Source organism: Polyergus mexicanus, unplaced genomic scaffold (assembly GCF_030449975.1).
Source record: "Polyergus mexicanus isolate NDT 795.1 unplaced genomic scaffold, iyPolMexi1.0 SCAF_11, whole genome shotgun sequence".
NCBI lineage: Eukaryota > Metazoa > Arthropoda > Insecta > Hymenoptera > Formicidae > Polyergus > Polyergus mexicanus.
Window position 1 is genome coordinate 323,229 of NW_027223331.1, and position 505,461 is coordinate 828,689.

Genomic DNA, 505,461 nt, shown 5'->3' on the forward strand with positions numbered 1-505,461 from the left:
TATTTAATTCGTTTAAACAACAATTTACCTACCTTCGTCGTTTAATTTCGTCGTGAGTCGCAGTATGGTTTTTTTATTTTTTTCGAGGTAAAAAAAATATGTTTTACAAAAATGAAAAAAATTTTTTATTACGTTGCGCAATCCAGAAAAGAGCATTTCATTCATCTATACAATAATTTACGTACGTTAAAATTACGATATTTTTGATGAGAGGAGATAGAGGAATGTCTGTCCATAAATTGTGATACTCCACTTAATACGTGTTCGAATACGTTTGCATTGTAACACCGTGGAAGCGAAAGAAAGAATCTGATTCATCTTTATCTCGCGATTTTCTCATAATTTTCATTGTAAACCGGAGAAAAGGGCAAAAGGGAATGGGAAAAACACACATGGAACGAAAGGAGCGGCATTTGTGGCGTAATGAAAAAACACGGCGCGATAAAAAACGGATAACATTTGTCCTATCCTCACGTTTTTACATTGATCAATGTAATCGTGAGAACGGAAGATAATCCGCATTAATAGGAGGTAACGTCGGTGAGAAGTTTCTTTTTTTCGCGGTACGGCACACCCCCGATAATTGTGATGGCGCGGTCGTATCGTTTAGCGCCACTAATCTAGGATATTTCTCTATTAAGGCCACTTAATCTTTGCAGCTGATGATGTCGACGCGAAAGAAAGGTTTATCTCGCCCTCGCTCTTGTTTTTCCATCATCAGTCTACCACCATGGCAAAGAAGTGATATCGAGATAGATAGGTGCGCCAGCGGCGGCTTTTTTCGCTTTTCCAAAGGAAAAATCGAGAGGCTGCGTTGCCCGTAAGCGGCTGATAAGGACGACTCATTGGTCCCGGGATAGACAGACTACTGTCATTTGTCAGAGGCCGATGTGTATACCGTTAAAGTTCACCGTGCCAAGTTTCTGTTTCAATTGAAGAATATCGCACGGTATGAAGATTTTTGCAATTTTTTTTGACAATTAAAATTGAATTTGGATATTCGATATTTATCTATATTTTATATAAAGATATTTTTAGATAAATTTGAATAATCGATTCGCCATTTACGCATTCCGTAACGTCACTTTGTATGGAATTCCTCGCAATCTAGAAACATTTTTAATAAAGAAAACTATTATCTAAGCGAAAAAAGCCACTCGAGAGATTATTGACAGAATCGTCGCTGGCTGGCGTTAAGATGACATTAGCATTGAAAGATCTTACCCGTGAAAATCTTCGTCTCGCACGTGCGCAATTCGCACGCCGAGAGTGCATTCCACGGGCGTGGTTTTTCTCGAGTCGAGCCGAAAAAGGAACGGGGGAGAATGGAGAGAGAAAGAGAGAAGGAGGAGGGGAAAGCGGCGGGCGGCGGGCGGCGGGTGAAACGCACATCGACAGGAAATACTCCGGTAGAATCAAGATAAACTCCGTTCCAACGGGAACGTCTGCGCGCGGACGGTGATATGTGTATAAATTGTATACGAACGGTCGATGCGCGTAGTAAAGAGAGAGAGATGGAATGGGAGCGAGAGAAAATGTTCCCCCGTGTAGGTTGCACGAGTGTGCGCGCGCGCTCGACCCGTCGTCTTATCTCGGATTTCGTTCGGACTTTACAGCCCCACGTAGTGGTCCTCCCGCGAGAAGGAAACAGTTCTTTTTCTGGTTGCGGAATCGGGCGCGGGAACCCCATGCATTTCTGATGAACGTTCAGACCGTACAACTCTTTACAGCGATTTCTTACGGCGTCGTGTTCTGGAAATTGGGGGACGATTGTAATCTCGATTTAATGAAAATCCGAAAACAATTCGATTCCCGATGTCGCACGCTGACTTTCCGCGCGGAGAGGCCGCGATCCTCGCGATTTCATTTGCACTTATTCTGTATGTCTCCACATACGATGTTTCTGATCGTTTTAATAAAACGAATCTTTTTTATCCGATTAAAATTTAATGCGTTTAAAATTCATCGATTTCAAACACGCAGCTCCTAGACTATCGAAATGACAACAAATAAAACAATCGCCGTTTCTTTCCTTTCTTTAAATTACGCTTTTATTATCTATAGACTTAATCGAGTTTCAAGATATTCGATTTTATAATTTTTTTCCATCTGTTTTGCATCGTGATAAAATCCGACGCTTATATTACAATTCCTCATTAAATTTGTGCGTGTGTGTATTAAAAATTTGATACATACGTATAATGTTTCGAAAAATTTTATCGCGTTAAGATTTGCATTTGCCATAAGCGCTAAAATATTTTTTTATAATCCACATTTAAGATCGATATATGTAAATCATCATACCATTAGCTACCAATGGTACTGAAAAATTAAATAATATTTTCTTACAAAATCGATACGGAAATAATCTGTACATTCTTACACGTAGTAGATAATGTATAATTATGAAACATATGCAAACAGATAAAATTGGAATAATGGAAGCGAAATTGTCCGTACAACACGTCAACACGATCGTGCAAAAATCATCCCTTCGGCTTTCCCTTTTTCCCTGTCCCGCCCAGTATCAAATTACGTATCGCCTTTCGCGTTTATAACAGCGATATTTCCACAACGGTATGCTCAGCAAGCTATGCCTTCGCTTGCTTTTTCGCGAAAAGTGCGCGCCGCTACATGAAGCGGAAAATTGACATAAACTGTTGCTCCTGGCACTCTTCTTCACGAGATCCCCAGTGCTCGGAGCATCGCACACTTTGTTGCGGTAGTATAAGGCAGACTTTTCACCGGTCTCCCCTCCTTATACAAGTCACTACGAGACATCCTCGAGACAAGTACGGTCTTTGAGATTTACTTGACATATTATCTGTACTTAAGTGAATTCCTCGATATTATCTGGATTGTTTTTTACCACAATGTGTGAGACGCTGATTTTCCTAAGAATTACTCTCTCTCTCTCTCTCTCTCTCTCTCTCTCTCTCTCTTGACACGAGTTTATATATAATTAAGGATTTATATATTGTTTATATTTAGGATAAGAGAAATTTAACGTATTAAATTGCTTTACATATTCTGTGTAAAAGTTTAATCACGCGCGAGTTATTCTTTTTTATTCAAACTTCTTTAACTCCTTTTCTCTTTTTTTTATTCCGAAAGAACGCAAGCTTTTAGCCCATGTTGTAAGATAAGAGTTATAATTCTGCTGGAATTCCATTATTTCTTTCAGAAATGATCTAATGAGACAAGGTTGAGCAGTCAGCAATTTCTCGTAATGTCATGAATACAAAAATCTCAGGATCTCTCTCTTGTACTTTTTTACTTTTACTAATGTACATATATCTTTTAAGAGAAATTGATTGCTTCTGTTTGTTATACTTTTAATTTACTATCTAATTTCAATTTATTAACCTAATTTTAATAATTTGAGAAAGAAAAAAGAAGACTGAATATTGTTTATCGGCAATATTTTGAAGCAGATACTTGATTACATGTTACATCCTTTTTAATAACTGATTTTTTTAATGAAGGTAATAGGATAAGCGTAGGATAAAGTACATCGCTAAATTATTTCTGCTTAGTAAAAAAAAAAAGTTGCCGATCTCTTTATCTTTCATTTTCTACAAGAAAGTGGATTCGGATTTTATTGCAGAAATTTTTTTATTTATTTATTATATATACATTATATAAAAGAATTTATAATATAAATAAAACGCGAATTTCTATGAATTTGATTTCCTACAAATTTCTCGTTTGCAAAAAGTATTTCATAAATTTTGTTTATCGATAATAAGGAACGATAAAAAGTCAAAGAAATTCTTTCTTACATTATACACACTACTAATTAATGAATCAAAGCGATTATCACATTGAATATCTCATGTTAGGATCGATGCGTGGCTTAGCAATGCTGAACGCGCGACACGTGACCGGGGACTTGTCGCAGATATTAATTAAAATTCGCGCGGGCACTCGACTCGCGTAATGAAGAGATCTCCCGCTCTTTAATCACCTCTGCGTCACATGAAAACCACTCCGACGACATCCGCGTATGCGTGTGTGTGTGTGTATGTAACGCTCGTATAAGCACGCTTTTGTGCGACTCTATAAGTTATTCGCTCGACTCGTGTTCGTCTCTCTCTCTCTCTCTCTCTCTCTCTCTTTCTCTTGTCAAGCGAGAGAGTCCGTTCCAATTACATGGCCAGGTTAAAGTTTCTACAAATAATATGACGAAAGTTGCGCTGATCTTCTCTATCGTAGCCTCTTATCCATTTCCGCTGCCGTTTCAGAGGCGCGAGAAATAGCCTTTCGCGATGCAGCTTCATCTCACGGCCGATGCCATATCAATTTAGATGCAACGGAAGCATCTCTCATCAAGCTACTTCCTCTGCATAATTAATAGTTCGACAGTTGACAGGACTTGGAATAAAAGAAACGCTATTGCGGACAAGGAAACAATTCGAAAAGAATTTCTAAAATGTCTTTCCTATTAAAATTGTTTTGCCATTTCTCTAAAATTATTTTTCTTCCTATATGATATTTGAAATAAAATTAAAAATAATATAGAAAATAATATTTGTAAACGGGCAGATATACATAATGCAAATTTAAAAATTTTTAATCTTATTTAAAGCAAAAATTTTTGAAATTCTTTTAAAGTTATTACTTTAAATAATAATTTTAGTCATTGAATTTGTATCTTTTATTTTCAGAGAAATTAAGCTTGATATAATTTTTTATTTAAAATAACTATTAATCTATTTAAATGATTGTTTTCAATAAACTGCGATTAATAATAATTTATTTTTTAAATAATTTATATTCATAAATAATTATTTGAAATGTGTCATATTTCATAAAAATCAGCGCACATTACTCAATTACTGATCCAGATACGTGAATATTAAAAGCACGCCTGAATGAAAACTTCAAGATAAAGAATTTTGGACAGTCCATTTCATGCGATCCAATTGCGAAGGATATAGAGAAAATTTGGAGTGCGAGTTCGAAATGTAATCTCTCTGTACAACCGAAAACGCCCAACCACATACACGCGTGTTACTGCACACGCGACTACCAGGCTGCTTTGGCCTTCTAAATAGTGAAGTCGATGGCAGGTAGCCCAAAGAGAATTTTCTAGTGATGTATATCTTTTGGTTACTTTGCAAGCGAGACTCGCTTCGATTTACCTTTAAAAACCATCCCTCGTGCATAACGTATGATTGTTAGTGACATCACTCGCATACGTGAACGCTTCTGAATTTGCTCCGTCCGATATACATTTGTAAAAAAAAATATTAAATGACTCAATAAAGACAAAGTAGATATTACTGTAATTGCAGGATGGCAAATTCAATTTAATAACTTTGGTTTTTGCTTCTCCTTTCTCTCTCTCTCTCTCTTTTCTCTTTCTGTAAATAAAATAGATTTCTTTTTCTCTCTCTATTTTTCATTCGAGTACAAAATACGCGTCATTTGGATTTAAAATCACATCTGAAGTTTACAATAGCACCATTATGGTGGGGGAAAAAAAAAAAAAAACGACTCAAGAAGTATACTTTTATCGATTTTTCCTCTTAAAATCCACGATAATATTTGAAACTGTAGATATTTTAATAAAAATTAAATCCCCTTTCAGAAGATGATGAAGATTTTTTAAACTAATGCTGCTTGTATCGCAATCTGAGAAACTTGCGTACAAGATTACGACGATAAAATGAATTTTCGTAAAATATTTCGACAATTTGTACGACCGCAATGCGCTCGTATCCTCACATACACATACACACATACGCGCGCACACACCGAGGTTACTGCTACAATCTAATTTGATACTATAGAAAGTAGAGACAGCAACAAAGAGCGATGTATAAATTCGTTTTCGCGACACATCCAAACCATTATACGAACTCGTATCGTGTCTTGCCCGCGATACTTTGGCGGCACTGCCGCAAATGCGGGCCTCGCGCATGAAATAACGTTACGCGATGGAGAGATGCGATCGCGGGCGGACAGATGAAAGGGGAGAGCTCGATCTGCATAAGTATCTCGAAATCTTCTCGTACATTCGATCGCACACACATGCGCGCACGCGAAGGACCGTCTATCCTCGACGACGACGGTGGTCGGAATGTAGAGACTTGAAAAATTGCATTTTGTATTCAATAACTAAGCTGTCACGCCGACTGGTGAGCTTCTATAACTCAAAGCGCATCCACGCAGCCACGCGTACACCGCCCCTAGATCGATCGATCGATCCTTCTTTTGGTGATAGAGAATACCAGGGGAGGAGGAAGGGATAGGGGGATGCACACGTACGGTGCGCTCTCTTTTCCTCTCCCCCTCTCCCCTGGAATACTCGTGCAAACTCACTGACGTTGTGATTTCAAAAAATTCCGCTGTCGAACTTTGTATCGGATTTTGTCGATCGAGTTCCGCTATCCCCTCTCTCTCCCCCCCCCCTCCCTTCAACTTCCGGCGCCAGTGTCTGACAGATCCCGAAACTGTCTCATATTCGTCGAAGCGAATTTGGCGCAAGATTTTCTCGCGTCGTTGTCGCACACATGTGAGTATCCCGCGCGCGATTCGACTGTATTAAAATTTAATTAAAATACGATGTGTGACAATGCGATACAATGGTGTGCAAATAATATGTTGTAATATTGTCGGAGCGATGCCGGATGTAGAATGTAATTAACGCGGGAATTTACACGTGATTTTGATTCCTTATCAGTCCATGAACGTAATTAAATGTATATACTAGGCTATTAGTTAATTATTATATGTACGTTAGCGTAGAAATTACGATTTTATCGAAGTTTTATGATAATATGATATACTTTAGAGATATTATTACAATGAAATTATATTTTATATGATATCGATACGTGTACACATATATATTTTTATACTAATTATATTTTTTTTTTTCAGTTTCCACCATCCCTGATCCTCAATTCGTCGACGAAATAGGAAATATTACGGTACCGGCGGGACGAAATGTCAAACTAGCGTGCAGCGTGAAAGATCTCGGATCGTTTAAGGTATGTATACATGTATAAGAATATATAATTTGTTTTCTCACGATTTATTTATACACGCGAAATGTGTATTTGTCACTTTTACCATAATTTAATTATATTTTCGAGTTGCGATGTACTAATGGAAGAGCGATTAGAGTTTACGAATAACTAAGCAAAAATAAATCGATAATATTTACTTATAACAGGTTATATTAATATCAAAGATCAAAAATGTAATTATCTTTATTAAAACAAGCTTTATATTACAGACTTTTCGGATAAATATTAAAGATTAATATTTCGTGTTCAGTCGACTTTTAATTAAAATTTTCAAGATTGACGTATTTCCTCTCTTTCACTTTCCGTCATCTTAATCTTCTAAACTCAATTTTTGCTAGAAGGCTAAGCAGAAAATTATGTGCACGTGACATCGTTAAATCACATGGTTAGATGATACCGAAATACTTTGATAAATGTCATTCATCAATAAAGAATCTCATTAAATTCGAAGCGTGGGACGCTGGAGAAAAATCGAGAGCGAAGAGGAATACGTATCTTCGTAGGATCTTGAATAATTTTCTCATCTAGCGCACTCATCTCACTCAGCTGTTATCGTACACGGAATAAATTAATGACACTGTAGATGTATATGGTGCATCATATTTAATATATCTTCTTGCTAAAAACAACGAGTCAAATTACTAGCAATGTTTAAACCGTATAATTGTAGATAACGCTATAAGATTGCGGACAACATTAAAAATTTTACAACTAATCGAGTAATTTAATTCCGTTCAAATTATTTGAGATTATCGTTTTTTCTCGTAAAGCGCCACGATAAATTAAAACTCGTTATAATACGAGCACATGATAATATCGCTATTAGAGTGATATTTTTTTTTTTAAATGTCACTTACTGCTCGAGTTATCTATCATTCATAGGAAATAAGAAATGAGACTTTATTATTTTTGCGTTAAAATTAAAAGCGCTTATCTTAGAAACATATTTTTAAATCTCTTTTCGAACGTTGAATTAAACCAATTATTTTTTGCAAAGATTTTCTTCATTTCGAAGCGTGCCGAAGATCAAACCGGACAATACTTTGTCGGGCGCCTGCGTGGAATAATTTTGTATCGTGGTCCGAATACACTGTGCAACGGCTTAGCCCTCTCACTACCACTTCTCCACCTTATACGAGCCTTATACTGCCCCTCAGTGCCCTTTAGTGTCCCCGTGGAAAGGCCACAAGGGATCGCAACCGCTAAACACGCACTTAAAGCACCCCTCGTATCTTCTTATCGGGATCAGCATTATTACTCTACGATCATTTAAGTTCGTACGGATATCGAACGACAAGCAATCGCTACTACGGCTAATCGATTATTATCAACGGCCGCATGTAATTTTGACTTTCGCATATGTAATGACATGTAATGATGCGCGTGTAATTTTACACGTAACAAAAATCACAAGAACGATCGATCGTAAGCATCGTAACAAACGTAAAAAGGGAGGATAGTAGCGGAATATAATATGTTAACAAAGAGAGAGAGAGGAATTTAATTTTATAAATTTTTCGAAAGGGATGAATAAAAGTTCTAATTTCAATCTAAATTGAAATGAGTCGCGTATATGAATTGCAAAGATATCTTTTTTTTTTTTTAATCTCTGGATAGCGCGCGGGACGGGGAACAAAGCAGGATATTTTATATCGCTTTGAACTCCGTCTGATATAATTTTGCATTCATTGCCAAGGAATCCGAATTATTTCGCAATCTCTCTGAAGTTGCGCTTGATGTCGTTAACGAGTACATTTACGCGCGAAAAAATTTTATCGCGTTTAAACGTATTGCTACATTTTTCTGGTCTTCCGGATCGCACGGCGAGTGAGCTCTCCCTTCCGCATATTATCGAAGAAAAAATTCGCGATATTTAATCCTCATCGAAGCTACAACGAGATTTTCTTAACTTCTTTTTGCTTACCGGGACCGTAAAGATCAATCGACCATTTTCGCGAAATCAAGATACATCCCGGCCAAGAAAAAATACTCGCTATAAGTCAAGATATTAAAATTCCAAGTTTTTTTTTTTTTTTTTTTTTTTTTTTTTTGCTATACATATCGGTACAATAACTTGCCGAGAAATTTCCTTCGGCTCTCCTTAAAGTTCTCACTGCAATACAACAAGAAGAAAGTTAGTCACAATTACGTTATAAGAAAATTTTAATTTACTCCTTGCCATTATTAATACCGTCGCGTTTGAATTAAAGTTTATATAGATTGTTTGATATTGATATATTTTTTTTGTAATGATTTTTCTTTCAATTCTATAATTTTGTTTTAGGAAATTTTTTATACGCTTGTGTTAGATGTTCTAAATTTACATAAATATAATTCAGACATATAGAGATATAACTTTAACATCTACAATAATTAATTACTTATAAATAATGACTTGAAATAAATTAAATATAATGAGAAGTTGTAAGTCAATGGTTTACATAAAGTTTACACAAATAATTATACTTCAGCCAGTTTAAATTTAAGCCTCGATATGTTTTACGCAATCATCACGAATGAATAATAATGTCGATTTAACTTGATATCGTTAATTTCTGGATTCAAATCCAAATAAAAAGAATTTTTACACGCGATTGACACAAATCACCATCCACGGATCGGATCGTTATATCGATTGCCTGTGTTTTGGCGAAAACATAATATTATTTTATTTTGCATTTTTGTATCGCAAAAGCTTCTTGATCTCTCGTATGAATGAAAGGCGGATTTGCAGCTTATCTTAATATTATACCTGTACGGAGAGAAGGCATCTGTTTTTTTTTCCCATATGTATATATGTGTATCTTATCGGATTTCGAGCAGCGGTTTATTTGGAATTTCGTCGACTAGTCATATACATACGCGACCGGCAATTTTTACGCTTCAATACAGTCAAATTCGCGAGCACCGCGAAAGAAAGAAAGAAAGAAAAAAAAATAGAAAGAAAGGAGAAACGCATGATTCGATGCGCAGCCAACGAAAATGTAAATCCATCGCAACTGCAGCCGATGGTGGCGCGCATCCGGCCGGAAGTAAAAATTCCCTTCGGCGTTATTGTTCTTTGGTCGCTTGCCCGATGTACAGTCGGCTCGTATCTTAACGTGGAATTTCCCCATTTACCGATACTATTTCGCGATGCAGATCGCGACTTCTGAATCCCGGTAAAATGTAAGGATATTGGCTCCGGCGATCGGTATATTTCTGCGGAAATCGAACGAGGAAGAGATGTCCGATAAGAAAATGCATTTCGATTCCTAGTCGGAAATTCGTTGTATACGAACATTACGTGTGTAAGTATATTTATATACATATTATATCTACAAATATTAGACAGAATGCAGATCTTTCTACGTGTTACGATCAAGTCCACACGTGAAATAAAGAATCAATAATGATTTTAACATGGAACATATTTTAAATATGGAACACAGAGATGAATAAATATTTGTTTGTGTTTCTCGCTTCCCCTGCTTCAAATATATTTTACCAGAAGTGCTCTCTATATATACACATTCGTATTATTTTCAACACAAAACTTGAATCAGGGCGAGTTAGTTTTTTATTCTATATCGGTATACGCTTTTAACGTTGTTGATTTGTCCTCCGCTTTATACGGTATTCGCGCAAGGAGGATCTTCTCTTTCTCCCGCCTCCGCGTCTCTCGATGAGATTCATCGTTATACTGTAGACGAGTACGTTTGTATTAAGCTCTTCTCAGATTATTCTCCAATTAATTAGCCCGAACGATTCTTCAATTGATCTTCGGCGTGCAATCCGCCACCATCGACAAACTCCAAGAGGTTCGTTATCCTCGATTCGCTCTCACCCTTAGACACGAATTGGTAATGAACTGGAAGATAGTTCGTACCCGGTTGTATTATTAAGACGTTAGATTGTGTTATGCTTGACCGCGCTTTTGGGGATAACGAGGATAATGGAATTAAGTGTCGGAGAAACGTCGATATATTTACTCACTTGTAACTTTAACGTTATCATCAAATTTGTAGTGTCATTCTCTGTGTCTCTAAAATAATCGTATAATTCATTTTTGATTATCGCGTCTAAATAAATACTTTTATAAATTAAAAACTGTTTATTCGCGTCTATTATTTTGCATCGCCATATTTTTCATTTCCTTATGTTTGTTTATTATCTCTATATTTTATATCTTCTCTTCTTTTTATATTGTTTTATTCAAATATAGAAATATATACTAGAGAAATAGAATCGGAAGAATTGCGCTGAAGTGCGAGCTTTCGCTATCTTTAAAAGCTCGATATCCCATACGAGAAGGCTTTTTTTTTTTTTTACGAAATAATCATTGATTTTTCTCCGCTTAGCTATCAGCTCCGCTCGGCGTGAACTTTTTTTTCTCTCTCTCTCTCTCATCGTCGAAAAATCTGACACCGGACGATCCCGCGCGCGTTTTTATCCCCACAAATCACACACGGGAACGGTGCGGCACGCGATTCGTCGATAAGCTCAGGCTGTCCGCTCGCAGAACATCTATCGTTATATCGATCCCAGTCCGTTCACTCTCTTGCGCAGCACTCGATTGCTGTCGTCAGGACACACATGGCGGGTGTTTGTGGATATATGTGGATATACACAGTGTGCGCAGAGTCTACTTCGGAGAGCCGACAGCAAAACCGCAAACACGCGGCTTGGCGCGACCAAACCTCAAACCAAAGCCAATACTATTGCCGCGGGGGTAAGTAGAGCTTATGTAGTTTCGATGAGCGATCGCGCGAAGGAAACTTTGCAAAAAAAGGATCGCCCCGTGCCTTCATTCATCATCCGCGAAATCGTTCCGATCGCAGGAGAAATTAACGCCCTTCATTCGCTCCGGTCATTTCGTCGATTCCGCGAACGCGAGAATGTTCCTTTCTGTAAATGCATTTTTAACAGCATAAAAGGTGAGATGAATCGTTTGCGGCAATTGAAAGAGATTCGTAAAAATCGAATTTATAATAAAATTTTATTTGGCAACGCGTCAGTCTCTTTTCCTATAAAATTCATAAAATCCAAATATGATTGACACGTCCTAAAATAGAACGGCCAGTAGTCTCAAATTGAAATTATTGATGTATAAAAATATTATTGAAATATTGACAATTTATCGTTGTTTGTAATTCAAGTATACGCCATAAAGTTGTATCGATAAATGAGACATAAAAGAGAGAGAGAGAGAGAGAGAGAGAGAGAGAGAGAGAGAGAGAGAGAGAAAACTACGATATAAAATAAAAAAGTAACAAGTCTAAAGATGATATCTTTATTTAATTAATCAATTAAAATTTATTCCATAAAAATTAAATTTTTACTTTGAAAGGTACTCAAATTCGCTGTCATTAGAATTGTTTCGTTATTTGTGTTTATAAAATAACATAACGATTCGTCATTCGTTCGCGAATGCGCTCCGACCTGCATTCACGTATTTACATTTAGAAAAAAGAGGTATCTAAATGCTGGATAAAAAGTCGCTATTACCACGGAAACAGTAAGATGCAATTCAACCGAGATCAAAAACGCAAAGGAAATGTAGTCATAGCTGGCGTAACGAGAAAAATTAAGTATTTGCATCTGCAAGACGCGAAACCTCCGCTTCTCTAGCGTTTCTTCTCCCTTATTTTCACTTTAACACGTAAATTGCCGGTTTCCGACATGGCACAGACACTTAGCTTCTGCATATTCATCTGCGTTTTTCATTTTGCGCATGTAATGCTATTTATCATGCTCGACTGATATTTGAAGTGTACATTTACATTTTTGCAAAACGCGGTGTTCTATATTTGTTTGCTTTTAATTTCGCATACATATATATATGTACGTATGTATATAACATGTCAAAACCCTAATGTTATAAGACATTTTTGCAAAAAGTAATCTAAAAATTCGCGAAGGCTTGTAGAATGCTCATATTAAGCTAAGATGAGTAAAAAATGTTTAATCAACATAATCGATTACGATTAGTATAAATGGGAACCCAATCGCTTGTTGTGATAAGTTTCATTTGTTGATTGTCGAGAGCGTTATACATACGACTGCTCGTAGTACATAGATAGAATAATCAGCTTAGTGGTCATCCCTATAATGCCTGCTATTGAGAGAATGGGATCTCCTAACATGATAATACTCCTTCAAACATAGCACAAATTACGTAATAAGGATGACTTTTCAAAATACTGCAATTCTAGAATTGCTTCCAAGAACTGAACGACCATGTGGAATTGATGGTGATAGAGTTGAAGAATAAATGATTTATTTAAATGATTCTTCTCTGTCATTATTCAATATTGAATGACTGATTGTTCGAGCAGTGTAGATAGATGGAACACAGGGAGATATATATATATATATATATATATATATATATATATATATATATATATATCAAGACTTTTATTGACCCAATATCATGTCGTACCTACAAATGTTGTAAAGCACATGGTGGTCGTAGAATTATTTTTGTAAAATAAAATATGTGCATAAAGGGAGGATTGCATTTTTTATCGTTACATCGATAACTGAACTTGTTCATATATGCGAATTTAATCAAGTCCCCTGCAATATAAATTACGCATGAGAAATTTTTACAGTCTGTTTGAAACTGTATAATTATCCTCATTAAAATTCTCAGAAATAAAAAGGCAAAAGTATCGCGGTCCATCAATTTTTTAATATATGCTTAATACAATCGGTTCGTAGGAAAAACAAATAAGTGCCTTATACGACAAGTCACTTCTCTGCATTCTTACCTTTATAGCTTATTCTTCCATGAGGTTCCTTTCCAACAGCATAAATCTTCCGCTACTGGCCTCGTTTTTTTTTTAATTAATCCTTCCGTTCATGTAAAAGCGGAAACTAATAAGATATTTACGTTGCCAGAGTGCTCCTTTCTAATTCATCTCCTACGGGGCTATTAAATAATGCGAAATCGACACATACCGAAGACATACAATGGGGAATTAGCATTATCTTTGGAAAAGATTTTTGCAAGAATATATATATATATATATATATATATGTATGTATTTATGTATGTATGCGTGTTACCCGTTTGATGTAACGAGGCTTCATCCGGGTTCTTTTGGGGGTAATTGGGCATAATAAAAGGAAGAGTTCGGACTGATGGACGTGAAAATACACACGTGCACACATACATAAACATATACTCGTACAGACATATGGTAACGGTGCCAAAGTGCCGAAGAGTGTTTCGTGGTGCTCGAACTAATCGATGCGTTAATCTTCTGACCTTTTATTCCCACGTTTCGACTCTCTCGCTACCGTTTCGATCCGCCCCGATCATCCGATCCCAGTCGTACTATCCTCTTTTCCCGGTCCTTCCTGTTCGATAGAATATTTTCTATCCGCTGAGAGCCGAAAAACGACGTTGAGATATTTCGGAAAATTCTTCAATTTTATGCCACGCCTCTCTCATCGACCGTAATATTATATTCTACAATAATTTTGTATCCTGAAATGTTCTTTACGGTTTGTACAAAAGTTATCAGTCATGTCAGAGCGTATCTGTCGATGGTATTTGCAATTATATCGATATACGGAAAATTGATAGTTTTTGCTATTATAATAATGATATAAGTAATACAATATAAAAATTAATTAAATATAAATATTATAAATGATAAGATTTAAGTTATCTTTCCTCATTTGTAATTTAAATCAACTTTTGTTTAAATAAATTAATCTTTAACTAAGCAAAGCATCAGGTGCGTCATTGTTTGATTTTTTATATAGGTTTATAATCATATAATCAGAGAATGACTATATTTGAAATATATATTAAAAATATCTAAACAGCTAACATAAAAAAAAAAAAAACGATAAAAAGAGAAAAGAGAGAGATTTAATAAAATATAAAAAGAAAAATGGACAAAAAAAAGGGTATTTAAAATAGAAAATAAAAATATTTACATAAACTCTAATTATTTCCTTTTAAATTTACATTTCGTAAATCCATTTTTCTCATATTTTACTAAATCTCTTTTTTTCTTTCTCTTCTCTTTTTTTTTCATGTGTTGTTTTAATATTTTTAATATTTGAAATATAAATCAATGTAAATTTGAAAACTTCAAATATTTTTCGAATACGAATTTCTCTCTGATAATTCTTTTAAAATTATTATTTCAATAACTTTGATTATTGCGTTTTAAAGGAATATTTTTTATGTATTTTATCTATTGTTCTCATGGATAATAAATTTTTAAATAATATATTTTTATTTAAACACGATACTTATTTAAATGACTATTTCTAGCATTTGAATTGTGCCTGTAGACACATTTCTCTTCATATATCACCAGAATTAATATCGTATTTTTCTTTGAAAATATTTTAAATATGATACTAAGCTTACTAAAATGATAAAAAAAGCATGTTGCAAAAATTTGAGAAGTTTTGATTTCATATAATAAAGTAATATAATAAAGCAATAAAATGCCAATATCGTACCCGAAGTATCTCTTTTTCCATATGAGTTAGTAATTTCGAAGCGGATGTACACATCGCTTTCACGGCACTTTTATTTCGCGCTTAGAATAGCACGCGGCTGCCAAAATTGCGCGCACGCAGCTGTAAAAGTGTCGACGTAACCGTGTCATCGTCGTAACAATAACAGTCATTGCGCCAACCGACAATAAGCTTACACAGTGGACAGTGTAAAATTTACACACCCGCGTAGTGATTTAAATGCCGTCCAGCGACGAATATATCACGAGAAATTTTGCACCAGATGCGCTACGAATTTTACGAGATTCGACATTTCCGTGAAATGTAACGGAGCTTACGTTCTTCCCGAAAATAATGGCGGTAGATGGGAGAGACTAACGAGACACAGAGCACTTCGGGCAAAGCTACGCCAGAAAATGTTTACGATACGATAGTCACTACGCTATGCGATATTAATTGAATCACGTTCATTTAAATGCATGTGTACACAAGTGTAGAGAATGAATATATTATCGTCTTCTCATCGTTTCTGGAACATTCATGGCGCAAACGTCGTCCATCTATCTATTAACTCGTTGAGCGTAAATATTTGCACAAGTAAGGTGACTTTGGACTTAAAGGGATAAAGTGCTTTCGACGACGGTGTCGCGATAGGATAGGATAGGATAGGATAGGATAGGATAGGAATGCATACCGCAATAATGATTCGAATGGCGTCCTCATTTGCGCTAAAAAAATTGCTTTACGCCGCTACGGTGAAAAATTTTCGCATCTCGTTCATCGGTCATGGAATTTCGTCACCCTTCTATGCGGCCTTTTCCGTAAATTTCTCACCGGGCGCCGTGATTCTCCGGGTGCGTGTTCCGGAAGAGATGGCACTCATTTTCCCGACCGTTGATTCCGGATGGCCTCGCGAAACCTGCTTTCCCTTCTACTTTCCGCCGCTAACCTCCTCCCCGTCCCCGTCCCTTTCCCAGCCTCTGGTCTCATGCTCTATCGCCACCCTCGGTCGCCTCTAAGAACGCAAATAGACAAGGACACGACGCGCGGGCGCTGCATCGTCCCCTCGATCAGCCGAAATTGCTACCGACGTAGTCGTGAAATTTTAGTGCCGCGAATCTCTGAATTGTTCTTCCGCCCCCCGCATCTCTCACCTTTCTCACTCAGCCACCCCACCATCTTTGTCCGCGACGTCTTTATGTCGCCGGCATCCCTCCCGAAAAATATCTCTGTAACATCGCGCGCAATCCGGCGGCCGATTCGTCTTTCCTTGATCCTACGCTTGCATACGGATCCTCATTTGCATGCATTCGACTGCGCGTGAAGAAACGAAATAGAAAATAATGTTGGTCAGATTTTAGAAATCAATGAAAAAATTAAAAAAAAAAAAAAGAAACGCAAAACATATCTAAGAAAAAAACCGAGAGATATCTCAAAACAAAAACGAAAAGAAACGGTTCGATATCAATATAATGTTCAATATAATGTTCCATATACGACGACAAATAATAATACGGCATTAATATGATAATATAATATTAATTAAACACAAATAAATCAATAGTGCGGTAGTGTAGATCACAAGTAGCAAAACTAAATGAAAATAATCTACTTATCAACAATTGCTTGTACGCGTAATATTATTGATTAATTGAATCAAATTTACTCTTATTATTGATCAAGTTGGTAGTAATTGAGTGGAGTAGAATAACAAAACTCCCAAAGCTAACCAGTTTGATATTCGGAGCGCAAAGGATTAATATTTGAGATTGCAAGTCATCGATTTAAATTATAAATTAGGAAATATTTTACAGCTCTTTTCTCTGCATCGACAATCGTTAATAATTGCGAAGAAATCAGCGATATAATTGCTGGCATATCCGTAATAGTACTATATAATTTAAATTTCAAATCAGGCGTAATTTTCAATATTGACACTGTTTTAAATATCGTAAAAGCGGAATTCGAATAAATAGACTGTTGGATGATAAATGATAGATTAAAATAGATATTCATTTTTTCTTTATTTAAATGTGTCAATTGTCATATTATTTCAGCATATTAGGCAACAACAATATAGACTTTTACTTTCTCAAAAAAAAATTTTTTTTTTTTAATTTTATCATTTAAGTTTAGAATGGCAAACATTAAAATAATCTTTTATATATATTATAAGAACAACAACAATAATATAAAGGAAAGTTATAATTTTTTTTTTTTTTTTTTTTTTGTAGTAATGTAGTAAGTTTAAAATATTAGCATCATTTACTACAATGTTTTCGCGACATCTTGTAATAAAATTATCGGAAACACACACACACACACACGCGCGAAGAAGAGATTTATGTTCCTCCTTACGAAATCATTTTCCCCAAAGCTTCTTTCAGGTCTGTTTGCGTTCATCTGTACTAGAAACTCTCGGCCCTCTCTTTCACGGTACAGTGGTACCTACCTATCTACCTATTTATTTTGTGCAAAAGCGATAGAGTTTGCATGGTTCTATCGATCGCTGCTCGTGAGGACTTGTGATAATTGAATTGTGAATCCAATCAAGCAGTCGAGATTATAAAAGAGATCGCAATACGATTTATGGATGTGTGAAGAAAATTACACTTACTCCGATTCTCCAACGCAACAGCAAAATGTATTGTTTATTCCTTTTGTGATAAAAATATTATCCAATTATATTGGTTATCATGCCGTATTTTTGTTAGACAAGTAATACGGATAATAGACATTTGAAAATGTTCGAATAAGTAAATAAAGTTGTTTTTTTTTTTCATATTTGATATAAAATTACAAAAATATGATAGAAAAAATTACTATAATATCAGGATTAAAATTTTTGAATGTTTGGAATTTTTTAGGCATCTTAAAAGATTAAATTAAAATGTACTAGTGTGCTAGTTACACGATGTTCGGCTAAACTCATTAACGTTAGCAATCATTGTAATATTGAAAAGATTGTTTCAGTATATTATAAAAGTCAACACACACAAGTTTCAATTAAAAGATTACGTACTTTTTAATTTAATAGTACCTATATTTCGAGAATCTCAATTAATTTCAGATATTTAAATCATATCCCTTGTAAGTTGCAATGTTATTTGACAGCGGGGCCGATGACGCGTTTTACGGTTTGAATACCGACCACAATGGTCCCGTTGTGGAATCGATCGTCTCGTTGTTCGTACAGTGGCAAGGAAAGGAGGGTTACAAGAGAGGCACCAGCCGGGAACGTTGAAAGCAAATCAGGGGCTTCGTAGATGATCACTATAGATGGGATGAAATATTAAGCACAGCATGGGAGGCACAGCGCAGGAGGAGAGCAGCGACTGCGTGACCGAGGCTGTAGAAGTTTTATTAAAAATCTGCGTTGAAGGATGATGGATATCTTCCAAGAAATAGTGAGAGAGAGGCCTCTCAGCCTTATGTTCGGACGGCCGTTGAAGAAGTCGGAAGAAAAAGCGGATGAAGTAGACGAGGAAAGTCGTTAAGGACAGAAACAGATGAAACTGTACGGATAGTATGGTTGATGAAGCAGAAGATAAGGAGAGATGAAAGAATGAAAATAAGAAGAACGAGCCCCCCCCCTCTCTCTCTCTCTCTCTGAAGGCGATGAAAGAGGAAATCGTTTTTTATTCGGTTCGAAAAATTGTAAAAAAAAATAGCAAAATAAGGATGAGGAGCCGACGACTTTCTGATTTGTTAGATTTGACATTTTCTTTATAACGAATTCTTTTATATGAAGTAGAGTGTAGATAATTTGCCGATTTTGTTTAGAAATACGTTATTATCGGTACGATAATGAATAATGCATAGAGAAAAACGAATAGGCTAGGATACGATTAAAAGTTAAACAAGATTAAGAAGAGAACAAATTAAACATTTCAAAATAGTTTGAATAGAAAAGACATGTAGAATAGACACGTTTATTGAGAAATAACACAAAACTGGAAAGATACAAGAATAGCGTCTGACAAAAGCATGAAAGTTTCTCTCTCTCTCTCTCTCTCTCTCTCCATGGTGAAGATCGTTATAATTTAAAAAAGAAAAGATTAAAAAGATGCGGAGGCAAGAAAGAAAATTACACGTTCGATGATTGACATGTATCAAAAAGAAACACAATTGCAGAGAGCTTCTAAAAGAGCTTCAAAAGAAAGAGGAGAAGAAAAAAAGAGAGGAAAATCATTGCAGATGGAAAACGACATGGCCAAAAGTATAGTAAGATGAAGAAGATCGGAAAGAAATCTTTTCGATATAATAATAAAAGAAATATATTATAAAAAATTGTGTGGTTTATTTGGCATGGAGAATTTAAAAGATTGAGATCATTTTAAGATTGGATGAGCGATAAACATCTTGGCCATCGTAGATCGCAAAGCACGATAGAAAGAATGATAACGACGAGATTGCGCAGATTTATGATAATCGATATTTAACATAAAATGTGATACTATCGGGAAAAATGTATTTGCAAAGAATATTTTAAGATTGACTAAATCACAATTGGAAGAGAATCGATAACCTACATATTTTTTAAAATAAAATTAATGTACATTTTCTTCAGAAAGTCCCAAAGCAAATTAGAGACTTGAAAACATTTTAAAACTGGCAGGTCTTATTTTCTTACAAAATGTATAATTATGTGTATGTATAGCAAGTATATCGTAAGTGTTTTCTTAGTAAATGTATTCATCTGCATATTAAAACGACAGTTGACATTAAAATATTTATAAGTAGTTTGAAAATAACAACTTTGCATGTTACGAAACGTCAAATGTTGCATGATAGATGAAAATATTTAAATATACATTTTTCTATTCTTGTCAGAATGTGAAAAACATATCACATATGATATGCTTGCGAAATATGTTCAAGCATAGAATTTGTTTGAAGAAATAATAAATAAGATTCGCTGATTATCGGCGGTCAAAGTTCGCGGGATATCAAATTAAAGTTCAAAAAATTGCATAGTAACGGTAGTGCGGAAGGGAAAGGAACAAGAAATTGCACGATGCAAGGATAAGCGAAAGAGACAATCGCAGAGAGAGAGAGAGAGAGAGAGAGAGAGAGAGAGAGAGAGAGAGGGAGGAGGATAGAATCGACAGTTGCGGAATCATCGCGTCGGAAAGGGATGATTTGTAGTACGGGCGGCTCTCGAAGGGAGCAACGAGAGAATAGTGAATTAAAGCGGTTCGTCCTCCCTAACGAAGTCAACACGCCAAGCGGACGGATGAGGCCGCCTTGTCGAGCGGAGACTGTCGTAACAAGCGTAATCTTATATAAGGCAGTACAGGGAAGAGGAGAGGAAGACGGGCGAGGGTCAATTGTAGGAAGCGGGATGAGATCGAAAGTGGAGAAGGAGAAGGAGGAGAAGAAGAGGAAGCAGATGGAAGTAAGAAACCTCAGACCACAAAGTCGAATTATGCCTTTTTCCTGCTTCAGAATCGACCTTTCGTTTCTATCCACCTGTACTTCCTCCTCTCTCTCTCTCTCTCTCTCTCTCTCTTTGGTTTTCTGTGGTCTTTTTTCCTCTCTCTTAGGTCGCTATTAAAATGATAAAATAATGTTTGCGATGGTAAGTGCCACTAAAGCCTGCCGCTTAACCGCCCCCACCGGAGGAGCCGGAACCCTCGTAAAGAAGACGACCCTCGACTTTGTACCACCTTGTCGAACCACTTCGCTCACGCTCGTTCGCCTCGGCGCTAATTTACGAACGCCGTACTCGACGCGGCGACGAGTAATCGATTTACGGGTGCCCCAGGAAGGAAAGTAGCAGGGTCATAAGGCGAATAGATCGAGGCAGGAGAGGGAGGGAGAGAGAGAGAGGGAGGGAGGGAGGGAGGAAGAGGACGAGGGCAGGAGGATGGATACCCCCGATCGAAGAATTTGCGGCGAACGGTCTCCGTGCACCAAAGTGGATAAAGTATTGACGCGCGGATAATATCGTAATTATTCGCCCGCTCGTTTGCCACATCCTTAGGGTGCCAGTATTATTATTAACAGCAATTGGCCGTTGCCGGAAACGCTATAGCAAACGCGACGCCCCAGTGTTAGGGCGAGAGAGTTAAATTACAGAGGCAGGAAGAGGGTGGCAGGGGGAAAGGCGCGGGAACGCGTTTACACTATTGGAGATTAAATGAGCCGGATAATTGTATTGTTTACATCGATATGCTCGCATAAGAGAGCGAAAAGGGAGGAGAAGTGTTACGGAAGAAGTTTCGCGGAGATAATGTCGGCTCCCTTGCGTCCATACAAGTTTTGTTTTTCGACACAAATACTCGATGAAAATCCATCGTTTTTATCCCCATTTCTCCCAGCTCTCATTCTTAAATCGTTTTCTGTATATTTACGTCGTTTCGTTTTATTTTAGACTCTTTATAGAAGCAAAGAGTGTATATATCAAGCCGAATTATGGATTGTCACGTTGGCGTGATATCCATTCAATTCAATATCGTGTATTCAGGAACGTATCGAGAATATATGCGCATATTTTCATACATACTTGGACTTATTAATAAACATTACGCGAAAATATCGATATATTTTGTGAGTAATTCCACGCGCGGTTTTTTATCACTGTATAAACAAAGGACGTAAACTCCAACTAAATCCGTACAAAATCGGATAATATCCGCGTGCTAAGAGAATATTCGCTGCAATACACTATATAATAATAATATGTACTACGTACGATTATATTTTATCTGTTTACGGCTTGACAATTTAATAAAATCGCACAGTGAAATCACAAAATATGAAAATGTATATCGATCGGTGTATATAGCGCGGGGCAAATACATAAGATTATAAATATATAACTAGAGCTCTCTCTCTCTCTCTCTCTCTTTTACAATCACCCAATGTCTCGAAGGCTGGTTAACGAAAAATATGTCGCGTCAATTTGGCTGCTCGATCATCGTAAGTCGACAAGGCGACAGCGTTAAACGATTAAGCTGAACCTCGGGAATGAGGCAGAGATTCTTTACGAAAATCCTCGATATTCCAACCCTCTGCGTGTGCCAACCCGCGCCAAATCCCTTCATCCCGTTTCTCCACGCCTTATACACTCGAAGACGGCTCCGCTCGGTAAGATAGGGGGCTTTGACGCTCCGATTAGCGCGGACACATCGGAACACTTTTCAGCACTTTAGCGCGGCACGGCTGCGTGAATTTCATTCTCCGTCCGTTCCTCTATTTCTCTCATTTTTTCACATTCCTCGCCCTTGATTCGTTCCTTCGTTTCCCTCCCGATTTTTTTCTTATAATTTGCTCAGATATTTTTATCCCGCATTAATTTTTCTTCACTTGTTTTCTCTTTTTCATGCAATCTTTTATTTTGATTTCATATTCGGTTTAGCTTTATTCCTTCTCTTTTCGCGATCTGTCTCTCTCTCTCTTTGCTTTTTTATTTTTGTTGTTTATGATTTATTTTTGCACACATTTCTCCATACTCTTTGCTCAGGATTTATTTCTTCATTCTTCTTCATTTCATTTCTCTTTCTCGTCTTTATATTTCTATTTAGCTGTAATTTGTGTATAATTTTTCCTTTTCCTTGAAAATTATATTTTAATACGTTTCATGGTTGCTTCTTTGTTTCGATCTTTCATTTTCGCGTTGTGTTCGGTTCTGCTTATTTTCGCTCTCTTTCTCTCGCTTCATCCATCTCGCTTCTCATTTTGTTCAACACGCTCACTTTTTTTTCTTTCATTACTCATGTCTTTCTTTTCGCGCAGCATCCTCTATGACGTCTATGATATCTCCCCTCCTATCGATTCTTCAACCGCTCTCGTCAAACGCACCTTCCTCAGTTGCTTATACAAGACGAGTGTGTATTTTGAAAGAATAGTAATTATCCCGACCACGATTGCAAACCTTCACTGTCTCCCTGAAAGCGAGGGGAGGGCAAGTGTGTGCAATTCCTTTTTTACGTGGAAAAAAATCTTTCAAAGATATCCCGGCTCCTGGGGACGGAGCCGGGGTAAAGTGTGCAATCCCTAAGAGTGACGCGGGAAGCACAATCCAGCCAGATGGTAGCGGAAACGTTTACGCGCGTACCAAGGATAGAAAGTTATAGAGAGAGAGAGAAAGAGGGGGGGGGGGGAAGGGGGGAGGATGGATACGCGGGGCTCATTAAACCGGGAATGCTGATTGCGTTACCCTTGGGCGAGTCATTTCATCCCGTTCGGTCGCTAACGACCGTGCATTTCTGTCGGTGGCGTCTCACGCTCGCACGCGCGGATGTGCAGTTAGCCATCTTCTTCCTCCCTCCTCCCCTCACGTGCGATTGCGAAAAACTCGTGGGACGCGATCCCACGTCTATACCCTACTCTTAATTAAGAATCAAGTATTCAATTCAGAACTTTTCCCCGGCAAATCTCGCGATTGCGTCAGCGATTGTGACCGTGCACGACCTGCGGAATCAGCTGTTTCGATCGTCGCGCGTATTCACGGCAAGCCGATGTGAAACCTGTATTCTTTTTATAAGTTGTTAATCTTCCGCGAGAGAATGAAAGAGAAAAAAAGGTTTTGCAGTATAGAATTTTATATTCTACTTTAAAAAATAAAGGCACGAAAATTTTTGTTAATCTCGATGAGTATTTAATACGCTATGCGTGTTATTAAGGTTAATTAAGAAACTGACGAAAAGCTTTTTATTATAATATTTTTCTGACGTTTAAATTATTTTAAGTATAAATACAAGACGTTTAGTTTACGAAAAAAAATTTAGAACTCTGGCTGTTATTTCGATGGTGAACGAAAAGAAAAAATGTTTGATGGAAGATGAAATATTTTTTTTTAAATAGGAAGGTACTTTTTTCATTGTTAATTATGAGCTAAAAATCAAATTAAGAAAACGTTTTGTTGCTTTTATCGGCAAATAATTGTATAAAAATGATACGTAACATGTAAAACATTGAAATATTGTTTAATATTTGTTCGATTATAATATCGAATCGAGCAACAATCTATATTTGAAGTCGTTTTTCAGTAATTATACACAATCAACAATTATTATCAATTAATGTCCCAGTAATGGATAACGACATAAGAAACTCTCTTGGCGAAAATCGGCTTGAATGTAACGAAATAAACAGTTTTGCAAACTGGTTGATTATTAGCGCGAAAGGGAAGGAAATCCGAAATATACACACAATCGTTCTTCTCCACGAGCCGATCCTAGTCCAAGTGCGATCTGTCGTTTTGCCGGTCATTAAAAAGCTTTCAACGGACGGAGCGTGCCTCGTTCCACATGTCGGCGCGCACCCACGTCCATGGAAAAATGTTTCGCCGCCAACCGCGGGAGTTTCCGGCGCGGTGTGGCGACGAGCAAAAAAAAAAAGAATGGTGAAAGAGGGAGAGAGAAAGGGAAGGGTGAAAGGGATGCAAAGAATGGCGCGCGCTGCAGCGGCGATCGAAAACCGCGCGCGTTGCGTGGTGTTTTTTTTCTTTTTTTTTTTTTTACATGCGATCGGCATTCGCGCGCGCGGCGCTCTCATTGTCGCTTCCTGCATTCCAAAGATTTTCTGCTTTTTTTCTGCACGGGCTTGTTAAAGGGCGGATCGATATTTTCGCGAGTCCAGCCAACTCGTGCGCGAGTAATCCAAAGCTCGTTTATGTGTATTCGTCGGAGGAAAATACTATTAATACCGTAATTGGAACGCTCATCTTTTGCGTACATATTTTGTAAAAATAAAATATTCCTTTAGATGTGTAATCGCGTTTGTTTTTAAAACTAGAGAATAAGAGACGTATGTACAACAGTGAATAAAAAGAAATTTGTTTAAGTTATACACCACGCGATCTACTTCGGTATCTATTTCCCGATATATTTTCGTAAACAAGAGATTTTCGCCACACGTGCATTCATTAATAATTGCCATTTAATTGCTGCATATTTTGCGATGGTAATGACAAGTGTGACTTTGGATAATATTCTTGATGAAAATGTGCAAGAAATTTAGATACAACGTCAGTTTCTGTAACAAAGTTTCGTCTAATTTGAATAACGTGAGTAAAAAGATTGGGGATCCGTATATATTTCTCACGTTCTACGAGGGCATCATGAATACGTATGATGCCGCAAGCGGTAAGAAAATAATGGGATTCAAAGGCGCAAATATGTCATGTTAAAATGCACGGCAAAGCGTCCGCTGCTGATGACGTCCTGCAAAGAGCGGGATGCAGCATTTATACGTATGTATATGTACAAAAATCGAGCACCGAATATGGAACCTTTTCGCGAGAATGGCCTACGAATCGTTGATTCGATCGGGCGAATTATTGTCGGATTGTGGCAAATGATGTGACAACGATTCGCGTAGCCGTCGGACCGACAGGAAAAAAAAATGATGCCTCGATGCGTTTATTTTTCGAGAAATCTCTCTCTCTCTCTCTCTCTCTTTTGCGTACTCTCCTCCCCGGTTCATTTCACGTTGTACACTCGCAAAATGCATCGCGTATACATCAATGCGCGTATGCCACGGTGTCATGTACCTGCCATCGCGCCAGTATTTTTTCTCCCTGCTTCTTTTTTAACCAAAAAATCCACAAACGGCGTATTTGCCTATAAAATTACTTTACCTCCCCCGCGAGCGCGCATCAGGGATGAGAGGAAAAAAAAGAATCAGTCGTTAGTGACGTCCGCGCGCACGCATCTATCCGAGGAAATTGAGAGAAATTCGCGCCCAAATAAAATATTGCTTCTTTATCTTCTAACCGTTACGTCACTCTGAGTTATATCTCGCCGTAATACACCCCGGTGCCTCCAAGAGAAGTTTGCCGGCGATAAGTCGGTAGTGGAAACGTGGGATTAGGGTAAGAGAACGCCGATAAACTCTTCGATTCGACTTGTTACAGCGATAGTTTATAATCGAGACATTGCGCCAATAAATTTAGAATAATACCTCTAGAGGGTCGATAGAGCATATTCTTTTATGTGATTTGTGTGGATACAAATATCAATATGATAATTACATGAGAAAAAGAAGCTTATGTCGTGTCATTTATAGTGCTATGTCGTTTTTTTCTCATTGAATCTAATAAGGTAAATGAAAGATATTTTTTTAGCAACGTACGCTTCTTGCGTGACGTCGAGCAAATTTCTTTAGTTTCAGATATAATTGAAAAGCGATGGGAATATCGATGAAAAACTAACGGGGCGCGACGAAATCGAAGGTGGGAAGAGAATTCGGACGACGAACTGCGAAATCAATCAGAGTTTCTGATTGTTACCTCGTAGTGTTGATACGCCACGTGTCGAGAGCGTAGTGATTTTGAGAAGACGGTTACTCAGCGAAAAGGGAAGTATCGATAGGGAGATTCGGACTGGTCTGTTGGTTTTTGATCGAGATAGAACAGGCTCTAGAGAATGCGTCTCTGGGCCCTATACGTTCGACATGGAAATGCGAGAAACGGAAACATGAAGTGACGGACGCATTTGGTTGATTATTCGGATTTCTTATCGAATTTTGTGAGAAATTTTTTGTAACATTATTTATAATAAATTTTCACGAAGCAATTAGTTTTATCGAAACACGGCGGGATCGATTAAAAGTTGCAACGTTTTCTCACGTTTCTTATCAGAAGACTTTTAAATTCTTGTATTAATTCCAGGATGTTTTATAATGTAACGAAAATCGCTAGAAGTAGTATAAAAAATACATACGGATAGAATCGACTCTTGCAATATTCTATTTTTATAATTGGAAATAATCAAAATCCATAAAGGAGAAGATAGAAGGGAGAACGAAAGAACGAAAAGTCGAAGTAAATGCGCACAAGATAAATTGACAGAGTTAACATCAAATGCTAAGTATCTCAGCTTTTATGCAAATTCTCTTCTTTTCGCGGATCTTCCTTGCACGGGATTTTTTTTTTAGACGTACACTTGATTTTTAATCGGTAATACTTTTGTTTCTGTTGCTCCATTCTATTCCGCTCTTATTCTTCTTTCCTTTAGTTTCTGCAGTCTGTGATTGGGCAGAAATTGCGTAGGCGCTTTCTGTCTAAGAATTTATCGAATCTCCACGGGCAGAAGTAAGATAAAAATTCGCGCTTCGTATATTTCCTCTCGTACCGATGCGAGAGAACTATACCTCATTGTTGAAACTGATTTCTGATTTACGATCACAGCAAATACGCGATATATGAACGAGCGTAAAATATTTGAGACGAGAAGAAAGAAAAGAGCTGTAGATGTAATACAGTTTCAAATATTCAGACGAGATCCGTTAATAAGCTTCTTACATAATTTATGATCTGTTAGGAGGAACCGAATAATGAAATTATATTCTTTAAAAAATTTGAGGTATAAAAGTTTAATAGAATTTCAATCTGAAGCTTAATCATATAAAAATTTATTTTAAAAATTGGAAAGTTGCTTCGAGAGCCTTTTTGATATCTTTTATTTAAAAAAACTGCAAATAGAACACAAGAGGATCTAATTATTAATATATTGTACGTTGCCCGTTTTAAGGATTCTATATTATAATTAGAGATAAACCTTTCCGAAAAGAATTGTAATCGCTTTTTGCTGTTCGCGCTGAGCTGAATGCTAAGCAAACAAGACTATACGCGATGGTGCAGCTAATGCTCAAAGCATTTCCCTTGCACTATAATTATTTTACTCTTCATCATTACATCGTTCAGTGATGCTCCAGCGCGAACGACGCGGCGCTTTCCTCACCGTCATCAAGCTCTAATTATAATTTATCTTTGTTCTCCTTACTTCATATATAATCGCCAATAAATTGTAATTTGTCATTGATATAAATATGTACATTTACGCTTGCATTTTTAGCAGAAACAATTTGATAAAAGAATGTTAAATCTGTAAAATCTTCTTTACGCGGTTTCTGAAAAAATTATATTATTTGATGGACTATCTGACTTAACAATCATATAAACATGATACAATGTTAAATCGTTTAGACGATTTTATGCTTTTCGGAAGGTGAATTAAAAAGAAAAGAGCATTTTGAGAATTTAAACATGCGCGTAGATCGGAAATTCGGTTTATCGGATGCGTTCTGATTTCAGTTTTATTGAAAGCATTGTCGGATCTATCAGAGTTGTATGCGTTTCGTACAACTTCACCCATACTCAATACAAATGTACGCAAGCATGTGAATATATGACGCAGTATATTTGCATAGGAGTGCGCCATCTCTTTTACGAAAATCCACGATAAGGCAGAGATAATCGCCTTTGATGTCTCCGCGATTATTTTTCCCAGCTAATCGTGACTTTCGCTTTATTTCGTTTGAAAAGTAATTAACGAGTTTCAGATTTTGTGCAGCGAAAGCAGAACTGAACACACGGGCAGAAAATCAATATTTAACTTCTAGATTCGTTCGGTTTATTCGTTAGATAAGAGTCCGCTCACATTCCGTACATTTTACATAATAAATAACATAAGTTCATAAATTTTTGAAATTTCATTCGGGGCAATTAAGAGTCGGACGCGAACGATGGTACGTAAATAACATAAGCATCTCGCAAAGTATCTAATTTATCACTTTCACGCTTCTTTTATTTAACCCTCTTTGTGTTTCGCAATCTCTAAAAATCGATTGCGTCGAAATCAAGTAACGATATTATTAACTTTTATCAAATCTCGTTTAAATAAGCTATCGACGATGGTTACGTCGAGGTACTTTCTATATCGGATAATCAAAGGACGTTGAGATTCCAGAAATATTTTATACTCTTTGTCTTGATAAGGATCATAAAGCATTCAGAAGTCTAAAGTTTATTTTTTAAATGCCTTTTATCGCTCTTTTTGCATAAAAAATCCGCGAAAACTGCGCGTCTTTTGGCAATGACAGGCAGTTTGATGGAACAATACTCGAATGAAATTCTGAAATCGTGATTGACAGTGATTAAGAGATTACACACGCATACGAGAGGTGAATATGCGAATTCGTATATTGTCAATCATTAAAAATCATAAAATGTAAGCAAAAAAAAAAAAATAAGTTCGGCATTTGTCCGCTATAATTCGTCTTAATTAATTATCATTCTACGCATTAATAATGCGCATGCATATATCATTTTGTGTGTATTTGCGGTTTAATATTTATCATACTAATATTAATGAAAATTAAAAAGCAGTGAAATTTAATAAAATACTAAAATGTTTTAATTGATCTATCTTTAATTGATTCTAGATTTTAATTTCTCTAATGAAAAAATAAAATAATTTCAACACAACAGGATAATTTGTTTATTTAAAACTCAGGAATTTTTATATCTTCCGTGAACAAAACTATTTATTTAACTTGAATTTATACATTCCTATATATACTTTTTTTTTAAGATATTTTTATCTCTAGTCAAAGAGTAATCTGTAAAATAAAAATTTTATAACACATGATTACTTACAAGCATAGTATTAATTGCTTACTTTAAATTGATTTTTTTCTAGTTTAGAGATCGTGTAGAGTTAATCCTTATTTAATGGTGAAACATCCAAATGGACAATGAAAGTAAATGTATAATGTTGGAATGCAAACTACTCCCCCTCCTCCCGTAAGCGAATAAGAAAAACTGCGCGAACAGCGGGTTAAACTAAATCACATCCGATAAATTTTCGGGAGAGGGCCGGGGGGGGGGGGGAACGCTGCTAAATCTCTGCCGAGAGATCCACGTGTAATCATTACCAGCGTCCCTGTAAATATTCATGCCGCGTGTGTTTCGCAGCCGCGCGGACGCAGATATCTCGTATCCGACACGCACGTGGATCGTGAATATGACCGAGACGTATGAGAGCCATTAGACATTGGAACGAGTGCTGTTTATCCGCCGTTTAATGGTTTCTTTGCGCGTGCGGCAACTCGGATGTGCCGGTCACGTATGAAATACACGGGTGCAGGATAATAAGATGTGAAAGGCTGCGGGTGATATGAAAGTAGGTTAAACTATGAGAAGAAAAACGGACGTTCGAAAGTTTGAAAATCGTAACGTTGCTCGAATTTTATCTAGCGGTGTATTCGTGTGAATCTCTAGCATACAGGAAGCGCGATAACAATAATGAAGAAGAGAATAAAATTATATAACATATACAAAATGAAATTATATACGTATAACTTGATATCAATGTGACTTTAACTATATATATATATATATATATATCTATATGTATACATATATATTAAGTAACTCTGCGAATTAGCTACTATATTTTGTTTCTGAATAAATGGAAAGTTGCCCGGGGGAGTTGCAAAGTATGTAAATCCGTGCGCTCTCTCGGCAAAGTAGCAGTAACGCGAGACGAGAGCGCATTCGCGAAGAAGAAATCGGAATCATCTTTCTCGTGCGTTTCAAACACTTTTCGTCTAGCGTAAAAAGAACGAGATGGCGATTTATGGGCTCGATGAGAGAGAAACTCGGTGTCGCGCGAACGCATGACACAAATAGTAACTTTTCGTTAACGCGATATCGCGCGATCGCGCCTCGTATATCCCCCATGCGTGTAAATTCGCACGCGCCTGTCAGTCTATATGTGTATGCATTTTCGCGTGCGGTTCTCTTTTCATGGATATTGGAAAAGTTGCGCGCGACATCCTGTAGCTCAAATCGCCCCCGATAGAAGGAAATGTCTGCTCGACTGCGCCTCTTTCGCGTCTCGCAACAGTTACCCCACAACTTTCCTTCTTCCTGTAACTGTTTTCTTTCTCTTACCCGCTCTCTCTCTCTCTCTCTCTCTCTCTCTTTCTCTTTCTTTCTCTCTTACAATAGCGATGGATGCAACTTTCGGACATGCCTGTTCCTCCACTCATGAAAACAACATTGACAAATATTTTGATTTATAGCCGCGGTTCGAAATCTTTATCTCATCGCGCACAAACATTTTTAGCGAAATACGAGTAACCGATGTGTTTTAGAATGAAATGATAAAAAAGTTTATTAAATCTACAAGTTTTAGATAGATATTGAAATATTCCTTTCGCGATTCCTAAACGCGTTTGTTTCTAATTCTTGTCATACGTATAGAAAATTATGATCAATCTATTATCTCACTTTGACGAGATGTCTAAATTCAGTTGAAATTCAATGGAATTTTTTCACCAATTTAATGACAAGTCTGAATGTCTAGATAAACTTGGATAACCTTATGCATGCAAAATTTATATTTAACGATTGCTAGTATCTCTCTGCTTTTCACTCATCCTTATTTCAATCCATGTTTCGTAAGCGTCGCGCGAATCACCGGTCGCCGTTGCGTCCCTTTACATAGATAAAGTTATTCAGAGTTTCCGATAAATCGTCCGCCAGTCTCCGGCACAGCGATCGCGACGTATTAATCCGTATACATCCCCGATCGATGTCTGGACACGGGGGGAGGGGGCAGGAGAGAGAAAGGGAGCAACATACTCCGGGTATTCAGGCTTCCCGGATATCTCGCCGCGTTCGTGTAAATTCATCGTCCATTCGGACACCCACCAAACGAGATCTTCGGCATGTAGTATATACACGTATCATCTGGCACACACGTTCTCTCTCTCTCTCCTTTTATCTCTATCTCTCTTGTGCCATAGTGTTGGATATTGGTAAAGTTGTACGCGACATCCCTGCAACAATCGAACTGCTCCGCGTTCTGTATATATAACTATGCCCGAATTCTCTCTGTTCGTATACCGGGCACTGCCCGTACTCCTCTCTTTTCTCTTTATCCCGATTTCTCGTCTTTTTTCCGTCCCTTTGATTTCCGTTCTTTCTTCGATAGTCTCGATGCGGTTCCAACTTGCTCGAGAAAGGAAAGACGAAACGTCGAATCCGATAAAAATTCTACCTCTAATCCTACTTTTTTACGACGGGAATCACATTAATGCAATTCATTGAATTGCCATAGTATTATAATAGAATCTCTCAAATCGTTTAGGAAAGTCATTCGTTGCTTGTTTTTTCATCATATTTAATTCAATTATATTAGCTGCTCTTGGTACTGTAAATTAGCATTAAATAAACAATGGTTATACTACGTTCTGTTGTACAATACTATACGCTTCGATCGCGAAAAACATTGTTTCCGCTTTGTTTTCCCATTTTTTATTAATATTTTTAATTTGGTACAAACTGTATCGGAGATTCTACCATTTCATTTTATTTAACCAAAAAAAAAGATGAATCGATATTGTAACAGAGTATCAACATTCATTGCTACAAAATCGGCAAATATTATGTTGTCTCGTTTCTGTACATATACATACACGTCGAACAAATAAAACATCAAGATGGCGATGCAAAGTTGTAAACGCGTCTATGCGCGTGAACACACGCAAGCGTGTCGCTGTTAATATCGATCGATTTGTTGTGAGGAAAATAAAAAAAGAAAAAAAAAACAAGCAGCCTCCGACAGACCACACTGTGTGGATATATACGAGCTAGTAATTTTTTAATTGCGTTTCCATCGGACATTTTTATGGTCGGCTATTTTCGTGACAGTGTAGGCTCATCCGGTCGCGCCCTCCTCTTTTACACGCCGAATGCGACGATTCAGCGCCCATCCTTGTATATAATAAATCCGTTTCCACGGTGCGTTGCAAAATTAAATGAATCCACAGTGGATTCTCCACGTGTGGACGGGAAATGTACGACAAATACGATTATATGTATATATATTTCCTCCGTGGCTCAAACATTATCTCACAGGAGAGAAAACAATTATAAATTAATTCATATTTTGTTAGAACCTATTAGCCACGATAAGTTGAAGAGCTACTAAAGTCGCATATCTCTTACATACATGTTGTTTGCGTTATGATCGACAATTTGCTCGCGGTTTTTCATTGAAAATCACTCTCATTTCTTACGCACGACAGCATCGACAGCGTGCCAATCTTTCTCGAATGTTCGTTGCACTCGTAATATTATCGCAACTTTAATAATTCCGGCTGCGTAGCAGCATGCGAAGCTCGCGCGTTCTCCAATCTGGCACAAACTCTCGGCAAAAGTTTTCGATTTGACGTTATTGTGGTCCGGTGTACGTACCGTCCGCCAAACTGTTATTCGTACGTGGCAATATGTTCGATAGCGACCATAGCCAGGCACCGTAAGTCGGTCTCTTTTATTTTCGTCGTGCGAGACACACACATCGATGGCCGGGAAAACTCCCCCTCCCCCCCGGTTACGGCCTAATAGCTGTCTAGGATCGGCGCGGCTTTTATTACTTCGATACCGTGGCGAACAGTTCGGTTTCCCTCGGTGGTTTCCTTCTATATATGTCGCGAAGACGTCGCCGGCGATAGTGCGAGCGGAAGGAGTCAAAGGTTTGCGAAAAGCGAGGATGAAAGAAAGGAAGAGACGCGACAAGCACGAGAGAGAATTAGAGGAGGAACGTAGGGACGCGGAAAAAGGAGAGACAAAGGGACGCGTGGGTGGTTGGGTGGACGGGAGGTCGAATTCCCAGTAGATCACTGTCACGCTGCGAGAAGCCAATATAAATACCTCAACGCCTCGCCCGGTTTGCGCCGCTCGCATTGCTATACGACCGCCCCCGCTCTTGTGTAACTTGTCTATCCCCCTCCTTCGCCCCTCGTTTGTTTTCTCACGCGCGAGAGTCGAGAGGGAACAGGGCGCGTCGACGAGTAAATGGGTGGATGTGGGACAGAGGCGAGGGTGGAAAGGAACGCCCGCGGAAAGGGACAGATCATAGTAGGCGACACGGGGCTGTTTGGATTATTCCACGTACGCGCAAAGGGGGCTGCGTGTATGTCTTATTTTTTTGGAGAATCGATTTCAAAGTCGACCGCGCAAACTCCATCGAGCGATCTTGCTTTCGGCGAAAGAAAAGTCTTGAGAAATGTCCCGTGTTTGCCACTTTTCGAGCGAATGAATTATCCAATGCATCTTCCCGCGCGAACAATATATTCTTTGTGCAACAGCGGCATCCGAAAAACGAAACCGTATTCTCAAACATGTGCGCTCGCTTAATAAATTACTACACAATCGCGATGAGAGACATTGCGTAGAGCTTTATGTTTGCCCTATTTTCGCAAAAGAGTGGAGATGAGTATATTTAAGTATATTTAAGTATGCCTCCATATATACACATAAAAATAATAATCTTGAATTATATAACTGATTGATATTTTAACGGTTTTAATAAGATTAAAGATAAAATACGAACCCTTAAAAATAGATTCCTTTCATATTCATAAAAATAAAAACTATTCTCTTATTAAGAGAGAACTGGACACTTGAAGAGAGAAATTTAAACATTTTGTTTATAATGTTGAAATAAAAATATTAACGTATGAATAAATCTTTGCGCATAAACTATAATTCTTTTATATACATATATTGAAAAATGTCATGATTTTTTTGTAAAACTACACTTTTCATATTGTTGACAATATCGTAATTAAATTTTGATACAGTTTTATCTATCGATCGTAATAAAATAATTATCAATTTTTCCCTCTCGAAATGTCCCTAAATTCTTTTGCTTTTGCTCCGCATAACGAGCTTTTTAGAAAATCGAAACAAATTGTACGCGATAAGAGAGAAGCTAAATTATTCCACGCGCATACGCCTATTCCTTTTGGTATCTTATCTCTCTTTTCGAGGGGGTCAGCCGTGTGTGTCGGCCATCCTCCTCAGACACTCGTTTTTCATCTGTCTCGGAGGACAGGGCTCTTGACGGCACAGGGAATTGGCATCCTTTCTAGGAAGAGGTTCGTGGCTTCTGTCCTAGGAAGACGCCAGAGGGAATATCTCGTCACGTACGTCCGACAACTCGCGGGCGGAATTAAGGAAAACTTTTGTTCGAAAGTTTGTTTTTTGCGCGCAGTGCCGTGGCTCGACTGGAAGAGCATCGTCGATCGTGGAAAAGTTAAGGTTGGAGCTTCTTTTCTTTTTTTTTATTTCTCCTTTTTTTTTGTTATTACAACGCGCGCGCTTGAATCTTTCCGCCGCCGGGTAGATCGCGATTTTTCCCGATGATTTTCCCCCTTTTCTTAGTTTATTATTGTACACGGGGCAAATTGCAACGCTCGCGAAATGAACTAGTTATCCTGTGCACATATGCAAGTACGAGGGCGGGCGTGACTCTGTAACTAAAAACGAAATAATGAAAAAGAGCGCGTACGGCGGCGCGTAATATCAGATTGCGTAAAGTTATGCGTCGGGACGCATTGTAAAGCACGACGAGTGAAAATTTAATTGGTCGAAACGCGAACGAATTTGAGGGAAAGCGGGTCGACTACACTTGTACTTATATCCATAGAGAGAAGCTCGTATATATTATAGTCGCTTCTCTATTTAATTAGCTAAAAACGAAAGCACGCGTCAGAATATTTAAACAGAAATGCAGAAATATCATGGTGGAAAAACTGAAACGAAATTACGAGTTATTTCTTATTGCGCCTTTATTCTTAGGAATGTGTTGAAATTAGTTGTAAACATTTTCCACACCCGACGCGAATAATCGCGAGATTAAGAGCGGAACAATTCAGCTTTGCTATAAACGGTATGCCGACTGTAATATTTACCGTCGAGTTATGGAGTTCTTAAACTTCGTTATTAGTTCTCTATGTACGGATGAACGGGAGTTTCGTTTATCTCTTCCCGGTTGTTCCGGCCGCGGAAATTTATCTCGATGCATCGCGTTTGACTTTATGTTCATTCTTTGTAAGAATCTTAAATAACCGGTATATCGCATTTGAAGTTTTTCTCTTGCGTTTGCATTGTCTTTTTATTGTTTTTACGCGTCGGCGATTGCTACGATATTTTTTACACAAACAATTGCTTTGCGAAAAATGTATGAAATAAGAAGCTGAAGCAGATTTAAAGACAAAGTCTTTACACTTTGATATATAACTTATTTTTTCATAATTCTTCGATATATAAATTTTTAGTAAATTTTTCCTTTTTTATATTTTAGGCATTAAATAAAAATCATGTATAAAAAAATACACAAGTTCATTGAAATATATAATTAATTTCATTTCTTATATTGTTTTCTTATTGTTAGTATTAGACAATATTTGAATTAGTAAAAGAGAATATGAAATGTAAATTGCTATTTTTGTCTAAATCGATTATTAAAGGATTTTTTTTATGTATTCATTTGGATTCTATGTATTTTATATTGATGAAACATTGCAATTATAAAATTGTAATATTTAAAAAAAAAAATTATTTGTAAAATAATTTTTTTCTTTTAAAAAGCTTTTCGATTTCTCAAGCGGAAATAAAATATTAAATAAATATACATATATGAATTGTCGAGTTGCAATATCTAATATATCTATATATTTGCAACTCTACTGAATAATCTGGTATCGAAGAATAATCGCAATATTTAAAGAATGCGATTGCGATACTTTTCGTTAACAATTAATAATACAATAACTTATTATATTCTCCTTTCTTTGTAATTAAAATACAAAAATATATAATGAAGCGATAGAGAATAGAAGTATAATATCTTTATATCAAGCAGAATGAAGTAATCCCATCTATATATATATGCAATTTTAAATGTAAACAACTGGAAAAATTTATATCCATCGTGTCGTTATTTGTAATGCCGATCGTGAATTTAAAGTGCATTTTGCGTTACAATAAGAATTACGTGAGTAATTATCGTAGGGGTGGTTTTAATTTTCAATCGCTTTTACGTCGCACACCCCCGCGCGCGCGCGCACACACACATACGTACGTACACGTAGAATGGAAGGGCATTACTTTTATCACCCCGATGATCGGGGGATGATTTTATTGCCGATTCCGTATGCCGCGCGAGTACTGGGGTGGTTTAATGAGCCGCAGCCCCGGCCTTGTCGACATCACCTTTTCCGTCTGTTCGTTCGCCAGCAACGCCGACTATCGTCGTCGTCGTCGTCGTCGAATGACCTCGAGTTTCTCTCTCTCCCTCTCGGGTTTCTCCCGCACGCTTCCTTCATCCTACCCCCGCGACCGCTTCTCTTTCGACCACCCTTCCACCACCCCCGTTTTGCCCGCTCCCCCCCCCCTCCCCCCGCTTTCTCGCTACCTAACGTCTGCGATTTTGCGCACCCTCCGACATCCTCGCAATTACGCGCTGCGCGTGCCCTGACTAGAGAAACGTATACCGCAACTAACCTTCACTCTTAGCTGATGGGAAGCAACATCCGAGCGGTCTCCCTTTAGTCTCGCCTGTTCCTTGCCTTCTCCCCTTGTTCTGTCCATTTTCATTCCGATTGCTCGAGGTCCCGTACTGTAAGCGTGTCGGAAATCTTGTGGATCGATTTTCGAGATTTTAATAACAGTTTAAATACATATAATCAATAATATAAGAATAAATTTATCAAAATTGTCATTCTTGGTATCGTCGATAAGCGAAAATATTAATTTAAAACGCGTAAATGTGTTATTAATTTTTCAATTTTTTAAGACCATTCTTTTGAGAATTTTGTACGCGAACATATTTTATTATACATTTTCAATTTATTTTGGCACAAAGAATCGCTTTGATTATACTATACGTTTTTATTTCAATTATTATATACGTATTATTTCAATTATTTTTAATGCTCGATAGAATTCATAAAAAATAAATGAATAAAAATTACTGTCACTCCATTCGATACAATTTTTGATTTATCTAATATTTTGTTTCTTTAATAAATAATATTATATTTAAGCTGCATGTGTGAAAAAAATAATTAATTTATTTCAAAGTTGATTTTTAACCAACAAAGCCATAGAGAATTTGTTTCGGACATTACTCAAGGAATACATAAATGACACGCAAACTTAAACGTAAACGTAAACCAATCTCGCAATCTAATATATATGTCGATTTAAAAAATGTATGATATTAACTTTGTCTCGCATATATCATATATATTATAATTAATGTAAATAAAACATGTAAATTATTCACTGTTTATACAAACATGTATGTAATGTTTGTTTCACGACCTTTTTAAATAATACGGAAATTATGTAGAAAATAAATCTCTGTAATATTTTTATGAAACATAGGATGCTTTTGTTTGCGCTCGGTACCATAATTTATGTAATACGTTTCTCAATCTAGCACTAATAATTAGTATGAGTTAAACTTTGTCGTAATAAGTAGACAGGAAGTCCACGTCGAGCGAAAGAAGTTTTGTAATCACTTAAAGTGCATTCGCGTGCGGTCTGGGAATTCAAGCTGCTAAGACGCTAAGATGACAATTTTTCAGCGTCTAGCAGGCTATATGTAATATTGCAATTGCTTCATATCAGTCAAATATATATTAAATCAACGTACGCAGCTCTTAATAATTTGCCAGTAATAATGAAAAGTATTATAATCATTTACTTTTTGATATCATACAATTATTTTCTACAATATCTCTTCAAAAAATATTGCATCTCTAATATATATAAATTATAGTGTTGCATTTTTTAAAAATTTAACATTTAATTTCTAAAAAATAAAAAATAACTCTAAAGATAGAAGAGTATTGCAGATAATAAATTTCTTAAAAAGTCACAACAACGTTCAAATTTTTACAATTACAAAATACTTTTCACTAATTTATCATGGATATATGTTTGACTAAAAATAAATTTTAAGAGAATTTGATTAATATAAATATATTATACAATACATTAATAATATAACTAATATAAAGTACATTCCTCGTTTTGACGATATTTTTCCTTTAAAGCACAACATTCTTTGCCTTGATTAATCAATCAAACGCTTACTCGAAGTATTTCATTGATTAATCTAATAATGCATGTATATCCATAATAACCCAAGACGGAGTATATGACGTCATTAATCGATCCCAGAACGATCAAACTTGCTTCACTCGGAAACGTTGTATATGTCACCGCCGGCATAGCTCCCAGGTTCATTAGAGTACTCAACCCTCCTCACTCGGCGAATGCCTTCGTTAAGATAGAGATACTATCGAGGAAAAAAAAAAAAATTATTTTAATTTTGTTTTAACATAGAGATTTTTTTTTTAAATAGTTTTTACAAATTTGTTAAATATAATACGCAAAGAATGATGTATAATATACAAAATATTACAAAATATATTACGAAAAATTTAAAAATATATTATACAAAGTACATTACAAAATGTGTTACAAAATACGATATATAAAATAGAAAATATATCTAATATAGAGAGAATTAAAATTACATTACAAATATAAGCGCGCGCTTATAGTGTTCCAGTATCTTTATAAAATCCATTAGAGATCTAATAAAAATTGAGCTTATTATAATTTTTTATATATTAATACCATACATATATTTAATTAATAGCAAATATTTTATGATTTCATGAGAAAAGTTTTCGTCTACCTATATTGTATATTGCCTTCAGTAATTATATTACCATAAATCTATGGGTATCCGTATGAATAATATCTTAGGTACACGACATACAATTCCTGAATACAAATTCGAATAACTAATGTGTACTAATATGTACATAAGCACGCGAATTAGCATTATTAACTTCTCATGTAGCTTATATATTTATGTGACAATCTTTAATCAGCAGTTTGAATAGAAATGGCAATGTAATCATTGTAATAATTAATGAGAATATTATTCGATAATTTGCTATATATCGAAGCGTATAATGTTGTTACCCTTGAACAACTGTTTGTTAAAGCAACATGAATAATCAATTTAATATCGATATTAGTTAAATATGACGTCAATCGAGGAACGTAATGTTTCTGATAGTTACACGCATGTTAATAATGCATACAAAAAATTTTATTCTCTTCAGACCTCTATTAATCTTTTGCAGATAAAGTATAATATATGATATAAAAGATTAATCTCTTAGTATGCGTGATCTTTCTTTTTCATGTGAGATGAATTAAAATGATTACGTGTACGTTGCTGAAACTTTTTTGCGAACTAATTCTAAGAAAGAGTTAATACCTTTCTTTTAAAAATTTATTTTAATATCTTAAAACTCGCATTTACACATTTTAAAATAAACTAGATTTCAAGAAAAATAATGAAAACTTACTTTACTTCATTTGCATCGCTCTTTATAGCCTCTAATTTAAGTAAGTGCTATATAATGTCATCTTTTAACGAAAATAATTTTTTAAGAATTGATTTAAATATATCTCATTGTTTTAATTGATACTTTCATAATATTTTTCGTTTGCTTCTTTTCTTACGAATACATAAAATGTTAATGTGTGTAAACAGAAACTCCAAATAGAATTTATCAATTCGCCCGATTTAATCGCGCGAGGAAATAACTATTTCTTTACGTATCGCGCGTAGATCACCATCATGCTTCGAGTATTCTGTGCGCTTTCTTTTACTTGATTTTACTACCAAATGTGAGAAAATACACTTTGGAGACGGCGCCAGCCGGTGAGTATATTTCATTCTTTTGGAGCGCGTATTTTTAGCGCGCCGCAAACGTCATAGACCAGAGATCATAGCGGGAATCCCGATGGCACACCATAATGTATCATACCGATGATCCGATCGTGAGTTATGGAGTTTCGAAGTACAAGAGCGGATTTACGATGGTGCGTGAAAGTTAGCCGCTGATCTTGCTCCAAGTGGAAGCGGGAATTCACTCTTGCACTTTGGAATCTCGTAACTTACGACTGGAGACGTTAGGACGTTACGTACGGAATAATGTAACGATTCGATTCCAAGTCGCGATCCGCAACCTTTGTATTCTCGCGCGCGCGTAAACGGACAACTATAGTGTTTGAAAGAATATATATTTTCTTATATATCTCTCTACTTTAGCCTTTTCTCTTCCTATTTAATTTCCATATATCTCATAACTACGTACGTATATCGCATCCACTTTTTATATATTTGCAAAGATTCGGCATTTTTTTTTTAAATCAATTTTTTTTCTTTACAAAAAAGCTGTTTTTTTTGCTAAATGTATATGTGCGAGATATATAAAAATTAATACAAAATTATATGAAATTTTTACATAAATTATATATATATATATATAGTTATATAAAAATTTATATAAAATTATATAAAAATATCATACTTTAATGCTATACTTTAATTGTCTATCAGACAACTTGTACAATATTTTCATTATATGCCTAATTTAGCTTTCTTTCTACACACGTTTTACATATATTTTGGATTTATATAAAAGTTAATACAAAATTCTGTGTTAACATAATTTTATACAAGATTATATACATATAGAATTATTGTATAAATTATGTATAAAATTATAAAAAGTTTGATATAGTTTTGTATAAAAACATATTATACTCTGTTTCTTTAATATTACCTAACAGATGAGAGAATTCGTATATCTTTAGCGTTTTTATAATTGTTTAAAGTAAAATGTTTTATTTTACATAATGCGATGTTAATTAAAGTCTAAAAATAGCTCGTAAAGCTCGTTTCAATATGTTTTCTTGCATATGCGCTTGATATTTTTTATACAATCTTCATATCCAGCTAACCGATGAGACACAAGTGTCAATATTGTATTATTGAATATCGAAAAGTTTGGTCAGTTTTTATTTGTTTGTTTCCGCGTATTTTTTTAGCTCGCACATTCCTTAAACGCAATAACGTTTGATAACATATCTTGTCCGATGAAATGGACAAACACACAGTTTGTCGTTTGCGCGCTCGCATTTTATTTTTCCCTTTTACCTTCGCGAAGCGAACGAAGCGTAATGCGAGACCGTTAGACTACCGACGTGACGATTAAACCGCAGGTCCGGTAACCGTTGCCAGCGAGCGGTTCGAACCGGGCCGTCCATATTTCGGCGTCGAAACGTCGAAGAGGGATTCATGAGCGTCGGGGTTTCGCCAGGACATTCGCGTGAATTAAAGCGCGAGGGAGGCTAAATGGCCAAAACGGAGGAGCGCACGGCGATGTGTTTCCTCGAATAATAATAAAAAAAAAAAAAAGGATATTTCAGTCCGGGCACTTAGCGAATGATTTTTAAATTGAATCACGTCTCTCAACCCTGCCGCGTTCCGTTGGCGAGTACCGCGGAACCTGGGAGGGGTTAAGGAAAGGGAGGCTGCTCGAACTCTGCTAGAAGAACGTGTTGACAAGCGGAGGGCGCGAGGGAGGAGCGGAAACAACGCGATGCTCCTCGCTATGTCGCGATATCTTCTTGGCTGACAAGAAGCAGCATCCGGTTTGTCGCCATCGTCACGATCCTGCTATGGCACTCGGTTGTTTGATGAAAATGTGACGCTCCACGCCCCGGGACGAAATATTTTATATCTCATTCATATAATGTTTCAGAGAGTTATATCTTTGCGTACACAGGAAATATAACTTCGTCCGACATTGTATACGTATCGATCTTTTCCTCAGTTTTATATAAGACGGAATTTCACAAAATTTATACGAAACATTAAGTTTGTTCGTTTTAGTTGCATTTCCTGCATTTTGTCCCTCTCCTCCTTCCTTTACAGCTGGAATGTACAACAATTCCATTTTTAATATGAAAAATGCAAGAGAAAGCATTTTCTAATATTGAAATTATATTTTTCTTATTCAACTCTATCTAACATTTTACTACGTTCTTCCTGTTTTTTATGATACGCAAACGATCGTATCGTTATGACGAAAAAAATGTCAATTAATTATTTATCGTTTACATTTCCTTTTCGTCGTTATTCGATGAGAAATTTGATGACGTGCGGACTTGCACACGTTGCGAGATAATTTCGTCTGTTTAAAGTCTTTGACAGTTCCGAGATGCTTTTAGCACTCACGACGGCGCTTTCGTACTTCCGGTCTAGCTTAGCGCTCTATGATAATTAAGAGCTTGCCTACAAGCACGGAACAGCCGACAGCTTGTGGGATAAGTGGTCCTAATACATTTATCTATAAGGTGCCCTAAGTTCTTGTACAAGACGGTGCGGTATAAGGGTGTGGCGAGAGAAGGGTCTGTTGATGAAGAAGCTTCGCAAGGCGGCATTGTTACATTTCCATTTACTAATTTTTAAACGGGGGAATTCTCAAATTTACGTAAACGAAAGGATTTGGCACACACACTGTTATCGTATAAATAAAACTAGAAAAACGTAACCATCCGACAAAAAAACGATTGTGCGCCGGGACGCGATTTATTGCATTCAATTTGTTAAATCAAGTTGCCGGAGGACACGGTTCGAATTTCCGACAGTTCGAGTGCTAATCCAATCCAACTTTATACAGACTGTTAACAAGTTTTGTTAACAAGAAGTGTTAACTGTAATTTTTTTTCTCTCCTATTTTTTTTACACCTTTTAAATTTTTATAAAATCTGAACCTAACCTGGCGATGACTGTTTATCGTATATACAAAAACGTAAACTTGTAAAAGCAAGAATTCAAAAGGCAACTATCTAGCTCAATAAAATTATTAACAATAATAAAAACAAAAAGTCTTTCTCTCTCTTTCAATGGAAAAGTTAATCCTCTTTTCTCGGAAGAGGAAGTTAACTTTGTAAAATTTTATAAATAAAAGCAAAAAAATTTACACGCGTGCAAATTATTATGGATATAATATTTCCAAGAAAAAAGTTTTCCATCGTATACTTTTCCAAGCTAGAATCATCATCGGCACTTAATGCGCCTATTAAACAAACTCAATCAGTCCTGGTAGGTATATGGAACGCCGCATGGATTCTCTGGTCTGAAGGCCTCGACAGCTTGCGGGTTAAGTGGTTGTAATACATTCAACCGGAATGTGGTCCAACTTTTCACATATACAATGACCGGACGGGAGATGGGGGGAGGGGTTGGCTCACTTCGCCGTTCTTTCGCTTTTCACGGCTCTATATAAACCGCCTAGGTCTGGTGAATGTGTTTGCGTACGCGGAGAGTACCGTAGAGTACTCGCGTGGAAGAAGAACGTTGGAAAGGACGTTGGAGGAGAGTTGATCTTGACGTTAACTATAGGTCTCCCAGTCCAGACGTTCTCGCTGGGTTGGGAAAGGATAGCGGGTGCGGAATGGGAAGGAGAGAGAGGACGTGGAAGAAAAGAAGATACCGATAGTAGCGTAGCCAGCGCCAAGCCAGACTGGACGGCGCTGAGCTCGTCGCCCTCGTAGTAAACAAAGCTGTAACTCTCCTCTCGCATTGAGGAATCAATGCTTCGTGCCGCGCTCTTGGGGGAACAAACTCCTAGAGAGCAAACCCACCCTCTCTCTCTCTCTCTCTTCTCTCTCTTTGTCTCTCATTCTCTTTTACTCTCGCGCATCCATCTTAGTTTTGGTGTGGCTTGCATGCTGATGCGTTGGGAAGCGAGTCGGAAAGATGGTCACTCGAACTTGCTTTCCGTGTAGCTCTTTATATTTCTCCCGCACGTGTTGAACCCGAAACTTAACGGTACTCCGATATTACATTATCGAGGTGATGTAAGTGACAAGTCAGGGAGTAAGGAATAAGAGACAACTCGATATAAAGCAGAAAAGTACATTTTTAATCGATTAGACGTTGCGTTTTTTTTTATGTTAATAAAATAATATTTTTATCACTGAAATATATATATATATATATATATATATGTTTTTTATCTTTTAGAATTATTACACACTGCAATATTTGTCTCGTCCTTGCGTTTATTGAGTACGATAAAAACGACGAGAAAAAGAGAATTCAAGTTAATGCTATTATAAGTGGCAATTGAAGAAAATAGTATAATAATATTCTCTTCGATCCACAAGCCAGTATAAAAGATTAAAAGAATCGAGTTAAGGACGCTTATTATTCCGGTAGAAGCATGGATACTTCTCAATCTTACTCGTATCTTTTGATATTTGGATCTTCTCCAAGAATTTTCGAAAGAAGTTGTCGTTATAAAGTTGAAGAAGCTCCTCCAAACGTACGAAAAGTATTACATCAGATGTTTAACATTTTCCTTTCTGTTCTCGAAAAAATGTTCCAACATGTGAATTGTCACTTTTATGGAAATAGATCCAATATCATGTGTGATAGAGAAAATAATTAAAAAGTCGAACGTCTTTTTCATGAGAGAGGAAGCAATCGAACTGTTCATAATATAACTTAAAATTATAATAAATTTGTAGATCTTTTCCATTTAACACGTAGTTGAAATTACGAACTTAATTTTCATAGAAAGAAAAAGTAATTAACCGCAGCTTAACGTGCCAGAAAGGCAAATGACGGAAGTGTCAAACGCGTTTCTCGCGGGATTTGTACAATTTCATGAACGCCGAAGAATTCTCATCGAGATTCGTACAGATCTCTGCGAAGATAACCGCCGATATCCGCAAACGGCAAAAGCGACTGGATAAATGGCGAACGAAGATTCGCTTACGATCGAAAGACACGAGAAACGATTACGAAACGATCTCGTTGGTTCTCCGAAGCGAACAGTTAAGTTTTCATTGCGAGACTTACGATCATGGAAAAATCTCATTCTCTTCTATCGCATTAATATCCTGATCCTGTTAAAAGTCGCTCCGTTTAAATATATATTCATAATTTTAGTCTGGAAGCTAAATTATATATAATTGTATTTTTATGATAAATTAGTATAAATACACTATAATAATTACATCTGTTTTACTTTAATCGCGCAAGCTTCTCGCCAACATCGCGGGTTAACATCGCGTACAGAGTTATCACGATGGCGCGATATAGCCTGTCTGTACAACGCGGTGCATTTGCACATTGTGAAAAGGGGACGGGCTGTGTCGAAGTAAGTGCAACGGTTCCTCGTGCCCGAGAGAAAGAACTCTCGCTGCCCTTCTTATTTCTCCAGAGACTTTTCGCGAGCGAGCGCGCGAACGAGAGACATCAGAATTCCTCTCCATTCTTTCCTCGTCTTTCTCGTTTGCCTTTGTTACCGCTCGTCGGCCTTCACTTTCTTCGACGTGAATGGCAAAATCGGCTAAATATCTCCGGAGCACTTTCGCATCCCGTTGTCGCGATACTTTCTACTTATCTCTGCCTCTCGTCTCTTATTTTGTTTCCTTCCTCGAGAAGAGACAGCTACATATTTCAATGGTAATAACAATCGGCGTCATTCAACCTTGCTATGCAGAAAGTAACTGTCCGGAATCTCAATAAGCGGTCATTTGAACGATGGGGCTCTCGACGGGGGACTAAGCTTCTATTCCGTCAACGAAAAACTTTGCTCGTATAAAACGTCAAACGTACATCACAATATACACGTATGCATATGTATATATATGTGTGTGTGTGTGTGTGTGTATCGTGCGTTAGTACGTATATCAAGGAGGATATTCTGTAAAGGATACCCTCGAAATCCCGGAGCGATTTATCCCGCTTGGTGAATATCTATAACTATAGTAGGTTTGTAGATCGCTCAGTGCTTGAAAGTATCATTGATCATCCGTCCCTTTCGCGAATGTCATTTCTCCTTGTTCCGCGTTCCTTTCTTTGTATCGTCACTGTACATCTTTATTCTTCATTTTCTACGATATCTAGAGTTTACGGCACAACTAAGAAAATATGCATCCATTTGGTCGATATTGCCAAAGTTTTCGGGGAATTTTTATTCGAGAACGTATAAAATATGCAAATACGAAACTCTTGTATTAATCAGAAGATAAGACAGAAATGAGGCAATATTTTCACGAATATATGCATAATTTTTAACCTAAAAGGTATCACGAAGAATGCCATGTTGCAAAGTATAGCAATTTCCTATTATATACGCGACTCTGTAAACTATTTACGATATAATATAATATCCGTCCCATTTCAGGTGGCTTGGATGCTTTTCGACAAGAGCGCTATCCTGACGGTACAGAATCACGTTATTACCAGGAACCCCAGAATATCCGTGTCGCATGATAAGCACAGGACCTGGTTCCTACATATCAACGACGTGCACGAGGAGGACAAGGGAAAGTACATGTGCCAGATTAACACCGCCGCCGCCAAAACGCAATACGGCTATCTACACGTTGTAGGTGAGAATGCGTGAACTTATAAAATATATTGACGTATCGTTAAAATATTGCTTAATTTTATTTAATATATTTCTACAGTATTATGTTATCGAAATTCTTGGAATGAAGTTATTAAGCATGTTGACAGATTGTCTTTTAGAACTTTAATATTTTACATATACGGAATCAAAAAAATGCTTCGCGAATTAATCATAATTTTATTACGGTAAAAGAAACGATTTTCCTCTCGTCTTCAAAAATATTAAAATGGTAGTAATTTAATCGGAAAGGCATATCTATTATATATATATTGTCCGAAAATAAACTTTATTCAATTTCTAATAATTACTCATTCTTTTATATTAATTTCAAGCTTTAAAATATTAATAAATTATAATCGCATTTTATTAAAAAGTAAAGAGAAACGGAAAGAGAGAGAGAGAGAGAGAGAGAGAGAGAGAGAGAGAGAGATGCTCTTTTTTATGAGAAATAGTTATTTTCGTAAACAAATGCGCGAAGACTCATATTTCTTTCGATATCACTATCCTGTCATGTTTTATTGTTACCGAAAAGAAAAAGAACTATCTCATACATTGCACGTTAATTCTGTTACACCATTAGTAGAGAACATTCCCCGATCGATTGTTATTTACGGTCTTATTGTATCGCACTATGAACCCATTAGATCCTTCGAATAAATCTCATTTCGCGTAATGGAGTCAGCTTACCGTCGCGAAGTTTTGCGCGAAACAGAGCGTAAGCATTTTATCGCAGCCATCTAAATAGATTTATGTTTAGAGAGATCGAGAGAACACAGCGTTCTGCTAATCTTACATATAGAAGCAACAATGGAACCATAATAATTTAATCGGAAGAGAGTATATCAATGAGACCCCGAGGCGGTCGCCAGGCGTCTCTCTGCCAGTCGGGGAGAACATATTAATATCTCGAGTTTTGACATCTAGGCCGTTAAAGCGAGAGCGACGATACTTGGGGACGGATGCGTCGGTGGAGAGTAATCAGCGGGCTAGATTAATTGTTTCCGCGGGACTCTTGCCTCTTGTCCTCCGTTGCGCAAACACACGCAAGATTTCCCGGCGCGGCGCTCTCGCGACACTCCCGTAATAATGTCGATAGTACCCCGACACAATGGCGATCCGCCATGACTACATCGCGCGTATAACGGGCCTCGCCGATGTATTTTAGGTATCCGTCTCCGCATTTGCCGTACGACATAACCGTATGGTACATTTTGCGAAATAGTTCATCGATCGAACGATTTTTTATCGAAAAGAAAAGGGATGCGTGAAAGTTAATATTTAAAATATCCTTGTACACCCACAGAAAAGATTTCCGGATCTAATGCTATTACTCTTCGATCTATCATAAAATAGGATCGATGTAGCGACAATCATATTTATTATTGAAAAAGGAATATTTTAATGTTAAATGGAAAATTCTTAAATCTAGAATAAAATGCCTAGTAACGCCACCGCGTATCGATTTCGCGCCGACTATTGTGGCGCTAACATCAAGTTATTCTAAATGCAAGAATATATAAGCTTAGATTTGTATATGTTACTCTTGTCTCAAGATAGTAAGACAATCTTATTTAATTCGAGAGAGAAGAAAAGGAATTATTGATTTAATTTTAAAATTGTTTTATTTTTATACCGCATAAGGTTGCGATACGATTAAATATGTCAAGAATATTTTTTGTCTCGTTATCAGAAATCCTTTCTGAGAGTGTACGTGTACGTATGCAAATTTCTTTTCCAACTTAATTTTTATTAAATCTGATTCATTTAAAATCCAATGAATAAAATAAGAATTTAAAGGAGAGATTTTGAAAAGAAAGATCGCTGTCTCGTTTGATTTCGTCTCTCGCTAAAATATCGCGAGAATATAATGTGATAGCGTTGAAGTATCGATATTCTTAGCCACGATGCAAACATTCGGTGATGATATAGCGAACTTCGTAACCAGGTGAATGTGTCGGATATCATATATCCCTTGTTCCTGTCTCTCTATTTAGTTACGGAATCTCCTTCTTGGTTTCTCCGCCGCGCTTGCGGTCGACCACTGCATCTCCGTAAATCAAGCACAAGCCCGGGACCATCTGACTTTTATTCGATTTAAAGGCGAGTTGGCCGGCTTAAAACCGGTAAAGAAGCCGCGAAATTGAGAAGCAGACGATATAATGTACTACCGCGCCTTTTGATGGCGCTGAAAATTCCTCTTGCATTCACTCCACGTTATATCCTCAGGATCTTTTTCATATCTTAAGAGTCACTTATGAGACAAACAACTTATTGTTTTTTGGACGTCTTATTTTCTATACAAAAAATGTGTCCCTTTTATTTTTTAAATATTTCTTTTAAAAGATTAAGAGTCTCATTTGAAATGTTTTTCTCCACATTTTTGCATATTACTCAATTGAAATGGTTTGTATGAAAACGATTAGAAAAATAAATTCATATGAAAAAAAAAAAAAACCATTTGTTGACACCCAACGGGTGTGTACGTGACATATATGTATGTGTGAGAATTTTACATCTAAATGTTATACATCCTAAAATCGAATTTCTGTATTATTACCAAGCGCACAAGTTATACGAGTTATATCAATCAAGAAGCGTATCATATTATGTATTATGAGACGAGTTTGATGTTAGATGCTTTTAGGGCATACCATAATTAGCAATCTACAATTTACAATGACTTCATTCACGACGAAACTCGATAATTATCCCGGTACAGTTCCCTCTTTTGGATGTTAATTGTAATACGCTGTCAAAACAAAGCGACGTTTAGGTTTATTGCACATATCTCTCTCTCTCTCTCTTCCCTATTTGTTAGAATCGTATCTTCCTCTACCGCGAAAAAAAATTGTTTTCCAATTTTATGAATTCTGAAATACTATCTACACGTATTTAAAGTTGTATGCGCGTGTATATTACTATCATTAATTTCATTCTAGAGCGTGACATTACTAAAACAGCGTGCATCAGCCAGATTCGTCATTTTTCGAAACGAGCAGATTGAATATTTTTCTTTCGTCTCGGAAAAACCTGAAAGAGATTCAAGGGCCTCGACACGGCGATAAAGTGGCAATCCCGTTTAGAATCGTCAATATTTGGATACTTAGACGCGCGATACACACGCTTAATGTATATTTTTGTACACGTTGAAGGGAAAATATGGGATAGTTATCGGCGTTGCGTTTGCGCGCGTATGTTTACCCTCAGGTTACCCTCGGCCGACTGGCATCGTCGTTGCGAGCGATCTCTCCTTCGAACGTCTCTCGAACGTTGCGCTGCCGGAAACTTTAGGACAAGTTAACGCACAACAGCGACGCGGTAACACGAGCGGCGTTTGCGCTTGAATAATGCATCAACAGACCGTTACGCGACTACAGTGTAATTCTGCTGTGCAGAGACCGGCGAGGGGGTGAGACCGACCCCTTGCCTCCTCGCGCGCGCGCGCTTTCAATCTGCCCTTGTTCAACAATTCGGCAACACCCCGCATTAGCATTAATGCGAGATATCGACGGACACCTGCGGTAATTCATAGGATTGGCCGCGTTCCCTTGTATCCGGTGACCACGCGGCTGTTGTCGGACAAAAAGACTGGGCAAAGAGATTTTTCTTCTCGTTGAATTTGATTTTATTAAATTATCAGGCGGGGAGTAATTTATGAATCGTCCTTCACGAATAATCTTCTAATAATAGAATTAATAATTATATCGCCGATAATGATATCGCAATGAATTTTGTGTGTGTGTGTGAGAGAGAGAGAGAGAGAGAGGGAGTGGCGCGGGGGTAAGAGAAATAGAAAAATTTTAAAAATCACATCATGTAATATTCCATTTTATTCACCCGACCGTTATAACAATGCAGAATATCAGACAAGATAATTTTACGTTTATAATAATCGTATAAAGAAATACGTGCAAGGAATAACGGAGATACATTAATATTGTATAATAAAATAATTACAAAATAAAAATACAATAATAATAAAATATAAGAATAAAAGGACTAATATATATATATCGTTATATCTATTATATAATTTTAAATATACTGTGTGTATGTGCAAATCATAATAATCTAATTTTAAGCTAATTTCCATTATCGGTAATTTAATTAACTTCCTGCTTTACTTTCTATAAAAAAATCTACTATATACAAAATATTTCTCTTTGTTGCATATATTCAAAAATTTCCCATCGTGATAATTTTTAATTTCCACTTTTGAGACTTATTTTATTTCGTTTACAATTCATCTTAAATATATGCAAAAATTAATTAAAATGACTTTAGAATTATTATTTAAGAAATCCGATCCAATATCTAAAGATAGAAATAAATAGAAAGTTTTCTCGTACGTTGAACATAACGTAGGTATTATGAGACGTGAGTAGAGAAGTGCAGAGAAATTAGATACGCGGTCGGATTTATTCGTAAATATATAAAATGGCTGTCTTTGCTATCGTAATTTCACTGAACATTATCATTAAAATTATTAATTTATTGTACTTTATTCATGGCAACTGAGATTAATTTTTTTCACATATTCCGCTTTATAGCCGATACAATTTAAGTTTCAACTTGAAAGAGCTTCTTTTTTTTCTGCTTCTTCTCGGCGATTTGATAATTTCAATCATTCTAATTCTTTACGTTGATATTTCTTCCTTTCTATACGCAACAAAATTTATTCTACTCTTCATTCGAAAGGGATAAAATTGACTTTGATTAAAGCTATGATTAATAACTCGATAATGTGTCACGTTAAATTAATTATTGTGTATAATCAATTGTATGATCAATATTATCACTCTTCTAATGTATCGATCGTGCCGCAAGTGCCGATTAATTAATTCATATATGAAGAAGAAGAGTAATTTTGACTGATGTGTCATATTCGCGTATAACCAGCACGATATCATTTAAGCACGTCAGCCAATTCAGCGACTTGCATTTCCAGGTTGATCAACGTCGACGTTGCAGACGACGTATGTCCGTATACTAATATTATTCGTTACCACGACGACGATATAATTGAATTATACGCCTCTCTCTTGTGCGCGCGCACGCACCCTTTAATTCAAGAGAAGCGATGACGTGGTCAATATATGTAGATGCGAGATATCGCTGTCATAGTGCAATTAAATAGAATTGTCGAGATGACGCGTTGATCGTTATAAATTACAGCCGTGATTTATATAATTTTTTTTTTATGCACGCTTAAAAAAGTGAGGTTTTAATCACTCATTTATATTATACGTATGTAAGAATGATTTCGGGAAATTTATATAACAAATATATTGCTTCTATATATATGTACAATCTTTCTTTCTCTCTCTCTCTCTCTCTCTCTCTTTCTCCGTTTTCTCTCTCTTTGCAATATGCAATATGCGTATCGTGCCGGCGATAACGAACACGTGTGCGGTAGAAACTGTAAAAGTGCCGTTTCTGCTTAATACTTGCCGCTTAATTTTTAGCGAGTAATGTCACTTTAAACTCTTTGACGCAACTGCGCGTCATTTATAAATTATGAATAAACGTTACATGTATCACATATATGGTATACTATACTGTGCTCTCTAATTCAATAGTATTATCATGCCGCTTTTACTTAATTGGCTCTATTTGGCAATAAAAAACATAGTAAAGATCAAATGAAATAAAAGGAATTTTGTCCATAATAATGTTTTCTTTCTCATTCTCAAAAAAAAAAAAAAAAAAAAGCAGAATCATTCTCTGTGAATAATAATTTAATAGAATAATCTTTTATTAAATATTTATCAAAACGTAAAATTGCGTCTTTCGTATCTATCGTACAAACCTTGTCGCAATCTTCTTGTGGCAAATTGATTCGAATTTGTATCTCCTCGCAGGAAAATCGTGCATCGGCTTGATTTTTGATCGGTTATTACGTTAACGTAGGATTCCGTTTCATCTCGACGTTAAGCCCGTTTAGTAATTGCCGAAGGAGAGGAAGGGAAAGATGGAAGGATCCGTCAAGGGCATGCAAAATAGCGGAGGGCTTGAAAGAATCGCGGCGGAAACGTAGTCCACTCCTTTCTTTCCATATCTGGGGTAAAATGTGACAAGACTTTTCCAGTCGCCGCTAATTCTTCAGAACATTTCTCTTACAACGGAGAAGGCGCTTCTTATCATTAGTGATTACGAGTTTTTCACGGCCGTTTCCTTCCAACTCGCTTCTTATCTGTACGCCATTTCTACCTGCTATCCCCGTATATATGCGTGGTACTCGCTTCTTTTAAATTTATCAATGAAAATCGTTTTCGATTGTGAGCTGAATTGCGTTTTCCTACGCATGCGTGTTAATATTTATCTATATATATTAATGACTTGTATATATTCACGTTGCGATATATATTACATTAATTATTAGCTATATTAATTCTAAATAATTAAAGATACGAATAATATAGATATGTGTACATATTTGGATGCAATATTGATAATTGATAGAATATGCATAGAAAATGTTCATTTTTAGCAATGTCCACGTGTGAATCTAGTCCATTACAAAAACTAAAAAAAAAAAAATTTTTGTATACTTTTTACAATCGATTAAAACACAATGTTTTCATCGTTATAGTGCCACCGAACATCGACGATTCGCAAAGTTCGTCGGACGCGATTGTTCGCGAGGGCGCCAATGTGACTCTCATCTGCAAAGCGACCGGAAGTCCGACGCCTAGTATTCGTTGGAAACGAGACGACAGTTCCAAGATATCGATCAACAAAACTTTATCCGGTAATATTAACATTAATTTTGTACAACGAAACTTCATGCTTCGACAAGCGTAAAGCAGTATATTATAATCTTCAAACGTAATGGAATAATTAAAAATATATATGTCAATGTGCGAAATAATTAACCGCTATCGATCGATTCGCATTTATATAACGAATCGTACGATCGTGGTTTTCAGTGGCGGAATGGGAAGGTGAAACGCTGGAAATGGCGAGGATTTCGAGACTGGATATGGGTGCATATTTATGCATCGCTAGCAACGGCATACCACCCACAGTCAGCAAGCAGATCAAAGTTTCGGTCGATTGTAAGTACACACTCTATCTATTTTTCATTTTACCGAAAATAATCTGTCCGAGGTGTTTTTACATTATACGGCACAACAAAATAATCTTCCATAATATAATAAACGTATTCGTATATATTAAATTTGCAACGAGAAAAATTAAAAAAAATTGTATAATTATTAAAAAATTACAATCCAATGATTTTATTTTACACGTCGATACGTTAGCATTGCTTTTGTTTAAAAATCACAGAAAAATCAACAAAAAATAAGAGAGATGACGTAACTAGATTTTGGTCAATCAGATTTCTCGCGGAAGTAAAAGTATCTATCGACGAATAACATATAGGCTGCCACAGCTGTAAGGTAGCCTCTAAGTGGTAACTGCGGTGCCGGAATACGATATTCTAGAAAGGGGTTCAACAATATACAATTTAATAACATAGAAAGGAAACCGGCGACAAAGCGGCCTTTACCGAGTCTTTCGCCTCTCTTTCTCTATCTCTCTTTTGCTCTTATGCTTCTAGGCTGTTTCCCGCTGGGCTAAAATAAACGTGCAAGTGAACGAGAGAAAGGAAAAGAGAGAGAGAGACGGTAACGGGAAAAGTAGCGAATAGGGTGTCGAAAGTCACGATCATGTGTGAATGCGCGTGTCAGGGGAACGTAGAGAGGGAAAGAGAAGAGAAAGAGACGGCGTTGAGGTTCCCCGGTGAGACATAAAAGTAAACTCGGGCGAACCGCGACACACCATTACGCCCATTTCCACCCCTGTACTTGCCTATTGTTACGTTACTGCTTCTCCTAAATACCGGGCACGTGCCTCTTCCCCATGACATACTCGCTCACCACGACGCTTATTTTGCCTCTGCTTCCGTATCCGGATAGGAGCTTTCGCCTATATCGAAGTGGATAATCCTTTTTGCACATCGTTATTTCGCATTCACGGGTTTTGTTCGCGTGCGCGAATCTTATACGGATTAATTACAGATGCAAAAATTTATGATCCTTTGATTGTTTAACACTATCCCTTTTTTGGCATCTTCAGTTTAAGTGGTATCCTTATCAAGTGGTAATCATTGATCTATCATCTATCTATAGATTGTCTGACAATGAGTAAGATTAATTGATCGATTTGAAGAATGTGTTTTGGGGGAAAAATTTATATTTTTAATTTGAATATGATGCGGAGAAAGGATTTTTAAAAAATCTACTTGTTAAGATTGTGTTAAGGTTCTGTTACTTGAATTAAAATTTGACATTTAAATCCGAAGGAAATATTTTTGTAATTTTTCGAATCTTTAATTATAATGACTTTTTTTTTTGTTACACTTAAAATATATAGCGAGAAACGGAACGTATTATAGTATCCATGAGGAAATGACGATTATCGTCTCTCGTACCGTATTGCGCTACCTTTGAAAGCTCCGCGATATTTAATTATTAATTATCCGTAAAGTAAAATTGTATCCGCCTTTTAAGTCGGCTACAAAGAGATGGTGAGGAACGATGGAGGCGGAAGTTTGTCGGAGCTTACGCGAAACATAATCTTCGTATTCTTAAGACAGCTCTCTCGAGTTTTCGCGTAAGATTCAAACCGAAACTGCACGCGAGAGATGCCGCGAAAATATAGGTAAGAAATAAAAAAATTGACAATTTATATACATGTAATAAATTAATTAATTAATTCAGCAGTGTGCTAGAAAAATCCGTCGTAATTACAATACGAATGAGATGTCATTTGAAAGCTGGTGACAAAGAAAGGGGAAATGTATTTGCCACTGTTCTCAACGCGGATACACCACGGATTATCCTTTTAGGCGTCCTTTAATTTTATTTGTGGCGGCGTAACTAATAAAGGCTTTTGCCAACGGATATTATCCTGGGCTCTTTTCAATTTATAAATTACGATTGAGTGATAATTGCAATATTGTCTATGATATATGCCTTATTATTGTCGTCGCGACGAGAAATTATATAAGAAATTGGCTAGAATATTGTTGTTGCGCTTTGCAAATATTCACTCTTAGATGCATCGTGTATTTTCGCGAGAAATAAGACACAATATAATGCCGGAAATAAATTCAGTATAAATGTACAATACAATAAAAAGAGTAATGCAATTATACAATATATAGAATGCATATTGCAGAAATAAAATAAAGTTTTATGTAATGCTATCTTTATTAATGCGAATATTTCTAAACAATTGGCGTCGCTCTATATCATTATAATAATAATTCAGTTTAAGCCTATATAATGTAATAATATAGTAGAACGATTAATCTGTTATTATGCAAATGCATTTAGACAAATTTGTTTCAATGGCCGATGGTGAAGATTAATGGCTAGTATCCGCAAAATTTCAAAATAAACATTATATATTTAGTAATATGAATTATGTGTATATTTATTGTGAATTATAAATTTATTACGAATTATATATCTATTTGCCGATTGAGCAATACACATTTTTATTCAATTTCTCGTTTCAATCGCTCGCATTCATTCAAGAGAAACACTTTTAATATTAGCTCTTTCATTGACCCATGGCTATTTTATATTATAACTTGTTTGCGTATCACAGGGTATTTCATTGGTCAATAATATCAGCATGAATTTCAATAGTAACGAGGAATCGCTCGTGTATGCCGAGTGAATATTTTGTCAGGCCAGGGGAATTTTTACGTTCCATTCGCAATATATAAAGTTTTTCTAAATAGCCTTAGGACTTGTTTCGCTATTGATGTACGGGATATCACTAAGAGTTATGAATTCCGATATGACTGTTTTTTTGCTGTATAAGAGAACAACAATATTTTACATATATTAGATTTATTTATATGTATATATAAAATATTTATATGCATTTTTTAATTTTTTATATTTCTTATTTATTACATATTTATTTGTTATATATATATATATATATATATACATGTGTGTGTGTGTGTGTGTGAGTGTATATATAAGAGATTAAATTCTAAACTTGATATAAGAAATTATTTATAAAAAAATTAAAGTAAAAATCAACGATCGATATGAAGTGATGGGGCATTTTAGCGATGATGACTAGACGATATATTTTTAGATGGAGGGAATATAGCAGAGTTTTGCAGAGCTGAAAGATCAACGTAACGCTCTTTGCGCATTTTTATGCGTTCAAACGGAGATTAATTAAATGGTCGGACAGATTACAAGCATCTACCGGCGACCCTTTTAGTCTGATGACATTACAAGTTTACGACCTGAAAAAGCATTATATTGTATACGTTTTTCACCCCGCCCGCAGTGCCGCCGTTTTATCCCTCGTACAGCTTCGTGCAACGTGACGAATATGGTATATATTGTAGTACGATAATTATAGAGACTATCGCGTTGTATGCCGTACAAATATATCGTCGCCACACGCCTGCAAACGTCTCGTGAAATATATTTTCATTCTCGAATACGTGGCAACCAATGCGATCGTACTGCCGCATTTATGACGACGCATTTGTTTGCCGGCGAATGTAATTTCAGTAAACATAATTGAACTCCCTTGTTGCAGTTATTAATACAGTTAACGGAAAAGCAAACACTGTATCGTTGGTATAATTATTAATATTCTGCAAGTGTTGATATTCGGGAGAGGTATAGAGGTAGAGCGGGGGGAAAACAAATGTATACATTTATATGTAGATATTTTATACGCGCGCATTATACTTGTAAAGTTACGATATCATAACGCACGCATCTCCCGTAAATACCGTCGATTTTTTTGTTTCATTTCTACGTTGCAGTTAACACGATAATTCTAGTTCAAGAATTGTACAGTTTTTGCCGTTTTTTTTTGTTTTTGTTTTTTTTTTTTTTTTGTTCGCCGAAGAAATATTTACATATCGTATTTTTCCTTCTCGGTATTGTTGACGATTTTAATCAGTTCTTTATGATAATGACGCGGAGCGCATAATTTTATGTATGCGCTCTAATTTACGAGAATGAGAGACGATATGCGTGTCTCGTCAAAGTACATCATTTCCGGCAACGTAACGTTCCGCTAAAGAATATAATTTTCGACTTTCATTAGTTAGCGTGAATTTAGAATGATAAAGTCGCCATTTCCGACTCGGACAGACGGACTTGTTGATGAAGGGGAGAAAGCCGAAATTACGTGTAGCGCGTTCTGCATAAATTTCCATTAAGAAACGCGAGTGTGTAAACTAGAATTTTTGAATAAAGTTCCCGAAAATGCTCAACCTCTTATTTTCATCAAATTTCACAGCAACATCCCAAATAATTTCAATCGAGAATGTACTTGAAAGAATTTTTAATATAGATAAAATTAAATCGAGATAAAGTGAATAATAAAGAATACAATTTTAACTTTATGTGTTTATATTCTTTTTCAATTTTTTTTTCATGTTGATAATTGAAGATGCAGCTGTGCGTAAATATTCAATTTCATCGTACACATCGTAAGTTTTTTAACATCGTGAAACGTTACTTCAGGGATGAATTCAATATTTGTAAACGATAAAAACAAGTTAAACCGTCGTACAAACATATGATCTATCTTGTACGTTTTTAAATCATAGCCAGTCTTCGCGAATTCAGATTCGTGTTCATCGCTAGAAATTTGGTTTGCGAGGCCAAACATTGGCGCGACAAATGGCCCGATCTATCCAAGAATCCGATTCGCAATAAACGGGAACGCGATAAAGTATTCGCACGCAGATAGACAGTAGTAACGGGAACTCGGTGCGATTCGTCACAGGATTCGTGCTAATTTTATTTATTGCCCTCTCACCGTCACCAAAGATGCTCGCTAGACGAGGACGGGACGAGAACTGAGATGAGGTTGCAGGTCACGGAAAGAATCGTTTTAATTTATTCGAACGTGTCCGTCGTTCGCGTAGGCAAGTATAGGTATCGCATTCGAGGGGAGAATGTAACGGCGAAACATCGCAGAGAATGCGGCACGGGGGAGAAGGGAGATGGGGGTAGGAATGGTTATATCGGAGATGGCAAAAGGGGGTGGCGGCGATGGCGTCGCCGTAGTCACGTATAAGCAGTGACTCAGGCACGATCCTTCTCTTTCTCTTTCACTCTTTTTTCCTCCTCTTCTTGTCTCCCAGGCTCTAACGTCTCCCCCTGCTCCCTCGTCCTGCGTTTTCCCACCCACGGTACTTCCAGTAGCAATCTGTTATTAAAATCAGCAACGAGAAAAATCCGTGCCGTATCTCCGCGAGACGCGGACCAGTGCGCAACGACAGACGTGTTACGGCAAAAATTAAGCCACCTGCCAACTCGGAGATGGAATTACGTAAAGATGCGGCCCTATTGACGCCCTACTGATGCTAAAAATCTTAACTGAGAGAGAAAAGAATAGAATTCACGCGGGGGATAATTGCCGATAATTGTCGTACAATCACGAGAACTTTTAGAATAATTTTGTGCGTAAGATGGATCTCTCCGATCCCTTAATGGATATCTTCTCCGATAAATAAGAAAAGTTTAAGAGCTGCAAAAATACACGCGCGCGCTCTTCTATTTTTTTCTCGAATAAAAATTTATTACGATACATTACGATTATTAATTCCATACCTACCGTCGCGAGCGCGTTACGCTGCGATTCTTTTGACGAGAACGATACGGAAACGGCAGCGGTGAAACCGAGTACGAGGATACTATTTGTTTCGATTACGTGCAAGAGATGAATGTACGTTCGCAAATAACTAAATGTTGATTTTAGAAGATTGTCTTTCGAAACGTGTTTTTATCGCCCTTTCGCATTCCTCACTAAACGATTTTTAACGAGAAATCCGGTGAAGGGAAAACGGTTTATTCAGAAAATTTGTTAAATATTTACAGCTTCTCACGCACAAAAGTAGGCAATATCGCAGCGTCAATTATAGTATCATTTATGTATGGAATCATTAACAGGTCGCGAGATTTTTGGTGAAACAAGATTTAGCACCTATGATACGAGAAATATTGATCTATACATCGATATATAGCATGGATGGGACGGAGAGCAGGACGGGAAGGAAATAGTGTTTTTATTTGTTCTTTTTTCTCTTTCGAAAAAAAGGGTCCAACATTTTGATTTAAACGATGCTACCCTGCAACATCCATTCTGATCGAAACGATCGTGCTTATCGTGTTTGCCGATTGTAATTTAATTGTCCAACGCCCGAGGAAATTGGAATTCTGCTTGTAGCACACGCCACGTGGGCGCCGATATTACAGATCGGCATTTGAATCCATCGATTTCGATTTATCCGAGTAAAGCCTGGAAATCATCTGCTTTCCCGACTAGCGAAAATGCGATTTCATGACCCTCGCGAAAATCTATAGAAATTTAACATTAATTGTTACTTTACAACAGATATATCGTCGCTCTCTTATCGTTAGATTTCTAGTCTCGCATCGGCCGGCTATTACATCGTACGAAAATGCTTCTCTCGAAGTATTGCTCACGATATTAATTCTTTCAACGTAATAATCCCATTTTGTCCTCAAAAAAAAAAAAAAAGAAAAAAGAAACAAACAAACTTTTCATTTCTCTGGTAATAAGATAAAATTCGACATATCAATCATTATCGGGATGAATATCATCAAAATATTATCGACCATATTTTTTAAACGCTTCATGTTTCTAACTTAACGTTTTCACGTGGTTCGTAGCCATCTCCGCGAAAACAAAATGACACTATTAAACATATCCTACCCTTAATGTTTCTCAACACTGCGCTGGAATTGCGTTTATCGCTACGTTGTAAAGTACTACGAAAATCTCTGGCAGATGTGAGTATTAGTGTAATGACGATCGGATTTTCTCATGATATTGATCTTGTTGGAGTGTTCTCGGGGTCTGTCGCGGCAAACAGTCTGGCTGTACACGGAAAGAAAAATTGCCACTAAAACGAGAGAGGTTCTCGCGCGCGTCTATTACGAGGTAGGGCCCTTATCGGCTACGCGAGCTGGCGTTTATTTAAATTTAAAACTGGGGAATCGATCTTGAGCGGTCCCCTCGCGTGCACTTCTCTCTCTCTCTCTCTCTCTCTCTCTTTCCCTCTCGTTATCCCACCTTTTCCCACTTTTCCTCCTTTGTTGCCAGACGACCCCCCAACTCGTAGCTTTCTCGCACCTCTAATTCCCGCCTCTTGTCGATCGTCTCTGCGCTCGGCACGTCCCTCGAAAAACTCATTAACGTGTCTCGGTGTGGCCTATCCCTTCCACCTCCTCCCCCTTACCCTCTTTTCCTTCACTCGCCATCGGGTTACCTTGTGTGCACGAACGACGTCGAAGAGGCGCAGCATTGGGAAACTCGTCGTAGCGGTGCGACGAAGCGTCGAATGTTTTGAGAGAAAAAGAAAAGTATTTTCAGAGGATCTCAGATTGGGCAAAATCAAACCGTGACAGTGTGTTTTTAATTTCTCAAGATGTCTTCGCATAAAGACATATTTAAAAACAAATTATCACGAAAAACTTTTATCTAATGCAATTTTATCATTCTAATGACTCGTATCTCTTAGTGATTTAACCCCTCGATATCGCAATTTAATTTTTCTATCTTTTCATTATTATATTTTTTACCATCTATTTTTGTAATCTTTATAATAAGAATTGAAAAAAATACTAAAAGAAGATATAGCCAAACGTGAGATTTCTAAGTATAAAGTATATTATGAGAGATTGAGAATGTATTCGAGAGTTAATCAACGCTAACGAACTGGATAGATTAATTATATTTAAGTAAATTTAATATTTTAAAAAATGTGTTTCGAGCAAACGGAGCGATGCTTCTACTTTCACCGGAATTTACTCGGACATTACCTTCCTCTGTAATATTTCAAGCTTTTGTGCTAAATGTCTCCGTAACTAAGCCGCGAGTTAAGATTGTCTTAAAGTTACGTGCTGTATTAAGTATTTGAGAGGGCCCGTAAAATTAAATACAGACTATCTTTCTCTTTTCTTTTTCTCATATATGTATAATATATACACGCGCGGATCTCAAATAAATTATTTCAGTTCTCAAAATTCATTCACCACGTGCGAAAGATAAAACTGCCATACAAAACTGCCATTGTTTATCTCCACAATGTTCTTAAAGCGCTTGATGACATGCAAAAAAAGAAATGCGAATTTTAGCCGTACGCTTTTAAAGAACAGAGAAACACTTTTGTAAATAGCGGAAGAAGACGTGTACACATATACACACAACAACGGTATATACATAGATACATAATGTATAAAAAACAATCATCAAAGTTGAAATTGAAGCTTTGCATTGAAGTGATCTTTAACTCACCCTTTTATAAAAAGTTGAAAAAAATTAATCTTAAAGTTGTGAGAAAATCAGATTTTAATTTTTTTATCCCTACTTTTCTCTCTCTCTCTCTCTCTCTCTCTCTCTCTCTTAAAAAAGGGAATGGAGGAGATCATTCTGTAATACTTTGCGTCTCTCAATTTTTATTTTTATTTCTATAGTCTTTGCTTGTAGTTTTCCATTTTTTTCTTGCACGTTGCCTCGATAAACTAGTACATCCGATGCAGCTCGGGACTAAGTATCTTTACGGAGTTTCGCAGAAACGAGCACGTTGCTTCTATTCGTTTTTGCTTCACCGAACATAGCGAGAGATCGAACGCGGAACAATTTCGGGGCATCTAAGATAAGTGCGCTCATCCTAATCGTCCGCTAACATCCATTACATTTAATACAGACGAGAACTCTCAGCCGGAGAGCGCTTTCTCGCTTTCATACAGCGAAAGATTCATAAGTGAATGTCATGCGATATGATGGAATATCGGGCAGTCGCGCCGGATTCCGCTTGTCCTTGCACGCAAAACGCATTTATACGAGAAATGCCTTTGAAGAATCATTTTAATGGAATAACGTAGAAAGGTCATGTCAACCAATACGGTGCTATTTTCAAGTGCGACGCTATAATCTGGCTGGCGTAGTAGCCTATTGATTTTAGGTAAAAATATTACGAACGAAATATCTCCGACTTAATGATCAATATCAATTTTAAATATCGTAAACCTACCAGGGCGTTGCTGCGTTATAACAACAGTGATGGCAACTTTTTTTTCCTATATTTCTTTTTATAATGTAATAAAACATTGACACAATATTAGTATGTGAAAGCGACGGAGATAAAATGCCGTTTAGCAAAATCAATTCTCTTCTATCACAAATTAATTTATGAAATATAAAACTTTGTTTTAATTAAACTGCGGCATATAATTATATCGATATGCTTAAAAGTCATATTCAGATGTTTTAACGGGGAGTGACAATTGTTTCCGGTAACACATGACAGTGAAGTGCGTATAGTGATGTGCAGGTAATTAAACTCGAAAGCTCGAGGTTGAAAAGCCTTGAGAGCTCGAAACAGTGTTTTTGATCTCGGCACGTCGAGCAGCTTGAAAAGGTGCACGGAATCTCTATATGTATAGGATTTGTGTCTTCTAGTGTGTACGTGCGTGTGGTCACGCAGAATCAGTTTTCTATGAAATCCTTTTTACCGTCTCGTCGTTCATATTGCATTAAATATTCATTTCATTGTAAAATGTTTCAGTAGTTTATATTATTAAAATGTGCATCCTTCGAATACCTCGTAATATTTCGCGTATCTATTACATAGATATAAATAGAACGATAATTGTTGTAACCAAGAATCTTTCATCAAGGAATATTATCGAAACGGACGCGATTTCTTCGCGTAGGACTGATCGCAGTTGCGCAATGTCTCTTTATGTCTCGTCGTTGTAATGTATACGACCGTGCCGGCGCACTTTTCCGTGTTTGGGCTTCGAAATCCACGATATAAAGACCAAGATTTTTTTGATCTCAACGCGCGGAAACGCGCCCCCGGGCAGTGCATTTCGCTGCACTGTCTCTGTATAATTCTCTCCGGAGGCGCGTACATACACGGGGAACGCGTGGACATCCTTCAAGGGAAGAAGGGAGGTGTTGCGATGTGTGACGCGGCTTTTGTTTGCCCTTTTTAAATGCGGTCGCGACGCGCCGCATCGGGGCTACGGAATGGGACGCGACGCGACAACGCGTATGAATTCCGAGAGGGGCGTTGAATTTTTATGAGCTTGCATACCGCGAATTAGCTCATGTTTCGCCTATCTTACACATACGTACGCGCGAGCACAAACGACGTTACCGTTTAGCTTTCTGTGCGCAGCTCGATGATACGGTCAATTATAGATTGAATCAAAGCGCATCGATAAGATCAGCTATGTCCGGGGAGATTCTTTAGAAAAAGATAATTAATCGGGTCTCTCACCAGACTCAATTTTTTTTATATTATTTTTTTAAACGGAGGATCTCTTCCCTCATTCTCTCTTTTTTTAAAGCGCTTCTTCTATTGTTGTTTCCAATATTTTGATTACTAAAAAACAATGACGGTAACTTTATAGCAATTCCTAAGCCGCGTACAAAGCGGGGGATATTTTCCGACTCGCGGAAAAATACCGTTAATGCGATAAAACCTCATAGAATCTCATGGATTCTTGCCCCCGGTCGCCAATATCTTCTCATTCTCGTCCTCTGAGTGCGTTATATTTCACTTCGCACTCGGATGCGAATGGAAAGTGCACCAACTCTATAGTTAGACTACAACAATGCTCTCCTCGCGCTGCAAGAAAGAGGTAAATAAAAAATAAAAAAATATATGTCACATAAATTACGTTGTCGAACCCTGATGAGAACGATAGCACATTCTATTTATCTTGCTTATGAAAAGAATCTGTAAGAATGATGTTTCAAGATCGCTCTTCTCATGATACATAAACAAATTCAGCTATCTTGGAAGAGAAGAGTACAAATACGAAAGAAATTACCATCATTGGAATGAATATAATATTCATCGTTATTTTTTATGCCGTCGGCCTTTATATTTACTTGAGGACAGCTTCGGAACGGAAAGAAATCGTTAGGAAATAAAGTTAAAACTTATGAATTGTTTACATTTTAATTTTATAAATATTTATTATTTGTAAACAATTTATTTGTGATAAAAAGAGTATAGATGCAAGAACTCTAAAAGTATCAAGAAATCGCGTTACCGATACGATCACTCCCCTTATATGCAATCTTCGATCTTCGTACACGTGTGGGAGCAATATATATCTTGTATATAAAATATCTGCGCGAGGAGAATCATAATCAAAATTATGTAGAAAAATGTAAAGCACGAAGAGAAGAGAGGAAGCTACATACGGTAAATTTGCCCGCCATGTGTCGTGCCACCTTCCTCCTCATTCCTCATCGGGCAAGCCCGCATCTACGCGTCTCTCATCGTATGACTCTCATTCTCTCTATCCGACGCGGCACTCCGAAAGAGAGAGAGAGAGAGAGAGAGAGGCAGAGAGAGGGAGAAGAGAGTAGCTGCATGTCGCGTAGCCGGTATGCAACGGCACATGGAGTAGACGTACAGCTTGACGTATTACCGGGTAGTGTATTGTAACCGTGCCGTTACACCGGGACCGGGGCACTACCTATAATAATCATGTCATAATCCACAATCCGCTTTCCATGTGCGTATAATTGTTATAACGATTTTTATCAACCTTTGATCCTGCCAGTTGAATGGTAAAGAGAAAGAGAGAGAACATTAATCTCCCGTTACGTATTAATTGTACAATCTCCGTTTCTCGCTCAATTTGAAGATTTGAAAATTTCATCATCAAAGTATGTAAACTATGTCCGTCGCTTATAAAATGTACGATGTCTACGGTATGTATCATTTAAATTTTAAACTCGTACTATTTACGCGCTACAATTATTTGTTACTCGACGAATTTATCATTACACGTTTGTTGAAAATCATAACATAGATATAAGGTTTATTTTATTCTGTTAAAAAAACGAATGTAGAGATAAAAAGAGAGAGAAAAAGAAAAAAAATGTTGCCTATGGATTATGCGATGTCTACGGTGCATGTCGGCTAAATTTTAAACTCGTACTACTTACGCGATGAAATTATTTGTTACTCGGCGAATTTATTATTACACGATTGTTGAAAATTATAACACAAATATAAAATTTATTTTATTCTGTTACAAAAATGACTATAGAGATAAAAAGAAAAAGAAAAAAAATGTTGCCTATAGATTGTGCGATATCTACGGTGCGTGTCGGCTAAATTTTAGACTTGTACTACTTACGCGCTAAAATTATTTGTTACTCGGCGAATTTATTATTACACTATTGTTGAAAATCATAACACAAATATAAAATATATTTTATTCCGTCACAGAAACGATTGTCAAGATAAAAAGAGAGAAAAAAAGAAAAAAAATGTTGCCTATAGATTGTGCGATATCTACGGTGCGTGTCGGCTAAATTTTAGACTCGTACTACTTATGCGCTAAGATTATTTGTTCCTCGGCTAATTTATTGTTACACGATTGTTGAAAATTATAACACGAATGTAAAATATATTTTATTTTGTCACAAAAACGACTGTGGAGATAAAAAAAGAGAGAAAAAGAAAAAAAATGTTGCCTATAGATTGTGGGATATTTACGGTGCGTGTCGGCTAAATTTTAGACTCGTACTACTTATGCACTAAAATTATTTGTTCCTCGGCTAATTTATTATTATACGATTGTTGAAAATTATAACACGAATGTAAAATTTATTTTATTTTGTCACAAAAATGACTGTGGAGATAAAAAGAGAGAGAAAAAGAAAAAAAATGTTGCCTATAGATTGTGCGATGTCTACGATGCGTGTCAACTAAATTTTAGACTCGTACTACTTACGCGTTAAAATTATTTGTTGCTCGGCGAATTTATTATTACACTATTGTTGAAAATCATAACACAAATGTAAAATATATTTTATTCTGTCACAAAAACGATTGTCAAGATAAAAAGAGAGAAAAAAAGAAAAAAAAATGTTGCCTATAGATTGTGCGATATCTACGATGCGTGTCGGCTAAATTTTAGACTCGTACTACTTATGCGCTAAAATTATTTGTTCCTCGGCTAATTTATTATTACATGATTGTTGAAAATTATAACACGAATGTAAAATTTATTTTATTTTGTCACAAAAATGACTGTGGAGATAAAAAGAGAGAGAAAAAGAAAAAAAATGTTGCCTATAGATTGTGCGATGTCTACGATGCGTGTCAACTAAATTTTAGACTCGTACTACTTACGCGTTAAAATTATTTGTTGCTCGGCTAATTTATCATTACACAATTGTTGAAAATTATAATATAAATATAAAATATATTTTATTCTGTCACAGAAACGATTGTCAAGATAAAAAGAGAGAAAAAAAGAAAAAAAATGTTGCCTATAGATTGTGCGATATCTACGATGCGTGTCGGCTAAATTTTAGACTCGTACTACTTATGCGCTAAAATTATTTGTTTCTCGGCTAATTTATTATTACACGATTGTTGAAAATTATAACACGAATGTAAAATTTATTTTATTTTGTCACAAAAATGACTGTGGAGATAAAAAGAGAGAGAAAAAGAAAAAAAATGTTGCCTATAGATTGTGCGATATCTACGGTGCATGTTGGCTAAATTTTAGACTCGTACTACTTACGCGCTAAAATTATTTGTTCCTCGGCTAATTTATTATTACACGATTGTTGAAAATTATAACACAAATGTAAAATTTATTTTATTTTGTCACAAAAACGACTATGGAGATAAAAAGAGAGAGAAAAAGAAAAAAAATGTTGCCTATAGATTGTGCGATATCTACGATGCGTGTTGGCTAAATTTTAGACTCGTACTACTTACGCGCTAAAATTATTTGTTACTCGGCGAATTTATTCTTACACGATTGTTGAAAATCATAACACAAATATGAAATTTATTTTACTTTGTCACAGAAATGATTGTCGAGATGAAAAGAGAGAGAAAAAAAAATTGTTGCCGATAGGTTGTGCGATGTCCACAGTGCGTGTCGGCTAAATTTTAGACTCGTATTACTTAGGCGCTAAAATTATTTGTTCCTCGGCGAATTTATCATTACACGATTGTTAAAAATTATGATAAAAATATAGAATTTATTTTATTCTGACAAAAAAACTATGTAGATAGAAAGAAAGAGAAAAATAATAAAATGGCTCGTTTGACGAACGCAATTTCTGCCAATAGGTCGAATGTTTCATATCGCTTCACGTTCTCGAACAAAATTATAACGCGTTGTAATTGCGTATAAAGTGGACGCACCGCGACGTGACACATCGCTGGCGAGTATATTGCGAGGCATGTTACACCATATTGCTGGGGCAGGGTGGGCTACAATAATCATGTCATAACGCAATCCGCGCGTGCTTTCCGCGGGTACCCGAGGCTTGTAATTATCGCGCCGCACGAGGACTCGTTATAGCCTTTAACGTGACAACACATCGACTCCCGATGCGCGCGACTACATACACACACATACACACACATACGCGACCCTAAAGTACTTGTACAATTGCGTATACGCGAGTATATCTCGCGTATCCTTCATGGACGGCGATGTCAACGACAGAAGCGGCGCTTTCAAAGTACTGTCGCGCCAGGTTACATTCAAATTTAATTATACGTCTCAACATTACAATCCAATGATAAGAGCTCTATTATGACTTAAGCTTTTCCAGGTGGCGAGTTAATGATTTATTAACGTTCGATAACGCGGAGAACGTTACATCGTTGAAACAAATTGTATTCCGCGATAATTAAAACACGCTATCACTCTTTGATTTTTATTCATCGAATATCGAGTTCATCTCGCATATTTCTGATTGAATATTCTCATTCTATCGCGAAATGGTTTATCTTTCTCTTTTCCTCTCCGTCATTATTTCTGTCCGTCCCGACATTCATAAATCACCGAATGCTCTTTCGGTTAATCGGCGTAGCTCCTCTAAGAGAAGCGCGTCATCCGTTTTCTTCGACTTAAGACGGACGTAATGTTGCCCGCGCCACGTTTATCCGATAATTGTAATGTCAAGCACCTCTCTCGATTCATTCGTCCTCGTCGAGAGTGAAGCGGCCACGATGTTCCCCTTGGCGTGCGCGATACGTGCCCCGACTACTCCAGCAGTCATTGTCCACTCGGATAAACTACATTTCTTACGCGTTGTCGCAATGGAACTGCGAATTCGTTGCCGTCGGAGATGCGTTTTACAACGTCAAACTTTGCAAAATTTGGCAAGGAACCAATATAGGCAATAGAGGCTTTTTTTTTTAAGAAGATATATATAGAAGAAAGATATCACAACATTGAGATTTACGTATCTCGTTTTTGAGCTCTATAGCCGTTGGCTGAAAATTTAAAATGGTAATTTACATTCACACTTATAGAGAAATTGCCATGTTACAATTTCGATAATATTGTACTAAATTATTAAACGAGTGACTTTTTTAAAAAGCGGACAATTGAGATATGAGAAAAATTGATCTTCGAAATCCTGACATAACTATCAAAAATTGTAGAGGGGAAAATCATGATAAAAGAAGTAGAACAAAATTAAACAAATATTGAAACTTACAAACATGTAGCGTAATATTATCAAAAAATACACCCTCTTTATATTAATATTATTTAGAGTAGATAATTCCCCAAAGACAAGCACAAGAAAAAAGCTTTCAAACTTTAAGAACTTTTGATACAAGCTGATTTGGCATATAAGCGAGCAAACAGATGCGCAAACTACGGGCTTTTGATGAATAAACGAACAAAGTTCATATCAGCTCTCGTAAGTTCTACAATACTTAAATGCTGGGAAATAGGGAGTTCACGTTTAAAAGACTCACATTACTTTTTCTTTACTAGCTCGATCGTCGATGTTTGTAAGCGAATAAAAATGATTGGAGAAAAAAATCCTTTTAAAATTAACTAAGATAATATACGGAAAAAAAATGTATATATATATATATATAATATTAAAATAGTATTTTTTAATGTAAGAGTTTTAATAAGATTTAAGTTGAAGCGAAAATATCATATCTAATTTTTATATTAATTACGTTTCTCCGATAATAAAGCCGACCAATATACATGATCGTTTCATCGATTGCGCAAAACGATCACGATGATGCCATATCGTCAATCTGGAAGAAACCGCGCAATTCTATAATTCTAATGTCGCGTATGTATCTTTATGATTCATTCGTCTATGTCTGACCCAAGATAGCGAACGTCCCTGCGAGATTACGTGCCTAGACTGTGGAGAAGTTACTTTTCGATTTCATCATTCTTCACGACTTTTAACATCGCCGTCGATTTTGCGCACCGCACGCTTTAGACGATGGTGATTTTTCTAGAACGATCGAAGACACTTCCACTGCCATTTATCTGTCAGCACAATCCCAAAGGAGCCTAAAGTCTATTTTATCCATCATTTTTGTGTTATCCAAGAGATATTTTTCCTTACGACGATAATTATTTAAAAGTCTAAGTTTAAGGACGAACTAAACGAATCAGCTATATTAAAAGTTATTATAATAAATTTCGTACATTTCGAGATTCATGAATTTGATATTGCGCACAAATTACTTTTAATCTTTTAAGATATGAAATTAATAATTAATTTATGAGTTAAAATAAAAATTGATATAATATTGAGCTAATTTTTTTTATAGTAACTCTATCACATTTTTAAACTGTACGACTCAAAAGTTTATGAAAATAAAAGCTTGTTTAAAAACGTGTTCATTGTATCAGAATATAAAAATATTAAACAGAAATCAATTTTACGTATATTGCTTAATTTATTATTTTTTATCATACCATATAGAGGGGAGTAACGAGATATTTCGGAAATTAAAAATTATACACGCCGTGTAAGATTTATTTCACGTTTTATAAGCGTATTTAATATTGAATAAAATCCTTGATAATTTTTTTCAATCTATTAATCGTATAACGATTCTCATCGCAACCGACGATACAATACGATCGATATAAGTTCGCATTTCGGACACGTAACTCTCGCCGCGTTCATATCCTTCACCTTCGTGGCTTGGCCCTGAGCGAATGAATCAGCGAATATGTCGTCGTCTGGAAAAGTGCTTGCCGGTCCGGAGGCCCGAGGGTACGCTCGTCTTTTTGTCACGGACTCCGCTAGACGGGTTACCGTAAAATTATCATATACCACGGTGGAAGGACGGGAGATATGGGGACGAAATGTGTGCGAAGAGCCTTTGCACCTCCCTCCTCCTCCTCCTCCTCCTCCTCCTCCTTTTCCATCGCCACCCTTCAACACGGCTGCTACACACAGCACGGCCGCCTTCTTCTATTCGCCCTAAGTCCCAGCTGACTGACAGAATAATCTGCGGCGGCAAACGAGGGAAATAATTCAGCACACCGTGCGGATAAGCAGCCGCGTGGAAAGAATACTCGCGACGCTACGCGACGGAGGCGACCGCACGAGAAAATTTAAGGGTGTAGAGTGCGATTTTATATTCTAAGCCCGTTACGCGAACCTTGATTAGCGTTTCGACGAAATTTTTGAAGGAACACAAAAGACTTTGATCGAGACACTGTCGAGGACTCGACTACCTCCATAATTCAGTTCATCGCGACAACGTGAAACGTTTCGTATATAATTTTTACAAAGTGTGGAATTTCTCACCAACATTTTGGGACGTTTATAATTGCACTGATGATTTTTGATCGTATTTTGGATATGAAAACGTCCGCATAACACATTATAATATTTATACAAATTTCTCGATGTTGTGAATATATATATATATATATGTGTGTGTTGCATGTTCTCGAATTTCCAATCGATTTCTGTTCCAGATATCGTATAAACTGTGATATAAATCACGTCTTTGCTATGCAGCGGTTGCGCGCGTGAAATTTGACAACAATTTATTGGTTCCGCGAATGAATTTCTGCTCAATGATGTTATGCAGCGCATTTGACGGCGCAGCTGAAGCTGTTCGAAACTGAAACGCGGACTCTCCGCATGTCAAGCTTGACCGAGAATATGCGCAAATTACCATGTTACTGTTTCGCAAACGGTTAAGATATTGTAACTGCTACCGACGTCGCGTCATTAATTTAAGCGCAGGTTGACCATAGCGGGAATTGAGGAGAAGAAAGAAGGAAAATATCAAAATTTACGTACGTTTACTTGACGGTACTTATATCGACATCAATTAAAATGTTTCGCCGTTACATAATCTGCGATCTCTTTGTTCCAAAGTGAGATATACGTCGAGTAATTACGCTTTATCACCTCCGTCTCGTTCTCATATTATTTGACTATTAGAATACGGTCATTATCTTATCGCGTATTATCGCGCATCACGGAACAATTCGTAAAACCCCGGGCTATGGCGAATGGCAGTTTTCATGGACGCGAGGGGGAGGAAGGGAAGAGGATGGCTTCGCAGGATCCCTTTTCAGAGGCGCCCAACCCGCGTCCGCTTGTAAAGGTGCCACAAATCGCACAAAAGAACCGCGAGCGATCATTTAGCGCAGTTACCTCGCCGACGTCCGTTATCATCGGTAATTTTTCATCCGAGATTCTTCCCCGTTTCTCTCTCTCTCTCTCTCTCTCTCTTTCCTTCTCCCCTCCTTTCTTTCTCTTCGTATGAATTTGACTGTGTCATTACGATCTCATCCCTCGCGTATTCTACAGCATCGGCGCCATCTTCGGTCCCGACCCTCTTAACTGTCTTCATTCCCAAGCAGCTTCTTCCTTCTCCCCGCGAATCTCTAATCCGAGCAAGATGTTGCTCTTCCTCTCCTCTTTCTCCCACCCGACGCCACCGTTGCCGCTCATCGCCACCGCTTTCCTAAAGCGAAGGAAGTCTAACGGCTCTTGGGAAGATTGGCGGGAGTAAAACGAAAGGGAAGTAATTACTAATCTTTGAAATAATCGTTTGCGCTCCCGGCCACGATCACGCGGGACCGCCCGAAAACTCTATTTAGGCAAAACGGTATTTAAACGATAATCGCATAAGAACAACTTTCTAAGCGCTTCCAAACGAAGGTTGAAATCGGAAATAAAAGCGTACGTACCATTCATATATATGCATACCGTCGCATTTTCAATAATAGCTGAATGTAGAAATCAGCAACCCGCACGTTTGTCCAATTACAATAATCTACTTATTATAGATCCACTAGATATTCTCTAGTAATCTGTAATTTGAAGAGCAATATGTATATTAAATATCTCATATACTGATCTATATTATTAACTCTCTAATCCTATAAACCGCGGTAAATCAAATTTTAATCTTATTAGACGACATCAGATATTTTCACAAGAACTCTGTCACTTTTTTCTTGGACTTTTTATTATCATCTATTTATTAACTTTGGAAAAAAATATTTACATAATTTTATATAAAAATATTAAAAATAATTTATATTAATATTAAAAATAAAAAAAAATTAATTAAAATTAATTAATGAAAAATTAATAAAAATATATTAATATAATTTTTGATATGGTGCGAGAGAGAGAGAGAGAGAAATTGATAATGGTAAAAGATAACGGTAAATACTACATTGAATTAAAAAAAATTAGTTTTGGTAATGTTTATACGTCAGTTTGAGATGAAGCTCCCTGCATTTTACGTTTCCAATGCAAATCTTTGCATTGCGCAATCTTTCGCACGATATCGGATTTTCGCTCATTCCAGGCAGACGTTCTCGAAGATGAATCTGCTTCGCGTGGATCGACGATAGACAAACCGGATAGACGAATGCGCGATCGTAGTCGATCGTAGCATTAGAGAAAGAATTTCGTATTCGACTGTCGTCTGCCTGGAACGACACGATATACATGGTATGTAGCTCGCTCCTCTATCTCTTTCATCTCGTCTCTTCTCTCGGAGGGATTTCTGCTGTTAAATAGCTCGCTTTTATTTAAGCCCCTATCTCATCGCCTTCGGGCAACAAACCGAATAAACCGTGCTTTATTAATGAAAGCTTGCATTTCGCGCATCGCTCTGACGGTTAATAGGAAAACGAGCGCGAAATATTGCTAACGATAAATATATATTTATATCACCACTACGTTTATTACAAATTCTCAATACGTTGATGCCGCGTGTTAGACTCGTTACATTTTTAAAGTTGTATCGAAACAGCTAAAAAAAAACTTGTCAGTCGACGATACTACATCGAAATGGCATTTTGTTAAAAACATAATTATTATTACGCCATAGGGAACCTTTACACGTTTTCCTTTACATTCAAAACATCTCGGGTTGTCTGTTTTACGACATTACATCGAGAGCGCAAAAACGCTCGCGCGCACGACAAAGAGAGAGAGAGAGAGAGAGAGAGAAGAAAAAGAAAAAGAGAGAGAGACGGGGGGTGCCGTTATGGACGAGAAGGGCGTGTCGGTCTTTCCTCCCCCTTTTTTCCTCTCTTTCCCCTGTTTTCTTTTTCAAGCTGGTGAATTAATGCACGTGCTATAAAGTACACTCCTGCAGGAGAAGCCAGCCGGTTCGACTTTACGTTCTCTCGATGGAGCTACAAAACTGAATGCCGATACGTACATACGTAGAATGGAAAGGTTAAAAGTACTGGCAAGAGCAAGGATATTTCTGACGATATCCTTCAGAGAGTCTCATTACATTCTGCAGATAAGATAAATAATATTTTTTATCAAATTTCAAAATATTTATATGTAACAAATGTTGACATCGTTAATATCGCTACTTAATTCGTAATCAGCTGGATAATACTGATTTCTGTTTTGTGACAGTCATGCTGCAGAAAAAGTAAATCCATTGTATTTTCGTAACGTTTCACTCTAAGCAAAGTAATAAATAAAATGAATGATAGGACGAATGGTCAATTAAAAATGAATTTTTGGAATCTTCACAGAGCGAGAGCAAAATATTTAGAATTATCAGCCCGTTCAAAGTCCAACCGAATACACGGGATATTAACTCATCGTTTCGTTATATATCGATCGGCAAACTCATTTCGTCGAATCGAGCAAAAGTTATATTTGTCGGTGAATCGACGCGGTATCGTTTGCGCAATTAATCGTGATTAATCACAGTTAATAACTTTAACACACGATATATCGGTTTTAATCTGTGTTCACCATACATCTTTCGAACAATTAAATTCATGCTACAAGATAGGAGAATGCGTGTCGCGTTTTAAATCGGTATATGCTAATAGCGGATTCCATGATACGCATTTCGGCTTGTTTCGACGGCGCACGGCGCACGCACATCAACTAATCAACTCGACATGATACGAAAATTATGTCATGTATATCATATTTAGCGCAAGCGTTACATTTGATACGGTTATGAGTTATTCCATACGTGAGACTGATACGCGGGATATGATCAGACTATGAAGTTACGTCACTGATGCGTCACCAATATTGAAATGATTTTAGCTCTGTAGTATATAAATATAAATCTGGCGTTCTAATCTTTGCGATCGTTGCAATAAAATATATTTTTATCTTTTACCGCTGCAATAATTTAGACAGCAAATTTATTATGACAACATTTAAACAATTTATTGTAACAATTAAGATTTACGTGCAAGGTGGATCGGGAAATGTAGTGCAACCGAGAGGGAAGTCATTGCTCGTGTGAGAATAAATTGAAAATATAGAGTAAAATTTGTTCGCGTACATGAGGCTTTTTTTGAGAAAATTAATAATACATTAAAGCTTTTTTAAGCTCTTAAATGATTTTGTAATTCGCTCATATGTCATATCGTCGAATTAGTCTCGCGACTACATAATTAATACATAAATATAAAAAAAGTTACGTTTTATTTAATAAAACGATTTAAAATAATTTAAATTACTGGAAAGTAGAAGAAGAAGAAGGGAAGAGAAAAGAGAAGAAAAGTTATATGTAAAGCATCAAGATAAACTTTTTCAATCGAGAGAATATCGTATCTTTTCATACGTTTTAATAATTTCATTATTGATATTAGTTCAATATATATATATATAATACAAAATTGTTAATTTTTAAAATCAATTTTTTTCCAAAGCAGAGTATGAAAAAATTTTATTTTATATCTTTTATTTATTTCTGCGAGAAATCACTTTTTTTGCGATTATACTACGTTTTCCAACTTTCTCTGTATAGAGTTCCTATTATCAATTTTACTTTGTATTATATATATAGGGAAAATATTGTAAAGTATTAAAGAACATTATAAAAATATTGCAGAAGTTTTTCTGATGTTTAATTATTATAATATAATTTATGATGTGCATACATTATCTAAGGCATCTCTCTCTCTCTCTCTCTCTCTCTCTCTCTCTCTCTCTCTCTCTCTCTCTCTCGTTGTTATTATTATCAATATTAAAAATTATATTACAATGTTACAATATGTAGTCAAGATACTTTTAACGAATAATATTGAATAGCGATTGAGCGTCGCAATAAAACTGGTGCCGGAAAAAGGTTGGATAAAACGCAAACTAGCAGGTCATTCCACCCAGGTTTAGAATTTCACAGATTCGGATATGCTATACGACGGCGAGAGTATTGACAATTTATCGGCGCGAATCAACCGATTGAATGTGGCGTGCGAGATGCGACATGGAGGAATGTGCAGCGTCGCAATTTCCGAAATGTATTACACGGTTCCATTTCTACAGATAATCGTATCGATTCGCTCGTTCCGTCATTCTCTGTAAACGATCCTTTGCATTATAATTTCCCACGATTTCATATTGATTTTTTAAACCTTTGTATTTTTCATTCAATTTTTAATCAAGAATCACACACACGTAACATTGGAAGAATTCAGAGCAACATAAAATGTATGATGGAATTTGTTAATATATTCTATCGTTTAATTAAGATACGATTGATAAAATGAAAAAGAAAACAGACACTTTTTTCTTTTGCCAATCGAAAAGAGGTTCTTTATAGATATACAATTACAACAAATTTGAATTTATTTTTTTATCATTCCTTATTGGCTTTTTTAAAAACTTTTATTCATAATAAATATTTCAATTAAATTTTTATATTATTTATATTTTTTAATTTATTTTCATACTAGCCCCCCGAGAGCACACAGACAGATATCATCACGCAAAGATTGCAGATGCATTTATACGAAGAAAAAAGCCTATCGACATTTTCGGTTTTTCTTTTTTAAGATAGCAAAAGTATCGAGATAAACATTTCATATTAGATAATCAACATACGAGGAAAACGAGGAAAGACAAGTTAAGTTTCCGCGTACCAAAAAATTAAAAATTGATAAGAATTATATTAATGATAACGATGATATTAAACTTTACACGCGTACGTTAACTTGACAAATTTAACTATGAATCGTATTTCACGTAAGTGTCAATACACAATAAAAAATAAGGGTCACTGTAAATAATCTTTTGAAACGTGATAAAACAGCTATATGCGAAATTACAATTTTGTCACGAAATAGGAAGAGTCTCGTACAAATATTCAGGAGTCTGGGTATAGCGCGTTTGGCGCTAATCCGATCGATTGGCACGATAACGGCCGTGCATGATGGAAGACAAGGATTTATCTACTGCGCGAGTCGAAGGATCATACTGTTTAATTCGTGGAGCGTTTTAAGGCCCGAATCCCATCGGCGAGGGCACAATGGTCACCGTTGACACAGATATCTATCTCTCAATTTCCTGAATGAAAGTTTGCGCGCATATGCAAACCAATGCGCGGCTTGCACGCGAATTTTCGTGGAATTCTATGCGAGATGCATACGTTTCATCAGCGAGATTATACGCGTAATACGACAACCTGTACTATAATCAAACTTAATCGCTTATTCGATAATGAGAGATTTTACGAGCGAGTCTTTATCGATTGACTCGCCGTTTAATTCCATTTTTTTTTTTTTTTTTTTATCGACTAGTTAATCAACTTTCGATCCGCTTTTGAGGAAAAAAATTGCTTGCGATGTAGTTCCAATATGCTTCCAGTGCACTCTCAAGTATCGACATTTTCGACAAGCGTCATCAGGCTGCATCAATATTAAAGTTGCAAGGTTAATAAATAATCGCGTTCGATATACAAAATATATAGATCTTTCTCTTTGCATTTTGTAATTTTTGCGTAGATTTTCTGATCTTTTTTAAGCATTTTGTAAAATTAAAAAATTAGACGGCTCAAAGTCAAACTTCAAGACTTTTACTTTAGCCGTTTAATTATCGGTTAACTGACAGCTTCCCGAGCCCGACGCGCGGTTAACGTATACTTTTCCAGTTAATCGAGAACTTTATCGGTAAAATGCGAGAGGAAGTAAATCGACAAAGGGGTAAATTAAAGCTGATAACCCGTGCCGATTCCGCCAAGTTTGCGTCGACGCGAAAAAGTTTAGGGCTCCGCGTGCACGGTTTTATTTAGCATGCAATTTGCTAGAAAGCCAATGGTGATTGCCATAAACAAGCCATAAAGTGTTCACGTTTTATACATCCATTTTACTTCACTTATCGTCCGCGCTCGAACTTATTCTCCCTCTCTCTCTCTCTTTCTCTGTCTCGTACGACAATCCTCATTTTGAATGCGGACAGAACGCGGCGAGGATTTTTATCGCGAGCTGACTTTACGTTAATCATACTTAAAATAACAGAGATGCGCGCGCGCGCTACCGGGATGGTTTTCGCCTTGCGTATCCTTGCCGCGCACATTAGTATGCGGCATGGGCAGAGATACCGAGGCTCGAAAAATGGGACATTAATCTGTTACATTACCTATGACAGTGAGAAACAGTAGCCTTAAGTAGCTCCAAGCTCCGGGCAAACGGTGCTATTTATTACGTTGGAGCGCTTGCCGTTGAAAAATATATAGTAATTGAGAAATAAGAAGGGGAGTAAGTTGTTCTATCGTTGTTTTCTGTCACAATGACCCATCGTTTGGCCACCAGTCAAGATCAAAATGGCATGTGACTTTCGCGTCATATGTCATATAAAGGAATGGTGAATTTGGTATGGTACTTTGAAAGATTTCGTTGTTTAAAATTCACTTTATTTATCTCTTTCTTTTTCTCTATCAAATTGTGATAGATAATAAATTATTGAGAAAAGTCTATCAAATTTTAAAAATAATTGAAGTAAAATGACATTGATTGTATATATGTATGTACAATTTTATTGATTCTTATTTTCTCTATCTATTTCTATATATTGTATACCGTGTATAATAGATAATTTGATAAACATAAATTAGGATAAATAATAATATTTGAAAACGAAGACAGGAAATAACTCATTTATACATATTGTATATTGCGAAATAAACCCCAATACTATTTTAACTTTTTCTTTATGCAATTTAAATTAGAACGGATATTTATAATTTAATTATATCCTATTGACTCACACACCGGAAGTTTCTCTAATGGCCTATTATTCTTAGAATAAGTCATGTTAGATTATTAAACTGAGTCGCATATATTTCTATAATTTGTAATATATTATATAAAACTTCTTGTTTCATTCTGAATATCGCGACAAGTTCTTTTAAAGTAGATCCTACCTGTAGATTCTATCGACTTAATAAATTCGTATTCGTTATAAAATGTGCTCCATATAATTTCGCTCTCAAAATATTAAAGATACATTAACTATTTGACTTTGAAAGCGATAAATGCGAAAGATAATCTACTTTAATAAATTTTTCATTTTTCTTTTCGTTTCTCCAGACATTTTTCTCTTTGTTTGTCTCATAATTTTTGTTTTCCGTTCTTTTAACATCATTTCTAATATCAAATACCTCTTCTGCTAGCGATTTTCCGACTTTCTAATAAAATGATTTACTCATTTTTCGCATTTTTTGATTTTAGATAATATTCCGACTTTATAATTTTCACCTGTATTTTCGCCTGTATTTTCGTAGCTTTTGCCATTTATTCTGTTTCTTTTTGCCATGTTCTATTATCGCTTATGAGACTCGTATTCCCAGCATGCAATTTCTTGCTTTTACTCTCGTACATTCGTCTAGCTTATCGTCGCATGTGTCAGAATACCATCACAAGATTCACATCTAACAAATATGATACTGATAAAAATATTTATTATCTGTAATCATTATACTTTCAAATAGATATTTGAATAGTTATCAATTGCTGAAAAATAAATCACTTTTTTTTATTAATAACGATCTTGCTTTCACTTTTCTTCCATCTGACAAACTTTATTACTTTTTCTTAGATAATGCCTTAATTAGATTCATTTTTACTCGTTTCGCTTTTTTCACTTCTGTGCCTTTTATTGACGAAAGGGTTCCTCTTTAATTGATAGTACTTCCTACGACAATTCTCACTGTTATTTTGCCGCAAGTATCTCATGGAAATATAGACAAGCACCTTTCGGTTTGCTAACCAAAACCGGTACCAGCGCGTAAAGTGTCCTTTGATCCTCGCCTGTCTCGAAGCCACGCGCTTGCCAAATTTAAACGAAATTGAAGGAACGGGGGAAGGAAGGAGGTTACAGAAGTCGGTTTTAATGAAAATATTTTTAATGGCTTTTGAAAGGAAACTCATTCAGCATTCTCTTTTTTAATAATGGATATGCCCCATTTTACTGCATTAATCTATAAACATATAATTCTTAAAAGAATATAAATCTAAAATAAAGAAAATACGTATATAAGAATATAATTATATATGAGATCATTTTTAAAAGAATTATTTGAGAAATAAATCAGATGTCGAAATAAAATCCTGACGTAAGAGATATAAGAGCCAAAAGCGTATATAAATAATCAAGGAAAATATACTTTTCTATAAATAATATCTCTCTTATATGGGATATTTAGAGGTAAAGTAAAAAGAAACAGATGATTATTTCACGTCGCACTCATCGCTTTCTAAAATATGACATTTTAATGCTAAATATGAATCTTTATGTATTGCGAAATATTATCAATACGATCGTTTATTCTCTGCTTGTAAATGATTGATACGGACAGATAGAGTATACGCGGGATAGTAACTGGTGGCGTAATGTTGCTGCCAGTTGTCGTTACGGAGATAGTTTGTACCAGCCAAGTTTCATGATACTGTTAAGTAAGTTTGCGAAAGCCTTGGTTTCCGCGATGAAAATCGCAGTGGCGCGCTTGCATATGCTTAAAACAGATATGCATATATAGTGATATTTCAGCAATTCACATATATAACCATGTTAGCAGTCTCTTGAAGTACAAGCTCTCTCTCTCTAAAACTTTTATATGCACGCAATACAGAGAAATTAACTCTAGTTTTACAAAATTACTATATCTTTCAAGTATAAAATACAATTGTGAAATGATGTAAAAACAAAGTATAACAGAAAATTATAGATTACATGTAAAAATTAATATTATATATAGTAATTTCTTTTATTTAAAAATATTAATTAACAGAGAGAGAAAGTATCGCATGCCTTATAAAACTCTAAGATTTATAATATCAAATGTGTGAAAATTGCGTAGAATATCATTATGTCGTACGATACGCTTTACTAACTTTATCCGCTTTACGAATGAAATTAACGTGTAGGCCGATATAATTTAACTGCGATGCAAGACATTTCGAAAGATACGTCGCACAAAGCGATACTACTTTTCGCTTGTAATTAACACTGCCGCGTTGATGTTAAGCGGAGTAGTAAGCTAGAGTGAGAGCTAGTCCGAAGCTATGCGAACCCTTGCTGCGGCTTCTGTTCGTTAAAGGCAGAGACACTCCGGCCTCTGAATCGGAGAACCCGTTCCTCCCTTCTTCTCTCACCCTTCGCCGTCGACCTTTCACCCTGCGCGCCCCGTCTTCGCCGCTACCGCCACGTTTTCGATCCTCATTCAAGCGAACGTTTGACATCTGAGAGAGCCCGGGACACCGGTGCCGAATACCAGTCGAATTACCGTAAATCGAACTGCCAGCAGCTATCTTCCAGAATGTCCCAGGAGACGCTTAAATCCTAATCCTAAGCTCGTGTATTAGTGCTTACTGAATTTCCGCTCTCTAAAACAAGGATCACAGCTCGTTGCGTGTCCAAGTACATAGCCCAGACGCTCGGGGGCAAACAATTCTTGTACATTTGATTTTATCTGACCTCTGAATAAAGAGAGAGAGAGAGAGAGAGAGAGAGAGAGAGGATTGGGATAATAATTTTTACACGATCGAGCTCTGTTATTAATGATACGATTTTTCTACCTGTTGTCAGAGATTGTTTTCTCCTCTTCTCTAAACATTGATATCGCACACTTGAATATCACGTATTAATAACGATATTTCTTAGGCGATAACACGGTACGATATGAAATCACACCTGAATAATTTGCGCAATCTGGAAGAAAGGCCATCAGCGGATTAAAGGCAGGACCAATAAAGTAGAAAACGTTACAAAATCGTCGGTATGAAAACCGACGGTACAGGGTCGCGCGCCCGCCGTGATAAATCGATTTCGTGTGAAACGAACCGTGAAAAATGGCGGGCAGTCGCACGTGGAAAATGTGTTTCGGCTGATAGCGCTTTCGACGCACTCTCTTTCTCTCTCTTTCTATATGTTCCTTTCCTTTCCTCTTGCTCGCAGGCCTCGTTGGCACCGGTTAATGCAGTTGACCCTATGCAACCGTAAATCTAATCCCGCTGACTGCCGGACGTTGGTTAGGTTGGTTAAACGATCTCTTAAGGGTCGCCGAAAGGGGCTAATGTAGCGTTAAATAATTTAAAAACTAGGTCGAAGGATTTTTTTTCTCGAACGAATCAAGTTTCGGACAAAGTTATCTTTGTGCGAATGCGATTTCTTCCACGCAAATTTTTTATCTTCCCTCCATCTTTCTAGCTTCCTCCGGATTAATGATGAGATTTATTATAATTTCTAATAATCGAAATGCGTGACGCGTGTGAGAGACAAGCTATCTGCGATGCCGAGCAACAGTGGTTATTAATTTAGAGTAAACATCTCATTCTATTGTATATTGTATTAGACGACAAACAAAAATTCTCTTAAAATAACATTTGTCATTAAATGGCAAATAGGAGAAAAAATAGCTTCACTAAGATCAGCATAATTTTTTTGAACGAAATGGGAAATTTTTTTTTATATTTTGCAGTGATAGATAAATCCAAAAGTCAATACCAGATTTAGAGTAATTCCGAGAGAGATGAACCACTTGAAAACTTTTTAGCAAACACAGCCGATCGAATTACTTCAAATTGAAAGTATTTAATAGACTCTGTTAAATGATACTGTAGAAAAAAATGTAATATATAACGCAAATGTGTTTTTTTAGCTTTCCTCTATACTCTTATATTATATAAAATTGTAATACTTTTTCTAAATTTAACTCGCAATCATACACTGTACTCATAATCTTGATCTTACAAAACGCCATTAATTAATCTCACTGAATGCGATCAAAATATCAAATGTAATACAACATAGTTTGTCTAATTGTTTAAAAAAATTGAGTCCTTATTAATTTCAACTGACATCCAATTTACCGGAATTATTAGAAATTTTCAAATTATTATTTTCTATACACGATAGAATCAAAATATAAATCTGCAATTGAAATCGTAAATATATCTCTAGTGATAATAAAAAGTGTCTCTAAAATCAAGACAAACGGTTAGAGACAGGAAACGATTAGAGACGATTACGCCTTAAGGAAACTGTTGTTTCGCCCGATATAGAACGGGGTCGCAAGAGTCTCGAGATTGACGATGCGGAAGCATTAAGGAAGGGCAAGGTCAGCGATAATGTTTTTATCGCGCTTGTGAAACAGGTGCTTGCTTATCGGAGCCTAGCTTCCTTCTCGTTAAACATTATGCGCATTGCGTTCAACCAGATAATCTGATTGAGCACAAATAATCCTCGCGATCTCACACGATTTCACAAATGTTTCAAACATGTTTTCCGTATTAGCATAGTCCGCGTAGCGTTATTCTTGAATTTTCGAAGGAGTTTGAAATTCCTTAAATTGCTGACGTGAAAGAAAGAGCCGGAACTTGAAAATTAACTTGGTCAACAAAAAGAAGCCACGACGATGCGTTATTATTTTAATTGCGTTTCAAATTTCGAGTATCATCGGTAATATTCGACAATATTTGTTGATAAATGGATAATGGCCCTTTAATACGAAAGCATCGATTCGAAAAATCAGGCATTCCTATGTGAAGAATGTAGGATAGATTTTAGCCGCACGATGTGTCGCATTTTCGATAAAATTGCTGTTAAAAATAAAACCTTTTTTCCTTTCTTTCTCTCTTTAAACACGAATAATCAAAATTGGTTATACTCGTAAAACACGTTACATAACAAAAAAATAAAAGCACCTTCAAATAGTATAATGTGTATTTATTTCTCTCTTTTGTACACATTTCCTATTCATTCTCGCGAATTAGAGAAAATTTTTTATAGTAGTTCGACGCTCGCGTTTATATATCTTCGTTTTCTTTTCTTTACCTGGTGCTCGCGGATAATTTGACAAGAAAACAACACATCGCGGCAAAATTTCTTGCATACCGTCTGAAGAAGCCAGAAGCCAGTGTCCAGGCATTCTTTATTAAAGGGCACACGGCGATCCGATAGAGGCATCAAGACCTTTGTGATGAATGTAAGGTCGAACTCTCGTAACCTAACCCGTCTCTCCACCTAGCTCTATCGTATCCCATCCTACATAAAGGATGTACCTTTAACTCTGTTTAACTTCCACCTGAATTAGCTTTCATCTACCTTGCGGCCCGTTCCACACATTGTTCTCCGCAATCTAACTCGACGTCGTTTACATTTCGCAATGGCCCGTGCTAATGTTTAAACCCTTCACCGTTCATCGCGGATTACTTTGTTCGGTAAAACACACGAGTGCGTGTTGATGAAACAAAATTCTGTAAAATTAATGATTTTTTTAATTCTTTTTAATGGCGCGCGTATCTGGTATAATATTATTACTCTTTAGTACTTATAATAAAATAATTTTACGGATATAAATATGCGTTTACTTTGGCATCTATCTCGCTAATTAAAATTCTGTTTGAAATAAACATCCCCTCTTTCTCCTTCTTTCTTTTCGAAGTGAAGAAGGAAAAGTCTTTAGATCTCTGTTAGCTCTAGAAAAGCATCGCATTTTTGTTAAAAAGAAATTAATTCTAAATTCTGTTTGAAAAACATAGAAGAAAGTATTTGATTATATTTCAAACAACTCGTAATGTTACAACCATTATCATGTAACATCTTTTACTTTATTTAATTTGTAATTCAATTAATTATTCGAAAATACATGTCGATGCACGCTGGGGACGCGCGAACGTATCTTACGTTAAAAGTACTCGGCTTTTATCGATAGACTTTGACGTTCGCGCGCGCAAAAGACAGTTTGAAAAAAAAAAGAAAAGAAAAAAGGAGGGGAGACGGAGGGAGCATCCAATGCCCGACACCGGTCGAAAGCAAAGCCTGTGCTTGTCTGCGCAATAAGGATCCCAAGCATTACAGACAACCTAGATAGGTCCCGTCCCTTCTCTCACCCTCAGACGGAATGTTTTGCATTTTAAGAAGGTGTCGGATACCCTTTGCGTTATCCGAAGACAGGCCACCCTCGTCGACTCTGCTCCGTCCAGGAGCGAGGGTGAAAGAGGAAAAGAAGAGAGAGAGAGAGAGAGAGAGAGAAGTACAAGAGCGAAGCTTTCCTTGAAATCCGTAGTAATTCATGATCCTGTATTACGTGCCAAAAAGAACACTCTCCCCCAACCGGCGACGACCGATGCCAGTAGAGTCGCCTTACAATGAACGAGCGGAGAATCCACGCGAGCTTGTTTAGCAATAGCGTCCAATGTTTAACGATATTTAAGCTAAATGCGCGAATTATTTCTAAGCCGCGCAAAATTTCTAGATATTGCGTAATATTAAGATTTCGCGTAATTTACGAGAATAACAGAGTATTATATATAATTTGAATAGCCAATATAAATTTTGTAGAAATTATAACAATAATAGATTCTTACTTTCTTTCGTGTATGAATTTTAAAAATAATCATAAATTGGAATGATAATATTAATTAAATAAATATATTTGTAATATTAATTGTAAAAGCTTCTGAATATATTTGTGTTGTATAATTAAACTAAAAAATTACGATTAATGATGGTCTTTTTTCACATATCCCTTAAGAATGATTGAAGATTTTTTAGAGAAAATTAAAATTGCGAGCTATAAGATATTCCTTATAATAAAGACGACAGAAAAATATAATGTATTGTGTAAAAGTACAAGATTAACAAATGCCGACAAAAAATTGAACGATTCGCCGAATAAAGATATTCTAACGAATAAAGATAGTCTAAAAACAGTCGCGTGAAAACGGATTGGTCAGGCTTCTGTGTGGTCATTTTCTAGAGGACTCGAAGAACAATCGCATTTAATCGAGTCGCTGTTTACCGAGACTCTTGCTTAAAGGAGATCCCGGATGAAACGAGAGCAAACTCGATCGTTCCGGTATCCAGGAGTCGGCAAACCCTGTTTTTCCCTCTTCTATGGAAGCCCTCTTAAAAAAACGCGGTATCTCTCTTCTTCTCCGTAAGACACATTTCTTAATAGCAGTTTTCAACAGTTTAATTTCATTGAATATTTAAAAGGATGTATATATTAAGTCGTCAATTTGCGCGGAACATTATGGATTCTCCACAGCACAAATTATACTACACAAAATTTGCTAAGTTTAAGAAAAAAAAATTATACCACTTAATACGCAAAGTTAGTCGAGAGATTTGCAACCATGCCAAAGAAGTACCTCGTAAATCGAAAGACAGTGTATAAATATATATATATAACGAAAAAATAAATGAGAATTTTTTTATCTCGCTGATAATGAAATCATGTAACTTCGAAAGTAGTTTAGCTGTAAAATTTACGTACCTATCGCGCGCAAGAGTTCTTCTATAAAATGGAACTCTTTATTTTTGGTACAAAGAGAGACACGAGAACAATTAAATTCTCTCTGTGGAATCTATCTTTCCTATCCGAATCTCATTTAACAAAAAAAATCTATACGGTCGATATTTATGTTGTGATGGATTATATTTATAATTTGGACCATCTTTTTCATCGTCGTATCGTCACAAATTTTTCACAAGTACAATTTAATTTTAAACCGATCTTTTATTTATAGAATTTTCTCCTATAAAAATAGGTATTAATAAACAAAAAAAAAAAAAGATAGACTTTATTTATATTTACTGTTTGTCACTTGTAACCGGCTTGTTCCGTGTGATACTTTCCTCGCGAACATTACGACACTCTTCGGAAAGATGGGTTAGGTATATTCTTAGGAGGTTTAAGTTAAATTGAAGCGCTTTTACCTCGAGGAAATGTTATCACGGGCGCCGACAACAACGCCAGAGGCTGTTCATCGAAATGGGATTACTTTTTTATTAAAGGGCCGCGTGATACGTATTTAGATTTCACGACATATAGCAAAAATTAAGACCAATCTCTTTTGCATTGAACCGATTATATAAAACTTTAAAAAATATCACGCCATTTTTCTCTTTCTCTCTCCTCGTCTCTTTCTGTTGATTCGTAAAATTTATTTCTATCTTCTTATTTATATTTGCGATATTTGAATTTGAAAATATTCATTCCACATTGTAATGTAGCTTATACACGCTTATATAATATCGAATAATATCCTTATCAATTTGTATTTATTAATAATTGATGTCTCTTTATTAATGAATAAAATTGAGAGACTCTTTGAAATTTCGATAATAGGAAAAGAATGAATAAGAATCAGATCGCAAATGTTTACATCGATATGTATTATATAATTGCTTGTGTAATAATCTTTTCTTTTATTTATTTTGCTTTTATAATGATTGATAGATAGCAGAAACAACAAACGTTTCAACATAAATATTTACGCATCAAGATCTGCGATCTAGCTTTTTCATGATTGGACAGATCATTAGCGAACCGGTAACTACGATTTTATTGGCCCCTTCTTCAGCTCTTTTATCCCGTACATTTTTGATAATGCCATCGTAATTCATTTAATTGGATTTCTTTTTATATTAAAAAAAATATTCATAGGTATTCAATTTTAAGTCGTAACTCCGACTTAGAAGTCGACTTTGAAATAATCAATTACATTCCGAAAGCGAGAGCGCTGAAAAAAGCCTGCGATCGTCTCGAGTCATTCTTCACCACCGGTTAGTTGCAGAGATTTATAGACGCGCGAAAAGGATATCGATCCCGTGTAGACCCATCGTGTATTGTTAGTAATTGGAACATTTATGAGCCAATCAATCACTTCTGCCGTTGCAGTCCCCCCAATGCTATGGATACCGCATCAATTGGTTGGCGCGCCCTTGGGCTACTCCGTTACGCTGGAATGTTATACCGAGGCTCATCCGACTTCTTTGAATTACTGGGCGAGGGAGGACGGTCTAATGATTCACGAGAGCACTAAATATAAGGCTACGTCGTCACCCGACAGGCCCTCTTACAAGACGCATATGACGCTCACGATATCCAACATACAGGTAAGTGAATGCATCGTGATGTAGTTTTGTCAGTTTGTTTCCATCTAACATAGTTTAATTTAAATTTATATACAAATGAGATATATTTATATAGAAATAACTCGCGCGCAAACAGATTTTTTTACCCTTGCCGAAAAGAAAATTATCTTTAATAGTACAATGATAAAATATACAGCTTTTTACTCTATCTATCGATATATTGAGCGAAAAAAAATGAGCGTTATAAATTTTCTGGCGTGTTTAATAAATTAGAATTGCACGATGATAATAGCGAAACATGACGTAATCGCTGTAAAAAAGCGCGTGGCTTAATCATGTACACCGCGTTAAAATTCACAACTGCATAATGGCACCATATCGTAAATCACTATCGTGACGCGCTGACGATGAGCGCGATAGATGAAAGTAATTAAGTACTCGTTGAAGCTACAATATATACACATGTGCAAAATAAAAAACAAAAAAAAAAATTTGTCATTACTCAACAATGATAATATTAATGTTTCAAAGAATACAACATAGTGATCATTAATTGGCATGTAAAAGATACACTTATCATACATATTTCATGAATTATAAAATTGAATTTTCTGATTGAGATAAATTTTTAATTATAAGAAAAGAATAAAAGTCTCTCCTTATTTCAAAGTTTTATAATTAATGCGAGATATTTTGTATATAATTTTTATATATAATTACTTCATTAATTCTTGAAAGTCACATATTTTTTTATAATTTGTAATTTAACATATTTTTTTTGCTTTATTTCTGGTCACATATGGGATCACAATGTCTTGTCGCAATTTTAGCTGTCTCAAAGTCACTTGAAAAAAATCTGCAAAAGTTTGTATATATATTCCTCGACATACGGTGTAAAGAATAATCACGTACAAGAAAAGTTAAATAAATTTTTAATATTTTCTTATCGATTAAGATCTTTGGGATATTCTATCGTTAAAATATCCCTATAGGGTTAAAATAATTTATATGTGATTTTTAAGGATTAAAATCTTCTCGCCTTTTAGTAACTTGTTCATTCGGTTTATTTTTAGAAAGACGATTACGGTAGCTACAAGTGCATCGCCAAGAACCCACGTGGAGAAACCGACGGAACGATTCGTCTGTACAGTAAGTGTCTCGTTTTGCTTTCGTGTTGCCCCGAGCCATACCATCCCGCGGTATACCGTTTACTAAGGTAATGACGGTTCGTCGTGAGCTGTTTGGTGCGTTTATGCCGTATGACTGTCATTCCCCGCTAGTTTACGAAGTACGACGAAGACGGTTTTCAACGAACTACGTAATTTCTACGGCACACCCGTTGACGAATACATCCCCGCGGTTTGTTTCTTCGAGCGACGCGTTTAGGCGAGACAGTTTGACACGGTTAATTCCGCGCGCCCGTTACACGATCTCTTCCTCCTAGACAAATATGCCCATGTTAATTACCTCCGCCTAATATTTGCCAACAGATCGCGATTCGTGGTGGCACTTTTCTCGAATTAAATCGCAACGTATTAATTGGCTACGGCTTAATGCGGCTGATTAAATATAGGTAGCTCCAATATCGTTATTATCTTGATTTTATCTTTCGACAATATTATTTATTACTTTTTAATACGATGCATGTTTTTAATAAATTGGGAGATAAAAATTTCATACAATAAGAAATTTCAAGCTATGATGAGACACGCTGGAAATGTGGATGTGAACTATAGATGTATGTGACTCGTGAAAAAAAAAAAAAAGTATAAAAATCGGGATATGTAGAAAGCAAATAGAATCAATAGCGCTTACAAAAACGGATGTGGGGACGAGATCACTCCATTAGTACGGACCGGTTTTTCGCATTAGTAACATTCAAATGAAGCGATCATTTAGCATAAAAGACTATCAATAAGGAAAGAGAGATGGCGAAAGGTAAATCTGTCTGATTTGTTTTAAAAGCAACGAGAACGAAAACGACTGTCTGATAAATGCAATGATGTAAAATGTAAATAATAATTGATCCGGTAAATGATGTTTGTCTCATTATCAATTTTTCTACTAATCCCTGTGCGTGTAAATATTAAATTAGACATTTTTTTGTCTAGATTATTTATACATGAAGAAAGTTATGCGAGAGAGAAATCGATATTTCCAAAAATAATTTTACGTAATAAAATCTATGTATTTTTTAAAATAATTTCTTCTTAACTAAATAACTTGGTATATTTTTGCTCCTTGAATCTTTCAAACGTATATTATTTCTCGTTTTCAACGAGATGACGAGTAAAATATATTTAAATCGGAGAAGATTCAAAGTACGAGACCAAATATATGTGACTCTAAACATATTTAAAGAAATAAGCATCGTTCATTTAAGGAAATAATATCGCGATAAAATAATAATTTATAACTTTCATTCTCTGTCGCTTCGATTCCTCTTTCGTATGAAAAATAACATCAAAAACATTAAAAAATAAATAACTATCGTTTCGATATCCTTACGTCAATTACAATAATAAATATGTGACGTGTATTTTATATATTACTATAATATATACGAGATTTAATTAATCGCACTACCTAATAATCCTAGAAAATAATCTTGTATATCTTTTAGTACTTGTTGCAATTGTACTTCGAGAGATATTATGACGATACACGGATGACAATAAAACAAAATAACAAATGACAAAGAAACAATCGCGTATAAATAAAAAAGCCTAATTTTTCATTTATACAACATGCTGTTATTAACGAAAATCCGTGAAAAAACTCTCACAACACTGTATATACAATATATTAATAATTAATTTAAAATTCAAGAAATAATCCGCTTTTATTTTATAGCGCATTAAATATTTAATGTTAAATATTACGTGTGATGAAACAAATTAATTGTCATACGGTATTCGACGCTTGTCTTTGCAGCGTATAACGCGCTATTGTTTACATGCCGTAGCCTTGCTGTCACTCGAACGAGTTGACACGAACCGCTTCGTGTATCATTATATAAATGTTGGAAAAGTATCGGAAGGTGCTAAAAGCGATTATTATGATTATTACAATTATTGCTATAATCAACTGTAGTATCGTATTCTAAAACTACAACGTATATTGTACGTCAAATATGTTACGTGATTACGACAAATAACGCGTGATTTTTGTCGTGCAATTTTGCGATCAAAATTTCCCTTTCATATGATCATAATTTCAGCATTATTCTCCTATAATATAATGAGGTTCGCGTCGTGTACGATTAACGATTCACGAGTGTTGTGCAAAGTGCCTTATGGCCGTCGTGTTTTGCTAATTAGTACGCGCGCGATTGTAATTAACTGTAATTCCGTGGGTGAGTGTGAGTGCCATGAAGGAACAGAAATAAAGATGAAGAGAGGAAGCTAAGGGGGACATGGATGATGCGACCATAATAGCAAATGTAATCGATAAAAAAAATATTTGACTTGTTAATTTAAAAAAATAAGATTCAGTCTTTTACGCGCTTACGATGGCTCAAAAATTGTAATAAATAGTTCCAATTTTTTTTAATGTTGCAGATATATGATTCGTATCGTGACGCAGACGAAATTTTTCAAAAATATCTTTTTTATTACATATGCGCATGAATGGCATTCTCTCTAAAGAGAAAAAATTATTTTTGTTCATCGCAACACATACAAAATTAAAAGCAGCTACAATATATCACGACGGTAGATTATCGAGAAAAGCATTTACACAAAATCCTATATTCGTCGGACTATCGGCGTGATATGGCGCTAATGCTGAATTATTGGTATCCCCAAAAGGGATGCAGGATTAACCGCCCGCTAAGAGTCATGCCCCATAATCAAATGCGTTGCGGAGTTGTGTACAAGCATCGTTATATATTCCGGCCCGCGATGCGTAATTGCTAATTATTGCAGACGCTTAGCAGCATCGAAATTGACTTGTATCTATGATTCTTGTGACGCATTTTTCATTTATCGTGATGTTTATATTAATATAGTACAATATATTACAATGCTCTCGTAAATATATACGACAAAATTGAAAAAATAAATATTTTTAATAATATAAAATCTTATAATAAAATATATATTTATAATAAACTGATGTATCTCTCGTAAAATTTTTAAAACACTGGCGAAGATTAATATTCTCATCTCATGCGGGGAGAACGAAACGAGTAAGAAGAGAACCGCGCGCACTTTTTCGTCCATTTAAAGTCGTTGATTTGGAATCGACTGTGACCATTCCATTGTTCCATCTACCAGCGAGAGGATGGGAAAACGTAGAAGAAGCCAGATCAGAAAGGAATTCGAATTTCTCGGAGCTTCTCCAAAGGGGAAGCGGAGAAATAACTTTGGAAAGTCCGGCCAAAGGCATCGGACAGAACGGTCCAGAGGAGAGAAGCAAACAGACTTATGTACTTCGTACAATACAGTCGGCAACAACGTCGACGGGGGAGAGTATTAGTAACCGAGAATCCGAGAGCGTTTCTGGGAGAGAGCGAAAAGGGTCGGGCCGGGTCGAAATTAAGTGGCCGTAGTTAGAGATATGTCGGGCGAGTTTTATTAAGCGGCATAAAAAAGAGATTTGTAGACTGACTGAAGAAGAGACACCAGGCGGGATGCCCCTTTTCCCCGGAGGTCATCGTCCTGCGCGAAATGAGGACGATTCTGGTCGCGGGGTTCGTCTGGCGACAGTAAAGAATAGGGGAGACAAGCGAGGGACGCGCCGAGATATGAATTTATTATTAAGGACCACCTAAGGGGCGAAGTACCCTTGTTTCTTGATATCCGAGCCCGGTACCCGTGTCTTACCTCGTCTTTTCTCTCGAGGCCCCTTTTTTTCCATCGTTCCGCGCGCGCTGACTCTCCCTCTCGTCCTCGCGAGGAAGCTCGAATTTCTCGGCTAATTTATTCCATAGTCGAGTCAAACTGCTATTTGTAGCGGCGTCGAAGCGCGGGCTTAGTATGCGAAGAGTGACGGAAGAACAAGGCGAAACTTACGGCAGTCGCTCGGATAGTAACAATATCGTATTCATTCGGCTCCCCTGTCTTCCCCGTCCACCCCCGTGATTTCCTCAGACCGAGCATCGTATACATAATGCAACGTCCCCTCCCCCCCCCTCCCCCTCTTCCTTCCCCTCGCTTTGCCGCGCGCCGATTCAACCGTTCTAAATGTCGCTGCTAAGACGCGGATTTAATAAACGGCCGTTACGCGGCTACTTTGTCGACCTTCATAATGTCATTTTTCGCCTCCTTAGTTCTCGGACATATTTATGCATGGAACATCGCCTAGAATTTGTCTTGGGAAACGTAATAGCGGTATAAACGTAACGACTCTTTGTTTCTTCCGATATATTTAAGAGTCAATTAATCTCATTGATGTAAATCTAAATTCTTATTATAATTTTTGACAAAATTTGTCGCTCTAACAATGCGTGTTACATCTTTAAATCGCATTTTTTATATTCCTAAATTTTTGACGTTCGAGACTGTAGAGCGTATATTCGCGAGACGATTACAATGTGACTTTCGACCGTAAAAATCCTTTAACGCTTAACAAGGTCTTAATGAAATTCTTGCAAACGGAAAACTTGTGTCTCAAATTCCTCCCGCAAATCCATACTGAGTTGTCGGACTTTGAGAACTTTTGCGGTCGCGGTATCGCGGCGCGCAAAGTTGTACGAGCTTTTCATTTGGATTTGAGAATTTCACTAACGAATTCTTCAGCGTAAGATGCAAACGAAGCCGTGGCCCGGCGTGACTTTGATAAATTTGTTGTGAAACTCTTTCTGCACATGCATTCCGGACGCCGGTAACGCAGCGGCACTTAGCAATTTCACCGTTGGAGTTATACGGAGAAACGAATTTCAACGAGAATCTCGTTTATATTTTGAAACGTTGCCGCGACAAGCATTTTCTCGCCGATATTTTCCCGCAGATAGTATCTAACGACGTTATATTCTTAACTTATCCGAGAGAGATGCTGCGAAGATATATTCATTCCGATTGTTTTTCAACTGTATTAGCACTCGTTATGTATACGCGTGTCTCTCGAACAATCTCATGAATATTGCGGATACAGTTTTGTTAATCGCTCGATAGCGTTGATTATAATATTATTGTAATTAAACAATTTTTTTTATAAAATATAGTATTTTGGTGAGATACAAAGTTAATTTGCGTCAATATTTCTCCCTTATAGACATTTTTATAAATAACAGATTGGTGAAAGAAAAAAAGGAAAATATTTTGACATTTTTTAAATTTGCTGTAAATTCCAAAACATAACAAATTAAATACATTTAAAGTTTCTTAAATGAACGTGTCTTAATTATTTTTTTAAAAACAAAACAAAAAAACGATGAAAATATAATGATAACGTGAAATATAAATTCATACATTAAAACTGCGATTTCTTTTCAAAATTGGACTCGTGATATAATTTACAGCGGAAAATGGCATGAGATTTCGCATCGAGAAATTCGCCGATGAATTTTTTATTTCGAGAAGCAAGCAAACATAACTACTGTCATCGGTGAGCACTTGTGAATGGCGCGATATCACCAAGTTCTTCCATTACTTCGGCTACTTTAATTATGAATTGATCATAGCTCCGCAAACTCGGCAAACACAAAATGGGACGCCTTCCCTTCCGATAGCGCGCACCTTTCTAGAGGACAGAGGCGTAAAAATTTTGTACCAGATTGTATGGAGACCCTGTCTACCTTCGAGGCATGTGTTCGGTGCAGCATGGTCGAAACTTTAACGTAGAAAGCCTCGGGGTTCGAAACTTTTGTCCTTCTCGTTGAGTCGCGATTCTTAGTAACCCCCGATTCAATAAATTATTTATGATGCAATGGCCGAGCAATTTTACACTCTCGTTTGCTACCTAAGTACGAAACTGCGTCACTCTCCAGTAACATCATAGTATTGCAACTTTGTCGATATTCTTACCGTCAGCATTGTTATCTGTACCTTTCCTCTTTTTTTATAACAAGATGATTTATTGCTTCATGTTTGTATCATTGTTCAAAATCTTTACGTAGATTATGCTTTCACAAATACGATAACAAAATATATATTAAATTATATTAAAATAAATTAAATATTCTCTACATGTATAGAATGTGAGATATAATATAATTTAACAAAAAAACCTTCAAAAAAAGTAATTTTTCTTTATAATCTTTTTGACGTTTAATGCGAGATTCTGGCCTCTCAAAAATGTTCTATCACATTGTAAATTTAACAAATTTTAGGTTAAAATTTTAAAAAGGACATTTTATTCAGCATCATTAAAAACTCGGGGAATAATTACTTTCTTTCTCGTGTTAAAGAAAATAATTTTTTATTAAACTATGCAATATAATTGCAAAAGAAATGTTTTGCGCTTAATGATGTAATATATATTACATCGTAATCTAAATAACTTCGTTTACACGAAATTACGTCAGAAAAATAATCGCACATTATCATAACGCACTAATGTTATATAGTTGAGAATAATTTTTAATGGGCGCGTTTTTTCAGACATACACGAAATAATTTTGAACGGGAAATCTTGTTAGCTAAATTCGTTGCACGCTTCACGCGAATGAACAAGATTACGCGCATATTCTTTCCAATTCTACAGATACAGATATATCGATATATTCATACACACGTGCGAACACACAATAACGGGGATGAGCGACTCGCACATTTTGCTTGTAAAATTAAGTCACGAAATCTATTTGCGCCCTTCGAAGAATTTTCCACATTCTTGGTGTAATCATGAATATTCATAGCAACTCTGTAGCTATATTTTCGAAAGTGAGAAAATCTTGGGAACGTCGACGAAGGGAAATTAACTTTACGCCTCGATGCTGCGCAAGAACGAAAAGAAGGAGAGAGGGAGAATTGCCGTTTTCCAACACATTTTGTCTCTTTACCGTGAAAATTCCGCGTGGTATATTTTTAATGACCGTACGGTTGAATTAATTGCGAAGTAGCGGACGCTGCTTCGTTAACTCCTGAAAGGTAAATTCGTTAAATATCTCGTTCTCGCGCGAACAATATGCGTACATACATATTTGCGTATGTATTAGAAGCGCGGGAGCGAACGACAACTACTTTTTATGAGAGATTGTCCCGGATTTACCGCCACGCAAAACCACGGAAATGGGTCAGTGGAAAAATATTGACGGGAGGAATATCTTCGGGAAATAACAACAAAACTGCTTTTGCACAAACGTATCAATATATACATAGTTTGAATCAAATAATTAGTTGTATACCTTTCTTTTCGTTGAACCAATATTGGTTCCGCTATCTAGACACGTTATACACATTATTTATTGACATCTGTTATTCTTTATAGTATATTAATAATAACAGTATAGTATATAAATTTATACACAAATAATATTTTTGTTAAAGCAATTGAATATTCAACAATATTTTTATTTAAATAATTGAACATAATTATATTTATTATTCTTTATAATATAAATAATAACAGTATAGTATAAATTATATACGCGAATAATATTTTTATTAAAATTATTGAAAGGCAAAATTTTTGTCCACACTGTCCTTCGCGTTTAAATCGTTGGTAAAACTAGTAGTTTGTAAAATTATTTTGTCAAAGAGTTAATGTATAATAAAATTTATCAATTAATTTCTATGGTATTTTTAAAATGCTAAAATTTGATTCTCTATGTTCGTGTAAAAAAATCTGTATTAATTAAAACTCTTAATCATAAGAATTTATTTCGTGCTCTGTTAAATGTACAATAATATATCTGCATCTATATTTCTCTCTCTCTCTCTCTCTCTCTCTCTCTCTCTCTCTCTCTCTTGATTTATATTACTGAAGAAAATTTTACTTTTTATTGATAATATGGTAACATTAAATATATATACATAATTTAGATAATGGCAAGAGAGAGAGATTTATTTTATTGATCTATTAATATTGATAATGTTACTTTCATGTTACTAGAACGCGATATTTGAAAAATTAAAATACTGTTAAATACATGTCGCGCTAACGCGATATTATATCGCTAATAATGAATCGGAAAAGATGTAGGGACGTACAAAGTTCACGACAATGGAAGAGAAAGACGACTTACGTTCTATCGCGGTGAACCACGCAAAGCAAGCAGTTAATACCTATAAAAGCCGTTCCAAACTGAAACTCATCAATCTAGGGATTCCGTCTACAGTTCGCCATCAGTCGTATCCCGCCAACGGATGCGCCGGGGGTAATGAAAGAAAAAGCGTCGTCGTCTGTGTCAGCTTTAATTGTCATCCTTTATTGGACGGTCATTCGTTGCCACGTCAAGGCAGCCGAGTGGTGACGTGTAAGTTTGGATTTAATCCTGGCACGCACATCCGCGTCCTTTCCCTTCTTCGAAGGGAGGAGGGTCGCGCCTCTTCCCCTTCCTCTCATCAACCCCGCGGGGGATAACTCTGAGAAAGAGATGCCGAATGAGAGAGCGATGGAGAGTCGCTTGTATAATTCATGGGACCACTCAGCGTTCGTGGTCGATGGATCAACTCAGCGTGCCGCTATACCTCTTCCCTCTCTCTCTCTCTTTCTCTCCCTTTCTCCTTTCCCAGTCCAGTCTTCTTGCGATAGTAACCCCCGCAGCATCTCAATGCTGACCGACCAGCAGATTAGCCCGAGGAAATTGCCAAACTTCTCGTCGCTCCGGCAAGGAAAGTCGATTCCGAAAGTCGTTCCTCAAACGGTCAGTAACATCGCCGCCGGGCGGCTGCATCCCCTACCGGCTTCTCTGTCTTTTAAACAAACTGATGCGCCGTAACTTTGTTCCTCTCCATCACCTCTCCTTGCCGAGGGAGGTCTAACGTGACCCCTTCCGCGTTCGTGAGAGTATGAAGAAGACGCGGTGCAGGAGAACGAAGAAACAAGCAATAATATACGGTTTAAAAAAAAAAGATAAATCACCCGCGTCAAAATAATATACCAATATAATGTTATAATGGTACTTGCACACGTTTGCTCGATGTTCGAAGTAGTCGAAATTTCCTGGAAAAGCTCGATTAATTAAACATTTGATTTAAATAATTTGAATCCACGCATTTATTGTATTAAGCGAAATGTATGCCAGATAATCAATCAATTATTCAATCCAACCATACTATTTTCCGCTAACACATTCCAACTTTGCATACCAAAGCTTTCCAATAGCGAAATAAAGTACATAATTAATACTGAAATCTCATTCAGTTATATATCGCAGATTTATTATAAGAAGTTGTGTGCGCTTTCAATGAGATTTCCAATTACCAGTAACATCGTGGCAGTGACGAAAGTAAATAAGCGGAAGATGAAACGCCACAAAGATGGTTAAAGGACTCGGCGAATGGAAATATATATATACATATATATATATATATATATATATATATATAATCTACGGTAATGCGATTAATGGAGTGGGTTCGAGAAGAGTGCCGAGTGGAGGGAGAGAAAACGGAAAACTCGCGTTAAAAAGAAAATCCTCGAAAGAGGAGAAAATATTTCCATAAAATCCGTGGCGGCGATATCGAGGGAGAGGCAATGTTAGTTCTCGTTCGGTGAATTCGCCGGAATCCAAAATCCGTCCTCGTGGTTTGTCGTAGCCGGGTCTCAGATGTTACGCAAGGCGATTTCATCCCCGCCGTAAAATACAACTTCCCATAGACTCTCTCGCGAGAGGGGAAGCTCTTCGCAAGCTTGTCTTTCGAAACTTTGAAGTCATCCAAACGACGCGTTTGGACGATGAATTTCTAGCCGTTTATCAACATATTAAGTATCACGAGAGATGTTAATTGGCACTTCAAAACCTTTATACGTATATCTAACAGGTTTAGAGAACGTTATGTGATGTTCCTTGTCGAGTTTACGTAGTCATGGTAAAGCATGTGAAAATAGTTTAATATTGTTGAAAATGTCCGATATATGTAATATCGATAGAAATAACAAAGAAATGTTAACTATTTATAATTACATTATTAAAAAGAGGGAGATAGCAATTTAACAATTAAATTAACCATTCCGTTTCGACGTGCTTTATTAAAACCAACGCTTACACTTTCGCCGATTATGTTACGTGTTGCGCGAATCTTGACTCGAGACAGGATCAGCCCTGAGGCTGGTGTCGAAAGCAGATAATATGGATGGGAAACTCGGACGATAATAATCTAGAATGTTTCGCAGAGAGACAGCTCTCACAGTCATTTTGAACGCGAACAATTACTGAGAGCCAGAATAACAAAAATAAAATACTTCATATCGAGTTGACTCAATTCTCGATTGCTGCATTAAAAAACTGTTATATAGCAAACATTGTGATGAGCGTATCAAAAAATGGAGCAATTTAAAAAATTTAATCCTCGTCCAGTGAAATCTAAATCTTTATACGCATACATGCATGTATACGTACGTACATAAATAAATAAATAAAAATAAATAAATATATAAATAGTTATTTATGCATTTTTTAAAGACATACAACTTGAAAATATAACGGAAAGTAGCAGAGGAATAACGATAACAATATAAATTATATGCAATATCGTTGATTACAAATTTATAAACGTTAAATTGATAAATGAACTTTAGTCCTTTTCTTTTTTTAACCGTAAATTATTATTGGGAATTTTTTAATCAAATCGAAATTTCCTCGATTGATCGCGGTAATCAAGTTAGAAATTCAGCCACTGCACGCGTGTCGTGCCTCTCAGACAAACGACGACGTGTCATCGAGCGTTTAGTAGTCGCGCGTCGGAATCAGGAAGCCGGAAATGACAGCGGCTGCAATCCGAGGTAGCAGACGGTATAACGTATCGAGAGCCGAAGGAATGAGAGACGGGGGGACTACGGGGTATCGCCATAAGGGAGACTCGCTGACGGTGGTAAGATTGATTGGAGTCACGGGATGGAAAATTAACGGTCTAGCCCGGGTGGTCCAGGGTTGGGCCAAAAGGTGCAGGAAGGCGCCGCAATCGAGGGATGGCGCCGTGACAGTCGCCGCATACTAATTCCCTACCTCTCTCTCTCTCTCTCTCTCTCTCTCTCTCCTTCTCTTTCTTCCCCTTTTCCATTCCTCCATCTCCCGGTACCTCTACGAGCTGTTTTAGCTACCCTTAACCGCGCGCATCCACGCCCTCGGATGGACGATCACGCCGTTTCGCGAGGAAATGCTTTCCAACGGACATTATTGGCTACTATATCGAGAGATCATCGTTTAGAAATACGGTCCCGGCGAACACAAAGGCGAGGGCAGTCCTGATAGAATTATTAACTACGTTATCGAACATACACCGCGGCCCTTTTGATCGTTAAGGAGTCTATTTATCCAGAAACTCTCTCGACGAAATGCGAAACTTGTAAAAGGATTTTTCCTGCGAAAGTCGTCAGATCTGTCGAGAGAGAGAGAGAGTCGTCTCGCATACGATGCGCCTCAACCGCTCCCTTTATTACGTATGAGACTCGGGGAGGAAGCCGGCTGGCTCTCCTACAATCACCGACTCGGTAATCTCGCGGGATATCAAGGCGGATCGTCACAACATCCGCCTTGAGGCTCACCTGGCTAACTCCAAGTTAATGGATCGATGCATTAATGTGACGGATCGTACGTCGGTAATAATCAAAGAGGACTTTGATTCTACGTTTGTGCGAGAAGGGCCTAGAGGCACCCCCGGCGAGGTGTATTTAATGCGACTCGTATGTGTATATGTATGAATATCCTTAGGCCTTATCATTAATTGGATCAAACGGTCGAGTGTCTTGGATCGATACGTTAGTATAAGGGATTTCGTCACAAGTAATTACAACAGACATGTTGCGACAACCGTTGACAAAAGCGCCTCGTTGGCCTATTGTCTCTCGCGGAATTGGGTTACGCGATCGTAACCCAACGAAGAGCTGGCAATTTCCTGCTTGTCGTGCTGCGCCGAGATTCGATGACGCCTACAGCAAATTATTTCCTACGTCGATTTAGTTAATGATCGCGGTCCGACCGCAATAATGGCGGCATTGACGATTCGTGGAAATCGGCGGCGCAGTCCTAACGCGTCCGCACGTTCACCACGACCGATTTACAATTCAGACCGTGCGTAGTTTAATTATGATATCCGCTACATGTGATAAAAAAATGTACAACTGCGGTACGAGTTACACACGGAATGTCGCGAATTCGCCAGATTTTTATTACCGACTCTTCAAGACCAATTCAGAATTTATTTTTCTGCGATAATAATACTGAGGACACGATAATCTTTGATAAATTAGCGGTTAAAATTATACGGAAAATGTCTGGCGAACTAAACTCGAGAACAGAAAGTAAAAAAGAATATTACAATATATTCTTCAATGAATTTCTCAAGGAAAAAAATTTTAGTTGGAATCTACAATAATTTATACAGGTTAAAGCGATAAAGCGGAAAGCGATAAACTATGATCACCCTCGATATTTTCAGCAAGAAAATATCATTTTTAAATTGATTAAAAAAAAACTACGTATTTAAAGAGACATTCCAATTTTCTATATTGTAAACTTTATGATTTTGCTCTTTAAAATTCTATTTTTACGGCACTTTGAAGCAATGATATTTGTCGAAAAATCTTTGTATTAAAATTATTTTCAATTCTTCTTCAATATGCTTTTCTTATCTAAATCAATTCTCTTTGATATTTTAATTTATTACACGTTTCAGTATATTAATTTGATGTTCTGTAAATGGAGTCGATTTCCCGTTTGTGTATAATTCATATTTCGCTGACAATTATTCGCGTCATAAATAACATTTACGCTAGACAATATTTGGACGTCTTCATTGTAGTCGTATGGTAGAAGGAGAAATTGGATGGCAGGCAAATGAGTTGGTGGGAAAGGGAGAAACGGAGCATTAGTGACGTACCGATGAAAAGGGATGATGCTATTAGACTAATTAAGGCGTCTTAAGATTTTAATGAATTCTCTTTGCTCAGCTAACGACGATAAGTCGAATCGGTACATGTAAATATATTCGGACGTATAAACTTTCAGCGAAGAAAATTGCAATTTACATTTTTTTTTTAATATGTCTATTATATTTTTCATGCGCTAGTTTATTTTCACGAAATTGTCGCTAAATTTAAAAATATCGTCACGCGAATGTTCATCGTTTATGATAAACTTTTGTTATAATTTTCGATAATTATTATTGAACATAAACAATGTGTACGGAGGAGAGAAATTTTTGAATTAAATTTAGATCACACATGAGACAATCGATTTTCGTTATAAATTTCTAAATTTCGGTGAGTCAAAGATACACGCTCGTATTTAATCGGGCATAATGGGAGAGTTGATTCGTCGCCGTCACGTTAACTGATTCAATCATCAATCAGCCCGGCGAAGCTAAATGGTCAGGACAACGGATTTTAATATCTCCCGAGGAAAATAAAAGTTAGCGCGATAAATCAAAGGTGAAAAGTCGCTGCCTTGCTTTCTCTCTCTTTCCCTCTAGCGCCCTTTTTTCTTTTCCCTCTTCCATCCTTCTCTCTCTCTCTCTCTCTCTCTCGCTTTCTTCTGCTATCTCGCTTTTTTCCTCATTGCGTTCTCAGCTTTAATCTCTCTGCCTTCCATCGGTGACTTGCAAAAGTGATAAATGAATTTTGCCCATCGCGCGTGCCATATTTATATCTATAAAACTAGATAATATTTTCCCTCGTAATAACCATGATGACGCGAACGATGACAATTTCTAACAAATTTGTAATTTATTTGCTCGAAATATCTCTCTCGAAATATTGATTATCACATGTAGGAGCTTGCGGATAGAACGGACAACGACAATCGCGAATTCAATGCCTCTTTTTTTTCCAAATTTTTACGCTAAAACTATTATTAATTCCATGTTCGCATCTTTTGCGCGTGTGTGCGGAGATAAATGTCGCAAGATAAAGCTGCGCGGAGTTCATGTCGTTGTTGTAATTTTTGCGGCAAACATCGTAGCCAATCGAGTGAAACGGGTTGAAAGTCATTTAGGTATTATCTTACAGAAAAGACGGTGGCTACATATTTGCATTACATTCGCGTGTGTAAACACGTCCGTTGAGGCGCATACTTTGTCACCCTATCCTATTTACCTTGGGGAAAACGCATCTTCGCAGTATGCATCGCGTGCTACTTTCTACCATTTTCTGGCGGCATGGTAATCGTTCAGATACGCTTGTGACAAATAACAATGATCTCCTTTGATGTGCGCTTTCTCGAATCATTAAAATTGTCCATATTATCACGCGTTCTTTATCGGTACCGCTAAAATTACACAGTTGGAGCAAAAATAATAATTTCTAGATTCAGTGATAAAGTGAATAATTATATTTTCCCTAGTTTTAATAATGCAGATTACGTTTCCAGCTTTCAAACTGTTCCATCACGACACAGTTTCGAGAAAAACTTGACGTTAAAATCGTAAAAAAAAAGCGTACTTGACCATTTACAGCTGCAGCGTATAATATGCAGCGCGCGTGTGTTAGAAAAGCTTTTATTTCATTCAAAATTAAATATATGTTGGAACTTTTCTAAAAAAAAAAAAAAAAAAAAAAAAAAAAATCCTATAAAGGTTAAGGTTTATAAACATTTTCATGATTAAATATTAGATCTGTTGTGGGAAAATTTTTTATAATTTTTAATATAAATTAAAAATCATTGAAAATCACGGGCAATTTATTTCCAACATTTCTTATACAAAATTATATATTCAAACTTAAGAATTTTTTTGGTCGGCAGAAGTGTACAAAAATATACAGAGTGATATCGAGAGAAGATGAAAATAATTAAATCGATATGTGTCTGCTGAATGCTGAAATTAAAATATTCTTAAACTTTTTTATACAGAGCATTAAAAAAAAACTATAATAGTTATTTATATTCTTAAGTTTCTTAGTTGTATAATACGGTATAAAAAAGTAACGATCTAAAAAAGTTTACTTTTTGTCCAGTTCATTTTTTGTAAGATAGACTATTCAATTGATTATCAATGATGTTTAATGGATATTCAATGAATGAGATTTAATTTATGGCTCATGTTAGTATTTATATTAATGCAAAATATTTTCACAAATTTGATTTAATTCTTCTGACTTATTTTATACATTTGTGCTCGTTATTCCGATGGATAATATGACGAAAAGAACTTAATTTCTCTATCGCTTAAGAATTCATGTAGGAGTGGAAAAAATTGACGATTAAAAGTTAAAGAGAATTTATATCAATATCTATACAAAAAAATGTTGCGTATAACAGATGGATTTTAGATTATTGAAAAACTGCAGCTATATATAAGTATTCTAATTTACCCTATCTCTTTTCATCTCTCGTATAATGTTTAGCAGAGACCGCTATAGCTTTCTACACAACATAGTTGTAATTCGATTGATGACGCTTTCGCTAAGGATAAACGAAATTATGGATAATTATTCAGGTATATACCCCGAATAACTTATAGGGAAGCGCGAAGAAGGGGGCAAAAGGGGAGAAGGCGTGTAGTACGTACTGGCAGAGTAAAATATGATGTAGAGTTTGGCCGGCTTGGCCGGTGCCACAGCGGCTAATATGTTCTAGGGTAGAAGTTAGTAACAGGTGGCGCGATCCGTAACAGCGCGCGGTGCGAAATTTGGCCAATCTAGAAGGACAAGGGGGGTTGCATGTAAATATATAGATATAGTATTTTTAATTCCATATTTTAATTTCCTGACTATTGCGTGTAATTTTTCGAGTTCTTCGAAAAAGTTTAAAGATTCGAAAATAATAAATGTATATATACAATACATATGTATCCCTTAAATATTTTCTATTAAAAATTTTCATAAAAATATACGGAAAATATTTCAAGCGAATCAACAACACGTAGAAAGAAAAATATAACCAGTGTTTGATTGAGAGATCGAGGGTGAAGGTTTGAAAGAATGAATCTCTCTGAAACTGAAAAAAATAATTGTGTTTTTCCCCACGAAAACAGCAACAAAAAAGAATGATAAATGAAGAAAGGTTCGTTTTTTTTTTTTTTTTTTTTTTTTAACGCTTCGGGAAGAATAAACAGATATTTCGGCAAAGAAATCGAATAATTAATTTTGCGCGAAATATATATATATATACGATATTAATGTCGACCCGAGCTTCATATTAAAGAGGAAAACTTGTTTTGTTGCAGTGTCCGCCCCGCCTAGCACCAGTCCCAGTCCATCTACCACGGAAATCGTCAAGAAAGGTAAGATTTTGAGTGTAGTTTCGTCGTATTCGCGATGATTGAATATAATAAATTGATAAAACGCGTTTTTTTTTTTTTAAGATCGCACGACTCGCATCGTAAAATCTAACGATACCATATAATATACAATCGATATTATTCACGACGTACTCTCGGTCGCTTGAATCTAATTTTTCAACGCATACTCTTGCAGATTGGGATTTCATGGCGGAGATGAATAACTCTGTTTACGGAAATCCAAGTTCGCTGACAATTCATAACGAGAAGAATATCAAGACAGGTGAGTACTCTCTCGGAGAAAGACAAAGAGCAATATATCTTTTCCTTTACTTTTTTTTTAATAATGCATTCAACATATATTAATAATGCAGCGTACTTTACAAATTACGAAATTGACTACGCATTTTTGCATTTCAACAAAATACATAACGCAGTCGTCGGCTGTCGCGCAACATACGAAGAGAGTAACGAGCACTTGAAATATATTTGGGAAAAGTATTTTCGCGTCGGTCTTGATCTCTGTTCGAAGAGAGCATCAATCATTCTCGGATCTCTCTCTTTCTCAAAGAACACGTTTGAAACAAGGAAACAAAGATAACGAGACAGAGAACAGAATTTAGAATTGACGTAATGTCGGAAGTGATGAAAGGAAAGGTCTATTAAATAGAATATATTACATCTGATGTGAAAGCTGCGCGAGAGAATATCAATACAAATTGAAACGTTAATAACGCATCGAATGTATTTGTTTCAAATTCTGCATATTGATGTATCGGTCATGTAGTATTGTTAACGTTAAAAAAATTCTTGATGAATACATAAGAGAAAGATTCAAATGTTTCATCGACATATTTCTATAGCCTAGTAAAATATCAAGGGCTAGATAGCGGATTTACATATTCAATCCAGCATCACGTACAGCTAAATGACATTTCATAACTAAATTTTCCGGCGCTATTAACTTCGATGTTAACTGGAGTTAGGAAATGCACCGGGGAATCCCGGCAATCGATTGCGGCTTTAAAGGTTGCTTGAAAAAGAGCAAACAAACCATTCTTTAAAGAAGGGGCAAAAGAGAGAACAATGAAAATAGAGTCTACGACAAGATAGAATTTCCAAGACGAATTCTTTTCTTATGCAAAATCATCTTCATTATCGCAAAAATGCAAAGAGATAATATTATTCTGAATCAGCATCGTATAATCTTGATATCGATAATCCCTAATGGAAGCATAAAAAAAGATTTACATAAATTAAAAGCTGAAACGTAATAATTTGAAAAATTGACGTGATATATTGCGCTCTATTTTCAATTCTCAACATTTATTTAGAAAATCAAAACACACCGCGATTATCAAAAAAGCTTCGGTTAAAGCGAGAGAATAAAAACAATGAGAGAATAAACGTAAAGGTAGAGAGAAGGAAGAAGGGGAGGGGGGGGAGGAAAAGAGGTAACTGAAGTGATCTTCGTAATGTTCGTAACAGGAACACGCGAATAGTGGTTACGCGGAAAGAGCAGAAAGGATAGATGAATGGATCGAGAGGCTAGGAAGAGAGAAAGAGAGAGAGAGAGAGAGAGAGCTGGGAGGGTTGACTAGGGTAGAAGAGATCCTTGTAACATCAATATTTCATGTATGCTAACACGCCGGAACTAATAATGCTCCAGCGTGGAAGACCCAAGAATAATATCAGCCGCTACTGTGTAGTCCGCGTTCTCACCGTCCCTTATCCTCGCCTTTCCCTTCTCTCTCTCTCTCGCCTCTCTATTTCTTTCTTTGTCCTTTGCTTTGCTCTATCGCCTAAAACAGCAGCGTGCAGCGCGCCAGCGTCCTTTTGCCGCCTTGCCGTGTTAAATTTAATCGAAAATTCGTGTCTCGTTGAAGAGGAGGGGGGGGGAGGGAGGACCACCGTCTTCGTATCTACCGTATCCGCCTTCCTTACCTCCGCGTATAACCCGCTGTCATCGTCCGCAGAGGCAAGGGAAGAGGATAGGGGGAGACGGCGCGGAAAGGTAAGAGCGAAAAGATGAAGCTCTGAGAGGGAAGGAAGGCGTAGTAGTAAACGGGATGTGGTAAGTTTGAATACGGCATATGTCTCCTTGTCTCTCCCTCTCCATTTACGAAGAGCGCAAGGAAGGGAAGGGAGGAGAGGACGGGCTGTGAAGAAAGGACGAGGTTTGTAATTGCTGCAACATCTGCGGTCTGCAAGGTGGCATTAATGTTTGCTCCCTTCGCGTCTCCCCCCCCCCGCCTCTCTCTCTCTCTCTCTCTCTCTCTCACTCTGTTCCATCCTCCTTTTTCATCCCAATGCCGCCAACTCTGAGAATCCCTCTTCCCTTTATCTTGTCGTTTCTCTTTTCCTCTTCTTCTTTTATCTTTTGGTTACATTTAACCGAGTCCGCTTTCATCTCTTTCTTATTTTCTCAAGCAGTTTATTTTTACGTCATTTTCTTTCCTTAACATATCTATTTGACTTATATTCTCTTTTGGTCCGCCAGCATCTCTTTTTGTACCCATGCTACGCTTGTTACGCGATTTCACCAACAGCTTCCTCTTACTTGGCACAGTACATTTTTCTTTCTCACATAATTTATTTCATTTCTCTTCTTCCCTCATCGCGCCCTTTGCTTTTCGTAATGCGTTCTTCAAACAATCCAGCGGTCGCCCTTTCCCTTTTGCGCCGTCGCTTCTCGTTATTTGTATCGTTGAAAATTAAAGGGCACAAGTGTACACTTAAGATTAAACAGAAGATTTGCTCGCGGGTTTCCTTCGCGCGGAAGGAAACCCGCGAGCATAAACAGCCCCCTTATTTGCTCGTAGTGACTTGCGACAATCCGTCGTTGAGAATACCTAAACATAGCGCGCACCGCATCTTAACTTTCCGTATAAGACGGTATAACACTATTCATGTGACGCAGCACGAAAAGGTGTGTTTACTTGTAAACGTTGCAATGTGAAGCAGCGTACGACGTAAAAAAAAAAAAAAATATTTACAATTTTGACAAGATAACATCTATTATATCGAGATATACGTCAAAGAGATTAAAAGATATTACGTAACGGAATATTACGTAATTGCCTCGCTTGCAAATTGTAACGATTCATGTACTTTGAGCCATTGTTATAATTGCACCTTTCATAGGTATTCGTCCATTTTTGTTTCTCGTTTAGCTCGCATCTCGCGACGGCAAATTAGCGATTAGAAGCGACTATACACGGCCTACGGCGATAAGTCACTTTGAGGTTCCGATGGGAAACAGAGCAAGTATTGTCGCGGTATCGTGACATCTCCCGGAGCACATATGCCCTTAGGTGTCGCTTAATTCCCCGGGGCAACGTTACCCGTCTGTAATTCTGGGGGAGCATGTATAGCGATTGGTTTAGCCGCGTGCCTTCGTACGATTAACACGTCCCTTATTCTATCGTACGTAGCATGCGTATGTATTGTAGTATCGAGAATAGAGGAATGAAAGCGTAAAAACCCAATTTGTCCGATTTATTTTCTCTCATCATTCTTTCGAATAAATAAAATTAAGTTAAATGAAAGGAGATTGAATTTCTTGCAAATGTACATTTCAGAAGTTTTATCGAAAAAGAGTTAAGTATATCGCGAATTCGAAACGTTAAACGTAAGGTAAACGTATTTTCTTAAAATGTCAGCAAAGCAAATTCTCAGAGAATTCAGTGAAATCTTGCCCGTTGCGTGTCGGTTCGGCGAAATTATTTATGATGCGAATCAACATCGTAAAGAGACACGTTAATTACAAGTACAACACGCTGTGGCAATATTGCGCCCCGCGTCACACGGCCCTATAAGTTTAGATCTCAGCGTGAGCGCGATCTTAGACCGCTGTTAATTTTCTTGCGGAACGAGTTAGCCAGCCGCACCTCAGGGACACAGGGTAGCGTTGACTTTGTCGCCCGCACCAATATCGGCCAACATCAGCTTGCCCAGGAAACATACACGCGAATCGTTTAATATTTTAGACTAGATATTTTCAGACTAGATAAATGCAACTGCAAAATTTTTTCAGAACTCATATTTTATCGTGCCCTATAATAAAAACATCTTTTAACACTTTGTCAACATACATATGTGAATTATGTCTGATACAAAAATATCGATGTATCGGGAGATTAAATTCTTACAGATTGCGATTCGTGCAATTTTTTTCTTATTTTAGATATTTCAAAGACCGTACTTTGAAAGAGAGGGGATAGTGATATAGATAGATGTAATGTCACAACAGTGAATATTTCATCGCAGTTTTATATGCGACACGCGAATTTAGGTCAGAGCGTCTGAAAACGTTTATCGATATCTTTTATCCTTTCCTAATGTAAAACGCCGTTTTCGTACAAAAGCACCAGATTCTCGTATTAATTTATATATATAGCTTATGGCGTTTAATGGTATATCGATTACGTTCCAATATATGTATAAGTACAATACAATACAATAAAATTGAATATTTTTATTTATCTGAAATATTTAATTTAATGACGCTAAACGTTTTAATTTTATCAAGCTCAAAAGGAGCCGACAATGTAAAATATAATCGCAAATTACATATAAATTTTATCGACATTTATTTTTATTTTATCTGTTATTTTATCTATTATTCGATAAAAGAAGAAATACTAAACCCGACATATGTTTTCTTTAAACTGATATATGATAGATATGTATACCATTATCCCTCAGCAAGGTAAATTACACTTTATAAAAATTTAAATATAAACCTGCTCCGCTTATATGCTAAATTGGTTTGTATCGACAATTATTCAAATTCGAAATTTTTTTTCCCGCGATTCCTTCGACGAATCATATAATCTAAAGTAATGACAAATATTTTATTTTAATTTACGCGTAAATTTTTAAATTTATTTCGTATTATTTTTCTCGTCTTTCCGTAGTTTTCGAAATATCACGGTTTTGAATATCAATATCTTCAGTTTTCTTCGTTTTTTTTTTTAAATCATTTGTTCAAATATTTGAAATAATATTATAAAAATATAATCTGCTATACAATCTGATAAAAGAGCACACAATCATTAGTAAATATCCATGGTATAAATTTTCATATTAAACAGTTAAAGGCTAGAGTCTAAAAAGAGAACGATATATCGGTTCTAATATTCATTCCTCTTCCCCCTTTATCATTCTTGAAAATTTACCGGCACGCGATTATCACAACTATCTCCACAATAAAATTGCAGGTTCCTATACAGATAACACTCTCCCATGAGCTTACACGTGTCCGGGCTCTTGCAGCTATGTACATACGTCTGGCACCCTAAATACGTCGTCGTCCACGCATAGCTATAGAAACAGCCGCCCGCGTCGCGATAGAGATTCTCGCATATAGGAAACTATAGAACTGGCCCTTCCCTCCGGGCATGCAGCAGCGTGATACACGTATAGCGCATGATACACACTGTCACTGCTAATGTTTGGCCGAGATTTGCATACGTCTGTCTAGCCTATCCATTGCGTCGCCGTACAACGGTGTCTCACCTCGTTGTCCGAGGGTGTATCCGGCCGTGGTGGCGACCTTACGTATCAGCTACCCAGTATTATGCATACATGGACACGTGTATACACGGGGGCGCAAGCGCCGTATACCGTCATGATCGCCCATTACCTTGCCCGAAATAGGCTATCGTGCCAAGATCGTGTTCCTCGACCTCGCCTTGCCCGAACTAGCTTGCATCGCTCTGCCTCGGGGGCCGCGAACTTACAAATCTAATCAGGGGGATGGGGAGGAAGCGAACGAAGACACAAAGCGGTACTCGCGAGCGGCTTTGCTCCGCGAGTATCTCGAAATTAAGCCGTAAGCGCAGGTTGTGCCGGTCCTGCTATCTCCTATTCTTCGTGTTAGACGTTGCACTTGCGTTTGTCGGTGGAACTTTAGTCAATTTACTGCACAAATATACGCAGCTTTGGAAAAGTCATAGAAATTTATAATAACGATTGGTTTTAATCTTGCGATAGATGACGAGAAATGCTATGGAAGAAATCGTAGAGTTTTAATTTTTATAACAATCGTTAATAACTAGTGATTATCTGTATGTTAAGAATTATTCGTAATTATTTCTATTTATAATTGTTTTATTATTTTCTCATAAAATATCTTTACGTTTAGAGATATAAACATAATAGGATTAAAAATATACGTACAAAGATATATATATTGTATTAATTGTTTAGCCGATAAAATTAAATTTATTTGCTTGTCAAAAAAGAGTTTTATTATATCTTAATAATATATGTGTTTAAAATTATGTTTTAAATTTATTTGTCTAAATTTTGTAATGTCTATTTATTCATGTCTCTCTCAATCCGCTAGCGTATAATACACGCAAAGTCGGCGTGTACACATGTGATATATATACATATATATATATATATATTCTATGTACGTAAAATCTGACTGTGTAATTTTATCAAAATATGCTCGTCGCGAATTCTATTTCGTTACAAGAATGTAATCCAAACCGACGGGCTAGCGATACAAGCGTGTGTCGTGACATGGATAGAATCTACTTGGCGCTGAATAAGGGAATTGTGTTTACTCGGAGTTTGCATACTAATTAACGCGTTTGCCACCCACTTTATGCGTAACAGGCTCGTAAACATCTTCAGTCGAGAGGGCCACTCGTCGCACAACCCTTTGTCCGCGATTCCACGGGTTATGCGAATCGCACAATTTCCTTTCGCTCTTTCTGTCAAATCTCTCTCATGTCACATCCCATCCCCTCTGTCTCGACTTGACTTTGCGCTATATCGCCTCGAGGTGAGATTCAATTTTTAATTCATTCCCGTAACATCCGGGAAACACAAATTGCCGTTAATGCATAGCAAACTTTCCAACTCGATAAAATATTTTTATCGGGGCTACTCGTGTATTTCATGTATCGTTAACGTTACGCCAACACAGTTCTCACAATTATTTTTTTATATGATGATATTTCTCATCTTTCGCATTTTTTTTTTTCAAGGTACCAAGTTCCAATCGAATCTTAACGAAATCGGAAGATCGGAGCAAAAGTTGTCCGAGTTGGATAGGAAAAGAAATTACAACTGGCCTGCTGATAAGGGTAAGTTTGATATTTATTTTTTTTTTTTCGTAATAAACTTTTCATAATAAATTTCGCAAAGAGATCATATTTGTGCGAAAATACTTCTTTTTTGTTATTAATAATATTCCTTGAGACAAATATCAGCACCAATCAGTATCCTGCTCTCGCGGAGACGAACGAGTTTCACGCGAGGAGACAAAACGCGACAAATTTCTCTCTTGAAAGGTGCGGTTTATCTGGCATTTCGCGGCTCCGCCACGGCATTTAAACGGCTGCGCTTCTATCGCGTTTCCGAGCACGGGTCCAGGCCAGGTGTAGCACCTTTCATAATTCCGCCGAGCCTTCGGCATTATCGGATAATTCTTTTCTACGCTCGCATTTTTTCCCCCCTTTCCCCCATCTTCTCTTCTACTCCCCTCCTCCTTCCTTCTTCCGTAATTCAATCCCCTTTCGTTCCCCCATACCGGGGTCTCAATATCTCGCTCGACCGCGGTTACTTTTAGAAAGAATTTGCATAATGGCATAGTGTGAAAATCCGGGGACGATCGCGATAGTATCGCAAAAGTAGGTAATTTTGCATGGAAAAAAAGCGAAACCATAACGAGAAAAAGTGCGTCGCGAACCTTCGCATGTAAGCGTCTTCGTAAATAAAGATTGGTACGAGAAATAACGAATGTTGCGCTCGACAGGATCCGGGAAATTTTATGTCGAGGTAAAATGTTAACAAGGATTACTCGACGAGAGGAGCTTGGTTTTAATTCCGTTGTAAGGTTCCAAGCTGAGATCGATACTCAGACAATTGCGATGGATTCGATATCCGATACTGAAAAAAGATACGAGAGACTGCACGCCCCTCATGCACATCTTACAACATCATATATCGCATTTTCATCGAATAAGTATGTGTGTGTGTGCGTGTGTGTATATACATACACAAACATATAGATAGATTTTACTTTTCCGTGTCACGTGGAAAAATGTAGACTCGCTAAAATTATACTAGTTTGATAATCTCTAGTTAGAAATCTAATACGACGGAACATCATTCGTACCATTTTCTACGCGCAATATAATGAGATATAAATATCGATCATAAATTACATAACGCGCTCCATTCCTCTCGCAGAGTTGAAGAGAAAGAGAGAAGAAAGAGTGGGATAGGGTGAGAAATCGCGAACTGAAGGAAGGTAAGATCGTATATAAAAGTAGCGAAGTAAAGAATTCTCTCGGGGCAACGCAGCAGGGGCCGGATAAAAGAAAGGGGGAATCGAGGCAAGTTACTGCTTGCGCGAGCCTTTGGATGAGACTCGAGAAAACGAAGAAAGGGCCGTGAAAGAGGGTGGGTGAAGGGAACGACGGGTGGACGGAAGGAGTGATCCGGAGGCGGCGGCCTGCCGGGTTGTTTCTGATTCGTAATTAGAGATGAGTGAGGCCGGGAAAAGGCCGGAGAATATATTTCTCTCCAAGCGAGTAATAGCTAACGGTACGCGGCAAGCCAACCGGAAGAATAACTGACTTCCCATTTTTTCCGATTTTTTTTCTCTTTTCCCTTTGCGTCTACCCTTCTTCCACCCCTTCTGTATCTACTTCGCTCAGCCTGTCGGCCATCGGCACCTTTTTCCCTCCCCCCCCTCTCTCTCTTCGCTCCCTTGGTCTGTTTCCTCGCCCTATCCTCTCGGAGGGAAAGGGAGTCTTTCGTTTTTTCAAGCTTCGTGCAACGGGGTAACGACAGATTCTCGTCGAGGAGTCCTTGATTGTGCATTGACCTCTCGAGGTTGCCGATGGCGAGAGAGTCCTCTTTTTTTTTTTTTTTTATTCACGTGTTGTTTCATGGCAACAAGAGCGAATATTATCCCTGTGTTACAGTTTCTTCGAGATGCTAGAATCTTTTAAAATATAGATGCATTTTCAAATATGTGATAAAATTTATTATTATAAATACGACGATATAAAAATAATTTTCTATATAGATTTATCGATATCGTATTATTAATGCAAAGATTTATTATTAATATAAATGTCGAACAGACATTTATTTTTGAAATAGAGCATTTTATAAATAGAACACTGCACTAATATCTACAAGCAAATTATTGATTTTTATAAATATATGTAACAGATGAGCAGAATTAAATTTAAAAAAAATATTATTTCTGCAAAAAGTTTTTCGATGCGCTCTTTGTCCTAAATAGTGAATTTTTGTCTAATTCCAGATTCAGCAACGGGCATGACGACGACCGTGACGCTACTACTAATTACTCTGGCTGTAACGATAATTCGATAAACAAAACCCAAGTTCTCGTCTTGATACGCGATAAGTGTTGATTCTCCCTAATTAAAGAACTCGATTAAAAAAGTAAAGGAAAGAAGATCTTTTTTTAGATTATTTAAACGATACACGAAGGACACACAACATGCACACACAATCCATACATTTGCATGCGTAACCATGAAAACATACATACACGTAATTATGCACGAGTGACATAAAGACTGACCGGGGTAGTTAACGTTCGTATTAAATGACGGAGAATAATTAGGCGCGTGCCAAGTTAGTATAGCGACAAAGTTCAAGCAGTGGCCAAGAATTGAAGGAGCATGAATTCCCCCACCGATCCCCCTCATTGTAAGATTGCGAGTGTGTGTTTGTGTCTGTTAGTCTATCATCTGTGTGTATGCGTGCATGAATTCAGACGAGGGTGAGATACGCAGCGATGGGCGGAACAACGAGAACGAAGAAGGAAAGATATTAACAAAGTGCAACGACTATCGCTTTCAGTGTAATATATTGTATAACGCTGTAATCAATGACGCCAACAACAAATACCAGTGATCCCGTCTCCGCGAGTGCGATGGGAACTTGTGAGAATGAGTCGTTATATTTTTGAACTGTATCGTGGGAGAATTTTAGTCGCGCGATAATCCCAATATTTCGGAATATCAAAACGAAACCACTCGAGCTTAATATTGGATTAAAGTTTGACGACTGAGGAAAAGAGCCCCATCCCCAATGGGATTTTGGACTATTTTTAAATTTCTATACTTTTTCGAAAAGAAAAAAAACATGGTTTCGACAAACGTTAGTACGTAATAAAGATTTTCAATTTTATTACCAACGTAGAAGAGAATCGCGTTTCAAGATCATTCGTCGTAATATGATGTGTGTATCTCGAGAGAAGAATCGCGCGGGAGTATAAATCGCGCTTCAAGCAGAGTTTATTTTCTATCGCCATCAAGTCCGACTCGATTTCAGCTGCGATTTATTCCTTAGGCATCGGCAACTTTTTTTTCGGCTACTAAAACGTGAGAGAAATATGGCATTGCGAGAGCGCGTATTATCTCCAGCATCGATTCTCCACTTCTTTCCTCCGCAGACACACCCTTTCTGTTCTGCCGAGAATACATTCCAAATTCTTCGATTTCTTCTCGTTCGAGCCCTTCCTTGCGTCCTTACGTACGAAATTCCATGGATCCCATCTGGATACTTGAGATTAAAACGTCAGATTCGGTGCAGAGGAGTTGCTCTCGCTTAAGGAGCTCAGTCGAAAGAAGCACGGAGACGACGGTAAGGGAAAAAAGAAAATGGAAAATTTGCGGCGGAGGAAGTGGAACGGAACGGAGATATGCTATAACGAGCAATCGAGTCGTTCATTGATTGCAAGCAAGCAGTTCTTTTCTAAGCTGCATATAGAATCAGAAGTAAAATATTATACTTGCTTTGTTGTCATTAAAATAAATTGATACTTCCGCATGTCAAAACTCATACTCGATAAATAGGAATGTGTCGAAACTTTTTCTATTAATTTACGAATTGGCGAATAGACGAAAATCTCTCTTTTGCATTATCACCCTGTCGTAAATACAAATGTGAGATAGGTGTTTGTAAATGTTTATACGTTTGTTTAATAATAAAAGATGTTGTAAGAGATTTTAACACATTTTATCATTACAAATGTAGCGACACATGGGATATAAATAATAGACATGCGAAGAGGCCAATTTATTATCACGATTTCTCGCTTGTGACGTCGTAATCCCAGATAAGTGCAACCGAATAATTTTGAGCATAGCATTAAAAGCTTATCTTTTATTACCTGTTTTTTTTTTTTTATTGTATTTGCTATTTTTACGTTTGTGCACGCGCGAAGAAATGTTCTTGTAAGAATTGACTGTCCTTATGACATAAATAATAAAACAAATCGACAGATATGCATTTCATATTCTTACATTAACGTGAAGATTTTTCGCAGTTAGAAATCTATCCGCAAGATTGAAGAATTGAGAGAAAATAATTGCGAGTTAAATTAAACTTATCCGGAAGGTCGAAATCGAATTCCGTTTCATCACGCCGTTACGTCGTACGATCAATTTGTTTACGCGTTAATTGATCAAATTGGGATTTGTTCGTAGACGATCGCGAGCGGCTGCCACGTTTAAGCGGGCTTCCAACTACTTAGAAATATCCATTATTCAGCGTACATCTTGTTTAAAGCAACAGGTTCGAGAGTCCCTGCACTCTGCGAGCAAAGGAGTTAATGCCCGCTACGGATTAAAGAAGGGAACGGCTCGACTTAGGGATTACGTAGGACTTACCCTGATGAGGTCTGCAATCGTATCATTCGCGAGACTACCTCTCGGTCTTGTAATTTAAGAGTCATAAGCATGAGAAGACCAGGCACTCGCGTCGCGTCGCAGTTTTCGCAGTTCGATGCAATCTGTAAATCTAATCGCGACGAATTCCAATTCCGATCTGTTCGACGCAAACTAATGATTGTTTCCCTGACTATCAAATGAGATGAAGAATTTATACGCATTTACGCGTAAACGATTAACCGGTATTAAAAGGTATTCGTTACACGTGCATTGTAAGCGATTCGAACTTGGTAAAATAAAATTATGAAAGTTTAGAAAAGAGCAGTTTAGAAAAAAAAAAAAAAAATTGATGACAGAAATGTTTCATAGTCTAGACTGCATTTGATAACAATATTTAAATGTATTTTTTAAATGCATTTTTATATTTAGCATCAAAATATATGTAAAAATGTGTTCCGTAATATTATTACTATTTTTTTTTCATAGATTTATTCAGTTCAATCCTCTTATCATTTCTAATTTTTGGAAAAAAAAAAAGAATTATGAATATTTTGCGAGTCTTTTGTGAAAGATAATTGTACTGAATCCGGGGCGCAGCGTGATTTATTTGAAAACATTAATCGGCACGGCCGATTATTTTTCTTGAATTTTATTCTAATGGCTTTAATCAATCATGAAGCTCCGTACACACACATACACATACACATATACGCGGGTCAATAAACACTATGTACGTTCTATAATTCTGCACGAGACGTAAAGATTCGTCAAAATAGTCAGAATTTAACATTTTAAATAGTTTTGTCTGTATAAAAAAAAAAAAAATCAAAAATTAAATCGCAAAATAAAAACAAATCGGTCGTATCTGAAAAATCTCGAAAGACGTCATCTATCGAGAATCGAGTTGCCGTTAATTCACATAGAGCTCGTATAGCATGTATATGTATGTATGTGTGTATATACGCGTGTGTAATTGTGCACGTTGTAAAGCAACAATGATTTCTTGTGCGTAACATGCGTAATACCATTTTCCGTTAGCGTATTGTACTGACGCAACGTATCTTCTTCGCGATTCCGGATCTCGATTGGATCATGAATCTAAAACGTGAAACGCACCGTTGGAAAATTCACAAGATTATTGCGAATCACCCGTTGACTGAAAGAATGGGAGAAATTAACACAAATTATAAAGTAATTTTCGAAAGTAACTAAAAAAAAACACACACCTACGCGGATAAAAACTTATAATTAAAATGCGCGATCGGCTAAGGGAAAATGGTAACGCGAATTATTAAAATTATCGGTCTAAGGGTGCCCGAATGTTGACTCGTCTCATCGACGAATCCTGTAAATATACAAGTATACAAGTGATAAGGATTACACGTAGAGTAAGCTTCGCAGACTGCGGTAATTAGTGTGCGGCGTGTCGCGTACGCCGACGTGTCATTAATCCGTTTTTCCGTTTTACGCAATTTCCGCTTTTCAGTTCATTCGTACGCCGTCGTTCCCGCACGGAGAAATTTCCCGCGCAGAAGGGTAAAATCTTAGCGAGTGATATTTTCACCTAATGAGTAATATACGGATCAACGTGAAAAACTTGCCGTCTCAGCGTTATAAGCGCACGACGAGACATATTAAACGCGAAGGTATATATGTATACATGACACGCAGATTATAAATATGAAAATACAAATATATATATATATATAAATATAAATATACGAATTACGGGGGACTATATTGAGTATATATATATATATATATATATATATATATGTTATATAATATATTATGATATGCTTTGCGACGTTGAGTTGAATGTTGTTATTTACAAGAAAACAAAAAGAAACGAGAAGTTCTTATGAATATTCTCGACATATGTAATAAAACCAGGGGTTACGTAAGAACTCTACAAATTACGTTTTTCTTCTCGTTCAATATCCCTCTCATCTTGCAATTTTCATTGAATATAAAATCCTTTCTCTCCCCATATGAAACAGTATAGGTATAAGAAGAGAGAGAAAAGTATAAACTTTATTTTTTAATTTATAATTTATCGCGTATCGCGGTCTATTATACCAATATTATAGTAACGCGAGAAAAAGTATAGAAGTAGATAAAATTGCCAATCGTCTCGACGCAGAATAAATAGTGAAGATATAATATTTTCAATCTTTGTCACAGAGTAGGCTTCCCCTGCTAAATTATCTCGATTCGTTTATCATTATTTGATCTCATTGTCAGTTCTTTATTATAATTAACATCTACGTGCTTGTGGTAAACTCCGAAAACGTTTTATCCCTCGACTCACGATTCTGTTTATTGCGGGTAAGCTAAATACAGATTGCGAGATAGAGGAGAAGAAGGGAGCGACGTTCGGCAAGATGGCGAGAAAACGGCGCTAGGCCGCTGTTCGTAATATTTGGACCGCATGAATCCGCGAAGTGAAACGCTATCTACCATCGACGGATTAAATCTCAGGTCGACTATGTGTTTATATGCTCCAACTATGGGTGAGGAGAGGAATGGGGAGGAAGAAGGGGGAGAACGGCACGAAAGTTCAACAACGTCAGATACGTCGGTATAGCGGAGATAAACGGATCGTGCTAGAAGATCGAGAGGGAGTATGTGTCAATCTTTACACAATACTTCGCCGTCTATTGTCGTTGACATTGTAACACAAACCGCGATTCGCCGGTTGGCATACTAACTGTGGGATTAATTCCGCATACGGCCCAAGATGGGCCGGCTAATGCGTAACACGTCATATACGTTTCCCCGCCACTATCACAAGTCACTATCAGTTTATAAGCCCGTAAGCCCGGCAATCGCTAATTAAAACCGCGCTATTTCTCCTTTGAGAATTAGAGGACGAGATTGCAGCGTATATTTAGCAACGTTCAATTGATACGGCTCATTTATTCGGCTCACAAACGTATCCTTGCGTTATACGTCAATAAAATATATCTCAACATTTTTACAAACATGTTGATTCAAATAATAGAGTATTTAACTTTTGATACAGAAACTTCACGTATCGTATCAGAGCATGAATCTAATTTTTAACGATAACGAAAGGGAAATATATATCTTAACACTTGAATCAATCAAAATTTTACAATGAATTTTACAAGACTGCTCATTCCAAAAAGAATCACTAAATTAAATTTCTATTTCTTCATATTTATCTCTTAGCAGGATTTCCAGAGAAAAAAAAAAATAACAACGTTATATATTATTGTTGTGGAAAATGGATAATTGCCATGGTAAATGTTGTTTACAGCTTACAAGATACTCGAAGAGCGAGTTTTTACCGAAGGGAAAGAAAAATTTCAATGAAATCTCGATGAGTAGTTGTGTTGCTGACAAGAGTAAGCATTGCAGCACATTATGAATTAAATTCACTTTCGGACTCGCGTTGGCCTCTTTTACTTCATAATAGGTACGGTCCATAGCGAGCGGCCGCTTCGTCAGGCATGTCCGTCGACCTCATTCATTCATGCTTCTCTTTTCTCCAACTCTTTTTTTCCTCCCCTTTTCGTTCAGACGTATTGTCAAGAGATGTTCTTTTCCCCTCGAGAGAATCACCGAAAAGTACTCGCGAATATTATCACGAAGTGGATAGGTATAAATTGACCCATCAATCCTATTTTATTATTTTTTCAAGAGAATCTTGCAGCAAAATTTTAAATTAAAATTAAATAATCTTTATTAAATGCAGTAGAAAATTTTCGCTAATTAATTAAAAAATTGAAACTTTAAAGGCTCAAAATTTTTTGACCGTCTTATTAGAAAATATTGAAACAATCAAAAATTCAGATTCATTTGTGCAAAATTCAACTTTGTTAATTAATTTTAAAGACATAAAAAGAGCAACGTGCAATAGAGATTTTTCTAATGAAAATCAACGAACAAAAAATACAAAAGAAAAGAGAAGAGACAGATGTTCACAAGATGTGCACTGAATTACTATATGTCACGTACGCGATGAAATAGTCGATATAATTTTGTTCGCACAACGAGAATTCGTTATCACGATTAAGGTATAGAGAAAGAAAAGTAGACGCGCGTACGGCGAAAGTTTTATATTTGGTATCAGAAGAAGTTAGTTTCAGCGCGGACTTCTATATTATTTATTCCCCGAAATATAGCGCGGACAAATTATTTCTAATAACGTCGCAATTATCGCTGACAATAAGTAGACGCTAGAGTATTTTAATATGGAGTGCTTTTCTTAAATATCATGAGGGGGTGAAAGATGTAAGAGAAAAATAACAATGAAGAAACTTTCATCATACTAGATTATTCAAGAACAGAGTATAAAGGATATTTCTATATTGGTGTATCGTTTATAGATCAAAAACATGTTATATTAATACATTAAACTGAAAGGAAAGCATTTAAAACAAGAATTAAAATGTCAAATTTATAAATTGGCACTCGCCAAAAAATATAACACGGACAAAACAATTATTAATTTTACCATCATGAGAATTGAGAACGATATGAGCACGATTGATATAAATCGTGAAAACATTTCAATGTCAACAACAACGCGAATACGAGAGAATGCCATATCGATACAACTCTAAATATGATACAAGGTGAGTCGAACGAAGAGCGGCGGCACGTATCGTGCATATTCAGTGCGAAGAATCCACCTCTGTACGGGATGGATTCTTAGTACGAGCCGCGTGGAAGTCCGGGAATCCGCAATCCGTTTACGAATTTCGAACGGCAAGGTAATGGCTCGTGCGTAGTCGCGCGGTTAGAAATTACAATTCGAATTCCAGTTCCGTGGCTGACAACGAGGTGAGAGAGAGAGAGAGAGAGAGAGAGAGAGAGAGAGAGAAGCGGAGCAGAGAGAAATTGAGGAAAGGGAATGGCACGGATATTGGAGTAAGGTAGGAGACGAGGAAACGGATAGAAGTGGAGGAGTAAACCGGGGGCCGGCAGTTGACCCGCGTGCACGGATATAACGGCTTTTCCACCTATTCGCCAGCATTCTGGAATTGTAATCGCGGTTCAATTCGACATGTTCTACGCACGTCGTGCTCACCCCCTTTTCGCCCCCGCTCCCCTTCCCCTCCCCCCCCCCCCCCACCACCCCCTTTCCGGTCGGATTCCATTTTAATTACTTACCCCCCTTCGATCAGCGTCGTCCGTTACCCTCCGGTTGTGTTCGGGCATCTCACGTCGCGCGCGACATATTTCCTTCGCGGCCTGTTACTTTTCACTTGACGATAAAACGATATCCCCGGACACGGGGATGCTGCTTTCGACTCTATGAAAACGAAAAAGATCTGTTTATTTGTCGTTGAAAATAAATAATCGTGATTTTATTCGCAAATTAAATTTCACATATAAGATGTGCTTTCCGTTTAATCTCTCGAGAAAAGAGAGAATTTGACTCGATAGAATCTTAAGAACTAAAATTAAAAGATCCTAAAGAAATAAAAAATATTCCGATATTTTTGTAATATAGAAATTATTAAAATGTGAGACACACACACACACATCATACACATATATATTTACCTAAATATTGCTTATTTTTATAGTTGTGAATTTGATTTTTAATTCTTTCAGCGATAAATGTTTTTCAAAACGTTTTTTAAAACTTTATTCTAAGTTATGTTTTACGTTAGGATTAATAAAAATAATGATATTTCTCTTTATTTCCACACTTAAAACGTAGTAATCGTAATGAAAGAGAGAATATGTTATATATATAACTGCGAAAATATAATTTGTATTGCTAATTTATTTCAGGAATATAATAACTTATTACGTTGTTATATAAGGTAATCTTAAGATAATAGTAATTTTGTTTACTCTTGATATCAAATACTGCAAATATTGTTTTATAGCATTCGTTATCTTTATAGTATAATTACCATAATTAGATTTGTAACATAAATAACGCGCTTACATTTTTTTTCTACACTTTAAATTTAAAGAATAAAGTTTGTTTCTTTCTTCTTCTCTTTTTAATTTTTATTTCAATCAAAATAATACCACGTGTTATATTAATTACGTGACTCGCACGTAACATTACATTATATTGTACATATGACACATATAGACAAATATAGATTTAAATCGTAAGACTAATGTAGTTAACAAATTAATGACAGATTTTTTTACCATTTTCGAGTCGATTTTTTTCCTAATAAAAAATTAATAATATCAAAAGTAATTAGATAAATGTCTTTGACATGATGGCTTCAAAAATGTCACGGTTAACAAACTCAACTTTTCGAGAATTTAGTTTTAATAATGAAAAAATTGACATATTTTCGAAGAGTGATTAAAGTATAATTTAAGAACTAAAATAGTTTCTATTTGAGTATGATTTTTTTGTCATGACAAAAGGAAAATTATGTTGCAAGACGAAGAGGTATTTGTAGACAAGAGATGTAAAAGAGATAAATTGAGAATTTATAGTGAAATATAAAGATATATAATCATAAAGAAATCGTTTTAATAAAACTGAAAGATGACAGTTGTAATCCCTGCTCTAATTTTTTTAATTCTCTCTAGATTTTCGTGATATAAAGATCAAAGATACAATTATATCCAATTTTAGAATAAGCAATTCTGCTTAGGGAAACCGTGTGTGGACACGGCAGCTTGTTTTTCATCTCCGGTCTTATCAATATGCATTGAGTATAAATAGCGGATCTGACAATGTCTGTCAAAAAGTTCGTTATTGTTGCAGAAGTGCAATTAGTCAGTTCATTGCAACTGAATTAATAATTACACGACGACGAAGAAAAGTCAAGTATTCTTCTCGATCTATCGTTACTAAATGGTGACAAAGGTATATTTCGAATAGTTCAATGTGGGATACACTATCAAAAGAATTGTGTTTTGTTGAAGAGTACTGGATATTAGAAAATAAAATCTAAATATTATAAGTAAGTATATGAAATGTAAATGATATATAACATTATGATGATGTCTACATGACTTGCAAGTATTCCATCCATCTTTCTTCTTAATGACTTCGAATTGACCAAAAAGAGAATCTATTTTAAAAATATAACTTGAAAAATATATATTGAACCTTTTGTGCATATATTATGATTATAACATAATTATAAAAATATAACGTGTTCATTAATTATAGATCAAAGCGATAACAAAGTGATTATTTCAATATCGGTGGTATTTTAATATTTAAAAATTTTTATTTTGAACGAAGAGAGATAAAATTTCTTGAATAATCAAAGTTATTGAACAGAATAATTGAAAAGTAGAGTACATTGATTTTCCAATTACAAGATTAAGAGAATCATATAAATAAGACTTATATATAAAGTATATCTTCTCTTCAGCACTAAAATGCTTTCGAGATGACATAAATTATTAATTTGCTTTATTATTAGCCATATAATTTGCCCTATACCATATATTATTAGCCAAAAAGCTTTGAAAGTCAATGGCTCTGGCTAGGAATTTTCTAAATATATGCATTTGTTCGTCTATAAAATCTCTCATCCCACCATCAATCAAGCATATAAAAGACCCTAACGATACTTGTACGATTCTTTGAGTTATTATCACTTCTTATATCTCGTCTCATTGCAGTCATCCGTAGAGTCATGTGTTCATTCGTTCATTCGGTATTCATATCCTCATTTGGGCATTCGTGTGGTTCATCAGTATTAAACTTAGAAAGAAAGTTGGCCTCCGTGCGGTTCACGAACCACTTTATACTTTTCCCTCGCTTTTAAACCTCTTGTGCGGCAAGTTTCTCTAATGAGAAGTGATATATTTTAGATTCATTGAATTGAAGTCCGTTTCTTTTTTTTCCATTTTTTATGCTTAAAAAAATTTTCCGATGAACTGTATATTACGTTGTCGCAGTTAATAATATCGATCTAACAAAATTAATCTGAGAAATCCTATAAAACAACTTTAAAAATTACAATTTAACTATTTTTTCTCTAATTGTCGGAATAATTTAGGAAAATGAACGAATCATAATATAAACAATTGGTGCATATTTAAAATGCAAAGAAACAATAGTCCTTTCTAAATAATTATTTGTTTTATCAATGTTATCGTTGAATAAATCTAATACGCAACTATACAGATATGGATTTTCAAAATAAATAGCTCAAACGCTCTGACTGCAAAATAATCGCGACGTAACGATGTTTATGGATTATGCAATTATGAGAGATTGAAAATATCGAGCATTAAGAGCGCGTATATACTGTTAATTGTTAGATTGATTCGTTTATTGTTTCACGAATGCGAAGCTGTTTACGACTCACTTTTAACGATGTAAAATTTTTAGCTACGTAAAGTTGGATAATGTACTAATCTGACTATCAATAGAGTACGCGTTCTTATGATATACAATGTAAGAAGTTTTTAATCTCTCTCGTACGATCTTTAATATGATAATATAAATTAAATTTCATATCTTGTACTTTGTTTGTTTAATTTCAAATAGGTACGTTATATCTGTATATGTATATATTTCTTATCTTTGTAAATCACAAGTTTATTAATGAACATTATCATACTATATCAATATACAGAATATCTATTAAATTTTTTTTTATTATTTTTTTTTTCTTATTAGTATTTTTATTACAAAATTTTTATTAGTATTTAAGTTTGATTTACTACATCTACTTTAAAAAAATTACGAAATTTCAACGTGACCTAGGCATGCCAGCCAGAGTATTTACAATTACAACTCTACTTACAATTACAACATTAGAACACACAAATAAGAACATATACATCTCGTGCAAAATTAAAAAAACTTTAAATTACGATTGATTAACATAATACGATGTAAAAATCAATATCTTGCAAAATTAAACATTTCCAAAAATACTCGAGTCTGATAATATAATACTAAAATTTTTAATTATTTTTCAATAAAATTATACACTAGACATATCATTCAAAAAATCTCATCCATATACCATAATTCATATGATCCATAATGATTATGATTTCTATTCAGATGCCAAAAATTAATTAACTAACATAAGATATCTGACTTATTATATATATTACAATGTGTTACGACATTTTATTAATCCTTTTATTACTAAGATCTTCTAGTGTGGCGTATGCGTCAGCTATTTACAATTTTCAATAATAATTACAAATTAGCGTTAAGATAGCTTTCTTTTGCGAAATTCTTTTTATAATACGCTCGATAATATAAATTCTTTAACACATAAATTTATGCACGTAACATCATATTTATGTATTTTGCATATATATATATATATATATATATATATATAATCAATGTACTGAAACATACATGTGAAGGTGTATATTACTTTTGCATATATTATAATACAATATAATAAATAATATATTTATTCATAATTTCTATTTTGTTTCTTAAATAAAAATGTTAGACTATAACAAAAAGTCACGTATAACTGTTGAAATTAAATTCCAAAATTTTTGAACACGAAATATGAAAAATATAGTGTCCTTACTTATCTTTATTTTGAAAAACACGACAAACAATTGGCAATGAATTATAAATATTTACATCATTATATCTCAAGCAGATATACGTAAGTACCGGTTCAGATAAAGTCAGAAACGATCAGCATCGTCACTTTAACAAAATACATCAAGAACATCAGACGTGTATTCCCTAATGTAAGTAATTACACAAATTTCCCAATCACATTTTTATTGTAGACTCATTATTATAAATATATTTAAATTTTTCATAATCTATTATACCTTTAGTTTGGAAGATGGCGAAATTTCAACGTGATCTAGGCATTGCGCTAATACTTTGGTTCGGTTTATTTACATTTGCAACATGCCGTGTAGTACCAGAAGGCACGAAATTACGATTAGTGAGCGCGGTACGATATGAAAATTGATGTTTTGCAAAAAAGATTTTTCCTAGAAATCCAGACTAATGTTAAAATTTTCAGCTTTTCAGACATGGCGATCGGACAGTAGATATTGAAAATCATGAAACTTATCCAAATGATCCATATAAAGATGAAGTCTACTATCCAGATGGCTCCGGTCAGTTAACTAATGTAAGATATTTATACGTTATATTGTATATTACATATATTACATTTTATTTTTAATCTTTTCACTGTTAATATCGTCTATGTATCTTATATATGTGTATTGTGTATGTGTGTGTGGGTGTGTGTTTATGCGCATGTATGTATCATTTATTTATAACTTTCAAAAAAATAGAGATTACCATGAGAACAATTTTGCAAAATATTTTTCATAGATTAAAAGCAAATACTAAATAAACATGTTTGTAACAACGAAAAGATAGAAAACATTTTTTTTTCTTTTCTTTGTTTTCACACGAAAGATATTATTCGTTTATTTTCAAGTCTCTATCTCTTTGAAAAGGAAATTAATAGTAAAATCACATTTTATTTTATTTTTTATTATCTACATTAATTAATAATGTTATTATCAAGACGGGCAAGAAAAGAGCATATCAATTAGGACAGATACTAAGAAAGAGATACGATCGTTTTCTCGGAGATTTATACTATCAACCAAATGTCTACGCACAAAGCACAAACGTAGCTAGGACCAAGACGACCCTACAGTTAGTTCACGCGGCACTTTATCCACCTGCTGAAATGCAAATTTGGAATCCACTGCTTCCTTGGCAGCCAATAGATTTCACATATAATATTATAGAAAATGATAATCTGTTATTTCCATTTATGTGTCCCGTGTAAGTAATCATTTTCTCTTTATCAATCATTAAAAAATAAGTCACGCGTCTCAAGTAACACACATAATGTTTAATTATATTGATATAATAATAAATTGACAAATTAATAAAACAAAAACGTTATATGTAAGCCAAATACAGTTGATAAAATCTAAACAAATACGATTCATCTCTTTTCTTTTCGAGATATTTTGAATACTTATTTTTTTTTTTTTTTTGTATAATTAAATTACGTGATTAATTATTTTAATTCAATCAAGACTTTTCAGCGTTACGTCATAAAAAAAAAAAAAAAAAAAAACGTGCCGTTATATTTAAAAATTATATAAACTTATTATATAAACTTCGTATAAACTTTGTCATTAAAAAAAAATAATATTATAATAATTTAATTAGAGATTATTTTTCTCTTCTTTAATTTATTTCTTTAAAACCATTTCAAGTATATTTATTTCCTTTTAGATTTAAGCGATCTTACGACGACATGTTACAAAACAATCTGACAGTAAAAACAGAAGTAGCAAAGTTTGCGGATTTAAAGAAACAAGTATCGATTTATACAGGAAAAAATATTACCACACTCTACGATCTCCTGCTTATATTTACTACTTTGACTACGGAAACAACTCTTGGACTACGTTTACCAGAGTGGACGCGTAGCATATTTCCAAATGGCAAACTTTTAGATGCTTTTATTTTACAACTTGACGTACTTAGCTACGGCTCGTTAAACAAACTTAATGGAGGTATGTTTGAACAAACATATATTTTGCTTATAGATTATCTATTAGAATATTAAAAAGTATTAAAGATTAATCTCGGATTATGCGTAAATATTATATTATATCTTGATTATATAAATAGCGTTTGGCTATAAATTTACGTGTTCTATTTCATTTCCTTTCATTCCATTTTCTCTCGGATGAATATGACTATAAGTGACGAAAATATATAACCGCTTTTAACATCACAAGTATTTTATTAGGAAAAGAGTTATATTTACTGCGATATATTTCAAATATACGAAAAATATACTCACTGTTATAAATGACAGCATTCTGAAACACGTTACCGTTTAAGATCTTTAGAGTATATTACTAACAATTGAAATGAATTATTTCGAGATTATGATTATTGAGAAAAAAAAATGAATCTATTATAGGATTATTATATAAAAAGAATTGTTGTGCATCTTGTGATCACGTGTAATCTAACTCAAAACATTTATATATCTTACGTATCTATGTATTTTTTATAAAATATTTAAATGTAATATTTTTTGCAGGTATATTATTACGGAAAATAATTAACGATATGGACAAAGTGATCAATGGAACTTTAAAAGATCGGAAGATCAATCTTTTTTCCGCACACGATATGAATGTGAGCGCAATGTTGCATGCTTTAAATATATTCGATTCCCGTCCTCCAGAATACACGAGCAGTGTTATCATAGAATTGCATGAAAAGAATGGCGATTTTTTCGTCAAAGTAAGTGTCTAATTTCATCTACTAGTAACGCACGTGTGATAATACGAATAATACTTGTCCCTAACGCATAACCATTAATACTTACAGGTGCTATATTATTTAGGCAACCCATCAAAAATAATAGAAAAAAGCATCCCCGGTTGCGCGATATTATGCCCATACGATAAATTCGTTCAATTAACATCAGCATCAACTGCGACGGATAAAGAATTGGAGTGTCCAGAAAAGGTGACCGTTAGTTTTAACTTTTGACGATTTGACTTTTGATCGTTTTTATTCATTCTTTTCACGATATAATAATTTATGTTTTACACTCGACGAAACGTCTGTGAAAGACATTTAGAGTTTTTAAGATTTTTATGAAATTGATTATATATGTACATATAGTAATCTTCTCTCTTTTTTACGAAAAGAAATATTTAATTTTCACAAATTTAAAATAGAAGTTAAAGTTAACCGATTCAGATAAATGGAGAAACTGCGTATATATTTTTAACTTCTCCTTATTAACGATTCAATCCTATTTAGACCGAATAGTTTATAAAAAAGATAAAATTACAATTTTTTTTTTCAATCTCTTACGCGACGCATAAGAAATATTACGAGAATGCCGTCCCTGTCGGATAAGACAGCGAATTTTTATTACACTTTCCACGTTATTATCCGATATCGCGTATCGTTGAAAACTAGATGCCCATACGATCGCGGAAAGTTAAGTTCGTTAAGTATGCCCGGAGCCGTGTCTTATCGAAGACACGAAGCTCAGATCCTCCGCCTACCGTGCCGTAGCATAACAATTACCCTATTATTTCGCACACTCTCTCGGGGCAATTCGGGCCTACACACCGCATATTTTCGTTTCACGATACACTCTCAACTTCCATTAAGTTAAATCTTTTCGATCGTCGCGTAAGCAGATATCAACGCTAAAGTTTAATTTGTCCGTCTATGTTATTATCACTTACATCGGTGCAGAAAGAGAGAGAAATTAATATTTACCTTATTTTTTATTACATGTGAATCAATGTTTTCGAAAATATATTTAATGTAGTATAATAATGTATATTTATTACTAAGAAGCATTAAAAAAAAAAAAAAAAAAAAATCTGTACAATTTATCATATATCATGTAATATTATAAAATAAAGTAATGAAGCAAAAGTATCCTTTACTGAGAATTTCTTTCCAACGGTATATTATCTGTTATGCGTTCAATCTTTGATTGTTAAAGAACTAATTAATTTTTAATAAATAAATATTTATTTTTATTTAATATAAATTAAGAAAATTTTACTTCTGTATAATTAAAAAAAAAAATCCCAATTATTTTTGTAAGATAAAAATATTATCGGAAACAATGTTATAGCATAACGTGTTCTCTCAATTTTAAAGATCATCGCAAAACTCTTCGCTAAAAGAACAAGAGGTTTCAGCTATTGCAAAGAAAGTTGGTCTTTCTTTTTCCCTTTTCTTTCGTGCCGGACCATCCTTTTCTGTTACCCCTTTTTCTCTCCTGTAATCCTTCTCTCCCTCCATCGGGATAAACTCTTGAAATTTCCAAGAGTTGCCCGGATAAGAAGAACCAGTTCCGCACTCCTAATTCTGCGGAATTAAACTCGTGAAATCGTTCTAATTGCGGATACAAGAGCATCGGGGCACTCGCATTGAATCGAGTTGTATCGTACTTCTACGATGCGATACTGCGATTGAATTAATCATTGCTCAATTTCCGATACACGGCTGTTAAATCATGCTATATCTCGTACGTCGACTGTGTTAATTTATAACTAATGAAAATATATGTCAATTTATACCATACGCGAGATACGAACATTTTTCAAAAAGATCCCATAGTCAATTTTCTGATATTTTTATCTAATCCATAAATTAAAGCTTGAAATTTCAAATTAAGGTCCGAAACTTAAATCCGTAAAAGTTAAAGTAAAGTCTGATTAAATGAGAAATAAAGTCTTATTCATTATTTGCACTCCTTTGAAGTTTAAGTTTTCATAAAATCATCAATTTTCAATAACTTAAAATCCTCATCATTTTTATTCTGTCCAAGTAAAAGTCGACTCTGAATTTAGCTAAAAATCCATAGGATGGAAACTGATAATTCGCTAGCTCCAAGATATCTTGTATGGTATAAAATTTCGCAAAGTATGTAGTAAGTAGTTTAAAATTTAAAGTTCGAAAGCAATACAGTAAAGAAGATACGCTCTTTCGATAAGTCTCGATTACAAGGATTCCGCTACTTAATATGCAATTATCTACTAAAATTAGCTGATAAAGGATCAGTCCTTCATTATGACCACAATTTTTACATTTTTTCCTTTCTTTCCCCCCTTTTTCTAAAAATAAAGTTATATAAGTAACGATAAATTTATTTTTAAATGCAAATAAAAAAAAAATACATATCTAGAGCATCCCTCAAGCTCCCTTCGAGATCACTGCGCGATACGACGGCCGAGGAGTGCAAAATTTGGCGAAAAAAATTGATCGTGCGAAAGTTAGTTTGAAAATGCATGATTTAATTGAACATTCGTAGTAATTTGTCTGCGCGAATGAGTGCAAACTCTGCGGTTGCGTTCGCGTGCGATTCGTCGGCGGCAAGGAATTAGCACGAGCTGTCGAGTAGACAATACGGAATTAATTATAATTAACTGCCATTCACAAAAGTTTCCGCGAACAATTTTGTAGTCGCACTATACCCGGTTATAATGAACTCTCTCCTAGCTAGCAGCTCCTATCATTTACATACTCTTACATTCAAACTGGGTTTTCGTTTGGCTGCTGCGCGCGCTAGTTCGCGACAACCTCAAGAAACTTCTTTAAATTATGCCCTTTGGAATATACCTTTGGTATGACGTAGAATATGGCATTTGTTGAGAACTTTCCGCCAAGTTGAAGAAATATTGTTACAACACCGTAAAAATGTAGACGACTGATTCTTATCGCCAAATAACGAAGATTAAACTTTTAGAAAAGAAAAAAGGCCCGAAGAATTCAAAAAGAATTAAAAATAGAAAGTTTTTATTACATAATTCTATAATTTTTAACCGCGCGCGCGCGCACCTGTATGTATATATGTGTGTGTAAGGGATTAGTTAATATTGTATTTAACATATCTCTAAATTTTTATAAATAGAATAGTTATAATTTAAAAAGTTTTTTTTCAATAAATCATGAGAAAACTCTTTTGATTAATATTTTTTTATATACTATATTCATGATTCAATGTGCCACTTTGCGATAATAATTGAAAGTACTCGGAAAGATTTAGAAATAATTATATCAATAATAATAATCATGCTGTTATTAGCCAATCTGAGTATTAACAACGCTGGATTAATTATAATTAATCTGTTATTAATTTTTAATTTTATTAATATATTATCTTTTATATATCATTAATTTTAACAATTAATACTTTTTACCACTCGCGTATCGTCATCTTCATCGCAGGTTTTTCTCATTTCAAGAACTAAGCCAGCCCATGTGGTCCTCGTATTTACGACTTTGTACTATATATAATGATGTTTCCCATAAGACCCGACCATGTTAATCAATTTCGCACAAAAGCTCGTTAAATCATGATGATGTCAGTTATCATTAATAATAAGAAATAATCAAAATAAGAAATAAAGAATATCCGCGTTCGTACATGTAAAAAACATTAAAAAGTTCAAAAGATAATTTTTTCCACTCGCGTCAATAAAGCTACGATATCATTAAATTGAATTGAATGATATTTTAATTCGCAAATTAATAAATAATATACAACTATGTTATACAATTCAGGATACATTTTTTCAAAGATCATTTCTTAACACAAGAAAACGCGGAAACATATTACTTGCATATTAGTTTTTTTAATATTTTGTTTTTATTACTATAATTCGAAAAAATTTTGTGCCAATAAATTTATAAAACTTAAAAAATATCAATATTTATAAATATCTCGTCTACATGTTATATTATATGTATGCGTATGAATATTATATCAGAAAATGTAAGTGTTGCACATTTGGCTGACGTCTGGTAGTGCATTATCAGTTCGCTTCGCGCTCATAGGAAACCGCAATTTCCACAAATTACACGGATGAAAACTGACTCTTGCGACTGTACACCATCGGCTACAGCGCGGTGGAATTCATGGGTCGCGGGTTATGCCGCATTCGGTGGTATGTAGTAATTAGCAACATTGCTCCCAGATCTCTCGTGGATGGGAGGATCAGGCTATAGGATCTGATGGAGGGGTGCGGAGGCCGGCGAATCCGCTTGCACAGATTTCATTTCGAAGGAATAGAACGCATAGAGCGGCGATATTATCTTGCCTGTATGCATTGTGACTATGACGTTTAATGATCGGATACTAGTCGAGATTAACAGAAGTCATCGCAAGCCCAGACAAAAATGATTCGAAAATAATAATTTGAACAGCTCCTACCGCAAGGACAGCATTTTTAATAACAATTGTGCAAAAATAGTGGTAACATTAATAAAGTTAAGGGCTCGAGACAACATTCGCACACAATGGCAATTAATTTTTAAATATTCGCCTATTTTTAATAATTTAATAATAAAAAATATAGTAAAAAAAAAATAATAAGAATAGTAATTATAATAGAAAGAAATATAAAAATATCTTTTCTATAAGTCTTTCAAATCTATAATCAAGTGTTCCTCTTTTGCTATAATCTAAGACAAATCGTGAAGAAATATAAAATTTTATATTCTAATAAATCTAAGCCATTTATTTTTCTATCATTTTTATTTTTAAATTTTTTCATCGACAAACATTTCTGCCAATATTTATCATTCTGGATATTTTTCAGATAATCTATAAGTAAAGCTATAAAGAGAAAATTATATTATCAAATTAATTGGCAAATAAAATAAATAAAAAAAAAAAAAATTAATAAATCAAAGAAATTCAAATAAGATGTTGACGTTTATATAACTACTGAGAAATTGTTATTAAGTATTATTCGCGCCTAATCGATACAAATGTATTGTATTAATACATACATTGCGCGTAACATCGGTTAAGGCGCGATTAATAAAGACTATATTTCATCACGATTTTTCTTTCGTACGACAGTGTCTAAGATACGCGATACTTTGTAAATTTTGCCTTGCACGTCCCCCCTATCTAAGTTTATTAAAGCGCTGTGCAGCTGTAGTTGAATTATCGCTAGAGTTTCTCATTTCAGTAGCCGGCAAAAAGTGCACAAAGCGAGAGACGAAACAATTTGACCGTCTTATTCGAATCTTCTCTTTCTCCTCTGGGTATCTATAATGCGTTGACTAACTTGCGCCGGAACTCGCACCCTCCTTAAGCTAATGTACCTTAGCAACGATCATTATGTAAATTCAAGTTTGATAGAAAGAGAAGAGAGAGAACACTTGAATTTACAGCTGTTGGCTATAACGCGAGCAAAACTTTTTCGCAGAGTTTATCAATTCATTTATCAGTATACACCCGGTATCTGTTGATACTTCCCCTCCCCTCAAAAGCAAAATTAAAAAAAGAAGCTTTTATATTGTGGAAATATTCATCGAAAATTTTCACAAATATAATAATAAAATATCACAATAATATTTCGATATAAAGACATTTTGAAATACGACAAAATTAAAGAGCACATTTTTAAATATTGTAGTAATTTTCGGATGCAATAAGAAGAATCTTTAAAATCTCTCTAAAATATAATTTTTTAATATTTTCAGTATCCTTATCTCAATTAATATTTTTAGTTTTCTAAATAATTATTTATAAAAGTATCTTTTTCACACATAATATTCAATTTAAGGTTATCGAAGTTTTTTGATATTTATCAGGCTTTTGCAAACCGTTATATACAAAAGTAAAGTATACGCGCTTTTAAAGGTTAGAATTTTTAAAAAATAGAGATATAAATTTTCGCAGCTTCATGATGTCAATAACGCAAATCTAAGTTTTCTGCGAAACATATAAACAAGGCTCGAAAATAAGGCTCTTCACAATCAGGAAAAATTTTATTTTTTCTCATTTATAGAATTAAACTCACCCATATTGCGGCGATCCCATCTCATGCAAAGCTGCATATGTGTGCACGCATATCCGTGGACAGATATTTGTGTGCATCCATTTCGTTACCCATTTTCTATCTCGTTATTCGCCTCGATCTACAGGAGACACACAAAAATGTAACAATGTTAGACAATATACTCGATTCGAGACGTAAAGGCCGCAGTCGAGAAAACTTTCTGCACTAATGAAATTTCTTTGCAAGAAAACTTTGGCGGGAAAGTAACAGACGCTGCTACCACTGCGAAATCGCGCGAAGTTAATTGCGAATGATAAAAGGAATTAGAGATAGATGATCATTACCCTCTGCTTATCTCTGCTTCTCCCTTTTCCTCTTCCACACTTTTATATCATGCCTCTATTCAAATACACATCTAAAGTTATAATAATAATAACTATTGTAATTCTTATATACGCACGCATACTTAACGACCACTTGAGAGAGTACCGAAAGAACGAGTGATTGCGCATGCGCATGCTACGCGCCTATGCATGCCCGTGCGCATGTCCGTGCGCATGTGCATTGCACATTATTTTGGATGCGTTCCATTTAACAATCGCAATGCTCGCGAGCATCATCTGTCTTTGTTTAACTTTCGGTGAACAACAAAAATGAAATGATACCGTGAGCGTTGCGATCGTTAAGTGGAACGCGCCCTTTGTAATATAAAGATGGACAGTGTGTAGTCTGCTACGTAGATGACTATCCTACTTTGAACAATATTTTTTACATTCGTAGATAATTCTTTAAAATCGTCCGACTAGGATAGAATATAAGAGGGTAAGAGTCACGCGCAACATGATCTTCGATAAGTTACAATGACAAAGAACAGCTATAATTTATTTTCGGCAATTCTTACGGGTTTGTGTGCTTGTATACTTACGTAACCTCTTCTTGTTTAAAGCGCGGAATATATTCGTTTAAAATCCCCCAAAATAAAAGAAAAAACACAAAATGACACACTATACATAGGAAAAACGAATTTCGTGACATATTTTTTGTTTTGTTTTAAATGCATCAAGTACGAAGCTATATGCGATACAAAACAACGTGATAAATCTAAAAAAAAAATTTGAAACCGTTTACAGATGTCTACTTATACTTTTTTATCGCTTTATATAGATCTTGCTGTCTGCTCAAACTTCATCAAAATATATAATGATTGAAATAAATTCTAGAATCCCAGATTCGCAAGACATATCTACTCCTTTTGGTGTACCACTGTCTGGAGTATATACACGGTAATGCTTGCGATTTATTTTAATCTATGACTTTTTGCTTGCTGCTGTTATCAAAATTTACTGACCTTTGAAACAGAAAGATGTGCAAATAATATCTTTTCTTTGTATTGCAGAAGTTATGCTTATGTATCACTCAAAGACAGAATGCCAGTGATTTTAACAAAAATCATTGATACAATTTGTCAAAAAAAAAACGAAATTGTACATGTATATGGCCAGGTAATCATATCCAGGCAATATAGCACTGTTAGCACACAATACATAAACAATGTTAATTATTACAGAATGCGGCAAATGATATTAAAGATATCATAAGATTTATAGGTCAACTAAAAAATGAAATAGTTACTAATAAGACTTTAAAACCCATGCGTTTAAATACCAAAGCAATTAATAATGATGCAGAGGAATGGAATACATATTTGGAAAACAAGACACATACAGAAGGTGAAACACCTACATGGTTCAATACGACATGGTTATACTGTGAAACGTATATGTACCGTGTATTAGCTCAAGAAATTGGTTTAACGTAAGCTTTGATATACCATGTATGGCATAAATTCATATAGAGCAAGCTAAAATATCTTTTTACAAAACTAGGAGTAGCATGCAAAGTTACGACCCATTTGAATACATAAAACAAGCTGCTTTTATTAACTCCATTGATTCTATGAATATTCTTGCCTCATATGTAAGTGACATAGTATGTAATAAGGAATACAATGAGGAAAGCTCAAAGAATGATTTTTCGAAATTATTGAAATTGAGCTTATGGGGTAACAGGTAGCAACATTTTTATATTTACTTCTAAAATACATATTACAAATAATAATATATTTTTATATTTCCAGATATGATCTATCTGCAAGTGCAGGATCTCTTCAAAAACATACTGATAATCCATTGAATATAATAGATTCTTTGGATGAAAATATATTAATAAACAATTGGGAATTTGCATGGAATATTGTAAAAAAAAAAACAGATGAAAATCTTGATAATATTCATATAGTGCTTGATAATGCAGGATATGAACTCTTCAGTGACTTGTGTTTAGCAGCATTCTTTATTACTATTGCACCTGCAACTAAGATAATATTTCATATAAAAGCATATCCGTGGTACGTGAGTGACACAACAATTCAAGATTTCCACTGGACATTAGATCACTTGAATAGTCTCGATCATTATCCAAATATGAAATTACTGGGTAAAATGTTCAGGAATCTTTTAGATCGTGAAATTTGGTATATTAAGGTATACTTAATTTTTATCTTCCAATATCATTCAGTTATTATTTAAGGGATCTTCTTCATTATATATAATTTAAATTACTTCTATTAAACAGGAAGAACCCTATTGGACAGGACCGTACGATTTTAGACAAATGAAAGAAAAAGACAAAAAGTTATATGCTCAGTTTTCTAATTCTAAATTAATAATATTTAAGGGTGACTTAAATTATAGAAAACTTCTAAGTGACATTAACTTTGAATATAACATAAGTTTTGCAACTGCATTAGGAGATTTCCGACCCACAAATATTTTAAGCTTACGTACTATAAAATCTGACATTTGTGTTGGATTACCACAAGGTATGGCTGAATCATTATTCGAAAAAGATAAAAATTGGATGATAACTGGAGAATATGGTCTTATTCAAATCGCTAGTTTAGAAGTTCCTGAAGAATTTTAGATCTCTCTTTTTTTTTTTTTTAATAGAAATCTGATAAAATTCGAATTATACAATCAATACCTAATTTATATTGCGTTATACAAGAAATAATAAAGAATAAGGGTTATGTACATATGCAAAGGATAAAGTATTTGATATCCAAACAATTTTTGTATTTATATTATAATATATCTATATTTTTATGTAATTTTGTGCCACATTAATTTTATGATCTTATTATAACTTGTATAAATTTCTATATGTACATAAATAAAATCTATATCTATAATTAATTTTTCTAGTATTTTTTCTTATAAATATCTTACACTAAAATTTCATATTTTGTCGACTGAGCTATTTGCTAATATATACACACTTAATTATCTTATATTAATCAAATTTCCCTAATTGTGGTTAAAGAAAACATTATTGATTTATAATGTTAAAAAGCAAAATGGAAAAATAATTTTAATGTTTATAATTTGCCAGTAAATGATAATAATGATGATCTATGTGTATATTTCTACGTACACATTTAGTATAGTGAGTTAAAAATGATCGTGAAATTATAAAGTGAAGATTTACTGTCTCATTCTCATTACCATTAGACAATATAATTTTACAGAATTGCTTTATAACCATGACTCTTTCTCTCTATCCTAATGTTGATTGTTTTATTTAATAAAGTGTGATGCATCTTTATACGACAATTGTTGTACAACTTAAAATATTGATCAATATTACGTTGTATTATTATCGATGGTAAAATCACACTTTTCTATTTCTCTGTACTGCACATATATAAGGTAAAAAAAAAAAAAAAAAAAGATTTAATAGAAAATAATAAGTGCTCCTTATTTCTTGTTTATTGAACTTTAATCGACGGTATACTACATACGTATGTGCACATAAAATTATAGAGTAAGTCTAAATATACAGATATATATACCAAATTTACAAAAATATTCAAATATATATAAAATTAAATGTGTTTTGGTTTAAATAATTTGATATTAATAGAACTCGATCGACTTTGTACATATACACATTTTAAGTGCAATATATATATATATATATATATATATATATATATATATATATATATATATATATATATATATTTAAATAAGAAGAAATTTTAATTGCAAAATATAAGAGATAGTTGCACTTTCTTCTTGTTATCAAGCACATTCACATTTACGTCCATATAATACAATTAATAGACCTAATTTCTTAAACAGTAATTAGACATTTGTGCCAAAGACTTGTTACGTTAAAAACTTTTTGATTCTTAAATTTCTGTAATAAATATTCAAATACGAAATTATATCCCTCATTGAGAAACTGCAATTGTAAACAATAACATACGCAATTATAATTGATAGATTGTGAAAGAGATCTACATCTATTTTCAATAGATCTATACATCATATCAGATGCAAATATTTATTTTATTGCGTTATTGTGTATAAATCATTATATAATTTTGCTCCAATTAAGCAGAACTTATCTTACCATCTCTGATTTTTCACATCAAAGTATCATGACTGGAAAGAAAAGTTTTATCAAGTGATAATAGAATACTCCAAAAATTCTCTTTTTTTTAGATTTTAAAATTAAGTACAATAAGAATTCATATATAATAACATAAAGAAATGTGTGAATAAATTCAATTTAACTATATATGAATATATTAAAAATTAAGCTATAAAGAAAATAAGTAATAATAATTATAATAAAAATAATTATAATAATTACAGTAATAGTAATAATAATTATATAATTATTATAATAACAGAAAAAGGAAAGATAGCACTTATATTTCCAGTAAACATAATCTGCACATGTTTGCTTATGTTAGCAAACATTTAGTTGAAAGAATATTCTTTTATATATCTTAAACGTATAACGCACAAAATCTCTATAACATTTATAAAAAATATTTAAACAAGTAAGATGTGTATACATATATTTTTGTATTACTCTTTAATATTTGAACATATAAGAAAATGACAAAATAATCATTATTATAATATCATTATAATTGAATAGTAATATAAACTGGATTTTGAATGATGCAAACTACAAATCAAAAATAAAATAGACGCTATTACAAAAGATGTATTATATAATTCTCAAAAATGTTAAAAATTTGATATTTTTTCATATATTATTATAATCTAAACCCCCCCCCCCCCCCTTCATATTGATCTAATATGCATTATACAAGAGGCATTCAGAAAGAAATTGCCGAAATTAAACCGAAATATAAAAAAGGGATATTTCAAAAAGAATTAATTAAAAATTAATTCTAACTATACTGACTCTAAGCACGATTATCACTTGTTCTCGCGCGTAAAGGAATAAAGATTTGGCAGAAAAATCAATTTTTCTCGAGTACTCCCGACCAAATAGCATTTACTCTTCAAATGCCTCTTGCATTTTTATTATTTATATACATCACATATATGTATCTATACAATATTAGTAACAGAAAGCAAGTGAGAGTAAACATATGAAGTATTTGAATTTATATTAGAGCTACTTTTGTCATACAGGTAACTACAAGTCTCTTACATATCTCTTATATATCTTTTATATATGCTCTGCTCTTACAATATATTCTATCCATTAAACCCTACCCAATAGTAGTTTATATCCACTTCTAATCTAACGGATCTCTGCTGAAACAGATAAATTTATCGATAAACTCTCTTTCATGAGATATTACTTTCACAGTGTTAAATTATTTACAAAACTATATTTAAAAACAAGTATAGAATGATTCAATGTCCCTTAAAGTACTCTTGACACGTGATATATATTTTCCGCCATATTTTTTAATATTCCCACACATATGTACACACATACCAAATATGAAAAAAATAATTTAGATAAAACTTTACTTTTAAAAATGTTAAAAAACATGAAAAAATTTATATATTTTGAAAATGAGGTATTTTGTCTCTTTCTTTTTTGAGTAACCTGAGGAACATCCCATTTATCTTATAAATGGAATGCTAATCAATTTTTATTATCCAAAGAAAATTTCTTATATTCAATTGATAGATTATGTAATGAAATAATCATTTATTTAAAAAATTTCCAGCAACATAAAATGTATCAATGACAAATAATGATTCAATATCTTTTTGTATTTAAATCTGAATACATTACTCCTCCACGATAATACTATTAATATAATCTTTTTACATATCAAAGGACATTGTAGATAATGGTCTGTATGAAGTGAACATTTATATAGAAGTAGAAAGAGCATAAAAAGAATTTTTTTTTAATAGAATTTATAACATTTAAATGATTATCAGAAAAATATGACAATCCAATGTCACACCAATGTCTGCCATATGTAAAATCTTATTTCCACAAGTTTTATCTATGTAATGAATAAAAAAAAAAGTAGTTAATAATTCTAAAAATTTTTTCGATAGTTAATATCTAGAAACCGTTTCTGAAAAAATTAAAGTATAGATCAATATAAGATTAATAATTATATATAAGCTTAAAATATATTCAATCAAAAATAATACGCGCGCGCGCAAATATAACACAAAATCATATATCATATATATAAACAAAAAGGCACATGTATATTAAAAAATAGAATTTAAAAAGATATATGTACATATTCATATATTTCAATTATGGCTAACAACATATTTCAATTATTATATATCCAAATTCCTTCAACATACTATCATCTAGCATCCATTTTGAGGCACCCCGCATTGTGACCCGCGTCTCATATTATGTTCACAAACGAACTCGTAAACACGATGGACACTAAGCAAAAAGCATAGAATAAAATTCAGCACAATGTAACCGTTTCTCTTCGAATGGAAATAGCACTATCGAGCATAAAACATACATTCATACTTTTGGACTTGTTACTTCATAATATTTAAATACGAACATTTGTTATTCAGCTATATCAAATGTATTAAATAACAATAAATGGAAATGACTGTAATCTCCTAAAAAGAGTAGTCCTATGTAGTTTTAATACAGATAATTTGGTCTGAATGATTCTTTTTTTTTTTGTATTATAACTAAAAGACATGCAAAATTTGTAATCGTATTATTTGCACTAGTATTCGATATTTATTTCATATAATTTACGAGATAAATGTTACTTAGTGAATGCAGCAAATACAGCCCAAAGTACTGGATTCGCATTACGTTTAGTGGCTTCCGCTTCAAAATCGAGGTCTAATAACGTCCGTACTCTTCGCATCGCTACTTCGTAATCATCGTCAGACAATGGCGCAAATGCATTTTCTAATACATCAGCTGCATGAGCTAAAATAACTAATGCTAACGTTCGTCTATCCATACGAGCGGCATCATTCACCCAACGACCTAACACAGCCTCTTGGATCTAGAAGACAAAAAGGCAAACATACGTATGCTATTCATAAATTATGTAACACGCAATTCCTATCAATATCCTATCTTGCAAAATATAAAACTAATTTTCATCTTTTATTGTTTTTTTATTTGTATAATTTTATGTTTAATGCTAAGAATTTTTCACACATATTTTTAATAATTAATTAGAAAATAAGAATATTTAATGTTACATAATTGAATTTAAATTGCAGATGAAAAACTTTTGTATATAAGGGACCACTTTTCTTTTTTTTTTCTGTTTTAGTAAATAATTGATAAAATTCTGTTTTAATAAACACTTTATTTATGTATCGAATTATCCTTGAAAAATATATTATCCCGTTATTTATATATTAAATTAATAATAATATTATTATGTAGAAAAGATAACATAATGCTATATATAATGCTATATACACAACTATATCACTATATATATATATATAGAATTTAATTTGTGTTATCTTTTCATTTCCATAGAGCTTCTAATCAATGTAGGTAATAAAGCACATATATGAAGATAAGATATTACTTTCTACGTATATAGAGATTATAATATAATTTAATAAATATATTTATAACAAAAGGTGTTCTCCTTTTATTTCTTAAAAGATAACTATAAAAATAAACTAATGAAGATTAATTTAATTGTTGAAAGTAAACTTTATTGTCATCATAACAAAAATAGTAGCTCATAAAGAAACTAACGGTATTGAAGAGACAACTTTACGTTTTATTAATAATTAATGCGAGCATATTATTGTAATGAAAATAATAACGTTTTTCAATAAAATTAATGCAAAGAAATTTAACAAAATTTATTAACAAATAATATCAATTTTAGATTCGAAATTTTGTCCAGTAAAGATTACTTTTATAATTTTATAATTCGCCATCAACTTTCCATGCCATGTTAGCAAATAAATGTTAATACATTGTGTATGTGCGTGGATGTGTGTATTATAAAATCAAAATATTTAATATATGAAAAATTAACATAAATAATTCTTAATAACGGATTAATAATGTTATAATGAACAATTAATTAAATTTTACATATTTCTGAACATGATATTAATAAATGCTAAAGATTAATAATATCAAAAATAGTCACAAGTTAGAATTGTGCGCAAAAGATAATTGTTGAGGGAAGGCTATATCTAGTATATAAAATTTCAAACCCTCATAAAACTTCTGTAATTCTTGCATAAATTCTATTACATCAGACATTATATAATAGAATATTTTCTATTAATTTTGAAAGGCATTACAAATTATAGTTATATCGACACATTTCTCTATTTCTATTAAAAAAAAAAAAAATAGTTGTCCTCATTTTCTTTAATATGTGCATGTATAGCTTATATAAGTCCATCAGTGTATTCACACAACGCATTCAATGCAAAATAATAAATTTATATCACATGTGATCTATCTTCTTTAATTTAAGAAATAAAATGGAGTAGTCATATATTTGCCAACTTTTAAAAACTTTAAGTAAAATTATTTAACTCGCAGATGAAGAAAAATCAGATAAAACACAAATCATGAACAAAAAACTTGTTCTTTTGAAACATTTGTTTATCTATGAAAAAATTCTGCAGGAATGTCTAGCAAGCTTCTTGTTACTGATAAACAATAATAGTATTTGTGATCCAATAAGTATAGTTTGATGCTATAATCTATAGCAATAAATAAACAATATAAATTTTCTATCAGTCTGTATATTTTAATCTATAAACACTTGATGTAAAACATACATCGTTTATGCAAAATAAATTTAGAAATCTATGATTGTACAAGCTATTCTTTATCCTTGAAATAAATATATTTAGCCTAGCAATTTATTTCAAAAATATACTATGTATATATAGATAGTATAATCAGAATATAATATTTTATAGAAAAATGGATAATTTACCTTTTTTACGAGACGACTTTTGGCAAGATTATCGGTAAGAGGATGAGTTGTCATATCAAACAGTAAGAAATTCTGTTTCTCTGTAGTTAAGACACCTTTTTCAACAAGATTTTTCGCTAATCGTTCTCTGACGTTTTTCAATTGATATCTTAATTTTAAAGGATTCCATGTTTCTCCTGTAACAACATACAAGATATTTCAAGACAAATATCTTGCGTGTGTATATGTATATATATATATATAAATAAAAAAACTGACCGCTAAGGTATTCTATCCAGCTTGGCACAGTCTCAGGTGGGTCTGTGTCTCTCAAGTGTTTCAGGGCCTCGTCTAACAATACATCTCCCGTAGGTGCATCATTTTTCAAGAGAAGTTTTCTCGCTAATAAACTCTTCTTACGCATACCAGCTTTCTCCAATTCCACTCTACCTCGAAAGCCAAGTTCCGCCAAGATACATCCCCTCAATCCGGAACTTATGCAATCATTCCAGAAGGAAGTGTATCCCTATGAAAGGAAGGATATGTAACGGTCAACGATCCACCGCGTAGAACGCATAGGAGAAATCTCTAAAACGTTAATGAACCTCTTTGTCCTTTAGACCCAGTAGCAGAACCTCCTCCATAAGGGTCAGACGCGTCTCCTTGTCCGAGTCCTCGTCGACAGTAGGATTGCAATTGAGATCCTTCTGGGACGAGTAATCTGAGTCCGGGCTCTGACCGGACAGTTTGTCGTTGTGACCGATGAGATCTGCGTTTCCGCTGTCCTGGCCAAGTCCGCTGCCACCGCCACCGGCGCTCCCGCCGCTGCTGCTGTTGACCACGCGTCGTCGCTGCACCAGCCCGTCACCGCGATTCATCGTGTGATGCGGGTACTAGGACGGGCCGCTTGGAAGTACGTCCGCGTGTCGCCAGATACGCCACCGTGTCACCACCGCCGTGATGCGACGTGATGCTTCTCGCTCCTCGTCGTCGCCGTCCGGCAATCAACCGCAAATCTTGTTGTTGTTATTATTACAACGAGTTGCCGCGAACATTTATGATGTGTATACGGTAAACACTCCGTGCCGTTGACGTTTATTCCAAAGCGACATGTCTTCCAAGATGGCCAATGCGCCTCTATCTCGTCCGGTTCTCGCGATTACGACTCGGCGCGGCTCGTGACGCGCGACACTTTGAGCACGAAGGACACGACGGGAAAACGCGTACTCGTATTTATGCGTTATTATTTCGTTGAAATTCGCCACAAGCTCCTATACTCGCGTATGTGTGTTGATCGCGTCACGTTATAATCTACTCACACAGAGCGACCGATACATCCGCGAGAGATTTATCAGTGCAGTGTATTGTAAAGTCGCGCGAATTCGGAATAAATTCGAAACATTGCTTTCGACCTCACTACGTCACTACGTGTACTCAGTATGTGTATCGCGCAAAATGAGAGACGGAACGAATATAATTATATGTATGTATGTACATACGTGCGTGTCGCTACGACAAGAGCGAATCAGCAAAGTGGAGCAGTGTGAGCAGTGTGAGCAGTGTCGCCAAGAGTCGCGAAAGTGTCTCGATCGGCAAAAATATGTACTGAAAGTTTACGCTTCTGCGACAACGCTAGGGAATATAATACGGACCAATCGATCTCTTGCTTTTCTAGATATATATGGGAGATTATTGGATATCGCGCGTGCAAACGCGTTACGGCATCTTTCGTGCTCGAAAGTTGACACAGTGCATAACTGCCGGTTGCAAATTTAAAACTTGTAGAATTTGTTTATTTGCTCAAGAAACTGTGCCGCAAATTTTCCCGGTGATTCGTCGAGGAAGAGAGTAAGATCAGTATTATTCGTCACTCGATAAAATTAAATTCAAAATATAGATATATATGTAAGCGCAAAGAGTCAGAGCACGATTCCAATAACAAATAAATTTTGGCGACGCGCCAACGAATTTTAAATTCTATTTAATTAAGAATTTTACTATATTTCCTCATTACTGATTAATGGATTCAGCTTCAATTAACATTATATCATCGTTATCATCGAACGTGCGCTCACAATGAAAACCAAAAGTGTAATAAAATATTTTTTTTATCCATATACGTGCTTATCAAATATTCAGAACTTTTAATGCCATCTCTATCTCTCTCTTAATTGTACAATATACTTAATTGTTGACATTATTACACATCAGCTGTTATATGTATCTTTTTTGTAAATAACAAAACAACATTTTACATATATATATATTCTCTGAGTACGATTGAGAGATAATCTGCCAGTTATTACGGTTATTCAGAGAGCATTTATACCGATCAGAAAATTTTCAATATTTCTTGAGCAGGTGTGTCGAGAAAAACTCGACAGAGGGCGCCAATTGGCGCTTCTGGAAGCGAAGACTGACCAGCCCAGCCGAAACCGACCAACGACCCAACGAGCAGCGAGCGTTGCGTTTAGTTCTTCGTGATTGCTCGACCGAGTAGGATCAATCGTATTCGCCGCCGCGTTCAATTCTGACGAGTTCGTGTACGTCCCGAAGAAAAAGTCATACGTTAGCGGATATCGCGCGACGTCGTTCCTGCACTGTGTCCTTTGGAAGAGAAGGAAATAAGGATTGATCTCCGGGAAGGGAAATCGAGATGAGAATGATTCAGCGAATTCCTCATTGAATAGATCATTTCGTCGGATCGGCTATCAGGTGAGAGAGATCGGCGAAAGGAATTTATATCCTTTTTATTATTTATTTATCTTTGAGATCTTAGATAGCGCGATGCGAATGACATCTAAATTAGTTTTTGACGTCTTCGAAGCTTTAAAAGTCATATTCATTGTAAGAATATTTGATTTTTTTAATAACACGTAACTGTGAAGGAAGAATGTATTCGTGACATATTAAAAAAAAGTTTTTGAAAATTATTTTTCGTTTCTGTAACTCTACATACATGTATGAACTCGCATCCTATATTGTATAAAATTTAAAAAAAAAAATTAAAAAAAAAACGTTTTATCTCGGGAATAAAATTTGATTTGTACATGAAACAAATTTTAATATTAAATTATTTATACATATTTAACATTATTCAATTATACATAGTTTTCATAAAAATTAATAATCTTTGAAAAAAAAAAAAATTATTAAACTGTGGCTATATTGTAAGATATAGATAAGATTAATCCTGTACTGTTCTATTTTTTTATATATATGTAAAAGTTTCTTCTATGTTTTATTATTTACCACATACAGTAAATCACATTAAAAACTTTAAAATAACAGTAAGTGATACATTTTATTATAACACTTGAATTATAAAAATTCACAATATGGAATATATGATTTATACATATATATGTATAGAGGATCATATAAGACTGTTTGTTAAGAAAATATATTTCCGTTGACATGCATGTGATTCATCTATTGACAAAGAAAATTCCAATGTAAGAACTGATTGTTACGTATGACTATCAAATAATTATTATTACAAATCATTAATAAGTAATACATCTTCACATGAACAAGATTTTATCGGTTATTACTTAATGAGTTTATTAATGTCTTTTTAAATAATTATCGTTAATGTCCGACATTTATAGCTTTCAAATATTGACATTTATATTTTCAATATATATTTGCCGAATTTTGACAATTCTATTATTTTATAACAAAACAATATAATAAAATGAAGTAACAAACGGAAAGACGCCAATTTTGGATGTTCTAAATAGACATATGTATATAATAACTGCCATTCATACGGGGTAACACACTTGAGAATTACATCATGATTACACGTTCTCAGCTGACATGATTCCAAATTTCTCACGAGCTATTATTTCAATCGCGCCGCGCTCGTAGCCGACATACTCGATTCTCTCGCAGTTGCAATGAATCGTCGTGAATTCAGAATGCCTCCTCACAGCTGAGTCTCACAAAAGGGAAACCATGGGAATCCCGCCTAATTATATTATTCATTAATTAACTAGGATTCCGCGCGGTACGGTGGACCAAGCGCATCGTCTTAACGACGCGAGCGACAAATTATCGCGTTTTATTTCCGAACGCACGATGCAAGAGTCCAAAAAAAATATGCGCTCATCCGGGTGTTCTTTTTTTTTTTCCCCTCTTTGCGCCTCGTCAAGTAACAGGGAAATAGTAGAGTGAAATGGATAACATACCTGTGCAATTGTTTGGTTTTATGATTTAGTTAACGGATTTCAAAATTATACGGTTCTCTGTTGGAGATGGCAATACTTGGGCTGTACGAGTCCCGAGGAATATTTATGCGATCGACACACATGTGGTTTATATAAAAATTTTATGTCATTATTTTGTTTTATTGAACCTATATATAAATTATGTAGTCGTAAGGTACTTTAATTAATTGTGGGAAGAAAACGAGATTTTGTTCCCATTAATGAATATGCGATTTGAATCAATCTTCTGCGTTCGCATTTTTTTTTTTCTTATCGTTTATTGTCGTTAACTCGATGTGTAAGAGCGCCAAATGAAAAGTTCCATCTAACATAAGAACTTCAAGAAATCTATTTAGTCCATTTTTTTTTTTTAATTACAACTGAAAAATCTTCGACGCTCTTGTTAGGGAAAAGTCGATTGTAAATAAATTGATCGCAGATCATTGTTATATAGAACACGTTCGTAAATTTGTACGACCACCTGTATACGCATACGAATATCGCGAATAAATAATATATATAAAGAATTTCTGTCTAAATATATCATCGATTTATTCTCCGCGATTATTTTCTGTAAATATTCCCTCTTTTGCATCGATTTTTCATCGAACGACGAATTTATTAATAGCAATTGTGTTCGTGGATACTTGGGTATATTTCATGAGCGTATTTTTATCGCGAGGAGAGCAGTTACGGGACAGACTTGTTTGTGACCAGGAAATGGATTTCGACAGCGTTTTTAACGACGTCTCGTAAAACAAGCGTGAGCGCAGCGTGTTTATCGTCGTGTTACAAAGTTATATCGCAAAATTTTATACGTAGGTTACATACGAATTTCAAACGGTATGAATACGGTGACATTACGGCAATGAAACAATATATAAACGGTAATTTTTTTTACAATCCTTATCGAGATATCATTCATTCGAGAGAGATGCGCGCGAGCATCGAGCGATTCGAAGAGAGAATGAATCTCAATAATTTCAGGTATCTCTTATCAGATATTGAAACTCATTCTTCAATCTAAACTTTCTCTCTTTCTATATCTACAATATATTGAAACATTGATTAATTTATGATTGACTTAATCGGCGACTCATTCATTCCATAACTTTAACGCAATGCCTCCCTCGATACGCCTCGCAAAGAGATTCGTTAAGATAAATTCCTTTCTCCTCGCGCTCCAAGTTTACGGACTGCCTAGTCTTACGATCAGGATATTAATGATAAAGAGCGTGATATGGAAGGAGCGTGCGCATCGAATTTGCTATCGTACGCTCCATAAAATGAGGAAGAGTTTCGAGCGAAAGTACAATGCGATGTTCATTGAAGAAGATGTAATTTAATAGTGTTTCGTCACAGATGACCGATCACTTTCTAGCCGCTTAGCGCAGAAAGTATTGTATTAGGTGTACAACTTTGCTTCCGCCGTTTTTGTTTTTTTTTCCGAAATTCGAGGCTTTATTGTAAAAAACTGGTTATACATTTTGAAATTGCTTGTTGAGTCACTCCCAATGATCGTGCCAATTCTTTTTGACTTTGACTCGAGTCTTCATTAAGTAATGCCTCCAATTCTGCATCTTCGACGCAAACCTTCTCTCTTCCACCGCTATGCCGGTCTTCGACCGTGAAAATCACCGTTCTTGAAGCGTCGAAACCACACACGACACGTTCTTTCACTAATAGCGGCTTCACCATAAGTATTTGAGAGCATTCGATGAGCCTCAGCCGCAGATTTCTTCATATCGAAGCAGAAAATTAAAACCTCCCGCAAATGACGAGAATTTGGCTCGTAAACTGACATTTTCGATCGGGAATAACTTTATGACGCAGACACAAATCGACTAATGTTTCTATGGGGTTATGTTGACAGATGCCCAAGTTTATCGCATGACGTCTATGATCTATTTATTTCGACCGCTACTTACCGCTAAAGCCATCTATAGGAAAACGGCGGAAGCAAAGTTGTACACCTAATACATTAATGAACGAAAGAAGGCAAGTCTTTTTCTCTTCTCTCGTTCTTAAAACCTTTTCTCATCTCGCTTAAAAATTTCGACTTTCGAAGCAGAATCGTAGAGAGCGCGGTTCACCCCAAATTTTTTATCAACACGTAGGATATAATATTCCCCATACAATATTACGTGTATCATATAGTTTTTTTTCTCGGTGCGAGTAATAGCAAACGTATAAATCTCCTCCGGGGCGCAAAATGTTTCATATGCGAAACGATGTTAATTACCTGGAACGTAAAACAGGTATCGGCAACGGGCGCACTCGTTACGTTCGAAACTTTCACTCCGCAACAACTCGAACGATATTATCTTCTCTTTTTTTTTTATTCTTAAATGCGCGTAAGCAACCATAGCGAGCGTGCAGTACAAAAGTTGCGTGTACATACGTGTTCTTTTTTTTTTTTTTTTTTTCCTCCTGCGGTATAGGATGCACATTCCGATAATTTTCCACATCTGCGAAAGGATAGGAGAATGAGCGAGTCTTTTTCAATTCTATTGCGTAACAATAATCTTAGTACATGATGGATACCATAGAGGAATTCTAACGAAAAACGCAGTTTTGTAAGTGATTTGTGAGACACGTTGTTTTTCGAGCCTTTTATTACAATTTTGTTAAGAAACGTAGAAATATTAAAATCATTCACGTCAACTAATTATTGATTGATAAAAATGATTTTATGTCTCTCGTGTTTTTCGTTGGTATAAGTCTATAAGCATATTAACTATTAACATTATTAAAGTTTTAAATTATGATACACTTTATCAGTTCATCATTTTTGTCTGGGGCGTACACATTTTATGCTTCTAAAATTAAAATAATATGTTGGAATCTTTTGATCGATATACAACTCTAGTATACATAACATACGCGTTCGCCAGATAAATATTATATATCGAATTATATTTAGAGCTTTCGAATTCTGTTACGAATCATATAATAGATTATTTAAAATGGACTTGAAAAAATCCGTATGAAACATACGTACGCAAAATGATAAGCTGGAATGAATTCTCGATATAAAAATGTCATTTAACTCGACGCGAAACCGGACTAGGTCTCTATCGCTCGATCCGATCTCGATCTAAAGTGCGTCACGGTAGAGCGCACGCAGCTCGCGCGTCTCGCGTATCTCGTATCCCGATATTCCCGATGCTTTATCCGTGGTTTTGCGTACGCGCGCGCATGTACGACATTCCTCGTACGCTCTCATAGTGATCCGGCGCGACGACAGTGTTCAATCTCGAACGGAGAAGGCTATCGCTCACAAACACGTGCACTTTCGTGCGCGATTTTCGCGTGTAGACGTCAATCGCGCGGTTACGCAATCGTCAACTTCGAGGCACTGATAACCCGCGCCGACTCGAAAATTGAGCGGTTTAATAAACGATATACCTATTTATCCTGGGGCTTTAGGTGATGAAAAATGTGCACCATGCACGTGCATATATGTAGCCCACGGTGGGGCATAACCCGGTAACGGGCGAGCTTTCATGATCTCGTCCCTGCTCGCGTGCGACCTCAATCGCTATCGGCGCGTACAGACCATTTCGATGTCCGTCAGTCCATCGTCTACGGCGGACATTCGTCCCGAATTAAATTCGGTGTCAGCGATATCGGAAAATCTCATTGGATATTCCGCGTTGGAACAACAACGCGCGTCCGCAATTCGTAATTCGTGAACCCGAATGCCGATCGAGTCTTATCTATCGACGATCAAAGCTGAAGGTGCACGAGAAGCGCTTGTAGATTGAACTGAAATATACGAAAAATTTCGATCCCTCTTTCTTGAATCTCGCGAAACGGATAAAATGGTTCGAGATGCAACTCTCGCTGGTCGCTACATCCCCAGATGCGCAGAGAAGACCAAGGACGAGAGAGGATCGTCCGACACACACAGGAAGAGAAGCGATTAGAAGAAGGAGCGGTTAAACCGGAAAGTCGAGCGCGACTGAAGGGGGTCGCTTGAGCAAAACTGCTATTCTCGTATTGTGGACGAGATAGGCGGCTGGATTCTATGAACGACCGCGCGATTAATCGCCACCCGCCGAGTAATTGTCCGCGCACGTATCCCGCTTCCGGTCTTCCTGCGGCAAAAGTCATATCGAGAATATTTCCGGGGATCTCTTTCTCTGCGTATGCGCGCGCGCTGTTGAATAATATAATCGGTACTTGACACAGTCTCAGGTTTCGCTTTTAAGCGAGATTTAGTGTTATCGCGAATGCGATCGGGTTAACCGCAACCCCCCTCGAGTCTCACTGATCCCATTCAACCGATGTAATAGAACCTGAAAAATAGATACTAAAACCGACATGTAAATCTATTTTTAGGCTCTACTTTCTATAGATGAAAGTTGAAAATAAATATGGCCATACATATTTATTGGAAATTACGCTTCTTATCGCACAGATTGTATTTTAATATATAATATCAATAAACGGTGTCAAACTTTTTTTTAATATAATCTTTTTTTTTCAAGCGGAAAAAATTAAATTACTGAAATTCAAATAAAATATTAATCAATTAATGTGATTAAAAAAAAAAAAGTTTAGAAAAACCTATAAGCATGTAGAATAATCTATCATGTTTCGATTTTTTTTTTTTTATATATCTCTATCTTTTGAAAAAATTCTCATCATTTGCCACTTGATGACATGAGGATCTATGGAATTAATATGGAGACAATGGGTTTCTAAAATAAAAATATATACAATTTCCCCGTGGAAATTTTCTTGAATAACTATTATTCAAAAATTTCGCTGGTTAGATCTCGTACACCAAGATCTCTCTTCAAGAAGAGAGAGAGAGAAAGAGCACATTGTCTTTGTCCCTTTCTCTTTCTCCTTCCGTCTCGGTGGGTTCTCTCGGTGGAATGGCGCGGAGGGGAAGGGTTAACCAGTAATCGACCTTGGAGCTCCGTCCTTTACGCGTACGCGCTGCACGTCTGTGTCCGTGCGTCTTATTTCATATGCACGCGTGTATGTATGTATATACATATATATACATATATGCATGTGTCTAGCGATATGTAAGCATCCCTATACCAGCGCACCTCCGAATGCACGTGAATACGACTCGTACATTCGCCTGCACCGATAGCGTACGCGCTCCAACCATCCGCGCGCGCGCACACACACACGCGTACGCGCGCGCGTGCGCACGTAGCACGGGCGAGCGCAATGCCGAGGGCGTAGTTACACGGCTATTCCAGCGAGGAATGCTCGGCATGTCGCTCTCGTCAAATGGCCAGAAAATAAAAGGATTACATCGCCCGCGGCCTTGATAGAGAACCCTCCTAGTGGGCTCTCTCTTTGGTCCGGTTATCCGCGAGTTTACCATTCAAAAGTCATCTTGGGAAATTAATTATGTCGATGATTATATATAGAAACGATCCGAATCGCAAGTACGAGAAATGCGAGATTTGTATTCGTGTATACCCCCCCCCCCCCTCCCTCCCTCCCCCCTTGTCTCGTGTATCGTGATATATAGAGGGTACGATAAAGTAAATCTGGCAATATTTCACAAACTAATCTTTTCTCTCTTACACGTGTGTAAGAAAATGATGTTACTTTTACTTGCGCGCTAACATGTTGATGAATATTTCCTTTCGCTTCGCGTAAAAACAAAATCGAGGGGAGTAAATGTTTTAAGTATGTTTTCCGAAATCGTTAAAGAGTATACTTTTAATAAAGAGACAATTTTAATAGGGTGTCCAATTTTTTTATGTCAAATCATGTATGCGCATCAAATGTGACATCTGATAACCTTTCGAGAGAGAAAGAATCTCAATTATATATATATATATATATTTTTTTTTTTTAATAATAAAACGGATACACACTTCACGAAATGACATTTAGCTTTTATTTCGCTATAAAGCACCAATAAAGGATTCTCCTCGTAAAATTCGCGATATCCTCGGCAAAACTGAGCCATCAAGGTAACGTTATGTCGAACCGATCATCGGACATTTTTTATCGCTTTGTCCGAGTCTCTAAATTACAGGTTTTAGGCTTCTGCGCACGCTTCTTAATGCATTATTTAGACTCGGCTCTCAAGAACATCCGTTCACCAACTACGCTATAAAAATTCATATCGTATGATGACAGTATAATTTTTTTTTTACTAATCGTGCATATCAGAAAAAATTCTCTCGATAAAAGGCAAGGATGAAGTCTTCTTCGCAGAGATAACAAAAGAGCCAAATAGAATAAAAAATGTCAAATTATATCTGCAAACTGATAAGCGAAGAAGCGTATATGTATAAAAGATAAAGCACGAATCTTAACATGGCAAGACTACACGTCACAGAAAGATGTACAGCGGCATTTTATAAAATATTATTTTAATTACACAAGACGCAAGGGTCCGTTTACCTCGCATTACAACTATCGTTACCTTTCATTCGGAATAATGAATAAATTTCTTACGTGACGAAAGCGTTCATATCTTTTTCGAAAAAAAAAAAAAAAAAAATGCAGAAAAATGATGAATGAGAATAATATAATATTGTCCCGAAAGAAAACGCGTCTGATAATGAGAGGAATAATCATATACGAAAATTCAAGGGAATCATATCCCAAGGAATCGCATGAATAATTTGCATCGGATAGTCTCTGATTGTAACGCATGCAGATCCCAGAATCCCCCGCGGGTACGCGATAACAATACCTAGGAAGCGGGAGCGAGTTACGACTCGGTAGCCACGCGATAGAGAACGTTTTACGAGCATCCGGGGCACGTCGCGCTTTAAACGTACGCGTCACACTTTACCTCAAATTGCATTCAACGTACGCAACGACGTGCGTATGTTTGCGTATGGTATCGATTCCTCCATCGAACGACAAATCTCTGCCCGATAAATCCGTATTGTTTTGTCACCGTGTCTCGAGACGGCACCTCCGTTCCTGTATGTAAACATTAACGACAATTTAGATTTAATTGATTTTTTTCTGTCTCTTTTCAATGTGTTACTCTTAAATATATACTTCATATATAGTTTGTTATCGGTATAGTAAAATTAGACAGATGATAACTCTATATAAAAGAAAAATAAATATAAAATAAAGTTTTTTCTTTTTTCTTTTTTCTTTTTTTTTTATCAGGCTTACTTTTTTTAGAAAATTGATTTTTAGAATCGGGAAGTTAGTAATATCTTTTTTCGTTCTTCTTAAGTTCCTGAATAACCTTCGACTATCGTGCAAGATAAATTGTATCGAGTAAAAGAATTAATGCCTAAAAAATTATAATTTAAATGGTCAAAATTATTTTTGTAAAAGTATTAATATTACTTTTATATTCTTTAGTAGAGTATCGTATTTTTAATCATATTCTGACAAAGAGCCGCTGTTGAAAGAACGTCATCGATATATGACGTAACATTATTCTGAAAGCGAAAAAAAAAAAAAGAATATTGATTCGGTTTCTTCAACTTCTGTAGAAGACGAAGCATTTTTTTACTCGTTTTTCTTTTTCCATATAATTTCAATTTTTTTTCTTCCTTGAATTACTAATATAATGTACTTGTATATTCGATATTTACGCGACCAGACAGTGCTTTTGCTTGTAAAACAGTAATTGAACCAAGACCCACCTGCCATCTGGATATAATTCGACGCGAGTACGTTACCACTTTACACCTTCGTGCGTGTAATGGCGCAATTACTATAAAAGTACGAGTTTTAAAGTGAAACGCGGTTGCCGCAGGCGTTTTGTTTTTGCCATTTGTTGCGAGAGATGCTCGACAATATTTTGCAACTGAATTACATGTAATAAGAAAGAAAACATTTGCCGCAAACTGCTAATGCAACTCTGAGTGAAAAAATGCAGTTGTTTTAATTTCCAATGAAAGACACGAGAAAGAGAGAGAGAGATAATCTGTTGCTGAATAAGAGAAATGTATAACAAATAAATTGCCATCAAATATATATATATAACATTAAAGTGACAAAAATATAATTAAAATGGAAGTAAATTAAAAATATTTAACGCTATTAGAAATATCCTAAACAAGAAATACGTTAATCAAAATAATAAGAATAAAAATAATTTGTAATATTAAATCTGTGATTTAATATTACATGATTCTAAAAATATTATTATTAAATCGTATAATTTTTTTATAAATTTTATAGAAGACATATATATATATATATTTGTGTAAAAAAAATTATAATCAATTTCACCAAAGTTAGTAAGAATGATAATATGTTTCATTTTGCACTTTAATCGCACAAGACTAACTTATTTTCTCACAAATTCCTGCTTCAAGCCCGTACCGGTGAAATCGACATACCTCGTGGAGAATCTCGTGTACGGTCGCGTGCATTAATGGTATGTCCGGCGCGTTTGCAAAAATATCTCGTGACACGCGAGTCACAGATTCTTTACGAGCACGAATCGGTCGAAGCAGTTGAATCGTGCAATTAACCATGCGAACGAGAAGATCTGTCTCTTAAGTTTTAGAAAGAGGTTTTCCCTCCTCGCTGAACATATAGGCATCTGATCTCCTTCGCTGCAATTATTACATTATGATATCAGGAACGAGCGAGGCAAATAAATCTTTTATTAATTTACAAATCGCAAAGAAAATTTTCAAACATTCCATAAATCTTTTCTATCGAATATAAGTCGTAATACAATATATTGTAGATACTAATTTATGTAAGATACTAATTTATTTCGCACCATAATAAAAAGAAATTATATATTATATTTTCTTCCCGATATCGCGCGCGCTTTAATCTGATACATTTGTTATAATGGACCAGAATCGCTTTAATATATGCGAGTGTACCGCGCGACGATAACAGCTGCGTCTCGCCGCACCGTAAAGATTTACAATCCGGAGCTATACTCGCGGAGACTAGACTCGCAACGAAGTAAAGTTGCCAGCGCGTCGGCCGCGGTCAGGAACGGATCGGCAGCTCACGAAAGTGGAACAATAAATCTGTGCTCGGGTAACTGGACGTTTAGCTCCCACATTCCTCGGGTCTTTAACAACCGCGAATTTTCCGCGATATTTATCACGCAGCGGAGACGATGCGTAGAGATGTTTTCAGCTTCAAGCTGGAAGGCGCGCTTCGTTGTCAAATACAATTAATATATATAATAAAAAGTCCTGTCTTTCGAAACAACGTGAAATAACACAATTGGCACAATTGCAATAAATTGACTCTCTAGTACAAGGAATTTTATTGTATTACGTTTTCATGGTGTCATGAAAATCTATATAATTTTTTTTCTTTCAGATAAGTTTATTAAAATCAAAGAATTTAATTTAATTGATTAAAATTGAATTCATGAAGAATAATTTTAATAACTCTATATTTGCGCGGCGCTTAATTTTTTTATATCTTTCCATTAATAGCAGTAACATTTTTTATATCGCAAACTCCACGATGCTTAAAAGCTAAAAAAGTTTGCCATTTCTTACCATAAATTTAATAAATCAATTTGGAATTTTTGAAAACGCGGAAATGCTTTTCTTTCCTTTGTATATATTATATAAAAATAAGCGATAATAAATACCCGAGAATATTCCTAAGCTTTCTAATAAATCCACTACTTTGCAATAATCCGATCGCATCATACTTTTGATTGCGAACTTAATTAGCGTCTGGCTGTTTGTGCGTGGGTTTAATTCACAAAAAGTGAAAAGGAGAAGAGGCGTATCCTCTGGAGAGAAGCTAAGAAGGCGATGGCACACATATTTTGCGTCGGAGAAAGTCGTACGCGTACTTCTCCCCTGTTTTTTTTTTTCCCTTCCTTCACCTTCTCATCGCTGTCCTCGTAATCAGCCATTATGCATATTTATGCAGATACGTATAATCATTACGTGCATTAACATCTTGCATAACGCACCGCAGTTTAATTAAATACATGGGTCTATCGTTCGAAGTCGTGTGAAATAAAAAGATTGCGCCATTCAATGCATCTCTCCATTTTTCTTTGTAATTATAATAACGAAATATCTTAAAATATATGTGAATTTGTTGTAATTTAAATATATTTCATATAATCATAATATTATTTTATACGCACATAATTATGCATGTAATTATATATTATAATTTCTTTATGAATATTGATATGATTATTAATATCGTTATTACTATGATTAAAATAAGTTATTTAAATTTTTGTTCTCACATCTTGATCAAATCGAGCATGCGTTACTAATAAATATATATGATTTTTCTTGACAGTATATATAGTATTTTCAAGTTTTTGAGCCTATTTTATTTTGCAAAATTTTGTGTATAGCAATATTCTTATCTATTTATTGACCGACGCTCAGCTGGCATTTTCTTGAATGCTATAATGGCAATGAATCGCAATCTGCGCTTGTGCGCCAAATAGTATATTGCGCGAAACGGAAGTGAAGAGTTGTAGAATGTATAAAATATTTACAATTGCATACGCTATTTTAATATTTGAAAATAAAAAATTTCACGCTTGGAAGCGCTTCCAAACTGTTAGTGTGTAATAAAGCTGATATCCTTTCGCGAGATACTTAAATTTAAACTCTTATGTTAAGTTTTACTTATTGTTAGTTATGAATAATAGAAAAATAATAAATGAAAAATTCGTGTATTAAATTTTTAATAAAAAATAGATTTAAAATTGAGGAAGATTAAAATCAAGTAAAAATTAAAATCAAGTAAAAAAATCGTGTATAATGCGAATTTGTTGTTTAGAAATGTATGATCTTTATCGTCATACATTATATATAAAGGTATGTTAATTATATATAGAATAATCTTTTTTTTCGCGTATCTTAATATAAGTACAATTAAATAAATGTTTTATGATTGCGTTTATGTGAATATTATTAATACAGCCTCTTCTCTATATAATAATTTTATCATCTAATTATAAAAAAAAATACATATTTTCTTAAATTAATTCGATATATGCGCAATATTTTCCATAAAATTTATAATAGTAAGTTTATGCCCTATCCGTTATTTAAATAAAAGTATTACAGATTCTATGCGGGTCAAATAAACGGTATTGCCTTTCACGATTATTCCGTTTACAGCTTTTTACTGGAGAAAAAAAAAAGAAAAATGAATTACCGCTTGCAACGGTATGGACGGAATAATATTTTTTTTTTTTTTTTATCGATACTGTGCCAGAAAAATAATGAGTCAATATTGCGTAAAAAAGCACCGCTTTTCAAAATTGATAAAATTTGCAATTCATCACAATTATTTCAGTATTAATTGCATAATACGATAATTGCTTTTATCACGAGCAAACAATGTCCAGTGATTGATGTATTACACGATAATGTAAACTACAATATTTAATATAAAATATTCGCGCGTAAAATCTTTAACAGACCTTCTAAGAGTTTCTCGAGTACACGCATGGAATGTATTGGGTAATTTCGATTTCCGGTATTTTTCTGAAAGATAGAAAGATCTATAGAGTCGAAAAAAAAATTGTACAAATACCGTTCGTAAAGATTTGAATAAATATTCTTGAATGCTCTCACTTCACGGAATGAAAAATATATTATTACGAATGTAATAATAAGACGAATAACAAATCGAAAGAAATATAATTGTCTTTTACTTGTTTTCTCTCATATTGTATGTATCATTTTCTTCGTCACTGTATGTGAGTGAATAGAAAAGATAGTAGATGATTGTAAACGTCTTCGAGTTAACACATGCGTATATCAATGCCATCGGTACGAAAAGTTGTAAGCTAGACGACGTAGATGATGCGGCGGCCTCCTTGTCTTGGAAGTACCGTTGCGATGAGCGATGGTGATGCTGTATACTCTGTACCACTTCGTTCGAACGCATATTAGGTGTACAACTTTGCTTCCGCCGTTTTTTTTCCCGAAATTCGAGGCTTTATTGTAAAAAAACTGGTTATACATTTTGAAATTGCTTGTTGAGTCACTCCCAATGATCGTGCCAATTCTTTTTGACTTTGACTCGAGTCTTCATTAAGTAATGCCTCCAATTCTGCATCTTCGACGCAAACCTTCTCTCTTCCACCGCTATGCCGGTCTTCGACGTGAAAATCACCGTTCTTGAAGCGTCGAAACCACTCACGACACGTTCTTTCACTAATAGCGGCTTCACCATAAGTATTTGAGAGCATTCGATGAGCCTCAGCCGAAGATTTCTTCATATCGAAGCAGAAAATTAAAACCTCCCGCAAATGACGAGAATTTGGCTCGTAAACTGACATTTTCGATCGAGAATAACTTTATGACGCAGACACAAATCGACTAATGTTTCTATGGGGTTATGTTGACAGATGCCCAAGTTTATCGCATAACGTCTATGATCTATTTATTTCGACCGCTACTTACCGCTAAAGCCATCTATAGGAAAACGGCGGAAGCAAAGTTGTACACCTAATAAATGTAAATCTGGCAAGGCCTTATATTGAACGTCATATACTCGATGAAAGAAATAATTGTATATTCCATTTTGGAAGGTAAAAAAAACTTTCTTCGATATACTAATTCGAATGAAAGCAGTATGTGTCAAGGAGAGTATTTTGTAATAAAATATTCTTTTTTATAAAATGAATTTTAAAGAGAAGAAAAAAAAGTATGTAAATATGTTTTTCACCGAGTGGCGAAAGAAATATTTATATAATCGCCTGAGAGAATATATCTATACCAAAAATTTAAATTTAGATTATACACACATTAATTTTTATTACATCATATACAGAGTGTTTAACAACTTAGTAAAAAAATGTCGATTTATAGGAAACTTTCAATTTTCTTTTAGATTTCTATTAGAATGGAATTATAACTAAAAAAATGTGAATTTATTATATATTAATTTCATTTCATTCGTGTATCCTTTTCTCGTTTATCCGTGCATCATTATGACCATCACGCGCAGTTTTCTCTATCGCGTTATTAGATCGTATCAGAAACAAGCGAAGTGAAAAGATATAGCCTGGATTCAACGGTGATTGTCATCTCATTGACATTCATTTAAAATCCATTCGCTTCCCAAGATCCATTGTTTCACTTTTACATAGTTACAATCTCTTCGCTCAGCACTTATTTCATTTAAGATCTTTTGACACATTAACATTTTTTAATTGATAAAATATTAGAATCATATATACACACAGAGAAAGAGAGAATATCTTACAATTCATGATTTTAATGTTAACAATAGATTCTCTGACGAGTTTGAGACAGAAGAGTCTTTTAATACGGAAGAATTTTCAATTAAAATTCAGTTACAAGTCGTTATTGCTTGTGACGAAAGTCAAAAGAGATTATTTATCGGCACGCTGCCGAGATATTGCCGAATGCTTTCACGCAATGATTACTTTCCAACTCTTTACAGACATGCGTTGGTTTCGCGGCCACGCCGAGGCACCGAGACTCTTACGTCTAAGTCCCCTTCGAGGCGATGAAGACGTCAACGAAGTATCCTATCATTTTCGCACGAGGTCTCGTTGCAGAGGTAAGAATCATTTCAAATAAAACGGTATGTAATGTTTGTAGGAAAAATAAAATACGATTAACGCGAAATGTGTATATATACAATATATGGTGTACATAGACAGAAAGCGCGATCTTTTGTTTTTGTTCTCGTCCAAGAATCAGATTAATTTTTAAGAAAATCGTATCATCTCGCGTGTCGCGCACATGCATTGCGTGTCCTTCATTACGGGTATAGCGTGCATAGCAGTATTTGAGAAAGAGAAAAAGAGGGATGCGAGATTCCATTCTCAATGCAAGGATTACGATTCAACGTTCCGTCGAGTCCCGAGTGACTGGTTGAAAAGCGAGAATAGGAGCAAATTGACACCGCCAGTCGAAAGCGAGCGAAAGCACGTTAATATAAAGGATCATTGTCGAGGATGCAATTTGTAGCTTTATGCGTGATTGTATAAGCGTTTCCCATAAGACCGTAATGCAATTGACGGCGACAGCAGTGACAATCTACGATACATACAGTTAGTAATCGAGAGATAGAGCATACATTCATCATTTCACATTTGACCACAAAACTGTCAAACATTTCGCATCGATTTGTTTCTAAGAATTTTTATGAAATAACATGACCGCAATTTTGACGTCAGTCATGATTTAAAGGACGACGAAGCATTATTCAAGCGTCCGATCTATTTTTGATTGTATCCGGTTTACGCCATTCCAGACGATAATATACGCATGAAATACAGATTTACACATTCACTCACTCTCGCGCACATTTACCAATTGCTTTGCATTCTTCAATTTTTGAAATTGCCAATAAAAAGGCGAATCAATCTATATTTATTACGAAGAGCGTTTATTCATATTTATTAAGAATAAACAAGAGTGATTTGCATTATAACGCGCGCGGTGACGAATTAATTTAAAATGAATAAATCCCGCATACTCATCTTGAAGATCAAAGATGGTACATCTAGTCGCGATAGCGGCATTACTGGCTGCATTATCTCGATCGCTGTCGAGACCTCGTTCCGTAAAGTTAATACTCGTGATACTAGGGGATAAGGATGGTATCAGTGTTGCTTTCGACGCATTTTCCAATGACATGCAAAGCCCATGTTTTTACATACCTCCCATCGTTTATTGTTAGTATTATGAATCTTGCATTTTTTTTTTTTAAACAGGGTCGATTTCGATTTCCTCATAATGCGAAAGATTGCGATCAGCATTTTCGTATCACCAATATAATCGTTAATTTAATGTGTTTGTTGTTTCTCTTATTAAATATTGCATTTTATTGTAAAACTTTTTTTTTGTAATCGGAAAGAAAATATATTGATAACTATCTTGATTAATAAAAATTATAGTTGCACATATAATTTGATTTTCAACTTTACTTGATAAATATGACGAAATCTTTTGCACCGCAATTTAAATAGTATATATAAAAATAATATTATATTATTCGATGTATCTATTATCTAAAGAATGCCATGTCACTGTAATAACATCTTTATGATTATCTGAATAATATTCTAAGTTAAGTAAATTGTCCATGTGTATGTGGGAACATCCTGTTTTACGTATATCCTGTGTAAGACTTCATTAAGGCTAATATGACGTCGTACTTCACGGAACCCGCTGATTTGTTGATATCGTCACGAGTGGCACTGAAAGCAGAGATCACTTTTAGACAGACCTACAGAAATGAGAATTTGCGATCTACTATATTGCATTATCTATTCAAAATCTCGTACACGGTGTTCCATTTTATAGAATATAAAAACATAATTGAAAGATATATACTAGTTATAAAATTTAATTTTTTGGAAAGATAATATAGCGTGATTAATTGAATCGATTATTTCAAAACAATAAATAACAAGATAGAAATATTTTTCAACTATAATTTACTTTATATCGCCCGAATATTTATTGATATCTTCTCTTGCCTTATCTTATGTTGTAGACATGTCACCGGTGCGATGGGCTCGAAGAAAATCCTCGAGTTCCGAATCCGAGAGGAACTGTTACAATGTGCAAACCTCCCAAGTGACAACCGAACGAACTTCCAATAAAAAGGGCAAGAAGAGAATACAGGAAGAACGACGGAGAGTGTGCGAAAAGCGAAATCCTCTATTGGATCGTGTGAAGAGTACCAGATTGAGCTTTTTCAAGGATCGCGATTCCGATGAAGAGGAGAACGATGGCGAGGACGACGAGGAAACGGGACGAGTTCAGTTTCGTTCTATGTGTGAGCTGAGGCATCGCGATCTGTTGAGGAACGAGTTGCGACGATCAGTCTGCGAGTCCGAGTTGAAGGATATCACGGAGGAGGAGAAAAGCCACGCCAAAAGGAGGAGACGCGCCAAGTCGCAGAGCAGGTTATCGTACAAGAAGCATCAGGAGGAGCGCTTCTCCTTTCTGGGCTTTCGTACCTCGACGCCCCGGAAGCAATCCGAGTGGTCGAGAGAGACAGATTCGATCCGGGAAGATGCAATGCCGCACGATTACCGATGGGGGAGAACCGGTCAGGATTTCCTCGATGCGAACCGTAGCGCCGATCGAGCCGTTGATCGTATGATGGTGGTCGATACTAAGGAGGAGATACCTAGACACGCCAATGAGACCATCTTTAAGAAAGACACGACGATAACGGCGTTCGACAGCATTACGCCGTCCAGCTGCCTGGCGGCGAAATTCCGCGCAATGCAAGATAAATATTTGAAGAGCTCGACAAACAAATTGATCGCCAAGATTTATAAGAAGGATTGCAAGGACAAAGAAAGACGGAGACTACGCAGCTTTTCTTACGGTACATTACCAGGTCTCGAAGAGCTGCGAACGAATCCGCTATACGAGGATCAGGATCAGGATGACAATGACTCTGGAATTCTAGACAACGATTCCGCCACCAGTTCCCTCCTGGATGACAGATGCAGCAGTGGTGCTTCCGGGCCGCTGAATAATAGCAGTCATAATGACTCTTGTCTAGGATCACCGCCTCGACTTCCGCCCAGAAGACCCTTCTCGACCGCCGTGGATGTCGATAGGACCGCGCGGTTGTTCGCCAGTTTGGATACGTATGACAGAACTAAGGATATCTCCGGGACGAGTTTTATCGACGAATATTCTAACGTTTGCCAAGCCGCGAATGATACGTTAATAGATCAAGCGGCTCGAATCTCCACAGAGAATAGTACGAATCGGGAGAGAAAGGAGAGGAACGCGGATGAGAATTCTAAACGGAAAAAGCGCAATTCCGGGTTGCAGGTTGTAAGGAGCAGACCCTACACCACGGAAACAATGGTTGTGAAGCTCGTCAAGGAGACGTCTGATCAATGTTTAGGCATTTTTATCGCGAAAACCTCCGAATCCAGTGCGGGTTATTTGGTAGCTCATGTAGTGCCGAACGGACTGGCCGATAAGGAGGGCACTCTGAGGATCGGCGATGAAATTCTGATCGTCAACGGAAAGAGATTGCGCGGTCTGAGTATGGCGGAAGCGAGAAAAATTCTGGGTAACGGTAGTGGCCCCGGTGATGTCGATATTGTCGTCTCGAGATACTCGGGCATCGATCAGCTGGCGAAGAGGCTGAAAGAAAGCAGCGTGGATTATGAAAACGTCAGCATGGAGGATGGCCACGGAGTGATCGTCGAGAGTTCACCCAGCTCGCACTTTAGAAAGCATCAGGCTAGATGTCATCGAGACAGGAAGGACGAGTCAAACAGATCAATCTCGTCTGACAAATTTGCGACGAACATGGATAGTACGTTCGCGCAAAGTATATCCAAATTCTGCACCCTCCCAAGAAGGCCGAGAAATACCGTGTCTACGTTTCTCACAGTGCTTTTCGAGAAAGGGATCGGAAAAAAGTCCCTGGGATTCACTATAGTTGGTGGAAGAGACAGTCCAAAAGGAAGCATCGGTATATATTTTCGTTCTATATATTTTCTCAATTTCTTAAATGAATTATGTTATATTGCGTGCGTAGTAAACGCGAATATCTTACAATTACGATTTGTGCCATAAAACCGCGTAAAAGCGCATTGTACGCGTATTATTTATATGAAAACATTTCTATATTTTTTGCCTTGTAATCTATATTCTTCAATTGTACAGGTATCTTCATAAAGTCAGTACTACCTGGTGGTCAGGCTGCCGAAGATGGCCGTTTGCGCGCAGGAGACGAAATTTTGGCTGTAAATGGCCAGGTCTGTCATGATTTGACACATCGCGAAGCCGTACAACTCTTTCGCAATATTAAAAGTGGGCCGATTGCTTTGCACCTGTGTAGACGCGTGAAAAATCGTGAATCGCAGTAAGTTTTCCAATATTTATTTTAACATTTAATAAACAATAAATAACTAAATGTGTATTACTATATTTAATAATTTAATTAATTTAAATTATATATTGATTGATTTTAAAAATGCTATTTTATTTTCAAGCAAATAATTAATCTAGATTGATATTTATTACATAAAATGACATTTATATAGAAGGAAATCAAAACTGAATGAGATCTGTTTACATGTCGCTTTTACCGTTTTTTTCTACTTTTGTGCTTTAGAACTCCGAAAGCCAAGTCGTGTGCAGATCTTTTGCTGATAGATACATAGGAGACTAATGGTACGATGTTTCATCGTTAGCAGCCCGATGGATCACCATTGAAAAAAAACAGGCAACATTAAAAAAGTAAAATGTAAAATACAAATCATGTATATATTGTACATTTGCGGAATTCGCTAGAAATAAAACAATTATTTAATTAAGAATTATCTGGATATGGTACTTTTTCGATGGTACCAAATATATTCTCTCTTTATTGTCCTCTATGATTAAAAAGATGCGTATAATGAATTCTGCGTATTGCATTGTAACATTAATTGTATAAAATCTTATTTTAAGAATGTGGTATAATAATATATACTTATAACAATACCACACAGTATTATATATAATAATAATGTTAAAACTTATTAATCTATTAGGCAGTCTCGCGGAATAAATTATATGAAAGAGAGAAAATATACGTCGTAAGTTTATAGATTTCTTTTGATAGACTAGAATCCTAAAACGTCGTTTTCTCCTATGAACAATATAATAAATTTTAAATCTAAATCTAAAGAGCACTTCCGGTGGGCAGCTTCTTTTTCATCAATCCTTTTTAATACGGCGCACTTTTTAGTGTATTCCTAGGATATCTACAAAGATCATTATTGTTTTTCGTTAATTGTTTTTCTTACGTTTACACTATATTGTATAATACGATCTTTTCTCGCAGGTTCTTATAGATATTGTATCTAAATTATTGCCTTTACCTGTGTCTTCTCGTAATCTCTAGTGCAACGGTACCCTCTCTCACCATCTTAAATAATTCGATGACTTCCTGATGCGTGCGTCCTTTCAAAATTTGCCCATTTAAAGTTAAGATTTCATCACCTGAAAATCAAAGAAACGTGTTTAGTATAAAATTACTGTTGGGATTTAATAATAAATAATAAGAAATTGATGAGGAATGTGTGTGTGAGACTTTCCGAGAAAATCTGATAGTATAACGAATAATCTGAATGACTAAAAAGCGATCCTCGAGACTGTCAATGACCTCGTGACGTGAATGTTGCAGGAGGATGCCGTTTGCACTCCTGCGCTTACGCAAGCCGATCGGCTAGCAACCCGTTACTCAAGTATGCGGTAAGGAGCGGCGGTCAACGAGGAAACCGCGGTGCAGGCGTAAAAAGCGCCGGGCTCGGTTGAAATTCGAGACATGGGAACGCATCCAGCGATTTCCTCAGTTATCGGGACTGATCCACAGATAATATCTGACCAACCGCGAATTGATCGAGAACAATTAATAGTTTCCTGTCTTTTATCGATATTATGATCATGATTTGATTATGATTATGACTTGTAACAAAAGTTTAGAAGGCCGTAACAAAGTATTCGAATAATAGGATAAAGATATCAGGAAATAGCACCAGCGCTGCCAAATGTCGTCTTTCGATAAAAGGGAGAGAGGCAAAAGAGGCAAAAGAGGAAAAAAAAGACGGGAAGAAAAACGGTAGAATATGCCACGACTGTTTAGATATGCACGCGGCGTTGGCTGTCGGATTAAAGATTCGACAGCTGTCTGGCGCGATCCTCGCATCGTCGTGAATACAACGAGAACCGTCGAACGTGAGTTCGACGCGCGCGTCGTCACGCGCATTCCCTTATTCCGCGACCGATAGCTTCCGAATGAAAAGTATTCGATAAATGCGCGTCAGACTCTGCATTCCTTGAATTACAAGACATTAAGATCTCGTAACAAGCGTGCGCAGTAAATGATTTCATGGCCATTCGTCTAACATTTTTACTCAAGATTATAATACAGAGCAGCAAAAAAATAAGAGTATATATATATATTATATTAACTAGAAAAGAATATAAGTAGAATACATGGAATAGGTTCGAAGATTTACCTTGAAATAACGATTTGGAAGTATCGGCCTGACCACCAGGAAAGACCCTTCTCACGAAAATTCCCATGTCGCCGCGTGGGCTATCCTTGCCGCCTACGACGCTGAAGCCTAGACTTGGTTTGCCGTAACCCTTTTCAAACTTAGCCATGTGCTTCGTTAAATATTGTTGCGATTCCGTTACGGGTTCCGAACCACTATCCTTGATGTCTTTTTGATTTTCGGATAAGCGCGCGGAAAGCGGCAGGAAATCGGGTCTTTTCTTCGGCTGAAATGACTCCGCACCGACGTCGGTGGTCGTCTTCTTCTTCTTTTTCTTCGTCGTCTCCGTTACTGACGAGGAAGCGTAATTCGTTTCGGGATCGATCAACGACATATCGGAGAGATTCCTCGCATTTTCCAGGTACTCATATTCGTCGGGTAAAGTACTCGGCGATGGATTCTCGTATACTTGCGGCACCGTTTCTTCGTAAGCCGTCGTTAGTCGTATCGTGTTTCCGGTAGAGGATCTCAGGAACTCCTGAACTTCCTCGAGGCTTTCCAACGTTCGCAGCTCCTTGCCTTCGACCTCGACGATCTCGTCGCCTAATCTCAATCTGCCATCCCTGCAATCGAAACAATGATATTTATCTTGTGTGGATAAGATTTATTATTTATAATAAATAGCTAATATTTATAATAGATAATATTTATTAATTATTAGTTATTATGTTATTTATATTAATAACTGAAGATCTCAACTAGTATTACAAATTTCATTAAATGTTCGGTGCCGCGATACTCTTTTTATGTAATAAAAATAGAGATCTTTCGAAGTTACAAATTTATAAGAAAAAATTATATATAATTTATAATTCATAATTTATATAAAGTGTGTAAAACAGAATAATTAAAAATAAAAGATAGTAACATACACACACACACACACACACACACACACACATATGTATATATATATATATATATATATATATATATATATATATATATAGAGTTATAGGATTAGAATAATTTAAAATATATAGAACTTAGAGATAGAGAGAGATATTTATATTTTCGTTGACATACTCTCGCAAAATAATGTAAAAAATATATTTTTCATAAATTTCTCACACATACCTATGAGCAATACCGTCGCTTTCAAGTTGTACGACGATGTATCGCAGATCACCTAGTCTTTGCTGCGCCAATCGAATCCCTAGACTCTCCTTAGGATCCCTCTTGTGCAACTGTATCAGGCAACATCGTCGTACCCGCGCCAACGGTTGAATAATATCGCTCAGAAACCTCGTTTTATCCTGCTGCAATCTCATACGATGAGGCGAGACGTCTAGCGCTTTCGCCGTATTCGACAAAAGACTCAATCTATCCTCGCAATTCGGAATCTGAGCGTCTTCCAATCGCAACACGGCCTCCTCTTCGAAGGACGTCCCGTGAATGCTAGGCAACAACCTTCCGGAGCCGCTCCGATGCCACCTGAGACCGTTGAGCCTCTCGATACTCATCCGAGAGATCGCATCCGATCTGTTCTCGTCGCAATTCCGCCTATTTTTCCCAGTCTGTTTTTCATCCCCCTCGCTGGGCGTCGAACTCCTTATCGGTTTTTCCAATTCCGAGTCCATGACGCTGCTGGTGTCGGAGTTGCACTTGAAGCTCAGTCTCTCGTTCTCGGAAGCTATCACGGGCTCACCTCGCGGTCCATCGCTATCGTATCCGGATTCGTTCGAACTGACGTAGTGAGACGATAGCCTCTGTTCGCAGCTCGACACGGAATTCCGCCGGTTATTCCTAATAGCGGACATCACATCGAGGTCCACGTTACAATTCTCCGAGGCAATCCCGAGCTCTATTTTACCGGTAAAATCCGTCTTGTCGCGTGCGGTGTCCTCGCGGTGAAACTCGACATTCTCCCGGAGGGACAGTAAACTGCTGTCGAAAAGACTGTAGCAGGTCGCGATACCTTCTTGCTGAAAGCCGGCCTCGAGTCTTTCGAGACGGTTCGCGTTCAGGCTGTATCTGTCGGCTTCGTATCTGCTGGAATTCCTTTGGAATTCCGCGCAAGAAGTCCGACTCGGTCGCGAAATGATCTCCCGATTCTTCCCGTTGTCACTTCGGCCGACGTATCCGATTCTGGATCTCTTCCGTCCGAGGGTCGTCGTACCGATGTACGAGTCTTCGATCTGCAGAATCGGAAAGTGCTCCTCCGAGACTGTCTTGAAGAGCCTCTCGTCTTTGGTGAACGACGAACCGTGACGCTCCTCTGGCAACACAGATAGCTTCGATCGCAAGAAAGCGTACGGGAAGCTAGATTTTTTCGCTTCCTTCAGGTCGCAACTGCTGCTCTTTCTCATGAACGACTCGTCCTTAGTTTGTCCGAGGTCGCAAGTGCTGAAGCTCACCGAGGGACCGCCCAGCGAATACGCGGAGGCGCAGGAAGCTTCGAAGACACTTTGCTTATCGTTTCGATGAATCGCCAAATTATCGCAGGACACCGTCTTATCCTTCCGCGCGGCTATCTGCAAATCTATACCTTCCGAGGGATCGTCGCCCTTCACGTAAGTCGGACTGTTGTTCAATTGACTGGTACTGCAGCTCCGAAATAAACTTTCCTTGTCCGGTAGATTCGCTCTCTCCTCGATATTCTGTGATCTCCTATTGGCTTTGGTCGAATTGAGCATTCCGGTGGAACCCATCCGAATGAAGAACGATTTGAACGGAGACGGAGATCGGTTACAAATTGACGGTGACTTTCCGTTTACCTTTTCGTCCAAGTGCATCTGATTCAATTGGTGGACATTAATATTATTGTTGCTGGTACAAGCATTGTTGTTGTTGATGTTATTGCTGTTATTATTGTCGACACTATTGCGATCGGCAGATTTTTCCGTAACAGAACAAATAGTCTCGCGGGATCTGGTCCGCCGAAACGAATCGATCTTTCTGCCCATCCTGCGACCCCAAATTCCTAGACCCGACACTATGAAATAAAATATTGACATAATCATTAATAATCTATTATATTTATATATTTATGATTAAATAATATACTGAGAGATATTTATTAGTTAAAATATAATAAAATACAATAGCCTGCAGTTTGGTCCTTAAGATTTTTATATATCTTTAAACAACAGAGATTATTTCAATTACTAACTTCATGCTGTAATAATATCTTAATTTAATTTATTATTGCAATAATAAAAATATAATAAAATATTATTTGAAATTATTTGAAATATAATAAAATAATCACCGTTATTAGCATATTTAATAATTTAATATACATACTACAGTCGTATAGCGCGATATTTATTTGTCAATTAGCAAAAATAAAATTATCCAATAATTATCTAATAACGAGGGAACAGGTCTGTTTTACACGCACCGCTCTTCGATGAGGACAGGTGAAAAGGAGTAAGGTGGAAGGGAGTAAGACATTGAAACGGTAGCATGCCATCATACACGCACGTGGAAAGAAAAACCACCCGCGTTCGACATACGATCGTTCTCTGGATTCGTGGTCGCCATATACGAGCTCGCGTAACAGCGGTTCCGCGTAGTTTGGGACTACTTTTTCAAGGTGTCACCCCGGCTAACGGGCCCACATCGTCGACACATCGGTTCTACATAACGAGAAACGATTAAAAGGCTGCTCTCGAGTATCGGACACACGTGTTTTGCGATCAAACGGTACAATGCGCCGGCAAAAGGCGATATATATACATATATACAATATATAACTTACACCGTATATATATATCATTTTTTACACAATAGCATTTTTCAATAATATTATTAATTTATAGATTATTGCGACAAGCAATAAAACACAACACATCCTGAGCAAAGATATGCATAAGATTATAAATAATGAATTTTGTATTAATTTAATTAATATTATAATAGAGGGCAGATTTTTTTTGAAATCTACTCATATATCTGAACAAATGTATGCAAATTTTAAACTCAATTTCTATTGAAAAATAAATTCAGGTAGAACAATCTGAGTTAATGATACATTTTGACTATTATCTGTCGCAAAAATTTTCTTCATTCATATCCTTTATATTTTGGAGAGGAGTTGAGGTTTCAAGTAAACTTTTTATTGAAATATACAAACAGGAAGAGAGGAACGTTTTCTTCGTGATGGTATTACTAAGGCAAATGGTGAACGCAAATCGGCGTTGGCAAGTATGTCGGAGCGCACGAAGCTCTAACGAGGCAAGTGCGCCGAGCGAGTGATTAGTGAAAGGATGCGATGTTTTCCTGGATTAGCGGTAATTCGCGGCCGTTCGGAACAGAAGCGAGATCGGCGATGTCGACCGTACTTTTTGTGCATCGTTGCATCCTCCTTCGAGCAAGAGGACATTGAAGTCACCGGAGCATGGAGTCCAGTTTCAAAAGTATTATACTCAGATCCGCTACACACGATGATGTCAGTGTACCGTATTGTTCAAAGCAGTAATTTACAATCGTTTTGGGCTTGTGAACGCTTTCGCACGCAATATACACGTTAACCGTTCACCGAAATAAGAAAATGTTATTTTATACGCATTTAAAAATATTATAACTTATAACGTGTAAAAAAATTAAATTTTTTTTATTGCGGATAGATAGATAGATAATCGAAGTTTATATATGAATAAATAATATTAATCTCATTTCCTTTTGGAAAAAATTAATTCGTTAAATCTAATCTCCGCTAACTTTCGATCTGATTAAAGAGAAAAAAAAGTGATAATTAATTGAGAGAAATCGAAAGGAATGAGAGACATAATTAATGAAGTGAGATAAGACATCAAATTGATTTCACCGCCGAGACATGCAGATAAACATCATTATCGAGACGACTTACCTCGCTGCTTACCCGGATCATGCTCGACGATAAAGGCCGGCACCGCCGTAACCGTCTGATAGTCAGCTTCGATGACATCCTGTTGGCTGTCTTGTTTCACTTCGAGCAACGTCTGCATCGCGTCCGCATCGCCGCAGCTCCTCCGCGTATACTTGGATCTGGAGATTTTCAGTAAACTCGCAGTGTTTAGATCCTGATCGTTTTCACGCAGCATCGAAGTCCCCGACAACTCGTCCAGCGGAACCGTGGAACCCGATAAAGAGAGGGCAACGTCATCGGCGCTATGACGCCTCGACTTTGACAAGCGTTTGAACATTTTTTTATTTAGCTGGAAATAAAAAATTATTTTATTCATTTAAAATATTTAATATATAAATTTAATTTAATTTAAAAAAATTGTATTGCAATAAAATCTATATCTGGCTGGAAATGACGCTAAATAGGTTGAAGAAAAAAAAAAAATGTACATTTGATCTAAGGGAAGGATGAGTATATATTAATTTTTGATAACGAGCAAAAAAATAATGAAAGATGTTGCGAATGGTACGATGCGATGGACGATCGAATGTAAAACAAAGAATCAATTATGTTACGCTTTATCTGCGCGTCGAAAAGAAATGCGAGGGAGACTCGTTACAAAGTATGTAACAGCCGATGCACAACGCGATGTCCCTCCGTTTCCAAGTACAATTTACCGTTCGATGTCTGACGGTCGGTATTCGGCAAACCTTTTTGCGCCCGTGAAAAGATACGTCGGATCTTTCATTTATCCGTCCGACTAATGGCATCCATCGGGAGTCTCCCAGAAGAGAAACCGACTTACCCCCAATCAGGATAATTGTGATATCGGACAGTAATATGACACCGTAATATTATTCACTAATATAATACGATATGTAGTCGTCAGTTTTCTCCTTTCGTGATTTTACAGCGTCTATTAAATAAGCGGTTATCAGTTTTAATGATCTTATAAGTAATATTGAGTTTATCATTGAGAATGTACTCGGGAAAAAAGAGACAGAGAAAAAGAAAGAGAGAGTAGGATTAACTTCTCTTACGATCGTCTGTCATGAGAGAGCGAGGGAAAGAGGGAGAGAAAAGGCTGCTTATTATTATTTATTTTTTTCCTCGTCAAGGTTCCCGGATTTCAGTCTCATGCTCTCGTGGTGACGCGATGATTCGCGCACATAGGTAAAAAGAAGGAGGAGAGAGCGAAAACGGCTTTCTTGGAATGAACGTTACCGCGCATCTCGGCGTTTCTATTCTTTACCATCTTTTGCATCTCTTCTTTTCTTTCAAATTTTTCTCTCCTCGTCGCATTATTATTCTCATGACCATTGTTAACACCGTAACTTAGCGACATGGGCAAATATAAATGTCGTTTGCGGCGCTCGATATAAGCGTGAAATTTATTTATCCTTCCTCATTCTTGCTTTTATTAAGTCTAATACGTAACTATTCCATACTAACATTCCATACTCTATCCATCGGGCATAAATGCAATAATTTATTCCCGTCTTCTTATCCTCGAAGGTTCCCGTTATTATCAGCCGCCTGAAATATCCACAATATGTAAAATCGACAAGGAGAGGAGCGAAGATTACGTCGTGACATCGAAGACCGCGGACGCGATAGCGAAGAAAAAACGCGCGGGCGAAATAAGCAACTTTACGATACACGCCGCGAGGTTGGAGAAAGTTTCGCGTGTGCGCAGAAATTGCATGCTCGCATGCTTCTTCGCAGTCATCGAATATTGCGTTATTTCACGTAATGCCATAGCCGTAGACGCATCATGCTGCACATCGGCTTTCGGACAGCATCATCGGCGCGGAAGAGGAAACATCGACCGACATTCCTGATTTCACCGCTCAGTTAAGCGGGTACTTTCTATCGCTTATCGCAGAATCATCGGATGTCCTTGCAATCGATAACTTGTACATCGAAATGTGACAAAAATTAATTCTTCATTAGAATCTATATTTCCTATCTGAAATTTTATGTCCTATTGTTTGACTATACGCACATATCCTGTGTAATATAATTTCTTTCTCAATATTATATATACATAATATATCGTGATACATATTAAAAATATCGAGAAACAATTACATTCTCCTTTCATCGACGTAACGCTCTTCGTAAAACACGCGGGACAAATTTGCATTTCATGAGCTGCACTTCCGCGACGAGCCTCGTGCCATGCAGACACATGAGGAGAACCCGAGGGTACTTCCGGTGTATACACGCGCGATTAAGTTCTCAATGCAGTCTATACAGCGGGGAAAAAAAAAAAAAAAAAAAACGTATGTGACGACACCGGAGAATAACATGTGTGATGCAACGTATATTACACTCTGAGCATACACGCTCTATTCGCTCTGTTTGCATCTGACTAAAATTTAAAACTTCCTGTGCGATAAACGACATTTCCTTAGGAATCTACACCATGATAAATCACTCAGAGCATAAATATACAGTGTCTAAATAAATGTGTATAATTGATAATACGATGTTACTAATTTTGCTCCTATTTTCTGCATCCGGCAGAATAATTCGCGTCTGATAAATGATCATTCGCGTACGCTGAGATATGCGGGAAAGATATTATCGATGGCGCGTTATTCGCACGACTCGCTGCTCTTAGAGAGTTATACTTTTGTGCACCATGTACGGAGTTTGCGTTTTATTACTGGTTTACGTCCGTCGTTATATACGTACAATGTACGCTACATCCGTGTCTCGCACATGCCCCGTTACGACTTCTGCTTCCGCAACTTTTCATTCGTCACAGCATCGAGTCCGAAGCTAATACGATCGGGAAAATGTGTCGAGCGTGATAAATGATTATCTATTCTCAATCAACATGAATTTAATCGCCCCATCTACACAACATTCTGATAACACGAAAAAATTGTTTTCGAAAAAACAATCAATAATAACTTTAAATAAATATATATAAAAAAAACATTAAATTTTATCTCGACCTAATAAATGTCTTGTATTAATATCCGTAAAAAAAAAAAAAAAAAATGCTAGACACAGATTTACGCTTTCGTAGCGAAGTATTTCTAAGGCGTCTCGAGCAGAGAAAATTGATCGAGAGGATGTTTTATTCAAAGGAGATCGATCTTCGTGGATGGACTGCGAGTACATCGGGACGCACACGCGTTGGTCACCAACAGACCGCTTCATTTACTCCTGCTGTATCACAGGTGTTATATTACATTGTCCACGTACAAGCAAATAACGAGAGGCCAACGGAAGGGTATCGGATGTTGCGCGGCATAAGGGCGACGTTACGAGGGCTCATTCCTCGTTTTTTCGAAAAAGTTTAGCCCTCGATAAATATCAGCTGTCTCCTGGCTCTCGAATACTCCGTTGCATTCGATTGGCGAGATAGTCTCAATAAATATGTACGCGCGAGTAGATTTTTTTATCCTTTTTCTTTATCATATCTTTTGACATATGGTAAATCTCAAGAATGAAAAAAGTAGCAAAATCTTATTTTTTCAATTAGTTTTGACTGAACTTTAAATCAACGAAAATATAATCTAATTTTTGGACATAATTTTATATAAAAATAATTTCTATCATTGTACGAAATGTATATATGTTGAAATGCGTGAGGAAGTAAAAATAATATCAGTTTTTCGTTTCGTAAGATGTTTAATGATTAGAAGAATTATTTAGGAGAATTAAAAGCGACGAGAGAAAAAGATTCCGGTACTTTCATTGGACTCCGTGTCTATCGCCATATTCGCGGTTGGAGAGACACTCCGTAAGTGTCGGGACATCTTGTAATACATATAAAAGTATTTATTACGCTATCTGACCCAACTCATAGTACGCACAGACAAAGATATATAATTCGCGTAAAAGATCAAAATGCTAATAATATACCCGTTACGCTTTCCACGGTTATCCCTGCTTTTATACCTCCATGAAACGTTGGTGGTAACGTTTTGCGATGAGATTCCGCGTAACATAGCGCGATCCGTGTCGTAATGTCCGCTACGGTACGCTTCGTGCGCGATGTAATTTTCGAAACGATTAAAGCCTTGTTACCCTGACTCGCGTCTCAAGAACGCGCGCTCCGCGCTGCGTGCAGGTTCTAAATAGACACGCGGAAAAATGTCAGCGTAGTATCCGAGCGTCTCGCACGAGTGAGCTCGACGCTTTATACCATGTAATGTCAAGAATTTTCTACCGCCGGATTTTCGGCGAAAATCGACAACGATCTAGGGAGATACGAAAAGAAAGAGAAACGCGACGCGATGCGCCGACATCGACGAAAACGAAGACTCGTAATTTTTCTAAAACTCGAAAGAGCTTCGTGTTTAGTTTCGCTATTAAAATGTCGATAATTGGGTTTACTGATCTACCTTAATACTCTCCAGCGCAAAATCATTAACGCACATTTCCCGTTCAGGCAGCCTTCCACTCGCACTATCCTATATCTTTCATTTGATTCTCGCGAAGAGAGTAAAGATTTTACATGTATAATGTTTTTATAATGTCGATTCATTAAAAACACGCATACACACACACACACTCTCTCTCTCTTTCTCGAAGATATTCTGAGATAAAAATTTTATTACGGATAAAATAATCTTTTAGTGTCCCAGAATGTTTAATAAATCGTGGCAGATCCGATGGGAAGAAAATTCTCGTCGTAAAAGAAATTCAATTCGAATCGGCAATTCGAGAACGCTAAGTTTGTAGGATATGTAAATACATAAAATTGCACAAACGTATCGTGAAAGTATGACAGTCCCCTCGACTGGTAATTCTTTTTTTTTTCTTCTTCTTTTTACATTACTGGTGGGTAGTGTGTGTCGCGGTTAGATGACCTCGCTTTCAAAGAGAAAAGCCCATCGAAGATTTACAATGGAAACCGATGATGGTATGTATATATTACCATGTCCATTATTATCAACCAACGTCCGCGTTCAAAGGTTCTGTCCCTTTTTTCTGCTTTCTTTCTACGTAGTACATTTAAACATGTCGTAGTATATAAAAATATTATCTCTCGATTATTATATATGGCACGAAAGAGATAGATAAATAGATAGATAGATAGATAGATAGATAGAGAGAGAGAGAGAGAGAGAGAGAGAGAGAGAGAGAGAGAGAGAGAGAGAGAGAGAGAGAGAGAGAGAGAGAGATTACTGTTATAAATTCTATCCTAAATAAGATTAAATTTAAGAGTTTGATAAACGTGTTTTTAATGGCAAAATATATTGAAGACAATGCATAATATGATTATTCAATAGAAATTACATCGATATTTTAATTTCTCGTTTTCACGAATTTATCCGACAATCGTGATCTTTGTATCAATATATAACATTTTTTTCTTTCCTGCACCTGTTGTTACCGGACAAAGTCTCGACAGGTTCAAGTACCCGTTGTTGCTAGGACATGAACAATAGGCGTAAAGCATTCACGACGTAAGATAAAGGCGTATTATCACCGTCCGCGAGCGGCCTTCTTCCGTCTCTATTTTCTTACGGCACATCTGGATCCACGCGATGCAGCAGCATTTACGGATGTATAATCGTCGTATAAGGTAGAGGGGTAGTCGACGCCTTAGCCTTAGATGGCTTGAAATACAGCGGCGGAAAGGCCAGTCTGCTTGATCAGGTCTAGGCAAAAACTAGGATAGGCCTAAGCCGATTGCCGGTACCGCGGGATGACCGCGACGTAGAGAAAAACGCAGCGGTCACATGTTGGCGTGAAGGGGTGTGAGGAGAAAGAAAGAGACAGACAAAGAGAAAGAGAGAGGCGCGCAAAGAGAGGCTTCTGCCTACATGTGTACATGCGTATGCGTGCGTGCACGCACGTACGGGAGGGCAACCGGGAGAGAACGCGGAGTGAGAGAGAGAGAGAGAGAGAGAGAGAGAGAGAGAGGGAGAGAGAAACGTGGCTAGACCTTGGAAGGAGAGAAGCAAATACATTGCCGGGATAGGTATATTCAGCGTAGTCGACCGGACAGTGCACTGAACTTGGCAAGAAGTCCAAGGTTGCATGGCTTAATGATCTAGTTTCTTCAACCGACATATGATTCACCATTTTATGCATTCGCTCATCGCGGATCCTTTCCGCTGATATTTCCGCGGTTACGCGCGTGAAAATCCGCGCAAACGCAATCGCCTCACCTAAAAATACATACACGAATACAAGATCCACGAGAGACGGGCTCTACTCGTCACAAAAAAACTCGGTTCTTACCTAAGAACGCTCGAGGGCGAAAGCAGGAAAGGCCGCGTCCGAAACATTCGAATCGACTGCGCTCTCGATTCGTTTGCGACAGCTCTTTTGAGAAGAGAAGAACGAGATTTCTCCGAAAGAGAAGAAATATATTAAAACATAGAATAGATAAGTTTTAAGTTTATTTAAAATTGCGCATTAAAAGATCGGGAGAAAAAATCGACACGAGCGGTTGATGTCATTCAATAATGAAATACTTTTCAAATTCGATCGTACAAAACTCAGCATTGGGTTTTTTTTTTTTTTTTTTTTTTTTTTGTCAGAGATTTGACATCTTCTTTTCGCGAAACCAGTCTGAGAATGTCAGGGCCAACATTTACGCGATGATGCAATTTCCTCGACGCATACTGCGTCGTCGAAAGAATCTTAAATTCCAAAATACGGATTTTATCGCATGACTGATTTACAATCTCGCGCAACTTTCTAAAATAAGTCTTTTATTGTATGCGTTTTCTAACATTTTTCACTTATACGAAGGAAAAACACAGAGCGTCTTAAGTTTCAAGTGATAGATCTGTAGATGTATTGGAAAAAAAAAAAAAAAAAACCCAATAACTTTCTTAAGACAATCATTTTTCATAATCGCATAAAATTTTCATTTTTTTATCACTAAAAATTACAATAAAGAATATGTACTGCATATTCAACATTTTGTTAAAACAATGAATATGTAAACAGAGATAGATATATATTTATAAAATAATAAATATAATTCATAACTATTCATATAACATAATTCATTTGGCTTGCCAACAATATGAGAACAAAACTATCAAAGAGAAATTTTCTTTTTAAATTTCCCGAGTCTCGATAAAATTCCATGACAATTCCTTTGATTTCTTTTCAGGTATAAAAGAAATTCCCGAAAATTCCATACTTTTTCACGGAGTAGACATCCTCTAATAATTGTATAATTAAAGCATATTTCTCTTTCGCATCTTGTACAATTTAAAACGCAACTCGATAAAGAAATTGTCACCACGAGAAGATGACGATGATAATGTATACGCGATTATCTTATCCGAAACTCGATCCTATTACCGACGCTTATCGTCGTACACATTATAGATTGCAGCATCCAGCTGTTTCATCCTCTAATCGTTCCATAGCTGCTGGCTGCATCGCGCCGCAAACGCTTCGAGCAAGTTTCTTACGTCCTGCGAATGTATATATATTGTACGTACGATTGCGAGGATGCGAAATCAGATGATTTAAGACAGCGCGGACCGAATCCTTTGTGCAATCGGCGCGAGGAACGCGCTGCATCATCCATTTCGATGCAGGGGTACACGCACCACGCGCGAAGAAAAACTAGAAGAGAGAGAGAGAGAGAGAGAGGGGAGAGGGGGGAAGAGGAAGAGGAGAGGTGTATACGCGTAAATAAGTCTTTTTTTTATGCCGCGATGTAAACCGCTACAAAGCGCTAGCCTATATGATCTCGCGCTGCTCCGTTGTGCGTGTTATAGAGAGAGATGCACGAGCACGCGTCTTTTTGCGTTACATTTAATATTGATAAGCCTTTATTAGCCGGCATTAAGGGTGTTTAACGGATCGTCTAAAAACACGCCTCGTTAACACGTCACGCGTCAGACAATCGAAAATAGATATTTCTTCTCCTTCCAATTTTGAATATTTCTTCTTTTAGGTGTACAAAAATTCTGTTATTCTCTATAATCATTCCGAGATCCGGACCTGGACACATTCTGAACATTTAAATAATAATTAAAATTAATGAAGGAAAGATATAAAAATAGCTGCAGATCTCCTAAACTGATATAACTCTGTTTCTTAGCAATCGAATATTGCATTTTATCAGAATTAATGTAGATTTGATAGTGTTTATTTATCATCCGAACTTTCTTTAACAAATTACATAATCTAAATAGCGATAATAGTAGATTATTTTATTAAAAATAATTTTATCGCTGATAGATTTCTAAGCTTTTGTTTCATTTTAGTTTTTTTTTTTTTTAAATCATTATTTTAACCATATTTTATTTCCAGGATTAATTTCTCAGATTTCAATTCTTTCATCTATTTTTCAAGGATTACATCTATTAAAGAAGAGCATTAATATTATTAAAAGTACAAGAATGAAAAATATCTGCAAATATAAATTTTAATTCTTTTAACTTGGAGCGTGGGCCCGAAAACAAAATGTCAATCTTAATATCCTTCCTCTATTAATTGATACCGAAAGCTGGACGTGATATGACGAAGAGAGTCGCCGACGGATAGGCAAAAGTAATTCCGGCAACGATCAAACGAGAGAGAGAGAGAGAGAGAGAGAGAGAGAGAGAGAGAGAGAGAGAAGGGATATATATCACCGGTAAGATACCGGCGCGTGCCGGTTGACCCCGCGCGTTACCCTGCCTGCAGCGTGGGGGTCGGCAGGTAGAACGCGTGTTTGACGAGAGATCAGGTACGAGATGTGGAAACGCACATTGCCTTATTTATGCGCAATGCCACCCCTGTATCCTGCGCCAGCGAGATTTATTTCTCTCTCGGCGCAATTCTCGTATAAAATAAATCTATTATAGTCCCACCGCCGGCTGCCAATAAATATTGTTATCTTCGACACGCGCGCAGCCTTTTACTTGTATCATTGCTGAATCGAGTTTGCATTTTTTTCATGTTTGTCTCTTTTGCTGTAAAAAAAAAAAAAAAAAAGAGAGAGAGAGAGAATCTATCTCTTTTTTTTTTTTATCAGCTGACAACGACACAAATGATACATGGAGATGAACGGTGTAACTTGACTACCTTGAATGCATTTCTCGTTAGTAGACGGAGAGAGATGCGATCCGTTTTGTTTGTTTCATTAAAAAAAAAAAAATTTTTGAAGGTAATCTTGTATAAGCGTCAAAGCAACTAATAAAAAAAAATACGATAGTCATGTGGACCCCGTCTGTATCGAATTATTCGGGACACAACAAGAATTTGCATCGGTCCTCTAACAACAAAAATATTCAAAATGGTTAAATTATACGGTTCGTTCTGTGTATGTATGATAATAGAGGATAGAGGAGTGAGAAAGGAAAGAGACAGAGAGAGAGAGAGAGAGAGAGAGAGATAATTGGGAGAAAGAATGGTATTGTGTTCTGCAGCAGGGAAGGATATCCATGATAAAAAAGAAGAAAGAGATACCTGTATGAAGAAAAGAAGATTCTCATATCCCTGCAGTAAAATTCCGATGAAACATTATCGATATATTGACGTATCTCAGGCATACGAAACTTTATTAAGTCTGACTTATTGACGAGAAATAAATAAAAGAAATAAAAAGATTACGAAAAATAATCTCGCTATATAAAGTCTGTGTCGAGGCAAAACCACTCCCCTTTGTCGTTATTAGAATTAATGTAATACATATTCGATTACACAAAATTATAATCGCCACAGATATCGATGAATAAATTAGGCCTTTCGCAAACGGTGAACAGCTTGAAAAATGATGTCAAGGAAAATAAAGTCTGTGAAGGAACATATTATTACAACTACGATCGATATCGATATACATGATATCTATGCAGTTTGCAATTGACTCGCGTCCACGTGATGTTAGCACCTGTCTATAATCGAAACACGTGATACCGCGGATCCCATCGACATTGTTGATCAAAGAAGATGTCTCGATCTGTTTCGCTTGTATTTCATTGTTTAGGCATGAACGACAAGACATCTTCTTCGGCGCATCGCAAACTGACAGAGGAATAAAAAAGTCGCGGCGTGAGAAAGAATACAAAGATTCTGTGAAGCGAGGCGATTCTATCGCGACGATCTCGTTTAACATTATAAAGGGAGAATCGACTGGAATCACAGCTCATTCGATAGCTGCTCCTTCGTACGTACCTCTTCGGTTCCAGATTGCTTCTCTCTCTTTTTCCCTCTCGCTCATTTCCTCCTTCATTCGCTTCTCTCGCCGTCTCGACATCAGCTTCGCTCGACCTCTAATTCTCAAACGAACAAAAACTTAATCGGTCGCTTCCTCCGTTCGCTCTTATAGTTGCAGCGAGAGTAAGAGAGAAAAGAAAAAAAGAAAGAGAGAGGAAGGGAAGACGGGACGGGCCTGGAGGGCTAGAGCGATGAGGGGAGGAGAGAAAATCGAGGGAAAAAAACGAGAGCAGGCTGGGCTTTTCCTGCAGAATACGATCAGGATCACCTTCGACGTAATCACCGTATCCAGTAGCTATAACCGTCTGAATTCATTTAATCGCGCCGACCATACGTTCAGGTGTAACACGAAGCTGCTTACAGACGATTTACAGCCTGCTCTCATAGCGCGCTTTCGCAGAATCGCGCGTAATATCGTGTAATATCTATCGAGATATCTACTCGCCGCCGATCGAAATAAAAAGTACGAGGAATGAGCACGATGAAAGTCGATTCGCCTTCGAAACGATCGGAAAAAGCAGATGCGGCTAATTCGGTAAACCAAACTGCAAGCGGGTAGACGCATAAAATAGCCGGAAGCAGCGATAATGACAGCGTGACAGATCGTGCCAAATGTTCTCACACTGCAATTATCGCTCATCCTCGACCAAGGATAAATACTTGATTCTGCTCGAGTCTGTCTCTCGCAAGCGATCCATTTGAGAAATGTAATAACGATAATTTTATTTTTATATATATATATATATAAGGAAAAATAATTCATATATAAAATAGATATTAATTCTATTTAATGAAAAAATTATTACTCGCATATAATAAATGGAAAAAATATTACATCTTTATTTCATTTATATATCGGTTATTCTTGCATATCATAATTGCAGAGAAAGTGAATGTTCCTTGTTCGAATATCTGTAACCTTTGTTTATTTCGCCACATGTGATTAACACATGCAATACTTGTACAGAAATATCGACACTTAGGTAAATAGCTAAGTACCTTCGCCGAGCGTCGACACGAGTAGATACAGCGAACACTTTCGTGCGCATTATGGAGGCGTTGAAGGCACAACGTTGATTAAATTTATGTCTCTGGCAGTCGTGATAAATGCGATAGTTCGATTTGGTTATAATTTGGGTTCTCGGGTAAGAGGTGTATTCTTAAGAGAGGTGTACGGACCTTTTAGTATACGTCACGCTGATATCTACCCTCCACGATTTACGGCGATGATAAAGCAATGACGAACGAAAGGAGAGAATGGAACAAATTTCCTTTCCGCGTATTCCTCGGCTAATCAATTTAAATATCCCCGTGTAACGCTTGATTAATTACCCTTGTAATATACTTTGGATATGGTTTCCCTCAAAACTTACAAGCGAAATATATGGGAAAGAATTATCGAGTCGCGAAGAGAGAGAGAGAGAGAGATGATATTCACAATATTGTCATATCATAATTATACAATATAATAATAATTATTTATCATAATAATTATTGTGATAATATATAATGTAACTACGTTATATTACATCGCGTATTATACAATATCGATATTTTACATTAGTCACTTGTGCGCTTTCTGTTGTAAAAATATAACAGAGGTAAAGATTTATATTCGTATCTTCTTTCATCTTTAATTGAATTAAACGCGTTTCAACGGCGGTGCATAAATATTAGCGATTACTTATCCCGCCGATATAAGAGTAAGATTAATAAGCTTGGGATGTAGCTTCGAATGGCGAGTTAATTCGCGTCGCTTCAACGCAAAACACCTCGCGCGAAGCGAATTCTATTTAACTAACGTAGCGTCCAATGAGGCAGGGAATACAATATTGAGCGAACGGAGCATGAATGCTCTCATCTGTTTATGTAAATAAGCGACGCCTCGAACGTTGCCAGCGGCGTCCAGGATGCGCGGTCCACTTTTCAGCATTCCGTGTCTCGGATAAATTGTTCGTCGCGAGAGTACATCCGCGGTATGCAAATCTGCTTTTCCCCTCCCCCGATTCCTTTTTCTCATGCTTTCCTTTCGTTTTCCCCGCTCCGAGATTCCGTTACGTCGCGCGAGTTCGAGCCAAGTCGAACGCGAGAAAGATGAATATTCGCGCGGCGAGTGCGAAAGAAAGAAGAAGAAAACGAGACGGAGAGCGACGCGAGGTCTAGAAGCGAGAATTAAGAGGAGGAGGAGGAAGAGAGCGTGGAAACGCGTATGTGTCGAATCGAAGGCAGAGAGATGAAGAAGGAGAGAAACACACACATACACCACTCTCGTTTCGCATTCTGCAGCACGCTAGTCAGCGGCTAACTATAAAGAGGAGCTAACTATAACTCGCGAAGTTTCTACCCGTGGCTGCTATTTCGGGGTTCTCGCGTGCGTTGTCGCACCGCCAAATCCTGACCCCCATCCCGTGAAAGATCTGACGTCGCTGCACCTCTGCGAAGAATCGCGATACGACGCGTGTGAGAGAAAAAGCGGCAAAATCAATGTACCCTATATTTCTCAGCAATTGAATATGTCGCGCTTTGTCCAATCGTTATTTTATATATTTGTATAGATTTTTAAATCCGTTTCATTTTCCTTCTTATTTATTTGGCCGTAATTTTTATCATACTTTACTAATGCTTTTCGCGATGGAAATTTTCCTCTTCTCAAATAATCGCACAATTCAATTGAAATAGGGATCGGTATCCTATCCTGATTATAGCATAGATGTAAAATCCTTTAAAAATAAATTTCTATATCGACAGAGCAATTTTATTAATGGATACTACTTGCGACTAATGTAATAATTTCCGTTTAAATAACTTAGATAAAAAAACCTTCGTTAATAATTTATCAGATAGATTTTTTACTGTAGCCTCGAATTTAAGGAAAAGGAACGGCTTTATTACGAGTATTAGCGGTAATTTAACAGCGCATTACTATATTATTAAGGGGAATAATAATTAATTATCCAGACATCTAAATAGGGTGAGACCTAGTGATTTAATGGCCGATTACTCCGCGATATTTTATTTACAAAAGCATTTCGCACTCTAGTATAAAGTTATATATAATCATATACAAGCTGTTACGTATAATTCTAAGCCGGTTCTTATCCAGTTTTGTGCGCTATGTTTAATTATGTTTAATTACGTCGCAGCGATTAAGCGCTCGCTTGGGGTCAATGCGCGTAGGGTACTATCTCGATGACGCTTGCTCACCTCGCTTCATTGGCTAAATCCTATAATTTATTTATAAGCTAAGAATTCTACTGGAGCCCGCGAATGAGATTAGCCGATATTTTGTTTGGCTTCGTCTAGAGTTACGCCTTCGCTTATTGTAATGTAAAAAAAGATTTATACCGCGCGATATATTCGCGTACAAATGATATAAATATGACCAAGATAGATATCTTGAAAAAAGAATGTCGTGTATATTATTAGAAAGTGATAAGAAATGAGATTAAAGTAAGATTCAATGTTATGTTATTCAAATATGAGAAATCGAGAAAACTTTTAAAATACTAGAGAAGAGAGAAAAATCTCTCGTGATTCTCCAGTTCGGTCCCGATTAGGATTTTACATCCGCGATCTATACGTCGTGATTTTTGAGCGATTAAAGAGAGCAACGTAATTAGCGTCGAACGAGCGATCGGATTAACCTTGTGCTCTCGTCTCGCTTGAAAACGCAAGCTCGCTCGCTTGCTCGCTTTCGCTGCGAAAACAGAACCAGGCATATGCTCCTCGATGCATGTCGAACGAACCGCAGCGACGTGATCGCGTGCATCCGGTGAATCGACCGAGTATCCTTTTCGAATCTCCATCTCGACTCTTGAATCGCGGGGTCGCGCTTAACCTTGTCGGTTTCCTGAACCCTGTGAAAAAAAAAATGTGACCGTCTCCCCCTTTCGTCCCTTTATCCCATCCCTACGTGCGTGTATAACAATCCGCGCGACATAAATATCCGAATAAAATCTTAAGGACGTTGAAATCAAAACCATGAAATCGTGAAATTGTTCGAAATTTACATCAAGCTCGCAACAAAATCACAAACTGTAACAAATTTCGTAGAAATAGTGACACGAGTTCTCTCTTTGAATTGTCGGCGTTAGTTACGTCTACGCGCCAAGATTTACGACGGTGTAATTTGTCAATTATATGACGAAAAGTTCTCCTCTCGCGCGCTCGAAGAGTGTCTACGCTTCGCGTAGCAATAGTATTATATTGTCCGTTCCACCCGTGAATACAAACGACCTCTGGATCCTTCAAACACGTTATTGCACATGCAATACACCTGTTACTGTACGGGTTGCGTAAGTTACCTCGATGGCGAGCCCACGAGTCAAACTGACCGCAAGAATTCCGAATACTTTCACTCGTTTCAGGCGCGGCACCAACGACACGAGACCGGGCCGAGAAAGTATCCCAATACGCGTGCAACACGTTCTGATAACTGCAGCACGAGAAAAAAAAAAGAGAGAGAGAGAGAGAAAGAAAGAGAAGAGGGTGGTAAAGAAGATAGTGACGAAAATAAAGTCTCCAACTTACGCACTTGAGTCCGATGTTACATACGAACAACCGGGACCATGCGGAATGCAGATGCATTCCATGTTTCCTCATCGATCGTAGACGGGTATCGCGCTGCAGAGGCGTATATTGCCTCAAGTACACGTGTCACCTTCGAAATTGACACAAATTATGCTGTATTACTTAGATTAAGGCGCAAGAATTACGTGCTAGTCAAGGGAGACGCATTTAGGCCGACGAATTCTTTTGACGATAATACAAATAGTAGAAAGATGAACGAAATATTTTATTCAGATCTATAATAAAAACGTGTAAAAATAAGTATCGCATCTAATGCTCATATTAAGAAAAATGAGCAATCTAAGGAGAAGTAATTTCTATTTCGTCGAATAAACACTTTTAATTGTTTATATTAGTATGTTTACGCGTTTTTTCATTTGTCATAATCAGTAAAATCTGATGCAATAAAAGCGAACAAGCCTTCATTTTGTGAGCTGGAACTCAAACTTTGAAAATCCGTTTCCACAAGATGAGATCTCGCGTCTAGAAATGTTTAGATTGATCTTTTTTTATCGTGCATTGCCTCTCTCTGAATAAAATTATATATAATATTTTTAAAAAATTATTATATATATAATACACACATATGTATGTGTTTATGTGTGAGTTATTACGAAGATATCCTTTGTAGGAAATGTATCACACATTATAAATAATAAATAACTATAATTTTATGCATTGCACAATATATATATATATATTATAGTAATTTTGAAAATTGAATAAAATATATATGCTACAGAGTTTAAGATAAGCCAAACAAGTGTGACGTAACGAGAATGCACATTCTATATTAATACACGCACTGTGAAGGCCTGTACGCTATGTAAACTAACTCGGCTGTGTTAGTTGATCTGTTGATATTATCAATTTATGATCGCACGTGCATGATTCGGCATAGGCGGGACTATTTCGTGCGAGAACAAAAGCGAAAGCTGGCGTTTAAAGTCCCAGAGATGTATATGTATATTATATATAATTATTTAGCGTGATCATAATATGTGTAACGCTATATCTGAAGCGTAAACTGCTGAACACAAGGCTTTCAACACTACCTTTGTAACAGCAAAATGTAATTAGATTGAAATTTTCACCGTTAACACTATCAATTATTGATAATACATTCTAAAGAAACTCATATAATACACTGTTTCAAACACTTTTCTTACTTTAGTATAAAAAAAAGTATAAAGCGTGTATCGATAAAAATTAAAATTATTCAATATATATAATTTAATTTTCAAATAAAGTTGTGTAATTAATCAAATAACGGTCAATTTTTGAAACAAATTTCACTGTAATTTATTATAAAGTAATATTAGCAATAAATAGTCTCTACCGAGAACAAAACGCGAGATTTTAAATATAAAATAAATAAAAATTATTTATTTTTAATCTTTCTAAATATTATTCTATAAAGTTTTTAAATAATTGAAACAATCTCGTCTTAATTGAAATGTTTCACGATTCTAATCTACAATGAATTAAAAATTCTCTTATTATTCAAACGAGTTAGCGTATTTATTAATATTTTGTTTACATAATAATTTCTGCTAATGTCTTGAAACCTTGCGTACGGAAATTCCACAATAATCCACCCCTCGAGGGTATTCCAGGGAAAAACGATGAGCTCCGCGTATCTAGCCTATCATCTTTCGAATCTGCGGAACCTTGAGGAGTATCTCAGCAGACGCGTCTATTTAAAATTGCAAACCGGTGGCTCCGCGCGATAGGATCTGTCGAAAAAGGCATAAAGCGACCAAAATGTGTCGCACAAAAGCCCCTAAAGAAGGTCAACCGGACTCAGGGGTCAAGCGGAGTCAACCGATACGATTTGGTTTATGGCGCGAGCTTGTGCCCCTTCTTTCTCTTTCTCTCTCTCTCTCTCTCCCCCTTTATCTTTCTTTCTCTCTGTATTATTGTATTTTCGACGATGATTTACGATAGGAACGACCATTACATTTGTGCTTTCTTCTAATTCTTTTTTATCTTCTACCCGGCAACGCGTACGACGCTCGACGGGCGATGCGTCGCGGGACATCATCAGCAATATCCCGGAATTTCCGGAGCTGATGGCCGTTCTCGCGTTTCTTTCCACGCGTCATTCAAGAAGAACAGTACTTCTTATTGAATGTAAAGCGATAAATAATATGTGGAACCTAGAATAATATATCTCTTCATATGATTTTATTTATTCTATGCAATTACGTTCGTGTTATTTATTTGTTCTACCGTAAAACTTTTAGAAAATAAAGATATCGCTGATCGAGAAGCACAAATTGGTTGTTCTCCAGATTTTAGAAGAATTAATTATTCCATATCTATGTCTTCACGCTTTTTGTCCATTTTATCCTACATGTACTTTCACCATTGTAATGATTAATGATTAATCTATCTCACTATCGCACTATCATTTTTATTCTCGTAGACTAAATTTATAATGCATGTCGATTTTTTATAATGTTGAATTATTTTCTCTATTTATGACGTTAAGAAGAAAGAGAGATATGTTATTTATCTGAATATATTGTATTTTCTTAACAATATTATATCAGTTAGTTTCATGAAAGTTATACAGTAAGGAAATGTACGTGACGTAATTCATAAATTGTAAGATTAGAAATTTACAAAATGTATGCGCAAAGCGTACAAGATTATGAAGAAAGTAATCCTTGCAAAAATCCATAATGAATCTCACACGTAAAAGTTAATCTATCGGTGCGCTTACTTTCAGAGCGCTGAATTCAATGCATTTTATTTCGCCAATTTCAATACGGAAGTAAAAAAAGATAAAAGAATAGATGAATGTGGAAATTGTTACACACCTGGACGTTATTCCACAAAAGCTCTCCAACAAAGTAATATATTTTACTTAATATTTATAATTTAAATATTTTACTTAAAGTACATATATCTAAAATATAAAGTTATCGATTCGCAAACATAATTATATATACATTTTTGTATTTTACATATGTGTGTGTGTGTGTGTGTAAAATACAAAAATGTCAAACGAAAGTGCGGACAAGCTAACTGATAATACAATCTATATCAAATTTTATTGAAGGAGACTGATAAAAAAGCCTATATACATATACGATAAACATATAAGATAAACGATACAAGGACTTCTCGAGTGTATTAAATGCCTCGAGAAATATTGCCTCATGATGATGTAAATCGCGATTAATATAATTAAAAAATCCGGGAACGCGTGGAGCAGGTTTACGCGATTGTCGCGAACCAGCGAGAAACGCAACAGCGATGCGGAGCGGAGCGCCTCTCTCTGACAGATGGCCACCAGAGATTTCCGCAAGAAAATAACGTTTACAAAAACGTTGACGAGAGATACAGCGTGAATACGGCGCACGGGAGCTTTGGAGGAAGCTCCGTAATTTCTAAAGAGTGATGAGAGTAATCCTTGCGAAAGTGACTCGTCGCGTCGTTCTACATTCGAATGTAGAACTATTCGCTCTTTTTGCATATTAAACACAAGATACTCTTACGTGCCAATAACTTCACTAGCTCTGCTATTCTATCTGAATTTATTCGGTCAATTTTATCAAGAAATGAAAGATATAGAAATATTTGAAGAGATTCCGCATAAAAGAATTAAATGTATTGTATATTGATAAATTATTCCGTAAAATAATCGCACGATGTAAAAATTGATAAACGTGAGAGATCGAATGATGAATGAATGCGCATTACATGCGTCGTAATTTCACTGCTGAGAATACGCGGTAACGAAACAAGAAACACTTTGTCAAACAAGCTCGTATACACGCGTACATCACTCCGATCCATCGTAACTTCATCCGTTTCAATTTCAGATCCACATCCGATCGTAGCTTCTACATTTAATTAAAAATCGCGCGATATCGCGATGACTTTTTCTAACACACATGCTTACTGTTAAACTAAAATGACCGTGCAGGTTTAAAACTTCGGTGAATTAAGCACGTGATGTGTTCTGGAATGTATGTATATACATGATCGCGTGGTAGTGGATGCACAGTGGATATGAAATAGCGTTACGAGCAGTAAAAGCGAATCGACCGCTTTCACATGCTCTGCAGTTTGTATATACGACCGAGCAATTTATAGCACAGTGAAATGAATGCGTCTCTCGCTATCGATCTTTCTATAATTCTACCGTTATTTCTAGTTTAACGTAGGATATGTAGTTTACTGAGCATACAAGTTTGAAGCCCTCGCAGCGAATCCGTAACGCGATCAAACGCGATATTGCGGTAAAATAAAAGCTTCTCGATGCATTTAAAAATGCCTCGGAAATAAAAATAATTTCTTCGAAATTAATTCACGATTTGAGAAGAAAAATTCTGTTACGCTTCATTGTTTTCGCAAGTGAGCGTAAACTTTAGTAAATTTTTTATAACTTTTAAAATAAATTTAAAAAATATCATTAAGAAAATTATTTGTATTTTAAATTATTAATGCAATATTTGTTCTTTTGCGTCATTTATTAGATTGCAACAGATTTAGCGTTTTTCTATTAAATTCTGTATCAAATACAGTTAGAAAAAATCTGGGATTTAAAAAAAAGAAGATTCAAAAAATCCTTCTTTAAGAAACTTATATTGAAGCCGATAACGACAATTTTGACTTAAAACTCTAATTTGTTTTTAACTTTATTTGACAAATATGATCGACTTTTTCGTGAAAACTTAATATCTCCATTTTAACCCAGTAGAAAACAATATTTTATCCCAAAAAATATAATCTTTGAATAACTGCTTCCAAATATATATATATGTCGCGAATTAATCTAACTCGGGATGTCTTTCATATTCGCTATACGCATATTTTGCATTTTCCCTCGGAGAAAATTGTCATGCATTCGTATATATCTTATTGCAGATCACATTATCGTCTGTCGCTACTAATAGGGTCGTAGAAACAGTTTCATAATCACACTCGAGACGTTACAAATGCCAAAAAATTGAGATTAATCTTTCGATTGCAGAACGATATCTCCTCCGCGAGTCGTTATTTTCGTAAAAGCATTGTGATAAACGCGATAAATTGCGGAATTCTTTAATACCATAAAATTTCGCTCATTATTCGCATTCATAATCGACGCTATTGTACTTTGTGACTCGAAGATTTGAAGATTGGATATTACGTATAAGTTGTCGCGGCATCTTTTTCCTTTATTATTGTTATTTGCATTGAATCGTTGGCACGCCATTCGACGTGACGTTATTAAATTTACGTGCGAAATACATTGTGGCAAAAGTTCTCAGTCATCGTGGCGCGATACGAACTTTGTTGGAGAAGCTACAGAATGCAAAAAGTTGTAGAGTAAGCGAATTTCCGGAAGCGTATTCAGAAGCAACCAGCAAAGTCGCGCTGGCGATCGATTCGATTATTTGGAATTACTGGGTGCGAACGCCCTTGTGATAATACCGTATTTCGTCAACGATGTCTCTATTTCCATTTTAATTATCAAATAACGTGGCTTGTGTCAACAATCACATAGCTAATAGTAAATTAGATATAATTTTAAAATATTTACAATAAAATATGTTCAGCATTATTCTATTATAATAGTGTTTCATTATATTTGGGGTAATGGAAGAATGCAAGAATGGATTAATGTCGCGTTTAGATAGTAATAAAATCTCTTTACCCCGCGAAAACGCGATTGTCAATAATCGTCACCTACCTTTCTTTCACTGGCGAACCGACGTCTTCCGATTGCTGCAGAAAACTCCTATGGTGCACCGGTGGAAAAACACCCCTCACAGCTGCGATACTGGACGGTTCGTTCCTCTCGGAAAAGCACAGGTGTCATCGCACTGTCACGCACGCGATTCACCGCATCAAATACCGCGGCGTGTCTCTCTTTCTCTCTCTGTAAGTACGCGATGTATCGTTAATATTTCGCGCGATTCGAGAAAGAAATTGGAAATTTCGGGGAGTGGATGGAACGTAAACCTCGATCGATGTCCGTGCGCAGACTGCCCGCACCATCGTCTGCACCGGTTGCCTCGCGTTCGTCATACTACGGTCCCTCGTTGCGTCCTTTTCCCGCACGTGTTTCCGCTCTTTCGTTCCTTCCCCCACTGCGCGTGCTTCATCCATCTCGCTCGCACATGTACGAATTTTCCCTGTAAACATCATAATCGTTAGATGAGAAAAATTCATCAATATTACACAAAAGATTAATAAATGTACAGAATGAAGGAAATGTGAATTGTAATAAATTTTTATATCATTTTTCGCTGAAACTTGTTTTGCATGTTATGCATTTGATAAATCTTTATTAAATTTTTTCAGTTATTGTTAATTATGTAATATGTCATTATATGGCAAAAACAAATGCTACATTTAAAGAGAAATATAACATATAGTCATCGTCGCATAATAATCCCAGCTTATCCCCACATAGCTTGATTACACCTACATATTCTTTGTGGGATGTTGCTTCTTTCGTCATTTTCTTCATCGTGATATTCAGAATTTATTGTTCTCTCTATGAATGTCTTCAAAAAGAAATATTTAGTAATATCTGTGTAATAGTAACATATTGCTTATTTTCTTGTTGTGATAATTAAAATTGTCTTAAATAGTTTTCTCACATTTCGACAATAATGATAATTATTTATGAGAAACTTTTAATGATAATTTTTATAGAAACTTCGCATTATATAAATTTTATAAAAGTATAGAGAGTCATTATTCACGCGTCTTATTTATTGAATGTTAATATTATTAAAATATTAATCATATATATCATATTTAATCATACAATATAAACATATAATAGATCGCACGCTATGGTCATGAGCCTAAACATAAAAAAAAAACGGTCAATATATAATAAATAATTTATAAAATAATTCTAATCGAAATATGTGTTTTCGACGAAGATAAATGTGCATAGACACGTTTAAATATCAATAATGAATTAATAGAAAATCACGTTTACGCGATCTCGACTATTGCGTGAAATCATTTCGTCAGAGAAAACTTACATTTTTTACTTCTATATAATTAAAATTATATAATTACTGATGAATATAGTTGGAAATTTTTTTTTTCAATAAAAACAAGAAAAGGGAACTTTTTTATAATTGAGAAGTTTATTTATATAATAAATACTGTTCCATTTAGGGCACTCAGAGATCTCTCTCTCTCTCTCTCTTTCTCTCTAAACCTACCGCTGTCGAATATGTGACAAGACATCATTAAGATTCCGTCCGTCGGTTTCCAAACCGACTGGCGTTTGTTCTTTGTAAATGTGAGATAGAAAAAGGGCACCGTACACTCTCGAGGTCGGTGTTTCCCTGAAGTAGATACGACAACCTAATATTCATCGTTTACTAAGCTAAGAATTAACTAAGCACTCTATTTACTATTCACTGTTCCAATATCGACAATAACAGACATAATTAACACTCGAATTGTTGATAATAGGTTTAGTAATAGAGTAATAATTTATAGTGTAATGCAACGCTTTGTTTTTTATATAGCGCGCAGAAAAAATTGCAGAAACGTTCCTGAAATATTTCATCATAATCGGTATATAGAATCTGTATATTCACGAATTCTCTGGCGAAGAGAGGTAAAAGTTCTATCATTTTCCAAAAATTTTATAAAGTAAACTACTCTCTTTTATGGCCAAAGATCAGATAAGATGATTCCAGGAGTGATCTAAGAAATTAAAGATAAGTGTGCGTGGATTAAAATTCCATAATCAGTATATGTAAAGAGATGAATGTGCAAAACGAGTTAACAAAAAAAGCCACCGAAATTATGAGGGATTTAATTCTGCCGCATTGCAATTATGGTCTGAAAATAAGGATCGCCGTTTCGTCGCTTTTGATTGCGGTGTCGCAAATAAGGACCTCGTATATGTGTAAAAAAAGCTTCTCTGCTATTTTATATGAGAATCTTAGCTCGTTTAAGGTAAGTAACTGCCACGCAAAAACTGGACATTCCGCTGCTGTTCGTCCTTTTTTCATTCCACCCGTGTTTTTCCCCTTCCCACTTTTCATCGCGCTTCGCTCGAAGAACGGTGACACTTCAATCTTCGCTAGAAAAGCGCAAATGTAAAAGTGAACGTAAATTTCTCTAGCGATAAATTGATCTAATCATTTATGTCAAATTACATTTCTGCGTAAAACTATTGAAAAATAGATTGCGCGTGATATATGTACGATTAAAAATGCAACGAAAGCAAATGAATATCGTAAATATAAAGTTAAAAAAAAATAAATTAAAAAAAAAGAGAGACTTTTTTGATCAAATAAATAGAAAGAAAAATATTTCTATAAAGTTAAATATCTCTTCAATATGAAAACAGAGAATTATCAGAAATTGCACGGAATTATTTTGTTGCGCTTTGCTATTTTAATGTCTCATAAAAAAAGTTATATATATATGTTATTCTTCAATTTCAAAGAGGATACATCGCATTTTATCATTATATATTTTTTCAAAAGATAATTTTTGTATTTTTTGTTAAATCTCTTTACTTTGAACTCTTTGACAAATATTTTTCTAATCATACTACATTGAAACAGTTAATGTATTGAAATACTTCTTTACTCAACATATTTGCAACGCTCTCTATTGTATGTATTTAATTCTCTCGGACCGCGATAATTATGTAATATAAAATTCTAAATAATCACAAAAACATTCTTTTCTAAAGAAATCTCAGATTATTATTATATTAATTAAATAGATAATCTTTATGAATTTAAAAAGCGCTATGTCCCATTCTTGTGTTGTTACACATAAGATAATTTTCTAATCTGTTCTCAAATTTCATAATTCTGCGGATAGATTAGAAAGAAATATACTCAATCACCGATGAGGGGTACTATTAAAGACTCATAATCCTGCAGACCCTGTATAAAATTACGTGATTATCAAGGTTCTCGGGCGATTCGGAGAAAGATAATTGAAGAGTACTGACATTACTTGAAATCGTTCTTGATCATACGGTATCTGGATGATATCTATAGCATATATGTAATGTATAATGCAGTATTAATTTTACAATCTACACAATTATATCCCAATATTTCGTAGACATACCTTTCTCCTCCACGTGTACATAATGTGTATCTCTAAAAGAAACATTAAAAGGAACCTCTAAAATTATAATATTATCACACATACCATGCGTGTGCGTGTATGTGACTCGGCTTCCCGCCCTTTCCTCCATATGTAATTTTGATGAGAAGACACGGCAAGTTTTTCAAACATACAATACACAAATTGACTTGACTTTCGGGCGTCACATTAATATCTTCCGTTTCTTCGGATCAAGTATCTCGATCTAAACGAAAAATGAAATCTACGGATTATAAGAATTATACTGTTATAAATATTACAGCAGGAAAATACTGGTGATCGAACATTCTCCGCTGCCACGATCTTTATTAAAATTGTTTTGAACGCCTCCACGTGCACAAAACGCGAACTATGTAACCACGAATCTTTTCGATCGGTATGATCACAGTTAATCGTCCCGCGAAAAAGAAGAAACTTACCATAGGAGAAACTAGCTGACTCACAGTAGAAGAAAATAGCTGATTCAGACATTCAGAGTAGAGAGAAAAATAATTGACTTTAATAAAGGGAATACATAATATAAAAAAATTTTAGAAAAAAAAATATTGACTATGTACATGTGTATTCGCAAATGACAGTGCTACTTTGTTAATAAATCTGTATAGTATTTTAATCAAACTCTTATTATTATTACATTAATATATTGTATTATTAATGTAATATTTTTAACAATGTAATACACAGTAAAATTTGTATAGATTTATGGTATATTTGTATCTATCTATGAATAATATCAGTTAAATTTATTATAACATAAAAACACAGAAACACTAAACGTGTATGTATATATATTCAGATTTATTCATTAATTTATTACTTTCATTTGTAGAAAAAATAACATCCTCTTTCAACATGGTCGTAATAAATATCATTAAAAATAATTTGACGAGATCAATTGGAAATTGTAAGGATATTTGTATTTTTTTTTAAATCTATTTGCAAACATATATTATTTTGTATATTTAATATACACAAGAATTCATTATTATTCGAGCATTATTTTTTTTTATTATGTTCAAAATATAATCTCTTAGTTAATTATAAGACATTTCCTTCCTTATTTGTATCATATAGCCTATAAATTAATCAGCTTTCTTAAACATTAACAAAATTTAGTTATATAAAAATCTATTTTATGACAATTGTGATAATTATGTGAAAACTAAATTATCTATTAACAAATTTACAGATTTACAAGTTGCTTCTAGATTAAGATACTCTACGGAAATGTCACCTGTGTATAAAACATTAGCAGTGTCTACTCTGAAACCTTTTGTTTACATGGTCAAGTTAAATAGGCCAGAGAAACTGAATGCAATAAATCCAACTATGTGGCGGTATAAAAAATCACTTATTATGTCTTTTGCAATTATATTGCAAAATACCTATATTTGATATGAATAATTTTCATGTAGAGAGTTTAAGGAATGTTTCGAGGGATTAGCATTCAATCCCGATTGCAGAGTAATAATTTTATCAGCTGCTGGAAAGGCATTCTGTTCAGGTATGAAATAAGATACAAGTAAATTAATTATTATGACATGAATAAATTAATGGAATCATTCTATTTGATAACTATCTTAGGAATTGATCTGCAAGGAATGTTGGAAATGGGTCAGATCTTAGCACAGCATAACGATATCGCACGTAAATGTAGAGCTCTGGAGCCTAAAATTAAAGATTATCAAGATTCATTTACAGCCATAGAGAAGGTATCATTATTTACATGGAATTGTAATATATTCAGTACAGATCACTCACTATACTTCATTGTGCATTACATATCTTTAATATGATGCTTTTTTATATAAACAAAATAATGATGCAAAGTTAATCGACAGTGCCCAAAACCTGTAATAGCTGCTGTACATGGTGCATGTATTGGCGCAGGTATGGACATGATATCCGCAACTGATATACGTTATGCTTCCTCTGATGCATATTTTCAAATAAAAGAAGTTGATATTGGTCTAGCAGCAGATGTCGGTACACTTCAAAGATTTCCAAAGATTGTGGGATCCGACAGTTTAGTAAGAGAACTTGTGTATACAGCACGAAAGTATCCGGCGGCTGAAGCATTGGAAAACGGATTTATAAGTTGCATATTGGATAATGAGGAAAGGTAAAACAAATGCACTGAAAGAAAAATGTATAATTTTGTAATGATTTTACTCAAACAAGATAAATTAATTTAAGATTATTCATATTTTTGTTCAGCTTATTGAATAAGGCCATAGAAGTTGCTGAAAATATCGCAAAAAAGAGTCCAGTTGCTGTGCAAGGTTCAAAAATAAGCATGGTATATTCCAGAGACCATTCTGTTCAAGAAGGATTAGATCATATCGTGAGTGTTTTCCATCACTTATTCCACCTAAAATTATAATAAGCATTATAATTATTATTCATTATATGCGAAAAATAATTATATCTAAAATTGTTACAATTTATATGTTATTGGGGGATTTATCTCGATAGGCGATGCATAACAAGGCAATGCTTCAGAGTGAAGATTTCTTAGATGCAGCTATGGCACAAGCTACTAAAAGTGATCCTCCGATATTTTCAAAGTTATAATATTTCATTATTGATTGATATATTACCTATTTACACATTTAATCATATATCATTTATAAGAAAAAATGATCACGAATCTCTCTCTCTCTTCTCTTTTTTTATATCTTGATATTAAATTTTAATATATTTTTCGCAAGAAGGTAAGAAAATAATATAGCATATAAAATGTATTTTTCTAATTAGAATTTAAAGTACTCTTTAATACATTATATATATATATATATATATAACATTTATATGCTGTTTATTTGTGAGAACGGGCACAAATATATTTTAGAAATAAATTTAAATGTATGTAACATGAAATATGTTCATAAAATGTGTTCATATAATTTTCTTAATCACAAATTTGAACATTTTTCATATATTGAGATTTTTCATATATATTTCTCTCATTAAAAAAGACAATTTTTTGTTAAAATAGTATAGCACTTTTTTGTCAAGTATCTTCCTTAAACAACAAACTTTCCCACATGGGTCTTTTAGGTAATGCTGCCAATCTTTCAGCTTCTATTTTATCAACAATATTATATATATTAATATCTTCGGGAATTTTCACCTGTAATTTTTATCTCAAGTGGAAGTCTCAATGTTTTTTAAATAAAATATATACATACTTCTATGTATGGTGTAAAGAAACCTTAACAATAGCTATATACGTACAATTAGCAAGTTGATATAATGCTCGTAATTAATTTTTCCTGTTTCCGCATCACAAGCTACGGCCATCATATCGGCCACTTCCTCGTTTGTAAATGGCTCTCCAATTTCCATAATTGATTTCTCTAAATCATCTTTCATGATATATCCACGATTTTCTGGATCTAATAATTGGAACGCTTTCAATAGCTCTTCTGGTTCTGCTGGCTTGAATCTAAATAAATTGTAAAAATAAAAGATCTGCTTTGTTATAACAGAAAATTATGTTTTTCTGTCAATTACTTGTTCTGATTTAAAAAAAAAAAAAAATATTTGAACATACTTGCGCTCGTTAATTGCTTTGCTCATATATTCTACAAATCTGTTTATTGGCACACAATTATTTTCGACATCTTCTACTTCTACTTGTATTTCTTGCAACTCAGCTTCCGTGATGACACACCCTATTGAGCGACATAAAAAAGAATAAAATTTGCTATGAGAGAGATATAAAATTATTTGAATTTTATGTTTTATGTAACCTAATGCTCTGATTATAGTTCCTAAATCTCTAACATCCACTTCCCCACTTCTTGCATTATCAAATACATCAAATGCTTCGTAGAGTCTTCTTTCTAATAATATTGGTTCAGCCACTAAGTATATAATTTAGAAAAATATTAAATATTAGTGTTGATCTTTTTCATTAAATTGATACAGAATTTCTGAAATACTTACTTTGATATCAATATATTTAATTTACAAACTTTTTTAAGAAATATAAGAAATATAGAAAGATGAACAATATTTTTCAGTATTCAAGAAACGTGATTAGCTTTTATGAATTGTTTGATCAATATAAGCAATATATATGAAATAATTAGTATAATCTAGAGTACTTGTATTAATTTATATTTTATATAAGAGAGAGACATGATATTTTAATATATATTTTTATGAACAACATTCGTTAAAAAAGAAAAACTTTGTTACATAAAATATATATTCTGTATATATTAATTACAAATACTTTGTCTGACAACGTACATATTTGACTTTCCTTTCGTAAGGTAAGACGTCTTTCAATGATACTTTTCCTGGGAGATATCATCACAATGATACAGTGAATATTTCTATTATTTAATTTAATTATTCACAAGTGATAAATAAACTAATTTGTCAATTCGTCATGATCCGGCTTATCATAAAAAATAGTATCAATTTCTTTTACAAAATATAAAAATAAAAACTATAACTCAATTCTTTTATATATATTCAAGTACCAAAAATTTAAGTTCAATGACAATTTAATGGGATATATGAATTAAACAATTGCAAGAATGCTGTGATAATTTCAAGATATACATACTATTGTATGTATTTAGCATTCGATGATAGTGCAAACAAAGTTTATAGACATGTATGAGATTTTTAGGTAATATAAAATTATAACAAAAGCTTTATTGATTATAATACAGCTATAATTAGAAATGCGCCGTTTGTCGATCAATTTCAGTAATATCTTCGATGATCTCTTGAACACGCGTTCCAATTTTTTTAGCTACATCTGCTTTTTCGTTGTTTGGCAAAAGAAGGTAACGCCAGACTAAATCACCATCAATAATGCCTCTTGCTGGATTACCTTGATTTCGTATGTAACTTTTATACGTCCTAAATAGAAAAAAAAAAAATCCCAATTACACACCAATCAAATCAGCAAATTACATAATTATAGATATATAATTTTTGTAATTATAATTGATACTTGCCGATATGATTTTGGATTTAAGCCTGCAATATGACAGATATGTGTCACCAGCACATTTTGTAACATAAGCAGTCTCCGATATGTTTTTTCTGGTACTGGCAGAATGTAACCAAGACTGCCGTCTAATGTTGCTATAAAATGTAAAAAAAATATATGCAAAAGATATACTTTATTAATAGATTATTTAGAGATTATGAATAGACCACATATTACTTGTAATCTTATATATTTTGACTTACCATACATAGTTACATGTCTTTTGTCAGCGCCGGAAAAGTGCTTCTTATCATTCGCAGGATCAGTGACCCTACATTTAATACGGAAAAAAGTGTTCACCTTCTGGCCTAGATGAAAATCCGCCTTTCTAATCAGCTTTTGGCCTCCCAGACTTTCTCTTGATTCTGGCTGATACATAAATAAAGCTAGGTTGCTCTCTCCATCAGTCACAAAGAAACCTAAATTTGTGTTATCAATTAAATACTCTATTGTATAGACTTCTGCAGGTCTAAAATCCTATAATAAAAATACATAAATTATATAACTTAATATAATGTAGTTAATATTTCTTTGAAATTAATGTATTATTACTTACTCTACTAACAAGAGAGAGTGTTCTATATTCCTCTTGAAATCTTAGTAAACTAATTGATTTATAAACATCAGCTATCAAAATAAGACTTTTGATACTTAGCATCTGATGAATATAAATTTGAGTATCAATAAAAGCGACTCCAACAAGATCGTTGTCTTTCAACTGCCAAATATAAATCTACAATAAAACAGCATAAATCTTTAATATTGTTCACAATAGACACAAAGCTTTTATGAAAATAAATTAAAAGAAAATACCTTCTGACCAACAGCTGAGACTAAAAATCCTGATACTTGAGTTATAGCAGTTATAGGTCCCTTTTGTTCCTTTGCATAAATTTGTTTAAATCTATTTTTAGTCAATGGCTGGCCAGGTTCAGGTACTACTTCAATTATGTCAAATATAAGTATCTGAAAATTTAAAAAAAAAAAAAAAAAAAAAGAGAGAGAGAGAGAGAGTAGAATAAAATAATCAATATTGATAAGATTTGAGAAGATTTTTTTTATTTGTAGAACTCACGCGTCCTCTACTTGTGATATCTTCACCATAATTATAATTTGTTCCCAATACTATGTAACCTTTCAAACCAGATCTCGTTCCTTCATAAGCCAGAGACACATTCTTTAAGCAAGTAACATGCTCCCATTGTTCCAGCTCGATTTTTGTATTGGGAATAGTCTCCCACGAAACTGGAGAAAATAATACAATGGAAAATTGTTCTTGAGAGGGGTATAGAAATCTTTCTGGACGCTCTTCTTCTGTAAATTCCTTATCTTCGCCATTAAATCTATAGTAACTTTTCAGAGGTTCGGATATGCTTGTTATGACGCAATAGGTTTTGCTTTCCAGATGATATGTAACAAAATGTGGAGTGCATCGTAGAGGGACTTTCCTAACTGGCCAAGGAGCATCGTACGATAAGTGTGTCGGTAAAACGCATATCCGTAACTCCTCCTTTCTATTAAAGTATAGGAAACCTTGTGGGCAATTAACATTATTAAAAGCGGCAAAAGACGTGATGGGGCCATCGATGCCCATTGGATGCGTGCGTAATTCACCGCGTCCAGTCAAAAATATCCAATGCGGATAATCGCAGCAAATAAATACACCATTGTATCCGGCAATGTTGCTAAAATAACGCATCATGCAGATGCGAGTTTCACTTGCATTCATATGCATGTCCTCTTCCTTCGGTTTTGGACTTAAACGTCCTGGAATTATTCCATGTTCCAGTTTCTTAAACCTCAGTTTTAGATGTCCCTTTGGATATCTATAAGCTTGATAAATTTGCAACTCTGAATCAAGGCGTACCAAGAGCATCGGCCGATTTCCATGATGTCCCAAGGCGACCATCAAAATTTCACGAACCTATAAAGAAATATATATTTTTTAATAGCACAAAAATATATGATTACTAGAAAAAAACGGCAAATATTTTGCAAATATATTACCTGCATTTCGGGATTAGGGATCTCATTAACCAGTGCTGATTGCAATGTCGTAGATTCCATACTGTCGTGCAGCACGTACTGGCCGTAGCCAAAATTACGAATGAGATAAGAAAGCCGTAAATCTGGCAAGGAATAAATTTCCAACGTCCCACTATCTCTATATACAAGTAGCCAGTATGTGGGTTTAATTTCCTGCAAATGCCTCTGCCACCAAGGCGCTTTCTTAGCGATTCCATCCGACGGTTTTTGATATGATGGCGCAGGCATCTGAAATGCTGGAGCATCACCGTACAATAGATCGTCCTCGTTATCGATATTGGTGAGCACAGACGGTTCCTCTATATTGTGCTCCTCTTCGACTTGCTCGTCGTCCACACTCTCGGACAATTGTGTCGTAAAAATTCCGCTTACATCTCTATAAGTGCATAATGCCTCTATCTGGGGACGAAACAATAAGTTGGCAGGTTGAGCATGTAGTCTCGCTGTGCCCCTCACTTCTCTAAGTGTCAACAATACCACTTGTCCATCTTCCGAGAGTAATGTTACATACGGATCGGCACAACTCGCATGCACAATTGGGCAGCCAAGATCTATGGGCATATGTTGGATCTGTTCGATGCCTTGTAAAAGGCGCACTCCCATTTGAGTAACTTGTACAATATATCGATTGGCACCGAGATTACCGGCGAATACTGTACTTCCTTGCGTGCTGAATCCACTCTGATCTACTTCGTTAATTTCTTGACCAGTTTGCAGAATCATGGTTGAATCTTCTTGACTTAATATTAAAAAAGCGTGAGATCCCTCCGCTTCTGCCTTAACTTGCTCATCATTATTTAAGGTACCGATAACGGTCCACATGTCTTCACAGCCGGGTAATTCAAATGTTGTCACAACCTGAGGACGTATGGAACGTTGCAGCACACAAAGCGCGCCGTTTTTACCATATCCGGATGTCGTCACGAGTTCAACATCGGGATCTTGATTATGTAAAAATTCCTCCGACAGGAAGGCTGGTTCTCCCATAGAAATATTTCCACATGGTCCAATGTTCAATAGACTGTCGCACACTTCAAAAATATATGATGTGATTTGGATGGACGTATGAGTTTCGCTTCCATACACTTCTAATTCTTCCGGATCTTTAATATCTAATACATCCGATGCCATCCAGTCACCGAGAAAATCTTGTTTCGCCTTCTTGGCCGGAGTTTCCTCGTTTTCGTTTTCTTCGATAGTAATCTCATTGTCACTCAAATTCTTTAAAGTTTCCGGTTCCTTCTCGGTAAATCGTAATAATAATGAATTACCGAGTCGAGAGCCGAGAAAAAGATAATTGTCCTCACACATACATACACATGATGTTAACACACTAGCTGCTGCCTTGTCAAAGTGAAATCCACGCACAGATCGCATACTGTCGGCAAAGAGAGACAAAACGTAAAGTTCTCCGCTCTTTAAAGAGATAACTAAACGATCCCCAGATATAAATGCGACTTGTGCACCTTCTAAGCTCATCTTTACTCCCTCTTGTGGTTTTAATGGAAAATTGGTACTTGTGTCTGCTAAACTGTTAAGCGATACTCCATAAGGTGGTATGCTTTGATTCAAATAAATAAGCGAGTTGACTGCCATTATTAATGTGCCGCCCAATGGTTTTTTCACAGGTACAACTTGATAACAATCAAACGGTAAATTAGAGACAGACCAAATAATTGGATGTACTCTTTGCTGAATGTTTAAGGATATAGCAACCATTGCGCAAGTGTCCTGTCTTACCGCAATGCGTCCTGAAAACGTTCTTACTGGTTCATACAGAATTAACAGCGTAGGTTCATAATACCCATGCAGAAATTGCAAGTCTATCACATTATCCATTTTTTCTTCCAATGTTTTTAATACTATCATGTAGGAGGACAATATGGGAGTCTTGTTGGACGATGTTAATTTTGCATTCTCGAGCAAGTCACCGTCATCGAGGCTGGGATCTTTCCGAAAAGGTAGTACAACCAGTTTTCTGCCATATATTAACATTATTGCGCATCTTCCTTCAGGATCTACTCTTACTATTGGTATATGGTGATGATTCGTCCATCCATCCTTTATTTCTTCTTCTTCAAAATAATGCAATGACACCGTCCTCAGATCATGTATATCCTGATCATACTCAACAACAGACAATTTTGCATCGCGAAAGCTAAGCAACAAGGAATCCCTCTGCGATCCAATGAGATGAACAGCCTGCATAGACATGATATTCCCATGCAAAGTATACTGCGCCAAGCACTCCAGCTTCATCTTAGGCGGGCGGGTTTCCGTATATTTCTCCCTTCTCGTCATATCGATGTCCGGGATCAGGCGAAACACCCGTATGACATTCGCGCCGGCCACGACGAGGCATTTCTCAGTACGGTTGAAAAAATGACACGTGATCGCGTGCTCGACTCCCGTTGCGGGATGAGTATTCTTGCATATAGAATACATGATGAAGTATTGCCAATAATTTGTTACGAACTGTCACAGGGATAGCATGTTTTTTCGGAGAAGAGAAAGAGGTTAAATTTTTAGAGGTTAGACTTTTTTTATAAGATTTAATATACCTTCAGTTGGATATCCAATTTTTCGACGCACCATCAACTAGTCTTCTAGTTGAAAATATAAACGAAAAATTTTTTAAGTTTTACTTAAATTAACGAATTGAAGAATTCGACGATATACACAGTATATATACATGGTATAAACGGTGTATACCATGGTATCAGAAAAAAGCTAAGAGAGGCTATGCCGACTTTTCGTGGGACGTTTTTTTTATACAGTAGCGCCGTTACATTTAGGGAATTGGAATCACATATCCATATCTACTTTTACTGTCGGCATTGTCGGGCAAATCGCTACTTGCGTGCTGTGCTACATCCACTATCCACTTTACCAGCAACATCGACGAGTCTCCTCTTTTAGTCTTCTCTCTCTCTCTCTCTCTGACCAAACCATTCCAAAATTACGCGTAAACAAAGGCATTGAAAGACACATATGTGACCGAAAAATGGACTAGAATTAAACGCAAGTTGATGTGAATCTTTCAAATCATCTCTCCCTATGTTATTCCTTTTTGTCGATTCTTTCCGCCGATTCTTCATCGACATAAACATCGATATTATACTGCGTAATAATAGACGCATCATCGGATTACTAACTCCGTCATCTTTTTCATCGTGTTTCTATTTGTCTCTTACTCTCTTATTTCGCTAATCATCTTGGATTATTAACCCCAACATGTCAGACGTGAAGAGCCTTGAGCATCCTACATTGAAAGTAAGCACCCATATTTTTCTCATTTTGTTGACAATTTTTTCTTGTAAAGTATAGCGAGATATTATTGTCATTTAGAAATTTTATTCTAGCTATGTTTCATATTTATGCATCCTATATATTTGATAGATACGTAAATAAATTTCTTGAGAAATAACATATAAATATAAATTTATAAAAAAAGATAATCTATAAAAAAGTAAGTTTCTTAAAACGACATGAGAATAAATATTATCAGTAAAAATAAATACAAATATACATATCACTCTATACAATAAATATTATTCTATATTCTGAGTCAATATAAGATAATATACAACATTACATTTGCTCCAATAATATTGCGTTATTTTTTTTTTTGTAAACAATATATATCAAAATCTGCATGCATATCTGATAATGTGCTTTTAAAAAATAGGTCCCATACGAGCTTTTGAACAAGAAGTTCCGCTCTGCCCAGAAAACTCTCGACAGAGAAGTATCACATGTTCAAGCAGTATCTAATGAACTTGAGAAAAATCTCAAAACTGATGGATCTTATGTGGGAACTGGAGAAATCAGCAAATTACTTGGTGGCGTAGTTGCCAGGCTTCAAGTTTTAAAGCGTAAAGCTCAAGAATCTATAGCAGAGGAATTACAGGCAGGCATGGTCTGCAAAAGAAGATTGGATCACTTAAAGGAACATGCTAATACTTCTTCAAGTGCTGTGAATCAGTGGAGACGGCAAAGATTAGACAGAATGCTAGTAGAATATTTTCTTCGCAAAGGATATTATAAAACGGCGACTAAATTGGCAGATAACAACGAGCTCAGAGATTTAACAAATATTGGTACTCTTTAATGTAAAGCTGATTATTTGCTTTATTCTTTTTTTCATTATTATTTTTCATTCTTATAATCATTAAGTTTATAAAATTTTGTATATAAATTCTCAACAATTTCCAGTATATATATATATATATATAGTTTATCAATATTTTTAAATATTTATAGATGTGTTTATGGTATCGAGGGAAGTGGAGAAATCCTTGGCCAATCACGAAACTGCGAGATGTATTGGTTGGTGTCATGACAATCGTTCGAAATTAAGAAAACTGGGTAGCACAATGGAGTTCAATTTGCGCATACAAGAATTTATCGAACTAGTGCGAACCGATAGGCGGTTGGACGCAGTGAAACACGCTCGGAAGTACTTCTCCAATTACGACGACTATCAGCTGCAAGAAATTCAGTGTTGTATGGGCCAATTGGCATTTCCAGCCCATGCATATTTAAGCCCCTATAAAGATCTATTAGACGAAAAAAGGTTTGCAATTGTATGGTATTTATAAACACGCATCACAATTATGATTAATCCACTATACAGAATTACAAAAAACTTGTCTCTTAATAGTCAGCTAAAAATTATAAGAACTTGTCCGATTAATATGAATCACATAATTATAAAGATTCGTCAAACAATTTGATAATGTAGCGTAATAAAATAATTTTGATATAATAAATCAACATAATAATTTATAAAAATTCACTTGCAGATGGGACAAGCTGATTGAAACATTTCGTCAAGAGAACTACAGGTTATTTCAACTGGCAAGCCAGAGTGTATTCACAGTAGCTCTGCAGGCTGGTTTGTCAGCCCTCAAAACTCCTCAATGTTACAGCGCAAATAAGGAAGGTCGAAATCCTAGTTGTCCAATCTGCAACGAAGCGTTAAATGAATTGGCCGCGCCATTGCCTTTTGCTCATTGTTCACAATCGCGGCTCGTTTGTAGTATAAGTGGAAAACCACTAAATGAACATAATCAGCCGATGATGATGCCTAATGGATATGTTTATGGTGAACAAGTATGTGAAAATATTCTAAAAATAAATTAAATAGCAAGTAGAAAAATTATTATTAATGCTTTCAAAATATAAATATTTTAAAGTAGCAAAGTAATTAGAATATTTGAATAGAATTTATATATGTAAATATTTATATATTTATATATGTAAATAATAAATTATATACATTATAATATAAAGATAATATAACTAATCAAACATTAACATAAAGTATTAAACTAATTTTGAATTAATAAGTTATATATTATTAATTTATATTATTATGTCTATTAATATATATTATTGGTATATATTTTAAATATGTATTACATAGAAAATATAACACACGTATTTGCAATTTTTATTACAGGCATTAGAAAAGATGGCTCAGGAAAACAACGGCACAGTAATTTGCCCAAAAACCAAAGAAGTATTTCCATATAAAAAGATCGAAAAGGTTTTCGTTATGTAAGCTCATAAAGCTCATATTGACACAGTGTGTATATATATATATATATATATATGTGTGTGTGTGTGTATATATACACATACGTTGTACTATATGCTTAATACTCTGATGATCCCCTTCTAGCTTTAATCTTTCTTTGTTATTTAATAGTGATTGTATACAGCATTAATGGAATAAAATAACATTTATTTTTAAGAAATACCACCTTTGATCGATTTATTTGGATCCATCTTGCATATAAAATGAAAAGATATTAACTCTTATTATTTTTTAAGAGAGAGTTATATATTTTATTGTAATAAAATATTTATTCATATATTTATTCATAATTATATAATAAACTATAGGAATTTAAAAATGTAATGTAAAAATTAGAAGATTAAAAATCTTATAGAATTTTTTCAATTCATTATAATAAGAATCTTACTTTTTGTACTTTAAAAAGTGAGCTTTATATGGATGTTAAATTTGATGAATTTTTATTCTTTCATATATTATATTATTATTATAATTTACTATTATATATATTAATATTTAATATAATAATAATAGAGTTAATAAAATAATTTTTAGTTAAATATTTTTCAATGGGGATAATTAGTCCTTACTCATTTATTTAACATTCTTTCTACAATAAATTGAACGGTTCAAACTGTTTCCATAAATCTACTTATTCATAAAACGCAACCATTTCTTATCTTACAAGATCTTCAATTTTTACATATATAGGATATTTCACATAATCTATATTTTTCAAAAATCGCAGATAACAAGTCAAATAAAAAAAACATCGATTTACCGAATGTCGAAATGCTTTAAAATAGTTACAAAGTATATAATATTAAAAATTTAAGTTTAAGAATATTAACAATTAAAGCAATATAATAGATTTAATTTAATCTTTCAAATTAAAATTTTAGAAAGAATCGGGAATATGTAATAGCATAAAATGGATTTCTTTTCAAATTGTTGAATAGTTATTTTATTTTATGAATCTATAATCGAGAAATCTGCGATTTTTTAGACATCTTATAGATTTGTATATATAACTAATATATTATTGTATTACATTTCGATATAAAAATGATAAAACTCCTTAGAACGAATTTATTTAAAGAGATATATCCCATTTTCATGCGGAAATAAATACGCACTTAAATCTTATATACGTAGCGTGTAATATTAATGCGTGAATTTTTTAAAAATACAGATCGTTTATAATCTAAACGGTATAATACGCGCAAAACAATTTGTTGAATAAAATTTATTCACATTATATGACTGTGAGAATCCATATAAAAATATTCTATCTATTCTATCAATTTCTTTTTTTTCTTCTTTAAATTTAATGAATCTTCCGATTTTATTGGATTATCGAATTCCCTCGATTATTTATTGTCTGTTGCTTTATATGGAGGATTGTCCTTGTAGGAATTCAGAATTTATTTTAGAATTATTATTTTCGTCAATCTGATAACGATTAAAGTGTAAGAAATCCCTTCGTTTTTTAAATAAAGTAATTAATAAAAAAAAAAGCATTTTTATTTGCAACACAGTAATTCTATGTATGTGAAGGTAGTTAGCTTATTATTTTATAATTTTCTTTAAAGACAACTTACAATTATGTTACAATAATAATTTATTAAATTTATATTTAATAGAGACAAAGCTATAGAGTTAAAAAAAGTTAAATTTATTATATTAAATCTAAATTTAATTTAATTTATAAAAGTTTCTCCTAGAATCACTGTATTGCAAATAAGGAAATCTTTCAAATGCATTAGTAGTGCTACCTTTTATGTTTATCGATTAGTAAAGTAAATAGAACTGATGAAAGATAAGAGATGAATTACGCATAGTATTAGATAAAGAGAGATAATAGATGAGTCATAGAGCTTATACTTTAGAACAATTAAAAATGCATGTACAAACGCGCTCTCTTGCTGAATATACTCCATATTGTATATATACAGGGTGTTATCAAAATACTTGGATAAATTATATTACACTGTATCAAAATCATTTATAGAAATTTATAGGAATATTATAGTTTTTTATCAGTACAATTAATAGAATCGATGAAAGGTAAAATTGGATAAAATTATTTAAAGGAATTTATAATGATAAGAGAGAGATTAATTGAACAGAATTATTGAATACAGTTTGATAAAATTTAGCCAAAAATTTTAGAAACACTCCGTTTATGTATTCAAGGTAAAACTGTTGTAGAAAAATATAAAATTATGAAAAGACGTTTGAGCCGTCTCTCACAGTATACACTGTACTAACTTTCAATATAATGTATAATGCAAATGCTACATCATAAAATTAGTATGAAAAAATTTTGACAAAGATGAGATTCAATTTTCATATATAAGATACAATGGAGCTATTTATAGATAATAAGACAATATCCAAATTTATCGTATGTGCGCATTGATGTATGTAAACGTTACATTTGAACATTTATGAATGTATGTGCATTATTTAAGAACGATAATTTTAAAAAATTTATATTAAATTATTCAAGGAGCTCCGCCATATCTTACTAATAATTAATGTAATTATGATACAAAAATATAATTTTCTAATATAAATTTAGAAAAACATTAACAAGCTTTTGTATAAGCTTAAGCTATAAAAGTTTATGTTTAAAATTAAATTTTATCTGAAGCAATGTGCGCTCTCATTAAAAAAATTGTACAGATTGTCCAAATATTGCTTCATGAAAGAATATTGTGCATCACACAATTTAATCACAATTATTTGAAATTTACAAAATACTATGACTTTTTATATGACTAATATATAATTAAAATATAAATAATATAAACTCATGTATATATGGCAAAAAATTATGCAATTAAAAACATATAATCATAGCCCAAGCAAATGTATAAATATTTTCAATTTCTACATTTATAGTTCGTGTTAATTTTAGATAAGGTGGAAAGCTCGTCGTCAAAATTCTGATAGGACTAGTATTAATCGGATCGCCAACAGTCTTGACTCTCCTGCATAACTTTCAATGTAATAAAATTTTTATTTCAAGTATTATAAGACAAAAAATTTATGAAAATATCAAAACTAAAAAACTGCGAAATTTTTGCTTTGAAATATTCATTATAACTTTAATAAAATTCGAGACATTGCAACTTTTTATGTAAATAAAAAATATGAAATGAAATACTAGACAGTACTAAAAAATAATAAATAACACAACCTCGTGTAATTACTTCGTGTAAATTTGTAATACTAAAAATAATATGGAAATTTATTACAAACCAATTACATCAGATCCTCCTACAAAATTTTGTCAATTATGTAAAAATATACTAGATATGGTCTCTATTTTATTATTCCCAAATTTAATTTTTAAACTAAGATCAATTAAATAATTTAAGTATGTAAAACTCGAAATTTACTTTTTCAATGTAATTAAATTAGATTATAATTGTTTAATACAAAACAGTACTGCTAGAACTGTTCTTTAAACTGTTTTGTTTTTAAAATTATATATGCCTATAGCAAGATTAACTTAGAAATAAAATTTCTGCAGGAAAATTCAGCATGGCAACTTTAGCATAAACTCTATCTAAAAATGTAATGCTTACTTCTATTAAGAGACATATTTTCGTTACGCGTTTAGTGCCAAAGATGTGAGAGTGTTTGATTCTACTTTATATTTTAAATGTAATCTTAACAAAATGAAAAATATGTTTAGCTTTAAACGCGCGACGAATTATGCAGATTTAAATGTACAATCTTTTTGTTACGTCTAATGATTTAGCAGTTATTCGAACAATGCAAAAAATGGAAGTGCCATACAGCTTTCTTTTTTCATTAATAAGGCTTATTGGTCCGGTTTTATTAATAAGGGCAGTAGTAATATATAAAGTTTTCTAACTCCTGATAAAACCTGATAAATTCCAGTATTTTTAAGAGATCTCTTTGAAACGATCTCATTCTGGTCATTAATGCATACTCTACATGATTTTATTTTTCCATAACTATTTCTCCTATCAACGGGACATTAAAAATGATTAATCAATTCAAAAACTTCAAATCACACGCTTATATAAAACATGCATTACTTTGAAAGATTATTTAATTGAAAGCTTGTCTTCATAATCTGCTATTTAAAGAATTGTATGATTATATATGTATATGTATTTTCAACGTATATGTAAACATTTCGAAATGTTTCTCTTATTTCACATTGAAGAGCGGTAGCCTCAGTATTTTTGCTCTTGAAATGTTATTTTTTTTCTTAAGGAATAGAAATTGCTCATCTTTAACTCTAATAAGAGAAACGTTCCGATAATTTCTCAATTTTCAATTCTTTTCTAACTCCTGAGTAAATAGAAGTATATCGCGACGCTATATTTCATCTTTAAAACAATCAAAACGTCACGTTGGCTACCACACTTGGCATTGCCATGGAAAATAGAATTCCTGTAAAGATCCCCGTAATTAAAGATGCTGCCCCAAACATGCCGGCCGTTGATGCGTGCTGCGAATCCACCATTCTAAATACACAAAGTACATATTATTATATATAATTTCTACATTCTTTTAATTCTTATATCATGTATTATTCATTTTAATAATGTAATTACATTATAATATAAGTATATACAGAAATTCTCGCATATTTTAGTTTTTTCTCCATTTTTTTATTAACTATACTTACCTAGGACAGTACATCATTGATAAAGATGATAGATATCCGCTACTGAGGCCCATAGTAGTAGCAATGATCCAAAAAATCCAATCATTATTGATAAATATGGGTAGTGATCTCTCTATGCGAGCCGGTTGGTAATTGCAGAATAAAAACAACGGTATGTAAGCAAATCGCAGTACTACTGGAATCATTAGATATTTCTGGCTGGGCTATAAAAAAAAATAACTCATTAAATTGTACAATATATATATATATATATAAAATATTTTATTTACAAAAATATATATATAAATTAATATATAAAATTAAAAAAGTAAAATTAAAAAATATATAATTAGATATAAACTATACAAAATATTTAAAAAGATACGTTAAGTAAAATACATTATAATAATAATAATAAAAATATATCATATAAGACAGAAAAAATATACACACATATATACAAATTATAATATAGAAAACTCTAAACTCTACATACCCACTGAACTAATGATGCGATTGAACTTCCGAGCATCGCAGTGATGTTAAATGTTAAAAAGCACATAATACTGCTGTAATGTTCAGGCGGAATCACGAAATTTTCGTCTGAAGATTGTATATCAGATTGAACTGATGGGAAAAGTGCTAGAGTCACGAAAAAGATTAAAAATGTGTTAAAACATTGCGGGGAACACGCCTTAAACACTGCCCAATATGGTGGTCTATTGCTTCCCCTGGAACTGTTCTCTAATTGTCTTTTGCTTGTCTCTTTCTGATAAAGCAGCTCGTGATATCGATAAAATCTCTGTAATTTAATTTATTAACATTATTTAGGTGATTCATTAATATACTTAGCTAATATTTCTTTATAATACATATAACAGATTAATAATTTATTTTAACTCATTATTTATTTATCAAGAGATTTATAAACTTATTTATTTTTGAATTAAGTACACATTGGAATAAATATTGGCAAATAGTATTGAAACAAGAGATGATAATGAAATCTTACATTAATTGGAAGTGCGAAATATGTGTCAAAGCAAGCCAGTAGGATGAATAAAGCTGTGATGAAGTAATATATAGCAGCAGTACGCGCATTCGGCGCCATTATCTGTGCAAGGAAGTTTATTATAGCTGTAAAAGTTCCACTGATATTCTGAAAACAATAGATTATAGAAGTTTATGTATTATACAATAATTCTTTATCAGATGTGATATTGATATTTACTGAGCCTAAAACAACAGCGCCCATGTATTTGATGGGCAGTTTCGCTGCCATTCCAAACACTGAATTCTGGTAAATACCATTAGCAGCTAAAACATAAATGTCCAATGCATTATGCATGAGCAGAGTACTAATTAACAATTAATAATAATGTTAATATAATTAATAATTATAAATATAACTTAATTTAATATAATAATTTAATTTGATATATGATATTGATAAATTAATGATATTAAAGGATTTTATATGAAGTAAAAGAAAATTTTTCTTAAAATTTATCTTCAAATATTATACATAGAAATATATGTTTACTTACTATTTAATATAACAACGGATACCATAGTAATCCAGAAGAATACTCCAGGCCAGCCAGAACTGTCAGTCATCGCTAAGACGACAGTAAAGACAAATATTAAGACCAGCACAAAGATGCTCCACACTATGCGTGTTGTTAAATTGCCTCTGAAAAGTCAAAACCAATCTCTTTAACAAGTCACATTATTATTTAGCAAATTATATTTTCACTATTATAAATGGAATTCTTTCGTTGTATCTCTTTTAATATTTATTTAATAATATATTCAATGAAATAAAATCAATCAAAGAATTTATATTTATATAATCTCAATCATTATTAATATATATTAATAACAAAATAAACCATTACTTAAGAAAGATTATAAAAATTTCTTGTTGCATAATGCATTTTTTTATTTTATATACATACCCAAGTTGTAAAAACACATTCAGCCAATTAAACAATAGATTGGGAATTTGCGCTGCAAATCCCAGGTATGCAAGAAAATTTGTTGCATAGTTTGTATCTATACCAGTGTACTCCATAGACAATTTGTAATTCACAAAATACTACAAAATATACCAATGCTTTATATATATATATATTATAGTGTATTATAATTTCAACTGTGTTTAAATTATTATACTTGATTCACTTACATCTTTAGCTGTTATAAACATATTCCATGGCATCAAGGCACCGATTCCATGAAGTACCAGTATACAAAATACTAAATTTAATCTAAAACAGTTTTGCTCAAGTTAGCAACATTTTATTTAAAAAGATAAATATATAGAATTAATAAAAATATTTAACTCATATAATTATATTACATAAAAAATTCTCTACCATCATTATTTAATTAATATAAAGCTTATATACAATTTTTTAATATACAGACAATCCATATTAAATAATACAACAAATAAATAATAGCTATACCTATCTCTAGGAGGATTCAATTCGAGATCTGCTTGATCCATTGTAACACCTTTAAAATTAAGTTCGTCGTCAGGTCTACCTGTGCCTTCCCATCCTGGTGAAAGGCGCACAGGTTCCGAACCTTAAATAAGAATTCGATTAAATTAAATTAACTAATAAAAACTCTTATGAATATATCATACGAAGGAGATAAAAAGCAATCAAGGGCCAGCGCGGTAATTTGTATTTTATTACAATTAAATTACATTGATAATTACATTGATTGTACTAAAATATATGCGGACAAATTACCGCGCTGGCTCTTGATTGCCCTCTTATCTTCTTCGTACGATCGATTAAATTAAATAAAAACCAAAAATTATTTTCAAAATCAATTAAAATTTTATTCCTTGAATTTCTAAATTAAGAAATTAATTATAATATTATATACTTTAAGGTAATATTTTTAAATAATTTGTTTTATTTATTTAATTAAGAACAATTTACAAATATATTATTTTGTATTGTATATTGAAAAAAAATTGAAAATATTATTATAATTTAAAAATGATATCCTATATAAATAAGTTTAAGATTTATCACAAATTTAATTTTTAGATTACAAAAAAAAATAATTCTAAAAACATGCACAATTTTTTCAATAATTTCAGGGGGAAGAAAAAAAAGAAAAAACGAATTCATAATATTCCATATAAGAAATTTTGACATACAGCTAATACACACACAGAATTAATTTAGACACAGATAATTGTTTATAGCTAAAAGATAATATGCAGCCATTATAATAGAATATAAGTATAAGTTACTATAAATCTTGAGATAAAACAAATTATATAATAAAATTAGCAGTTAAGAAAAAAATTGCAAAATACCTTCTACAGCCATCCACCTTGTATTGAATTATTTAAACAAGGCAATATTTAATTAGTTTTTAATTTAAAATTAAAAAAGAAACCATTAAAAACACAAGAATAATAGTCAATTAATATAAGGAAGCTTATATCACTGCTCAATGATATAAGCTAAATTATTATCACTAATAATTTTTATTAATCGTCTGTGAGACGCTTTTTCGCGCGTGCGTCTCAATACTTCCCGTTCTGCTGGTAACTGCGTGAAAGACTCGCATATTTTTATTCAGCTAAATCAGCATGTTACATCAGCAAAATAAAATCTTTATATGAGAGAAAATGTTATTCTTGTCTGTGTAAGCTCCATGCTTTAATGTTATCAAATTATCTTTATACATATTTGACACTTTTAAATATGTCTATATACTGATTGAACAATGTGAAAAAAGGCGATTTTGAAAATTGATTCCACGTATTTTTTTACATAAAAATTATAAAGTTATTAATATCAATACTACATTTTTTTATGCACTGTTAATAATGTAAAATATCCAGCTAGTTTAATTTAAAAAAAGCTTGGAAGTTAAAACATAAGATGTATAAAAAACAAATAAAAAGATATAATTAAAAAATGTGTAAATAAAATAAATATTATATAAAAATAGAGAAATAAGTACATGTACAAAAATAATTGCAGACAAGTAGATTATTTCATAATTTTTTATAATAAATTTATTTTTAACAATTTTGGACAAATCTAAAATTTTGATTCTTTTATGGTATAATATAATATTATCATAATATTTTGTTTTCCAAGAATTCTAAGTAATTATGTTTATGATATGTTAAGTAAGATAGCAACCACAAAAAAGAAAGAGAGCATTCAAATGTGAAGAGAGAGAAAACTGTTATTTTTAAAATATCTTATCAGTTTTCTCTTATGACTGATTATAATTTATTATTTATAAATATCATTTAAGAAGAGATGAATTTTTAAAACTATTGAAATGTCACAGAATTATTATAAATTATAAGATATATATAAAATTACATATTATATACAAAAATTAAAAATTGCTAATTATATAAACAAACTAGTCTATCTAATTTTTTTATGTTATCAAATATTCTTGTCAAATTAATTTTTTTTTTTATCTTACATATATATATCTTACAAAAAATGTATAACGTATAAGCTTTTAATCAAATAAAATCCAACAAACCACAGACCAATGTTAAACCCACAAATACTTCACTGCCAAGAATGCTGCATCCGCAGTCTGTAAGCCTCTTCTATAGACTGGTTTGGGCAGAAATATACCAAGAGAAAATAAGATAACAAAACAGCAATATTCCAAGAAAGCTACTGCATTCCCCTGTAACCATGAGAGCGCGTCGCACTATTACCTTTGGCAGCCACGATACGGGTTCCGTTGGAATCCTTCAACAGAGTCTGTTCTTCGGGCCCCGCGCCAAATTCCTTCTTGGTGTAAGTGCCCGCCATTTTCCTATGTATGTTTTATTTTCTTTTTTATTACACAAGAGAGATTCTTCAAATGCTACCGACTTCGATGATATTCTCAGCAATGACTGCGACGATTTTAGTACATCTTTCGATGATCGGTCCCCAGAAAGAATGTAGATTTACCTTCACTTTGTGCACTTTCCCGTGATTTTATCTTCGCCTGAAAATTGTGAATATTTATTTATTATTCAAATGTCGTATTATTTCAGATAAATTTTTCGTGATATTTAGATAATATTATTGAAAATATTGTTAATACAAAAATATAAGTTTGTATTTGGATATAAATAATTTAAATTTATGTGAAATTTTCATAAAACCTAAATACAATATAATATTATCAAAAAGATTAATTAGATATTAAAATAAATATAAAGATATTCTCTCTATCTCTCTCTTAAATTGTGTATAAATAAATTAAAAAAAAAAAAATAATATCACAAAAAATATTTTACGCAACTAACAATATGACAATGCCAATACAAGCTATTAGACATACTGATGTACATGTTATAAAATATTTACAATATACATATTTTTTTATAGCAGATTGATCTTTATTAATTCCCACTTTTCCTTATATTCTCTTTAAAAATCAATCGAACTTCAGTTGACTCTTTATTGTTGGGACAAGACGAGATTATGTGAATGCATCAAGAAGCGTAAACATTGTTTGTTTCCAAGTATTTACAACAGTACTTGACAATTTGAATTGTTCTTATTATTGTTCTTGGATTTATTCTGAGAAAAGGCCAAAATTTAGTATTTGTATTATGTTTTCAGGCAATATTTTATTACATAAATTATTTTATACATTTATATTCTAAAATATTTCAATACTGCGATAGTTTTATAGAATGCATAAATACTTTACATGAAAGTTTCACGAAATTTAATATTATCATACGGATTATTAAAATAAATAATACATACACATTTAAAATATTCAAATATTATAGAATTATCATATGTAATTATCATAAGTAATAACAATATAATTAGCATATTGCAGGATATATAAAAATATGGATGTACAAATGTCAATAGACACAAAATATTCTTAAATTATAAATAAAATTTGAATTACAAAATAAAATACTATTTTTAAATTATAAATGCAGCTTAGATATTATAAGTGTGTAATAATCAAGGATGATCTGATACATTCCGGTATTCTTAATTGTAGATTTAGTTGACAAAGTATTAATGTGACAATATTAAAACATAAAAAAACACGGTTTTTCTTTAACTATAAATCAACTATAAAATAAAATATTTTCTTATCTAGACAAAAAATTATTTAATCTAAATAATTTTATCTAATAATTATAAAATTGTATATATCCGGCATGTATCAGTAGTCTTTACACAGATTAAAAGTAATATCTAAGAGTATTAAATAAATACAAATACTTTTTCTCTCTCTCTCAAGATATAAAAATATTCTTTTTTTTTACAGAAACGTAATTTAGATATTACAATGGAATAAATTTTGAACGAGTCTCCTCGAGAATAGGATTGGATAGGGTGGACAGGTTATAAGCGAGAAAAAAAGTGTAGCTGTGGAAAAAAAAAAAGACAAACCTTATACCAGATCTTTCCGCGTTACTCGTCTCGAGCTCGACTATTGGTAAGCGATTTGCTAAAATTATTGTCAGCTATCGACAATAATGGATTGTCCGGAGAGCGTGGTGGGCGACGAAAAAAGAAAATCACGTGCCAATGTCCATCGGTCGTATGTTTCGAGTGTCTTGTTTGCTTGGATATCGTCGCGTCACGCGCGCCGAAGAAAAAGATAAAAAAAGTGCAGTCAACGATTAAACGAAGTGGAGATTGCTCGAGATACGAGGAACACTGCGGGACACGCGAGCGTCCGTACCATGTTTCCGTATTCTCACTATTTTGTTAGGTTAGGTCGCAGGGTTAAAAGTTCATCAAGATATACGTCTCGGTACTGCTTGGTGCCTTTTGTCGCGAAGAGCGCCGGAGATCGCCGAATGTTTACGAAGTTTGAAAAAGGGGTATAAAAATAGTAAGATATATATATATATATATAAAGACAAAGAGGACCGATACTCATTAATCTTAGTTTTTGGAATATAAGAAGTGTGCATAGATGTTATATATATGTATGTATAGATTATGTAATATATTTTACAATAAATATGTAAGATTTATTTGATGCTTAAAACACACACACACACACACACACACACACACACACACACATATATATATATATATATATCAACCAAGTGTATCTGAATGAAATAATCCACAAGTAATATACATTTATATTATGCATATAAATATGAAAAAAGATATATATATACTTTTTGTATAAAAAGATCTGATATATATCAAATATTTTTCTCAGAGGCACAATCTTTGTGATTTTTTAATGTTTTTTATCAACCCCAAGTCTCGATTTGATATCGATTGTTCTTTTCTAGATCCTTGATGAACGCTTCCGCTTGCTCTTTCGTCATTTTACCGATTTCCTTTGTCAAATCAACAAATTCTTCGCGCACATCATTTGGCATATTTTTAGAATTTCCTGCCAAATAAATGCTGCCATCATTTTGTAAAAACTGCCAGCATAACTCTCTTTGTTTACGAATAATGTGTTGCACATATCTAAAAAGATATAATATATCTTTCATTAAGAGTATAATAAACAATGAAGAAAAGTAAATACTAAGATTTTAGAAGTAAATAACAATTATAATTTTATAAATTTCATATTCTTATGTTCTCTAAGCAATGGATGACTTACACTTTATGATCTTGATCCCTAGAAAATGCACAGAACACTTTCAAATTTCTCTCTCTTGATAAGCGTTCAAAATCTTCCTTGCAGTGATAATCCTTATTCTTATTCCTGCATCCGAAAAACAGAACGCATTCCTTCAAATCCCTTTCCTGCTTTTCTTTTTCCAAAAGAAAGGATCGAAGTGGAGCAACTCCAGTTCCAGGACCAATCAAAATCATTGGTTTATTATCTTCAAATCGAAAAGTTCCCTTTTGAAACCAAAATACCACTTTGTCATTCTTTTTTAAACTTGCCAGCCAATTTGAACATAAACCAAATCTTGGCTGCAACAATCTAGTTTTGTATTTAACTACCGCTATCAAAATTTGAATTGAATCTGGAGTAGCTTTTGAACTGGAGGCAATGCTATAAGGACGTGGTTTTATAGGTGACATAATTTCAAATAACAATTCAATATTTAGTTTACTAGTCGTATAAGGAAAGTCCGTGAGAACTTCTAAAATATTTCTTCTTGGTCTGTTTATGTAATCATAAAACTCTTCTTGGCCACCCGGACTAGCAAATTCACGTAATTTTTCTTTTTCTAACTCATTTTCGCTGATAACAGACAAAGTATGCATTGTAGATCTTCGTGGTTTGAAATTCAAATCCCAATATTGTTCAACAATTTCTTTTAAAAATAAACATTCGCCTGTCAAAGCAAATGGAACTTTTATTTCCTTCTCCGTTACTATAATCATTGTATCTGGAAACAATTCTATATTGTGTTCGCAAAGTATATTAAAGAAACGTTTCACTTGTTCCATAGAATTTTTTGGTCTAAGGTAGATAACATCTCCAGGATTATATTTAATATCATATGTTAATTTGATCGTTATTAATCTAACATCTTGAAAATGATCTTCTGAAGTGGTTCTTACATTTTCACATATTGTTCCTATTTTAACATTTATATCTGTTTTTCGTTCATAAATGCTAATGTCTGATTCATATGGATAAAATATACAATTGTCATTAATAGATAATGACTTTTTAAAAATATCGAAATCACTCTTTTTTAATATTGAGACGCGATATCTTTCAATTATTAAATTTTCCGGTATCTTGTCTTCTATAGAAATTGTAAAAACGTTTGCAATTTCTTCCCATAATCTTTTAATCCAGGGATCCACTACAGCATCAATGCCCAAATTATGCTGATCATCAGCAAGCCCAATGGGTAATAATTCTTTGCCACCTAACTGCGCAAGACGTTTGTTTAATTTTTTTGCAGCAAAGTTGAATTTTGAATAGGAACTATCACCCAAACCAAGTACGCCATATTTTAGATTTTGCAGCAGATCTGCCCGAAGACTCTTGCCTAGTAAACATCTCCAGAATGTTTTCATGTTAGTTGGAGAGTCTCCTTGTCCAGTAGTTGCGACAACAAAGACAATTAGTTGTTCGGAAGAGAGATGTCGCATGTCGTATTCGTCCAAAGATGATACAGTACTTTGCAGTTGTTTTCTTTAAAATTTTAAACAAATGTTAAATCTGTATTCAAAGTTTTAAAATTGAGGATGTTATTCTATATTAAGAAATTTTAAGATATAGAATATTATATGTACTTTTTAAATCGTAAAATATAATATATTTTTTGTTGTTAGTTATTTTTAAGATTTTAGATAATTATTTATGTATTATATTTATTTTAAATAAATACTTATGTGATATTTTTTATATCTCAAAATTCACAAAATATATAATAGATAATTTGTCTTTCATCAAATATAATATCTTATATACAATCCTCTCTCTCTTTCTCTGAAGAAAAGTAGAAATATGTAAAAAGAATAAGATATTAATGATGTGACGAAAGTATGAATTCAAATATCTATTTAAAGATCATTTAAAGATCGTTTAAAGATACAAGAGTAGAGACTTTATGTGCCAAAAATTTTCCTAGAGAAGAATTTAAGGCTCATGTGCCAGGAAGGAAAACAATAACAAAACCTTTGGGCGCTCTTCCAAATTTGTTCAGCGACATCCTGTGCAGTTCCGGTCTCGCTTCCGTAAAATACTTGCATCACCAATCCATCCATTTTTGTCTTTACATTATTTGACGGCGACGACAACAAATATTCAACGCCAGTCATTGCTGGTAGTCACGTGGTTGACGCGTACATCACAATTGACGCGTCTCAGCTGATTGCTGGGTGACGTCACAAGTCAACCGCAAGCAGACGACATGTGAAGTATGACGTTTGTTCGTGTTTTTTGCTTACAATTCCTATAAATTTCTGCAACGAAACGAATATATATATATATATATATATTTGGGCGTTGGAAAGAGAGAGAAAGAAACCGTATTCTTTTTCAATTAATGCCATATCAAAAAGTATAGAGCTAAAAGGAACAGACTCGTTCAAATGCAGAAAGTTTAACATGGACTAGACCTAGAAAAATAATCTATATCTATGTATATTCATGCGGGAAAACGTTTTGTAGCATCTCGCCAAGAAGTCAGTACACTATCGCAATCTTGTTGACGAAATGTCAAGGATAAATGTTTAGGTTTAGTGGTCTCACTAAACCTAATTTTGGCAGCGGGCCCGAGACATATTTATAAATAATAAAATAGCTCCGCGCTAGGGAATCATCGAGTACATCTTGGTCTTTTCCATGGGTTTTTCAATTTCAATTGGAATTTATCTCGCGGAGAGCCGTTAATGAAGGTGGAAATTAAAATCTAAAAATGCGAATTTAATTTGCGAACTGTTATTTATACAAGTGTTTACGAGTTTGGAATTGAATTCAAAAACGCTGATGAACTGTCTTTCGTTCTGCGATTTTCGAAAATGGACATCTCGATGCGAATCGTCGAGGATGTTAGAAAAGATGAAAAGTCAGTTTCAAATTGTTATCAGTGACTTCATTTTTGCGACGAAACGAAATGACAGCAAAATGAGGCGAATACACACGAATTTCGGGACGAAGTCAGTCTCGCGTGATGTAACGGGATCGGCAAACCAGTTGGCAACAGTGGCATCTCTGTTTGCGTAAATAATCAAATTGTTAAATGCTACTTGTTGTTCTAGTGCGATTTATCGACGAGTTTATTTGTATTTCTCGCAACGAGACAAGAATCGCAAGAACGCGAGGAGTTTGAAGTTAGATTAAGTCAATCGGTGCTAATCATTCAAATTATTTGCGTTTAAAGTTGTACATTATCGCGATTTTAATTTTTGCGAAAAGAAGGAAGGGAAAGCGCGCGCGGAAAAACGAGAGAAGAATCAGCAAAGAGATTGAGGTTAAGCAGAGTTGGGTTAAATGTTAAATTATCCCACGCGCGAATCATTCTCGACGGAGTTTAAGATTAAGGTTGGATCGCGCTAATCATCGAAATTACATCAAGATTATTTTTACAACGAGAAAATATCGCGATTTACCAACGATTTGATTCCGCGACGAACAAGGTTAAACCAGTTGCTTCGCGCACTTGTACTCTTTGATGATCACTTTTGACAGAATGCGAGATTAAAATCGGCTGCGCATGCGCCTGTATGAGGTAACGGTACGCGAGAGAGCGACCGAGCGGTTGGCAATACTGGCGTCCGTCTGTTTGCGGATGACTGTCAAAACTTAATTCCGTGACTAGCGAGCGAGATCGTTGTCGTCGTCGCCGTCGTCGTCGTCGTCGCCGCCGTCGTCGCCGTCGTCGTCGTCGTCGTCGTCGTCGTCGTCGACGCAGCAGTTCGCGAAGCAATTTGCCTCAGCATCGGGAGAGACGCTGATTCGGAAACAGCACATCGTGAGCGCGCGCGCGAACACTCGTAGACGATGTCGTGACGCGCACAGTGACAGCGACTCCGCGCCTCTCATGTCTTCTGTCGTGTCTTCGTCGAAACGAGAGGTCGTCTCCTTTGCATTCTCACTATCGCGTTCGATATTTGGTGATCGTTGTCGTTCTTAAAATAATTTTGAAAGAAGGGAAAGAGAGAGAGAGCGAATCACGCTCTGCGCGCGATTCCCGATTTCATTTTTCTCGTCTCTCGCGTGAAATCGACGTGTGCGTGCACGTACGTGTGCGCGTATAGGTTCTCTAACCTACCTACATCCCGAATACGAAGTGGTGCGTCCAAAAGCATCATTCGTTGGTACACGAATGATACACGAGTCGATTGGATAGTGTCAATTTAAAAGATCTCTCAATGGAGGATAGTCCAGTGTGACGATAGTTCTCGGCGCGCGAGAGCTCCAAGGTGGTTCAGGATAATATCAAGGTTACCGATACGACGAGGTAACGTGCTTCTTGACTATATGAAAATAATACAATTTTAATTTTAAAATTCGTCATTTTTCTTTGTACTGTTCGCGACTATAGATGGAAGTTTCTCGTTCTCCGATAGGTTAGGTTTACTGACGAGAAGCTTCGATGAGCAGAGATAAAGGGTCTAGGGAGTCACGCGGTGTCGCGTGTTCTCCGACTTAACCGAATATAACTGAAAAAGACTAGATCTAAGGCATTTCGAATTTGAATATTCGAAATACTGATCTACAGGTTTGTCTTTGAAGCAAATGAAGAAATTAAGAAACAAGTATGTACATGGTCGTACAAACATTATATTCGTACGCGACATAAAAAGACCATGTGTGCAAAAAGAAAAATTTAAAAAAGCATTATAATTATACAAACCCAAAGTATTTATATACTGCAATAAAGTGTGTCTAAAAAATAAAGCTATTTTATATATTAATATTCGTATGAAATAATATAAATTCTGAAATATGAAACCTGAAAATATGAAAAGTGAATCAACATCATCTACTTTAAAGATGTAAAGCAAAAAAAAAAAAAAAAAAAAAAAGAGTAGAAAGTACAACTAAATCAAGTATAATGTTGCGTTATCTTGCACAATGGATATTATAAATATTGATTCGCACACATGTTATGTTTTGTTAATTATATATTTTTTTCATTTCCTACACTTTATTTCTTTCCTCTTCCACATTAAAAAATCTCCTTAATTTTATACACAAAAAGTTCCTAACAAAAGCTGAAATTAACAAAATTGTTACTTTTGTATTTTGCTTATATATATATATATATATATATATATATATATAAAGTATAACAATTTTTCTTTGAACAAAATAAATAAGTAAAAAGATCTTTTCAAGTAATTTGAAAGACATTCTGAATAATCGAGAAAAAATTTTGGATAATTGAAAAAAAATTCTAAAGATACTGCATATTATATGCAAGATATATATCTAATTTAGAATCTTCATTTTTTCATCTTGTTCATGATTTTTTGTATAAATATGTAAAATTTTTATAATAGACTTTATATATGTATGTGTGTGTAAATTTTGTTATTTTTATTTTTAGGTTCTTCCAGCGATGTCTACATTGGCACATTTCTAGCAGCTTTATCTCACCACAATCAAACATAATGCTGATCACGTAGCATAAATTGGACCGTATATAGAAACCAAATACTTAGATACAAATTTCCCAATAGATCATGTATGGCAAAGTGTAGGAAATTTAATCAGAATATTTAGGATATTTATTATTCAGTGCACATCTTTCATCTTAATATTTTCTTCTGCATCAAGAAGTACTGTATCCTTCGCAGCAGAGAGACCAAAAACTTGATTGATTAACCTTCATCCAGTGAAGATGACCAGTAGACTCGAAGAAACAGAGCAGAAATGGATCTGCGAGTACTGCACTTACGAAAACTGGCCCTCTTCTTTAAAATGCACTATGTGCAGGGGCGCTAAACCTCTTCTAGGTGAAGACATTTACCGTCTTCGGGATCCTAGCCCTCAAAGAGGTTCCTCCAATGTCGCTTCTGGTCCTGTGTCCCAGATAAGCCCTACGGACAATTATGTCTCACAAAATTATAGTCAGAATTTACCTTCTGCGGGAAAATGGGCCTGTAGCATGTGCACTTATCTCAACTATCAGAATACAACACGTTGCGTTCAGTGCAGCAATCATAAGCCAGTCAATCAATCCGTCAATTCGTTAGCCTCGAATCTGCATGAACATTTAGCGCCACTACGATTGGCCGACGGGCCACCAAACTCGGGATCAAATTCCCAGTTGAATCCTTCGCCAATCAATCTCCATCCAGAAAAGTTGTATAATATGCATCCAGAAAAGTGGTCCTGCCATGTGTGTACTTATGAGAACTGGCCCAAAGCGACTAAATGCATCATGTGTGGTCATCCAAAGGAGAAGGATAGAAGGGATAAGGGTACACAAGGAAATGTGGGAGTGATCTTACCGAGTCCCGAAAGGGAACATAGTCAACGAAGCCTGCCGTCACCTCCGCTGCACGCATCCTATATTCATCAAACGCAGAGGGAGGATAATTTAGCGATAGGAAGGAGGTAAATAAATTATGTTTTACATTTTGTGTTCTTTGTGAATATTATATAGTTTGGGGAATATGATATAAATTTTTCCTATTATTATTATAGTATCCACAATGTTATATGTTTCTTGTATGTATTGTATAAATATAAATACATACAATACAACATGTAATGGATATTAAATATATAATATTCACAGAAAAAAAGACATAATATCAAGAGAAAATACTTAAGGATTAGTGAAAATAATGTTGACATTTTTGATTTTCCATTTCGAGAATTAATTATACATATATTACATTATAATTATATATTACATTTCTGTATGAATCTATTTAGGTTCGCATAATTCACTAAATATTCACATATATGATATATTCTGTGAAAATATGAATAATTTATTTCTAAAAATATATATTATAACATATTTATAATAATGTAAAACTTTTCAGAGGTTCACATAGGTATGCGGACAGTCGAAATGACAGTCTGTCAACCCCTCAATCCCCGAATAACTGTGATTACGAGCGTCGATTGAAGCAACTGAGACGTCACACCGATTGGTGTTGGCTCAATGCTTGTCTCGGTATTGTCGAGGGTGACAATACTCCCGTCGAAGCTTACCTGGCAAGCGGTGGCGATCCTGCTCGCCAATTGACGCATTCTGAGGTCTTGCTCCTCAATAGAAGCAGCGCGTTTGACGTCGGGCACACCTTAGTGCATTTGGCTATTAGGTAAATAGAAAAATCAAATATTTTAATAAATTAATATATAATATTAATATTGATGAAATAAAACTCAGGATATTAATAGATTGAATAAAATTTCAAAAATATAGAGATACGCTCTGCAGTTTGGAAATGAAAAAAAATTTGAATACGTCAATGAAGAATTAAATAACAAAAATTAGAAGAAAAATATATAAACATACTAGAGACAATTTTATTAAGCCAAGAAAGAAAGAAAACTAAATGATTTCTGTTCATAAGCTTATATCTTACTTTTTTTTCTCTTAAAATGTATTTTTATAATAAATTATTTTATTATAGTGTAATGTAAAGTGTAATTTTACTATAGTGCAATATAATTAAAAATATTAATATTATAAATGAAACTTTTATTATGCAAGTCATTTGAGATATTTTTGATGAAGATGATGCTTTGAGTAGGTCATCGATACTCTGCAAATATATAGAAACCTTTGATTAAATATTTTTATAATTTAATTGGTACAATTTTAAGGTTTCAAAGAGAAGATATTTTAGCAACATTGTTGTCGCAAATCGAGGGTTCAGGTTCGGGCGTGAAAAGGGTACCGAGCTACGTCGCACCAGATCTTGCGGTGCAGATTCGCCGACATGTCACCAATAGTATACGTTTACGCAAAGGTTCCTTCCCCTGTTATTTTGTCACCGATATGGCCACCTTCGCGCTGCCAGCCGAGGTTATTATAATATATAACAAATTAATATAAATTTTAGTCGAAAAGTAAGTTTAATCCATTAATATAGTTAATGTTTCTAATAAATACCAAAATAACAAAGTCAACATAATTTTTATTAAGGGGATCCTGGACTACCGACCGAACGCAATTTTTTGAATTTACCAGTTTTTGTAATGGCTATACAGAATTACAAATGCTTTTACACGATTAAAATACATACATCAATGCTCTATGGGAGTCGACTTTATGCTGAAAACGAAAAAAAGTCAAAAAATTTTTTAAACTGGTAAATTTAAAAAATTGCGTTCAGTCGGTAGTCTAGGATCCCCTTAAAAAACAGTATTTCTTTTTAAACTTTTGTAAGTATCTAATTTTCATCTTTTAGTCTTTTCTTAAATTTCTTTAAATTTTTCTATATTTTAAATTTCTTTCCTTCCATTTTTCAAATTTCTACTTTTTCATCCTTTAATAACTTTCTTTTAAACTTTTCTGAATGTTCTGAGTATTCATTCGACGTTGACTTATTAAAATATTAATATTATTTTTCTACATATGAGATTGCTGGATATTTTTCAAGGTTGAAGACTTACCGAGTATCGTGCAAGAACAGATGCTGGAGGAGTTGTTAGATAAGGAAGCTCAACAGCAACTAGAGGGTGGTGAAGGTGAACCACCAGCCCTAAATTGGTCCTTAGAAATTACTGAACGATTAGGCAGTCGTTTACACGCACTCTGGAATCGATCGGCCGGAGACTGTCTCCTAGACTCCGCCATGCAGGCAACCTGGGGCGTTTTCGATAGGGACAACGCCCTGAGAAGGGCGCTCGCTGACACCCTGCAACAAGCTGGACAATTGTAAGCATTTTATAATTAATATAATGTAATGTAATATAATTAGTTTAATTAATAACTTAATACAAATATATATCTATATATAGTGGAATCTAAGGTACTACATAAGTACTATGTAATAATAATAATGCTTGAATAATGTGCAAACCGATAAAATGGCTCTTTCAAATATACGAGTATATTCAAATATATAATATTATTTCAGTTTTTATCCTCGTTGGAGAGAATACGAAGCCTCGCAGGCAGCTAGAATGTTAGATTTTACTTTAGAAGAGACACAATGGCAAGAAGACTGGGAAAATTTGTTGGCAACGGCCGCTCAACCTGGAAGTGCGTTAGAACAACTGCATGTATTTGCTCTTGCTCATATTTTAAGACGACCCATTATTGTCTATGGAGTTAAATATGTTAAGAGCTTTCGTGGAGAAGATATAGGTAAATTTAAAAAAAATACTTTGCTTTCGTTCACTAATAATTAATAATTAATTTCCAAGTATATTCTTAACAAATTAAAATAATTTTATTAAATTAAAATCCTAAAAATTTAAAGCATTAAATTTTTAATTTTTTATTCAGAGAATTTATATGTATATAATTTCTTTAAATTTTAAATCTTCAATGGAGTTTTTCAGTTTTTTATTAAAAATATTTATAATTATAATTAAACTTAAATTAATAATTATTTTCTCAAGTTCATGTAAAAATCTAACCTAGTCTAAATAGAAAGTTTTATAAAATATACGTTTTTCCTTTTTTAAAGACTAAAAATTTTACAAACTTTATATATACACACAAAGATTTTGAAGATTATAATCCAAAATTTTTAATCGATTAAAGCTATCGAAATGTATGGATTTTAAGATATAAGATCGATGATTACTGTCATTTTCGCAGGCTATGCGAGATTCGAGGGCGTCTATCTTCCGTTGCTCTGGGAACCTTCATTCTGCATCCGTTCGCCGATCGCTTTAGGTTACACTCGCGGCCACTTCACGGCATTAGTATCAATTGAACCATACACCTCGTCCAGAATACCACCCCTAGCGTCCCATGGGGTAGTAAGTAGTAATAACAGTTCACTCGAACAACTGCAGATCCAAATACAAACTACCTTCATGCCGCTAATGGATCGCGAGCATAAACTCTTACCGATACACTTTCTCACGGCGGAAGAGATTGGCCGCGAGGAATCCATCTACAAGGAGTGGTTGGACGTGTGCAGGACCGAAGGTGGAATTCTCGTCGCGCACCAAAAGCTTCATAAAAGACCATTACTTGTTGCGCAGATGTTGGAGGAATGGTTGAATCATTATCGTAGATTAGCGTGAGTGATATCTAGTCCTGTTAATTCCTTGAAAATCATAATTATAATATAGAAAAATTTAAAAGTACAATAATTTAAAAAAAGATAAAATAAATTAGGAAAGAAGTGAAAAATCTAAAATTAAAATTAAAGAATATTCTTAATATTTATAATTTAAATATGTGTGTGTGTGTGTGTATATATGCAGGGTGTATCTGAAATGATGCACTAAATTTTAGGGGGATATTCTAGAGGTCAAAATAAGAATTTTTTTCCTATGAACATGGGTCTGCAAATGAACCCTCCTCTGAGCTAGAGGCCCCTAAAGTTTGGAGAAAAAATTAAAAATTGGCTGTATTTCAGAAAAAAAATGGCAGAAATTTGATATAGCCTAGTCAATTATGAAGTAAAATAAGCTACTAAAATGAAAAAATAAAAACGTATATTATGGAAACATTAATTTGCTAAGCTCGGAGAGGTTCATTTGCGGATCCATGTTCATAAGAAAAAAAAGTCTTATTTTGACCTCTAGAATACGCTTCTAAAGTTTAGTGCATCATTTCAGATACACCCTATATATATATATATAAAATTATAACTATAATTTAATCATATAATTAAAAAAATATCTTTTTTGGTTCTTTTTATTTTCTAAAAAAATCAGATTAATACTAGAATATATAAAACGATTAACAACTTTTGATTCTTGGAGATTAAGTAGTGAAAATTTAAAAGAGAAAGATAGATATTATATCTAAGCGTGTCTTAATATCTTTTTCTTTTCTAATATTACAGTCAAACCAACGAAGCACCCTTCTCAAGGCCACCCACTCTGCAAGATTATAGCAGTGATGGTGATACCGAAGATGAATAGTATGGTAATCCTAAGAGAGAAGTATTGCGACTGACATGAGAAGCATCTCCGTTCTCACAAGTTTACTCTCGGCTGAAAATTATGAAATAGCTAGAATTATATAAAATGTAAACTATAATACACGTGAATTCTGTACTTTATGGATAACTCGATACAGAAAAACTACTACGTCCATACATATTCACTGGCAATGTACTATTTAAAAAAGTTGAAAACTCTATTATATCGCTATTAGTTGCCGTACGAGTAAAATTATGTGAAATTTGAATCCAGATTTATGAACTATCTTGAATATGCTTAAGATCAATATTTAATTATTCAAGAAATTATTAATTATTGATATAATTGTAATAAATTTGAATTAATATGGAATTAAAATAATTAATTAATTATTGAACTATTGCCATACATTATTCAAAAATCCATTTATAATTAAATTATCATAAACTTGCCATACATTTTCATTTATAAAGTAATAAAATAATGCAAATGTGGAAAAACTTTTTTTGTTGAGGAAATTCTTTTTATCTAAAATTCTTTTTATATATATATATATATATATATATATATATATATATATATATATATATATATATATGCTTAAATAACACTACTCAAGAAAATTAATGCAATAATTATTTTACCAGAATGGGATGTTAAAAGAAATTACAATTTTAATTTCTTGAGGTGAAAGAAAAGAATGTTGAATATGTTATATATTAGCATAAAAGTCTTTAAACAATATATTATACGTATAAGTGTTGTATAATCCATTGCCAGTGACAATGAGCGAAAGTGGAAAACATTATCGTTTGTTATACATTATCGAGCCGTTTTGCATAATAGAAATTTAATTGTTAGGCTATTGAAAATAACATTTTTTCATAGATAGTTTGTAAAAATATAATCTCGAACGAGAGAAAAAATTTAAAACTTTCTCACGAAATTGCGGAATTTTGCGAAAACATTCGGATGAATAAATTTTCGAACGATTTTTTGACGCGAGTTTCATTATAATCGAATTCCTCTATTTTAAAATATCAGCTAGATTAAGCATTCCCGTTAGTCTGGAACTGCTTCTTAATTCTCATTTTATTCTGATGGCACACATGCAAAGTGAATGTGTTGCATTCTTTCTTTTTTATTTGTTTTCTCACTTTACATATAGTCACGTAATCATGTGACAAATGTAGTAGAAGAACAGCGCACGAATTCCAGTTTACTGAAGTACAGATAATTCAGAATAACGGGAGACAGAATAGAGGAGTTCCATTGTATAATAACAAATAAAATAATACAGGGTGTTGACTTTTTAATTTCTTTTTTCTCACTAAAAAAAAGATTATTTAGGCACGAGAAATTTTTGAGTAATTAACTTTTGAATATTATATAATAATCATTTCAAAATTATATTAATACATGTCTTGAATTTTGAATTAGATAATGAGATTTTCGTGAATTAGTTTAAATAAATGCAGCTAGCTGATAAAATCTCAATCTTCTTATTTTTAGAGCAGATTTTTTTGCAATAAAAATATTTAAGCATAAATTTTAAATTAACTAAATATTGAATTAAATATAAGTATTTTTTCAGTATAACTGTTTTTAGTCAAAAAATATATTACTGAGGATCGATACGGAACACCCTGTACAATCACGCGAATTCCGATACACTCGAGATAAGATCTTCGAAGATAGTAATTTAGAAAAATTAACAAATTCTGTGTATAAGCGTTTTTATTTTGTTATTATAATTTGGAATTGCGTTAAATAATTCAAGCAGCTAAACACACACGAACAGCGATTTGTCCTCTTTTTTAATGATCAAGATCGCGCGATTATCCAGAGCGTTTATCTCCAATGGTATGTTGATAAGAAAAAAATAAGTAATGGACTTCAAAATATGTGCTTTGTGCTCTGTGTAGAAAAAAATGTAGTTTTATTTTTATGCGGAGAATATAATATATTATTATTTAATAATGATAATAATGATGATGATGGTATATTAAATTCGCCGCATAAGTGTGGTTCACAATTGTGTTAAATATTATAGGTAACACTATGCGAACTTTTATAAAAAGCGTTGAGGAAAAAATTAAAGAGAGACAAAAGTAGCACGTATGTTTAAGCGTTAAGATTATTATCGAACACCCGATACACGCATTCACTCACTCATTCATACATTTCACATCACAATTTAATGAACGAATGAACGATTGTAACAAATCTTTAATCAAAAAAGTACAAAGGATATCGCTAGAGATGTTTCTTTGGAAACGCTCTATTTGTTTATTCAATATAATAATGATAGTCTTTGTTTCTGATTACTTAATTCTGATAACAACAACAACGTAGTATCTAGTCTTTTTGCATATATACAGCATCAACATCGCGTTCTCTTTCCTTCTAATGATGAATTAATTATTGAGCGATTAAAAGCCACGTGATAAAAATTAGTGAGAAAAAATCGAAAAACCCTAACTGGATCTAGAAATCGGTATAATTCCGTTGAACATAGATTTTAAAAGTAAATTTTTAAATACGAAGTTATATGAAAAAGTATTATTATTAATTTTTCGACTCATTTCTATTATGATTTATCTTTACATAAAGTATTACCTCTTTTTTCCGATTGTATCATGATTAATCTCTCCCCATTCTGTACATAGATTAGATTAGGACAATAAAGAAAAAAAAAGAAAAAAGTTTTTTTTTTATAAAGATTACGGACTATATGTAAATACATTAATTACATCTATCTTTTCAGAAAGAAAAAAAAAAGAATTATTTGACGAAGGTTTTTATTACAAACCCTTTGACTAGATTCATGGAAATTATGTCGATTTCCGGATCCCTCAAGGGACAACAGATATAAGTCAATTTCACAGCATCTGCAAATGCGATAAAAACGGAAGATTTAATGCTATCATTGTCACTATTAGCGTAACATACATCGACGCGATCATTATCATATTGTTATCATTATTATTCTATTATTAATATATATATATATAAAGAGTAAAACAAGTCCGCGTTTTATGAAGCTCGTTTTAAAGATGAAATGTCGTATCAATAGAAAAAACCCCACAAACTATGGACTTATAGGCCACATTTTTATTTTAAAAATTCCTTTTTCTCTTTGTCACAAAAATACAACAATGGTAGCTTCTGTGTGAAAAACAAGTAGCGAGTTTTTTCCTCGTTAATCTTTTCGGTATTAATTATACATTAGAATTATGTTTAGCATATATATTATATTTTCAAATATAAATAATAATCTTATATCTAATTTCTAATTTTTGAAGAACAGAAATTTATTAATTATTTCTCAATGTAATTTAATATAGAATATACTATTTACTTATTATTAATAATAATTAATATCGAAAGAGATAATTTTGAGATTAACTTTCCATTAATTCTCAGATTAATTCTTGACGAGTACAGCGAATCATGTCGAAAAAATGAGAATTAAATGTTAAAAAGAAATTAAGAATGTAACATGATGCTTGGCGTGTTTTCTTTTTAAACACGTCAAGTTTTCTCAATCTCTTGTTGCCAGAATTTGCTCTCGGCAGGTGATAAAATATAGAGAGTTTTAAGAATCTATTCTCTAATAGCGGGAAACGTAGATAGAAAAAACTATAAATATATAAATATAAATATTAATATAGAGTATATATATATACACGAGATATAGATATTATATAAATAAATAAATAAATAAATAAATAAATATATATATATATATATATATATATATATATATATATATATATGAGATAATATATCGATGTACAATAATTTGAAATAACGATTTATTATTATTATTATTATTATTATTATTATTATTATTATTATTATGATTTTATGATGATTATTATTATTATAAATATTATAATAAGGAAACATCGAGAGGTGTGAATCAATAAATTACTGAAGTACTTTATGCCACTGTTATCTTTATTGAAAAAGAATCTCTTTCCTGAGTTTACAAAATAAAGAATAATTTCGAGTATTTATCTTTTTTATATATAATTCAGAAAGACTTGAAAACTAAGAAACTGTTTTAGAGACAACTCAAGCTCTTCAATATTTTTCAGGAAGAGATAGAGAAAGAGAGAGAGAGAGAGAGAGAGAAAGGGAGACGAAGGGAAAGGGAGATATATATACACTTCAATTGCTAAAATAATTTAAAATTGTTTTAATGTAAAATTATTATAAAACAAAATCTTTATATAATTGTTAAAATAAAATTATTTTAACAATTTAATTTTAAAATTATTTTGAGATTTAAATAATTTATTTATCATCTATAATTTTATAATTTGCGCGTATGGCTCTTACTAGCTCGCGATTATTTAAATTTTATAATTTGATTATAATTCTTTCTATATTAAATATGTTTTCTTCAGTTAAATTAAACCTTACAAACTTCTTTCATCTTCCTAAAAAAAGTACCTATTTTTTAAATTATAATTAGTTCATCAAAGAAAAATTATAACGTAAAAGATTTTATGTTAAATCATAACTGTTTCTATTCTTTAATTATTTCAGATATGATTAACCAGAATTGTCAATAATTTAATCATTTTAAATTAGAAACTATAAAATTTAAAAAAAAATGACTCTTTTTAATAATTTTTTATCATATTTAATTTCCAAAGTATTTTATTCATAATGTAAAATCTTTATTTTAAAAGAAGGATGATAATCGTTAACGAATTACAATCCACAATTTTTCAAAACGAGATTTTTAAATCTCTTAAATTTCACAGAGTACCTAATATAATTTATCTTGTTACTTGTTAAACTAAAACTTAATTTTCAAGTTAACTTACAATTTCATCATAATCAAAAAAATTGTGACGAATGATAATTCTCTATCTTCGCCAAGAAATTGGCTACGGATTCATCCATGAATTTTAAATTGGATGCGGTGACGCGGTTGGTCTAAGATTCCATATAAAAAGAAGAAACTAATATTAATATAAGAGAGAGAAAAAAAGAGAGTGTTCAAAGTTTCTATATCTAAATTATTCTTAATAAGTATCTTGCGCATTTTTTGTCTTTTAATGCAAGCTAAGTTGTATAAATCTGAGATACTCTTGTAATAATACTCTCGTAACGTGAGATAGCAAAGTCACTCATTTGTAGCGGCATTTCAATCCGACTTTACGTAATTTCAACTTATACATAAACAATATTGCTAGTCGAACGGATTCGTTCGTCGCGAATACTGTGTTTATCGACTATCAAAAATTTTATTCTGTGTCACAGCAACAGAGAAAATAATTTAATATTAAAAACCGCATTACAATATGAAGCACCATCTTATTTCTCAAATTTTCAATGGAAATTGAAAGAAGATATTACAAAGAGAGAAAAAGAGGAGAGTAAATATAATTTAAAAAACAGATATTCATAAAAGACGATTTTTCGCGAGATTCATCATATAGGTATGTATATTTGAATCTTAATATTATGTTAATAATTTAAACGGATAAAAGAAATTCGTCATTTATATTTAGTTAATAAAAGATTTAAAATTAAGATTTTTAATTATAATTAATAGAATAGAAAGAAATTAATAGAATAGAGTGCTACGCGTTAATTTTTACGTAAGAAATACTTAAATAATAATTTCTGTAAAATAAACTTTCGGCTCTCAAAAAGCCATTTCCACACATATGTAAGAAGCTCCTTGAAAATTCAATTAGAGAAGTTAAATCAATCCAAATAAAAAATTAAGATTACTAATTGTGGCTATATCACGTGTTATCTATAAGAATAATAATATAAAAGAAAAATTTCGCATAAAAGAATAATCGAAAACGAATTCAATAAAAAATTAATATAATATTCGTATAATAGCAAAAATTATTTGTTAATTCTAACATTAATTCTTGTAGAATCTCTATTTAACTAATTGCTTAATCATTTATTTAAATGGAATTTGACTTCCGGTTCCGAGATAAGTTTCTTGAAAATGGGATGTTCGTCACAAATGTTCGTCTTAATCTTCGTTGAGACTCATAACAATAATATTTAATAAATAATAAGAATAGTAAGACAAAAATAGAATCATTCTTTCATTTTTCGCCCAGGAAAATAATTTGAAAAAACACGCAGTATTTCCAAAAACTCTATCGCATATTGCATTGGTTATTGAAGTCTTATTTTATATTCCTGCAAACTATAATTAATAATTAATAAATAATTTTCTCTAAATTTTTTGATAAAAATAATAAAAATAAGAAAAAAAATAAAATATATTAATAATAAAAAAAATCATTATAATAATGAAATATTTTAATAATAATAAATTACTGTATTAAAATATTTATATATTGCGTATGTATAATATATAACTCTCTCTCTCTCTCTCTCTCTCTCTCTCTCCTCCTTTTAGTATTATAATTAATTATTTATTAATTATTAGATTCATTCTCTTCTCGTGAATCATGTTTTAAACAAAATAATGTATAATAAAACGTAATAAAAAAAATAATTTGTACAACTAATAAAAAGAATGATAATTTCATGTAATATTTCTAAAAATAATATATCGATGAATACTTTTAATAGATATGCTAATAATATTAATATATAATAATATTCTATCCATGATATTTTATTAATTGAGACGATTTTTCCCAATCCATCTTAATATAAAACTACTCTTACGTTGAATAAAATCGAGAAAAAGCAAAGCGAATTGATGTCATTCCAATTTACGAAACGACCCAGATAACAAGAGGATCATCTTTTTTTTTATAGTTGCAAAAAAAGCGTGATACAGCTGTGTATTATATTATTTTTTTACTATATGAATAGCTTTTTTTACAATATAGGACAAAAATCGGAAAATTTATTTCCAAACATCTTAAAACCATATTTTTATAAAAATAGGGAATAATACTTTGTAATTAAATGAACACAAACTTAATATGACTATCAATTTTATAAATATAATTATATAAATTTTGTGACTTTAAATATAAAAAAATATTAGGTATACGTATACATACATATTAATGTATGTATTAAAAAAAATAATAATAAATAAATAAAATGCTATTATATTATTAAAATTTATATATAAATATGAAAAAGAACTTAAAAATGTTTTTTTAAAATAAATTTTTGTTTCCAACTTAATAATTAGGAAATTATGAATTTAATGATTTGATAAAACAAAATTTCATGAGTGTATAAATATGCTGATAATTGTTATTATAAATATTAAAAAATCTCTTGAATATATATATATATATATATATATATATATATATATATATATATATATAGATTGAATAAAAATGTAAAAAACGTTGACCATATTTTATATTTTTTATTATAAATATTTTAAAAATATTCGAGAGAGAGAGAGAAATATATAAAGTTTTATTTTACACGCTCTTTTCAATAATTTCAATGAAATTATAGCGATACTTGAGAGGTATCAAATTATTTGTCATTTGAATCGTTTAATTATTTGCGATTGGCGTAATTTACAAATAATTTACAATTTTAATGTTGCATCACAGAATTATATTGATGCATGTCTATTTGTAACACGTTTATAAAATCGCGTGTTGTTTAATGAGCGAAATATTCTTGCAAACAAATAATTCGTTATTAATAAACTTCGTTTATCGCAAACGTATTATTAATATTATCAGTTTGCAATTGCATTGATAAAAAGTACTATGCTTAATCGTGTATTTATGTGTATTTATATCTATTTATGTTCAAAGAGTTTTGCACAAGATGTACAGTTTACGATATAAATTCGCTGTGTACATATTGCAATGAAAATTTGTTTTTCTTTTCTTTTTTACTACACAAGGAATCAAATTTCAGAGAAAGCAGAGCGAGGGAAAATATACAGATTCTGATTTTATTTCCATCGAATTCTGTTACATTTTTCTTGTAATTCCACGAAGAGATTTTGTCGATAAATGGATTTTTAGATAAAAAAATCCAGGTCTACTTGGTTCAGAAAAGAGGACAATAAAAATGCAGATTAATAAAATAAAAATTACGATCGTTGGCTAAATCGACTTTGCAAAAGATAATCTTAAAATTCTATCCATTTCAAATTAACAATAGTACAACTCTTTAGTTTAAATGTTAACGATATCAAATGATAATTACGATCAATAAGAGTTAAAGCATATATGTATAACATAATCAAACGCTTTTCTCCAGACAATTCTGATAATTTATTTGTAATATATTTACAATATTTACATATTTTTATTTTTTTTCGGAAAAAAATTTAATTATTACCGTCAATTCCCTGACATATTATCATTTAATATTGTATTTTCTTATTTCGACTATATAGATATATTTTATTTTTTCCAAAGATTACTTGAAAATTATTTTTACGATACACAAATGATATATTTTTATTACAGTAATAATTATATATATACTAATAATAATTTATACTTATATATATATATATATATATATTTTCGTCTCTCTTCTTATTTCCAGACACGTAGTTTGTAGAAGTTTGCCGAGATACGAAAATATTTTTCTTCTCTTCTAATTGGTGAAAGTAACGAACCTCGTTATTATTACCGCCACAGCTAAATATCGATTGTTTATACACACACCACAACGAATAAAATCAAGCCGGCTGGTATGATTAATAATTGCGAGACAGATTAATTGTCAGGATTTACTCTTCCTGCTGCCAGCAGGGAGAAACTTCTCGACTTTACGAGACATAGAAACGCGAGATTTATGATGCTAAAGCGACGATCTAAAAAAAAAATTTATCAGGAAAAATAATTCTCTAAACATGTAATCATTTATCGATTACAACTACGAATATAATATCCTGTTTCAGTTCGATTTATTAAATTTTTAACACACTGTTATATCCGCGCAAGCAAAAATGCTGCGTGTTAACGTAGTGAGATTTAGTGTATTTAAATTATTATTACGTTATATTATATTATATTTTATATTAATCACGCATTACTACTTAGATTTATTTTCAGCTTTTATTAATTATCAAAGAAAGGAATGCGACTTTTGACATCCAGTAAATACAATATGTGGATATTTTATCTGGCAGACAGTCTAGTTTCTTCCGCGCGTCATACTTTATTTTATCCCGCTAAACTTTTTCTGTTCTGCCATATGTACTCGATACACACACGTTACATATTACATATACATCTGTGCGACAAGAGGATGAACGGACAGATATGTGTGGGAGGTGGTACAACAGGAAGTTGATGAATTCCGCTTCGCAGCGTATCAATTTTTACATGATTACGAGGACACACGCTGTCAATCGATTAAGATAATTGCTTTTTTCCACATAAATTCCAACAGAAAAGAGAGAGAGAGAGAGAGAGAGAGAGAGAGAAATCAATAACTTGTAAAAAATTATTCAGAAACTGATTAAAAAAAAGATAACTGATTTTATTGAATTAAATTTAATTAGAACTTTTTAATTAGTATTTTTAGAAAATTAAAAAAAAATATTGCTTTAAGATCTTATTGCTAAAATATTGATGATTAACGTTTCAAATCTGAACAATGTAATCATATAATTTGTATTTCATTTTTAATTTAGATAAAAAATATTTTGTTTATATTGTGTATCATTAGAAAAAATTCTGTACTACTCTCTTTATAAATACAGTTTTTGACAAATCGATTAATAATTCTAAATAAAAAATGCTTAAAGTTTTTTTATATTAAAATTTTGTTAATATATATTGTATTTTATATTCTGTATTAAAATGTAATGTATCTCATATTGTATAATTAGACATTGAATAGACTTTTAATGGATTAATATAGATATTCTAAAAATAGTTGATAATCGCAATATCCGCCTGATATCTGATCTGAGACTTGACGTCTCGATTTTAGCGAATTAGATTCACTCTCGACCTCGCGGAGATGGCGGACATGGGCGTTCGTTGGCGCGGGACGTTGAAAAACCATCCTTCTCCATTCGGGTGGTGGAAGTACGATGAAGAGGGTGAGCTCGGAAATTCGCTGGTAAAGAGAGAGAGAGAGAGCGGATGAGGGTGGCGGCGGAGGGATTCGAGAAGGTGGAAGCGGCACCGCCGTTCGATGTAGGACGAAGAGGGCGAGGGTGAGAGACGCAGAGACAGGGTGGCGCGGTGGTGCGTCGCTGGTGGAAAGCGGGAAAGCCTCTGAAGCAACCACCCACAGTTTACTGCGGCCTCGCGAGCCGTGTCAGCCGCACACACTGTGTGTCGGGTCGTTCAATTGCTCGCTCAGAATACGTCTTTGTTTTCCCCGGATACGCTCGAGTCTTCTCGTCGTGTAAGCAAAACATTAGCCCGGGATATGCGAATTCTTTCATAAATATTTCGCGAATATTGAAGATACAACACGCGATGTAACACACGTGGCGATGGGGGTCCTTGATTATCCATCATCGCGAGAAGAATTACGGAGTAAAAGCGAAATCCTCTTTCGCGTAAAAAGAATCTGCAGTGATAAATGCCGAGTGGTAAATTGAGGTGTCGACTCGAAGATACGTATCCCAACGCTGGAGAGATCAATGACGATGGTCTAATTTCAATCTACTGTTCCTGGATATCATGATGTCAGTATGAGTCATTGAATCCGAGAAGTATTTAAGACTGACGTTCTAACTCTGATCTTCCGCTCCTTATCTTGCCGAATGCGAAAGATATCATATTTAATAAACGAATGATGACGATTAAACTTCAATTTTTTACGTGTGGATATTATAATAAAAAAAAAAAATGCTAAAAACATTTTTTTAATTAATAGATTGACGATGTGATTGCCATGTGATTGAAAACTATAACAGTTGCTATATCGAAGACATATTCTCGTTCGATAAATCAAAACTAATCAATTCTAATTTCGCCATAATCTTATACGCTTTGGAGTGAATTTCATGAAATTTAATAATTTATAATTACGTAACAATTTCTATTCAAATTTCCAATAATCAGCATTCACGATATTTGCGCATTAATTTCCAACAAAATTTAATTTATTTAAGCTGGAGAAGATTATCGTCCCATTTAGCCGAAACATCTCTCTTCTTTAATCAAAACGGATAATTTATCAATCGTTTTTTGCGCGCCACGGTTTTCATCATACCGATGATTTATATGTACTTTTCTTGTTGCTCGTAATCAATGATCAGTGATCTTCAAACCTACGCACCGTCAATATTTGGATAGAATACGTCTTCTTGTCTTATTAAATAATTGACAAGCGTGGAATTGGTATTACGTCCTCTTATGTGAGTGAAGACGAATAACGGATGAAGACGAAGAGGATTCTGTTTATACCGCGATGTGTTAAGTACACGCGGACACTCGAGAAGATAGAAATCTATCTTTACTAATTTTGTGAACCACGTGTGTCCTGTGATATCTGTGATGGTGCGACTTTGTGCAGTTTCAAAATGACGGTGCACTAAATGTTTACAAAGAAGATAACTTCTAATACGCATCGGCGATCTTATGTGTTCATTCATGTAGATCGCACGTTTCAATTTTATCGCTCTGAGAAAGCTTTCGAAAATGCTCATTGTGGTCATTTAATGGATATTGACGGACTATTAGTGGAAAATTCATTTCATAAATTATAAATTAATCGAGAAGAGGGGCTGTTTTAGATCAAAGGCATTAATATTTTAATAATAGCATTCGATGGATATATTTTGTAATTATGCTAATCATCGATATACGATCATACATGACACATTGTCTATGCTCTACTATCCATAATAATGAAATATGCCGATATTTTCGTGTACAAATTTCATTTAACGTTTCAATTTTCAATTCAAAGCAACAATGCGATTAATTAATCGCAGATATAATTCTTTTTAATATTTGTAGCATTAATAATTAATATTTTCGCTACTAATTTACTTGTGAAAAGGAGATGGCCGTAAACACAGATCAAAAAAATTACTTTTCTTAATTTAATTTAAAAATATAAACTTTGAACTGATACAAATAAAATTTCATTTCCTATTATATTATTCATCGAAATGAGAAATTATTACTTTCTGATCATTCATGTCTAAAATAGAATTTAAAAAAAATTTTTTTATATTAAATCAAAATATAGTAAAAGAAAATTATTGTGTGTGGCCCTTAATATAATTATTAATGTAATATTGCAATTTTAACTGGAAATTGGGTTTATATATGATGTTATTATATATAAATAATTTGTTAAGCAATCATGATGCTATAAATATATGATTTTTAATCCTATACTCATAATCATACATAGAGCTGTGTAAATAAAACGAATTAACAGTATTTATACAGTATATTATGTAATAGCAAGGCTGTTAATTCATCGGCTCAGTCGCGTATTTCCGCTAAGACGATTTGCAAACAATACTGACTACTCATTCAATATAATATAAGCTCAATGAAATTTACTTTGTGTCGCACAATGTCTCGCTTTTCCACTAACCTTCCTTGTTGAAAAACAAAAGGTTCCACTTTCTTAAAAAACACACACGAATATACCCAGTACGAGCAGAATGTGATGAAATGATTGAAGAAATAAATCGAATATATATAAATGAAGAGTAATAAAAGTAATTAAATATATGTAATTATTATATTTAATTATATTAATAAAAATATAATTAAAATAAAAAATATCAGAAGGGATAAATGTAACGACAAAGAAATAATAAATCGATTAATGTCAAACGTATATAATAACGGAAGATGTCTTCGTCTCCCGAAATCTCGATTAATCAGCGTAAAAGACATAGTGATATTATTTATTTATACGAGTGGAATTGTCATGAACTAAAATACTGTAAATCGATTTTCTCTTGTGGGCAAGATGCGCTGAAAGTAGCTAAATCGGGAAACGAGAACCAGCTGTGAGAATTTTGAGGTAAGATATTGTCTATATATTTAATGTAGCTAATATATCGATAAGAACATGAATGTTATTCGTCTTCCATGACAAGTATATTCGCGTATTTATCTCTAATATTAGCTAATTTATGTACAATATATTGTTTATCTTTGAAATCGCCCGATCGGACATGTCTTATCGACGACTAATACGTTAATTCGACAAGTGCAATGAATATAATTATATATAAAAATATTATTGAATTAATATTCAGCGTAATCGTATAAAACACATAATATAAGATTTAAGAAGATAGAGTGATATGAGATATAGATCTATATCTAACAGTGAAAAACAAACTGACGCTAATATTAAAACCGATTTTATCGATATCGATAATTGAAAATTTTTTTCATCATTACATCGATCACGCATTATGCGTATTCGTAATACGCGACAGAATAAATACGCAAGTGCAATGAGTCGAATTATTTCGTGAGTTGGCAAAATTTTCTGCCGGCTAAAACAATCGCGTCGCGTTTGTTTTATATATGTCGATCGATTTTCGATGTGGCTGACACATATATATCGAGAGCTGCTGCTTCTACCTTGAAACACATTATTGCTCATCTATTTCCATTATGTTTTAGTTGCCAAGAATATAAACAGCTTCCAGTTTGCTATTATTCATAACGCGCGGTAAAACTCATCTTCCCAATTTAAAAATCCCATCCTTCATATATGATCTATAAACTCAGGGCTAAATTCAACATAAAACTTTATCTTTAATTTTTTATGTCAACTTAATAATTGATAAGTATAATTAGAGTTAAAGAAATAACTTTACATCAAAAAATGTCGTCATTTTCGCTCGAGAACATTTTTTTAAAGCTATAATTATATACATTAATTATTAATTTAAAATAAACAAATTATGGAATTCTAAAAAAATTACAGCTCCTTTAAGCTTTACTTATAATTTGTAATATTTAATTATTATATTTGCTATATAATTAATAAAAATGTTATAATGCCATAAAAATAAATTTTAATGTAAAGAAATACATATAAGTAAATACATCAAAATTATTTTTAATATAATTTTAATTTAATCAATTATTTAAAAAATTGTGGGAAAAAAAATTTTTTTAAATTATAACGTGTATTGTTCAAAATTATTTCGCCTTCAAAATTTTCATAAGGTTGTCAGTGTCGTGCGGTTATCAAAGGCATCGTGACATCTTTCTGTAATCTGATTATACATAACATACACGTACCATATACGCTTGAATATTCGTTTGCTGGTAAATGGCAAACTAAATGCAATAATAGGATCTAGTTTTTCTCTAAGTATAGAACATATTTTAGCGTTGTAAAGCTTCTCGACTTACAGAAAAAGACGAAACAGAATGACGATAGTCGATGCCAATGATCTTGTACAGATCTTATTACAGACAAGAATTACAAATATATATATAATTATCTAATATTATAAAGTATCTATAATATATATGGAAAATTAATATAAAATATATATTATTTTTTTTCGATATAAGATTTCTAATTTTATAATATGCTAATTTTTAAAAATATCAACAAATATATAAATTTACTTATTTAATTTTGTTAAGGGCATATGTAATAGAATATTTATGAAAATCCTAATAAAAATAAAAATTTCGATAAAATTTTACAGTATATTTATGCATATTTTTTTCACATTTTTAATTAATTTTAAGCTTTTCTTTCACATATACCGTATTCTTTATACAATATTAAATGATTTATACGCTGCTGAAAAAATGTGATATTATAAGTGCTCGATGATTTTCCAACAGGAGATATCACGAAGCTATTTAACAACACAGTTTTGACTTTCTAACGAGAGTTCATGCTTTAAAAATACGTAAACTTTTCAAGTTTCATCGTGCATTATTCACTTCCGCGATTTCTTATTACGAGAAGTTCGGTCGTGTTCTACACGGAGATTTGGTCATAAATTTCCATATTCGCGAATCCTATTACCGTCATTTGAATAAAGTTGCGTACCACGCGATTGGCCGTTTTTCACGAACTAAAACTCGTCTAGGTTCGAATTCAAATATCCGCCAAAAATTTGCATTCATGATTCACTGTAAAATGCCTCCTAAATTTTTCGGATATTTTTGTCTCAAATAAAAAAGATAATCTTACATTCAAATATAAACAAAATAGCGTCAGCGAATAGTACATATATATTATATAGAACCAGATTGCAGAAAGGCGAAATAATTTTTAATACACACATTATAGTTTGTAGAAATTATTATTCGCCAATTTTTTTATGGCATTATAATATCTTTATTCATTATAAAGCAAACTATAATTAGATATAATAAATTCTAATTAAAGCTTAAACGAGTTGTAATTTTTTAGAAATCCTATCTATTATTTGTTTATTTTAAATTAATAATTAATGTATATAACTATAAGCTATATATATTATATTTTCCATGCCGCATGTAACTTTAAATTGTCCGACATTCGGCCTAAAATCAATGAAGCAGTTCATATCGAAGATGATGCGAGAATGTGCGTTCCTCGACGCGAGAGTCCGGACTATTACGTCAAATGGTGTCGTGAAAACGGAAATCGTGATTCGCGAATAACGTCTTGAATTTCGTATCTCGCAACGGAAATAAGGAAATGACGGAAGACGGCGGGAGTGGCGATGTTTTGTAATCGCGTCAATGAAATATCCATGTGTTTAACTCGACGCGAGAAAAGACACGAGCAACTTTACGATATCCAAAACATATATGAAACTAATTATAAAATTATGGTATAAAATTGGAAATATAAAAAGTGAAAGAAAGATGATTATAAATATATATTTATATTACAATATCAATCCTATATTTGCGCGTGACGCACACGCTCGACAAAATATTTCTCTATTCCTTTTTATTTTGATTCAACTTCAATTTTTTATTCTTTTATATATGTTCAAACTGACGTGGCGCGCTACCTTTTCAATTGTACAATATTCGTTCTGAAATTGACACCGCAGTTCGCGTCGAAGATGGCGCGAATCCACACGCGCTCTTCACGCTGTTCCATGCAAAAATCCGGAATATTATGTAAAATCGCGTTACGGAAACAAAAATCGTACTTCGCGAATAACGCCTCGTATCGCGAGCAACGTTCGTATTTTATAACACAAACGCGAAAAACAACTGCGATGATGATGATGAGGACGATGGTACTTTATAGCCGCGCTAGTAGAATATGCACGCGTTTGATCTGACGGGAAGCAAAACGAAATGAGGTAAGCCGATTTCACGATGTTAACGTACCCTCACTTTACCTTCGTATTTCACAGTCCGAATTGCCGTCACGATGCCTTCAAAGCTATCGATTCTTCATAACTCTCCATTCTTTTATTTTCCAATTGTTTTCTTCTTAGTTTTCTAGATATCTCAAGAGATGCGACGTAGCATCTTGCGCGATAAAATATTAATATTTAAACATATATGTAGTCTTTATTTTTATTTCTAAAAATATTGGAATATTATAATGATTATATAGTAATTACTCGCTATACTAAAATTATATATTAATTATTAATAATTTTTTATATGATAAATAATGATTAATTTTTATTAATTTTTCAAATTATATTTTAAATAACAAAGATTAAAATATATATTTCATCACAAGATAAAAAATTATTTGAACTGATAACAGATTATCCCTAAATAATGAAAGAAATATATTTAAAATTTTCATAAATAACCAATACAAGTTCTTACAATTTTAAAAATATATGAGAGAAAGAGAGAAGGAGAGGAAGAGAAAATCGTTTTGTGATAAAATTATTAATGGACAGGATATAATGTAAAAAGTGTAGTTAAGCGCACAAATTGCAATTCAAACGGCCGTGATTTGCGTAATTATTCCACGCTAACAATTATGCTACACGTTTCATGTTTCGGGAAATTATTAGTCGAACTAATAACAAGAGCCGAGCAATTTTTTTCGCGTGAGAAAAATTATTCGCGCGTCAAGTTCTCCGTTGCAGAATTTTCAGAATTTTCATGACACAATAAAATGCGCGCAAATGTTCGTATATAAATTTTTATAGGATATTTTCCTTCTTTTTCATCGGATTGTCGCCGATTTTTGATGAATTTTTCAAGACAATTTTTTTCAAATTTTTCATATTTCGCAAATATAATTAATTTAACAATATATCGCGAATAAAAGTATTACATATATTAAACTATCGCGAATAAAAATATTACATACATTAATTTTTCGCATAGGCAAAGCTCATTCTATTCAATTCCATTTTTTTTACTTGCATTTTTATTTAAGTAATATCAAAGGTTATTTCGGAATAATTTTGTAAAGATAGAAATACACGCTAGGATTTTTCATAATTATTATATCGTTTAATGAAATTTTATTTTATTTATTAAAATTTTATTTATACATAGAAAATCATCTTTCTCTCTTTATCTTTTACTCAGAAAACTTTTTTTAAGAATTAAATTTCGGAGATCAAATTAAAATAAATTTTCAACAAGGAGATTAATTTAACTAGAAAAAATTTAACTGGAAAAGTTTTACCTATTAGATTAATTGAAACAAATAATTGAGATGTTCAAAATAGATGATTTATTACTAATGCATTACATCGATGTTTTCATTACAGATAAATCAACAAATTATTTAGAGAATCTATAAATACAAGTTAGCTATGAATCTAGGACATTCTGTATTCAACGGATCTATAAATATCCAAACAAAATATTTCATATTACGGTCGCAAAAAATTGCATCCGATACTTTAACTTGTACGTGTTGAAAATAGACAAGCTGATGGATTAAAGCAAGCTTTTTAGAAACGTAACTTTTTTAATATGACGAGAAACGTCAATGATACATTATTTTATCGTTTTTCATTTTCTATCATTCAGCCTGATTCATTTTACACGATAAAAGATTTTCTCGCGCGTTCAATCGACTGAATGTTCATTTTAGATCTATTTTCTTATGTCTTCTGGATATAAAATAGCACAGATGTATATAAGTATGAAGCTATAAGTTGGTAAGAGTATAATTAAAATGGACACGACCTTATATTTATAAAACTATATTTTCGAAACAAATAAAGTCCGTTTTAGAATTAGTGCCCATTTATTATTAGAAAATAATGATAATAATAATAAATAATTAAAGTTCTCCAAATAAAAATAAAAATCAAAAATAACAAAATTCTAAAATAAAAGCTTATAAATTTATATCTCTCAGATAAATAACTTTTAATAAAATTAATAATTAAAAATATTAATAATAAAAAATGCTAATTATTATAATGTATATGACACGTGTATACTAAAAAATAAAATATTAGGATATTGTTTATTTTATTTTTTAAACATCTGCATGTGTATTAACACATTTGAATAAAAAATCTAGAAAATTTATGGATTATCTCTTTTATGAAAAATGGGAAGAACTAAATGTATCCTGATTGAATATTAAACATGAGAGAAAATTATGTTAATTTTCTATGACATGTTTTCGATAACATCTCGGTTTACATATGTTTATTAAATATTATATTTCTTATCGTTACATATTTACAGTATCCATTTATTAAATTTTACACATCCATTATCGTTATTTATATTTCGTTCATGGTGATCGAATTTTCTTTCATGTGGCGTAATTTCGATATGACGTCGTAATAATTAAATTCTAGATCGCGAGTTTGAAATAAAGCTTCACAAGCTGTTCTACGAACAGTATGTTCAGCCGAGTGTTAATTTGCATTTGTTATTGTCATTATGCCTGATGTACGTATTTTGCTTTAGCATTATAGAACATATCGTATTGTTGCGATTCGTTATTCTCGCGCATCTCTCGCGATCCCCGTGTAAATCCAATTTTGCGTAGAATATACAAGTACAATATATTCCTACGATAAATCAATGGCCTTTTAACGCGGATTATGTACTCGCACATGCTAAAACACTAATAACATAAATATTGACTAAAACATAAATATTGACTCTGTGCATAATCCAAATTATTTGGAATATTTACGATAAAGAAGTTCAACTAGTGGCAAATTTACAGCAATTAATGATATTTGAAACTTTAAATTTAAACTTCAAACTTTCAAATATATTAAAACTTAACAAATTATAAATTTATAATTTCTCCGTCACATTTTGATTCTTACTTAAAATGAGATATATCGTAAAAGATATCGTTTTGATGAATAATCATCGATACGCCTCATGATTTCGCATCGTAGTCGTGCAAATTAATTAATCATGCGAACTTTTTAATCGTGTGCGGTGTTTGCGATGATGATCGTGTCTCTGGATTACAATTAATGATTATCAGGTTGTGTATTTAATTAATTCTTGCGATAAACGATACGTAAGAGTATCGCAATGATGATTATTTGATTCAAGTAATTAAGATGTAAATGGCATGATATATTGACTGTTTATTGATAATACGTATATTCGCGGAATTTGTGCGTGTTGAAAACTGCGCTATACTTATAATATTAAATGTTTACTTCCTTCCGATATTTATTGCGATCGTATCTCAAGAGATATTACGACGACACACGGATCATCTCGCACCATTACCTTCTCGCTAGAATCACGCCATGTGAATGACAATGGGTATGTGCATGAAATACGTATATATAACCCAACCATATGTAAATAAAGAACAAATATCAAACTTTGAGGCGTATAACATGCTGTGTATACATGTATGTGTGTGTGTGTTTATCATAGACATAGCATATCCGAGTCTTAAGGAGTGAGAAGAATATTAGACAGAGGTAGCATGCTTTATATTACCATTCCATCTTTTTATCCCCTTTACTTTTCTGTTGCCAAGTCAACAAAGACTTCTTTACCCTACCACGCATCGTTAGAAAAAGACAGATTGCGATCGTGTAGCAGCTGTCTCTTTCTATTTTTTGTATTCTGATTCTGACTGCGGAAAATGTAGAGACGCGCGGTCTATATATTATACGTCTATAGTGTATATGTGTACATAAATTCTTTCAACAATAAAATTATTGAAATATTTTCCCAAACATTTGTTAATTTTTAATTAATAAACTTTGATGAAGTACATCGAAATGAGAGAAGATTATATTATATCTCCTCGTAACACAGACATACAAAAAAATTAAATGTTTTAATATCGCAGGCTTTTGAATAAATCATTTTCAATTAACTATAATTTTAATAAAAGGTTACATTATCGCATATATATATAAAATATATGAACAAGCATTTTCTTTAATAAAATAACGTTGATTAAGATCTTAGTCCCACAGATACTTTAATTAAATCTCAATTAATAAATATAGGAAAAGTTATATTAATTTTGCGTAAAGTACAAAAACAAGAATATATATTTTCTTAATAATAAATTATTAAAATTTAATACTTTTTACCAGTGTAATATTTATTCATTATTAATTTAAAAATTCTCTCTCTCTCGTTTTTTTTTTAGCATTTAATGCATCACAATAATTAAATTAAATCGTATTGCAAATGACAAATAAAATTTCTTTAAAATGTAAAAAAAAAAAATTGGAAATTAAAAATATGGGCGTTTATTTCACTCAATATTCAAACTTACTTTCAAAATTCACACATGAAAAACATGATAAGAACCTTTTATTATTATACTTTTTAAAAAAGTATTAATCTAGAATTACTTCATAATTCTTTTTTCAGTATAGATACGTAAATATAAAGAAATACTTTTGCACATAGATATATAAAAATAAAATTTTATAAAATTTTAAATGTTTTATGTTATTTATATTTAGTTGTACACATTTTATATATGCATATTTGTGTATATTTTGTTTGCAGATTATTATTGCGCGAGGACACTGCAAAATCTGCGAAAAATGCATTCGAAAATATCATTTCGCCGTCAGGTCGAAATTTACCCGGAACAAGATTCAACAACACAACTGTATAAAACCATAATTAGAATTGCAAAAAAAAAAAATAAAGACGATCTAATTGCTGTTGCGACTATCCGTGATTAAACGGACAATCATGAGAATAGCTGAAAAAATATACGAAGTACTTTTCTAGAATCTCGAATCAAGTATTCAAGTATTCAAATATCAATCGAAGTAATTCAACGGAGCTCACACACGCACAAAATGCGTTTTTATTTAATTTCTTCAGAATGGGCTTTATCGACGGGTGGATTACAAAATATTCCGAGTAAATCATTTTGAATGTTGCAATTGAAAAATCTCGAAATTTACGACATTGCTCAGGCAAAATCGTAACCTGACATTTGTAAATGGACCGATTACATGCCGTCCTCGTCCGTCACATCAAAGAAGAAACGAGAAAAGACGAAAAAGAAGCTATCGAATGACGGTAGCCAGTTGAGAGAAGCGAGAAAAAAAAACAGCTCGTCAAAATGGGATTTAACGAGACGTTGGAAGAGGACTTGGATAATACTACGGACCTGCCGAGCAAACTCCTTCTCGACACCGGACAACGCAACACCAGCAAGAACTACTATGAGGTCGAGTACATCCTAATATTAACCATCAAAGGCCTCATTATGGGCTTCATCATCCTCTGCGCGCTCTTTGGTAATTTACTGGTTATTGTCTCGGTTATGAGACACCGAAAGCTCCGGGTAATCACCAATTACTTCGTGGTATCGTTGGCCTTGGCGGATATGCTGGTCGCGCTGTTCGCCATGACGTTCAACGCTTCCGTGGAACTTTTTGGACGATGGTTATTCGGATACTTCATGTGCGATGTATGGAATTCGCTGGATGTCTTCTTCAGCACCGTCAGCATTCTTCATTTATGCTGCATTAGTGTCGATAGATATTACGCAATCGTTCAACCCCTGGATTATCCGTTAATCATGACGAACGTTAGGCTGGGAACCATGTTGAGCGTCGTGTGGTGTTCCCCGACCATTATGAGCTTCCTACCAATCTTCGCCGGATGGTATACCACGAAGGAACACTTGGAGTATAGGCGAACCTATCCGGATGTTTGTGTGTTTCAAGTCAACAAGTTCTATGCCATCGTTAGTTCCAGCGTCAGTTTCTGGGTACCGGGGATAATCATGATTGCGATGTACTCCAGAATTTATAAGGAGGCCGATCGTCAGGAGCGCATGATGTATCGGTAAGTGGCTTTTTCAATGTTTTATTAGCAATTATTATTATAGGATTGACAATTGACAAATATTTCCTATTAGATAAATTAATAGACTGTAGATCCTGATTGATATATTTATAAAGATGGAATTATAAGCAGAGATTTTAATTTTTAATATTTCAATACATTTGCAATTAGTTTAGATAAAGTTAAAAACGGATTTTGACTAATATTTTGATAAATATGTACAATATTTATGATCAATTTATTTATAAAACTGCAAATGCATTTTGGCGTTTAATATTGTGATATATTCGCAACATGGATAAGATGATAAATACTTCTCATAAACTGACACTGAAGAATCTATTCAGTAATGATACTCCCATCATTTTTTGTATGGTTAAAACTTTGTTCTAAATTGAAATTTAACACATCCTTATTAATGATAAAAAAAATCTATAATTTTATCATGTAATAATAAAATTTAATCTATATATAAATAGAATGTTAAATTTACGCACGATTTTTTAGAAGTTCAAGATATTAGCATCTTGACCGAACATGAAGAATGATTCGGGAGAAAAAAAATGATAAATTTCTTGATCATTATTTAGAAGATTTATAGCTAATAAATTATGTAAACTTTCTCGATTAAATTTTTGTATTTCTTTTTTTATTATTAAATTCATATTAACTTTTAAAATTATAATAGAGAGAGCGTCAGTTTTAATTACATTATGTAAACAATATAATTCGACGAAAATTCCGATAGATTTGAATAGCCGTTTGTCATATCATTTAATTCTTTTTCAAATATTTCTTTACCAAACAATCTAATGTGTAAAGTCCGAGAAGATAGCGAGGCTGTTATTGTGTTGTTGGAATGACTAGACGATACGTGGTCGTTAAATCTCGAAAAGGCGCTTTCATGAAGGAAAAGGAAAGAGAGGAAGAAAGAGCACTCGCCATTAGTTTCTTCCCGAAAGATGCTCCCGAAAACCTCGTACTATTCTTGAATGTCCAATTAGGGTAAAAGGCGCGAAAGAAGGTATAGACGAGTGGCCGACCAACAACAAATGTGCTTCTCGAGAGGAAGGAAGCACTCCGAAATAATCCCTCGCCATTCTTCCCCGTATTGTGCAGTTTGTGCACTATTACTAGCTTCCAAATCCTTCCTTTTCATTCAACAGAAAAATTTTAATTATGAAATAATAATAATAATAGCATCTTTTCTACAATATAATTTTTGCCCCTCGCTTTTCATGTAATTTCGTTTTCAATTTTATCATATAATGTGATCTACATTACAGCGAAGTAAATAATTCGATTTTAATTAAAAACTGTGATTCTTTTTACCGACAAAAATAACACCTTTCAGGTTTGTTGAACGATGTTATCTTGGCTTTTCTCACGATCGATCGATGAAACTTGCGACTCGCGACCTTGTGTTGCGTTTTTTTCTAGTTTTATATATTTTCATAAATTACATATCCGCGGAAGATCGCGTGTCGCACTCTTTATGCAACGCGGTGCCCGTTGCACTTCGCGCATACACGTAATTCTGCCGCACTTCGAATGCATCCAGACACTGTGACATTCATTTATGAGCGGCAATGGGAAAATACGAACGCAAAATGTAAAATGGAAATTTCGCGTCGTTCTCGAATTCACTGTGTCGCCTATCAAAAAGATCCGGCGAAGCTTCGACAAGTATAAAAATACAACTTGATAAAACAGCAACAAATCTTTAATGTTTCATTTTAGTTCACTAAATTTCTATTCAACAAATATTTTCGAAAGTTTAACAAATTTTTAATATATTATGCTGATTTTTAAAAGGCCATATTTAATTTCACATATATATGTATATCACACACATCATGAAAATTTTGGTCTTGTGATAGCGAAAAAGAGTACGAAATGCCAGAGTTAGTTTTACGTACATTCGCTTATAAGCGGACAATGAGTAAATGGAAACGGGATGAAATAGAAATTTCATGTCGCTCTCGAATTTTGGTATTTGCAAACGCCAAAATAGCAACTGTAGTTTTCACATTGAGATTCGCGAAACGATGTTTAATTTTAAATAACAAGAAAATTACATATATCGATTTCACATTATGCATTTTTGATTGACGTAAATGTGAATTAATTCGATGAAAATTTACTTATATTTTAAATTTAATTTTAAATCAAACTTCATTATTAATAAAGAGAAACATGTTATATATTATGTGACGATAAAAACATTATAATGATAACATTACACATCGCGATACCTCGTATTTAATTTTATGCCAGAGTTATGCTGAGCAGCATGTCAAATTTCAGCGCGCCAAGTGACACTGACGCTTTCAATCTAAACGAGTTATTATCTTCGAAAGCAGGATTGTGTCTTGTTTGCTAACGATTTCAATTTGCACCAATTTTGGAATTGATGCTAAAACTGATACTCAGCGTCACGTTGGGAAACGAGTTTTGCATCTGCGAGAGCGCGTTATAAATTTCACAAAATCGATCGTGACTGACGAGCTGAAAAGTTATATTTGGTTTACGAATGTATGCAATACGTTACAAGCGGTTTAGAAACACGATGTAGTATTTTCTAAACATAAAAAAAAAAAAAAAATGTTTTACCAGAATATTTGTAAATATTCAGCAATGCTTCGTTTTAAAGTTATAAATTTTAAACAAAATATAATATAAAATTCTTATTCTATTTTTTTTTTCTGAAAATTTATATAAAAAGTATTTTTAATTACAATGTTAAATAAAAATAAATTATTTCTTGGAATGCAAAAAGGAGATTTATTTTATTGCTATAAATTTTTCTATGAATGGAAGACGAGCACATATAAAAAAATATTTTATAACTATTATATATATCGTTAATGGATATAAATAATATAAGTCTAAGCTTCTAAATTAATATAAGTCTAAAAATTTTGAAACATGTTTTGCGAGTTACGGTGTATATGTACTTCAATTTTACTCTAACGAGTGCGATTCAGTACATCTAACAGATTACTGATTGATCGATTCCTAGTTCCGTTCTCGTTTCTAAATTTGCAGGAAAACTCTGATTGCGAGAGGCAAAGCTTTAACGAGCAACCTAACTGCATCTTAAGAATAATTTCGCGTTCCAGTTTACGTTGAAGAGGCTCTTCTTTGTTGAGAAGCGCTTCCACTCTTTCGCGATTGAACGCGTCCCGTCTCTGTGCGATTCTCCGATTGTCATTGGCTTTTACGCGATGTCGTGTATATACGGCATCCAATTATTCGTACAATTAAACTTGAAAGACCGCATCTTCCGACACGGTAGTATGCTTCGCCGAGTAATTAATGTCGGAAATCAGATGCATAGTGGAAACACGATGACGCGACGAAATCGCAAGCTGCTGATCGTAGCATATGGGTGCTTTTAATCTTTCGTCACACATTTGTGAAATTAGCACATTTTCTCCCCTCTCTTCACAAAATATAATTAAAATATTATTTTCTTCAATTTAGAATATAAGATTATTTTTCATTTCATCTAATTTATCTCAGAATTATTTTTAAAATTTTGATTAATTTAGTAAATATTATTTTTCTAGTATTTGTTTCAATTAATCAATTTAGTTAACAATTTTCTTGAAATTTATTATAATTAAAATTTTATCTTCTGTAAAAAAATAAAATATTAATAGTTCTTTAATTAAAACACAAAAATTAACTTTTAATATATTTTTATTTTTTTTGAAATTAATCGTTATTTATCATTAATCACTCAAAAATAATAAATAATTCAATATTGTTATTAATAAAAACAATTAATTCTTTAAATGCAAATAACATTCTGTCATAAAAGATCGGCATTTTTTAAATATTCTCTCTCTCTCTCTCTCTCTCCATACAAATATTGTATAAATTCTGAATAACATAAATATGTCTAAAATATGTAAAAGAGACTTAATCTGAGAGACTTAAATTACCTCTATCATGGATCTTTTAAACTTTTTTTTTGCTGTTCTTTTTTTTGTGGGATGTCATAATAATAAATTATAAATTATATGTTCTGCCTCATAGAGAGTATCATTGAAATTTTTATATCATCAAACATACTGATAAAGCTGTGTGAGATTTCTACATCCGTTGCGAATGCAGAACATGTATATTAGCATGCGTGGACATGTGCTCAGGAAGCCAATTTAAATGCATGAAGGTGATTGAAGTTATGCAAGAGAAAAACAGCCTTTTACAATGAGGTAAAGCGCGAGAAAAATAATTTATCGCATACATAATTTATAATACAGAGTTCACAATTTCCATAATCCCATTGTTAAAAAACCAAAATAAAATAAGCATATTTTTTTACTAAAAACAAAGTAGTCATATAAAGATAATAAAAAACTAAAAATATATAAATAGTACAAGTTATAAATAACAAATAAGAAGAAAATATAGTTATGTGAGAATATAAAGAAATGATAGTAAAAATACTTTAATATATACCCAAAGTTTATCCGGTAAAATAATGTTATATTCATATTGTATATTGTATACCATCCTATTAAATAAATGATATTATGTATCTATGTACTGAATTGCTGAGAGTAGTGGATTTCACGCCAATCCCGAGATCAAAATTCGGATCAAGATACTCTTGACACAGAATTTCCCGATGCAGTCCTTCTGCATCGTATCAATGACGCTCCCATTCATCCTCTATCTTCCTCTCCTGATATCCTTAGGAAATCTTTGACGCGTGAGACAGTGCATCGATTATTCCACCATCGATACTCTTATTCCTCCGTCAGTCTGTCCGCCGTTCCCCATGGAACTTGCGAATTTTTTATTCGTGCAATCCCCGTAACATGTTGCAAAGTTTATTTATTTCACACTGTCAACATTCTCAAAGTCTTAAGCTTTCGTAGAAATACGGAATACCGTCGATCTCAACATTGACTTATCTGAGAAAATGGCAACTTTTCGACAACTGATTTCTCGTGACGCTTCTTCCGCACATTCTCTTTCGTTCTATTTTATTCATTGTTTCGATAGAATCACGAAGTGGTATATTTCCGCTATAAAGTTTCTAGGACAAAGTTTCCGACGTTTTGCACATCGTGCGAAATAGCGGCTAAAGTTTTCTCGGCTTTCTGAACATCTCTGTTTCTCTCGGAGATCTTCGGCTTCGTTTAATTCTTTAGTAGAGTTTAAAGTCACATTGGTTGTTTTATTGCCATTTCTTTCGATAAGTTAATTCCATTTTGCGATAAAAAGAAATGTTTATGAAGAATCGATTTATTAATCAAATATTATTTTAAATATTTTGTAAATATTATACACAAGCTTCAATTCAAATATATAAAATGTACATAGATATAAAGCATATATTATTCTTCCTCTTCTTTTATTCTTTTTATACTACAATATATATTAATTACATTATATTACATTAAACATACTGACAACAAGCCTTTCCTCTTTCTTAATATTAAAGTCCTATTATTATTTTTCTTCCTTTTCTTTAACAAATATAATTATTTTATTTCACAAAGCTTTTACATCAATCTGTTTCTTTGTCTCTAATAATTTCCAAGACGTACAGCATTTCTAAAAATTGCATAAAAATATATCTTTATTTCTGTGAAGAAAAAGTAATACGTTTATGAAATATTTTCCATCTTGACGAATATCTAATCCTTCAACGTCACTTTGTACTCTAATATAATTACGCAGCTTTTTCAGGCGTCTAAAGATTTCAAGAGTATTTTTGATATCAGTCGAGGGGAATAACGCTTTCACGGATTGACAAATATAATGATATCAATCTATTATCTGTTAATAATATTAAATAAATAAATAAAAACACACACATTTGATCGGATCTTTCTCGTCCATTTTTAATCAAAAGCGGTTAATAAAAGCGTTTGTACGTTGCGTATTGCATTAATCATTTCCTTTTACAAGCGCAAGCTTTCTTTCGTTATATTGTGGTATATTGTGATGCATCAGAATTTTATTACAAAGAGAAAAAAATTTTATTACGTATGTAAAAAAATACTTATTGTTAGTTTTTAATTATACAGTCTTTCAGAACTTTATCATAATGACAGATTGTTAGATTAAACGTCAGAGTCAACGTCATTAAACATTCAAAATTATGTAACATTAGTTTCGATTTCATTACATGTTTACAGTATCAATGTTGGATCTGAAATTGCAATATTATACATACATAAAATATGAATATCGTCAGATGTACAATTAATATTTGTAGATATATATGCACATTTAAAATTGCAAAAGATTCTTCCTGCGAAAATGTAGAATTAATAAGAAATAATTGAATAATTCGAATAGTCAGGATATTTCACTCGAAAGAAATTCGACGTGCGTTTCGCGTCAATAAAGAGCTCAATATAATCGACGATTGCCGGTGGATATATCGTTGTTGATGGAGGTGATTCATGGGTTGTTCGTCGCTTCAACCGGATTCACAAAACCCAGCCTGAGGCAAGAAGCTCTCCTATTCTTCGTGATATCGAGCGCTCTATCGTGCTCCGACCGACATCATTGTTCCCCTAGCCAGATAATTTTGAAATGCACGCTATTTCGATTCTCTTCAGAAACGAGCGAACGGAAACTTAGATCAAAACTATGTGTCACGTGTGTATGTATTCTCATTTGAGCGATATACATAGAGAGTGATCCGTCAGAAATACAATCTACAAAAAAAAAAAAAAAAAATCAGAATAGATCTTAGATTTGAAGAAACAGAAAATATTTTTGAAAACACAATTTGTATAATTTTACGAAACACAAAAAAATATAATACAGAAAAATTTTTTTACAGTAAAAGCTATTGTGTTCAAAGTGCCAGTTATAATTCTGATTAATTATTTAATTTCTGCTAATTGGTATTAAATTTTACTATCCATTATTTAGAAGGAAAATAATTAAGAAAAGTTAGAAAATATATATATGTAAAAAGTAAAATTAATATTTTCTTATATCACAGAAAATAATTCAAAAAAAATTTTTTTATCCTGTATATACACATATATACATGTACGGATATATATTTTAAATTTGAATGTTTTAATTTACATAAGTGTTGAATCTTATATAAACCGTTCGCTTTCAATGTCCTAGTTTTGTGAACAAAATATTTTTTCTGATTAAAATAATTCTCCTATACATATAATGCATATTCTTCTCCACAAAGAAGGATCCTAATTAATCCACAATTATTAGACCTTCTTAAAAATAAATAACAATACACTAGAAATATAAAAGATATAAAAAAAAAAAAAAATTCACAGTGAGCTAAAAAAAATCAATTCTGAAAATGGACTAAATTTCGAAGAATTTGTAATCGTGATGTACTAAACTAAAACTATACATATTACCATATTTACGCATATTCGTGTGCATATTGATTTCCAAACAACACGCAACTATAGCAAATGTCCTAATGATAAGACTAATGAGAACACAGTTTCGAAACCATGAACAAAAACCTATACGTGGTTTTCGTCGTTTAGAGTATTGATTGAGGTGTTTTGTATCCGGATTTTTCATATTTCTCTCTTTCTTATAATTATTTGGGTCTTTGTAGAGAATAGAATTAGAAACGACTAAGCTTATAGTTAAATTAAATCAAACTAAATTACGAATCAAAAATCCGAAGCGTCGTCGCCATGCAAGACATTTTAAACGAAGCGATCAAGATTAATCGAACAAATTCGGATGTCTTATGTCACCGACGATTATTTTGATTTACAGAAAGCCAAAATTTCTCACAAGGGTAGTTTAGGATCACGATTTCTCACCGTGAACGGCGTCGTTTTTCTTTCTTATCGTGTTATATGTATATGCGTCGACGCGATTGTCGTGTGACATTCATTCGTCATCATTTGCAACGATATTATAGTGAAAGCTCGACATAGAAAAGAGATAAAGAAGAAAAGGGGAGCTCAAAGACTTTCCTTGGCTATCGGGATACGCAACGTCGTTTTCCAGCAAAATGCTGACGACAGGTGGAGCGTAATTCAAGGTATAAAAGGCCCCTGAAGTAGAAGCCGATTTTCATGTGGTCAGAAGCTTCCAAAGCAAGCGAAATTTCGCTTTAATAAGCTCGTTTCTCACCGAGACCCGTTATCGAGAGTTTGATGCGATAAGAGGATTTATTTATATTGAATCTAAACGCATATCGAATTGAAAGGCTCTTGGAGCCCTTTCAAGATTAACATCTATCCTTCGAAATTTAATTAAATTTAACTTTGAAAAAATGTAAATGAGATTTAATCAATTATTAATTATTTAATTAGAGATTTTTAATTTAATTTAAGTTAAAATTATATATGTGTGATTTTTCGTGAATCATCAGTGTGTACTTTACTTTTCTAAAAGATAACAGTTTTAAGATCAATGCTTATTCGTATTTTTTCGCTTTTCGAGAAAGTTTTGAGATATTTTTCTTTTTTTTTTTGACACTTTTTGTACGTTCTCGCGTGCAGTCATTACTGCAGTGTCCACTCGTGTAAATCGATCGATCTTGGCGGTGAATTGAATTTTGCATGCGACGTAACGTAGCGCGTTTTGCGGATCACGTGTCTAGTGGCAATGATCAAAAGATCCATTAGGCCTCTGTGGTCGCCGCCGTGATTACGATGCACGATATCACAGCTTGATCGCGACGCGGTAGACAATTTGCTTTGTGGCGAACGAGAAACTCTTCGCTAGAATTTCGTCAGCGATCCTAATTATTACTGTTTCCTCCTTTCTTTAATTCCATTCCCTGTTACGTTATTATTTTAGAAATATACTTCCATCATTATTTTTTATTTACCTTATTATTTCAATGCAATAAAAAATAATAAACAATCTACAATGAAGAAATCCATAACGCGATTCGACCGAATTGTGCAATTAGTTTATTATTAATCTATCGATAGATTGCGACTTATATGCAATGTATGTGTATTACTCTACTATGTGTGTGCTCTTTTTATATATTAAAAAAAAAAAAAAAAAATTATTACAAATCCGTAAGCGATTTATTATGGTAATCAGGCATCAAATTAAATTAAATTTAATATGCAATTTTCATTTAATAACATATAAAAAAAAATGTGACGGAAAGCACAAAGATGAATTAAAGTTAAGCGAGTGGCATATGCTATTCATGATTCTATTTGGATTAATTATATAGAATTTGGTATGCTGTAATTATTAAAAGTATTCCAATTTCATTTAAATATCTGCATATATAAATCTTTTTGCATATAATATTTTAATAAATTAATTTATCTCTCTTGTAATTTTCGCGGTCGTTTCATCGATTCTTTCTCTCCAAATTGAACGGGCTTCCTATTACAGCATTTACCGGGTTTCTTTTACGTGTATATTATAATCACATTCTTACAGATAATCTCTTATCATTTTGCATTATGTATTACGTATTATTTATGAAATAATTATCAAGTATTTATAATCATAATTAAAATATAAAAAAGAAATTTTATACATATTATATATATATATATATATATAATCTTATTATATAATAAATTGATAGAAATAATGTATCAATTAATTTTTGTAATTGTACAATTTATATTTTCTCTCGACATAACACACATTTTTTATCATGTAATATACCAAATTCTGCAATAAGAATATCTTTAATAAAAGGAAAATTATATCTTTACGGAATACAATATCAATCGAATATAATTAATCGGGCAATAGTAGCAAATACACATTCATATTATACTAGATAGGACCATCATTTTACATTAGGTAAATCTATCCAAAAGAAACTCAGAGTAATATAGTAGGATATATAGAATGCAGTTACTAACTGTTGCGAACGAGAGAGCCATGCTCCAATTTGCAACGGAGCAACCTTAAGCTGCAGTTTGCAGTGTTTGTAGTCAATGAAACGGCGATTGGTTGCCAAGGATCGAAAGCTTTGCTCTTAGCCGCAAAAGCTCGTCGCGCAATTGAACAGCACGTATCCAATCGATATATACATATACAAAGTACTCGTATAAAATTTTTAAAATAATTAAAATTTTATTATAAATATATATATATATATATATATTACAAAAATGTACACAAAGAAATGGAATAAGCAAATTATATATCAAGTAACGCAAAACAACAGAGAATTTCGTAATACATGCAATTTCCACTCCTTAGTAATCTACAAATGAGTCTGTAATAATTATCATAGAATTAATACAATTTACAAATGTAAAAATTCAATTAGTATTTAATATTAATAACTTCAAAAGTTTATTAGTTAACAATGAATCACTTATTAATTATAGTTTTAGTTATCAATAAGTAAATAATTAATTACTCAGTTAATTAATTAGTCAATCATTAATTATTGAGTATCATTATTATTTATTATTAATTTTGTCATTTGACAAATGGGAAATAAAAAAAAAAATAAAAAGGTAATATATTAATTTGCAGGCTTTATATAATTAAATAAAGTAAAAAAATTTAGCGTTATTATTTAATAACTAGTCTAAGAGAGAGAGAGAGAGGGGGGGGGGGGTGAAGAGAGAAAGAGAGTTAAGTAACATACTAAAAGATTAAATATCTCTTCTTTGAGCCTCTCACAATTCGAAATATGTATAATAATATCGATTTGCAATTCACAAATGGAGTGACTCGACAATTGTGCAACATTGGAAAAATCACCGCTGCAAAATTGCGGTGCCAGATTGTGTTTCGCAATACAAAGAGTCACGTGAAAGCTGCCTAAGTCGCAACTAATGTGCAATTGGGAAACGGAGCACCAGAAAAAAATGTAAAAGAGCGATCCTGCTAAAAGTTCGAGTTAATTCCTTCAAATCCGCGATACTCTCGCGACTGACGGTAAAGATTCCCGACTATTTATAAAATTCACGTCTCGAAAAATTATTTCTTGCGAATAGTGTCTTGCATCCATATTTAAAAAAAAAAAATTTAAAGAATAGAAAAAAATAAAAGATAATAAAATTTATAGTAAAATAAAAATAACAATAAATAATATAAAGATAAAATTATATTTATTACTCGCGATTATATATTGTATTATTCACATTTTACATATATATTTTATTTCGCTCGTTAAAAATGACTATTTTCGTCACTAAGCGTCAAAAGGCCAAATTATATCAAGGGACAGATGATTATGTTATGGGCAATGATAATATGAGAATTATGTTTGCGACTTCTCGAAATGGTTCAATTTTACACATATCCGCGTGCGATATATCTGAAAGTCGTGCCACATCCACGTCAACACGGCTATGAATCCTTATAACGTTTCCTCATTGTCGGCAGTACGAACGTGTTATGAAACAGTACCATGAAAGCGACACGTCGCTCTTGCGTTTCTCTTTGTCGTTGCAATCTCCCCAATCCTCATTCCAGTTGCCGTGATGCATTCGGCGCGAAACGGCCGTAAACATACGATATATATGAACACAATCGAACTGCTCTTACACTCGCTGTTGTATTCAACACCCAATACTGTAAGTGTGTGTATATATTGTATATATATATATATATATATAATATATATATGCAATATGCGCGCCCTAGTAATTTTCTTTGTGTACAAATAGCACAGCTTTCGAGTGAGGTATGGAAATTGCAATGGCGGATTTTATACAACAAATGAATATCTTTAGATAAAGATTATCCAAATTTCAGGAATAATAAAAATATTTTTTTATAAAAGAAAGGAGAAAAAGAAGAATTGCGAATTTATTATATATGTAAGTTAGTTAATTATTAAAGCTAGTTAATTATTAAACTTAACTACCAATTGAGTATTATGAATTATTTATCTATTATTTATTTAAACTAGTTATTAATTTAATTATTTTTTCAATCATTAATTCTCTCAAATTTTAGAGAAAGAGAAAGAGAATAAATTCACAAATTTATCAATTTACACAGAAATATTGTATTTATAATGTTATATTTAATCTATTCCTTGGATGTATATTTAATAATAATGCAAATTATAAGTATACATAATACAAAAAAAAAAAAAAGTTCAAGTATATATAATATTTAATTCTTATTTTCTTTTGTTAATGTTAGTCTGAAGTTTGATTTTCTTGATGTTTGATAACCAGAATTGCAATTATTAAGAAGAAAAATGAATAATAAACTTCAATTAATTATAGTTTGTTCTCTCTCTCTCTTTCTCTATCTCTAAAAAGCTATACAAAATATTCTTGTGTTTTCAGTTATAAATACAATAAAGAGATAAAATTTAATATTGTAACTTTGTTAAAATTAGATTGTAACAGAGTTGTAACTCGTAGAGTGATGATACTGCCAATATTTCATGAGATATTAATTTATATTAAATAATTTTTGTCGACTATATTTTTTTGTATATATCATATTTTTATTTTCTTCTTATTTTTAGTTTCTCTTGTTATCAATATGTAAATCTTTTATGTGATTCACTTCGTTTTTATGCTACTTATAGAGTGTCCCCAATTTAAATGGCAAAACTTCAAAAACGCGTAGGGTACCGAAAAATTAAGACAAGAAGTCCTTTAGAGGTTTGCTCGTTTTTACTCCATTTTAGAGAAAATGGCAAAAGATCAATCTCTCACAATTCAGTTGCTCTCTTGAGTTGATTGGCATCGAATAAACTTTCTGCTTCAAGGTTCCTTACATATGTAAACACTCGATGTTATCCTTTACGGTGCCAATCAATTCAAGAGAGCAATTAAGAGACCGAATCATAGATGCGGTGCACCAAATATCACTAGAACAATGTCTAGCTCCAATTAATGAGATCAGTGCTAGATGTAACGTTTGCATTGCTGCGAGAGGGCAACATTTTGAACAATATCTACATTAAATAGATGATGACATAAATAAAATGTAAATAAATAAGTAAAAAAACGAAAACTTGTTTTGTTTCTTTTTTTGTGATTTTCTCCAAAATCGAGCAAAATCGAGCGAACCTCTAAAGGACTTTCTGTCTTAGCTTTTCGATCCTCTACACGCTCCTGTAGTTTTGCCATTTAAATTGGGAACACCCTGTATATCGAAATTTAGAAAACTAAAGCCCTAATTATAAAATGAAAGGGTAAAGAAAAAGGACGAAAAATGTAAATAGATGTTGCAATTAAAATTCTCGCGCTGAGAGAAAGATAGAAAGAGATAAAAAAAGATAGAAAAAGACAGATAAAGAGAGAGACAGAAGTCTCTTATTCATATCCTGTTTCATTAACCAAGTAAATAAGAGAACTGAGAGTTAACTAATTTTACCGGAGTGTATATCGCCGCCAGCAATATAATCGGAAACACGTATATATTTCCGCCAATGCGATATGCGGTAAAATTATATTTGCAAACAAAGTTGTTAGTTTTTCAAGAGAGATCTCTGTTATATAATATTTACCGTTCTCGAGTGCGTTTCACAATTCGTTAATGGGATAAATCGCAGTTACTCTGAATATATCCCTCTGAATGAATAAATGAATTATTTGATTAATCAGAATATAATTTCTTGGTAGTAAAGATTCACATTTTTTTCTTTAATTTTCAATGTAAAATATTTCGATAATCAAGAAGTTAATTAAAAATTTGTTATCAAAAACATAAATTTTTCATCGCGTACACGTATATCTTTAAAATCAAATTCTTTAAATTAAAATTAAAAATTAGATAGAGAATGATATCATATTTTTTATTAATACGCTAGCGAGATATCTTTGTTGAAAGTATGGGGAATTCAGAGGCCGGGATCACTTAACCGGCAAAACCGTTAAGGAAGGAAATAAAAAATGAAATGGGAAATGGAGAGCGACGCTTTGGAAATACAGAGAAATTTCGGAAAAATATATGAAGCACGAAGGAAATTATTTGTAACGAGAGCCTCGCCTTCTGTTCGCTCAATGAATTTTTCGAGAAACGTATGATAATTCCAAATAATATTTAACAATAAAAAATTTAATAATTGAATATTATAACTTCGTCTATAGCACGAGAAAAAATTCGAGAAAAAGGAATTGAAAAGTAAAAACATCGATATCGATTTTTCCCACTTTATTCGTAATAAGTAGATTTCTATTATATTTTATGGATCCCTCTCTTGTAAACACGAATACTTCCTTTTTGTGCAGCAATTTTTTGTATCACGTTTCGACTTTTATATCTCCATTGTGTTTTTATCTTCCCCGAGCTTGATGTTGAAAATCAATATGCAATACGCTCACCAAGATGTTCATCCATCAAGAAAAAAGGCTCCAACTTTATAAATACATTTTTTTAATTCTACAAGTATTTCTTCTGTCATGCGTAAAAATTGATTGCGATAAAATTCAATTTTATAAAAAAATAATTATAAAAACTTCATATGTACATGTATATACTGAAAAGACTTCTATACATTCTAATTAGAAATATATTATTAATTATATAATATATTATTAAATGATTCTAATTATATACTATATTGTATTGTGCAATTACATAAAATGTATTTGTTCTTCTTAATTGACCAATTGAAATTGGACTTAGCATCTAGATTTAGAGGTTTAGGAAATTGGGAAAGTTAAGGTTTAAGTTTTGCGTTTGGTGTCTCTACCTTAACGAACCAACGGTAAATAATAACGAACTTGCGATAAAACATGACTAGCATCCGTTATATTCAGTAACGGTTCTCTCTTTCTCTTTCTCGATCCTCGATAAATTGCCCGAGCCGAAAGTAGTGCAAAACTGTGGATCAAAAGTGACGATCTGGCCGGAATTTCAACGAGCGTTTACTTCATTACTTCGGCAACTTTCACGGCTTTCGATAGATTAATGCATTCTGTTAGGTCAAGGCTGTAAATTGGCTCCGTTCATTCTTCGCGCACGGAAGATATTATTTATATTTACATTTTTACATTAAATTTAACATGTTTTAATTTTTTGATTTCTTTCATATTGTGAGTCTTCGCGTGATTGAACATCAGGCTATCGCAATAACAAGTGCAATGGCATAAAAAAATAATAAAATAATAAATTCAAGTAATAAGAAATCGATGAAATAATGAATAAATTAATAATATTGATATATTTCGATATAATAATATTGATATCAATATGAAAATACATTTAAATAAATAAAATGATAATAATAATAATATTTTTGTTTATATCTGTCTTTATATTTTTATATGTGTACGTGCAAAATATTATATCGAAATTCTTTAACTCGCACGACGGCGAAGCCATTTTCATTAAAGGCGCGCGCGTTATCGCGTTATCGACGATAGCTAAAATGCCATTTTCTACGTGCCTGCATCTTGATAAAGCTGGTAACAGCAGCAGTATATTGCGCAAGCAGCAACATGCAATTCCCGTCGAAAAATGATTTCCACGAAAAATCGTGACAGCCGTAGCAGCTTAAAGTTGGTAATTTTGTCACACCGCGAAACACCGTTCTCCTTCCGCTTTCGTGATCGCACTTGTATTATATAGTTTATCTTACAACCACAAAAAAGAATTAAAAAAAAAAAAAGAGAGAGAGAGAGATTTCATATTATACGAGAGATTATAGATTAATAGATTATCTGTGTGTGAGAGAAAGATTATTAGAGACTTTAGAAATTTGATGACTGACAGTTGGATTGGTCACGTGTTATGGATCTTCTGCTTTGAGATCGAAACTTTTAGGAAACTAAATTGCTCGCGACAAATAGAAGAAATTCTTCCAAATTCACAAATAACAAAGAGTAGACAGTTTTATTCTCCCTTTTCTCTCTTCGAATAAAAATTTGATAAAGCGGAAGAAATATTATATTCAAACAAAATGTTATTTCGATTTGTTTTAATAAATCAAGCGATGTTATTTAGCAGCAACAGCAGATAATATTTAATTCATAAATAAAAATTTTTACGAAATATACATAACTTGGTGTGTAACTCGGCCAAATACGGATAAATTTAATAATAATCTATCTTAATTTAATAATAATATTGTTTTATATAACTATATAATAAATTTACTAGAGTATATTAAAGAGTAGAAAATAATATAAAATGGAATAAAAGATAATAAGAATAGAAGAATTTGCAAGAAACTGGCTGGTTAAATTTTGGGTGTTTATTAAACTGAAAAATAAAATTTGAGAATCTGTAAACAGGAAAAAAAAAAAATGTCGTAAAAAAAATATTTCTGTTTACCATTGATTAGATGAAGCAATATTTAATAACACATAACGATATAAAGCTAAAAAATAATAACCGTAAAAATATGCGATAAATATCTTGCATTTCAATATGTGGGACATTAATCTTACATTTAAGCGCCTGGTACCGTGAAATCTATTTCGAGTTAAGTGCACCATTACGTAGAGCTGCATAATACGATGCGATGTACGTGCTGCAGCATCCTGTTAAGTTTTAATTAACAGGCGAGAGCGCGGATAATGCGCTCCCTGCAAGACGAAGTATTTCCGGTTCGCTTGTACACTTTTATCCTTCGGTATATCGAGATAGCTGATACTTGAGTAATCGATATGTAATGTAAGTGCAATTAGAATTTCGTACGATATATCAAAGTTGGTTAATTAAACCGAGCACGGATAAGTACACTTCAATAATATGGTTATATAATTATAGTATTATTTGGATAAAACTTCGAGATTTGTATGCTAAATTTTATAATAACTTGTAACTGCCGATTTGTTTTGCAGAATTTCTATCTATCTAACAATCGATATATTGTCTGATTATTGTCTATATCTACTATTTATATTGATGACGATATTTTTATTTACCGTTGATTATGTACGTTTAAAAGATTTCGTATGAAAAGATTGTTTCAACGAATAATTCAACTAATTAAATCAGGCATACAGATAAATATATCTCAATTCTATTTTAATTTTATTTTTTGTCCTTTTCTATATTGTATCATTATTTTTAAATATTTTACTATTAATTCAATTTTTCTATCATATATATTGTACATACATTATTTTATTCAATTTCTTCATAAAATAAATAAAATAATCAAAGGAGCTCGCACACAAGTTTTCCTTTACAAGATTATTAGCTATTTACTCGCAAACAATACTGTTCATGATGTAAAGGTGGACGTGTAAAGACAGTCCAGCTCAATAAATTTTCAATGCAATTTCGGGACAAGCTCTGTCTCGAAACTTGAGGCTGTAGGTCACTGTGCGTACTCGAACATCGAACAATATAGATCCCGCACTTGGACAAGAGTTATGCAAATTGCGGCGGCAATCTCTCGATTCATTGTCAGTAATATCTTTAAAAGGGCCGAAACAAATATAAAGAAAAAGTTTCAATATAAATTGCCCGCATTCTTTCAATTATTTCTCATCAAAGTTTAAAAAATATATAGCTTACTTTTATTATTTCTATAGAAGACTTATCAAATTTTATCGTAATCAAGTTATGCGTAAAGATAATACGAATATTATTAACAAATTAGAGAAAGAGAAAGAAAAAAAATGTAGAATATAATAATTCTGGAATATCCCCTTCCCCCTTCCCCGAAAATTTGCTCAATATTTCAAAGTAAGTGTTGACGGATTCGCGCGATCACAATTTCCACCGCCAAAGATTTTTTTTTATCGTCGCCGTATCAAAATGAGAAGAAATAAAGAAGAGAGGGAAAAATATCAATTTTCGACTGATTTAATTGCTGCCGATAAATCACTTCCCTTTGCCGACGATTTGCGTCGAAACGAAACGCGCGAGTTATGAAAACGATAGCCTTCTTTTTCTTTCTTTATTTTAGGCATCGTGATTGCGTTCAACCGTTTGTAAAAAGAAGGAACAGAAAACGAAAAAAGTGAAGTAAAAAACGATGCGATGAGGTGTAATTGAATTTCTTCGTTCTACTCTTCGTCTTCGGTTGGTCTGACCTGCATTTTAAATTCCGCAGAAATTTATATCACGGCAATGAAATCTAACCCCGACGGGAACGAGATACCGTGGAAAATTCAGTGAGAAAATGACTGCGATGCTAATTGATTTAAGTTTTACAATCTATTATTATTCTGAGTTTCTTATAACCGAGTTACTGAAGTAATTGAAAATTCATATTCAAACAGAAGCGAATTAATAATTTATTTAAAATTAATATTACAGAAAACCATAGAAATAAGAGAGAGAAATTAAATTTAATAAAAAATAAATAACAAGTTTAATAATAAAAAAAAAAACACACACACACACACACAAACAGAAAATGCAGTGTATCAAGTAAAAAAAATGAGTTTTCTTCATCCTAGATCGATTTCTAGACCGCGGTTTTCCCGACGTGGGCGAGTTTTAGTCCAACAATCCTTCTTTATTAAGGATTAAGTTAACTCATGGATTAAGGCTACTGCGAGAATTACAGCGAAGCGTTTTAAATTATTATAGTAATCCCAATCCCGTTTCTCCTTGGGATGAACTTGTTACGTAATTCCACGCGTTTGACATACCGCCATTAATCTAACCGTCGTGGACCACCCTACGACCAGGTCCAGACGAATTTCAGGTGCAGACACACGATCATCTATCCTTCGACCGTGAATCATACCCCTTCCCTCCCTCCCCCACCCACAATGTTTCGAATAAAAATGAGGATTTATGGAGCCCAGATAATATCGCAAATAAAGCGTTACACGCGATATCGATCTTCGTTTCGGTAATTATATCTCAACCCAAACGCGATTTGCACGATCGCCACAAGTTTAATCCGTGGTTTAATTCGCTGTAATTACCTTGGCGTTTTAGACGCGGAAGAATATAAGCACGACTCTCTAAAAATCTCAATAATAATTAATAGCTGCGATTTTTTTTATGCAAAAAAAAAAAAAGCTGGAAGATAGAGAGTCAAAAATTATTCGATTAAGAATACAGCATCTAAAATTCATATAGAAAAGGAAACTCTTAATATTTTTATTAATTAAGCTCATTATTTTTGTTAATATAACATTTTAATTAATCCCTGGTGTTTCTATTCATATAGAACGTTTTTTTATTATATTAAACTTTGTTTCTTCTGTATTAATTTCATATTTTTGTCAAAGTTTTTTATTTACGATTTATTGCTACAATACATGCATATCCATATACTACACGTATATATCGCTTTTTCTTATATCTCTCTCTTTATTTAATCTTATGAGAGTATGTTAATTCGTTGCCATATTATTATTTCTATAAGCTGCAATAAGATTTTGTAATTCTCTCTTATAATTGTAAAATATGCCAAGCAATTTTTTGTCGATGTAATAGTTTATAATAGGAATATTGTGACCTGTTTTAAGGTAGAGAATTCGAAACAAGATATCCATTCTTGTTTCTCGTTTCTTCCGCCGATAGAATGAGACGAACAAAGAGAAGCTTCCGTTATTGTCGACAATGTGTTCGTGAAAGAACCATGCAGTCATAGAATGCGGCCTCATTTTGAAGTTTCGTCTGCTTCTTAAATGTCGGAATTTTAATTAATGCTTCCAGACAAACGCATCATTTGCGAAAAAATATCATAAAATAAAATTTCAATATTTAATTAAAACTACGAAACAATAGACAATATTTTTCAACGTCTCTTCTTAATTAATTTAGTTTTTCTAATTAATTTCGCAAAATTAATTTTCTTTATTCAATTTATAAAAATAATATATATACTAAATAGAACATATATATAATTGACATTATATAAATATATATCAAATTGATAAAAACAAAATTGACAGAGATTAAATCTCGAAAACATACAAGTATTCATTAAATATTCGCGAATATTGATTGACACAATGTCAGGCATAAACCAACTGTCAAATATCGCGTGATTTGTCATTATATGTTATATGATTATAAATATTATAATAAAGGAGTATTTGCAGAGAAAGAGAGAGAGAAAGAGAAAAAGAGAAGAAAGAAATTGACAGCGGTTGTCTGTTTAATTATCCTAGGATGTTCTTTCAGCGAATTTCATCTCGCGAGTTCCATCTCTTTCGTGAATTGGCGAGAGAAAGGGAGAGAAAGAGAAAAGGGAAGATGGCTCTTTTAGCGGCTGGAAATTGAACTTTCCAGCGTTATCTAGCAGCTCTCCTGGCCTTGATTTAAGAGATTATTACTTACTTCGAGGCCCGTCTTCCTTGTCACTCTCATTACTCTTCGCTTTTCCCCGTCTTATCCTTAAAAGGATACGATCTTGCAAAGAACGACAGCTTGCGTAAGATTTTTCCGGAAAGAGATTGGTCTAGCAATTCGAAATCGTTTGATAAAATTAGATTACATCGCACTTCGATATTTAAGGAACAATTTATTTTAAATTGCGAATTGTACCTACATAGAGAGTATATTACAATAATTTATTAACTATTATTTTTGACAAACTAATAAAAAAATATAAATATGCTCCCTAAAGCATAAATCTTATTTTAAAATTATATTTACTCTAACATTGAGATAAATCTATCTATTTGTATATCTATCTAATATTGTTATTTTCTAATTTTCTATCAAATTTTCTCATTTTTTAGAATATATATTCAATAAAAACTTTATTCCTGGCTGACAGTTTCCTCAAAGTTCTTGTCGCGTCCATTTCAAAACTTTCCTTTTAGAGCGCGATGTTTCGAGTTGCAATTGCAGCAGCTGCAACCAGTATATAACGGAGCATATGCTGCTTGACTATAACTATTTGCACAGTCTGATGACTACTGAAGATTAAGTTAGACATACTGATACATGCACCCTTTACTGCTAATAGTCTCAAACAAGCATTAATGTTGTTACGCAATAATCGCGCGCGCATTTCGAAACTATTATTAAGCTCTAACTGCATCTGCAGGTCCTAGACGAACCTCTTTTGAGAGCTATTTTTCTCTCTTTTACTTCTATTATTATTATTATTAAATATTTCTAAATTTATCGGAATTATTATTTTATCTATCTAAAAATTAAAAATCTAAACTTTAGAAACTTCAAAATAATATTTTACACTAAATATAAAATTTTTTAAATGCAGGTACATTAACGTTAATTAAAAACTTATAACAAGCTAAATAAAAAAAAAAAAAAAGATTCTTCGTTTAAAATTAATTTTATATTAATAGAAATAATATAATTAAATTTTAAAACCTAATTTTTTTTTTTCGCCGCGAAAGTCTTTATCTTTGTAATCGTTATTGCATATAATTATTTAAAAGTTATCAATTCCTTGACACTTTTCTTGAGAGGCAAGTAACTGAGAAAGAAGATACAATTCCACACACACACATACACACACATATATATATGTTTCAAATTTTTGCAATGTTTATGAGAAGATAAAAACGAAACATAAAAGTTCTGGAGATCGATCGTAACATTGATTGCCAAATCTAGTTAGTCATAAGTAAAAGAGACCCGGCTGCGGTCAGACACGCGATGACATCAGCCGCCACTCGATAATAATGCGTGTCACCAAGAGTTCACCAATTTTGTCCGATGCATGAGATTAACGTGATCGAGTTTGATCGACGTCGAGTAAAACTGATGATTATTATGGCAGCTCTTCGCAAATCATAGGCTTATTTATATTTTTACGTAGTATTATACAATATATCTTTATCGTGTATTCTTTCTATTGACAAACAAAATTAATTAACTAACTTGATTTTTTTAAAGAGAAGGTTATTTAATTTAAAACTTTTGAAGCTTAATGTATAATTAATTTGTGTACACATACCATATACACACATACATACAGTTAGCATCTTTAAGAATTATTAAAAATTATTATATTATTATAAATATAAAAAATATTTTTTTATTCATGAGAATTTTTAAATATCAATTTTTTTCTACTTTAAAAAAAAACTATGCGTGAAAAGATATTCCGACACTTTATTTATTTATTTTTTTTTTTTTTTATTATCACTTTTGACAGTTCTAAATTTCAAACGGATTTTTCTCTTTCGCAATCCTCTCGGTAAATCGTTGCCTTCGTGATAGAGAGAGCAGTTTCTTTTCGAAATAAAAACAAGCCGGTGGAAAACGCAGATGTGCCTCTCGCTCTCTTTGATATGCTAAAACTGAAGAATCCCGTTGCGAAAGAAAACTGCTACGCGCGTCTTAAATCAGATCCCGTTTCTTTCAGTCTTTGAATCGCGAACCAATGAAGTTCATCAGCAATCGGAGGCGTGTGCAAATTGGCTTTCGACGTCCGTCGTCAAAAGGATTATCGAAGATTCTCTCCTCGAAGGGGAAGCGTTTTAGCTTAAATCTTCGGTAATTAAGCTTTAGATATCATCTTCATCGCGTAAAAGATCGAGCGACTCGTTCGAGAGCTAAAATTTCGCTAATATCAAATATCAAGTTTCTATGGAATATGAAATATGTAATTCTAACTTTTCTATTTTTGATCGAAGAATAGAAATCCTTTCATATATATAATACATATGTATAACTTATTAATTTTTAAATGCAAAAGCAATTTTTTTTTAGTTTTAATATTCTCTCTCTCTCTCTCTCTCTCTCTCTCTCTCTGTATACATATACTTTTAGTCATCGCATAATTACTCTTAAAAATTATTAACATTTTTTGATATAAAACAATTCATATAAGAAATCCTTTCTTCTTATCTATTATATGTATATTATTTATATCTTTACAGCAATTTTTTTTCCAAATAATTTCCATAATGAATTAAAATAATTTTTCTATGAGCATGAGACTAAATTCCGCGAAGTATAGTTTTTCTTTTACTTCGTTTTTTTTTTTTTTTTGCAAAACTATCTTCTTTTTTAGTTTTTGTTCTTCGTTATGAGAGATTGTACCAGGATTAATGATTTGTTAAATACCTCGAGAGATTTCGGCTTCGTAACTAAGCTTCATCATAATTATCGTATTTTCCACGTTTTAAATATTGTGTTCTTTCTGCTTTATCTATGGCAGTTAGTTAAAATTAGAGATATTTTGCTGTTACTTGAGAAATTTCTAAATACATTAATTACTAATTCAGTAGAGAGAGAGAGAGAAAGAGAGCAAGTAGAAGCAATTGCGATTTCTCGCAACATAGGGAACACAGATTCATAGAAAGACTGCATTAAAACTGTATTGATATTTGAATGTTTTTTTTTCATTCCGTTAAGCGAAAAGCGAAGTCAGAACCGTTATCTACGTAATAAGGCAATAAAAATTATATACATGTGTGTATTCATAAGAAATCGAGAGGATAATCTAACGAAACCGTCCCGATGGCCTATTTTCTATTCAATTTATCCCATTTTCAAATCTAATCGATAGCAGATCGATTTTAGTCTTCGAATATCGGTCGCTATTTGCTTCGTTTGGAATATGTATGTACGATATTGCACGTTCTTCCTCGCCTCGGAATTGGCGGTAAAATCGCTTTAGCAATTCCGACGTCGCTCGACAATTTCCAAGCTGATATGGTATCCGCTTTTGAAATGTCCGTTAAAGAAACATTTGTACGACGATGATTACTGTTTCTTTAATGAATCCAGAAGACGCGTTCGTGAGCATGCGAGAAATGAAGGAAAGAACCATTTTGTGGAAAATTGACGATAATAACGCGTAAACGTATCAATATCGGATAATTTGTAAATTTTATCATACAATACAATTCATATATAACATTTATATATAAATAAGAATTCATAATATTATATTCATGTAAATAATTCACACACAAGTGAAGGCTTAATTTTATTTTTTACTATTCGATATTTCGTCAACTTCTTCCTTCGATTTTTATACCAATCGATTAATAACATGATTTTGCCAATTATAAATAATTATTTTGATAATGTACAATTTCAAACAGAATTGTGCATTGCACGATTATCGAAATTCAATTACGTGGAATCACCGCTAATGACAACGGCGAAGAGATTGCGGCTCGACATCGTGAAGCGTTCGTTATCGCATACTCTAACGAATGATAATTATCACTTCACGAAACTAACTATGGAGTAATTAGACTACTTAACACACATTTCATATAAATTGAAATAATAGATAGTATTGTGGATGTTTGTACCAAGGTTTAAGTATGTCGGATAATTTTTGTTTAATCTACATTTAAATCGTTTATTTATTCTTTTTAAAATATTATTTTTAAATCGTAGAAAAAATTTCTGATTTCTGCTATAAATTTCTGGATAAATTGTATACAATTCTATACTAAATTTATATATTGTAAACATATTTATATTTATTATAAAAAAATATTAATATATTATAACTTTTATAAAAATCAAAGAATTTTTATAATGAAACTAAAGATACATATATATATATCTTATTTTAGAATAATTTTACACAAGAGAAAAAAGTATAATTTGTGTCGTACTGCAGTCGTTAAAATATTTTGCGGTAATATTTTCGTGTTTTTCAAATCCAATTATCTGACGAAAGAGTAATTTTTTTTGCTATTCATTATATATTTATTAAATAACATTTAAAACGGAAGGTAATAAAAATCTGCTTATTACATTCGAATGCGTTCAAACACGCCACACAAAATTTCCAAGCGGCCTGCTTTGTCGCCTTCAGATAAGTCCCCAAAATAATATGAACTTGTGCCATGTGTGTTTGTATGCGCGGGTGTGGGATTTCGTCGAGATGTGTACCGGGGGCTAGTGACGGAAACTAGGACGCGCGCGACGTAAAGATTTGTTGAAAAGAATTGCAAATAGCGCACGTGGAACGGACTGTGATATGTATGTTTGAAAGGAGACACAGTTTGCGACGCACTTGTTTAAGTCGGGATAAGCTCTTCCTTCGAAAAGCCTCGAAACGTCACAAACTGCTCCGAGAGTTAGCCAAAATACCAGTACGGTGCATTTACAAAGTGATAAGAAGCAACACAGCATAAAATTTTTCACAGTTATTTAATTGAACAGTTTAATTAAAAGAACTGATAAAGAGAATATAAAAAAATAAGAGAATTTAATAAAAATCATTTTGTTGAAATAATTAAAACGTAAAGATCTGATAAAACAGTATAATAATAAAAGATAATAGCAAAATAATAAAATTAAGTATTTTTAAAGATGATTGATTAATAAATTAGTATCTCGCCTTCTTTTCTACACATTGTAATGAAACAAAACAAAAATATTACAAAATTTTTTTAACTTTTATATATTTTAAATTTGTAACATTTCTTTAAGACAAAAGATTCTTTCTTTCTAAATTTACTAAAACGATCCTAAAGTGGTATTAGATTAAAGTCTCTAAGACATATGGCGATTCTTTTGTCTCATCGCTCTGATAATAAAATCTAGCTAGTGTCGCTATATTAAACGCGACATCTCACACACATCCTGGCTTTAAAACTTTTCTGAACTGTAAGGCAAATTTTATTGTTTTCTTTGCTGATGCTGGGAAGCGTCTTGGTTCAATCAGCGACTTATTTTCGCGAAAGAGACGAAAATACTCGCATCAAAGAGAACTCATAATCTAATCTGCAAAAGTTTCGTAAAGTGAGGTCGAGTTTGATCAAAGCAAAGAAGAAGCTTTCCACTCTAATTTCTTCACTGCGTAAGCTTAGAGAGTTTACCGAATTGAGAGCTTCGAATGTGAATTTTTTCGATGCGATACGATTTATGTGAATTCGTCATGCTGAATGCAAAATATTAGGTATACCAAAAACCATTGGTTATATCTCTTTTTCTGTCTATTTAAAACAATTCTTTTTTCTTAAAATAAATATATGAATATTAGATAATATTTTTTTTTTTTTTTTTTTTCAAAAATTATGCCATCAAAGAGAGATATTTATTTTTATCAACTTTATATTTTAGACATATATATTTGTAAATTAACTTATTTATGTATATCTTCTCATATAAATACATGTATAAATTAAATATTTATTTTTATATATTGCGTGTGTATATATATATAATTTTATTATACATTTTTTGTTCAATTATCTTTTTTCTCATTTTGAATTTTTTACTTCTATTTTATAGGAAATTATTTTTTTTACTGATTATACCATTATTTACCGGACATCCTGTATTCTCAGCGCCGCCCTCTTATGCCGATGAACGTCTTTCACGAGCGATTTTCGCTATTTTCTACGATCGTATCCTTCGCTTTATATCCTTGCTTTACAATCATAAGCCTTATTCTCAGCTTGTTCTGCTTTCACGATCGGCCGATCGATTTTCCATCCTATCGCCTGTGTATACGAATAGTATACATATATCTGTTGCATTTCTATCGGGAAAACGACGTCTTTGCGATGCATTATTAATATGCATATGTGAATTCTACTATCGCTTTATCGTTTGAAAATTTTTAACAAATTTTTATCGTAAACAAAAATTTGCGTCAAAAAGAGTGATGTAATTTTTTTAAGTAAAATAACGAAATATTTCCCCTTTTTAAAGGTTCTAATGTTAAATCCAATTTAATTTAATAAAAACTCTTAATTTATCTCTTTATATCTACAACGTAATTGTGATTTATTTGTAATATATAATATTTTACAAGAAAAGAGAAAAGAATAAGGGTATAAAATAATCGATATGAAAACAAAAAACGAATCGAGTTTTGTTATATAAGTCAACATTTGTACGATCATTCCCTTTTATGAAAGCATTGTATCTGTTTTACAACGTGATATTAAAACGCGCATTTACGGATTGCCTCTTGAACATTTACTTAACATAGTTACATTAAAACGGACGAGCGATAAATAATCTTGTTGCCGTAATCTTTCGAAAAATATTTCACCAGCGTTGCGACCTTATTTCGCACGAATTGCTAATTGCGGGACTAGCTGCATCGTAAGTTAAGATTCATAACTTGGTGCTAAGATTCATAATTATACAATGGCTAAATGCACATTCTAGATCAAACTGCAACGCGGACAAGTTTTGCGGTAAATATGCTATGCATTGTTCAGCAAAACCGAATTTATTTACTAATCGCACTCCGGCGAAATATTAGCTTCGCCATTTAACGATACTTATAAATTAAAATAAACAATAAAGAAAAATATATAAAATCGAAATATAATTATTGTATAATTCACGTCTAGATAATTTTAATCGAGCAAATAAAATATATCGACTATTTTAAAAATAAAATTTTTCTAATGGAAACTACTTGACATGTGAATTAATATTCTATAGTCGGCCAGTTTTGATAAATCGATAACGACGAGGATGATAACGAAGAGATAAAATATTTTTATCGGCAAAAGTGCCGCGATCGTTTATTTGCGCGAACCTGAAAAGTTTCCAATCTCTCGATACTCGTGTAATATCGAATTTAGTTTTAGGCAAAGGCTCCTACGTTCTCCCCGTCTAAGTGTTCATAAAAAAAAGCTTAGACGAGAAGCGTCTTTCAAGTTTACGCCTGTAACGAGAACGAGCGTAACTTCGAACGCGAGTTCGAAGCTGAAACGAGGGCTTGGCGCGATTACTCTTTCTGTTAAATGCTGCGTGGTTGCTGAAGTCCGAAGTAATATAGAAAGCTTCAGTGTTAATCGAATATTTCAAACTTTTTAATTGAACTAGCTTGTTCGAGCAGTTTATCGAATTACAAGATCAGATATCTCGGATTTAGTTTTTAATAAACGATAAAACACGAAAATTTTTCAATTTGGCTTTTATGTACATTACGATTAGAAAAGAAAAAAACGCTCGCTTTTTTTTATGATTCCCATTAATTACGCAAGAGTGAATTTTATAACGCGTTAACTTCTGTTACGTAACGCAAATATATTTATAATATATTATTTGCTGAAAATATTGCAGATATTTATTCAAGACATTAATATCTACGCACGGTACATCCGAATTTCTGATGAATAACGAAATACGTCGACAAACTACTAAAGTTTAATTGCGTTTGCACTGCTTCAATGTATAATGAGGTGAAATTACTTATTTAAAATATGCTAATTAGTAAATTGAATTAGAGAACTCTAATATTATCGCGTTTTATTCGTTGTTAGATCACTAACATTTTTGAAGTTTCATTCAAATGCAAATTTTTTTCTCATATTTTTTGTTATTTTTTGTTATTTTGTTATTTTCTCATATTTTTCTCATAATTTTTGTTTCATATGCCATCATCTCTCTTTCAATAAGAAATCTTAAGAAATCATTGTTTAGACTTTAGACGATGCCAATGGGCGTCTTTTTAATATTGTCAACAATGAAAAGATAAATACAAAATAATCAAACATATTTTTAAAGTATAAATAAAAAACTATATTTAATATACATATATATAAATGAAATATAAACAGAATATTTTTTTAATAAAAAAATTATAAAGAGGAAGCGTCTTTTCTATTTATATAAATGTAATCAAATTTTATGCTTGTTTTATCATTATTTTACGATTTCAATTTCTGCGAATGCAGGTTTAACTAGACGCTGTGTTTGCTTGCGAATTAAATACGAGGGCAATGAAACGAATGTGTTGGTAAATCGCGTGCGTGCGAATCAACCTCTCTCTGTCTCTCTATTTCTCTTTAATCCAATAACGAATGCAATATTTGTCGCTTGGCAGCGGGTATATATGACGCGCGCAATTTTCTAGTTGATATTATTTTATCACAATATGTAAAAATAAAAACATATCATATATATTGCAACATTTTCTCAGTACCGAAGTGCTTGAGATTTAATCCAGTAATTATTTTAATTCTAAAAAAAAAAAAAGGACAAAATTATGCGCTTTCTGATTTTAATCATGCTAAATAATATTCTTATCAAACCTTATTTTACGATTGTTTTATATATATATATATATCATTAATATATAAAATAATAATTTAAATATAAATTGACACAAATAATTTAGTATAATAAAAAAATAAAATAATAATAATTTATGACTTAATTATAACATTCTCTTAATACTTAATACTTAAGCTGCCCATAAAGAAACGAAAGTTAAAAAGAAAGGGCCGAATGCGATGACGTGAGGCCATCAGCCTTGTGGCACTGTATAGTGTGATTCTTTAGGAACTTTCTCACACCACGAGCATGATGCTATCGTTCTTAATTTATGTTTTATGATGATTTGAATGAGATTGCGTTCGGCGTTCGTGGCAATTTTTATTACTAAATATATATAATTCAATCTCTATTATAATATATTGTATTACTGAATATAAAATTCAATTTTATTCTGCTATTTATGTTTCAGGAGCAAAGTCGCGGCCGCTCTGTTAAACAAACACTTGCAGATAAACGGTATTTCAGCCGGTCTGACTTCTCTGCCGACCGTGGACCAATCGTCACCTGATCCGCAACCGGAAGAGCCGCCGATAACCAGCAGCAGCATGATGAAAAGAGAGCGGAAGGCAGCCAGAACGCTCGGCATCATTATGTCGGCGTTTCTGGCCTGCTGGCTTCCCTTTTTCCTCTGGTAATGTATATTCGATATCACTTCCTCAACCTAATCGCAAAATATTGATCATTCTCTATCCTTGCTACTATTATAAGTTCAATAACATTTTCACATTCTTGTATTATTTGCGTGTGTATATTCTTTTCTTATTTCTGTGTATTTTTTGTGTATATAATATGTAATTCTCATATTCCTTAATTAATTATTATTAGGGATAAAAGAATTTTGAAGAGATTAGAGAAAATCTGATTATGTAACAATCAGAAAAAATAATATTTAATTGTTCTTTAATCATTAAAATTAATTATTATTGTAAAAAGAAAAAAATTAAAAATATATTTATTCTATCATTTTATATTTTTTTCTTTGAATATATTTTTTATTGAACTGTAAATTTACACAGTTTAATAAAATTTATCAATCTGACGAAAATGCTTTGCTCTTCTTATCAGCGTCATGTGAGACATACGTTGTGCGCAATCTGTCACGGTAATTAACGTTATTTTCTCGCGCTAAATAACGTACAGTATATCAACTTCGCGTCGTGTACGTTCTTAATTACGTGGGTGGGACTTACGTGGGGTAAATCGTTGGCGTGACATTGTGTTATCTCATTGAGAGGACTTTCAACTGTGTTTTAAAGAGATACTCCACATGTCCATTAGGATTTGTATATATTAGTCTTATATTTGTTTAATATTATTTTTATCCTATTAATCGACATTAACGACATTATTAATTGTTTAAAAAAAGGAGGAAAAAGAATACTTCATGTCTAATTGTACTCCAAACTCAATGAAAAATTTTCTTCAATAAAGCATTTAGAGAATAAAAGGTTGTTGACAAGAATAGTCTTGAAATTTGATAATTAATTTCACAAAGCGTACATAGAACTATACTACATACGAGGCATATAGGACGTATCTTTATTCTCTTCTCTGTTGATGTAACAAACAACACGAGGCGTAAATAAACAAAAAAGATATTGCGGGCAATTACTGCAGCCTTTGCTAATTGCCATGTAAAACAATTTCATCGATCCAGAGACCTTTTCGAGCGAAAAATATCGTGACACGAATTGAATCAGATACAGACTGCAGAAAGATATGAATTAACTAATAAAAGTAGAGCGATGATAGAGATAAAAATAGAAATAAATAATTAAAATGAGTAAAATAAAATAAACAATAATAATATAAAAAATTAAATTAAATAAGAAAAAATGGTATAGAATAATAGAAAAAGAGATAACAAATTTTATAAAAATATAAATTGTTATAATTCTATACGTTGATGAATATAAAAGAATATGAATTTCAGATCAATGTGTATGGTGTGTGTATATCTCAAATCATTAGTGACAAAATATTAATCAATTCTTTTTAGTGAATCCATTTTTACAATTTTATTAAACTACCGACGATTCTATAGAATTACAGATAATTTTATAAAACCACAAGTGATAGTAAAAAAAAAAAAAAAACGAGAATTTTTACATTTATTAAAATAGCCTGCGATTCTACAGAATTGCGAAAGGAATTTTGTATAATCACCCAATTAAATATTCTTTCATCACATTTCATCATATTTCAACATATTTTCTTCAATAGATAGTATATTCACGAAGATTCTAATACATGTGGATAATTATGCATGTATATAATAATATAAACAATCATTCTCATCATCTTCGGTAATATATATAATCTTCGAATATTATTCAAAATCACCATATAATACTATATTATATAATAACTAGCAATCACACAGAATTGACCACATGCTGATAGAAGTAGAATTACGATATCTCTTATTAACGGCACTTCTTTTAAATTAACTATTCTCCGGTTAAGCTGTTTTTCTCTTGGCGAAAGATCATCATTTAAAGCAAAGTTCTCTTCTAAAGTTTATTTAAATTAATTAGAGAATATAATTTTGTTATCTATTCATTTCCTCAAAATGTAGTTTTTAAACATTTCTTCTAATTTCAAAACATTCAAACAGATGCTTTGATATTTTTACGAAGGAAAAAATCGACTGGAAATTGATCAAAGAATCAATCCAAAAGAAATATATTCAATATAAAGAAGGTCTTATATATATTACGGAAATTTTAATAAAAAATGGGTGATCATATAATATACTATTTTAAATAATTGTTTGTAATTTTTAATATATATAGAATTTTTTATATTCATTAAATTATTTGAGATATTCGTGACATACAATAGACAGTAAGTAAAAGTAGCCGGAGATTACGCGATGCTCGAGATCGACCTCGAAAAGATTGTCCATTTGACGATTATTATCGAACGATATCCGAATGAAAATGGTTAGCCGAGGGATATTGCGCCATGTCGTCCCAAAATTCCTGAGGGTGTAGTAACGCAGAAAGGAGGTGAGTCGGACGTTTATATAGGGAGTCGCGATCGATAGGGAAAAGTAGCGTGTGCCGCCGCGATCTTCGGAGATTTGCAGCGAGAGCTTGAGGGTTGTGTGCAACCATCTCGAAGCGAAAGAAGGGTGGTTCCCGGGTGTATGTCAAGTGCCTTCTCTTCAGATATAACGCGACGGCACGACGACGTGTCACAATAGACCGACGACGATGGTGAAAGACCAAAAGTCAGCCATTTTTAAATTTAACTCTTTAGCACGAGGTGAGGCAAACGCTATAGGTTTTAATGGCGAAAGGAATTGTAGACAGTATAGACACGTGTCTATTTAAAAATTTTACAACGAAATTATTTAAATATTTATTTATATTTTCTCCCTGTATATTTTTACTTTAACATTTAATTGTATTTATATATTTCAAGCGGACAGCATATATATTTAAAACGGAAAAACTATCTTTACACTTTATCTGATTGATTTCCAATTTTTCATGCTTTTTTTTACGAGGCTTTAGCGTACGATAAATATTAATTGTTTATATTTAATAGATACGAACGATAGATTACGTTATTGTTTTACAAAATATGTAAAATACAACGCGCAGATTTTCGAAAAATATGTATAAATAATTATATTCATTGCACGCACGCACGCACATATTGCCATCTTTTACAAGCGTATCAAATATTGCGTAAAAAATAAAATTTACATGAAATATAAACGTTATTTTTTAATATAAAAAATGTAAATCATGGTATGACATGTATAAAACACATAAATTAAGTAAAACAATAATACATAAAATAAAAAAAAAATATATATATATATAAAAGTATAAAAATAAATTAGATATAATTCATGTAAAAAATTAAATAAATAATTTTTATACCAATTCTATATTTCAATAAGCAAATCCCATTTTTAGGATCTAAAAAAAGAAGAGTATGGTGAAAAAATAAATTAAAAACTAACAAATCTAATAAAATAATAATGTAAGATTTCTGTTCGGAAAATGGGACGATAAAATATTAACGACAATCCCAAAATATAGATATTTCTTGCCGAAGTATCTTCCCGTGTAATCGAGGAAACACACTCAATCGCTTCTCACAATAGTTGGTGAGAAAATTCCCCGCGGGCATCGAAGAAGTTCAATAATTCGATAGAGAACTGAGAAAGAAAAGTGCAGAAAAATGTTTCACGGTAAGTTTAAATCGATTCGGAAGTCATCAAGATTACGATAGGAAAAAGATGAATCCTTCTGGGAATGTATTCGGCTTTAGTTAGATTTCGTTCAATTCCGAATCTCGCTGCTTTTTCGCAATCACTTTGATCCCTCACCAATGATGCATGTCAAAGTAAATCGCGGCAATCCGTAATTCGATGTTTTATTTAACGCGATTTTCATCACCGATATTAAACAACATTGTTTCCCATTAAGCATTTACGGTATTTTAATAATCTCCAAGTATTTCGGGATAACAATTAATTTGGAATTAGAGAATAAAATGCAATTCTTTGTGAAATTTCGAAATACAATTTACTTTTTATATGATTTATTTCAATAAAATTCATGATACATCCAAGAGACACAAAACAGAATATTTTTCCTTGTATATTTATTAAATATTTGCCAAAAAATTGCCTATTATTCCAGAACATTTTAATATTTTATATCCGACCGGATGCATATGGAAGGGTGAATGCTACGGAGAAGAAAAGTAATTTGCAGCTTTCAATTCTCTCATTTTTAATTATTATTACATACAGTGTGTGATAGATTCATGAATTCTTTTTTTTTCTCCATCAGAAAAACAATGAAATTGATTTCTCGTCGTTGATCCGACGACGTGGTATATTGCCTCGCTGTATGATCCATCAGGCGGCTATGAATTTTCCTATTTTCGAATCTCCGCGTTCCTATTACTTTGCCAAATAATACAAACCAATACTTTACTTCTCTCTTTCTCTTCGTCTGGCCTCATTAATAAACAAATCCTTGACCCACTTTTTCCCTCGCTTCTGCTCTGGCAAGCTTTTTCGGCTCTATTTGTCGCTGTCTGACACGTCTCGGAGTGTCACTACTCGTACATTTTCTGGAGACAAATTGAATTTGCCGATGCAGCAGGAATATGGGATTAATTTTCTTAATATCAAGATGTGAATTCAAGACACACGCGCGCGAACAGAAATTCTATTTATAACTTAGTATGTCTACGGTATGTGAATAAACGTAAACATGTGGAACAAAAAATTATTCACAACCGTTATCTATATACTGCGATGTTTCGTGCTACATCATGTCATCGATTATATTTTATCGATCCAATGCAGAGAGTCCGTTGCATGAAAAATCGCCTTGAATAAATAAAGGAATAAGCTATTGCACGGAAAGTAGGCAAGAGAAATCAATCTGTATCGATCTGTAGGAGTTACGTTGCGCCGCTCATTGTTAGAGGAAGAGAGAAACAGGGGGAGAATAAAAGTTTAAAAGAAATTGAATAGTATGACGGTCAATGAGAGAATGTCCCGATGTATAAAGAACTCTAGCCATTCACATGGGAAGAGAAGAAAAAAGCTTGACCTTAACCGGTAGTCGTTCTATTCTTAGCCGCTGCAGCTAATATACTATTATGAAACATATATAGTTTGATTTCTATCAAGCGATGTAAACGTGTGTGAAAATGCGATGCTTAAAAATAAACTACGGGAATAAAATTTATTTTCCTTGATTTAAATTTTTTTTTGTCTCGGGTAACGTATATATGTATATTTAAAATAATTGTGCACAATGAATCTAAGTTTTTTTTTTTTTAATTTTACTTAGAATTTATTATTTCACTCATTTCCAAATAAAATTTTGATATCATTAGGCGAAAAAAGAAGATTCAGCTTTAGAATCTATTCGGGATTTGCTTACAATTTTCATATGCGAACGAAAAGACATTTTATTCGATGAGAAAATACCAAGTAGATTTAGTAAATTTTTAAGCGGACAACTTCTTTTTAGCTTTATAGAGTTGCGACGTCTTGATATCTTATTTCAATCGTTCTGAATCGAGCCTCGATAATAGCATCGGGAAGAAATTGTATAACACGAATCGAGAAAAATTGAGACGAAAAGAATTCCTTTCTCAAAGTCTGTAAACCTATTCTTTTCTCGAAGGAAACAATTTCGACGTCAGGTGCATGTAGGTCATCGAAAAAGAGATATACTTCGTTTCTTCTTTTCCATCGCAATATATATATATATATATATAGTTAATAGTTTAGTGCATTTTATGCAACCGCAAATTGTACGCACATAGCTGAGGAACGCGTTTTCTCTTCTCTTTTCTTCATATATATATATATATATGGTATATTTTGTTATTGATTAATTTTTTTCCCAATGCTTTTTTGTCGATACATAAAGTTGGAAAATTTATTACGGATTAATAATTATATAATCTATATAATAAATTTACGTGTATACAATTCGTGTATAATTAATATGTACGCCATATCCACATTGCATACTTAGTAATAATTATACGTTTAGTTTTTAACAAATACCTATTTTCCATTGACGCAGGTACATCATTACGGCGTTATGCGCCTCGTGCAAAAGCGGCGATATGGTAGTGGCGATCGTGTTCTGGGTTGGCTACTTCAACAGCGCCCTTAATCCGCTCATTTATGCGTACTTCAATCGCGAGTTTCGCGCAGCCTTTCGCAAGACCCTCGAGAGCTGCTGTCGCGCGTTCGGTCCGGTTCACGACCTGCGCCAGGTACATCGCAAACAGGACCTCGTGCACAGTAATGCCTCGTCCGAGTTGCACGTCAACAATCAGCTGCGCAATAGCGAGATGACCAATGTCCACATCGAAGCGTGTATTTAAACGGATAACGCGGATCCGCCGTGGTAAAAATAACGGCAAACTTCTCGCTAGCGCGAGAAAAAATAAACAGGACACACTGGCAGGTAGGACGGACGAATTCGCCAAATGTATGAAGCCGATGAAAAACGTTTAATAATGTAATAATATGTTTCTGTATGAAAATATTTGAGAGAAAAAAATTAATGTAGAGTATAAAGAGAAGATTTAGATCACTTGAAGAGGAAATTTAATGTGAAATAGATTCAATTTTCTCCCATAAATATTTCACACACAATAACAGGTATACCTTTCTTATATTGATTACAAAACAACAAACTTTTTCATCAACTTAATATTAGGAGGATTTAAGGCTGTATTCACTATTATTACTGCATCTTCGTTTTCCTTACGATCTCCTCTATCTCCTCAGATAAAATTCAGAGATAAGGAAATATTAAAAGGAAGAAAATTAATGAATTAATAAAAAAATAAATATTTGAAGAATTTTGATGTGTATATAATAGAATGAATTGCGTTTGTAGCTTGACAATTATTACAGACTACAATATTATTATTTATTTCTATAATAACTAATTATTAATTATTCAATTTATTTGACAATCTTTTTGAGAAAACACTTAAAAAACACAACAAGATATTAAATATATAATTATATATTGTTTTTTAAACAAATTTGGTACGCTTTTATATCGGATTTAAAGAACCGGTCATATGAAAAGATTAAGATTGCTCAAAAATCATGGGAAAATGCATCATGAAAACTAAGACTGTGCAAAAAGATTCGCGAGAAAATTTATAATTAAAATTAAGATCGCTCTCAATTCTCGTCATTAAAATTAAGATCACGAATATGCGATATCTATATATTCGCAAGTATTCGGGATAAGCAAATTGCAAGAGAAAAGTTCATAGTCCGAAAGAGGACGCGAATAGAGTATGTATGCTCGTGCCTGTTTCGTCCAGCGATCGACCTATTTTAAGGGACACATTTGCGGCTAGTCCCCGAGGGTCTATTTCTGTCCAGAGGCAGCGTTCTATCAGGTCCGTAAATAAGACTCCTGTCCGTCGGCAGATTGATGTTCCCCGATTCGACAGTAATATTTTAGCGGCGATCCGATAACACGTCGAAATGAACTTTCGAACCAACATTCGATCTGCGCGCATACTTGTATTTTATTTGTGTGATTTGGCATTGTATACTTTTATAATTAGAGCAAATTTAACTTCTATCCCATATGAAATTAAATAAAAATATTACGGTTATTAACGTAATATTATAATAAATAAAATATATAAATGTATATATATGTTAGCAATATGGATTATTAAAAGTTGAAAACCACAGCGAAAATATCATTATTCTTCAAATCTTATTATTTAAATTATTATTTTCGCTCTTAATTATTTGTTTTAAAAAATTAGCAGATAAAAATTAATCTTCGAGATACAATTTCAAAGAGATTAAAATTGGCAAAAAATTATATGTATATCAAAGATTTTTGTTGGAAAAAAAAAAGCTGCTTCGAAATTGATAGAGCAATCTATAAGAAAGCATAATTCAAAGGATCTTGAGATGTCTTATAGACGCTGTCCTATAATTGGAGGAGAAGCGAAGGGAGAAACGAAGAGACGAGGGGGAGAAAGACCAAGAAGAAGGGTTGAAAGGCGGGAGATAAAGCTGTTTTACTCGTTTAAGGGATCACTTTGTACATAATTGCGCTGTGGCAGCGCGTTTCGTTCTAATCAAAGGGATTTATAATAACGAGACCTTAAACGAGATATCATTGTAAATACGAATCTTTAGACTCGAGTAACTTCGTGTATAAATGTTGAACCCGTATCATCCCTCTCGCAAGACAAATCGTTTTACTGAAATAGGTAGATTTACGAAGGTACTTCGTTAAAGAGAATCATTGAAATGCCAAAAAAAAAAAAATGAAGCAGAGAATATATTATATATACACACACAGTATACCATACCTATATGTACAAGAATAGAACGTATAAGAATGTTGCTGTTACGTTGCTCGTCGATTGTTATGTATAATGATGATATCGTTGTATGGTATATGATTATCGTATATTGTTTATTTATTATGATGAATGTAGTGAATATTCGATTATATCTATTCTAGCCTTAATTTTTGGAAAAACTCGAAGAGAAAGGCGGAGAAATTATTTTCATAAATGTATCCTCCATTATACAATTCCGTATTCAAAACGTAACTTTTGTATTTAAAAAAAATAACTAAGTCGTCAAAATTATAAATCGATTTATTCTAGAAACGTCTTTTTGCTTATTAGAACCCCAATTTTTCATAAATATAATTCAAAAATATATCTCAGAAATCTATTTTGGAGCATTATCAACATTTATATTTTTTAGAAAATATAAGAAAGCGTTTGGCAACGTTAGTAATAAATTAAATAATTAATAAAATCAAATAGAAGGAAGAAAATATCATGTCGCGAACGATTTTTATAGCCTCGTAACTCGTTTTCGACGTTCTTTATAATAAAACCCTCTTTTCCTAGGATGAGAAATTTTTATATAGGTTCTCAGAATATATATATTTTTATTATATTTAAAGAAATCAATAACGCGCGCAATAGTCGCGAGTGAGTTATTGCGATTGCATCACGATGCGAACGCGTGACTTATTTTTCAATGTTTTTCGCTTTCTTTCCTTTCCTTATTAGTTTTTGTTAAAACATCGGCTGAAAGAAAATGGTACACATATATAGTTGTATAATTCAGAGTGCAGAACAATCACTAACGTAAATAAGATCGAGCGATGGACGATAGTGATAACGCATTTTTTCACGCGATTGTAAATTGCAAAAATTAATAATTTATAGAAATTATTTCAAAATTATAAATAAAATTTTAATTTGATTTTATTTTAATTTGAGATAAAATTTTTAAAAAATTATTTTACATTATATTATTTATATATTATATTGCACTATATTATCTTTAACAGGAGATCAATTTCAGCGAATTTAAACAGTTTTCAATTTTTCTATCCTATTTACGATCGTTGGGATATGAAATGGCTACGAAATCGTTCGTCGGGTCGATCCGCTTGTATATCACGTATCTGTTAGGCTACGTATAAAGGCGGCTAGTGCCCTCCTAATGTAACGTAATGTGCAACGTTGTAAATCAATGTTTACGAGACACTCCCGCTGTAAGAGCGGTTGCTGCGAACAACCGGTGTCGGCAGAGAGATGTTACAGTGAGAAAAAGCGATTTAAAACCAATTTTAGACGATCTATAATTTGGGAAAAGGAGTTACTGGAAAAAGTTGCATATTTAAAAAGAGAGATATATAAGAGATATTAAAAATGTAAAAAAATTTTACGTTATATATATATTTGATATACATATATTCGGATTATATTGATCGTCTAAAATTTGATCTGATTATGAGGCAAAAAGATATTCACGACGAAACGGAAACACGTAGTATTTTAATGACAATAGCGCGAATGAATTTATCATAAGTTTTATGGGCGCGTGTTTTTTTTTTTTCGAAATAATTTTACGAGAGATTGTGATTATTTTGGATGCGTAGTCATACGCGTGCGACGGAATTTGCAGGTTGTATGACTAAATTTACTGTAATGGTTTCATGGACCAGTTTATTTAATGATGAAGAGACTAATTTATCGCGAGATTGCGATTAATTTGTGGCAAACATGGCTAGAAATTATCCTAATTGTAAGTAGTACGGTAAGAAAGTTGAATATATGTATATATATATATATATATATATATATATATATATATATCCACTTCTCTTCTATATTTATTTATTTTGTTATATTATTATATTTTCATACCTACCATATATCATTTTTATCTAAGTAATTGATATTATTTATTCAATTATAAAGGTAAAGTTACTCAATGATTTTATATATATTGTATATATATATATACACACACACACAATAATTAAATATTATATATATATATATATATATATATATATATATATATATACAATTATATAATAGTTAATTATAATATATTAGATTGTAAAATATATTAATTAAAATGAGCGTCAAAAATTTCTTTGGCATATCTCAAATAAATTGTAGGTAAATAATAATCTGTTAATTTAATATATATATTTAATTTTACAGATTTGTATATATATTTGCAATTATTAAGTATTAATTATTTTTTTAAATAGTTTGACACTTTAAACTACTTTAAATAGTTTTAATTCGCAAATATATGTATATATATTTCTCTTTTATACATATGTATGTATGTATGTATATACACGTTATTTATATTTTATTATCCTATACTTTATCGTTATTAATGACAAGAAAATTTATTATAGATTTATATATTTTTTAAAAATTATGACAATATAATTATTAATGCTAATTATTTCTACATATTCATTTCATATCAATTATATATAATATCATCATTAATAACGATAGTTTGAATCGAAAGTTTGCATGACTACGTATCCATCATAATAGAAGCCTAATGCATGACATATTTGCACAATAGCGCATTTTTAAATGCCACGATGAAAGAATACGTATATATGTGTATGAGATAAAATCCTTATGTATCGTGTGGGAATGTATTGAGAGTGCAAACATATTGAGATGATTGTGTTTGAAGATGTGGATTTGTGTAGAAAATTAATAACAATGTTTTAAAGAAACTTAGATATTTTTCTTGATTTCCCAATTGTCTCCATAAAATCTCCAATTATACTTTCCTAATTCCTGTAATAAAATATTGTAGTTTTAAAAATAATGATCTTACCTTCTTGTTTAAATTTAAATTACAATCGTGTGTGTATTTCTTTTTAGTTTTAATTTTAAATTTTAATAATACAAAATATATGTATATTGTTATATTGTGCAAGCTATTTTCATACAAATAAAATCACATCGACAAATCCCACAATATAATTTTGCAACTTGGCATAAAGAGCGATGAAAGTAATTGAATTTTTATGCTAAACATATACGTATACAATGTCGTGATATTAAATTTCTATAAAATTAAAGAAACTTATTTTATTCACAAATATATAAAACTTAATAATTAGAACTTAAAAGTCACGCACAATATAAAATAATACCAAATATAAAAGTCGCATACAATATGTATAATCAAAATAATTTATCTAAATAAAGTATCTAAAAGTAGAAGATTTCATTTACAGAAAAAAAATTATAATATAACAACAGAATAATAATATAATAATATTAATTATAATTTAATATTTTAATTTAAACTTTTTCTTCGAGTTTATATGAGATCTATTTCTTTTCATATTTTCAATAGAATTTGACAAAATTAGTAAAAAAGACAAATTTTTGAAATCATATACCTACTTAATAGCAATCAATTCTTTTTTATACAGAATTCTAAATATTTATGCTTGCAAAGCGTGAAATGCGACATCTCGTTCCAGAAAGCTTGTCAAGATTTCATGGGTAGTCAAACTGCGACACCTGCTTAGCATCTGGGACAATAGTTTCTTCTCACCATTGTCGCGATATATACGCAACTGCTGCGCATCGAGAATTGTATATTTATATTATTATAGAATTTTCAAATGCAATTTTTAAATTGACACTGTTCGCTTTCGTTTCCAATAAATTAAAATCTAAATAATGAATCGCAATAATTTCTTTTAATCTGATATTTCTTTCATATACTATTAATATTAAATGTAACAAATACACATACATACAATACATATTTGTTATAAAAATAAAATTATTCATAAATCATATTTCTCTATTAATATTATTAATTCTATGAAAATTCCAATAAATATTGTATAATGAAAAAAAGGAACGAAATATATTTAATATTTTATGCTAGAAAAAATATAACAAAATGAAATATATGAAATATCTTATAAACTATAGATTTTTTGATGATTTTTATATCTTCAAAATCATCAAATATTTTTTTTTTAATGATAGGTTCTTTAATTAATGTAACTAATAAAATTAATTCACAATATATATTAAGCTAATAAAAAATATATCAAAATAAAGTAAAAAAACAAATTTGAAATTTTATACAACAACGAAAGATTGCTAGTAAATGTCTAAATAGCTACTTTAAGTTCAAACGACTGTACAGCGAAAAATACGATGTTACTCCCTCCACAAAGTCTGTAAAAGATCTAAAGTTGTTGAAAAATGTTTGTATTTTACAGCCTTAGCTTTTTATTGCAGTCAGAAAGAGAAAAAAGTTAAAGTTCTTCACAAAATATATACAAAGGAATGAGCCATATAAAGGGAACAAATTTCAAACTTAAATTTTGCATAATATATAGTTATACTGTTTTATTATTCTTTTATTCGTTTTTGCTCCAATTTAAATGCAATATTCCTTTAATCGAGTCCTTTAATATAGTATCGATACAATTCCGATTTAATATTTCTCTTTGAAATGTTTAGTACCAAATTATGTTCTTTTCACGATATACATATATTATATTGTATATACATTATATTATATTATTGGAGAGAAATTATATCATTACGTAAAACTAAAAAATAAAATAAAATTTTTCAAATTATGAAAGAAAGAAAGAAATAAATAAGACAACACTTTTTATTTTCTTAAAAATGAGATAAAGAATAAAATAAAATAAGATTGAATATCTAAAGATGTAATAAACAATTGTTGAGATCGAGTTTTTAATTTTTACACGCATATAAAAAGCAACGAAAGTTTATTATTGCTATATATTCTCTAAAACATTGTAACGTACATATATGTATTGCGATTCCTTATTCGATTCTCTTCTACGAATAGTGCGTTAGCGAATTATTAATTACACAAATCGCGAGTATAATCGAAAGGTGCATCTTCGTCGTAATAACAGAACCGATAATTAATATGGAAATGAAACTGGGTTAATATAATATCGTTTTCGAAGCAAGTCAAATGTTCGCCTCCCGATCCGTGTACCATCGTCAAACGTCGGAATGTTCTCAAAGATGCTATCTCGTCGACGTAGATAGACATGTAACACGGTAGAATATACGCCATCCCCATGTTGGTGAAGGAGATTCAATTAAATCCCTCTCTCAAGGAAATGCAACCCAAGTCTGTTGAAAGTCTTAATTGATATATGAACACACCTCTCATCTTATATATAAAATTTTAATCTTAAAAATTTTATTCCTTTTTCTTTAAATGATTCATATAATTTTTTTCTATTTGTTATTAAATTGTTCTATTATGTGTGAATTCTAAAAATAATATCCCGTCATGCCTAGACGTAATCTTTTTGTAATCACAAAAATTTAAGTTACTCAGCTCAGTTGTGTTTCTTTTTATTTCTAAAAATTCTAAGAACTTTTATTCTGAAACTTAAAATCTAAAGATATATAATCTTGAAAATTACACATTGATAGTCTAATTTCTAAAAGGCCGAGTTTCTTTTTCCTTTTTTTTTTCTTTCACCTTTATCTCTTCGAAAAGCAAGATCGGGGAATGTGGGACACGCAGCCGGTGCCGCTGCTGTCCCGGTTTCGATGCTAGTTCCCGTTTTTTTTCCAGCTCGCCCCAGGGATAGCTTTTCGCAGCGCGAGCGATTGCGTTCATGCATATATGTGTTTCAGAGATTTTCTAAGAACACTGTAAATGAAAAAGGTCGGGGAATATATATATAAAATATACAAGAGCCGTCTTCATTTACCGATGCACTTTCAATACAATTTCGCAAAAATCAATAAAATATCATAGCGCAGATCTCTTATATTAATTGCTTCATTATTATATGTATATATATATATATATATATATATATATATATATATTTGTGTGTGTCTATACGTGTGTGTTATATTAATATATAAGAATCCAATAAAAAATTAAATAAATATAAAAGATTTAACATGTATATATAATTATACTTTTATTTTCCTCTAAATCAAAATATCACAATATTTATTTAAAAATTGTTGATTATTGCGTAACTGAACTAGTTTGTACTGTATAATTTTAAAGCTGTTTATAATTCATTAATATTTTATATATAATTTTTATTAAAAAAATATAAATATTATAAAATAACTATATTGATTTAAAGTACAATAGTTACATAATTATATAGAATAATATTCTCATACACAAATATTAAATTATTTTAATAATAATAATATATTTATACTTTGCAGAATACCATATCGCCTTTTTCATAATCAATATAAAAAATAATAATATATGAAGAATAATAATCCGATAATATCGAAAATTATTTTTCCTGTATTGTGTCTTCAATATAATATTTCATTTATACAGTATTTCTCCCCATCATTTAAAGTCACTTTTAGTTTTTCAGACTTAAATCTGTAATTTTATTTTGCCGATTTTTTCGCCAACATTGAAACATATAAAAGTATACGCTCGATAACGACAACAAATATTATTGAGATCTTTGGAATCGAAAATATGAATTATTCACCAATCTGCGCGATAAAAATAACAACACGAAGACCATATCGCACGTGTGCTTCATTAAAGCTTACGGATTATGAAACGACCTCCAGACATTGCCGCTCACGCTTCATTATTTTATGATCGTCTATTCAAAGAATCTAAAATAGAAGTTACGTTAGTATAAAAAAAAAAAAAAAAAAAAAAAAAAAAAAAAAAAAAAATGATATTTCTCGATCAAGAGATAAAATAGATAAAGATCTTTTTACTCTTTACTTTACTAGAGAAATCTCCAAGTTTAAAGAATTTAAAAATTTTTAAACCGTTTCTTATACACCTCCAACTTTAAAAGGAAAATTTCTAGACATATTCAAGTAAGAACATTCCGCTTAAAAAAATTTTTTTAATAGGGGAAACACTACATTAATATAGATTAAGAATTATTGCAAATTGCATATAGAAAATTGTCTCTAGAAAATCGAATGACGAATACAACCTTATTTAAACCAACATAAAAAGTAAATTAAGAATGATAGCGACATGCTCGTAGTGTGACAAAGTCGCTATAGAATCCCACTACACTACACAATGTTGCAAGGTAGATGGCTTCGTGTTATTGCATTCGGGCGCTTTTTTTTAAGTTCGGTTTCTTTATAGACAGCCCTTGTATATTATATAAAAAGTGTGCAGAAAATATGTATATATATATATATATATATATATATATATATATATATATATAAATAGAGACGATATTTATTATACAATATAATTTAAATAAAAAGAATATTAATTATAAAATATAGATATAAAATATTTAGTATAAAATATTTTCTCTCCTTCGTATTGGCTTTAACGTTCTTCGATCATAATGGCGAAGCACGCTTTCGATTGCCCAAGCAGAACTTCGTCCAAAACTTTTGCGGATTTATATCAACCGTACGATATCCGTAAAACAAGAACCCGAACGGAAAAATCCGATAAAAAAAGAAGAGACGATAACAATGGGATTCGAAAGTTCGCGCTCATATTCCGAATAATTTGGAATAATTCGAGGGAGTATAATGCTGCGTTGCTGGCGAAATTAAAATCGAAATTTTGGTGGTGAAAGTTTGATCGTAAACCGTCGCTTTTAATGTACGCGTTTAATTAACGTTGAGTAAATTCACGATAAAGCGTAAAGTTTTATTGCATTTCGCGCGCATAAAACCAAGTAAATTAATTATAAACAATTAACGCAATATATTTCTTAACTCTGTCTAAATCATGTTGCGCGCGTAAAATAATTAAATGACTGATATCATTTTTCAAATACATATTTTTCAAATTTAAATATTTATATGTTATAAATAAATAAAATGCTAAATTTTAATTTGCTTCGTTAAATTCATACTTTTTTTAAATTCATGTAATCATCCAAACTTATTTAAATTATTTAAAAAAAATAAAATAAAATATATACGTAATCGTGATCATGTTACAAATATTCATTTGTTAGAACACAGTTGTAAAACAAATTAAAAAACGAGTTAGGCAAAGTTTTCTATAACTTTGTAATTTTTACTTTCTAAAGAAATATATATTTAAGAGATCATTTAAAAAGTTTTCCATTAACTAACAATAATGATGTCACACACAGTGGAACAAAATTAAAAATTATATTTTAATACGCATAGAAAGAGTTTGCAAAGCTTGATTTTTTAAATACATCAATATTTGAAAAATGATATAATTCCATTGAAATTAAGCGCGTGTAAAATCTTGCAGCGAGAAACGGAAGCTATCGAAACATCATTCTATCAATCACATATTCTTTGTTATATTTCAAAATAATAGAGAACTTCTGTAATAAACCGTTTTAATCCCTTTTAAACTCTAAGTAGAGAAAATTAATTCGTTTACGTACATATATTCTCACTATATTAATATAGTTTACAGAATATTTATAATGATTCTGTGAAATACTTTGTATCACAACCATTAGAGTTTATTAGTCCTATTAATTACCAAAATAAAATAACGCACGTTACGCATGCAAGGTAATTGATTTTCGCTTGTTAATGCAAAATGTGGCGCGTTAATCCAGCTCTTTAATTCAACGCATTTGCTCGGTTCACTGACGCCATGTCAGTTACACGGAGTTTACACGAATCCAGAGCTCAGTCTCGCGTAAATCGAATTATGCAAGTTGTATCGAGACGACGATCCCATTGTTCACCATCTGATTATACCTGGTAACTGATCGTATTCGTCACAAAATGGCCAGTAGATAAAAAATGAGAAATTAAATAGGGAGATCAAGAATATGAAATACGCTTTGTACGCGACGTATATTTCAGTTTTAGCAAATAAATATAGTTTATAAATATAGTTTATAAATATAGTTTACATGTTCGTGAGAGTATTAACGGTCCCGGCTTGATTTAATAATTCAGATCCGGATATGGAGCTGTCTGACATTTTCCTAATTAAAGCACTAATTTAATCCTTCTTTCGGAATTCCTCCGTGCAATTTGGGATATTATTTAATATCGCTATTTTTATACAGAATCATAAACGAAACTTCATATGTCGAAATCTTTCCTAATTAACTCAAACAATTATATTCAAAATTATACATTATAAATTTTAATTATATAAAATATAATAGAATATAAGTAAATAAATTCGAAATATATATTATATACATGTATAATAGAATATAAATAATTAGTATTAAGTATTAAATATTAATATACCAATTATTTTTATATAAAATTTTTAATATTAATATTACTATAATCTTTTAATAAGCTGTAGTAAGCTTAGTATGTCATATAATTTTAGTAAGCAAAAATATATACATATACATGTATGATACTCTTTTGACTGATTTAGAAATATATCGTTAAGGTTCCATAAGATAAAAAAGCTTATATGGATAAAATCGTAATAGTATTAAAAAATGTTTTATGTTTTATACTATATATATATTTCATTAACGTAAAAATTTAAATAATTATTTAAATTGTTATTAATAAATTTGTAGTATAAGTTTTGAAAAAAAAAAAAAAAAGTACATTTCCCATCTTCTTAATATTTCGAGCTACAAAAAGATAGTAGCGAAGTAAGAGTTAATAGAAATTCAACACATTTTGAAAAATAAGCTTCTTATAACGATTTCTTCTCCTACGTATTAAAATCTAAAATGAAATTGCCATCAAACGATAGATGAATATAAACAAACAGATACAGATAGAAATTTAAGTAGATATTCTAAAGGGAAAGAGAATGCCATTTTATCGACAGAATATGAGGGGTTTCTGCATCATTCGATTCAATGCTTCCCCTTGTTGATAATCGATGGATATAGGAACGATAGAATTATCTGTGGTTGATAAGAGAATAAAATTTCAAGTAAGTTTACAGAGATAAATGTATTGAATATTTCTATGAAATCGATGAGAAAGAGAATAGCGGAGTTTCATTTCTTCCTGCAGATGATATTAGAGAAGTTTTTCGAGGATAAGCAAAGAGTTTCCTTGAGATAATAACAAAAGAACGAAAAATTAGACAATATATATTTTTTTATTGATAAGGGTACTTTCTTTAAAAATTATGGTCAATTCTATCTTAAAATTCTATAATATTTAAGTCTGCAGTTTTTTAATATTATCGATGTGGTTTTTTTCTCCACTTCTTTCTCATTGCCTGTCTCAAACTCTGCAAAATCTAAAAGAGAGAAAGAGAGAGAAAGAGACAGAGAGAGAGTCTTTATGGACAGCCCTTGTATTGTATATATAATATTTAATTATATTTAATTCTTCATATACAATTGTTATTATTAAATCAACAATTTGAGATTTTAACAATTTCTAGCTACAGTTACAAAAAGATATTCCTAAACTGATAGAATCTTTTTTTATCCTAATTAAAAATCAAGATTTGAATAACGAGATAATTAAATCTACGAGTTTCTCGAGAAGCAATTCCGTATCTTAAATCAAATTGACAAGGTCGACCAAGTCAATGAATACCGGAGACGGGAACGGGGAGGGTGAGAACGCGTTGCAGTGGACCATGTTGTCGCATCGATTATGCACGTATGTACCTTATCCCAGTGCATACGTACATTCTGTCAATGACGAGGTTAATTACCAGCCTCCGTTGCCATAATTATATATCAATTCTCTTATAATCTATGTGACTATATTACATATATAATTTTTTATTATCGAGAGAATTTTCGAGAGTAATTGTATGTTAGCTGTTAAAGAAACAATCCTGGTGTTTATGGAGCTACGATCTTTCAGCGTTATGAAATATAAGACCGTTGGAAAATATGAAAAAAAATATATCTTCTCTTGAAAAAATTGGATAATATTTTATATTGCGAAATATGCAACCGTACATTTTATTGGCAAAAATAAAATTATGATAACGAAAATTGTTTGCATAATTCGTACAAAACTTGCGTATCTCTTATTGCTATATGAAAATTAAGACTCTCATCAAAATTTCAGAAAAATCAGAAATCTCCCTTTCTTTCCCTCTAGTTTCTTAATAATCCTCTGTATTTCACTTTTAATTATTAATTTAATACGTCCTTGAAATATACATATTGTTTGATCATCGGAACGCAGGAGACCGCAATAATCGAGTTACTCAGGCGCTAACTTCCGCCGTTGTCGCCAAAACAATCAAGGTAATACTAACAGTGTACCGTAACGTGTACAGGTGTCCGTAACTGCTGGCATGACAGTGCGCAAGGTTGTTCCATGGTTGTTCCATAGTTGTTCGGGCGACACGACGCCTTAAGAGAAGTTTGCTCCGGCACATGTTCCGCATCTAAATGCGCGCATTTAACGTTAATGTCGAGATGTTACATATGACTGCGATAGCGTGTGAACGCATCTACGCATATCGGTTAGAATCTAGCTGATCCTCCAACGAGAGAGTTTACCGTATAAACTAAATAGACGGGGAGCTTTTTGACGAAACAAATAGAACAGATAACAATGTGATGAGCCGAAAACAATTTGTTCAATTTTTATTTATCACGAATTACGATTATCGTAAACGTTAGAGAACGCGCACGTAAGTTTCTTCGACGTGTTCTGTCCAATGTAAATACTCGTGTAATCTCAGCGGAATTGATTTAACACCTCTTTTGCCTGTTTAGTTAGCGGAGTAAAGGCTATTTACACGCTGATCGCAGTTTATCGCCGCTCGCTGCCCTCGGGGGATTCGTTTCTCTGAGCGATGATGCGACGAGAACTTCTCCGAGATCTTCTTCCCCGTCTTTCTCCGCGGCTCGGTTCACGACAGGATTTTGAAAACAAGATCTCCTCTCATCTTGATATCATCGTGCAATATTCCAAATATTATGTGGTGTCATTTAGAAATATATTATTTCAAAATTACAGAATACATGATTTCAGAATATTTTTATCTTCCTTACTTTTTAAAAATTAGAGAGAGAAAGAAAATTAAAAAATTACATAAATTATAAGTCACAAAAGTTATGCAATTACAAAAAATATTAAAAATTATAGTAATTGTGTGTTAATAATTATAGTAATAGAAAAAGAATTTCTCAAAATGGTCATCGCGCGCGCACTGTCACTAGGTCTATAATCAAAAATATAAAAATAAAAAATAGCGCTATAAAAAATTCACACTTGGCAAAATTCTTCGAGTGCAAAAAAAAAAAAAAAGAATATTATTTATAATAATATTATTATATTATCAATTATACAATTTTGAAGCGATATATGAATCATTTATTGCATTTCATTCGACGCTATGAAAACGTCTCATAAAAAAAAAAAAATGAAAAAAAATCAAAAAAAATCCGCATTTTTGTCCCAACAAAAATCGAGGCAAGTTCCCACGCTCGGCGGGATTGGTGCAACGCACCTACCAGCGCTGAGGGGGTTGCCCGCGGGGGTTGTTTTCGACTACGGCCGCGCCATCGATCGGATGATGCCGGAAACAGACGGCCGTCTCACTCTTCTGGGAGGACAGTGCGGCCTGATCCGCGGCGCCGGCCGAATCGCCGGCACCCCCGTCCGCGTCCGCCGTGCATTCCTTTCCTCGGACGCGATGTGCCGGAAACGATGAATGAAAATGTGTGCGACCCCATTACAACGAATGCGCATCGCGACGAAAGCGGCCCGCATGATCACCCGATTAAATGGTTCGAGCGAGAGAATCGCAAGTAGAGCGATTTATAATGAACGCAGCACCTAAGCTTCTAAGCTTCGCTAAAATCTTTTCGGCGATATTCCGTACAAAGGGGAGAAAGGAGGCCGGGGGAGGGGGGGGGAAGAGGGGGGCAATACAATTTGATCAAGCTATCCCGGAAGTGTGTCGCTCGGCGAGAGTTCGATCTGTCGTTTGTTCCAGAACAAAGCCCCGGACATCCTCAATACGCACGAAAACTCTTTCGCAATTCCTACCACCTTTTTAAGATCGATATAAACGATTTTCTTTTTTTTTTTAATGGAAAATTAATTTCCGTTAATTATGCTTCGTGCCGGCACGATCAGTGTAATCGAGGGTTTCTCGAGTTTTTCTTTTTTTTCTTCGCATTCCGAAAGCTATCGCATCGGGGTTGCATTAAGGGGGATGTATCCAGCTCGAGGATCTCGCTGATCTCTCTTGGAAAAAATACACGGCAGTATCTCATAGATATTTAAATCTCTGGATAGAAGAATGCAGAATATAATTCTGGCCTTATAATAATCCTTAACGATCCTCTCGAGGTGACTTTTCTTCGAAAAAAATTTTCAAATAATTTAAGGTCTCTTGAAACTTTGCAATACGCATTATCTTATATCTTCTCAGTAGATATAATGAAATAGTGAACTGCTTAGATTCAAGGATGTAATTATGCGCCGTTTGATAAATATCATCCGCCCCGAAGTGTGATTTGTTGAAGCTACCCGAAAGATATTTCGACTTCCCGTTCGTTTGTCAGAAGTAGATTAACGTTAAGTATATGTTCGCGTATGTGTGTTAAACATGTACAAAATTATCTAGGAAAATCATTTGCAAGAGATAAATCGTTCTTCATAATCCAAATAAAGAGATGTATTTATCATTTTACGAAATAAATCACATTTTATAATCGTGCAATCCCCAAAATTAACTATAAAATTATAAATTATTATTCGTAATTACTTAATTATATTTTTTTAGATATGTAGTACATAATATATGTTCTTTGTGTATTTAATTTGGACGCAAATAAATATATATATATATATATATAATTAGTAAGACAGATCACGTAATTCGTCGGATACCTCACGCAATAATTCGATTTTCCTCGGGTCTCGAGAGCGATCGTAAAATGACTTTCTTTGAGTAATTTCGTTTGTCGGGTTCCCTATGAGATATCCTTGTAATAAGCGCTTCGGGAGCTGCGAACGTGAGATTACATTCAGTGTAGCACGTAAGAAAGCGTTTTGGCTCCTCCTAACGATCTTGTATCGTTTATTTTTACCACGCACCTGAAGAGAGGGGCTTATTTCTTCTCTCTGGAGAATATAGCTTCCATTTCGAGTGATATTTTAATAAAAACAATTCGGAGAAGTGAAAGATCTTCTCCATCGCACCGATCCTCATCTCGAGAGTGTTTTACATTATTATAAATATAATTTGAACCTTGTATATATAATTCCTAAATATGTATATTGATAACTTTTAATAACGTTTCATAAATTTTATTAATGTACTGAAATCGATTTTTTTTTAGCAAAAATTTAATTGCTATCTCTTTAATCTGCGATATTTTAAATGTCTTAATATAATTAAACTTCCCAAAAAGATAAAAATTATTTTATTTAAGATAAGATTTTAATTCACAAATCTTCATTGCCAACATATTCATTATCGATAAAATTAATCTACTTTATTTTCTCTCTCATTAAAAATTAATGCCATAAAAGTACAATATCTATTATAGTATATAATTAAATCTAATTTTTGGCAATTTAATCTCGACAATATAAAAATAATATTAAAATGTTACAGCTTTTAATTAAATAACTTTTAAGTATTTAACGTTCTTCGTGTAAATGAATATAAATCTAAATTTTTGCCAATTATGTGTAAATTTTATCAAAAATTTCTATTAATTAAAAATAGAACACTGATTTTTTCGAAATTAATTAGCCAAGAATAAAAGACGCGAAAATGCGAATAATTCACTCTTTTCTCTCTCAAAAGCTCTCAAAAGATATTTCCCTGTTCAGAATAATTATTGTGTGCAATAAAAAAATTACTTAATTTCTTTTACACGGTAAATTACTTTCCTCTTTTAACGTAATTGTCATAACAATTAAACGTGAAAACGTGAAAAATCCGCGCTAAGTAACGGCGCGACATTTACGGCATTAATTAATAAACAATTTTAAAGAAGAAAAGAGAAGAGCCTCAATTTGCATAAATAGACATTGAACTAATATTTATGTAACGTTTACGATACGTAATCCCAGGACGAAATCTCAAGTTAATTCTGAAAACCGTTAAAAGTCTTAGGTATCAAAGACATGGAAAGAGAGAATCTCTAAATCGACTGTAATTTTATTCTGTTTATATATATTTCTTTAGTAGCAATTAATTCCAAATGATAATTAAAGCCAGATCGTAAAGAGTTTTTTTTGCATCAAGCAGAAGTTCTACATTTTTAATCATAACGCAATTTTTAAAGTCAAAAATACTTGCTTTTTCTCTCAATCAATATATTAATATACGTATATAATTTCTTAGTATTTGCGTAAAATTTTTTTCTAGCGATTAAATTCAATAAATATTATTAAAAAATTGTATATTTCATACGCATATTGTAAATGTATATATGTACACTATTATCTCTCTAATTTTTATAGAATCTCCAAATTTTATTTGGAATATATAAATATTACATTATATTATACATTTTTTAAATCTCTGTCCTTTTTTTACAATATTATTATGTAATAAATATATCCATTAAATATTATCGTATGGACTATTATTTTCTCAGCGTGATGAAAAATGAAACAATCAATTCAGTCTTATATTTAATTCGATTTTATATTTTTAATTATAATTTGATCGACAGTAGCATACTGTACCAATGATAGAGAGAACATGCATTACCGCACTCAGAAGGTGCAGTTAATTGCCGGTAATTATCTAATTAATGCTTCGTGAAAAGCGATGCTCGCACCGCTACTATTGCGACCTACTTTTACGCAACACGATACATATATATGGAAATCTATCGTTCGCACAATACTTTCGAACCACCCTTTGTAGGGAATGGAATATTATTTAAATATTACAACTTGGGCAAGATGCGCTGCTGTAACAAATTTATAACAAAGTTTTATAATAGAGCGCCATAGTGCGTTATATAATATTGTTGCGGTTAGTTTGATTTAATTTATTCTTGTTTCAATAATTTTGATTATTATCCAACTGTTGAATTATCTTGTTAATTATTATTCCGACTCTGCTGAATTGCTGAAAGCCGTAATAAATGATAAAAGGATATTTCGTTATAAAATATTTAAATTTTCCACCTGACGTTTACCACGTTTTTTTACTACATTTTTTATGACGTTCTTTTTTACTACGGTGGTCTTTCACCACTCGGCTATCACCCGATTAAGCTACACGGGTAATACCCGATTAAAATATCCCGTTATTACGGAGTACTGCACAGAGTTTCTTTCTTTTCTCTTTATTATATATTATATAATTTTATTTGGACTCTTTCGTCCCAACGAAAACTGCCTGGCTGTCAGCCAGTATGATTATTACATCGTGCTGCGTTTTAGCATAAAAATTTTATATAGTGTTTGCGAAAAAAAGAAAGAGAAGAACGCACACGTACACACATACACAGACACATACTCACTCACACATATATATATATATATATATATATATATATATATAGAGAGAGAGAGAGAGAGAGAAAGTATAAAAACAAAAAAATTGCTGTGTACAATCAAGCCGAATATTTTTGTGTACCTATATTGCACGCTCTTCTATATATATAGTATGCTCTTTGTAATACTATACTCTGTAACCAATGCTTTTAGATTTCGGTTTTGTAGTTTCTTGTTCCTGTTGATTAACTCTATTCACAATTTTAGTCATTCTGTCGAATTGATTGACGAACGAAATGAAACGACAACCGGAATGGTTACTCGTTAAAAAAAAAAAGAAAAGAAAAGAAAAAAAAGTTGACAAATCGAAGCGGTGAGAATTTGCCCAATATTTGCCATACTGGCGCAATAATTGATACGAATTCAAATTATGATTGCATTGGTATTGTGAATTGCATGTATAGTCAATAAATTTATTTGTTATATCGACTATAACAGCATTTCTCTCTCTCTCTCTCTCTCTCTCTCTCTCTCTCTCTCAATAAATGCAAAAAACATATAACTATACTTGTAATATAATAAATATGCATATATTTTTACGACAACTCAAAATTCTTTATATTTTTTTAAAGTACCTGTACATTTTTTTTTTCATTTTCTAAAGTATTTCCTCGTATAGATGTATTTTCAATTTCAAAGTTTCTTTCTCAAGATCTAAAACAATTTAGGAAGGAAATCATTGACTTTGATATCTAAACGTGCAAATTTCCTTTTCTCTTTTACACGTCACGCGTAGAATAAAATTCTTGATCTGACCAAAGAAAGCTCTTCCTCGCGAGAATGCTGATTCTTTCGAAATTGGATTCCGCGTAAACACGCGAGCATTTGATTATAATTTGTAAACTGTGATTCGCGTTCAAATATAACAATGTCGAAGAATGGCACACTCCCTTTATTTGCGTATTTGTATTGGCAGAAATACGCTTAATCAGTTCATTCTATGCTACTCTTATCACAATAATATAATCGTAAATTGCACTTACGGTAACTCTTCTACCTATCTTCGCGTAAAGAACCTGATTCTCTTTTACGATTGCCTACGTATATAAAGAATCGTTAGTAGAATGTTAAGGATTTTATAGTAAAGATAACGCTCCGATATCAAGCCAGATATATAATACATCTACATACAACCATCTAATTAATTCTATTTTTAGATTCTTTCTAATTTATATTTAATTCGTCAATTTACATTTTTTATTATTTAATTACTTTGATGTACTCACTTCTTTATACATTTCGACATATTTCAGTTTTTCCTTCTTTTCTTTTTTTTTTACAATAAAATCATAGCCGAAATACACGTCAAATTATTTTAAATAAAAACCGTTATTTAATTTTTTTTTTATTTTTGACATATCTAATAATTACCTGAAGGTGGAAGCAGCTTTAAATCAAAACCAATTTAAATTCTACGCATATTTATTCCATTAAAAGAATTTATGACGTAGTGGTATCCCTTTGCAATTTAAATTGTAAAGAAAAATGATATTGGCATCTTTACGAGAAGGTCCTCTCTAAATAATAGAAGGTACAAATCTCAAAGTAAAAATTATTGAAAGATGCAAAGAGAAGGTTTGGAGACTCTTCTGTCTGAACATCTTCTAAATATCTCTTTTAATAATCAAATTCCTGAGGTAAAAATTAAAATAAAAGATTCAAGTTATAAACTTTAAGATTCTCTTTATATAAATATTGTTGAATATTTCTTGTAAAAGTCACATCTTCAAAGTAAAAACTGAAATAACGATTCATGAGAGATTTGAAATTGTCTCTCCATGCTCTTTTCGATTTTTTTTTTTTTTTTAAATAAAATAAACTTATCCTATTAAATTTGAATAAATACGTTAATTGTTCTTTATTTAATACACAAGACAATTAATGTATTATTAAAAATTCAGTTATGAAAACAAGATATTTTTAACGTTTGCAAAACTTTTTATACGGTATTATTCGTTCATTAAACTATTTTTATCTCGAGCAATACATTCTTACGCATCAATACTATTATGTAAAAATTTATTATATTAATATAAAAAATTGCTAATATTGTTATCTATTATCACGGAAAGTAATTACTACTACGAATAAAAAATAAACTAAGAATCTCTCGTCGGAATGCATCTCGTTGATTCTCGCTATTCAAGAAATTTTCTTTTCTTCATTCCGAATATTTCTGATGCAAGAACCAGGAAGTTATTAACCTCCTTTTTGCCTCTAATACGCTGCTACTATGTCACCATTCCACCGACGACGACGTAGTAATTAAAGATCGCCGCGAGCGAGCGAGCGGTATCTCGAGAATCCGCCCGCTGTTTCATTAGGTCGACATATCAGTCGTGCGATTACTTCGCATCCGGAGGATATCTCCTGTCGCTTTATAATGCCGAGGAATAAAATAGGATAAAGTAATCCTGCGCTGAGCCGGCCTCTTTTTAAAAGCGATAATGCGCCTGAGATTCACATAATCAATTTCAATAGCCGCGCCTTTCATCGAAATCTTGGTTAAAAGAAGCTCTTTCGCATTTACTTACGATGAAAAATGTAAAAAAACTAGAATGATATATACCAAAAGAAAATACGTTTATTATATTTTTATAACTTTTTTCCTTTCTTTAATCCAATAATATATATATATACTTTCTAAATAAAAACAATAATGGCTCAATATATATCATAGTAGACATACGTTTTTTAATTCACATCTTAATGATATACAAGTAATAAGAAAAACAAAAGTTATAAATCACTGATAAGAACAATATTAAAAGTGTACACAAGTTCTATATTATTTATATTTAATTTCTCTTTTTTTTATTAAATATTTTTTTCATTTTTTCGTTAATTTTTTATTAAATATTTCTGTTATATTGTTTCTCTTTTTTAATATCTATTTAATCTTTCTCTATATTTCTCTCTCATTTAATTTTAGAATATATTAAAACTGATATCGAGAAACACAAATCTTAAACGGGAATAAAATAATTTAAAATTTGAGAGGTTGGATATATATATATATATATATATATGCATCCTCACGAACGACACTTGTGTATATATTAATATACACAAATGTCGTTCGTGAGGATGCATCCATCGCAAGAGATTTGCATAAATTGATACATTTTCGCATGAATGCTTTTGATGAACGATTTTATTAGACACGTCTTGATATTGATAGAGATCTGCTAAGAAATGTACCGGAGTCTCGTATAATTATAAGTAAGCTAGAAGCGATTGCATTATATAAAGTTCTACAAGCAAATCCTCTTAATATCACCTAGAGCATATATATATATTTCCTTAAACATTTAGATAGCCCTCTCCCTCTCCCTCCCTCTCTCTCTCTCTCTCTCTGTCCGTCTGAAAATTTTAAGAGCCCTTCATGTATTAATACCTATCGTATATCTCGCGCAAATACGTTAACAAGGATACCGCATATTCAACTTTAAAGCGAAAGCGCTTAAATATATTAAACTTTGATCATGACTGTTGATGACGTTCTACATGAAAGTTTCACGTTTAGATGTTGTTATCGCAGAGTTCAATGACATATATTCACAATATGAATGCATAAATTTAATATTAATAAATTAGAGGTATTAAAATTAAATTATCCTAGATATTAGGACATTTAAGCGATTAAATTATGCACATGCTTAATGAGAATTCTTCGATCTTCCTACCGGCTGAAGCGAGATGATTAAAATAAATTTATTTTCATGGATCGAATTTTTAATAAATCGTAAATCTGATAAATCGTGTTCACGACACATCCTATATGTTATATATAATCTTTTGTCATTTTAATTTGGTATAATGAAAAAATCTCGATGCGTTAAAAAATGATGCTAAACTGATTAATGATGCTAATTAAACTATTATTACACGTGGTAATCAAACTGAATATTCTTCTTATCAGCTCGATTGACATCGTTCCCGCAATTGGTACAATTCACGCTTGGGCAATAGACGTAATTATGGATGTACATAAATTAACAATGATTCGTGCACAACTACCATGGGACAGTTTAATGCAAGTTAGACTGAATAGTGCGGAGAATGGCGAAATATTTGCGAAAATGCTCGAGAGACTAGTGATTCGGAAATTGAGAATGACGATTCTCACTCTGCAAGAAAATATCTACAATAATCGCACATCGTGGGATGACTGTATAGTGTATAAAAAAGATATATTTGATGTGTAAATATATATAAAAAAAAAAGAAGATCCTACAAGATATTTTCAAGAGCACTAAATAAAAAGAGAAAATGAAGAATAACTTAAAGAAATAAAAAGAAATAAAAAAAAGATTAAGATAAATATAAAAGACAAATATATATGTATATATATAAATATTTAAACTATTTTTGGCAAGAGCGACGAGCAAGATGATAATATTATACGATGTTAATATTATTTTTATCATTACAAGATGGCATCGTGCTAATATGTATCTGTGTTATATAAATAAACCGGAACTTGGACCAGCGAAAGAAATCAATAAAAGTAAAAAAGTGATCATAAATGAGGATAAGAAACATTTCTTGCAAAAAATTTCGAAAAATATTAATAAAATATTTGTTCAGTTTTCAAAAATGCAACAAAATATCAATCGATAAATCCCATAAATCCACTCGAAATTCGAGCACATTCGAAGAATCTTGAAAAGTACTTTTCCAATATATAATATCAGATATCAATCATTATAATATTTTATTATTATTTTTTTTTTTTTTTTTTTTCCCATCACAATGATGAAAAGGAGGGAAAGTCAAATAATTCGCGATGATCGCTAAAAGATAATCCATCGGGGACGATTCTCCTTTCTATCTTCGCGGACTTTCGATCACCATGAAGTCCAGAACATGCGAGAAGAAGAACCGTTCTCCGCGACATAAACGGTGAATTACAACATCAACATTTTCACCATGCTGAACGTAATGGCGACGATATCGACGAGATTACCTCAAATAGAGTCCACGTCTTCATCGGTCCTCGTAAATAACACCATCGTTGCTACTAGTGCAACGACAACCACGACAACAACCACGAACGTAACGGCAGAAAACCCGACGGTGGAGAACCTTCCCGAGAATGTGAATGTGCCGTTAATGGTGATCAAGGGCATCATCATGGGAGCCATCATCACGACGGCGGTTCTCGGCAATATGCTGGTAATCGCCAGCGTGCGGAGACACCGCAGACTCCGCGTGGTCACCAATTGTTACGTTGTCAGTCTGGCAGCGGCCGATCTGCTGGTAGCGATGTGCGCCATGACTTTCAATGCCTCGGTGGAACTTTCGGGTGGCAAATGGCTGTTTGGGGCGGTTATGTGCGATTTATGGAACTCGCTAGACGTGTATTTTAGCACCGCTAGCATCCTTCACCTCTGTTGCATCAGCGTGGACAGATATTACGCGATAGTGAGTCCGCTGGAGTACACAGTGATCATGAGACAGAGTACTGTCGGATGCATGCTCGGCAGTGCTTGGGTACTACCGGCACTGATAAGCTTCATTCCAATCTTTATGGGATGGTACACGACCAAGGAACATCTGGATTACATGGCGAAGCATCCGGGGGTACGTGGAATTTTCTTTTTCTTTTTCTTTTTTTCTCTTGTAAGAGATATAAATATGCGGAAATCCTCGTTGACGCACGACACATTTTAAAATTTAAAAGAAAGAGAGCGAGTATAAATCTGACAACTTAACAAATTCTAAAAATATCAAAACATCATTTAAGAATTCTAAAAAAAAAAAAGAGAGATCATGATTAACTCGAGGTATTTAAAAAATTTGAAAACTTTATTTCACCGTTGACGAACAACAATTTTGGTAGACTTTTCGCGCAATTCACATTTAGATACATCTGTCCGTTTTATCATTATATTAATTTGCCAATCGTTAAAAAGATTATTTTTCATGGATCATTATACATATTATTAATAAATAACGTTAATAATTAAAACAATTTTTTTCATTATCTCATGTTCTCCCAGAGCTGCGAGTTTCGAGTGAATCTACCATACGCGCTCATCAGTTCCTGCGTGTCTTTTTGGATCCCGGGCTTAGTAATGATCATCATGTACTGGAAGATTTACAAGGAGGCCATCCGACAACGGAAAGCTCTCAGTCGGACGTCTAGCAACATCGTACTCAACAGCGTGCACCATCATCGCTCGTCCACCCGGCATCATCATCATCGGCAAATGTTGCTGCAGGCCGCCGCCGATACCGGTGAGCTAGCCCTTCACACGGCACATTTCACGGTGCCCACGGAGCTCCACGCCGTTAACGGTGAGTGGAACTCCGTTCGTTTGTGTATATGTGCGATAAATAAGCAAGTAGCCTGAGATAACGCAACACGAAATTTTATCAGATCGACAAATAATAAGACCGATTTCGGTAATCGACATTGCGCGATCTTTAAGTACTTTAAACTTTTTTATAATTTCAGAAAAAAAATCTTTAATTAAAGAAAGCTCTCTTGAAGAGAGGGAGAATACATATTTAAAATATTTAATATAGAGCATAAAATAAAGATAAATCTTTATATTAAAAATCTCCGATAAAAAGTATCTATGTATATTTTTAGACGTACATTGCTCGATGTTGTGGGTTAAATATTCGAATTCTAAAATGTCAATGCGCGGAAATTTCGAACTCGACTTGCGCGATGAAATGATAAGAATTAACACGTGACAGAGTAATATTATATATTTTGGCGAAAATGGTAAATGTTCGCTCGCGCAAAATCCTTACTTATCTCCTAAAGTTATTATGCAAGCACAAAAGAGACGTCCCGAGTATGGTACAATGAGTAAAACTCACGGGTTTTCTATGGAATTGCGCGATGTATTTCGCGCAATTCCATAGAAAAATGCTCTGTCACTCTATACATATATTATCCCGCTAATAATATCCTTTCCGATTGACGATCCATCTCAATGGCGACATCAATTTGATATAATCGATAAAGCGATTTGATAAAGGAATGTCCTGCGCAATTACCAGAGATATAACATCATTGTACAATAACAATAATAAAAAATATTTATAGAATATATAATCAATATAGATTATATAAATAAGATAATATACATTCTTTCTCTCTCATATATTTAATTATCATTAGATTATTTTTATAATAGTAATTTTAATAATCATATTATAATGATATATCTCTAAAGAAAAATTTTTTTATAAATTTTGGAATCAATTTTTATTTTACAAAAAAATACGAAGACTAAGAGATGTGATATTTAAATATAGAGATATTTTTTTAAAAATTTTTAAAGATATGTATTTTATTGTTTTGATCAAAGATGTGAGATTTATAGGATGCAAAATATTTAACATGGTTTATGCGATAATGAGTGCGGTTTGCAATTATCCCATAATTGGCAATCGAAAATGGTAGCATTATTCGCGTGGGAAAATAGGATTTCGTGGTCTATTAATAAAATCACCGTTCCAGCTATTCTCGTCCACCATAGGTGTCATAACAATTCGCATGGATAGATTCGATAGAATCTGTAATGTAATGTAATATTCCAGAGAGAGAAAGTTACAAATTTATAAGAGTAATTTACAAGTTAAATGAAAAATAATTACTATCCCTCAAATACCGTTTCTTTAAAAAGAAGAGTAATTGTTGAGAAACTGAAAACAATTTTTTTTTTTTTTTTTAAGACGAAATATAGTTTAACCAGATATTCAAAACAATAATTTAAAAATATTCTATTTAAGTAATATATCTTTTATCTATAGTCTACATTATAAACTTTTTTCATTTTTCCAATTTTTTTCAATACAGTATATAATATTGTACATAACAGATGTGATATAAAATTTTGATAGAGAATTGTTGTTTCTTAAATCTTTTCTAATCTATGTAACAATATTTCTGTAATTATATTTTTTCTAGATAATCTAATATCTACATAAAAATTAATAAGATTTCTATCTCAATATTAATTAGGATAAGAATTTGACAAAATTATAGAATATAAGGATTAAAATTAATAATAAGCGATATCTTTGTTAACGAAAATTAAGCAATTTTAATCATTTTAATAATTTTGATGACGTCAATCTATTGAGAAATTGTTTAAAAATAAAAGTTCCAACTACATGGATGAAAATAAATTAATAACGAACAATGTATTCTTTGATTAATGAAAATCGCATGTAATTTCTATAACTTAAATGGATGAATGTAAATTTGCATATCTACTTGTATACTTCAATGAGATTATATTCCGCGAATGAGCTACCTTCATATGTACATACACACGCTCACTGCGTGACGTATATATTGTATATGTAAAGCTAGTTCATTTGTGAAATAAAGACGAAATTGGCTGCCAACGCTTAATATACACGCAGACGATCGAATATATGTTTCTACACACGTTTTCACAAAGTTCAAACTTTTCCTATCATCAAAACCGTATTTCGAAATAATAATTATGTACTATAATGAAGGAAACCTTCCAGATTCACAAATGTCTGCCAGGTTTCTACAACAGCATTGATTTAACACTCAAAATTGCTTGAGATTATGCCATTTTATTTCCTAGTTTTAACTTTTCTATAATTTTATAAAAAAGAAACTAATTTCAATCAGTATGTTCTTATATTTATTAAAACATTAATATTTATATAAGCGAGTTATATATTTATTTATATGATTACTATAATGATTATTCAAATAAATATAAATATTGTATTCAAAATTAGTGATTATACACATATTATATATACAATAATTTTGTTCATATTTCTCTTTCAAGCGTTAGACATGAGTAATTCATCTGCATTTTTTGATTTTAAAACTATTCATTTCTTTTTTAACAAGACAAAATTTTTTGTAATTATTATTCACTTGAAATTATTTTGGCGCAACTATGATCATTATTCCGCTGATCAGCGCGTGGAAATTATCTTATTTTAACGTCGAGTTGTTAAAGCAACATGCCGACTGATCGTTTTATTATGTGGCTGCGTAATATCGGTATAAGTTTGTGCGATAAAATTCACGTTCGTGAAATTTTTCATCGCGATCTACATACAACCTATAGAAATTGTGCAATTGTACAGTTACCCAAAACAAATTGATCAAAGTTATCATGTATATCTTTATTCCACATTTATATGTTTCTATTTTTTTTAAATTTAATTAAACAAATTAATTTAATTTTAATCGATTAAAAAATTCTAAATGTACCTAATAGAGCGATTTTACTTTATTATAGTTTTGTGTTGTTCAAAAAAATGTTAGATGGAAAAATTGTTAATTTTATTTGGGGGGAAAAATTATTATATTGTATATCTTTCGATAAATAGAGATGGCTAAACAAAAAAAAAAAAGGGGGAGGGTTGGAGGGGCAGGGAAGAGGAAAAGATACGAAGCTGCCTCTGAGATTGAACCTTTGCGGAAGAAGTTTGAATACACGGAACGAATACACGAGAGAGTAATCAACAGATTTGCATATGGCTCCGGCCCGTTTCACCGGGCGTTTTCATTAGCGTAGGGCTTTTATCTCAGACTTGGACAGTCTGAAAATTCAATTAAATCCCATCAAATCTACAGAGCTTCCGTGCCAGCGGTGTATCTTTTCAATCTCGATAAGAGAAAAAATATCATTGAGATTGGAGTTATTTTTGTTGGATTTTTCTAAGAATAATTAGCTATTTTTTTTATAAAAATATGATTATTCTTGGAAGAGATGAGAGAATGATCATTCTTGAAAAAAATTATTGGAAATATTATGTAAATGACCCGTTATATATATAATTGAAAAGTATATCTCTTAATAGAGGAAAAAAAAAAAAAAAAAAAAAAAAAAAAAAAAAAAACTTTAAAAGAGATTTAAAAAGCACAAATTAAAGAATAAAATTATAATTAATAGATGTATAAAATGCAATTTTATATAATATGCGTCTTTTATTTATAATTCTTTATATCTTATATCATTTATTTCTCGCTTATTTCCATTTCTCTTTTTTTTTTCTCAAATTTCTTTATGATATTTTAAGTTTATGATGATATATTCGCAAGTAACGTAAGTAAGTATTACCGATGTAAAAATACAATACTTGGCATATAATGAGATAAATATTGGCTTTAATTAAAAGATTATTTCGCAATTTTTGAGGCAACAAAACATATCGTACAAAATTGTATAGAATAAATAATCGTATGACAAATATAAAACAAAACTACAATACAACAGAGATATTAGAAAATCGCAACGAAATAAATAATACGGAGAGAGAAATATTGGTGCGAATGAAAATTATACTATTTTTGCGAATTGTTGTACGAGATAGATCTCTTGATAAGACAGCTGTTGCCGTGTGCTGCAAACTTAATGGATCTACGTGAAATTCACACACGGAAGACGGAAGGTATCGTAAATATTATCGACGAGGAACGAGAACCAATATCCCGCTTGGCAATTTCCGAAATCGGAAGCTATTTCCCGGACAGAAACCCGGACTAAAACCACCACTTCCTTTCCCTCTATCCCTCCATTTTCCTTTCTCTCACACTCGAATTTCGCAAATAATATCGCGCAAATCTCATAGAACAAGCCTCATTAAATTAGTTTCGGCGAGGTATTAATTGGGTCGCTAATGCGTTATTAAGGACATCGATTCTCACGAGAATTTCGTCAACGACGACGTAATATGTCAAAGTTCGGTGAATCAAACGCAATAAATTTAAGTTAAGTTCGCAGTTTAATCTCGCATTCGCATTCTAAAATAATAAAACGCATGAGAAATACTAGATTAATTTTTATTCATATATAATTTTCATTCTTGTTTGTATTCTGTGGAAAAAAAAAAAAAATCTTTTTTTACTTTTATATTGTTTTTCATCTACAAATGTGATTGTATAAGTAAAAATACTTATTTTCATTATTTTTACTATTATATTTATTATATAATTTAAAACATAAATATTCATTATTACACATATATATTATTTTATTTTATTTTTTTATTATTGTTTATATATATATATATATATATATATATATATATATATATTGAATTAAAATTTTATTTATTACATTTTTTATCCATTTTTATATACGCGTACATTATTTTACCTAATTTTCCTTTTTATTATATTCTCTGGATTTTACAATTATATTTTTAGAATTTATGAAGGTATATAAGATCCTGTTTCACGCTGAAAGCTTTGCGTTAGTAAATTCAAAAAGAATCTCACGAGCCGGGACGTAACAACAGGAATAAATTAAGGAATTCACGTAATAAATGTAAATATGTCACTAACCACGGTTATGCTAAGCAGACGAGCAAGAGAGAGTAAGGTGAGAACTTAATTTCGCCACGAAACAGAATTGCACTGTAACTCTGTCGCCGGCACGCGACTTAACCCACGCGAGGTATAATTAGGTAAACATTATTTTCCCACACGGTATATACACATTGGGGTTGTCTGGAACTCGGGACAGTTAAATTTGGCCTTCCATTGCAAACAAGTTTACCAAGAATGGCATAAGAGTGGAAAAAACTAATTTCGCAATCAAAGCTCTTATATTTTTTAATAAAGCAAATTTAAAGAAAAAAATATCTATTTTATATTTCCATAAACAATTATTATGTACACATTTAAAAAATCATTTTTTATTTATTTAAATTATATCTTCTATCCTTTACATTTACATGTTTGAATAATTTTTTATTTTTCAAGACTTATATATTACAATAGATTATATATTTTATATATATATTTCAAAAATCGCTATTTTTTTTCTTTTTTTAATTCTCTCGATAAATTTATAAATTATCGTTCTATGTTTGTTTTCCCTTTTATATATCAAATATAAAATACTTTTCGCTAAATGTGTACGTATACCAAATAAATTGAAAATTTCTTTCAAGGATAAAAATATTTTTACTCAAAAGAGATTAATTAATAATCAATCAAAGATTATTTGCTACAAAAAGCTACAAAAATAGTTATAAAAAGAATAAAACAAATCATTGGACAAATTTTTTTTTTTTGTCCAAATAAACGTCGATTGAGTCAACTATATATAACGAAATACAAGCGTAGCGTGCAGGGATTGCAATGTTCGCAAAATGGATTAATACGCGTTCAATTTCGCTTTTTAATCAAGAATTTCATTTACAATAGTGCTGCTGTATCGCTTATATTTGACAATCGCAGTCGCGACAAAACGTATGGCATAAACGTTTGCTTGAAAATTCCTTCGGATGTAACGTGATAGAATATATTCTCAATATTTGCGCTCGCAAATATGTCCGCTTGATCGAAATCGCTAATTGTAAAAAAGATCGGGGAAAATATTGCCGTCCGAAATGAATAAATAGTTTAATTCTCGTTCAATTGCACACAATATTTTTTTTGTTATGAAATAATGCTTTTTTTATAGTATATTAATATATACGTATATATATATATGATCAAGAAGAGCAAAATAGTATTATTTTCCCGTTTATATGCACACAGGCAATTTGACTATTTAATTTTCGGAATTAAATAGTTCAATTGTAAATTTACTCGCCTACAAACTCTCACCAAGGAGAGGACAAACGCAATTTCAGTTCCCCGAGGAACATTGATAGACACATAGTTCTAGTCTAGTATATACAATACAAGCGTATCATGTTCTCGCGCGATTCTACTTTCCGGTAAGAAAGCTTCGCGATTCGATATAACGATAAGTTACGCTCGAAATCACTTCACCATGTGGTAAATGGAAGTCTGATTAGCTATCTGGGCAAACTTCCTTCGTTTGCAACTTTCAGAAGGCGATACTTGTATCGAGAATACATGCATTGAAAACAAACACGACTGATTTGTTCTAACTTTTAGTATCCGAAGAAAAAATTTAGGCGTAAATATAGGGAGCAAACAAAGCAATATATCACTTTAAAAGAATCATCCGCATTATTATCTATCGGATAATTTCTTATATTAGATATCAATATTTACATTGTCTTCGATTTTCCTATATTACACCCTATATTATATTCCTATATTAAAATTAAAATTTTAATCTTCTATATCAATTTATCTATTCTTTTTTTTATATATGCGATACATATGCATATATGATATATATATATGACATATATTTTTTTATGATAATTTCTTATTATTACTTTATCTATAATAATTGCTCGTTAGCCAACAATTTGAGAAATTACGTTTAAATATCTTTTAAATATATTCAGAAACATTCATTTTTTTTGTCCGTGTAGATATACTATTGTGCCGCCACCACTATCATCCCCGATCGAAGCCACGCCAAGGTTAAGGGCGCTCGTGCATCAGTGCCGCGCAAGCGGTTGCATGCTCGTAAAAAGCGGTAGTTTAGATAGAATCTCGAGGAGAGGGAGGGAGAGAGTGAGAGAGAGAGAGAGAGAGGCGATATGTGTGGTAGCAAAAGTGGTGGCAAGGTCCACCGTGTATAAACGACGCGTGCAATGAGCTCTGACAGTCGTGACCGAGACCGAGACCATCGCTCCCTCCTTTTTTTTTCCTCCTCCAATACATATTCCTAGTTTAGAAAAAAATAATGCATCTAAAAAAATTGAAAACAGCTCTTGTATACACACACACACACACACACACACACACACACACACACACACATAAACGTTTCTTAAAAGTATTGCTAAAAATATATTTTCCTTTCTTTTCCTTTTTGCTGAAAGAAGACAACTAATGGATCTTTTGATTACATATATATATATGTCACTCTAGTATTCGTCACTATTAAGGAATTTATTACATCATTATCGCAAAAACGAGACTGAATTCATCGGATGCGATTTAAATACGGATTAGTTTTTCTGAAACTTGACATGTTGCAAAAATACGTAAAATATCAAATATATTTCATATATTAAAAATATATATAAAATTTTTATCATTTTATAAAAAACAAGCCTAGCCTTTTCATAAGAAACGATTAATTTTTTTTAGATTGCAAAGAGCATAGATTTTTCATTAAAAAAAAAAAAAGAGAGAGAGAGAGAGAGAGATAATACATCATATCTCTATATATCCATTTAGCATTAATTATATAAAACATAAATGGAAATAAGTATAAAAGTGAAAACAGAAAAATTTATTTATTATACGAAATGACGTATAGGCTTATATGACGCAGAAATCTCGTTCAACATAAAAAGCTCGCGCGAGTGTTTCTAGCTGCTTCAATAATGGATGTAATACCGTTGTATTGTATTTTATATAAATCACATTTGAACGTGTCCTAGCAACTTTTTCGCGGGAGCAAGCAGAGCTTTTTGTGTCATAAACGATGTGATAAACGACGTAAAACACGGTCAGTGGGAAACTTCCAATTTTCCAGCAGCCAGCCAGGGGACTTGGCACGGTACAGACGTCGGAGTTCCCTCCGAGCGAGATTGTAGTTATCGACGAGCGGAGTTTGTAGAACAATGCCGAAATTGGTGGAAAAAGAAGAAAGGAAAAAAAAAAAAAATTTGACAGAAAGCCATTTTCATAACGTAGAATCGTTTTAACGGCATTTTCTCCATTCAAACAAAAATTCGTCAAAATAAAAAAAAAATAAAAATTAAATATAAAAAATTTATAACATAATTTTAAACGATAAATAATTTCTTAATAAATAATTATATAATATACGGGAAATTTTTTAAATAAAATTTAAATAAAAATTTATACATGTATAGATGTAACTAAAATTTCCCTGTGAAAGTTCTTAAATCCAAATTGAAATTTTTAATTTAATTTAATGTAATCCAGTTTTATCTTTTAACATCGCTTTAAGTGATTCTAAACGATCGCCCTTTCTCTCGTGGAACGCGTATTAGATAATGAATTTTTCCGTAAATGCGAATATTGAATACCGCAGTCTTTGTTCACTCTCCGTGAATAAAGGAGAAACGAATTTGTTCGGCTGCTTTTATTGTTTACTAAAGAGCAAAAAAGACAGAAAGAATAAAAATGCCAAAATATTGCTCTTTAAAAGAAAGAGGTAGCTTCGAATAAATGTCATTAAATAATATTATTAAATAATATATGTTTCTATATTTTTATTATTAAGTAATTACATTTCAAATTAAAATTTCATCAAAATTTTGTGTTAACTATTTATTTGAAATATATTGAAATATACGATTCCACGTTAAGAATATATATTGTATATATGCATTGCAAACTCGTATTAAAAATTTAATGTTTATATCCAAAAATTATACACGGTCTCCAGAAATATTGTAAAACAATCACTGAATAATTTTTTATATAAATCATAAAAAAATATTTTTATTAAAAATTATATATCATATCGTGAAAAGTCAGCTGTTTCGCTCTCATAAATGCGAGGAAAATTTCTCTCTTCCGCTGTTTGCCGACAAACAAACGGGTGAGATGTAAGACAAATAATCGAAGGACGTTTCTGTCATGGAGCAAGAGTAAGAGGAAGAGAGAGAGAGAGAGAGAGAGAGAGAGAGAGAGAGAGAGAGAAAAGAAATGCGTTCCGTTCTCACATCCATCGCGTGTCAAGTTCAATAGATCGCCATTGGGTTGGCTTGTTTGCCAGCGCAGTCAGCCAAGAGAGGAGAGTACTAACAAAAATTGGCTCGTGTGCAACCTTAACCTTCGACCGCCGGAATCTTTTCGCGGCCATGGTGAATTACCGTCACCGATGCCATCGCGACGCGCCGAATTTATCGTTTTATTATCATCGTGAAACTCATCGTTTCCTTTCTCGCGATATGCATTTCAAGATAACGGCTGTGCTATTATCGATATAAATCACATGGCTGTGAACGCTTTATTTCTACATCACACAGGCGGTTAAAATCGCGCGTCACCCCAGTGGTTCAACTACAAATTTGCAAATTCTATTCTATTGAAATTACGTTCTTTGTAAAACAAACATCGAAACATTTTTTTCTATTTCATACAGAATATGCATTTATTTTTTATTCCATATTCAGAACAAAATTTTATTTCACGTAAAATGAATTTCTTTTAAAGAGTTTAATTTTAATATAAAATCCAAATCCTATTTTGATAAAATCAATTAGAAATAAATCTAAATTATCAATATTTAAAAGGAAAGAATGAAAATTGATAATGATAGAGAGATTCTCTCTTATACTTTAAAATTAAATATAAAAAATTTTTTTAAATAACATGTCTTTGCAATTATATCTTTGTTAGTTATATAAAAATTGACCGAGTTTTTAATCAAAATGTGCAAATATTCTCGCGAGTGTTCTTGAGTGAATTTTGAATGATGAGAATCAAATATTACAACACAATGAATCGATTGCATTGATTTTGGACAAACACGAAGGGCAAACTATAGTAGTAATTGCGGATGAAGCTTTTGATGCTGTAACGTTCAAAATTGCTCATGTAACTATCGAACTCAGCGAAACTATTGTTGACACAAATCACGACACGTTAAACATGTCGTTATTAAATAAATTGTCATATGTTAAGTAGATTATTAAATCAAATAGATTATTAAATTAAATAAATCGTTATATTAAATTAATCATATTAAATATATGTCGTATTAAGCAAATTGTTAACTTAAGTAAATCGTTATCTTCTATATTTTTTGTTATCTTAAATAAATTTTTGTATAAAATAAATAATATTTTTACCAAACATTCTTCCAGGAAAAAAATTTTGACCGAGGAAGATTCGGAAAAAAATCAAATTATTTGAAAAATCTTTTTCTGAAATAAAAAATCAAATGTGTTGATATATTATTAATACATGTTAAAAGCCACACATCTCAGGTAAACATAAATTGGCACTAATTAATGCGTATGCGGTAATGCACGGTTATTTCGCAAAATGTTAGCGTCAGTTGACAGTTTCTGCCCGTTCAACTGTTCTCCATTGTACTTCGCGTCCTATTGTTCTTCTTTATCGTTCAAAAGCTAATTATAATCGCCCTTTGTTAAGCATATAATACGAGAATCTGCAGTACGGCAATACGCAGAATTTGCATAGCCGCGACACAAACAAAATTTACTTACACGCGCATCCGCGCATGAATTACATGCTCGATTGATCGATTTCCTTTTTCGCGCCAAATATTTCAATAACGTGAGTTTTGTTTCGTTTATTCGTGACGTTTAAAGTTTATGGAAAATTCAGCTGTCCAGAATAAATGTTAAAACAAATAATGAAGTAGTTATCATTGTTTTATTATTAGTGCGATTTATTGTAGTCTAATAATTGTTTACGCTAGTTTTCGTTGCGATTTTAGTATAATGAGTATTACAAATATCAATCTAAATAAACTCAACTAATTGGCAACAAATTGAATCTAAATATATATATATATATATATATATATTCAGATTCAATTAATAACACAATTAATAAGATAAAAATTTTTAATTCGTTGAAATATTTAAATTTAAATTATACAATTATTAACTCGCTATTTAAGAAAAGAAAAAGAATAGATATAACAAACAAAATAAAACTATTATATGTAAAAAAAATAAAAATTTTCAAATATGAATCTGAAATAAAATCTAAGTTTGATTGATAATCTTACATCCTTTTCTCTCTTATTTTCATTTTTATTTGTCACCGACATTTGATTAATAAGATGTCTGTAGCTCGCGAGATTGAATCTCTGCTTTTAGTTGATATAGATTTTTATTGGGACACAGTGATTATATATATATATGTCCCAATAAAAATCTATATCAACTAAAAGCAGAGATTCAATCTCGCGAGCGATATATATATATATAGGTTTTTATTATCGAAAAGCTTATTCACGCGAAAGCAGTGAACAAATATTCTGAATAAAACTTGATTAATAGCTGCTGCTAATTGGTTTATTTGTTCGGGAATATCACTATCTACGTTGCAGAACGTTCTTTGCTTTTTGATTTTCATTATACGCACGCTCAATAGTAATTTATTTGCAACCGTCACGTGTTTATTTATAGAGTACATTTTCAATAAAACGTTGTTTCTTCTGATAGTTGATAAGCAATTTATCAAAGTATTATGTATGTTTATCAAGAAAAAATTTATATAAAATAAATGAAACATGTTAGTATCTTAGTGGAGATCTAAAATTAAATAAAGTATATCACAAAAAGAGAATCTCTTATTAATATTTACAGAGAAAAAAATAAACACAAAAATTAAGACACAAAAGAGTTCAAAATTAATAACTGTAAAATACTAACTACGGTGCATTATTGTATACGCATTAATTATTGATAATTTATGTCTACCTGAAATGTGTGGCTTTTAACACGTATTAATGTATTTTAACATTTGGTTTTTTATTTCAGAAAGAAATTCTTTGAATATTTCAATTTTTTTCTCAATCTTTCTCTCCCTCCATTTCATCTTTTCCGGTCAAAATTTTTCTTCCGCAAAAATCTTTGGCAAAAATATTATTTGTTTTACGCAAAGATTTATTACAGAAAAAATAATTAATATATATATATATATATATATATATATATATATATATATATTCAATATATATCAGTATATTAATTAATTACAACTATAAATATAACTATAAAGAAAATAAAATTAATTCAATTAAGATAATTGATTGAAGAATCATCGGGAAAGTCCCAAATATTATACATTTTATATTTGTAGATTTTCAATAAAATTTTCTAATTGTTGTGCGATAGAAAGAGGGAAAAGTTATCTACTGCGCAATATTTCTGTATGCTAAAGCAATAATGTAATAAAGAGTTTGCGAAAGAATTTGCCTTCGTAAATTCTGAATGGTTACAATGCGGGCTATTCCAAAGATAACTCAGTAGTGAGGTATTTCATTGTGCGCACACAAAGCAGATAGTATCGAGAGCGGTAAGCACGGAGTAACAAATCGTAATCCATGTCGGAATATGCAAATGGCTCTTCTTTGCCGTTACACTGCGAAGCGCAACCCGATTGACTGGCTTTTCCTTGACTTCGATGTACGGAAATCCTTTTGAGCTATTCTTTGTAACTCATAATTTTAATCAGTAATCGCGCATTGGATTGCTTAACTTTTATCAAAGTATGTACTTTGTCAGTCTTCGTAAAAATTTTCGTATATCATATGTGTATAAACGATGCGGAAACATGTTAACTAACTGATGCGTTCATTTTATTTTTATTTTATTTTACACATCTTGTTTTATAAAGCTACTTTTATTTTAGATTATTGTCAAATATTCATTCTTATTTTTCAGATTATTCGCATGACTTTAAACTATTATCAATTATCATATATTAACCTATCTTTATATTTTCCATTTTTATTTTTAAACAATAAAATTATATAATATGATATTTGTTATCATATATAAAAATGTTTTTTAACATTTCTTATAACGCGTGGGTGGTACGATTCCGAAATATTTATATTGATATCTTGGAACACACATAATTGATATCGATAGAACGTTCATGGGAATGTAATGATATCGCGTCATTTTTATGCCGAGCATAAACTCAAAGATAAATTTTCTGATATGATCGATTTAAGGTTCGTGTGTCACGCCATTATTCTTTCACGATGACGCGGATGGACGTAAGGATTACACGTGTTTTCTGATATGTGCCATCGAGAGAAGTATTTTCCAATAAGAAAATCAACTGTCGTAAACAATATTTTTGTCATTTTTCTTTCTGATTATTAAACAGTAACTTGTGTAAAAATTTATGTTGCAGCAATTAATATTATAAAATATTAAAATAATGTTTTAAATATAAATCCTTTAATTTCATTTTTTTATTCTTTCTTTATAACCAATAATAATAATTAATTAATTAATCAAAGAATTTATAGATAAAAGCTAGCTTTCAAAAACATCTTGTGAATGCGAGAAATAATATGGAGATACACAAAAGAGCCTGTGCAAAACTGGTTTTCTGCACTTTTTAGCGTATTTCATTTTCGGTACAAGTGAGACCAGACATTATAATGGCGCTTCTATTGTAATCACGTTCGTCCTCTCGGGTTAGAACGAACGGTTTCGTGCAGTGAATGTGTATCCTTTCGCTTCCGCGCTGATAGCTTTCGATGAAGGAAAGCTTAAGGAAACCGGAAACTCGTTGTTCGCCCTTGACTGGATCGAACGAAGTATCGTATCTCTCGTCCACGGCCAAAGATCATCGTTTGGCCTCTTTTCTTTTTCTCTCTCTCTCTCTCTCTCTCTCTCTCAAGAGTACGCCTTAAATATTCCGCTATTTTTATTTCACGTTCGGGTTTTATCGATTGCTGCATTGTTGTTGGAATACAATTCGCCCAAACGAATAAAATAAAACGAAATAAAGAAAATTGTGATAATTAAAGTATCTATTATTGATTGCATGTTATCTATTAATAAATATTTATCTAATTTTATATTTCATCAAAGTTTATATCAATTTTCATTCTAAGAACTTTATTAAAAAATATAAAAACAGTAATATATATAATATTTCTGAAACTGTTTTAGATTCCTACCAGAAATTATCTTAAACTAATTGACCTACTCTGCACTCTAAATTAATAAATTTTTATATTTAATGTAAAAGTATTGATATAATTAAATGCATATATATAATAAAAAAATAACTCTCTACCTAAATTAATAAATTTAATTATACAATTAATTAATGAGGGGAAACAATTATGACTTCAAAAAATTCTATCGCATCGTATCAACATTATTCAAACGTTATGATAAAATCGAGATATCTTGGAAATCACGAGGTCAAAGTCTACATTAGATAGATCTGGGGATCTCGATTCTGCAATTCTTGAAAGAAAATCGATACGCCAAAAATGGGACGACATCGTAATCTCTGCCGGATTTTTGTGTTTCCATCTACTATCAATCTCGCTTTTTCTTTTCATACGTCGACGCATAGGCTTTGTCCCGATGGCATGTGTTCGGTTTCCAAAGAGGGTATAAATTGTCGGCCCTAAGATACGATCGTCGAATCGAATCGGAAAGACCTAGTTCTGTTGTTAACCGAGACGTAGATGGGGTGAGAAAAAGTAGGGAAAAGGGAACGGAATAAGACAGTAAGCTTTCGGCAAAATATTTATGGGAGGATTGCTGATTGTTAAGATACCTTAAGAGCAAGATTTCCGTTCTCGCTCTAGAAAAATTGAGTTCTTGGAAATTTCAGCGGATTGTCGATATTTATTCGCGCTCAAATTCGAGATTTTTTATTCCGTGATTTTCCGTGAATTTCGACACATTGTTCTTAATAATATACATCAATATTTAGTCCAATTAATGTTAATCTATATTATATTAAATTAATATTATGGCTATTATTTATTAATTAACATTGTCGATATTATTGATATTACTTTAAATGTTATACATTATAATTAATACGTTAAATGATGAATATTATTGAATATAGATATTAATAATATGTAATTAATAATTTAGTCGATTAATATTATTTTAATATCTCTCTATTCATACACCATCCATATTATTCAATTTTTAATTTAAATCAATCTAGTATGAGTTTATATTATTATTTAGATATTAACCTACATTAATCTATATTTAACACCATAAATTTAATCTTGTAACATCGCATATCTGCTTAATACGATATTTTTTTATTTAGATATTATATAATTATTGTTCACATTTTTTTATTGACCATTTTAAATTTCGATATTGCAAATATGTATATATATATATATAAATATATGCATCTATCTTCACACGACGTTGCAAAGGATATCGACTTATTATTGTGAAATAAATGTAGTTTTCAAACGTGAACCATATGTAATATCGTTCATCAGCTATAAATAAGACTCATTCAAAAACACAGACGGAAATAAATCCTTATTTCCAGCCTTTATTATGTATACATACATGCGAGTGTATAGTTACTATCGTTTTACTGAATTAATTAAGACTATCGATTGAGAAACATTTCTCAGCTCTATTTCTCTCTGTATTATCTTAAAAGATAAGATCCTCCTAAAGACAATGAAATTTTTACGGTAGAAGTAATTTCAAAAATATAGAAATAAACGGAAAACGGAGAATTAAAAAAAAAAAAAAAAAAAAATATATCCGATTTATTTTTTATTATAATTTTTTTATGTTATTGTATATTTATGATTCTATTATTATATAGTTTGTATTTCATCATATATATTGTATTTTATTATTTGCTATAATTGATTTTATTATTTTATTATTATTTTTATTATTCATTATATATATATATATATATATATATATATATATATATATATCTTATGTACATAATAAAATAAAAAAACTTCGACATAGTCTGATCCCGAATAAGCTATCCTGAATCTCGATACGAGGTATACGTGTTTCGGCAAGTGGATTACGACAGATTACGTACGCGAAGTCACCTGTGATGTTATCTCGCGTACAAGGGCTGGTTGAGTTTTGCCCTAAAGAAGCAAGGCTTCAAGGCCAAAGAGCAGAAATAGCACTAACTGACATTGCAACAACTTTGCTAGCCGAGACTTAACGCGCGCGATAGGAAAATCGATAGACGCATTATTAATACGTAATCGCAACCTTCATTGACTAACAATGATGCGATTAATGTCACTTTTTTTATTTTTGCACGCTATTTTCCGCATTTATCTTGGTAAAGATCCATTGAAAGACATTCTTTGTAATTTTTAAATGTCGCTAATTAATTTTTAAAAATTCGTGCATGTGCTTATACATATAAATATATATATATAAAATAAAAATTACCTTTTTACAAAAAGGTAAAAAGTACACCCAAAGTATATAACAAATTATGTAAGCAATAGAAGCTTAATAAACTAGAAAAATTAAGGAAGACATATTTATATGTACTTGCGGTTTTTACCATAAAATATTAAGTTTTTCACTCATCGGGCGATGCGTAACAGCAGAGTTGACGACGCAGAGAAGCTACGTTAATCTGTAACATATAAATACAAAAATCAAATTATAGCAGCGCGTCTAAATCAAATAATATTTCAAAAGAATTTTTATTTTGTACGCATCGAACATAAAATTTGATGTGTATAACATTAAAAGCAAATATTTAATGGAACAAATAAATAATTTCCAAAAAATTCTATTCTTAAAGATCAGAATAATATATATAAAAATCTTTTTCTCCTTAATTCTTTTTTTAAATCATTAAAATAAACGGGATAAGACGCGAGCGATTAATAAAAAATAATATATACAAGTGATAAATTATATGCTCACTCCAAGGTTGCTCCGCTGTCGCTCGATGCCTCCTAGGCCTGCTCCTTCTCTCAGATTGTAGGGCCCTTTGATTCACACGCGCGATACTTTGAATGGCACTCCCGCACTTATTGTTAAACGCGTGCATTTTAATCGACGTTTCCGAACTCGGACGCGCGACACTTTGCACGGTACTCCCGAATGCGGATGCGAGATACTTTGTATGATATTCTCGAACTAATTAAGGACGAAAGACGATATTGATCGGAAACTTTAAAAAACCGTTTGGGTACTTAGCTTCCCCTTCAGAATAAATCTTCCGGGTACTAAGCCCTCTCACCAACGTCAAGGTGTACCCAATGAGAGGGGAAATTTTGTCGACTAAAAGAAATGCTTAAAAAAAAAAAAAAAAAAAAAAAAAAAAAAAAAAAAAAAGTTGAATTATATAATTTAAATCTTGAATATTTGCTTTAAAATATAATAAATTAATTATTAATAAACGGCCGAGGCATGATAATTTTCGATTATTTGGCGGAGATAAGAGAGAGGAAGAAATTCAAACGAAACTACAAATGAAACGTCAATTCTACGTGTTTCGCAATCAGGTTCTTCTACTCTATTTATTCTTGATGCATTTCTTCATTCCCGGTTTCTCTCCCATTTCCGATATTCTTCTCACGTGTTTATACCTCGCTACAATTGCATAATAATGCACGAATGAACGAAGAACTTAAATACTTGAACTGTAATATCTGGACAATTTCTTCAAACAATATTCATCTATCTTACATAATTAATTAATAAGAAATCACTAGAGAAATATTGTAAAGAAGCTTAGGAAAAGCATTAATAATTATAATGATTGTAATAATTATAATAGAAAATAATAATAAAAATAAATTGTATAATTAATAAAATATAATAACCAATAAAAAACGGGTCAATTTTAATAATTTCTTCGCCATTATAAAATGTATAAATGTAAAAAATATTTGATCAAGCTTTTATTATAGTAATATCTAAACCTAAACTAACGCATTGTAATCTATTAATAATATTGCTGAAAAATGTGTTATATTAAAGACAATTCTTGTAAAATAATAAAAAAATCACTAGATTTTGTTTGCGTCAAATCTTTCTTAGATGTGACTGTTCTTTTGTCTGGATGCAACTACATCTACAAATGCGATTTAACATAAAGGCGTAACCGGGAATGCAATATAGAAAATTGTGCGCGCGCGCGTGCGTGCGTGTGTGTGTGTGTGTGTGAGAGAGAGAGAACGTAGAATGCATAAAAGACGTTTTCACTATTCTTGCTCTTAACTTTCTTCCGCACTTTTCTACCCTCTGACCATTTCACGCACTTATAATATTAAATATTGAGAGAGCAATTATCGTTGAAAAATTTCGCGTTTACGAGAAATTTCGCTCCCCGAGAGAATTTCGCGTTTCCGACGATATTTTTACGAGTGTTATCGAGGAACCTCGTGAGTCCGGGAGTGCGTTTAACAGAGGATTCTTCCCGGGGGTATTTATCTCGAAACTGAATCACTGATCAAGACGAGTATCGAAAGTCTGTCTCAATAAAATAAAATTTAAAAAAAAAAAATTTGTGGAAGACCTAACGCAATATTCAATATAAATGAAAGAATTATTTAAGAATATTTTTGTCAAATTTATATTTTTTAGAATTTATGATTTAAAATTTTATTATTGTAGCTTTTACTCTATATTATATATATTCTATAATATACATATAGTATATGTATATATATACCAACACGTATGTGTATAAAATATTTTATATCTATTATTTTTATATCGAGAATAATCGACCATTAAAAACGTGAAAATAGCGTTAACCTTTCTGTCTTCCTTTCTAAATTCTTTAATTATTGCCTTTTATAAATGTTCATTTTTTACGTCATCATATTTGTCGATTTCTAAAAAAGATATGATTTTAATAAAATTAATGTTATAGTTATCTTTAATTTTTAGTTGTATTGTACACGTCAATAAATTTCTCAATAAACATTTACGTTACCTTCAAAATAAATTGGAAGTTAAAAAAATAATTGAAAAAATAATTTTTTTCAATACATAAGAAAAATATTAGAGAAATTAGTAATAATTATACATTTTGATTAATAAGAATTATTTCAAAACTGTGTAATATTTCATTTTTTAATTTAAAATAATTATAATTATATACTTCTATAAATATATAAATGTAATTTTTATTAATTAAGAACGGATCGTAAAAATACGTTGTAAAAATGCATTGTTCCACAAAAATATATTACCTTTAGCAATAGGGAATATAATCTCCTTGTGTACTATATAGATAGCTGTAAATGTTGAAAATTGAAGTGGACAGAATAGCTTCACTGTGTATGTGAACCGCGGAGGATTTTCTATTCTCATGTAGGGACATCTCCCTCGCTTTCTCCTCTCTCTATCGATTCACTAAGCGGTCTGTAAGGAAGAAGCGGCCTTAAGGGCGCACGCTCAATGGCGCTAACCTATTTACCTATGTAGATCCGCCGGGACACCACACCGGGTGACTCATTTCCATCGATCCGTCGGCATTTTCTCGTTATGCAATTTCCGCTTTTCTCTCTCTCTCTCTCTTAATTTTTTCTCACTCTTTGAGTCTTCTTTTTCTCAATGAGAGGATGCTTAATTAAAGGTCTCTTCAATGATAAACAAGAGAATTAGGTTTAATGTGAATGAAAGATTATATTCAAGATATCTCAGAATAACGTAAACTTTCGTTTATTCATCTCTTGATTGATTGTAACATTATTTTTTTTTTTTTTTTTTTTTTTTTATAAAAATTAATTATACATTTCTTTATTTTTTAACATTCAACAATTATATTTTTTACATTGATTAAATTATATTATTTAGAACGATTAAGAACTAACATTTTTCATTGTTTTTCGACATCCCTAAAAAACTTTTAACTTGCAAGTCAAAAACTGCAAATAGCTTTATAACTGCTTTAAAGAAAAGTCAATTCCGATTTCATAAAAGTATTCATATGTAAATTTTTATACGATGAAGCGCTTTAAATTATGTGAAGAGTCTATTGCGTGTGTAAATAGAATTTAAAAAGAAAAATGAATTTGAAAAGAAAAATTTTCTATCTTCAGCTTTTATTCTTAAAAGCAATCTTTTTGACGTATTTTCTCTTCACAATCTTCATTTCCAGATACAACTTCTCGTATTTTACGATATTTATTTCTATGCATATACGTATATGTGGCCGAGGGAATAATTTTGGGAAACTACTATATATCACAAAAGTTTGAACAAAAACATTATTTTATCCCATAGTTGGCGTATCTACTTCGGAACATTCGTCTGGACTACGGCCTCAAAACTTTGTCGTTCGTTTCCTTTCTATCCGTGATACTTATTCTATTCGCTACGAGAATATCTATAGAGTGAGTGGAGCGAATGCGCTTTTTGTTGTCCCTTCCGAAGTGAAGGGCGTATCGTTTGTTAGGAAAAACTTTGGTTGAGGCGAGTGCGGAGTAAAAATTATAGCCAAACGAAGCTTGGCATAGTTTGACAGCTTTTCTGATCGATAAACGATATTGTATAGAAACGAACGATGCATACATATAAAAGCTATTTTTTCAATAATTCTCTCAATTTTATTATACATATAATTTTTAATTATTCGCCTTCTCTGTATCCAGATATCTCTGTTGTATTTTTTTTCTTTAATAAGAAACTTACTTGTATTTTTTAAAACATCGCAAATTTATTTAACAACATTAAAACTTTATCCTACTTGGAAGAAAGGCAATCTTATTTCAAACATCGTTATATCTCGAAAATTACTCCTTAATTCGTTGTTCCTACAAAACGGGAGTAAGTTTATTATCCTATAGCATTTGAAAGTTATAATAGGCTTCTGTTTATCTTCACCGGATTATCTATGATATCCTCTGTCTCGTCTTGGCAAAATGCTTGCGAGTTTATATCGATTTGCCAATTTATACTGAGAAGTATTCTTCTTGCTCTCGAAGCAAGAATAATTCTTCCTGTAATTCATTATTATAAGAAGCTTCGCGAAAATAGATTTCACTTATTGTGTTTACGATTGCTACAGTAGAATGATATATTGTACATACAGAAGTTTTAAAGTTATAGAGTTATAATCCTATCTTTTATTCATGAATTTTCTTTATATAATCTAAGATATCTTTTTTCCTTATAGAAAACTACAATAGTAAAATCAAGAAAATCAATATATTATATTTTGAATTAAATTTTAAAATCAAAGTTTTTTTTTTATTTGAGTTGTAATTACTGAAGAATATAAAGAATTAAAAAAATATAAAGAATATAAAAATCTTCGTATACTTCCTAATGTGTTCCTTTCTTTTTTTTTATAGAATATTTTGTTTACATGTTACATTTTTATTTTTACTTTTATTATAAAATATTACAATTTATATATATTAAAATATTATTTAGAATAAAATCTCAATACGCAGTTTAACCAGATTTATTCGTCGATTTCTTATTGTCGCTGCAATTTCACTGCAATGCAAGTTCTCTTAGACAATATCTCGTCTGTTTCAATTTTCGCGATTGTCCTGCTAGAAATTTTGTCAAGTGGAAAAAGCGCGTTGTTTCTTTCTTTATCATTTGAGGATTTTATTGTCGATCATGTACATAGATTTTCCTTAGAGAAGAAAAAGGATATTTTCATTAAGCTGTAACGAGTAACAAAGCAACTTGGACTTTCGCATTTCGTAAAAGAGCGATTTGCGGATTGGGTCTCTTTTTCTTTCACTCGCGACAATTCGTCAACTCTCAGTTAAAATGAACATTTCTTCGCCTTCGTTTCTCGCTGGAGAAAGTGAATTCTTTTGTGTCAAAGAAAAACGGCGCAACGAAATCACCTTTACAATATAACTTCTCGTGCCTCGATCTTCGAGTATGTTCTTTTGCGAAAAAGTAACGCTTTATATCCGACATTTGAATTCCGAGAACGGGAGAAATTTCTATTTTCCGTTATCGACTTTAGTATCGAAAATGATGGTGTATTCGAACAATATTCTTTACGCTGGATATCTTGTTAGTTTCATAAAGTTCAAAATTTTATGGTGACATTTATGATTTTATAAGAATTCACAAAATTATAAATATTGCTATAAATTTTAAACTTTGTGCTAAGAATTCACATCATCGCTTTGATTCAATGGAAACTTTGTGCTTAAAATTAAGCTTAAACTTTATATTTAGAAAAAAAAAAATGGAAAAAAGAATTCTCTGTATTTCTCATTAGTTTTATAACTTTTTAGTATAATATGTATGCATTTTCTATATATTATGTTTTTATTGCAAATATAAAAAACATGTAAAATATACCGCAATATTATATATTTTTATGCGTACAATTATATATATTTTATAGATTATTAATTATATATATTTTATATAATCATTTTTTTTAAATATCAGAAAAGAGAAAGATGATATACACGTATATGATAAAATGCAGAAAAGATTATTTCGTTCAAGAAACTGGAAGTTTTAGCAGATATCATTTTCCTGCTGAGAATAACGAATAAGATCCATCCAATTACATTTTTCCCCAAATAAATCTACAACGATAGACGTACACGTATACAGGTATACACAGCTCTGTCATAAAATGCCCAAATATATAATCGATAATGCGTATAATTAGTCATTCTGTGGAACGTTCTAATTTGCGTTATGACATCATTTTATCAAATTAATTAATGCTGTTACATTGCACATCGCTGCACTGCTTCAAAGCGCAACTCAGAGCTTAAATATTAAACTGCATTCTACAACATGCATCTCTTTAACAATTTCAGTACATACGTACTATATAAACTTTTCTCTTTCATTATATTCATCGTAAACTTTTCTTTTTCATCATACTCAAGCAAATAATATTCAATTTAGTTTAATTATATAAAAGCAATGCACAAAATGATTAGAAAAATTTGATGAAAATATTTAAAGACAAATTTAACATTTTATAATTTATATAAATTAATTATATATATATATATATAATTTTTCAATAATTTTTCACTAATCTCTTATTTTTAAAGCATATTAGGAATTTGTATTACTTCCAATAATAAGATTAAATGAAATTTATATAATAGATGAAGTAAGAGTTGATATAAATTCGTATATAAATTATAATTTAAAATTTAGCCTCAACAATAGATTTGGTTCTACAATTCAATCGCAAGATTCAGAACTTTGACGTCATATCGCATTAGATTGCAACATCCGATGGATCCTTTGTCCGATGTCTCGTTGTTCAATCCTGGGTTGCAATTTGCAACTGCAACTCTCTTTCGCCAAGTTCTAGTCGATTCGTTAATTGTGCAAAGCAGATCGTGATTTTCGCAAGCATTCTTGCAAAATTAAATTTAAATTAATATATTGTACATACAACATAAAACTAAATTCAGCGTTGTGAAACTGCGTAGCAATACATATTTACTTCACAAAATTTATTTTTAATTCGACGCAAATTTTATTTCAATTTATAACAAAAAATATTGTGGTTTAATAATATTCATTTTAGTTACAGAAAAAAGTTGAATTGATTCATTTTTAAGTTAAAGTGATCAGTGGTAACTCGATAATTGTTTACATGCATTGCCGGCGGAAGTGATGATGGAATTTAATGCCGCTAGCAGTTCGTATTAAACAAATAAACGCGAAATTGGACTGCCATATTACTGACAGAATACGGGACGTGAATATGTCATTAATTAGCAATTAAATTATTACGCAGTCCTAAATATTTTAACTGTAAAATATAGATAATTTCCTAAAATGACATTTTGCTTAAGCATACGTATATATTTCTCTTATCTTTTTATATATTTTATAAAGAAAAGAGAGAGAGAGAAGAAACATGTTTTCTTTGTATTTATTCGATATTCGTAGACTTTTCTCTTTATAATTAAAAAAATAATAAAACATTCTGTTCTATATTTTTTTGTAAAATTATAACCTTTATATTATATACATATTATGATTTTTTAAAGTTTATTATTTATAAAACTCTCTCTCTCTTTCTCTCCCGTTTCGAAATAATTTTGCAAATACTTATATTTTATTTCCAGCTCGTCAACGGTACGAGTGACTGACAAAAGAATTTTATGGACATATAAATATGAAAAAAAAATAAAAAAAAAAATCATCAGATCTATCAATCGTCTAAAAAATTGACACAAACACAATCTCATTCAAACCACCATAAAACGTAAATTAAGAACGATAGCGTTACGTTCGTGGTGTGAAAAAATTGTTAAAGAATCCCACTACACGGTGCCACAAGACAGAAGGCTTATATAAAAGTTCCGTTTCTTTCCAGACAGCCCTTATATTTTCTATAATTTATACTATTTTGTAAAAAAAAATCTTAGATCAATATATTAATACGTATTGATATGATAAAAGCACGTCTTAACTAATTATATTTCTTTTAACAATTATTGAAATCACTGATTATGTGACAAATTTTATAATTTTTGACATTTGGCTCTTTAATCCAGAAAGTTTAATTCGTGTTTATAAATATTAATATACAATATTGTAATTCATATTCTTCTGCATCAAATAAATATAACAAACCTATGTGAATTTTATTATTATTAAATTACAATATTATTATATAATTAAAGAAAGTTTCTCGCGCGATATAAAAGAGAGAGAGAGAGAGAGAGAGAGACAAGAATGGTCAATACCAATATTGTTACGTGTAGCCTGTGGAATGCTCGAATTCGATTTCGAGTTCGACAATATCCGCTAAACAGAATCCTGGAATATCGCCTAAGCGACCGTGTATTGCGTCGAATCAAACATTGTTTGATTAATTCGCCGAAACAGGTAATTACGCGAGCAGTGATGGTAGTATCAAATTGTAAAGGATCATATTTTAATGCGCATTTGCTGTCCATTTTACGACATTGTTAATTGAAAATCGTCTTAGGCCAAACAAGAGAGAAAAAGAGAGAGAGAGAGAGAGAAGAGAAAAGAAGAGAAAAAAAGCAACAATGTATAATCTTAAGCTTGCAATTGTTCTAGAATATTATAATACAATATAAAAGCTTCTCTTAATATATAATTTTAAACAAAAAATGTGATTCAGAATATTCAATCAAATCTCGGAAAAATAAATCTCTAATAATTTCGATTTAATAAAAATTCAACAAATTAACTTTTAAATATTTACCATTTTCTTTCAATTTCAAGACAAGTCCACTGGTCTCGTACAAATTCTTAAATTTCGCTCTTTCCATCGTCTCTCTTCCTTCGTCTTTCTCGCAAAAAAGAATAAATTTCTCGCGTTTCAAACGGTTTCATCGAAAGAAAGAAAGAAAAAAAAAAAAAACTCATCGATTCAAAGTATTGTTTAAAGAGCATAATATATACATATAGTATTTAAATACTGCTGAAACACGCAATTTGCATGTAGAGAGTTTTTTTTACCAAACAAAAGCCGTGGAGTAAAAAAAATATTTTTCGATTAATATGTAAAAAGAAAAAAACATAAAAGTCATTCTTTCTTTAGAGGGTACTATTTAATATAAAAAAAAGCTTGTGATAATATCTTATTAATAATGATTGCCCTTTTATACAATTTATTAAAGATATTATAGATCTTTATGAAGGATAAAAAAATATATATAGAAAAAATATAATCAATGTAAAAAATACAAATATACATATTTAAATTATACATATATATTGATAAAGTAATACTCAAAATATTTAGAATATTCCTTACATATTATATTACGCAATAATTTAAAAAATAGATTATTATCGCAGAAATATATTTAAACGAATAAATGATTTCATACAAGCAAGAAATAAATTATATATTGCTTATATAATTATTCTGCTGTCGCTAGATGTCTTCTCGAGTCTTCTTCTTTTTCTTCTTCTCCTCTTTTGTTCATCTTTCGCTGCTCCTTAGTAACACTTACGCGACACTCGCGCGAAAACACTGTTAATTACAATCGCGCGATGCTTTGTACTCCGAAGTTAATTGCGTGCTTTATTATATTGCGCTGAGAAAAAGAAATGCGAAAATCGTGATTTCTTCGGCACTTAAAAAATACACGAACACGATTAATAAACCACTCGTCATGACAATACGAATATATGTAAGTTATCATATTCCAAGGCAACTTTTGTGTCATATTACGCAAGTCTATATACGGCATATTAAATCTAATATGACGTATATTTGACTTAAATACTTGAATACTTCGATTAAAAAATGGTAATTAGTCGAACGGTTTTATTCAAGTCAACAATTTTTTTTTCTCAGTGCAGGCCGTGTGGTCAATTAACTCTTGTAATAAACGATATGTAAAAGAGTATCAGGCGATGATTATTTTTAGTTCAAGTAACATAACGGCATGATGTATAGACTGTTATGAATAATACAAACATTTTATGGAATTTATGTGTTGGAGAAAAGTGCTATACTTTCAATATTAAACGTTTGGCATTATTCGATACTTATTGTATCTCAAAAGATATTACTATGACATATACGGATAGTCTCTTATCACTACCTTCCCATTCGAGCTCCGTGAAAATGACAAGATGACTGCGTGTGTATAAATCATATATATATATTCTGAGATATAAATATAAAAAATTAGCGCCAACCTGTACAACGTGTAACATGCTATGTGTATATGTGTGAAAATTGAAATTGAAATGAAATTATTAAATACATCTCCGTTTTTTTTTTGTCATATTTTTAGAATTTTTAATTAAACTTTGATAAAGTGCAAGTACAATATATTATTGCGAAAAATGACAGAATGTATCTCCATTAACAATGAAATTACTTAAATTAATAATTTCAAGCTCTTCCATAAGTTAAACAAAATTTCTAATTAATTAACTTTAAAAAGTTACATCGTCACATATAAAATAAGTTGATATTCTTCAATAATAATAAAATTATTCAAATAGAAACTTTAGTACCAGGATACGTTAATCAATTCTTAATAAGCAAACGTAAGAAAAATTGCGTAGAATAAAAAAAAACTGTATTGTCTAAAAGCGGAAATACATTTCCTTATTAACGCAATTATTTTGTTTTATTTCAATTTTTTAAGTTTTTATTTTTTTAGCAATATTTTCAATATTATTAGATGTTGAAAATCCAAAGGATAATAAAAAAAAATATGACTCAATTGAACTTTGTCGAAGACAAGTTCTAATTCTTGGCAAGAAACGTCAGAGAATAATTTATTTGCTAAACTTCGCTCTTATCACACATACGAAGATCCCAAACTCGAAGAGGGGTATCAATCTTGATATATATACGAGCCAAATATCCGTCGTAGATAACGATTATGATATATAATTTTGCGTAAAGCTCTTTCGTAATCGCTCGGCGTACGCAATTCGAGAGAGGATCGAGAAAACTTCTCACCCTCTATGATCGTTGGAATTGGATCGGAACTTTTTACTTATTACGACAACGCGCGCAACGTAAGTTTCTTTCAGAAAGCAAGAAGCTAGAATGAGGTAGCAATCCGAGAAAATCAGCTGGATCTTCATCCTCATTGATTGAAGTCGAATCTTATCATTCGCGATAACAAATAAAAAAAAAAAAAAAAAATATTATTCCTAAACATTCATTTATATTATATCAAAATTTATATATTAGATGTGCCGTATTAATTTGTTGCGATTAAATTTATATTTAGTGTTTGTCCGACATCAAATTTGAACGAAGTAACGAGAAAACCTTGAACGAGAACTACACGAAATCGCGTTCATTCTTCGTTGCGTGCACTCCTGTTTTTCGCGTGATCGCCGCCTTTCGGGCGGCTCGCGCCCTCGAGAAAGAAACGATACCCTCGAAGAAGCGATTTCGAGAGAGCGAGAGCGTGCGGTTACAGCAGAATCGTGAAGGGAAACACGTGCGCAACCTCGGTGCTTTCGCACGAAGGCCGCTCGTTGTTATTACGTGCCTTGTAAACCGATCGATCCCACGCATACGAGACTCGAACAATGATAATTCAAGAATATTTTTATTATGTATCCTTTTCGCAAACTTTTACTTTATAATATAGTTATATAAGAGTGGAGAATAACAGAGAAAGTATGGAGGCATATAAAAAAGTTCAAAATAGAAAATAAATTTATATAAGTTATTTCTTTTGTTGAATTATAAATCTGAATATATTTACGAGATATACTTATTTTACGAGATATTTTATTTTTTATATCAAAATATATCAGATTAAAATATAAAATAACTCAAAAAGTACTTAATGAAAAAATACTTTATTATAGTGTTTTGGAAAGCTCTCGATGTCAGCTACGAGATTACTAAATAAAAAATGGGGGTTTCCATTTAAGATTTTAAAGTTGACCTTCACAAGACCTTCAAATGATTTTTCAAGGTCAAATCATTGTCACCATCTTATGGCCCCCTTGAAGCCACACAACTTTTGTTTGAAACATTTTTCGATTTAACTCAGTGTTTCTGAGATATTTGAGTGGGTCCTTTAAAATGGGACACACCTTGTATATATATAAAATATAGACTTTCCAATATTGCAACAATTCTCCATAATCTTTTCGTCGGCAAATTAATCCATTGTTAACGAAAGAAACTGTTTAACGAATCGATGATTAGATTTGTTTCATGCTATTCTGCTTCTGAATACAGATAAATATAATTTTTCTATTACGTCTTTTCATTCGCGCGCACCAGATGCATCCAATGACACGAGATATTGCGAAATATGTCATCGATTGAAGCGGGAATCGTAAGCATAAGCGAGTAATGTGTCATCGAGACAAATTAGTGCATAATACGTCGCTAAGGTTGAAACAATAAAAAGCGTCATTTTTTTTCCTCGCGATCTCGAATCAAGGTTTCCTAGATTGTTACACTTCTGCATAACAAATGGTTGCCCCCCCCCCCAAAAAAAAAAACTTTTCACGAAGTAACTTCAGAATCGAAGAGATGCTTTAAATGATATAAAATGTTTTCCTTCCGTATTTTATCAAAAATATTATTTGATTCGTACGAAGTACGCACTTCTTAACATTCGAAATATTAGTGGAGTATGCTTATTTTATGATTATATAAATATCGAAAAATGTCGCTCAAAGATATTTACCATAAATTATATATAACATAAATTATATGAATAATATGAATATTATAGTATAAAATTATATTCACACAATTATTTGATCATAAATAACTATAAATTGATGCGTCTAAACTAAAAGCAGATAAGTGAAAAAAATCACATTTGCTGTTATCATTTATGCTTGCAACTGCATTTATATGCGATCCAAATGACTTAAATCCAAACGCTGTTACTTGTAAGCGGTAAAAATAAAACTCGCCAAATATTTCTTAGAAAATCGCGCGATCTCTATGTTATATAATTAGCCTCATTGACTACCTACCTTCTCGTATTTCTCGCGTTATGTCGCGTATGTATAAATATTTGCACGGTAAAGACAATGCATGTATCCCCAAGCATATCCGGATCTGCGATCATCTTGTATCATCTCGATAATAAAACTGTTCAGAGAAGTCACTGGCGAAAGCGAAACAATGAATTCATTTATTTTGCTTACATTTCTCTATCGCTACATTTCTTTTCTTCTACTTTTCATATATTAATCAAACTCTAACACAATAAGAGAAATTAAATAATTTTCGCGATTGTCGCGTATATTCAAATTCTAAATAGGATTAATTTAATAGGACAAAATGTTGCAAATTTTGGAGAAGGCGAAGATTAAGAATAAAATAAATTATCTTTAAAAAAATATTCAAAAATAATTATACCAATATGTATGTGTAATAAAAAGTAAAGGCTAGGTACAATATTACATGAAAAAAATTTCAATATTATCAAAATATGTGCATTAAATTGAAGAATCAAATAAAAATTAATATGCCGCACTTGTATTAGAAACTTTAAAAAATATATATATATTTTTTTTTTCTTTACCTAAATGTGTTGGAGTCGAAGATCGAATTAGCATTCCACAATTTGTATCTCCTCGTCTGCATTTCGGAGTGCGACAAAGGGCGCGGTACCATGCGAAAAAGAAAGAGAGTGGTAAAGAGAAAGAGCGACCGAGAAAAAAAGAGATGAGAGAGACAGAGAGAGAGAGAGAGTGAGATAGAAAGAGGGAGAGAAATACGGCGCCGTGGCGTACGTCGCGACGCTCAGTCTACCGGCGTCGTCCGAACATGTACGATCTGTCAACGCGTTACTACTTGACGACGCTGCCGCGTGAAATCGCCGCTGACAACGACCACAACGACGACGACGACGACAACGACGACGATAACGACGACGACGACGACGACGACGACGACGACGACGACGAAAAGGACAACGACGGTCTCGCCGCGACCTTGCCCGCGAAACATCGATCTGACAACATATCGCGGATTAGAAGGGAACGCCGGCGGCGTCCTAGAGATCGGTTTTATCAACGTCGACCTATTAGTAAGGGTTAAACATAGTTTAACCCTTTATAAAACAGTGACTGCTATATAAATCACTGTGGAAAACTTGAGAAAAATATCCGATTGTCTGAACACAGGGACAGTGAAATTAAGACTAGGAAGAATATTCAATAGTACGCATAATAAAATATAAGTTGTAGTGAAAAATTCAAGCAATTAAAAAATAAGCAATTTTCTCTAAGCAAAGGCAATGTAATGTAAAATTTTCCGTTATTTGCATCGCTTATTTATTATCCTATATATTTTGTTTTCCGATTGTTTCCATATTAATCGGCATAAAATAATAATGCCACAAATTAACAGCGACTGATCTTAATCACTTAAAATTTAAGCAAGACATTTTGTAATAGGTTAAAAATTTGAATTATTCAAAATTTGATATCACGCGTCTTATTTACAATTATTTATTCGTAGCTAAAAGTGATAAATAGTATTGAATACGGAATACAAGGTTAAATAAAACGTAATAATATGATATTTGATTAACTGGAACTAATGACCGACATATTGATGGAATCGATCCTAGACTGCGTCGAGACTGCGAGTGCAAAGATTGGTGCTTAATTTTAAACCGTTGAAAGTGAAGGGGATGTTATGCTTCCGAGAGTGATTTAATTATTTTAACTATTTCAACTAAGAGTGATAGAACGACAAAAAGTGAAACAGCAATTACTTCACCCTCTATGAAACAATCGATATATGGTACGTGGCTGATACGTGGTATCGATAACGATTATCCAGAAGCTATTGTGAAACTTCGCAAGGGCGGTTAAAAGCGCCCCCGTGGCGAACTCGCCGCGGGGGCGCCTGCGCTTCCCCTCTTTTCACCCCTTACGGCGTTCTTGGATGCAGTTTTTAATTTTTTCATGTCTCCGAGACGGGAAGTGCAAGATGAATAAACGAATGGTGTTTTTTTTTTCCTTCTTTTCAATATGAATGATGAAGTTTTTCTATCGTAGCGAAATCGAGAACTTCTATGCATTTTTAAACCATCTACGAAACTTCGACTACAATAAACTGTAATAATCGTATCAAAAAATTTTATCTATATTACATTCAGAAAACGAAATAAGTTTCTTCGAAGTTAACGAATAATTGATGAAAATAGTAGTATATAGTATTTATAATAATATTTATATTGATATTCGCGAAATTTCTCTTTATGATAGCATTACGATAATTAAGTGAACCCCTTTTTAATTCCTATGTTTTCTTGAAAATATTTTTTTATTCTATCTCGGTAATACTATTACTAATATTAATCTTTTTGATATATTTAATTCTTTTCAAACGAGAAAAATCTCAATTTTATATTTTTTATATCTCGTATAGAAATTTACATATTTTTTAAAAAATATTTTCTTCGCGTTTCGTTTATTTAAAAAAAAAAAAAAAAAATCCTAAAGTCCATATTTCTTTCTAAAAAAAAAAAAGCACTTTAAGTGGTTTGGAAGGGAACTCTTCAATTCTGAGTGTCTTGGCCGTAGTTCCGATCGTCATTTCTATTTACATTTAGACGAATTGGCACTCAAACTGAAAATTTCGTATTTCAGTATGACTGATGTACGAAATAACACGACAGATTATAAATCGGAAACATATGAGCACTTCCATTGCAACTGAAGACAGTTAAATCTGTTCTTTAAGGTGAATTATTTATTTTGCGGATTCTCAAATTCGTTAAATAACCGTTTAACTTTTTGTCGACGAACCTTGACGATTTAACGGTTACAAAACATTTTCCATAATAAAAATCTCGCTAGATACAAAGTATATGTAAATAAAAAAATAATATAAAGAAAAAAATAATGTTATGTTATAAAGAAGAGAAATAAATAAAACTTCATAAAATAATAAACAATGCTAAAGGGAGATCAAGTAATTTAGAGAATGTAACTTAGATGGAATCAATTTTAAATTTGATATAATAGACATATTAATAATACAACATCATTATCAAATTTCATTTTTCAATTTTTTGCTAACGCTACAAAAAAATAAATATATAAATCATAGAAAATATATTTTATATTTAATATACAATATATATATATACACACACACACACACATTACATTTCACAGTGACATTTTTGTATCAAGTGAGCAACATGCACGCACAATACGCAATCTTGTCGACAGTCGAATCGTCGATGACGTCGACACTTTTCAATCTCTGAAGAGAAGAAATCTATTGACAAATTGACAGGTAAAGCACGAATATGTCTGCCGATTCTTCGAAACTTTGTTTGCCTCAATGTTGCCTCGACTGCGAGGCATAGTAGACGAAGAAATCAATTCTGTCATTCGCCAATTGAAAGGTTAACTTAAAGCCACTGTATGTACGTATCAAATAAATCAAGTAGAAAATATATATCACAAGAAAATTTTTACCAATCGTAATCGAAGAAAAAAACAATGGTGTTAAACAATATCCGATAATACATAAAGATAAACAAATATTGTAGAAAAACGAAAATACTCTTTTGGCATAATCGAAGAAAAAAAAATTAATTTATATTTTTATTAAAAATTACAAAATATTTATTCTCGAATATCGAGTATATTAATTGGTAAATTAAAAGAGTAAATTATAAATATAATACTAATTTTATAACTCGTCAAAATAAAACAAATTGAAGACTTTTATTCGCCCGTTTCCAAATATTTAATATCCGCGTCCTATTTCTTTCTCTTTCCTGCCATCCTCTTTCGTATTGTAATTTAATTTTCAAATAAATTTTTCAAAATTGCTGGGAGATAATGATGATGTTTCCTCCTTAAAATGCCGAATCTAAATATCTAATTATCGTTAACTTTCCTAGTCGTTGTTATTAATGGTAAACAAGCGACACTAACATTTCATGCGTACATATTTATACGTATATGCATAGTTCGCAATATTTAATATGGAAAAACTAGAGCCATCTTTATGAATATTGTAGTATGTAAATCCATTGCCTCGATGAGATCAAATATCCGCGTAGACCGCGTTATTAATGTTTAATGTTTAATAAGGAAATATCTCTCCCAAGAGTTGCCGCGAAACTCGAGACACGATTCTCCTTGATGGAGAAGCGACGCCCAATTTGCACTCAAACAAGAAAATTGCAGTTTTATTATCGTGAAAAATCTTACGTAATCTTCGCAACAGCATCACTACAAGATAAATTATCATATATATAAATTTCATTATAATTAACATATAATTTCTATATAAATGTAATATAAATAAATTAAAATAATAAATATTGTTCTCTCTCTCTTCGAATACGATAAAATTTGTCATTTAAGAAAACTCTAAAATTTATATATAATCTATATATTGTATGTATGTAAATTATATATAAATTTATATATAATATAGCAATCGTTATTAATTATTACGTATTCGTTATAATTAATCGCACAATAAAAATTTATACCTATAAAAAATATGGAAAAGAAAAAAGTTGCCCCTATAAATGCGTGAAATCATTTGTCTTAATTCGATTAGTAAATATATTGAGTGTTGCATGCAATTTACAATTAGTTTTGCTCCGACGAAACCGCGGATGCGCGATTACGGTAAATCGGTTTTCGAAATTGCAGTAATTGCTCGAGGACCCTCGTTGCGATCAAGTTGTCTTCCCAATATTGGGGAAGTTTCACGAGAGAAGATCACGCCGATATATGTACAATACGTCATCGATGTCTCCGTCAATTTCATCATAAACGTAAACAAACTTTCGGCGATTAATAACTATAGTCACTTTTCGAATTTCCAAGAAAAATTTGATATATTGCTTAATCAGTCGCAAGTTAATAACTTTGCTACAAAGTTTTAAGCTACTTCTACGCGTCCTTACGAGGTGGATTATCTAAAAAAATACATTTTAATTTTTCTACCGCTTCTCGTTGAGGATATGAATTTTCAATATTATACATTTGTTATTGAATATTAACGTATAATAATTTATAAATATTAGTTAAGAAAAGAACACATTAATAAACATAATAAATATAATTAACATAAACACAATTAAACATTAGTATATTAAATTTAATCTTGATTAATAAAAATATAATATTAAAATATAAGAGACATTAAAATAGAAATAAGAAAATAGAACGAGCAACACATTAAAAAAAATACAAAACCTTAATATTAAATTTTAAAAATAAAATATTAATTATATTGAAATTGAACGTTACATTAATGTTGGTAACATTGATTAATGGCACTTAGATTGTTATTTGGTACAAATCATTGATATAATATTTTAATCAAAAAATTGAATATCGATATGCCGACAAAAATGAAATAAATGAAAAATTCATCATTGTAATGATTCGTAAATATGTCTGTAATAGGATTCATACATCGAACCTTAAATTCACAATTCGTCGATCTGCCGTTAAAAGAGCCGAAAGAAACCCTAAATTATACGTTCGTAATCATGAATATAAAACGAAGCGGTACCAAGAAAGCGAAAGAGAAATCGTTGATGGAACGTTCTCGTCGTCATAACGATCGTGTCTCGTCGTTAATAATACAGTCAGATGTATTTACAGATAATACACTCGCAAGGGCCAAGTGGCATATATAACGACCAATGTATGACTCGTATGATTGTAATTTCGACGTCTACTATCACGATGAGTAGCTCCGAGATGGGGACGAAAGTTTCCGTGAAAAAAGTGCCATTACCCACATCCACGTGGGATTTATTGCCTCGTTTTTTGCTCCTTTGCGATAGATTATCCGACATTGTTTTCATCATATTTTCAAATGTACAAAAAGAATAATCAAGGATAAAGACAGTTAGAGAAAAATTAATGTATGTATATATATATATATATATATAACTGTTCATTATATTGTATTTAATGTTAAAAATTTGGTTCAATATCTTTTATATATATTTTTTATCCATTAGAATATCTTTTTTGTTAATTAATTTGATTAAATTAATGTTTAATTATTATTTTATTATTTTATTGCAGAGATATTATTTTATTATTTTATTGCAGAGAAATTTCTTATGTCTCTTGCATAATTTAATTAAATATATTTTCGCATTTTTATATTTAAAAAAAAAAAAAATCAAAAAAATCAATTATCTTTAATTAAACAATATTTTTTCGTTAAATTTAGAAACAGATTATATTAATCATAATTTAACAATCAAAAAACAATGAATGATTAAATTTTAAAAATGCAAAGAATTTCGCGAATAATATAAGAATTATAAGAACTTTACTTATTTTAAAGCAAAGTTATGTCGTTTCTCCAAATTTAAAATTAATTTGAATTACTATGAAAAGTGATTGTGATAATTGGTCAATTGGATTACAATGGATAAACATAGTTGAACTTGAAATGACGTTTAAGTGACACTTTTACATATAACATGAAAAATTTGCCTAAAAACACGAGATACTTGAGTCACCATCATGAGATGAGAAACGATTGTGGAAGACGACGAACTTGTCAACGGACCTTCGTAAATAGATACTTAACATGATATTGCGACTTCCGGTCTGGGATGGAAGTCAGTGAGCCTCCGGACGAGGAGGTAAACCACCCAATAGTCAGACTCAATCTTTCCGCGAGCTTCGAGGACGCTTCTCATTTTCAAGACAATCCAGACATTGTCACCGAATCAAGCAATGTCACATTGATCGCCTTTAAAGGTGTCATAATGATCGGCATTATCGTCAGCGCTTTATTAGGCAACGCATTGGTGATCGCAAGTGTCAGGAGACACCGGAAGTTACGAGTGCCCACCAATCGTTACGTAGTGTCCTTGGCAATGGCAGATTTTCTAGTGGCAGTGTGTGCTATGACATTCAATGCTTCCGTCGAGCTTTTCGGGGGCAAATGGCTGCTAGGAAGCATTATGTGCGACGTGTGGAATTCGATGGATGTATATTTTAGCACCGCTAGCATCCTTCATCTTTGTTGTATTAGCGTCGATAGATATTACGCGATAGTCAGACCGCTCGAGTATCCGGCTATTATGAGAACTGTGACAGTTACTGCTATGCTAAGCAGCGCTTGGATATTACCGGCCCTTATCAGCTTCATACCCATCTTCATGGGCTGGTATACTACACAGCAGCACCTGGATTTCCGCCGGAAAAATCCGCAGGTAGCAAAATCCAGAGCGATAATTTGATTTCAGAGTTTAAAAGTAGATTTATTCTGATTACGCTCATTTATTTTTAATCTTGATAATAATTGACACACACACACACACACACACACATCTCGCATCCTTCATTAAAATAGTTTCTTTAAATTACAATGCTTTATAAATATTTACCATTTTAATTTATAATCAAATTTTTGGGGAAAAAAATTTGTATTTTTTAGAAAAAATTTTTTATTTATAAAAATTTCATAGATTTAATTATAGTTTGAAAACGTAAACTTTCAATATTATCTTATTAATCTTTATCGCCGAAGTGCAAACATCGTTCTTCTGCAACTTTGAAATATAGATTCGATGAAATAATATGTCGAACGGGTACAATTCCAATGCGAATCAAGATATTATTTCGCAGAACGCCTAAAACTTTCATTTATTAAAGTGCTTCTAGTTCTCTGCTTATCGCGTTCTCTCACGAATTATATGAGGTGACATAAAGAAGCGATCCCTCATTTCAATTCCCCTATAGTTTTTAATTGCACACCCATCTCACGTTATTAATCTATTTATCGTTTTCCCGATCCTATTATCTATAATTTATATTCAACTCACATTCGTGACATTGGCTATTTTATTTAGAAGATATAGGTAGCATAGAAAGATTAATATCTGTATCACGGAATTGATCAAAAAGTGCTTCAGAAATAATTATTAATTCAACGAGATTATTTTCCCGAATACAAATTTTCCACTCGTAGAAATATTTGGGCAATAATTGAATAATAAACATTATACAATTCTATGATGTATTTTGAAAAAGAGATAATTTCTAATTAATTTATATTCAAAGAAATTAAATGTAATTTATAAATATAAAATAAGTGCCAGAATTTTTATGATAGTAAAAGATTTAGATGATTGTCTGAAATTATTTTCGATAATAAAATTATAAAAATTGTAGCAAAATAATAGAACGGAAGAACATGATAATATATTAGTAGAACACACATCAGAGTTGTAAAAATAAAAAGAGAGATATTATATCAATTATTATATTTATATTAGAGCTGTAAATTATTGATTTCTACTCGATTACCATCGCAAAACTGCCAACAATAAGGCTCATTTGTCACAAAAATTTTATTGACTATTATAAGTTACTAATTACCGGAATTCGAAATTTTATTAAACTTCAAAAATAGAATCAAACTAATCGCTACATTTATCACGTATACTTCTAATAAAGGTGTCTTGTTTTCGCAATTGATCGTATTAATAACAATATTAATATCAGTCCCAAACAGGAGGGGAAATCAATTGAGTATCGTAATTTATATTTTGTTATTATTTTCTTAACTGGCATCAATATAATTATTTACAATATTCTTTGCAATAAAAATATCAATTTGGAATTTAATAAATTTCCAAACAAATTAATTGTAATATTTATCATATCCTCTCTCCAATAATATATTTTATCGTTAAACTCTCTCGTAATTTGTATTGTATTACTATATCCTTGATTGGCATCAATGTAGTTATTTACGTTGCCCTTTACTTAATAAAAATATCAATTTAAAATTTAATGAATTTTCAAATATAACATCAAATTAATTGTTACATTTATTTTTACTTCAATTAAAATTAAATATTTTTATGATTGAGTTCTCGTAGTTTCGATCATTATGGAAATTGTAAGCATTATTTTTCAGCTAATATCGATCATTTAATTATAAAGAAATTAATTATATATCATAATTTATACTAATACCGTGTCATTTTTTAAAGTCAATTATATAAAAGCCAATAAAGATCAATCGCGTTTGAAACAGGGATGTTATTTTCAAAGTGTTTATGATTAATCGTGTATAATTATTAGTGTCAGTTATGTCATATTATTTAAAAAAAAAAAAAAGCAATTTATTAGCGTTGGAATTTCAGTGATAAATCAGCTAGCATTCTTTAAAAAACATGAGAAATTTGAGAATTTTGAAAAGGAAAAATAAATCGCACGCGATATAAAACAGAGAAACAGAAGAGAGAGAGAGAGAGAGAGAGAGAGAGAGAGAGAAGCATATCCTCTTAAATTTCACTATAAAAATATTTTCAAATTTTTAACTTTTTAATGACTTACTCTAGTGATTCTTTAATAGCGCAATTTTGATGATTTTATTCCCAGATAAGTATTATATTATTAACGCTGCTTTTTTATTGAGAGCGATAAAAAGTAACGATGATTTATCCATCTTCGATTCGTTTAATTCGGATTTATTAATAATATATGTCAAATCCACCGGATTCTTTTTTTATTCTCAACAGTTTTTTGAGAATTGAGTTTACGCAGAACTCTTATAGATTTCATGTTTCATAGAGTCCAAAGTCATTTAAAAACACATTCTGGTTTATACAATATATAATCCAGGAAAGAAACTCCGACTATGTACCTATAATTCTACGCGTTTCGTTTCGATTGAAAGCTTTCGGCTTCTGCGATCATAGATCTGCATGTTCGTGGTGAATCTTCCGTACGCGGTGATCAGTTCCTGCGTGTCCTTCTGGATCCCGGGTATTGTGATGATCGTTATGTACTGCAAGATCTACAAGGAGGCGATCAGGCAAAGAGCGGCCCTTAGTAGGGCATCCAGCAGCACGATATTGAACAGCGTTCACGTGCGCCGTTCCTCCGGCGGCTCCAGGCATCACTCCAGGACGTCGCATCAGCTGCTGTTGCATCCGAGCGATGCTAGCGATTACGGAAGACCGCTCTCTTATAGGGCATCGGCGGCGGAACTCAACGTCGAGAACGGTGAGTGCGAAAAAGAATCAAATGAAAGAAAAAAAATATAAAATAAAACAAAATAAAGTTTAAAAAATAGAGTAAAAGAAAAGCTAACACGTAAAATACAAAAAAAAATCAACAAGAAATATATATATAAAATAAAAGATAATACATATAAAAGATTGTGATTCTGAAAAGAGAATAAGCTGATGATGATATTTGATTATTTGAGAATGTACATATTATAAATTTATTTAATGTGTTTTGAGATTTGTGAGATTCAATTTTGAAATATCTATAAAAATCTATAAATATATAAATAAATAGAAATAAAAAGAAATGTTCTAAAGAAAATGTTGTAAGATTTCGACGCCAAATCTTGTACAACGAATGTACGGAAAGCATTCAAGCGAAAATGGTGTCCCTCAATTATCGGTGAAATTGAGCGGTGGCGAATTCAATTGCGTTTCCCTTCCCATCTATCTCTCGTCCAAAAAGCTTTAATGCACGTTTCGACCGACGTACACAAAGCGAAGATTATTACTTTAGCCCGCGGCGATTTGCCTTTTTCTCTCGCTTCGGTCGATACGTCGAAACCAACCGTGTAATCATCGATCCAAGGAGAAATTTCCTTCGAATTTCGTGGCTGAATGACACGCGGTGTAAAACTGCACGGCTATTATTATGTTGGCCGCGTTAATGATACAAAGAACATTAATGAAACTCTCCCGACACGTGGATTATACCCCCTGTACATGTACACACACACGCTATTTCATTATAACAATAATAAAGTTACTTTTCTTTCACGTGTAGATTCTAAAAATAATATTAAAAATTTAATTTTAAAAGAATTGTCTAAATTTCATATCTAAATATATGATATTCTTATATTTTATGACAATTTCAAATAACTAAAATATAAATAATTATAAGAAATATATGTATATATATATATATATATATATATATATATATATATATTTTACTATTTAAAAAACAAGAATCTAAAGCTAAAAATCTATAATACATTATTTTAAAATTTTTCAAAATTGAAAAAAAAAATATAACGTATAAATACAACGAATAAAAAAAATACATAAAAACCCATATTTTTATTTGAATAATTTAGTTTTAAATAGCTTCGTTAAAACGCAAAAATTTTTCTAAATATAATTATATTCATAAAAATGTCAATGCTACGACGAAATAATGTTCATATTAAAACTTTGTAAGAAATATGTAATAAAATCAAATAAAATCAATTTATTTCCATTTGTATCGGATTGACGATTAAAAGCACCTCTTTATAACTCAACTTAATTTAACCATGACAGAAGTATTCGAACACAAACGACGTATGAAGATCGATAAAGCATTTAATTAACCTTTAAATTGTTGGAAATGTCGGTAAGCAAGCGATTATAAATACAAGGCTGTCAGAATCCGATTTTAAAATAAATACCGCGAATTACGTACCATATCGAACATCCGATATCATAAATATGATATACAACATGTCCTAGAAATTTTTAACATTAACAATTGCGACTTTAAAGACAAATACTTCGACAAATTCAAAATAAACCTACCTCTTTAATCAAAGTTCTTTAGAAAATATTAATTTAATTATATTTTTTAAATGTTAAATACTAGATAAAATTGATACAAAATAAAACTTAATGTCGAAAACAAAGCTAGTGTTAAAAAATTGATAAAGTAAAATTTCAAATAAATAAATGTGCGTATAATTTCTAGTAACAAAAATTTGTTATTCGCTTACACGCTTAAATTAGATATATTTTATTTATAAATCTTTCCATTTTTAATATCATATAAATCTAGAAAAAGAAATAGATAAGTAAAGACTTAAATTTAATTAAAACATCAAGTGTCTTTTGCAAAATTGAATGTTGATATTTAAAGTTGTGAGTTTGTAAATTTTATATGTATTTATATTGTATTTAGTTTTGACTAATGTAAGTTTCTCAAAAATTTTACACCAATTTCCAAATTTTCATAGACAGATTAAATTATTTATTTAATATCATTAAATAAACTGTTTCTAATTAACTTCTTAGAATTAAATACTTTTCAATTAATTCAAATCTATATCTGTATTTTTTATAATTTTTTTTTTTTTTTTTTTTTTTTTTTCAAAATATTGGAATATAAAATATCTTATTTCAAGCTATTTTTCTTTATATAGTCACCGATATTCGCGACCATGAAAAGAAATCTGCAATATGTAAGTTCTGATATAAATCATATCATCACAACGCGGATTTTTATTTCCAGAGAGTATCTTTATCTTGTAAAGTTTTATACATCATAGATTTTATTTTAGGAATATATCCGACACAAAATATACCGTATTGATTGGTATGCTGTCATTATGGCACAAATGTTATAAATGCCATTTGTCGCGTTAGAAAGCGATTACATTTAGAAACGCGAGTTTAGTGTCGAAACAAATTAATCGAATAATCTATATTATTATATTATGCACAATAATTTGTCCCGATCAACACGATTCACAATGACACCGACGTAGTATTCTATTCAAAATGCACGTCCCACGGCGAATTTTCCGGCTATTATTTTCTCCATTCTGAAAAATAGTGACGACAGTTCCATAAAAGAAAAACAAAAATTCGTGTATATTTTTTGCAACGTTTTATATCTGATCGCGTAGAGAAAAGCGTAAACATTCATGTCACCACAGATTTTCCGCAAATGCATTTTGTGATTTGCACGTATGGCAAGTATTGCGGTGGAGTTCCGGTGGATTTGCTGAATATAAAAACTGGTTATACATCGTTTACTAAACTAAGAGACATAATGGTTTCTTAAGATATAAAAATATAATTTTTTTCACATACAGAAAAATTATTGAAAAAGAAAGAAAAAATGAAAAGGTTTGATATTGCAATCTCTAAACAATAATCCAAAATAAGATAATTATCAAATTATATTTGTAAAAAAAATCTGCATACGATATATTGAATTCTAAAAATTTTAAAGAAAATTTCCGTGTGTATATTTTTAAATATTAATAGATATATTTTATATTTGTAAAAATGCAAGATTTTAATAACTTCTAAGAAAATGAAGAAATTGAAAAATTTTATTATATTTTCTACATAATAAATATTCTCACAGAAATTTATTTTAATTGTTAAATAACATTTCCAATATTTATTCGAAAATCAAAATTCGGCTGTCATCGATTTCGTGAATAATTTCAGCTCGTGAAAAATATAAAACATTCGAGCGGAAAATTCACAGGTAGAGTAAAATGTTTATCATAAAAATTAAAATAAACTTGTATCCCGTTCGATTTCCCTTTAATATTCCGGCGCGATATTACACTTCTCGCAATTCTCGCATCCTCAAAGCGACGTGCTTGAAAGTTCGCGACATTCGTTCTCTCTTCATCTCTCTCCAATCGTTTCGCTCGTGAAAATAACGTCGGAAAGTCATGTTTCTAATTCTGACATGTAATCCGTAGAGTAGCTTACTCGATGTTTGCGAGCCAAGTATGAACACGTCTAGTAATAGATCATGTAATCTAGTAATAGATCATCCCCAGCAATGTATCATGTTATACTCTACATGCGATAGTGTCGATAACATTGGATTAAATATAAAATAACTGCATATAATCTCTCTCTCTCTCTCTCTCTCTCTCTCTCTCTCTCTCTTATTCTCTATAATAAATTTTATAATTCCTAAATAATAAAATAAATTTCTTCTATGATAACATATATCAAATAATATCAAATAAAAAGATTCTATAAATAAATCTCTATTTAAACTAAAAAATAAAATTCTATTAATAATTTTATAAATATATTTTGATATATCCTAAAAAATGAAACAAACTTTTGTGTAATAACGATATATAAAAATTTTCTAAAGAGTTTTTGATTAAAATAAAATTCTAAGTTATATAATAAATAATAAAATAAAATTCTATGAATGAATCTATAAACTGTATATATGTATATATTGTATGTACAGAAGCTCTCTATATCTTTCTTTCTTCATGTGTAAATTTGAATATTTTATCAGAAAGTTTTTTTTTTTTTTTTTTTTTATATAAAACTAATTCTATATATAAAAAATCAACGCTTAAAAAAAACGATTTTTACGATTTTTTAAATAAATAAAGTACGTATTATAAAAATATCTACATAGTATATAATAAGTTCTTAACGTAATTTATTTTAATTGTTCAAACAGTGGCTATAAACGGAGTACCATAACAGAAAATTGCAACCATAATTGTCGAGAAATTCCCATACAAAGATCTTTTAAAATGACATTTGTTTTCAAAAAGCTTTATTTATATTTGTAGTGAAAAATTTCGAAGATTTTTTATATTCGAAAATGAATAAACACGCACAGACTTAAATACCAACATTTCATAAATGCATCCAAATACATATCAAAATAGAGATATTTCAAAACAATGCACGATTTTGCTGTGGAATTTTCGTTATTCAACAACTCTTCCGCTTATCCTCTCTCGGGCGTTTATCAAAACTTTGCTCTCGTTTATAAAAGCACTGCTAAAAAAAATTGGCATCGCTTGCAAAATTCATAAAATATCTAACAAAAATATTTCACACCTGTGGCGATCCCGATTGGTACATCGCGTCTCGTCTCGTTGAAAAAAGTACTATTCCATAAGCAAGATATGGAAATATAAGGCATATTAAGCTATGTAACGATAAGCCAAATTATCAAAACATAATAAATTATATATGAAAATAATTTGCTAATTTTTTGCTATTTTTTTCTTTGCAAGGTTATTCCTTTATTTTAATTATTAAAAAGTTACAAAAGGCTAGCTTAAGATTAAGTTATCGAAACATCGATTACTTTATACGACATCTCCTTCGGGGATTATATATTGCAAAGGCATAAAGCTGCCAGATTTCGAGTAATCTGATTGTACCAGATTGCAATTAATTTATATACGTGTAATGAATCACAATAGATATTGTTCCGCACCGCAAATCGAGATGATTCCGCAACTCTATCACGATTTGCAGAATTCGCTATACAAATTACGTTTCGATTAGAATGTTGCACATGTTTATTGCCAGATACGTGCGTGTAAAATTAGAAACCTAGAAAACATTTGTAAACTCACTTTAAATAAAAAAAAAAAAAAATTTTTCGAAAAGATATTTTTTATTTTAGAATATTAAATAGTCGTTTATATTAAATTTAATTTATTGAGTGTTTATTATTTTTTAATCATTACTATTTATCATATATAAATTTGAGATTTATATTAAAAGAAAGATTGTACCATATACAATATATGTATTATATTGGAAGATGTTTTTTATTATTTTTTAAAGATTTTTAAATGAATAAAATTTTATTAAAATATGAATTAATGAAATCAAAAATTGTGTATATGTATGTTTATGCGTGTATCTCTCATATTTTAGAATTTGAATCTAAAGTTTTTAGAGACCTAAAGAGAGATACAATACAACGTTAAAAATTAGAAATTCGATCAAACTTCATTCGTTTCACCGCTTTTAAGATTCAACTTCGAGTATCTTCGCCATCAACCCCATTAAAAGTTCGTTAAGAAGAAGTTCTACGGGAGATGAAGTCGGCAATAGTTTTTAAAGCTCTCAGAAGGTTGGGGAGTTCTTTAGAATTATCAATTCTCATTAAGAATCGTAATTGCAACGTAAAGAATTTGCAGTTATTAAACCACCACCATCTAACCTATCGTGAAATTATCTTTGAAAGAGATTAATCGATTTAATATACATAAATTATCAGAAAGCAAAACAGCCCGTTCGAACCTTCTGTGACCGCGATATAAGAATCGCCAACCTCTCATCTCCATCCCTTTCTCTCTTAGCGGCTCGCTGTTTGAAATTTTCTCCACCTTTCTCTCTCTTTCTTTTCATCTTTCTTCTACGTTTCCATTTCGTTTTCGTCTCGCTCTCGCAACGCATTCACGAGATATTGAGCGAACGAGTCGCGGGTTGCTACCCCGGACAGGAGGGTGTTCCCGTCGGAGCTGGCTGGCTGGTTGGCAGCCTGCTGCAGTCGCGTTCACTGACCTACCTCAGCGGCTCAGCCTGCTGCTGGGTCGAGAGATCGAGTTCGTCTTTTTCGATGTTGCGTTATTCTCCGACTCAACTTCATCTCATTATCGATTCATTTTTATGGAATCGAATCCAACACAATGAAAAATAAATGAAAAATAAACAAAAATAAAGTCTATCTGTGTGTTCCATCAAGATCCAAGACTAAATCGTCTAGCGTTGTTTTTAACGAATCTCTTGTCCATAATTTTTAATTAATAAAAAAAGCCTTTTCGTGTTCCTGGGGTTTAGTAGAAATTTATAATTATTTTCAAGTATTAACTTGCGAAAACGATAAAACATATCGTAAGACATAAAACGAGGATAAATGATAAAATTATTGAATTTAACCGAATAAATAATATAAGTTTTTTAAAGCACTTTTTATAAAATAAAAACTTATGAATATTGATACTATATTCATTCTGTAAAAGTATATAAAGTTGCGCCGATATTTTTGGCACATTAATTTAGTGCGTAGGAATCCATATCCGCAATGAAATTACATATGTTCCTTACCAATAAAAGATTCTACCAATTTTTCACCAGCCGCCTAATCCATCAATGCTCGCGGAAAATTCTAACATAAAAAGTGACAAAAAATAGATGGACAAAAGCGATCCATTTATATCTATCTCTACGAAATTATGATATATTCTCACTTAATGAGAAACATTATTAGTAATTGTAAAATAATCAAAAATAGATTCTAGTACCGATATACATATATTTTTCCAATCTTACTTTTGATCTCTGGGCTTGCTTCTGTTAGATTTGAGATTAGACGTTTATCCCGGAGAAAATTGTCGTACAGCTAATATACTGCCGTGTGGCTTTGCTCCGGATTACGATTTCTCATTCCGCGAAATGAACAGCGCTGGATCAGCTGCCATTTTATACGATTCATCATTCCGGACATCCATAAGAAGGGCTCCGATCTTTTTCATTTTCTATTTTACGGCTCTCGCGGAGCCATAATGTGTGTCTATCGATGATAAAAGTGTGGCAGTTAAACGAAAAGCTTATTGGCAGGCGAATCGATCGTAAAATATCGACAGCTTAACGCAATTAAGTCTAGGTGAACTTCAATTTTATGGAAGCAGTCTAGAATAATATGACGAAAATTGTCTTTTAGTCTTGCGAACAGAATACTGCCAATTTTATATCAAATTATTAAAATTAAACATCCGTGTGTCACACATGTTTTCGTAAGATATTTTAGAATCCTATTCTTATTATTTTACGGATTTAATTTATTATAAAAGAGTGAGATTATTTTGTGTCTTTATAGAAGTACTATTTTTGCGTGTGTTAAAAAGAGAGAGTCGAAAAAACTTTTCGAAAGTATTAAAAAAATATTTAAAAATATTAAAAATTTTATTATATATTCATTATATATTTAATATAATTTATGTTTTGTGAATTTGATTCTTTCTCACTAATATGTTATTCAAATATTATCATTATTTTTTTATTATTATTTTATTACTATTTTATATATTATTATTTTTATATTATTTTATTATTTTTATATTATTATTTATAAGCTATAATTTATTGAGATTTTATTATAATTTTATTAGATTTCATTAATAAAGGATTTTTCATAATTTCTCATTTTTTTTTTCCATTCTCTTTGTTATTCTCTATGGTATTCTTTCTGCAAAAACTACGTTAAGGAATAATTCAAGAACTGCTAAGAAAAATGCTATGTATCGTGAATGATTTATGGCCCTTTTTGCTGCTGCCGGTTTGTTACATCACCTTTAGAAGTTAAGTAGAAGTTGATTTATGATTCTGATTATTATTTATTTGCTTTCATCCCTTTTTCTAGACACGAATTTTACCTAATTATTTTTGCACGGTATTATATAAAATATAAAATAATATATATATATATATATAAACTTTCCTTATATATATATAAATTTTCTTATATATTTAACAACCATAATTTTAATTGCATTTTCGATCACATTACCGAATCACAATTGTACATAAACTAATTATCAACAATGTCTATTTTAGTTTTTATTTTCTCGAATGCGTCCTGAGATCGCCCAATCGAATCAAATCGATATACAGAACGATGACCTGATTTGCGCCGTAGGCCGTGCAGCACGCCTGCTCCCTCGTATACCTCGTGACCTAATTTTGCGAAAGGCCTTTCAGATACGTCGACATTTAGCTAAGTACATATCATTCCCGCGTGCGCATGTGCGACGCGATCTGATGCGTGCCTACATACAACGGCGTCGGGGATATTGTTGCACCATTAAAGCAGTTATATGGAAGGCAGGCGTAGACCGATTTCCGAGGACGGTGCACTTCAGTTGCACGTTGCACGCCTATTAACCTCCCGCGCGATATCATGAGGTCGAATCTCGATGCGGATTCGATTGAGCACGCGTTAAACTTCATTCCTCTTCGAAGAACATTATCGCGTCTCCACTGTTAAAGCTACCATAAATGATTGAATCGTACGTTATTGCAGCAAATAAGAAATGAAAGGATTATATAATAATAGCAGTTAATAGAAAAAATATGATAATAACAAATATATACAATAGTATATATTAATAAAGAGAGAAGGGAGAGGGTGTAGAAAAATGTATAAAATGGAACAAAAATTTTTGTCTCTTTTCTAAAAATTGAAAATAAGGATTCTATCAATTTCTTTTCTGGATTATGTTTTCTTTTAGTACTTCTACATTTTTATGTATTATCTTTATATCTTGTACGAAATTATTTGGTTTTAGGTTTTTTAATCCTAAATTGTTTTAATAATTTACAATTTTTCTAGAATTAAAATTCTAAACAGATCTGAAAAATTTAAAAACTTAACAGTTTCAGAAATTTTAGAAAAACTTGTATTTTTGAATATAGCTACTAAAAATCGGATACTTTTTTCTGTACTTTTTATTTTTTACATCTTAAAATATAAAAAATAAATATATAATGCAATAAGAGCAAAAAACGATCAAATAAGAATCTAACGCAGAGAAAACGGAGCCCAAATAAATAAAAAAAACCAGAACCTTCATAAAAATAATTCTTCATGAATAGTCTTCGTGAAAAAAATTAATTTGTTTCGTTTCTTTTATTTAAAAAATTTAAGTCACATATATATATATAAAAAAAAAAAAATCTATATTTTATACATTTATCAAAAACCGGAAACATTTAAAAATATATGTAGTTCCCAATATCATATTATCTTATGTTCTTTTCTTGTAGAAGTCTTTTCTAGAGCACAATAGTGTTTGACTGTTACGAGAGAGGAAATAATGTCTCGTCGAAACATTCCATTGAGATCTGTATCGCATGTTTTGCATCTCTGTGACGGCAATTCGATATGCAACATCTGTATCAATCTCATCTTCTCGCGAATCACGTTCTCAATAATAGACGCGACTAGAAAGAAGAACGATTCATGTCAGTTAGTTGCGGATGATGCGCAAAATTATTTGAAGCAAAAAAAAAAAAATAAAATAAAATAAAATAAAATAGAATTATTGAAAATAACTGAGTAGTAGTCAGAGTATATTTTTTATAACAAATTTTATAATCTAGATGGAATATTTTAAATTCGTTTTATAATAATCAAACTTTAATTACATAGCAAATTAAATGAAAATCAATTATTATAATTCTTGTATTATGCGTTTGTGTATAAGATTCTGGTGTGTGTATTGCTAGAAAATTATATATGTATATTGCTAAAAAAAAAAAAAAAAGATATATTGAAAAATTATAATTTATCAAAAATAATACATATTTATATCTCTAAAAAATTATTGCGTTGTAAGAATTACATTGTGTTAATTTTAATACTATTAATCGTATTATAAAAATAATTGCGTTAGTTTAAATTTATAAATTTTTATTATACACAATATTAAATTGAGCGTACTTCATCCGCTATGATTACGTTTTATCGCATTCGGTATTGGAACAAAGTCACTAGGATTCAACGTGGATTTTGTCACCCAAATATTTTTATTTTTATTATACACCTCGATATCTTTATCGAGGGAAAATAGATTCCAAATGGTGTAAAAAAAAAAAAACAATTGCGATTCGTCTGTCAATTAATGAGAAATGAAACCGATTAATACCCAACAAGATTCGCATATTGTAAATGAAAGTGGAGCAACAGACCATGAGTTTCCGCGAGGTTCAACAAGAACACATCACTTTACCGCAGGCGAAATTTCGCCTGATAATTCTCTCACGGTGGAATTCTGCCGCTGTAATTACATAAGTTCACCATTACGCGATTATACCTTGCTCGGAATGTCCAGAGTTCACGCGGGAAAAACGCAACGTTTAACAGGTTATTTTTGTATCGATGAGCCGACATGTAATTCGAATAATCGATTTCACAAGATCTATTATTGACTGCAATTTAATTGAATCGAATTATCCATTCTTTACCGAATTATTTGTAATAGAACTACACATTGTATGACGTATTCCATCGTTATAGAATGTAGAATTAAAGCGCATTATATCCGGAATAAAACCTTTTTAAATATTTTCATTTAACAATTTTATATTATTTAATAATATTTAAAAAATATTAACGCGCCGCTATCTCAGAGTTGCGAAAATTCCAAATGCAGAAATATTATAATTTGAGGAATTAAGAAAGCATTGGCTGAATGCTATTTACAACAATTTCAATTATAATAAAATTATGATTTAATTGCATTAAATGCAGAAATAAAAAATAATATATCTAAACGCATATAGATGTAAATTAAGCACATAGATATAAATTACGATATATAATACAAGCCAAAAAAAAAAAAAAAAAAAAAGTAATATTATTTTTATAAATTTTATATTTTAATGTTCATAAAAAAAGACAATAATTATTCCCACGAAAACCTTTTTCTTTCTACGACAATTCTTATTTAAAAAATTGTACTATCGTATCATTGTCTGACATTGTCCTCGCTTGTTGTCGTCCACTCGCTTTAAAAAGACGGGAAAGAGAATTGGGCCACAAAAGCGTTAAAGATATTTCCCTCGAGATACCAAGTAACGAGCACCGTATTAAGATGCAGCTTTAGACTGAGAGATTACGCGATGCGAAATAGGGTCGCGATTGTCTTGCATTCCCGGTTGTCCCGCGCCTGCGTGTCCATATACAGGGTAATCCGTATCCAGAGGAAAACGCGAGTACTTGATTTAGATAGAGCTTAGTGTTAATTTTAAGATATATTTCACATTGCGAGAAATGACGCGATCTTGTAAACTATTCTTTATATTTCAAATTGCCTCTAGTGTTTCTATCTCTCTCCACTGAGTATAATAAAAATAATAAAACGCAAAACTGAAAGAAGAATCGCGAATAAATAACTTGATAAAAATAATGAGCTTGAATAAGCGTATAATAAAGAGAGAGAGAGAGAGAGAGAGAGAGAGAGAGAGAAATTTAAATTTTTTGCTGTATTGAAAAAATATTAAATCTATAAAATAAACATTATATAAAAATAATATAATTAAATAATTTTTCAATACAAATATATACATATATCTTAAATATATATTTATAAAAATTATTATAACAATTTAAAATTTCGATAAAATCTGAATGTATGTCTTTCGCTCTTTATGCTTAATTCTAATATCCTTCGCTAAGGATCGACTTTAGAATACATTGATACTTTCTCGCACTTGCATTCCATCGCTAAGAGCACCCTGTATGCACGGGTGCTTCTTATATCTTGATAGACGAGTGCATTGATTGCACGAAAGCGCTGAGCATCGATCAACCAACCTAAATCTGCCTCAATGCGCCCGAACACGCGAACCCTTCACAGCCTTCTATCCGGACGGACGCTCTTCCTTCTACTCCCGTATTATCTAAACAACAATTCTCCTCTCCTCTACTCTCTGAATATAGCTCCGCCCAAGTAAATTCGCTCTGTCCGCGGTTTTCGAGATCCCGCTGCACATATGCAAGGGTGCTTAGGGATTTGAGATTTCCGTACAAACTAACGAAACTCTTAAGCTGTCATTGCCCAGCGCTCACTAGTTCGCAAATTGACATATGATTCGATTCAGAAGTTTCTGTCAATTTTATTTCAATTGTAGGAAAAATTAAACTAAATATAAGCATATAAAATATACGAAGAGTGTTTAACAAAATAAACAGATATCCCTTCTCCCTCCAAACCATTTAAATTGTATACAATACTTTATATAATTGTTTTTTAAAATCGACATATCTATATTAAATTTTCAGTTATGAATTCTAGTATATACATATATATCTTTATCTCGTCAATATTTTCAATTTAAATAATAAAAGAAAAGTTCTTCTTTTTTTTTTTCTTCTTTTCAAATTACATTTTATAGAGGAACTTATTCTGCATAAAAATTATTCTCCACTCCTGAGGAAAGAGAGCTTTTTCACGTCGAAGTAAACTTTCTCGCACAATATTAACTGAGAAGATTAAGTGGCGAGTGTATGTTAATAGTTGGTGGAAAAATTTCTGTATACGATGATGTTCGCGTCGCGTCGTAGTGCGATTATCGCAGTTGCGAGCTACGATAGCAACGCCCGATGGCACGTCGTGCAAGGTAATTATATCAGAAATTAGATAGACCAGCTTTTAATAGCTTCCGCGGGAAAATTCTAGGGAGAAACTTGAGGAAGAAAAATCGCGATGGTATGAGAGAATAGTTTTTCATTAAATCTCGCTGTTGAGCTCAACGATTAACTTTCGACGACGGGAATTTTTATCATCGCAATCAATATTTATACACCTAATTATATTTTTAAATTTATTATAATCAATTCATCCGCGCCGCAATGGATCAAGATAAAATCAAAACGAAACTTTGTAAAGTAAATTTTATGATAACTCTATAATTATCTTATATATTTTTCCATTTATTTCGATTTAAAAAAAATATTGTACGTCGCAGAAGTTAAATTATTTTCAAATGCAATCTGATAGATGTATTCTACTTTTTTATAACTTTTATCGTTTCGTTAAACTAAAGGTTAGTAAAAGACGAAAGAAGGAAGGAAAAAGATCAATTATAAAAAATTAATAATAAAGAAATTAACCTAATTTTAATATTTCGAATAATCAATAATCAATTTAATTTTGTCAAAATAAATGCGTCGATTGTCATGCGATTAATTAAACGGTTGAAGGCTATATGCGCAATTGCCTCATTAATATGGCAATAAACTTTTGTAGAAGGATGTTGGATATTACATTACGAAAGCCCCATTACAATATTATTATTGTTACCAATAGCGGTCTCTATGTCGACAGATTCAACTTATTTTATAGCGGTAATTATGTAAACAGCGTTACTCGTGTTAGAATTGTATTAAAATTTAGCAATTCAACATACACATGCACACGCGCACGAAAATGTAACGCATTAATATACGGGCTTTATACTTTGCCGATAAATCTACGTTATATGAGGGGGGGGGGAGGGGTGGAGGAGGCATGAATATTTAATGTATAATTACGAATGCAATAATTATTGCACAAGAGGCTGCAAAAAGTTTGTCGTCCTCTTCAAAATCTGCGGAATAAATTAAGATTTATGGAGAGAGAGAGAGAGAGAGAGAGTTTTGTTTGTTTAATAAAAATAGAATACAACTAACTTAAATTGTCTTTATCCAGACCAACATTGCGAAATAAATTGGTTATTTTTATGTTTCAGGTACTTCGATACGACAACAAACAAGAAGTTGGCGGGCCGAACATAAAGCCGCGAGAACACTCGGTATAATTATGGGGGCGTTTCTTCTCTGTTGGCTACCGTTCTTTATATGGTGAGCATCAATTATGAAATGATACAGTAGGCCAGTTTTCTAATTTTTCTTCATGATCCTTTCGAGAGAAAATTTATCGATATAAATTTTTGGATAATTATTTCATTAAAATTTTACTTTATCTCAAATTATCAAAAATTTCTCGACAAAAATAAAAGAAGAAAGATTAAAAATTAAATATTAAATAAAGATACGAGTCTTTAATTTCGATTTTATTTTAGATTATTATTAATTTAAAAGCAAAATTATAATTATTAATCAACACGTTCTTAAATTGAAAGCTCAAAGTGTGAATATATCAATATATCAAAATTAAGAATAAACACATATGTATATTAAATAAATAATATATATGTATCTTTCGTATCATCAAGTGAGGGATATTTGAAATTTGTAAATATCAATGAACTTCGCTTTTATTAAAACAGAGCAAACCGCAGAACCTTATCGAGTGAAATAGTTTTAGTGGTAATCCACTTGGCGACTTTGCTTTGAAGAATTCTTGCTACGGAATTTATGTATCGAATCGTCGTCAAGAACGAGAGCTTTACTGACGCCGAATATCTAAGGTCAACAAACAGAGAGAGAGAGAGAGAGAGAGAGAGAGAGAGAGAGAGAGAGAGAGAGAAGTATAGTCTCGTCTGTCCCATGTTTTATTAATGCAAGCTCAGAAAGTGCATCTCTATAGAGTTTGCCGAAGTCTTACCCTACTCTCTCCGCAAGCTTGCTCGCAATTTGACTATTTGCTAAGCCCCCGCGACCGTAGCGGAATATGAAGATCTTTCTTAGAAAGGGACTTGAGAGACGGGAAAAACCTTTTCTCGAAGAAAAAGTTTAAAAGTGTGAGAAAATGTAAAACGCAGAAGAAAGATACCACGATCCAGCAAACAAATCAATGAATTTTTAGAAAATTTGCCAATAATTATAACGTGGTCAGGTTACCATTGAATAAATAGACTTTGCAGTAAAAAAAAAAAACTTCCGAAAGTTTATTTAAAAAATACAAATAATTAAGATACTTCGATTTTAAAGAATTAGAAAGAATTAAGATAATTTTGCTTTATATGTCACTATAAAAATTCATTTATGCAAAAATTCTATTTCCGTAAAATTATATACTATTAAAAATTATATAAAATTGTATTAATAGAATATTTTTTTTTTTTTTTTTTTTTTTAACTGTTGAACTGTTTTAATAAAATCCGTATGGCAAAAATAAATTTAAATGTATCTTTGTAAAGTTATCAAAATGCGCCGCGTTATTTTATTGCATGCATTCGAATCGGTTTGGTTCTCGCAAAATGTAATGTTACAGCATAACGATAAAACATTTTATCGAATACCAAATGGCTGATAAATAAATACGCACGCTTGTTCGCCTGAAAATGTTACTCTCTATAAAAATAGAGCGAAACGATACATAGATATACGAATGCGCAACAAGACATCTCCATTTTGCAACTCGGTTTTTATTCATGCAAATGCACAAAGCGCATCACTCCACTGACCTAAAAGCTCGCATTAGTTTCGTAGTTCGGCCATTTCCCAAATCGCGTTATCGACTTTTGGAGGATCGGATTCTCTTATCACATGAATAATTTTAAAAAATTGTCAATTTTAAGTAAGTCTCTTTAATAACCTTTTTAATATGTATATAATTATTTTCGTATTAGACTAAAAAAATTATTACGTTTTATCAGATTCATCAAGATATATGTATTTTTATTTTCATAAATAGAATATAGAATATAAAATTAAATGAATATAAAATTAAATGAATAAGAATAAAAACAAAAATTCTTAAATTTTTTGAAAAAATGCAACAAAAAGTTGAGATTCTCATTTTAATAAAAAATATTTTCTTTTTGCCAATTATTTCTATACAAAAAGATATACATATATATGTATAAGTAAATATATATCTTATTTTTCCTATTTAAAATAGGAAATTCGATACTATCATCTATTTCTTTACACAGAATAACAATAAGAATAACAATAGAAATAATAATGAAGAAATATAGAAAAATGTTATTCTGGAGTTAATCCGTAAAAATGGATATATACAGGGTGGCCCCGAACGTTCCAGCCAGACTTTGAAATCTTATAGGAGATTTAATTCTGAAGAAAAAATTTCCTATAAACATGGAAAAATGCTTCCTTAAGAAGTTATCGCTCAAAAACCTCTGATGAAATAAAAAGAAAATGAAACTTAATAAATTTCTTGAAAAAACGATAAAAATAAGAAACGAAAACCTTTTCCTGTTATGAAAATAAAATAAATTTTTTCAAATTAAAATAGCACGTAATAGTAGAAAATAAATAAAGACGTGAAAAAAACTAACTATTCTCAAAATGCACCTTCGCCATCGAGTAATGACCGATCTAATCGCTTTACGGATTTCCTCCTGATTCAACTTTAATCGATAACAATAAGTAACAAAAGCACTTTTTGCACGTTTCAAACTGGTTATATCAAAATCTATGGAACGTACAAGAATCATTTTGATCTCATTTGAAAGATAATTTAATTTTCTACAACTTTTGTTTCGATACTTTTTGTTAAAAGACGCGCATTTTTCATGATATTTGGAAAAATGTTTAAAATAATCACGGTTTCAGAAGTTTTTGAGCGATAATTTCTTAAGAAAGCATTTTTCGATCCATGTTTATAGGAAATTTTTTTATTCAGAATTGAATTTCCTATAACATCCCAAAGTCTGGCTGGAACGTTCAGGGGGCCACCCTGTATATATAGTTGTAATAGCGATCAACTGCATTTTCAGAGTCCAATTTATTCGATTGATATCGGTGGCTTTGTAATTCTCGTCAGACGGAGATAGCCGCCACCACAAATCTATGTCGATCCGGTTAATATTGTTCTATGTCGGTATCGCGATCGATGCTTCGTGCATTAATAATGATATGTCTGTGGTCGAAAATACGGTCGCATTACGTTCTTAGCTGCATTATTTCGATTTATACAGGATGTAGCCTATCAAGCCAATAATGTAATCTTTTATTGTGTATATATACAATATACATATGATGGATATTTTGATGAATTAAAAATAAATCTTTTCTTAAAGAGAAAATCGTAGAGGATTCGCAATGCAATATTTTTAAAATTGTTCAATTCTTTGTATTATATTTTAATTTCTAAATTTAATTTTTAAATAACTTGGAACATATTCTATTTTAAAATAGATTTTAGAATAAAGAGAAAATAGATTTTTGTAACATATCTAACTTTAAAAATATACACGCAACATATCTAACTTTTCAATTCAATTTTAAAATAAATTAAAAGAAATATATTTGAACGCAAACTTTAATAAACATTAGATTAATTCGCAATAAGATCGTGACAAAATACATTTTCAAATAACTATTTTTACGAAAACATAACTATTTTTATTATTTAATGTTACCATATTTAAAAGTATGCATTTTATTTTAAAATAAATTTTTCTTTAATAAAAATAAAATAAAATAAAATATTCCCAAATTATTAAATATATTTAAGAGGATGCCGGATTACCGACAGAATGCGAATATTAGTAGGATTGCAAAATCTTTTTGTTGATTATAGATATCAACAAATCCTTTTCCACAATTAAGGTACACATAATAACGGAGTGCGGAGTTTAACATTTCATATGAAAAGTTGAAAAAAATGTGAAAATTACAGTTTTGTTATCGGCTTCTGCCGTCAACATTTACTTAATATAACAAATTTGTAATCTGTACGTGCCTAATCAGTGAACTCCGCACTCGGCATTTCATCAAAGAGTATAAGTGAACTTAGAGAAGTGAATTTAGAAGCTTTATAAAAAAGATTTTACGATGCTACACTTTCGTGTATATGTGTGTGTGCGAGATAGAGACTCAAGAGTAAAACAGAGCAGTAGATTAGTTGCGTGATGTCGCGATAGACGGAGCTGCAATCTTACATGACAAGGACAGACATAATCGTACTACCTTTGTCTCTTTCATGCGTGGAGAGTAATATATATATACGCACTAACATTATTGCAGTATCTTTTTTCTCTCGATCATACGCTCTGTCTTTTTCTAATCGCTCGCTCGCTATGTACTACGTATCGCTTAGCTTCATGCTCCTCGCATATTCACTTACGCGTTCACTCGCGCCTCTCTCTCTCTCTCTCTCTCTCTCTCTCTCTCTTTCATTCTGCTCGTTCATTATTGTATATTGTATTCTTTTATTGCCATTATTATATTCTTTTATTTGCTTAATTTTTATTCTTTCTATTCTCGTGTCCCTACATGAAAATAAATAAATTTATTTATTTATGTTTATTTGATACATCATAAATGAGATACACAAGTTATTTTCTTTTTCTATTTAATTATAGTTAAATACAACACATGTACATACAAAAATGCACATAATTAAATACTTTTTCTATTTATGACATACACAATATCTCATTTATGTTGTATAAAATAAAGACGAATAAATTAATGTATTATTATGTAGGAAGACGAGAATATAGAAAGAATAAAAGTCGAAGAAATAAAAGAATATAATAATGGGGATGAAAGAATACAATAAAGAACGAGGAGCAAGCGAGATGACAAACATCAAACAGTTCCGAAGTCTCGTTCGCGAGGCTCTCTTTATCTATAATATCTCGGGTTACATATCGTTCGTAAAATTTCTGTTTTTCGTATTTTATCGATATCAAAATAATTTTAATAGATTAATGAGATTCTTGCGATTAAAATAATACTAAACATGACATAAATCAGATAATTTTTAATCAGTTATGTTATTAAAATTATGATTACTTATTTCATTTAAAATAATCGGATTTATATCGTATTTGGTGTCATTTTAATCGCAAAAATGTAATTAATCCATTACAATTATTTTCAGATATATAAAATGCGAAATACGAAAGTTTTATTTTCTATAGTAAGATGACATATATACGTGAAAGATTACAGATAAAAGGAGTCACGCGAGCGAGGCTTCGGAACTCTTTCATGTTTGTCATCTCACTTACTCCTTCATTCTTTCTCGCTCTCGCTTTTGTCGACTCTTCAGCGTCGGGGATCTTTCCTTATCTACAAAATATAAACATCTTCTATATAAAAGGTGAAACTTGTATTTTCCATTTCATCTGTATAAAAATAATTATAATGGATTAATGAGATTCTTGCGATTAAAATGACACGAAACATGACATAATATCGGATTATTTTTAATCAATTATGTTATTAAAATTATTACTTATTTCATTTAAAATTATCCGATTTATGTCATATTTGGTGTTATTTTAATCGCAAAAATCTCATTAATCCATTATAATTATTTTTATACTAATAAAATACAATATGAAAGTTTCAGTTTTTATTTTATAAGATGTTTATATAAGGAAAGATCCCCGCGCGATGCTGAAGAGTCGACAAAAGCAATAGCGAGAAAGAATGAAGGAGCAAGCCAGACGACAAATATCGAAGAGTTCCGAAGTCTCGCTTGTGAGGCTCCCTTTATCTACAATCTTTCACGTTAGATTAATATATATAAATTATTATAAAATTTATATATATATATACAGGGTGTCCGGCGTCAATCGCATCACCGGTCGTGTGCAGGTAGAGCAGATGAAATCGAGAAGAAAAGTCCTTTACCTTTTTTTTCTATAACACTTAATAAAAGAGTTATTATTGAGTAAAGTCTGGCCAATCAGCGCCGACCTTTAGCCGGGCGCACGTCAGTGAGCCGCGCGCTGTGAAGTGTGCAGCGGCGTACACTATCAAGCGCGCGGTTCACCGACATGCGCCCGGCTAAAGATTGGCGCTGATTGGCCAGACTTTACTCAATAATAACTCTTTTATTAAGTATTATATAAAAAATTGGTACAGGACTTTTCTTCTCGGTTTCACCTGCTCTACCTGCACATGACCGGTGATGCGGTTGACGCCGGACACCCTGTATATATATGTCATGTTACTATAGAAAATCAAATGTCTGTATTTCGCATTTTATATATCCGAAAATAATTTAAATGCATTAATTACATTATTGTGATTAAAATGACATGTCGTAAAATATTAATAAATAATGTTTTTATGTATCGAATTAATTTTAATCAATATGAAAATAATTTTTTATTCGGTTACAGAATATTCGTTTATAAAGATGCGCATTTGTTTATATTATTACGCGATATTTGTAGCATGCATGTATCTAAGTATGTGTGTACGTATCGGGGAATAAGGCGACTGTACTATTCACACGCACACAGCCAGGCACATCCGATAATATCAGTGCGCGGCAGTACTCAGTCTCAGTCTCAGTCGCGCGTGTTGTGTACATACGCGTAACGAGAGATAACCGCAAAAATGTGCTCAACCGTTATAACGCGTTATAACGCATCGAATTTAAAAAACGAGTGTTGTGTTTGTGTAGTCATAGTGTGTTCATATAATAGGGCGAAAATGTAATGAAAAACGCTTGCCTCGCTTTGCCCGCAGACTTTCTTTAAAAAGAATAAGGGTCAAAAGGTTAGTATATTTATATACCATAATTCTAGAAGGAATTGTTTTAATGTATAGTATATACTAATATGTCGCTAGATATAATTGAATTTTTTTTCCGTGCAGTTTACACAAAAATATAAGTATGATAATGTAATATTATATAAAAATGTAATATTTCAAGTTTTTTTTTTATTTTTTGATTATATCTTTAAAGCAATTCCTAAATAGAAAACAACATAAAGACCTTTGTATAAAAAAATTGTAACATAAAATTAATCTTTAAATAGAATTTAGAATTACTACAATACATGAACATACACATTATATATATATGATGCATATAGTATTTAGTACTCATATAGTATTTTTGTTATAAAGAAATAGACAGACATGGGCAAAAAAAGAAAGAGAGAGAGAGAGAGAGAGAGAGAGAGAGAGAGAGAGAGAGAGAGAGAATAGGAATGAGTAAGCGAGAGAATGGCTGTACAACGATATATCGATTAATAATTCACATCAGTCGCTAAATATTAGTGAGCATAAAGTATTGCTACGGAGAAAGATCCAACTATTTCCTTTTTTTTCTTACTTTTGGCACTTGTATGGACACTTGCTCACTTACACTATATCCTCTTTCTCTTTGCCCATTCTTCTCTGTCCGTCTCTTTCTGATCCGAGCATACTATGTATGTTATATATTATCTATATGCGATCTTTTCGTGAACTGGTTGAAAATATTTCATACCAGATGCGGTTTGCATGTGCGCTCTAAATATTGCCGAAATATTTGATCCCAGAAGCGATCTTTTCGTGAACTGGTTGTAAATATTTCATACCAGATGCGGTTTGCATGTGCGCTCTAAATATTGCCGAAATATTTGATCCCAGAAGCGATCTTTTCGTGAACTGGTTGTAAATATTTCATACCAGATGCGGTTTGCATGTGCGCGCTAAATATTGCCGAAATATTTGATCCCAGAAGCGATCTTTTCGTGAACTGGTTGTAAATATTTCATACCAGATGCGGTTTGCATGAGCGTTCTGGTTAAAAATATATCCCAGAGGCGATTTACGTGTGCTGGGTATTGTAAAAAATATCCCAGAGGCGATTTACGTGTGCTGGTTATTGTAAAAAATATCCCAGAGGCGATTTACGTGTGCTGGGTATTGTAAAAAATATCCCAGAGGCGATTTACGTGTGCTGGTTATTGTAAAAAATATCCCAGAGGTGATTTACGTGTGCTGGTTATTGTAAAAAATATTCCAGAGACGATTTACGTGTGCTGGTTATTGTAAAAAATATTCCAGAGGCGATTTACGTGTGCTGGTTGCTTTACAATATTTTGAACCGGATGCGATTTAATAGTTATATAAGATTAGCAATATAACCGTTATTATATATTATAATACATATATATGTATTGTGCTATTGTATGTATGTATGTATGTATCTATGATGTATGTATATATATATATACATAAAAGGCACACATATATATATAACAATACATGCACACACACACATACACATGGCCAAATATTATTCCTCTTGGAAAGATATATGGAAAGGCACACACACACACGTACATATATATATATATATATATATATATATATATATATATATATATAAGTCCATATAAGTAATGTGTGCAATTGTGTTCAAATATGCAATAAAGGCAGACACGTGTATATGTTATACTGTTATCTATACGCTTAGATACGCTTAGATATGCGTGCGAGGCAATAGAGCAGTAGAAATACACGATGTCCGATTTCAACATATTGAACACAATTCTCTTTCAAATATGCATAAAACATGCAGAAATATTAATATTGGTAACAGCGGAACTAAAATTATTGATATTATCGATAATTTCGGTCGGTATTATCGATAATTTTAGTTACGCTTAGATGAGGGCGCTAACTCGTCGGAGTTCGGCCGTCGCTCCGGCATCCTCTTAATACCTTAATTTAATTTTTGAGAATGTGTGTGAGTTAAAATAATTACAACAGACATCCTTGCCAGTTTGGACTGACTTGTCGTCAGTTTGATTTACAAATTTACATGATACTTGAAACGCCTTGAAACAATTATAATTGTTCGTATTAAGTAAATTTATATCTTCAGCGATTTATCTCGTTGAACAAAGTTCTTGGAGTAACAGTTGTCAAACGTGATAATATACTTCGAAATCGTATTTTCACACCGATGGCGCACGTAAAAAGGCAATATCGAAACATTGATTTAAAATCCGTATAATGCAGATGTATCTACGTATATGCAAAATACTCGGGGCGCGCATGTTGTAAGAAAATACAAGAGGCGAACGCAAAAAAAAAAAAAACTAATTTCCCCGTCATAATTTTGATGCAGAACAAGTCCCATAAATATCTAAACATCATATTTGTATTCGCACCTCCCAAGATACCACACTGAGATATCCTTATCGAAAATTATGGCGCATCGTATTCGGCTGATCTCTTGACCTTTTTCCTGCAGATTTACAGCCCCTTACTCTGCGAATCTCGATCCGGATTATTAATGTTACCACATGGTGCTCCCAAAAACTTTTCTCTCCAAAACTATCGTTGTCGTTGATTTATGTTATCGCGTTTTTAGAGTAAAGCAGAAGGCTTTGTTTGCCGATTTCTTTTTACTCTATTTCCCCCTTAAAAATACGTGTATTAAATTATATATATATATATATGTATATACTTTGATTGTTTGACACAAAATATAATTATAAATTTCATTTTAAGAAATATTGTTTAAGACGTATCGATGATAATCTCTCTCCACAACTTCATACATATATCTAATCTTCAAAAATATATTTGAAATGGTTTGCGGAACTATAAGGTACTTCGATTAACTTCTCGAACAAATGATAATAAATATGATTCTTTTCTGTCATTCTTTCAGGTATCTGACGACGTCGTTGTGCGGCGAGGCTTGCTACTGCCCGAACACGGTAGTATCGGTGCTTTTTTGGATAGGTTATTTCAACAGCGCCCTAAATCCGCTTATCTATGCGTATTTCAACCGCGATTTTCGCGACGCCTTCAAGGACACGCTGAAGAGTGCCCTGCCCTGTTGCGCCAATTGTTGGAAGACACCGTCGCAATTCGTGTAGCGCGACAAGATTTCCAGAAATATATATCTGAAAGGCGAGTTTATCATCTCTCGCAACCCCTATCATTCTCTCTCTCTCTCTCTCTCACTTTTTTTTTTTTTTTACGAGTTTCCAATCAAAGCGAAATCGAGCCACTTCGTTCCAGTGATTTTTGAACATCAATCGACATTGTTCGCAATTAAACCTTATTGCTCGGATCTATTGACTTCACACACCATTGGCTTTTCCGTTATTCCGTGAACTTTGTGCGAGGCGCATGTTACGTTGATTGTTAATCGTCACGCGATGCACGCCTTAGCAATTGAACCCTCTTTTATTTAATTATTTAAAAATATTTTTTCGATATTCATAAATGATACCTTAAAGAAATATGATTTTATTTTAAATAAAAAAAAATAAATAAATAAAAAACAAGATATAAAAGGAAAAACTTGTATAACGTAAAATACAAAAAGAGGGGATTATAAATTTCAATGTAAAAAGATATATAAAAAACAATTCTGGATTTGAAAATTTACAAATTGATATTATATATGTATATATTGTATTTTACATCTCTTTTTTATATTTATTCGCTCTCTAAGCGTGTTTTGATCGTGTAACTTTTTAATCTTTTACGGCTCTTCTTGGGCAATTTTTTTTTTTTTCAATTTTCAACACTTGACTTGGACAAAATATTAATTTTAAATATTTATGTAACTGTGTAAACATTTGAGATAAAAACTCGAATTGAAGCTAAATAATTTAATCATGGATTTGCGATCTTCAAAGTGTGAATTCCTATCAATTACGATCATAGTCGTCTTTAGGACGACGATCGGCAGCACGTAATTGCCTGGCCATATAATCGTTGTCCCGAAATACACTCGGTAATGTAATCCCCACTATCATATCGCTGGCGGAAGCACACGACAAACGCTTTCGAGAGATTCGAGATCGAAATTAATGCTCCCGAAGAGCGGGGTCATTAAAACGGATATTACCGAGTAGAATAGATGCTATTACGAGCGATTATCATTGATATGCTTCAATTTGTGATTTTAAGACGGATTTTTTTTTTTTTTTTTTTTGGCGTTGATAACAGAAGAAATCCATCAAATATCAGAAAATTAACGAAATAGCAAGAATTCTTAAAAAAATTGTAGTAGCGATTATTAATTCGCTGATATCCACAGAAAATTAACAAAATTTTATTCAAAAGAAAAAAACCAATGTCGGTCTATATTAATTAGATTGAATTTTTAAATATATTATTTTTTTTCCGTCTCTTTCTTGAAGATAAAAATATTGATTTATATAAGAAGGCAAATATTATTTAAAAACATCACTAATATATTGTACAATCAATGGTTTAATCTTTTTTTCTTGCAAAAGAAATCAATATTTTGTTATGAGTAAAATTTCAATAATTTTCTTAAAAATAAAATGAGTTTAATAATAAATAAATTCCCTTAAACATTTTGGTATCAAGTGCCCAAACATTACATCATTAATTATTTAAATAAATAATAAATAATAAACAAATCTAATATAGTTTCAAATTTTTAACTATAATTGTGATTGACAAAAAAATGTATGATTAAAAAAAAAAATCTTACAATCCTTAAAATAGATGTGCCTGTTCTAAAAACATTTATTATATAATTTATTATTTATTATTTACATTACATATTATATTCTTTATATTCTTTCATATATTATTACATGTTAATTTTTAAATATATTATAATTATTATTTAAAAAACCGAGTGTAGATTATTTTTTGAACAAAAATTTATCTAATTTTCTGTGTATTTGTAAATTATTAATAATAAAATCTTATATTTACTATCGTATAGGCAGAATAATTTCACGCAAAGAGAGCGACATCAGAAGTTACGCGGAACATGGATAAGCCCGTGCCGAGGTACGCACGAGATCACAAGGGATTTGTTAATCTATGCTTACTCTGTAATGTAAATAATACGTCGAGATGCCCGCTAATTAGATGTAATTATTAGCGCATGTAAGGCTGTATTATACGTAACGCGAGACACTTAAAGCAGCTAGTAACGAGACCGCATATGTGTGTGTAATATTATCGTAATCACGGAACAATAACGCCACGATGGATCAGCACGCAGAGTTTATAAAGAGACGTTCATCGTGCGCGCCATATTATATGCCTGTATAAATGTATAATATAGCAATAAAAATGGAAGACAGATTGTAAATATAAAATAATATAAAAGCGTTTAGAAATGCGAGTGTATGTATGCGCGCGCGTGCCCTACTTGTGTTTTTGTAAGTAAAATGGATATATTATACACACATATTAGCGTCGAGTTTCGTATATGTATTGCTTACATGTACACAATGGGCAACTTTAGTCAAAAACGTACTAGGGCGACATAATTAAATGAGCACATTTCTCATTGTGTTCAAATATATGTCATTATTTCTTTAAATCATAAGAAGATCTCGCATTTTTATTTGAGAAAAAGGAGAGAGAAAAGTGGTTTTATTAAATATTATTAATATTAATAAATATTATAAATTTTATAGCAGTATCTCGAGAGCTTATTATTTAAAGAAATAAAAATATATATTTCAGGCCAATAAAGCGTCTGTGTTTACTTGTGCCATCCTAGAATATATGTACCTGTAAAGGTATTCCGTCTTCTCTGTTAACATATTCTATTTATACATATTTTTTAAATCATTGAAAAGTCTATTGCTTGCAATAATTGTACTTGGATAATCAAAAGTTGCAATATTTTATCAAATCTTGTGCTCTATTATGGTTTCCTTTTCAATAATAAAGATAATAAAAATTATAATAATAAAAACGTAAAGAAAATGTCTCGAGAGACGATTATAAAATCAAAATACGAGAAAGAAAAGGCCAATTGAAAACAGCAATTTTTTTACTCACAGATCTTTTTTTTTCTTTTTTTTTTTTTAACACCGATAAATATCTTAAAAAATTAATACAGTACGGAATACCTTTCCCGCATCAAAATGGTTTATTTTATTTAATCGACCGTCTCTCTATCCGCTTCTGGATGATTATTTGATGAGAAAGAGACCGAGTGCGCGAGTGAGAGAATGAATGAGGACAAAAGATTATGCCAACGTAGAGTAATTCGCTGGCAGGCACGACTTTCTCGCAATTTCTGACAAATAATATTTCTTTTTTACGTACGCTTAATGAAATCATCGAATGTCACTAGCAAACAAATTTGCCAAATTTAAAAGAAAGCACATTTCGCACGATAATCGGCATCGAAGAAAAGAGACGCGAAATAATACCGAGAGACTATTAGAAGATTCCTAAAGTATAAGAATAATCAGAAAATCGATCGGTCATTATTGATTAGTTGACAATAAATAATTATGCTAACGCACGCTTTATAATTAGCATAATTGTTGTAATAACAATTTTTCTAATTCAAACAATTAATTTCTACTATGTAAAGAACAGAATCAATGTGCATCCAAAATCAGTGCGAATTTGAAGCGAACATAGTAAACTTTTTTTCCCCCCCCCCCCCCACAAATGTTCCTTTCTCGACACGTGTCAAACTTTATTTTTCTATGTATATATTATGAGATTAGTTATTATCATCGAGGCATGTTTTATATCGGGCTTCCGTTCAGGTAAGTTTTAGCGGATCGTCATGAACACGAAAGAAAAAAAATACACCTAAAGCTCCATTCTCGCGTATCCGAATTGCGTCAAATCCGAAAATACATTGACGTTAGAAAAGATAAGAGCTAAAATTATCACATTTAAAAAATTAACAAAATTAATATTTTTTTTTTTAAATACGATAAAATATAAAACACACAATACTAAAAAATATAATATCTGAAAGATAAATACGATATTATCATCTTTGTCAAGTTATTATTGAATTTATCGCTTTTTCGAATATTTATATATAAAAATTATAGAAAAATATACACAAATATACACATTTTTTAATACATAAAGCGATTAGTTAATCTTCATCATCAAACTAAAAATGCGAAAATGGACCTTAGTAAATCTTTTTTCTCGATGCGAAAGAAACCAATAATAATTGATATTGGACAAGGAAACTTTTGAATTTCTCACGTTGAGACATTGCCAGAGGTGTTTCTATATCAGCTATTCGCGGACATACGGAAGAGATACATTTTTTTTTGGCCAGCGAAATAATCAATCAATATCGTTTGTTCGTGCGAGAGCAATGTTAATCTGACAATCTGTATAGGTGACGCTAAAAAAAATTTCATCTTTTAAAGAAATAAGAATGTAACTTAATGTAGCTCGCGCGCTGTACACTGGGCCTAAAAAAAGCGTAGCGTTTAAACGAGCGATTCTAGCGGTTCATTGCAATGACAATTTTAGAGCGGCGTAGACGTTTAAAAGTGTCTAGCAGCAAATCAAACACACGCAGCAAGTAGAGTTAAGTGTGAATGAGAAAATGCGATCAAAGAACTGATACGTAGATAATTTTATGTAAATTACGTGAACATGAGAATGAGAAATGGGAAGAAAGAGAGAGAGAGAGAAAGTAACTATAAATGCATCGTAGCGGAATAAAATTGACTCGACTGAAGTATTTTGTACAAATTATATTTTATGATTTTAAGTTTATCTTATGTAAATAAAATTTCTATACATAAAATATATACAATTTTTATTTTTACGTATAAAAAAATGTCCGTTTTTACTTTTTTCTACATAAAATACAGATTTTTTTTTGGAGCGGGGGGGGGGGAGGGATATTTCTTACAGAAAAAAATAGATACTATCAAAAATTAAGAATTAAGAGCGATAGATAAGATATATATCCCTTTCGTCAAACGAGCGTGATTTAGCGAGTCAATTTTGTTCCATTAGAATGTAGTAGCCAATAAGAGAAAAAGAGAGAACACATGAAGAATGAAAAATAAACGATGTTATATTGCGAAAGGAAGCATAGTGCAATCTTTAATCACATCCCCGCTCCCCAATCTATCCTGTAACGTTTCCCGTGTCAATATTTTATGAGTTTCCCGCATTTTACGCGGCGAATTAATTTACCGGCGACATCGTCACGGTAGTCGAGCTCGTTTTGCGGTTAACCGACGACAGAAAAGAGCGTGATTGATCGATAGTCTAACTCTAACAGACTGTGTGACGGTTAAAATTCTTTTCACTTCTTCTCCGCCTTCAGTATTTCTTACTACATAATATGTAATTTCTCAACAAAGAGAAATCAGTATATATCACTATTAATATTTTTATTACAATAATATATCAGTATTTTTTAATTAACCAATATTATAATCCGATACTTTGGCAACCTTCTGCTTCGGTTTTACAAAATTTTACTAAAATAAAATTAATTTATCCGCGTTAATAATTAAGTATAAACAGAAGTAATAAATAAAGAAATGTAAGAATGTAACGAACAAGAGTAACAAATATAAAAATCCAACAATCTAGAAAAATGCATTTTTATCATCGCAGAGATGCTCACAAAGAACGAAATAAAATCTACCGGGGAATAATTTCAGCTATTACTATCCGCAACTTGCTATTTTATCTTCGCACAATTTCTACACAAAGGGATGCAAGAAAGTGGAGAAAGAAGATATTTATATTTCTCTAGCAAAAATCTTTTCCTCTTCATACTCTTTTTTTTATTATTTGCGCAAAGATTTATACATTTTCATTTATATAATTTTATTTTATTAAAATTTGTTTCTACAAATCTTATATAAAATTAAATAAATAACCGCGTAAATTTATCTATTTTATCGTATTCTGATAATAAAATAGAAAGAGTATTGTAAACAGAGAGAGAGAGAGAGAGAGAGACAGGAAGAGAGACGAGAAAATGACATAATGGTCAAGAACATTTGCAAGCATGAATAATAATGTCTCTCTCGTATTATTATATTACTCGCCACTACGACATTTTCCTTCATAGCTATGCGCATTATGCATTCGCGTCGACGATTGAATTTCATGGTGAATTCCATCGAGGCGATCAGAATAACAATCCCGTCTGACAAAAATTGCGATCAACGACAACGAATTGCGCGCAAAGCAACTGACAGGCAATCCCCCGTCTCCTTCACTCTCAGTCAGGGAAAACGCTCCAAAAAAAGAGACATCATCGATACTTGTGTCGTTTCGTGTCGATAGACGTGTTGACAGCTGTAAAAAGACGTTTCTTTAATCCCCTACCTTGTGTATCCGACCCTCATCGCAAAATACACACAATCGCACACACGCGCGCGTATTTTGCGCAAAGATCACGTGGAAATGAGAAAAATATTGTTCTTGCTCTCTTATAAGAAAGAAAGGGGAAAAAAAAAATCCTCGAGTTGATCTCTGTCTAACATCAGCATGAAATTTCCCAATTTGTAGGGGAGAAAATATTCTGATTATAAAAAAAAAAAAAATAGGTAAATGTTCGGATTAACTTACATGGATCATTTTCATTTATATATATATATGGTATATATATTGTATATTGAGCGGAACACTTTCCCATCCACACAACAATTGTGAAATGAACCTCACTTCGCGTCGTAAAATATATGCGTGAAAACAATGCGTTCCGTCCCGCGGAGGGGACTTCACTTGCGGAAAATATAACCTAATACCTAATCCAAACCTATTTTCATTTTTAATTCATGCATTTTAAAAGCTGTTGACAAACTGCGAGAAATAGGTGAAACATATTATTGATAAAATATCCATGATTGTGTACCTATCCCGTAAATGTAAACGAATACTTTTTCGTCTGCTCTACAACAAATACAATGTATACAAATCTCACTTTTCCTAATATTACTTTATAGTACCCGAGAAAAAGCATTAAAAGCATTAAAACTGTGAAACTTCAAAATCGCCTATCTCTGGAACCAGAAGAGAGCGCCATAAAATTCAAAGCGTATATTACTTAGGAATGTACCCTCTACACAATATATGTAAAAATAAAAACAATCCGTAAGTTAATCCGAACATTTATCAAAAAAATATAAACATTTTTCTTTTTGTGAAGATACCAACATGTATATTTATTGAAAAATTTTATAAATAAAAAATAAGAGAGACTATATTATGTTCTACACAAAATTTAAAAAAATATATGTGAAGAAAAACATAGGGTAAAATGCATAGAAAACAATGTGGAAACGATGTTTCCAGGGAAAAAAAAGCAGAAAAGAATTGTGAAAAAAAATATATAAAAAAAAATCATTTTTAGATAATAGAATATTTAATATTAATGTAAAATTAAAAAATTAAACTAAATTTAAATAAATATTTTAAATGCTGGAACCATATGAAGTCTCTCCAATAAAAAACAAAGTAATACCTTTGGGAATTATCATATTTTTTATTAAGAATGTAACATCACAAACTGAAATACTCGAGCTTTATTGTATTTTGTGTAACGTCTTTTTCCATATATGGTAGCGATAAAAATTTTCCTATAACATTAATTATTTTCTTTCTTTTTCCTATTTGTTTTTCCGTTTCCGTTAATCCGATTTAATCTCGCTGCGCAATTTTTGCATTGCTGTGGATTTTTACGATAATTCGCAATTGTGTCGTACCACGAGAAACGGCGTGTAATTGCAACTTACAAATCGGAGATAAAACCACTTTATCTGCCACGTGAAGTACAGCGGAGTACGATTCTGCGTTACTGATTGCTCTCCGGGAAATACGCAACGATTTCCCCGCATCTACTTTTAGATGTGATGAATAAAGAAGATTTTGTTGGAAAGAGAGAAAGAAAAAGAGAACAAGCATTTATCACAAGCTCTGGATGCTACGACGTGCATTCTGTTTAAACGAAATCCAATGTTCTTTCTCTTTTGCGTCTACGCAAGTTTTTTTCCTTCTCATTTAATGCGATGTAAAAGCACGCAACGCAACACTCGAGAAGAAGCGATTTGAAAAATGATCGTCTTCGCGTGATGAATATCTGATGGCACAGGAAAAAAATTGTTCTTCGTCTTAATGACCGAACAATCGAATAAAGTAGAATAGAGCAAAATCTTTCAGCAAAATCTTTAAAATAATATAATACAAATTCTTATATAATAAAATAATAAAATATATTTTTGCGAATATATAATTAATCATGTATAACCTCTTATAAAATTATTTTACTTTTACTGTTTTATCTTGGTTTTATATTATTCTTTTTTACATTATTTGCTTTTGAAATTACATTTTCTTACATTTTTTAAATAAAATCCTTGTGAATATTAGTCTTAAAGCCAAGCTGTTTCTCTTTTCGCGTGCTGCATGTTGCCGCGACCGTAAATGTACACGTAAAGTCAACAGTAATATACGCAGCGTACTTTGATACATTATCGAACATCCTTGTCTTTATCTATCGCTTTAGTAAAAATGTTTCTATATTATTACACAAAAACTAAAGCGTTTCACTTCTTCATTTTTTAAGTGCCTAAAGTGCACCAAATGTAATCATGCTTAAGAGGAGACGGAAGAGATAAAAAGCTTCAAATTAAAAAAAAAAAATAAAAATAGAGATTATAAGGATGCAAAACATAATAATTAGAATTCTGAAAATTAAAATAGAAAAATAAATTTCCAATGACACAAGATTATATACATATATATATATATATTATAAGATATATTATTTTTTAATATAATAGAATTTTAATATAATAAAATTTTTTTATTATTGATTATCTTAATTACAATTGTTAGATGATTGATTATTAAATAAAAATATTTATGAACTTTGTTCAATATTTTTTATTTATTCGTAATGACAGCAACAGGTTTGAAATATCGTTAAATATCAATATATCTAAGGACAAATCTCGTCTTTTTCTTTTTATTATATTACTTCTTGTTCAATATATCTTTGAAGATCCGTACTTGTCATCCGATGAATAATTAATCGCGTCAATCGTTTACCACTCTTCCGAGATTTTTATCGGCGAATAAATGATCGTTCGTCAGATTCATGAAGTCACAATAAAAACTCTCGTGCACTGAAACAATATTCAATAGATCGACAGATAACAAACGTCTTTTTATCAAAATAAAATATAAAATGAAAGATGCGCCATCCGAAATAAATTGAAATAAGCCGTGATTGCTTCTGTTTGTTCTTCTATAAAACAACAAACGTAATTTATGTGTTAAAAAGTAAGCTACTTAAACGTACTTGTACGAAATTTTAAAAACTTTTTTATTTATTAGAAAATTAAATATTATTGATCTTAAAATCAAACAGAATTTAAATTAAGCAATTAAAAATTATTTAATAATAAAATAATAATCAAAACTAACATGCATGTTTTAAAAATAAAATAAAAGTGTAATTATAAAAAAAATTTATGCAAAAGATTAATAATTTAATCATAATTGTTATTTGCAAATATTTACACGTTTTATCTTGATAGAAGTTGGTATCAAGCTTTAAAGAGAACAAATGGAAGAAATGTCACGATAAAAGGGTAAACGAGATGAAAGATATTTTTTAATATATTATACTCCTACTCCTTTCTATGTGGAAAAAAATCTCTCAAAAGATGGCTTCAGATTTAAAAGAAAAGATCCCGAAAAGGATAAAAAGGTTCTGGGCCTCTAAATTAAAACAATTGAGAGGCTGCCATAATTTCTGTTGAAATTCCGCTTTATAGTAAACAAAAGATATAAACATATTATGATATTCCATAATTCTTCGCGTTTCGCGAGAAGAAGAAGAATAGATATGAGAGAAAAAGAAAATATTAAATGTCAAATCGATTAAGTCAAATGACAAAAAAATAACAAAACGGTAAAAAATACTAAATAAAAATATTTAAAAAGAATTTGTTAAATTATAGCAAAAATAATTAATATAGATCAAATAAATATTTACAATTGCGATATAATTTCTGTTACGCGGATTGGAAAGCATTTCTTTGCAATTCGTTCACTTTCGCGCGACATTATTACGAAGTTATTAACGAAGTTAAACTTAGCAGCTTTCGATAAATGAGTGCTCTCAAATAGCTCGCAGAAGTAATTAGTGTTATATTACAGAAAGGATGAATATCAGCCGCTTCTTTATAAGCTCTACCAGCGCGATGAAATCATGATACGTCAGTCATTAATAAGGCTGTGCAGACATTCGTGTTCTCTAATAACTATCCGTTTTACGCTGATAGATCGCATTAACTCAGATTTGCCAAGTAGAAAAATGTCACAAAGAATTTTTAATGGAAATTCAATAGAAATGGATCTTCAGACAAAAATAGAATTTTCAGCATAAAAAAACGCTCTACGTTTATCGTAAAATCCATAAATAATATATAAATATATAAAAATATATAAAATAATTTAGACATAAAATATTACGAATTTATAAAAATTAAAAATTAGAGGCAAATAAATATAATAAAGTATATAAATAATATTGACGTATAAATAGTTATATATTTACATGTTTCTTTACATCTTATCTCATAGATGTTAAAAATGACTGACAACGAGAATTATCTTTGGGACACCATATATACGTATAAAGCGCTTTATAACTTTAATATTCGCGCGGCTATGTCGCGACACAGATGGGACCATGTTATACATATAAGCCTGCTCTATCTGTCGCATCCAGTCGATTGTCCTAATTCTCAAGCGGAAATCGATAACGATGCCCACAAAATTTATTTGCGAATTCACACGCTACCGACATGGTCGCGAAAGTGAGTCATTGTCTCGCGTCCCAACGAAATTCCGAAACTGTCGGACGCAAATTCGCAGCAACGCGATCACTTGAACGAGCGGAATTTGTCGAACGTGCCAACGTGACAATCAAATCCCTGAGAATTTCTGACAATTGCGCATGGTTTTACGGTAGAATTGAATTATATGATTTATAATAGGGATGATTAATAATTTTTCATATGATAAAATCAGCGATTAATAAATGTTACTCAAAGGAAAATTTGACGATTGCAGCTGTAGAAGCCTGAAGAAGCGATACCTGTTCTAAGAGAAATATTCTTTTATATTAAAATTATTTTAAATAATAAAGTATAATATAATAAAAGTTATAAAGAAAAATAAAAAACAATGATATTTTGCTGTTGATATTTATCAACAAGAATAAAAACCGAGGTATACTCATATAAATCGAAATATATAACTTCAAGTTACAATGCAAGTAAAGTTTTATTAGTAATGTTGATGTATTGCATTATAAGAGCGGTTGATTCGCAAGCTAGATCGATACGATTTCAATATTTATTGCCAGTGTAAAGGCCACTTTTATACACGTCAAGGCTGATCGTGCCTGTACGCGACCGACTTAATATCTCGTTGCATCTCGTCGCGAACGCGAAATACTAGCGAAATATTCGCGGTCCAAATTAATCACAGCGAAAAACCGTCATTATATATCTTGTTTTAATTTTATCATTAACAACGCGTTTTACGTATCTGATTCATTACATTTTCATTATTTAAGAAATTCATGAAAATCCTGTAAAAGTTCACCCGTTACATTCATCTCTTTGAATATTTGAAAAATTACGTAAATTCATTGAATAGTTATAAGCAAAATTAGATTATATAATGTACAAATTTCGGATTTAGGAGCATTATAAAAATCATCGAGCAGAAAATCTAAAAAAAGCATATTTAAAAAGAAAAAAAGAAAATTTAAAGAAGAAGAAAAATTTTTTTTTTGCTATAAAAAAACAAAAAAAAATTATTAAAATTCTTTTATTTAAAAATATAATTTAAAAAAATTAATAAAAAATTTTTGAATAAAGAATACGTAGCACGGTGTTAGTATTCAAATATTTTTTAGTCGTTTAATTTGAATAAAATTGCAGCATTCACAAACGTATTCTTATTCCGCAAGAGACAAAGCGACTGAGAATGCATAATCCCCCAAAAAATTAAATGTAAGTTGGACTCAGTAGGATCTTTTCTTGCATCTTGCTTCTACAATTCGCATATTTTTGTTTTGACGTGACCGTACTGACAATAAGATCGAGATCAATTTTTCAAAAATCCCTCTTCTCATATATATATATATATATACACCTACACGCAGAGACTCTGTACGTAAATTTTATATGTATGAAGTTCAAGAACTTTCTAAAATGTTTCTTTTTTTATTTCTCGTATAAATTTGACTATATACATATATGTATGTAATGTGAAAAATAAATATTATTATTAGATTGTTAAACTGTAATAGCGCAACGGATTTGTCTATATGTGAATATCAATATGTATCAACGGAATTAATCTCGCGAGCGGGCCCTTCAACCTTTAAAAAGCTCGCGAGCTAGTAAAGGAAGCAGTCTCGCATGCATGCGCTTAATCTGTCCAAGGAATCGACCCCTTCCGTTTACTCTCTCTCTCTCTCTCTCTCTCTCCCTCTTTTCTCGTAATATATTTCTCCTCAAGGTCACACATACAAAAACCCCAAAAATTCTCTCTTACAGAAAAATCTTTTCGTATTTGCGAGAGATTAGTCTACCTGATACTTCAATTTTTCAATCGATCGTAGTCGCTTCTTTCCCTTTCCCCCAAACATTCCCTTCATTCTATCATTCGCGTCGTTTAATTAGAGCAAATCGGTTAGGTCAACTCACCAAAAATTGTGTCGACAAAACTGATCAAACCGCGATCGTATCTCTTTTCCTTCTTAAAGGAAAACATTTATCAAACTTCTCCCCCCAGAAATGAATCATCGCCCGAGATATTGGTCTTCAAGAACGACATTCCATCCCGCAGCTGAATAACGATCGAAAAACTGAAAGAGGAGTAGCATATGGTTGGTGAATTAATTAAATTCGATCTACATATAATTACAAATTACAATAATTTCAATTTCATGAATATTTCGTATCCTTTCAGCGAGAACAAAACTAAATTGTAGTTATTTGCACTTAAATTGTGAATACATTAATTTTAAAGAATTTAAATTCAGGATTTATATATAAGAAAAAAATAAAAGTAAAATTATATATAAAAAAATTATACTACAAGATAATTATATTAATTAATTAATTAACTTAATTATTGTATAATTTTTATTTAACAATTATATTTTAAATTAAATGAGAGGTCATTCCTATTTAATGTTTTTTTTTTTTTTTACTACTAAATTAAGAAATATTTACTTTCTTATTTCATTTTAATTCGTATATTAAATTAAAATATAAATTTATATATGTATACGCGTATTTGAATACATGCAATATATCACAGCTGATTCTGACTGAAGCAATAAAGACCAGAAGAAAATATTAACGAATCGGATGCACGAATCGAAATTGCAGCATCAAGCTTGCCATCAATCATTTCTCCAGATTGCAATTTTTTTTTCCCCCGATTCCACTGTAACGACGTGCCGAAATTTTTTTGTGCTGTCCGCATATTGCAGATATGTAATGTAAATTTTTTTCAAGTCAAACGTCGAAAGTTTCCGTTCAATATTACGAAGCGACTTTTATGGATAACATTGTGAGTTACATATGAAAAAAATGCAACTGCAAATTCGAGAAATCTGTATTTTACATTTCAGTAAGATATAATATTTACAAAGACGAAAATAAAAAATTTATATTTAGTAAAAAAGATTTATAAAAATACAATCTACAAATATATTCATCATGATCAAAGATGAAATTGCCTTTTTAATCGTCTAACAAAGTTACTTTAGACCTTGGAAATTTATAAAGAATAATTTTCTATATTCCGTTATAAAGAATTATTAATTCAAAATTAGATAAAAAGGAAATCTTTCACTCCTATTTAACATAAGTTTAAATTTTCAAAAGATTATTCATATTCTTCAAGCTACTTTAAATCAATCAAGAGTTATAAAATTTAATCTCACATTCCGGTAAAAGTTTATTAATAAGAAAAAAGAGAAGATATGAAAAAAAAAAAATTTAATTTTATGTAAAAATATAAATATTATCTTCATATATAAATGCGAAAATGTAAAAAAAAAAAAAAAAAAAAGAGATAAATTTGATTTCTCTCAGCAAAAATAATATAAAAATGTAAGAATTATAATTTTATTTTCTCCAACGCATATATATTTACGTTTACAGATCTATTGAGAAGAATTGGTTCAAACATCGGTCGGTAACAAGTATCATTTGATGATACGTAATGACTAACACCTTTCGGATAGAGTTAAGCCAATAAATACCGCTAACCAGTATAAGTTATAGATAAGAGTTACTAACAGTAAGTCAGATTATATTATGATGACAAAATTTCCTATTATCAATACAAATTAATAACTTAATTAAAAAATTGAAAATATATTAAAAACTCTTTTACAGAAAAAATTATAAATCTATGAAATATAATAATTACGACAGTAGAATAATTAAATAAAATATAAATATAAATTATACAATACAAATAAAAAAGATATAAATATAATATAAAATTGGAAAATTTTCTACTAGAGAGAGAGAGAGAAAGAGAAGGAAAGAGAATGAATTATCAATAATAAAAATGTGTAATACAATTTATATTATAAATTCTTATTTTGTAATAATTTTCTGATATTTCTATTTAATTATTTTTTATATATATTTTTATTTTATTTATTAAGAGAAATACTTTCTTTATATTTTATAAAAAGTCAGACAACACTTCCAAACTCTAATAACGAAAATCGAATTTCGACACAATAATTAAGAAGATTTACGTTTCAAGGCGCGATAACGGAACAAATTATTTGACTTTTCCTACATGCATGAATTATTATAGTCGAATCGCTTATCATGGTCGTATGCATATCATTCTCCATTAGAGTAAATATTCTAACGCATTTTTCATCGAAATAATATTGCATAACGCGTCAAGTGGCAATTGAACATTTTTAATAAATAGATTTATGCTTTATACATTAATGTACGATGATCTGATCCATATTATTGTACCATCATCAATCGATGCAATATGTAAAGACGTATTATAAAACAGCTTATAAACTTTGCAAAAAATTATAACAAATTGAGTATTATAAAAGGCATAAAAATCGATTTTTATATATATCCAATTTTTATACCTTCGTGTAGTTTCTTCTCTGCTTTTATCTTTCTCAAATATTTCTTTTTTTTTTCGAAAATTTAAACAAATCTATATAATCTAAATATATATTACTCAATTAATATACTAATATATCTAACTATTAATTAACCATCAATTTTGTTGTATAAAACTTTTTAATTCTGTTGTGCAAACTTTTTAAATCTTCATTTAATCTTCCGCAAAACTAATATAAAACAGACTCGTAAAAAATTGTCAATGTATTGAAAGTTCTGCAGAAAGGGAGAAAGTTTGCGGAAAGAGATATCGTTTTATTATTACTTATTGTCTCTCTCTCTCTCTCTCTCTCTCTCTCTCTCCCCTCCTTCTCTCTCTTGCATTTTTTGCAAGTGATAATTCATTACAACATCGTGATCCAATGGTGGCAAGCTAAAAGTGGGGGCTCACTCTCACTATTCACAGTCGCAACCATCTTCTTTCTCCCTCTCTCTCTCTCTCTCTCTCTCTCTCTCTCTCTCTCTCTCTCTCTCTCTCTCTCTCTATACCTCTCTATCTCTTTCTGACGCTCGAAATATCGCGAGGTTACCTCGCGAGTGCACCTTTCGAGTTTGTCAAGCCGCGAGTGGCAAACAGTCGAGCCTTGTACGGCAGTGTAAGAAATTATTCCAGAATTTCCTTTTCTTGTATTTAGTGAAAAATTCGTGACTATGGATGATGTTACGGAAAACTTCGTCGATGTCCATGCGGATGTTAGCTGCGATACGAATTATGTGCCCTCCGCTATCGAGCTTATAGAAAGTGAGTATGCCGGAAGTTCGTGGCGATAATTACCCGCGAAAGTTTAATGCGCACACAGTACTCTGGAATTTCTAATGAAACAAATAATAATTTTAATGTAATAATAATTATCTATATCAATAATTTTCAATAATTTTTTTTAAATAAGTGTAATTTTATTAGTAATGTTTAGTAATCTGGTAAGAGAATAATTAAATATAAAACAATAATAAAAGCTAACTATTACAAAAGCGAAGATACCCAATTATTAAATTGAATAATAAATTTAAATAGTTATTATTAAATTAATAAATCACTGAAAACATTTTCTTAATGATTTTGTAATAGCTATAAATTTTATTACTGAATAATAATTATGTTGACCCATTATTTGATTGGGAGATTATTGATTCGCTTAACATCAATTTCCTTATTAGAATATCGATTGCAATTTCGCGATGGGATAACGTTAAATTATTTCGTTCTCGAAATATTGTTACGAATAATGATCGTAGAAAGTAAGTTACGTGTTTAAAACGGGTACTGCGAGTTTTTTGACGTGAGAGTAATCGCGTAATAATGTAGTATTAAATACGAAACTAAATGTCCTAGGAATTATTGCGATACTCTTATTTTTTTATCGTTAATATAAATTTAATATATAAAATTACATGTATGTTTACACGAGTATCGCAACAAACGACTAAAATGTCACAAAGAACATTGCACGAATATTAAAAAAAATCTTTATAGTTTCTATTATTATTAAAAGAAGAAAATCAAATAAATGCAAAAAGCTCTCATTGAAAAGAGAGCGGTCTCAGTCAAAAAAATAAAAAATTACTAGAAAAGATTATGCTTTCTGTAAAATATTACTTTGATTTTCGAAATATATTTATATATATATATATATGAATAATCATAAAAAAAAAACAGTATGTAAAACATCATTATATATTATAAATATAAATTAATATTATTTATTCAATAGCAGTCTCTTCTATTAACACATCTAAAATACACGTCGAAACTTATTTGAGATAAAGTAATTTCCATATATGTAAATTTAAAAAATTCAACTGTTAGAAACAAGATGTCATATAATGTACGTATGTGTATGTATGTAATGTGATGTACACTTGCATCGAGAGCGACATGTAAGCGCATCAGTGAAAGTTGAGTCTAAGTTCGCAGAGATACAGGGGTCTTATACATATATATTATAGATGCATAAGTCCTCGAAAAACCTCAAACATAACTTATGCAAATAATTTACTTATTACTTTTCCGCATATTTCTTTCTCCAGGGTTGATTTAAAAGAAGATAAATAGAAAGTATTTTTTTAATTTCTGCGTTTCCATTAGTCATAAAAAAATACTCTATAAAATGTAAATCAATCTAATTTAAAAATACAAATAATTTTTAAATAAATAAGATTTATATAAGCGTAATATAAGAAAATATAAATAATATAAATAAATATATAAATTATAATATAATAAAGTGTAATATAAAGAAAATATACTGTAAGAGAGAAAGAAAAAAAAAACAACAGATTCAAGATATACGTGATTTCTTAGTACCTAGTATTTTCACGATACCTTGTATATCGTACACTTTATAAAAGTATTTATATCCAAGTTGTAACTGGTATATTCACACGGCGGTGCTAATGCATTTCTCAAGACGCAAATAAGCGATTTGTAAACTGAATAAATGATTTTTACAGACTTTTGATAAATAATTGTATTATTCTCAAATACAATTGTATAATTTTTGTACACATTGCAAAGTTTATTAAACGAGGAATCTAAACAACGCGACGGTGGACTCTCGATAAGCTTTGCGATAAGCAATTATCCAATCCATCATATAACTACAGGATTTCAACATTCACACATACATACACATGTCTAAATACACGTATAGATACGTTTCTATTAATTTATGTAATAAATATTTATAAATTTTTATCTTTTTTCATCTCTTTTGTACGTCTAAATGTTGTACGAAAATGATGTCAAACTGTTTGTAGAGAGTCTTATCAATTGCGTTTAATTGTCTTTAGATAATAATTGTTTCTTGATATCCACTGATATCTCTTATAAGAATTTCTTTCAGAAGAATCATGCGATAATATAAAAAAAATTTCAAAAGGATTATATCACGATATTATACGAATTGCAATTAGTAATATTTTTCCTCTATGAGATCACATAATAAAGTAATCTTCCAAAAAAGCGCTGAAAAAGGTGCGCCTTCGATGAAACACATATATTATTACAATATAAATTTTGATAACAACTTAAATTAGCAATAGTTTCAAAGAGTTAAATGTTTTAGTAATAGAATTAACTGCATCAACATCAATGTTTTGAGTCGTACTAACCATCTTACTCATTATTAATAGAACTAGTTACGTAGCGTTGACAAATTTAAACATTCATTTCATCATTATTATTAGTCGTAGATAAGATAAAAATGATAATAATAGATTTATAGTAGTATTGAAAATATCACCACGTAAATCACTGCAATGTATACAGAAGTCATAAATAAGATGTTTTGTCGTTGAATGTCAATATTCAATTCATAGCTTTGTATTTGTTCTCCGTAAAAACAAAGATGAAATTAAAACAGAAATTTGAAATCGTTTAACAATAAAAAAAAATTAACAGTAAATTAAACATATTAATATTCATATATAAATTTTTTTATATAAAGATAAAAAAAAATTAAGAGTGTAATAATTAGAATTATTTAAACATTGAAAATAAATTTACAGAAGAATAGAATTATTTAGATCGTTAAATATATTTGCAGAATTTCATTGAAAAAAATTATCAATCATTTTTTTTTTTTTTTTTTTTTTTTTTTTTGCAGGTTTGGATGCGTTGGGTACCGGATTGCTGAGTGTCGGATCGATATTCTCAGTCCTCACAATATACTTCGCTGTCGATACATGTCACAATATCGTCTACCAGAAGAATTCAAAATTTTACAAAGGAAATGCCATCGTGATCCTATCAGTATATCCGGTCGCGAGCGTATGCAGCCTTATGGCGATTGCGATACCAAGGTAAAAAGTAAAAGCCTATCGCAACTCACTGACAATATCGAAATTCCGAGAGAAACTTGCCACCAGCGAAGTGTAAAATAAAACCACGCGTATCGCCATTTCTATTTCTTTTTTTGTTTTTGTTTTGCACACTGTTAAATTTATTTTAAACAATCCATAAGGCGACAAAAGTCGAGGCAGAGGTCTATAATTTTATGTATATAAAAAAATCGTTAAAAAATTAATTTATTTTTAAATTTTAGTATTCAATTAGTTTTTTCTGTTCTCCCCTCTTTAGAAGAAAATTTAAAATTTTTTAACAAGATCTTTAACGTATCTTAAAATGGAAAAATAAGAAAAAGATCTGAAAATATTTAAATGAAAATTAAATTTCCTAAATAAAAAAATAAAGACGCATTTTACACAATAACTCTAATTTATAATTAACTGCGATAGTTGTAACTCCCCGAAATTCTTTGTCACATTGACATTAATTTTGTGAAATTTATGAGAATAATGACGTTCGTCTGGCTTTCGACAGGGGTCAGCTACTATCGGAGGCAGTAACCCAAATGTTCCTAACAATCTCATTTTATCGGCTCTATCTTCTCCTGTTGGACGTCGGTCGCCGAAGGATAAGCGAGACACCGTCGCTGATGCTACGAGTCGGGCCCTGTTGCTGCTGGCCCTGTCTGCCCTTTCCAAACCTTCAGATGACCGATGCCAATTTGTCTTGGCTAAGAATCTTGGCCCTACAGCTTCCTATCATCCAGGTAAAAAATTTTCCTCTCCCTTCCTCCTCTTCACTCCTCCGATCATTTTGCTCCTCTTTCGCGCTAAATAATTATTATAATGAACTCTTACCAAATTGATTACAATTTATAACAATTAATATTCAAGAAGAATCATATAAATATTTCTAAAATTTATTTTTTTAAACAATAAATGCCCTTGAAAATATTCAAGACACAGAATACTAGAATTAAATGAACTAATACTGCAGAATAATATATCTAGTGGCAAATATATTAAAAATATTTTCAATTATTTGATTAATTTTAATAAAAAATAAATATAATATATATAATAATTTGTATTAAAAATATTTATGTAACATAAATACTCCAATAAAAAAATGTCTAAGGAAATGTTCGACTTTTCAGGGTCTTCTCTATTTCATATTCCTTTTCATGAGAGCCGAGGAGCCGATTCTTGCCACACAATATAGCGTATATCTTCAGCCGGTCATGGTAATCAGTATACTCCTAGGAATATATAGTTTAACTATTGCTACAAAGACTCTACATGCGGTAGCTCCAGGTACGAGTATGAATATTTATTCAAGAATTCTTTCGCCATTTAATTTCAACAAAAGATTTATTTCTAGTATTTTGCATGCATATTTATTTTTCTATCCTCATTCTTTTACTTTTCTTCGTAGAAATTTCTTAAAATGTCAAACATACAACGTTTTATATTAATATTATATGTATTAATAGATCACATTTTATTATTAATCATAATATAATACGCCTTCCATATTCTCTTTGTTGCGATATATTTATTGTAACGGAAAGATGTTTAAATCGAAAATGCTCTCCCTCACTCTCTTTTGTACATATTTTATTAATACTCTCATTTTATAGTATAATTTTAATTTACTTTAATTTTAATTTTTTTCTAATATATCTGATTTTATTTTTATTTTATTAACAGTTTTATTTTTTACGCGATAATAATTCGAATCCAAAGAATATCTTACATTTCTTAATCATGATTTGTCTGCTTGTCGAAGATCAAAATTCAGATTCAATACGTTTCTATCACTGTAGTCATCACAAATGTCGTAGCGAAAAACAATTTCCGAGAAACCCGGAATCTTATTTTTCATTCTCTGACGTTAATGAAAGATACATTTTTGATCAATATCGCTTATTCCCGTTTCAGAGGCCAATTTACATTTCAAGACATTGGTGACGCAATTGGTGCTGTTGTTCTCTAAACTACAGGCGGGCATTATTAAGCTACTGCCCGTCACAGGTCTTTTTCCGTGCAATCCACCTCTCACCCCGGCAATTTACGCCAACGGTAATGCCATAAGTTTCCATTTTTCTTCATTTTTGTAATCTTCATTCATTTTTGCTCTAAGAAAATCAAATGCTCAGAGAAAATCGATGATTTTAATATTATCGATTAAATTAGAATTTATAATTATAATTAGGCATACTACAGATTTCCACGATTCAAAGATCTTAATTATTTAACGTTAAAATAAGCTGCTGGAATCGCATAAATTATGTTACTTGTGTGCATTTATCGTTTAGTCGTCATTTATCATTTATTTTGCTATTATAATATACCGTATTCCGACTAGAGACTGATAAAAAAGTGATGATTTCACGGTAGCTTCTTCAAATAACACGATAAGATCTTCTAATTTAGAATACGTCCTTTCTTTTCATTGCGCTCCGGATCCACGATCGAATGTAACAAAGAAACTCGGTTTCACACAGAAGACAGAGACGTCACGCAGCATCCGCGGCTGCCATAAAAATTCACCCGTTACACATACGTGCCGTGAATAAATTTCCCTTGCTTCCAAACCACATTGTGAGATAATCACCTATAAAAAAAAAAAAAAAAAAAAAAAAAAAAAAAAAAAAAAAAAAAACTTTATTCTCTACTACATAACTTATTTTATTCTAATTTTATATTACTATATTTTAATATTTATATTTTTTACTATTTATTATTAGCAAAATTAAAATTGCATTATTATTATATTTAATTTCACTAGAATTATATGAAATGCAATTCCAATTAAAGAGCATATTTTCAAAGCGTTTTAAGCCTATTTTTTACATATCTGTAAATATGGAGAGAATTAATAAATTGATTTAAATACCGTGCGAGATTTTAACCGTAATACGATTGATAAATACGGCGGATAACAGATCCACATTTAATAATTTTTTTCGATTTCAGTAACGTACAACTCACTAATGTTATTCGAAATGTTGTTACTATGCTACGCTGCTCGGCATGTATATTACGTTGATCCGGAGAAAAGTCAAGAACAGGACACAATAGATCGGATATCGAAAACAGCGGGTCAAGATCCGACAAATAGCAACGATGGCAACACGTAACTTCCAACGATATCAATCGCGTAAACTTTCAAGCTGGCGACATCGAAAATGTCAACTGTATATATTATTATATTCATGTCGCGAAAAAACTTTCATCGATGAAAAATTCGTCTCTCAATATTTTAATCAACATACATCGATCGATATGAGTAAAATAAAATTATGTCGATGTAAGTAAAACGGGATCATGTAGATGTAGAACATTTTGGGTTCTTCTAGATAGTTCAACTCTTTTAGCCCTATTTTTACAAATCCTCTTTTTACTTCTGCATCATAAGCTCTCTTATGTAAATATCATCATTATAATTATAATTGTTATTAATTATCATAAGAAATATTATTAATTATTAGAACGGTACTATAAGAGGCTCACATACGAGGCAGAAATCGGCACGTGAAAGTCGATCATACTCGATTTTAGACTGATTTTCTCTCTCTCTCTCTCTTTATATACAATATATATAAAATTCTGCAAATTTCGATTTTTAAATTAGTGTTTTCTTTCATTGCTGATAGTAATTCTTACAATCAATTAGAAGAAATGTTACATACTTTCCATTCTTTTAATCATCATTACGCGCCATATATAATTCTTAAAAAAATTCTACTTTTAGAAAAAGAAATATAAATAGCGATATATATATAATTTCTAATAATAAAAATAAAAACAAAGCTATATAAAGAAATACAATCAGGATTCTTCTTTAAATGTGTTTTTTTTTTTGTAAATAGCAATTTGTATGTGTGTGTTATGTGTGTATATACATGTAAGATTGTAATAATATATATATATTAAATATTATAATATATATGCATAAAAATTTTTATTTTCTAAAATTTGCATTTATAAGACTATTTAAAATTAGTCGTAAAAAAACTGTTGATTCTTAAAACAAACTCAAAAATATAAAAAAATACTGCGCTGAAAGAGAAAGAAATCAAGTGTAAAAATAAAAAAAATTACAAAAGTTATTTATCAATTGCGTTTTCTTTTTAAGTTTGACAATCGCGCGAGACAAAGGAGTAATAAAAGATATATTCTCTATTCCTATTTACACTTTATCCAAAATGTCATCATGTTCTCCGTATACTTGAAAAGATAATCCGATAACATCCGATATACGTTAATATTCCGATAACATGTTTCTATGAGATATGCATATTAGATGTCTTTGTCTTGACAATCCTCTTCTTTCTCTTCCAGAAAAAGATAAACATCCCGCAGATAAGAGCTTACACAAAGTCCTCTGGCTTATTTATTCTTTCCTGAATCCTTGGTTTTATTTATTTCATCCTTTGCTTGATTTCATCAAAAGTTTTAAAACAATCAAAATTGTAAATATTAATATATTTTCTATGTTAAAATCATATACGACGATTGATACAATTGATATTTTTTATATTAATATAGAAATTATTAATAGACATATTAATTTTCTGAAAAATTAGTATTAAAATCTAAATGTATTATTTAAAAAATTAACACGTCGCTTGCAAAATATTAGCAACGACCAAAAATACGACAGGACGAAATCGTCAAACTGACAAGGGGTTACAAAGACAAGTCGCCCCGCGGTTTTCATCCCCCTCAATATCATTCTTCCACGTCCAATCTCCACGAAAAAGGACAGACGATTATATCGCATTCGAGTGCAAGAAAAAGCGAAAAAAAGAACCAGGCTCCGTGAGCCCCCTCATTTTTCGAGCGATTTCAGAGGACTGTTCGCCGCCTACCTGCGATCTGGCCCACCGTAACTACACAAAACACACTTCTCTGTCTCCCTCTTCTGTGTGTTGTCCCCTTCACCCTTACTAACATAAGATGCAACTCGCCGTTCGAGACTTGATCCTCGACCCTCTTCACGGGACGTGATCGTGATCGAGCTTTACAGCCGTAATAGATTTAACAGTTTCCTTAGGAGGTATCGACTTAGACGTGGAAGGGGAAGAGGAGCAGGAAAAAGGGAGACGAAGAGAATTACCAAAATTGAATAGATTTCTTCCCTTTCTTATTTCCGCGTGGATAAATCGGGCACTTCTCATTTTAATTTTATCGGATTGAAAGGGGATCATCTCTTCTCGGATAATTCCGTATTTTCATAAGTTATTCACGCGATTATTATTATTATAACCTTTATAATTTTTAAAATTATTTTGTTTTATATATATATATATATATATATATATATATATATATATAAATATTATAAATTCAAAAAAATTTTAATTATGTATGCGGAAAATTAGAAAAAGTGCATTTTCGTGTATTGAAATCTTATCGGTATAGCTTCATCATTCCGAAAAAGATAGATGCTATGGCAAGCAGGTTGATAAATCACCGCATCGTAATTCCCCGAATGCTGATTGGTAATCTACTCCGGTGAGACTAATTAAGGTAGTACACGCGTTTCAAATCGGACGTTCAAATTGTTTTCTACGCCGCCATCTCGTCTCCCGACTAGATATCCTTGAGTAAGACGAGATAAAAAAAAACAAACTGGACGATATTTCGCGAACTAATGAGCCGACCCTAGCGAATTTTAACATAATCATCGTTATGATTTATAATAGGAGATCGTCCCTTCCCAAGAATTCCTCTCTCGCGGTGCGTCGCATTATTTCTATCCCTTCTAAAGTTTGTTAAAACGTATATGTATATATATGTATATATCCCAAACCCCAACTTGTCATCACTCTATTTTTTTTTTTTAAATTATATTCGTTTAAATTTTGAAATATTTAAAAAATTATTTGAATTTCTTGTTAATTATAAATCAATACATCAATATATATTATAGTTTCAAAAAGAAAAAGAGAGAGAGAGAGAGAGAAATTCTTTTCTTTTTTCAATTTCTTGGAAATTATATATCAAAAAAGAAAAAAGAAAACTACAATATATATATGTTTCTTTTAATATAATTCATATCTTTTCTCTCTAAAAATTTATTAAACTTAAGATGAACAAAAAAATTACTAAAAACTCTCTTTACAAAATCTGTTATCTAAATTAATGCCCGTTTTCCAGGTACCTTGCGATACGCTTGAATCACGATATTAGATAAAGATATGTCACCTAAAATACTTTGGTCATCTTTACTTAAATCTCGCTCGTTAATTGTCTGTCTCATTACTTCATTCAAGAAAGAACCGAGAAAATGTAATGTATGTTTCTATCTAAAGCAAACGTTTATCTAACGCAACGTCAAGTCCTTCGCCGATTTTGTAATCATTCCGACGCGTCCATAAATCCTTTTATCTCCGTCACGGCTTCCTGGAGCGGCAAGCAGCAATAATGGATTATTACATTCGTGCACACATACATATAAAATATTTATGTATATTTCTCATACTTAGATTACCATTCACACTCTAATAATTATTATTTTATTATAATATTGACGATATTACGATATTTAACAGTTATAAAAAAATTTCGTCTTTTAAAATAAAAGAAATGTAAAATTTACTCATCTAGAAAATAAGATTCAACTAAAAAAATTTTTCACGATCGACATTCTTGACGAATGGAAATTATGTCAATTTATAGATATTTCATGTAGGAAAAATCTGTCGGAGAATCTTGCTCTCGCAGGATTTTCATCCTTATATAGGAGGAAGGATCGACCCACGCGGCCATCTGTTACACGCGAGAGATCGGGAAACACTTTCCAGAAACGAGTCGACATATGGCACGCGGACAGAGGGACGGATTTATCTTTAGAGAAGAAAAAATACACGTCTCGACGCTGTGCCGAGGGATTCTTTCTATCGAGAGGGCGTGAAGGGAAAAAACGAGCGTCTTATATTTTACGAAGAGGCTGAGTTATACGGTTAAAAAAAAAAAAAAAAACCGAGAAGAGAAAAAAAGAAGTGTTCAATCTTCTAAATTTCCTGCAATTATGGCATTAAGTATCTTCTTAAATCTTATTTGCAAGAAAGTAGCGTGTCCGATATATCTATTGTACATTGAAGCAATCAAAAGCGCCATGTTGCCGCAATCGAATATTATTGCAATACTGTTTGAATGATGTTGTGTCGATAAGTATTTATAACTGCTATTTATTCAACGTTACGTCGATTATTAATAGCCTTAAAACCGCGGTATTGCATTCTAGATTGTGATTTCACAGGTATTTTCAAATAGATACGCAAGTCAAAATATACATCCCGACAGTATTTCCGAGAGAGAAAGGGAATGGATAAGATTCGTGCAAGAAACTTTTTGCATTTCTCGGAGTAAAAGAGACACGCCGAGGACTCTAAGATTTCTTGAGAACGAAGAGAGAAGTGGCTGCTTATAATCTCGAGAGACGCTCTTTTAAGTAGCGAACCGACAAAAGTGTGTACACGACAACGCACTTATAAAACGCTGTCACGATCCTGCATATATATACGATCCTCGTCACGATATTTTAAGCTCTCCTCGCATGACTGGCGGCATGATCTTAATAGCGGTGCGTGTTTTTAATACGCCAATAAAAAACGATGCGTTAAATTCGAAGCACTACACCGATGTAACTCATATAACTGACATGTCAAAGTAGAGTGTACGGTTACCGTACCGGAAAAAAAATTATGATTTATCTATATTATGTGATATATCAGACTATAAACGATATATTCCTACATAATGTATAGAAATCGTGGTTTATGACACTTCAAACTTATTTCATATATTTAATTATTCAATTTATTAAAAAATTGAAAGAAAGTTTTCTCGAATAAGATTAATAAGACTTTAACAAAGCTGATTATCAATTTTTATGAAAATAAGCAAAATAGATACACTAAAATCTGAACGAATCGAAACTTTCAACGTGGCAACAGGCATTGTGTTTTGGCAGGAACATGATACGAAGAAAATCGTTCCTCTCCTCGCCTCGCACGGTATTGAAATTCAAATTAAAAATCCCGAATCATAAAATTATTCTTCAAAAAACGAAAAGCCAAGCGAGGCGCGCCGAGCAATTTTCGGGCAATTTCGTGGTGGGCCCGGGGTCTCCCCTTTCCATGTCCCCCCTCTATCCTTCCTTCCCTCTGGACCTCACTTCTTGAGAGCGACCCTGCTAGAAAATAATGACCTGCGCCGCCGGCGACCATATGGTCGCGCGCAAGATGGTCCTCTCCTGTTAAAAGACGAAGTGCACGAGCGAAACTTCAGGCCCACTTTGACGTATCCCAGATACTGCTGGATACTTCTACCGCTCTTCCCCGAATGATGGATTGATACACGTCTCTAGCTCGAGCGTGACGTAGCCAGGACGAGGACAGAAATTCTAAGGACGCGTCGCTTCGATTTTCCCAGATCACAAATGATCGATTTACGCTATTCGATCAGAATCTAACTCGCTTTTCAGACGAGAAATACTCTCATAAAATATTGTAATTATAAAATATTATATAAAAGCAAATTAAAGTAATAAAACAATAACAATTTAAATATGATAAGAAACAGAATAATAATTCTATATTCGTTGTATCTCATCTTTTTTTCATGCAATAATTTTAATGTATTGAAAATAATAAAATTCTTGTAATTCTTTTAATATTCTTTAATTACTCTATTTATTATAATTTTATTTTGTGTTTAAAATTCACACATATAAAAAAAATTCCCTTTATAATATCTAATTTTTCAACTTATACAATTTTTTAATGTATTATTGCATTTATCATCTAAAAATAAATTTGCAGATTTAGGATAGCAAAAACTCGAATCGTATATAAAATAAAATCCCGCCTGTATCTCTCTTACCAAATTTAATTTCCGTCCTTCGCATCTGACAGCGTTCTACCCTTTTTTTCTTTCTCTGTTCTGTTCCTCTCCTCTATAAAATATGCTAAACGTACACAAAACTTCCACCAACACTATTATTTACGAATTACGAACGTTGTAAAAGATGAAGAAGCATAATGATCGCACGATGAAATTTTAGCCAATTTCGCCGCTTCGAACCTTACTATGTAGCTTCAATACGGCCAATGTTAAGCCCGATATAAAGTTTCTAAGATCGATTACTAGTGATATATTACTTTCTGATCTATTTCAAACATTCGGAATCATGTGTGTGTCCTTCCTAGAACTTTAAACTTCCTAAAACTTTTAATCCGAGCGAATTTATCGATTGAAAATCGAAGAAGAAAGAACCCAATAATTTATAATCCATAATTTTATATCACATATTTTTCATTTTTAAATATATAGAAAAAATTTGTATTGTATAAATAGATACCTTTTAAATATATAAAAAGAAAATATTTAAGAATGTTTGGAAAAATTAATTGTTCTGATACAAAATATTCTGACAAAAATATGCACGTATAAAATAACTTCATAGAATCTATTTATCTCATAAGTAGTGATTATCTTATATAGATGAAAAAAAAAAAAAAATTGCGATGTTTTTTCTCGTGTAAAGAATTTTCGATGGTTTGCCTAGTATTCGCGATTTATGTACAATTGGAACAGGACTTTTCTCTCAGTAATGATTAGACGATGCGGTCCAATGATTTTTTTCAAAGAAACGAATTCATTGAAATATACGAAATGTATAACTGCACATATGTACGTGCGTGCGAATATTAGCCGCGTTACCTTTTGCGTGCGCCTTTGTCACGCGAGACCAGACATTGCCAGCGCAATCACGAGAGGCGTGCGGTAAATTAACGGCGTGCGAAGAACACGAAACACATTGTTCTTTTGTGCATCGACCAATTCGGAGATTTGCATGCGGCTTTATATTTGCGGCTCACGCTTGTGTGTGCGGTACGTGAAAACACAATGCTATGTGGAACACGAAAATTATGCACTGTATCAAGTTTGACAAGTTCTTGTAAATACCTTGACTAAATTAACATTTTAAATATATAATAAAATAATGCGTGTAATTTATAACTTTGACACCTTTAAATGAATATAGTATAGATATAATACGCACATTTAATTTTAAATTAATATTTTTTAATAAGTTTTCGAATACATCGTTTTAATTCCTCTTTAATTTATTTCAAAAGATTTGGTGCAAAAAATTTTCTCACATACAAAAATTTCTTATGTATACTTATTCTTTTCGTAATTAATAATAAAATTCTATAGAGGCACTTCTAATAATATCTCGCCACTGTCGCAGAAATGATATTTCGAAAGCGCAACCATAAAGACTATGCGTTTGACCGTGGAATTACCGACTAATGGCGCCGCGGTAAATAGGCTAACAACCGCTTCGTCACAATGACGAGGAAAAAGGACAAAAACTGAAATAACAGTTCACGACAATGGCGTAAACGAGACCCTGGAAAAAAGAACCAAAGCGTATAAATCTTTCTTTCCCGAAAAAAGATGAACTAAAAGTAACTGATGTCTCGAGACTTTTCTGGTGATGGTTTGTTTTCGAAATTACCGCATCTAAACTTTCGAAAAATCCGTACTTTCGAAACTATAAATCGAACAACCTCAATAGAAAATTTTACATAATACATGAAGCAAAAAAATTCCTTCCTAATCTTTGTTAAAAAGCGACCAAGCGTAACTTCCGGAAAAAACAAAGAATGCTTCGGAAATTTGATAACGTAAAGAATGTTCTATAGAGAAAAGTATGTATCGTAAAAGATATGAAGAGACTTAAATTTTCAAGCTATCAATTTTTACAACTTTTCCTTTGATAGTAAAAAAAAAAACAAAGATTGCTCGAAATAATGATTTCGATTTTAGAATAGCGATTTCATTTGAATTGACGTAGGAGTTTTAAATGATAATATAATGAAATAATAAAAATAATAAATTTCATCTTCAATATTATATATTCAGTATTTAATATCTCTCAACATCGATTCGAAAATTCGGATGACTAAAAATTGGCCAAAAATATCTGTCTCCCTTTCCCTTATGCCACAAAGAACGTGTGCCAGTATGATCCCGAAAGCAAAAAGTTCCAAAACTGAATAACGTCATCGCCTGCAGTAATATACCGTAATATAGCGCGTTTACAATGAAATGCACGAGAAAATAGAAGCTGCACGAAGAAAGGCAGAAAGTCCATTTCCCCGCTGGACAAAGTCGTAAACTCTCCAACCACCATACTCTGACCCGGAGATGACCCGCCGGTAATCGGACGGGCTATAAATTCTGCCTTTCGAAAATTTGTCAGATGTATATGTGCCACGGTCACCGTTAGCATTCTCCCCCGGGAAAGGAGGTGAGACCCCCTCAATAGCGACTTCTACCATCACCTGTCGTTTAAAGAAATGTCTATGCCGCTGCTTATTCCGCTTCGCGGCACAAACGCGAGAAACGAGGGGAAGCGATGCAGTCACAATGAAAATTTGTCGCCGCCACATTTGACGCGAAAACTGCCTTTCAAAAACATCACCGTGTCGTTTTCGATGGCGGTCGGCATTTTCCGCTTTGTTAGTCTCCTTAGTCGACGGCCAGTCTTTCGAATCATTCGGTGAATGATGAGAAACATGTTTCGCCTGAGATACTCCTCAAAGTAAATTTGAAAAATTTGCGGAAGATTAATCGATTTTCGAGAATGATACATCGCGAATCCAATGGAAAAACAAATCGTAAGTTTTTTTTTTCCAAATAAACAATTTAACGTGTGTTAAGAGAAGTTTTATCAATTGACATTAATTTTGCATAATTTATATTATACATATAATATATAATTTTTTTTTGTATGAAAACAATTTCCTATAAAAAAAAGATTATATTAAAAATAATGTAATCTAATCATTTTTTAAATTTTTTCTTCAAGATTGTTTCACGCAATGTTTTCAATGTTACCGAAGATTTTTATATAATTCGTGTTAGATATTGAACTAAAAATAAATCTTTTCCTCTAGATATTTGTAGTTAATATCGTCCAATTTTACAGAGCGATACAATGCTATATTTCGAACAATGAAGTCTCTGCAATACGAAACAAAACGCGTGGGGAAAAACGACCGCGATAAAATATGAGTCGCTTAGATAGTATCTAAATCTCGATCGGCGACGAGGCTTTCCAACTAAGTTCTGGAAAATGGACGCAATCTCACGGAAAATCGCGGGACCTTTATAATCCCTCGTGTCCTTTTCCTTTTTCTTCTCCGGATTTACAGAATCGATAAAGAATCGGAGCACATAAGAAACAAAACTCGTAAAAATACGAGATGTGACAATGCGATAAATACTCTTTCGTTAAAAAAAAAAAAAAAAAAAAAAAAAGAAGACATGACCAAGTACGCCGGTCGGAAGGAATATATGCAACTAAGATTATCGGATCCTAGGAAAACATCTTGTACCTACGAGAGAAGAGGAAAATCTTCGACTCGGAAAATGGATACTGCGGCGAAAGTCTCGAACATCGTCAAACAAAATAAAAGCCGACAAAGCCGCATGTTTTACGAGAAAAAAAAAAAAAAAAAAAAAAAAAAATACAAAACATTGATAACGGATAAAAACGCAAATAAGGCTAGGAGAAAAGTATGAGAATGATATAAGAAGATCCAAACCAAAAAACCACAATTATTTTGTGCCGAATATTTCACAGATTTCAGAACAATATTTTATCCTAAATTGAATCTCTTCTAATGAAATAGTTTTTTCGATTCCTACAGGAATATTTTCAGAAGATACTTTGAAAATGAAGATATAATAAATATTCAAAAAATGCTAAAATATAAAAATAGCTTAAGAGAAATTTATATAATATGGAAAAAACGAATCGCCGAACCGGTCACAAGTTTTTACACGACGCTAAAAATCGATAAGTCTTAGCGACATAATTATTCTCTATTATATCAACGCTTCAAGCTTTATATCGGAGCAGATTAAGCGCTGAAATATTGCGCTTGCACATCATTCCGAGAATGCCTATCGAACGAAACGAAGCAAAGTTAAGCCACGCTGGTCCAGATGTGAGAAAAGCGCGGCACACAATGAAACGTCATTCTCTCGCATCCATTGGAGCAGCCTCCGCGATCCGTGAGCACCATCCCTATACTCATCCGCCTAGATGAATGGATCGAGACCCCTATTTTCTCTATGTCGCGCCCGGGCACAAGCGCGCGAGGGATGCAATAATCCCTCCCCATCCTGCTCTATTGCATTCTCTCGCGTTTCTAACGTCACGTATATTTCACCCGCCGAGGACAAATACCCTTATTTGTACACATCCTGTGTATTGTGACGTAGCGCGGAGCACCCAGACCCCGGCTTCCGGCGGACGATCGAGTAAGGCCCATCTCTATTTGCCGTCCGTTTTTCCTCCCTCCGTAATCCACATCCTTTATTTTTCTTCCTCGATTCTAAGGATGGGCGGGGAAAGATGGAGAGGAGAGGAATTTTGAAAAATAATATCAAGCTTCGATGGGCGGATCAATCATTTGATCCGCGGTGCATCTTTTCCGCTCAAGGATTCCCGCTTTACATCTTTTTTACATCGTAGTTCTCTCTGCGGTGCAAGTACAATATAAAACCCGGATACTGGACATCTAGACGAGACCTCTGAGTGTGTCTCCTCGTAAGTTTCGATCGTATAAGAAATTAAAACGCATAAAATTGAAAAAAAAACTTTCATCGAAAACAATGTTTTTTTCTTTAAAGGAAATTTGACGGTTCATCGATCTTATACACGGACTCATTCGACGAAATGAGACGAGTTGTACAGAGTATCTCGATAATGTAACGAACGTTTCGCTACACTCTCGCATTACGACCGCACTCTCCGAGGCTCATCATAATTATCCGTCGTTCATATGGCCCACGACGCGAAATCCCCGCGCGGCGCATGGTCCGAAACGCCATCTTACTTTCGGCTAACCACTTTTCTACCGCAAGGAAAAAAAAAAAAAAGGAAACCTGGCCATTTGGCGACGCTTGAGCACGGATCGAAATTGATTCTGCTCGCAGGACAAATTAAATTTTGTCCTTAGCCATTCGTGAAATCGTTTTGTGGCTTTCTTCTTCTTCTCTTGTGACAATGTAAAATTTAATAATAATTAAAATTCTGATTGTCCTTTTTACATATTTATAGAATACGTATGTATAATTTTAGAATGTTTTTCTTTCCTTTTCGCTCTTTCTTCTCTCTTTCTATTTCTACAATGAGCTGATTTCACACCGCATGCTGTACATTTTCGATTATAAAGGACTAAGGAAAACGAAACTTGGTTGTTCAGAAAATTAATGATCTTTGATTCTTTTTTTTCTTTTTTTCTTTTTTTTTTTTTGGCATCGTCATTATACCGGGAAACCGTTACGGGAAAGCCGAAGAAAAAAAAATCAAAATAAATACCCCAAAACATATTATCAATCATTTTCGATTTCAAAATCAGTAAATCAATCAAATAAAATTGTTGAGGATTATTCCATATAGACACATTTATGATTCTAATACATTAATTGTATCGAATAATAAGTAATTTCCCTATCATTTATGGCAACTACTATAATTAATTTCTGAAATTTTTTTTTTTTTTAAATTTTAATCTAAATCGTAAATTTGCCCCATAGCGATTTCTTCCATAAACTAGCCTACATTTCACATAGGTCGAATAATTCGGTCAGAATTGAAATCTGGGGGGCAGACCGTACGCCATGGAAGGACGTATAATTACAAGGGATGCTTTTAACGGTAAGGGTGGGGATTCACAAAAATCCAAGGAACACGTAGTGGGGGACGCACGGCTATATAAGGAGGGTTCCGAACCCCGAAGGGCCGCAGTCGCGCCCGAAATTCCGTCCGTGGAATCAACGCTCGTAGCCTTCATGCCTCACTGGCATCATTCACTGGATCGATTCGCTCGTAAATTATTAGAGTGTTTTTATAATTAAGAAGAAACGTTACGCGTATAAATAATTAATATTGTGTAGTGAGAAAAGTGCGGGGGTAACGAGACTCCTTTCGATTTACCAAAATGAGAACCGTGTATTCCCTGTTGGGACTGTTATTCTGGGTGAGCGTGCCCTTGATAGCAAGCTTGGATCTCGGAAAAATCATCAAGACTGCACAGTGCCAATCGTCGTGTCTACGAAATTTGACCACCGACGATAAATGCTGGAATGTTGGGAGAGATGAGAACACACATTGTGAGGAGGTAATTAAGATTTGCCTTAATCGTGCTCTCGTCATCTCACATTTTAAAAGTTCTGATGGACTTTCGGCGAGTTATCGACACGAGATAACGCGTGTGATAATCGCTACGGGAGAAATTCCCCCCAAAAAACACCCATATACAATATTTCTTATTTCTAGTCTAATCACGTATAGCGCCTGAAATAAATTTAAAAATAAAATCTGGATAATATTATGGTATATGTATATTCTCTCTCTTTTCTATTTCTAAAAACCTGAATATAAAACATAAAACTAAGATTATAATATCTCAACAATTTTTCAACAAAATAGCTACAAACAATTTATGCCTATTATCAAGTTTGATTATTGTAGAATTTATCCGTGAAATAAATTTTCCTGCTTTTTGTGTAATCACGCACAATTCACGCGAAAATTATTCAATATAATATAGCTTGTTTTCAAAACTTTTTAATATTATAACACAAATTCCTCGAAAATACTGCGTCAAGAAGTCAAAATTTTTTAAGAACTAAATTTGCATTCTATTTAAATATTTTCTATATTACTCTAATATTGAAAAAAAAAAGTAAGAAAGTCGTGCGACAGAATCTCATATGCATTTTCTGCGTACACACAGTCCAAAAAGAGCACCGATCACAGCCGAAAATCGAATAGAATATCGATAAATCTTTGGGTATCGAGGGAGAGAAGACTATGGAAAATCACCAGGTGTGGTCGCTACCTCTTCCATTCATACATAAAAGGAATCACGATCAAAGGGGGGTCGGGGAACATCCAGCAACGCGAACGTGCGCGCGCGAGGGCGTTGCTCATTTGATGCTACGGGGGGGTCTGTCTGCTAGGGGTGTCCATTAATTTCGAAAGATCCATCGATTCCGTGTCCCGCGAGAACTAGGGGCCGTACATTCAAATTTATGCGCCGGCCCCTGTGACGAATGCATCCCGAGGGAGGAAGAGGGGTACGTCGCATTAGAATAACAGCCTGCCAGGGGGCGGAAATAGTCCTTAACAAATGCTATACAGTCGATCGCCCCCCCCCCGCCCCCTCTCCCTCCCCTTCTTTCTCCGTGAAAAAAAAGAGGCTACTCACGCACGCATAATGGTAGGATAATGACTTTGAAAAGAAAAGAGGCCTTTTCGCGATTTGATTTTGTGATGGTTTTAAACGTGGGAGAATAATATTGAGAGAAAAGATACACTCTCTCTCTCTCTCTCTCTCTCTCTCTCTCTCTCTCTCTCTCTCTCTATTTCCATTAAAAAATATATAATTCATTTTTAATGTGTATTATATAATTAATAGAAACATAAATGCGCGCGCACATGATATAATCAATATGATACCGGGAGATGTGGAAAATAATGCATTTTCGAAGAAAATGATATTTTTAATTTTTTCGATAGATTGATTTTTACATAATTGAGGCAAATTAATATCAAAACATGTATAATACGTCATTTATAATATACATAATAATGAAAAACAGTTAAGGTATTTTTTTGTAAAAACAGAATAAAATAAAAATAAGTAAAAAATAAAAATCTAGATAAATATTTAATTATATATAAATATAAAAGACGCAAATATAAACTATATAATATAAATATAAGAGAATAATAATGAATAATAATTTTGTGTATATGTATTTTTTTTAAATATTTTTCTAGTGTAGAAATATATCTTACTGGAAAATATTTATTAAATATTTTCTTAGTTAGCATTTTTTCCTTTCCTAAGTTCGTTTTTCCAATCCATTCTAGTTTCGTGCTATTAAATCATCGTTCTTTACCGAAAGATATACTCTCATCCAACTGTAAGAGACTTCTTCTCTCGTCCGTTTATTTCACTTTACGAGTCTACCATCGCCGGATAGACGGATCATCGATTTTCAGATTGGAATGTCACGGCGCTCCTTGTTTTACGACTCAAACGGATGATCGTAACTCGATAATTCAAGCTTGATCATTGACCGATAGTTGAGATCGGTGGATCTGATGTCGTCAAAGAAATGAAAGAGAAAGAATTTATTGCTCATATTTTCTACCATTTATTCTTCAAAATTTCGTCTGCATAATATTTTAGATTCCGCGCTCTTAACTTTTATCACAGTCAAGAGATATATTCATATACACTTCCTTTATTTATAAATATCCCTTGCCTTTATTTATAAATATAACTACAATACTTTTGTTAAACATTTGTATCATTTTATTTCAATTTCGTAATATAAAATACTGCGATATAAAGAATAATATTGTATAAATTCTACAAGTGAAAGCGTATATTTCTTAAATTTCAAATTTTTTTCCGAGCCAGCCGACCGATCTCAACGCGGCTCTCGGGAAATGTCATTAGTGAGGGTCCACTGGATCCTTCGTTTCTACGAAGCGAAGAATCGGCCTTAGCAAGGGTATACGATGAAGAAGGGTAATCGGGGATCAAAAGAGAGAAAGAGAAAAAAAAAGAGGGAAAGAAAGAGATAAACTGAGAAAAAAAGAGAAAAAGAATTTAGGAACGGGGCAAGCCCACTCGAGAGTCGGTACCCCAATAAATATGAAGACAACAACAACGAAGGTGCCTGTTGTGCGTCCGGAACAGGTTGGAGCTAATTCAGTTCCCCTGTCACCCCCCCCCCCTCCTTTTTCTACCTTTCTCGCAATGTTTCGTCCTCTGCCTCCTCCCTCGCCTCTCCTTCTCTCCTTAAATCGCTCGAGATTCAACGTTTTTTATTCTACCCTTCCCTTCTACATTAAGGTTTCTTTCCTCCCTTTTGCCCCTCTTCCGCTCGCGTCTTTCTAGTATAGCTCCTTTTTCTTCTCGCGCGACTCAGCGGCATGAGAAGTTCTTGTTCACCGCTAAGTCCTTCTGGTCCAGTCTGGCTTTTTTTAGGGTCTTTTAAAAAATAAATTCTTAAAAATTTTTAAACCAAAAGAATTTTTTACTCTAAAAATCTAAGGATATAAATATTTCGATATTGAAAAAGATCAACAATTAAAAAAAAAAAAACTATTGAAAAAATATATTTTCGAATTATTCTGTTTTAAAATTGAAGACTAAATTTTCATTGGTATGCTTATTTTTACAGTGCTGGCAAAGCTGCGAATTCCTCGGCGCTTTTGACAACAAATTGAGGCTTGAGTTCTGCAGCAGAAACGTTTTTTTTGATGTAAGTGAAAATAAGATAATGTTCTATACTCTTGCATCTCTCTCTCTCTCTCTCTCTTGCTTCTCTCTCTCGCACCCTCTTTGTTTCTCTTTCTCTTCTTTCTCTCTTTCAAATCAAGGTTTGTTTTGAATAAAAAGATTTTCGACAAATTTAATCAAGATAAATCATATACATAATATTCTTGCTTTCAATTTCATTTTTTTTTCTTTTTTTTTAACTTTAATTTAGCCAAAATTTCGTCGAGTGACCACTTTTCACTTCCAATCGTTGGTTTCATTGAAACATCCATCTCAACGACAGGTAAAACATTTGTCACATGATCATTATTATTGATTAAATAGCATTAGATATAATTTTTATTCCTATAATATATTATTTTATTTAATATTTCTGATCTTTTCATATTATTTTGTTTAATATTTTTTGTACTCTTATATTTATATTCACATATATTCACATATTAATTATATATACTTTTATGTTAGTTATAATATATTTCGATATATCGTATATAATATTATAATATTGTGTATTATCTCAATATCGAGAAAAAATATCTCAAAAACTTTTCTCATCACAGTTTTCGTATCGCAACTCTCTCTCTCTATAATAAACTTTTCTCACAATTTTTTTAAAGACGGATTTGCGCAAAGTTTTAAATCATCTGTGATCGCAGTCTCAAATTTTCAAATATTTTTCAAATATCTTTTTCGGGCATACAGGTAGGTCAATATTCTTCTAGTCCCTGGAGGTTTTACCTTCGAGGCGAGAATTGAAAGTCGATCAAGCGCGAAGAAAATCTGGATTGTCACTCGAGGGTAACTTTCGATTTCATAGAAAAGAAATGACGGTCTCGCACAATGAGAATAGTTTAGGATAGACGGCGAAATCTTTTGAAACCACTACCTGTTCTATTTTCACGGAAGATTCAGACAAAGTGTTAGCGTTAAAATAAAATATCGCAATCCGCTTAAAAAATATTTAGAAGAGAAAATAATTTTTTCCTAATTTTAATTTATTGCGAAAAGTATGTTAGATTTATCAATCGTAACAAATAAAATTTGATAAATTATCGTAAAATACTCTTATATTCTATATTCTATAACGAACGCCGAACACAAACTATCATTCAAACTACGTCGATATAAAACATAAATTAAGAACGATAGCTCGTGAGAAAGTTGCTAAAGAATCGTCATTGCATTCGGGTGCTTTTTAAAAATTCGGTTTCTTTATGGACAGCCCTTATAATTTTTTCTTTTTTTAAATTTTGTAATCGTCGAAAATCCGTATGAACTATGCCACATGTATGAAATATAAATATAATGCGTTTATCGATCTCGTAACGTTTTTTTTTTTTTTTCCTTTCAGTGCTTGAGTTGCGAAATCGCCTGTACGTTTTATGAAACATATGGGATAGAGGAAAATCAATATGATCCGACCAAATTACCGGCGCCCGAGGAAGACGAAATTATCCGCATGAATAAACACGACATGGCCATAACAATGCGCAAAAATCTATTAGGAATATGGGAAATGGACAAACATTATACTGCAAATCAGAAGATTGAAATGAAACCGGGCGATTGGATTATCATCACCAACGAGAATGGAGCGATCAAACATTATAGGTATGATACGATTGTATTTCTTGTTTATTTCCTTCTATCGCAAATGACATCAAGTACAATTGACTTTTTTCTTTTTTCATATTCGCGGTCTATACAAAACATCAAAATTTTTATGTTTGATTAAATTTTTTCATGTCTTCTTACATCTTCTACATTTACATTTATTTGTTGCAACATCATAAAATCACTCTTAATAATAATTATTACAGTTGGGAAAAGTGGTGGCCTACGTTACAGTCACTCAAGGATGGTCCCTTGTTTCAAGCTAACATTACGTGGATGGACTGGCAGACACAACTGAATAAACAACGCGAAGAAATAAGCTTACCTGGAGATAAAATCTTCTTGGAACTTCGAAATAAAAAAAAGAAAAGGATCAGACCATCTTTCGTCGTCACTTGGCAAGAAGAAACGGGAAACGGCATTATGGGCAACCAGGTAATTAAAATTTATTAAATACGTCGATATATAATTTCGGCTTTTCTCTTTAAATCTACTTCAAGAAATAATATTTATAAGTAGACTTGAATTAATTACTTATTGAAAATAGTATTATTTGTTGAAGTATATTTATTTATTGCAAATAAAATAATAATAATCCAATAATACTATGTTGAATAATAATAATAATATATAAGTTTAAATAATCGAGGGCTAGATAATGAATTATACATTATAATTAATATATATAATTTTTATATATATATATATATTAAATTCAATCTTATTCTTATAGGTAGCAGATAGTGAATCGGCACAAATTTCTTTGCCACCCGGCAGATATTCAATCAGAGTAGCTACCAATGACGGTCCCGGTAGCTATTCGATCGTTATCGACACCAATACAAAATACAAAATAAAAAATGAATTCCATCTCTTCATTTGTCGGGTTATCAAGTGGGACATTATAATGAGCGTTCTATCGTGGCTATTAATACTATTACTAGTATTACTTATTAAAGCAATTGTTTCGAGAAGACGAAAGAACGAAAACAATATAGAGATGGCATGTCCGACAGCAGCAGAGATGAAGTCTAATAAATGGAATATGATATCATGCTTCAAATATGAGCCGAATCAGACAGATAGCGATATCTTCGCAAGCAGTTGTATCGATTATATAAACGAACAATCGTGGACGGAAATGGATATAAACGCGAATGCAGATATGCAAGATGCGAACGTGCAAAATGTCAACGTAAACGTGCAAGATGCGAAAGCGAACGTCCAAGATGTGACCGCAAATACGCGAAATGCGACCACGAACGTGATTCAGCAGACGTAGAGAATTCTGCTAGAAATTACCTCGCCCAACTCGGCGAGAATAGCTCAGGGATTTTGCTTCCTCTTATGAGAAAATACTGTCTTCCGCTTCCGATAGCATAAAAAATATGAAAGATAAATAAACGAATATTTCCGTTTATTATGAAGACGGTCAAGTTTCATCTCGACATTTCTCTCTCTTCGCGCGTGTATATATATATTACTTATATTAAATATAACAATAATGCGATAATGAAGGTTTTTTTCTGTTTTAAATAAGAATCAGTGACAAGTAAAGATAATTAATGATTCGCGCTCCAAAAAAAAAATTCTAAAATATAATTATTTAAAGATTTTCAAGAATATAAAAGAAATGTAAATTCTATATGAAATATAGAAAGTGAAAAAAATATTCGCACATTCCATCGTTTTTGTACGAGAAAGGAAAATATCATAAAATATTTCGATCAAAATGCATCGTTTTTGTAAAGCGATGTTACATCTTATGAAAAAATTCTCCTTTCCGGAGCAAAATTGTTTTAAAAAAGACGAGAGATGGTCGAATATTTTTTACGTTGCAAAATACCGCAAAATTATGTTACGATTATTATCGAAGAACATTATCATTGTAAATTGTTTCATAGTTCTTGTAAAAATTCTCGATAATGAGAAAATATTATATGAGAAAAAGAAGAATGTTGACAGATCAAATGTACAAATGAGAGCTTAGTAATGTAGACGTACGTATAGGAAATAAAAACATAGCGATATTAATCGAGAGAGAAAAAAAAGAGAGAAAGAGAGAGAGAAATTTTACAGATTCTTGGATATTTTTTATGTAATAAAAAATATATGATGGACATAACGCCGTTCTAGCTCAATGTAATGCAACGAATAGACTGAATTCCAAGAGTTCCTATCGCCGAAAATTGACAGCCGAGCTCTAAGTATTTATTTGTAAATACACAGCTGCCATCTTGTATAATACTTGTATATTTGTATAATACTTAATGTTAGCGAAATAAATTATAAGATCAACTTTACGCTTTGTTTTATTTTATTGTCTATAATATTTTATAATATTATTAATATAATATATGTATATTATAATATTGCAACCAATCTTTTTTGAATGTATTTTATGATATTGTATTAAGTTTTTATTAATTTTATTTTTATTAATGCTATTATTCTATTTTATAATTGTCTCTTCTCTGTGTATATAAATATACATAAAAAGATTTAATCTTTTATAAAAAATTTAATCTTAGAAAAAGAAACGCGTGAATAAAAACATTCCCGAAATTAATTTTGAAAATTAAATGTATTCTTTTTTCATCAAAAAGCATATACATTGAAATCAAAAATTTCTTTCAAGGCAGATTCTAATCGCGTCTTTTAATTTTTTTCTTATTTTATAGTAAATTTTAATTTGAGATGGTTTCGTTAAAAATCTTGCAACAATAGACAGGCTCTTATCGAGCAGAAAAAAATCCACGAACAAAGGGCTTTTTGTGACCATTGGATCTGAAAAGGATCTTAAAGGAGACCTTTTTCAAGGATTTTCAAAGATATTCAAAATAGCTCTTCTCGAGAAAAATCATCTCTCTCTTTCTACTTTCTTTATTCTGTCTTTCATCGTGTTCACAAAGTGCATTGAACTCGAATAACGAACTCGCGATGAGTCGACGAAAAACTCGGAGCTGTACCAGGCAAACGTACGCACTCGTGTACATACACGCACGCATATGGTGAAAAGTGTGCCGTGACCTCGAACAAAGTCCCGTTATCCTAGGCATCGCCTTGAACGTCTTCATCCTTCCAGTCTTGACTCGGAAGTCAAGCCAAGATGCTGATACCACTGCTCTTCGCTACCTTCCTCGTCGGCTTTCCTTATCAACTCGCACAATCAAACGTGAACAATGGATTAATTACGATTACCGCGGTCTTAGGGGCCTCTGTGCTGCCCATCGGATTCGCCGCCGGGCCCAGGTATCGTAGATCACGATCAAAAATTAATATAGATGTTGAATAGTTTAAAGAAAGTCAAAAATAGTGAACTATTTTTATATCCTAGATTTTTTAAAAAGGAAATCTAAAACTTTCTTTTTTATTATTTCTCAAGTTCAAGTTTTCTATAAGACTAGCATTATAATTTCGAAAACACAAAAAAATTAGTTTATATATATATATATATAATTTTAGATTTGTTATTTTTAATTATTAAGATATCAATTCATCATTTTAGATATCAATTTATTTTTAATTATTAAGATATTAATTTATTATATTTTTTATGCAGCAAGATATTTATTATGTTAAAATATCCAACATAATTCTTTCAACTTCCGATAAAAATAAATTCAAAATTGTTTTTTTTTTAATTTTATAATTTTTATTACAGAATTATTTATCATAAAATTGTTGTTATAATTATAAAATTATAATCATTATTATATATTATTAAATTCAAGTTCGGTAAAATCTAAAATTATCAAAAACTGTAAATATTGAAAAAAATTCCAATTATAAATTTCTAAAATTCTAATTTCTAATTAAATATTTTATATTATTATTCAAAATTATTTATTTTGATTACATTATATTAGACTTCATTATAGCTCACTTTCTCGATGACTCTCTCTCTCTTTTTTTTTCTAGCTATTCGACATTATGTTATCTCCAAAAATGTTTTCAATATTAATAATTTCTAAATCAAATTCACACGCACACATAAATGAACGATAACCCTTTCTATTAGTTAATTTCGAAGTATACTATTCTTGATAGTCGTTTTCCTTAGCATAATGGCAATTATATTTACACGAAAGATTTTTCGAATTATTAATAAGCATTTGCATATGTGAATTTATTTCTTATATATATATATTGCACAATTAAAACTCGAAGAATTTGCAAAAAAAATATTTGCGGTTGGTAATGACATATTTCGCAACTTTTACACATTAATGAACGACCGATAGGTATTTGTGTCACTATCTCCTTGTATTAATAAGAACATAAATCCCTATTATTTATGTTCAATTTATTACTCAATATATTGTTCTATTAATATTTTATTATATTTAATTATCTAGATATGTTCCAAAATGGAAAAAGCAAGCATGTGAAATACCGGCATCCCAACACCCAAACTCGCACTATATTTGCGACGAAGCTGGTGAAGTAAAATGTTTACCAGGTATATATAAATAATTATACAATTATAAATTAAATTTTTATATATGCGCGAAAATAAAATAAAACAAAATTAAATTAAATCAATTAATAGTGAGAATAAATAAATAAATTAATTAATAATTAAGATAAAAAATATCTTAAATAAAAGTGTTATATAGAAAAATCAAAGATAATTAAAACATATTGTTTATCTAAATGTGCAACAATATACTGACAAAATATTATTTATTATTTAGGATGGACTGGAGATCTGTGCGATGTACCAATTTGCCGCAAGGGTTGCGATCCCCTTCAAGGCTATTGCCGAAGACCAGGGGAATGTCGTTGTAAACTGGGTTTCTATGGCGAACTATGCGACAAATGCGTGGCCTTGCCAGGGTGTCAACACGGAAGGTATAATTAATCCATTGATATTCAACAACACGTTGATATGCAACACCGCGATAAAGAGAAAATACAATTTGACACAAATACAAATTTTTTATCAAAACAAATAATTTATCATGAAATCTCTTGCAAAAAATTGAATGCAATAAAAAAAAATATATATATATTATGTATATTATGTATATCACATGTTATTATATATATAAGTATATATACTTTCTTTTATTATATATAACTTAAAGTATTAAATTTATATCAAAGAATATATGCATAACTTTCAAATTTTATTTTCATACGTTTCAATTGTGCATATGTCTGATCAATATTTTTTAAATTTAATTACCCCTTAGATATGTTCCTCAAATTAAGAAAAGTACGCAGAATACCGGCTGATCGTTCACAGATCCTTCTTTACATTCGTCGATTATGCTTAACAACGAAAAGCATCCACGTGATTATAATGCGCGAGATATATCGTATCGCATACATACGTATATAAATTAAACATCGCTTGAGCAACAACCCGTGTTAACTTCGCTTTGCTTTCATTTTGGGTAAACGAGCGACTATAATTTCCGCGTAACAGGAAACGCTTCCTCGCTTAGAGTGGTCTCTCGTGACCGTAATCAATTCCAATCGATAGATAGACAGACACTTGACATTGTGATTTTCGCTTTTAGGTGTAACGTGAGCTTCGAATGCTCTTGCGATCCCGGTTGGAAGGGCATGTTTTGTTCCGAACCCGTTTGCGCATCCGATTGCCTATCCAGTCAGGGTTACTGCGAGAAACCTGGCGAATGCAGGTAATTAATCTTATTACATATATTCCTATTAGTATATAAATGTGTCTCTCCATATTTAATAACGCAAGTCATTATTTTTGCAATTTTTTGGCCAAAGATTTTCTTATAAAAAAAATTAATTTCATTATTTATCATTAAAATCAAAATATATTTCGTAAAGATAATTCTTGACTTAGTTGGTATTTAATGATATTCATTATTCGTCACTTTTTTCTCGACTGTAACTACAAACAACAAGATATTTCTTTATCTCAATGGCAAATATCTATATTAATTAAAAAATAAATCAAATTGTTAGAAAATAAAGTATAACAGATTCCTGAAAAAATTGATTAACATATTGTTTAAAAAATATTATAAAATATGTATTATAAATATGAAAATAAGCATAATTATTATAATATCAAAAATAAATGAAAAATATATTTTATGGAAAAATTAATGCAACATAATCGCCGAGATTGTATCGGCACAGATGTATGTGTCAGAAAGGGAGAAATCAAGATATTTTCTTTTTTTTTCCCCCCAGATGTCGTTTAGGTTGGCAGGGTCCCAAATGCAAACAGTGCGCGGTACTGCCGGGCTGCATCCACGGAACCTGTCAAGGACCTTTGGAGTGTCGATGCGATCCGGGTTGGACCGGACTGCTTTGTCAAACGCGTAAGTTTATTCTCGAGACGCGCGAGGAGAACAAACAGAGGGATCTTTACAAACATAAACGGCAACGTGACCATCAACGAGAATCATATTTTTGTTCTACTTGTGCAAGGACTGAAACGAAATCCTTCTCTTTAAGTATACACAGAATCCTTCGTTGACAGACTTTGACAACGTGTAAAAAAAAACATACAACGACTTTTATATACAATATATATGCGAGATCTGTCCAAGAAAAGAAAACACTTCATGTGTTTGCTAATCAAAAGTTTTTTTTTTTTCTAGAATCGTTAGAAATAAATATTCACTTTTCCAAATCTCTAAAACAAATAGATGAAAACATTACATTTATGCTTATTTTCATAAAGTTAAAAGAGAGAGAATTAATTATAAATTAATATCAAAATATAAAATTATTTAAAAATTAATAATTGAAAGATAAAAATATATATCTAGCAACAAGAAATTTCTATTTGAAAAAAATCTAATCATCTAAATCATTTAAATTTTCCAACTAATATATTATTTTTTACTGTTTCTGATATAATATATTGTATAATATATTAAGTAAAATATATATTAAATATCTGATAATAAAATTTTATATTAAATAAAAATTTATATTATAATATTTCATTATAATAGAGATTGATAATATGATAAGACACTAATAATACGCTGCCTTTACTAGCGATCTGTTCGCAAGGATGCAGCCGGGAACACGGCACCTGCAGACGACCAGGCACATGCAGATGTCGCGTAGGCTGGTCGGGGCCCAATTGCACCGAATGCGTGCAATATCCCGGGTGCGTACACGGATCTTGCAAACGGCCTTGGGAATGCCGATGCAAACCGGGTTGGGCCGGCGATCTATGCAACGAGAAGCTCACCTATTGCGACGAGCATCCCGGTATATGTCAAAATGGTGCCACCTGTATTAGCATGATTCACGAGGACGGCGATTACAGGTGAGATTATGCCACGAGAGATTCGATTCTCGATCATATAGCCGCGAAACGACACAAACGATCATTGAAATCCGCAGCGTATAATAAACGCGATGACATCTCCCTTCAGCAAATAATATTAATAATAAGTATCACATAGAATATAAAATATACGATATATCAAAGCATTAATTATTAAGATTAAATATTAATGTTACGCAAATATAATATTAATAATATCAAGTAAAAAATATTAGAAAAAGAATCTCCGATATTCGCTTTTCGCAGATGCATTTGTCCTTTGGGCTACATGGGTCGGCAATGCCAAATAAAAACTATGGTACCGTCTGTTGAATTGCTACCACCAATACTCAATATCACCGTGGGATTATCGCAAGAAATGCAAGATCTCGCGGACAAGCCGAGTATCGAAGAAAATTCAAACGAGGACACGAAGCACGAGCAAAAGCCTCCCAAAGAAGATGAGCAGACCGCGGAGCCTCTCGGGCCTATCGTAATCACAGACCCACCGATCGACATTATCAACGTCACCGACACCACTGTTATCGCTACTAACGTGGATCCGGCCGCGATCGCGGGAAAATGGCCAACGGAAGCGGCAACAGAGCCAAGCGAAAGGGACGACGAAAACGAGACATGAAACAGGATAGTCGATATAATAAATAGCGGAACGTGAATTTTTATTTATTTCTCGTTACTTATTTATTTATTTACTTATTTAAAACCGTTCTCTTTCCATTAAATTATTCGATAAAGACAGAATCCGGAGAAAAAAAAAATTATTTTTCGTTTTATTACACTTTAAACTCTGTAAAAAGTGTTGTAAAATCTTTTTATTATATATATATAATAAAATAATATATTTTTGTTATGATATGACACTGACAGAGACACATTCATTTTTTATCAGTTTTTGCGTTATGGTTTATCGGTTTGTCGTACAATTATAAAACATCTGTGTATACCTATACGATATTATGTATTTAGAGGTATTTATAGGAATTTATTATGAACAGAATTTATTTTCTTCCAGCTATTTTTATTAATGTCCATCTCTATTGTTACTTTCTTTTTATCTTTATCGTTAATAAAATAGCAAGAATATAACTGGAGTTTTATAAACTTGTTTCTCTGCAAAGAGTTCTGAAATAAACAAACTCTATTTAATACATATGTATTTGCATAAAAAGAACGAAAAATGTGTAATGTCTTATTTTCTTTTTTTATTGCTAAAAAAATTTTACTAATAAAAAATAAACCGCGTGTCTCTTGCATATCAAAACAATCGAAACAAAATATTAAAACTTTCCGTTACAGAATTTTCGATTCCGCAATTCTATTTCAGAATATAACATATATTACAAGATTATCGAGGAGGATGATATCACATCTCATTCAATCGTCTTAATTTGTAATTTAATTTGTAAATACATTCCTTCATACAGCACGTCACAGAACATTGCCGCAATGTTACTGCAATGTTTTGTGCTGTAATAAGGTATGTATATGTAATTAAAAACCAAGTGATTCGTTATCTCTAAAAGAACATGGAAATTAAAATATTTATATTTATTATATAAATTCGCGTTATACTTAGTATTATATATAATTATATTTGTTATGAAATGTTAAGAAATTTTTTAATTTTTTTATTATATTTTATCATATATTTATATTTTACGCTATTATGTACTAAATTTTAATAGATAAACATAGATTTCATAGTCTCTCCGATCAATTTTTCTAGTATATCCACTTTAAAATCTGAATAACATTTCTCTCTCTATCTATCGAATTTTTTTCACCATTGTACAGGGTCGAGAGATCCTAGATCGTGATCCAGATTGACGGAACAAAGATTTTCGAGAAAGCAGCTATCTCTGGAGCCAATTATTGCTATGTCCACTAGACGTGAGTATATCTAACGTAAGTAGGATGCAAAACACAAGATATCTAAAGTATATTCAAAGAAAGAGAGACACGAGTCCGCATAAAACACTCTCGAAGTGTCACGCTCCAATGATTATACATTCGATTCGATCTCTCGATTGTATACATGTGCCGTTTTCACACAAATACGCAGTTACAATCGACTTTCCACATAATCAAACGCAACCGAGAGAGCATGCTTACATGCCTTGCTTACGTAATGCCAATACTGACTATACATTTCGCCCTCCATTTCATCGGATGAAATTAAGTAGAGTGATTCATAATTAAAAATGCTAATTAAATGTCAATGTGTTTATATTATTTCATGATTACTTATAGCAGATTGACGAAATTTTACGATTTCAATATCTCCATTTTTGTTTGGTCCCGCGTTTTTGCATGACGTTTAATAAGTAATTATTAATAGCCAAATAAGAAATAGATTATAAAATGTACTTTATTACATTTTGATTACGTCACATTACATGGACTGCTCCAACGAATCGCTTTTCACGATCAAATTCTTTGACAAAACTAATCTACGTGAAATTATCTTTCTTTTATCGGCAAAATATTTGTTTAAAAAGAATCATTGTCTATTGAAAATTATCAATTGTCTAAATAAATAATAAATATTTTTATAAATAAACTTTTTTTATAGAAAAAGATTTATTTCCAATAAATTAATTTTTATATCTCAAGGTATATTTTACTTAAAAAAATGTTTTTTCCGTAAGTGTTAAAAATCTCAGAGGAGAAAAAAGTCAATTAATTTTTCATTCAAAAATCATCAATTCAAACGTTAAAAAAAAAAAAAAAAAATCCAGTTCTTAAAATTTCTTAAGATTTCTATAAACCAAAAAATTTCATAAGAAAATCATAGATAAAATAAAATAAAATTTGATGAAACTCCCTGTAAATTGAAGTGTTAGCAAAAAATGCATTTAAAATACATTTGATATACTTGCTCTTTCGTGATCGATATATCTTTCGGATGTATCGATTAATCCTCCCCCCTCCCCCCCTCCTCTCTCTCTGCAACGATCTAGCAAATAAAATAATTTTCTGTAACATTGTGGCCACACATACATATATACAAGCACACATTAATATACAACACGACACTGTTTTCATTTTAATTACTCGCGGAATGTGGTTCGGCACTTTTTTTCGCGGTTTCTAGTCAACATACGTTGCTTATTACTCGACCGAATCGAATTACTTAAGAAATGTCTAAACTGTTTTAGAGAAATAAGAAAGATAAAATAAGAGAAGGAAAAAGAAAATTTTAATAAATATTATAAACTTTCACTATGTACTAAATATCAAATTAAACGAAGAATTTCGATCGAGTTCGAACACACAAACTATATTTAGCTTAGATTTTAATAAATTGAGTATTAGCTGCAAAAGAGAATAAGCGAATTTACACATTTATTGTATTTTGCTAGTTACTATTATGTAAAACTAATAAAATAAATAAATATTTAGAATATAATTTAGAAATAATAAAAAAATAATATTTTTAGAATATAATTTTGTGTTTGTGTATTATATATATATATATATGTAATAATACAATATAAAATTATATTATTACTTACAAAAAAAAAATTATATGAAAATTTTCAATTTTGTTTAATTATTTAATTTTTCTCTCTGTACATTTTCTTAAAATAAATATACAGTAATAAGAAATAGTTATAAATATATATATATTTTATTTTATTTCATTCTATCAGAATCAATGATATATTTAATTTGTTTTGTTAAAAATTCTGTCCTCCTAATTAATGATATACTATGAATGAAACAGTAACGAGCGATAAAATAATTGCATATTTTGCAAGCAAGGTCGTAAAAGCGGTCGCATTTTGCGAAACGAGGCTAATCGCGGCGCTTAACGGAACAAAGGACGACGATCTGTCACGATATAATTAGCACGCAAGATTCTTATTACATTGTAAAAAAACTAACGTTGAACGAATGCTGCTGTTACAAATGCTAATAATCTATTAGCATTTTAAGTTACGTATTGATATCATCAAAGTTGCTGCCGAATAAAATAAACATTGACGTTAAACACTTCGACGTTGTTTGCGACGCGTTTTAATGAATTTATCGATATCGTTTGCACCGACGTTATCATCACATTCGTGAGATAAAAAAAAAATATATAAAAAATTTGAAACACGGAAAAACCGATTATAATTACAACTTAGATTGTTTACATAGGCTTCATTATATGTCTCAAATAAAACAGTTTGGATTTTCTTAAATTAGAATCTTATACAAATACTAAGAAGTTTCAAAAAGAACAGAAATTATTTCATGATCTAGTTTTTAAATTAAAATAATAAGTTGATAAAAAGATCAATACACACACACACACACACACACACACACACACACACACACGCATTTATATATATGGTATATTACACAACACAATACAACTGTTATTTATTACATATTACAATTGCTATTTATATACACATATCTTTAAATTAAGATATGTGCATAAATATTTAACAATTGCAATATATATGTAACTATATAATTTAACTATACGATGTAACTATAATGTAACTATATAATTTGGCCAAAAATAATCGTGCTGTTACGTGTATGACGCATACTTAACACGTGGTGCGTAGTAGGATTAATTATACAAAAATTTATAGCGTCAAAATTAATTCGTCAGATTCATCACGCGGATAAATCTGCACGTGTGTTAAACGGCGAAATAAGAAATAGCCAGTAACAAACGGAATATGTAATACGTAATTATTATCCTCGCAATAGTGTGCGGAAAATGAACGCGAACCCTTGTGTACCTAAAAAAATTTCTTGGTTTCATATTCTCGATAACGAAGTCGCAAAAAGATAGAATCTATCGATGAGAATGTGAAAGCTGCTCTTTCGAACTGCTCTCCCAAAGTTTGGTAATTATTTAATCGCTATCATATTTCTTGAGTATCCAGTTGTTTGAATTTTTGTATCTTTAATTATTTTATATATAAATCAAATATAAACTTATCCAAAAACATATATTTTTTCTAATACATACTTTTCCCCCAAAAAATGAGAATGGCATTTCTAATTTTTTTTTACTATTAATTACAAACGGAAAATGGAAGACACACTATGTATCCTCACACAATCAATACAAATACTAATAATAATCAAGATAATATAAATTGTAATGGTTATAAATGATACAATAAGAACTGATACGCGTTTAAAAATGTTTTCTGACGTCCCTGATTTTTTTTTTTTTTTTAGCACTTTAACAAAATACTTTGCGCTTTCACTGTTGTTGTTTACACGCAAGATCAAGATGAAAAGGAAAAAAAAAAAAAAAAAAAAAAACAAGAGTACATCGAGCAAACCAATGACGCGATCGGCCGGCTGCTTCCAGAGCGAAACGACCTAGATTCTATAATACGCGCGTGTAATAAAATTGGTATTACATCAGAAAGCAGTATGCTCGCATAAAACCATGATATATCTGTCATCATTGCGAACAATCTCTTAAGGATACCGATAGACTGATTGAGTTTAAGATATATTCAAGATTCCTTTCAACAGATTCCTTTCAAGACCCTTGACATTAAATACTGTGTCTATAATGTGTAATCAGTCAATATACTTTAATATGTAAAATATCACATAAATACAATATTTAATAAAATTTATTTTCTTTCTAATCAGGATTTTATCTATAATATAGGTGTATATAGATCGAGAAAAGAGAATGCGAGAATTAATCATAAAATATTAATCAGAACTAGTCAACGTCGATATAAACAGATCTTACTTTCTTCTATCGAGTACAGATTCAATTAATTAAATTAAATAACTAAATCAAAATATATTTATACTTATTTAGTTAATTCTGCTATTTTCACATTCTTCACAAAATACTCGATACATACAATAGAATACGAGTATTAAAAAATAAATTAGCCCTAGCTTCCTCCTCCCTCCTGCTCCTCCTATTAAATACTCGGCTTGATTTTCATTACGACGATGGAAAACACGATCAATAGCGTAAGATTAGACTGACGCAATTGCGGATCTGAAATTTTTTGATCGCGAGAACGGCGAAGGGCGAAAGGGAAACCGCTCTCGTGAGAGAAATCCCCTTCTTCCCTCTTCCGCTCGAGCGATCGCGCTTTTCCTGTTCGCCGCCAGTCTAGGAAGAAAAATGTTTGCGTAATATTTCCGGACTTGAAGAATAACAAGAAAGACGATAAAAATCTTTTCTCTTTCCTTACGCTTAAGATACGATGAATTAATATAATTTTTTTAGAAGAGAGAAAAATTTGAGAAAATTATACAAATTATAGTTTACGAAATGATTTAAGAAGTTTATACGAGTTAAATAAATAATTTAACTTTGATCTTGATTTTCTTAATAAGATTTTAAAATTAATTCTCCCAATTCTTTAAAGAAAAGAATTAAACATTTCTAAATTCTATAATTATATTTGAGCGTTGCCGAAAAATATAACATTAAACACGCTATCCGATACATTTAAATAATTTATGTATTTATACTATCATTCTAATATTCTCTCAACATTCAAATGTAAATAATTTATCACCGTGATTAAAAAGATTGAAACGAGAAAAATTAATCTCGAGGCTAAACGAGATGTCAATGTCTTTACGCAAAATCCCATCGAGGCTCGCCTCTCACGCTTGTATACTCGCGCATACTAAATTTTATTCGCTCGTAAGATGGTTATATACGTTGCAGTAATTAACACACGCGGTTGCTTCTGTTTCTTAAGTATACCGTTCACCGGATTCCGAGTGGATGCAGTCGATGTCGCAATTCTAATCGTATTTACAACAGAATGTTGTACGCGATATGAATACATATGGAATTTATTTATCTATGTAATTATATATCTATATAAGCGTTTCTATTTTTAAATATAAATAGATATTTTTGTATGCAATTTCGTTTTTACTTCTCATTGTTTAATTCATTCATTTATTTATTATTGTCGCTCATAATCAATGATCCGAATAAATCCGGGAATAAAAATGAAAAAATAAAATAAAAGAACTTAAAAGATAGAAGAATTAATATTTTTTTTTTTTATAAAATTTAATGTGATCACACTATAAAAGAATAGAAAAATAAATATTAACTACACGATTATATCTGACACAATAAAGTGCATTTTTATTCTCGTTTAGATAAGAAATTCTTGATGATTTTTGTTTGATGATACAATCGAACAAATGCAACATTATCCTGCTTAAATCCGAGAGATTCGAGGAAATTTACAATATATATCAAAAGATTTTATTATTTATTAGTAATATTTTTTTGTTCAAATTATATAAATTACTTTACAAACGTTTTATCAAATTTCTTTTATTAAATCTGAGAAATTCTGACGGTTAATTCGCTTTTAAATGATAAAACAATTAATCTTGACAGATTTCTTACAATGGAAAATATTAATATAAAATAGAACTTATCAAATGTATTTTAACTTCATCCACTCTAGAAATGCGACAAATTTCCATCTCATTATTACACATCATACATTATATATTCGTAAAAGTGTATATAAACAGTGATATAATGCAACTCTCCTATTAGATGTCTACATAGTAATCTGCATAAATAAGTATCGGTAAAACTGATCCGCGTGATAGTGATCGCGAGGAAATAGAAATCGCCGAACGACTGTATAAGAGAGATCGTATCGCAATACTTAATCGATGGCATCTTGATCGAGACGGGAGATGTATGAAAGCTTTCTGCTTAGTTCGTCGGAATGAATTAACCTCGAGTGCGTAAGATTTCGCGGCTTTTATAATATACCCAGATAAAGTATCGCGTAAGTATATTACGTAAAAACGCGAGTATTTATCGCAAGATATTTAGCCGTTACCTACTTTTCATTTCACTTTTTATGGAAATACTATGTTAAATGAAAAATATCCAAGCAGAGTTATATATGTTTTATGAGACTTTAATATTTTCTATAAAACTTTCTAAAACTTGTAATGCGTGTGTACTTTAAAATGTTTAAATTGTACGTATTAAATTAAAAAGAAATAATTTTTTTTTTTTCGCTAGAAAAAAAAGCCGCGATATATATATATCGAAAAGTTAAAAATACGGGAAAAAATATTCCTCGATCAAGAATATTAATCGAAAATTCATTAAACATTCGTCAGGCAAATAATTCATTCTTCGCTACAAATATTTCGTATCGAAAATATATGTATACCAGCGTCACAAAATACAAGTTGAATATAGCAATTTGATGTCGCAGGGAATATAATTGATGTAATCACTCACCGTGTTTTGACGCAATTTATTAGCGTAATCCTCAGGCGCTCGGCTTCTCGCCGAGTCAATCACGGCCGGCAGACGAGCCAGCGAGCCGACAGCCAATGGCGAATTACCCGGGAATACCCCGCGGCTATCGCCGTGTTAAAGAGAGTGAGAGACGGAGAGAGCTAATCTTCCGACTCCCGCGATCTACCGCAAAAAGTTCTCTGCCACGGCCGGCAGCGTAAATTAAAACGTAACGACTCACCTCGATCTTGCGCGGTATCTGTGACCTTGCTATTGTTCGTCGCGCTATTGTGACCCCGAACTGGCCGCTTGAGGTCATTAACAAACGTTAACAGGTTCCCGCCTTTTTCAGCGAATTGCGTACTGATAAAAGTACGCGCGACGGTCTCGTGGCGCGAGCCACGTGTTTCTACACATACACACACACACACACACATGTGCCGACTTTTATCTATACGGATATCATTGTTAAATGATGGATATCGTTCATGCGTGCTGTTATATTTGATAGCGAGATAATCCGATAAATAATCCGACACGCGAGAAACGTGATGTAGATGTATCTTTGTCACGTAAGCGTAAGTTCAATTTACACGATCGCTATCTTGCGAGACATTGAATGAGCTAATATACGAGAATATGCAAGAAGCAACGTTAATCCTTCAATTGCTCCGTTCCATATTTTATCTTTCATCATTGTTTTATGACATAAAATTATTTTTGTCAAAAATTCCAGCAAAGATAGAAATAGATGCAAATTTATTTATTTTTTTTTTTCCATATATAAATACAATATCAATATATATTATATATAATATGAAATAATGGTAATTTAAAAAAATATATTACAAAACAGATATATTTTATAATAATATATGTAACGCGTTACACACGTAAAAGTTAAACATTTCCCCAAAAAAAATAATTTTTCGAATTCTTAATTAAAAAATTTCGAAATTTCATTATTTAAAATTAAGTCTTCTAATCATCGTCATGCTAAATACCAAAAAATTAATTTTAATTTTAAATTTTAAGCGCGCATTACATTTTACAAATAATGCAGCAAAATATCCGCAGTCTATCACGTGCTCCGAATTATTTTTTAAATTACAAAAGAAATTATCTACACACGAAATGATTATCCGCGATTCTCGTTTGCGAAAGCCAGCTCTCTCTCTCTCTCTCTCTTACACACATACACACATACCCATATACACACAAATGCCTTTGACAAATAATTACCAGTTTTGTATCCGAAAACGCGCGCGCGGAATTAGCGGAGAGGAATTTATCGCAATATCGTGGCGGCTCGCAACTCGCCGTAATAATTTTCCCGTTACCGTATAAAACGTGATAAACGACGAGCGTGTGATACTTGTCACAAAAGAAGCGACGTTTAAAACATGCAACATCAATTTTGCGCGATATTCGATTGAATTTTATAAAATAAAGCGACGCTTTCGAGCCGCTTTTAAGGCGATCTATTCGAACGTAATATAAATTTCCAAACATTGTTGATGAAACATATTTCAACGAGCTCGTCGCCGTATTTATTCAATGACGATTACTCTCATTCATTCGTAAAGTTTAAAACGCAAAAATATTGTATTTTAGTATATCGATGCATTTATCTGTCGGTATGGCAAGCAAATCGGCCTAACAAATTTATTTATTTATTTATTCGATAAATATGTCAAAAGTTAAAGAATATCGTAATAATTTATTTTTCCTCCATTAAATAAATTTCTTTACATAAATAATTTTAAAAAAATTTTATTCATTAGGTTTTGTATCAATTATTTATCGTTTGTGTGATATACTATATATCGATGCACTGATATCCTATTTTGTCTCTGTCTCTCACTCTCCCTTATTCTTATATTTTTTTTTTTTTTTTTGCATATTTAATTTAACATCACATACATTTCTTCGTCAAAAATATTTATAAATAATTGACTCTTAAATCGAAATCTTCAAACTTGATTAGAAATATATAATTAAAAAGACATATTTATGTGTATCTTACAATTAATATAATAATAATAATTTATTAATTTAATAATAATAATAATAATAATAATAATGTAAAATATATAATCATTATTTATATTTCAAAATGTATTCACAAAATATGTAATATATAATAATGATAAAAAAACTGACATACGTAATATCCGATAAACAATTTTTAAGTTTTTTATAACCTCCAAAAAAAAAAAATATATATATAGATGTATAAGGATATAAATGGACATAAATTTTATCGGAGATAAATTATCGTTAAATTAATATTTCGATGTAAGAGTCGTACATATATGGAAGATCTAGACGCACTCACCGATCGTCGAAATCGATGAGCAAGGGAATCCCTTGCCTGGATCCTTCGACAGCTTCTCGACGATCTCCTTCGCGTATTCTTCGAAGCACTCGCGACACCCGATATCATATTCTCCCGAATAACGCCAAGTACGCGGAATAACGTAATCAATCGTGACGGCGTGAATTAATTTAATAGGGTATTTAAACGATCGCCCGTTAAATACATTCGACACTTTCGATCTTTCGATATAACGGGCGTTTCGCGAACGAAATTCCCCCGATGAACGACGACGAAGATATATACACGACGTTACGAGTGAATCGTCAAAGAAAACGCACATTTGGTAACGATTAAATAACGAGAATATTGATTACGACTCGGCACTCGCGTCGCGCGAAAATTCCGGGAAGCGGATAAGGCGTCCAGTCATGGCGGACGTAAACACTCGCGCGTACACACACACGCATACATACAAACGGTCTCCGTCCGTCTCACTCTATCTCACTCACGATCCTCCACGATACTCCTCGATGTTCCGGGATGCTTCTCCATGTTGGACGAATGCTCCTTTATGTCCTACGATGCTCCTCAAGTTACGATACGACACTCGCGAAACGATGTACACGCATACACACACACACACAGACGAATGTGGATTCCGACGAACCGACAAAGCGCACGGAAATCGGTCGCGAATTCGAGATAGATTATCACCGTATCCGTATCTTTGACAAATACGGGATCAACGACACTATACCCGGTAGTAAATCCGAAACTGTATCACGAAATTTTGACGGGATATCGAATAAACGTTCGCGAAAATACGCAGCGGCCTCAAAACTCGTCTAACGGTCGGGGACGCGCGACGCAAAGTGATAATTCGAAAATTTCGGCGATCACGTGATCCGCTGTTTCGCGCGTTGCCCGGGCAACGCAGGTGTCGCGTTCGTAAATCGACCACCGATTCGATTGACCAATGAGAACAAAGGGATCCTTTTGCTCTGATTGGTCAATCGAATGTAACTATATTATCTAGGATAGATTTTCGAACGCAATTTTGAGAAATATTTCCATCTTAACGAGATATACAATATAATATATATACAATATAAAAAATGGCAGGTTATATGAATATATGACGATATGAAAAAGATTTAATGAGACATTAGAATATTAATGAAGACACTAATAAGAATATTACTATTATTATAAAATACTATTATCGAATCTGTAATATCTGATTATAACAATATCGAAATTTTATCGATCGCCTTTTTAATTCTACGCTTATATACGAAACGTCGTGTCTCGTTGTCGCAGAACGTTTTACGTATCGTATAAATTAATATACATCGTGCATATATATTAATACATACTTGTCCTATAGATTAGAATATTTACTCGGGATAGTAGATAAGAGATACACACGCGGACGTGGAGCGGTCGTCTAATCTCTTCGCAGGCGTAGCGTGAAATGGCCGATGATTATAAAATTCGGAGCAATGACGTCACGCGTTGTCTGTCACACAGGAAAATTTCTCAGCGTGTTGTTTTGCCACGTTTTAGAGATCAGGGTCATCTCTGTGCTACGTAAAGGTTTACGTTACTTTCTCGTTTAAACATTTCAATTTTATACGTTTTCATTTAGCGAAAGAGATAATGATTTTAGATTTTCTATACAAAAAGATATTGATGATAAGACGTACAGATGTACTTTTATATATCTCGTTTACGAATTTAATGCCTCGTTTGGCGAAATGATCTCGCTCACATGAGAGGATAATGTTACTTTTCTCGACTAAAATAACATCGCGCCGAAAATAAGCATGCGTGCACGTGCGTGCGATTTTTCGAGGAAGATTAAAGTTACTGGATCGGTTGCAACCACGCCTTGCTCTCGGAGTCCTTGCGAAGAATGCGTGAAGCCGTTGCAAAATTGCATCACAGCAACGGAGTGCAGTGGTGTGCATGCGTCGCACGCATAATCGCGTCGAAAGACAAAGGAATATCGCTTGTGCAAAGAAAGATTGCAAGAAGTAAAAGAGAGCAACAACAGAAGCGGTGAATGTTTTTTTTTTATAGAAAAGAGAAAGAAAAATTATGATTATTATTATTGCACAAGATTTTTCTTGAAATCCTTGTCATTATATATATTTCAATATAATATATGATATTTATCAATATACAGGGTGTCCCATTTTAAAGGACCCACTCAAATATCTCAAAAACACTGCGTTAAATCGAAAAATGTTTCAAACAAAAGTTGTGTGGCTTCAAGGAGGCCATAAGATGGTGACAATGATTTGACCTTGGAAAATCATTTGATGGTCATGTGAATGTCAACTTTAAAATCTTAAATGGAAACCCTCATTTTTTATTTAGTATTCTTGTAGCTGACATCGAGAGCTTTCCAAAATATTATAATAAAGTACTTTTTGAGTTATTTTATATTTTAATCTGACATATTTTGATATAAAAAATAGAATATTTCGTAAAATATTCAGTTTTCGATAATCTTACCGTAATACTTTTATGTACAGAATAATGAGACAAATTAATTAGTGCCCAAAAAAAAACAAATAATTGTTTAAAAAAATACATTGTAAATAATTTTCTTAAAAACAATTTTTATTTTAATACTAATTGATTTGTCTCATTATTCTGTACATGGAAGTATTACGGTAAAATTATCGAAAACTAAATATTTTACGAGATATTTAATTTTTTATATCAAAATATGTCAGATTAAAATATAAAATAACTCAAAAAGTACTTGATGAAAAAATACTTTATTATAGTGTTTTGGAAAGCTCTCGATGTCAGCTACGAGAATACTAAATAAAAAATGGGGGTTTCCATTTAAGATTTTAAAGTTGACCTTCACATGACCTTCAAATGATTTTCCAAGGTCAAATAATTGTCACCATCTTATGGCCCCCTTGAAGCCACACAACTTTTGTTTGAAGCATTTTTCGATTTAACGCAGTGTTTCTGAGATATTTGAGTGGGTTCTTTAAAATGGGACATTCTGTATATCTAATTTGATTAATTAGAAAAGTTTTGCAAAGATCTTTTTAATGGACATCTTTCTATAAATTTCTTTGCTTCTCGTAGCTTCTCTATGTTTTGGCAATCTTGATTAATTTTTATACATCTCTCGTTTTCTTTCTATGAATATATAGATTAATTTTTATATATAAACTTTTATAAATATCTTGACTTCTCTTCGATCGATTCTTTCATACGTTTGTAAAAATTACAAGGTATTGCAAATCCTACCACTGTGACTCTCACTTTCTGACCGGTGAAAACTGCAAGCGTGCCGCTACTTACATCAAGATCTGCATCTTACGTAAGCGCGACACAGGATCGGGTCCGGTCGCGTCGTTTGTTACGTCGTCTTGTGTATACACGTCGATCCGATCGCCGAAAATAATGCGTTCGGATCTTTTTTATCCGTAAAAAAAAAAAAAAAAAAAATACCGAAAGCTACTCTTACCGGTGAACAACAAACGCGAGAGTAAAAATCTTACAAAAATACCTGACCATCCTGTATAAATCATAAAATTTAACTTAAAAAAAGCCAAGTTAAAATTATTTCTTTAACATTTTACTTATTATTTATTAATTTATTTACTTGTGCAATGTAAATGCATTTTTTATTATATAGAACACGATAAAATTAAGATTTTAAAGTAATTGATATATGAGAAAAATATATATTTAAAAATAAATTTTTTTATAATAATGTCAAAACTTCTATATATTTCCTTGAAATATTTTTTCATTCCCGATTGGCGCATTTCTTATTATATTATAATTTTTTGTAAAAAAGACAAATTTTTTTAGAGAATAAACAATAAAAAAAATAATGTTTTCCGTATAACTTTTTTTGAGATATTAAATTAACATTTTTTTTTAAATTTATATAATAATAATAAAAAGTATGATTTTAAGTTTTAATTATATCTCGATGCAAATGCTGTTTTTAAGTTCGAAGCATTTCTCATTGCGTTGCCGGTTCTTTTGTAGTCTGGCATCGAGAAGTGTGGCTATTAGCAGCGTGACATGTCCTCTCGTTAAAAAATCTCTCTCAAATATCCCGGGGTCTCTTGCATGTGACACATAATTATCGCTAAGGAATATTTTTTTTTAGACTTGAGCGAGCATACAATGACATGCTCTGCAACACACCTATCTGTCTAACTTTTGCAACATGTGTCAAAATGTACCGCTGATATCGTTCCATTGATCGAGCGAGAAAAAATTGATTATAATAAAAATTATAATAAAGACAAATCTTGTAACTTTTGTATTAAGTTGTTGTAAAAGATTAATTAATTTAACGTAATAATAATGAATGATTTGTTATGATAATGTAACGTCGAGAGAGAGAGAGATAGAGAGAGAGAGAGAGAGAGAGAGAGAGCTAATTGTTTAATAAAATAAGAATGATGTAATCGATTGAGATTGGGAACCAACCTCTCTGACCAGACAGACGGAAGTAAAGCTCGGAGGTGTGTCACGAAGAAAGTTCGTAACCGCTCTATGATATTGACTTTTCTGACTTCATGCACGAGTGATTTCATACATGTAAAATAGCTGGATTGATACAATTTATCTCCGATATATCTTCGATACAAAGGTGCTTATAATGGGATAATCTGTAAAAATCACATTTAGTTAATCAATAGATTTCAGAATATCAGCTATCAAGCCCTATTCGAGTATTCAACTATCTTATTCGATTTATGTAAAATACCACTTTTGTCTAAATTTTTTAATTATACTTTCTACCTATTATATAATTATATATATATATAACAATTATTAGTAAAAATCATTGAAATTTCCCTTTTACATTTTTTATGATTTTTTAAAATTATATCGCATTTTATGTAACTGCAATCCAACTCAGAAAAATAACAAAAAATACTAATAACAATATAAATAACAACGGAGATTATCGAACCGATAGATCAATTCATTAATACAAGGATTGATAAAATCGCAAATATATCTGCGCGATAAATAACGTCTAAAACACACGCAAAATTATTACTATCAATTTAAGAAAATGCACTTTAACGATTGCAGAGAATTTAAATTACTTTAGAAATTATTACATTGATTGTATCCTTCTATAAAAACATTTATTTATTTCTCTCTTCTGTTTTTAAACCGGTGTTATTTTTTTTTTTTAATAAGAAACAATTAATTGAACGAAATAATAATGTTTATTAATCGCAATAAAACTATTTTATATTATTTTGTAGGTATCATCATCTATAAGCGATTCAGTTAACTAACTGCGATAAGCATTAACTAACATCGATCTTAAAGCAAGCACCAGATAATGCGATCAATCAAAGTGCACGGCATTAGATTAAGCGAATCGAGCTGCACTTTGAAATCAAAGGCACATTAAATGAGACAAGAGAGCGATTGTGTGACTCCTACATTCCATTACAAATTGCGCTCATGCGGAGATCTCGTGTCAACGTAATCACAGGGGACAGTAAAACCGATCCTTTCCCGAATAGCGTGTTAAATATCTCTATCATTATTGCTATTGTTATCGATTAACACAATACATGTGAATTACCAGCTAAGATCTTGTCTCACAAGAGCAGAGATTGATAGGATACAATTATTCGGAAAACTGTCATGGTCGGATAATTTGCATATAAAATCGAGGATAATAAATCTTGCAATGTGTTAAAATGCAGATTAAATCAAAGGTTTATTATCAATCTCAAGCATTGTATCAAAAGTCATGTAAATTTTGTGAAATTAAACTATATGTATTATAGCGAAAAATGCAATTAATAAAAGTTTTCGTGGGAAAAACTTTAGAAATAATTAAATAATAATTTAAAATTAATAAATTAAACAGGAAAAAATAACCAATTAGAAATATTGAGTGTTAAAAAACCGTGTTGAATAATATAAAAAGTCGTTAACATTCTGATTATTTAAACCGTCGCTCGTAAATTTTCTTAGGATAAACTTTTGACGATGTTTGGAGAGAGTGCTCGTAACGAAAGACAAATGAACATTAAATTAGGAAACGTCTGTTTGGACGTAGAAAACCGGTAGAGAGCCCATTTTGCGTGCCAATGTGACAGATCCAATTGTCTAACGTCTACATCGGAATGTTATCTCCAGATTGTTATTTATTGCGATCATATCATTTAAACAGCTCCTTATTGCTCTCCGAGAGTAATGCAAAGCTCCTTCTTAGTGTAGAAATTATCGCGATTGTGCATATGTATATTTATATTTTATTCCTCTTTTTATAAAATACATTTGGATAAATAATGAAAAATTCTCGTAAACCAACATATCTTGACGTAACATAGTCTCTCGCGCGGATGACGATGATAACGCCAACGGAATTGCTACCTTATAGACAACCTGTACCTTGTGTAGTAAATGCGTGACGTAATGATAGTGCACGGCAATAGAAGACACTCTAGTGCACGATTTATATTAACGTGGCGAAGCCGACTATGCTTTACCTTACCAGGTAATGAAGCATTGGGCAATCTTACGCAAACCGACACAGCCACCGGACATAGGCGAGAATAATTCGCTTGTTATAATTAATATTACGCGGTGCGTGCATTGCGTTAAATAGAAATTTGTTGTTTCTTATCTATAGATAATATCTCATCGTATGTTAGATGATGTAAAAAAGATATTTTAAAAAATAGTTTGAACATATTAGAACAATATAATACATATTTCGTAATTCGATTATTCGTAATTAAAAAAAAAAAAACATTTTATTTACGTACTTTCTCTATCGTTTATATATCGTGTTGCCGTTGTTTATTAATATATAATTGTTACCAACAATAATAATTATATACTCAATTGCAATATTTTAGAGCGGAAAAAAATAGAGTACAATTAAAATTTAATTAAAAGAAAACTATTCAAAATTAATTAGAGAACATAACTTATTAGTTTTATCTATTTAATTATTCAATTATTTATTTTTTTTAATGTGTGTGCTTAATTTGCCATAAACCATTTTATCTTTGATTTTTAATTTAATTAAATTAAATTGCTCAGTTTCTTTAATTAAATTGAATTAAATTTTAAAACATACCTCCATATTTTTATTAAGAACAAATCGATCCTCTCTCCGAAGAATTGCAAAGAATATCTAACATAGTTTCGGCATATCTTATATATTCAAAAACATCACAACACAATTTTATAAACGGCAATCTGAGCAATTTGATCAACTTTTATTTCATATTTCTTCATTTTTATAAGAGACCGATGAAACAGACTATACGTGATGTCGTAGTCGAAACGGGCAGATCTCTCGTCAAATGGAAAAATGATCTCGTTAAGACTGCTGCATCGAATCGCACTCACATACGCATGCATATATCTGCATAAAGTCGCTAAGCGTGCGCTCCATTTACTTACTAGCGAGTCTCGCACGTTTAACATGTTATACAACCATTGCACATTATGTGTTATAATATATAGATATATATGTGTGTGTGTGTGTGTGTGTACCAGCGTGATATATCGTAAGCAAATAGCGTTAGATTCTAGGTAGGTGTGGCGATAGGCCAACCGTTGGCTTCCTTTGCCATTGGCGGGGTGGAGGGTGTGCGAAATGAAAGTCCATTCCCTATATAAAGGGTGGTTTTCCAGTACAACGACAGAAAACGATCTATTTTATTCACGCGCGAGTATCATTCACGCCAAAGTATCAACATGAAGGCTCTGGTACGTGCACATCTTCGATCAAAGTTGAAAATAGTCTTGTGACGCGAGAGAATCCGATGACACCGCTGAGATCCATTCGATGATTTTGTCGAGAGACGTATCTCTTTTGCGAATGTAATATTTAACGAAATTGTTTGGCTCGAAGTTTAGAGGTTAGGTCGTCGCATCGATCTAATTTTCCTATGTTTCCCGTGTTTTTTCTCACGGTGTTTCTTCGCCAAAACTTAACATTTGTGAATCCGATGCAAAGATCCTTCGACTTCTAAAAACGATCAATTCATTTACAATAATAAATGATAATCATCGATTTGAATATTCGTTTATTAATATTGATTTATAGACTTTGATCGATCCTGTTCGAAAATTGATTAAGATAAATTATCATCTTAAACATATCGCGCATTACAGTTTGCAATTTTGTCCTTGCGCCTTTTATTTAATATATCGAATAACTTCCCAGTTTGTTTATTAATTTTAATTGTTTCTTTTCGATTTTCGCGATGAAAATCGGATTAGACAAAAGTTTTAACGATGATCATCTTTATCTTGGAAGATACATTTGTTCGTAAATTTTGACTCAAATTTTTTATCGACGTATTGTTTTTGTCTTTAAACAATTAATATTCGCGTTCAATATTATCGCTTTTTAAAGAATTTTTGATCGATCGATTCGCAACACATTGATTTTCTTTATTCTCAATCAATATATCTTTTTTGGTGTTGCGCAGATCTGCCTGATGCTGATCTCCGCGGCATTTGCCGGTGAAGAAAAGACAATAAGCAAGCGTGGCCTGACTCTGGGTGGATGGGAATATGGCGGTGGCCTGGCTCTTGGTGGATATGAGGAATATGGCAAGAGTTACACCGTCGTCAAGGAGAAGGCTGTCCCTGTCGCGGTTCCGCACCCAGTTCCCGTTTTAGTTGACCGTCCTGTCCCCGTTAAGGTGAGAAATAATTACTTTAACTTTTCGCGACAATAATCACAGTTGTGTGTGTGTGTGTGATTAGTAATTTTAAACATTAAATTAAACATTTTAATAAAGAGCTAGAGAAATCAAACGAGTGTTATATAATTAATTTTAAAAAAATGTACATTCGTGTCTGAACCTTTGTTATTTCTTTCAGGTTCCAGTCGCCGTTCCAGCGCCCTACCCAGTTGTTAAAACGCAAACAATCACAATTCCCGTAGAGAAGCTAGTTCCAGTCCCCGTTCCTGTCAAGGTACTCTATCCAGTTATTCAAACGAAAACTATCCAAGTTCCCGTAGAAAAACCATATCCAGTCACGGTTCCTGTCAAGGTGCCGGTGCCAGTGCCCGCCCCATACCCCGTTAAGGTAAGCTGAAATAAATTCTACTTTAAGAATAATCTATTTATTTGTAGATAATTTATATTTCTATATATAATGGTTGTTGGAAGATAAAATAATTACAGACAAAAAATTTTACGAAAGATAAAAGCCAAATTTACTCGGATTTGATAGAATCGATTTTAAAATTTATAATACGATTCCTACAAAGAAATATTATCTTTCGAGTTTTAATATAATTTTTGATAATCTATTTCATTATGTTAATGTATCGCGTTTTATTATAATCCGTCAGCTTCCGAATGCAACATGTAGAAATTGATCTCGAGACAGTAATTATACAACAGCCTTGTTGCGACCTCTCGGTTCCTAATTTAACTAATTGACTGACTGTGTTCATTGATTGGTATCCGGGTTTGGCATGCCGTGATAAGGATCATAGATTTCGTCGTTTACACAAGTGTTACACCTGTACGATTAGATAAACACACTTAAGAGAGATATGTAATCGGTCGCAGGACAAATGTATTATTTTAGAATCGCCGTTTTAATTAAATTACAAAAAAAAATTATGTTTTAAATCGCGTTGCATGACAATAATAATCGCTGCAATTATAACGATCTTATAAATCTATTGTGATCGTAATTATTCTATTATTATGTAAGAAGGCTAAATCGCTCTCCGTTTATAAGCTGTATATGAATAATAAGTTTATAATTTTGGAAAGTATTATATACATTACTTATATTATTTTTTGTATTTTTTATATTATTTATATTAATTATAACTATATATTATTTATATTATATATAACTTCCAATATCATATTTTTCTACTTAATTTTATAAATTTAATATTTTAAATGTTTCAAAGAGGTACAATGAACATAAATAATAATTTCATTAAATTCTAAAAAAGTATAGTTATTAAATTAGGATATAATTATTTCGCATTTCTTAATTATCAATTAATACATATTAATTAACGATTAATTAATCTCTCGTTATTTTGTTTTTCAGGTTGCAGTATCCCACCCAGTCCCAGTTCCAGTCCCACACCCAGTTCCGGTTCCAGTCCCGCAGCCGGTCCTTGTCAAAGAAACGGTTCCCGTTTACGTTAAGGGCCACTATTAGATGAATTTTTTCTCCAAAAGAAATCACATACACGCCACCCGGCTCCATTTCGCGATCTCCTCTTCCCAGCAGCGCAAAATCCATCATAACGAGCGTCCAAATACAAAAGACGTTTTTTCTGTCGTGTAATACCTTGAATTTACGGAATAAATTTTGTAAATGTTTTCATAAAAAAACTCGACTTTTTCGTTTTTCCCCGCGCCCTTTATTCATTTTTTATTTAAAAAATGCAAATACTGAAATATAAAACTTATATTTTATATATATCTGAAATATAAAATTTAATATATAATCATATATTGTATTAAAATATTAAATCTTTTTAAATATTTTTTTAAATTGTAACAGAAAAATATTTAAGACTATAAAATTTAAAGAAAAACTTTTTAATAGAAAAATTAGTAAAAAATATAGAGAATTTTTAAATTTTGTCATTAAATTAATAGAGATATATTATTATTTTATCTTTTTTTTTTATTAGATTCATGAGTAACATTTTATTAATTTCCTATTTTTTTATAGAGATATTAAATAATACATTATATTATTCTATAGCAATTTTCTATTTATATTTAATTTTGCATATATACAATATTATTATAGCAAAAAAGATTAAGCGTTTAATTTCTCTTTTTTAAGGAATCTAGGCTTATATTATTTTTCTAGGACATTCTATTGCGTTTTCAGCATAACGCAATAAGTTTGTGGATACACGAAATTAATTAGAGCCAAGGCAAACCTCGGATTGCGCAAATTGCAGAATAGATTCAATACAGAAGATTATCTGGTATCCGTAATTTTTACTATATAAATGTATGTAATATATACAGATTTTTATTTTACATATACATATATATATATATATATATGTATATAAGCTTGACAGAAAACTATGTTATTCGTAAAAACTATTGATCTTTGTTTTGCAATTTTATCGAACAAAATTTCAGTAACCGATACAAACTTAAATCGGCGAATTGACCTCAACTATAGGATCATCAAGATTTTATTACAGATTCTTTTTTTGGAAAAGCTCATACTTATATTTGTTTTGCCGGTATACTTGGAGTTGTTCGGAGATAACAAGCCAAACATTATTTTTTATATCTTTTCTTTTTATAAATTTATCGATTATAGTGCGTGTACGTGAAGATAAGGTCCGATATATTCACGCGCAATATAAAATCAAATATTTATACGTGTTCTTATCGCGCTTGGAAAATATCAAAATGTTTGTTACATTTACACGGGATTAATCCGGCATGCTAGACGCTTTTGTGTAATTAGAATTTAATTATCCGATCTCTGCTCCAATCTGATATCATCTCAAATCGCTTTTGCTACTGACTTGTCATTTCGCAACAAGACTTCGCTTTTCGTTTTGCGCTCGCCTAAATATATTGCCGCCTTTCACGCTCTCTCGATCTATTTATACATGAGAAACGTGAGAAACAACATTAGTGTCATGAAATAAGGAAGAGGCATATTACGACAGAGCTTGTTTGTAAAATTGCTACATAAAATTTTGGCAATATGTGCTCCTTCATTTGATATATGCGGTTTACCTTGATTAGAAATCGAACGGAATGTGAATGGCAAATTTAGGAAATTAATCAATGCTCCAAGAAATTTTTTTTTTTGAGTTGATAAATGATCAGTTTCAAATATATCAGCCTTAGATATCGCAATCAGGAAAAAAAAAAAAAATAATAATAAATCAGGTCTTACTCTTCCTTTGAAAGTATTTTCATAAATTGTTTATTTATTAAAAACAATTTTATCTTTTAATTTCGCTCTGATTTTAATTTCTTTGTAACTTTTTTTAAATTTTCAATCTAATCCTATCTTTAAAAAATTTATATTATTTTGTTTAATTTATTTTATTTTATTTTTATTTTATTCTTATATGTACCATATATATACACAATATAATTTCTATAATATATTTTATTTCTGAAATATGTAAAGAAAATTTTTAAGTGGGATATATATTTCTTTCATATGCATAGATTTTAGATAAAAATATTTTTCTAATCTTTATTGTTTCAACGTTATATATATATTAAATAAAATTTATGTAAAAATATGGTCATAAAATTTTCAAGTGTGAAATGGAGAAAGATCAAGTAGCAAAAAACAACATTTTTGCATTCATATACAACAATTATTATCTGTCACCTGTCACTGATAGATTTTACTGATTTATTTCGTTACTAAAAGCGCGAATGTAATTATTGCCGAAGTTGATTGAGCAAACATCTCGTTCCAATGAGAAGAAAGTTTCAGTCATATCTTTTCGAACACTACATTATATTACATAATACAGAAATTGAAATTGTGCTGAAATTTTGAAAGCTATCGAATTTTCAAGGATTTTAATTTATAAACAGTTTATAATTTACACTAAATTTTCTAATTTTACACAAGATATATATATTAGGTTCCTCGAATATATCCTGTTATGAAAAATCCGTTGATTTTGCTGATAAATTCGCATTAATTTCAAAAAGCAAGAATATGATATTAGAGTTTTATCGAAATGCATAATTAAAATAATCTAGTATCCAATTATTTTCTAAGGATTTGATGATTCTTAATATTTCTTCGTCAGAAATCAAAAAAGTCAGAAATCAAATAAGATATAAATGCGCAATTGAGAATAATTGCAAAGGAATGTGAATAAAAACGTTCGTGAATGCAAATACAATTATATATAAAACAAAATTCCTCACATTACACACATATTTCTGTAAATTAATAATAATATCATATTGTTTTTATTTTCTAAAATAACTCGTAAAATTATATGTATATGTATAATCTTTTAAATTATTTATTAGTGTTATTTTAATATATAATTTAATTTTACTATAATTTAATTATCTATAATTTAATAACTTGCAAAAATATGCGTGTCAAGGAAATATATTGTATATTACGTAATGTAAGGTTACAATGTCTATGAAACAATCTGTAATTGCAATAGTTAAGCACAATGGTGCGAATGATCCAAAAGAAGACAAAGGCGACTTTTCTCGGGATATGTTTCTTATTATTTGATCTCGAGGACACGAGTTGACTTTCTTTCTTAAATGGCGCGAAAACGTGCCGCCTACATAATGACTTCTCGATTACATCAATTTACATAACAATAACGAGACACCCGATTCTCGACGTGTCGTATTTAGTAATTAATAAATTATATAGTTTGATAACTTTGTAGCCTACAAGGATGCTGTTTTCAAAAATTAGTGGCTAATATAATTATCATATTCGCGTGCGATATTTCTCTGTTATTTATATATTATATTAGATTATAAGATTAATTTGGTTATATAATTTTTATAAATATTAAATAAATATATTATAAAAGTATACACATATACAGAGAATATTATACAAAATATTAATTTTTTTGTCTTATTGTTAGACAGAAATCATATTTTTAATAATTTCTTATCTTTCCTTTTTGCATTCTATTCCGCATAAACAATTATTAAATAAATTTAATAAATTGTTGATATATTTTAATAATTAATTCTAAATAATTAGTAAAAAAACTGCGTGTGGAAGAGAGAATGCAAAAACAAAGTAGGAATTTCGACAAAGGTTTAACTTGGGCCTTATCGATGCGAAGAAAGCGGCGCTTGTATAATACAGATCGTGTGCACACGATGCAGAATGCCTGCACACGTACATGTACATCGAGGTGACGCGAAGAACGTGCGTAACCGGTGCGAAACGCACGAAACGTGGAATTTTCGGCGATTTCGCTGGGGCCGACCAATTGGGCCTGGCACCCGCGATTACGCAATCGTTATGAGCGAATACTCATTTCGCGCTCGTAACAAATGATAGGACGACAAAACAGTTTCCGGTGTGGAAATCGAATAAGGTTGCCAATTTATGCAATTTACCAACACTTGCATTTCACTCCCACCCGGAAATTACTGGTTTGAAGGTATTAACTGAACCAGTAATCAGATTCATTTTTCGATAATGTCACCTTTCAACTCTCCTAATTTCTAAGATGAATTTTTTAAATTCTACAATTTATCTAATTTCCAATTCTAATTTATTTAATCTTTTTTAATTTTTTGATTTCTTTAATATATGTACATATGTATATGTAACATTTGATTTTTACATCTTAGGGGAATACACTTTATATTCCCTTATTTAAAAAAAAAAATTTAAAGAAAAGATAAAATAAATAAAGAACGTACACAATTTATTAATTTAATTAAAATATATTAGCATTGTATAACTAGCACTGCAACAATAGAAATCGAATTAATAAAATACCCTAATTCGTTACCAGGTTACCTTCATCTTCCATAATATCTTTTCGACAAATAATACTGCAAAATTTATGATGAACGAGCGGCTAGCGGCGAAGCATAAATCTTCGCAAGAAAGTGCCATCTACGAAATTTATATCATGCATCTCGATCATTCTTTTTCTCGATGGGCGAGAACCACTTATTTCATCTATGCAAAAAACGAACCGTTGGCGCCGGCCTCGATAAATGTCACATGCAAATTTGGATCATCCGTAGCATCAACATTATTCGAGAATTATCAGACGGCCTCTTTTTCGTCGCGAAGGCAAAAATCCGGGTTCAAAATACCCCTTATTATCTATCTTTAATTGAAACTTTTACTTTTCCGTAATGATTCAACGCGTAAAATCTTTCCCGACATTTTAATAATTGCCTAAAATCTTGAAAAAGTAACAAATTAAATTTAAGTATATAGATATTATATTTTTCGTATATATTATTATATTTTGTTATTTTTTATATATTTAACGTAATAATTTTCTCAATATATCTCTCTTCCGTTTAATTATTTCATTATATATAATATTTTATTTCAAATTTAAATATATATATATATATATATATAAAATTTATATATGTTAATATTTATTATTGATTAATTTAAATATTTGAAACTTATTAATATTTTCTTTTATATATATATATATATATATATATTGTTGATATCTTAATAATACAATTTAAAAAAAGTTGATTCTAAATAGAGTTTCTAAAAAAAGAAATTGTTCTCTTGAAATTAATATCAGGTCAAATCCGAAATGACCGCAAATAAAATATAATAACAAGACAATTTAAATTGCATTCAATATATCTTCCAATAGAAAGAGACTTTTAAAATTAAACTTGACGATTTTAGGGAACACTTTATATAAAATATAACGATAACAAGACATAAAATTGTATATACTCATCAATCTTAATTCGCGAATTCCCGATATAATTTATGAGTTTGTTTGCGAGAGCGCACTAATCACCTGCATTTTAGTAGTAAGCCGCAATATATTAATTAAATCTATCTTAAATGAGCAGACTACTGTAAACGCCTTTCGATCGATTATTGATGTTCACCAATCGATGGAAAGACCACGAATTTATATTCAAAAGTTCGCATCGCGCGACGAAAATTATGAAGGAATGTCGATTTAGTTACATTCCCTGATTGATATGTCGTCGATTAAATATACTGACTTGTGAAAATCTTGTTATATATCGTATATAACAAGCATAAGATTAATATAATATCTATTTAGTTAATTGACAATAAAATTCAATTTTTTTGCACAATAAAGATATTTTGTAAAAAAGAAAAAAAATTTTGTTACTATTTGCCTTGAAAAATTTTTTACTGGTATAGTTCTTTTTGGAAAACTTTTTACTAGTATAGTTCTTTTTATGTATTATTCAAATTTTTCACTTTTCTTATGCCTTTATCTATAGATTTTTCGAACAATTCATACAGAATTATGTTTTATTTAGCGAATATTTAATATTTAATAATATTAAAAGTAGTTTGCCTTCGAGAACCAAAACTCAGCATCTACCCACACGTAAGATTAATCACGAAATAAAAAGATTATTTCATTACTTATATTTAAAATTCGTTGTGATGTAGTTTATCGGAAATCTCTAGATTATTTCAACTCGTCGCTCCCACGACATATGTATATGAATAAATAATCTGCATAAATACCTACCCACGTTATTATTAGCTGAAAAGAATCCTTCTTATGAATTTTTCTTTCTTTGTCAAATCGATAAATTATCTTTGTCAAATCAATAAAAAATCCTAGCTAATTAGTATAAATGTAGACGGTAAGAACGAGATTATGAGCAATGTAACATATAATGTTTTTATTTTAGCTTCATCTTATTGGTCCCACGATCGTTAAAAAGTCTAAATACATTTTAACGGTGTGACCTTGCATGCCGTGATTTTGACGTCATCCGGGAATTCACGAATTAGTTTATTGTGACAGTTTTTGATCCCTATCGATATTTCTGTTTTCCGATATACATAAGGTAAGATAATAAGTGTTCTAATGACGTAATAATTTTAAACGCAAGTAGCATTGTTCGTCTATGAAAGCGTTCAGAAATATGTAACTAACGATGCCTTGTCACATTCTCCGTGTATTTTCTGGAACTGACCAGACAGGTGGGACCAATTAATGAGCGGAGAAAATACGCAAAGCTGGCCAAAAGTCGAACCACTTTCAGTAATAGCATGATTTAACTTGGAAAGAGGAATATTGGCCTGTCTCCCATAAGATTCATAACTTTCATAAGCATATTTCAAAAAGATACAAAAGAAAGGAAATAGACGGTAAAGGTCGTCCAATTTTACGACAAGAAATAGAATCACGATTTACAAAATAGATGTAGAATAAATTTTAGAATTTTTTGCCGCGAATCCAAAAATTATTTCACGACCGTGCATTTATATCGATTTCGAGAGATTCATATAAATACTTGAAAATTATACAATAAAATATTTTATATTGGGAATTTTTTTTTAATAGAGAGAGAGAGAGAGAGAGAGAGAGAGTTGTCACTTTCGACCAAAATTATAAAAAAAGTGTTTTTAATCATAAAACATGGTAAAAGATGAACTTTTCTTTATATTATCTTTTGTATATTTTTTCTGTGTATTTTAGATTTTATAATTTTTATAATTTTTTATATATTGTAGATTCTATATTTTCCATATAAAATATTTATTTTATTCCACGTACCATCTTACAAAAGAGAAATTTGTATATATTTTTATAATTTTACACACATTATAATCTTATATTATAATTCTATTTTAAACAATTTCTCTTTATATATTTATTTATCAAGCACGAAAAAAAAATCATGGGATCGATTTTTCACGACCTTTTTATTTAAGTGATTTTTCTTCAAAATTTATGGGATTTGATCGAACACCTGTTGTCTTCTTTCGCGGATTTTGAAAGAAAAAGAATGAGACACGGTCTTGTTACGTGGTAATAAATGACGATGATTTATGAGTGCGAGGAATCCAGGCGTAATATTGCATGATGCGTGCAAATTGTTATGTCATTTTTGCCAAATAATTAAGTAATAAGTATTAAGAATCTCTCAAGAGATGCACATAATCTTTTGTGTCTTTTACTTTCAATACACGTATTGATAATTAAACATTGATAGTTTTCAAACAAATAATTTTTATATGTATCTAAGAGTGCTAGTAAGAGAAACAAATTTTAATCAAATTTTATTTTATTAACAATAAAATAATGCAACTTATAAATCGTAAAGGTTATAGAAATCATTAGAGCAAAGAAATATTTTAATATAAAATAAATAAAAAAAATATTATAATACTATTATACACTAGTGTATATTTTTTTTAAACTTTTTTATATACAAAAAACCGATTTAATTCATACGATTTACAACATAATTTCACTTGCGAGCTTTATTGCCAATGAATGGTCACGCACAAACGAACTAAATTTATTATTTATTTCATATTCGCAGATTTTCAATTATAAGGTCGGGTAAACACGGAATTGCACAATTTCAGATGATTGAGAGACTCGATGTATGCGATCGCAATCGTGAAACAAAGATCCACAAAGATTGAATCGGCATTTGGGTTTATGCTGCGTTGTATAAAAGCTATTTTACGCCTTTCACATTCGCAATAAAAATAATATATTTAAAAAGAATTTAATTTTATATTTATTGAAAGTTTATATAAAACATAAGTTTTTATTAATTTGAAAATGAACATATAAAATATTATATTTATATTTATTGTATATATAAAATATAATAATAAATAATTGTAATCTAAATTTCTTAATTAATGATAAAGATTTTCCTATGATCCATGATTATAATTGCGATTTGAGGCATAAAATTAAAAAATATTTCTTTATCAATATAAAAATGAAAAAGAGAAAGAGGGACAGAAATATGAATTTATCAATCTATAATATTTCGTAACTTTAATGCATAAAATTGCAGAGAAAATTTAGTATATTCTATATTTCACAGAGCCTCGGACTTTCGTATGAAAAATTTCCCATAGACCGTGTAAAGAGACTTAAGGAATTTCGACGCGTGCGAGGTGGTGCATTTGCGTAAGACTTGCTTGCGAGCGGCGAGAAGAGTCGCGCGGGCGCGAGTTTTTCGGCGATCCCCTACTCGCGGGGCCCGGTTTCGGTTTCTTTTCACCTAACCGTGTTTCGGCAGCAGGCCCGGTTGCCCACCACCTCGCTCTCTTCTTGCCGTCTCTCCTTGAGGGTTCATCGTATAAAAGCACGGAAATCTTCATCGTAGTCATCAGTCGTAAACACGACGAACTGCGTCCGAAACTCGTACAGCATCATGAACTCCAAGGTATAATCGGAAACGAGAGTTCGTTTGCAAAAATCGCTTTCACGGAGAATATCATTCGAGAATCTATATATAAAGATAGATTTAGAATATTTCAAACGTAATAAAAACAAAATTGACAGTGCGTGAGGGTGAATTGTGTGCTCGTAAAGAAAAGATTGATACGTCGTGACAAGTAGATAAGATTTTGCGTATAAGATTCAAGAGACTTCAACTTATAATATTAAACATAAATTTAATTAATATATTTATAATAAATATTTTTTAATATTTTAGTTTGTTTAATTATTTTATATATATATATATTTTTTTTTCTTTATTTAATATATATTTTTAAGCAATATTGAAAAGTTTGTTTACTTCCTTTTTAATAGATTACATACAAAAATAATGAAATTAGTTAAAAGATTGTTAATCTTTTATTTTTATTATTTTAATCGAATTATTGTAAATAAACTGTAATATATATATATATATTTTATATACAATTTTTCAAAAATTAAATTATAAAGAGAAGAATATATTGGCATATAATTATGCGACTAATAATATAAAATAATATCTTGAGAGACTAACAAAGAAACGCTTAATATTCTGACTTTTACAGTTAGTGGTTCTCTTTGCCCTGGTGGCGCTCGCCTTCGCCGAAGAAACGAAGAAAGCAGAAACGACGAAGAAGGACAAGCGGGGCGTATACGGATCCTTAGGCTACGGTTACGGTCTTGATGGATACAGCTACGGTGGGCTCAACTCGTACTCGTCACTTCCTCTCGGCTTAAGCCCCAGCATCTCGTCCACCATCCTGACGAAGGAGGTCGCCGTACCTGTGGCCCAACCGGTCGCCGTGCCCATCGAGAAGCACGTCCCAGTCCCTGTTAAGGTACCGATTCTCGTTAGAGTATTTATGTTGTTAGATTACACGTGTAAAACGTGTGAAAACTCGTCAGCGACATACACTTGAGACGACTTTACTTCTTGTTTTGAAAAAAAAGTAACATTTCTGAGAGTTGATTTATTGGAAAGCGTTAGAAGAAAGCGAAGCAATTAAGAAATGACTCTCGTTGGAGAAGTAATAATTTCCACATCGATTTTTCAATAAAAAAGTCGACAATTAAAGAGACAATGATGTACCCTGGAATTAAATAATGATTTTCTCGCAATTAAAAATGTATAGATTCAATCTTTTAAATTTTATATTATACAAATAGATTGTTTTTAATTCATTATTGGTCTATTTTCTTTAATATTGTTGCATCGGAAAAGGCATGTTGTGTAATTTTATCAAGTACTACATGTTTTATGAATTTTTATCACGATAACTATCTCTGGAGAAATTTCTTCTTAATAAAAGTGCATACGGTTAGTTTCTAAAGTGACACATGGGATCTGCATAAACTCTGTGGTAATTGAGAAAGACTTTCGAAATATATGTATGTCTATGACTACAGCTAAATAAAGTTAGCAGTCGTATAAAGAGAAATATTTTATAACAAGTAGAGCGTGATCAACGAAGCGAGGTCTTCGTTGTATATGCGTGGAACGATGTCTCGTATTATTATCTAATAGTAGTAATCGCCTTGATCCAGATATCACCCAGGATATCTACAAACAAAGTTGAATCTATAACTGCGTTTAATGAAAAATTCATAATTCATAAATAATTTATTTTTCCTATCTAATAAAACGAGAATGAATGAGTAACGAAAAACATTATTATTAAATCGCCAATCGCATTAAATTGAGAGAAATTTATTTCTAACATCTATTTGATACGCTAAATAATTAGCCCCTGTAATAAGTAAAATTCTATCTTATTTCCTTATTTATTTGATTTAACATTAGAATTTTTCCGATCATCAATAATGAAAAATACCTAATCGTTGTCTCTCTGTATCTAGGTACCCTACGCAGTACCCGTCGACCGACCGTATCCCGTCCATGTGCCCAAGCCATACCCAGTCGAGGTCACCAAGCACGTCCCCGTCCCGGTAGATCGCCCCGTGCCCGTTCCCTACAGCGTTCCCGTGAAAGTTCCGGTTCCAGCTCCGTACGCCGTCAAGGTGCCGCAACCTTACGCCGTTCCCGTCGTCAAACACGTACCGGTCCCGATCGCTTCGCAGCCGCTCGTCTACACAAAACTGAACCCTGGTCTGGGATATTACGGCGGTTATGCTTCCTCCTGGTAAAACGGCGATCCTCGTGAAGCTTTCCTCTTGGGCGACGCTCTTCGTTCTTTAAACACCCAAAAAGTCACGGATTCTTCAGTAAAGTTGTGAAGTTCGATAACGTCTTCCTCGATGGAAAAATATCTTCAGATATATATATATATATATATATATATATTAATGCACGTTAATACATATCTTTGTTCGTCGAGAAAAACGATACGACATAGTGCAGCTAAAAAGTGAATACACATACCTCTCATTTCGAAAATTAACGGATTATTTCGCGGGATTCTTTTGGGCATTTTTTGTGATAGGCAAAGACAAGAGCGAGTGTGTTACAGAGAGAAAGAAAAGGAAGAGCGTCCTCGGGTTTCCAATTAAAAAAAAAAAACACAAAAAAAAACAAAACGGAAAGACATTTTCGCGAGCGAACGCAATCGAGTGAGATTTCAAAAGATCATCAGTGCGACTATATACTTAGGTATACGTTTCTATCCATAACTTCATTATGCTGAAATAAATCTTTTTTTCTACGAAAAGATCGTGTATTCTTATTCCCCCTTGCTATTCCTTGCAATAACAGCATCTGTTTTCAGTTGAACAAGTTGTGGAAAATATTTGTTATTTTATACACTTTTCGCAAACGCGAATATTTAAAGAAGAGAAAAATTTTTTTATATTTTATTATTACATATTTTTATATAAGTTGATTTATAATATATTTTTAATATAAGAATAATATAAAATAAATATATATAACCTATTTATTTATTTCATTGAATAACGGCATCTGTAACTTTATATAAGACAATCGTCTGTCAAAGGATCAATGCGATAAGTAACTGACAACTCGTTTGATGGACAAATTAGAGAGTAATCTTTGAATGGCTAATTTGCCGCGGATTACGAGAACACGAAACGAGATCAAAATCCGTGTGCACGAAAGGGAAATTTTTAAGGTCGCGTTATATGAGAGGCAGTGTTACATGAACGCGGTGGCGATGGTGAAATGTCCATTAAATGGAGAACGGGGACACATTAAACACGCGATTAATGGAATTTACATGCAGAGCGCATACTGCGCATGAAACGTACACCGTGTACACGTAAATCGTGAGCAATCCCGTTAGGTAACTCCAAGTCTCACAATGCTTTTTTACTTCCATCTGCCCGATAAAAAGTGTTGCAATTGGATATTTATAGCCGTATATAGGATACTTTGCGAATAACAATAGATATAAAAATGAAATATTAAGAACAAAGAACATGGAATAAGACATCATTAATATGTATAAATGTTTTATTAACAAATAAAATACTACATCATTAACAATTTTATATAACATCAAATATCTAAAACATTATATAGCAAAAACAAAAACTTAACATTTTTTTCAGAGAGAGAAGGATCTATTAAAAAGAATCTATATACAAAAATATATAATCTCAATTTAATTCTTAACAGTCAAAGATGTTTTAATTCTGTAATTAGCAACTCTGATAGAAATAATGGCATAAGAAAAGAAAATCATTATTATATTTGTCTTTTCACTATCATTCTTTTTTTCTTTCGTTCTTCTAAAATCAAAATTAAAAGCATTAGAATTCAGAAAATTTAAAATTTTTATCATTGGTCAATAAATTTTACCTAGATATAATTATTATAATGTAATATTTGCCAATTGTGCATGCGTACTTTACTGAAGATAAATCTAAAAATTAAAAATTTTTATGATTAATATCATAATCGGAATTTTAATTAGTATTTTATATATATAAATTTGTACACTTTTAAAAATGAAATTAATTCCATATCAGATTCTTTTTTCTTCTCTTTTAAATAAAGCTTATTAAAATGTCACTCTCATACGTTTCTCCACTATTAGAAAATGCTACGTTCACATCGGATTATTCATTTTGAAAATGGAATAAACTAAGTATTCGAAAGAAATCACATCATCATTTAGTACTCGAGAATTCCTTGTTCTTCTACTTGAACTCTTTTAACACATCTGGCTTAAGTCACTTTTAATGTGATTAGCTCGCAGCATATCATATCCAATGATTTACTTCTTGATGTATGTACTTTTCCTTTCAGCCTTTCAACCAGAGACCCACCCTGCCATAATCGGCCGACCATGTCGCATTTCGAAAGTTAATGATTCGCCGAGTAATCGTGCTGGGAAGGCTGAAAATGGGCTTGATTGCCGTTTTGCTGATCGTCGGCCGTTCCATGATCTTGAATGTTGACGGCATAAGAGTTATAGTTGATCGTCTCATGATCGGCATGATCATTTCCAGCATCAGTTTCAACGGTACCTTCGTCGTGATTTGATTGCGGGATCGTGATTATCTTCGGTACCGAGATGAAGACTGGCTTGGTCAAAGCAACCGGATGCGGCACTGGCACCGGATGTGGTATAGGCACCGGTTTAGATATCAGGAACGGCACCTAAAATTGAGAATTAAGTTTGTTTTTATATTTACAATTTTAGAATAAATCCTTTTTTCTCTCAGCAACTAAAAGAGCATATATAAAGTGCAAACATTACTGTTTATTGAAATTGCAATATCAGAAGGTAGTATAATAATTAGTTAGAAAGTTATAATTAGTAGTTATAATTATAATCACTAATTTTTATCTTGCCTCTTGTCATATGTGGAAAATCACAATTTTCATAACATTAATATAATGAAATAGAAAATTATAAAATAATATTAAAAATATAAGTTCTGCACAGATTTTTATATATCTCAAGAATTTTTCCATATATTGCAATTTTAATAAAATAAAAGTACAAAGGAACCTGACGTGCTTTCAAAAAATCAAATTATTCAGAGATCTTTTCATTAACAATTTATACCTGCTGATGCAGCTCCACCGGAAACGGCTTCTCCACCGGTACCGGCACATGTTGTGGTACTTTCACTATTTGCGGCACCGGAATCGCCACAGGATGTTTCACAGGCACTGGAAACGGGATATGATGGGGCACCTAAAGAACGGAGAAAAATTACAATTACAACCGATCAATATATGCGAGAGATAAATACATTGAGATTAATCAAAGAAATATAGAGTATATATATCGCGATATTTTTTGTGTGCTTTTCAATAAAATAATATAAATTAATGTATATATACTCTTATTATTATTTGGCGTGAATAATTTCAGTACCAAAATATATAAAAATAAATACGCAAATTTGTAAAATTTATTTGAATATTATTATTTTTAAGCATCCGCATTTAAATAAGAGAGAATAAAGTTGTAGGGTTTACTAAATATTTGTATTTATGTTTATTTCCCTTTTCCTACTTTAAAATAGTGCTATTATATCTGATTTTGTGTGTGACATGGTAAGAAAAAACGTTTAATCTTCATATTTAATTGTGTAAAATAACGTAATTAAACTCTTGTTAAAAAAAAAAAAAAAAAACTTGTAAAATGTAAATTATCGTGTCGATAAAAAGTTAATTAGCTTCGAGTTGCCATTTTCTCGAAAAACTGCTCACCTTAACGGGGTACGGCACGGGGACCTTGATAGCTACTGTCTTGGTGACCTTGATAACCTTGGTCGGCACCTCGTGCAGATGTACCGACTGTGAGATGAGCTTGGACTCATCTGGCCCAAGACCATGGCCTTCGTAAAACGAGGGCCTAGCCGTGACCGCCGTCGTCGCCAGCACGAATAAAAACTGCAAAGACGTAAACGTCGTAAGAGCGTAACGAACTTGACAAATAACCAGCAATTTGACACATCTGTGTAAAATCACAGCAATTACTACCAAAAAAAAAAAAACTTTAAGCGATCAATATTTAAATAAATCTTAAACTCTAACCAAAATTCGCGTTAAATTAACGATTATCAATTTTTGTGCATAATTTGAATAAATAATAGCAGCTAGTAATATAATACACAAATAGAGAAATAGAGCAATTCTCTTGTATTTTTTTTAAAAGTATTATTATTTTTTATTTAAATAAATATATATATAGCAAATAAAAAAAGAGAGAAAGAAAAAGAAATTAGATTAATAATATATTATTTTCTCAAATTTGGATTAGTTTTGTTTTTCTCAATTTTTAATACATAATTTACAAAATGTAATAAAATAATGATATATTTAATATTTAAAATTGATTAATTTTTTATTATATTTTATGATGATTATATTTTTTTCTCTCCAAATAATTAAATCTAAAAACAAAATTTTCTAAATAATTGCTTTAATCATTTGTTTCCAAATCCCAGAAATTTTATCTTAAGATCTAATTTATAGAAATTAATGACAGTTTATCTCAAGATAAATTTCACAATTAATATTTCATGATCGTCTACGTTCCTATTTTTTAACACCGTTATAAATCCAAGCAATATCCGATAGAGAATTCTCGAAATAATATCGTTCGCTTCGTGTAATCTCAAGTTCCGAAAGACTTTGATAACACTGTCAAGCACGTTTGTCACAAAGTCGCTGATTAGTCCCGAAAGAAATTGCGGCGTTGTGGTCTTGAAATCTTTCCGGTAATCTTGAAATTTCCAACTGCGATGGAGAAACTTACAGCTTGTAATGTCATCTCGTGGTTCTGGATGATGTTTCAAAATTGATCGAGTCGCACTGACTATTATAGAACCGTCTATACGGTGGCTTATATACGAGGACCTTCACCGTGAGTTGGTTCACCGCGAAGAAAGCACTCGCTCGCTCTCTTCTCGACCGACCGATCTCTTTCGCCCTCAATCTCGTCTCTAATCTCTATCTTCTTTGCTTTTTGCGAGAGAACTTCGTTTAGTGCTCTCGCACGACTAAGCGGGTTCAATGGCTCAAGAAGCCTGATAGACATAATAGAAAGAAAAAGCATTGGTAGAAAGACTCGATATGTGTCTTTCTCTCTTTTCAATGCAACCTGGAGATTGATCATAGACATATATCTTATATGTTATCATATATTGACATATATCCATAGACATATGATATATATCTTTATATGTTTATGAGATTGATAGACACGCAATCACGAAGAAAAGCATATTTTGGCAAAAAAGTCGATGGTATATGTGGTATATCTATTCTTATAAAAACAAATGAATTAAAGATACTTGTATTCCTAATTTATAAATAATAATTTTGTTCATATTATGTATTAATTACAATATATTATATTATAAATTAAATATAAATATAAATTAAAATTAGATAAAAATTCTTATTATATTATAAGAAAATATAATTTAGAATTAACATATTACCTATATATTTTATATAATTAGAATCTTCTAATATATATTTTTTTATATATTAAAATATGTTATTGTTATAAAAACATAGAAATTTACAGCTCATTATTAAGTTACAAATGCATAATGAATGATCGCGGAATTCCTTGTTAGATAAATCTAGAATATTAGGAAAGGCAAGGAAACACTAGCACAGGAAGTAATGATTTTGACACATAACGTCTCAATTTTCATAAATAATATGCGGAAAACATACGACCGAAAAACAAAATGTGTGTGATGTGAACGAGAGTGAAAGGGCTATCGTCGAAAGGCTGCAATGGCAATTTATAAAGTAAGAGAGCCTGCAATCTGCTTAATCGTTTTATTCCAGTTCAACATTCACTATAGGTGCGTAAGAATGCATTTGTTCCGCAAGAAAACGCACAAGTTCATTATCAATCAATCGTGACGACAATATTCGCATCCACTTTTATATCGATAGATATTCTTGAAAAAAAAAAAACGAGTTACTTTAAAATAGCTTCCGGTAATTTTTTTATATAGAATTTGCTTTCTTAATTTATTTAATATGTATATTTCCCCAATGCCTTCTAATCGTATCTATTTTATTATATAATTTAATCGTCTTTTTCTTCTTCACTTTCTTCTCTCTTTTCACAATGCATGTTTTGAAAGAATAAAAGAAAAAAAAATTTTATATTATGTTTGAAAAGCTATCTAGAAAAATATGTTTCTCAAAAATATGAATTTAAATAAATAAATTTCTCAATTCATCCATTATATTTGTTGATTCTTCCAATGTAAATTTTGATATTATTTAATGTATTTTAGTATTTTTTATATTTGGTATAAACATTATAAACATTATAGAATTTAAACGCTTTTTATATAGATATATAATCACGAGACGAATAAAATTAGAACAGATAATAAGTACAAGTTAATCTAGATTCAATTAAATTAATTTATATTTAATTTTAATAATTTAGTACTTGTTATTATTAATGTAAGTTTTACATTTATATGTATATATACAATATATTTATATTAGTTTAAGAATTATTATTATTATATTATATAATTACAAAAAATATTTTTTTAAACTCTAGCTTCAGTTGTAATAAATATCAATAATTATAAATATTAATAATTTCAATTGTTTTACATAAGTGATTCTGAACACAAACTTGTGCGTATACATATATACAAAATATATACAAAGCTAATTCAAAACGCAGATATTAATTTTCGATTTCTGAATTAACATGCCATTATTATCAATTATCTTGGCGCATGTATTTACTGACTTTCATTGAAAGTGAGAGGAGAAAGAAAGGACAGTACAGATAATTTTATTTTTGCTTTTGTGTCAAACCGGTTTTTGTCCTTCGCATTCTATTAAGCTTTGTATAGTTATTGTTTAAATGCAATATTAATATAAATTTAATGAATCTTAATTATTAACTCTATAACCTCGCAAAAAAAAATTTATACGACAGAAAATGCAAAATTTAAATTTTTTAAATCTTTTTTTTTTTTTTTTTTTTTTAATTTTGAGCTGTTCTCTTTACATTCCGTCAATAAATTTTTTGTTATTAGTTAAACAATTTCAATATTAAATAAGTTTTTTAAATCAATTACAATCATCTGTTAATCGTCTGGTGATCATAATTATTTATTAAAAATTTAAGGAAGAATTGAGATTATTATATTATTCTATTCGTGTATATATGTACGTATGTATTATTTAATTTTGTAAGAATTTATTAAATCAAAAAACGATCATCCGAAAATTTGTTTAATGATAAATTCAGAGTTTGAAGTCGCAGGCGGATGCGGAAGTGAACGTGCAATAAAGTACCACTTCCTACCTTCACTTAGCTTTATAGTTCAGGCAGAACAATGGCCCATTTTTACGTAAGTTGCTTTTTTAACAAAGCTGGAGAAAGGCACAAAAGTGCAAAATATACAAATCAAAAACCATAACTGCCTTGATTGATTTAAAGCTTGCTTGAGGCTATAAAGATCCAGAAAGCGATTGTTCATAGCTGAACAATAATAAATGACTAACAATAAGAGAAATTACTGAAACTTATAATAAAATTTAAAAATATTGAAAATAGAATATTTCTGAAAAAAAAATAAAAAAAATGTTTATGTTAATAATAAAAAATATATTTCTTCCTTTTCCCTATATTTAAAAAATAAAATATTATATTATTATGCGTGTGAAAGAACACTTTTAATATTTTCATCGCAATTATTTAAATTATAATTAAAATAATAAAAAGATATACATCGTTTATAAAAAAAAAATAACTTCCTATGCATATGACTTTTATTGACACATACACACATAGATTAAAAATATATTAACGAATTTAAGTGCAAAACATCTCGGCGTTGAAAACTTTTACATCAGCGGGAACTTTTAAAATGTATGTATATGTGGATGTGCAAAAGTTTAGCAAAAGTCACATTGTTCTTTAAATAAATAACTCGAAAATTAGTACAGCGTTTACCAAAAATTGAATCAATATAAAGCTTCCGTACTAGCGTTTTAATTCTGAGAACTGGTATTATACATTTGTGTGTAATCGACTAAAATAAAATTCTAAAATAAAAATTCTAAATCAAAATTAATTTTTAGATGAATTCTCCTAATAGCACGCAATATTGCTGCAGCAATGTATCACGAGAAAAGTATATACAGGCGGAATTAATCAAACGTTTACGATGTTATTTATATAGATGGCACCATCTTTACAATGATAGATATAATAGAATGTATTTAACAATAATAAATTAATGACATGATATATAAATAAAAATGTATCAACTTCGTGTTAAAGAATTAATTATGTTATCTGTTGCGTAGTTTTATAGAGCTTGTAAAAATAGCCGTTGCGAGTTAGTTTGTTAAAAAGTAATAAAATATATACAGAGCACATATAACTATATACATTTATATAAAAGTTTTCCTGAAAATGACCAGCAAAAGAGATGACATTATCCATCTTGATTACTATCAAATTATTAATTTTAAAGTTATGTGATACGTAGGCGACAAAAATAATTTTGTGTGTGCATCGTTTATTTTTGATTCTCTATTCAGTGTAATAATCGCGCTCTCGCCGAAGCACAAATTCAACATGAAAAATGCTCAGAATGTCGCAAACTTTCGTCGGTGGTATTTCGCGAATATATTATATCATTACCGAATCAACGCATCATTGCACGAAGATGTCAACGGTAACGACGTGCATAGAACAAAAACTCTCGATAAAGTGAAAGTCCACGCGTGCGAATCTCTTGTTTCGTTCACAAAGAGTTGGCAACGAATTTTGCTCTTTGACGCACTTTTACATCGTGTTTTATGTCGCCTTTTAAAAAATACAATATAATCGCCTTTACGTCGTCTTTACGATAAGTCTCGTTGTAAGCTCGCTAAGTGCCCGCCTTGCACAACCCAGTTTTCTTCTTTCGCGGCCTCATTACGCATTATGTTGATCCGATCCGTGCGGGTTGATTGCGATTTCTCGATTTACATATCCCTCTTAATACTTTCACATGTATGTGTGATATTTCGAATCGGTGTAACGGATTGTGTAACAGTTTACATTAAAATGCATTACAATATTTTATGAATAATCAGGGAATATTATAATTGTTTATCTCTCGATACAAAAACAAATTGTAAGTAAAGATAGTTCTCTGTTTGGAAATATTTTTCAAGTTTCTTCAATTTTTTAGATTATTAAATTATTATGTTTAATTTCACTCATTAATACAAAACTATTGTTAACTAATATAATCGTTAACTTATAATATAATTACGTATTTCAAAGGCTACTTATTATATTTTTATGATGGTTTGGAAAGCAAAGAGATAAAGAAATAAAATATAAAAGCATATGAAAAAGAATAAAAATAAAATAAAAACACAAAATAAAAAATATTTATAAATTCCTATTATAAACTTTTTCGTAACCTTGTAATACATTCCGTTTCTTAAGAGCATGAAATGAGATATGTATTTTAGAAAGATATAAATTAAAAATGGTTTTAATTAGATAAATTCTTCAATTGTGCAACTCCTCCCGAGAGGAATTTAATCAGTTAGACTTATTATAATTCTTTTATCCTCTTTTTTTTTAACGAACGAGTTTGACCGGATGCGGTCAAAATATTACAACTTTCGGTCAAGACGAGTCGATCGTCGCCAAGGTTGTGATATCCAACTTTGTTAGTTCGATCGTAAAAGATGTGATTCGACCGACCGATTCTATAGGAAACACATCTGTCTTCGGCTATATGCGAGAAGGCCGGTCACGTAGAATTAATTTGCGCGTTATGTAAGTATGCCGAATTTTAATTCACAGCCGTCTCATTTTTATTTCTTTTTTTTTTCATTACTTCTTGTGTAAATTATTTTATATAAATATCTTTATCCCTTTGAAAAAAGAATATAAATATATTCTTTAATTTAAAATATATTTCTTTAAAAATAGGATTGAGAAAAAAATCCAAATTATTGATTTTCCAAATTTCTGATTTTATTATAAAATATAAAATGTTACAAAAAATATAACGTAACTCCTTCTGATAAAGAAAGGTATATAACATACATTTATTTGTTCTTTATATATTTTATTGTCTTATTATTAATAATTGTAACATTATATTGTCTTTTTTTCTACTTTCTAATTTTTTACACATATTCTACATTTAAAAATACATAAAAAAATGTCATTAGACACTCTTTAATATTTTTTTTGATCAATTATTAATACAAGCAATCGTACACACAATGCTCAATAATTTAAAACGCCAATATACATTGTTCTACGTTCTCAATATACGTTTTTTTTTTAGCAATAAATAGTATAGCAAAATAACGGAAGGATGCGCATATGAGAATGGCTAGCTTGATATTGGTAAGCTCGATGAATTGAGAAATATTAATTAAGCAATTCGATTTATGCCGAGACTGTCTTTATGGCGTAAGAATACATATTGAAAAAAAAATATTCCAACACTTCAAATTAACATAATTATCCGTTATAAAAACGCCCAATCTCTTGGCGATAATCGATCGATTAGCGCGTGACGAATTTTTGTTTCGCAGGTGCAGCCTGATTACAGCGATCTTCCTGATAAGACGCTTTCTTATTTTTCCAGCTTCCGATTAAACTCGTTTTACACGATCCATAATTTCTTATAGATTCTTTAGAACAGAATTCAATAATAATTATAGCTAATATAATTCGTAATATAAAAAATCGTATCACATAAAAAATTTCGATTTAAAGAAAAATATACTCATGATATCTGTGCAATATATACTGATATATCGAATATTACTGATAATATAATCTTAATATATAAATTAATATAAATTAAATTAAATTGCTCTTAAATTAATTAATCTTAAATATTAATTAAATTTTTGAATGTCATGTTATATTTATATATGATATAATACTACATGTGTGTGTTGGTGTTGGATAAAATTATGAAAAAGAAACTATAAGGAATTATGAAAGATTATGTAACACACAATATTCGTGTGTAAAAAAATTTTAATACAAGACAATTTATAAAAATAAACTTTTCAATTTCGTTTCAAGAATTTTACATAGTATAAAACAGACTTTATACCGCTTGCTTGCATATTTTTGAATCGTGAAAGACCGGAGATAATTGAGCAAGTAGATCACAGAGGAACATCGAGACTTCACGCCAAGAAAGAGAGAGAAAGATCGTCGAAATTTTTTTATCAATTTACTATCTTGTTTTCACTTATAAAAGGGACCACCCGAACGTAGCACTTAGCTTCCGGGCAAGTTTATGCAAAATGCATCCGAAATCTGCATGCATCGAGTTTTCGTATTCGACAAGATTTGACATTCTTCGAACATGTAAAAAACATCACTATGACGGATTAATAATCAAGTTCTTCTTTCATGCTTACTTTCTTTTGCGAATGGGTCAAAAAACGAGTGAGAAACTGTCGAAGAGATATAAAGCTAAAAAATAATATCTTAAAAATAAAATTTTAAACACTTTCCATTCTCTTGATTTCTTTTAAATATAAATATATTTTTCTGCAGTTTTATACTTTATTTTATTAATTAACTAAATTACCACAATATTTTTTTTTTTAGAAAATAGAACATATATTATAGAACGTATATTTAATTATTATAAAATAAAATTTTTTTACAGTTAATATGTGTTATTATTATAGAATTTATAGGTTTATCATTATAAAAAATTTATATTTTAAATATTCTTGCTGATCCACGATATATTAATATATGTAAAGAGAATACATTTAAATATGAAATTGTAGATTATATCAGTTTTCCTATAAACATGATTTTTTATATTGATATAACTGTAATATAACTAACTTTTATATTAATATAATTAATATATAAGTAAGACATTATTATATATTTACATGATAAACGTAAAGGGTGTAGCTCAGTACATGTTGCAAAAGAAACATTCTAAAAGTCACTGGTACCTAATAAACGATTTATAAGCGATGGCCTTGTTCCAGCGACATTTTGACGAATTTGCAAATTTCGGTTTCAAGTTCCTTCATAAAACAGGATCTGATAAAAAAATAATCAATTGCGCCTCATTTTTAAACCTTGTTTTATCCTTACTGAAAACTTTTATTAATAATACATATAAGTATTATTATTAAATATTTAGCCAACAACTTGTTCTATTTCTTCTTTTATATTTTTTAAGATTTATTAACGATTATCAATAAATAAAAAATGTACATACATATTTATTATATATATATATTTATTATATACACATATTTATTATATATATATATATATATTATTATAATTATTTGTTTAATATATTAAGAACATAATCTGATAAAAAATATAGTGATCACATATGTATGTGGTAACATTATAATTTATATCACTGTGGAACGTCTTTCAAAATCACAAGACATTATTACAGATGATTAATTAAGTATCAATACTTTCAAGGAAAATGTAGAGGCACCTATAATAAATATAGAATTATCTTTTCTAGTTAAGAAAATATGGGCATAATTTACGATCTTTTTCTTTTAGCTTGACATTAATTTTAATTTAAATATATAATTATAAGTTTTTCAATAACTTGGGACAATAAAAAAATAAAGACAGCTAGTTTGTCGATGAAAAAAAAAAAAACTAATTAATTCAAGAAATAAAAAGATAAAAGAAAGAGAAAGAAAGAAAAGGCGAACAAAAATAAATGTCAATAGTAACATCATAAAAATAAATACTTTGTTGCTCAATTTTTATTTCTTAAAATAATATCGAATCATATCTTTATAGTAAATTCGCTTACTAATTGAACATATAGAAACATTTGATAAATTTTTCTTCAAAAAATAAAAATTAATATTGCTATAAAATTTAATTTAGTCATAAAATATTCTATATTATGAATACAAATATATAATAAATTTTATCTTATTTTATTCATTTCTTCAAGAGAATTTCATTCTCGTCTACGATATTATTATTTAATACAAAATACAAAAACGTCACAAAAATCGGCCACTTAACAGATCATTAATCACGATTCATCGATGCTTTTTAACGCAGCCGGCTAATCACTTAGCCAGACATATAGAATGCCTATAAAGTGTATTAAACCGTTAAGAGAATAACATTATTCAGTCAGGCGACAAGAAAAATACATCAGCGCGTTCGATCAAAGGATTAATGCAGAAATCTCGTCTCGCGATCGAGATGCAATACAGTCCATTAAATCTTACGAAAATTTGTCTCTCATTCGATACCATCTTTTAAAAGCCTCTCTCACGCTTCTGCTGGCAATAACGGCATGTGAGATGGACGAGCGCATTTTGAGAAAGAGAGAAAAAGGAGAAAAAGAGAGGAGGAAAACATACAGGAAGAAGCAAAAGATCAATAGACCTGCAAAAATCCGCGAAATGAGATTGGCGTGCAAATCATTTGCATAAATTATCATTTTTATTTACGTAGCTTTAACTCCAGCCGAAAGTGAAGGCTCTCGTTGAAGAATAAGAGTCTTTCTTATAGGGATGGAACAATGGGATGGCGTCGATTTGTAGACAACGACACCATCATCACCATTACCATAATACATTCGACGTTCTCTATTCAACGATTTCGGAGAGCAGCGAGCGAGAGAAGTTGGTCCAGTCAATTAAAAAAATCTAGTTCTGCCAATGCCACGCCGAATTGCGACACGCGGAGGAAGATCGTTTGGGAGGAAGAGGAGAAGGATCGCAGACTCCGGAGTATAAAAGGTCGAAATGTCTCCGGGCAGATGCTCAACTCATCGCCCTGACATCACACGGCTAACATGAAGCTCCTTCTGATTATATCCGTGGTAAGAGACCGCCTTACTTCCGTGATATCGTCTCAACCCCGCGATTGCGATTAAAGATGTCTTCTTTTTAAGTGATTTAATTTTGCTAGTGACAATGACCAGCACATTGTGATTAAATTAATTAAGTGAATTAGAGAGTTAAATTAAAATTTAATATTGTGTTTAATAAAAATTATTAAAACATTATAATATTAAAATTATTAAAATATTTTAAATATTTTAAGAGACATATAGGAGAGACAGAGAGAGAGAGAGAGAGAGAGAGAGAGTGTGTGTAGAAAATAAAATTTTTTTCACATATAATATAGTAAAAGTTCCAATATCTAAAAATTTCTTTTTCGAATAATATTTATAGACTAACTTAATTCGTAACAATTATCATTATCATGACATTTCATCTTTAGGAAGTCAAACATTCTATCTCTCTCTATATATGTTGTAAAGCTAAGTAATAAAACTAAGTATTGTAGTAATTATAAAATTTTATTAGATCCATTTATTGAAAGGAATTTTTTCAATACGCTAAAGATAAAATCATCATCGATTAAACGACACGTGGAAATTTGTATTCGATGGATTCTTGAGTCATTCATAAAAATGCATGGAACTTGGGTCGATTTCATAATATTCAAATTTAATTGCCGAGACCGGTGCAAAATTGCGTCAAAACTAAATAAATAAAGATGATCCAGTCCAGCTTGTCCACAGCTGTGTAAAACAATGTAATAAATAATATAACAAATTTAATAAATGTACTAAGAATAAGTAATATGTAAAATAATATGAACGTCTCTATATACGTCTGTTCTCTCTAAATTATATATTCCCTTCAATCTTTTGAATATATTTGCTCTAAACATTATATATTTTTCAAACTTTAATAACGTTATATACTGCCTTTCTCTCTCTAATTTTAAAATTTGTTTTATTAATATACTAACTGTTTTAGATTTGCTTCGCGGCAGCTCTAGCAGCGCCGGCTGACAAGGAGAAGAGGGAAATCTTGCCGGGAGATCCGCGCTACGGAACCGACTACCACCGTCATCATCATCATCATCATGAACACGAGAACGAAGTACAGGTCTCGAAAGCCGCCGGCGGCTACGTAGGTTCTGTCATAGTTCCAGAAGAGACAGCAGGCCACTCGGCCCAAGTACAATCTCTGACGTCCTACGGACCGCCCAACTATAATCCCGGCAAACCCTTAGGCCCCGATTACTCCACGAGCAGCGACACTGTCCAAAATTCTGTCGTGGTGCCGGCCACCTCTTACGGAGTACCCGACACTCAGGTAATTAAAAAATTTATCAAAGTTGTTTAATCGTGAATTAAATTACTTTAAATATAATTTTAATAGAAGAATACGAAGAATTCATAAATTGCAATCAATATCAGGTATAATATTGAAATAAATACAAATATTTATTAGTTATTTAGTTTATTATATATATATATATATATATATATATATATATATATATATATATAATTAAAATTAAAAGAGATAACGCATTAAAAATATTATTATATTGTATTAATTATATTATTCAAATTAAATTTGTTAGAAACATATTATAATTATGTATTAAAATCCACTTATAATCTATCATATAACTAATCATATAACAATCATTAATAATCTCTTAATTATAAAATCGCTTTATTTTATTAATTACATTACATTTAATAGAGATTTAATAGAAAATTGATTAATAAGATTTAATTATTCAACGCAGATTTATATATATATCATACTAATTAGACTTCACTTTTCCGTTGCAGATTAACAATTACGTAGAACCTATCGCTAACGACAAATCAAATGCAGTTATTAAGGTACATCAATCATGTCCTCGCAATCACGTAACATTACTTTCTACAAGTTCATAAATTAATTTGCAAAGGATATACCGCGCCTCTTCTCATCAAATTAATATCTTTCAAAAATGACCAATATGTCCCCGCAATTCATTTTACTTTTTGAATCACTCGTTAATATGTAATCAATTCGAGACCATATAAAAAGTTTCAAAGTTTAGACAAATTATTGATAATAAATTAAAAACTATTAATTAATATTACAAAATACAATGTAAGTAATATTTAATTTAATCAGAATTTTTTTAATACCTTTTTTATCGCATATTGATTATAGACTAACTTGAACATCGATTATCAAGCACCATCTGTCGAAGCGCCCATCACTTCTTACGTCGCTCAGGTAAGCATTATTCTGATTATAATCAGCGTTATAGTTTGGATAGATAACATAATAATAGTTAGAATAAAAATAAAAAAGCGTGAAGCATTATATTAATAGAAACGAAATAATTATAAATAATTCACGGTATTATTGAATTTAATAAATTAATTAATTAATACTTGTGTTTGTGCACTCTTTTGCTTTCAGCACGAGGAACAGCACGTTCACTTGCCACAAACTTCATATGAAACTTCCGCGGTGAAGGTACTATAATTAATTAAATAATAATTATATAACATAAGGTAATCATACACATTCTTATCAAATATTTTTTACTATCTTATTCTCTCAATTCAAATTATTCTAATGTTAAGAAAAAAAGTATTATTTTTAATTTTTGACTAGGCCTTTTAATATTGTAACAATTTACATTTTACCTTGAATATACCTATTATTCATATATATCTTTGTTACATATTTGTTAACATTTCATGTAATTAAAATTTTTTCTAGACTAGCGTACAGAACCAGCCTCAATCTGCTTTTCCTGAGGTACACCACGAAGTTCAACATGTACAGCCAGCAGTAGTACACAAGGAGATCGTCTCCGTGCCACAAGTGAAGGCAACAACGTCTCACGTCGGGACTCAAGGTGAGCGTTGACCTATCGAGAATTTATAATGAGGATTTACGGTTTCTGCGGAAAAATCTAATTGTAAGCTCGGTCTCTGGCAATGCCACGCGTGAACGTTCGCGTAGAATTACATAAGATTTTGGACGTTTCCATAGCGGTCGAATCTATCTCGCGTCGAGGTCGTTTATAAAAGTCGACGTAGAAATATTCTAATGCTTGACTAATGTCGAGACGACACACGAAGACACTGGTTATTTGTCGGTCTGAATAACTCGCTCTGCTTTCACCAAAGATAAATGCAAATGTATGCTCGACCTGAATATTAATAGCGTTATACAATTAGAGAGACAGTTTCTTTAATTTCATGATATTGATCTCCTTTCATTTTTCATCAGAAATCTACATATGTTTCTATTTACGTTCTTATATATAAATTCTATATATAAATTAAAAAAAAAAGATAATTAATTTAATAATTATATTATATTATTAATTATCTTCTTGATTATCGTTTTTTGAAGTTTTTTCATAGTTTCAAATGTATCTCAAAGGATTGAGAAAGAAAACTGTTTGCAGTTGATTTTTTTTGAAAAATTACAAATAAAAGTAAACTCGAAATAATATTACGATCAAAGACTGTTCGCAATTATCACAGAAATGCCAGATAAATACCAAAGTTATGAATTCTAATATAAATAACTAATTCTCGATAAGTTTATCTAATATTTTATTTTACATTTTTATTATTACTAAACTTATTTTGTTTATAATAAAAATTACATTGTGTAAACGATACTTTGTGAAAAATAATATATATTTTTTCGATTTAGGAGTTCAACACAGCGTAAGCAGCCTGCCTACCTACGCCTCCTCCTTCGATAGTTTTCCCAACTACAACTTCTACTCCTCGTACCCCTCGTACTCCTCGTACCCTTCGTACGACAATATACCCGTGAAGACTGTGGATCACCGCGTGAACGTACAAGTGCCCCAACCGTATCCGGTACCAGTAACCAAACACGTAACATACCCTGTCCCCGTTCCTCACGCCGTCGAAGTTCCCAAGCCTTACTACGTTCGCGTAGCCCAGCCTGTTCAAGTGACCGTAAACCGTCCGTATGCTGTGGAAGTGCCACGTCCGGTGGCATACCCCGTTCCTCAATACGTCAGAACCAACGTTCCAGTCGTTCAGCAGCAGCAGCACATAAACACACTGGACGCCACTAGAGCAAGCAATCCGATCGAGGGCTTCTTCGAGAACGCCCAGTCTACATTCCAGAATGTCGTAGGCAACCTGCCAAGCTTCCAGAATCCGTTGGAGAGTTTCCAGAATGCTTTCCCGAACTTCGTGCTGCCGTCTTTTATCTCTTCACTGCCGTCATTCCCGTCATTGCCCGAGGGAACCCCAGCCCCGTCTACGGTCAGCAATATTAATGTACCGGCCGTGAGCAGCGGCGATTCGATTGCGATCGAAAATCCGGTGCTGAAGACCGAGAGCACAGTTACAAAGACTGCCATCGCGCAACCGGTCGTCACGCATCACGCCAAGCTTCACCAAACCATACAATCAGGGGTTAAACCCACCACCACGTGCGCCGGCTGCTCCGTTTCCGCCACCCACGTCACTACCAAGCACAAGGAACACGTGCTGCCTAGCGACACCAATGGTTATAATTATTAATAAAATGTTCATCTCTTGTTCATGGACATTGAATAGACTACTGGAATTTCTCAGTGGAAATGCCAAACAATTATTCGACGCAGGATTTATTTCTAAAATGTTGGATTGATTGAAGAGTTCGTTTCCTTCAACAGTTGAACATTTTCATTGATATTTAATCCTTAATTGTATAGAGATGTAAGAGATAAATATTTTTAATATCTTAAGATTAATTCGAAAGTATCTTTTTCTTTTGGGTAATTTTTGAAGAAATTTTTAAGTTATGTCTCGATAAATAGTAGCTAGTTTAAATTTATATTAACATTTGCGAACTAGGAGACAATGCATGCACATCCAAGAGTAAAATAAAATTTGAATAATAATTTCTTAATATGTAAATAAATATAAATTTCCTATTTTATTAAACCTGTCAATTTTCTATTGTATAATGCGTCTAAAAAAATATGTAACTTTTAACATTCAATTGTGTTATTTAATTATACTTACTTCGTTTTAATTTATCTATAATTTCGAATCACACTTTCCAACTTTCTTGTTTACGCTAATAAAAATAAATAAACTTCTTGATTAAATTAATATTTCTGTCTTCACGGGAAATAAATGCGAATAAATATCATGACATAAGACAAAAAGATATTCGATAACTTAAAATATGTATAGCTTGTAAATGTAATTTTAGGTGCGATACGATTTAAATAATAACAAGATTTAATTGATATCTTTGAAATGTTTCAAACGGAATGCTAGCTAGATGTCGTCAGAATAATTATAAAATTAAAAACACTTTTCTATGTAAATAAAAACTCTTTTATTATAAACATTGGACCACTTATTTTAATTTGATGACACGAGGCATCTTTAACATACCATTGTATAAGATTATATACGAAGATTTTCACAGAAACGATTTGCTACAAAGATTTATGCAACAATAAGATAACAATAATAAAAACAATTGCGGCTCACGTGCAAAGCTCAATATCAATTTTCTCATTGTAAATCTAATTGGCGCACAAAATTCCTATCTACACTATAAAAAAATTGCGTTATAATTTATTCTAACAATAAGTTTCACAAGTTTATCGACAATATCTATTAAATTATATTAATCAAATAATTTGTTCTGTATAATTATATAAATTAATCTTCAAATTCACATAAAGATGAGAGAGAAATAAAATATATATTTTTAAATATATCTTTTTTTCTTACTTAATTGTCTATATTATACGTATGATTCTCTATAAAAAATCATACAAGCACGTTATATAATATTGTCAAATATTAACGGAATATCTATATTTCTAGATTTTAATCTCGCGTTAAATTTTATACTGAATTGAATGGACTATCATTATCATTTCAAATAAAAAAATATACATATTATTATTTGATTTGATTAAATTAATTGCTGAAATTTGAAATTAATTGTTGAAATTAATATTCTGAGAATGACCATATACATTCTTTTTTTTTCTCTCTCTCTCTCTCTTTCTAACGTATGTATTGTATTTCGCACGTGAGCTTTTTATTTCGTATTTACGAATGATAAATATTTGATTGATCAACGATAATCAAATGGCGAAGCACCAAGGCTACGTTTTGTCCGTGTGTCAGTAACGGTAGCCGCTACCACAGATGACACTTCTTCGACGGATTCATATTTGATCCTACGGGACACTTCCACACAGCGTTAAATTCTTTAGAATTTTTCAATACCGCTTGAAGCCTTACGTGGGCGGGACTGTGAGAGTCCTCCAGCATCCACTTTAGTGACGCAGCAGTGTAAGATTCGCACCACAACTAAAATCAATAAAAATAATTTCCTATAACCTTCGAAAAATTATTTGTGGCAAAAAGAATTTAAGATTCTATAGAAGAAGAAGAATAATATCGATAGGGGAAACTATACGTTATAATTAGACGAGAAATCTTAATGAGGTAAATTTTAGGCATGATAATGAGATTCAGGAGAGTCGAAATTATCAAATATCAGTCACGATTTATTTCCAGTGGCTGAATTAAATATTGCGATTTATTGTTATTTTGTGTGTGATCTCGCCGTCTTTAAATATCTTTAATTTATCACGAATGATCGCGAGAGATGGCATTTAAATGAGAGCCTTTCAGCGAAGGTCACCCGTTGTAACGCGAGTATTATATTTATAGTGTCAGTTACTTACAAACTGATGATTATCGAATCACTGAAGAATTAAAATTTAAAAATTTACGATTAGTAATTTAAATATGAGTCAGACGAGCTAAATTTCTCAGGTTGTCCCAGAATTCTACTATTAGATGTTTTCTCTTCATCTCACTAAAATGTGCGTTAAATAACGTAGCCATAGAAAGTGTCATAGAACTGTCTGGAGTTTTAATTCTAAGATCGTAGCTGAAAATGGGCTATTTATGTGAACTATTGGCTTACATGTGCAAAGGCGAGAAACAGTAACTGCTCGTGCGTAAGCTGTGTAAATCCCGGAAGTAAGGGCTCTTGACCGTGACGGGCTTTCCATATTCCATAAGCGACAAAAGCCTCGCGAAGACCTCCATTATCAGCAATGTTTTCGCCCAAGGTCAGCTCACCATCGATATAATCATCGATCTATGCGAGATGTATTATTGTCTTATTGACATGCTCGGATTTTTCAACTTTCCAAATACGAATCAAAGATTAATTTAGAATATAGAACTAGGATATAATTCATAGTAGAGAACAAGGAAACATATGAATCGTATTATAAAAAATATGATTCTAGAAATTTTAAAGTTCTCTTCTGAATATAAAATAGAAAAATTTAAAATTAAATTAAATCAAATTAAAAATTTTAAAATCAAATTAAAATTAAATTAAATCAAATTAAAAATTTTAAAATCAAATTAAAATTAAATCAAATTATAAATTTAAATTAAATTAAATTCTAAACAAAGAATGTATAATTATTTCCGCAGGATATTTAAATTAATTTAATTTATTTTAAAAATATTGGAAAAATATATATATAAATATTTTAATTTTTCGAAAACTGCTCTTTTTATTTCTCTTACAATTAAATTTTATAGAATAATTCTTTCTTACTGAATAGTTTATAGAAATGTTATTTGTTTATCAGTAATATTTCCAGCATATCAAAATATGTACTTGCCTCATTCTCGTAATAAGTATTGTAGTGATCTATGAAGCATTGAGTCCTTGTCGTGTACTCCGAGATGGTCTCGTTGGTCCACCATTCCCGAAGATTTCCGTCGCTATCGTAATATCGGCCGTTATTGTCGAATCCATGAGTTAATTCATGTCCAAGTACAGAACCGATGGCGCCATAATTCAAAGCTCTGCAATTGAATTATTTAAATAATTACCGGCTTCTTTCTTATGCAATTTGTGATTAATAAACACCTAACGAAATCATGCTTGTTAATCTTTATACTTTCTATTTTTATAAAGATAATTATAAAGTAATTATTCCAATTCTTACTCGAGACCCAATTCATAGAATGGGAATTGCAGAATTCCAATAGGTATAGCTGCATAATGAAAGAGAACAGAGGATTTATATTAATAAATGCAAAATAAGTAAATAAATACAAAACAGTAAAAAAATTGTCTTTAAATTAAATATATTGTTAACGCCGTAATAAATATTTGTATCTACTTTCTTAATAATAAAACAATTATTTGTATCAAGAAAAAAAGTCAAAGTATTCAAAATCTTTATTTATAATTTTTCTAATTAATTCCTTTCCTACGAGGATTAAGTTATTGCATACTTATATGATTAATTTGAAAGGTATGGAACGCATTTACATCAGTAGGATCGGTCGCCCAGCTGATCATCCAAAGCGAAGCGTGCAAAGAAATAGAACTTTACCGTTGATTCTTCTTTCTACCTGAACAATTTGCTAAACTTTTACTTACTATGATTCGTTGTTCAAATTATAATGATGCAAGCTCGCCCACGTAGTGTTCCATTGTAATCGAATGATCTGTATCATGTTATCCAGATACTTCGTCTTGGACAAATCTATCTAAACATTAACACATCAATATTACGCAATATTATTCTTTACAAATATTATAATCAATAGAAGTTAAAAAGTTAGAACAAAACGTCGCACGCTATTAAATTTTTAGAATTTAAAAAGATTAATTGTGACCATAAGCTATAAAATAAAAATGCGCACTCTTTTTTCATATGTATTATTATATGCAGAATATGAAGATTAAAATTATTATATAAATCTTTTGCAAATCTTACGCCTTCGTAATATTCGTCGAGCTTCTTTTCATCAAAGAGCCATTCGGGAAATCCGATTCCGGAACTCATCTTTCGGTTCTTTTCAAGCGTTGCTATCTTCGTCGATTGATCCATCCAGTCCATTTTAATGACAAGCGAAGCGAATGCTTCTCTTATGTCCTCCAACATCTCCATCACTTTACGAGCTTTATTACTGTGGAATGTCGGATCTACGAACAACCACGAGACCGCCATTCCTGCAAATCGATGAATATCATTATTTAAAAGCATCCAGAATGCATTACAAAAATTTTGATATATTTATTAAATCTAACTTAGAAAAAAAATTATGTTTGATATAAATATTACAAATACACTATCTATTAAAAAAAAAAAAAAAATTAATTAGAAAGTTTTTAAGTAAAATTATTATATCATTACGCATACCCATTAATTTATTGACACTTGACGCGCAGTGCAAAGATTTGGATTCGCTTATCTCCATTTGCATTAGTTTATTTACATACGTGGCCCAAATGTTTCTAAGCTTCTCGGAAGAGTGAGGCACTACGACATCTACGACGGCCCACCAAATGTAACTTTCTAAATTCAAAATTAATCATTAGATCTCATTTAAAATCTAAATTTCCCAAACTCAAATATTGATCAAGAATTAAAAATTTAATTAGTTAAATTAAAATTAATAAATAATTGGTAAAAGTACACATATATAAGGAATACACACCTAGATCTTCTTCCTCGAAAGCAGCGAGAATTAATGCTGCGTCTTTCAAATAATCCAGATTGCCGACAAGAACTTTATCTTTTTTATCGAGGTCCAACGTAACGATTCCCTCAAAAATTAACTCAACGAAAGATCGCCAAATCGGTTTAGGTATAAGAGATGAATTTATTTCCATGATATATTCGTCCGTCAATTTTTGAAGATCGTCCACCAACATGTAATCTTTGTCGCTCAAATTCTCTTCGGAAATGGTGTAATTTGAATTTGCATTAACCATCTGTAAAAAAAGTGACCTGTTATTTTCTCTTAATTGAATACAATATATAATATTTTTCAAAACTAGATATTTATAATAAAATTTATTACAAATACGATATAGTGTAACAAGGAAAATTTTTTTTTCCTTTATTTTCACCCCTTTTTAAAAAGAATATTATTATCGTAAAATGATTATCTTTTAAAACACTTACTTTTGAAAGGTGTCAATGTTGTATATTTAAAAAAATACATTATTTGCATATCAAAAAGCATACTTACATATAAATATTATATTTCGAATCATCTCTTAAATTTTGATTCAACAATTTTCACGAGAAGAGATTAATTCAAAAATAATTTAATTAAAATTGTATTCTTACGTGAAAAATCGAGTTGCTAATTCCATAAAGTGTTTCGACAAATTCCTGTAATTTCTCCATTGACATCTTTAATTCATCTTTCGAAGTGCAAGCGTTAACAGTGCCATTACTGATAACTTGCTTGATAACATCCGCCATGTAAACTAATTCGGCATCCTTGTTATCGCTGAATATAAATTCATCGTCTACATCTTCCAGTTTTCGCAATCGTGATCTGATAGTATGCAGCCGTTTTTCCAATTCTTTATCACTATTATTAAAAAACATATTTTATAATTGTGTTTTATATATATAAACATTTTTTTATTAAGTATTTTTCGAGTTATTTTATATCTTAATTTAACATATTTTGACATAAAATATAAAACATCTCGTAAAATATTTAATTTTCGATAATCTTATCGTAATACTTTTATGTACAGAATAATGAGATGAATCAATTGATATAAAAAAACAAATAATTGTTTAAAAAAAACATTGCAAATAATTGTGTACTTTTTAAAAAAACAAAACAAATAAAAGTTTAAAATTAAAACTAAAATTAAATATTAAATAATATTATTAGAATTAGTAGATAAATGCACTAATTAGCATTACCACATACACACATAATGAAAATTTAAATGTAATAATTTAAAAATTTTAAATAAAAATATATATACCTAGGAAAAGGATTAGAGTGATCCGGAGTGTCGAAATAAATTAAATTATTGCTGTGGTTCCTCGGATCAGACATGATTCTGAAGCCGAAGAAAATGTCAAGCCCCAGAATTCTCTTCACTCTAGCCATTTGCTCGACATAATTAGTCGTTTCATTAGTGAAAGCCGCGGGTATTAAAGGTAAATTCAGTAACTCCAACAGATCGAACAATGGAAACAAATCGAGCTCATTTATCGTACCTAACAAATTTATATTTTTATCAAAAACATGTATATATATATAAAATGTTAATAAAAAAATTTCAATATATATTATTTATTGATATGTATTTTGTTTTATATCGTATATCTTAATTGGATTTTTCTTTCTTATTGCAGCATTTATTCTTTACATCATAATTTTGATTGACATCTATCTAACTAAACAAAAACGGCAACGTACGCACGTCCATGCAGCTGGTGAACAGTGTCTTGGCTTGCATTACTGCCCATGGCACCTCACCGTTGGATATGTTGACCTTTAGCAGATCCCTGATCTTCCTGAACATGCGATCGCTGCGCTCACTAAACCAGGAATTTGTCAAACTGGAATCCGGAATGGGATGCTCCTGCGGCCATCTGCCGCACGCGTATCTAAAGTAAAGAAGTTTGCATTTTGTACAAAAACGTTAAATGTGTAATAATTTAATAATTGTCAAGAAGAAAAACATTTAACAAATAAATCAAGAATAACAAAAATATTGTTATTAAGCGTTACGCTATTCGAGCGAAATCGCTTTAATTAACACGCAGTGCTTCATACAAGCGAGTGAAAGTAAAACGCGAGAGTGCGATATTTTGCGTAACATAAAGAATGATTCCTAAAAATTTCGCACACACAAATGCATCGTATAATTAATGCACGGCACAACAATAATCTACTCACTGATAAAAATCATCGCAAGGATCTATAGACGTGTTCATAGATTCCTTCAAACTAGCCGCTAAATGAACAAAGAGAAATAAATAATTGTTTCCGGAAATATGATTGCTATAGAATTCTCTCTTTACCGTTTCGCGCAACGTTTTTTTTTTTTTTTTTTCCTAATAAATAACAGCATAAATAATCTCTCTTGTTGATAGTAATAATTGTATGTTGTGACTCACCTATTCGCACGCAATCCTCGCTATCGCATATCTTCATCATGCCGCTGTGCGCATCTGCAATAAGAATAATCGATATACAGAATGTTCCAATAGTATTGAACGTTTTTTTAACACACATCACAGCTTTCTTTAGGCCAATTTTTTTAAAGAAAATATTCGATTTATCGCATATTTTCAATGTCTCTTTAATACGCATGCACGTATACAGACAGACACATTGTGTACAAATTTCATATAACTTTTGTATATTATAATTTTATTTTATACAGTCTTATCTTTTACAATTTTTGCACTTTTATACATTTCTTATGTATTTTACTTAATTTGAAACTCACAAAAAAGTTAACATTACATTAAATAAAATTTATATAAAAAGGATTAAAAAATATAATTGTATCATTTATTTTTGATTTTCTTAATATTCAAAAACGCAATATTTTTGTTGGGGAGAAATTAATCCCGAGATTGTTCAAGAAAATTATAATTAGAGAAGATATCTAATAATTCTAAAGAAAGTACACACATGTCATAGTAATTAATTATAGACGCGAGACCCCCACGTGAAACGCGTCATAGATTGTCACAAGTAATAATGATAAGCACGTGGCAAGTATCATAGTTGTTCCATAAAACAACATGATATCAATTGCTACACTATTTATAGCCATTCTCTCGGTGAAATATTTACGCAATGTCAATGACAATCAAACATACACTAAATTCATCAATAATTCATCAAGGGTGTCTAATATAATTGCAAGCGATTAAAGAAGATATATTAAAGCATCAAAGGGAGAAAGTTGAGTCACTTTTCTCCAATGAAAAGTATTTCCGGTATATTGTCGTATCTATTATCAAGTTATACCTACTATAATTTTAATACAGTTAAGTCACAAGGACTTTGCTTGAAGTTTCATTATGTATAACATTGATTGTGAGTACGACATTTAATTTTAGATTTGATAATCTCAAAATATCGTAAAGAAATATCGTGCTGCTTTTATCAATTTACATTATGTAATAATATATATAATAAATAATTTAGTAAAAAATTATGTAAAATTTATTTTAATTTTATTTTGATTTATAAGCTTTATTTTTTTCGAATTTTAAATTTCTACTTATATGCATAATTTTCAAAGTTGCATTACATTACCCCCGACATTTAAGAAAATAAAAACTTACAAAGTATTGCGAGTACCAGGACTGTTATAAACAGGACACACACCAGGAGACACAGGATTATCACCGACAAATTGGAGACTTGAGATCGTTTCTTGAAGCTACAAATACGAAGAATCTGACTGGCGAAGACTCGAATTGGCCTTCTCGATTTAATAAAACGATTTATATAGGCCGGTATTAGCTAAAAAATTGTCGATCTTTTACTTACTACGTTTGTTTGGATCTTATCGATACCAAGTGATTTTGGCTTCCGATCGAGTAAACGGATCCTTCATCCTCTGGTGAAAATAAAAATTCAAAAATCGTAATAGCAGCTAATTAATGCAGTAAACTATCAAATAAAAGGACATCAAAAAATTATTAAATGTATTATTGTATTTATCATCATCGAGCGATTATTAAATTTACACATCTAAATTAATATAGTTATACATATCTTTATCCTAATTTCCCAAAATAAGAAAATGATAAGAGATATCGGCGTAATAGCAATATTCACATATTGTTATTTCTTATCAAAAAAATATAAGTAATATAAAAAAAATATTGAGCGTTACATCTACATGCAACAATGTATCTATTTTTATATACCCTGCTTTTGTTATCAAAATAAGGTCATCTATGTATGTAATAGACATTTAAAAGACGATGGGGGAGGAAGATAATTAAATATAGATGTTACATATTAAAAATATAAAAACTTGGTTTTTTTTTTTCGATATCAATATCTCGAAGACTTTATACTCTTCGCTACACGCACTTCCGATTTACTTAAAATATTTCAAATAAACGAAACCGAGGTTTTTCTTTATATATATATATATATCTTTCTCCGATACACGCCTAACCCTAATCCAAGTATCTTTAATAAATATATAAATAATATTTTTATTACAATAGTAAGAACGAAAACTTTTATCAAGTACAGTAATTAATTTAATTAAAACATGAAACATTATTATTATTATTATTATTATTATTATTATTATTATTATTATTATTATTATTATTGTTATAGTTCTTATTAAATTCCCCATTATTTTTTAAATAATTATAATAAAAACGAAAAAAATTAAAGTAACGTAAAAAAATATAAATTTTTCTCAATCTTAACTTTGGTAAAACATAGAGGGGTACGAGAATTTTAGCAGATTATATATATATATTTATTGTATCGGAAAAGAAAAGCTAAGTAAGGATAGACTGATGTAAAAATATAACTCACTGCGCTCGTTGTTCATGCTGAATGGCCCACTGACCGGATCGAACTGACGACACTGAATACCGAGTACGGACAATGTCGGCTGTCCATACGTTCACATTTTCCCAGTGGTGCTCGTGCTTCTTTGTCGAACCAACGGAAATAACGGTGACTCTAATATCAATTTTCCTATTTGTCCATTCGCGATAACACCCACGCATAACGCGCCTGCGAGAAATGAACGACACCCGATATCTCTCGACCATTGATGATCTCCAATTCTTTGTACGATGCCATCGTACTCTTTCGATACGATGGTATACGCATGTACCGAGTAATAATTGTAAATTTCTACTGAAAAGGAAAGAAAATGAAAGAAATGTTAAAGAAGAATTTTTTGTTTTAATGCAAATTGTTGTATCCTAGTTTCAAAAATAGCTATGTTTAATTTCATATAATATAAAAGAATTAAAAAATTATGTGTCATAAAAGGTTAATTCTCATTTATAAAGTTACGTATACCTGCATTTATATTTTTTAATTATTGATCAAAGAATTATATATTTGTTTTATATTTAAAAAATGGCAAACCGTATTTAAAAATTAAATTATGTAAAACAATTATATTACAAAAGATTTTTATTATTCTTTTTTAAATCACACTGTATATGTATGATTGTGGTATAAAACAGACGATTTTCGCGATGACACTGAATTTTCGCAGACAAAAATAAACTTAAAATAATTTCGAAACTTTTCTGTTACGCTTCTAATTTACGCAAAGTAATAATCCAGGTTTCCCAGCACGCGATTGATCTTATCGTGTCAAATGAATTAAAACGAACAAAAGGATTAACAATTATGATTACGATATAGAGTACGAATACAGTTAGATCGGAAGGCACGAGCCTCACCTATGAACTATAGTCGCGCTATTAGGAAGCCCTGTTTCTGTAGAAATACTTCCTTGAGGTTGTTACGAAGTATACAAGTAAACGTAATTATATATAATTTTATTTACTTCTATACTTGCAAAAGCGACTTACATTGGATTTCTAAGAATTAAATCTCATCATATTTTTCATTTTTACGAATAATTAATCCATAGCAAAAAATTCAGTTATAGTGTATTAAATAAAAAGATAAATCAGAAAAAATAGCTTCTTTATTTGTTTAAAGTCATATATGTTTTTTCAATACATATGTAATTAATACAATATATATCGAATATCAAATCGGCAGTGTCAAGATTGCTTGACAAGGCACGCGCAGCGGGCGGTGTCCAAGAAAACACTGTCTATCACAGAAAAACACTTATTACGAGGAGAGAAAGTATGCAACAACACCAACTACGTAATGCACCGTCACATTCATTATTCATGCAATCGCTCCATCGAACGGATAGCGTGAGATCGTGTGTATTCGCATGAATGTGCTCGCGTTATTCGGGAAATGGCTCCAATTGTCGTGCCAAAGCAATCGAGTTCTCCATTTTCCTAAAAGAGAAATTTATTTCGAACGGAATCGTTGCTCGTGGGAATTGTTATGATTTCGAGACAACGTGACATGAATATGACATCGCGATCGATAATCGCCTGACAATCGGAAGCACGTCTAGGAAAACCGATGTGACGTTATAAAAATGTCAGATTTTCTATTCTTTAGAGAAAATAGTGATATAAAAATGTGGGAAAGATTTGATGATTAAAAAATAAAGAGAAAGGAATATAAAAATTAATGCAAATTTAGAAAATCGGAAACTTAATTAAATACAATAGATTCTTATGGAAAAATATTTTCAACATCAATATCATAAAGTAATAATGATAAGAAAATTCAGTGGAAATAGGGGAAAAATCCATCAAATGTATTGTGTTAGATACATTTACATTATGGTACTTTACTTCTCACAAAGTCATAATATACCTGCATCAATGTAGCAAAATCAAGATAAAATATCTATATGTATCTTAGATTGTCGTGTAAATTTGCATATATCTAACCGCGCTTGAAACACGAGCATTAATAATTTCTTCGATGGATACATGCATCCTGAGATAATAATCGACATTTATTAGCGCAAGATGTGTGCTACTGGCAGGCTACGCGACCGGGAAACTAATTAAAAAAAAAAATGCCCGCGCATATATAATAAATTATTAAGGCATTAGTGTGTCGTGCTTACCCAGTGGCGAATTCTACACTCGAGCGATTATTACATTATACTAGTCTTGGTCGGTGATCATTAACAGCCGCTTGCACAAAATGACGATATGCCGCATTAACTATCAACTGGTCCGAAAGTATAAAACGTTAGGATAGTAATTAACCGAGATTGAGATAATATAAAAAGATTAGATTATACATTATTTAATCAATATAAATGGCATACGGTATTCTAGAATTTACTTTGTCGATGTTGAGAGAAAAAAGGAAACTCGCAATGTAACGAAAGAAGATCGTTGATAAAATTAAAATAGATTACAATAAAAATAGATCTACTAAAAATATAGTAAGAAAAGAAAATAATGATAAAAAAAAATTAAGTTTAAGTATATAAATAAATAAAAATTTTTTTAGAATAGATAAAATTCGAACTACACAGATGTGGATCGAGTTTTTAATAGAGATTTAATAAGAAAAAGGGAAACAAATAGAGAGAGAGAGAGTGTAAAACAGGTTTAATAAAGTAAATAAGCGTAATTACGTGAAATACAGGCGACTACGATCACGGTACATATCTATTACTTCGTGCGATTGCATTTTTGAATCACAACAATTCTCGTTTTGCGTTATCCCATAACGCAGAAAAAGCTTGTTGCATGGCAATAATTCGCGCCGCGCACCTGACTTACTGCGGCAATCATAATTGCATACTTGTCCATTTAAGCTCGCGGTGATCATTTTCTAAGAAAAGCTGCTCCTTTCATGCGCTATTTTAAATAACATGGTCGACATTTTGCATTCTCGAGTCTCTACAAAAAAAATTGAAAATTCCTAAGTTACGCGCCACGTAATTGTGTGGGTGGGAAACGTCGACGCCACGGTAACGTTCACTTTGATGCAAATGGCTCGCTCATAATGTGCTAGTAAATGAAATGAAAGAATTTTTAATAGATATCATCATGTCTATTTTAATTTCTCCTCTTACAATATTTAAATTTGATTACGTTAGAGAGAACAAAATGGTAAAATTTTAATTTACATGCTAAATTCTTAATTAAAAGAAAAAATTAATAATGAAAGAAAATTAATAAAATTTAAAAATATTTTGTTTTATTCTAATATATTCCAATCTTCATAAATTAGGTATTTTGGAAATCTATCATTAATTGACGCAGCAGTTGTGTGTATGTATATGTATGTGTATATGTATAAAATTTTCTTAATAAGAATTATTAGATATAGGCCACAAGAGAGAGAGAGAGAGAGAGAGAGAGAGAGAAAGAAGTTGTATAAATATTAATATATTATATATTTAATTTTTTTATTTAATTGCACTAGCTTTTAATTTCGATATTTCTTAATTAAAAAATTCTAATTAAATACAATTTTATTCAATATTTTTCTCAATTTGCTTTGAAATATTGAATGTCTCCGAATGAAGACAGCGCATAAAAAAAAAAGACGCAACTTTCCCTCCTTGCTTTCCCTTACAAGCGTGCGAGAGGATCTTCGCAAGAATTCACAGGAACGTAACGGATGACGCACGCTAACGTAATTACGACATCTGAAATAATTACGTAATATTCGCGAACATCTGAAAAGATACAGTGTAACGCTTCTGATTGTCGCATCATCGAAAAAAGGCAACCCTCGATCGTTTTCGCTTTTTCGCGAAACAATATCGCTCAAGTACCATAGATATAATTCTTCCTTTCTCGTTGTGCACATTCAAATAGCAGTGCTCGAAGCAAATAGCGTTCAGAGTATTTCCCGAACTATAAAGACACTCGTAAACGTAATGTTGAAATCGCACTGTGCAACCGCACAAGCGGGTCTAAAAACCTAACGAGATTAATAAATTGACTAAATTTGTGCCGATAAGATTAATCGCCTAATTTTTTTTTTTTTTTTTTTTTTCCCGAAGCTTTGGAACTATTTATGGTTAATATATTTAGACAAAAATGATATTTTTAATAATCAAAAGGATGAATTAATATTATAAAAATATTACAAAAAAAGATTCGCATTGTATTAACAATTTAAAAAAGATGAATAATTAGAATATATGTAGAAATCGCAAGAAAAGAATTATATTATACAACACAATATCAGAGCATTATTACATTAAGTTGAATATTTTAATGTTAATAATGAAAAATTTTAATGATGAATATCTTAATCTTAATAAATTTAATCTTTCATTACTGATGTGCATCACAAAATAAATCTGCACAGGAAACGCTAGTTAAAATTAAAAAAAATTTTTAATGATATTTTTATACGGCAAAACTATTGTAAAAAAGAATCTGTCCAATGAAATTGAAGATTATGTCTGAAGAAACTTTCAGAAATCGCCAAATTTTAAAATACATAAGCGTTTTGGAAGAAAAAGTCTAAGAGCCAAATATCAAGGGATGCGCAGAGACCTTGTCGAGCTATCTCGATGAGAGGCATAAGCGATCAGTTGTCACATTCAAACTGTTAACGTGTTTTCACGGATTCTTGCGAATAGACGTCTTTTTCTTGATTTTTCGAAATTCGGAACAACGATGAGACACGATCGCAACGATTCTAATTCGGCCCGATTAATTATATGTTTATGTATGATAAAAAGAAACAGACGCGATTGGCATCGCGTCTATCGAACGACACCGCGATGGAGAGATGGCAACTGGCTTTAGGGTAGCTTTGTTTGGATTATCCGTTGCTCGGCGACGTTAGATTGATTTCGTGTCGAGAGTTTTGCATAGAGTCTCCGCAAGAAGAGCTTTTCGCATTAAATAGACACGAGCAACTCGACAAATATACGACTCGATCAGAACGAATGATGCGATGAAGCTCTCGTGTCTGTTAACGGAAATTGCATCTTTCGTTGAAAAGATCTTTATCCCGAGGTCGTATTTAAGTGTATAAATTATGATAAAGGCATTCATCGAGTAAACCAAACGCTAACCATGTTCACTCAGCGCCGATATCAATTTACGTGATAGAATTTATGCGGTCGGAAGCTCAAATCGAGAGTAGGAAAATTAATGAAGCTAAAATTGACATTGATCGGTCATTATTGAGGCCTTGTTCAGCCAGCATTTCAGAACAGCTTACTATCGACTACCATTTTACATAATTGACTTAATACGCATTGCGCCATTTGCGGTTTCCAATGAATTCCGCACATTTCCGCAAATTAATTATGCGCAAATTCGTTTTTGTTTCACTTAATTTAATGTAATATTATCTTCAATTCAGATTCTATTTTACTGTAATTTATATATATTTTTTTTTTAATTATCTCTTTTTCTTATTTTAATCAAATAAAAAAATTTCGTATTATCATCTATGATAATTAAAAGCGGGGTATCGAAGCGGGCAAAAACAAAATAAAATGGACGTCTCATTTTATTACAAGACATAAAAATCAACTTTTATTATAAAATAAATAAAAGTGTTGCGCTGCCGTAAACGAATGTTAATGGGTACAGAAAGAGATGACCGCTCTGCTGTTTCTTCTTCAATATATGCCGCACAGAATTTTTCATCATTTTTGACAGAATGAGATGGATAAATGGAAATACGGAAGAATCCGATTTTTCATATGCGTATCATATGTAGCGTCAAGGTAGAGCAAAGGGATGAATGAGAGGGGAGAGGGCGGGGAGCTTTTTCAATTCTGACTGCCTGGTCTTTTCGGGGACGGTCCTCCAGAAGTGATCCAAAACGTGCGACTATCCTGAGGCAGTTTGAATTTTGTCAATCTGCCGATTTGCCTATTTCTCCGCGTGATTCTCGACCCTCGAGCCGAGAACATTCTCAATCCTCGGCGAGAGATCTCTCGACGCGAAGAATCAGTATCTTGCCGATAAAAAGGAGCAAGAAATGCTCCACTTTGGCAAAAGATTGCACAATGTCACGTTCATTCACCGATTAAATGGCGAATTCGCTGATTCTCCGCCTCATATCAGCCTCAGGATGACTCGTTCGGCGTGGACCACTCCGGACCAGCGGGTCTGCTTACTTAGATGCGGAGATCTAATGCAGGCCGTGTTTAAGAGCCACGTTGACGACGCTAGGCTCGTAATGCGGCGCCGGGTTGTAATGTTCGATGCCCACCAAGTGTGGATGCCCTACATGCGGGGCACTGTAGTGGATGCGGGTGGAATGGTCGTTACCGTGGAGGAGGAGCGGGGAAGCCTTGGGGCCCGGGATGGAGGGCTGGCCGGAGAGATGGACTACCTCTGGCGCGTGATACTGAAAAAAGAAAAAAAGAACGAGATATTTTAATAATAAAATATTTCGTATTTAAAATTATGTAAAAAAAAAACTCGAATTCAACGAATGACTAGAAAGTTTACGCAACGCAATCTCGATAAAATGAGATTGTTTCTCCGAGAAATTTTCCTCGATCGCGAAACTACGAAGTGAACGCGAGGGAGTTTGAAATGCTTGAGCAATAGAACTGCGATAGAAATCTTGAGGCGGAAGTTGCACAAACGGCCGTGATCAATTTTATGCAATTGCGACTTGGGATTTCATAACGCAAGGCTTACAACTCAATTAAATAGAAAATCAAATAATAAAGCAATTTAATTAAATTGAATATCAAGACCGCAACTATTATTTTTTGCCTAATAATCTCCAAGTATTCTTGCTACATTTTTTGATTAGCTACATAATAGGTTGCTATATAATTATATTTCTAGCAAACATAAATTTATCGATTTAAATTTATTATTTCGCGACGTACTATTAAAGTAAAACGTTTTCTTTAACGAGAAAAACTTTACGTGTTAGCTTGAAATTCGATAAAAAAAGAGATATCATTAAGTTTACACATATGATAGAATTGCGAAATAATTATCAAGATCGAATTTTTGAAAATGGTCATTTTGAAATACTCACAGATGTTAATCCAGCGCTAGCGACTGCCACAATGGCGAACAGAACAACCTACAATAAGAAAAGTATAAATTAATACAATTCAGAATTTTAGTACTGGCTTCAACAAATAAAAATTGCACATCCACAATGTATAATAACATTACAAGTGTAATAAAAAAAAAATAAATAAATAATATAGCACGTAAGAAAATTAATTATTTACTATTTCTCTTATTGTTTCTGTTTCAAATTGTTATTTTTAAGAATTCTTAAGACTGCTTATTTAAAGAAATTAATGAAAAGGATACGGAAAGAAAGATACAATAAAATGTAATAGATAATGTCAGAAATATCACAAAAATTTCAAATTGAAAATACGTCGAAAGAAAGTAAATTATTCAGATAATAAAAGATACAGCTTGAACGTCTCTCTATGAACGTCTATAATTTTGCATGCAAAAAAAGCGTTAAATCGATGGGCGAAGCCGTCACGTGCGAAGGGAGAACTTACGAAGAATTTCATGGTGACGGGCGATGGTTTTTCTTGCGGGTTATGCGAGCAAGCACTATGTGCTCGAGGGTCGACGCGGTATGCTTTTATAGCAGGTCCCTGCCCAAGTCCGGACCCACTCTCAGGACATCAAGCGGGGGCACGGCTTTGCACGTCACACGGACCCCTTTCACTAATCACGCCACCGACACCCTCTCGAGTTCCCTCTTTGTTGGGTGCTTGCCCAACCGCGACGTCACGCCTCGTCACGCTTCCGATAATACCAATATCACGACTATACCCTTTGTAGACGCCGAAGATTAGCGGAACATGTACCATTGAAGAGACGCATCATCTCGTCATTAAAATAATCAGTAAACGTGCGCGATGTAAATATTTAAATAACGCATGCCATTTGAATAAAAGGACACGACGTGTTAAATCGTGACACTCACTCGCGATAATTAAATCGACAATATTATATCGAAGATATTTGTGAAATTGTTGATTTTTATATTATACTTTAGAGAATTATAGCCTTACGCAAGTTTGCGTGGAAGAATTAATTTATGCTGAATAAAATCGACTTGTTTCTTTGTGTGCTCGCATTTATTTTAAAATTAATCATAAAATAATTTTCCGATCTGATTCTAGTCACAATTCATTTCTTCCTAACTTTATATATTATGTATTACGTTCTACGAGCATAATATTGTGTATGTAATATTATATATGTATATATATTACAATGTATATATCAATGAGACAAACTTTGGAAGTTTATCTTATTGCCATCAGTTTTATTACAAGCCGATTGTATCAATAATTTGTGTCAAACTCAATTTAACTACTGTTTAGTTTAACTGAGTTTTCTTTTCACGTTTTCTTTTCAATTTTAATTAACTTTTTTTCATGCAAATTAATTATTAATTTATTTCATAATAAATATTGAATATACAATATTAAAATCTCGCGAAGCAGAAAAGTATTACGTATGTTTCTTTAAAGACAGGCTTTTACTACTGACACATATATGTGTGACATTAAATTGACATCTTTCTAATGTGATTGTTAATTTCTTATATTTGGTATAGCATATATAAAGGATATATATCGAAAATACATAAAATTAATTTAATATATTTTAGTAAGTAGCGCGTCGTAGATGTTTAATATATATTATAATTATATCATATTTAATCTGTCGACACAATAAATTTACTTTGTTGTTAATAAATTTTTATTGCTACTTCTTCAAATAAACATTCATTAATTATATATATATATATATATATACAAGGCAACCTAGTTTACATAGACGGTACATGCAAACTTTCACAAACATTTAAACTCAACTTCCTTACAGCATATTAACTTGTAAACAAGTACGTATGCTTTGCTACACACGACTGGTTTAGGAGACTTTGTGAATGCAACTCGTTTGTAAAAAAACTTGAGAGATAAGATTGTAAAACGATATGGCATGCATATATATGTTACACAATTTCATACACGTAACTATGCAATTTGTTTGTTGCAATCGAGCAATCGCAATCAATCGTAATCACTTCGATAGAAAGAAAGAAAGAAAGAAAGAAAGAAAGAAAAGAAAAAAGGAAAAAGAAAATAAAATGAAATAAAATAACTAAATAAATAAAACGAAAGGATGGAATATATACTGGGTGATGGAATAAAAAATAACAGTGCAATTCCTGGTTTATCACAAGAGACATACAAGTCGAACTTTATTAGAAAATAAATTAAAGTGTTGTTGCGAATGAAAAAGAAGAATTGAACGGGAAGCGGGTGGGATGGAAGAGGAAACGCTCTCTTTCCTGATGTTGCGATGTCTTCTTCAGTATCACAATTGCCGCATGAGAAATTTTTCGGTGTTGAAACAGAAATAGATAAAGAAACGGAAATAGACGCGGTTATTCGTGTGTTTGTATGAAACGTGTCACGTATGTAGGCTCTAAGAGGTTAAATCGAGTCGAATATGTTTTTCTTTTTTTGAGTTTGGCTGCCTTGGTCTGCGATCCGCGAGCGGTACACAATTTTCATCTCTCGCGTGGCTCCTGAAAAGCCTCCAAGAATTCTGATTTTGATAATCCTCCTGATATGATCCTTGGCCGTTGCTTGTATTTATTTAAATCAAAATAACTGAAAAAGAGATGAGGGAGGGAAGAGAATATATAAAAGTCATATTTTTACGTCATCGACGAAATTGTCTGCTGTCATTGTTACGATTATTAGGCCTCGGAATGATTACTGGGATTCGATATGAACCGCTTCGGATCAACGGATTAGACGGACGTGTTGTGTGCGTATCGTGCGAAAATCTTAGGCCCAACCATGATCAGCCTTGACGACGGAGATGGCGGGCTCCGGAGCGGGCACGTAATGCTCGACGCCGACAAGATGCGGATGCGGGATATGCGGAGCGTCATAATGTATTCTAGTGACGTGGCCCTCTGCCTTGATGTTCAAGGGCTGCGGATGCGGGGGTGGAATGGGGGTATGTTGGGGGATGTTGAGCACGTGATGAACCTGCTGTAGTAAACAATAATAAAAGATATTAATATTATAGTTATACAAGGAAAATTATTAATCATACTTTCTAAACGCGGCTTTGTGAACAATTCAAAGCATCTAACATAAAAGAAATTCAGAAAGCGTATTATAAATATTATATAATAAATCTATTTGTGCTTAAATCGATTTTGTTCAATAAAAATGATAAACTTGTTCAAAATATGATAATTCTTCTCGTGAAAAATCTGTTTAATTTAAAAGCGTATTGTTTTACTGATAATTAATAAAGCAATATCGCGATCAATTAAAACCGACTTGTACTCAATAATATCAAAATTGTTAAGAGTTTATTACTATTTAACATAACACAGTTGTTATTATTTATTATATAAATATTTTTATATTTTATTATTAGAATTGATCGTTAGCAATAAATTCGATCTTGAAAAGCTTCCCATATAAAACAAACAACTTTGCAAAATTTTGAACAAGACTATATGTAATTGATTTAATATAGTATAAAAATAATAACATGAAATACTAAAATAATATGAAGAATGATAATTAAATATAATGAAAATTAATTGCAGAAATATTGAAAATTTTAGAAAAAAGATTTCACTTTTCCAACGAGACTTAATATTACTACGAAATTTTTGAACAGCTATTATGAAAACAAACAGAACAAAGATAATTTAGGATGCGTATCATTAATTATGTAACAATGGGGTTTAAAGGCGAAACAAATGTTACATAAACGAATTGCATCGATCATTTCGATGCAATTGAGTCGGAATTTCGTCACAGCCTCTTTATAGATCTCCAATTAAATAGGAAATCCTATTAACTAACTTCACGAACACGTATATTCCGTCGCCGGTTCAATTGCAATGTCAAGCAAAAAAGGACACGCAACTACCGATCGGATCTTACAATATAACGCAACATTAGAAATCGATCGATCATTAAACGGAAGGGAAGGCGCAATTAGTGATACGACGCAAAATCATGGTATTTACTCATTTCCCGTTGCACGTCATTCTCCGAAATCTGTAATTACTGATCCGGATTGCTACCAACTATAATATCAAATTATCACGCTTCACGATATACCAATAATATCTCTCATTAATAAATTACAAATGTTGCATCGGATTTTAATTTTGATAAGTATATAAAAAATCTTTAAACTTTATATTAATTATGATAATTTATCTTCTTTGCTAAAAAATTATTATTTAAAAAAAATAAATGATTTAAAGCAAATAAATGATTAAATAATTAAAACCTGATCTTTCTAGCAAATGTTTTTTTTTTATATCTTATACTCTCGTTTATCATGTAATATGTTAATATATTTATTATTTACATATAATTTAGTATGTCAAAAAAAAAAAAAAAATTTATTTTGAATATTTTAGCAATATATATATACACGGAAAAAAAATGCTGTTGCTTCAATTAAATTCTACGTCACGGGCTGCCACAAATATATATAACTCATTCCATGATATTTTTATTAAAGCAAATATCTGGATTATTAAAACATCCATATCCAGATATTTGGTCCAATAAAAATATCATTGAACGAACTATATATATATTCCTCTGCTATTATATTATTACTTCTTAATAACTTTGTCAATATTTTTCTTCATTACCATAATCTTCTGGGATAAATTGTGTATTTAGTTTATTTTTGTTGTTCCAATTTACCCTGTCAAGTTCAGCCGAAATGATTAGGCACGTGTCTACCGTGTGATTCAATACGGAATCGATCTCGATGATAATCTCTTCATCACCATTACCTTAGCGTACGATACAGGAGCGGCGACGTTGAAGTATCTCGGCGCAGCCAAGGGAAGGGGTGCATGCACCACCGGGGCGGCGTGCACCACTGGAGCAGCGTGCACCACAGGAGCCACCCAGGGCTGCGCGATCTGAGTTCGTCAAACATTCACTCATACGATCGAAATCGGTCACTGGTTAACACAGCCGGGTGTTACGTGAAGTTACTTTCGCCGCCGAGTACGTCCAAAGCTACTCGGTCGCCGGAAGTGAGATAGATAGAACCACTCCGCATGGCGATCAGCGATGGAGTTTTTAAAAGACGAAGAGTTACACGCGCACAGATCGAGAGAAAATTGCGAACAGCAATAAGAATGATGTTCAATGCAAGAATATTGACGGGAGAAAAGAATGATAGATGAGGATTAGATGACACATGTTTCGATTTATCCATAGGAAATATATAGGAAAAATCTTTGGAGTTCTTTCGAGGATGTAGAATATAAAAAATGAGTGTCAAGATAAAAAATAAATGCTGTTAGGCGAAACGTCAATCATGCTTGACAATGATGGCGATGGCGATAAATTTCTTTTGTATGATTAATTTGCGAACTGAGAGATTAATAATCTTTTCCAAGATAAAATGTATAATAATTCTAAAAGTTTAAAAACCTACAAACATTTCCCTTGTAGATGATCGATTAGAAAAATTTATGGATTATACATTTATCTTGCTGAAGCGGACGAATCGTTGGAATCTTACTCTAGTAACGAAGAATGTTGAATTGTGTTTAAAATAACAGAATCGTCAAGGTTCGATAAATAATTAATGGTAATTAGGCGAAGAAGACTAATGAGAGTTGAATAACTCCATTAAATTCCAGTATGATTAATCATGATGATTAAATTCAGAGAAGCGATAGTAATGTCTACAGAGAATTTATATCGTGTTACAATAAAATAGTATTAATGTTATATTATATGCATGTATATCATATTTTATATATAAAGCACAAAGAAAAGTGATAACAGAGAAATAATATTTATTATAATATGTGTAAAAAAATAATATTTATTAAGAAAGCACTTACTGGCTCATGATATCCGCTGATAATTCCGGCACTGGCGGCCGCTACAACGGCAAACAAAACAATCTGTAAAATACAATAACATATTGCAATTTAATAAAATAATAATAATAAGAAATAAAAATCAAAAAATGTATGTAAAAATATATGATTAATTATCAGTATCGTATGAAATTATAAATCAAATATTAAAGTAAATTATATTTTTTACTTGATTTTTGAATGTGTTATATAGAAAAGATGCAAGTTATACTTTGAATTATATTACATAAAGCAAGGGCAAATACTGCATAAAGATACATAGACATATGCAATACTTGTGCAACAGTATCGCGTAATAGAGAATCTTCGGGGAACAATCGCGAGTGGATTATTCCGCAACGGGTCCGCAACGGGTCCGCAACGGGTCCGCAACGGGTCCGCAACGGGTCCGCAACGGCAAACTTTTACTTCCTGCGTTATACTTGCACGAGGAGAAACTTACGAAGAACTTCATGGTGTGTGTGATGAGAGTTTTTCTTTGCTCGCTACGCGGGAGAACACTACGTGTTTGAGGAGCAACGCGGTATGCTTTTATAGCAAAGCCCTGCCCAGGCCCAGGGGGACTCAGGGATGAGGCCGGGGGGCGGCACTCGACGATTGCACCGCTTCGGATGCGGACCCCTTTCACTAGTAGCGCGATCGTCCCTTTCGAATCCCTTATCGGGAATTCAGGAGCATCAATCGACGACGATCAGTCGTAACTTCCGGTTCCGAGCGAACACCCTTAAGAATACCGAAGGACTATACACCATTGAAGAAGGATAGACCCTGTGGATGAAATCTGTATGTCGTTAACCCAGTTTGTTAGAAAAAGCAGATTGTTGTTCGCATCAAAGAATGCGGGTTAAATCATGACTCTAGATCGCTTTTAGGTTCATCAACAATTTATAAAATCTAAATATTTTCTATTTTTTTTTTTTTTAATTTTACGCTCGACGCGGGGAAAGTAGATTTATATAAAGCTAAATTATAACGTTCCGCAAGATTTCATGGATGAAGAGATTTATACGTGTAAAGCTATTAGATTTAAGTCAAAAGGTTAAATCACATCAAACATAAAATTATATAAAATAATTAAATAAGAAATATATCAAATATTAATCTGATTAATTTGAAATTTGATGAAACTCGATTTAAAATACTAAAGCTAATACTGAATAATACTCACTACACGCGATTTTATTAATACATTTTTCAATTTTCTCAAATATTAAAGCGAACAAGTCATAAAAAAATATAAATTTTTTTTTTTTATGTAAATATTAAATAGCGTTGTAGAATATTATTAAAATTAATAATAAATAATAATATTGAAATATGAATATTATTAGATTATTAAGTGTGTATTAATATTATCAGTATTATTAATTCTGAACGCAATTTTTGATTTAACTTAATATTTTTGTGTAATTTAAAATTTATAATAATTACAAATTTTTCTAATTTGCATTATACTACATATTTATTAACATTTAAATATGTTTTAATTTTTTTTTTTTTTTTTTTTCAAGATACAGGTTTCTATTTCCAAATATACAGATTGCTATATAAAAGATTTATTGCGTGAATAAATTGTACAACCCCAACCTCCGACACCGCATCACAATCGTCTCAACAAGCATTGTCAATCGATCACCTTTAGATTCACGAATCGCAATCGTGATATTGATCACGATACGTTAAATCACATTGCGGTTACTAACGTGGCATGTAGCTCGTAAAGTATCCGGCTTATGTGTTGAGTGTACAGTGTACAAGTTGATGGAGCGGCTCTGATTAGGATGTAACACACAATCGAGCAAAATGTGGCATGAGAAAGAAAACGGCGGAACGTTTTTACAACTTGCGTAAAAGGGTCATACACTCTATATCTATTGTATATAAAACAATCGTCTATATCTCGCTATCACGCGCTGTAATTTCATCAAATAAGAAAATAATAAGCGTGTAATAACGCAATCGCATATACTATAACTCCCTGAAATAGAAAATACGGTCATCATCCATCTTTCTCGAATGATTTCTCGCGACAGTGTAATAATGTTTAAAAAGTTTGCTCAGTCAATTAAGACAAATTTCACAGAGACGCATAAAACAATGAATTTCTGCAGCCCGAATCCTGCGTCGATTTTCCAATCGAACGAAATACGCACTCGATATACGTTCGGATAAAAAGAACGAAGAAAAATAAAAGGAACGAGAATCGATCTTTGCAATCGCGGCCCATAAGAATGTGTCATTTTGATAATCCAACTAAATTTTTTTTTCCGCGATTCTGATTTATATATTTCTAGTTAATTTACGGGTGTACACACAGAGAGTGTAACATATCGATATCGTATATTAATTTCACAATAACGAAATCCGCACTTCTTTAATTCCTCGCCTCTTTAGTTTCACTAATTTACAATATAGTTCCATTTTATTTTATTACACGCGTGGATTAATTTTGCAATCTGCGTTTTTCCATCGCTATTTAACTCTTTATGCGAGGAAAACCGTGCGATCTTTTTCCTCTTTTCTAGTCATTCGTCTCACCTGAATCGTGTCGAAATCGTTATTATTCTGAGAAGGCGGTGTACATGCACATTCCGCTAATATAATAGAACTATTATTATTACCGTGTGGACTAATTAGATAATATGTAATATTACGAATAAGATAGCTTTTCTAATAGATGTAAGAGCTTCTTACAAATCCTAAGAAATTTTTTAGAAAACAATGATAATATAAAAGGATTAGTGAATAAAAATTTTTCTCTACTCGCGTTTAGACAAATTTGATAAAAAGATTTTATTAATATTGCCAATAATATAAATAGCAATGAGAACGAACAACTGATTAATTTATAATATTAATATAAACAAAAATATTTTTTTTTTCTTATTCCTTCTACGAAATCAAAAATATTCTTCGATAGCACATTGTCAAATTTGTACATTTTGTACATATAGTTGTTTTGGATCTTTCAATATTTAATTAGCAATTCTCCCTCCGTGTATCATTCACCCTCGGGTCCAATAAACGCACATTTATAACGAACGGCGCTAATTTCGCAACTAACACTAAAGGTAGTTATTGCCATGAACGCATTTACTTCTGGGTCACATCGGTGAGTACATCTGTCTCTTTCTCTTTATCTCTCTCTTTCCCTCCGTAAAAGCGTAGTTACGATTTACGCGAGCGCGATATCGTCGTTTCCGAACGAAGGAAATAAACGCCCTCGTGTTTCTTCGTCGTCGGTCGCGCTTTTTCCGACTGATTAGCAATTACTGAGACAGTATAAAAACAACGCGGTGTAAGAATAATGATTCGCGCAACACGATCCATTATATTTCTCTCCCGCGAGTGTATCTCTGCGGGGAGAGATACAACCCTGTCTCACCGCGGATGTTAATAACCCTATGCGATGTTGAACGCGCAGTACGTTGCAAAATCTGGAAAGTTTAACGATTCCAATTATTTTGTAACGCCACGCGCTCGTGTTGTTTGAATCATAACAGATAGACAAAGAGAGAGAGAGAGAGAGAGAGAGAGAGTAAGAAAAAAAAAGAGAGAGGGAGATGAACGCGTGTAATCGTTAGTGCAGAGCGCGCGAGAAATATTAATGCTCACGTTATATCGAGCATTATGATGCCTGAGGGAGATTTTTTACGTACGTAATGCTTTAAAAAATTCTATAAAATTAAAATTATCAAATTGCAAGGAAAAAAAAAGAGAGAGTGGGAAAGAGAAAGAGGAGAGAGAGAGAGAGAAACATTATTATTAATCAACGAGATTTAACTCATGTTTATATACGGCTATATAAGAGAAAAATATTAAAAGAAAAACAAAAATTATAAAATATAACGATATAAATAAATATATATTGTGTATTTTTTTGAGATCACCTAAACTTTGAGATTATGTTGTTCCTATAGATGTATACTTGTTTATAAATGATTTTAAGATATAAAAAAAAAATCAAAAATGCAGATTAACTCGCCCGTGCGCATCATCGCCGCAGTCCGGATGCGCTTCCCGCCCTCTCCCCCCCTCCCCCCCCCCCGCGAGAAACACATTGATGTAATGCATGCATCGGCTGCAATCGATAAATCGATCTCCGGCACGTGAACAGAGCAGCTTCTGCTTGTAATGCATAATACGCTAATCGGATCGCAGATATTACGCGGCTATTTCCTATATTTATTTTTTGCCGTTCAATTTTTTTTTTTTTTTTTAATTTAAAAATAGAATTATGCTCGTTTGAATAAAACAATACATCATAAGAGAATATCGGAATAAGAAGAATCTCATCTTTTCACACGTTCTTTCGTATATAAAAATTTGTTTAGTTATTTCAAACAAGAAGACAAGCTCTTTTCAATATTCTAAATACGAGCAGTAACTCTACAAGACAGTAAGATTGTAAAGATTTTATGACATCTCACAAATAGCTATTAATATTTTCGAGATCCCTGCTTTCACACAATATTCGTAAATTATAAAAAAAGATCTCTCGTACATCGAGATGTCGAAATGGCTGTGAACTATCGTAATTATCTGTGTTCGTATCCCTTTTTGCGCACTGGGTCGTGACATAATCGCGAAAACGCAATCCGTATCGCGAGATACGTAAATGTTAAATAAAGTGAATGTTGCAATTAGCGGTTAATAAGCGCACGAATCATCGCAGGTGAATCATCCATCGGCGGCAAGTCATGATTTACGCTCATCTGACCGTGAAAATCAAGAATCAAATAAACCGTCGACTGAGGAAGACGTTAAATCGTCGCTCGTTCCTACGATCTCTCTCGCGAATACAGTTTCGATGTATCGATATTGAAATTTCGCTCGTTATTAATGGCTCCATTTACGACACTTACGTAACACATTGCATTGTCTTCATGACAATCTGATTGTTCCATTGCGCGGAGAAGCGATTTCGTACAGTATCGAAACGCGGATCGCGCGCCAAAACGCGCGGAAGTATTAGCGGATAAGTGCCGATGAGAAAATCATTTAAACAAGTGAGATTCTTTACATAAGGTGATTTACGTAAAGAACTTTCGTTGAAAAAAAAATCGCGATATTCGTAAGGATTCAATTTATTAAGATTGAGCTTTCTCTTAATTGAATTCAAAAAATTGCGATATAGGTATATAGGATTCAATTTATTAGGATTGAGCTTTCTCTTAGTTGAATTTATATCGCACATGATTCGAATTTATATAGAAGAGAGAAAATGTATAAAAATATTCCTAGAATTTAGATGTTGTAAACGTATGTAAATGTTACATGTGTAGACGTTCATAAAATTTCCTTTAATAAAAAAATTACTTAATACGTAATATGTATATAACCTAAATATATATCTGTATTACGAAAAATGTATGACATCGATGCATAATTTTAACTCATATCGATTACATAAATTTAATTTTTGATTTGAGAAAATCAATATGAAAAAATCAGATAATAATAAGAAGGCTATAAAAATAATAAATGTAGGAAATAATTCTAATGAGACAAATTAAAATCGCTTAAATTAATAGATAGCATGATAAATAACTCTGCAACATTCGCAGTTTTATCGCGATCATTATTATTCGAAATAATCCGCCAATAAAAAATCGGCGAGATTGTCGATTTAAATAATTAAATCTTACAAAATTGTAGTATCACTGAAATTTTAGAGAGAAAACATTCGAGACAATAGTTGGCAAATGACAAATATATATAACTTAGCAATTAATAATCACAAAATAATAATTGTAAACGTGTGTAATAAGGACTAAGAACTAATTACATAAAATACATATATAAATAATAATTATTTTACATCATAGTTCGCCATCTTTAATAAAAATTCTCGCGTTCGTGATGTCGTATATAGTGTTTTAATATTATTGTATGAAAAACAGAGAGAAAAGGAACGATAATCGTTAAAAAAATTGCCAGGTGTACTGAATTCACAATCTTGACGATCGACTGGAATGCCGATCAATGATGCCTTGTTTTCATCAAACGCAACGAGCAATGTCGATGACGATCGGTTTTTATATCCGCCACGTGAAGTCAAGTGCTCCACATTTCCATCCAAGGGCGAGATGATCATTAGAAGAATTTTATTCACTCAAGACATCAAGAGTCTCTCGTCTTTTTCAACTTTTATTTTATATATATATATATATATATACACGATACGATTTGATTTTCAATAAACAAATTGATTGAATCAAAGACTAATTACATGATAAATATGTGTATGTGCGTGTGATATAATTATCAAGGTAATTTACTAGCAAAGATATATAATTCCCTGTATATAAATGACAAGAAGAATCGTTTAAAAAAATTAAGTGGAAAAATAATAGAAGTATATAATCCATTGGATAATTCTAATTTTTCCATTCTTTATTCATCTCTCCCGTTTCAAACGCGAGCGTAATTAAATGATTAAAACTTGACCAGACCCGGGGGCGGTAGCCCCCCGAGGACGGCATAGAAGTTTTACTTTCTAGACGAGAACGACGTTGTCGTTTGCTCGCGTTCCTCGCAGATATGGGAATCTGTGTAGCCGCCGGGAATTGTGGCGCAATTGCCATCCTTGGACACGAATCTGGAGCAACATTCGATGTGCTCGACGTGCTGGAAACTGACTTGACCTATCGACGTGGGAGAGACGGTAAAAAACTTTAATCGATCGCGAGATTGCAAAATTGTTATCAGAAAATACAGAATTACCAGATTTTTATGATTTATATATATTATATGTTATTTATATAATTTTATATTAAAATGTATAGAGAGAAAGATACATTTATTTATACATATATTGTTAAAATATTATTAAGCAATAATTTTATGAGAATTTTTTTTAATCAGAATTTTTGTGATCATCACTATAATATTCATAAATTATAATAAAGGCGTGTAAGACCGCGAGAGATACTTGCCCATTTTTGGATAATGAGAGCGATACATCTTTGCCTTAAATATATACTGAGAATGTGCGAATGAAAAAAATTGAAACGATGATGTTTCTTGTGAGCAAACAGAAGGATCGAGTTACTCTAGCAAATTATATATATTTTTATCTGACTTTTCATTAATTAAACAAATAGAATAGTTTAAAAAATATTATAAATATAAAATAATTAAAAAATAACGATTTGATCTTGTTTTAAATAATCTATAATTCGAGACAGAAAAAAAATTGTAAATCGTATAAGAAACTTTTTTCATTTATACAATTGTAATTGTAATTCCATGCATAAAATTTTACATAACATTTTATGCTGAGAAAATTATTAAGTAAATTAAAAAAAATATATATATTCT

The 505,461-nt window shown here is 32.4% G+C and overlaps 24 protein-coding genes across 52 annotated transcripts in view; 15 read left to right on the top strand and 9 right to left on the bottom strand.

The window, feature by feature from the left end:
• Positions 1-119,571, top strand: part of LOC138937654 (lachesin) — a 161,406-nt gene extending 41,835 nt beyond the window's left edge. The window contains exons 2-11 of one of the 3 annotated variants that reach the window (XM_070304134.1): positions 6,889-6,998; positions 47,184-47,391; positions 54,004-54,162; positions 54,341-54,469; positions 88,675-88,892; positions 89,945-90,020; positions 106,082-106,138; positions 106,332-106,418; positions 113,140-113,238; positions 115,434-119,571. In XM_070304134.1, the coding sequence (XP_070160235.1) occupies positions 6,889-6,998; positions 47,184-47,391; positions 54,004-54,162; positions 54,341-54,469; positions 88,675-88,892; positions 89,945-90,020; positions 106,082-106,138; positions 106,332-106,418; positions 113,140-113,238; positions 115,434-115,504 (1,214 nt within the window). In that variant the 3' untranslated portion in view covers positions 115,505-119,571. Of the gene's footprint in view, positions 1-6,888; positions 6,999-20,379; positions 20,905-47,183; positions 47,392-54,003; positions 54,163-54,340; positions 54,470-88,674; positions 88,893-89,944; positions 90,021-106,081; positions 106,139-106,331; positions 106,419-113,139; positions 113,239-115,433 lie in introns of those variants that run through there. The other 2 variants (XM_070304133.1, XM_070304135.1) reach the window with 2 other exon arrangements.
• A 685-nt stretch (positions 119,572-120,256) lies between these two features.
• On the top strand, positions 120,257-131,130 carry LOC138937655 (venom acid phosphatase Acph-1-like). Its single transcript, XM_070304136.1, has 8 exons — positions 120,257-120,437; positions 127,374-127,467; positions 127,561-127,682; positions 127,755-127,865; positions 128,274-128,539; positions 129,002-129,285; positions 129,825-130,030; positions 130,118-131,130. The coding sequence occupies exons 3-8, from the start codon at positions 127,569-127,571 to the stop codon at positions 130,280-130,282; spliced, it is 1,146 nt and encodes a 381-aa protein (XP_070160237.1). The 5' UTR covers positions 120,257-120,437; positions 127,374-127,467; positions 127,561-127,568; the 3' UTR covers positions 130,283-131,130.
• A 5,650-nt stretch (positions 131,131-136,780) lies between these two features.
• Positions 136,781-139,294, top strand: LOC138937657 (damage-control phosphatase ARMT1). The gene is made up of 7 exons (XM_070304138.1): positions 136,781-136,965; positions 137,227-137,345; positions 137,459-137,564; positions 137,630-137,877; positions 137,949-138,131; positions 138,200-138,605; positions 138,697-139,294. Exons 2-7 carry the CDS (start codon positions 137,263-137,265, stop codon positions 139,042-139,044), a joined length of 1,374 nt encoding a protein of 457 aa, XP_070160239.1. The 5' UTR covers positions 136,781-136,965; positions 137,227-137,262; the 3' UTR covers positions 139,045-139,294.
• Positions 139,295-140,455: 1,161 nt separating this feature from the next.
• Positions 140,456-146,877, bottom strand: Sau (Golgi phosphoprotein 3 homolog sauron). Its single transcript, XM_070304137.1, has 4 exons — positions 145,939-146,877; positions 145,613-145,859; positions 145,355-145,530; positions 140,456-143,422 (listed from the first exon to the last, which is right to left on the bottom strand). The coding sequence occupies exons 1-4, from the start codon at positions 146,209-146,211 to the stop codon at positions 143,174-143,176; spliced, it is 945 nt and encodes a 314-aa protein (XP_070160238.1). The 5' UTR covers positions 146,212-146,877; the 3' UTR covers positions 140,456-143,173.
• LOC138937653 (uncharacterized) lies at positions 146,780-167,914 on the top strand. Its single transcript, XM_070304131.1, has 6 exons — positions 146,780-147,181; positions 147,695-148,048; positions 162,901-163,020; positions 164,968-166,926; positions 167,121-167,319; positions 167,572-167,914. The coding sequence occupies exons 3-6, from the start codon at positions 162,903-162,905 to the stop codon at positions 167,618-167,620; spliced, it is 2,325 nt and encodes a 774-aa protein (XP_070160232.1). The 5' UTR covers positions 146,780-147,181; positions 147,695-148,048; positions 162,901-162,902; the 3' UTR covers positions 167,621-167,914.
• Positions 167,439-198,425, bottom strand: LOC138937651 (uncharacterized). Of its 5 annotated transcripts, XM_070304128.1 has the most exons (9): positions 198,201-198,425; positions 195,006-195,178; positions 194,734-194,920; positions 189,006-189,135; positions 174,315-174,642; positions 170,579-172,436; positions 169,463-170,064; positions 168,323-168,443; positions 167,439-168,205 (listed from the first exon to the last, which is right to left on the bottom strand). In XM_070304128.1, exons 4-9 carry the CDS (start codon positions 189,075-189,077, stop codon positions 168,169-168,171), a joined length of 3,018 nt encoding a protein of 1,005 aa, XP_070160229.1. In that variant the 5' UTR covers positions 189,078-189,135; positions 194,734-194,920; positions 195,006-195,178; positions 198,201-198,425; the 3' UTR covers positions 167,439-168,168. The 5 variants fall into 5 exon arrangements, with proteins under 5 accessions (XP_070160229.1, XP_070160227.1, XP_070160228.1 ...); XM_070304126.1 differs by having other exon boundaries at positions 194,734-195,178; XM_070304127.1 differs by lacking the exon at positions 198,201-198,425 and adding an exon at positions 195,475-195,491 and having other exon boundaries at positions 194,734-195,178.
• A 183-nt stretch (positions 198,426-198,608) lies between these two features.
• LOC138937568 (delta(3,5)-Delta(2,4)-dienoyl-CoA isomerase, mitochondrial) lies at positions 198,609-201,004 on the top strand. Of its 4 annotated transcripts, XM_070303954.1 has the most exons (9): positions 198,635-198,754; positions 198,985-199,059; positions 199,345-199,492; positions 199,571-199,659; positions 199,740-199,867; positions 199,997-200,045; positions 200,133-200,277; positions 200,373-200,499; positions 200,631-201,004. In XM_070303954.1, the coding sequence occupies exons 2-9, from the start codon at positions 199,008-199,010 to the stop codon at positions 200,727-200,729; spliced, it is 837 nt and encodes a 278-aa protein (XP_070160055.1). In that variant the 5' UTR covers positions 198,635-198,754; positions 198,985-199,007; the 3' UTR covers positions 200,730-201,004. The 4 variants fall into 4 exon arrangements, with proteins under 4 accessions (XP_070160054.1, XP_070160055.1, XP_070160052.1 ...); XM_070303953.1 differs by lacking the exon at positions 198,635-198,754 and adding an exon at positions 198,609-198,631 and having other exon boundaries at positions 199,997-200,277; positions 200,631-201,003; XM_070303951.1 differs by having other exon boundaries at positions 198,636-198,754; positions 199,997-200,277; positions 200,631-201,003.
• Positions 200,304-202,183, bottom strand: LOC138937569 (dynein regulatory complex protein 8). 2 transcript variants are annotated; one of them, XM_070303956.1, is made up of 4 exons: positions 202,107-202,183; positions 201,712-202,024; positions 201,393-201,603; positions 200,304-200,526 (listed from the first exon to the last, which is right to left on the bottom strand). In XM_070303956.1, coding segments are annotated over exons 1-4 (534 nt in total). In that variant the 5' UTR covers positions 202,108-202,183; the 3' UTR covers positions 200,304-200,517. The 2 variants fall into 2 exon arrangements, with proteins under 2 accessions (XP_070160057.1, XP_070160058.1); XM_070303957.1 differs by lacking the exon at positions 200,304-200,526 and having other exon boundaries at positions 201,378-201,603; positions 201,712-201,832; positions 201,911-202,024.
• Positions 202,184-202,537: 354 nt separating this feature from the next.
• On the bottom strand, positions 202,538-207,925 carry Cpsf1 (cleavage and polyadenylation specificity factor subunit 1). The gene is made up of 7 exons (XM_070303950.1): positions 205,180-207,925; positions 204,248-205,096; positions 203,986-204,138; positions 203,729-203,905; positions 203,376-203,649; positions 203,138-203,267; positions 202,538-203,039 (listed from the first exon to the last, which is right to left on the bottom strand). The coding sequence occupies exons 1-7, from the start codon at positions 207,661-207,663 to the stop codon at positions 202,853-202,855; spliced, it is 4,254 nt and encodes a 1,417-aa protein (XP_070160051.1). The 5' UTR covers positions 207,664-207,925; the 3' UTR covers positions 202,538-202,852.
• Positions 207,926-208,111: 186 nt separating this feature from the next.
• Positions 208,112-210,980, top strand: Kaz (E3 ubiquitin-protein transferase Katazuke). The gene is made up of 5 exons (XM_070303878.1): positions 208,112-208,491; positions 208,907-209,318; positions 209,482-209,794; positions 210,024-210,333; positions 210,683-210,980. Exons 1-5 carry the CDS (start codon positions 208,453-208,455, stop codon positions 210,782-210,784), a joined length of 1,176 nt encoding a protein of 391 aa, XP_070159979.1. The 5' UTR covers positions 208,112-208,452; the 3' UTR covers positions 210,785-210,980.
• Positions 210,981-211,359: 379 nt separating this feature from the next.
• LOC138937906 (NADPH-dependent diflavin oxidoreductase 1) lies at positions 211,360-227,033 on the bottom strand. Of its 2 annotated transcripts, XM_070304588.1 has the most exons (13): positions 226,502-227,033; positions 225,066-225,352; positions 223,077-224,579; positions 222,855-222,937; positions 217,925-218,042; positions 217,642-217,723; positions 217,412-217,551; positions 217,001-217,146; positions 216,685-216,770; positions 216,466-216,612; positions 215,950-216,255; positions 215,475-215,677; positions 211,360-215,310 (listed from the first exon to the last, which is right to left on the bottom strand). In XM_070304588.1, the coding sequence occupies exons 2-13, from the start codon at positions 225,206-225,208 to the stop codon at positions 215,184-215,186; spliced, it is 3,084 nt and encodes a 1,027-aa protein (XP_070160689.1). In that variant the 5' UTR covers positions 225,209-225,352; positions 226,502-227,033; the 3' UTR covers positions 211,360-215,183. The 2 variants fall into 2 exon arrangements, with proteins under 2 accessions (XP_070160689.1, XP_070160688.1); XM_070304587.1 differs by lacking the exons at positions 222,855-222,937; positions 223,077-224,579; positions 225,066-225,352; positions 226,502-227,033 and adding exons at positions 220,183-220,460; positions 221,885-222,701 and having other exon boundaries at positions 217,925-218,045.
• Trbd (ubiquitin thioesterase trabid) lies at positions 226,160-236,645 on the top strand. Of its 5 annotated transcripts, none has more exons than XM_070304582.1 (9): positions 226,160-227,352; positions 227,437-227,650; positions 228,445-229,457; positions 229,895-230,176; positions 230,685-230,886; positions 231,464-231,741; positions 231,944-232,173; positions 232,633-233,062; positions 233,837-236,645. In XM_070304582.1, the coding sequence occupies exons 3-9, from the start codon at positions 228,739-228,741 to the stop codon at positions 233,913-233,915; spliced, it is 2,220 nt and encodes a 739-aa protein (XP_070160683.1). In that variant the 5' UTR covers positions 226,160-227,352; positions 227,437-227,650; positions 228,445-228,738; the 3' UTR covers positions 233,916-236,645. The 5 variants fall into 5 exon arrangements, with proteins under 5 accessions (XP_070160683.1, XP_070160682.1, XP_070160684.1 ...); XM_070304581.1 differs by having other exon boundaries at positions 227,462-227,650; XM_070304583.1 differs by having other exon boundaries at positions 227,462-227,613.
• Positions 236,646-244,134: 7,489 nt separating this feature from the next.
• Positions 244,135-295,512, top strand: LOC138937772 (octopamine receptor beta-1R). 3 transcript variants are annotated; one of them, XM_070304362.1, is made up of 6 exons: positions 244,135-244,530; positions 244,960-246,528; positions 246,665-246,839; positions 254,711-256,012; positions 285,168-285,389; positions 291,340-295,512. In XM_070304362.1, exons 4-6 carry the CDS (start codon positions 255,282-255,284, stop codon positions 291,644-291,646), a joined length of 1,260 nt encoding a protein of 419 aa, XP_070160463.1. In that variant the 5' UTR covers positions 244,135-244,530; positions 244,960-246,528; positions 246,665-246,839; positions 254,711-255,281; the 3' UTR covers positions 291,647-295,512. The 3 variants fall into 3 exon arrangements, with proteins under 3 accessions (XP_070160463.1, XP_070160462.1, XP_070160464.1); XM_070304361.1 differs by having other exon boundaries at positions 244,960-245,630; positions 246,266-246,839; XM_070304363.1 differs by having other exon boundaries at positions 245,364-246,839.
• A 10,603-nt stretch (positions 295,513-306,115) lies between these two features.
• On the top strand, positions 306,116-380,399 carry LOC138937770 (octopamine receptor beta-1R). Of its 12 annotated transcripts, none has more exons than XM_070304353.1 (6): positions 346,311-346,951; positions 347,365-347,540; positions 352,092-352,971; positions 355,471-355,777; positions 369,580-369,691; positions 379,125-380,399. In XM_070304353.1, exons 3-6 carry the CDS (start codon positions 352,366-352,368, stop codon positions 379,333-379,335), a joined length of 1,236 nt encoding a protein of 411 aa, XP_070160454.1. In that variant the 5' UTR covers positions 346,311-346,951; positions 347,365-347,540; positions 352,092-352,365; the 3' UTR covers positions 379,336-380,399. The 12 variants fall into 12 exon arrangements, with proteins under 12 accessions (XP_070160449.1, XP_070160448.1, XP_070160460.1 ...); XM_070304354.1 differs by lacking the exon at positions 346,311-346,951 and adding an exon at positions 347,013-347,030; XM_070304348.1 differs by lacking the exons at positions 346,311-346,951; positions 347,365-347,540; positions 352,092-352,971; positions 355,471-355,777 and adding exons at positions 306,116-306,297; positions 313,947-315,610; positions 316,030-316,327 and having other exon boundaries at positions 379,125-379,861.
• A 14,585-nt stretch (positions 380,400-394,984) lies between these two features.
• LOC138937582 (organic solute transporter alpha-like protein) lies at positions 394,985-402,104 on the top strand. Its single transcript, XM_070303982.1, has 6 exons — positions 394,985-395,170; positions 398,034-398,229; positions 398,750-398,981; positions 399,372-399,528; positions 400,156-400,296; positions 401,194-402,104. Exons 1-6 carry the CDS (start codon positions 395,080-395,082, stop codon positions 401,355-401,357), a joined length of 981 nt encoding a protein of 326 aa, XP_070160083.1. The 5' UTR covers positions 394,985-395,079; the 3' UTR covers positions 401,358-402,104.
• An 11,088-nt stretch (positions 402,105-413,192) lies between these two features.
• On the top strand, positions 413,193-419,520 carry LOC138937768 (uncharacterized). The gene is made up of 6 exons (XM_070304345.1): positions 413,193-413,438; positions 416,524-416,604; positions 416,833-416,904; positions 417,976-418,235; positions 418,445-418,673; positions 418,972-419,520. Exons 1-6 carry the CDS (start codon positions 413,259-413,261, stop codon positions 419,518-419,520), a joined length of 1,371 nt encoding a protein of 456 aa, XP_070160446.1. The 5' UTR covers positions 413,193-413,258.
• Positions 419,521-421,347: 1,827 nt separating this feature from the next.
• Positions 421,348-426,154, top strand: LOC138937811 (delta-like protein C). The gene is made up of 7 exons (XM_070304451.1): positions 421,348-421,490; positions 422,597-422,700; positions 422,936-423,092; positions 423,767-423,889; positions 424,419-424,549; positions 425,238-425,514; positions 425,782-426,154. The coding sequence occupies exons 1-7, from the start codon at positions 421,348-421,350 to the stop codon at positions 426,152-426,154; spliced, it is 1,308 nt and encodes a 435-aa protein (XP_070160552.1).
• A 17,618-nt stretch (positions 426,155-443,772) lies between these two features.
• LOC138937794 (zinc finger protein 512B) lies at positions 443,773-446,434 on the top strand. Its single transcript, XM_070304410.1, has 4 exons — positions 443,773-443,855; positions 444,584-444,799; positions 444,981-445,190; positions 446,184-446,434. The coding sequence occupies exons 1-4, from the start codon at positions 443,844-443,846 to the stop codon at positions 446,295-446,297; spliced, it is 552 nt and encodes a 183-aa protein (XP_070160511.1). The 5' UTR covers positions 443,773-443,843; the 3' UTR covers positions 446,298-446,434.
• An 8,565-nt stretch (positions 446,435-454,999) lies between these two features.
• Positions 455,000-457,194, top strand: LOC138937828 (tetra-peptide repeat homeobox protein 1). Its single transcript, XM_070304468.1, has 3 exons — positions 455,000-455,011; positions 455,616-455,888; positions 456,907-457,194. The coding sequence occupies exons 1-3, from the start codon at positions 455,000-455,002 to the stop codon at positions 457,192-457,194; spliced, it is 573 nt and encodes a 190-aa protein (XP_070160569.1).
• Positions 457,195-459,277: 2,083 nt separating this feature from the next.
• LOC138937895 (uncharacterized) lies at positions 459,278-461,795 on the bottom strand. Its single transcript, XM_070304559.1, has 4 exons — positions 461,745-461,795; positions 460,694-460,876; positions 460,041-460,172; positions 459,278-459,628 (listed from the first exon to the last, which is right to left on the bottom strand). The coding sequence occupies exons 1-4, from the start codon at positions 461,757-461,759 to the stop codon at positions 459,332-459,334; spliced, it is 627 nt and encodes a 208-aa protein (XP_070160660.1). The 5' UTR covers positions 461,760-461,795; the 3' UTR covers positions 459,278-459,331.
• A 9,007-nt stretch (positions 461,796-470,802) lies between these two features.
• On the top strand, positions 470,803-475,347 carry LOC138937829 (uncharacterized). Its single transcript, XM_070304469.1, has 7 exons — positions 470,803-470,829; positions 471,779-472,120; positions 472,612-472,665; positions 472,985-473,050; positions 473,240-473,296; positions 473,546-473,690; positions 474,500-475,347. Exons 1-7 carry the CDS (start codon positions 470,803-470,805, stop codon positions 475,345-475,347), a joined length of 1,539 nt encoding a protein of 512 aa, XP_070160570.1.
• An 828-nt stretch (positions 475,348-476,175) lies between these two features.
• Nep5 (Neprilysin 5) lies at positions 476,176-490,070 on the bottom strand. Its single transcript, XM_070304256.1, is given in 19 exon segments — positions 476,176-477,150; positions 477,776-477,952; positions 478,494-478,680; positions 478,824-478,872; positions 479,116-479,174; positions 479,264-479,373; positions 479,604-479,839; positions 480,030-480,185; positions 480,328-480,604; positions 480,966-481,215; positions 481,628-481,865; positions 482,068-482,258; positions 482,551-482,608; positions 482,772-482,825; positions 483,957-484,054; positions 484,165-484,234; positions 485,182-485,249; positions 485,251-485,511; positions 489,750-490,070. Coding segments are annotated over 18 exon segments (2,625 nt in total). The 5' UTR covers positions 485,424-485,511; positions 489,750-490,070; the 3' UTR covers positions 476,176-476,976.
• A 703-nt stretch (positions 490,071-490,773) lies between these two features.
• Positions 490,774-492,750, bottom strand: LOC138937774 (uncharacterized). Its single transcript, XM_070304367.1, has 3 exons — positions 492,710-492,750; positions 492,220-492,267; positions 490,774-491,568 (listed from the first exon to the last, which is right to left on the bottom strand). The coding sequence occupies exons 1-3, from the start codon at positions 492,719-492,721 to the stop codon at positions 491,350-491,352; spliced, it is 279 nt and encodes a 92-aa protein (XP_070160468.1). The 5' UTR covers positions 492,722-492,750; the 3' UTR covers positions 490,774-491,349.
• Positions 492,751-494,437: 1,687 nt separating this feature from the next.
• On the bottom strand, positions 494,438-498,681 carry LOC138937798 (A-kinase anchor protein 14-like). The gene is made up of 4 exons (XM_070304431.1): positions 498,581-498,681; positions 498,100-498,162; positions 497,029-497,160; positions 494,438-495,238 (listed from the first exon to the last, which is right to left on the bottom strand). The coding sequence occupies exons 1-4, from the start codon at positions 498,590-498,592 to the stop codon at positions 495,029-495,031; spliced, it is 417 nt and encodes a 138-aa protein (XP_070160532.1). The 5' UTR covers positions 498,593-498,681; the 3' UTR covers positions 494,438-495,028.
• Between the last annotated feature and the right edge of the window lie 6,780 nt (positions 498,682-505,461).

Coding starts and splice junctions, on each gene's coding strand:
- LOC138937655 (XM_070304136.1), top strand. CDS start 127,569: ATGGCGAAATTTCAACGTGATCTAGGCATTGCGCTAATACTTTGGTTC. Junction 127,866..128,273: donor GCTCCGGTCAGTTAACTAAT/GTAAGATATTTA, acceptor GTTATTATCAAG/ACGGGCAAGAAAAGAGCATA. Junction 130,031..130,117: donor ATGGCGATTTTTTCGTCAAA/GTAAGTGTCTAA, acceptor TAATACTTACAG/GTGCTATATTATTTAGGCAA.
- LOC138937657 (XM_070304138.1), top strand. CDS start 137,263: ATGATTGAAATAAATTCTAGAATCCCAGATTCGCAAGACATATCTACT. Junction 137,878..137,948: donor GCTCAAGAAATTGGTTTAAC/GTAAGCTTTGAT, acceptor TTACAAAACTAG/GAGTAGCATGCAAAGTTACG. Junction 138,132..138,199: donor TTGAGCTTATGGGGTAACAG/GTAGCAACATTT, acceptor TTATATTTCCAG/ATATGATCTATCTGCAAGTG.
- Sau (XM_070304137.1), bottom strand. CDS start 146,211: ATGAATCGCGGTGACGGGCTGGTGCAGCGACGACGCGTGGTCAACAGC. Junction 145,860..145,938: donor TGGGTCTAAAGGACAAAGAG/GTTCATTAACGT, acceptor TTCCTTTCATAG/GGATACACTTCCTTCTGGAA. Junction 145,531..145,612: donor CTGGATAGAATACCTTAGCG/GTCAGTTTTTTT, acceptor ATGTTGTTACAG/GAGAAACATGGAATCCTTTA.
- LOC138937653 (XM_070304131.1), top strand. CDS start 162,903: ATGCGTTGGTTTCGCGGCCACGCCGAGGCACCGAGACTCTTACGTCTA. Junction 163,021..164,967: donor CACGAGGTCTCGTTGCAGAG/GTAAGAATCATT, acceptor CTTATGTTGTAG/ACATGTCACCGGTGCGATGG. Junction 166,927..167,120: donor CAGTCCAAAAGGAAGCATCG/GTATATATTTTC, acceptor TCAATTGTACAG/GTATCTTCATAAAGTCAGTA.
- LOC138937651 (XM_070304128.1), bottom strand. CDS start 189,077: ATGAGGAAACATGGAATGCATCTGCATTCCGCATGGTCCCGGTTGTTC. Junction 170,065..170,578: donor AGCGACGGTATTGCTCATAG/GTATGTGTGAGA, acceptor TTTCGATTGCAG/GGATGGCAGATTGAGATTAG. Junction 168,444..169,462: donor TTCCAAATCGTTATTTCAAG/GTAAATCTTCGA, acceptor TTTGATTTTCAG/GTGATGAAATCTTAACTTTA.
- LOC138937568 (XM_070303953.1), top strand. CDS start 199,008: ATGGTCGTAATAAATATCATTAAAAATAATTTGACGAGATCAATTGGA. Junction 199,660..199,739: donor TGGAAAGGCATTCTGTTCAG/GTATGAAATAAG, acceptor TAACTATCTTAG/GAATTGATCTGCAAGGAATG. Junction 200,278..200,372: donor ATATTGGATAATGAGGAAAG/GTAAAACAAATG, acceptor ATTTTTGTTCAG/CTTATTGAATAAGGCCATAG.
- LOC138937569 (XM_070303956.1), bottom strand. Junction 201,604..201,711: donor AAAGCAATTAACGAGCGCAA/GTATGTTCAAAT, acceptor CAATTTATTTAG/ATTCAAGCCAGCAGAACCAG.
- Cpsf1 (XM_070303950.1), bottom strand. CDS start 207,663: ATGTATTCTATATGCAAGAATACTCATCCCGCAACGGGAGTCGAGCAC. Junction 205,097..205,179: donor TCCCTAATCCCGAAATGCAG/GTAATATATTTG, acceptor ATTTCTTTATAG/GTTCGTGAAATTTTGATGGT. Junction 204,139..204,247: donor ATATCACAAGTAGAGGACGC/GTGAGTTCTACA, acceptor TTAAATTTTCAG/ATACTTATATTTGACATAAT.
- Kaz (XM_070303878.1), top strand. CDS start 208,453: ATGTCAGACGTGAAGAGCCTTGAGCATCCTACATTGAAA. Junction 208,492..208,906: donor TTGAGCATCCTACATTGAAA/GTAAGCACCCAT, acceptor TTTAAAAAATAG/GTCCCATACGAGCTTTTGAA. Junction 209,319..209,481: donor CAGAGATTTAACAAATATTG/GTACTCTTTAAT, acceptor AAATATTTATAG/ATGTGTTTATGGTATCGAGG.
- LOC138937906 (XM_070304588.1), bottom strand. CDS start 225,208: ATGACTGGCGTTGAATATTTGTTGTCGTCGCCGTCAAATAATGTAAAG. Junction 218,043..222,854: donor CAGCATTTATTTGGCAGGAA/ATTCTAAAAATA, acceptor TTATTTAAGGTT/CGGAACCTGTGCGCCTTTCA. Junction 216,771..217,000: donor ATCCGTTGTTATATTAAATA/GTAAGTAAACAT, acceptor TTTATGTTTTAG/CTGCTAATGGTATTTACCAG.
- Trbd (XM_070304582.1), top strand. CDS start 228,739: ATGACCAGTAGACTCGAAGAAACAGAGCAGAAATGGATCTGCGAGTAC. Junction 231,742..231,943: donor CTGCAACAAGCTGGACAATT/GTAAGCATTTTA, acceptor ATATTATTTCAG/TTTTTATCCTCGTTGGAGAG. Junction 232,174..232,632: donor CTTTCGTGGAGAAGATATAG/GTAAATTTAAAA, acceptor TCATTTTCGCAG/GCTATGCGAGATTCGAGGGC.
- LOC138937772 (XM_070304362.1), top strand. CDS start 255,282: ATGGGATTTAACGAGACGTTGGAAGAGGACTTGGATAATACTACGGAC. Junction 256,013..285,167: donor CAGGAGCGCATGATGTATCG/GTAAGTGGCTTT, acceptor TTTATGTTTCAG/GAGCAAAGTCGCGGCCGCTC. Junction 285,390..291,339: donor TGGCTTCCCTTTTTCCTCTG/GTAATGTATATT, acceptor CCATTGACGCAG/GTACATCATTACGGCGTTAT.
- LOC138937770 (XM_070304348.1), top strand. CDS start 314,957: ATGCTGAACGTAATGGCGACGATATCGACGAGATTACCTCAAATAGAG. Junction 315,611..316,029: donor ACATGGCGAAGCATCCGGGG/GTACGTGGAATT, acceptor ATGTTCTCCCAG/AGCTGCGAGTTTCGAGTGAA. Junction 316,328..369,579: donor GGAGCTCCACGCCGTTAACG/GTGAGTGGAACT, acceptor TTTATGTTTCAG/GTACTTCGATACGACAACAA.
- LOC138937582 (XM_070303982.1), top strand. CDS start 395,080: ATGGATGATGTTACGGAAAACTTCGTCGATGTCCATGCGGATGTTAGC. Junction 395,171..398,033: donor CGCTATCGAGCTTATAGAAA/GTGAGTATGCCG, acceptor TTTTTTTTGCAG/GTTTGGATGCGTTGGGTACC. Junction 399,529..400,155: donor TCTACATGCGGTAGCTCCAG/GTACGAGTATGA, acceptor TTCCCGTTTCAG/AGGCCAATTTACATTTCAAG.
- LOC138937768 (XM_070304345.1), top strand. CDS start 413,259: ATGAGAACCGTGTATTCCCTGTTGGGACTGTTATTCTGGGTGAGCGTG. Junction 413,439..416,523: donor AGAACACACATTGTGAGGAG/GTAATTAAGATT, acceptor TTATTTTTACAG/TGCTGGCAAAGCTGCGAATT. Junction 416,605..416,832: donor GCAGAAACGTTTTTTTTGAT/GTAAGTGAAAAT, acceptor ACTTTAATTTAG/CCAAAATTTCGTCGAGTGAC.
- LOC138937811 (XM_070304451.1), top strand. CDS start 421,348: ATGCTGATACCACTGCTCTTCGCTACCTTCCTCGTCGGCTTTCCTTAT. Junction 422,701..422,935: donor TGAAGTAAAATGTTTACCAG/GTATATATAAAT, acceptor TTTATTATTTAG/GATGGACTGGAGATCTGTGC. Junction 424,550..425,237: donor CGGACTGCTTTGTCAAACGC/GTAAGTTTATTC, acceptor TGCCTTTACTAG/CGATCTGTTCGCAAGGATGC.
- LOC138937794 (XM_070304410.1), top strand. Junction 444,800..444,980: donor ACCGTCCTGTCCCCGTTAAG/GTGAGAAATAAT, acceptor TATTTCTTTCAG/GTTCCAGTCGCCGTTCCAGC. Junction 445,191..446,183: donor CCGCCCCATACCCCGTTAAG/GTAAGCTGAAAT, acceptor TTTGTTTTTCAG/GTTGCAGTATCCCACCCAGT.
- LOC138937828 (XM_070304468.1), top strand. Junction 455,889..456,906: donor ACGTCCCAGTCCCTGTTAAG/GTACCGATTCTC, acceptor CTCTGTATCTAG/GTACCCTACGCAGTACCCGT.
- LOC138937895 (XM_070304559.1), bottom strand. Junction 460,173..460,693: donor CCGTGCCGTACCCCGTTAAG/GTGAGCAGTTTT, acceptor TCCGTTCTTTAG/GTGCCCCATCATATCCCGTT. Junction 459,629..460,040: donor CGGTGGAGCTGCATCAGCAG/GTATAAATTGTT, acceptor TCTCAATTTTAG/GTGCCGTTCCTGATATCTAA.
- LOC138937829 (XM_070304469.1), top strand. CDS start 470,803: ATGAAGCTCCTTCTGATTATATCCGTG. Junction 470,830..471,778: donor TCCTTCTGATTATATCCGTG/GTAAGAGACCGC, acceptor TAACTGTTTTAG/ATTTGCTTCGCGGCAGCTCT. Junction 472,666..472,984: donor AATCAAATGCAGTTATTAAG/GTACATCAATCA, acceptor TATTGATTATAG/ACTAACTTGAACATCGATTA.
- LOC138937774 (XM_070304367.1), bottom strand. Junction 491,569..492,219: donor CTAGCGCTGGATTAACATCT/GTGAGTATTTCA, acceptor TTCTTTTTTCAG/TATCACGCGCCAGAGGTAGT.
- LOC138937798 (XM_070304431.1), bottom strand. Junction 497,161..498,099: donor TCAGCGGATATCATGAGCCA/GTAAGTGCTTTC, acceptor TGACGAACTCAG/ATCGCGCAGCCCTGGGTGGC. Junction 495,239..497,028: donor CTCCTGTATCGTACGCTAAG/GTAATGGTGATG, acceptor TGTTTACTACAG/CAGGTTCATCACGTGCTCAA.